Genomic DNA, 518,530 nt, shown 5'->3' with positions numbered 1-518,530 from the left:
ACATGATGGGAATGCTATATATTATAGTACTTAACATCTCTTCCCAGCTCCACGTTCAATAACATTTCACTGATAGCTTGAAATCAGACATGGTGGAATTTTTTACATCACAGAAATTAGCAAACGCTACAAATTAGACCCCACTCACAGAACAAGTTGTTAAACATTTATCAACACCTGTGTCTGTAGAAGTCACCGTGTGGGAATAGAGAATCCAGCATTGGTGGCCCAGTGCTAGATAAACTCACCAACAAAGCCAGTAGGGTGAGGGTAGGGAGCCTGTGGGTACCTCTAGGAGACAGCCAGACCCCAGAGATTCTCCATTTAACAGGGAAGGTGGGTGAAAAATATTTAATACCCTAAAAGGGAGTCAGTTCCATCTGCCACCTGCCCCCTGTGAGGTGCACTATGAAGGTTTTTGTTTGTTTGTTTGTTTTAATTTCCCCAGGTAGAGCTGGATCTCCAGTTACCAAGGGAGAAGAAGGGGCAGGAGGAACCTGAGAGGAAGCCTGCCTGGAAGAAGGGGGTGGGCCAGTCCCCAGTCCCTTGTGAATGCCTGACCTCTAGTGGTGGGAATGAGAATGCAAGCTTCTGCTTTGTAACCTTATGAGGAGGTTCTCCAATCTCTCCCTCCGCAAAGCACAGCCCTGATGCTCCCCAGCACGGGGCACAGGACAGAGGAACAATCCCTGTGGAACAAACAAATTGACCATGGACAGAAGCACCTGCTTCAAACCAAAGGGTTTCAATTACTCCCTCAGAACCTGTGCCTCTTTTGGATAGCAAGTATTTTATATCACCCCCTTACTACCATGAAACGAAAATCACACATAATTTGCCTACATACGTAATTGTAAAAATTAAATGCATACATATCCCCCCAAAAGACATCAACACAAATGTTCACAGCACCATTATTCACAACAGCAAAAAGCTGGAAACAACCCCAAAGTCCACCTACAGTAGCATGGATAAATACATTATGGTATATCCATAGAGTGGGATACTACTCAGCCACAGGAAAGAACAAACCTGCAGTTTATACAACACTGACTAATCTCACAAATATTATTTTTATTGAAAGAAACTAGACACAAAAAAAGTATACACCATATGATTCCATTTATATAAAGTTCAAAGATAGGCAAAATTAATGTATAGGGTATTAGAAGTCAATATGGTGGTTACCTTTAGGGAAAATTATGATAGGAAGGCAGGAGGATGGGACTCTCCGGATGCTGAGAATGTTCTGTTTCTTGATCTGAGTGCTGATTACACAGGTGTGTTCATTTTGCCAAAGTTCATAGAATGTATACTTATGATTGGTCAATTTTTTTTTTTTTTTTTTTTTTGGTGTGAAAAGATGAGTTTATTAAAGCATGGAGACAGGACCCATGGGCAGGAAGGGCTGCCTAGTTCACTTTTTTGAAGTATGTAGTTATTCAATAAAAAGTTTACCGAGCAAAATCAGTTAATGAATTCAGTGCATGCACCTAGAGTCTCCATGACTTTGGCAACTATAAATGCAGATGGATGTAGGTGCACAGTTTTAGAGACTCAAATACCCTGTGTAATGTATGCGCCCGCTGCGTGATTTTTCTGAAATGGTGAGCTCCTAGTAAAATGCTGAAAAATAAAACCCACTCTTTTTTGCAATTTACATGATAGTTGAATTTTTGATCATTATAAACAGGATTTTTTTTTTCCCCTGCATAGACATCCAGCGGGGCATACAAGAGTCTTGTGGAGCTTGTGGATGGTTCCCTGTCCATTGCGGATGGACTAGTAGCGTCCCCACCTCTGTCTGTGGAATGGGGATGATGGCATGCACCTTGTAAGGCTGCTGTGAAAATTCAGTGAGTTCACGTCAATAAAGTGCTTGGAACAGAGTCTGGCAAACAGTGAGCACAAAATAAGTTCTTGATACTATTTTTATCACCCTGACTGCCACCCACTGAATGCCAATGGGTCTGTCAACCATTGTAGCAACCAAAAACACCCCCACACGTGTCCAAACAACCCCAAGGGGGTGACGCTGCCCACTGTAAACCATAGTTTAAAGCCTACTGCACCGGGGCGCCTGGGTGGCTCAGTGGGTTAAGCGTCCAACTTTGGCTCAGGTCATGATCTCACGGTTCAGGAGTTTGAGCCCCACATGGGGCTGTGTGCTGACAGCTCAGAGCCTGGAGCCTGCTTTGGATTCTGTGTCTCCCCTTCTCTCTGCTGCTCCCCCACTCGCAGTCTGTACCTCTCTCTCTCTCAAAAATAAATAAAAATTTAAAAAATAAAAATAAATAAGAAACCTACTGCACCACAGCATCTAACAAGGGGCAGGGTCATTCACTCACTCACTCCTTCATTTACTCACGCCTTCACCGAGCACGTGCCGAGGACCGCTGGGTTCCAGGCTCAACCTCCAGACGCTGCCAGGCTGTGTGGGGAGACAAAGATGTCCACAAATAATGACAACACGCTGGGACAAGAGTCTACATAGCCCAGCAGCCGCAAATTGTCCACCTTTGGCCCTCGCCTTCTGCAGAGGGGTTTGGTCTGCCTTGTGGTTTGCTTTCATTTTTTTATTTAGTTGCCAGTATTTGAAGATCAGAAGATTTCACATAAAACACCCAGACTTCCCTCCCTTGAAGACCCTGGAGCTTGGGGCCACTGTCACAGATCCATCTGCTGGTAGACGCTGGGGAAAAGTTAAAAGCTTCCACAAGGGGCAGATGAGTGAGCCTTGAAGGCTCAGTGGGAGGCAGTCCAAGTGGGAAAGGGCATGGGGAGGACACAGCATGTTCAAAGGCCGGGCTCTGAAAACAGCATGTCTGAGGACGCGTCCCTAGTACACGGAGGCACACTGCAGCAGAGGGAGGCCTGGGACCATCCGGGAGCCAGGCCAGGGCTTTGAGCTTCTCAGGTCTGACACCAACCTGCCTTCTCTGCATATTGCTCGACAGAGGTACAAGTTCAACATAAAAATGAACGCCAAGGTTGAGGTGCTGTCAGACATTGTCCACAGCGTCCTTACACCTGAGCTTGCCTATTACATGCCTAGGGGGTTGGGGGACCTTGGGAGATGTGCGAGCAGTGGCGGGAACAGTGTGGTCTTTGGGGTCCCTGCAGGGCTGGCCTCACGTGGTATGACTGGAGGGCAGAGAAGGGCTTCTTCTCACTTGTCTGAAATATTCCATTCACATGGCCTAACTCAGTGCTTCTCAATGTTATGTGCACACAGATCATTAACATGGGGATCTCATTAAAATGAAGATTCTGAATTAGCTGGTCTGGGATGGAGCCTGAGAGTCTGCATTTCAAACAACCCACCAGGGATGCTGCTCTGTGAGTCCAAAATCACACTTGGAGATCCTAGTTTAGGGTTTCTCAACTGTGGCACTACTGATATTTTGGACCAGACATTTCCTTGTTGTGGGGGGAATGCCCTATACATTGCAGCATGGTGAACAGCATCCCTGACCTCTACCCACTAGATGACAATAGCAGCCCCTCATATTGACAACAAAAAATGCCTCCAGATAGTGCCACATGTCCCCTGGGGCAGTGACAAAATTGGCCTCAGTTAAGATCCACTGCTCTAGAGTCTACATGGACTCTTAAAATGTAAGAGTTTATATGTTTATGGGTTTTACCTTTAAGGCACAGAGGCAGAGCAGACAACATAATTTGGGGGGCGCAGCGCAAAGTAAAACATGCAAGCTCTTGATCAAAGAGCAGGGAAATAGTGCCCCTAAAGGTACTCTCTCTGCCCCTTCCCCACTCACATTCTCTCCCTCAAAAATAAACTTTTTTTTTTTTTTTTTTACATCTAGTTTCTCTTTCTAGGCTTGTGAATATACGCTTTGCGAATTTTGCGGTTTTCCAAACTGTAGATTCTAAACTCCTTGAAGAATCCTAACAATTCCCTGATAAGCTCTATTGCAATGCCTGTATATATGCTTTTATTTTGTAATGATTTACTGACAAAGTTCACAGCCTGGATGCCAGCAAAAACCCGAAAGTTAATGTTTGAACAAGATGCTGCAGGGAGGGACTCCAGGGATGCAAATGAGCCACCCACAAGGGGTCCCTGCCCTCCTATAGAGCCCCTCCTCTCTCCCACAGTTGCTGCTGTTGCCACTGTCACTGGCAGCAGTCTGGGCCCAGGTCTGGCCTGGCCTCCTCCGGGCCGGTGGTGCTCCAGACTGTCCCAGGAATGCGTGCGTGTGCAGACACACGAGGCCCATTGCTCCGTGTTTCGGCCGCCCGCACTTATAAAACATTTACCTATTTCAAAGATAAAATTACTAAGAATTTCAAGATCGAGACAGAAAAAAAAGCATTGTCTTTCTTAAATGTTTATTTTTGGGGTGACTGGGTGGCTCAGTAGGTTGAGCATCTGACTTCAGCTCAGGTCATGATCTTGAGTTCGTGGGTTCAAGCCCCCCCCCCCCCCCCCGGCGGACTCTGTGCTGACAGCTCGGAGCCTAGATCCTGCTTCAGGTTCTGTGTCTCCCTCTCTCTTTGCCCCTCCTCTGCTGGCACTCTGTCTTTCTCTCTCTCAAAAACAAATAAAACATTAAAAAAAAAAAAAAACGGCCAACGTTTATAAACTGTTTATTTTTGAGAAAAGAGAGAAAGCACAGGGGAGGGGCGGAGAGAGAGGGAGACGGAGGATCCAAAGCGGGCTGTCTGCTGTCAAACTCAGGAACCATGAGACCATGACCTGAGCCCAAACCAAGAGTCAGATGCTTAACCAACGGAGCCACCTGGGTGCTCCCAGAAGAAAAGCATTAAATCGAGGCAGGGTCCTTCTGCACACGGGACCTTGTTCCGCTACACAGATGACACTCCGAGGAAGCCTGCCCTGCACTGGGTAGTGACAGGCAGTGCATGAGGTGGGGCTTGGTGACAGCATTTATCATGAGAACCCGTGGGCTTCTCACAGGCAGCAGGGGGCAAGTGGAAAGGGGAGCCCGGCTAAGAGACTGAGGGCAAAGGCAGTGTGGTACTGATTTTAGAATCAACTAGGCACCACCAGAACGGCTGGCTCCGAGGGACAGGCTGCTCTGCACCGTGGAGGGGACTGGAGTGCCTGGAGAGAGCAAGCCCCCGCCCTGGGGCCGGCTGGTTCCCCCAGTTTCTTAGGGAGCGCACCTCCAACTTCAAGGCCCCCTCCTATCACTGCTGGGTGCACTTCCCCTACTTTCTCTCTTGGCTGCTCTCACACCAATTCCTTTTCCTGACCTCACTCCAACTTCTACCCTCCTCTCCGTCCTCTGCCCTGCCCCCTCCCTTAGCAAATTTGTCCGGGGGGGGCAGGCCCAGATCTTCCTCGGTGGTAAGAAACACTTCCAGTGCAAGATTAATTTCAGGGCAGCTAGAAAGACGAAACCTTCTCCCAAAGGCTGAGAACAAATGGAAAAAACATGACAAGGGGAAAACGGGCCTCAAAATGCAGATACCTTTTGAAGGCTTCGGTGAAACCCAAGCCTCCGGCCTCTCAACGGGCTTGCAAGAAATACAGCTGCAGCTTCTGAAGTAACCGCCCAAGAACAAGCCCGGGTCTTGGGCTGAGATGAGCTGTGACAACAGAGAATTCGCTCGGCCGATGGAGCATCCTGGTCCCAGACACCCATTGCCAGGGATGACCCTGGGGCTGTGGCTTCCAATAAATCACATGTGTGCACAAGGTCTCGGCAAAAGAGCACATTCACACTCACGACAACCTTGTGAGGCAGGAATCATTAGCCAGCTTTAGTGATAGGAAATAGGGACTCAGAGGTGAATAGCTCAGAGCCACCCAGCCGGTAAGCGTCAGAGCTGGGATTCAAACCCCGGTCCACTTGACTCCAAATCCAGTGTTCTTTTCTTCCACGACGTGTCTTTGCCCCAACACCCCCCTGCAGCAAATGGACACAATCAGCAAAGGGTACCTTTCACCACGTCTTTTCAAGCCTCCTGATTTGCTCCCTTCTTTGCCCTGACTCAGCTACCCGGTGCTTCATGCTGGCAGTGTGGCATTTCAGGCACAAGAACCTATCCATGAAGAGACCTGTCCTCCGGTTGGCATACCTCTCTGGTGCCTCAAATCACCAAATTCCAAAAGGGGGTAACATCAGCTCTGTCGCAGCAGCTGGACTTTGTGTGCAAAAACGTGGCTTACGGACTTAATGCCTACGTTATTTCTACCGTTTTGCAAAGCCTGACTCCTTTGCAAATTTCAGGCATTGAGTTGTTCCCATTTTTAAAACAGGGAGGTTGAGCGCAGAGCTGAGGGAGGGAGGATATCCATCGAGCACCCTGTGGGCGAGGCGTCGGGGAAGTGTTCCCGGGAACACTTGTTCTGTGCCCTTTCTTTCCGCCTGAAATGACTCACTGCGATTTCAGTCTCTGGGGCAATGAGCAGGCTCCCCAGGGACCCCTGACAGCTGACCCTCGCCCGGCCTCTCCATCAGGGCAGTGTGTACATGTCTTTGTTCGACAGCTCTGTGAGCTATCCAAATCCCAGTCCAAGCCTGCTGCCTGCCCAGCTCTCTGAATGCTGGCAAGCCACAGGCAACATCTGCTCCAGAGGCTTAATCCAGCATTTGGAAGGGCTCCCTTCCGAAATCTCTGGCCTGGCACCATGCCCAGCCCCAGTCAGCAAAGAGCTGCAGCATTTATGTGGCTTTTCCAGCAATGGCTTTGTATGGTCTAGGGAGCGGCTTTGATGTCCATGGAGTGGGGAAGGGCTGAGGGTGGAGGGAGGAGGCACAAAGCTGAGAAGACACGAAGGCCCGCACCCACTCGCTCAGGATCCAGACTTTCCACCCAGCGCGTAAAGACTCAGCACAAACCCCGAGGAGCCCACAGAGGTGGCTTACATGATTCGAATTCAACTTTGATACCAACCGTCAGGCAGAAATAGTTGTCGGTCCTCGCAGTATATTGTGGAATTTGGATTTCAGAGCAGTGTCTATGAATGTACCTTTTCATCTAGTTGCAGGGCATTTAAATATTTGGTGATCATATTCACAAAGACACTCTTTCTGTAGCACTGCTGTCTGGGTTCCCCAGCTTCTCAGATTATTCTAACGTGTTGTTCTATAATATGCCTTGGAAGAGGACAAGGCTCTTGCAACAAGTGATGACACAGAAGCTCAAAAACAATTAGTATTTTGATGGAGGTCACAGTAATTTTGCAGAGAAAAACACATAACAAATGATCTAATGAATTCCAGAACCCAACAAACAACTGAACCCAGGGCCCGAAGATCTCCATGGCCTCTCTGGCCCCTGAGCCTCTGGCCCCTGAGCTGCAGATCCTCCAGATAGCCCCTCCCCCATCCCAGCTCCCTGCCCTTTCCCAGTGGGCCCCTCTGTGGTCTTTCTAGAAGCACTGAGCATTTACTTTGTGAAACCATCCTAGGATGTCTCAAGTTTCTCTCCCCGCCCACCCCAAACACACTGCCCTCTTGCCCTGCCTCAGGCTCAGCCCTCTGACTCTAGCTCTCCTCCAGATGTCCAGTCCACCCCAGGGCCCCTCAGAGCAAGGTTCTCAGAAGCCCCCCACCCCCTCCCATCCGAACCCTAGTAGGACTGGCTGTCTCAGGACATGTTGGGTTCAGGGACAGGAGTAAGTGAAAGCCCATCACCACTAACGGATCATTTTCTACCCACCTTCCGGGAGGCCAAAGGCCTTCCTGGGCTCTTACACCCACACCCTAGAGGCCTTTTCCCTTTCTCCCTGAAACTGACATCACTGGTTGGAGAACTGCACACCATTAAATCTCCAGAATACTTCTCTCTGACGTCAGGGACTCAGGCTCTAAAGGAAGCTGAGGGGTTGCCAGCTCACTCCTTCCTGTCGTGAGTGTCCTTAACATCATCAGAACATCTCCATGAGCATCACATCTCTTTTTGTAAACTTTTATCGACTTTTACAACACTTACTGGTTTTCAGGCATTTTACCGGGGCTTTGTTTCAGTTAGTATTACCTTTTTTTTTTTTTTTTAAGTTTATGTCTTTATTTTGAGAAAGAGAGAGAGAGAGAGAGCACCCATGAGCACGAGTGGGGGAGGGGCACAGGAGAGGGAGAGAGAGAATCCCAAGCAGGCTCTGCACTGTCAGTGCTCATTCCACGAGCTGTGAGATCACGACCTGAACTGAAATCAAAAGTCGGTTGCTTACCAACTGAGCCACTCAAGTGTCCCAGTTAGTATTACCTTTAACAGAGATCTAACTAAACACACTCAATATAGCTGCTGTAGCTCCAGCCATCACATCTGCATTCCGGTAGTAAGAAGAGGAGCAGGGAGAAAAGGGGGTGCTTTCTTGGGAGCCCCACCCACACCACTTACATGTTACTGGCCACTCTGACTTGCAAGGAAGGCTGGGAAGTGGAATAGTTTAGCTGGGCATGCTTCTAATCTCAATAAAGCCACTCAGAGTTCTATATTAAGCAAGATGGTAAGAATGGATATTGGATAAGCAGTTAGTAATCTCTGTCCTTCAGCTTTCTAATACCTTATCTTTCTTGTCACTCTTGGGCTAGAGGTGTTTTGGAAGTCTGAATTCCTTGGATTTTATAAGAGTGATATGGAGCCTATTACTGCAAATTATATAACATCCCTCCTGGTGTCTGGTTACAGCACTGGGCAGCCCACACATTCACTTTTATGCGGTGAAATATTGACACAGTCACATGAAACACGATAAATAAAACTATATATGACCTCACATTAGTTCAGGTCAGATTGTGTCGCCTAACCAGTTTTTATGCCAAACTAAGGGGAGAAAAAACTCAGTTTTTAGAACTTCTGGGATTTTAGTTATGAATAAGAAATGGTAATCCTGTATCCTTATTTTATTGAGGAAGAAAGCAAGGCTCTTCTTCCTTGGAGAAGTTAAGTAACTCACTCAAGGCCATACAGCTCCTAGTGGTGGAGCTAAAACTAGAATATGGGTTTTGTTTTGTTTACTTTATTTTTTGAGAGAGACAGAGACAGAGTGTAAGCAGGGGAGGGGCAGAGAGAGAGGGAGACACAGAATCTGAAGTGGGCTCCGGGCTCTGAGCTGTCATCACGGAGCCTGACATGGGGTTCGAACCCATGAGCTGTGAGGTCATCACCTGAGCCAAAGTCAGACGCTTAACCAACTGAGCCATCCAGGTGCCCCTACTTTATTTTAGAGGGAGAGAGAGGCTCCACGCTCAGTGCAGAACCTGACGCTGGGCTCCCTCCCACAACCCTGGCATCATGACCTAGGCCGAAATCAAGAGTGGAGACTCAACCAACTGAGCCACCCAGGCGCCCTAACTCCAAAGCAAATACATGGGGAAAAGAGGCATGTGGGAACACGGCTTCCTATGCTGATGCCCAGAGCCATGTTGAGAGAACACAAGAGTGCCTGCTTCAGGGTCTGTCTCAGGGAAATTCTATTTGTTTTTAAAACAGTTTTTTTAAGTTTATTTATTTTTAGAGAGCGAGTGCAAACAGGGGAGGGACAAAGAGAAAGGGAGAGAAAGAGAATCCCAAGCAGGCCCGGAAACAGGGCTTGAACTCACGAACCTGTGAGATCATGAAATCAAGAGTTGGAGGCCCAACCGACTGAGCCACCCAGGTGCCCCGGGAAGTTCTATCTAAAACAAAGTTTTATAAATACATTTTATTTATTTAAAAAATTTTTTTTTCAACGTTTATTTATTTTGGGGACAGAGAGAGACAGAGCATGAACGGGGGAGGGGCAGAGAGAGAGGGAGACACAGAATCGGAAACAGGCTCCAGGCTCCGAGCCATCAGCCCAGAGCCTGACGCGGGGCTCGAACTCCCAGACCGCAAGATCGTGACCTGGCTAAAGTCGGACGCTTAACCGACTGCGCCACCCAGGCGCCCCTATAAATACATTTTAAATGCACTATGGATAAGCTTAACTGTAAAGAAACCATAAGTTATATTCTCCAAGCAGTCCAGATAACTAGAGTATCAGCTTCTCGGATAGTCCAAAGAGCCTACTCCTTACCATTATTTACAGAAAATGATACATCTTTATATTTTTTTAATGTTTATTTTATTTTTGACAGAGAGAGAGAGAGAGAGACAGAGCATGAGCGGGGGAGGGGCAGAGAGAGAGGGAGACACAGAATCCGAAGCAGGTTCCAGGCTCTGAGCTGTCAGCAAAGAGCCGGATGGCAGGGCTCGAACTCACAGACCTCGAGATCATGACCTGAGCCAAAGTCAGACGCTCAACCGACTGAGCCACCCAGGCGCCCCAATGCATCTTTATATTACATGCACATGGCACAAAATTCAAAATGTACCAAAGTGAGAAGTAAAATTTGTCTCCCACCCATTCTTCCCAGAGACAACTGCAGTGACTTTTTGTGTATCGTTCCAGAGCTAGCTCCTCATTTAGAAATTACCAAATGTTATCTGTGGTTGCCTCTGGAAAATAGGATTAAAAATGATTCCGGTGCGTCTGGGTGGCTCAGCCAGTTAGGCCTCCGACTCTTGATTTTAGCTCAGGTCATGATCTCACTGGTTTGTGAGTCTGAGCCCTGCGTGGGGCTCTGTGCTGACAGTGGGGAGCCTGCTTGGGGTTCTCTCTCTCCCTTTCTCTCTGCCCCTCTGCTCCACAAAAGAAAGAAAGAAAGAAAGAAAGAAAGAAAGAAAGAAAGAAAGAAAGAAAGAAAAGAGAGAGAAAGAAAGGAAGGAAAGAAGAAAGAAAGAGAGAAACAAATAGGGAAAAGCTTAAAAAAAAGCCATCTGTTTAAAAAAATAAAAGATTCCTTTCCCTTCTGTGTTATATTTGGGGGGGGGGGGTGTTGTACCAATTATTTAACACTCAGTTTCATCTTTGGTAAAATATATAATATTTTTATAGATACATAGTGTCAAGACATATATATTGGAATATAATATTGTTGTTGTAGCATGTGTAGATAATGTGCTTATGCCAAAGTCCAGCCCTGAGCAGACACCCAATCTCTTCCCCTCTGGATCATAGGTCAGGCTGAAACATAGCCGGGCCCAGGCTCTAAGCACACCAGTATGAACTGGCTGCTGACTGGATGTTTTCCCCCGGGGACCCACCCTTGTGCAATGAGGAAGTATAGGTGACATGTCAGGACAGGCAGGCCTCAAAACCTTTCCAGAGTTCTCATCCCCTCCCCCTGCTCTCTTCTTCCTTCTCCTCTAGGCAAAGGACTCCGCTTCAGGACTAGAGGCCCAGGAGGTCTCCAGGCAAATCCAGGGTCTTGATTTTGTAGCATTAAGGCAGCAAAAAACAGCGTCACTGCTCTCCTGTAATCAACAGAGACAGGACTAGCTACATAATTTGCAGGACCCGGTGCAAAATGAAAATATGGGGCCCCTTGCTTAAAAATGAAGAATTCCAAGATGAGGGACGCCTGGCTGGTTCAGTCGGTAGAGCATGCAACTCTTGATCTCAGGGTTGTAAGTTTGAGCCCCACACTGAGTGTAGAGGTTACTTAAAAATAAAATATTAAAAAAAAAAAAAAAGAATTCCAAGATGAAAGCAGAAGAGCATTAAACTAAGGGCAGGGTTCTACTGAATTCGGGGCCCTGGGAGACTGTGCAGGTCTCTGCCCATGCAGCTAGCCCTGGATAGGGGGCCAAGATATGCCCTGTCCCCACAGGAAGGCCCTCTGTGGGTCACCTCCCCCCTGCCACTTAGGTAAGGCATTCAGGGTTGCCTCCTCTCCTTACCATACCTGAGGGCACTGGCCAGAAGAATCAGGCCTTGGAAGAGACTCAGGGCTCAGATGGAGGCCGCGTCCACCTACCCAGCCAGCCAGCCACATGAGCACAGGCTTAGCCCTTCCAGCAACCTCTGGGCGGCCTCAGTGGACTCCAACTGCTGTGTGCCCAGCACCATGTATAAAGGCGTTCAAACTGAGCGTCTTTAGGTGGAGTGTGTGGGTTCTCACACAGCCACGGTCCCTCTACTCAGAATTGCCAGAACCAGCTGCACAGGATACAACTATCTGGCTGACGTCCGAGCAGTTCAAAAGCTAGGGTCTTCTATCTCATGAGTCAGCCCAGCTCATTTTCGATCAGGTCTTCTCTGAGAGGCACGGGGAGGGGATTCTTCAGCAACTAGCTGCCCTCCCCAGAGACAACCATGTTAATTAGTCTTTGAACATCTTTACAGAGATCTCATGGCTTGAGCTAATCTGGACTTTTTTTTAAGTGAGCTCTACACCCAATGTAGGACTTGAACTCAGGACCACAGGATCAAGAGTCACATGTTCTACCAACTGAGCCAGCCAGGCACCCCCATGCCAATCTGGATTTTAACCCTGGTTCCACTAATTAGCTAGGTGTTAACCAGAGCATACTTCTAAGCAATTCATTGATACGCATCAAGTAACCTTAAAATGCCTGGATTTGGGGCGCCTGGGCCTCTCAGTCCGTTAAGCGTCCGCCTCTTTTTTTTTTTTTTTTTTTACGTTTCTTTATTTTTGAGAGGCAGAGAGAGACAGAGCGTGAGTGGGGGAGGGGCAGAGAGAGAGGGAGACCCAGAAGCAGGCTCCAGGCTCTGAACGGTCAGCCCAGAGCCCAAGGCAGGGCTCAAACCCACGAACGGCGAGATCGTGACCTGAGCCGAAGTCAGACACTCAACCGACTGAGCCACCCAGGCGCCCCAAGCGTCCGCCTCTTGATTTCAGCTCAGGTCATGATCTTGTGGTTCGCGAGTTCAAGCCCTGCATCAGGCTGTCCACTGACAGCGTGGAGCCTGCTTAGGATTCTCTCTCTCCTCTCCCTGTTCTTCCCCGACTTGTGCCCTCTCTCTCTCTCAAAATAAATAAATAAACTTAAAAGAAAGTGCAAGTCAGTGCCCAGAGTATGCTCAAGTCTCCAGGTGGAGGCTCCAGGGAGAGGGTCAATGCCCTACTCCACCCTGGACCCTACTTTTATCAGAGTAACTCTGGACTACGTTAACCCTGCCAGATCACAGAAGCTGAAGCGCCCGTCAGCCAGGCTGGTACAGGCCAATCCACCATGTCCTGTGTTTAGGCAGTTGCCCTGAGCCCAAGTACAGGACATTTATCCCAATCAAGATCTTGAAAATCAGTCTAGGGGCTCAGTCGGTTGAGCTCTGACTCTTGATTTCAGCTCAGGTCAGTATCTCACGGGTTCGTGGGGGTCAAGCCCTGAGTCGGGATTCTCTCTCTCTCTCTCTCTCTCTGCCCCTCCCCCTCTCAAAATAAACAAATAAACATGTAAAAAGAAAGTCAGTCTAGAGTCACAGTTCCCTTAGAAGCCATTAAAGTCCAGTACTCTGTTTCTCAAAGGTGCCAAAGCCATTCCCCTGCCTTCCCTCAGAACATTCCCACCGCCGCTCCTTTTGACCCAGATGTCGCTTCTTCAGGGACATCTTCCCTGACCGTTCAGTCTACACGGCTCTGTTACCCCACTTTATTTCGCATGGCACTTCTGTGAAATTATCTTTTTAATTTTCCTTCCTTATTCCCATTCTCCTCACTAGGATTTACCTCCACGAGAGCAGGATTTGGTCCGCCTTACCTCAAACACTGCCTGGCACGCGGAAGGAGCTCAGGAAATTTCTACTGAATGGGTGAATGAATGAACAAATGAATGACTAGAGTCTCTCAGTACTGGAGAAGGGCTTTCGATGGCTTTCCAAGCCCGTCCCACCACACGCCAGCTGTGTGACCTTGGGCATTTTAATTCCTCTAAATCTGTTCATGTTGTCTACTGTCAACTGGCTAATCCCCACATCTTAGGGTCACCAGGAGCATTCACTAAAAAGCAAAAAGTATTGGGGCACCTGGGTGGCGCAGTCGGTTAAGCGTCCGACTTCAGCCAGGTCACGATCTCGGGGTCCGTGAGTTCGAGCCCCGCGTCAGGCTCTGGGCTGATGGCTCAGAGCCTGGAGCCTGTTTCTGATTCTGTCTCCCTCTCTCTCTGCCCCTCCCCCGTTCATGCTCTGTCTCTCTCTGTCCCAAAAATAAATAAACGTTGAAAAAAAAATTAAAAAAAAAAAAAAGCAAAAAGTATGTGGCAAAGTGAAAAGTGCCTGGCATATGAATCTTAGCAACAACTATTTGTATTGTCTTTCTGCCCAGATTAGTGTCATCTTTGATGGCATTGTCTATATCCAAGCTGTGCATAAAACCCCCAAACAGCACAGCATTTGGGACAGCATATGGCTATAGTCTGACTAGGAACAGGCTTCTCCACCCCCTCCACAGAGGGCACCGGGATCTCACCTTTGTTTGCCAGTGTTGCCCTCATCTGCCAGCTCAGTCAAGAAAAGGAAATGAAAACAGACTGGCTCCATTCTTGGCGAACTTTCATTTCCTTTTGAGGTTCACAGACTATCTGTGGGCTGACCTCACCCTGGGCTGCGTCAAGTTCACTTTCTGCCCCGGGGGCTGGGTTCTGTTGCCAGGCAACAGAACACCTGCGTGCCCTCCCAGATCCCCTGAGCTGCCCCCGGCCCTGGCTTCGAGCTGTGCCCGGTCAGGAAGCGTGGGCTCTGGATATTGCCAGTTTGCTCTGATGGGGAGAGGCTAAGGGGAGGAGTGACACAGAGAAAGAAGAAAGACCGCTCCGTGAGGCAGAAGCTTGTACTCAGGAGAGAGCCTACAGCCACTTGGATTCCCCAAAACACTGGCCAGAAAGTGCCTGAGAGTCTCAGTATTTGGAATTTGTTCTTTAAAGATAGTTCCTCTGTAAGCATCCTTGAGCAGAAGGCAAGTGCTCCTTGAAGAAAACACATTTCTCAGCTACCATCTTAGAGTGACTTCCTCGGTGAGAAGGAGACTCTAGCCCAGGAGGCTTGGGAGGGGGGCCCAGGTAGAGCTCTGGGTTGCATGTACACGCAGGGCACTGCATGAGGGGAAAGAGGACGACCCAAGGTGGGAGGAGGGAGGGGTTCTCTTCTCCCCACATGCTTGGCCTGGCTAACTCCCGTTTTTTTTAAGTTTATTTATTTATTGAGAGAGAGAGAGAGAAATAGAGAGTGAGCGAGAATGAGTGGCGGAGGGGTGGAGAGAGAGGGGGACAGAGGATCCGAAGTGAGCTCCTCTCTGACAGCAGGATGCGGGGCTCGAACTCAGAAACCTTGAGATCAAGACCTGAGCTGAAGTCCAACGCTTAACCCACTGAGCCACCCAGGCGCCCCTCCCGTTTGTTCTTAATATTTTGGCTTCACTGTCACTTCCCCAAGGGGGCCCTCCTATTCCCCAGACTAGGTTAGATCCCCTTGTCACTCCCTATCATAGCCCACACTGCTTATTCCTTGCCCTTTTTCCTTGTTGCAAGGTGCACCTGTCTCTACCTCCACCCCACCCACAGACAGCTCAGGTTCTGTGAGGGCACGGCCAAGTCCGTCTGTTCACCACAGCCCTAGCACCTAGCCCCGGGTCTGCACACAGAAGGCACTCAAGACCATGGAGCGTCTGCTGAATGAATAAAGGAGGAAGAAAAGACAAAGTCGAACGGGGAGGGTGCAGTGCAGAGACCCTGCGGCCCCTTCTCGTTTTGGCTTGGCCAGTCTGGCTTCCCTTGTCACATACAGTGGGCGTGGACACATAGGGGGCTGACATTTCACTTCCTATGCCAGGCAGGGGAAGCCGGTGTTTCCCGAAGATACATGTTGTCATTGTTCCAGCTGCATGATGAATAACAGCCATTCTCCCCCAAGGATGAAGTCATTTCCTTGGAACCAGCATAAAACCCACAGGAAAGGAAAGTAGCATTTACTGCATACCTACTATGTGCCAAGCAGGTGGGTATCTTATCTGATTCTCATAAGAGTGCGGCAAAGCAGGCATAATTCCTTCCTTCCTTCCTTCCTCCTTCCTTTTTCTTTCTTTTCTTTCTTTCTTTCTTTTTTTTTTTTTTAACAAATAATGTAACGGAGGCTCAGAAACATTAACCACTTTGTCATGTTCACAAAAAAAGACAGAGTTGAAATGTGGTCACATGTGTATGCAGCAGCCCACAGCTGCCTCTCTGCTTGCCTCAAAGACCAAAGGCAGGATGGGAAGAGACTCCCAAAAAAAGATAAAAACGGGGAACAGTGGAGTAGGGAAACAGGACCACGTGTACGTGCTTCCACTTATTCCTCAAATCTTTATTAAGTATTTATGTCAGGCACAGGGGCTGGGGACACATGCCATAAAATACAGTTCCTCTCCCCCCAGAGGCCACTGTCTAATGCACGAACCATGTAAGAAATTAAGAAATTACAGTTCGGCAAGACTGATGCTATTAGGTCACTTAATTCCATTTTGTTTAAATGTTTATTTATTTTTGAGAGAGAGAGAGAGCACGAGCAGGGGAGGGGCAGAGAGAGAGACAGAATCCGAAGCAGGTTCCAGGCTCCGAGCTGCCAGCACAGAGCCCGACAGGGGGCCAGAACCCACAAACGGTGAGACCATGACCTGAGATGAAGTCAGACGCTTAGCCGACTGAGCCACCCAGGCTCCCCTATTTTTTGGTATTTGAAGTTCTCTATAACAAAATGTCTAAAAATATGCATTGGGGCGCCATCCAAATGCAACGCTCAGGGTGTGGTAAAAGCACAACCCAGAATGGAGATCTAATCAGGGAAGGCTCCACTGAGGAGGTGACATTTGAGCCGAGTTCTGTGAGGCAAGAGGGAGTTGGTGACACAGAGTAGCATGGATCAACTACTGCAAAGAGTACATGCAGAGACACAGAAGCATCAAGCAGCAGGGCCTCCTTAGGGAATGGTGGGTACAAGTCAAGTCCAAGGCCAAAAATGAAGACGATATTGTCTTCAAGTTGCCTTGTGAAATTGTCTCTCAAGTGCACTCAGCACTTCTCTAGGTTTTAGGGATTACCTTTGGTGTTTTCAGGCCCGGTTTCTCACTTTAGAAGATTGGCGCCAGAGCCAAGAGATAAGCGGCGGCGTGGCGCCACCTGGAGGTCAAAAGGTGAAGTGAGCCTCGAGGTCCCCTCTGGAAATTTGCCTTGGGCAACACAAAACAATCCCGCCTGCTACTCAGCTCTCTCAGAGCACCAGGCAAATCCTCTGATCCCCAGAAACAAAAGGCAAAATAAGTAAAGGGCAAGGTTTCCAAATGGAGCAGAGGAACTGAAGGCCAAGTTAGAGACACATTCTACACGTGCAAGGGAAATCAACCAAAAGAAAGCTTGGATTTGCTCATTTCATCCAAACTACTACTAACTATTGATGGCCTGTTTGTTGAGGCTTACTCTGCACCAGGTACATGGGCATATTGTGCTATGTGCTGAACATATTCATCTCCTTTAAGTCTCAGCAAAAACCTTATTAAAAAAAAATTTTTTTTTACCTTTAAGTAAGCCCCGCACCCAATGTGGGGCTTGAACGAGGACATGGAGAAAAGAGAACTGTCATATGCTATTGGCAGGAATGCAAACTGGTGTGGCCACTGTGGAAAACAGCATGGAGGGTCCTCAAAATCGAACTACCCTACAATCCAATAATCGCACTACTGCGTATTTATCCAAAGAATACAAAAATACTAATTCAAAAGGATACACACGGGGTGGGGTGCCTGGGTGGCTCAGTCGGTTAAACCTCTGACAATTGGTCTCAGCTCAGATCATGATCTCATGGTTTCGGGAGCTGGAGCCTGGCATCAGACTCTGTGCTGACAGTGTGGAACCTGCTTGGTATTCTCTCTCTCCCTCTCTCTCTCTGCCCCTCCCTTGCTGGTGCTGTCTCTGTCTCTCTCAAAAATAAATAAATAAAAACTTTAAAAAATTTTTTTTCAAAAAGATACATTATCAGATGTTCAGAGCAGCATTATTTATAGTAGCCAAATTATGGAAACAGCCCAAGTGTCCAGTGACTGAAGAAGGGATAAAGATGTGGTATATACACACGATGGAATATTACTCAGCCATAAAAAAGAAGGAAATGTTGCCATTTCCAATGACTCGGATGGAGCTAGAGAGTATTATGCTAAGCGAAATAAGTCAGGCAGAGAAAGACAAATACTATATGACTGCACTCATATGTGGAATTTAAGAAACAAAACAAATGCGCAAAGGGAAAGAAAGAAAGAAAGAGGGAGGCAAACCGAGAAACAGACTCTAACTATAGAGAACTAATGGTTACCAGAGGGGAGGTGGGTGGGGGATGGGGGAAATAGGGGATGGGGATTAAAGAGTGTACTTACCATGATGATAAATAAATAAATAAATAAATAAATAAATAAATAACAGGTCTAAAGTGTAACTAACTCATCATCTTTGCCAAAATTTCTTCCTCTTACTCTATTTTCCAACTCAGCAAATGCCACAACCCTCCCCCCACATCCAGTTGTCCAAGCCAGAAACCTGAGAATTTTGAGTCACAGCTAATCGTGCAACAGTAAATATCTTTTAACATTTTTCTATTCCCTCTGTCCTCTGTCCTCACCGCGGCTGCCCTGGGTCAGGCCGTGGCAGTCTTGTGCCTGACTCAATGAACTCCCAACAGTCCTCCTTCCCAGCACTGCTGGGACTGATCTATAACCATCTCCCCTTTCCTCTTAATAATAGGGCCCCACGGGGGGCGCCTGAGGGGCGCAGTCGGTTAAGCGTCCGACTTCTGCCAGGTCACGATCTCGCGGTCCGGGAGTTCGAGCCCCGCGTCAGGCTCTGGGCTGATGGCTCAGAGCCTGGAGCCTGTTTCCGATTCTGTGTCTCCCTCTCTCTCTGCCCCTCCCCCGTTCATGCTCTGTCTCTCTCTGTCCCAAAAATAAATAAATGTTGAAAAAAAAATTTTTTTTAATAATAGGGCCCCACGAGAGTGATCTCAGGGCTTAGCAAACAATAGGCACTCGATCAAAATCTGAATGACTGCAGATAGCCAGGAACCATTATTTCCATTTTATCAGTATTATGGGCTACATTGTGTCCCCTCAAAACTCAACGTTGCTGTCCTAAACCCCCGGGTACCTCAAATGCGACTGGGGATGGGGGCCTATAAAGAGGTTAAGTGGGGTCATCCTGGTGGGCTCGTGTCCTTATAAGAAGAGATTAGGCCAAAGAAAGACGTCCCAAAGAGAGAGATGTCAGAATGAAGCAACCCTTCTCACAACTTGATCTTGCACTTCCAGACTGTGAGACAACAAATTTCCATTGTTGAAGCACCCGGTGTGTGAGATTGTTACAGCAGCCTTAGCAAACAAATACAATCCAGAAAGGAAATCAGACTCAGAGAGGTTGAAGAACTTACCTAACACTGTATGGTAATTAGTGATGCGCTAGTTAGCAATGCATTAATGACATTCTGCCTTGTGGTTACTCTTTTACGTTGTTTGCCAACTCTTGTAACTGATTGAACCCTATTATCATTGAACTTCTTGAATATTTGGGTATTGTTACTTCAACTGGCACTCAAGGGGGAGGGTCAGTCTCAACCTTCTCGGTACCCCCCAGGCTTCCTGGCCAAGCTTGGGGTGCTTTTTAACAGCAAGTTTTCATTGCTTTTGTTGTTGTTGTTCTTGTGTGATTGATGGACACATCTGGATGGGTAAAATAGAGCCTGATGGCAGATTCCTGATTCCCAAGACGAACAGGCAAACAGGGGCCACAATCTCCAGTAATGGAATATGATTCATCTCTGAATCTCCAAGTATAAACATCAGGATGACTGGTTTAAGACCTTAGGAGAGTAACGGTGCACAACATTTGAAGTTAGGACTGTCCATTACATAAAAAAGGAATTAGTAAGAGTGTGTGTGCGTGTGTGTCGCAGACAGTGGGGGAAGTGGCCTGTGGGGAACAGAAGCTGTAACTTCAGAGTAGCCACTTTCAAAATGGAAGGGCCCCGGGGCTCCTGGGCTGCTCAGTCAGTTAAGGGTCTGACTTCAGCTCAGGTCATGACCTCTAGGTTTGTGAGTTCACGCCCCGTCAAGGCTCTGTGCTGTCAGCTCAGAGCCTGGAGCCTGCTTTGGATTCTGTGTCTCCCTCTGTCTCTCTGCCCCTCCCCAACTCACGCTCTGACTCTCTCTCTCTCTCAAAAATAAATCTTAAAAAAAAAAAAAAAAGGAAGGCCCCTAAAGTGCTGATCACACAGGCGGCTTCATGCCAGAGACAGACAACCCAGTGAGAGAGGCAGAGGGGCTGGAAACAAGGCCAGCTCCTGAAGAACAGCCCGCTCTTTTGAGCAGATCCATTTTGTTCACAGACAAAACAGCCATGGGGCAGCACCTCCCTCCCCCACCTCCCCCCAGTGCATGGTCACACTCAGGAACAAGGACACTTCTCCAATGTCATGGCAGGGGAGGGCGGTGGATGGAATGAGGTGTGGCCCTTCTTAAAGTGAGAGAAAACCCCATCAGATGAACTGTAAGACTCCTAGATTCCCTTGCTGAGGCACCTCCGTGGTCTAGGGCAGGTTGGTCTCTCCTGTCCCTATGAGCATCACCTGCTTATCATACCGAACTCCCAAAGAGTCATCAAAGTGGCTTAACAGCTCAAAAATACTTTGACAAAGGCCACTTGCCTTGTATATATGGTGAGCAAAGTAACACCAATTAGACGTGTTCACTCACTCTTGTTGACCCACTCAGCAGGAGGACCTACTATGGCCCAGGCCCTAAGCAGTTGTGAGCGAAAACAGACAGGAATGTGTCCTCCTGTAGCTTTACAAGTCCCCACTGCCTACACACCAAGTTGTAACCAAGCTGGTAGTCTTTGAGTGATTCTTTTCCTACAGTTTTTTTCCTTCCTGTATTTTCTCTTTTCCTACTGTCACAAGCACATATTACTCCAACAAAATACGAAATAAACAATTTCTTCTCATTTATTTATTTTGAGAGAGAGAGAGAGAGCAAGCCAGGGAGGGGCAGAGAGAGAAAGAGAGTGGATCCCAAGCAGGCTCTGTGCTGTGGGCACAGAGCCTGAGGCAGGGCTCAAACTCATGAACTGTGAGGTTATGACTTGAACCGAAACCACAAGTTGAATGCTTAACCGACTGAGCCGCCCAAGTGCCCCTAAACATTTTATTTTTAACTAATATTACCTTTTACGTGCTAGTTTGTGTCCTGAATTTCTTCTGAAGGCCTTAGTCCCAAGAACTGGGAATGGGTTACATTTTGCACTGTGCATTACACTGATCTAGTCAGGAGGCAGAAACCACACAGTAATCTACAGAGGAAGCTCATATGGAGGCATTAAGCTATAAAACGAGAATAAATATAGACATACAGAGAACTCTCAAGGATTCTCTAAGGCTGAGGGAGAGAGTACTCAGAAGGGACAACTTGGAAGGGGACCCCCCCACACACACACACTGGGGGTTGGGATTCAGAGCTCATTGGGAAAGGTGTGATTGCAGCCCCCTGGATGTCAGAGAAGTTTGTCTGGGGCAGGGCTGCTCCACAGGCAAACAGGAAATCATCTTTAGAGTGGACTAGACTGGAGAAAGGGAGTCAGAGAACCACTATGGGGCATGCGGTTTAGCATCTGTGGTGTCTGCCTCAGGAAGGCCCAGGAAGGTGCTCACCAGACCTGGGCCGGGGCTGTGAGTCACTGACGGCTCTGGGGACACAGCTGGAGCAAAGCGTCACAGGATGTTCCCCCACACCCACACCGCTCACCAGGCAGCAGGAACAAGAAAAAGCAGAAATCACAGCACAAAGGAACCAGGAAGAGAAGCCCCTTTCTCCTGCAACGTCCCTCTGGCTCCCTCTACTGGCTAACTTTAGCATTGTGCTTACTGTCAAGTAGAAAATGCACACAGTCCACTATCCCAGAGCAGGAAGAGTGAATTTGGAGGTGCAAGTCAATAAACTGATAGCTGAGCAAAAGCTATTATCAGTCATTAGAACAGGGACTGGCAAACTTGTTCTCCGAAGAGCCCGACAGCAAACATTTTAAACTTTGTGAGTCATACATACAGTCTCTTTCAAAACTACTCAATTCTGATACTGTTGCCAAAAGGTAGTACAGACAACATGCAAACAAATAAACATAGCTGTGTTTCAATAAAACTTTATTTACAAAAACAGTCAGTGAGTAGATTTGGCCCACAGATCATAGTTTACCAACTCGTGATTTAGAGCTTTAGATGGAATAATCTCCATTCTATGAATAGGATTATATTGAGAAGAGGGAATAAACACAAGTGCACGGAGCTGAGGTAGGTGGTGAGGACTGAGAAAAATGAATTTAAATGGAGATAATAATGTCTACATTGTAGGAGGGTTTTTTGGTCCAAATTAAGTGAGTGTTATGACTGAATGGTTGTGTCTCCCCCAAATTCAAATGTTGAAATCCTAATCCCCAGTGTGATGGTGTTTGGAGATGGAGGTAACTAGGTCATGGGGTTGGAGCCCTCCTGATGGGCTTTGTGTCCTTATAAGAAAAGACAGGACAGAACTTGCTCTCTCTCTGCTCTCCGCCAGGTGAGGCTACAAGAGGCTGGCTATCTGCAAACCAGGAAGCGGGGCCCTCACCAAACACCACACCTTGATTTTGGACGTCCCAGCCTCCAGAACTGTGAGAATGTTTGTTGTTTGTGTTCATGGTAATTTGTTATAGCTCCCAGGCTGCCAGTGAGCTATTCTATTCAGGGATCTAACAAGGTACTTAGTAAATTATCATCTCTAAAGGCCTGTGCAACTCAAAATAACAGTCCATATTGTGGCTCCTCTTTTGAGGAAGCTGAGGCTCAGAGGAGCTAAGAAGCTTGCCTGAAATCATACAGCCTGGTTAGCGGGTGTTTGAACGAGTAGTCTGTATGACTCTTTAAGAGTCACCTTCCTCATCACCATGTCCACAACCTCACTCACAAGGGGCAGATGCATGTTCCCAAACTGGGCTGCTTTCTTTACTGGCTGCCATAATAAAACTGGATTTAATACCTTTGATGTTTGGCAGGCTAGGACTCCCAACCTGAAGGAAGCCAGTACTTAACCTGTTTGAAACCCAGCTCCTGAAATGTCCAAGGCACCTAAAGATGAGAGGTGAGAGATCCAGGATAATTCAGTAGTACCCCCACTGTTTGCCAAGTCACTTCTGCTCAAGTGGCTGGCTAGAGATCAGTGTCCTAATCAGGGACCCGTTTCCATGCCCTCTCCTTCCCTGACCTTTCCCGTAGGTGAATCATTCCTTAATTAAAGGTGGGACATTTGTTGGGCTTCCCGTTTAAAACTTACAGATACTACAGATGTTTCCTGATTGATTCTGACCATACCTGTAAGATGAGATTTATCCAAATGAATAGTAACTGTTTACTAGCCCAGTATAGTCCACTAGGCCACTAACTATAACTAGTCCACTCATCTGAATCCATAGATCCTTTACTTTACTTCCAGATGCATTACAAGGCATGGGATCCACTTCAGAATCAGACAGAGCCAGGTCCGAATCCCAGCCCCAACTCTTACTAGCTAATCTGATCAATTGCTCCTTTTCTCTGTTGAGAGCAATTCTCCATGGCATTTCTGCATATCTTGTACACGCTTTTATTCTGGACTATTTTCCAAGGATGTGTGTACAGCCAACATCCCTGGAAGACAGAAAGAGAAGGAGTCTCCCTCCAGGTCAGAGAGAAGACTTGATCTCGGTCCCAGATAACAAAGATATTGCCTCCCTCTGGGGCAAAGGTTGAGCAGGTCTGCTAGTCCCGCCCCTGAAAAGATGAAGAGTTACTAAATTTAGTAGGGTCATTCACCTGTGACACAAACCCATTGTATGTAAAATAGCTATCTGGGCCCATCTCCCCATGGCTCCGAGGGAGTTGGGCACAGGGAGGCAACAAAAACACGGACCTCCTGCGGTCTGCTGTGCCAGAAGTAACAAAGTCCTTTGTTTCTGACCAAGGACATGCTTGTCCAGCATCTATGAAACTGGCAGGTTAACGTGTCCGCATGTCAGTGGGATGAGGTCTCAAGCCCTTTATAGCTCCAAACACTCTCATCCAAATGTCAAAGAGTCAGTGATACTTTCTCACCTCCCCCGAACCTCTACCTCCTGCAGTTTGGCATTGACCCCCAGGATGATACTGAAGCTGTTTTTGTTGATGTCACCAAAAACCCCGTCACTGCCAATTTCAGTGGGTATTTGATGCCAGGGGGAATCCTTCTAGACCTCTGTGGCCTCGACACTAGGGTACGCCCTCCTGTAGTGCTCTGTTGTTAGCCTCACAAGACCTTGGCTTTCGTGCTAGTGCTGACTGGTCCCCTTCATGGACTCCTGTTCCTTTAGCAGCCTCATCATGCCCTGCCTGCCTCCCTTATCACTCCTCCTGCCCTTGCTGGGTGATCTCACTCCCACTGCTGGTTTTAGGAACACCGTATATGGTGATGATGTCCTAAACTCTAGCTCCAGTTGAGACGTCTGACACAACTTCCCAGCCACCTGCTGGGCAGCTCCACCTTACATGCAAGTGGTCCAAGAAGAAACTCCTCTCTCCCAGGCTCTCCTCATCACCTACTCCTCCCTCCTGACTCCGTATTCTCACAGCTACCTCCCTGCTCCAGGAAGTCATCCCTGACCCTTCACTGCTTCTCACACCCCCAGGGCCAAGCTATCTTTGAACATTCTTTGTCTATTTCAGGAATCTGTACACCCCCCAGCTCAACCAGACCTACTTGTCCTGCTGCTGTTCCCCCTCAAGTCCCAACCTTTCCTGCCTTGGGCGATGGTACAGCTAACAGGGCTTCCAGCCTCCCGTTGACCTCCCCTAAAGCCCTCACTCCATTGCTGCTAGAGTTACTTTCTGAAAATATAAATCAACCCACGTCATTTTTCTGCTTTCAATCCTTCACTTGCTCCTCATTACCATCTGACAACATCAAGATTATTAACAACATAGTTTACCACGCTCTCTAATGTTATGTCCCACACACCCAGCAAGCTCCCTCCAGGCCTCCCTTCTGCTTCCTGTGGCCAAAACCACTCCAAATGGAAAAAAGGTGGGGAGGAGGTGTCTCAAAATAACAGCTATTAAACAGCGCTAACTGGTTCTAATGTGTATTATCTGGAACCAGGAAGTCCCCCAAATTTGCATTAAACACTGGTCACACATCTTCTGCTTGCCTCGAAACAATCTGAGTGCGCTTAGTTTTTCTTAAAAAGTAACATTAATAATTTGGATTAGGAACCATATTTCTACTCAATTAGTTACTATCAAGTTTATATGTTTCTCAGGGTTCCCTTGAGAAGCAAGCCAAGCTATTCCTTCATTCTACCCAGTGAAGGTGCTTAAAGATTAGTTTCTCAGTGGATATATGCTCCAAGTAAGTGTGTGTGTATTCACCTTCATATATATATACACACATATATATGTATGTATATATACATATACATACGTATATATACATATACATATGTACATATATGTATATATGTATACGTATATACGTATATATGTATATACATATATACGTATACATATATACACACGTATACATGTATATACATATATACGTATACATACACACACATATACATATGTGTGTGTGTATGTATACGTATATATGTATATATATACATGTATATATGTGTGTGTATATGTGTGTGTATATATGTATATATATTTGCAATGATGAATATATATTTGGGATATGAATATACATTTGGGAATATATTTATTTGGGGGACTATGTATTTGGGGGAATATATATTCCCCCATATATATATATATATATGTATATGTATATACATCCATCTCTACCAAATATACATATGTATTTATATTTCATATAGAAAATATATTTCATATATTTTTACATATGTATATATTTATATTTCATATATAAAAACATTTCATATGTATATATAATTTCTCTTCCCCCTCTAAGCAAACAAACCAACATTGAATGTCCACCAGGAGGCGCTGAGGGCGTCGCCAGACCTGCGGTACCTTCCCGGTTGGAGAGGCAGCGAGGGATGCAGCAGCGATGGAACCCGGCTTCCTTTTTTAAAAGAATCAGCGTGAGGGAAGGGAGCAGCGCTGCGTTATTTTAGGGAGGCCTTGTCGCACTCCCCCTCCCGCGTGTAGGTAGCGTCTGGGATGTGTGCGGGCCCCATGGAGAGACGCTGGCGGTGGCTGCGGTGGCAGCTGGGGCTCCTACCGCGGCTGCAGCCGTTAGTAACCCGACCCCGCCGGCGCGGGGATTGAAGACGCGCAGGGGAGAGCGGCGAGCTGCGAACAAAAGCCCTCCGCGCGGGGCCGGAGCCCGGAACGTGTGGTGAGTGAACCGGCCGGGAGACCCGGGAGCAGCGGGCACTGGCGTGGCTGGGCAGGCAGAGTCCCCGGAGCCCACCTCACTGAGATACGGTAGGGGGACCCGGAGGATATCCAGGGGCAGGTGTCCGAGCCTAGACTGGGGTGGATTGGTGCCTTTAGCACATTCAGACTTGGAGGGTATCGGGTGCATTTGAAAGGACCCAGGCGCCTTCCCCATCCTCAGCAAACACCCGCGAGGGGTGGGGGTGGGGGCGGGCACAGCTCCTAGCAAGCCCTGCCCAAAAGGCAGAGCCAGGATCGAACACCCCTCCCGGGGAGGCCTTTTGTAATTGAGGCATTTCGCTTTGCCCTTCCATCAGCTCCGGACCCGGGTCTCCTTTGGCAGGGGGAAATCGTATGGTATATCTCATGTAAATTTATCATACAAATCACAGGGCTTCTGGGCCTAATCCCAAATAAACTTCTTCCCTAGGCAAATAGGGTCCTCTCAGCAATGAGCTCTGAGGATGAACAGGCCTCTTCTTTTTTTTTTTTGTTCCTGCAAAGCTGCGTCCCCGGTCCCCGCCTAAGCTACAAACAAATACACTAATCCTCCCGGGAATCCTCCACTGCCTCCCTGGCCGGCCACTGCCTGCACCGCGATCTTTTCATTTTAACTTGCAGCAGGAAGGAGATGCATCCAGCGGGCCAGATGTCCTGGGGAGCCGGGCCCCAGGACCCTGCCCTGCACACCGGGGCTGACGGAGGTTGAGGCTTTTCTCCTTGCACCAGTACCCGCCCCCTCCCACCCCCCGCCTGGGTTTTCAGGACAGCGGTATTATGATTTACGTTCCCCGGGGCCTCTGAGCCTAATCCCAAAGCGGATTAAGTTGGGAGGGGGTGTATATGAATGGGGCAGACGGAACCGCTCTCATGTATTCCTCGGTGTCCCTACCTTGTCATCCGCAGAGACTCCACAAAAGGACAGGGCTCAGCCATGGTGGACCCTGTGCCGGAAGAGGAGAAGGAGGGAGCAGAGCCTGAAGGTTCGGGAGGGGACGGCGCCGCCGCGTCCGTGCCCCCTGACGCCCAGGGCGCCCAGCAGCCCGCCGCCTCCTCGGCCTCGGCCTCGGCGGCGGCGCCCCGCAAGGCTGAAGTCCCGAGCGTAACGGAAGAAGGCGGGCGGCGGGAGCAGTCTCCACTGCTGCATCTCGACCTCTTCAACTTCGACTGTCCGGAGGCCGAGGGCAGCCGCTACGTGCTGACCAGCCCTCGCTCGCTGGAGGCCTGCGCTCGCTGCGCCGTCAAGCCAGTGGAGCTGCTGCCAAGGGCCCTGGCCGACCTGGTGCGCGAGGCCCCGGGCCGCTCCATGAGAGTGGCCACCGGCCTGTACGAGGCCTACGAAGCGGAGCGACGCGCCAAGCTGCAGCAGTGCCGGGCCGAGCGCGAGCGCATCGTGCGCGAGGAGAAACGGCGCCTCTTCACGCCACTGGGCCAGGCGGCCGCCGCCGCCTCGGGCGCCAGCGCGGGCGGCAGCAGCAGCAGCTGCAGCAGCGCCAGCCTCCCGGCCTCGCCCGCGCCGCGTGCCGCCCGCAAGGCCTCCTCCAGCCCGTCCCCTGCTCGGACGCAACCTCCGCCCGCGGGTTCGCGGGCAGGTAGGAAGAGCCACTCGCTAGACTCGCTGTCCCGCCGGCGCGAGGGCGCCCTCAGCTCCGAGTCCGGCGCGTCGTCGTCGTCCTACAGCGGGGAGAGCCTGAGGGAGCTGCGCTGGCCTCCGCGGGCCTCGGCCAGGAACAGCTGCCCAGCGGGCTCCGCGTCCTCCGCCCCCAACCCTCTGGGCCGCCCATCTGCCCTGGCCCTGGTGCCGCTCACCGGCCGCAGCTTCAGCCTGGGCGACCTGAGCCACTCGCCGCAGACGGCTCAGCACGTGGAGCGCATAGTGCGCCAAGTGCGCGCCGAGCGGGGCCTGCGGGGAGTGCCGGAGCGCGACCGCAAGATCGCGGCGCTGATGCTGGCGCGCCACCAGGAGGAGCGCCTGCTGCTGGAGCAGCGCGCCGCGGCCCACGGCCAATGGGAGCAGCAGCGCGTGCGCGCCGAACAGCGGCGGGAACGCGAGGAGCGGGAGAAGCAGCGCGCGCTGGAGCAGGGCCGCCGGGCCTGGGCGGCGCAGGTGGAGGAGCGGCGCGGCCGCCGGGGGCGCGAGGAGCTCGAGGCGGCGCGACGACGGCAGCGGCAGTGCGAGCGCAGCGAGGAGCGGCGGCGGGAGCTGGCGGAGCGCCAGGGCCTGCTGCGGCGGGAGCGGGCGGAGCGCGCGGCCCGGGAGGATAGGCTGCGCAAGCTGCAGCAGGAACAGAACCTGAAGCAGCGGGAGGAGGGCCTGCAGGAAGGGCGCGAGCGGGCCGAACAGGCCCGCCGGGAGCGCGCCCAGCGCGCGGCCCGCACCAAGCAGCGGCAGGAGGGCCAGCTGCAGCGGGAGAAGCGGGAGCTGAGCCGGGCCGAGCGGGCGCGCCACGAGGCGCTGCTGCAAGGCCGGGCCCGGCAGGAGCGCGCGGAGCGAGAGGGCCTGCGGAGCTCCCTGGAGGCCAGCTTGGGCCGCGCGCAGGAGAACTACGAGCAGCTGGTGGAGCAGCGCGCCCGCGAGCTGCGGGAGCGGGCCCGGCGGGAGGAGCTGCAGGGCCGGCGGGCTAAGGAGGCGGCCGAGCGCAAAGAGCGCGAGCACCAGGCGCACCTGGAGGCGCTGGCCCGGGCGGGAGAGCGGCGGCTGCAACACGCGGCGCAGGCAGCCGAGGAAGCGGTGCAGCAGAAGGCGCGGCGTGTGGGCCAGAGTCGGTTGGAAAAGGAGCGGGCCCAGCGCGCCAATAAGGAGAAGGTGGAGAGGGACGAAGACTGCCGCCGGCGGGAGCTACTGCAGGCCATCGGGCGCAAGCTGGAGCGCAGCGAGCAGCTGTCTCGCGAGCGGAGGAGCGCGCTGGAGAGCGCGCGCTCCACAGCCCGGGCCTCCTTCCACGTGCGGGAGAAGGTGCGCGAGGAAACCAACACGCGCTCCTTTGACCGCATGGTGCGGGAAGCCCAGCTGCACGCCAACCTGGACCGCAAATGACCGCCACCCCTGGCTGGCCAGCCTGCCACGCTCAGCCCTGGGCGGCCTCCCTTGGCCTTTATGACCAGACCGTGGAAGTCCCCCGTCGGGGCTCAGCACAGTGGCCTCGCCAGGCTTCCGATCAGAGAGGCATTGAGAGGACAGATAGGAGACCTGACAGCCCCACCGCCTTTTTAAAAACGGACTTTGTTTGGAAATGACAGAGCACAATCTTTGACCACATCCACCCTTGGTGGCTCCCGCAGCTACCCTTGCCAAGCTTCCCCATGTGTCTTTGGGATTGGAATAGAAAAAGAGTTGGGGAGAAAGAGGCTGGGTCGGGCCTGCAGGGAGGGCCCCCCTGGGAGTGACCGCCCCTTCTGCAGCAGTGAGCCCAGGCACCTGTCGCACATTGGTGTCTGAGGTGACAGCGGAGGAGGCATCCCCTTGGCTCGCCTCCATCTTTTTAAATCTGGCAAGTTGCACAAAGCGTGGAGGCCACGCAGAAAAGCACAGCTCTTCCAGCGTGTTAGGCCACACCAAGTGACCCCAAAAGCGATGGGTTCTTTGTATGCTTGACTTTTAATCTGCCAGTTGAGCAAATTCTGATCTTAGTTCTGGTAGTTTTTTGGTTGATTCCCCTTGGCTTTCTAGTTAGACAATCATCTGCAAATTTATGATTCATTTGTGTCTTCTTTTCTCTCTCTCTCTCTTCTTATTCTTCCAAGGGACACAAGAAATGTGTTGTTGGTTGGCTTGGTGACGCTGTTTTGGCTTTAGTGGAAGCCCCCAGCCCCGGGGAGATGAGTTCCCTAGGCAGCAGTGTTCCACCAAATGATGCTTTCTTGCAGGGTAGTTTCAGGGGAGGCAGCGGTCTGACGCCCACCTCCCAACGTGGATGTGAGCCCATTCCTCGAAAGACAGCAGCCATGCCTTAAGAAGCAGAGCTACCTTATGTGCCTGCCCAGGCCAATCCTGCCTCAATCTCCAGCCCTGGATGCAGCCCCGAGGGTGGGCGCAGCGAGTCTGGAGCTAGGATTTCCTCTGTGGAGGAATCCTCACAGCTGCTCAGAGGGTGATCTCCTGAGGTGGCTGGGATCCTGCCGCTTTGCTGTTGAGAGTTTGTGTTTGCTATTGTTGGTGGTATGTTTCCCCCTCGTCCTCCCCCACAGAAGAAAAAGAGAATGTCCCCCTCACCCCCCCCCTTAAGTTCCTGGTTCTCTCTCACTTGTGACTTAAAGTGTTTAATCAGTCTCTCCGTGCCTCACCTTTCCCATTGGCCAGATGGGGCCATCAGTACTCTTTTCCAGGTACCTCAAGGTCTTCCAGACCCAAAGCACCGCCTCAGTATTATTTGTTGGTCTTCTTTGTGCCTTTCTTGACCTGGAGTAGGGAGGCAGGAGGGCTGCTGTTGGCCTAGCTGGTTTCTGGGAATATGGATTCCTGGTGTTGGAGGGGTCCAGGCGCGTCAGGACAGATGATCATTTAGCTTCTGGGGGAAAATACTTGCAAGTCTAATAAATTCCCATTCAGTTGTCTTCAGGCTACTTTAACCCTTAGAGTGCTTCCTTTCCGTGAAGCCGAAATCAGCCGCCGGCCATATCTACCCATTGACTCTTGCCTTCATCACAGAAAACATTACTTTTTTCATTAAATCGGGACCAGGAAATAAAAGTTACCAAAAAACCAAAAACAAACAAAAGCAAGAAACAGGGTAGAGAATTACTATATTGGACATATTTCATGTATATTCTGCTGGGCAGAATTGTCCCTAAAATGTCTGATATTACACACACACATATACACACACTCCGTCTGTACTCCACCCCACCCCCAACTGCATGCCAGCAGATACAAAAGCATTGTGTAGAAGGGAACAGTACTTGTGTGTTACACTTCAGGTGTAACACCGGGAAGAGAGCTGTGCCAAGGTTTATTTCCGGTAGGGGTGGATTTTTCCCTCAAATTTTCTTGTCGGTAACCAGGTTATCAGTAGCTAGCTATAACAATTGGCATTGTCTGTGAGTCAGGGGCATTTAACTAAAGGGTTAACTGGATACTTACTGGTTCTTACCTTGTGGCCCCTGATTTCCTAGAGAGCCTTTGCAACCTTAATAGAAAGTTCCACCTAAAACTCCTTTCTTCTCAAGTATGTACATTCACTCGAGAAGGACACAGTCTGGTTTTGTGGATGAGACACTGAAAGGTACACAGGCGATCTTACCTTGCCCTTTGTTCAGTTTGTTTTCTGACTTACTGAGTGACTTTGGGTAGATCATCTCTCTGTGCCTTGGTTTCCCCACCTGTAGAGAGGGGGTCGTGTCTTTGGCCCTCCTCAGCACTGTGAAGATGAATCAGAGTCAAAGCGGTCTCTCAGTTCTATGACTTTAGAAGTGCAGGTGCAATTGCCATAAACAGAAAGGATCCTCTGACTGTACCATGCCCAGAGAGTACAATGTACTGTTGCGATCTGGGGCAGAAAGGAATGGTCTCAAAAGCCCCATTACAGCTAACTGGAATTTAAATAAGAACTTTAAGAAAATAAAGAGTCCTTCAAGAAAAAAAAAAAAAAAAAAAAAAGCACATTGCAGCTCATAGTGTCACATGTGATGCAAAGGCCCAGGTCTGAATGTCACCAAATTAGAGGTTTGCACTTAGAGAAAAAACACTGTGTAAAGGAGAAAAAAACCCTTTGGATTAAAAAAAAAATCCATAAAGCTAAATAAAATGAAATCAAAAACAGAAGCCAAACCTAGTAATGGTAAAGAATGGTTCTTCCAAATTTCAGACCACTCTCTGTAGAATATAGATCCATCTCTGTATTCTAGAATAAGTGGTCCTGTTGCCCTTTGAGGAGGAGTGATTTCCAGAATCCTTTGTTGGGCCCTTTATTTATATTCTTCTCTTTGAAGTGACACCAGAGAGAAGTGTCTTTTTTCCTGAAATACAGCAAGGGAAAATTGGAGGAGTGTGGGGCAGTGGGGCTGGTGGGTGAAGAAAGGCTTACTTCTCTTGATGTAAACATCCTAACAAGTGCCCGGAATTTGCCTCAGAGTGCCATGCTGGACGTTTTCCTGCCATCTGGAAGATTGCAGCCCTGAAGTGGCCTCAGACCTTCACATTTGCCCTCTCGGAGCGTCCTCCGGCTCTGAAAAGAGAGAACGTGAAGTGGAGTAAGGAGGGATGAGAAGGGTTGGAAGAAACTTTGGTTTGGTCCATTACCAAGGAAGCAAGCAAGACGAAACTGTTTTGGATGGAATCATCAGTGAAGCTAGCCCAGTGTCCTGCTCAGGCAGTGACCAATGCCTTCACACCTGGACAGGAAGATGGAAGTTTCCCTTCAGAAGCTCACAGACTGAACCTTCAAGGGAGCAGTAACCAGGATTCGCCAAAGGTGAAGAGTGTATGGAGTAGGGCTGGCATATGAGAATGCGGTTTATGTTCAGGCCACTCTATGAAGTCCACCAGTTATCGTTCCCTCTCCTTTAAAAAGTCCACTGAAACAAAGGGGTGCCTGACTTTGTATCAGTGGCTGGTGTATTGTTTACTGTCAAATCCCCTATAGCTTACGGTTTAGCACTTCACGTATAGTAAGCACATAAATACTAGATGGAGAGAGGGATAGACAGTGAGTGGGTGGATGGTAGATCAATCAACACTTCACAGTTCTAAGGAAATCTATGAAGAATAGATCGGGTGGGCAGGCCTCCATACTTTTGATGAATTTGTATCGAACATCTGCTGTGTGCCAGGCACTTCTTTTGATACTGGGAAGACAAAGTCTGGTCATTGACCTTGGGGACCATTTTTGCTTCATTGTCCTGAGCAGACATCTGTATTTACCCATTGGGCTTACCTTCCTTCCCACCCTGATATCCATCCACAGGCAGGTCTTGCCTTGAAGCACTAACTTCAAGCCTTCCAGTTTCCTAGGGAGACACCATCTGCCAACCAATCATCATTCAGTCACTGTTGTTCTCTTTCCCTTGATTAATCAGGAGCCTTGATTAATCAGGTCAAATGCATAAGGTCATGTACTTAATCAGCTTTAAATTCCAGTAAAAAGAGAGACTATACCTTCAAGGGTGTTGTTTGTAGTGATGTTAACAGAGGCAGAATAAATAATGACCGTTGAAAAAATGGTCATTATCATCAACCTAGAGAATGAGCCTCAGGCTATGCAGAGTCCCAGATGACTAAAACAGGGTACCACCTTCATCGTTCAACTGCGTGAAGACAAGAAACTCAACCTTTCAGAAGTGCTTCCAGTTTCAATGTTCCAACAAGATTTCTGATCAATACTAAATTGATGAGAAAGCTTAGTGAAGCGAATATCCTATTTCTTAAGACTTCCGGGTGATTGAGGTTCCCCACAGGTTGCTACGTGGACCTGAACGGCAGCTCCGCTCTGCACGTCCCAGGGAAACGTTTGGCAGGTGAGCATAAAGAAACCTGGCATTTCTTGACGGAACCTGGAACGCGGCTTTCAGGGACCCAGCGGATAACTCTCAGTTCTAGAAATGTTGTTGAGGTCTTATATGTGGTGCATTTGGCTTCGGGTGTCTGGTGTGGCACCTGCAGGATTACGACCCATCACGTGCTTTAATTACATGACTCTGTAGAAGAGCACCTGGCCTGCTCACCTATGTACTCTGTTCCATGGAGCTCTGGTGCTCTATGTATACGCACCTCCTCCCAGCCCCGTACATCCCTTCACATGCCCCTTCATACTGGGCCCTGGTGCTTTGGCTTCCCCTAAGTCAGGGCTGGGACAGAGGGTGGAGTGGAGTTAGCATCACATGTTAGGGTATAGAAGGGGAGGGTGGTTTCCTTTTGAGGAACAGTAGTGATCCTTGTTACTTCCTGACTCATCAAATACTGTCACGTCCCACATGAGCACAAACAATAGTGTGAAGTGATTTTTAAATTGCCTGCCATTTTGAAGTGTTCATGCCTTTCTTCCTCTCCACTAGCACAGTATTGATGGCATGTTTTTGTGTCAGACATTTGCACACTTCACAGGACTGTCAGAAAGACAGTAGGTCCATATCTGCTCCTGGGTTTGAGTGTGTGCACACACACACACACACTCCTACAGATGTGGCTACCATACCTTCAAGGCAAAGAGTTTGGAAAAGAAGCAATTATCTTGACTTTTTCCAGCTGTTACCTACTACTCCATGGGCCCCTCTTGTCATCTATAAAAGGAGGACAATAGATCCCACATGGTAGGCAGTTGTTAAATGAGTTGATGCTTGCAAAGCAGCACAGTCCCTGGGAAATAGCACTCAATTCGTGGATATTGTTATTCTGAACTTGGGAGGGTAGAGAAGGAAGGAATGAGGTAGACTGCACATCAGCCAGGTCGTTCTGGTGGACGCCAGGCTTTGATGGTAGCCCTTTGCAGTTGTCTGTATCCCTTGCTGTTCGGCAATCCCCCAAACGATCCAAAGGAAGGGGCTCTGGGATAATTGTTCCCCCGAAATGTGCTGTAGCCTGGGGTCGGGGTGGGAGGGATTACCTTGTTTACCAAACGTTTGGCAATAAAATTGACATCTGATGGTAATTCTCAAAATTTTATTTTAAGGCTTCCTAAATGATGGCTAAGATCACAGAATGTTTTAAAATGGGGGAAAAGGATGTTCCTGTCGTGGTGCCAAATTCTACAGTCGTATCTTTAGCAGAACCACATGGAAGAGGTTGTGGGAGGCACACTGGTACTGGCAGAAATTCTGGGATACGCCACTGTCTCTGCTACGGTCACATGGGAATGAGAGACAGGGTCTGGGACAAGCCCAGCCTGGGGAAGTGCTGATGGGCTCATTGTAGGAACAGATGTGGGAGCAGAAGGAAAGAGCTGGGTGCCTTAGCATTGCATCATCCTCAACAAATGATTTTTCCTAAGAAGGCCCAGAAAATGCTACCCTTCCCTGCCCCACTGGCCCTGCAGACAGCCACCTGGAGGACAGCTGCAGGACTGGGCTTGTACAAGTTGAGTCCCTGTCCTGGACGTATATCAGGGCACTGACTGAGTGGCCCTCGCTGGCTCTCACTTGTGCATTAGGAACTGGGGTGCCCTCCTGCTTTGTCACCTTTCTTCTGCCCTTGGACACCCTAGAGGGAGACCCCTGTGGGCCTTAGAGTCCTCCGGAGCCCTCAGAAAAATAGTAGAGCAGGCACAGCGTGCCTCCCAGGAACATCTGCTTGTTTGACAAGTACTTGCAGGGTGAGCAAAATGCATAGCCGACGTGAACAATTTGCAAATGCCGGGATTACAGGTCGTGATAACTAAAGCATACCGAGCATTTACACTGTGCAACTGTTTTAAGCACCTAGTCCTCACCAGGTCTCTATGAGGTAGGTACTATTATTTTCCCCATTTTACAGATGAGAAAACTGAGGTACCGAGTTTCAGTGACTTGCCCAAGGTCACACAGCTAGTATTGGGCATAATCGGACCTGGACTGAGTCTGACTTTATAGCAAATGCTCCTAACCAGTATGTTCTGTCACTTCTTGGGAATCAGTGGGAAAGATTTTTTAAAAATATTTTTATTTCATTTATTTTTTTTAATAAAGTTTATTTATTTTGAGAGAGAGAGAACCAGTGGGGGAGGGACAGAGAGATAGGGAGACAGAGGATCCAAAACAGGTTCTGTGCTGACAGCAGACAGCCCGATATGGGGCTCGAACTCACGAACCAAGAGATCATGACCTGAGCCAAAGTTGGACACTTAAACCGACTGAGCCACCCAGGTGCCCGGGAAAGATTTTTTTTTTTAATTTTTAAAATGTATTTATTTTCGCAGCACAGAGCTTGACATGGTACTCAAACTCACAAATCGTGAGATCATGACCTGAGCCAAAATCAAGAGTCGGATGCTTAACTGACTGAGCCACCCAGGTGCCCCGGAAAAGATATATTTAAAAAACTTTTTAAATGCTTATTTATTTTTGAGAGAGAGAGAGAGCATGAGCAGGGGAGGAGCAATGAGAGAGGGAGACACAGCATCTGAAACAGGTTCCAGGCTCTGAGCTGTCAGCACAGAGTCCGACGCGGGGCTTGAACTCACAAACACCTGAACTGAAATGAAGAGTCAGATGCTTAACTGAGTCACCCATATGCCCCCGGAAAAGATATTTTTTAAAGGGGACCCTCCTGGGGGAGGAGGCTGCTTGGGATTCTCTCTCTTCCTCTCTCTCTCCCTAGCCCTTCTCCCTGCCTCTCAAAAATAAAATAAATACACATTAAAAAAGACGGTGCCCTCCTGGAGCCTTCCAATGCCAGCCATTTGAATCACCACCCACTTTGCCCAGATGTAAGGGCTGCAGGGAGAAAACTCAGATGTCATCCGGACTTGGTGGGTCGTGCTGGGACTGAGGGTGAGACTGAGGCTCACTGCCTGGAGAAAAGATGAGGTTCTTATACAGATCCTAAAGCTACCACAGCTGGGTTGGTGCCTGTTCTAGAACAGAAGTTCTCCAAGGGTGGTCACAGGCCAGCAGGATCAGCATCAGCTATGCTAGGGGTGGGACCTGGCAGTCTGTGATTTAACGAGCCCTGCAGGTGATTCCAATGTGCCCCTAAGCATGAGGGCGCTGCTTGAGACCTGTGCTTTCAGGAATCACTAACCACATAAGCCTGTTTCAATTTAAATTAGTCAAATTTAAAGGAAACTAAACATTCAAGCTCTTCCGTCACACCAGCCACCTTTCAAATGTTTAGTGGCCACCCAATTGGACAGCATAGATCTAGAACATGGCCATCATCACAGAAAGTTCTATTGGGTTGTGATACTCTAGAACCTTGCTACTTCCTGTGGTCCACAGACATCAGCATTGGCATCACCTAGGAGTTGCTTAGAAATGCAGAACTCAGGCTCCATCCCAGAACTTCTGATTCAGAGTCTGCTTTTTTTGCCAGAAACCCAGGTAATTTGTGCTGCTCTTTAAAGTTAGAAAACCACTGCTCTGCAAGGCAAGCCTAAATGAAGTTCATTTTACGTGTGTGATTAACTCCCATTGGTAAATTCTCCCTACCAACTTATCTTCTTGTTTCTTGGCAACTCTTTCCTTCCTGACAAATGTGTATCATTTGGGGCTAGGCTGCCTCTTCCTAGGCCACCAGATCATATTTCAGAACTCAAAGGGAAATTAGACACCTCCCATCCCTCTCTCCATTTGAATGATATGAATAAGTGCCCTCCCCTGGCCAGACATTATCCTGGGGGTTCCCACACTCCACTCATTCTGATCTTATTGGGACGGTTGCAGGTGTCAAGGACTTGGCTTCCCAACTAACCCTAAGTATGTGGTTTTATGAAAGCAGTTGGGGGGGGGGGGGAAGCTACCCGCTAGAGCAGTTTAACAAAAATCTCTCCTTTGCTGTTTCCATCTCTGGCCTGCCAGCTGCAAGTTTTATTTTCCAGGTATTGCCTATGCTTAGAATTGCCAGTTATAACTGGCTACTCCTTCATGCATAGACAAGTGCTTGTTTTCACTATCTTGTGAAGCCAGGGGATTGAGTCAGAAAGTCTGGTGGTTCACCTGCTTCTTTGCAAAGGGGAATCCAGCAGGTTGGGCTTAACCTCGCCTGATACACCCATATCATCCGCCAGACCAGCCCTTCCTGCATCTTGAGATTCACAACAGAAGTATATTAGGAGTAAAGCAGTTTAATTATTTGGTACGGCCCCAGCCAAAAGCTCTGGCCTTAGTTTCCATAGCCTGCCTCTGTTGCCATAGGTGAGTCGAGAATTCTGTGTGGGCCCCCGTTCCCGGCAGCCACTAGAAGAAATGGAAACAAATGACAGGGAGGGAGAGAAGTGAGCTGCTTTGGGAAGAGAAAAGGCTGATTTATGAAGGATTATTAAGTAAAAGCATCGCTACGTTCAAGAAAGGAGAAAAGGCAGTGAGAGCCTAGATATAAAAGACAAGAATAAAAAGAAGGAAGCAGAGGCCAGAGAACCCTAAAATGAAGCTGTAGGCAGAACAATTCAGGCAGGATATATATCTTGTGAGTCTGGGCATGGCTAAATAAGTCAATGTTTCAGCGAAGGGAATAGAGGCCCCTCACTGGGACCATCTTAAAACAGCCGAAACGAGACCCAGGAGGAGAAAGGAGAGAGCAGGTGCTTTAGAAACTGATCGTTTACTATTGGGGTCCCGACTCAAAATGTGTTCATAGTCCACAGACGTCAGGTCTACATAGATGAGGGTAGGCAAGCTGACTCTACGGGATTTTCCACAAGTTGCCAAAACTTCTAGCAAAAAAGAATGTACAAGGAATGAAAACATTGTATAGTTTCTTCTGCCAGTGAGTACACCAGTTAACAAATCTTGGGAATCTGTTAGAAAGTACTTTTGAGATGTGTCTTCTCTGTGTGGGCACCACAACTGATCTAGTTCCTACCTCAAGTAGCAGAAGAAAAAGTATACCAAGCTCAAGAGCAAGCCTTGAAGGGAAAGTATACTTGGGAACTTTGTGCACGTCGGGTAGCAGGTACATCGTTTGGTAGGTGAAGTCTTGAGATGTACCCGAAGTGCTAGAGTTTAGAATGATTTAGAAAGTAACCGATTATATTTGTCGGGCAAGAGAAAGCTGCTACTGACTTTCCTTACTGTTCTTATTGTCTAATCCTGATGACAGGTGCCAGATTGCCCTGCAGCTTTCAGTTTGGCTGAACGATACAAAATTGTTGATAATTCAACTGTTTTTTGACCTATAAAGCCGCAAACAGCAAGGTGACTGGTGGCCTAAATGGGCTGTCCGAAGCCCCTCAGGAACTGGGCGTGGGGCGGGAGGAAGATGCCCAGATGGTTGGGGTGTCCGGGTCTCATGCAAGAATAGATGTCCCTTAAGGAGCTGTCCCAGACGGTCAAGGGCAGCCTGCTGGTGTGCACAGGCAAAGGGCACTGTGCCTGCAGGAAGCATAAATTTACATCGGCGTATCTAAATGGGAGCTCAGGTGGCCCCCCTCACCACAGACTGGGCAGCACAGGCAGTTCATTCCCTTAGAATCTGCAAAGTTTTCTGCAGAGTCGGTAGCCTTCTGTCTGATGCGCGCTCCCAGGAGTCCTGTCGAAGCAAGCTGATCAGCATGCCGCTGCCTGTCCAGAATACCAAACAGCAATGCAGGCTCCCATCCCTCCGCCACAGCCGCTATGCTGGCACGGGCTCTGCCCTCCAAGAGCCCTTTCCCTCCCTCCACCGTGGCTTTTCTACAAACCCACTTGTTTCCAGGTGGCAGAAATGCACCCCGCAATCCAACAATATGTTTCTAAAACCTTCTCCATGACAACGCAGGGCCATAAGCAGGCTGCCGGCTCAGAGTTAGCCAGAGAAGGGCCGTGGGGGGAGATCGCTGTGGGGGAGACGGCACAGAGACAGCACAGGGCAGCCGGGGATGCCCAAAGTCAGCCTGAGCAGTCTGGGGCTTAATGTCCCAAACTCTGGGAAAGGGGTCTGGGGAAGCGGTGAGCAAATGTCTCCAGATGCCTAGCAGTGATCATTCACAAACCTTGACTTTAGTCCAGGACAGCGTGGACTTCCTCTCTTCCTGTGAACAAGAGGAGAGAAATCGTGAGAATCCAGCAGAGAAGGACCTGGTTTTTTAAATGGGCTGCCACTGCTTTGTGATTGGACAAATTCTTTTGTTTTTAATATAATTTATTGTTAAATTGGTTTCCATACGACACTCAGTGCTCATCCCAACAAGTGCCCTCCTCCCTGCCTATCACCCACTTTCCTCTCTCCCCCCCCCCCCCCATCTATCCTTAGTTTGTTCTCAGTCCTCAAGAGTCTCTTATGGCTTGCCTCCCTCCCTCCCTCCTTTTTTTTTTTTTTGGACAAATTCTTCATAAATCTCCAATGTTCTCCAAATGATGTGTCTCACAGAGGTCGCCTCCCCAGCCGGCCCATTTCATCCCCATTTCCAGCTGATGGCATGGTGGCCAGAGCCTAAGGACCAGGATCTCAGCTTCCCCTCTCGAATATTTAATGACAACATTGACCTGAGGGCAGGATGCTGGGCATGGCAGGGATGATGGCTCCTTGAGGCCCAGCATCCAGAGAGCAGCTTTCTAGAAGACATCTTACTGTTGGCAGTTGGGGGGATCGGGGCATCAGGAAAAATGATAAACAAATGAGAAAGCCAAACGAGCAAGGCAGGGGTGTATCTGTGAGTTGGAACTGGGGGTGAAGACAGAAACGAAACCAGATGGCATCAGTTCTCCTTTGCAACTCTGCCCGTCAATTTTGGCCTCTCTATGGCTAAACCAGGGGCAGGACCTCCAGACCTCTTGGCAGCCTTTGGCGAGGTGCCAGGTGCTTCCCCTGCCGGTGTGTACTGTGCCCCGCCCCAGCCTCCCCCACCTGTTTAAGCAGAGCCTTTACAGTGGTGTGGAGGCTCAAAGGTTTAGCTTCAAAACACGGGGTACCAAAGGCTTCCAACTGCTACTTGAGATCAGAAGGACATACTCGTGTCAGAGGTATTGAAATCGGACCATTTGCCATCAATGAGGGCATCAGTCAAACCCAAACTCGGGGAACCCCGAGCCCTCTCTCCCCATTCTCCTGGGATTTTCAGATAGGATCAGGGCTCCCCCCCTTCTCAATTCCCCTCTACTCTTGTGAAGGCCCACCTGCTCTGCTGCTAACACCAGTTCTTGCTGCAGGGCAGGGGAGTGGACCTTTCCTTTGTGTCACTTACTCTCCACACAAAGAGGGAGTTGACAAGGGAGTGCCCAAGGCATCAGCTCTGGCTCCCGGGGAAGTTCATGGCTGCAGCTGCTCAATGTCAAAATGCATTACTTGCACCTCCTAAATTACCCTGACGAGCTAGTAACTTGCCGTGCCCAGTGAAAAGCGAAAATGCATGGCCTCTCATTTACAAATTATTAACAATTTAGGGGCGCCCGGGTGGCTCAGTCGGTTGAGTGTCAGACTTCGGTTCAGGTCATGATCTCACAGTTTGCGGGTTCAAGCCCCACGTTGGGCTCTGTGCTGACAGCTCAGAGCCTGGAGCCTGTTTCAGATTTTGTGTTTCTTCTCTCTCTGCCCCTCTCCTGCTTGTGCTCTGTCTGTCTCTCAGAAGCAAAAAGTAAACATTAAAAAAAATTAAAAATTATTAACAATTTCAAGACGGCCAAAGCAGAACATTGAGCCATACATGGGCCTTTCTAAGCTCAGGGCCCTGTGTGACCCCATGAGTTGTTCCCCCATGAAGCCAGCTCTGCTGAATTCTTATACCTTATAGAAGACGCTGTAGCCAAACACTGGGAGATAAAGTTTCTGAAGTTTTTAAAAAATTTTTATTTACTTATTTTGAGAAAGAGAAAGAGCGTGAGTGGGGGAGGGACAGAGAGAGGAAGAGAGAGAATCCCAAGCAGGCTCCGTGCTGTCAGTGCAGAGCCTGATGTGGGCTCGAACTCAAGAACCATGAGATCATGACCTGAGCCAAAATCAAGAGTCAGACACTTAACTGACTGAGCCACCCAGGTGCCTCAAAATTTCTGAAGTTTTTAACATAGAGGATGATTAGGACTTTCAGAGCTGCAAAACCAGACTTGTATTAGACGAAAGAAAGAAAGAAATTCAGACATCCTATTTTGTTGTCTTTCTTTAATTCCCATTCAGATCCTTCCCAAAACAGTAGAAGTGGGAGTGTTTTTCTAGGACCATCAGATATGGGTGATAAGACTCAGCCTGATAAGGTGATAAGACGCCTGAACACCTTTCAGTAAGGTGAACATGAACTTTGGAATGGTGACCTTACGCCAGGTACTGTGAAACCTTGAGGGTGTGCCCAGGGGATTAATGATGCCAGAGGACTCCCCTGATTGATGGCTTATTTGAAGGTGGCCTCCCCTCCCACCCACCTCACTCCAAGCTCCGCTAGGGAGGAAATGAAAGCATAGCCCCTCGAGGAGCTCAGCCCTTTATAGCCCTCCGCAAATGTGTGGGATTCTGGCTCAAACACTAGGGACAGTAAACCACTATAATCTCCTTGTCACAGTAGGGGACATGCCTGAGACAAATGTGGGGTCTGTTGCCCCACTCCGAGCTTCTCTCTTTCTTCTCAACAGTACCATTCTTACTCCTCTTTGGCTCAAGGATACATTCCTCTGCTCTGGGAAGGAAGGAAGGAAGGAAGGAAGGAAGGAAGGAAGGAAGGGGAGGGGGAGAGACATTCAGATATCCTATTTTGTCTAAATGAGACAAAAAGAGAGGGAGAAAGAAAGAAAGAAAGAAAGAAAGAAAGAGGAAGGGAGGGAGGGAGGAAGGAAGAGAGAGAGGGAAAGAGGGAGGGAAGAAGGAAGGAAGGAAGGAAGGAAGGAAGGAAGGAAGGAAGGAAGAGAGGGGGAGGGGGAGAGAGAGGGGGAAAGAAAGAGAGAGGAAGGAAGAGAGAGAGGAAGGAAGAGAGAGAGAGGAAGGGAGGGAGAGAGAGGAAGGGAGGGAGGGAGGAAGAAAGAAAGAGAGAGGGGATAGAGGGAGGGAGGGAGAGAGGAAGGAAGGAAGGAGGGAAGGAATGAAGGAAGGAAGGAAGGAAGGAAGGAAGGAAGGAAGGAAGAAAGAGAAAGGGAGGGAGGGAGGAAGGAAGAAAGAGAGAGAGAGAGATGGGTAGAGGGAGGAAGGAAGGAAGGAAGAAAAGAAAGCACTAATAAAAGCAGCAGCTTCTAAGTCCTGCCAAGGCCAATGCTCTTGGGAAGTGTCTTCAAGGAAAGGCTGGCTGGAGGCCACAACCCCAGCTTTCAGAGCAGCTGCCGGAGCCTTCGTCTGTTGGACAGTGCATGCTTCCGTCTACACAGTGACCAGAGAAATCCACCAGGGCTGCCCCGCCCCCACCAGACTTGTAAACAGACCACCATAACTGTATGGAAATTGAAAATAAATTATAAAAGAATTTGCACACTTTTCCAATTAAATTCGATGTGTAGATTTCTACAACCCCCTACCCCTTTTGCCCAGGTTTTCAAAGTAAAGGTAATCTAGGAAGGGTAACTCCTGCTATACCTCGCAGACCTACCCAAAACACCACCACATCTCATGTTTGGGTGAAGGTCACCTGACGACAGGGGCCACGGACTGGGATCTAGCACTGGGCGGCACTTTGGGAAGTACTTCTTCCTGGGGCCTGGCTTGGCTCACTGGACAAGGAAGAAAGTACTACTTGTGTTTGAAGATGGAGAGAATGGGGATTGTTCTTCAGTTTGGGTTGGGATGAAGCATGAAGACAAGCTTAAAATTCCCGTAGGTGAGAACCAGGGCAGAATGAAAGTGTATGACACCACCGTTGATCTAGTCAACATTTACCAAGCGCCTACTGTATTTTAGATCCTGCAAAAAAGGAGCAGGTAAGATTGTGCTCCCTGCTTCAAAGCGCTCCTAGGCTGGACCGGGTGGGGTGTGTGTGTTGCAGGCAAGTCAACAAGTTTTCGTAGGATTCTTGGATGTGGGCTCCAGTGAGAGCATGGGTGAAAGCTCACAGGAAGTGCTGGTCCAGGGAGAATCACAGACAGCTTCCTAGGGAAGTGACATCTAAGCCAAGGTCTTAGAGAGGAGCACAAGGCTGAGAAGAGGCTTATTTTCTTTCTCTTTATGTAATAATGCATAGGTAGCCAGGTGGTCCAGGTTGGGTAGATGGTCCCGTGGCACAGGTTTTCCAGGGCCTAGCTGCCTTCTATCTTACCTTGCCATCTTCTAGGATGTTTTCATCACTTGCATGATCAAAGTTAACTCACCAGCACTACCTCCACATCCCAGGGAATAAGAAGACACAGAAGGCTGGGAATGCAAGCTGGTGCAGCCACGCTGGAAAACAGTGTGGAGGTTCCTCAAAAAACTAAAAATAGAACTACCCGACGACCCAGCAAGTGCACTACTAGGCATTTATCCACGGGATACAGGGGTGCTGTTTCAAAGGGACACATGCACCCCCATGTTTATAGCAGCACTATCGGCAATAGCCAAAGTACAGAAAGACCCAAATGTCCATCAATGGATGACTGGATAAAGAAGATATGGTATATCTATACCATGGAGTACTACTCAGCAATCAAAAAGAATGAAACCTTGCCATCTGCAACCACGTGGATGGAACTGGAGGGGATTATGCAAGTGAAATTAGTCAGTCAGAGAAAGACAAAAATCCTACGACTTCACTCATATGAGGACTTTAAGAGACAAAACAGATGAACCTAAGGGAAGGGAAGCAAAAATAATATAAAAACAAGGAGGGGGACAAAACAGGAGACTCATAAGTATGGAGAACAAACTGAGGGTTGCTGGAGGGGTTGTGGGAGGGGGGATGGGCTAAAGGAATCTACTCCTGAAATCATTGTTGCACTATATGCTAATTAATTTGGATGTAAATTTTAAAAAATTAAAAATTTAAAAAATGAAGGTTATTCACTTCCAAATTAAAAAAAAAAAAGACACAGAAGGCAATCAAATCCCTCTCGTAGACGTTGCATACATCACTTTTGCTTCCACCTTACTAGCACCTAGCACTAGCACTTAGTCATATGACCACTCCTAACTGTAAGGGAGCCTGGAGAATATAGTCTCTAAATTGCCATCTGTCAAGCTAAAACTAAGAGGAAAAAGAAGAAAATGGACACTAGTGGATAATTAGAAGCTTCTGTCACAGCGTAGAGAGAATGGTCTATGCATATACCACAGTCAAGGGCAAGAGGCAAAAGAGGGCACAGTGGACTTGGGGAGGGATGTGCCATGCACTATAGTAAGTACCTTATCAACATTATTTCATTTAAACTTCACAGTCTTATTGAAAAGAGTGTTGCCATTTTTATTTTACAGAAGAGGAAAGCGAAGGTCGGAGTGGGTAGGGGATTTTCCTAGAGTCATGCAGCTGTAAGGGTGAAGCCAAGATATTAATCTAAGTCCACCTAGCTCCAGACCTTCTGGTTTCTCCCTGAGGCTATATTTCCTCTCTGTAAAGCTACCTAGTAGGTAGCAGAGGCTATGGAATACTCCAGGAGTCACTGGCAGAATGTTGCCAACGGTGGGGCACTGTAGGGAGTGAATGAAGACCAGGGGGCAGGGAGGGGATTGACAACAGTTGGCAGGTGAATCCAAGAAGCAACATCTGATGAACCCAACCATTTTTGAGTCTAAGGGAATCAGTGTTCAGATTCTGCTTTGAGATCAAATTATCCTGAGTAGTTGAACCCTAGAATCAAGAAGCTCAGATACGAGGATGATCTCAATCCCAACATTGGATAATAATCCACAGACATCTAGTCCAATTCCCCCAAAGCAGGATCCCTCCTACGGCATGCTTAATGGCTGTGCATCATTACCAACTCAAATATTTTGAGTTTGGTAGGGAGCTCACAACCTCCAGTCAGCGCATCTGTCAGGAAAACCTGGTGCCCTTCTGAACAGTCCAGCCAATAGAAAGATGGATTCCATACAGGTGCAGAGGTTGGGTGAGGCCCATCTAGCTGTTGGTATGTTTAATCCATCAATCCACAGAAGAACTCAGGGAGAACAGGGTTCCATCCACCCAAGGCCAAGGTTGTGTGAATTCCTACACAGAGCATTTTTGTTCACTGTCCTTTTCCTAGGGCCTCATGAGATAGAGACTGTGAACTGATGTCTGGTAGTGTTTCTAACCCCCAGGAAAGTTAGGCATGTTCATTAATCCTTTCACCCATAGCCTCACAACCTCAACCTTGAATAAAAATCACTCTGAAATTTGCAATAGATTTGGTCTATGAATAATTCAGCAAGGCTCTCAACTCGGGAAGTATTCGGTTTCTGATGCTTTTTAACCTACAGGAGACAGTAGATAGCATGCCTTGGGGAAGCATCTGCTTAAATTTGAGTGAGTAGATGGGAGGAAGGAGGGAAGGAAGGAAGGAAGGATAAAAGGAAGGTGGACAGGGAGGGAAGCAGAGGAGGGGGAAAGAAAGTTAAATATAGAACAGATTTCCTCCTTTGAGTAATCTTAGACCAAGGACTTTAGCTCATGCCAGGTATCAGGCTCTGGGGGAAAAGCTGTAGTCAGGTTGCGGGAGCTCTTGGGTGACAGGCACCCTGCCTCCCAGGGCAGCTGCAGGAGTATAATGCCTGAGTATGGAGCTTATCCATCATGGAGCGGTGACCCCAAGCAGGAACCCAGAACCAATGTGCAAAACTCCTCCTGGAATGCCCAAGGCTACAGGACCATCTCCCCTTTTGGCTTGGCATTGTCCCAAGACTAGAAGGGATGGAAGGAAAGAGATGGGGACTTGGGTCCAAAGGCTGAGCTCCAGTGCCAGTTCTACCTTTCATGGCAGCAGGACCTTGGGTGATTCACTGGTGTGTGATATGAAAGGATAATGGGATCTGGCTAGAGATCTCATATCCTCCAACCCCAAACCATCAGAAGACAGACAAAATGCAAACTATTACTGAAGTGTACCTGCTCTGGTAGACCAGGCTGCCCCGTGTAAGGGGGCCCTTAATGTAGGCTGAGGGCTCACTTAAGGAGCCGTTTTTCTTTTCTCCTAAATCCCAGAATGACTTAGCATTCCCATAGTAAAGAAAGGTGAGTTCCACAAAAAGCATGCCAAGGAAAAGTGAGCTAGAATTTCTGTCCAAGATTCATGCAAAGGAGGTTCCTTCTCCATCCTTCATGCTTACCCAAGGAGGAAAGTCTCTGGGCATGAAGAGGAGTCCAAGGAGGCACCCCTCCCTGTCATGTAGGCCTAGAGCATTACCTCCTTCCCTGGATACCCAACCAGGCCTACCATCACCCTATTCCTTAGGGAAGGGAGAGGAGAGTAGACAGGGCTAGGCAGAGTGGGGTTTCAAGTTTCTCTTGAAATCAGCATTCTCTGACCACTGTTTCTTCATCTTTAAAATGAAAATTGTAGGGTGCCTGGGTGGCTCGGTTGGTTAAGCCTCTGACTTTGGCTCAGGTCATGACCTCACGGTTGGTGAATTTGAGTCCCGCTTCGGGTGAGCCCCGCTTCTCTCTCTTTCTCTCATCCTCTCTCTCTGCCTCTCGCTCACTTGCACCCTTTCTCTCTCAAAAATAATAAATGAAATGAAATGAAATGAAATGAAATGAAATGAAATGAAATGAAATGAAAATTGTAAAGGCACCAGCCTTATTTCCTCATGGGGTGACGGGAGGGTAAGCTGAGCCAATGGAGGTAGACATCAATGGCAAGGAGTCTCATTAATAGGGGTTATCTTCGTTGAGGCAGCCAGTCTCCACTTCGGCAAGCCCTTGCTGGACTGGAGATGGACAGTGAGCCGATCCAGGGAGCAGCAGGCTCCCTGGAGGGGCACACTGTGTTTGAAATCAGTCCCTGTCCACAAGCTGCCTAAATGCCTGTTGGGAACGAAACACCCTCTTGGGACCCCTTGAGGAGCAACACTCCATGATAGACAATCTGGTACAGGTTCCGGTAGGTGGTTGCAGGGAGGTGGTTGTATGTGTGTTTCAGAAGAGTCCCACAGCATCCTCCTCCTCCTGGCCTCCTCCTCCATCTCGGGCCCGGAAACTCAAACTTGACCCCACCTGTACCTTTGCCAACCACTCCGCTGGGGCTGAAATGACCCAAAAAGCTGCGCTTTGTCTTTCTGTGGCTCTTGGCAAGAGAGGGCTCATTTATAGGCGAATATTCAAAACATTCCAGCCTCAGTGTTTTCCTTAAGAGCCTCCCGGCAGCCCGTTGCCATGACAACCGTTGCTGACCCGCCTTCAGGAAGCCAAGGGAGCCGGGAGCTGAGGAAGGATGTAGTCCTCCTGCCCCTGCTGCTCCTCGACATTGCTCACCCCATGATGCCACAGTCCTGGCAGGTAGCACTTCACACACACACACACACACACACACACACACACACACACAAGAAAAGACAAGCAGAGAGAGGACCAACATCCCAGTGGCAGGGTCTCCAGTTCTAAGCCCCGAGACCCGGTCCCTGTGGCTAATAACTCTGATTCAGAGTCTTTTCCAGCCTCACGAGAGCTGATACATTCTGTCATGGCAACAAGAAGTGTCCTGATGGGCCCTCCCTCTTTGCCGCTGAATTCTTCTCAGCTGCCTTCCGTCCTCTTTTCCAGCCCCATCTGAAGAAACGCCTTTTCCTCTCTATCTGGATCTGCAGAGCTCTAAAATGGAGAGAATGTACCTTGCTCCCAAATTCTGTTCATCTAGGAAACGTTAGAGAAGCAAGAGGAGACAGTGGGGGTTCAAGGCATACCAGGAAGTCAGGAATACCTCACAGAACTCCGACAGACATGGTTCACATGGAAGAGAGGTAGCGAGACAGAAAGGAGCCGGCCCACAAAGCTGGCCAGAGAGGGGAGACAAAGTGGGGTGCTGTCCAAACTGGGCATCTGGGCTCCTCCCGGCACTCACAGCCACCCCCGGGGCTGCTGCCAACAAAAAATGCATTCAGTTTCCCCTCAGGTGAGAGGCAGGCATGGACCTAGAGTCCCTCCCTTTCCTAAGGATTTCCCCCCAATATTAGGCCTCGGTTCCCTAGCCCTGACTTACAGGCTTTACCCTGAATACCAAATAGAACAAGCTGTGTGTGTGTGTGTGTGTATGTGTGTGTGTGCGCGCGTGTGCACGTGTGCACGTGTTTGGAAGGAGAGGGAGAGGCTTTCAAACAAGTGGCTTAGAAATGTCCCATCAGATGCAGTGAGCGTGAGCACGACCACTGTCACTCACTCAGGGAGCATTCACACAGCGCAGACCCTGTGCCCGGTTCATCAACACGATGTAGTGTTTGTACGAAGCTTTAGAGTTCACAGAGCTCTTCCTTACTTCTGCTCTCTGGATCCTCCCCACAACCTGTGAGGTCGCAAGGACAAGCATGATGGCTACGTTTACATTTGAGGCGTGTGCATTTACAACGGAGAGATCCAATGCCCAGAAATGTTAAGTAATCTGCCCAAGTCACACAGCCTGTAATTTGGTAAAACCCAAACTCCTGCACAGGACATCAACTGCCCCGTACCATTGCTCCGTTCTGTACCCTGGAGGCTGGAGCTGTGCATTCCTGGTCACTAGCATAGTCTATTGAGCCAACAAGCCCGTCCCCATCCCCCACCCCACCCCCGCCCCAGCAGGCAGAGAGGCAGAATCGGCAGTGCTGAGTGATCGGGCTTTACAGGCACTCCTGAAAAATCTCTTCTTCCCAAAAAGATCTCAAGTCGAAAGTCACGGTTTAGGATAAGCACCACAACTCCTTTAACCTTATTAGCGCCCATGGGTCACTTGGTCTACCAAACACTGATTCCCAGCGGGGCTAATATTCTGAGTCACGAAGCATCTTCCTATCGGGTGATGGGCCTGATGTTCAGGTCAGCATCCCCAGAGACATGACGGCAGGACAGGCAGGTTGGTGTTTTTGTTTTCTTTGGGGAGGCTGTGGGCTGCCCCATTTCTACAGGGTTGCTCATCGTGTATAGCAGGACTACTGGTTGCTCCTTAGTGTTCATATTCACCTCTCACCCTGGGCGCTCAGCCAGATGACATGTCCCTCCCCTGCAGGGGATGAGGCCATGTAATTGAGTTTCCACCAACTAAATGAGAACAGAGGTGCTCTGGGCTACTTCCAGGCACAATGGAAATTCGTATGGATTGCTGGAGACTGTAACCCCAGGGCAACCTTGGAAGCCTCCAGCTGGTAGCGAAAGGTGACTGTCATAGAGATCCCTGAATGACATCTAAAGGACTCTCCACAACGAAGCTGAACCACCAGGCTCTGGACTCTTATTCCCTGTCATCTCCCTGGCACAGGACAGAGCTGGGCACATAGTACATATTGTCCAATTTACGACATCATGGAGTATAAGGCATACCATTATTTTATACACCACTAAGAAATCAAAAGGGCTGCCAATCAAACGATGATGCTATGCTTTCACTCAGACTTTTTATCTTACACTTATTGAAACAGTCCTTTTAGATTGGATGAGTCATAGATTTTCATCGTAAATCACTCTTGTGCATAAAAAATGAGAAATAGCAGTGAAAAAATGGGCTGAGGTATTTCTAGAGTTTCTTCTCATTCCGAATCTGACACCTCCTCGTTGACTGAAAATCACAATGACCATCTTTTCTCACATGCTGCTATCCTCTGAGGCTTCAAGAGTCTTGATGATGCAGCATTTCTCAAAAGAATCCATAAAAGAACTAAGTGTCATGTGGACTGGGCCCTGCGGCCAGCTTTATAAATTCTGTGGATCCAGCTGTATCACAAGTGCCCCCAAACATGTCAGATTCACCACTTCCCCGACAACCATGTGACTCTTACTTACTAAAAGCACACTCTGCGGGGCGCCTGGGTGGCTCAGTGGGTTGAGCATCTGATTTCATTCAGCTCAGGTCGTGATCTCACGGTTCGTGAGTTTGAGCCCCGCATCGGGCTCTGTGCTCACTGCAGCTCAGAGCCCGGAGCCCGCTTCGGATTCTCTGTCTCCCTCTCTCTCTGCCCCTCCCAGCTCACAGTCTGTCTCTCTCTGTCTCTCAAAAATGAATAAACGCTAACAAAAAAATGTTTTTAAAAAAAAAGCATGCTCTGGGGCACCTGGGTGGCTCAGTCAGTTAAGCTGCCAAATGTTGATTTATGCTCTGGTCATGATCTCACAGTTTGTGAGATCTCTCTCTCTCTCAAAATAGATAAAATAAACATCTTTCTTTTAAAAAAGCATGCTCCATGAGTATTTTGGGATTTTTTTTTTCACCAAACTATTGGCATACAGTCTACACATTTTGATGATGGGATGTCTGATGTCTGCAAAGGCAATGACAACCTCACTGAGATTGTCTTGTGGTCAGCAGCAATCACGAGATGCTATCAATTTAAAATATATCCCAGGGCACCTGGGTGGCAAAGTCAGTTAAGTGTCTGACTTTGGCTCAGGCCATGATCTCATGGTTGGTGGGTTCGAGCCCCGTATCAGGCTCTGTGCTCACAGCTCAGAGCCTGGAGCCTGGAGTCTGTGTGTGTGTCTCTCTCTCTCTCTTTGCCCCTCCCCAGCTCACACTCTGTCTCTGTCTCTCAAAAATGAATAAACATCAAAAAAATTTAAAAAATAAAATAAAATATATCCCAATTTCAGGGGCACCTGAGTGGCTCAGTCAGTTGAGCATCTGACTCTTGATTTTGGCTCAGGTCATGATCCTGGGGTCGTGGGATCAAGCCCCACCTCAGGTTCCATGCTAAGCGTGGAGCCTGCTTAAGATTCTCTCCCTCTCTCCTTGTGTCCCCCTCCCCTACTCGTGATCTCTCTCTCTCAAATTAAAAAAAAAAAGTCTTAAATAATAATGTAACATAAGATAAATTAGAACACATAATAAGAAGTCCTGAAATAGGACAGATCTAGTATTGGTTAACTCAGTGACAACTCAGTAAGGACCAAGTCTCCCTGCTATCTTTCTAGAGGCATAGCTGCCATCATGGTCACAAATTGGCTGCCTTATTTCTCAATTTCATATCTAGACATCAAATGTCCAGTGGACAAAAAAGGATTACATCTTCTCTATGATTCTAAAGGTGGAAAAGCCTGTATCAGAAGTCCTCCAGCAAATTTCTCATCTCATCAGCCACCCTGGGTCACATGTCCACGCCTAACGCAATCCCCCACAGAGAAGTGTGATCCCCAGAATTACAGAAGGGTTTTGAGAGCATCTAATTCCACGCCTCATTGTTCAAAGCTTGCCCCTCTATTAGGATGAATCACTGTTTCTATAGCATCATCCTGGCCTCTAAAATCCCAGCCCAGGGGCTTCCCATTGGCTGCCTCTGCATCCCAGGGAGGATGCTTCTGTTCCAGAGGACACTGTACTGGGGAGCGTGGGGGAGGGCAAAGGAGAATGAAGGGCAAGAGACTGGCGGCCTAGAAGCAGTTGGAGGCGGCAAGCAAAGGCCTGGTTACTTTTCAAAGTTCTTAGGATGAGAAGCTCCAACCCTCAGGCCCTGCTATCTTTGACTAGCCAGCCCTTCAGAATGGAAAAATTCTCGGGAAACTGTCCATTACCAAGCAGCTGAGTCAATCCCTTAAGAACCTATAAAAGAAAAGGTCTGAGGGCAGACTCTGGGGTCTAGAACAGAGAGGAGCTCAATATATTTGCTGAAGAAAAGAAGGAAGAGGGGCACCTGGGTGGCTCAGTCAGTTAAACATTCGACTCTTGGTTTTGGTTCAGGTCATGATCTCATGATTCATGGGTTCAAGCCCCACATCGGGTCCTCACTGACAGTGGAGAGCCTGCTTGGGTCTCTCTCTCTCTCTCTCTCTATCTTCCCCTGCCCCGCTCACTCTCTCTCTCAAAATAAATAAATAGACTAAAAAAAAAATTTAAAAAAAAGAAGAGAGAAAGAAATGGAAGGAAGGAGGGAGGGGGAAAAGAAGGAAGAAAGAAAGAAACCCACTAAAAATAAGTTACATGTGATTATTTACATATTTACCTTTAATATTTTACATCTCCATATATGCTAGAAAGAACACTGGCCATGAACTCAAATGCCTAAACTTCCACTTAGAAGCTGTGTGACCTTGGGCAAAACTCCCTTAACCTCTGTGGGTTGCAAGGAGAGGGATGTTGTGAGGACAAAAAGGAGAAATCAGTGTGAGAGCACGTGATGTATTACAGGTTTAATAAATGACGGCTCAAGCGGAGACTTTTGTTTCCTATCTTAAAGGGGAGAACAACCAGGAGATTCATCACCAGTAATGCCCTCCCCCTTCTCAGAGAGGCTTAGCTCACTTTCCCACCAGATTTTGCAGGCCCAGCACAGAGCATGCTGCCACCTGCTGGGAAGACGGAGGAAGTGAATTCCAAAGCGTCTTTTCCTACCAGGCCATTCTGAGGAACAACCTGGAAAAAAAAAAAGGGAAGCACAGGGACTCAACCTCCCCTCAGCTGCGACTCTCTTATCCTTTACGACAGTCAGGGCCCTCATCGTTGGCCAACAGTTTCTCAGAAAAGTAAGATTTCAATCCATTTTTTTTTTCTTTTTAAAAGTGAGTGATAGGATATAATGCAGCCTTAAAAAGGAATGACATCTGATATATGTTACACTGTGAATGAATCTGGAGGACAGTTATGCTAAGTGAGATAAGATGGTCACAAAACGATAAACACTGTATGATTCCACTTTTATGAGGTATCTAAAGTAGTCAAATTCATAGAGACAGAAAATAGAATGGTGGTTGCAGGGGCTGGGGGGAGGAGGAAACAGGGAGTTGTCTAAGGCACAGAGTTTCAGCTTTGCAAGATGAAAAGTTCTGCAGATTGGTCGCACAGCTATGCGAATACACTTAACACTTATATGAACTCTACACTTAAAGATGATCAAAATGGGGGGGGGGGGCGCCTGGGTGGCTCAGTTGGTTGAGTGACCGACTCTTGATTTCAGCTCAGGTCATGATCTCCTGGTTCGTGAGTTCAAGCCCCGCATCAGGCTCCTTGCCATCAGTACAGAGCCTGCTGACAGTGCAGAGCCTGCCTGGGATTCTCTCTCTCTCCCTCTCTCTCTGCCCCTTCAGCATGCTCTCTTTCTCTGTCTCTCTCTCAAAATAAATTAACTTTTTTTTTTTAATGGTGAAAATAGTAACTTTTATGTTATGTATATTTTACCACAATGAAAACAAATAACAGTAAGTAACAGAGATAATAAGCGCACAGGTAAGTGCTTGACTTCACGCAACGGAACCACAACAAATATTTGTTGGATGAAGATGGAAAGAAGTGATGCTGACAGATGGTCTCAGACACCAGGATAAGCATGAGAATAGACATCTTTCCTTTCCCAGGGTGGCCTTCCCAGCGACTAATTAGTCACAATTGCCTTTTCTTTGGGATGATAAATTAGCTGTCTTTCCTGTTCTCATCTCAACACTAAAAGCTTCTGACAATGGCACCGCATCAAGCGCAACATGAGCCAGAACATCCTTCCTTCCTGCGAACTGTGTTTTTGTGATCAGTGCTGGTGGCGGCAGCAGCCATATTTCTGTTGATTCTGAGGCTGCAAGTTCCTAGTTCGTAGAGCTTGAGAACTGCAAGGGCTCTGAGCAGCCTCGTGAGATTTCTCTCCTACCTAATACAAATATATACACATTAAAAACGTTTTAAATAGTGACTTATTCAAAGCTACAGAGCTGAGACCTGACCTTTCACCATTGGAGACCCCTACCCCCACCCCCCGCAGCAAGCAGCCTTGGAAAGTTCCTAGAGGAAAGTTTCTCCTGTGGTCAGTGACATTCCAAGGCCCATCAGCCACAGTTCTTGCCAGGATAACAGGACAGGTTGAGTCTGTTCATAGCAGGACCCTCAGCCTAGAGGCAAGGATTAGATCCTCCTTTCGGGGAAGTAAGACAGAGCGCAGAGAATGAGCCCCCAAATGCGCTATCAGCTGGCTCTGTGTGGCTCTGCATTCTCCTGGAACCTGAGGTGGAGCCTCCTGCCTTTTAATTTTTTTTTAATGTTTATTTAACATAAAATAAGTTTTTGATGTTTATTTAACATTAAGACAGAGTGCGAGCAGGGGAGGGGCAGAGAGAGAGGGAGACCCAGAATCCAAAGCAGGCTCTGAGCTGTCAGCACAGAGCCCAACGCCCTCCTCACATATCCTGCGATCCTGACCCTAGCCGAAGTCAGATACTTAACTGATTGAGCCACCCAGGCGCCTCGAGCCTCTTCCTTTGAGCAACCTGTCTCGACTCACCTTCTCCGCCTGATCACAGAGTCTCACCCAGAAGCAAAGCCAGAACACACCCTGCTCCTTGCTCTCCAGGGGTGAGGGGAAGTAAAAGAAGTCAGTAGCTTCCCCCCCAAGAGTCAAAGCCATAAGGTTTCTGAATTTGGGGAACCCTTTGCAGCAGCCTGGGGGTCTGAGCAGTCCCATCCTGGCTCACCACAGAAGCAGAAGATCCCCCAGGGCTGCTGGCCTTTATCTGAGGGCTCCAGAGCAGCCCCCTGTGTCTGGTGGGTTTAATGACTATCTTCCAGTTAGACCAAATCTGACACAGGCTGGCTCCCTGAGACTTGAGCAAGTCAGTTCCACCATCATCATTTACTGTGTGCTCCAAATTTTACTCAGATGGTACCTGAATCACCCACAAGATGCCCAGGTCATGGTGAGGTGGGTGGAATAGGATGGGGGTGGGGTGGGGAGGAGGCAACAGTTACATCTCTCCAGAGACAAATAGAGGCAGTAGATCCTTCTCAGAAGCTGGGAGCTGGGAGCTGGGAGCTGAGAGCTGGGAGCTGGGAGCTGGGCAGTGGGTCAGGACCTGAGTATTTCACAGATCTCTTACCCCGCCCATTAACATACTGTTGGGGAACAGCATTACAACCAGGATGACCACAGAACTAGCACACAAACTGGGACATCAGGGACAACAGAAAGCGGAGTCATTAATAATTATGCTGGGAAACAATACAAACCAGGACACTCCTGGGCCTGATGACAGATCAACCATCCCCAGTGAGGAAATATACCAACTAGGAGGAGAATCTTGTCATTACCATTTCTTGCTCTCTCTTACATGATTACAAAACAAAAACATAAACCTCTCCTCTTCAGAGGAGGCATGCTGTCAATTTCCAGTGGGGATACTAATACCAGCAAGTCATAAAACTAGGTGTGCTTTGTCTCCCTGAGGTCATTCCCATCCATGTGGTCTACTCCCTTTGGTCAGTGCTCAAATCAGAACCAAATCCAGCTGATACTCCTTGTTACATGGGAACAGCCAGGACCTCGGGGTGGGAAGACAGATTTTTTCAGTTAATTATTAAGAGTCCACTTCCAGGAGGTGCAGCAGTGGGGACTATTTCCTTCTATGTAGGGGAAACGTGCTTGTTTATTAAGACTACACGCAGGGAGGGGCACCTGGGTGGCGCAGTCGGTTAAGCGTCCGACTTCAGCCAGGTCACGATCTCGCGGTCCGTGAGTTCGAGCCCTGCGTCAGGCTCTGGGCTGATGGCTCAGAGCCTGGAGCTTGTTTCCGATTCTGTGTCTCCCTCTCTCTCTGCCCCTCCCCTGTTCATGCTCTGTCTCTCTCTGTCCCAAAAATAAACAAACGTTGAAAAAAAAAAATTAAAAAAGACTACACACAGGGAATTGCACAATTCCACGTTTGGCCTGCAGGGGGCAACATCTCTCTAGCAATGACCAGACTACAAGCCCTACTGCAGGAAACACATTTAATTGGCCAAGGAATAAGTTTTATTAAAAAAAAAAAAATCAGATCAATACATTTCCAATAAGTAATTCCCACTGTGATATATTTTCATATAGAGATGTTTCTCTTTTTCTATTTACAGTGTTAGGTACAAATAAATACTTATGGACTGATCAGTTTGTTGACAATAACCCAGACTTGCCCGAGGCATGGAAAGTACAGGGTGAAATGGTAGGAAAGAAACTAGGGATTGGTAAATGTGCATGGAACAGCACTTGCCTTCCTGGTTAATAGCCTGCCTGGGAGCAAAAATGCATTTGAAAATTTCCAAAAGGTCTTTCTCCAAGAGCAAACCATTATTAAACTAATTCCTTTACAAACAAAAAATAAAATGGTAATCTGGATTTTATACATCTTCCTCATTTCAAAGTCCACCCTATATACATGTCAGATAAATGAGTTCCAAGTTTATGCAGGTTCCTACGTGTTTAAAGTTTTTTTTTTTAAACTCATCTTTTTCAGATGCATTGTTTCTAAGTGCCTCTGTCCCTGTCTCCACCCAGATTCCACAGACTGGCTGAAGCCATCACAGTCCACCCAGGACTTGAGTTGGGTCTCCCTTAGCTTCACCAGGCAGCCTTGAGCACCGAGCAGGGCACCCCGGGCCGGCCTGGGCTAGATGGCCAGTAGACACGCATGTATTTTGAGGGGGAGGCCAGCACCTCTGCTGGGGTTTGCCCTGCAGCCATCTGTGCACCGCTCCAGACTGGGCACCTCGCTCTGTTTGCCAAGCAGCAGAGAATCAATGCCTTTAATACCACCAGCATCTATGAGCACCCTGATCCCAGGCAGACCTCCTTTTCTGGAGGGACGAATGGATTTAGGCAGCTTTGGAGGATGTGGCTAGGAGGAGAAGAGCAGAGCAGACTGTGGGTGAGGGACACACCCCACAGACAACCTACAGTGTGTTTCAGCTTCACCCTAGATGACACAGGGCCAACCACTGGCTACTGGCATTATTGCAGGTCCAGGCCCCCATCTTCCAGGGTCACATTGCTTCACTGGATGAAGCCTCTGCAGGGAGAGGAGGCAGCAAGGTGGCTAAAGCGGGGGTGGCTCAGAGGGAGACACGTGTGATCCCACGGGCCAAGGGCCACCACAGCCCGAGGCAGCTGTCTTCCTACCCAACCAGGAGCGGACAATGCAGGAGCCAGAGCCACCCTGTCCCACGCCCTGAGCTTACTCCTTGTCCTCCGAGAGAGCCCTCAAAATGGCTGCTGGCTGCAAGATCCCAGCCAGGGCCCTAGGCACACACGCAGGAGGGATATGGGAGTGAGTGGGTAGCCCATCAGCCAGGGCCCAACCTCAGGAGAGGAGACACCGTGGCAAGTGTGGTATGCCACAAACCCACACGTCACTGTGTTAGGTCCCTCTCTTCCCTGCCCCACAATGTGGTAAAAGTAAGGGGCCTTGGCTGAGGGATGTCTATGGGTCTCAGAAGCAAAGAAAGGGTTAGGAACCTCAGGGGGAAGCAGGTATCAAGGTGGGGAGGGGATCCTTTATACACAAAGACAGGGAGGCAGCATCACAGGGAGTTGGAGTGGGCACAAGTGACAGCTATGGGCCCTGCCCACCCCAGTCCCCAACCAAAATGTCTCCATGTGCAGCCAGGCCAGGCCCCGCCTCGCCTCACCAGATAAGCACCAGGTGACAAGCAGGCAGCACCCAACTTGGGCCTGATTGGGCCTGATGTAAACCCAAGAGTAGGTTTCCGGGTGGGGGTGAGGGAGGTGCCATCCCTGTCCTATGAAGGTGAGGCCGGCCCCCAGGTGGGGGCGCAGAGGGGAGCAGAGAGGTGCCAGATAGAGTCCGACCTCCCCCTGCCACCTCCTCCCGCCCCTACCCACTGAGAAAAGACCTGGGAGGCAGGGGGGGAGCGCCCATCACTTTCCACCCCGGGGAACCACCGAGGGCGCTCCTGGCTGGTTTGCCATGATGTGATAGATGGATTCTCGGAAGCGCTGGTCCCGGCTGAGCCTCTTGGCCACCTCCTTTAGTTCCTCCATGTTGTTGGCATCCAGCTGGGAGGTCATGAAAGACTGGGACGGCTTCACTGGGGAGACGGTGGCCGTGAGGCTGGGCCCAGGCCCCAACCCCAGCCCGCCTCCCTCGCGCCCCAGCCCCCCGTCCGGCGGGCTGCTGCAGCCAGTTCCAGGCCGCACTGCCGGCCTCTGAGCTGGACCAGCCCTTCCCAGTGCCCACCTTCCTGCCTTGTCACCCTCGGCCTCTGACCACCCCCACCCCGGGAGGGCACGCGGACGGCCACACTCACTGTCATTCCAGGACGTGCTGGACCGGCGCCGGTGGAAGCGGCAGCTCTTGATGCGGCGAGTGGCCGCCTTGTGGATGTAGACGGAGTTCTTCATGATGACCGGCATCTTGGCCTCCAGCTCCGCGTTCCGGATGCACTCCTCGAAGAACCCTGTGAGCGCAGTCGGGCTGCGTCCTTCCCGCCCGCCGCGCGGCCCCGCCCCGACCCCGACCCCGCCCCCGTGGGAAATACGCCCACCCGGCACAGCCCCTGCCAAAGGGACGGGACCTCGAGCCACGCCCCCACCGGAGGCTACAGCCCAGAGGGAGCCGCGCCAGGGACGTGCCGGCTGCGGGGGTCTGGGCAAGTAACTCCAACCCTATCTATGGGTCACCTAATGCACACCAGACCCCGTTCCGGGCTCCCCGGGGCCTGCACTCCCGCAGGGGACGAGCCCTAGGGCTGGGGGCTGGCACCCGGGGCCGGGGCTTACTTTTCAGATGGCTCACGTCAGCCCGCATCCTCTCCTCCTTCTCCTTGTTCCGCACCTTGGAGTTAAGCCCTTGTTCCAGACTCCGCAAGGCCCCCTCTGCCTCCCGCAGACGCCTCTCCAGGTCCATGCGGACCTTCACCTCAGCCTGAGAGAGAGAAGTGGGGTCCTGGGGGGCAGCTGCCGTCTCCCTGGAAGCCTTTCCTGATCACCCCTGGCTCAAGCGGGGTTTCTGGATGAAAGTTAAGCACATCCTGCCACGTGTCTTGCGCCCTTGACCAGGTGGCCTCGACTCAGTCCCTGCACCTGGCAGGTGTGTACCAATGATGCCCCCCACCCAAGCAGCAGGATCACTGCTTCCCCAAATGGTGGCTCCATCGCCTGCCCCTGGCGGGTCAGGCTGGCAGAGATCATTCAGGTAGCTGCCCGGTAAGGGATGTGAGGGAAGGTCCACCCGCACAGGCTGCTCCCAGCAGGCCCAGGCCAACCTTGAGCTCCCGCTCTGCCTGCTGCTTCTCTGCCGTCAGCTCCTGCAGCGAGTTCTGCAGCGCCTGGGACTGGCTCGAATAGAACTCGCGCTCCTCCTCCAGGGCCCGAGAGCGCTCTTCGTTCTCCTTCATCCTGCCCCGGGCAGAAGTGGTGCTCAGTGCTCACTCGCCAAGGGGCCTTTCCAGTGGGAGGGCAGCCCCTCCTAGAGACCGGGCTGGAGAAACCCCGAGACCCAGAACTTTCTGGGGATGCGAGGGGTGGTGTGGTTAAGCGAGGAGAGCCACCTCCTGAAGACTGGAGTCTTGGGTCCAGGTCATGCTAGTTCTGTGACCTCAAGAAAGTCCTACAAATCCTCGGAGGCTCAGTTTCCTCATTTGTGCAAAGGGACTTGGAGGACCTGCCCCGCCTGCCACAAAGCATTGTTAGACCGACCTAATGTCTGTCTGTATGGTTCATACCAGTCCAAGAGACCATGATCAGGTCGGCACTAGGTAGTGAAAGTTTTCTTCCCATTTGCCTGGTGGGGAAACTGAGTCCTAGGCAAAAGGAAGTAAGTGACCTATCTGGTCAAAGCCAGCTAGAACCCAAGAGTCTGGATGTGCAGTTCAAGGGATGTTATCAAAACGGGACTCAGGGGTTAAAGGCCCCCTTACCGCTTCTCAGCCAGGAGCTTCTCCTCCAAAAGCTGCTGCATCTTTTCTTCTATCTGCCTCAGGTTGCTATGGAGACCCCCATTGGGAGGGGGCTGCTCACTCTGATTGGCCAGTGTCTGCAGCTGGTTCTCATTCTCTTCCAGCATAGCCAGGGTTTTCTTCTTCTCTATGGAGAGTTCCTGGCATGGATGGGGGGAGGGAAGAAGGGAAATAACCTAGTTTAGGTTTTCCAACATGGCTGCCCTCACCTGCCTTTCAGTTTCAGGGAGGGATGTCCTCATCACTCAATCTTCTATAAGAGACACCGTTGGGGGTTGGGGGGGGGCACCTGGGTGGCTTAGTCAGTTGAGCATCCAGCTTCAGCTCAGGTCATGATCTCGCAGTCTGTGAGTTCGAGCCCTGCGTCGGGCTCTGTGCTGACAGCTCAGAGCCTGGAGCCTGCTTTGGATTCTGTGTCTCCCTCTCTCTGCCCCTCCCCCACTCATGCTCTGTCTTTCTCTGTCTCAGAAATAAACATTAAAAAAAAAAAGAGAGAGAGAGAGACACCCGTGGAATGCAAGCAGGTGCAACAACTCTGGAAAACAGTATGGAGGGCCCTCAAAAAACTAAAAATAGAACTACCCTATGACCCAGCAATTGCACTACTAGACATTTATCCAAGGGATACAGGGGTGCTGTTTCGAAGGGACACATGCACCCCCATGTTTATAGCAGCACTATCAACAATAGCCAAAGTATGGAAAGAGCCCAAATGTCCATGGATGGATGAATGGATAAAGAAGATGTGGTATATCTATATAATGGAGTATTATCGGCAATCAAAAAGAATGAAATCTTGCCATTTGCAACTACGTGGATGGAACTGCAGGGTATTATGCTAAGTGGAATTTGTCAGAGAAAGATAAAAATCATATAACTTCACTCATATGAGGACTTTAAGAGACAAAACAGATGAACATAAGGGAAGGGAAACAAAAATAATATAAAAACAGGGAGGAGGACAACACAGAAGAGACTCATAAACATGGAGAACAAACTGAAGGTTACGGGAGGGGTTGTGGGAGGGAGGATGGGCTAAATGGGTACGGGACACTAAGGAATCTATTCCTGAAATCATTGTTACACCATATGCTCACTAATTTGGATGTAAATTTAAAAAAATAAAAAATAAAACAAGTTAAAATAAAAAAAATAAAAATAAAATATCCACCAAAAAAAAAAAGACACCCCAAATATCTTCTTCCTTCCATGGAGGTAAAAGGCCAAAACCAAGATCTCCTTCCTCACAAAGAGGCAAGGTTACTCCTCCACAGAGGGACTCAGGGAGGAGCTCAATGCAGCTTCCAGTGGAAGTGGCACCTACTAAAACCGGCGTCCAAGGGCACCATGACCTTCTGGGGTCTTTATTCCCCGAGGGCTGAGTGAGGGCATGTGTTGGGCTCATATGAAAAACGCTCAAAAGGAGCCAGCCCTAGAACAGATTTAGATGTCCTCGTCATTTATCAGGCTGGGGTCTTGCACTACCCAGAAATTCTAGAGTTGAAACTCTCCATGAGAACCATCTCTCATGATGTGAACTGAAAAGAGAAACAAATAAGGGCACCACAGACTAAGCCTCTAGTCAGTGGAGAGAGAATAGAAACCCTTGCAGCCCTCAAGGCAATTCATGAATTCAGAGTAAACACTAGCGCTGTGCCAGGCTGCCGCTAGGTGCTGGGCTGGGAGATACCTTAAGACACAGTCTAGCGAAGTTCACCGTTTAGAAGACACAACCTAGTGTCCCATAACAAGATGTGCAAAGTGCTGCCAGAGCCTGGAGCTCACAGCAAAACCTTGCCTAGAAGAGTCAGGGAAGCTTGGCTACAGTTCTGTTGGAGTTGAGTCTTACTAGGATGGATGAGTTCTCCAGGCAGAGAAGAGGTGAAAGAACATTCTGTGTAGAAGGAATAGCATGGTGGGGCGCCTGGGTGGCTCAGTCGGTTAAGTGTCCAACTTCGGCTCAGGTCATGAACTCGCGGTTTGTGGGTTCGAGCCCTGCATCAGGCTCTGTGCTGACAGCTTGGAGCCTGCTTCGGATTCTGTGTCTCCCTCTCTCTCTGCCCCTCTCCTGCTCATGCTCTGTCTCTCAAAAATAAATAAATATTTTTAAAAAATTAAAAAAAAAAGAAGGACTAGCATGGGCAAAAATGTTGAGTCTGAAAGGGGTTGGCTTCATCGGGACAGATGAGCTCAGTGGTTTGGAGTAGGGGTCAGGGTGTCTTTGTGCAAGGTGCAGAGGGGCAACTCAGGAGGAGCCAGGAAGAGGGGCTGGGACCAGTCTGTACTTTGTCCTTGACACATGCCACTGCCTCTCTCCCCCTCACAGTTGCTGTGGTATCAGAGGCAGGTGACATACAGTTAATTTCCCTTCATGCTCAATTTCACGCAGTAGCAGCTAAGTGAATGAGCCACAAGAAGGAAGAGGTGGGTGGTCCCGCCGCCCACCCTAATCAACCCTTCATGTGGTATAAAGATATAAACTCTGAAGAAGATGGATTTCCCAAGGGCACAGTCACAGCAAGGCAAACTTGAATTTGCTTCCATGGGTCCTGCTTTAGGCCTCCCGTGCTCTCTGGTCCACAGAGAAGAGACCTTTTAGATCATCACTCCATCGGCCCCGTTCCCCTTGTGGAGAACCCTCTGGGGGAAAAACAGTATCACGTGGCCCAACCAAGCAGCCTGCCTCCAGGCCCACCAGCCCACCAGTGGCCCCTCACCTCCAGCGTCTGCTGCAAGGACTCTGTAAGGTGCCTCAGCTCCTTCTTCTCTTGCTCCACACCCTTGAGGCATCTTGCAGTCAGTTCTAGCTCCCTGCAGGGACAGAAGGCTCAGAGGGGGCCTTGGAAGGCCAGCCCCTCTCTGCATGGCTGAGGCCCTTCTCTGCGGTGACAACCCCTTTGCTGCTTTCTTAACCAGCCTGGGCCACCTCAAGCCTTTACCCCTGGTTTCCCTTCCTCCTGCTTGAAATGCCTTTCCCTTTTCTCCTGCCCAATTTCCTAATCCTACCCATCCTTCAAGGCCCCGCTCAGTTGAACCCCTCTTCATGCCCACAAGGATCACATGTATACCTTAATTCCTAGGACACAGGGAGTCTGCACTGTGGTCCCTAGTACCTGACTATATATTATCGTGTGGATGTTTCCTGGGTGTTAGTCTGATTTTCCCAACAAGAGTGTAAGATCCTGCATGGTAAGATAAGGGGACTTATCCTCTATTCCAGTATCTGGCACAATTCTGGAGATAAGCAGGTGCTCGGCTATTTACTTGGTAAGATCCTCAGTATTTCTCCCTCCCCAAAGTGCTTGTCTAATTGACTTCCTTTTATAAGGCTGCTGCAAGAAAAACCTTTGTGGGCTAACACTGATTATCAGTAGTGATGAGGAGGAGGATGCCGACAACGAGGACAACCACCCGCCATCAACAGCACCCAGAGCACTGGTCTCCAAATTCCTGGATCAGCTGAATCAGAATGACCCGAAGAGCTTTTGTAAAATATAGATCTCTGGGCCCTACTTTCCAGAGATTCTAATCCTGGTGTATGATTATAATGTGCAACTGGTTTGCAAAGCATACACGGGACTAAAGATCCCGAGGGACATCGTTAGCCAGAACGTGACGGGACTGTGCAGGCGACGCTGGGGGGTCTTGGCTAACAGCACCTCCAGGCCGGCTTGTTCCCCTCTGCCTCTGGGTAAGGAAGGCTTGACAGAGGCAAGAGGGGCTTGTTGCTTGGGGGGGACGCCTGTCGGCACCTGCCGGTGCCTCACCTCCAGGTGCCTCACCTCCAGTTTGTGTGGGGTCTACAGCTCCTTCTGGGCTGCCCTGAGGCCTGGAGCACTGGGAAGATAGACCCAAACCAAGCCATCAAGTAACGAGACTCTCCTGGGCAAGACCTCTCCAGGCCCGATGGGAAATGCGGGTCCTAATGCCCTGCCCCAGGCGCACCTTCCTCCCGCCCCCACCACCTTTTGATCTGCTCCTGCTCCATTTTCAGCTCCTGTACCACCTCCTCGAACTGCTGCTTCTCGGCCTCCAGCACCTGGTTCAGGCGCTCAAGCTCCTGAAGAGAACCAGAGAGGAAGAGAAGAGTCATGGGCAGCAAAGGGCCCCTGAGGTCAGAAAGCGTCCCTCTAGTCCAGGGGCCCCTATGTGATGCGGTACAGTCTGGGCCATATGCTGGCACAGACTTGGAGTTAAGTCCTAAGGAGCCCTGGTCCCACTAGTCGACACACAGTCTCAACAAATCCCCAGTCTGCGATGGGCGTGGCCTTCTCAAACACACTGAGCATGCTCAACACCATGGCCTGTGCCTGGAGGTGATGGTAATTCTAGGTGTCTACTCTGCTGGGCAACTCCAGTCACGAACCCCCTCAGGTAGGCTGGCTGGCTCTCAAGCCCTGGAGGAAAACGTGGTGGGTGTGTATTTCCATTAAAGATTCCTATGGGGTGCCTGGGTGGCTCAGTCGGTTAAGCAAGCGTCTGACTTCGGCCCGGGTCATGATCTCACGGTCCGTGAGTTCGAGCCCCGCATCAGGCTCTGTGCTGACAGCTCGGAGCCTGGAGCCCGTTTCAGATTCTGTGTCTTCCTCTCTCTCTGACCCTCCCCCGTTCATGCTTTGTCTCTGTCTCAAAAATAAACGTTAAAAAAAAATTAAAAAACAAAAAGATCCCTAGAGTGACATCTGTCAAAGGTGGCAAAGAAAAGCCAGTCCCGACCCAAATAATCAGAAAACTTTATTCTCAAGGCTCTAGGAAGCAGCCAGCCTAGGTGCCTGCAGCTTCCCTTATACTCAGCCCTAAGGGAACAGGAGAGCCAGAAAGCCCAGGGCGGGGCCCCAGGGCCAGACTAGTCTTGTCAGGAGGGCTGGTAAGCACAGGTATGTGCTCTCCGAGGGTCCCGTTTTCCTGGGCTGCAATGGCAGCTGGGGTCGCAGGGCACCCTTCAGGCGAAGCTTAGCTGGCAGCATTTTTGTGACACCTGCTTTGCTCCTCCACATTACACACTGTGGGAGGATATTATTCCCAGCACCTCAGGTGCCAGCAGGCCCTTGCTATGCCTCCAAGAACCAGATAACGAAACTGACGCTCCTAAAAATAACATGACAAAACAATCAATTGGCTTTTCCTCTCCTTCCTCCCCATGTGGGGCCCAGGTATGTGTGATGAAATGCTTTTCCCACCTAAGTCAATAACTGCATGTGTCTGGGCAACACATATGCTGTGTGGCAGTAAGAGAACAGACATCCATGAATCAGAGCCGTCTATGGTCAAAGGGGCCTGAAAGCACTTCAGTCTTCATCAGACACTTGAATCCTGGGATCAGTTTTCCTGCCAAGAGATGGCCTGGGCTCTGCCTGAATGGCTGTCATGACGGGGAATTCACCCTCTCTTAAGACAGCCCATTTCATTCCAGAACAACCTGATCAAAACTCTTCCTTCCGGGTCCGACCTCAGATGAGCCCTCTCTGAAAGCTACAAAGACCAAAACATGGATGAAGGACCGCAGATTTTGCCGAAAGTTTTGTGGGGCTCAGATGAGAGGGCTGAATCTCATTTATGGAGCAAAACTTCCCTTCAAAACCCCTGTAGCCACCTCCGTCCTTTGCACAGACTCTCCCTTCGGCAGCTGCCTTCCTGCCTGGAACTTGCTGTCCTTGGTCACAGTGTCCCCTTAAGCTCTTCTCCTCAGCCACGAAGACTGAATACCCCTAGCCAGCAAAGTAAGAGCCAGTGAACAGCTCTTAGCAAAACAGACGACCGGCAAAGCCAAGGACACAGCCACCTTCTGGACACCCTGAGTGTCCCACCTAGGGGAGGGGTCGGCCCGTTTCATCCACCTGTTCCATCTGAGCCCAAATCTGCCTCCTTATAACTTCCGTCAGTGGGCTGACCTTCTGCCCTTGGAGCCACAGAACAAGACTGATCCTTTTTCCCTTCATGTGTTGGGGACAGTTTTCTGTCCCCAAGTCTCCTCCAAGCCAAATAATCCCTGTTCATCATGCTTCACTGCATTATTTCTAAGTTCCCAATAAAAGCAATTATGCTTTTGAAAAGAATGCAGGCTCCTCAATGATTGGGAAGACTAAATACAGTGGAGGTTCTTCCCAATTAATTTACAGGCTCATGTGATCCCAATAAAAACCCCAATGGGATTTTTAAAAAATAGTTTCATTCATTCACGCATGCCACACATAGTTATTGAGTGTTTAATAGGCACCAAGGACCTGCCAGGCTCTGCATTGAGGATGTGAGAATGAGCAAACCCAGACACGTCTCAGTTCTCATGGAGCTTACAGCTCAGTGCAAGAATCAAAAACTAATAAAATAATCACACACGAGAGTATCATTACAAACCAAGGTATGTGAAGTGCAGGATGGGAACACGGTTCTTTGTAAAGCTGTCTTGGACAAGAAGTAGGGAATGATTGGTGGTTGGGGGGGGGGGGTGGGGAGCAGATTTTTGAGCCAACATGTGAAGGTGCATAAATAGCAGGAAGAGGAAACAGCATTCCAGGAACAAGGATCAGTATGTGCAAAGGCCCTTCAGAAACCTGCAGAACCTGAAAGAACCAAGACATTCCCACACCGCTGGGCCCACAGTGAGGGTGAACAGCAGGAGGGAAGCTTGACCACACAGCGCCTTGGGCTATGCTGAGGATTTTGTGGTTTTCCTGAGTCAGAACAAACAATGAAGGTTTTGAGCAGAAAGTAGGGGAAGAAGACACAACGCAATCCGCAATCTGATTTCCATTTGAAACAATGACTCCAGCTGCAGCGAGGAGAAAAAGGATGAAAAGGGGCCAGGAGGGATACAGGGAACCCGGCGGGGGGTGGGGGGAAGCCACTGCATTAGTTCAGCAAGACCTAATAGTAGTGTGAACTTGAGCGAGGCGGTGAGATGGAGAGAAGTGGCCAGACAGCTTCTAGAGATTTGGGGGTAGCTAGCAGAACTTGGGAGTGGAGTGGGAAAGGGTGAGATGGGGAGGACAGGATGAGGCACAACTCTCAGGTTTCCAATCTGCACAAACAATGGGAGGAGGTGAATTCCCTGAGATAGGGAGCGCTAGACCATCAGCTCTGCTGGGGAAGATCATAAGTGGCCTTGGACGTGTTAAGTTGGCAGTACCTTTGAGACATTGGCTGGAGATGTGAAGCCAACGGTTGGATAGAAGGGGCTGGAGCTCAGCAGAGAGAAGGGACTGCACCTGTCAAGGGGGAGACATTTGCACGTACATAGTAAATGAAACCGGGGGTGTGGTCTAGATGGCCTCTGGATCCAATGCAGGAAGAAGAAGGGGTATGGGGGGGTACTCTCTGGGATGGGCAATACCACCTTGTAGGGTTCATGGGAGGGTAACCTGGGCTAATCCACGCAAACTGTCTGCCGCATAATAAGTGCTTAATAAACGATAGATAGTATTATAAATTGAAGCTGTGTAGTATCTATTCAAGAATAGACAGCAATTCAAAGGAATGGAAAAGAGAATCCTGAAACAGATTTGGCATATGATGATAATGACAATGATAGCACTCGCTGTGAGTTTCCTGTTCTAAGTACTTTACATGTATTAATTCATGTAATCCTTACAACACCTCTGAAAGTGGATAATATTTTTGTCCTCATTTTATAGATGAGAAAAGCAGAGGTACATAAGGGTCGAGGAACTTGCTCAAAGTTACACATGTCTTCATCCCTCTTCCCCACGCTGTAGCTAGTCGGTGATGGAGGGACTCAAACACGGGCAGTGGGGTAGAGCGAGATGGAAATGTCCACACACTGTGGCTGAGAGTGAAAACTGGTACAAAATTTCTGGAAAGAAATTTGTCAATATACATCAGGAGTCTTAAAAGTTCTTTCCCAGACTCCGTGATTTTGCCCATAGGAAGGAACCTCTCCTAAACAATTAGATAGTAGGCCACGATTCATGTGTGCAGAGGTGCTCACTGTGGCATAATTTATAATAGTGAAGACAGCCTAGGGGCGCCTGGCTGGCTCAGTCAGTAAAGTATCTGACTTCAGCTGAGGTCATGATATCACGGTTTGTGGGTTTGAGCCCCACATCGGGCTCTATGCTGACAATGCAGAGTCTGCTTGGGATTCTCTCTCTCTCCCTCTCTCTCTGTACCTCCCCACTTGTGCTTTCTCTCTCTGAAAATAAAGAAATAAACTTATACAAATAAAATAATAATAATAAGAAGAAGAAAACAGCCTAGATGTCCAAAAACAGAAGGTGAGTTAAATGAAACATCACGTAGGATGTATCAGTACGTGGTCATCAAAACTGACGTTTTCAAAGAATGTTGAATGACATGAAAAATTGCTGAAGGTACAAATGTTAATGAAGGTATAATGAAAAAGCAGGCCATAAAATGGAATATCTGCTGTGATCCTATTTTGTTTAAAATATAGGGGCACCTGGGTGGCTCAGTCGGTTAAGCGGCCGACTTCGGCTCAGGTCATGATCTTGCGGTTTGTGAGTTCAAGCCCCGCATCGGGCTCTGTGCTGACAGCTCAGAGCCTGGAGCCTGCTTCGGATTCTGTCTGTCTGTCTGTCTGTCTCTCTCCCTCTGCCCCTCCCCTGCTTGTGCTCTGTCTCTCTCTCTCAAAAATAAACACAAAAATAAAAAATATATATATAAGAATATACATAGAGAAATATATATATATATTTCTCTAAAGACTGAAGAAAAACACCAAAATGTTGGCAGCAGTTGTGTCAATTGTGGGATTAAGAATAAAGTTTGTTTTCCAGGTGTTCTGCAAAGAGCATGATTTCTACCATTAACAATAATAAAAAAGCTACACATGGATGAGGACAAAGAAAGAGAATCTTCTTTCCAGTCGCTCACTTCTTTTCTACCTTTCGATTTCCCTGTGTGACTCTTAGCTAACACTGATGTCCAGGTGGAGCCTTAGAAGACTGATGATAGCCGGACCTGAAAACCTGAAGCGGCCAGAACCTTCTGTTCCTGCGGCCAAGACGGTACGAGAGCTTGCGGCAACCTTGTCATAGGTTGAGGTCAGCCAGGACCCGCTGCAGCTAAAGGCTCTTCCACCATCTAGCGCTTGTTCTTCTGACTCCTGGGCCTGACTTAAGTTGCAGGAGTACGGGGTTGGGAAGAAGTCACTAGGAGGCAGATTCCTGCTCAATGAAAGGAAGAGTCTTCGAGCCACAGAGCAACAAGGCGAAGAATCCCGCCAGAGGTCGTGAGTTGCCCATCACAGAAGCAAGATAACATCCATCAGGGAGGTGAGCAAAGAGCCTCCCCTTGAAGTGACAGGTTCTTCCCAACACCAAGGGTCTATGTTCTGACCGGGAGCAGCCTGGGGGGCAAGATGCCTGCCTAATGGGCCCTGGGCATTTCGATTTCCTAGGTGCCTACCCACATACAAGGCTGAGCTCTCTGAGTTCAGCGAGAGAAGGAAAGGTAGTCGGGCTGCCCTCCTCCAGGGATGAGAGATGAGGTCACAAGGAGCCAGGGACACTTGAGGAAGGGCTCAAGGAAGGGCATGGCCTTCTGGCCCCGGGGCAGATGAGCCCAGGCTGGCTCACCCCGTGCTCTCTGCTCATGCCTCCAGAGTCCCAGGTCCTTCCTTCCACATGGAGGAGGTCGGGGCCGCATCACCGCACAGCGCACATCTGCATGGGCCCTGCCCGTCCACAAAGCACTCTGCTGCCTTTGATTTCATTGAGCCTCACAGCGACCCAGGAACTAGGCAGCCACAGCCATCAACTCTTATCAGAGCATCACAGATAGAGCAACTGAGGCTCAGAGAGGTTAACTTACCCAAGGCCACACAGTCAGTGATGGAGCTGAGACTCCAATATGAGTCTCCGGGGTCCAGACCCTGAGTCTTTCTTTAGGCCAGACTGCCTCTTAAAGATCAGAGAATCTTCATGTTATCACTGGGCTGTTGTACCCGAGGCCTTTCTAAGCGGCCCAACGCGCACCCAGACAACCTCTGAGCCTCGCAGTGGAGATGGGAAAGATGCAGGGGACAAGAAGACCCATCATATGGATGAGCAAGTCAGGGAAGCAGTGATTTCTGTTCCTGATCTGCAGCGTGCAGCTGACCCGGGAATACGGACCTGGGCACGGCCCTCTCCCTTTCTGCCCGCTCACAGCAGCCTTCACGGGGGATCAGCTGGGCCCAAGTAAGTCTCGCTCAGATCTTGTAGCACCAGACCAGGGAGCTCACAGCTGACAGGCCTCGCTCCTTCAATGTGCTACGGCTTTAAGTGAGGCCTGCGTGCAGTGGGTCTCCACTGGCCTCATTTCCTGGCTAAAGACCTAGATAGAGTGTCTAAATTTTCCTCCAGCTGACTGCTGCCCCAGATTTAGCCTCTCTGATGGATAAGTCTGTCTCTCTCCCTGCCGGTGGCTGTGTCTGTCACTCCATCCCACCCCCTGGCTTCCTCAATTACCTGTCTTCAGGTTGCTGACAAGCCACCAGAAGGCTCCCTTGTTAAAATGGCAGAACCGTGTGAAGAAAATGCCAAGACTCTAATGCAGGACCCAGATGAGAGCGTGGAGGCACGGACGCCCAGACGGCACGGCTGGGAGAAGGCTCAGTGCCGTCACCACGCCAAGCCTCAAATCCATGGAATCCTAACGCAAAGCCTCCATGGCTTTGGGGGTGTGTTTCTTGTTTGTTTGGGTTTGGTTTTTCCTGTTGGCGTCAAATGACGAAATGAGTCTGAAGTCCAGCTGGGAGAATACACGGGCAAGAAGATCTGGTAAAAGTCTGAAGAGGGAAAATGAGGCCGGATCGTCCTACTAGATTCAAATCAAGATGTAATGTGAAATGACAAGAATCAAAAATGTTCGCTCCGTGAATCATTCCACAAACATTTATCAAGCACTCATCCTGGGCTAGGTGCAGTCCTGGGCCCTGGGGATATTTGGGGTGCTGCAGGGACAGGATGCTTCTTGACAGTAGGGCCTGTCTCAGAGCCCAGTGAAGGGTGGTTGGGAAAGGTGGTTCACAAGAGAAAAGTCACAGAGGGAGGCACTGAGCCCAGGCAGATGGGTCCAGCCCTACGGGCACAAGAAAAAACCGACTGGGCGAAGAGAAGTGGGCTGAATCAAGCTCTCCTATGGGAAAGGCACTTTGCAGCTTCAGGCCTCAGGCAGATGACACGCAGAATGGGCCCATAATGAGTAATAACATGATTATGACGCTAACAAACACAGATACTCACTGAGCACATACTATGTGCCAAGCGCTTTATATATAACATCTCACTTAATCTTCACATCTTAATAAGACGGGTTCCATTGTCTCCACTTTTCATGTAAGAATATTGATGTTCAGGGGTGCTTGGGTGGCTCAGTCAGTTAAGCAGCCAACTCTTGGTTTTGGCTCCGGTCACGATCTCACAGTTCATGAGTTTAAGCCCTGCGTCGGGTTCTGTGCCGACAGCGTGGAGCCTGCTTGGGATTCTCTTTCTCCCTCTTTCTCTGCCCTGCCCCTGCTCTTGTTCTGTCTCTCTCAAAATAAATAAATAAATAAACTTAAAAGAAAAAGAAAGACTATTGATGTCCGGAGAGGTTAGGTAACTTGTCCAAGGTCACACAGCTAGAAGCGTTGAAGGTCAAATACAAACATAGGCGGCCTGGCTCCAAGTCTGCCGTGCTATCCCCTACCTTACTGTGCCCTTTCAGGGGTGCTGATGACACTTCAGAAACAGGCAAAGCCCAATGCTGCTCGGAGATTCCAGATGAAGTGGACTTCAGCGGCTCCCCAGTGCAGGCTGCCTCCGGCTAATGCTTGGCTTTTTTGGAACTTACGTTGTGTCATTTAAAGGAAGAAGGAACCCCTGAGTTCATCCAACCCAATCACCCTCGTGGTGCAGAAGTCCCTCTACGGAGGCCATCCCAGCCTCCTGTGAAGATCACCGGTGATCGGCAGCTCACTACCTACCGATACAGCTTATACAATTTTGGGATGGCTTTCTCGAGAACGTGGTCACCTACCCTTTTTACTTTTGTCTCTAGCGACTGGCAAGAACAAATGCTCTCTGACAAGAAGCCACAGCAAGTCCCAAGCACGGTCACCTCACGGTGCCCCTGCTCTGCCCGTCTGATTTCCTGGAGAGTTCTCTGGGTGCCTTGCTCCCCTACATGCGTCCCTAATGCCAGGAACACAAGCCAGTACACCTTGGCTGTTAAGGGGCCCCCGGAGCAGGGGCCGCGGGGGAGGGGCAGCAATTCGGAGCGGCCTCGGCCTCCGTGTGCCTACCTCTCTCTGCTCCCTCTGAAGGCAGAGCTCTTCGGTCTCCTCCATCAGTTTGTCTGCAAAGCAAGTGCGCACGCTCTCACGGAAAGCTCAGTCCGGCTCTGGCCTGGAGGGGGCCAGGGCCTTCCAGTAACCTCCTTCACTTCCAGGATCTCCCAGGGAAACAGTTTGTCATATCCAGGCCAGCCAGCGGGCAGAGCCAGCTCCTGGGGATAGAAGCTGACATGCTGGCCGCAGCCACTACCTTCCTCTCTGGTCCCCGTCCCCGCACAGGGGCGGCTTCATCTTCAGAAGCTCGGGGGGGTGTCTGCACCCCTAGAAGTGCTGTTAATTGTGCTGCTCCCCTGCACTAGTGTCTGGCAGGTGGGGGGGCGCAGGTTCTGGGGCTATAGGGGGGTTCTGAAGCAGGCAGAGGGGACCCAGCACCGAGGCCCTGGGTGTCTAAGGAGGTAGCAGGGGAGAAGATCCCAGGCAAAGGATCAAAGCCCAGTCTCACCTTCTTCTTTCCCAAACAGAGCATACTTGTCAGCCAGTCAGGGGCACAGGGTCAGGTTGAAAGTGGGCCAAGGGGGTGGAAGTTTGGGGCAAATTCAGGACCCGGGAACCAAGGGCAGGATAACATCAACTCCATTCATGGGGTCCTTACTGTGTGCCTGAAACAAATGCTTACAGGCACGTTCTCATTTCCCCTGATCCCCAGGTCCCACCTCCCAAACCCAGGGACTATTCTCATGACCCTTTTCAGGATGAGGAAATTAAGGCTTACAGAGGCTACCCTGTCTGGAGACACGCAGCTGATAGACAAGTGACAAAGCTGGCCCAGAGGTCCTCCTGCCACACTGGCCAAGAGGACACAGGTTACACCATACAAGCCTCTACCTACGGCTCCTGGTAGCCTGCTAAGCCCTGCCCCAGCTCCCCTCCTCCGTCCTCCACCGAGCCCCGGCTATAACCCCGGCCCTGAAGTGCTACCTAGGGAGCCTCAGCTTCCAGTCCATCCCTCCAGCCAACCTAAATACTCCTGCTTCTCCTTGGCCAACTGCAGCCCCTGGGCCTCCAGGCTTTTGATCATGGCTTCTCCCAGCTGGGCATTCTTCCAAGTCCTGGGGAGGGAGGGCAGATGGGACAGAGGAGAGAAGAAACACAAAATCGTTACAACAGAAGGGGAGAGGAGAGGGAGACCGTGCATAGCGTGTACTCGCCCATCCTATCTCCTCCAGAATCGCAGCCCCGTTCACTTTGGCTCCCGTGGCTCTGGCCATGCCACCAGCATCGATCAGTTACAGTCCCCGGAGGCCAGCCCAGGCTGCAAAGTGGGCCACCGAGGACTGGGCCAGCAGCTTCGGAGCAGGGAAGAGATTGCTTCCCAGACTGCTTTCTCTACCACCACAGGCCACTACCTGGCACCAGGCCTCGTATGGGGCATGCGCAGTGTTATTTGTTGAGCTAAAAGCATGATCCAGCAGGTGCTGGGACAGGGGTTCACATGTAAATGGACCGTGTTGGGCTGGAGGTTTCTATGATCTGGACTCAGATTTACAAAGCACCCGCTCCAATCTATGCTAGGATTCACTGTGGACCTGGGGAGGTGAGATGGGTGTCAGGAGGCAGCCAAACCCTCCTAGCAGTGCTGGATTTGTTCCCAAGAGTCGGAGACAAGTGGTCTACGTCTGCCACCTGTGACTCCAGACAAGCAAAGGTCACTGGGCTCCAAGCCCACCTGGCAGACCTCTCATCCTGGCCTGTTCTTTCTTGCCCACTCTAACCAACTCCCACAGCCCTGTTTCCAAGACGGCCCAGACAGTTTTCTCCCTCACCCTGCCCTTTTCTGGGGTCCTCAGTTTCCACTAGGTGATCAGGGTGGGCCCAGCCCATAACCATTCACTTCCCGGACATGCCCCCCCGCCTATGAGTACTTACACCTTCCCGGACTCCTGTAGCATCTCCAGCCACTGGGTCTGCTCAAACTCGGACTCAGCAGCCAGCAAGATGTTCCCCTGCCAAGAAGAGGAACCACGGGCGTACCTGAGAGGAGCCCACTCTTGGGATGCCAGAGGCTGCCCGCAGCCTGCTCCTCCATCTCCTCCGCTCTGCTCCTCCATCCACCGTCCCACATCTCTATGACCCTGACACCCTCCCAGGCCAGGCCACCGGAGCGGTTGCCCCCAGGGAGCCTGGAGGTTCCCAGGGAAGCCGGTCTGCCCTGCTCAGTCCAGGCTGAGAGGAGAGTTTACTCACATGGAAGTCCTGGTGGGAGATTTTCATGGCATAGGGCATGCTGGGCTCTTCCTTGGCTTCCACCAGGCAGCCTCCCAGGGGGATGACTCCCTGAGAAAGAACGAGAACAGGCAGCCCCCACCCCGCCCACATCACTTAAGGCCTCTGGGAGCCCTCAGCCAAAGCCAGGTCCTGCCAAGGGCCCCAGGCTGGGAGCCAGACCAGAACTGACTCCTAGAAGGAAGAGGAAGGACTGGGGCAGGCTCGGGGCCCAGCAAGAGTCGTAGGGGGCAGGAGTCCTGTGCCCCAAGAAGGATTCATTCTCCAGACTCTCTGCTAGACCACAGCAAGAAAAGAGACTGTCTTCCACCCTTGCAGGACACCCTCCCTCATTGTCCCCATGGGGTCCTACCCACTGTGGCCCTGGGGAGAGGCTGCCTCACCTTAGGGTGTATATTGAAGTATTTATTGGTTTCGAAGTTCTTTTTCTCGCTCTCAGAGTAGTAAAGAAGAAAGCTCTCTTTGATGATGAAAAACCTACAGTGGGTGGTGGGGAAGAAGGGGCAATAAGGAGGAAAAGGGTGAGGTGTCTTGGGACAGCAAGGCCTCAGGGGGCCCAGCACTCACGTGGAGAGCCCGTGGGCTCACCAGCTCAGGCTCAGCCTCACCAGCTCGTGTTCCACATCTACGCAGAGGCCCCTGCTGGCCAGTCACCCGCCGCCATCGGCAGCCTGACCCTCACACCGGTAGGCAGCTGGACTGGGAAGCCCAAACTGCCTCCGTCCCGCTGCACCGCCACCCTTGGCACAGGAGGGCATCTGTAGTCCTTCCCCTCCCGTACCTTCATCCCCCGAGCCATCACCTCCAGTCCCTTAGGGTCCACCCCAGGAGAAGGGGGAGAAGGGAGAGAAGAAAGCTTTCCCACCATATCTGCCCTTCGGCCTCTCTGCCCTAGGAGAACAGAGCCTAGAAGCCACCCCCACCCCCACCTCACTAAAAGATTGTGCATAATTCCAGGATGGGTCTTCTGACAAGGAATCGTGAAACTGACAATTGAACCCAATGTGCGGACCAGGCTGGCGAGGGCAGGCCTGCGGCCTCCATGTGACGCCAGCACTCCCTTTTGTCCGCGTGCTTCATGGCCTCCTTCTGGGACTCACGTCTAACTTAGGACTTCTGGGACCTGGTGCTTTCTGACTGTTGTGGAGGCGACCGCCTGATGCCAACGTGCGGAGCACTTGGACCCAGCCTAGAGGCTCTCCTAGGATCGATGATCGGAGCTGACCGGAATGAAACACCAAGTACAATTCCAGGAAAAGATCCAGCAGGGTCTCAAAACCCTGAGGCTCAGGGACAACCACGGCGACTGGCCCCTTGCTCCCAGGGCCCCGGGAACATTCCTGTTATCGTGGCAGGATCAGGGGAAGGGGTGGGCGCCAGAGCCACTCAGAAGGGCTGACAGGAGCCGGCAGGGTGACTCTCTCCCCTGCCCCGCATTCAGTAACATCGCGTCGGTAGCTTGATATCAGTCACAGTGGGAGCAGTTACACCAGGAAAATCATCAAATGATACAAACAGGGCTCCCCACCACCCCCGAGAGAGCCAGTTGTCAGCCATTTGGAGGCCCCCTCTTGTCAGGGGCCAGAAAAATTGCCGAAGGTAACAGAAAGCCAGTTTATCTGCGGAAGTCCATCAGCCCCGTGATCTTTCCTGAGGCCACAGCTGCTGGGGGAGGGTCCCCGGGACAGCTGCCACCTCACCTCCCCCAGGAAAGAGAAGCTCAGCTTTGTCCTTCGGTGCGAGCCTCAAGCCAACCCTTGTTCTTTATTTGCACCGACCCTCTCGGCCCAGCCGGATACCGGAGGGAGCTGCGGACTTCTGCTCACGCCAGCTCTTCCCCCAGGTCTCTCTGCCCCCCAGGGAGAAAGGACACATAAATACCACCCTCTGCAGAGCTGCGGGGACAGTCTGGGCCGGCCAGCACCTGACCCCTGCCCATCCTCTCAGCGTTCCCACCACTTCTGCCCTTCAGCTTCTCTGTCCCGAGCCAATACCAAACTCACCATCCCCACCTCACTACTTTTTGCATTGCAGTTGTCCCTGGAGAGCCCTCCCTGTCGCTTGTCATCTGGCTGAGCCCTTCCTTGGTGACCAGTCCAGCCTACAGTGCTGTCTGAGCTCTTCCTGAACTTGCTGACCGGTCGGTGCACTTGGCACCCAGCACCAATATACCCAGGTGTTCTTCTTGTCCTGAGGAGATGCTGGGTTCCCGGGGGACAGGGCCACGCCCCCTGTGACCCATGGGCCAAGGGAGATGCCCCCTGCCTGTTTCAAAGAACTTCACAAAGTAGTTAAGAGCATAGGCTTCGGCATCAGACAGACCTGCCATTTCTTGGCTGAGGGGCATTAGGCAGGTAAGCTCACCTCTCCGAGCCTCAGTTTATTTACCTATGGAATGGGGATGAGAACACCTATCTCGTCTGTTATTTTGAGGACGAAATGAGGTTCTGCTCATCATTCTGCCAATTCCCAGAGGGCCCAGGACAGGGCTGAGTGATGCCTTCCCATGCTCTGAATATGCATCGCCCTAGGGAAGTGTGAGACAGACCAGCACAGGGTTGCCTCCTGGGGCCCTCCTCCCCTCCTTTCAATGGCTTCTGAAATACTGTGATGGACTGAAGTGTGTTCCTTGAAACACATATGTTGAAACCCTAACCCACAATGTGACTGTATCTGGAGATGAGATCTCCAGGAGGTAATTAAGGTTAAGTGAGGCCCAAAGAGTGGGGCCATAGTGCAATAGGAGGACTGCGGCCTTGTAAGAAGAGGGGGCTTGCATTCACTCTGCCACATGCGGACGTAGGGGGAAGGCAGCCGTCTGCAAGCCAGGAAGAGAGTCCTTACCAGAATCTGACTGTGCTGGCACCTTGATCTCCAGCCTCCAGAACAGTGAGAACACACATTTCTGTAGTTTAACAGAACAGTTGAACAGTTTAAGAGACTGTTTATCCCCATCTATGGTATTTTGTTATGGGAACCCAATAAAGACAAATACCTTCTTGCCTTCCTGACGCTTCTGGAGACCCCTCCCCACTGAGGGTAAAGCATTGTGCCAGGGACTTGGTTGGGGAAGGGAAGGATGTGATCGGTAGGTGATCACATGACTCACAGGCAGGGAGAGAACAGGGGCTCTGGAGTCAAACAATCCCCATCCTTCAAGCCATGGTCTCAGGCAAGCTCCCAGTCTTGCTGAGCCTCCCTTTCAAAGCTTCTCTATAAAATAAGGAATGCATGTATATGTCTCTTGGGGGCTGAAGATTTATCACTGAGTTCCTACTCTGTAGCAGGCAATGTCCTTGGTGCTAGGGATAGAATTGTGGGCAAGAGAGACACAAATCCCTGTCCCCATAGAGCTTATACTTGAGTATGTGTAGTGGGGAAGCAGGCAGTAAATAAATAAGAGAAGAGAAGCCATTTACCAGATGCTAATAAATGCTATAGAGGAAAATAAAGCAGGGTTAAGTAAGTAATGGGGTGAGGGGTGGCGGGGTGGGGGGTAGGTTTCAGGTTTCAATATTAAACAGGGTGGTCAGGGAAAGCCTGATTAGGAAGGTGACATTTGAGGAGAAGAAAGATGTTCCAGGCAGAAGAGCCTCAGGGGCAAAGGTCCTGGGGTGGGAAGTGTGTTGGGCCCTGGAAGGAACTGAGAGGCTATGGTGTGGCTGCAGCAGGAGCCAGGCAGAAGGCGGCAGGATCAGATCACTGGGAACACCAAGGGCCCACACACCATGCATGCCAGCCCAGCCTCGTTCCAGCTGTTCTCAGCTTGGTTTGGGTGGGGGTTAGGGTCAAGCGAGAGGAGCTGGCATGAACCTGGAGGAGGAGGGTGACTCCCCGGCTGGCAGGGATGAGTATCGCCCAACAAAGGGCACATTTGGCAGGCAGCCTTCCAGGTCCCAAAGAGCCACCTTTCCTCATAAACCTGTCTCAGTGACAGCTCACTGCTCCAGCCGATGATTCTCAGCTTCCTCTCAGCAGGTGGGGGCCCAGGACCCGAGTGCCCCTGCACAGAAGGGCACCTCGTCTTCCTGTCCCTTTCGTCAAAGTCCCCTTGCTCCCAGACAATCTCATTCTGACTGCAAGCCAGAAGCCATCTCCTGTGCCCTACAAGTTGGCCGGCTGTGCAAGGGCTGCAGGTAATCCCCACTTATTCAGCTGTTCTCCTATGTTGGCTCCCCCGCTAAGTGTTCTACATGTACCGGAGTAGTTGATCTATGTAACAATCCTGGAAGGCAGGACTCTTGTTCCCATTTTACAGATGAGGAAACTGAGGTGAAGTAATGTGTACAAGGTCACCCAACTAGGGCAGAGGTGGGGCTGGGATTGGAACCCACAGACCACAGTCCCTGCTCCTATTCTGCATGTGGAGCCGCTTCCCCGTTCGTTCGTGCCGGCACCCGGGCAGCAAACCGGTGGGCCAGGGGCAGTAGGTACCACGGCGGGGCTAGCCAAGAGTCAGAGCTCTGCCACATAGCCGCTGTGTGACCGGGGCAAGTCACCTGATCGCGACGCCTCAGGTCCAGGTGTGACTGAGGATAATAATAGTAGCGATATCTCTTAGGGTTGTTGGGATCATTAAATCAGTTTGGTCTCACAAAGACTTAGAATATTGTGTGACACGTGGTAAGTATTCAATGAACATTTACTTTTATTACTGCTATTATTATTACGTTCGGTGTCTGCAGCCACCTCCCCTGGCCTCCTTTACCATTTGCCCTCACAAGGCTCCTACCGGCTGGCCTGCTCCTGTCCTGCAAGCACCGGGCACTTTCCTGCATCTGCTGCTCCCTCCTGTCTGAAGCCTTCCGTCCAGGGCCACCTTCAGTCCTGGGTGCAGCTTTGTCTCCAGCCCTAGGCCCCTCCTCGGCAGCCCCACGAGGCTGAAGTGCAGCCCAGAGAGTGTGAGCGTGGGCAGGGGTCTGCAGGGCCGGCTGCCTTCTCTCTCAGGCCCTAAAGAATAGTAGTTTCACGTCCAGCTTAAGGGACGTTTGCAAGGTGCCAAGACGCTCACTTTGCTAAGTGTTTCATTGTCATTTTTTTTTAAGTTAACTTATTTAAGAGAGAGCGTGAGTGGGGGAAAGGCAGAGAGAGAGGAGAGAGCGAGAATCCCAAGGAGGCTCCCTCCCCACCATCAGCGTGGAGCCCGAAGCGGGGCTTGAACTCGGGGACCGAACCTGAGCCGAAAGTCCAACCAACCGAGCCACCCAGGCGCTCCTGCGTTATCTTTTTAAATCTCTCACAGCCACTCTAAGAGATGGGGGTATTTGTGTTTCTGTAGCCTGAGGAAATGGAGGCACAGGGAGATTAAGCAGCTAGTAAGAGGCAGACTTGGAACTCAGTTCCGTCCACAGACGCAGCTCGTGTTCTCAACTGCGGTGCTCTGGACGCCCGGCCCTGCTCTCCACTCCATATGGCCCCTCCCGGTCACTCATCACCTGAAATTGTCAGTCCTCCTGGAGCCCTTTCCCTTGGAGAGACTGCAAGCCGCTGGTCAGCTCAGTGGGGTGAACATTCACGAATCACCTGGTAAGGCCAGGCGGGGCCCTGGGGCTGGATGACTCCCTGCCCTCGAGTTGCTTAAAGTCAAATGCAGGCGAGAGAGGATAGAAATCAATAATTAAAACGAACAGCTAATCGAGCTCCTCCTTTGTGCCAGGCACCGTTGTGTGTGTTAACTCGTTCACTCCTCGCATCAGCTAGGTGAGGTAACTGTAGCCTAGAGACGTTAAGTAATATGTGCCCCAGATCACACAGCTGGTAAGTGGGGGAGCTGGGATAATTACAAAGTACCAGGATGCACTGCACCACTGTAAAGCACCGAGTACCCTGTGACACTGTAAAGCACCAGGATCCCTGGGACACTGTAAGCACCAGAGGAAACTACAGCATTGGAAAGCACTGGAATACCCTGAGACATTGTAAAGCACCAGGATACCCTGGGACACCATAAAGCACCGGGATACACAGTGACTTGCAAGTTTGTATGGGGTACAGGAAGGGGGCAGACCAGGGAGGAATGAAATGGTTTAGGTGTCCAGCCAAGGGCATTCTCGGAGAGGAGGTGACAGCTTGAGCAGGGTTTTGAAGAATGAATAGGAGTGTGTTAGGAATCTGGGAGGAAGCCAAAGGGGGAGGGGGGCATTCCAGGCAGAAGGAACAGCATATGTAAAGAACAGTGTGTTCAAGGTTATCAAAATATGTCTGGGATTACCGGCAGATAAGTGCAAACAGGGTGGGCAGTGGTGTGGGGGGAGGGGCAGTAAGGGGACCAGAGCAGGGTGGGGCTGCTTCTTGCTGATGAGGGGAGCTGCCAGCTTAGGTGGACAGGGTGGAGACAGGTGCCACCCAACACAGACAAGGGGACCCTGGAGGGATTTCCTAAGCTTTGCCTCCACCTTTTACTCCCCTCCTCGGTGCTCTGAAAGCGACAAAGGCTCAGCCAGAGCTGGATGGTCAACACTGGCCTCGCGATCAATCCAGCTGAAAGTGACAGAACATGCCGCTTATGCCCACGGGTCCTTCCTGAGTTGGGCAGGTCCTGTTTAAGACAGAAAGGGATCTACTTTGCTGAACTTCTTCTTTGGGAATGCAGAAGCCAAGCATGGGAGTGGGGACTGGAAAGGGTCTTGGAGCACAGAGAGAAATTTGGAGTCAAGGGAAATCCTGGAGGGCTGTGGGGAGGAGGGCTTATGGGAGAGCGCAGAGGAGAGAGGACCCAGAGAAGATGTGGGAGTCTGGGTCCTACAGTGTCTAGAGACAGTGGTGAAAAATCCCATCTCCGCTGATGGCAAGATGGGGTGCCTGGAAGGCTTGAGAAGACAGGGCGCCAGCACTCAATGAGACAGCGTTCACACTTTGGTGATTTAAATGCCTCTTCCGCCTTTCTCACTGCCAAACCTTCTCTTCAGCATAGTCTACCAGACTCACAGATACCTTGTGTGAGAGGCGGGTGTGGCCATGTGGCCACGGGGTAGGGTGGGGGAGAGAGAGGGATGAGCTGAGTTCGTGCAACAAGGACTGCCTACAGTGGACGGCACATTCCTTCCATAAACAAGGAAATGAGAGTTTAGAGCCTCGTGAGGAACACAGAAGCGCGGGTGCTGGTTTGGAGTTCCTCGGGATAAAGTTAACTCACTCTCCAGATGGCAGCGAGAGTCCAGTAAACGTGAGAGCCACCCGTGGGTTACGTTTCTCAGGAAGGTGGCTATCTAGCGTGGCTGCCCCTTCTTCCCCAGATACAACCTTCCAGAAGAGGACCAGCACCCAGTCTCCCTTATCCCTCAGCCTTTCAGGCATTGAGAACGAGTGTGGGTTTGGAGCCAGGTGAATCCTGGAGCCGGGAAAGGACAGCTTATCAGAAGTCCTTTTCAGAATTGATAGAAGGATGGTAGAAATGACACAGCCCTCCCCCCCCGCCCCCCCCCCCCCCACCCCGTGTGTGTCCCTTTTTGCTCATTCCGGGTGGCCTGGTATGCTCAAGGAGTGCTCATCCTGGCCTGGGCCACTTGTGTGGCATTAGGTCTGAGGCGGTAGGACAACAGGAATCCTACCTGTGAAGGGCACGAGTGATGACAAGTTAGGGTTTATGCAGAGCATCAAGCCCAAGGGACTTTTAAAAAATGTTAGTGCAATTCTTCAGACAATACAGTAAAGACAGGGTTAATCTATAAAACTGATCTTGGGGCGCCTGGGTGGCGCAGTCGGTTAAGCGTCCGACTTCAGCCAGGTCACGATCTCGCGGTCCGGGAGTTCGAGCCCCGCGTCGGGCTCTGGGCTGATGGCTCAGAGCCTGGAGCCTGTTTCCGATTCTGTGTCTCCCTCTCTCTCTGCCCCTCCCCCGTTCATGCTCTGTCTCTCTCTGTCCCAAAAATAAATAAAAACGTTGGGAAAAAAAATTAAAAAAAAAAAAAAAAAACTGATCTTAGTGCCGAGGCACTGGGTGAAATGGGCGGAGCCTTGGAGCCCCTCCCTGTGCTCCCCACCCCCTTGTGCTAAAGTCAAGGCATCTCTAGAGTCATCCATGGAACACAGTTGAGAAACCTCAGTGTGATCCACCCCCATTTTGTAGAAGATACACTGCCGGCCACTGAGGGGAGATGCTCTCATGCCTCAGCCTGGCCCACGAAGCTGGTCACTGGCAGAGCTGGGACTGGAACTCAGAGCTCCTGCCGCCAAGCCTCGGTTTACTTTCCGGCACAGCCCCATCCGCTCTCAAAGGAAACTGCTTTGTTATTTCCAAGTTCTTTTTTTTTTTTTTTTTTTTTTTAATTTTTTTTCAACGTTTTTTATTTATTTTTGGGACAGAGAGAGACAGAGCATGAACGGGGAAGGGGCAGAGAGAGAGGGAGACACAGAATCGGAAACAGGCTCCAGGCTCCGAGCCATCAGCCCAGAGCCTGACGCGGGGCTCGAACTCACGGACCGTGAGATCGTGACCTGACTGAAGTCGGACGCTTAACCGACTGCGCCACCCAGGCGCCCCTGTTATTTCCAAGTTCTTGACATAAGCTAGCTGAAGTGTCCTGCTTGAGGTCTGACCCCTATGCAGGTGGGACTCATTTTCAAACAGAACATCAACAGCCACTAGGGACTGGTCCTGGGGTTGGGGATGGGGGACGTATGACTTGTTTGTATGAACTCGCTTAACTTTGGGAGGCTTAGTCCCAGCGAATCATTAATTCAGTGAAGCCTGAATTAATATAGTTTCACTGTACAGCTGTGAGATTGTGCCCATCTCCTTAACCTAAGGACTCAGTGGAACCTCGATGCCACCCCCTCAAAAGGGGCAAGCGTTGTGGACAGAAGGATCTGGGGAGATCCCGCAGCTGCCAGCTTGCCCCCTCCCACCATGCTGTCGCACTGGAAGAAGTGTGGAGAACACAAACTGATTATAAAAAGAGGAGTCTGCGGGCACCTTCCAGCTGTGATAAAACAAGCAGAAATGCTACAGCTGTGTTCGTGGGACACCTCCCACGGCTGTGCAGAATTCCATGTGCGCCAGAAAGCAAGAGCAAATCCCAGCGTCACTAGAGGCTGAGGCTGGTGCGTGGAGGTGACACGCAAGGCTCTTCCCCTCAGCCCTTGGGGACAGCTCGGTATTGCCACGTCACCTCTACGAAACGGTATCTCGGAACCACGGATGAAACTCCCAGATCCCAATTCCCGGTGGGAAGAAAGTCTCCCTGGATCGTTTTGGCATGATGACCACCATCTGCACAGATCTTTCTACACCCGGGCTGGTTATAACCTGAGATGTGGGAAATGTAGCACTTAGTGGACACTAAGTGAGTCTTAGCTCCCTGAGACACAGACCCACCAATGTTCCAGGAGCGTGAGCGTTTGGTCTGGTAGGACAGCGTGCACGTGAGCTGCTGCTGGGCCGGGTTCAGGGCCCGTTGGCCATCTTACATGGGGGGAAGCAGGAACAGGGAGGAGCGCAGAAGCTGCAGGAATTGGCTGGGCCTTCCTCATCAGGGTCTCTGGCCCTGGCATTTGTTCAGGGGGCACTGGGGGGAGGGACAGAGGCCAGGGAGAGATTGCACCCTGGGAAGGTTGGCCTGCCCGAGGGACCGGCCCCACTGCAAGCTGATGCTGGCTGAGGCTGAGATGCCCTCCTCACCTTTCCTCCTTGTCTCTGAGCGGCCAGGCCTCTGCATCAACCCTGCTCACAAACTAGGAAGGACAGAGTCATCAATCAATCTTACCCTCTAGACACCTCTCCCAGCTTCTTATCTTTTAACTAATGTTTTGATTCCTTTCCCCTTTTGTTCCCCACGGTGTGTTGGGGGGGGGGGACAGGGAGGGGGAAAGCTGATCCTTTAGCTCAAGGGCATCTTCCCATCCCAGGAAGGGCAAGTCTGCTCAGGCAGTAGGGTTTGGAGGCACAGGTCCCGAGATGGGCCCTGAGCCTGAGCGGAAGAGGTTTTACAGAACCCAGCTGGCCACGGCCGGTTCCATCTTGCCCATCCGTTATTTATGCGGCTTGGGAGACTTTCCAGGCCCCCTCCCCTTAGCTGCCCAGCTAGAGCATCGATCGCCCTAATGGCAAGGCTGTGCAGTGGCCGGGCTGGGCTGCCCCCTCCCCAAGCCTTCCTGTGGCCGCTAATTAGCTGAAGTCCAGAGACTCCATTTCACAAATGGGGAAGCAGGGCCCAGGGGGCCCTGCTGGAAAGCAGGAGGGGACTAAGCTTAGCATCATGCCTCCCCCACCCCAAATGACTGTTAGTTTTTTCCTGAGCCCCAGGGGAGGGGGAGCCTGTCCAGTGGCAGTTCCAGAATTCCAGAAGGGAGAAAGGTGACAGTCTCCTCAGAAGGGGGCTGGAGGACTTGACCTGAAGCTGGCTTTGCAGAGCATGTGCACTGTTCTGACTTAGACTGGATGGTTTTTGAGTGGCTTTGGGGGCTGCTGTTGGAGAGTATGGAGTGGAGGTGGGGGGCGGGGGGCTAAAACCTCCCAAGCCTCCTTTGGCTCCACTACCCTGCTTTGAGCTGGGAGCCGTTGCCCCTGACTCCTCCCAGCCCTGGAATCAACTGTGGGTACAGGGCCTAGGTCCCCACCACTGTGGGTGAGGAGGGCAAGGAGACATATCCTGGAGTTCACAGGCCCCTAGCATGTACTAGGGATGCGATCGGGTGCAATTGGCTGGCAAGAAGAATCCTGGAGGACAAGACCCAGACTCAATGTAGCCACCAGACCCAATGGAGAAGGAGCAGTGGCTGCCTGGAGGCTGGAGAGGGGAGCTTCATGCTAATGGTACTTGAATTTACAAGCAGCCTTCCCACCCCACCCACCCTACTAGACTGTGCGAGTAGAGACAAGGCTGCTCCTGGCCCTCAGGAAGTGCGTCTTAGACAGCACAGCCCTGGAAGCCCCTCATAAGATGCCCTCCGAGCTCCCCCAGGCCTCCTTTTAGGGGAGGAGACATAAGTTTAACTTGGGAGGAATGCAAGTAACCTATATCCCATTAAATCCCAGAAAGAAACCTGGCAGAACCAACAAAGGTATGTGAAACTAGCTATGGAAAACGTGGAACATCCCCCCACACACACACACCTTTCGTTCTATGTATGGTCTTGTAGAAATATTAAATTATTAATCCAAATAGAACATCAGAACCAAACACATCTCTGTGATCTGTGATCTGTAGTTCTGGAAACATCTAAGGCTCTGCTTCAGGACAGACTCGTAGTGGGATGGGAAAGAGAATCTAGACACACTCCTAGTTTCCTGGAGGGGTCATGCCTTCAGGGAGAGGCTGGATCAGGATTTGAGTTCTACAAACCATTCTAATAGCAAGTCTCAGAACTCAGATTGATTGGCTTGAGGGTGGAGACAGTCCAGAAGGTAGCCCATTGCTCCTGCAACCAGCATTGGGAGCCTCCTGCAAGTTTAGGGCTGTGAGCCATTCCCTCAGTACCTTCCTCCAATAAGGAGCCCCTTCCTCCAGTACCTTCTAGGCCCATTTATAAGTGGAAAGTGGCTACTGACTGACATCTGGTGAGTCCCCTCTGAGTTGGGGACTGGGAAGCTGGTCTGAAAGACAGGGCTGGGGCTGCTCTGACCCTCTCCACCACCCCTTCCAACAGATCAATCCCCTCCCCTCCCCCCCTCAGTCTCTGTGCCTCTCTACCCCAGCTCAGTCCCTCCTTTCAGCCCCCTGTGTCTGAAGCACTGGGCACTCTTTTTCCTGGGCCCAGATTTTTAAAAATTAGCTCAAGGGACAGTCGGAGGGGTTGCCAAAATTATGCCACCACCAGTGCGTACAGACTCTTCCTGGCCCTTCCTCTCTCCCCTGGCCTGAGCCTTTCAGCAGGGCCATAGGTGGAGCTAGCAGTGTGCACAGGTGAAGTAGGGGAGAGGGGTAGGACACAGGAACCCCACCTCTAAGCCCGATGCTAGATGCCTGGCGCGGGGGGGGGGGGGGGGGGAGGTTGTGGAGATGATGGAATTGTCAGTGGGGATCCCAAGAGGATATCTTTGGCTGGAGATAGGGCTTCTCCCTCCCCAGGAGAATCTAGCCCACCTTGACACAGATGGTCTCCTACCATGGCCATGATCTCTTCCGCCCACACCCTACGTCCCCACTGGGGCTTATATCCATTCCACGGAGAATTCCCCACCCCCCCAGGCCAGCAGGCCCACGCCAGCTCGACCAGTAACCGACAGAATGACCCCAGCCCCGACCGAGTTCAGTATCTTCCAGGGAGAGTCAGGATTGAGTGAAATAGGGCGAGGCCAAGGTCACAAAGGAAGTCAGAAGCAGGATGGTAATATAGAGGCCGGTACGGGGTCCTTAGGCCCTGGGCTCCCCTCCCCAGGCGGTCCTCACCGGGCGCGGAAGGCGCACTCACCGCCGGGACCACTTGGCCGACGGCCTCCCGAAGGGCCGCTTCCACAGCACACCGTAGAGCTGCACTTTGGTGCTGATGTCCAGCGCGTCCGAGTCAGTCTGCTCCAGAGACGGCGAGGGCGACACCGAGTTGGACTTGGACGTGAACATCCTGCCTCGGCAGGACTGCCCCGGGCCCGGCCCACCCTCTCCCCCGGGCCGGCACAGACGCTGGGGCTCCGGGCGAGGGCGGGCGCGCGGCAGAAGGCTGCGGGGAGGCGGCGTCGGCCGGTGGCTCTGGGCTCCGGGCGCCGTCGGGGCGCGTCCCGGCCGGCGGAGACGCGGAGCTGCGGGGGCCGGGACCCGCCGCCGGAAAGCGCGCGGGGTGGGGAGCGCGGCGCGGAGGGGGCGCGGGGAGCGCAGCCTGCCGCTCGGCCTCGAGATTGGGGCGGGCCCGGCGGGAACCCGGCGGGGAGGGCCGCTCAGCCTCCAGCAGGCAGCATCTCCCCCGGCTCCCCGCGACAGCCCCAATTCTGGTGGCCCCGATTGGCTGGGAGGGGCAGGTGAGCTAGCTGGAGGCCGGCCGCGAGCGCCAATCAGGGCGGGCGCCGGCTGGAGGGCCGGGCTCCGCGCGTCCGGAAGGTCCCGGCGGGTCGTTCGGCCCGGGATGCGGCCGCAGCGTTTCCCCACCCCCACCCCTCTCGCCCGGCTCTCCCCCCCACCCCCCGCCATCTCCACCCCCGTTCTCTCTGGAGTGCAGACAGGGCCTACACAGAAACTGGGAACTCGTGTGCTTTGTTATGGGCTTGGAGTCTCTCCTGGAGACACCTACTCGGTGTCTGGGTAGAGGAGAGCAAAGAGCAAGGGTTTGGTGTCAGACAAGCGGGCTCCGAATCCCAACTCAGTCCTGCGGCCCCGAGAAGCTGCGGAGAGCCTTGCTTCCCGCACCTGTAAAGCAGGGATGCCAGTGCCTCCTCGGGCAGGGCGCTGGCCAGGAAAGACTTCAGTAAGTGCCCGAAGCGCCCGCCCGGAGAGCAGGTTCCCTGCCTTCCCCGCCCCATCAGGTGGGTTCCGCTCGGCACCGCCGCCTCCGCCTTGCCGGGATCAGATTCCTTTTCCCAGAACTTGGTCGTCTGCGTCGGCATTTGGAATTCAGTGCCAGTCCCGAGCGTCAGTGCAGTTTGTGTCCGTGATTAATCTGCGCGCCGGGCGGGTGTTCCCGGGCGCGGGCGCTCCAATCACATCCGCTCCTCTCTGTCTCCGCTCTGGGCCACCGGCTCGCCTTCACGCAGAGGCAGACGGCTGCCCAGCCCCTGGGGACCGCGGGCGGAAAGGCAGCGCTCGGAAGGCGGGGGGAGTGAGTTTGCGCAGTCGGCCCACTGGACAGCCCTGCGGTCACCCTTCCCCAAGGCCGACGAGCCACCTCCGCGCCCTGGAGAAGACCACTCTCCCCCCTCAGGGGGCTCTGATTCCTCCTTTGTTAGAGAAAGAAGTCGGTTTGGAACGGAAGTTTGCGAATGGGTGGCCGCAGAGCCACGCTGGTTTATGGATATACTTTATTAATTTGTCCAAGTAAAAAATTATCTTCCGTCTTTATCTGAGGAAGTTTCCTTGTTAACTGTGTACGCAGAGTAACCAGCGCCCAAAGTAAGATGCAGAACGTTTTCCTCACTCCAGAAGTAAGTGCACCTTGCCCAGGCAACTGCCATCTCTCGCCCCCTCCCAGGCAACTACTTTCTCTTGCCAACATTTCTACACCTTAAAAAAAAAATTTTTTTTTTTTTTAAATTTTACCGCCTAAAATGCTTTTCTCCACAGACCCACTGCTCCCTATTTTCCTTTGCTCAGCTCGCTGTGCTCATTCATTACCTGCCTGGCTCCTCCCTGTAGCCATTTGACTTTGTGATCCTCAGTAGATGCTCCCCAAGGCCTTCCCAGGTCTAGCATTCCATGAGTCCACTTAAGAAGGGGCCTGGCAAAGAGCACCCACACCCTCCCCCTAATGAACTCTGGAGTTCCCAAGCCAAGGCAGCACCCCCTGGTGCTGGCTGTCGGAAGGGGCCCATCCGGATTCCCTTGGGCCCCTCATGGCTCACATGCCCCTGCAGAACATCTCAAGTCCAGCCTTAATACAGGGCTCAGGGCCTGGGTCCACCAGGTGGGGTGGGACAGGACCAGGCAGATGACGGGAGCCCGTGGAGAGTGCAGAGTGGGTATCTCGCACGCTTTGGGGCTCTTTGGGACACTTGTGCTATTGCACGAAAAATTTCTGACTTTGGGAGTCCTGCTTTTTCCCAGACGGAATCAAGAAAACTTGTGTTAGGAGCCCGTGGGGTGGAATTCATGGGTCAGGGGTACTAGGACAGGACTTCGAGAATGCAGGTGACAAGCAGGAAGAAAAAAGCTTGCGTAGGCATCGGTTTCTCGAGGGAAGGTGGTACCAAGGGCATGTGACTTTGGGGGCGAGCTGCGGCTGGGAGACTGCGTTTGCCGTGCAGCTAGCAGTATCCACACTGGCTGCAGTGGCCGTGGCGGGAAGGGGGCACACAGACAGCAGCGGCAAGGGCTCTGCGGCCCCAGCTAGCTCTCTCATCAGCGTGCTTCCTCAGCATGGTTTTGGGCGGCATTCCTGGTGGCTTTACCTCCGGACAGGCCTAGTTCTCTAGCCCTGCCAATATCCTTTTAATATATTAATTCCTTTTCTGCTTAATCAGGTCAGGACCAGCTTTGGCTGCTCATGAAGGACCAGTGATGAGCTCATGAGCCATAGGAGGGAGAAAGGCAGGGTACCTGGAATCATCCTTAAAGGAAACCCTTCCCCAGGAGAAGGGCAGCGTGAGCCCAGATGGTGTCCGGGAAAGATTTGGTGTTTTTACTGGAAGAAAGAGAGCACAAGTGTCTTCAGTGGTGAAGAGAAGGCAGTCTTTGCCCATGCCCTCTACACACAGGACACCTGAACAGACCTTAGCTAATGGTGCTTGAGGCGAGGGCTTGAACTCGTGAACCATGATATCATGACCTGAGCTGAAATTGGACGCTTAACTCACCAAGCCACCCAGGCGCCCCAACATGATTTTTATTATTATTTTTAATGTTTATTTATTTTTGAGACACACACACACACACACACACACACAGAATCCGAAGCAGGATCCAGACTGCGAGCTGTCAGCACAGAGCCTAGCTGACGCAGGGCTCGAACTCACGAACCGCGAGATCATGACCTGAGCCAAAGTCGGACACTTAAACAACTGAGCCACCCAGGTGCCCCAACATGTTTTTTTAAGGAGTACAACATGATTTAATACATGTATCATTTTGTACTCCTTAAAAAATGCTTACCATTGGCGGGGGGGGGGGTATCAGCTGTGGCTGTGAGATTATGTTCCCCATGCAGTGTTATTAACTATAGTCATTATGCTGTACGTCAGATCTCCAGAACTTACTAATTTTATAAGTTAAAGTTTGTACCATTTGACCACTACCTCCCCATTTCCCCCACCCCCAATCCCTGATAATCATCATTCTACCCTTCGGTTCTATGAATTTGACTTTTTTTTTTAAGTTTATTTATTTTGAGAGAGGGAGAGTGGGGGAGGGGCAGAGAGAGAGGGAGAATCACAAGCAGGTCCGCACTGTCAGCGTAGAGCCCGATGCAGGGCTTGAACCCACAAAACTGTGAGATCGTGACCTGAGCTGAAACCAAGAGTCAGACACCCAACTGACTGAGCCACCCTATGAATTTGACTTTTTTTTTTTTTTATTAAATTTTTTTTTTTTTCCAACGTTTATTTATTTTTGGGACAGAGCGAGACAGACCATGAACGGGGGAGGGGCAGAGAGAGAGGGAGACACAGAATTGGAAACAGGCTCCAGGCTCTGGGCCATCAGCCCAGAGCCCGACGCGGGGCTCGAACTCACGGACCGCGAGATCGTGACCTGGCTGAAGTCGGACGCTCAACCGACTGCGCCACCCAGGCGCCCCTGAATTTGACTTTTTAAGACTCTACACATAAGTGAGATGGTAGAGTATTTGTCTTCCTGTGTCTGGTTTATTTCACTTATCATAGGGTCCTCCAAGTTCACCCATGTTGTTGCAAATGGCAGGATTTCCTTCTTTTTACGGTTGAATAATATTGTGTCTACATGCACTGCATTGTCTTCATCCATTCATCCTCCTTCCACGGTCACTTGTGTTGTTTCCGTATCTTGGCTGTTGTGAATAATGCCATGTCTTCAAGATACTTATTTCCTTTGGATGTATATCCAGAAGTGCGGATTGGATTATCCTTTTTTGCTATCAAGTTTCATGTGTTCTTTGGATTTTAATCCCTCATCAGACCAACGATTTACAGATAGTCCTTTCCCATTCCACACGCTGCCTTTTCGTTTTGTTGATGGTTCGCTTGCCAGGGTTTTGGTTCGAGGTAGTCCCACGTGTTTATTTTTGCTTTCGTCGCCTTTGGTTTTGGTGTCTTTCGGTGAATCTTCATTTCGTAACGACACAGTGGTGGTTTGGTCCTCGCGAGACAATACCACTCCTGGCTTAGGTATCTTCCCTGAGGGATGATACCATATATTTTGCCCCTTAAAAATCACCAGAGGGTGTGTTTACATTGTACGTAAGCACCTCAGCTGGCACCTGGACTAACAGCCCTACCTCAGTACCGTTATGTCTACTTCAGTCCCTTGCCCATTTTCTGATCAGGTTATATTGAGTTATGTGAGTTCCTTATATATTTTGGATATTAACTTACCATATATATGGTTTGCAAACATTTTCCCCCTTTCCTTAGGTTGCCTTTTCATTTTATTTCCTTTGCTGTATGAAAGAACATACATTATCATAATGCGTTGCTTTTATCCAGAGTCTGCAGGCTCATAGGATAGTCACCATTGTTCCACGAGACAGGTGTACCCATCACACATGGCTAGCCCATGGTCAGGAAATGTGTGAATATTGACTGGGATCCAACTCTCTGATCTTACACTTCAGCCAGAGCGAGCCAGACACAGTCTTCCTTAACCCACTCTGGTCAGGAATGGGCAGGCATTCTCACATGGGAAACGGCGACAGGGGCTCCCTGGAATCACATCCTGATTGGGCCCCCAAAGCTCCCAGCAGCCCGGACAAGAGCGAATCTTCCCATGGCGCCACCCCCTCAGTTCCCAGCCCTCTTCGTCCCCGACCCCACTCTCAGGCAGGCAGGCCAGGCAGGTGCCAGGGGAAGGACCCAGGAATGTTCCTATTTTAGGTTCCCTGAGCTGCCCTGACACCGGTGTCAGCCTGATGGCTGGACCCAGCACAAGTATCCCTAAGGGGCCAAGAGGCAGAAGAGGCAGAAAGATCTGGCCTCCAGGCCAGGCCCTGCTGTAGCATCAAGTCTCTCTCATGGAATCTCTTTCCTTCCTCCAACCCTAATTCCATCCCTCGGGCTCCTGTCCTGGATTCCACAGGTTATGGCACTAATTCAGCCTAAACGACACCACCATCCCTCGGGTCATCTTGGCCTGACTCCTGTGGACCTTTGCTCCTCCTCCCGTTCTAGCGCTGTCTGCCTGCCTTGTTTGGAGTTGTCCTCTGTGTGTGTGTGTGTGTGTGTCCCTTCCGGACTGTGAGCTCCTTGAGGACAGAGTCCAGGGCAAGTAGAAGGTGCTCAACAAATGCTTACTGAACCGATTTGTCTTCCCTCCGCCCCATTCAGGTGCCATGATTTCTTGTTTGTTTGCAAACCAAATGGAGCCCCAACCCCTCAGGGCCTCAGTTTTCCCTCGTGAGAACAAAACAGAATCTGTGGTGTGGTTGACAACGTCTGAGAAAGCAATCTTTAGATGGCAGGCTTGTTGCCTGCTTTTAGTGTGAAGACGGGTTTAAATCCAGGCCCTGCCATCCGTTGTGTGAACTGAGGGCAATCACGGGGCATCTCTGGGCCTCGGTGTTCTCTCAGCCCCACTGGATGTCTGTCCCTTCATCCCAACCTGCTGTCCGGGCTCCGGCTTCTCTTCCCCCCACACTCGGCCCCGGTGCCCTCACGCCCATTCTGATATTCTGAGAAGCCACCAAATTTTCACAGCTCCTTTTCACTTGCCGTTCCCTCAGTCCAGAATGCTTTTCTTCTCCTCTTCCCCCAACTCCTGCTTTAAGATTCAGCTCAGATGACTCATCTTTAGGGATGCCGCATGAATCGTGTTCCACTTGGACTGAATTTTCTAAGGCCAGGCATGAGTCCTAGGCTCCTTTACCTGCCTGGGGCTTGGCTACCCCTCCCCCCGCCCCCAGGGGAACCCAGGAAGGGGGAGGTGGGGTACAGGGCACCACACGCATGTTTGAAGCCAGTAGGCCAAAGGTCTAAGGGGGTGGGGAGCCAAAGGAGAGTCTGTGCGGGCGCAGACCAACCGCCCTGTGTCCAGGCACCCCGCACTTGAGATGCCTGAGCTGGGAGTTTCTTACATTGACCAGATAGTTCTGTTCTCATCAGCGGTTGTTAGGCTTTGGCCCTCTCTCTGCCTAACAACTGCTCACACCCAGGGTTGCCAACGTAGAAGTGTTTCTGGGGGTGGCCCAACGGCCTTGCTGCCCTGCCAGCCTGCCAGCTGCTTCACAGCACTAACAAGTTCCCCTGGCATCCAAAGGCATCGCAAGCTGCTCAGGAACATTGAAGGTATTCAGTGCTCCCCCTCGTGGGTGCTGTGTGGATGAAAATGTATACATTAAGTTGGCTTCCAAGAGGAAGTTCATTTCATTGGGGGAGAGGGGACGTGTTCAGTCTGGCCAATAGGCCTAAGGCCATTTATTGTTAGAATCTCACACACTCTCCCAGAACGTGTGAGCAAGAGCCAGGGTGCCGGCTTTTCATCTGGAAGAGAATTAGCAGTTCATTGGGTCAGAGGCTTGGGCCCCAGCATTAGCTTCATTTTACTTGATGAAAGCCCTTGGCCAAGTGACTTAGAAACCCCTGAGGCTTCGTATATCAAAAAGGGGCCCTGCCAACTCTCAGCATGGTGCTACCCTCGGAATGTTTTCTCCGGGTCCAAGAGCTTATGTTCTTTTCTGGTTTCTCCAAATACCAAGCGAGAGAACAGAAGGAGGGTCTACTCACATGCCTGCCCCTCCTGCTCCTACCTGCCCCCTCGGGACAGGGGAACACCTGATCCACCCAGGGGCTGGAGGGCTGGAAGAGGTGGAGGGTGACGACAGAGGTTCCGTGATATGTCCCCTTGAGTCAACCGGGGAGCAGAGGGGACAGGGCTCTGGGGGAGGGAGAACCACAGGGTAGAAGGAAGACTGAGCACTCACCTGGCCCTCTGTATGTAACTGTAACTAACACAGATGTGTGGAAATGGGGGGGGGGGGTCTTTGAGCCCCAGCCAGGAAGTGGGGGAGACAAGCAGGCATGAGGGAGGAAAAGTCGCCAAGCCCCACCTTGAGGTGCCGGAGGAACCTCTGGACCACCGCGCCCGTGAACCCTCCGCCTGGTGATATGAAATCAGAAGCCAGCCGGGACTGCACCTGGGAAGGCTGGAGGGGAGGCTGCAATCACAAAGACCCCAGCCGGGCCCCGTTATCTGTGGGATTTTAAATCTGGAAGCACAGATGTCAACTAGGGGACCAACAGGTCCCGCGCATCACCTGCGGCTGCCTCCTGTTTGTCAGCCAGCGGCACCGTCTGTGAAGAGTCCACGTTCTCTGTCGTGTGCCACCAGGCCTTTGCCACGAAGGTCCTCCTGCCCCGAGAACCGTTCCCAACGCTTCACGGCTCATTCTGCTCCACCTGTGAGTTCAGCGCAGGCCTCGTCTCCCCCTGGCTCTTGTCCCAAAGCCTCGCTCTGGGTTCCTTGCCCCCCATTCTCTCAGCCTCCCAGTACCCACCTCATTCTTGGCAACCGTGTTTCCTTTTCTGAATCCCTCTCTGAATCACACGCTCTTTAAGGACCGGGAGCCATCCCTCCTCCCTTTTGAACACTCGGCCCTCATGAGGGCCCCGTCTGTAGGAAGGGTTCACTTGATGCTGCTGAATGAAGAGGTAAGGCTCAGCTTACATCCTGTTCCACCTTCTGGAGAATATAGGATCTATGCCCTCCTACACATGACAGCCCTTGAAGTCTGACGGTGGCTATCAAGTTCTGCCCCCGAGAACGTTCCAGATGAAGGCAAACATCCAGTTCCTTCGACACCTCCTCACATGCCCTGGCTTTCCATCCTGTCTCCACTGGGCTCCCTCCTCTCGTGGCTCTTGTATTTGTCAGGATCCCTCTATAAATAAGGCAGTCAGAATGGGACACACGTTGTCCCTCATGTTCTGACCCAAATTTACAAACTGGGGAAGCAATGGCTAACATCGCAACAGAAATCAGTAGCTGAGCCAGAAGTGGGATCCAGATGTTCCGGTCCCCCATCCGTCACACAGTACCTTACTAACATTAGCTGGTCGTGGATTAGGAACCCAAACCCAGTTAACTTCCCACCTGTACACTCAGCCCCATGCACTGACTCCTCACCTCTTTTGCTGACTCCCAAACCCTCACCTCGGTGTGAGCAAGGGCAGAGCTGCAAGTAAGGCCAGCAGCTGGTCCTGCCACCGATTAGGGAGACAGCTGGTGCCAGGGAAGTGGGGGGCGGGGGGACCACAGATTAGAAAGAAAGTGCCTCTTTGGCACACCGATTCATTTAACAACACGTATCTATTGAGAACCTAGCTTCCTGGAGCTTGTATTTTGGCAGGGAAGGACACAGTAAGGATATATATTATAAAGCAGATTAAAAGATGACCAGTGCTACAGGAAAGGAAATAATAGAATAGGGTAAAAAGTACTGGGACACGGTGGGCAGATTAGTTTTAAGCAGGGTGGTCACAAGAGGCCTAACTGAAGGAGGCTTTAGACCCAGACTGGAAGGACACAAGGGAGCTAGGGGAAAGGGCATTTTAGACATAGGGACTGGACACAAGGTTGCTTATTTCTGACATTATAAAAACTACACTGTAGGATGCTGCCCTAGCTTGTGAAGAACTAGAAACGAATTTACAAATTGCACTTCCATTAAAATCTCTATTTCCAGGGCCAGTTGGTCTCAGCCTCTGTATTCTCATAGAGCAGCTCTGCCCTTTGAAATGAACCCACTGCGATTGAGATCTGTTGCCTGCTTCTCTTTTCTGGGAGCAGGCAGCTACCTTCCTAAGTAATATTTACTAACAACCACGGCAAAGCAAAAATAAAAGTCAATGAATTAGTATGTCTGGGGGCACCTGGTGTATTGAGTCCTTCATCTCCCCTCCCCCTTTCCTTAAGGATATCATATAGTGGGCACATCCTTCTCTGGCCTTCAAAGATTTTCATTACCTTTTCTGATGTTCAGATGTGGGTCAAGTCTAGCCATCAAACAGAGAAGCAAACTGCCAAGAGAGGAAGTAATGAGCCACTCACATAAGGTATGCACTAATAAAAATTTAATATCATAAAACAAATCAGAAAACAGCAAAAAAAAAAAAATTTTTTTTTTAACCATTCACAATTAACGTGGAAAGAGACAAAATTATAAGGCAGCCATCCATGGAATGATTTCATGTTTACAAAGGATCCAGAAAAGGGGACATTTAAAATCACTCTTCAGGCTACTGAACCAGGGGAAATGCAGTTTTATCCCATGAGACTTCCAACTTGCTAGAAGATGCTATCAGAAAAAAGACCAAAGCCAAGTTCCTTGTGTTTAGGCTGAGCATATCTAGAGAATTCCCAATGGTTGTCTCCTTTCCTACAAGTCACAAATTTCCCTCAAGTCTCCTGAGGCGATCGATCTAGATGTCTCAGCTACAAAGGGGGCTACATCGTTGGCTTTAAGTTCATGGCATCTCCCAACAGTGCTCTCGGGATCATTCTGTTTTGACCAGAAATCTTCGACGGTTCCCCTGTAGATCACCTTGCACTGCAGTGGTTTTAGAAGAATCTGGTCATTATTCTCAATCTCCCAAGGGGCCCAGGAGCCATGTAGGCAAGAACATTCTCTGGGGGCTTGTGCTGTTGGCAGACAGCTCCCGTGTTTAGTACCTGGCTACCATGTGTCTGAGGGGCATAATATACTCCGATGTGGGGGTGTCCTCCTAGCTCTAATCCTCCAATAAGAGAAACACCAGGAAGTGACCCTTAGAAGTAGGCCGGTAAGAAACACACTTACATGGTCTCCTCTTTACAAAGAACTGACCCCTCCAAATGACCACCTCTCTCCGTTTTCTAATAATTCATTATACAGGAACACGGCTGACTCGGCTGTTTTGAATAAGGAAATAAAAAGGTAATGGGGGGAAGAGAGAACACAGAGCCTCTGCAGGTGGTACCGTTTCCAACTCGCTACACTCTGGTGCAGGAAAGCCACCAGACCTGGAACTTCACCGCTTCGGGGAAATGGGGACTGATATGCAATTCACTGGGAAACAAGTGAGGGGAATGGATCAGTAGTGTTTTTCAATTTAATTTGCCATTTAAGAGTGCATCTGGAATCTGAATAAATTGATCCCTACCAAGGAAATGGAGTCAAATTGCAATTAAGATTAGCTTTGGTTATGAGGAAGGAAGGACCATGCTTTTCATCAACTGCATCTCTCTGGTAGCCAATAATTCCATCTGTAATCATGGCAGCAGCTTAAGTATTGCCAACGTTTTCAAATGTGTGAGAGCGTTAAGGCATCTACATCCAAAGCGGGAGGCAGTTTTAAACAAGAGGAAAACAGAACTGAAATGTGCCAGTAAGCGACCACTGCTGTGGCCTTTTCTGGGACACTGCCCACCACGAGCAAGTTGTTCCCCCGGTGAAGAAGGCCTCTGCCATGCTGCTTGGTCCCCTGCTGCCTGAAGATGCATTTGAGCCCTGTAAGATTAGTATGGCTATTTCTGCATGCTGACCAGGAGACACAGGAGTAGTTCCCGAGGCAGCAGCTTTAAAATCTGGGGAGGCCCATAGCTTCTGAGAGCTGATAGGCCTTGAAAGGTTTGCTTGTTAATGTGAGGTCCAGAGGGGAAGGCAAATTTGGAAGTCTGATGGTTCGGTCCTTGCCAGAGTTCAAGGCCCCACCTACCCAGCAAGCTATTCTAGCCACACTTTTAGTGACGGCAGGGCACTGCTGCAAGAGGCTTTGGCCAGCAGAACAAATTTCTCATCATTTCTCACACAACAGTATGGCAGAGAGTGCTGCCATCCAAACCAGGCCAGACACTAAAATGTACTATTTATTTAACAAAGTAAATGTCCAGGGAGAATCAAGGCAACCATGACATCTTGAAGGACCACATGAAGCCCCAAGACTCTTCATAAGTCAGAGCTGCTATCAGGAAAAGTCACTCAGACTTTCCACGCTGTACCTTCTGCTGGTTTTAAGCGCGTATGCAATGGCTGCAGCCACTATACGAAACCGCCTCCTATTTATGCTACTTTGGTCTACAGCCAGCAGGGGGCTCTCGAGGTCTATTTCCATAGCTGCTGACCCAGTGACAAATCTAGGACGGAAATAAAGAAATTACAGGCATGCTGGCATATACGTCATATAAAACATTTTACGGACTCCTAAACCCACTGCCCTGAAGAAAACGGTCTTGGTTCCCTCTTTCTATAATGTGTTTTTGAAATGGTACAGAAAATCAAAATAAATTAATAACACAGTATTATACACTGAGTCGATAACACAAAGTTTTACAGGGACTTTGGCAAACACGGAAAAATCATCCTAGTTTGTTAAACGCTTCTACTATCTCAATTGTTTAAATTACCAGAATATTAGTGACTGCATCATCTCACGTATGAGGAAGTGACATTTTAAGGGCTTAGCAGAGTTGCATTTGACACAAAAGTGACTTCATTGAAGGGAATAAAGTAAAGAGACAATTGTCATCTTCATCATCACCGTTCAAGAAGTGGTTGTCCTGATGAGAGTTCAATTCACACAAATCCTAACGTCGCTGTCAGCAGTGAGCAGCACATTAGAGGGAGGGGGTGCTGGAGAGGAAAGTCAGGAGGAAAGCACGGAAAAGATGAAGAGACAAGAGACAAGAAACATGATTTCAATAAGCTTTAAATCAAGAGGCAAACACTTCCCACTTGTGATACATCGTGACCGTCTTCATTGCTGCAGGTGCTTATGTGACGCTGACCTAGCACTTCCCACGGGACACCGAGTATTCTGCCGGAGGGACTGCCGGTCTGCTAAGATAAATACTTAAAAAGAGAAAAAAAAAAAAGGGACAACATAGGTTTTGGTAATCTCAATTTTAAAAAGATTACTACAAAGATGTCAGTCACTATCCAAATTCACTTAAAATTAATACCCCTCAATTTCAAAAGGTACTTTGGGATCTGACTGCTCTTGAAGGAATGGCTGGGGGGAGGCCTGAACCTACCAGAACTTGGCTCCTCTGTATGAATGCACTGTAGGCAGGTATGCTGCAAAAGAGAACTTAAAAAGAAATACTAGTCACCTCCTCCGATGCTAGTCCATCTCTGTGGCTCCATTTGATGGAAGGGCGGGCCCTCTTTAAAGAGGCAGATGTGAAAGGAGGTGTTAAGTCTCTCCAGACACCCCCTGTTCAATGGACAGCTCCCGAGTAAGAAGTCAGCTTTTAATGTGTCTTGCCGTCATTTTCCTGACTCTTGCCCCAGGTAGATGACAATTCTCTTTAGCATCTAAGACAGTGGACGTTATGACCTTGATCAAGGCATGTGGCAGAGATGCTAAAGCACCAGTCTTACACGGTGAGAACCATGTTAAAAATCAATGGATAAAGTAAGCGGCGGAGCCTCTAAACTAACAAAGAGATTTAGCTTAATTACAGAACACTGTACTTTCATAATTACTATTTCATCATGAGTATGAAGTTCTCCACTTTTCCTTAAAATGAAATTCCATCTTCCCTGAGAATAGGGGTTAAGAGAAACATCAAAACTCAAAACGCCAAGGGCCCTTTAAAAAACAACACAACGGAATGTCCACATCCAGTCGCGGTGTGTCGTTTCTCATCTAAAAGCTTTCCATGACTCCAGGTTTTAATCTCACCTCCCTCCGGACTCTAGGAACACAGGTGGAGATGGGCAAGGTGAGACAAGACACTGAGGAAGTGAGCAGCTGTCACGCGCTGGCTGTTCTCGCTGGATGCTGGACAGCCACGGACTGAGGCTGGAACCTGACGTTTAATGCTGGTGTCCTACTGACAGGATGAGTGGGATGAGGCAACCCAGAACCAGGGCTGCCACCTCCAGGCGGCTGAGGCCCCTCCCGCCAGTGGGGTCGGGTTTGTGACTGTGCCCCATTCCGCCCACCTCCGGGAGGACATGTACTGTGGCAACATAAAGAAATGTCCCGGCAGAGAAAAGCATGGCCACTCCAGTGGCATTGACCTCTGAAAGGGCTTCTTTACTGCTCTGTGAATTGAGAGAAACAGAGAGAGACAGACAGAGAGAGAGAGAGAGAGAGAGAGGAGAAGGAGAAGAACAATTAAAATTCAGGGTCAGGAAGAAGTTCCAATTAAAAAACACTCAGCATTCACAACTGGTGCACTATGGGACACTGGGGACATTTTGAGATCAGAGCAATCTTGTGATTGATGAGAAGCTTCCAAATAAGGGCTTAAGACTATTGATACTGTACACAATTGCTTCTTCAAGCAAACATCAAGTCTGGATGAACAGGTCTGGCACGTATTATTCTTACAATGGAATCAACGGCATTATTAATGCAGATATTAAATTTCGTACATTCACTCATTTATTCTACTAATAGTTAACAAACATCCCCTATACACCAGGCTCCAGGCCAGCTGTTGAGATACAGTGGTAATCAACATCCAGCACCTGCCCTCAGAGGCTAGAAACATCTTATAAGCTAATCTTGACACAATTAATTTCAACTTTTTCTATTAAAAAAGTGGACCCATGGACTACAACAATTAAAAATTTAAGAAAGGAGCACGCCATAATGTAACATGTAACCCCATGCCTCCAGAATTACACCTTTCTGTCTAAAGTTCTAAAGACTTTGATCGATGATCAATGAAGTGATATACAGGGTAATACTTAAAAGGAACTATATACTGACTGAAAGAAGAAAAGGCTCTTCAAACGATCAGAGAGGGTTTTTATGACACCTCATTTGTTAGCAATCCAGATCAACAAACTTGATTAACATGAACTTAACCATGTTTTGACCACCTCGTTTCTCTTATGTTCCTTTTAATATAGTTTTGTTGGGGGGTGCCTGGGTGGCTCAGTCAGTTGAGCGTCCGGCTTTGGCTCAGGTCATGATCTTGCAGTCGGTGAGTTCGAGCCCATGTCAGGCTCTGTGCCGACAGCTCCACAGCTGCTGTGGTGCCTGCTTCGGATTCTGTGTCTCCCTCTCTGTCTGCCCCTCCCCCACTCCTGCTCTCGCTCTCTCTCTGTCAACAATAAATAAACACTAAAAAAGAATTTAATATAAGTTTTGCGGTATCAGCTATGAACTGAGTGACACTCAGAAGAATCAGTGACCTTCAGAGAGAGTATGGGAAAGCAGTTCCATGAACGAGCCCTAAGTCGGTCTGGTGCTAAGATTTTCCTCCTGTCACCTGCCAGCTGACACTGAAATACAACAGGTCAATGAGACCCGCAGCCCCAGTGGACAGAACTGGAAGACAGGGAAAGGTCCAACGTGAACAGCACGGGAAGGATATCCAGGCTCAGAACTGACAAGCGACAGACACGTTACTTCAAGTCTGACGTTATGTTCAGCGCAATGATAAAGAACTGGATATTTAGTAGGCGGTGATATGAGAATACAGACATCTCTGCTCATACCCTATTCTCCTCAAAGCTGCCATTCGCTTGTCCCTCACTCTTCACGTGCCTGCTTCAACATTAAATATGTACCGTGGCTTATTATACATCTGTCAAATAAAATTAGTGGGTCTGGTTAGTCTTAAGTTATGTTATTTGAAAGATCACGTATATGTGCAAATGTTTTCGGAATTGAAGGGGAAGACATTTTCAAATTAAATGAACAGGAAGATGTAACTTTATGAAGGGAATGCCTTGGAATGGAGATGTTTACCTTGTACTGGTTTTTACTCGTAATTTCCTTTTTCTTTATCATTTTATTTTTGAGACAGAGAGCGAGCAGGGGAGGGGCAGAGAGAGGGGGAGAGAGAGAGAATCCCAAGCAGGCTCCGCATGGTTAGCGAGGAGCCTGATCTGGGGCTTGAACTCACTAACCGTGAGATCGTGACCTGAGCCGAAGTTGGATGCTTAACCAACTGAGCCACCTAGGAGCCCCAGTTTCATTTTTAGTTTGAGAGAGTAACTTAACTGAGAAACTCAACATAAAAGACCATAGATTACGGTAGATCACAAAAAAACTGGATACATGTCTAGATAAACTAGGAACGAATAAGACGTACCTTACTTAGTCCTAAGTATGTCACCATGGCCATAACTGGTGCTGCAAGCGCAAACACCAGTAAATGTTTTCTGATTCGATTCCGTTCTAGGCCAGCGTGCATTAAGAAGGAAACCAGCCCAAAAGCAGCTGGTGCCTGGAAAAAAAAAATTAGTCTTAAATACTCTTTTTTTAAATTTTTTTTTTTTTCAACGTTTATTTATTTTTGGGACAGAGAGAGACAGAGCATGAACGGGGGAGGGGCAGAGAGAGAGGGAGACACAGAATCGGAAACAGGCTCCAGGCTCTGAGCCATCAGCCCAGAGCCTGACGCGGGGCTCGAACTCACGGACCGCGAGATCGGGACCTGGCTGAAGTCGGATGCTTAACCGACTGCGCCACCCAGGCGCCCCTTAAATACTCTTAAAGTATGGATTGCTTCTATATTATGAAGTATATGTCATTGGACTGAATTCTCACCGAAAAAAAAGAGGCATGGTACCAAGACTGAGCTCTGCCTTTTAGGAACTAATGTTCTAAGCTAAGAAAATATCCTATGCGTGTGTGTGTGTGTGTGTGTGTGTGTGTGTGTGTGTGTGGTTTAGACAGTAGGAAGAGAGAAATAGTCAAGAAAAGATTATAAAAAAACAAGAATATTTACCAACAAAAATTATTATAAAATACAGAAATCTGTAGAGAATTTAATAATTTGTGTATAGGACCATAAAAAAATCCCTTCCATCTAGTCAACTGTCTCAAACGAAGGGCAATTATGAAAATAGCTAAAAATATTTCCCCATTCCAGGAAAATGTTAATGACCAAAGAGAAATTTTAATTGTGAATATATTCCATATCAAATCTTTCACTAGGATTCCCCTTACCTTATGTAGCATTATTGCCACAAACACAATCAATTGGACGCTAGTCTGGGAAGTAGAGGCTGCCGCTCCTAAGGCAACACCGTCGGCTAAATTTGGAAAAAACGAAACATAAAACATTATAAATACAACAACAACAGCATCTATACTAGTGTCCTAGTGTTATATGAGTTTTAGAGTCAGGTAGACCTGCATTTGATTCTGGGAAGGTTCTTTAACCTTTCTCAACCTTAGTCTTCTCATCTCTAAAATGGGTTCAGTGAAGTATGTGTTCTTTGGGTTTTCATGAGGGTTAAATGAGATAACATTTGCAAGCTGCTTAGCACCTGGCCCCAAATGTTCAATGTATCAGCTGTTATTAGAAAAGTATGATGCCAGAAAGTATACAAAGTATGTAAGTATATAAAGTCTATATAAAGTATTATAAGGTATAATCCACTGATTAATCAAACTGTAATAGCAGAAATAACAACGATTATAAAGAAAGCAACTCTGCATCTTGTAGATGAAAAAGCACAACATAAGAACACTGCAACTTTACAGAGATGATTTATACGTCAAAAGTAAACACTGGCTGGCTGGCTGGCTAAAGTTTTGTCAGATAGGCATGTTCTGTTAGAAAGGTCCAAGTAATAGCATGCCACATTTCACATGCCTTTGTCCTTCCCAGAATCCCACTACTGGGACTGGTCTTTGGTGATCATTCTAAGGCATGCCCAATTAGCAATGCTGAGCCTTCTGCATTCTACGGCCCACCTCTGCCTCAACTGGCACTTTAGGTATACACTGAGCAACAGGGCTATTCAGTATAAAAGTGTCAAAACTCTTTTCCAGATGAGGTTCTAGGGCAGAGGTCAGCAAATTTTTTTCTTAAAGGGCCAACGAGGAAATATTTCAGGTTTTGCAAGCCATTTGCTCTCTTGCAGCACTCTGCCATTACTGTGCGAAGAGCCACAGGTAAGATGTAAACAAGTGGGCATGGTTGTGTTCCCAAAAAGACTATTTACAGGCGCTAAACTTTAAATTTCATGTAATTTTCAGGTGCCACAAAATATTTTCAACCATTAAACAATATAAAAACCATTCTTAGCTCGCAAAACCCTGACACTGAGTACGCCAGGGTTTATACTTGGGTTGGAGAACTTCATCACGAGACCCTCTCCCTGAAGGCCAGCCCAAGAGCTTTCATGGGGGTGGTCCCTGGGATGTAAACACTAAACTCCCCATAGTGCACCAGAAGAGAAAGGGCTCTCTTTGCAGTCCCGCCCTACCTGCAGCATGGACGACCAGACCCAGTGTGGTAGTGATTTTGGAATTGCTGGGCCTTGCTGTTTCTGGATCTGAAGTAAAAATAAGCGAGTCAGTCATTAAGCAATGTGAAACAGAAACTGTTAGAACACTGTCCTGGAGGTGGAAGAATTCTTTCAAAGCTCTTAAAGTAGATTCTGTTTTCCTCCTGACTGTCTTTCCTTACGACTGGCTTCAAACACTTAGAAGTTTCTCCTGTCCTGAAAGAAGTGGGCAGGAGGGAACCCTTCATCTGCCCCAGCCTTCCCTGAACAGGCAATACATAAGCCCCAACTGCCTCAGCTGCCTTGCACCCTTGAGCGCTCTGGCTCTCCCTGGAAAGTGCTCTGTGGTCTCTCCTCACTTCTCTCCAGACCAACTGAATTGTCACTGCCTACCTGCCCCTCTCCCCGGCCTCCTGAAACTTTGGCTTTATTCCAAGACCAAAATGTCTATCATGCTTGCCCTTCTCCTCTTAATCGCCATCATCCTAACCTAAACTTTCATCAACTTGAACCTGACTTAGCAACAGGCTCCCAGCTGGTCTCCCCTAGCTCTCCTTTCTCCCTCATCTGATTCATCTTACACACCCTTGTCGGAATGCTCATCTCTGAATCACCACCCTTCTGACATGCCAGTTAACTAGCTAAGAATCTGCTGCTTATCAAACTCAGTCCAAACTGCTCCATTCATAGGTTCTTAAGCTCTTTATCAACTGGTGTCATCTTATTTCTCACTATTCAGCCCAGTTAAACCAGCTTCTTTAACACCTTCTAACAAAACATTCTCATTCTCCCTCAAATCTCTCGTCTTTAATTCTTGGCATGTGCATAACTTCTCAGCTCCTCAGTCCAAAACATAGCCATTGTTCAAAGTCAATTCTAGGACTACTTCCCTTAAGAAAGAATTAAAGATCAATTCCAGCTCAAAAGGCTCCCCTTGCCTAGAAACCAAGAGCTCTAAGTGCACATACTACTTCAGTTTCTTCTATATCACCACCTGAGATATGTAAAACTGTTTTCACTCAGATAGGTCTGATGTCCCCAGACTGACTGTAAACTGCACAGAAGTGAATTTTCCACTTCTCTCCATTCCCTTTCCACATGTCTTACAGAATGTCGCACAGCAATGGAAACCCAATAGCTGCTTAATAAATCCTTATTAGAGAGGGGAGAAAAACATTTCTCTGTATGAATGTTACTGCTATAATAGGAAATATACCAGCAAGTCAATAATGTCCAAACAATGTAAAGTTAAAGATGAGGACATCAAAATGCCAGATGAAATGACAGATGGACATTGGTCAAATAAATTCCAAGGGATTTAATCTTCTGGGGGAACCCAGCACATAGGAAGAATGGTTTACAGTGGGAAAAAACACATACAAGTAAAGTAACATGTTATCTTTTTACTAAAAATAAAATTATCTTCTAATTAAAATACTACAAGGAAGGGAAGCTAAAGCCCCAGTTGGTCTGAGACAACAAATATTTCAGTATCGCCCCCAAATGTGAAGAATATCATATTATACTGTGTGACAAGTTTGCTTTGACTTTTCTAGTTATAAATAGCATCTTAAATAAAAATTAGAGGCTTTACAATTAAAACGCAGTTTTTATAAATCTATAGGAAAAGACTGCTTTAGCATAAATTTAATAAATGAATTTTTACTGAGATTTAACAATAGATAAAACCCTGCAGATAATTGGTAAAACCAGATTACTAGATACATGAAAGCCAGCAAAAACAGTGACTTCAAAGATAAGACAGGAAGAAGAATAAAGGAACACATGCTATTTTTAATTCTTTGTATAGTATCATAGGGCACTAGTGGGCCTTTAAGTGCATTTAAAATCGAAACTGACAAGAATCGCAAAAATGTCATCGAGGCCACTGTGGGCAACTATGTAACGTAGATAGAATCAGATCCCATCCAACCAGAGGGTGTTTCTCATTTGCTATTTGGTAAAAAAGCACACAAACAAAAGCATTTACTTCTAAATCAGCTTCCCAATACATGTAAGACCATTAAAAAAAAAAGTGCATGGAAAAATACTGAAAAGAAACAGTAAATGCAAGATTAACAAACAAAACAAAAAATAGCCTTGGACTAAAAAGGCTAAATTCAATTCTATGAATTTTGAAAAAAAACCTTTTATTTGGAAATAATTTCAAATCTTCAGAAAGTTCTGACAATGTTAAAAAAAACATTCACACACTCCTTTCTCAGAACGACCTACTGTCTAACACTTTGCCCCATTTGCTTCATTATTTGTGTTCATGTTCTTTTTCTATCCATACTACACACACACACACACACACACACACACACACACACACACACGTTTTCTGTACCATTTCAAAGTAAGTTGCATACATCATAACTCTTTATCCCTAGATATTTCAAAGTATATTTCCTTAAGAGGAAGGACATTTTCTCATATAATCACAGCACAGTTATCAACTTCAGTAAATCTAATATTGATACTTTTTTCTAATCTCTCTTGCATATTCTAATTTGTTAACTGTCCAGGAAGGTCTTTCAGAGCATTTTTCCCTCCCAGGAAGGATCCAGTCTGGGATCATATATGCACTTACTTGTTTCTCTGTAGTTCCCTTTAATCTGAACCATTTTCTCTGCCTTTGACTTTTGCGACATTGGTATCTTTGAAGAATACACGTCCCTTCCCTCAGCCTTTCTTGTTTTTTAACAGACTGATCCTTCCTTTTTGGGTTTGTCTGATGTGTCCTTAGATTATGCATTCTGAATACAGGCTGAATATGCACGCTGAACACTCTACAGATGCTTCCTCTCAGGATGTCACATCTAGACGCACAGAATGTACATCTGCTGCTTACTAGTGGAGTGAATTTTGCATTATATCCTGGACACTGTGAACGTTATCTTGTGGACACTCTGAATTCTATTATATTCCTCCAAAGAGTGTTGCTTTTGTGTTGTGCTTTAAGTAACTTGGTTTAGCTCAAACTGCAAAGTCTGTCTTCTGGGCAGCTGCTCAAATCCTGGTTTAGTTCTCTCATCTTTAGCTGAGTCTGCCCACAAAAGAATGGTTCAGGGCCTTGCCAGACTTGGGTAGAATTTATACATAAAATGTGGGGTTGTACCTTCCAGTGGCTGTAGTTACCCTGAACTCTGCCCTCTGGTTCCTTAGGCCTGAGAGACTGAGTTTTCTATCAGTTTTAGCTACCTCACTGGGCACTGACTGCTTAAAAGCAGTAAAAATAGGAACTCACCCTGTTCCACGGGTTGACTCCCCTCCAGAATTTTCCTGCTTTGGGTCACTCTCCAGTGTCTTTAGGTAGTTTTTAAAAAATACATGCCCAGAGTTTATAATTATCTGTAAGGAGGCTGGTCTGATGGGAACTTATTTGCCCACATTGAAAACAGATGCCAGTGACATTAGTTTTAATCATCTGGTCAAGGTATTATTGGATTTCTTCGTTTAGTTACTTCTTTTTCCTTTGCAACTAATAAGCAAATCAAAATTCATCTCCTAGATGCAATATTCATTGGTGATTCTGGCCTGAGCCAGTTTTTACTATGAGGATTGAAAAAATGATTTTCTAATGCCAGCACCCTTTCCACATTTACAAGTTGGCCTTTAGCAACCTACTGTAAACGAGCATCTTCCCTTCTCCTTCTCTCTCTCTCATGTGGATGTGCTCACTGATCCTCATTTTTCAATGGTTTATACTTCGTTACTATTCTTAATTATATTGGAGCTCAAATTGTCCTATATCTGGCCAGTGGGAGCCCCTTCAAGCTGGCTCTATATTCCGTGACAAATTTCCATTTTCTTCCTTCCTATTTTTTTTTTATTTTTATTCTTTTATGAGCACTAGATGTTCCAAGCTCATTTTGTACTTACCCTGCCCCTGTCCTGGAATCAGCCATTTCTCTGAAGAGCCCTGGTATGCTCATTGCTAGTGAGGTGTCTTTACTTCTAGGCCCTCTCTGCAGACAGAGCTAAGACATACATACATGTATACATAAACACACACGTATATATGTACACATATACACACATATACACATATACATTTTAGAAATCATGAGTCCAATAGCTCCAATTCCAGTCCATCCCTACAGAGGTTCTTTCTGGCCTTCCCCCATTTCAGATTTGTATGTCCCCTCTTCCACAGTGAGAACTCTGGTTCCACCAACATCAACACACTTACTCATTTGCTCAATCCTATAACACACCTAAAATAGTTTCAGAATTGTTTTCACCTATGCCATTACAAAAAGCAAAGCCTAATGAAGACTTCAGTAATTGTTTAATGCTTCTTCCCCCAACTCCATCTAAAACTAAAAATATATAGTCAAACATTACATTCATAAATCACTTAAATTCATTTTTTTTAAACCCCTTCAGTGTGATTGTTATTCATCCGAATTACAGTTCATCTGCTTCAGTTAGCTTCCCCTATCCTTGTTGATTTCATTTTATTTTTTGAATATAGGAAATATCAACATGTTTCCAAAAGTCAAAGCTAGATTAAACAGGCCTGCCCAGGGAAGTGTCATGCCCTCCTGAAACTCTGCTACCCTATCCTACCCTGCACCCACTTCTTACACGTAACTAACCGTTGTCTAACTGGTCTTGTTTTATTCCCCCTTCTTTCTTACACAAAATGTAGTATATGATGGAAACTAATTTACATTTCAGCTTTTTCCCCCCACTTAACAATATCTCCTAGAAATCTCTCCCTATCAATTCACAGAGATCTGATTCCTCACTCTCTTTCACAGTTACCTAGAACTCCATTATATGCACACATCACACTTCATTCAACCAATTTCCGTGACTGGACATTTAAGTGGTATTACAGTGGTAAATAATGTTGTACTAAATAATCTTGTGCATGTGTATTTTCATAGTGGAGCTATATTATCAGGAGCAATTCCTACAAATAGGACTTTGGGGTTGAAGGGTAAATACAAGTGCAGTTTTGTTACATATTGCCAAGCTCTCCTCTGCAGGGGCTGTACAATTTTGCATTCCCACAGCAATAGATGAGAGTGTGTTTCACCGGAGCTCTGATAACAGAGTGTATTGTCAAGCTGTTGAAGTTTTGCCTGACAGGTAAGAAATGACATCTCGGCAGAGTTTTGATTTGCATTCTTAAGTGAAATTGAACATCTTTTCATATGTTTAAGGACCATTTTAATAACTTTTTATGAACTATCTGTTCATGTCTTTTGCTTGCTTTTCCACTGATTTTTTTTGTAGGCCAAGGATTCTTAACCTGGGGCCCACATCGAAGAACACAGGTAGAATGTAGGGGATGCCTGTGACCTTAACGTGGAAAAAACCCCGCATTTTAATTTTTACTAACCTCTAACTGAAATCTATTATTTCCTTTAATTGTGAACATAGACAATATGCTACAAGATCAGCACTATTATACTCTATTGCCAATAGTAATCAGATAATTTCATATTATTTTACAGTTGTAAATATCTTCATATTCTTGCTTTCACTCATCACTATTTTAAATTTAAGGGCTTATAATGCCTCCACATTGCATGATTACAGTCTTCTTGTCTGTAGATGCTCATGTGGCAAAGCTGGGCCACTCTCCGGTAACTCTTCACCTACAGTCATTCAGGCAACTAAACAGCAAAAGCCATGGGATCTCTCACTGGGGACCAAGATATCTATGCTGCTCTCCAACAGTTCCTATCTGCAAAGTTCTCTGTCAGTGTATTTGAAAAGAGATATTTATAAATCCCTATATCACCAAACCCCAAGAGTTTGATGCAACTCTTCCAAATTTATTTTTGTCATGGATCAGAATTTTTTTTTATTTAATACAAACCATATCAAAGATGCTGACCTAGCCAAAGATGAATTCATTGATCTTAAGACAAAAAAGTTACTTGGCTGGCTTGTTGGTGGAGCATGTGATTCTTGATCTTGGGGACGTGAGTTCGAGCTCCATGCTGGGGGTAGAGTTTACTTTAAAAAATAAATTAAAAAATTATTTTAAAAATTTCTTTAAAAAGTTACTGTATCTGGAGTTAAATTTAAAGTCTTAGAGAACTGTAGTTGAGAGAAGTTTAGCTTTCTTTGGAAAGCAAGCTATGAATGTGTTTAAGTATATCTGTAAGAAAATATCTTTGTGAATCAGGGTTCTCTACACTAGTAACCATTAAAACAGAAAACCAAATCAACTGAATGTTCAACATGACACTCTGTTGCCTTGTTAAAGCCCATCTCACAACTTAGGATTTTTAGCGAGCTAAGCAACAAAAGCTGTCATGCTGATGTCCTAAAAAATAAAATTTAACTCCACCTTGCATATGATTTAAATATATTATATCTTGTTAATTAATGCATCAATAAAGAAGATACACATTACTGTATCATACATTTGTTTTTAATGTTTTAGAACTATATTTCAATATAACTGGGCTTTCTCTGCAATTCTATGCTTTATGCTTTACCCATTTAAACACATTTAAAAAGTCCACAGGCTTCAGAATGCCTAAGGGCTCCACGGCACAAAAAAAGTTAAGAATTTCTGTGCTAGACTCTCAATGAGACAGTTTTAAGATTAATAACCCACTGAGCACTCCCTTGTGCCATGTCACAACTCACTAGCTCCCCCAACTGAATAAAATGCTCACCAGAACCCAAGAAAGACAAGAGTTTTCAGCACTAAATAAGCCCATTGATACATACTGAATTATTTAATCATCTGTGACTTTCTAAACTGCAAATTTATTGCGCTGCCCATAAAGCGTTGGGGCCACTTACCATCAGTAGAATGCACATGGGAGCTGCCAATCTGGTCTACGAGCAACATGAAAACGAAGCCCAGAACGAGGGAAACGCCAATGTAGGCATGCAGCTGTGTATGGTCATGGCTGTGCTCATGTTCATGGACAACTGGTATTTCTGCTTTGTCTGATGCAATAACATTCTGTGTCTCACTCGCTTGGTGGTGCTTACCTAGAGTAGAAGGAACCATAAAGAGAAAAGGTTGTCCCCCTTGAAACATTTTCACATAGAAGCTTCCATTCCTCTGCATTTCAAGCCCTACTTACTTTACTGCAAAGACATCTACTTCCTGTATCGTAATCCAGCCAATCATAAACTCCTTTTGGCATGTAGACCTTTTAACTGCCCATTATTCTCAAAACCTAGGAAGTGGAAGCAAATCACCAAGCAAGAAAGCAGTCATATTCCCAAGTTATATCATCCTCTTTCCTGGCTGAGAAATTCCTGCCAATATCATCAGAAACTACAGTGAGTTTTACTCTGATGAAAACGGGTGAATGAAGAGCAGTAATAACGAAAATAATTTTAACCAAGTGGATCTGGTTTCACACCTAGGTTGATCTAGAAATTGCAAATGAAGAGTAAACTGAGTATAAAAATTGTGTAAGTTTTATGAAAATATATTTATAAGATATAAATATAATATTTTATAAAATATAAAATATATTCATAAAAAATATCACGAGGCAATCACTAACTAGAAACCAAAAGGGCAGAGCAGTTTACGAGGCACATCCTTCAGTCTAAATTCAGTTCTAGAAATACAACTGCTGAGATACTCCATATTACAGGAAGTGGCACTTGGACAGGTAATACTTCCTAGTTTATATTCACATATGACACTCAAAGCATAAATGCTTCAAGGCCAGAATCCTGATCTTTGCTGTGTTTCATGTTAACACATTAGACATTCTTCATTCATACTTGGATTAAGCATTTTTACCTTTGATCAAAGAAATTACTCGTTGTAATTTTTAGATCCTTGTAATATTTTAGATTCTGCTTTTTTTTTTTTTAAGTTTATCTATTTGAAAGACAGCGAGTGCGTGAGTGTGCACATGAGTGGCGGAGGGGCAGAGACACAGGGAGAGAGAGAGAATCCCAAGCAGGCTCGGCACTGTAAATGCAGAGCCTGATGTGGGGCTTGAACTCACAAACCATGAGATCATGATTTGAGTCAAAGTTGGATGCTTAACCGACTAAGCCACCCCTGTGTCCCTGCCTTAATTCTTTATTTAAAAAAAAAAATTTTTTTTTTAATGTTTTTATTTATTTTTGAGACAGAGAGAGACACAACATGAACACGGGAGGGGCAGAGAGACAGGGAGACACAGAATCTGAAGCAGGCTCCAGGCTCTGAGCTGTCAGCACAGAGCCCGACGCGGGGCTCGAACTCACAGACTGTGAGATCACGACCCGAGCTGAAGTTGGACCCCCAACCGACTGAGCCACCCATGCATATCCCTGCCTTAATTCTTTAAAAGATATTTTTGAGGGGCACAAAGCACATGCTATCTTAAGATTAAAAACAAAAACAAAACCAAAAAAACCCACCTATATATTCATCTAATTCCTGAAGGATTTTTTTTTTTTTGGTTTTCATAGCTGTTTTCTTTTTTTAACCTTTTTAAAAATGTGATAAAACATACATAATGTAAAATTTACTTACCATTTTAATCGTTTTTTAACGTTTATTTATTTTGAGAGAGCGTGAGTGTGGGGGAGGGGCAGAGAGACACAGAGGGAGAGAGAGAATCTCAAGCAGGCTCCTTGCTGTCTGCACAGAGCCCAAGGCAGGGCTCGACCCCATGAACCGTGAGATCATGACTTGAGCCAAAATCCAGGGTAGGACACTTAACCGCTTGAGCCACCCAGGAGCCCCTTAACCATTTTTAAGCCATTTGCAGCATTAAGTACATTCACACTGCTCTGCAACCATCACGATCATCTATCTCCAGAAATTTTCATCATCCCACGGTAATTTTTTAAGCTGGAGATTTTTTTCTAACACTGATTTTGTCCACTTGTTTTAAATTAAACGTCTAAATCTCTCTAAAAAAAAAAAATAAAAAAAACTCTCTAAAAAGCAACAACAACAACTTTACTGAGATATAATTTACATACAATAAGACACATGGGTTTTTGCAAGTGCAAAAACTCTAGTAACTACCACCAGGACAAGATACCAAATATTTAAAAATCCCAGGAAAGTTCTCTTATGCTACTCTGAAGTCAATATATCACTCCTGGTCCCAAGCAAGCACTGATATGCTTTTTGTCCCCAGAGGTTTTTGGTTTTTTTTTTTCCCCACTTATTCTAGGATTTCGTATAAATGCAACCATACAAGATGTACTCTTTTGGGTAAGGATTCTTTTGCTTAGCATGATGTTTTGAGATTTATCTATGCTTTGCATGTATCACATGCGATTTGTTTACCCATTTACCTACTGACGGACATTTGGGTTATTTCCAATTTTGGTCTACTATAAATGAAGCTGCTATAAGCATTCAGGTACCAGTCTTTCTGTGGATACACGTTTTCTTTTCCCTTGGGTACATACATAGGCTTGGAATTGATGGGTTGTGTGTAGGTTTAACTATGAAAAACTGTCTGTTTTCCAGTTTCCAGTGGCTGTACCATCTTCCATGCCCAACAGCAGTGTAGGAGTGTTAGGTGCTCTATGCCACTGTCAACATGCTATTGTGATGCTTTAAAACTTCAACCATTTTTACGTACATGATCATGTCATCTTCACAAAGTTTTGCTTCTTTCCAATCTTTATGCCTTTTCTTTCTTTCCCTGGCCTTACTGTGGGCTAGGATCTGGCTAGAAGCCCCAAATACGATGTTAAATAATGGCTGGGAGGACACGGCCTTGCTTTGTTCTAAACTTTAGATGTCTTAGCCGTAGGATTTTCAAATAAGCCCTTTCTCACTAAGGAAATCCTTTCCTAGTCTGCTGTGATTTTTTTTTTTCACGAAGGAGAGTTTAATTTTGACGGGGCACCTGGGTGGCTCAGTCGGTTAGGCGTCCAACTTCAGCTCAGGTCATGATCTCGCGGTCCGTGAGTTCGAGCCCCGCGTCGGGCTCTGTGCTGACCGCTCAGAGCCTGAAGCCTGTTTTGGATTCTGTGTCTCCCTCTCTCTCTGACCCTCCCCTATCCATGCTCTGTCTCAAAAATAAATAAACGTTAATTTTGTCAAAGGCTTTTCTGTACCTGTTAAGGATGATCAAATGGTTTTTCTACTTTATTTTGTTAATATAATAATTGAAACCGGTTTCTGGATATTACTCTAAACCCTACTTTGCATTCTTGGGATAAACTCCACCTGGTTAAGATGTGTTATCCTTTTTCTATATTGCTGGATTCAGTTTACTACTATTTGGTAAAAGACTATTGCGTGTACATGCATGAGGGATACATTCATGAGTGATTGTTGTCCTGTAACACCTCTGAATCACACTGGTCGTGTCATCTTCAAAAATGAGATGGAATGTTCTTCCAGGACACGGAAAAGTTCTACTTTGGCCAATACATTTCCATTTTATTGATTTAAACAAGGTCTTTGACTATCAATTGTTATTCTGATGTTAATGTTAAGTGGTATTTTTAAATGACTAAGTTGAGGTTTATGATGGTTTTTAAACTTTTAAGACCATGACCCATAGTAAAAAATAAATTTTTTTATTTAAAAAAAAATTTTTTTTTAACGTTTATTTATTTTTGAGACAGAGAGAGACACAGCATGAACGGGGGAGGGGCAGAGAGAGAGGGAGACACAGAATCCAAAGCAGGCTCCAGGCTCTGAGCCATCAGCCCAGAGCCCGACGCGGGGCTCGAATTCACGGATGTGAGATCGTGACCTGAGCCGAAGTCGGATGCTTAACTGACTGAGCCACCCAGGAGCCCCCAAAATAAATTTTATTTATATGAAAAACTAACTACAAAGTTTCACAAAACAGCGAAGCTTCAACTGGTTAACAACACACTCTTCCATTTCTTTGTCTTTCCCTCTTTCTTTGTCCCTCCACCAGGTTTTTATTTTATTTTTAAATTTATTTCTTTTGAGAGAGAGAGAATGAGCAGGGGAGGGGCAGAAAGAGATGTGGGCAGAGGATCCAAAGTGGGCTCTGTGCTGACAGCAGTGAGCCTGATGCGGGTCTCAAACTCACGAACCGAACTGTGAGATCATGACTCGAGCAGAAGTCAGATGTTTAACCCACTGAGTTACCCAGGTGCCCCCAGGCTCTTTTTAAATCCTGGTTACAAGTCCAACTCGCTGAATGTATTTGAAGACTCACTTAGTTGCTACTTTTAGTTTGAAAGCACTACTGGAGGTGGAGAGACTCAGGGGAGAAATGGATGATTTTGGAATAAGGAGCATTTTCTAGAAATCAGAAGCCTGGGCCTGCAGTGGTCAACTAAAGAGAGCTGAACGTTAAACAGGCCTAGGAGAAAAAGGTGGGCAGGCTGTGTAAGAACCACTCAGTTCCTTACACAAACAAACTTGTTAGTAGTAAGGGTTTTAAGCCAAAGAAGTGACTGAAAATTCAGAGAGGAAAAATAATTAAGTTTGAGAAGCAGTCTAAGACTCTTGAATTAGTAATGGTGGACAATTAAAATGTAGCCTCATGGTACCATGACTGTATTAAGTTTGTGAAAATCACTGAGCCATACACTGCCCATATGTGTATAACATACTTTTTTGTAAGCGATATTTCAATAAAAACGAAAAAATTCAAAATGTAGTACTCTGAGGCCAATACTGAGATGGTTGCCCTCATCATTTTTCAAGTAGGTCTTCTTTGCAAGCTGAGAAACTAGTTTTGCATGGCCTCGAGAATATGAACTAAATCATCTTAAAAAAAAAAGCTACATAACGACAATTTACAATACTATTTAGAAAGATGCTATTGGCGAGGATCTGAATGATTACACTTTCATAAGGTTCCCACTTAACACCTAACTGGGCTCTCCTCTCTGCCTCTGCCTGTACTCTGCACACATTAGTGAATCCAGGGGCTCTCCATTCTGCCTCTCTTGGATAATCCCTTGTCTTTGGAGACTCAGCTCATCATCTCCTCCTCCTTGAGATTTTATGTCCTCTTCTCTTCATTCATACATAGCACACTAGGCATCTCTCTACCACAGGTCCTACCTCACCATATCAGAATTCAGACATCAGCAAACTATAGTACAGGGCTGGTGCCTATTTTTGTAAATACAAATCGCATTGGAACATAGCCAGGCTCATCTGTTCACAGATTATCTATGGCTGTTTTCATGCTATGACACCAGGGTTAAGTAACTGCAACAGAAATCATGTGGCCCACAAAGCCTGAAATATTTATTAGTTGGCCCTTTACAGAAAAAGTAAGCTAACGCTTGCTGTCATTGATTGTTATTCATTTTCTATTGGCTGTGAATTCTTGAAGGCTGGGGCTAGATCTTAGATCTCTGAACTGCTAAAAATCAATAGAAGGCCAAAAATCTAGCAAATACTCAACAAACAAGTGAAGGCAAAAAATGGCCTTCAATTCTATATTTTTTTAATGTGGCATTTCATTTCAAAAGTTATGGCAATTAGGGGAGCCTGGGTGGCTCAGTCGGTTGAGCATCCGGCTTCAGCTCAGGTCATGATCTCACAGTTTGTGAGTTCGAGCCCCGCGTCAGAGCTCGAACACACAGCTGCGCTGTCACAGCTGTGCTCTGAGCTGTGAGCACAGAGCCGGGAGCCTGCTTCGGATTCTGTGTCTCCCTCTCGCTGACTCTCCCCCACTCATGCTCTGTCTCTCTCTGTCTCAGAAATAAACATTAAAAAAAAATTAAAAAAAAAAAACACAAAAGTTATGGCAATTAATAACTTCTTAGATAAAAAGATTGAAAAAAATTTTTTTTAAGATTTATTCATTTTTTTTTTGAGAGACAAAGAAAGAGCACAAGCAGGGGAGGGGCAGAGAGGGAAACACAGAATCCGAAGCAGGCTCCAGGCTCTGAGCTGTCAACACAGAGCCCGACCCGGGGTTCGAATTCATGGACCACAAGATCATGACCTGAGCCAAAGTCAGCCACTTAACCGACTAAACCGCCCAGGCGCTCCTAGATAAAAATATTTTTTAATGGAAATAAAATATAATCTTCTAGTCTGAAGATAATTATGCACATGTGTCTTTATAAATTCAGCTGTAATAGGTAAGAGATAAACACACTAAATTAGGTTACAGGTTATGCCAAGAGTTTGGGTATAGTCATACTATTATTTGTGAACAGTTGCATAATAATTTTTAAAGGTAATTACTTTTGGGGTGTCCATAGCCCTGAAACGTCAAGCCTAATTACAACGTTCAAAGGATAGCCAACATCATTTTATTTTATGAGGTATAACTATATCAGAATTTTAAAACTTAGAGGTGAGTATAAGACCCTTCATTATCTTATTCCAACAATGTTTTAAAAAAAATGAAATATAATTAACATACAATGTTATATTAACTTAGTGCTCACCATGGTAAGACAGTTACCATCTGTCAATGTTATTACAATATTATTGACTAAATTCCCCATGCCATACTTTTCATCCCTGTGACTTATTTTATGACTGGAAACTTGTACCTCTAAATCCCCTTTACCTATTTCACCCATCACCCCAGTCACTTTCCGGCTGGCAACTACTAGTTTGTTCTTTGCATTTAAGAGTCTGTTTGGGTTCTTTCGGGGGTTGGGCGGGGGTGGGGGCAGCACCTGGGTGGCTTAGTTGGTTGAGCATTTGACTCAGGCTCAGCTTAGGTCACGATCCCAGGGTCATGGGATTGAGTCCCACCATCAGGCTCTGTGCTGAGTGTGGAGTGTGCTTAAGATTCTCTCTCCCTCTTTCCCTCTTCTCTGCTTGCACTCTCTCTAAAAATAAAAAAGAAGTTTTTTTTTTGGTTTGTTTTTTAGATTCTACATATAAGTGAAATCATATTGTATTGTCTTTCTGTCTGATATAGTTCACTTAGTAGAATACCCTCCAGATCCATCCACATTGTTGTAAATGGCAAAAATCTTATTCTTTTGTATGGCTGAGTAATATTCCATCACACACACACACACACACACACACACACACACACACACACAATCTTCTTTATCCATTCATCTATCAATAGACACTTGGGTTGTTTCCATATCTTGGCTATTGTAAATAATGCTGCAATAACCATAAGGGTGCATGTATCTTTTTGATTTAGTTTTCTTTAGGTCAATAACCAGTAGTGGAATTACTAGATCATATAGTATTCCTATTTTTAATTTTTCAAGTAACCTCCATACTGTTTTCCACAGTGGCTGCACCAATTTACATTCCTACCAACAGTATACGAGGGCTCCTTTTTCTCCACATCCTCACCAACATTGTCTTTTGATTATCTTTTTGATTCTAGCCATTTTGACAAGTGTAAGATGCCAACAATGCTTTCTTAAAATAATTTTGGAACTTTTCTTTTGTTACTGCTTAAGAGTCAAGTTTATGAATCCTAATAAAGCTGTCTTTATAGTTATCACCTGTTTTTGATATAAAATAGTATTGAAGAAATTGATCAGCTATCTTACTGTGCAGATTGGCATTGAATACATTTTGTATTTCCCCAAACCAAAACAACTTTCAAGGAAAATCTTGCTGCCGCTGATGATACTCATCTAAACGTGCCACACACTCTGGAAGTAAATTAGAGAAAGATTTCCAACATTTTTTAAGAAATCACTTTTATAAGCACCTAATTTCATGGTTATAATTTTGAAGGGGTTAATACTTATTTTGATGTAAAAATTTAGCAAATAAGTAAAATATCAGCAACATATAGTAAATATTGCTTGAAATAAATGTGCTATTGATTGAGCTTCTCATAAAGATCTGAATGCTTATCATTCACATGGAATTTAGCTTTATATAAAAACATGAAATACTTATTGGAATATATACAATGGTAGGCATTATTGGTCTTATTTGCAAACATTAACCAAAAAACAAACATAAACCCTTTTCAAAGTGAATGCTAATCACCTTATTGGTACATACACAAATTAGCAATGGAATCCAGATACTGAATATTAATACACTCATTCTTCCTTCTACTCTGGACATGAAACTGAACCTAACAAAAACTGGGATCTCAAAATAGTTTAATTTTAACTTAATTAAAATATATTAAGTTGTATATATATGTTATTCATGAATGAGCTTTCAGTTAGTATGTCTGATTACTCAGGACACCGGCTGGTAATTGATTAGCCTGAGACTTGTTCCACATCATACTCCTTGCTGCAAAGTACGCAAACCAATGGTGTTATCCCTGCATATTGCACATCAGACACATATTTCTCACGCCACTAAGAAAGTGTTCTGAAAATCATTATGAGCTTCTTTCTCTAGATATTTATATAGGAATCTTTCCAGTAAGTTCCATTTGTATGATGTGTAGCCTGTAGCCGTTGTTTGTCACAGACATTCATTGCATTAAAGGTAACAGAATCAATTCACCCTTTAAGGAGATTCGTTGAAGCTCCTCCTTCAGATCAGTATGTACTTCTATACAAGAAACAAATTTTCAGGTAATCTGGCTTTTTTTTTTTGAAGTGATCTCCAGTTTTCATTTTGGCCTTTGTTGTTTTTAATTTCCTAACATTTACTCATGCCTTGCAATATTTATAGATCTCTATTATATAGTTTTTTATTTCTGGCAAAGACAAATAGTTATTGCACCTGATGTGTTTTCAGTAATAAGGGCAGAATAGCTTCTGCTTATTGGTGACATGTTCTGTTTCTCATGTAAAAGAGAAAACTTGATCACAATCAAATGTATAAAGCTGACGCTTTAAAGCGATGTTAGTTATGTATCTTTGGTCAAAATATTACTGTGCTTTTAAAAGGAAAAAAATCTCTTTTTGTAAGAACTCTTCAGCAGATAAACGCTGCAATGGTGATTTTAAATTCCTCGCGACGTACCTCATGTAGCACAGCATCATCATTAAGAGGGTAGGCCTAATTTTTTTCCCGTGCTGATAGTCCTCTTGCAAACATGGTGAACATTCCCAAAACACGCTGGACTTGCTGCAAGAGGTGCGGCAGGCACTAACCCCACAAAGTGACACAGTACAAGAAAGGCAAAGGTTCTCTTTATGCCCAGGGCAAGTGGCATTATGACAGGAAGCAGAGTGCCTATGGTGGGCAGACTAAGCCGATTTTCTGGAAAAAGGGTAAAAGTACAAAGAAGCTTGTGCAGAGGCTTGGATGTGTTGAGTCCAACTGCACAGATCTAAGAAAATGCGGGCTGTTAAGAGAGGCAAGCATTCCGAACTGGGAGGCGATTCAAAGAGAAAGGGCCACGCGGTCCAGTTCTAAGCTTCATATTTTGTTATATTATGAAGAGAATCAAATCATGAGGTTACATTCGCTTCATTTGGTTGCAATTAGCCTTTTAAGAGGAAAGTAAACTAGTGCCATCAGTTAAATTCTCCCTGTGGGGAAATTTATGCTAAAAAAAAAAAAAAAGTGTAGGGTTCAGAGTAAAGACTGTGTTCAAATCCTGATCCTGACACTTACTGGCTGAGTACCCTGGACAAGTCGTTCAATTCCCTTGTGGCTTAATGTCCTCGTTTGCAAAACAGTATCTGTCTCAGAGGGTTGTTGTGATAATTAGACAATATATCTGAAGAGCTTCACATAACACCTGGCATATGCTAAGTGCTCAGTAAATATCCAGGAACGTAGGTATATATCAAATGGAATTTGGGAGATTCATTTTTAAACATCTTATGTTACACAGTTGACCTGAATATTGGTCAGAAACAATAGTGAGGAATAAAACAATGTGGGGGGCAGGGAGGGAGAAAAAGTAGAGATCAGACACTTTAGCAGACAAACTAAGAAGTAGAAGAGACAGATATCAGTCCACAATCATCCATGTTTCAGAATCCTGAGGATAAAGTTTAAGAGTTTTAAAGAGACAGAACAAGAGTTAATTAAATAGAACAGATTTACCTTCCTTTTATTTAAACATAGAACAAAATGACAAAACCATAAGATGACTGTATTTCTCTAAAAAATCTGATATGTGGCATTCACTGACAAATTAGTAAAATAATCTATAGTGAGCCATTTCTGGTAACAGTTCCGATGACTATCCTAACAGTTATGAATAATGTATCAGGTTTATATTTAGGTTTTTGACCCCATAGCCTGCCTTCCTCAATGTACCAATTCTCATGTTCCAAAAAATTACGGTGGCTTCAAATCTAGCCCCACAGTAAGCAAGCACTGAAGTCCTCCTTAAACCATCTTCTTAAAACTTGTTTCTGTAGAAAGACAGTCTTCTCATATGAATGCTGATCTAATTCCAGTGATTTTAGAGCTATAATTATAGAAAAATATGTGAGAGATTCCTTTTTACATTAATTAGTATTTAATAATGCTTATTAAAGTACCCTGGCACTTGGTTAACACAGTACACTGAGCTCTGAAAAAATATCTGTTAATTATCATAATTATAAGGTCCACAGAAGAACTAAACTATAGGCTGTGGTAAACATGTACACAAACTCCTTTCTTGAAGTTGGGAGAAAAGTTGATTTGATCTACAAAAAGAAAAAGAGGAAAAGGGTGGGGGAAGAAAATGATAAAGTAGCAGAAAATAAAGCAATGTGAGCAAGCTCACCAGAGTGCAGAGAGATGTGGGAAATTTGGAGATTAAAAGTTTGAGATTAAAAGTGCAGAGAGATGTGGGAAAGTTTGGAGATTAAGCGTCTGACTTCGGCTCAGGTCATGATCTCACACTTCGTGAGTTCGAGTCCCGCATTGGGCTCTGTGCTGACACCTCGGAGCCTGGGGCCTGCTTGGGGATTCTGTGCCTCCTTCTCTCTCTGCCCCTCCCCCACTCATGCTCTGTCTCTGTCTCATAAATACACTAAAATAAAAATTTTTTAAAAATGACAGGGACTTCTGGAGCTGGCTAAGATGGAGTAAACCTATTATAGCCTCAGTTACACAATGATTACTACAAAAACGGAACAAAACACACAAAGAACAACTACCTAAGGACTAACAAATGTAAACAATAGCAAGAGGAGAGAGGGCAGCAAAAACTTCAAAAGAAACCTTGTCTTTCTGGCCAGAGGACCAGGGAAAGGGGCTGCTGAGAAGTGTTGGTACGGAGGGAAACCACCCCTCGTTTTTCTTTCCCAGCCCTACCTTGAAGGTGGTCCCAGGTGCAGAACGGCATGGCAGCAACCCAGGTAGTTACAAGCCCCAGAAAAACCACATCTTTCTGGCAGGAGTGGTCTGAAGAGCATGGGGGGGGGGAGGGGGATTTGGCTATTCTGTTCTCTCTTTTCTCCTGCCACTTTGGCCTGAAGGTGTCCCAAGTTACACAGAAGTGTGCAGTGACAGCAGAGGCAGCTAAAACTCCTAGAAAAACTCCACCTTTCTGGCCAGAGAATGAAGTAAATGGGCCCCTGGAAGCCAGGGAGTGTGAGAGGAATCCGGGAGAGGAAAGAGCTAAGAAGGGTTCCCTTCACAGTGTGTATAAAGGCACACGTCCCAGACTCACCCCTGAGCTCTGCAGGGATGGGACATACCCAAAGCAGCATTACAAAGGCTTTGAAAACTGAACTAAAATTAAAACCATCACCCAAAAAGGCACCACTGGTTTCACAGTCTGAAACCAACCAGGCTAAGTGACTGCTAAAACAAAAGAATTACATATTCTCTAGAGGATTTTGAAAGGACTCAAAGTCCCAAAATATATTATTAAAAATGTCTAGAATACAACCCAAACTTGTTTGACATACAAAGAAACAGAAAAATTTCACCAATTATGAAGGGAAAAAACAATCAACCCACCCCAAGACAACTCAGATCCTGGAATACTTAAGACTTTAAAGCAGCTATTATAACTACGCTTTCATCAGTAAAGGTAAAAAAACACTTGAAATGAATGAATGTCATTTGAAGAAATAGAAACTATAAAAAGAAACCAAGTAGAAATCTTAAAACTGACAAATATAATATTTGAAACAGTACGTTCACTGGATGGCTCAGCAGAAGAGTGGTGATCACAAAGGAAAGAATCAGTACCCTTGATTACAATGGCAGAATTCAATAGTATCAATAGAGACCACATGACTCACAAAGTCTGAAATATTTACTGTCTGACCCATTACAGAAAAAGTTTGCTGACCCCTGGTCTAAATACACCAGCTAGAAGACAGAGAAATTGTCAAATCAGATTTTAAAAAATATAATTCAACTATATGCTGTTTACAATAAATCCAATTTAAAAATAGTGAATGATATACGTTAAAAGTAAAAGGATGAAAAAAGATATACCATGTAAACACTACTCAAAAGGAACGTAGCTGGAGTGGCAGTTGATATCAACGCAGACTTGAGAACAAGAAATATTTATCAGGAATAAATAGGGACATAATAATGAAAAAAGGTCAGCTCACCAATAAGACCTAGTAATCCTAAATGTGTAGTAGGTACCTGACCAAAAAGCTTTAATATGTATAAGGCAAAACAGAAATCAACAAAATATAAAGCAGAAAAAAATGAAATCAAACATGGTTCTTTGGGGCAAAAAAATTTAATGAAGACATTAGAAAAAAAGGTTACTATGAACAACTATGAGTAATTTTTAAAAATTTTTTTAATGTTTATTTATTTTTGACAGAGAGAGAGAGAGAGAGAGACAGAGCATGAGTGGGGGAGGGGCAGAGAGAGAGGGAGACACAGAATCCAAAGCAGGCTCCAGGCTCCAAGCTGTCAGCACAGAGCCCGATGAGGGGCTCGAACCCACGGACCGCAAGATCATGACCTGAGCCGAAGTCGGACGCTCAACCGACTGAGCCACCCAGGCGCCCCTGACTAATTCTTTAACTTAGAAAAAAATGGGTAATTTGAATGGTCTTATGTCTATTAAATAAACTGAATTCATAGCTAAAAACCTTCCAAAGTAGAAAACTCTAGGCCTAGATGGTATCACTGGTAAATTCTAGCAAACATTTAAGAAAAGAAGTATTTTTTGCTTTTTTACAGACTTCCAAAATGCAGAAGAGGCAACACTTTCCAACCCTAACAGACCAGCGTTACTCTGACAACAAAACCATACAAAGACATTTTAAGAAAGAAAAACCACAGGCCAATAGTCCTCCTGAACAAAGATACAGATACCCTCAACAAGATATCAGCAGATTGAATCCAGTGATGATAATCTACTAACAATCAAGGGGGGTGGTATACACAAGTCTAGTTCAACATTTGAATATCACTGTAATTCACCACATTAAGAGACTAGATAAACACTTCCAACAAACTAGGAATAAAAGGAGAAACTTTCTTTTTTTTTTTTTTTAACATTTATTCATTTTTGAGAGACAGCACAAGTGGGAGAGGGGCAGAGAGAGAGGGAGACACAGAATCTGAAGCAGGCTCCAGGCTCTGAGCTGTTACACAGAGCCCGACATGGGGCTCGAACTCATGAACTGTGAGATCATGACCTGACCCAAAGTGGGGCGCTCAACCGAGCCACCCAGGTGCCCCAAAAGGAGAAACTTTCTTAACTTGAAAAGGAAGACTTTAAAAAAACCTATAGCTAACACTATACTTTTTTTAAAAAATTTTTTTAGTATTTTAAAATTTATTTTTGAGACAGAGAGTGACAGAGCATAAGCAGGGGAGGGGCAGAGAGAGGGGGAGGCACAGAATCTGAAGTGGGCTCCAGGATCTGAGCTGTCAGCACAGAGTCTGACGCAGGGCTCAAACTCACGGAGTGTGAGATCATGGCCTGAGCTGAAGTTGGACGCTCAACTGACTGAGCCACCCAGGCGCCCCAAGCTATCACTATACTTAATGGTGAAAGACTGAATGAGAATAAGGCAAGGCTGGCTACTTTCATTCCTAGTAAACCTCATACTAGATAGTCTAGCCAGTGCAATAAGAAAAGGAAAAAAATTTTTTAAAGACTATTGGAAAGATAAACATTAAAGTGTTTCTGGAAAGGAAAACAATAAACTGTCTCTATTCATAGACGATGCGATTGTTTAGCAAATCCCAAAGAATCTACAAAAAAATTCCTATAACAAGTTAGGTTTAGCAAATTTCTATATACTAGAATACTGGAAATCAAAATATTTTTACGGGACCATTTACAATCATACTAAAAACATGAATTACTGAGATATAAATCTAACAAAATACCTGCAGATCTGTATGCTAAAAACCACAATACTGGGGGTACCTGGCTGGCTCGTTTGTGGAGCATGCAACTCTTGATCTCAGGGCTTTGAGTTCGAGCTCCATGCTGGGTGTAGAGATTACTTAAAAAACAAACAACCCCCCCCCCAAAAAAAAAACCCCAAAACAAAAACAAAAAAACCATACAAAACAGGGGCACCTGCGTGGCTCTGTTGGCTAAGTGTCCGACTTCAGCTCGGGTCGTGATCTCAGTTCGAGCCCCGGATCGGGCTCTGTGCTGACAACCTGGAGCCTGCTTCGAGTTCTGTGTCTCCCTCTCTCTCTGAACCTCCCTCACTCACACTCTGCTTCTCTCTTTCTCTCAAAAATAAACATTAAAAAAAAAATAAAAAAAATAAAACAAAAACGGGCACCTGGGTGGCTCAGTTGGTTAAGCAGCCTACTTCAGCTCAGGTCATGATCTTGCGGTTTGGGAATATGAGCCCCGCATCAGGCTCTGTGCTGACAGCTTGGAGCCTGGAGTCTGTTTTGGATTCTGTGTCTCCCTCTCTCTCTGCCCCTACCCTGCTCACACTTTCTCTCTCTCTCTCTCTCTCTCAAAAATGAATAAAATGTTAAAAAAAAAAAAAAACAAAAACAAAAAACTGTAACACTGATGAAAGAAATCAAAGGCCTAAAAAAATATGGAGATCTATACTGTATTCATGAATTGGAAAATACAGTATTTTTAAGATGTCAATTCTCCCCAAATCAAGCTTAGATTCAACTCAATCAGAGTCTCACCATATTTTGTAGATACTGACAAGCTGATTCTAAAATTATTTAGAAAGGCAAAGGAACTAGTTTAACCAAAACAATTCTGAAAAATAAGAACAAAGTTAGAAGGACTCCACTATCTGATGTCAAGATATGCTATAAAGTTATAGTCATCAAGACAATGCTGTATTGGCAAAGGAAAGACATGTAGATCAATTGAACAGAATAGAGAGTACAAAAATAGACCAACACAAGTGCTGCAATTGATTTTTGACAAAGCTGCAAAGACAATTCAATAGAGAAGGAATAATCTTTTCAACAAATGGTGTTGGAACTACTGGACATCCATCCATATCCAAAAAAATAAACCTTCACACCATATTCAAAATTAACTCAAAATGGATCATGGATCTAAGTGTAAAACCTAAAATTATAAAACTTCTAGAAGAAAACCAAAGAGAAAATCTTTGTGAACTTGGGTTTAGCAAAGGGATTTTAGATATGACTCCAAAGCATAATTCATGAAAGAAGGAATTGATAAATTGGACTTCATCAAAATTAGAAACTACTCTGTGAATGATACTGTTAACAGAATGAAAAAATAAGCCAATGAGTAGGAGAAAATATTTGCAGATCACCTATCTGATAAAAGACTTGTATCCAGGGAATGCCTGGTAGCTAGTCAGTAGAACATGTGACTCTTTCATCTTGGGGTCGTGAGTTTGAGCCCCACATTGGGCCTAGGGCTTACTTAAAAAAGCAAAAAAACAAAAAAATAACAACTTGTGTCTAGAATATATAAAGAACTCTCAAAAATCAATAATAAGAAAATTAATTAATTAATTAGAGACAGAGACAGAGACAGAGACAGAGAGAGAGAGAGAGAGAGAGAGACAGTAGGAGCAGGTAGAGGGGCAGAGGGAAAGAGAAAAGAATCTTAAGCAGGCTCCAAGCTCAGTGCAGGGCCCAAAGCATGGCTCGATCCCATGACCCTGGGATCATGACCTGAGCCAAAATCAAGAGTCTTAGACACTCAACTGACTCAGCTACCCAGGCACCCCAGAAAACACAATTTAAAAAATAGGCAAAAATTTGAATCATAAAGAACACATAATAAAGATAAACAAGCATATGAAAAAGTGTTTAACATCATTAGCCATTGGGGCATCCAATTCACAAACTGCTAAGGGTGTGTTCAACGTCAAAGATGTCAGAAGAGAAGTTTTAAGAATTCTTCTCAGGGTAGAATTGTATGGCAAATATGAACTATGTTCAGGAAAAAAAACCCCACTAGGCTTCTTTCAACTCTCCACGTCAACAACATCTCTCAAAGAAGGCCCTCTTCTCTCTCTCTCACCCTCAAGAATATCTTCATAAAGTGCATGTACTCCTTCAGGCATGATGACCGCCAGCGCAGTTCCACAGAGAAGACCAGCACCCAGAACAGTCACCAGCTTTAGTCGCTCCTGGAAAGAAAACATAAGAAACTGTTGAAAAGAGGGGTGCCTGGGTGGCTCAGTCAGTTAAGCATCTGACTTTGGGTCAGGTCGTGATCTCGTGGCTCATGGGTTCGAGCCCCCATCGGGCTCTGTGCTGACAGCTCAGAGCCTGGAGCCTGCTTCGGATTCTGTGTCTCCCTCTCTCTCTGCTCTTCTCCCACTTACGCTCTGTCTCTCTCTGTCTCTCAAAAATTAAATCAAAAAAAAACAAAATAAAAACCCCCACTATGATTCGATTCATGGATATAGAAACCCATGATGTACTGCCATGAGGAAAAGCTGATGGCAGACAATATGCAACGATAATCTCATATTTGTAATGCAAGTATACATAAGTAAACTATAAATTAAACATTAACAAAATTTTGACTTTATACTTTATAAACATAATATGTAACATACAATTTGTGAAACGTATTCATAATTGAGCTGCAATGAACACGAAGTACGATGAAAAAAATGTGCTTAATTAATTCGGTACTAAAATGTTCTATGGATTTTCTTTCAAAACTGCTTCACTGAGATATGACTCACATACCAAAAGCTGTAGATATTTAATGTATACAACCTGATGTGTATGGAGATACGTATATACCTGTGAAACCATCATCACAATCAATGCCATAAACGATCTACAGTTTTAATCCAACCTAATCTCGATTTTTTTCTTTCCACCCAATTTTCTTTGAGAGATTGCCTCCCAACATACAAGATATATAAGATTACATTTCAAAGTGTCTTGAAGCAGTGGTGTGCCCTATATGGCTTCCTGGAGTCTTAGCAGTATGAAAAATGATTTAAAAAACTAAAAGGGGGTAGTTGTGTATGTTGTTTATGAAAATGTTTTAATAATTAGTGGTGTATCATGTACATGCTTCACTTTTCTGTTTTAGTTTCCTTTATGAGGTGAAGATAAATAACCGACTGCGTTATCTCTGTTCTCCTACTAAACCTGTGACTCTGAGGCTAGGGGGACAAACATATGTACATACAGACGTATACATACTGTGTCTGTGGGAAAATGGGTTCTTAGTTGAAAGGCTGGTTGAAGCATTAGGCTCCTTCCTTGTTTGGGAGGAAGGAAGGAATCTAGATCTCGTTGTGTCTCCAGTGAAAACGGGGAAACTACGGTTGCAATGTCAGCACCTGCTAATACCTGCTATGCAGCAAGAGAGGAAACCCCCTGCTTCCCAGCACACAGGCCAGGTGGTCCTTCCTACATTCAGGATGGCCGTTACTAGCTACTTATAGATACAGCATTCTGAATGCATCCAGTAGTAGGGGGCACTGGCTTGGGAGGCAGAAAATGGCCCCATGTCCAAACTGGCTCATAATTCAGTACCTCAGCTTTTCTTCTGTAAAGTAAGAACAGTTGTACATGTCTTATATAGGAGGTAACAGGAGAAAGTGACTGAAGCATTTTGGAAAAATGACACCAAACAACTGGTGCTACTATTTTAATATTTAATACCGAGCTATTCTAAGAGTTTTTGTCCTTTACAAGTTACTAAGCTCATCAAAGCACCGTTAATCACAGCATTCATTTGAGACAAACTGTCAGAGCACAGAGAACACAAGACAGAAAAACAGCTGTATTCTGTGTAGAAGGGGACATGGTATGTGAGTCAGTCTTCTCATTTTCTCCAACGAATTCTTAAAAGTCACCTTTGTTTTTAAAAAAAGGTTCATGAATGTAAAGTTTTACTTCTAAGGAAGGACAAAAATAATGGTAAACTGAACTGCACTGAGCAAACCATTTCATTTTAGGGACTTGCTTTCAGAACTCCACGATCAAACTAGCGAATACATTGCTTGGGGAAGAAAACTGTCCTGTCAGCATCTTGACGTTGACCATGGTAGACTCGGGGAAATGGAAATGAAAGACGCCCCTGTAGTGCAAATTAAGGGAAGATGAGAAGAAATGAAACTGATGTACTTAAAAGAAAAAGAGCTGATCGCCCTCAAGAATTACTTGGGTGGCAGCTCACATCATACATAAAAATTAATTCCTGATGGATTATACCTTAATATAAAATCTAGAACTCAAAAACTTTTAGAAGGAAGAATATCTGTGCAGTTTTGGTGCTGGCAAAATTTTCTTATCAAGGACACAAAAAAATTCCACATCAGAACTTAAGACATTTGCTGACCCACTAAGAAAATGAACAGACAAGCTATATACAGGAAGAAAATAGCTACAATACGTACACCTGTAACAGACGCTGTGGGAACACTGTCCACATCAACCTCCTTCAGGTTGGAGACACCTGTTCCCCTAGCCACGGGGAGTGTTGCAGTCTGATGAGACAGCTGAGTCCCTGTGAGGACCTGACCTTGGGTCAAAGGGTACTGACGAACCTCTCCCAGGGCAGTCCATATCCCATGACGAGTCCACTGGGTTGTATGGAGGGAGGTACAAAGCCAGGTCTCCTTGTCTCCATTCAGGAAATCTCTGAAGGGCCATCCAGCTTCAGAGCCTGCTGCAAGGTGAGCTGAGGCCTCTAATATAACCGAATAACAGTTCAACTTCTCCATCTGCTTAATTCTGCTCGTTCTTCCCCAGGTGTTATTCCCCACAGTGTCCCCCAATAAACTTCCTGTGTGCAAATCTCCTCCTCAGAGTCTGTTTTCTGGGGAACCCAACTTAAGATACTGATAAAGAACTTCCACAACTCAGTAACAGGCAAAAGCAAACAAAAAAACCCACACAACAAAAAATGGGTAAAACAGTGAACAGCCACTTCACCAAAGATATACGGATGTCCAATAAGCCCATGAAAGAGTGCTCCACATCTTTAGTCACCAGGAAAACGCAAATCTGAATTACAAGATACCTCTTTACAGCCACTAAAATTGCTCAAATTAAAGGCTGACAAACCTAAGTAATGGCAAAGACACGGAGCAACTGGAAGACTCACGCATTGCTGGTGGGTCCATAAAATGGTACAACCACTTTGGAAAACCGTTAGTCTCATATCAAGTTAAACCAACAATTTCACTTTGGGTATTTTCCAGGAGACATAACAATGTTCACAAAAAAACCTGTGCAAGAATGTTCGTAGATGCCTTCTCAATACTAGGCACAATCTGGATCAGATGTCCATCGATAAGGGAATGTATAAACTAACTGTGATATATTCATACGATGGAACTCAGTAACAAAAAGGAATAAACTACCGCTACATACAGCAACCTGAATGAATTTCAAAAACATGTCCTGATGTTTGAATGAAAGAAGTCTTACACAAGAGTTACTTACTGAGTCTATTTATATGAAATTCAAAAGCAGGCCAAACTAAGCCTTGGCAAAAGAAATCACAACAGTGGTTGCCCCTAGCAGATGGGGTTAGTGGGAAAACACAGTGGCAGGAGGGATTAACTAGAAAATGGCACCAGGTTATTTCTTTTTTAGGATGATGGAAAGGTTCTAAATCTTGACTGGAATGTTAGGTACATTTGTTTACCTTTGCCAAAATTCATCGAACTATTAAGATTGGTACCTTTTACTCTACAAAATTACAGATCTATAAAAATTACCTAGGTAGTAATTTACTCAGCCAGGATCCTTGAAAGGATTCATTTTAGAACCATTCAATTTTAACAAAGCTTCTTCATGGCAACTCTCTGAAACCAAAAGGCATTTCCAAATTTTTTTCTTTTTCTTTTTTTTAAAATTTATTTATTTTGAGACAGAGACAGCACAAGCAGGGGAGGGGCAGAGAGAGAGAGAGAGAGAGAGAGAGAGAGAGAGAGAGAGGGAGGGAGGGGGAGAGGGAGAGAATGAATCCCAAGCAGGCTTCTCACTGCCAGTGCAGAGCCAGACATGGGGCTGGGACTCACAAAACTGTGAGATCATGACCTAGGCCAAAACCAAGAGTTGGACACTCAACTGACTGAGCCACCCAGGCACCTCCCCAAAATTTTTTCTTAAACAATTCATCTGTCATTCAAACATTCCTTAAAAATCACTCATCACAATTTTATGTCAATGACTGCATGGAAAACCCAGTGGTATTCACAATTCTGGACCAATCCACAAATTTACTAGGCATTTACCAAGTGCTTTAAAATATTCTACATTGGCTCATATGAAGTACTACATTGAGACAAGTTATAAAAAGTAGGAGCAGAGGTGAGTTCTTGAGGCTCGCATACGACAAAATTAAGACGCAGGTGAAATTTAAGATAACTGAGGGATACATGCCATCCAGAAGAACTTAGATATCTATGGGCATGAAGAAAAAGACCTTCAAATCAATAAAGTAAACAAAGAATTCTCCTGAAATGTTGCCTTTTAAATTTTAACCTATTTAAAATAATCTAATGCGGGCCACCTGGGTGGCTCAGTTGGTTAAGCCTCTGACTCTTGATTTTAGCTCTGGTCATGATCTCACATTTTCATGAGTTTGAGCCCATGTCTGGCTGTTTGCTGGCAGTTCAGAGCCTGCCTAAGATTCTCTCTCTTCCCTACTCTCTCTGCCCCTCCCCAACCTGTGCTTTCTCTGTCTCTCAAAATAAACAAACTTTAAAAAAATAAAATAATCTTGGGAATGCAAGCTGGTGCAGCCATTCTGGAAAACAGTATGGAGGTTCCTCAAAAAACTAAAAATAGAACTACCCTATGACCCAGCAATTGCACTACTAGGCATTTATCCATGGGATACAGGTGTGCTGTTTCATAGGGACACATGCACCCCCATGTTTATAGCAGCACTATCAACAATGGCCAAAGTATGGAAAGAACCCAAATGTCCAATGATGGATGAATGGATAAAGAAGATGTGGTATGTACACACACACACACACACACACACACACACACACACACACACACACACACACAGTGGAGTATTACTCAGTAATCAAAAAGAATGAAACCTTGCCATTTGCAACTACGTGGATGGAACTGGAGGGTATTATGCTAAGTGAAATTTGTCAGAGAAAGATAAAAATCATATGACTTCACCCATATGAGGACTTTAAGAGACAAAACAGATGAACATAAGGGAAGGGAAACAAAAATAATATAAAAACATGGAGGGGGACAACACAGAAGAGACTCATAAATATGGAGAACAAACTGAGGGTTACTGGAGGGGTTGTGGGAGGGGGGATGAGCTAAATGGGTAAGGGGCACTAAGGAATCTACTCCTGAAAACACTGTTGCACTATATGCTAACCTTAATTTGGATGTAAATTTTAAAAAATAAAAAATAAAAGTAAAAAATAAATAAAATAATCTAACATTTTTATTCTTCTCTCCAAGGTGAAATTACCCATAATTCCATTCACTTATTTCTACGGACAATATTTCTTTTTTGTTTGTTTGTTTATTTATTTTGAGAGAGAGAAGAAATGGGAAAGGGGGGGAGGGAGGGAGGGAAAGAGAGAGAGATAGAGAATCTCAAGCAGACTCCACACTCCATGAGATCATGACCTGAGCCAATATCAAGAGTCACTTAACCAATTGAGCCATCCAGGCGCCCCTCTATGGACCATATTTCTAAATATATTGCAATAGATTTTGTAAGAATGTCCCAAAGGCCCTAGTAAGCTTGAAAACACTTGCATTTCCACGTGCAGCAAAATGTCATTACAAGAAATCATGGTAAGTCTTTAAAGCACATAGTCATGAAATTACATCTCTTTTTTAATCACTTATGAACAATTAAATGCTCTCAGCTGAAAGAATATGGAAAGGAACTTGGTCCAAATCTTTACAAAGACACAACAAAAATTGTTTATTTTTATTTTATTAATCTTTAGGTGCACACTTTAAAAAGAGGGATACTAGCTACCAAAGTTATTGACATAGAATCCAAGTTCAAGAACTCAAAGAAAATGTAAAAAATGATCCTCTCTTGATACACAGATGAAGAACCAAAGGCCAAAGGTGAGAAATAATTTGCTCAAGATCACACGGCTAGGGCTAGTTAGTGGCAGGAGCATGATTAGATTTGACAATGCACACTGTTGCCCTGTACATTCAAAGACAATATCCACCACATGGCACAACAGATACAGTCTGGGAGCGCCTGTGTGGCTCAGTCTGTTGAGCATCAGACTCTTGATTTGGGCTCAGGTCATGATCTCACGGTTCATGAGATTGAGCCCCGAGTTGAGCTCTGCGCTGACAGCACGGAGGCTCCCTGGGATTCTTTCTCTCCCTCTCTCTCTCTGCCCCTCCCATGTGTGTGCGTGTGTGTGTGCATTCTCTCTCTCCTTCAAAATAAATATGTAAAAAAAAAAACCCATACAACCCATTATCTGAAAAAGATAACATGCAATTGTACAACCTCTTTAAACAGTATGAGCCGGAAGAATCCCTCAGCAACATCAAGAGGAAAACCAAAATTATAGTTATATTTGTTCTCTATTGACAGTTTCTAAAGGTCCAGGGCAAAGTAAGAGGAGGACAACGAAGCAAGCTTTTCCTAAGGTTTTATTTCTTCAATGTAGAGGACTATTCTTTCTTCTGAGATTATGCCCTACCTACTTTTTGGTCTTAAAATGTCCTTTCTTTCAAAAAATCATCTGGTGACAATAGTTTTTGTTTTTTAGTGTCTCCACTTGGCAAAATTAAAAACAAGCAATCTTGTGTCAATCTTCCCTAAATTCAAAAGTATTACCAGCCTGGGGCTCAATTAGTTAAGTGTCCAACTCCCGATTTTGGCTCAGGTCATGATCTCACAGTTTCATGAGATCAAGCCCTGCATCAGGCTCTGTGCCAAAATGGCGGAGCCTGATTGGGATTCTCCCTTTCTCTCTTTCCCTCAAAATAAATACATAAAAACTTAAAATATATATATATTACTGGACCGTGAAACCCAAAAGCCTGGAAAACCCTGACTTGCAGTGTAAACATGAGGTCTGTATTATAATACATAAGCAAATTTAGAAACAAAGAATTTGAGAAATTGTAAGAAGAGATCAAGGTAAACATGAGTAAATCAACTAGTTTTATAGTACTTCCTTGGAGGAAAGACCAAGCAAGCTAAAATAACTGCATTATGTTTTAGTTCCTTTTGAAATTAAGTAAAGCACATTTACAAATGAAGTTAAACATCCACTGAGTACTATGTTTGTCCTTCCCCCCAAAATTGTAAGTTCTATGAGAGAAGGGATTTTTGTTTTTAATATACTGCTCGACGTTCAGCAGTTTATAGGACAGAATCTGGCATATACCAGATTCTCCCTAAATATTTATTGGAAGAATGAATTAAATGCCCGGCACCATGCAAAGCACTAGGGACTGGTACCCCCCCATGTCACTGGCTCTAATATCAACAGATACACAAATGCAGTGAAGCTTCATCAGGCCTGGGAAATAGGCCTAACATATTCCTTACAAGTGTAACCATATCAAGAATTTTCAGTGGTTAGCTGCTTTAGAATTTATGCTTCGGCTCAAAGGGTATTCAAGTACACATAATAAAGAACCATAACAGGATTCCATTAAAGCGAATGTGAGGTAATGTTGTCATTTGTCTCATTAATACAACTACCTGAAATGACTTTACTTTTTTTTCCCAAGGAGCTCAAAACCTTGTTTAGTCACCATTTCAATCTTCAACCAGGCAATACAGAGATTATTTACCCTCCATAACTTTTATGAGCTTGATAAATGTCTGCTAACCTTCTCAGGGTGACTAATACTATAGAGGTAACACTTCTGATGAAAAAAAGAACCAGTAGTCAATCACTGCTACCGGTTATAGTTTCCAGTTTTATTTTTTACTAATTTCTTAACTACCCAAACTATTTTAGATGCAATCTGATTTATTTCAAGCACTAGAGACGTGGCTCCATGTTATCTGTATAGCTGTTATTTTTTCACAGAGCTTCACAACTTAAGATTCAATCTCAAAATTGTATATATGTCAAAGTTAAAATGCCGAAAGGTTCTCTCCTTTGCCTTTGGTAAATCACTGTTAGGATGTACTTAAATGAAGAACTACAAATTCCAAGTGTGGTTCAAGATGAAAAGAGAGTGCCCAAAGTAATAATTTCTGTCAGGGAAATGACATATTTGCTCAAGAGAGGCAGGAACCATCCAATGCCATTGGCTTTATGTTATTTCATTTTACAGTTTCACAGCTGCAGCCTGACTGAGCCAAAGGACTGACCAGATGTATTAGTTAAAACAGCTTGTATTCAATGCCATTAACTATCAGTGTAAAGCTTTGAAGTCAGTTTAATTTTCTCGGCAGACACCAACATAGTTAAATGGTTTTTCTTCACTGCTCATACAAACAGTCAAATTATTTGGTTTGATGAAATATAAGCCACTAATTTAAAGCTTTTAGCATTTAAAAGTTTATTTCAATGTCCCTTGTACCATGCTCATTTTAGTACTGACAGCATCAGCTATAGTCTCCGAAAAAATTCAAGATGCGTCACTTATTATAAGACTACTCCCTTCAAAGCTCTAGGCACTGCAGCATGAAATATCCCAAGTGCAGAGTACTACTGTTCAAGCAACAAAGGCCATCTTTATATTCTTACACACAAACCTACTTCAAGGAGGGACTTCCTTTAACTTTACGATATTCACTTTAACTGCTATATTACCTGCTTTTAATTGTCAGTAACAGATGACGAAGAAAACTTAAATATGAACTTTGTCCTTCAAGTCCTTACAGCCGAGACTAGATGCCCAAAGGTTTCCTGCTTCTCAGTTGCCGCAGCATGACCCTGAGCAAGTTCAGTGTCTTCCTCTGTTAGAAGGGCACGTGGCATTGCCAGTATCACCACGTAGGTGCATGACATCAGCTCACTCAGCACAGAGGACCGTGGGCACTTATCTCCAACATCATTAGCAGCACGCATAAAGGGCTCCTAGGCCCCTCCTTCGCAAGAATAAGAACTCAAAACCCGGATACTTGGATAAAAATTCAAGCAAACGAGGCTCCAAATTTGCCATTTTCCCAGTGGCATACAGGCTTCCGCTTTCCTAATTCATTTGACATAGAGGTAAGAACAAGCAATACTTTATTAATGCCGCTTCCTCCAACCTTGGAAGACAGGACTAATTTGTTTTTCTTTTTGAGCAGGAGTCTTTTCAAACATAAAATAACTAAACATAAATGGAAATCCCATAAGACTGTTCCAGTGTGACTACAAAAACAAACACAAACCAAAACCTGTTGGGAAAGAACCTGGGAAAACATCAGAACCTGGCGATATATGTATTATTAATAGATAAGAAGTTCAGTTGACCTGAGAAAATGTAAATAAAGATACATTTTTCTCTATTAAATTAGCAAAGTTTTAAAACTTAACAATAAAAGTATTCAATGTTTGTGAGAATACAGTGTCATTTGCATGTGTTGGAAAAAAATGCATTAAAAAACCTGGTAATACAGATTGAGAACCTTAAGAACATTTATGCCCTTTGATCCTGTCATTCTACTTCTGAGGAAATAATCTGAACTATGTTCATAGCATTAGACACAAAAAGGTTTATTCAACACTATTACTATGGCAAAATTTTGAGAACAAATTAAATATATAAGAATTTCTATGCAGGGGCGCCTGGGTGGCTTAGTCGGTTAAGTGTCCAACTTCGGCTTGGCTCATGATTTCATGGTTCGTGGATTTGAGCTCCGCATCGGGCTCTGTGCTGACAGCTCAGAGCCTGAAGCCTGTTTCAGATTCTGTGTCTCCCTCTCTCTCTGCCCCTCCACCACCTGTGCTCTGTCTCTCTCTGCCTCTCAAAAATGAATAAACGTTGAAAAAAATTAAAAAAAAATTCTATGCATAAAATAACTGAACGTAAACATTAAAAAATGCCTAGAACACAATTTTAGTAATAGAGTGCTTATGTTATACTACCAGCTAAAAGAAGGGAGAATGCAAAATTATACATAAACCACATAATTAACCACGTTAAAAATGTAGACAAGTAGAAAAAAAAGAATGGAAAGAAATAAAAAATGTTACTAGTGATTCTCATTGGACAACGTGATAATAGATGATTTTATTTTCCTTTTACAGATTATCATATTTTCTAAATTTTCACAGAGAGCCTATATTATATAGCCATTCTTTTCAAGGAAAGAATTTTTGTTCATTTATTTAGAGGCTATATAAATAGCCCCTTTGAACTTTGTAAAATCAGTATGAGCTTAGTTTCCTCATCTATAAAGAGGACAAAAATTCTTCCCTTTCAAGGTTACTATTAAAATCAACACAGAACTTGGGGCGCCTGGGTGGCGCAGTCGGTTAAGCGTCGGACTTCAGCCAGGTCACGATCTCGCGGTCCGTGAGTTCGAGCCCCGCGTCAGGCTCTGGGCTGATGGCTCAGAGCCTGGAGCCTGTTTCCGATTCTGTGTCTCCCTCTCTCTCTGCCCCTCCCCCGTTCATGCTCTGTCTCTCTCTGTCCCAAAAATAAATAAACGTTGAAAAAAAAAATTAAAAAAAAAATCAACACAGAACTTAACACATAAACTTACACTGTAGCTATTATTACTATTATTGCACTGTGGTCAGATTAGAAAGCACAATGCCCTTAATGTAAACAGGGAGATGTTTTCTCCTTTATTAAATGGTTCCAAAGGACTGCACTTTGATGTTTTGTAGTTCCAAGTGTTTTCCAGTCTCCCCCTCTGGCTATTGTGTTACAATGTGTCTCCTCTCCTTGCTTCCCCCACACCTCCTAGTTTGCTACTTCTAGTTTTCCAAGAGCTTAGAAATCAGTCCAGCCCAGAAATTCTAGACTGGCAACTCACAAACATGGGCTGTTTGGCCCACACAGTGATGTAACAATATTTGATTCGGTAGCCAAAATGTAAAATTCAGAAAATTTCATGAAAAATCCTGACTTCCAGCTTCTCAAGAGGAGGAAGATTTGGTGACACCAAGGCAGAGGTCGTCAAATGGCCCAAGTTCTTCAGATGACCACAGTTTCCACTACTCCCTAATGACTTCCAGGCACTGACACTGAAGGTCAGCTACCTCACATCATGGCACTTGAACTGCCTTATCTTCCTCCAGGCCTGATTCACTGTTCAGTCTTAGTAGTTATTCGATTTTTATGACCCATTACCCAGTTGTATCAGTCAGGGTCCAATCAAGAAAGAAAAATCATAATTTGAACAGAGAAAGCTTAAAACAGGGGATGGAATAATGAGAAATGAGCTAATAAACTAGACCTCTAAAGAATGTAAGAATAGCAGATAAAAGGAGGAGTGTCTACTGTAAGACTGAGGTAAGGGTGGTCAAAGAGGTCCCATGCGGACTGAAATCCAAACCCTGCTGGAAGGGGCATGGCTGGGGCTCAGTGAAGAGAGGTTAAAGATTCTGGGACCAATTTTGGGGTGTGTGTGTGTGTGTGTGTGTGTGCGTGCGCGTGTGCGCGCGTGTGTGTGTGTGTGTGTGTGTGTTGGGGGGTGAGGGGTTCCCCACATCAAGCAATGCTGGGGCACAGCTGGGTGTCCCACAATCCAACTTAGTTCTAACATTATCTGCTGGAGACATCAGCGCCCACAGGTTAAGGATTCAGTCCTACAAGACTGCCCCTCACCTTCATGAAAGAGGACTTCAATTACCTCCATTCTAACTTTCTAACTGATCAAGTTCTTCTTTCCAGGTTATCTCTTAACTCAGACAAAAGACCCACCCTGAGGGCCAAACATCCCCTGAAGGGAACTGAAACCACCCCCTTTGAAACTACCCCCTTGAGAGCGATAAAGGGCTGCCTAGAGCCAGCAAGACCCTGTATAACTGAGCCCAAGGCAATGACTGACCTGATTATCCTGCATCTACCCATCGGGCCTTGCCCAACATTTTCCTATAGAAACCTGAAAGTATTTTTGGCCCTTTGGAGACAGTTTTGAGATGCCAGTGCACTGTCTTCCCAGCGCTGGCCTCGCTGAAATAAATTCCTTTCTTGTTTTACCACCTCTCATCTCTCTGCCTTTGGGTTTTGTCAGTGGCCAGTGGCCAAACGGGGTGCTCTTGCACCCCTGCGCCCTGGCTACATTCAGACACTGGTGCAAGTCCAGGTTTGTCAGCTGTGTCTGACTGGCTATAAACTGGAGGTCCCAATGATCCCCTCTCCTTGGATTTGGTTAACCTGAGACAGCAGCTCACAGAACTCAAAGAAACATTTTACTTACTAGATTAACCAGTTACTTGTAAAAAGACAGAACTCAGACATAGCCAGATGGAAGAGATACACAGGGCAAGGTATGGGGAAAGGGCGATGAGCTTCCATGCCCTCCGCAGGCGTAAAACTCTTCCAGCACCTCCATGTGTCAATCGACCTAGAAGCTCTCTGAACCCTGTCTTTTTGGGGTTTTATGGAGGCTTCATTACCTAGGCAAGATTGATCAAATCATTGGCCACTGGCAGTTGACCTCACCTCCAGCCCCTCTCTCTTCCCAGCTGGGAATGAAGGTTCCAACCTTCCAATCCCTCAGTTGGTTGGTTCCCCTGGCAACCAGCCTCCAACCCTACGTTAAGTATGGGCGTTCTAAAAATCATCTCATTCACAGCCAGAAGATACCTTTATGGCTCTCATCACTTGGGAAATTCCAAGGGTTTTAGGAGCTCTGTGCCAGAAACAGGAAGACCAAATATATACTGATTATAAGTCACAATATTACAGGCAGAGAAGTTTCTGTGGTGCCACACTGGTGGAACTTGCTGGAAATCTGCACTCTTGGCTGTTGGGGAAAGCTGTTTATGGGAAAGTGTCTTACTGGAGAGGCTCTCCTGCAAAACTGCCAAGGGGAAGTGCTGCCAGTGAGAACTGCTGGGTGCTGGGTGCCGGAGAAGTATGTGCTCAGTGGGAGGCTGGGGCTTGAAAACCTGCCTGCAGGAGCTGGGCCCTGGAGAAGCCTTCCAGAGGCCTGAGAAGTCAAACGTACGCGCTGCGAGGAGCCTGCGGGGGAAGGTGGGCAGCCTGGCCTATAAGAATTGTTGCCAGAATAGTTGCCTAGGAGCCTGCGGGCAAGCATGGACCAAGAAGGAAAAGCCATTCCTCTTAAATTTCTCTCCAGTATCCCCTATTGACAAAGTGCGATGTTGTGCCAGCTGGCAAAGGAAAGATATTTAAAGGGCCCAGATCCATTTCTGCAGAGTGGTCAACGGAGAGTGAATTTGGAGCTGAGAGGCAGTAAATTGATAACTGGCATACTAACCCACTAGAATTACAAAAAATGATACACAGAAGTGACAGCCAGGGACAGTCAGTCTGCCTATTTAGCTAATCAGAGACTTTTCTGATCCTTTAGACTAATGAGGTTTCCGGATGGACAATTTCTATACAACAGAGGTGCTACCAATATTCTCCTTCATCTCTATTATAATAGCCAATATTTTTTAAGTACTATGTTAAGCATGTTCTACTATAATTGCTTTACATATACTAATTCATTTAGTCCTCACAACAACCCTATGAGATAGATACTCATCTTACAAAAGAGTCATAAAATGTCCAAGTAATTTGCCCAGGCTCACAACAGCCAGCAAATGGCAGAGCCACTATCTGAATCTAGTAATTTAGCTCCAGAATCTGTACTCTTAAACATTATGCTCAACTGCTTCACCACAAAACCTATTTCATTGTTTCTTTCTTTATTTTTTTTATTTTTTTTTTTTGCTTTTAGCATCCATCTTGATTCCCCAATTTGCCTTTGTCAAATGCATGAAGAATTAATGACAGGAATATGTAAGGTGTAGAAACTAGGGTATATTTTTTGGTTACTAGAAAACTGACCCCCAGTGACATACAGGGCTTGCAACAGATACTTAGATGTAATTATCCAGTAGTTAACCCCAAGGCCTCATCACTTAAAAATCCATATAACTGGGGCAGAAGAATTTCCAGACCAACTGCTACCTAGTTCTATTTTATTTCAATAAATTAGACATTCAATATTAGTATTTGAGGCAGACTGAGACTTCCACAATTCCATCAGGTTTTAAGAAATACCTGTACTACACTTAGCATTACTACTTATTACCTGGGATTTCAAACTGAACTACAGAAGATCTTAAACCTTGTTATCATTCAACAAAGTTGCACATCTAAATTCTTCAATTACAGGAAAGGTTAAGACTATCACATACAGAGGCATTCTGAATTCATTTTAGGTCTTCTTCCCTCAAAAACAATGCGAATTCTTTTTTTTTTTTTTTTTAACGTTTATTTCTTTTTGAGACAGAGAGAGACAGAGCATGAACGGGGGAGGGGCAGAGAGAGAGGGAGACACAGAATCAGAAGCAGGATCCAGGCTCCGAGCCATCAGCCCAGAGCCTGACGCAGGGCTCGAACTCACGGACCGCGAGATCGTGACCTGAGCTGAAGTCGGACGCTTAACCGACTGAGCCACCCAGGCACCTCCGATGCGAATTCTTGAATATCACAATTTACAATTGACTTGATTACAAAGCATGAAATTAATTTTAGACAGTTCAAAATGGGAACTGCTTCAGATTCTAAGTTGGCACGTGTCAATTTAAAGGGCATTTAGGATATATTCTGCTCTTTCTTAAAGGTTTCAATGCTATTTGAAGGTGGTTTACCTCTAGTTTCAATTCTGCTACACTGACAAAGCACAAGGCAGGAGATGTACTGTGGAAGGTAGAATGTCCGTGATGTTAAAGATATTCCTAATTTGGGGAGCTAATGGAGATAAAGTCAGTGGTGTTAAGATGTTCCTAATTTGGGGAGCTAAGGTGCCAATCTAGACCCATGGTCTTTCATTCCTTCTTTACAGCGTTCATCAGAAAAGGAAATATCTAACGGTCAAGTGCTTTGGACTGGCAGTCAAACTGACTTAGTTTCAAATCCCACCTCTACCAGTGTCTACCACACTCTCCAAGCCTTGAGTATGCACATTTGTAAAGTGAAGTATACCAGTACCTATCTGTCTCCTCTTGGAGATTAAATAAGATACCATATATCGGTGCCTGGCACTTCACAGAAGGAGCTCAGTAAGCATTAACTATTATTAATATTATTAAACAGATAAGTTTCTTTTTTTTTTAATGTTTATTTATTTATTTTTTTCAATGTTTTATTCATTTTTGAGACAGAGAGAGACAGAACATGAACGGGGGAGGGGCAGAGAGAGAGGGAGACACAGAATCTGAAACAGGCTCCAGGCTCTGAGCCATCAACCCAGAGCCCGACGCAGGGCTCGAACTCACGGACCGCGAGATTGTGACCTGGCTGAAGTCGGCCGCTTAACCGACTGCGCCACCCAGGCGCCCCTAAACAGATAAGTTTCAATAGCACTTATCCACATAATATCCTAGGGAAAAGAAAGCTTTTCAGGAAAATATTGGACCAGATTTTATCTAGTTTTTATTTGATCCAAACATTTTTATCAAGCAAAGACACTTATGAAACAATAATCTTCTAAGACATAAAGTTACTGATTGTTTTCCAGGTATGGGTGGAGAGAAAGCAAAGTGTAAACTGTTTGAATTTAGAAATGAAATTCCAAACAGGCATCACATTTATTGCATTACCTGAAGAGAATAAAACGTTAATATACCAGACAATGCAAAAGCCCTTAAAAATACCACTTTGTCACATCTATTTCAAAAAGAACCAATTGTCAGAAAAGCATGCTGAACAAATTTATTCCTTAGACACAAATGTCTGTTTTGTTGGTGACTCAAAGTCCCAAGATACTTATCATGAATGAGTTATGATAATTAGACATAAAACTTTTAAACAAATGAAAAATAAAACAAAGCTTAAAATGAGAACTAATGAAGAAAAAAAAGGCAAATACTAAGAAAAATACTATAAGGCAGGCAGACTAGAGAAGACTTGGTCTCTCCAAATGGAACATTCATGGTGAATAGGAATGCCAATCCCCAAACAAGACCTTTCAGATTCCAAACAAAAATGCTGAGAAGTTTCTGTAACTGGAGAATGGGATGGAGGAATTCTATTAGGAGTCTGTTTCAAAATAAAGTCTTAAAAATTATAACTTAAGGGGCTCCTGGGTGGCTCAGTTGGTTAAGCATCCGACTCTTGGTTTCGGCTCAGGTCATGATCTCACAGTTCAGGAGTTCGAATCCTGTGCTGGGCCCTGTGCTGACAGTGTGGAGCCTGCCTGGGATTCTCTCTCTCCCTCTCTCCTTGCCCCTCCCCTCCTCTCTCTTTCTCTCTCAAAATAAATAAACTTTAGAAAAAAATTATAATTTAGAACAAAGTTCTAAAAATGAAAACCTTAAAGAAGTTTTCATAATCCGTAAGGAGTATAATCCTCAACATTTTCTAAAGTTCTTATTATGGCCTAGAATACAGCCTCGCCCTTATTTTAATTCATTACATCCTCACAACAATCCTATAAGGTCATTTCAAAGGAAAGATCTGGCTGTTAAAAGAGCTTGTTCAAAAAGCAACACTGATTTTGAACTACGCTACCTGTCCCAGACAGTTCCCGGGGCTTGAGCGCATTACCGGTCATCTTGAATCCCTTACTGAAGTGAGAGCAGCACTACTTTCATCTGCATACCTATGGGTTTATACGATTTTAACGCAGGAAGAAGATGGCATTATAACCCAAACCGGTCTGCAACAAGAGAAGTGTGAAACTGAGACAAAGCCTTCAGAACACTGTATATGATAGAAACATTACAATTATATAAGTAATTGTATGCCTCTTCAATATGATTACACTGCATTTGGGCTTGTAGTTCATATGCCTTTTTTTCCATTTCATTTTTTTAGTGTTTAATTTTTATAAATATATTGGTTTGCAATAGAATGGAAATTAAACAAGACCAAAAATTAGTCATCTACCAGACAGCTGGAGGAGCACTGCCCTAGAGCTCTGGTGCGAACAGCTTGCTCTCTGTTACCAGCTCTGTGGCAAAGAGGAGACGTGCTCAGGTAAGTAACAATCCTCAGATAACCCATCTAACATCTCACTTCGGTCTGTTCTCACTTCGGCTGTTAACTTCATTCATCAGTCAGAGCACTTGCTAAGCTGGGTTAATTCCAGCTAACGTTAAGTTGTAGGCTCTTCACCTACTTACGTAGTGTTTTCCTTTAGAGCCAAAGAAAACTGCTCGTTACCAACTGAATCTAACATCGTAAGATAGTACTAACCTAGTGGTTCCAACTCCTTTACCAGATGGGATTTCACTTGTGTAAGGCATGCTCTGGCCTTCTTTACAACTTTAGTTTTTCTCCTTCCCATATGCTGAAGAACAGAGCATCTTCAGCATCAGTTGCTCATAAGTATTTTCAAGAATCAGAGATTTTGGGGCGCCTGGCTGGCTCAGTCAGTTGAGCATCCAACTTCCGCTCAGGTCATGAGAACATGACTTGTGGGTTCGAGCCCCACATCGGGCTCTGTGCTGACAGCTCAGAGTCTGGAGCCTGCTTCAGATTCTGTGTCTCCCTCTCTCTCTGCCCCTCCCCCACTCGTGCTCTGTCTCTCTTTCTCTCTCTCAAAAATAAGTAAACATTAAAATAAAAAAAGGAATCAGAGATTTTCCTTTGCTTCATTTTAGAAATCACTTAGGCATAAAGGAAGCAAGAAAGAAGTTACAAAAGCATCAAGAAAGTTGGTCTGGGGGCAAGGAATGCCGAAGACAGTGATGAGATCACTGTCACATAAAGCCGGATGGTCAGATACAGCAGGTAGGCACCACTGCTGTAGCAATTTTCAGGTTACTTAATTTTAACTCATTTCTAAACACTAATTTTGCCACAATTAATGGGTTTTTGAACTTTTATTCCTGTCTGAGAAATTCTAAGGGGAAAATACTGTATTGAATAAAAGCAGCAGCTAGATTAAGAACATGAGTAAGAAGCGTATGTTTCCATATAGATGAAAGTGAACTGTAAAATAAATTAGACTGGTCTTTTTACTTATAATAATGCTAGTCTCTAAGAAAAGCCAGATTTCCTTAAAAAGTAAAGTTGTTCAGGGGCTCCTGGGTGGCTTAGTTTGTTAAGTGTCTGACTTGATTTTGGCTCAGGTCATGATCTCACAGTTCATGGGTTTGAGCCCCCACGTCCGACTCTGCGCTGGCATCACGGAACCAGGTTGGGATTCTCTCTCTCTCCACCTCTCTCTCTGCCCCTCCCCTGCTCATGCTGTCTGTCTCTCTCAAAATAAATAAATTAACTTAAAAAAAATTTTTAAAGGAAAGTTGTTTAGCCAGTATAGAAGCTTAGGAACTATTTGCTAAAGGTAGAAACTGCTTCCCAGCCTCCATGAATGAAGTTTAGTTTTTACACATTTATCATCTCACTAGTTTCATGATACATCAATATATAATAGTATAATCTGTCTAGAAAAAATGCTTAATTTCTAGAAGATAAAAAACATCAGTTGAATTCTAACATGTCTAAGTTATATATAATTTTCATTTTTATTCCAAGAGCTCAAAATGGACTGTGCTTGCTGTAATAATAAAAGAATATCATGAATGTGATTTATAGCATTTTAAGGCCTACAGCTGGAAAAGACCACTTGACCATCAATTCAGATAGCCATAAATGACATGTCATACTAATTATCTTTATTAATGGCTTGGTTAATTACACCACTCATGTACACATTTCCTTTCAGTGAAAAAGAAGATAGCAGATCGCATATTGCAAAAACCACTCAAGATGGTTCAAGAAGATACTGAAACTGGAAAAGTTCTCAGCACTTTATACAAATAAAGTTTCATTAATCTCTTATTTGAAGACATTATAATTTTTGATAAATGCTACCTCAGTTAAGTTTTTAAATATATACGCCAACTTAAATCTCACAAATATTAGCCCTGATAAGGCCAGTTCAATTCTAATGCAGTTAATAGAAAATATGATTCAAGGCAGAATAAAGCAAGCTTACAAAGTACTGGACAGCAGGTGGCCCAAATGAGTAAAGCAGGCTTCAGCTCTAGCCAACTACTGCCTTCAGGGAATACAGACAAAAAAAAAAAAAAAAAAAAAAAAAGCAATAACAACCTTAAATACTGTGGGTTAGGTTTGGTCTATCAGTTTGCTCTCTCACGAAGCTCTTTCAGGACTGGCGGTGAAACTGGGCCTATTTTACTGCTGAACCCCTAAATACTCATGAAATCCTGTTCCTTCCAAATGTAATGGGTTTTCTCCCCTAGATGTCTGAGCTCTGTGCATGCTGTGAACTCTTTATGAGGAACTTATCCGCACTTTTAACTGAACAATGCTTCCACCTTTCTTCCCCACTCATTAATGTTTGTGCAAATAAGGACAAATGTACAAATTAACCAAAATGTCAAAACATATTAACAAAAATTTCATTTCTAAGTAAAGATCTGAAACAACTTCAAATATGCATTCCAATGCTCTCTTTCTTTAAAAGGAAATGTGAGTTAAGAACAATCTAGTTTTCTTATCTTCATTCGTTAGCATGAATTCATTTTTGTATTAACAAAAAACTAATTCAAAAAACCAGAAAATTTTGGATTCTAATACAAAAAAATTACCTCTCCCCCCAAAAAACTATGCTTCATTTCCTCAAAAAGATAAGGTATATTGATTTCAATGCATACAGACAAATAATATTCCCCATTTATGTTCCTTGATAGCAATCTGGAAACTTGATTCCTTGGAACCTCTGGGAATCCAAAGAATGTTATGGTACCTCTTTCCAGGAAAATGTGCAGAGTCCTAAATTTTTGTATGCAATTTCACAAGGTTCAGAGTACCCCAGGATCTTCAGTGGATCCACCCACCCCAAGTTAAGGGCTCTAGTGCCTAAAATGAGGTTTGTTTCTATTATGAAATGTTATGCATCTTTTTTTTTTAATGTTTATTTTTGAGAGAGAGAGAGAGAGAGAGAGAGAGAGAGATAATGAGGAGGGGCAGAGAGGGAGACAGAATCTGAAGCAGGCTCCAGGCTCTGAGCTGTCAGCACAGAGCCCAACGCGGGGCTCCAACCCACCAACAGTGAGACGATGACCTGAGTCCAAGTCGGACGCTTAAGCGACTGAGCCACCCAGGCGCCCCGTGAAATGTTATGCATCTTTTAAAAAGATAGTCTTTCCTACGAAGATCTTTAGCTCTGAGCTTAATTGAGGAAACCGCTTCCCTTTACAACTGTCAGTACTTCCTAGCAGCCATCCTGACAACTGACAGAAAATTGAGAATTTCTTACCTCGGAGAAATTAACAGCCAAGGGCACGATTCCAGCCACGTAACATCCCACCAACATAGCCAGAGACAGCAGACTAATGGAGATGAAATCATCCATTCTGTCCTCCTTTATTTACCCACCGCCTCCAGACTACAAATTTTCAGAGGCTTCAAAGGGTGCTTAGGTTCTTAAACGCGTGTGGTGATTCCAAGACAAGTGGACTTTCCAGTTTTTTCGTCCTCCTCACCAACAGATGTGTTCACGAAACCCTTCTCTGGAACGCACCTGAAAACAGTCCCTTTTTGCTGATATTAGCACCAGAGAGAACTTTCAGAAATCTCAGGTCCCAATCCCTGTTTTCAGACGCCAGTCACTGGATTCCCTAGGGTTAACAGTTAAAGGTATGCAAAGGGCGATATCTTCAATCGTCGGAATGGTGGCACAATGGACCCACTCCCTCCACAACGTCCCAGGTGGCAGCAGGAAAAGGAGGAAAACCCAAGCAAACTTGTTCGTCCTCCCGGCTCCCCTACCTCCTTGGGGCGGTTCTCGCCAGCCTGGGACCAGCCCACCAGTCCCGGCAAACTCTCCTCCGGGTCTAGAATGGGGAAAGAGTCCTGCAGGTCTCTACCGATGGGCTTAGGGGTTCAGCAGCGAAGGTGATACAAAGCTGTCTCTGCCCTATACCCGATACTGCCCATGTTACTCCACTCCGCTGGGCCTTGACCCAGAGCCACCGATACTACAGCTGCCATGGCCGCCAAGTGGCACCTCTTCATTACATCCACTTCCGGATTGCTTCACCGCCCCCTCCTTTAGAAGAGTACTTCCGGGTTACAACCGACCTATGGCCCAGGAGGCTTATGCTACCGCCATTTTTGAATAGGGCCATTGAAAGATATCTGGAGTCGCAGTCTATATCGGTGATCACTCTAGGCGCCTGTTCAATAACAAGAGTACGGAAGACAGCGTCTTGAAAAGAAATGATTATTTTTCAAGTTCTGCAGCAATTCCCTGCGCACCCCATCGCCCTTATCCAAGATGGCTGTGACAGAGTCAGTATCCACTCTAGCTGCCGGAAATGTGTGCGCCTCTATGGCCCAAAATGCTCTTTCGCGGTGCGTTTCTGACGACTTCCGGCGGCTCCTCTCGCGGGGATTGGCTGTTGGCGGCTTTGCGGCTAAGCTCGTGTGCGGCGGCAGTGTCGGCAGCGGCTGCAGCGAGAGAGTTTGGCGCGATGGTGAGAAAGGCCCCCGCGGCTCCCCGATCCCCCGGCCTCTGGGGCGATCCCAGCCCTGTACATCTTCTCCCCGTCTCATCCAGAGCGAGCGTGCAGCTCCACGGCCCTCCTGGTCGTGGTTCGACCTTTCCCCTTCCCGCCGCGGAGAGGCAGGGCCTGGCACTAGGCCCCGGAGCCCGGGTCCGCCCTGCGTTTGCGCGCCCGCCTGTAGGCTCCGGCGAGGCGTGCGGTGCGGAGGATGCACTTTCTCCCAATTGCTGCTTGGTAGAGGCAGGCGTGGACATGCTGCTCTGTCCCACCGGACTCTCTGGCCGAGTGCAGGAACAATGGCCGAGGGATGTATGACAAACCTGTTCCCAAAGCTGACAGATGCAGCGTTCTGCACCCAGCGTGTGGGCCGGGAGGGGTCGTCTTTGCTTTGTAGTGTGCTTCTCGGCTATTTCCTTTTGTTTTTCTGTGCTCTGTCTTTAAGTACACATAGAACGTTTTTTCTCTTTTCCAAGATTCCAGATGCCCGATTTGGCGTTTCTCCCAGCCCTCAATCCTGTTCTTACTCGTAATTTACTCATAATCTCTTGACTGAAGGCTGAAAAAGATAGGCTCAGCTGGGAGTCGAATCAGGGTGGTAGTGGAGTAAGTGGGTATTTTGATTGTGTTTTATATTTTATTCCACCAAAAAGATGCTCCTAGGGATTATGAGGAATCATGGTTACTTCCACACTTCAGCTTTCGTTTTCTGATTGCTGCAGTTAATGTTAACAAGTTATGCAGCCGTTGTTAACAGCTTTTTAAGGTTGTACTTTTTTTAATTGAGATGTTTTAGTGTTTGATTCCACATAGTTTCCCAGAGAGGACTAGGAATTAGAAGACTGGGTTTCCAGTTCTTGTTTTGTCATACTAGCAATGTGACCTTAGATCTTTTACTCTTGAGTTTTCATTCTCTGCTTTTTAAGTCACTACTTGGTATTGTGTTCAAATACTTAGATTAAAATCCGAGAAAGTAACAGCAGTTAATATCAACAACCCATTCTCTGTTGGGCAAATATCAGTGATAACTCCTTATCAGTCCAAGTAGCATTAAAAATTAGAATTTGTATATGAATCAGACAATTATTGGTTCAACAATCTTAAATACTTTTGCTTTATCAAGGATACAAGTTTCAGCTTTGGATTTTTGGGTGGGTTCGTTTGGGAGGAGCATTTGAAGCTAATGAGCAAGTCGTACATAATATTTCTGTAGCAGGAGAATGATTCTTTTTTTTTAATTTTTTTTTTCAACGTTTATTTATTTTTTGGGAGAGAGAGAGACAGAGCATGAACGGGGGAGGGGCAGAGAGAGAGGGAGACACAGAATCGGAAACAGGCTCCAGGCTCTGAGCCATCAGCCCAGAGCCTGACGCGGGGCTCGAACTCACGGACCGCGAGATCGTGACCTGGCTGAAGTCGGACGCTTAACCGGCTGCGCCACCCAGGCGCCCCTGTAGCAGGAGAATGATTCTTAAGAGTTCATGTGTATGAGACTTTATTATTTTTTTTTTTTAATTTTTTTTCAACGTTTATTTATTTTTGGGACAGAGACAGAGCATGAACGGGGGAGGGGCAGAGAGAGAGGGAGACACAGAATCGGAAACAGGCTCCAGGCTCTGAGCCATCAGCCCAGAGCCTGACGCGGGGCTCGAACTCACGGACCGCGAGATCGTGACCTGGCTGAAGTCGGACGCTTAACCGACTGCGCCACCCAGGCGCCCCAGAGACTTTAAAAAAGTTAGTAAGGCCGGGGGCGCCTGGGTGACTCAGTCGGTTAAGCATCCAATTTTGGCTCAGGTCATGATCTCACAGTTCATTAGTTCGAGACCCCACATTAGGCTCTCTGCTGTCAGCATAGATTGTGTTTTGGACCCTCTGTCCCCCCTTTCTCTCTGCCCTTCCCCTGCACACATTCTCTCTTTAAAATGAATAAACATTTAAAAAGTTAATAAGGCCAGATTATTCATTAAAGTGATTCACCTGTGCTTGGTAATTAGAATAAGGATTTTATTAAGGTAATTTTGCATAACTTTTACTGATTTAGGTTTATAATCTTATTTTTCTATTGTGGGAAGTTTGAATATATATATGTATATATATTTGTTTTTATGTAATTTTGCATAACTTTTACTGATTTAGGTTTATAATCTTATTTTTCTATTGTGGGAAGTTTGAATATATATATGTATATATATTTGTTTTTATGTGCTTATATTTTGCATATATATTTATCTTTGTTTTTTAATAACACAAAAGGGCTTCAAAAATAGCTCCAGTAAAAAGAATGTGACTAAAACTGATTTGGGAAGTTTTATGATCTTGAACTGTTGACAGGAAGGCATTACCACTTAAAAATAATACCTATTTTGCCTGTTTTATTAAGAGGGGATGAGCAGGGGAGAGGGGCAGAGGGAGAGAGAGAGAATCTTAAGCAGGCCCCACGCTCAACGCAGAGCCCACAACCCTGGGATCATGACCTGAGCTAAAATCAGAGGAGTTGGACACTCAACCAACTAAGCCACTCAGGGGCCCCAAATAATACCTGTTTTGACTACAGCTTTGTAAATGTAGTTTTTTGTTCTTAGTAGTTTTTAATCCTTGTCTTTGGGTAGTAAGTATTGAAAATAGTGAGATTTGTCAGAGGTTCATTTTAAGATGTAAGAAGTAACATACTGAGTAGCCGTTTCCATATTTTTATTCTCTTAAGTAAATTAGTCATTTAATTTGCATTAGGGTAAGAACAAAATTAATGTAGTAGCCATTAGTATGGCTAATGTACCGAGCAGGTGCTACTGCAGGAATGCTAGTGTGGTTTCTATGAAATTATTTTCTTCTCAACATGTGGCCCATTGAAACTACCTTTTTTGAGTAGGTGGCTTACAAAAACTTCTATGTAACAAATAATCTAATAAACTGCTTTCTCTGGTTTATAATCCCTATTTAACAAAGGCCTTGACTGTTATGGTCATTATAGGTGAGAATTACCCTTCATTTCTTGTCACCAAGTTCTATTTTTATCTCAAATCCTTAAACTTTTCATAAGAATGAGTTCTTGATGGAGAGGGAGGATTATGAGCAATTCCTTTGCCTTTTTTTTTTTTAAGTTATTTATTTTAAGAGAGAGAACCAGCAAGGGAGGGGCAGAGAGAGAGAGGGGTACAGAGGATCCAAAGCAGGCTTTGCGCTATCAGCACAGAGCCGGATGTGGGGCTTAAACTCACGAATCGTGAGATCATGACCTGAGTTGAAGTCAGATGCATAACCGACTGAGCTACCCAGGCACCCCCCTTTGCTTTTTTTATTTTTAATGATGTTTTTCTTTTCCTTTTTTTCAAATGTTTATTTATTTATTTTGAGAGAGTTCACGTGTATGCAAGTGCAAGGGGAGGGGCAGAGAGAATCCCCAGCAGACTCTGCACTGTCAGCCCTAAGCTCCACCTGACTTGGGACTTGATCTCACCAACTGTGAGATCTTGACCTAAGCCAAAATCAGAAGTCCAGTGTTAACCGACTGAGCCACCCAGGCACCCCCCCTTTGCTGTGTATGTAGTGTTCAGAGTACTGGTTTTTGGGTTTTTGGGTTTGTTTTGTTTTCTTTTTTTGGGGGGGGGGGTTTGGGGGGTGCCTATCCGGAAACTCTAGGCCTTGTCTATTTCCGTGTTGATAGTTACAAATTATCATTTCAAAACATTTTGGGGGGGCCTGTCATAAAGGTTTTTTGTGACCCAAAAATAATAGTACAGCAGAGGAGAAGGTTGTCATAGTTTTGCCCAGGAGGAGACAGGGGGTTCCAGTACTACTGGTATTTAGTGGGAATAGGCCAGGAATGCTGCTGAACATCCTGTGGTACACAGGACTACTTCCACAAGAAGGACCCTTCCACCCCAAGTTGTAATAGCACAGAAACTGAAATAGACCCACTAACGAAAACATGTCCCCTCAGTGAGCATGCGGTGGAAGATGTTAAGTCTATTTGCTATTCTTCAGGCATATTCACATTTGTCACAGTGTGATCATCTATTTTGTGTGATCCTAGTGGTTAAAAACATAGGATTTTGAGATAGCATAGGCTTTTAAGGTGAGTCACCTACTGGGTGAATAGTTCAATGGTTTCTCTAGGGTAACGTTAACTACATATATTAATTTTGTACTACCAGTTTATCTTCTGCCTTCACGGTGGAGTCTAAGCCACGGATAAGATGTAACTCCACTGTTGTGCTGAGATTGGAAAAAGAACGTAGATCGATACAGTGCTTGCAATCACTAATAGTGTTTCACTTTTTCTCTCCTTTTATCAGCCCACATCTGATTTTTTATTAAGGAACTTAATAGGGCTAAAGATAGAAAGTGACCAGTGGAGATAGAAAACCTAAGTGGGTTTATGATCTAGTTGGGAAGAAAGATAGGAAAGAAAAAACAGTACAGGGTAGCTTATGCTGAATGCTTACAGGCCGTAAGTACAACAGGAGTTCAAGAAAGCAGCCATTAAGGACTGAGAGACTGAAGAGACCTTACAGAGAAGCCGTCCATCTTCTTTTTTTTTTTTTTTTTAATGTTTATTTCTGAGACAGAGACATAGCATGAGTGGGGGAGGGGCAGAGAGAGAGGGAGAATCAGAAGCAGGCTCCAGGCTCTGGGCTGTCAGCACAGAGCCCGACTCGGGGCTTGAAACTCACAAGCCGTGAGATCATGACCTGAGCCAAAGTCGGTCGCTCCACCGACTGAGCCACCCAGGCGCCCCAAAGCTGTCCATCTTCTGATGCTGCACTTGTATAAAGGCAGAAATGTAGGAAGAGCACCCTAATTAATAGTGGGTTTCTTTAAAACTTTTATTAATAGTGTTTTAATAACCATTTGTGTCATGACTGAGGGTTTTATATCATGCTATGAGTTTCTCAAATATGAGTTAGAAACTTAACGTTGATATCACTTTTTCCCCTGTAGTCTCACACCATTTTGCTGGTACAGCCTACCAAGAGGCCAGAAGGCAGAACTTACGCTGACTATGAATCTGTGAATGAGTGCATGGAAGGTGAGTTGAAACACTAGTCAAGAGTTCGCTTGTTTTTTCCTGACATTCACTGTAGACCGTGTCTCATTTAGGAACTGGGCTTATTTTTCCTCCACATTTCTTGAGTTACTCTTTTGAACGGGGAAGGAAGATATTAAGGACCATATTTGTTGAAAGTTGAAACACTGATTATACGTATTGTCTTTCTGCTGCAAATATTATTTTACCTTTTTTTTATCCAGCTCATCATTACAATGAATGACTTTCTGAAGCCTCCCATTTTTATGTTGATGTTCTTTGTTATGTTAGGTAAATATCTTACAGGTATTCTTTAAGTATTCTGGTTAAACTCCAGCACTATAGCGGTAAGGCAGGCTCTGGGGATGCCTTCAGAACCTATCAGTCTGCTCATTGAACAGATAAACATTAAAAGCTGTTGAGGTTTGGTTACAGTCCATCAGTGTGTTAGAAAATAAATATTATCTCAGAGAATAAAGGCAAATGGAACCAAATAAGTATAATTTATTGTGCATTTGATAAATTGGCACCACCCTGAAGGGAATAGTGAGTGTGTCTTTACTCCATAAACCGTTAGGTGAGAGCCCAGAGATCGGATCGTCACAAATTGGATTCATCCTTACATTTAATCATTACATCAAGTAAGCCAGGTGTGGACATTCCGAGCCCTTTTGCAAATTGTCCATTCTTCACTTCTTCCTGTAAAGATTTTATAGTCACTTTTTTTTGCTGCTGGGCTTGTCCCCGAATTTGTTGATTTTCCAGAGCTAACTGGATTAGACTTAAAATCTGTCCATTTAAAGCCAACAGTGGGTAGATCTGGGGGGAAAGCTACTGGTAATAATTAGAGACAGCTTCTAGATAGTTGGCACCAGGCCTTCCTGATTGCAGATTCTCTTAATTTTAAAAGAAGAGCAGGCTCTTGTTCTTCCCCCTCTTTAGGACCCTTCCTCTTCTGACCATGGTAGACTTTGTGCACGTGCTGCCTTAGCACATTATTGCTTTACCTTATATTATCATGTTTGGTTTTTGATTCTGCAGTACTCTGCCAATCTTTGCTGATTTTAGTGAAGCCTATTTTTTTAATTTAACACATTTTATTTATTTTTTTTAATTTAATTTTTTTTCAACGTTTATTTATTTTTTGGGGGACAGAGAGAGACAGAGCATGAACGGGGGAGGGGCAGAGAGAGAGGGAGACACAGAATCACAAACAGGCTCCAGGCTCTGAGCCATCAGCCCAGAGCCTGACACGGGGCTCAAACTCACGGACCGCGAGATCGTGACCTGGCTGAAGTCGGACGCTTAACCGACTGCGCCACCCAGGCGCTCCTAATTTAATTTTTTTTATGTATTTTTTAATGTTTATTTTTGAGAGAGACAGAGACAGAGTGCAAGCAGTGGAAAGGCAGAGAGAGAGGGAGACACAGAATCTGAAGCAGGCTCCAGGTTCCGAGCTGTCAGCACAGAGCCCAACACGGGGCTAGAACTCATGAACCAGAAGATTATAACCTGAGCTGAAGTCGGACACTTAACCAACTGAGCCACTCAGTCGCCCCAACACACTTTATTTTTAGGAGCACTTTAAGGTTTACAGAAAAATTCAGTGGAAAATACAGAGTTCCTATGTACTCCTATAGGAGTTCCATGTACTCCTGTGTTCCTATGTACCCCTCACCTCCACAGTTTCCCCCATTAATAACACCTTGCATTTGGAGTTGTACGTTTGGTAAGATTGGTGAACCCGTTATTGATACACTGGTACGTTATTGTTACTAACTAAAGTTGGCTATGAACTAAAGTCCATTATTAAAATTATTAACTGAAGCTTATATTAGGTTTGTTCTTGATGTCGTACAGTTCTGTGGCTTTTACTAAATGCATAGCATCATGTACCCATCGTTACAATATCATACAGAATCGTTTTCGCTTAACCCCAAAACCCCTGTGCTCCACCTGTTCATCACTCCCCACTTCACCCTTTGCACTCTGGCAGCTGTTGGTCTTCCTGCTGCATCCATAGTTTTGTCTTTTCCAGAATGTCATAGAGTGGGAATCATTACCATACGTAGCCCTTTCAGACTGGTTTGTTTCACTTAGTATGCATTTAAGGTTCTTCCATTTCTTTTTAAATTAATAGATTTAATTTTTTTTTTTAACATTTATTTATTTTTGGGACAGAGAGAGACAGAGCATGAACGGGGGAGGGGCAGAGAGAGAGGGAGACATAGAATCGGAAACAGGCTCCAGGCTCTGAGCCATCAGCCCAGAGCCCGACGCGGGGCTCGAACTCACGGACCGCGAGATCGTGACCTGGCTGAAGTCGGACGCTTAACCGACTGCGCCACCCAGGCGCCCCTAGATTTAATTTTTTAAGAGTAGTTGTAGGTTTACAGGCAAACGGACTTGAAAGTACAGGAATTCTAGCACACCCCTTCTTCCCTTACCCCCTCCTCCCTGTTTCCTCTGTTACTTACATATCCTGTATTAATGTGATACGTTTGTTAAAATTGTAGAACCAATGCTGATACATTATTATTATTGAATAAAAGCCATATTTTCCATTCGCGTTGAGTCTTTGCTTTGGATATTTTTTGGGGTTTTGGCTTACGTACAATGACATGTATCTACCATTTACTGTCCTAAAAATCTCTGGTGCTTTATCTTTTTCTCCCCCAAAACCTCTGGCAACCACTCATCTTTTTAATATCTCTGTAGTTTCACCTTTTCCAAGATGTCATCTAGTTGGAATTAAACAGTATATAGCTTTTTCAGACTGGCTCTTTCACATGTAATCTTTTTTTTTTTTTCCCAACGTTTATTTATTTTTTTGGGGGGACAGAGAGAGACAGAGCATGAACGGGGGAGGGGCAGAGAGAGAGGGAGACACAGAATCGGAAACAGGCTCCAGGCTCTGAGCCATCAGCCCAGAGCCTGATGTGGGGCTCGAACTCACGGACCGCGAGATCGTGACCTGGCTGAAGTCGGATGCTTAACCGACTGCGCCACCCAGGTGCCCCCAGACTGGCTCTTTCAAAAAACAATGTGCTTTTAAGGTTCTTCCATGTCTTTTCATGGCCTGATAGCTCATTTCTTTTTATTGCTGAATAATCCATTGTTTAGATATACCACAGTTTGGTTATCCATTTGGCTAGGGAAGGGCATCTGATTGCTTCCAGGTATTGGCAGTTATGATAAAGCTGCTGCAAACACTCGTGCAGGTTTCTGTGTGGACTCGAGTTTTCAAGCCCTTTGGGTAAACAGTGAGGAATGTGATTATTGGATCATATGGTAAGACTGTGTTTCGCTTTGTGAGAAGCTGACAAACGGTCTTCAGATGTGGCTTTACCATTTCACATTCTCACCAGCAATGAATGAGGATTCCTGTTCCACGTCCTTCACAGCATTTGGTGTTGTCAGTGTTTTGGATTTTTGTCATTCTCATAGGTATATACCGACACGTCTTGTTTTAATTTGTAGTTTTCTAATGACATGATGTTGAGTATCTTGATAATGCTTATTTGCCATTTGTATATCTTCCTTGGTAAGGTATCTGTTCAGATCTCTTGCCCACTTTTTTTTTTTTTTTTTAATTTTTTTAACGTTTATTGATTCTTGAGACAGAGAGAGACAGAGTATGAACGGGGGAGGGGCAGAGAGAGAGGGAGACACAGAATCTGAAACAGGCTACAGGCTCCGAGCTGTCGGCACAGGGCCCGACGCGGGGCTCGAACTCACAGACCGTGAGATCATGACCTGAGCGAAGTCGGACGCTTAACCGACTGAGCCACCCAGGCGCCCCCTTGCCCACATTTTAATTGAGGTGTTTGGGTGTGTTTTTTGTTTTGTTGTTGAGTTTTATTATTGATTTCTTTGCGTATTTTTTGGATGACGGTATTTTATCAGATCTGTGTTTTGCAAAGATTTTCTTCCTGTCTGTGGCTTGTCTTTTCACTTTCTTGATAGTGCCCTTTGAAGCACAAAAGATTTAAATTTTGATAAACTCTAATTTATATATGTTTTTCTTCTGTTGTTCTTGGTCTTGTCATATCTGAGAACTGATCGCTTTATTCAAAGTCATGAAGATTTGTGCCTATAATTTCTTCCAAGCGTGTTATAGTTTGGGCTCTTACATTTAGGTCTCTGGGCCATTTTGAATATTTGTATAGGGTGTGAAGTCTAAGCCCCACTTTATTCTTTTGCATGTGACTATCCAGTTGTGCTAGCACCATTTGTTGAAAAGACTATTCTTTCTTCATCAAGTTGTCTTTGTGGACCCTCTTTTCTATTCCATTGATCTGTATGCCTATACATAAGCAATACCACACTGTCTTTGTTATTATAGTTTCATAGTGAGTTTTGGAATTGGTAAATGTGAGTCTTCCAACTTTGTTATTTTTCAAGATTCTTTGGGTTATTCTGGGTCTCTTGCATTTCTGTATCAAACGTTAGGATCAGCTTGCCAATTTCTGCAACAATAGGTTGGATATTGATAGGGATTGCACTGAATTTATAGATTATTGTGGGAAGCATTACCATCTTAACGTTAAGTCTCCTGATCCATGAACACGAGATCTTCCATTTATTTAAGTCTTTACATCCAGTGACATTTTGTAGTTTTCAGTGTATGTCGTATGCTTTTTTAATTACATTTATTCCTAAGAATTTTACTTTTTGATGCTGTTTTCGTAAGTTCGTGGAGCTGTTTTCTTAATTTCATTTTCAGCTCATTTATTGTTAGGATATAGAGATACAGTTGAATTTTATATATTAATCTTCTATCCTGCAATTTTGCTGCACTCATTTATTATTAGTTCTAATGGTTTTGTGTGTGTGTGTGTGTGTGTGTGTGTGTGTGTGTGTGGTTTCCTTAGGATATTCTGTATATAAGATCATGTCATCTGTGAAGAGACACAGTTGCACTTTTTTTTTTTCCAGTCTGAGTTCCTGCTATTTCTGTTTCTTGTCAGATCACTTTGGCTAGAATCTCCAATACGATGTTGAATACAAATGACAAGAGTAGGTACTCTAGTGTTCCTAATCTGAGTGGGAAAGCATCCAGTCTTTCACCATTAAGTATGATGGTGGAAGTGGGTCAGTGCCTTTTTAAGATAAATGGTGAATTTCTTTCCCTGGTTATTTCCTTTGCACTTTCATCTTTCTGTTCAGTAACTCGTGAGTGATATTCTTTGATCACAGTGTGTGTGCCAGAACCAATCAAAAGCCCTAATTCAGATATAATTTAGCTTTTTAATAGATACCGTATATGCACTTTAAAATACATATAGAAAGGGGCGCCTGGGTGGCTCCGTTGGTTAGTGTCTGACTTCGGCTCAGGTCATGATCTCGCGGTCTGTGGGTTCGAGCCCCGCATCGGGCTCTGTGCTGACAGTTCGGAGCCTACAGCCTACTTCCGATTCTGTGTCTCCCTCTCTCTCTGTCCCTCCCTGGTCGGTCTCTCTCTCTCTCTCTCTCTCTCTCTCAAAAATGGACATTAAAAAATTTTTTTTTAATTTTTTTTTTTTTTAATGATTATTTAGTTTTGAGACAGAGAGAGACAGAGCATGAATGGGGGAGGGTCAGAGAGAGAGGGAGACACAGAACCTGAAGCAGGCTCCAGGCTCTGAGCTGTCAGCACAGAGCCCGACGCGGGGCTCGAACTCACTGACCGTGAGATTATGACCTGAGCCGAAGTCGGACACTTAACCGACTGAGCCAGCCAGGCGCCCAAGAAAAAAATTTTTTTTAAGGTGTTCTTACAATAATCTCTTCCTTGGTGCCAGTTTTGTTTTTGTTCTTGCATTGTATCAGAATTTGAAAGCAGACCCACAGTGTCATCACTTGTTTGAACTTTTCTGTGACAGGTCTTTAAAGTTCTTTTAGATCTAGTGGCTTGAAGTAATCATTTTATTGTTAAGGCATAATATACTTAACATTCTGGCAAATGTATGAAATTTAAAGAAATCCACTAGTGACAAAAATTAAAAGTGGTCAACTTACTGTCCTTTTCCCAGCCCAACTTTACAAAAATAAAATATTACGGTATTGCTATATATTTGCTACTCATACCTAAAGTTTATACAACTGTAAGATCTTGGTTTTCCTCTCTCTTAGGCGTTTGTAAAATGTATGAAGAACATCTGAAGAGGATGAATCCCAACAGCCCCTCTATCACATACGATATCAGTCAGTTGTTTGATTTTATCGATGATCTGGCAGACCTCAGCTGTCTTGTGTAAGTATCGGCCACCATATCTCTTAAGTTGTATCTTTCTGTTGTTTATCCATTTGTTTGATTTTGGTATTGGGAGCTCACTGTGTGCCTGACACTGATCTTTGCATTTTGACTACCGTGTAGTAATATTTCATCTATGTATGGCTTGTAAGTAAAGTTGGTAACATAGAGCTAATGGCACTGGAAAAGTTAATAGTTTTGCTAATTAGTGGCCATCAATATGCAGAGAGAATGCTAAAGAAGAAGTTCAAAGTCCTTCAAAGTGCTTCTTTGTTTCTTGAACCAAATAGTCTTTTTTTAGTTTGTTTGTTTGTTTGTTTTTTCCCTTAAAGTCTTTGTCCTAAAGCAGTTGGCTTTGGCTAAGATGATGCTGTTTTCATGACAAAGGAAAATGAGAGTACCTTATAATAAGATAATCTTCAGTCATCAGGTGCTTGAATATTTATTACAAGCCAGATACTGTGCTAGAAGTAAATACGCTCTTGAAAAATATATAGGTCTTATTCACAGGGACTTCCTGGGATTCCTGGATTACCACTGGGGCCAGGCCAGGACTTGCTGTCTCACCAAAGATTCCTGTGGAAAATTCGCATTTCCTTGGAACATTTGAGTTTTATTTTGCTTCCTGAAAACAGTCCAGTGATTCAGGTCTGGTCTTTAGTGAAATGTATTAATAAGAAAGTTTTATTGTAACTATTTCAATATAAAAAGCTCATATAAGAGGCCAACAGGGCTGTAGGTATTCTTCTGTGTTGGCTTGTATTATCTATAGTTAATTTGCTTATAGTAGGACATACAGGAAAAGCAACACATAATCATTTAACAAACGTTGGTTGAGTGCTGACTGTATACCGTGCTTGTTCTAGGCATTGGGAATTGAGCAGTAACTAGAGATGGAAAGGATGCCTGTGAAGCTACAGAGGAGTGAGGCGGAGAGCACAGGACATGAAATTGCAGGGGCAGGCGGGTGGTGATATCCTAGGAGCCAACTTGAAAGTATTTCATATTACTAATAGGCCAAATTTATGAGGACTGAGAATTGACCCCTGGTTCAGCAGTGGGAGTCTTTGATGACGTCCAAAGCAGTTCTGGAAGAGAGACAGGAGTGAAATCTTCACAGGTTTCAGGGAGTTGAAGGTAATGGGAAGCATAAAAGGCAGCCAACACAAATAACTTTTTTGAAGAATTTAGCTTGATAGGAAAGCAGAGAAATGGGATTATAGCTGGAAGAAGAAGTTTTTTTTTTTTTTTTAATTTTGTTTTTTTAAAGGGGGGAGAAATAATGGTAAGTTTGCAGGCTGTTGGGATGATCTAGTAGAGGGGGAGAAATTGATGGCTTTAGATAGGATATCAGACATTCCACTAAATAGAGTAGGGAGGGCAGGCAGATGTGGAAAGCTTGGGGAAATTACTATGGTTGTTTTAGTTATCTCAGGAAAACAGGAAGGAATCATTTGAAATTAAGGATGAGGGGGAAGATGTTGGAGGTTTGTGAAAAGAGGTGCAAAATAATCTAGGAGGGTGAAGGGATTAGGGCAAGTTGTGATTTCTGAGGTACCTGATAATGAATTTAAGATGGAATTATTAGTCATTATGGTGTTGGGTTTTTTCCTAGTCACTCTTAGCCTGGGTGGATTACAGGGGAGGCTCTACAGGTAGAGAATCAGCAAAGATTTTGCTCTAAGTTTAGGGTGTATGTAAGGAAGTATCATGCAAGAGACTGAATGACTGTGAAACATAAGTGGGGGTTGGGGTGGGGTGGAGACAGAGGTAGGATCTGTTATAGGTCCCAGTGGGGTCACGGAGTTGTTGAAGTTGGGGTATTGGGAAGTAGTGCAAGAATGAGATGCTTGAATTTGGGAGACTGAAGGTGCTGGAAAGCTATCTGGCCAAGGGAGGGTGGGAGATGAGCTCCGGGAAGAGAGGAGTTCAAGGAACTAAGAGACCCCGATGTTGGCAGAATCATCTACTGGATGAAATCACCAATAATGTATACATTTACTTTGTAGACTTTGAGAGCAGGGAGGTTTGTTTTTGTTCACTGCTGTAGCCCCAGTGCCTTGAACAGTATTTGGCACATAGTTGGTACTGAGTAAATATCGGTTGTACAAATGCACGTCACCCTTATAAAATGATTTGAGGTGTAGCTTTTTTAAATTATTGGTAATCTTCCCTTTTTCCCATTTACATTTACAGAGCTTCCCATTTACAGAGCTATCTTTGGAATTGATAGGATGGTCTCAATAAAAGTGAAAGAATCTAATGTGACTTCTCTCATGCTGAAGTTGTCTTACGTTTTGAGAAATCGTAAGGTTTTTATCTGATGAAAATATGGTGTTTTTAATTTTTTTTTTTTTTCAACGTTTATTTATTTTTGGGAGAGAGAGAGACAGAGCATGAACGGGGGAGGGGCAGAGAGAGAGGGAGACACAGGATCAGAAACAGGCTCCAGGCTCTGAGCCATCAGCCCTGAGCCTGACGCGGGGCTCGAACTCCCGGACCGCGAGATCGTGACCTGGCTGAAGTCGGACGCTTAACCGACTGCGCCACCCAGGCGCCCCTGAAAATATGGTGTTTTTAATACAGTTTTGTTCTAGGTGTGTTTGTTTTGGGACATTTTCACACTTGAGCTTGAACACTAGATGTTTCAGTTGGAACTTAAAGATTTTAATAGAGTTCACATGCGTGCCCTCACCTTGTTCTTCAAAATGAACTACTGATTTTATTTTAAAAATGAATAGCTGTCTTATTTTATAACAACTACTTGTTGAGACATCAGGTACCTAATGCTGATGCTTTGGGATGTGGAACACATTCTCAGCAGATGGGGAGTTACTTAAAGCCAAGGATCATGTTTTACTCCCCTCAGGAGATTATGGGTTAAGAGCTAGCTGGAGTTTTAGAACTAGACACAGCTGAGTTTGAACCCTGGCTCTGTCATTAGCTAGCCACACCCCGCCCCCCCCCCCCCCTCACCCAGGCAGATGAGCTTAATATTGCTAACCCTCAGTTTGCTTGTTTGTAAAATTTAGAGAAATCTACCCACAAGACTACTTGAGGGGATCTAATACTTGCTTAGCACGGTGGTATTGAGTATATAGCAGAAACTCCATTTTTAACTAGCTTGACCAAGTCAGGGCAGGGTTTTATTTTATGTTGCAATGAGTGGGTGAATTCTTTAAAATTAGCTAAGGGTAAAATGATATGAGCTTCAAATTCCACATGGGAGTTAAACTATACTGTTAACTTAAAGAGGTGTTATGTTGGGTTTTTTGACTGTAAACTGTAGCTATTTAGGATTCGATCTCTAATGAAACTTTTTTGGTCTCTGAAAACTTAGAAAAAAAATTTTGTTTAATGTGTATTTATTTTTGAGAGACAGAGACAGAGTGTGAGCAGGGGAGGGGCAGAGAGAGGGAGATACAGAATCTGAAGCAGGCTCCAGGCTCCAACCTGTCACCACAGAGCCCGACTTGGGCTCTCGAGCTCATGACCTGAGCCGAAGTTGCATGCTTAACAGACTGAACCACCCAGGCGCCCCTCTGAAAACTCTCAGAGTCAACTTTAGGTTTTAAAACCATTTTCCCCATATGACTTTGTTATTTGAATATTCAGGAGAAATAAGGTGTTTTTCCAAAGAGGTCACCTATTGCCATGGTGCTTCCGATGGTAGCACATCCTGCTCCTTTCCTTAATCGGGGTTGTGACTTGGGCTGTTACTCCTCAGACCAGGAATTGAGTCCATTTTTGTAAATTGTTATGAGCTTATTGCTTCTATCAAATTTACATCGCAGCGACATAGGACTTTTTCTGATTTTTCTTGTTTAAAACCATATAGGAGGAAATGAGCAATAAATAAGTTTGTGACATAATTAAACCCTGGACAAACTGACTGCATTAATAGTAAAATTTAGACCTGGAGGCTTGGTACTTCATATATTTGAAATCAGAATACAAATTTCTTCACAGTTTGGAGAGTGGTTAGGATTTTTAAAATAAGCTTTTTAAGTTTAAATAATGGCCTTCTCAATATGCAGGCTCTCCTTGTTTGCCTAAAGACAAAGGGACGTCTTTTCATCCTCAGTTGTTGGAATGAAGACGTACTACTCCTAATTAAGGAGACAACCTGGTATCAGTGAGGACGCTGGCTAATTTCACTGCTCAGACCCACAGCTTCTGTTCTTGGATAAACCTGCATTCATAGAACATAACACAGAAGATTCATCTGTACCAAGAGCTAGGGATTTTATTAATGAATTTAACAGCTAATTGTCTGATTTCAAGTGCCAGTAAACAGCTGTCAACTCACAACTTGCCATAAAAAAAGGCATTATTATTTCTTCAGTTGAAAAATGGCGTGCAAGTTGATGGATTCCTAAATGTTCACAAACCAAAGTCGTCTTGCTGGGGGAGATGGTTTAAATAAGTCCCACCTGGATATAGTTCTGAAAAATTCGATTCCTTTTTTAGTTCTTTCCCAGTGTTGATGTAAATATTGTAGTCTGTTGTACCATACCCGAATTAGACTAGATTAACCCTTATTTAATTAGGAAGCATGAATAAAGAATAATCAAAGAAAATTGTTTAATTTTTTTTGAATATTTCTCATAACAAAAGGACATTAATAAAATGAAAAATGTCCTTTTTTTTTTTAAACGTTTTATTAAGGTAGAAGGTTTATGCATTTTTAATAAACCAGATTCTGACCTTACTATCCAGGGGAAGAATATACTGGTATAAAACATTCTGACTTTGGAGTTTGTCTCTCTTGCTAAAAGTTGGAGCATAGGTTTCTAACTTAGTGTTTTCATAGTGAGGAGGACTCCTGTCCAAGAGTGTTTTAAGCTTCTACTACTTGCCCAAGTCACTTAACTAATAAGTTGCTCGTTCTTTGCTTTTTCCTTATTAAAAAAAGGAGGGGAGGTGATAGTATCTACTCACAGGGTTGTAATTAAAATTGAGTGAGTTGATTCAAATAAGTACTTAAAGTAATACCCAGCAATTGGTAACTTCTTAATCGTTATTATCACTTGTATTTGTATATAATTTTTTGCTGAGAAGTTAAAAAATGAAACTTCTGGCTCAGATAAAACAATAATTGGTAAATTAGATAGTTTGTTTTTCTAAAGTATCCCTAAGGTTTGTTTTGTTGTTGTTGTTATTGTTGGGTTTTTGTTGTTTTTTTTAGGCAAACTCCATCTTTGCCTCTCCGGAATCCCTTATAGTGTTTCTACCACGTGACGCACATGGCTTTGAAATGCTGAAGTGCTTTGTTTTTGTCCAATCTGTGGTTACTTCTTGTCTGCTTTTTTTATGCCCAGGCCTTAGTTTTTTAGCCCCAAAAATGATTGTATTGCTTACCCAGCTAGATTTCAGTGGTAGGTCACCTGGAATGTTTGTACTATTGGAGTCTTCTAAGGATACCTCTAGTGATTGTCTATTAAGCGATACCTTGGCCTCAGAAACCCTGGCATCCCACTGGAGTTTCTTCGCTAATGCCGATCCTTGCACTCCTGGCTGATAAGAAGCTCATTCACCTTCTAATAATTCTCTACCAGCCTCTAGTGTGATTTATTTTAAGAAGCAAATCCTGAAATATAGGTTAAAAGATTTTCCTCTCTTAATCCTTTACAAAGATTTTCAAAGATTTTTTTAGTTAATTGTAACGTATATAGCAAATCTCAAGTTTGTACCAGTGTTTGGTTTTTGTCTTATTTAATCACTAAAGAAACAATAAACCTTGTAACTCTATAGGAGAAAGAACACAGTTTCTGGTCATACTGTGTCAAGAAGTAGATGTGTAACACATCAAGCATTTAACTTAAGATTTCTAGACCTTGGTTTCTTTTTTCTGCTAGAAGATTGCACTAGGTGGTCTAACGTTCCTATCGCTTAAAATTCAGCATAATGTAAGGAGCTCTTTTATGTTTTCATTAAGTTCATGTATAAACATATACATGAGCTTAAACATATACATGGCACACCTGTGCCATCATTGGGCAATTATAATTTGGGGTTTTAAAAACACGACGATAAATGACCATTGTAACTTTGCTTATTACTTTTCTGTTCCTCAGTTACCGAGCTGATACCCAGACATACCAGCCATATAACAAAGACTGGATTAAAGAGAAGATCTATGTGCTCCTTCGTCGGCAGGCCCAGCAGGCCGGGAAATAGTTGAATTGGAAGCAGTAGGGGGATAGGGGTGGGCTTGGAACACAGGTGTGTACAGCGTGCTGTAGTGGAAGTTTTGTATTATAGGAACCCTGTTTCCATTTTGGTATACTCTAGCCAGGATTGAATGTATTAGATGAAATGTGAGGATCTTGTTCAATCTGAAACCCCCATTGCCCCCTTCCCCCCCCTTTTTTTTTTTACTTAAACATTTTTATGATAATTTAGATGGAAGTTGTTTGTCAGTTAATGTTGGTTCCAATCCTTCAAACTGTTCATATCTTCTTTATAACATTCACTATACTAAACCTTCTTCAGGTTGGGGTGGGGGGGGTGGTGACAGTTTAGTTAAATGTCCTACAGATAAAGTCTTAGTGAAAAATGAATAAATGTTCTTTAGCTATATTTTCCCTTTGAGTGATTGTTTTTTTGGCGGGGGCGGGGGGTGGAGGGTCTCTGAACAATTGCATTTTCTTGCAAAGCATTATCGGTCTCAAAGCCAGTAGGCTGCCACGCAGAGAATTTGAAGAAAGCTTATGTGTGTGTTGAATACATTTCACTGTGGTTTATATGAAGCTAACAAGCTTTTACCTCATTTTTCCATTCTTGTAAGTGAACCTCAATTGCAACTCCAAGGTTTGTACTTGACATTGCTGCAAACCTGATGAAAGATTTCCTGGTGACATAGCTTGTCTGAAGCAGCTGCCAGGTTAATTCCTTAGTTTTGGTCACGTACTCTCTGGGAGGATCTTGGAGAGACCTCAGTAAAGGACAAGATAATTCTGTTTTTAATGAACTATGATCACATTGTGACTCAAACGTACGCTGTTCTGTACCTCCAGTCATCAAGTCCGTGTACATTCCCCGAGTCTGCTATCTTCATACTTCACCGATAGCCAGTATCTTGACACATTCTAAGACTGGCAGTCTTTTGGGAGGCTTTGTGACTGGCCTTCCCCATGTGCCCACTCCTACTTCTACATTAGAGCCTTAAATATTTGTCTTACTTTATGCAGAACCAGATTCTGAATTAGTAGTTATATGTGCTCACTTTTTCTGTAGAATAATGATTCTATTAGTGAAGTATCATCACTGTATCAAAGGATTATTGAAATTAGGGTGCCTTACCAAGTTATGTATAGCTATGGTTAATGTTTTACTGTGAATCAGCCAGATACTAAAATGAAAATGTTCTCACTGAAAAAGGAATAGATCCAAAAGTGAGTCCAATTGTCCTATTTTTCATTTGGGCCTATCCTGCTGCTAGTATAGTTTTATTTTTGTAACAGGTGTGATCTTGGCTTCCTTTTTTGAAAAAATTCTCTAGAGCACGTTTGGGAGGAATGGGACCCCTTGCTACTCAAAGACAATACAGTTTCTGGTATTGGGCTTAAAGAGGAAAATACGACTTTCCTAAGGAATGTGGAAGACCTCCGGGTCCTAGATGTTGGATAATGAGAGCAAAGAGGAAGAGATCAGTATTTTGGATGATACTTTATAAGGCTTAAAGAAGAGTAGGACTGGAATAAATGTGGAGAAATACACATTTAACTATGTCCAGCATTACACAGAAAAGGAACAGAGGGAGACTTTCATTGTTGAGGTGAAGTCTTCGATAAAACCTTCAGCGGTTTGGCCAAGCTACAGCCACTGTTCCCCTGTTGTTCAAGGGTTGGAGTATTGATTGTGTGGCCTTTCCCCAACCACAAGTAAAACAGGTTTGATTTCTGTTCATACAGCGATCGTTTATACTGCTACCTAAAAGTGAAACCTGCACCGGACCAATTACAAAGTTCCCGATTCTCTAATCTACCTTATTTTATATAGCTGAGCATTTCTAAAGTATTTCTTGACAATGCTACTTCTCTCAGCATTCGATCTAAGAAGTTGTAGGGGTGTAAAAGGAAGATTTTAACTGTTTGACTTCACTTGTGCTTCTCTGGTTTAAAATATTTATAGCAACTCATTAAATGCCTTGGGCATTATTTGGACAAGATACATATCTTACTCCTCTTGTTTGGGGTGGGAAAATACTACCTTTGTTCAGATACATTTAGAAGAAAGGCCATTAATTTATGTGTTAGTGTAAAGCTCCTAGCAATAGCACTTAGGCATAGCATTTACGGCGGAGGAAACATTTTTACATAGATCTTATTTAATCATCATGGCAGCCCTTTGAGGTTGGGGATCATTGTTCCTCTATTAATGGTGAAAAAATAGGTTCAGATTGTTCAAATCCTTCACCCAGGTCACACAGCATAACCACAAAGATTTTGCTAGGTGTAAAAGACATGGTCTTAACCTCAGATCTTGAGGGAAGTAGGAAGCCCCCACAAAATGAATAGCTGTGAGCTAAATAATGGATCTCTGACACTTTTCAAAGGGAGCTTTTGCGATTCGAATATTTAGATTCACAAGACCTGAATAAGGTCCCATTTGTCACCAGTCGAATCAAAAGCATACAGGAGTTGCATGTCCGAGACTCTTGATTTTGGCTCAGGTCATAATCCCAGCTTTGTGGGTTCGAGCCCTGCGCCTGGCTCCACACTGAGTGTGGGGCCTGCTTAAGAATATGTCCACCATATTTTTCCTAACCCAAGGTCAAATTTGTCCATGGAGCAGAAGTTTTGCTAATTCTTTATCCATAGGTATTTAAGAAGTGTGAGATGGCACACCTAGCTGGCTTTCATGCAGAAGCTAACACTTGAGCTGGGCCTCGAGGAATGGCTGAGCTTGGAAAATAGGACAACAGGACAGAAGTGATAACAAGGTAGTAAAGCACTGTAACGTTTGAGGAACCGCAAGGAAGCCATGGCCGGGGTAGGTAAAGTGTGTATTTAGGTGAGCAGTGGTATAAAGGCCGGGAAAGCTAGTAGTGGAACCCCTTGAACATAAAGCTGCAGACTTTAACTTCGTAGGCTTTTGTGAATAATCTTTAAAGATTTTTAAGGCAAACCTGTCAAAGCTGCATTAGGAGGATTAAATCCACTGCTCTGTGTAGACTAGATTGGAGAACTGGAGACTATAATGTCCCAGAAGCCAAGTCAAGAGAATTTTTCAGTGAGACAGGTAAGATGAGGAATTATAAAAAGGCTTGGGTTTGGAATTCAGGAAATTTTTTCAGGAGTGTAACGCGAAGACAAAAACCATTTGCAGATAAAAAGTACAGGAAATGACGAAGCATAGGCAAGAAAGGCAAAGTCCACTGGAAACTTGAAAGAAGAAAGTGGTAATACGGAATGAGGAGTTGGAAGGACACATTTTTTTTTTTTTTTAAATACAGGTAATTTGTTCATGTATATAAGTAGAGGAAGGATCTAAGATTTAAAAAATTTATCATAATACATCCATAATCGTAGGTCACAAGCACAATATCAAAAGGCTAACCATGAAAATAGTGTAACATTGTATGACGATTATACTTGGAAAAAAAAAAACCAGCCAAGCTCAAGGCTACACAGAAAGGCAAGTGAGGGATGGGCCAAGAGATGAGGGGCTGAGAGACTGAAATCATGAAGACATTTGGGAGAGAAGTTACAAGAGGCTAGATGATAGTATGAGGGGAATTTCAATGATAGAAACTTGGAAGGGAATAATTTCTCGGTGATTCATTTTCCTGTCTCCTCCACTACTTAGTTCTACCTGGAAGCCTGATCTAAGAAAGATACTTGCCCTTTGAAGACAATAGTAGTAGTCCTTTCAGCTACATTTAGAGATCCCGTGTCAACTTACCTGGCACACTCTTTTTTTACAATCACATGCTTTAACTAGGTATTCGATTTGAGGCATACTGTGCAGAGCTTGGTTTAAAAGCCTCTTCTGTGCCAAGGGTAATTTTCTTTATGCTTTCCAAGAGAGTGGGGAGAAGGCTAATGAGGACTGATTAGATCACTTAACTGAGACAGGCCCTCTGTCCTTGTCAACAGATGTTTGAATTTAAAGTCTCTAGACTGGAAGAGAAATGGGATAGAGCATGATTTTTCCCTTGGAAGCCTGAGGGAGGAGGGGTTGCCATGGTAACGCTAACTCACTCACTTACTGGCGTTAGTTGTGGACTATCTACTCAGTTCCAGGACCCCCCCAGGCCTGGCCAATTACAGTGGCTCTCTAGTCTGAGAAAAAGAGTACGTTTGAGTCTTGCTCCAGGGTGAACAATTTGAAGAGCATCTAACAATGCTGGGGCCCTTCTTCCCAGTGGCCCTGGCCCTTCCAGAGACTGCTTTGTCCTTGACACTGACAGCGGGCCCAGATGTGTGTTGGAAGCATGGTTACCCACTTTCTTCCACCCACCATGCAACTCCAGGAAGGATTACCGTAATGCCCTTCCAGTTATTAAGCAAGTCCCAGTAGGAGGTTGCAGTTGTAGTGAGGGAGGGGGGTTAGCCTCATACTCCCTTCAGAGGAGTGTTAAAAAGGATTCAAAAGTACCGAAAGGCCATTTGAGTGCATGTGCTCATTCGTATGAAGTCCCGACACAGCTCTTCGGGATCTCCAAAGGTGGGAAGTCTTCATACTCCAGTGATTGGGTGGCATCTCCGAGCCAGGTGTTCTCTGCCTCTGTTCAAGTACTTGGATGGAGAAATTACACTTTCCCTTCATGCAAAAGGCTAATGGTAACTACTTGCTAGAGTATTTGAATCCCGTGTGACCTGTTACGTGAACAGTGACCATCTCTAACATATCCCAGCAATCCCTGCAACTGAACAACCTAGATACTGGGATTGTATGATTTGTATGAAGGATTCTGTGTCACCCTTTCAGTGGACCACCCAACAGTAAGTCGGTGTCGGTGCTCAACATGGAGCACGCTGTCCTGAGAGTCCATGGATAGGGAAGGATCACTCATTCCCCCCAAGGACAGCCTCCTCACCACCCCCCCCCCCCGGGCTCTGACAGCACCCCCCACCTGGCCACCTTCTGTATGGGCATCTCTCCCCACTTAGCCCAACTTCCCGCTCCATGCCACTCCCTCACGGGCCCTTCTGCTTCTCCATAAAGATGGTTTCACATGGTAAACATTTACGTGGCCATATGATAGAAACGCTACCCTAATAGCAGTTGTGCTGTTCATCGCATTTCCAGTGTTTATCTTACTCCTTAGGACAAATGTAAAGCTTTGTAACTGTTACTACAAAACCATTAAACTCCTAAGAATATTGTGCATGTATATATGTGTGTATATGTGTATATATGTGTGTGTATATGTACATATGTATACGTATATGTTACACTTTAATAAAGTTTATTGTAAAGACATATTTAATACTGTTATTAAAACAAACAACCAGAAAGACGTCTAAGAAAAGTCATGTTACCATAATCATCCCTGTACTTCTCTAGAGGCCTGGGACTCCGTGGCAGTCCAGCCCCCAGCTGATCAAAGATTCTTCCAACACCTGCTGGCTCTCTAACGGGCTGTCCTATAACACTGGGAAATATCAGAAGACCTGATAAAAATACGAGGGGTTGCTGTTTTCTTTCCCTTCTCTATTAAGCCTTTTCAAGAAATGTTTTAAAATTACTAACGTTGCAGGGCGCCTTGACTGGCTCAGTCGGTGGAGCATGGGACTCTTGATCTCGGGTCATGAGTTCGAGCCCCCGTGTTGGACGTAGAGATTACTTTAAAAAAAATAAAATCTTTACAAACAAAAAATGAAATTACTAAAGTTGCCAAGCACATCAGTGGTGATCCAAGTGTGGGCGTAACCGTGTCTCACCTTGATCCCATACCTTTTTCATTGTCTTGCATTTGACGTGTTGTTCCTGTTAGAAATCAGGGTTGAAAACGAAGGGCGTGCGGGAACCTCCCATCACCGGTGTAGATTCCATCAGCATTAAGGAATTATTATGAGGTTTTTTGGTTATCTTTTAGAGCCTGTACTGAACTATTGTCAGATAAAATGACATCGTATCTGTGATTTGTTTCAGAATAATCCAGTACGAGTAATGGAGATGAAACAAACGAGATTGGTCATACATTGATAATTGTTGAAGCTGGGTGGTGGGTATTCATCTCCTTGCTTTTTTACATGCTTGAAATTTTCCACAATGAAAAATTAAAAAAAAAAAAAAAAAAGATTGAGAGTGCAGTGACAATCCTGTCTTGACGACTGCATAGCTATGGTGTTGCAGCCAGTCTGGTCGTCTCTGGGGCTGGCGACGAGCACCTGTCCCTTGCGCCTGTACCACACTGTGCCTCGTGTTCTCTGCCCCATCCAGCCCGGAACCCTGCCTGGCTCCCACACATCATGAGCCCGGAAAAGGAAACACCACATTCTCAAGGCAGGACATATTTGGGTCACAAATGAAGCCTCGCTCTACAACCTGGCCACTCGGGCGGGAGGAAATTGCACAGAAACCGAGCTAGTGTGCTGTGTCAGGCTGGTATTCTGGGAGCCCGAGAGCAGCAGCCGATGTTTGGAGCCACTGAAGCTGCCTTTCTGACACATGCTAATGAGCTGCGTTCTGGAATGTAAACAGAGTCAGCACTTCAAACTGAATTCTGGTAGAATTTAACAGCCTTTGCTTAACCATCTTCCTAGTCTGCTTCTGACCGGACACAGTGCGCCAGTCTGAAAGGAGGCATTCCCACCTCTGACAGCTTTACAACGACAGTTTTGAAAAAGCTGCCAACTCACGCCCAGCCTCAGTGTGGGTAATTGCACTTGACACGTCGTTCCTGTTAGAGGAAAGTAAATGTGTTTTCTGAATACCCAATTTCAAGCTTCTCGGCCCCTCTCCGTAATCTTCCTCAGTCTGGTTGGGAGGTGAGCTGTCATACAGGGGGACCATGTGCTAGGAGTCAGAAGGACTCGTTAGACTGACACTTGAGAGCTGATTTTGTCCTGCTAACTTCAGTCCCTTCCTAAGTGAGGACCACCAGTCCCCGAGGAGACTGTGATCATTGCCTGTTTGCAAAATTAGGTCTTTCTCTACAGAGTAAATATGCTTCGAGTGCGGGTAATTGTATCAGTTGGTTACATGGTCAGAGCGAAGGAGGCCCACACATGAATGTCCCTCCTGTAGATGGGTTAACTTTTCTGTTCCCTAAGACCAGACACTCATCTTGAAAACACAGGCCAGTTCCAGAGGGAACTCGTCGCCCCCCCCCCTCCCCCGGGGACCCCATCCAAAACAGCCCTTCCCATCTTAAACAGGGCTGCCAAACAGCCATTGCGAGGGCAGCAATAGAGGGGGTGTGGCTTATTGGGTCATATGTCAAACTGCAGGAGAAGCCAGAACACAGATGAATCTCCGGGTCAAACAAAACCAGAAACATGGGCAGTCAGGAATGCCTACCAGTTCTGGTCTCTGTCCCCCTTTATGTGTCAGCTCCGTTTGTCCCAAAGATCAGCTTCTTCCACTTAGTGGGCAATACGGCTGTCTGCAGAGTCTTTAAGCTTCACCAGTTTAGACTCATCTCTCTGTCTCTTTTTTTTTTTTTTTTTAATTTTTTAAAGCTTATTTATTTGAGAGAGAGAAAAGGGTGAGTATAGCATACACAAGCGAAAGAAGGGCAGAGAGAGGGAAAGAGAATCCCAAGCAGGCTCCACACTGCCAACACAGAGCCCTACGTGGGGCTCGAACTTACAAACTGCGAGATCAAGCGTCAACGCCTAACTGACTGAGCCACCCACGCACCCCATAACCAGTAGTTTTTTAATGGTTATCGTGTGCCAGACCTAATGGCAAGTTCCAGGACAAAGCAGACATGTTTCTACCCAGAACCCTGACTCAGAACCAGCTTCATAGGCCTACAACCTATGCACTTAAAAGTTGTACAGGGCCCAGGGCTTTGAGGGACCCACTCTGCCATCGTCATTTTTGAAATTCTTAATAATTTATGAATTAGATGACCCATATTTTCATTTTACACTGAGCCCTGCAAATTACATAGCCAGCCCTACCCTAGCGATGACTCCAGAAAGCTCCCCAGCTCTCTCAGAGCTGAAAACAGTTCAAGGACAAGCCAGTAACCCCTGCACACCGTCAATAATTTTAACAGGATTGTCTAATATATTTAAAGAGATGTAAAGAGTAAGTGATTTACAGAGATAGTTTAAGAATATAATTCTAGGAGGGGTGCTTCGGTGCCTCAGTGGGTTAAGCATCTGACTTCGGCTCAGGTCATGATCTCAACAGCTCGTGAGTTTGAGCCCCGGGTTGGGCTCTGTGCTGATGGCTCAGAGCCTGGAGCCTGCTTCAGATTCTGTGTCTCCCTCTCTCTCTGCCCCATCCCTGCTTGTGCTCGCTCTCGCTCTCTCTCTCAAAAATAAATAAACATAAAAAAAAAAAAAAAAAGAACATGATTCTAGGAGCCAGACATCTTGTGAGTCCAGACCCTGCCATTTCCTGGCTATGGGATCTTGAGCAACTCATAACATTTCCTGACCTCGATTCCCTTGTTATAAATGGAGATGATAATAGTGACCAACCCCCAGAGTTGGCTTGAGGATTAAAATACTTAAAACCCTTAGGTCAAGTTTTGAGCATCCTGAAAGCGGGTCCAATTGCTCAACCACCTGTTCCCTTCTTCGAGCTCCCTTCCTTTGGCTCCCTCCACTCTCCCTCCACGCTCCTGGGGTGGAAGATCTGGGTCAATGTGAGTGGCTCTGAGGAGAATATTGAGGAGAAAAACCAAGGAATTATGGCCTTCAGGGAAGCAATAACATCTTACCTAAAAATTGAGCAAAGACTTTGTTGATGTTAGCAATTTGTATGCAAATAAAGACTCCTGCATCCTGAGCCAAGACCTGGCCCTGGACAAACCCTGCAAGAAGGCCACAGCTTAGTACACAGAGAAGCCTTCATCCTTTCTCTGCTGCCAGTTTAAATTTTTTTTTTTCAACATTTATTTATTTTTGGGACAGAGAGAGACAGAGCATGAACGGGGGGGGGGGGGCAGAGAGAGAGGGAGACACAGAATCGAAAACAGGCTCCAGGCTCTGAGCCATCAGCCCAGAGCCTGACGTGGGGCTCGAACTCACGGACCACCAGATCGTGACCTGGCTGAAGTCGGACGTTTAACCGACTGCGCCACCCAGGCGCCCCTCTGCTGCCAGTTTAAATTAAAACTTCAGATCATCCCAAAGCTGTAGTTGTCGCTGCCTTAGCCTTGGACACATTCATTAGTATGTAAGGCAGTTTTCTCACCAGGCAGGTGCCTCTCCCTCTGTATTTGCTGCATCATCTCTGCTGTCTCCCCTTGTTCTCACATGCATTGTTTAATCAGGCACTGATTTGGCATTAACTTGCAAATGCTGGGTCTCCTGGGCCTGATGAAAAGGAATTTTCCCTGGTCAGACCTCATCCGATTGCTTAAAAACCCAAATCAACAGCCAGGTTAGAAGAGAAAGCTGAGGGGCACCTGGGTGGTTCAGTCAGTTAAGCGCCCGACTCTTGATTTCTGCTCAGGTCGTGATCTCATGGTTTGTAGGTTCAAGCCCCGCGTGGGGTGCTGTGCTGACAGTGTGGAGCCTGCTTGGGTTTCTCTCTCCCTCTGCCTTGCTCCCCGGCTCATGTTCTCTCTCTCTCTCTCTCTCTCTCAAAATAAATAAACATAAGAAAAGAAAGCTGAGAACCCTGTGTTCCAAGACCAGACATTCTCAGAACTGAGGGAGAATAGCAGTTTTTTTGTACTCCTTTATTCCCTTGACACACATCTTTGTGTATGTGCCAGGCATTGTCCGAGGTGCTATGGACGTGTCTTTTTCTTCATGCAGTTTGCAATCTAGTGGGAGCATAGAAAAGTACAGGCAACTCCAATACAACCCTGATTCACAGTAGAAGGGGAAAGAATGGGCACTCGGGGAACCCCTAGGACTAGGGATGGAGGTGGAGAATCTCAGGGATGCTCTCGGGCATTCTTGCCCATAAATTACATCCATTCGTCCATCTCTCAGCTCCGTGCCTGCCAGTCTCCTCTGTCCACAAAGTTAATGAGCCTAACATGTATCTATCTTGAATACATGCCCCCCTTGGGAGTCCTGGGGACCCTGAGCTAGCGCTGGGGCTAAGGTTGGAGTCAAGGCCTTCCCAGGGAGACTCAGTTGCCCCACACAGAGCTTCATTCATTCATTCATTCACTCACTCATTCATTCACTCACAAACACTCTTGATCCCATTCCCTGTGTGAAGGTCTGATGGTCCGGCTGCGACAAGACAAACAGCCCCTCAAAGAGTTTGGGCCCTCCTCTGGCCAACCCCTCCACAAATGTCAGCCCGTTCAGATTTTACAGCATCCCTAAGCAGTAGGCGGTATTATCCCCGCTTTGCCAGTGAGAGGACTGAGGTTTAGAGGGGTCAAGTAACTTGCCACATGTTGCCCAGGTACTAAGAGAAACAGCCAGGCTTCAGCTCTAGGTTTGGCTCTACAGCCCGTGCTCTTTGTGCCCTGCCAGGCAGAGTGAAGCCTGGGCCGAGAAGGGGCCGCGCAACCATGCCTTCCTCTTGATAAGGAAGATAAGTATCTGATAAGTATCACTGATAAGTATCTCTGGGGACTTCTCAACAGTGTGGCTTGGGCATCGCCCCTCAGGCCTTCTGAGAGAGGCAAGGCCGCATCCTGTGTGTCCTCCACAGAGGATCCTGGCCTAGGACAGTCATCTCCTCTGCTCCCTGGGGCAGGCCCAGTGAGCCCTACTCCATATCAGGGGCGGGGTGGAGGGATGCAGATGAGAGAGGGACCCCAGACGGAGCTACGCTTCCTGCCTCAGCCTCCCTCCCGGCTCCCGTCCTGGTTTACCCCGGGAGTCTGAAGGTTTTCAAAGCCTTCTTGTAACATCAAGTCCCCTGCCGGATCTACTCCTCTTGGTTCTCAAAGGGAAAAGCAAGTGCCACCAAAAAAGTTTTCATAGGCTTTTTTCATCAGCAGGAACAAGGTGGGACCCTGGACGCCGCACCCCTTCTTTCCTAGGCAGCTTCCCACCCCCTTGGGTCCCCCTGACTGAGCTCTGATGGCTGGAGCATGTCCTTAGCATCTGGAAAATCCTCAGCCTGGGGGTCTAGTAGCTCTGGCCTGCCCCAGGGGCAGAGACACTCTCCCCGTTTCCAGGCTGCTGCACATGCTTTCCCATCTACAAGACACATTTTCTCATCTGATCTTTCCCTATGTCACTCCCATTTCTCAGAGGAGGACACTGAGGCTCAGGAAGCCTAAGTGGCTTGCCAGAGGTCACCCAGTACAGAATGGTTGGGCCAGGGCTGGAGCAAGGCTCTAACTGCAAGGCTAGAGCCCTCCTCCTCCACCCCTGCCGGCACACAGTAAACCAGCCCGCAAATAACTGGCATGGACACATTTGGTTATGATACATTTAAAATAAGCCCAGCCGTTTGATGAGCACGCAAAGACCCAGGCTTCTGGTTCACACTGAAAGTGAACCCCTGGGCTCCACAAAGCATCCTCAAATCCCCGCCGTAGGTGGACAAAGCCAGAGCGGCAGGTCTGCAGAAGATTCCACCCGAACAAGCACAAGGCGAGCTGTCGAGGAAAAATAATGCCTTTGGAAAACACTAGTCCTGGCCGGCATTCAGAGAGAAAGCAGACCACACAGCAAAGCAGCCCTCTGCCTGTAGGGCCAGATCATTCAGAGGGTCTCACCCTCCTGAGCTCCAGAGAAGACAGCTGGCACTAGGCAGAGCCATCGGCAAGTGCTTCTGTCACCGTGATGTGGACCGTCGTGTTCTCTGGTCTACTGAGTCCCGGTGCTCCCCATTTCCTGCCCCGTGGCTTGGGGCTCGTGGCCTCTCAGCCTTTTCTACATCTGTAGATGATGAGTCAACCCCAGCCACCCTTCCCTCTCAGGCTTCTATGAATCGGCTATGAAGAGATGTTGGCTGGCGGGGGACAAGGTTGGGGCCCTGGACTGAGACTGAGAGCTTTGCATGGGGCCTCAGTTTCCTTATGTGCAAGATGGGGAAAGAACAATGCAAAAGTGTTGGCGTTGGGGGCGCCTGGGTGGCTGAGACTCTTGATTTGCGCTCAGGTCACGACCTCACAGTTTGTGAGATCGAGCCCCGAGTCGGGCTCTGCGCTGACAGCACAGAGCCTGCTTGGGATTCCCTGTCTCCCTCTCTCTGCCCCTCCCCCCATGTTCTCCTTCTCTCTCTCTCAACATAAATCGACATTATTTATTTGTGGTGTTGGTAGGAGGATATGCAGTCATATGTGAAGGGCGATAAAGGGCAGTGCAGAATATGGACCCTGGTTCAAACTTCATGATTTTCTTTTCTTTAAAAAAAATTGTTTTTTAGTGTTTATTTTTGAGAGAGAGAGAGACAGACAGAGCATGAGCAGGGGAGGGGCAGAGACAGAGAGAGACAGGGAATCCCAAGTAGGCTCTGCACTCTCCGCGCAGAGCCTGACACGGGGCTCGATCTCACAAACTGTGAGGTCGTGACCCGAGCTGAAGTCGGCCACCTAACCGGCTGAGCCGCCCAGGCCCTGCAGACTTTGTGATTTTTACATCCTGGCTCTGCCCCTAATGGCTGGGTGATCTCGGGCAAGTGTGTTAACCTCTCTGGGCCCCACTTGCCTGGTTTGTAAATGGAGCGATAATGAAAACACCTACCTGACAGAGTTCCTGTGAGGATTCAAGAAGCTAAAATGCGCGAAGCTCGGTGACCGGCGACTAAGTGATAGGACTGGCTATGAATGTCATCAGTCAGATGATCCGTAGGAAGGACTTGGCCACATAACTCATGGCGAAACACAGGCCTGTCCCGCAGGCTGCGGGGTGCAGTACTGATTCCTTGATTAATGGGTCTTCTAGGCTGAGAGCGTTTCTATAACCATGTCAGCCATCTGTGGCTGGTGTTGGGGAAGAAACTCATCAATCACATAGAGCGAGGTTGGCATGCGGCATCTGGCTCAGCAGCAAACCTTGGCTCGGTCTCATACCCACCCAGCCTCTGCCCCAGAGAGACCCGTCACAGCCCAGGGCTCTGCGGGAGGCAGCCTGCCTAGCAGGGAGAGCACGGCCCGCAGCCCAAGCATCACCTCTCCGAGCCAACTGTGCCAGGCGGTGACTCATGCCCTCTGGTCAGGGGACCAGGACCCATCCCAGTCACCGAACCAGTGACTCTCAAACTTGAGCGAGCATCAGAACCCTCTGGGGGCCGGTTGCGCTCCGGGCAAGTGCGTGAGGGCAAGCGCTGAGCCCCGCCGCAGTAGGTCTGAGCGGGGCCTGAGAGTTTGCATTTCTAGTAGGTTCCCAGACGCGTCTGGTCCGTGGGACCACACAACTTACACTTCTCTGGGACGGAGTTTAAACCTCGCTATGTGTCCTTGGGCAAGTTTCTTCTCCTGACTGAGCCACCCCTATCCCCCATCCATGAAGTGGGCAAACCAGAACCTACCTCACGAGAGGTGTTGGGGAGCAATGAAAGAATGCACATTTGGCCTCTCAAGCTCAGGGTACCCGGGAAATGATCCATGTCAGCCCTCGGCATTACCCATGCATTGCTGTTGAGGGCTTAGAGACAACGAAACATAAAAATGACAATTTGAAAATACAAGTAGGAAGGGTGGAGTTGTGAAGATATTGAGCTTTTGGGGACAAGTGAGAGGAAAAATGAACAAATATGGACTGAGTGCTCTCTGTATGCAATGTCCTATTTCCTAAAAGTAGAAATGCCTTGTCACTAAACCAAAACAAGACAGAACGAAACGAAGCAAAGCAAAACAAAATAAAAAACAGCCCCGCTGGAATCTGTGAGCTCATTCATGGGGCAAGCCAGACTTTGATTCGGAGAGCCAGGCTCTGTGCTGCGGCTATGGGGAGCAGACACGGGTCCTGTTATCCAAGAGCCACAGCCCACGGCAAAGAGGGGACAAAGAAGGACTAGAGAAGACAAGTCCTTATCACAGCACATGGAGGAAGGTGGCCAGCATGGCTGGAGAGGAACATTCAAGACATTGAAGAGACAGGTTGGAAAGGTGCCCTCAGACACATCGGTAACCCAGGGACGTTTGCTCGTGGAAGCGGCATCTGTCTGGAAAAATGGGTAGCAGCGACCCATGGAGACAACAAGGTAGAGAGTGGAAGGAACAGCAAGCACAGTCAAGAGAGGGCAGAAAGAAACTTCAAGAAATGACATAGGTGAGTGTGGCTGGATCCCAGGGTGAAGGACATGGGGTGGGAGCTGAGGTTGGCCTGGTGGTCTGGTGCCTGGCAAGGGACAGCCTTGACCATTGGTGGTTTGCAGGACTCTCTGAGCCCATTGTCTGTCCTCTGGGGTAGGTGCTCAGCACATCATCGTGGGCTCGGTCATGTTCACGGTGAATACGCCGCAGGTGTGAGAGACTGCATGATCCATGAGAGGCATCCCCGAAGAGCTCAGGCTCGTCCTGAGTCTCCCCTGCATGGCCTATCCTCCCAGGGCCTCCAGTTCTCCTTCCTGCTTCAGAGGGCTGCAGACTTCAGGTGCATTTGTATCACCTAGGCCACTGGGCACACACAGAAATTCGGAGTCCGCAGGTCTGGGTCAGAGCCCGGGAAGCGACATGCTTACGAGGCACCTCGAGTGATTCCAGCAGGTGATCCGGACCAAACTTTGAGAGACACTTATTTGAAAGGCAATCTGTTGAAAGACAGGCTTGGGTTTCAGGGGGTTTGGGTGGATCAGAGATAACCTGAACCGAGGAGGAAGGAGAAAACAAGTCTTTCTGGAACACCTCCTGGTCATTTGTGTTCATTCTTGCCAGATGAGAGTCATTAAAATTTTCAGGCCATCTATTTCCCCGTCCTTTCTTCTGCCCTCACCAAATAAAGGAAAGTGAGCCCTGGAGGAATGGCCAGTAGCTTAAGAAGCAAAGGGTTTGTCTGTTGGGGTTAAACCGCTGCCATAGCTTCCTTCTAAAATCCTTCTATGATTACGGGCTGGTCTGCATCACTACGATGCTGTGCGCACTGGGGTAACAAGTCTGGGCCACTCACCACTTCCTGCCGAGCTACGAGCCGGGCTGGTGTGGCTAGGGTCTGCCAGGCTTCATCCAGCCCGTTGCCCAGCCGAGGCAGGCATGGTCCAGAGTGCAGCGGGACTCCCTGGTTCGAAGGCCACAGCAAGAGGCCCCTCCTTGCTGCTCCCATAGTTCCCTGGGGCTTTTATGATGGCCTGTGTGGCCATGTCCCCTGCTAGAATATTTCTGGGTTTTTTTATGTCTGTGTCCCCACCCCTGGTAAAGTGCCTGGCATGTAGCAGGCACCCCGAAAGGCATGCTTATTAGTAGTAGCACTCACACACGTTTACTAAGCTTTTAGAAAGATGCTTTGCACTCGTGAGGTAGATCAGTCCTCGCAAAACCCCTCCAGTGCTGTGAGTAGCCCCAACTTCCACGTGAGGAAACCGAGGCTGAGAGATGAAGTGAGGGACTCAGGACCCCATGACCAGTAAGTGGCAGAGCGGGGACAGACTGACTGACAGGGGCCTGAGGCCCCCAATCCTATTTTCTTTGTAGTATAGAGGGATCAAGTCCCACGACAGAGGGCTGTCCTCAGATGGCTTTGGAGGTTCCATCCTGCTTGGTGACCACATAGCCTGGCTGCGGGCCCAGGAGAGGGTGGCCCCGGCCTGCCACACCTGAGGTCTTTGCTAAGTGCCCACCAGTGATGACCTTTTAAGATGAGAAGCTGCCTGTGCCGCCCCCCACCTTCTGGAGGAAATGGACTCAACCACTATAGGGGACATACAGCAATACCAGGGACACTGGGGACATTGTCGGGAATGAAGTTGTGGGTATCATGACCTGTAGCTTTTCCTTTCCTGTTCCCTCGGGAGAGGATCACACCCCATTTGGTGCTGGAAGATTCTCCACAGGCGTGGGGCTGCCGGACCCCTTGGAAGACAGGTATTGCCCACGTTATTTCTCCCAACTGCAGATGGAGAGACACCTCCTGAGGGACGCAGGACAGAGCCTCTGTGAAAACTGAAGCCAAGGGGCGCCTGGGGGGCTCAGGCGGTTAAGCTTCTGACTTCAGCTCAGGTCATGATCTCACAGTTTGGGAGTTCAAGCCCCGCAGTGGACTCTGTGCTGACAGCTCAGAGCCCGGAGTCTGCTTCAGATTCTGTGTGTCCCTCTCTCTGCCCCTCCCCTGCTTGTGCTCTCTCTCTCAAAAATAAATAAACATTTAAAAAAAAGAAAGAAAAGAAAAGAAGAGAAAACTGAAGCCAAGCCACAGAGGCTCAGGGATGGAGGAACCCCTCCTTGCTGAACAAATGGGAGGCTGGCCTCACAGCCACGTCCCTCCTGCCCTCCCCACTTGTGTGCTCTTCGAGACTCTTCTGCTGGGTTCTGTAAGCTCCGTTGTTGCTAAGGGCCAACCTGAGATCTTTTGCTCACCCCTCCAAGAGCTGGCTAAAGGCTACCAGTCTTACTGTCCAGAAAAAAAAGAAAAAAAGGGTCAGAGAAACTGGGCCTCCCGAGAGGTAGGTTTGGAGGAGGGCAAGAAAGCACGACTCAGGAGAAGCAGCGCCGGAGCCCTTCGAGGCTGGGAAGGAGAACAGACGGAAGGTGGAAAGCTGGCCCAGCCTGTCCAGGAGAGAGGCCAGAGAAGGCAGTGGGCCTCTCCTCCTTGAGAGGACGGACAGGCAGACAGACTTCTGCTGTGAATTGTGCCCTGCGCCCAGTTAGCCCAAGCTGGGCTCTGCAGCCACACTCACCAGCCAGGGCTTTGCTCCGGGCCCGTCGGGCATGGCGGTCCGCAGTTCTGGGGGGCCCAGGACGAGCAGCCCCGAGGTGAAGCGGGGGTGGGAGCAGAAATGGCTGTGTGCCGGACAGGTTTAGTTGCACGCTGGCCTGCCCACCACAGTTCATCTATGCACGGAAGCGGCGTTTCTTTTTACCTGGGTAGGTTCGACTTCTGTGATCAGAAGCGGTGGGGGCTTTCTATTGTTTCCATGGAAACATTAGGCCGAGCATCTGCCATCGGATCAACAAGGCTAGGCTGATAGGGCTCTTTCTGGAATTCTTTTGCTGTGGCTACCTCGGGAGATGTCCCGCCTGCACTTTACCGCTGCCCTCTTATGTGGTAGGGGTGGGGAAGAGCAGTTCTGAGGGGCTGGGGCTATCACCCAGGGAAGGAGAGAGGGTTGGTAAAAGGCAAGAATTTGGGAAAAAAAAACCCTTGGTTTCCACTCCAAAGCCCCACATAGGGCCCCAAGGAGGGTCCACGAGGTCACAGGAACCTGGCCTCTGGTGCCAGCCTGCCCCAGAAGCAGGGCCACCTGCCGGCTCCCCTGGAGCAGCCAGTCTGTCATCCAGGACTCCTTGGGGCACCAGGGGGCACGTAGGCCGAGAAGCAAGCTGTCAGGTGCAGGAGGGGGTTAGACCCAGTGTGTTTCATCTTGGCAGAATGGACGCCTCAACTTCCCCTCCATGAGGCAGGGGAGGGCAGCTCTGGCATCAGAAAGGAAGGCACCGGTGCACGTGTACATGTGAGAAGTGGTTTTATTCCAGATGTGTGGTTCATAAAGACAAGGCCCTCGGGGACAGCTAGTGGCACATGCTTTGGTCAAGAGGAGGAAAAGCAAAACCAGAACAGGGCTGAGTCCCACAAAGGACGGCTGACAAGTGCAGCCTGACCACAGGGAAGGAACGGCTTCTCAGGGGCTTCCCTGAGCGGCAGTCCTCTTACATTCAACGAGGGAAGCCGTGCCCCCCTCCCCAAAGGTTCGCGCTGCCTGTGGGGCGGACTCGCACGACAGAGATGGGGGTGGATGAAACATAGTGGCAGAGGACGGAAGATAGTGGCCCTGGGGGCCAAGGGCCCCTTGCTGGGGCACAGAAGCACTGCTTAAGAGGGCCCGGTGAGAGCCAGGAGGTGAGAGGAAGCCACTGAGAACCCCCCACCGTGGGGCTGCTGGCCGGAGGACAGCAAGGAAGAGGACACTAGCAGTTTAGGCACACCAGGGAGGGAGAAGGGACACGGCAGCTCAGCTGGATGGTCGTGCCAATCCAGAGCAGAAGTTCAGATCCTTTGGGGATCGGGTACCTCTGTAAGAAGCTGGGGAAATCCACAGACCCTCTCCCCAGGAAAATGCATATATGCACACACATGCACTATTTGGGGGACAATTTCAGAGGATTCCTAGGCCCTCTGGAATCCATGAATTCTCTAGGGGGCCCAGGCTGATTTGCTTTGGGAGGGGGGATTCCCAGGGGTCCTTGTACCACTGGTCTTTTGCTGAAGATCACGCTGCCTGAGCCAGTGGGGTTGGGCAGGAGGAGATGGGGAATAGCAGAAGCCCTTCTGAGACTAGGCCGTGGGCCCAGTGGCTGTGAGAAGGGGGCTCTCTACACAAACAGGAGCTGCCAGCCGGCCTCCCCGCCCACTGCAGGGACTGACCCTCTCAGGCCTCCCTCTTGCAGTGGGGAGGGGCGGGGATGAGGCTTAGGCTGCACGGCTTACTCCCTAATGTCTTAGGGAATGTTTAGCTCCAGAAGGGAGGTCCTGCTCATCCCAGCCACCTCAGTGCCATGATACAGTATTTACAGAGGCAAAGGCTTTTGAGAAGGCAGGAGTCAAAAGGTCTGAATAGGGATGGGGCTGCTCAGCAGTGCGGGGCGGCCGCCTGTCCCTACAGGGTCATCACCATGGACCCAGGCAGAAGGGACAGGGCATCAGCTGGTCTTAAGGTCCAAGAAAGAGGTCTTGGCCTGGCGCACGGCCAACCAGAAGTGGGATCTGTTTAATAAACTGTGTCCCAAGGCTGCCCCTGAACAGCCCCCTGCAGCCTCTTGTGCAGAGCGTGAAGACCAGAGTGCAGGGCACGGCGCCCGGGGACTGGTACAGCATGGGAGGAAGGATGGGCTGTCGGGAGGAGAGTCACTCTTTTGGTGCTTCGCTGCTTTTCCATCCATGTCCTTCTGCAAATGACCCATCATCCTCTGCTCCAGATCCCATCCCTCCCGCACTCAACCCAGCAACTGCCTGGGACAGGCCACTGAGCTCTCCCTGCCTTCAGGCTGCCCCCTCCCTGCCCTCCCCATCCACGCCGCCCACATTCGCCTCTCACGCTGACCCCACAGGCGGGCCCTGTGACCCAGCAGGGGCCCTGCGTGGGCTTCTGTCCTTGTTCTCCCCAGCCAACAGGCGAGGGCCCCCAAAACACGGTCCGGAACCCCAGGAGGGCAAAGGGAGGGAACAGAGGGCCAGGGGGCCTGCCCAGTCTCAACCCAGCAGCAGTCCTGCATCCTGACCGTCTCCTCTTCCGGGGCGAGGCCGGGACGGCAGCCAGGGCGTCGGGGCCTGCTCCCCCGTGGCCCCCCCGGAACAAGCTTTGGAGAAACGTGTGTCGTGGCAGGGGGTGTTTGCTGATGATTCCGGCAGAAATGCGAGGAGATGGGAACGGCCTGCTTTACACTCCCCCACCCTAACCCGCTTCCAGTCCCAAAGTCTCATGCAAAAGGTACAGGAGGCCCCAGGCTACCGTCATGTGTGGGGCAACAGCTGCCACTGCTGGGCCTGGGCGTCGGCCTGGCACTTGCTGGTCACAAGCTGGGCGGGCTTGGCCTCCAGGCAGAGGCCGCTGACCGAGTGCTGGATGAAAGAGGCTTTTCTCCTCCATCTCTGGGGGGGGGGGGGGGAGGAGGATGACGAAAACACAATGATTAAAAATAGTAACAATGCTCAGAAGTCCATTTGACATGTATGTAAGTGGCCTGAATATACCTAGGACACACCCTCCTCATTTGAAGTTGACTGTCCCCTACCCAAGAGCTCCCTGACCCCGCATACCTCCTTAACCCCCTCCCTTTCTGATGCACTCTTGCCTCATTCAGCAGTCTAGATCAGAGGCCCACGGGCTGAATGAATCAAACCCAGGGATGTATTTTGTTTGGCCTGCATAGTGTTTAAGCTTTGGCTTGGTCGTCACATGAAACTCTGTGTTTCCAGCTTCCCTTTAGACGTGGGCCCAGTTTCTCATGTGGCATCAGGCGGTTGGGGCTGAGCGGCTGTCCCCTGCTGCAGCTGGGACTCTTGCTGTCCACTGACCAAGGTCCTGCCCGGTCCCTACGTTCTCCTCCAGCACAGCCTGCCCCTCCCTGTTGGCGTTTGAGTCTGTGGGGCCTGGCCTGGTGCATCTTTTGCTTCTTCAAACAAGATTTCTTCTCCCTGCGGCTCTAAGGGTCTGACCTGGCCTGTAACTGTGCGGTGGGTGACCGATACCCTTGAGTGGGAACCGGCCGCCATCTCTGCAGTGATGACTCAGTGAGCCCAGCAGGATGGTAGGAGGCCTGGGGTCCCCATCCCAGTGCCCACCCTGTGCCTCCCTTTCCCCAGGCTTCACAAAGGGGAAAAGAGGTGTTCCTGTGGAACATCTGGAGGTGCCTGGGTGGAGGATGGTGTGTCCTTTGGAACAATCGGGAGAAGGGGAGAGAGGCTGGCCCAGGCTTCAAGGGGGTAGGGAACGCTCGCCCACACATGGAGCCCCCAGGGCTCTAAAGGGTGAGGTCACACACTCAGCTGGAGTGCCAGCAGAAGGCCTGAGCCGTACCCAGCTACAGGGCCGGGTCTAGGGCTGCAGGGGCTGAGGTGGGCAGAGAAGGGAACTGACTTGGGAGGTGGACCGGGGGCGGGGTGGGGGGGGGAAGTTGCGGGCTGCAGACTCCCCTTCAGAATGTAGGCCTGTGGGGTGCCCACACGGCCCCAGCAGTGAGGGGTCCCTGGCCTGAAAGTTGGGGCAGTGGGTAGGACAAGGCCTTGGTCCCTCTGGAACTCCCAGCATCGGTTGCTTTGTACCCCTCTAGTCCCTGACCTCCTGGAAGGGGCTGGCCACACTCGCCCCTACTGGGCAAAGGATATCCTTTGGCACAGGTAGGCACCTAGCACAGTGTTTACAAAGGATGAATGTGCGCATGAAGGAATGAATCATCCCATCACTGGAGGCGGTCCCCAAAATGCAGGATTCTCACTTCTTACCCATGCTGTCATCGGGCAGTTACAGGGCCTTTCCAACTCTCTTGGCCACTCAGCCCTGGACACTCTCCCATCTCTTCAGCCTCTGTTCTTACAGGTGCCTTGCAAGGCAGGCAGGGAGGAGACAGAGGCTCGGAGAGGTGAGGGGTGGTCGGGCTGGGGTCTGCCAATGCCATCATACTGGCTCCAATATATAGGGCCTCTTAGGTACATGATGCCCAAGTGGCCTTAGAGGCCAAAAGGGGACCAAGGAGGGAGGCCTAGCTTTGAGAAGGCACCAGCAGTGGGAGACCTGCTCATCCTGTCCTCTTGGAGGAGAGGCCCCAGTGGCCCAGGCTGCTGCTGGGGGCCTGGCAAGACTTGTAGGAGCAGAGCGAATGGGGCCAAGAGAAATTCCCACAAGCCCCTGGGGCTGGGTCAGCATGGAGGGGAAAGGATGCTTCAGCTCCAGAGAAATATTCAGCCGCCCCGGGAGCTACTTCCTAGCTCGGCCTCAGCAAGGAGGAATGGGAGTGGGCTCAAAGCCTGGTCCTCAGAAAGGTCTGAGGCTCCCAGTAAAGGAGAGCCTGAGGGCCTCCCTCCCTGCAGGGCAGGGGCAGAGGGCAGGCAGCCTGAGGGGGCAGGACAAACTACATCTGCCAATCAGAAACTCCTCAGAAGTATCCCTCGGGCTCAGCAAGCAGATCTTGGCACACAATTCACACGCGTGTGCACACACACACACACGCACGCATGCACTCACATACACCCAGAGGCTGGAGGAGAGGATCTGGCTGCTTTTCCAGAATGGAATAGCAAACTGCCAGTCATCCCTAAAGAAAGAGCTGACCCAGGCAAACAAGAAAAAGGTGGGAGGAAGCCCTGCAGGCCAAGTCAGAGAGCTAGGTGCTCTCCTCGTCCCTGCACTGTGCCGCTGGCTGGCCAGGGTCAGGCACAGAGAGGGAGAGGGGAGGCGGTTGGTGGGCAGAGGAAGGGCCGGAGCAGGCCGCCATCCTTTGTGTCCCATTCCTCGGGCAGAGGGGCACCCTCCCAGCCAGGAAGGGAGCCGGCTGACTGTCACTGGCTGCTGTGTATTCTGATGAAGTGATGTCATCTCTCTGAACATCGGTTTCTTCCTCAACAGGTGGGCCTGGCCTGTCTCCCAGGATTAATGGAAACAGGGTGGGTGAGTGTTTGACAAATGGAAAAAGCAGTGCTCCTGTGAGCCTGTCATGCCTGGAAATCAGTGTATCTGGATCTCAGTTTCCCAACAGCCACAATCAAGAAATATTTATTGAAGGGCACCTGGGTGACTCAGTCGGTTGAGTGACTCTTGATTTCGGCTCAGGTCATGATCTCGCTGTCATGAGATAGAGCCCAGCATGGGGCTCCATGCCGACAGCACAGAGCCTGCTTGGGATCCTCACTCCCTCTCTCTCTGCCCCTCCCCTGCTTGCACTCTCTTTTTCTCTGAAGAAGAAGAAGAAGAAGAAGAAGAAGAAGAAGAAAGAGAAGAGAAGAAAAGAAAGGAAAAGAAAAGAAAAGAAAAGAAAAGAAAAGAAAAGAAAAGACAAGACAGGAAAGGAAGTAGTTATCGAGCATCTACTGTGTTTTGGGTTAAGACTGTGGGCTTAGGGGTCACACTGACCTGGGTTTGAATCCTGGCTCCACCCCATTCCCAGCTGTGTTTCATCTGACACATGTCCCTTAAATTCAGTGAGCCTCAGTGTAACTCACCTATAAGATGTGGATAGTACTAGGGCCCAAGTCCCTGGGCTGCATGAGGATTAGATGAGATAATCTGTAAAACTCCTAGCATGGGCTGTTGGTAAAAGCCAACACGAGTTTGACTGTGGTGCCTGTCAGGGGCTAGGGATAGTGTTGTAGGGACACAAGACAGACAGTCCCTGCCCTCATGGAGCTCACAGGCTGGCAGGATTGGCATTTAACAGACATTTACTTGAAGAAGTGTTTCCCGGTGAGTAAAACAAGAGAATTGACCTAGATATTGACTTACAGTGACTCTTACTCTGGAGGGCTTACTTGAGTCTATCTGTTTCAACCCAGGGCTCCCCTGCTAGGAGCTGCCACCCCCTTGTGTGTTCCCTGGTGGCGAAGAGGCTTACCTGCCTGCCTTCTCTTGGGTTGCACACCTGCAGAACGACCAGGGACCCCGGGGTGATGGAGGTGGAGGTGGCAGTCAGGCACTTCCCCTGCTGCTGGATGAGATGGTCACTGAACAGCCACGCCTACAAGGCAGGGACATCAAAGACCAAGTCAAAATGCTTAGTGATGGATGGATAGATGGGTAGATTGGTGATGAAACAAATATACTGTGTATTTTGGTAGAATTTTCTACAAATAATAGGAGTGCATGGTATTCACTGTATAATTCTTTCAACTTTTCTGTATGTTTAAAAAGTTTCATAATAAAGTATTAGGGGGAGCTTAGCTGGAATGGCCAGAATGGCAATCAAGGATGTACCAAGGGATGCTGGGGGGATAGGGAGAAAGACAGGACATGGGGCCAGGGCAGCTGGGGGGTTTCCATGACCTGCACTAGTCTTGACATAGGTGCACCTGCACTCGTAGGTGGCACATGCATGCACACACAGGAGTCCGGGATGCCCTGCTGCCCATCATATATGCTGGCTATGGCTGCATCCCGGGGGAGAACTGGGTGCTGCTGGGTAGCATTTCTCCCTCAGCAAGGAGAAAGCGGGTGGTTCACAGAGGGCAACTGTGCGAAGTGTAGGAAAGGGGACGGGAATGTGGCAGGAGCAGAGCCAAGGAGCCGTGTGAGGGGATAACGTGCATGGTCCCCTGTGGAGGGAGCAAGCAGAGGGAAAATGAGAAGAAGCAGAGGGAAGCCCCACACCCCACTCCTGGATGACGACCATGGCTCCTTTCCCCATCCTGGCCTGGACCTCAAGGCCCTAAGCAGCTTACCTGCGGTGCTGGGGGGTTCTTGGCGGACCCTCTGCAGATCCCCATTCCAAGCAGGAAGTTCCCGGCTGAGTCTTGGCCCTGGGATTCTAAGCAATTAACCCCCTGCTTAATGATGCCAGGGAGCACTTCCTTCACTGGGACTCTGAGAGAAAAGCGAATGGTCAGGCTTGTCCTCTGCCCCCTCCACGCTCACTCATCCTTCAACCAGAGGGCAGCACTTGGTCAGCTCCCCAGGCACCAAGGTCTGGCCTCAGTCTCACGGGAAGGGGCCCTGGGGAGCAGCCCTCGCCAGCAGGGGCAGGAGGGCAGGGGACAGGGAAAGAGCAGGGATGCCTCTGGGAAGATTGAGCCTCGCCCACTGGGTCTGAGCAGCTCTGGGAGCCCCAGGGGCCGCCCCAGAGGCCACGCCTTGGGAGGACCCTCGGGAGAGAGCTCAGATCAGAAACCCAGGGCTCCCCAGTCCAGAAAGAAGAAAGTTTGGGGAGAAGCTAGGGTCTAAATGTAGACTCAAAAGGCAATCTCAAAATGACAGGGAAGAAGTCACTTTGGAGAGGCAAATTTAACACCCACAAATATAGAAATGCATCCGATCTCACTAACGATCAAGGAAATACATATTCGAGAGTTACCAGTATTTGTTTACCATATATATGTGCATAAAATATAATGTGTGATAAATATGTATTATTGCAACATATCGATTTATATAAAACGTATTATATACCCACAATTATATCAACACCAATCAATATCAATCCCCAGTGTTGGCAATTGCTGCGGGATTGGATCTCCTCACACCCTGTGGGCGAGAGCATAAATTAGCCCAATGGTTCTGCAGGGCAATGCGGCATGATGTACCAAAAGCCTTAAAAATGTGCACACACAGATAAAGGGGGTGGAGAGGCATGAACTACCAGTTGTAAAGTAAGTCAGAGAGAAGAAAAGTACAGCGTATAGAGAATATAGTCAATAATACAATAATACTGTAATAACGTTGTATGGTGGCCGGTGTGCACACTCATGGGGAGCACAGCATAATGTACACAGAATTATCGACTCACTGTGTTGTACACCTGAAATGAATACAACATTGTATGCCACCTGTACTCCAATAATAAAAAACGCCCCCAAAATAATGTGCATACCTTTGACCTAACGATCCCAATCCTCATCCTGGGAATTTATTACACTGCCGCAATAATTACGGATGTTTGCAGAGATTAAATTTAAAAGACGTCCATCTCTGAGTGATTGCTTATACTGAAAACATAGATATCCCCCAGTAGGGACGGGCTAAATAAATTCTGATTCATCTGTAGTAATGAAAACCCGGTAGCCATTAAAAATGACTGAATGAGTATCTGATAACATGGAAAAATGTTTATAACGTACTGTTAAGTAAAACAGGCATAGTTCAAAATATTGTATTATTGAAATGTTGCTATGCCCAGGAAAATATGCTTATACACACATTATACACACACACGCACACACACACACACACACAAATGACACATCGTCTTACTCTGTGGATAATAAACCCAAGGAGACTGCTGGCCCCAGCTGATTCAGGCTTATATTCCTGGGTTCGGAATGTCATACCCTCTTGGATTGTGGCCCCAGAGGGTTAGGGGAACCAGGAGGGCTTAGAGTCTGGCCTAATCTTAACCACCTCTTGTTACTTCTGTCCGAAGAGAACCCGGGTGGGCAGCAGAGGGGGGCATCATAACACTTCTGACATTCTTTGTTGTGGACACTTGCAGGATCTCGACCAAACCAAGTCTCCCTTCCTCAGGGCTGGCCGGAAGCTCCCAGAACCCCCAACCGTGACTTACTCCCTCGGTGCGTCAGGAAGACACCTTCGCTTTCTCTCGCACGCCCCTGGCAGGAGCATCCACCTCCTCGAGGCCCCTCTTGAGAGTTTGCATAATTCTAGACCACAGGTTGAAAACCACTGGCCCCCAAGCTGAATCTGGCCCCAAACATGTTCCGTCTGAGCTGCGTAGTATGGTTGTTGTTGCTGTTAATTAGTTGGCAATATTAAAACCCTGAGGGTTACACAAAGAAATCTGAATCCAGCTTCTCCTGAGAAAATAGGAAGATCAGGCCACACTGAGCTCGCCTTCCAGAGAGGTGCTACTTCACGGTGGTAGGTAGCAGCTGCCGCATGGCAGGGGGTGGGGTTGCATCCCAGTTTGCCACAGTCCCTACAACTCCCTAGTGTCTCATTGCTGCCCACCTGATTGATTTGCATCACCCATAGAATCAGTGTAGGATTTGAACTTGCAACCCCTGCCAGGTGCAAGGGGGTTGAGATGCAAAGACCCCACTGGAGCTGTGCTAAGGAATGGGACATGTGCAGGGCGATCCGCTTTCAGAGCTGAGGTGGGCACCACCGTGCATGGCAATGGCCCCGGCACAAAGGAGGAAACCGGGGGCACGGGCAACAATCTCCAAACCCGATGCGGCTCCTGTGTGTGTGTGTGTGTGTGTGTGGTAACAGCCCTGGAGCAGCTGGGATGGCCACCTTCACCATTCAGCACCCTTCCTCGGCTCCCTGGCCGAGCCAGGCTCAGCTACGTCAGCATCCGCTTCCCTCTCTGTGGGTCTCCTCCCAGCTGGGCTGCCATTAGCCCTTAAGATGCCCTTGCAGAAATAGCAAAAGGCGTCCCTTCCTCAAGACGTTTCCCTTCCATCTGTTAGAAAACTGTCATAATATACTGGTTTTGTTGGAAGACTTTTGCCACCATCTGCCAGGAAGTGTTGTGATAAATGTACAATCTCTACTGTGTGACTGGCACCCTTGCAAACGCGGTGTGCACAGTTGTACAACTCTTCCTGACCATCCTAATGAGTCATAAATTAGCAATTGCTGAGGCCCGCTGCAGAGCTCGGATCCGAGAGGGGACAGGCAGGGCTGTGCTGGGATTACAGGCGGGCCTAGGAAAGCACAGGCCGCTGCCCTCGGCCTCCTCGGTCTCCTTGGTCTCCCCACTGACCATCTGCAAGTGTGGCCCAACCACGAGGGTCCCCTGCTTGGAGGAACATTGGTATCCCTGGGCGTACACATGGCCTTCCAAACCAACCCGAGGCGCTCCTGGCCCCTCAGCCTGAGAACCGAGGCAGGACGCGAACAGCGGACCGAGGATGAGTAACCTGGACAGGAAGGAGGCGCGCAGTTTCTATCTGACCAACGAAACTACTTTTTAAAACGTCCCCGCAGTGCCAGAACAAACAGATGACTCATGCTCCTCATTTAACAGGGCTGGTTTCAGCCTCTCTCCTGTCTTGTGATGGATCCAGCTTTCTGAGTGTTAGAAAATCCTTCTTCCTCCTGCTCCTCCGGGGATGACATGGGAGAATGTGTGTGGGGACCGGGCGTGGGGAGGAAAGGCACGTTCCGGCTCCTCCCCGATGCATCCCGTGGGCTTCCCAGCTCCTGTGCGAGGCCTAGAGCCCGTGGCTCCAGCCCAGTGTTGTCTGAACCCTGACAGGAGGTAAAGGGACAACTGTGCTTTTTCCCTCAGAAATGATACGTCTGGATGAAACTTTCCCCTTAAGAGTGGCCACTGGAAAAAGCGGTTCATTTATAATACTTTTATAAATTAATGTTCTTCCCTTCACAGCCATTGTCGGGAGAGCTGGGTTTTCTAGGCTGCTGACCCTTTGCAAGGATGCTGCTGTTGCTCAAATTGTTTTCAAATTCTTTTAAATCTGCTCCCAGAATCAGTTCATTCTTTTTTTAACATTTTTAAATGTTTATTTATTTTTGAGAGAGAGAGACAGAGTGTGAGCTGGGGGTGGGGGTGGGGGTGGTGGGCAGAGAGAGAGAGGGAGACACAGAATCTGAAGCAGGGTCCAGGCTCTGAGCTGTCAGCACAGAGCCCGACACGGGGCTCGAACTCATAAACCGCGCGATCATGACTGGAGCCAAAGTCGGACCTTAACCGACTGAGCCACCCAGGCGCCCCAGAATCAGTTCATTCTTGACACTTGATTCAGTCCTTGTCATGCTCTGTGTGGGACCCAGGATCCATTATCTGGGGTAATCGCCTTATTCACTGGACTTGGCGACACCTAATACAGCTGTTTTCCAAAAATCAAATCTGCACTCAAAGAACAACTTGCCTTTTTCAAGGACATGCAGGCTCTGAGGGGTGGAGTGCTCTGGAAAGCGAAGCAGCATCCTTGGGAGAAAGCTGGCAGTAATGGAATAACCCGTTCCCTAAGGTGACAGTTATATAGAAGGGAGAATGCTAATTTCCAAGTTATTACTATTGAGGCTTATTAACCATGCAATTTATTCAGTTAAAAATATGTATCGAGCTGAGTGTCAGTTTTGTGACAGACACTGTCCTAGGGGCTGGAGCTAAAGCAGTGAACAAGCAGATGCACACCTCTACCCTCATGGAACTTACTGTCACATGTGGGGAGGTGATGACAAAATTAACCAGCCACACAGGCGCTGGATGGTGATGAGGGTGAACTAGGCAGGGGATGCTGGGGGGAGGGGCGGTCTTCAAACAGAGACTGTTCGGGGAGGTGTCCCTCAGAAGGGGACATTGGAGTCAAGACCTGAAGGAGGTGAGGACATGAGCCATATGGATGTAGTTAAGCTGCTGAAAAGGATTTTGCAATGAGAAAAAAAGGAATCCTCACTGCCCCACCCCTGCCTTACAGCTTCACCCACAATCTGGGAGCTCAGCTCGTGCATACACACACACACACACACACACACACACACTCAGATGCCCTAGGGCTCGAGCGGGCACGCCATTTGCATTCTGCCTCGAGTCTATCAGAGCAAACATTTGCCAGTGTTTCGTCAGTCTTTATGGTTGTAGTCTTAATGGACGCATAGTATTTGTTTAGACACAGGAATTGGGACTCAGTAAACCAATCCCCTATTATTAGCTGTCTCTCGATTTTTCACAGCAGCAGAGAAGCCTACAACCGAACATCTGCTTGTCAACAGTTTTGTTTTTTTTTTTTTTTGCTTTGGTTGTTCTTATTTCCTTAGGATAAACTCCCAGAAGAGAGGGAACAGAGTCGAAGGGGATGAATCTTTATTTCTGTGGCTTTTGCTACGTAATGCAGAGTTGTTTTCCTATGGGGACAAAGCCCATCTCTGGCGCTATGACCCAGTCTGTTAAAAGTTTGGCTCCTACCACATCTCACTTTTAACTCCCAGCGGTGTCCTTCCTATTCCCCCAGAGCCTTCGTGTGAAGATACACACTGAGAGCTAGAAAGAGCCAGACTGCCCGCAATGAGGAGATCTCAGGGTGTGGGTCCCCCAAGCTAGCTGCTGGCCCCACCCAGGCTGGGTGTACCAGCTGAGGGCTACACTCACGTGAGCTCTGGGTAGACGTTATCCAGGTACCAGCGGAAGGACTTACAGTTCATCTTCTTCCTCTGCTCGATCCGTGTGGCTACACTGAAACAGTAAGAAAGGCTCAGGCTTTGGCAAGGGGGCCCAGGGAGGAAGCCCCAGGAGGCCAGCCCCCTCTGTCTGCCTACCCCCAGGCTGGGCAGGACCAGCGGCTGTCCAAGCCTACCCTCCAGCCATAAATCATTCTGCAACCTGCAAGGTCACTCCAAGTATCCTGGCGATTCCTCATTTCTTTCCTCAAATTCCCACTGACTTTGCAGGATCAGGGCAGCCCACGGAGGATCCTGCTTTACCCTGGCTTCTCACTCCTCGACACCTCAGCACTCCCTAGTCCTTTGGGTTTTTTTTTTTAAGTTTATTAATGTATTTACTTTGAGAGAGTGCATGAGCAGGGAAAGGGCAGAGAGAGAGAGAGAGAGAAGGAGAGAGAATCCCGGCTCAGAGAGAGAATCTAACAGCTCTGAGCCTGATGCAGGACTCAATCTCATGAACTGTGAGATCATGACCCAAGCCGAGATCAAGAATCAGATGCCTAAGTGACTGAGCCACCAGGTGCCCCCTCCCTAGTCCTTATTTTCACAGAGAGCAGAGCCTCAGTGAACTCCAAGCTTTCCTTTCCTGCATTCCAGTTTTAGCAGAAAGGGTCAAATAAGACATGCACGACATCTTTGGGGAATTTTGGCAAATAAGAACCCTCCGATGTGCCCATGGATCCACAGTTTGATCTCCCCAGCTTCCTCAGCTTCACTGACCAGAATGGCCACTGACAGATGACCTTCACTGCCTCTCTGAGCCTCGGTTTCTTCCCTGGTAAACTGGGGACATGACTACCTATCTCGGAAGGTTTTCAGAGAATCAAATGAATTAAGAGGGCATAAGAGCCTACCACAGGGTAGTTAGTCAGTAAACATCAGTTCGCCACTAACAGAAATAGTGACACAGCTTTTCTTTTGAAGGGCTAGGTATGCGTAAACAGAGGCAAGAAGATTCAGTGATGATTGCTAATGTTTTCAGTCTTCTGACCACAACCTTAAGTAAGAAATAAATACATCTTATACCGTGATCGAGTATTCCCATGTGCAAATACGGCTAAACACACACGCGCATATAACTGAAATAAATTTCACCGAACAATACTTAGCCTTAACTGCAATCAAGTGCTATTTTCTAGTCTGCTCTGTACTATTCTATAGTGTTCTAGGTCTTCTTTTTTTTTTAAATGACTGTCACGACCCACGAAATCGATTTTATAACCAATCTACATTTTGAAAATGCTTAACTAGACGGTAGTCACACGAGTCCAGGACAGGAAAACAGGCTAACGGCGGGGGGTGGCGGCAAAACCCCAAGTGTTTTCCGCAGACAGTCGGGCAGGGCACTAAGTACTCCCACAGATGTCCTTTTTCCTGCAGGCAGCTTGTGAACGGGCAGCTCTTCGTAAGCGAGCCCTCTCTGCTTATTTCTCCCCAAGAGGCTGCATGCTCCTCAAGAACCCAGTCCTATCTCACATTGCATATCCTACCATATCCCCCGACTCCCAAGAGCCCAGTGGGGAGGGGCTCAGTTGCCGAGGAGACAGTGAGTTCTTCCCTGGCGTCCACGGTTTGTGTTTTGCTATGGCTGTGCTAACGTGGGCGGAGGGAGGCAAACCGGGGCTGGTCGAGGGGGCCCACCTGCCAAAGGCCTTTCCGATGGCCGAGGGCCGGGCCTCATAGTAATACTGCTTGTATTCATCCATCCACACCTCTGCAGTGCGCTTGGTATTCCTAAAAGGGGAGGAAGGAGCAAAACGAAGTCACCAGGGTGGTCACAGAGTTAGGATCAAGATCAGCTCTGCGCAGCACAGGGTGTTAAGGATCTCAGGAGTGTGCGTGAAATAATACTGATGGTATAAATGACTATGGAATCTGTCAACGTCCATTAGCTCGTGTCTGTATGCTCCCTGACACTCCACTTGAGGCATCTGTTCTGCCAAAATACCTACATGGGGGCAAAAGGACATGTACCAAATATTTGTTTAGTAAGACATGGGTGACAACCTAAATGCCCACCAATAGGAGCATAATGACCCCTACTTCTCCAGGATGGAGTACGTGCCATGGAAGGATGTCTAGAATTTAGTGTGAGCAGCAGGAAAGCACATTGCAGAAAGAACACACAGCTTGACCCTATGTACGTAAAACACAAAGTTGTGGTATGTGTGCTTCCCTCCACCTAAAGTACGTGCATGAAAATGAGTCAAAGGGCCGAAATGAGAGACCAGAAATCTATACCCAGTAGCTACTTCGAGAGAGCCAAGGGGGATAGGAGTCAGACTGGGTAAAAGGGACTTTTGCTTTTTTCTCCACATGTGACGTAAAGAGTAAAAGCACATGTGTGGACAGATATGTATATATAATATCTTGCATTTTACGGGGAACACGTGTTACTTTTATCATTATAGAGACAACGCACAAAGGGGTGGGGGAGAAGCAAACCGAAATATTAAGCCATTCGGTTAGCTACACTGGGGAGCCACTGCTACAAACAAGGGAGCACGGGCCTGACAAGCCAAAAAACTGTCCTCAAAGCGGGTGCTGATGACACTCTTCCCCGCCTCCCCTTCCCCCCCCTCCAGGAGAGCGGGCAATGGCTGGTCTCTAGGACCTTGCCCACTCCCCCTCAAGACCAAGTACATCCTGGGGCTGGGGACATGTGGGCAGATGCTGACCAAGTCAGGGTCAGGACATGGCATCCATGACCAGAACTTGGGGCCCAGTGAGTAGAGGGCAGCTCCCAGGTAGGCATTGGGCCAGTTTTCCAATATACTCCCGGGCAAAGAGAGTCAAGACAAGGGAGGCCTGGCATCCACACTCGGTTTCATCCTTCCACCCTTGAAAGTACCTGAAATCCCAGAATTGGAGGGAACAGATGGGGAAACTGAGGCCCAGAGAGGTGGGGTGGCTGCCCAGAGTCGCACGAGTAACTGACTGGGCTGGGGTCTAGAAGCCAGGTGTCTTAGCTCCTAGCCTGGTGCCCTTAGCACTGTGACCTACCTGATGTAGGTGAGGGCATTGCCCTCAGGGAAGTTGTAGGGGTGCCGTTTCCTGAAGACGTGGCCCACCCGGCTGCAGGGCACGATCTCCAAGCTCCCACCGCACATCCACACCCTGAAGGAGAGCTCTGCAGGAAATGGCAGCCGTCAGGAGGGAAGAGTCCCTGGCAGGTCCCCACTGAGTGAAGGCCGGGAGGAGATAGCCTCCCTTGCCTTTGGTGTCTCTTTGAAGGCATGTGCTGGGCTCAGGGTTCCTGGGGCCATTTACATGGAGTATGCCCAACCTTGAACATGTTCCTGATCGCTCGCTCCATGCATGTACATACCCCCGCCCCCCAGCACACACACACCCCCTCTACCCACACCACACACACACACATACCCTCCATATACACCCCTTTGACCCACATTCCCCCTTCCACACACACCGCAAACACACACCCTCCACACACATCCCCTCCATACCTACCACACATACACACCCTCCCTACATGCTCCCCATACACACTGCCCGTATCTGAGCCCTAGGAGAGGAAAGGTTTTTTGTTTTGTTTTATTTTTTTGAGACAGAGAGAGAGAGAGAGAGAGAGAGAGAGACAGAATCCTAAGCAGGCTCCACATTCAGGGCGAAGCCCAACGCAGGGCTCGATTCCATGACCCCGGGATCATGACCCAAGCTGAAATCAAGAGTTGGAGGCTCAACAGACTGAGCCACCCAGGTGCCCAGGTGGGAAAGCTTTGAAGGAACACCAAGACCATGAGCAGAAGGAAAACCGAATCAAATGCAGCATCATTTCCAGCCTCTGACTACAAAGCCCCATCCAGACATTGCTAAGGAAGAATGCATTTGCTCATCAGTCAGTCCTAGACACCCATGAGGCTGGGAAACCCACCACCAATCAGGCCACGGGCCACTCTTTCTGGCCCTGGACCTCCCTCTTGGTGCAGGTGGTCTCCATGCACAGGCTACCACTGGCCCTCTTGAGACACACTTCTGTTTGATAGTGGTTGGTTCTGCAGGTGACTGTGGTCCCTCTTAGTGCTGAGAGATACAAGAAGGTGGCCATTCTGCTTCCCGGAAGGGAACAGCACAAGCTGCCTGCTCTATTCTCAAATTTTTTTTTTTTCAACATTTTTTATTTATTTTGGGACAGAGAGAGACAGAGCATGAATGGGGGAGGGGCAGAGAGAGAGGGAGACACAGAATCGGAAACAGGCTCCAGGCTCCGAGCCATCAGCCCAGAGCCTGACGCGGGGCTCGAACTCACGGACCGCGAGATCGTGACCTGGCTGAAGTCGGACGCTTAACCGACTGCACCACCCAGGCGCCCCTCAAATTTTTTTTTTTAACATTTATTTTAGTTTCAAGAGACACAGAGAGACAGAGTGTGAATGGGGGAGGGGCAGAGAGAGAGGGAGATACAGAACCGGAAGCAGGCTCTAGGCTCTGAGCTGTCAGCACAGAGCCCGACGTAGGGCTCGAGCCCACCAACAGTGAGATCATGACCTGAGCTGAAGTCGGACGCTTAACCGACTGAGCCACTGAGGCGCCCCTGTCTACTCTACTCTACACTCAACAGTCGTCACTTCTGGCAAGGACCCATCTTGGCAGCTTGCTGAACCTCACATCATCTCTTCTGATTACTCTTTCATATTAACCCTGCAGGTGGGCACCCTGTGACATTAAAACACCTCTTTCCTGTCCCAGAAAATACACAATCCTTTTTTGTTTGTTTGTTTTTAATTGAAAAAAAGGAAGACCGTTTTCTCATGAGCTCTAGCCTTGGTCCATCTCCCACTCCCCAGTTGGCCATACAGATACTGGTCCCTGGCCAGGTCTGGGGGTTCTCACCTGGCACAGATGGTCACGGCCCAAGCCCCCTTGCTGCGACTAACACCCACCTCTGGCTAGACTGTGTGCAGCAGGCAGCTTCCAGACACAGGCCAGGGGCGAGGACTGGACATGTGGCATATCCGGACCCATGCTCATGGTCGGGTAAGCTAATGGGCTTCCTAGGTAGGCCTGCAGACTGCCGGGCTTGTGTCCCTTCTCCCGGGATGAGCTTTGCAACTGGTTCAACAACTGAGATTTAGAACTAGGGGTGGACCTGGGGGACAGAGGAGTTACTTTCTAGTTCCATTTCTACCAGACTAGCTTGGTTATGCTAGTTAAGTCACTTCATCCCACCAGGCCATACTGTCCATGCTGTTATTGTCATTATCCACAAGGCGGTAACGAACAGTAAGCATCACCCATTTACTGAGCACTTGCTATGTGCCATGCTAGGTCTAATTCTCACAGCAAGCAGATGAAGCTAGTATTATTATCCCCATGGGCTTTTTGTTTGTTTTATTTTTGTAAATTTATTTATTCTTTTTAAGTAGGCTCCATACCCAACGTGGGGCTTGAACTCATGACCCTGAGATCCAGAGTCACATGCTGTACCAACTGAGCCATCCAGGCACCCCTATTCTCATGTTCCTAATCAGGACTGGGAAGCTCAAGCATCTTAACCTCTCCAAGATCACCCAAACACTCTGCTGCAGAATTACAATGTCAAGTTCACATTTTGTCCAGCAAGCTGCACTGTTTGAACCAGATTCTTTCGTTCATTCAGTGAAATGTTATCGGGAACCTGTTCATTATGTGTTGTATGCTGTTCTAGAATCCTTACACTGATGGGTAGGAGACAGGGACTCACTAAAATAAGAAAGAAAACGACAAGTAGACCAGAAAATGAATAAAATACGTAGTCTATCTGGCGGTAGTAAGTACAATGGAGACAAAGGAAGCAGGTGGGGCTGAAGAAGGGGGAGCTGTTGTGGGGCGGGGGGGGGCTACAGTTTTAATTAGACTGACTGGGAAGTTATCACTCAGAAGGGGACATTTGAGCTAAGTCCTGAAGGAGGGGAGGAAGCCAGTCGTGTGGCTTTTAGGGGACAAGCATTCCAGGCAGAGGGACCAGCAAGGGAAAAGAAGTAGAGGCTAGGGTAGGCAGCAAGTCCCAGGCGTGGCAACTTGCAGGTGGTGGCAAAGAGGCCTGGCAGGGCTAGCTGCTGGAGTGGAGTGAGGCCGGGTGAGAGAGGCAGGAGATGTCGGCAGAGCTGGTAGTGTGCTGTGGGGGAAGGACCCAAAGCACAAGGACTTTGGGTTTTGCTATCAGTGTTGAGGGAGTCCTTGCAGGGTCACGAGCAGAGGAGTAGGGGACTGGCTTGATGGGACTGTCTTTTAAAAGGATCTCTAGGGGCGCCTGGGTGGCTCATTCGGTTGGGCGACTGACTTCGGCTCAGGTCATGATCTCGCGGTCTGTGAGTTCGAGCCCCGCATGGGGCTCTGTGCTGAGAGCTCAGAGCCTGGAGCCTGTTTCAGATTCTGTGTCTCCCTCTCTCTCTGACCTTCCCCCATTCATGCTCTGTCTCTCTCTGTGTCTAAAATGAATAAACGTTAAAAAAAAAATAAAAAAAATAAAAGGATCTCTAACTGAGAATACACTGAGGGTTGATGGGGGGTGGGAGGGAGGGAGAGTGGGTGATGGGCATTGAGGAGGGCACCTGTTGGGATGAGCACTGGGTGTTGTATGGAAACCAATTTGACAATAAATTTCATATTAAAAAAAAAAATAAAAAAATAATGAAAGGCTCTCTAATGGGAATCCCAAGGTTTTCATGTTTGTCGCCTGCCCTTACGGTGGCCTCTGGGCTCTGAGTTTGGCTCTCTGAGGGGACGCGGGAATGAGTCTCAGTTTGGATATTTCCCTTCCTTCAACAAAGGAATAAAACAAAAGGCCCAAACCCACCAGCGGCAGGCCTCTCCTGGCTCAAAACTGCTCCCAACAGCTGAACATCTGAGCACCATGGCTAGCCTAGAAATTTCTTTGAATTTCTTCTAAGAAACAAAACCCTTCCCAGAAACACTCTGTGGTTCACCTTTCAAGTTCCCCAACCACTGAGCCCTTGCCTCAGGCAGAGTTTGAAGTTAGCTATTTGATCAGTCACTTGTTTCTCTGTCAATCACCAGCCTTAAAAAAAAGAAAAGAAAAAAAAGACAAAAGAAAAAGGCTCCTGGATGCAAGAGAGACCATTAGTTTCCTAGTCCTCAGAATCTTTGCAGGAAACTGGCTTTGCCAAAGCTTCCAGGAACACACAGGAGGCCACTTGAGCCAAAAACATGTGCAAAGGAGGTCAGAACGGAAGGGTCAACGCACCCTAGTTCCCAGAATTTACTCCTCTAAAGGCCTGTCTGGAAACGGTTTCCAAGAGTAAGTTACAAAGGGGAGAACATTCCACGCCTGTTTCCACTCCAGTTGGTTTTGAGTTGGGATCAGGCCTGTTGTAAGCCCCGCTGCTCATTCGTGTCCTGACCAGGGAGAGCGAAGGAAGACCCCCTCCTCACCTCTCAGAAACCCAGCATTTGCTTTGATCACACCTCACATTTAAAGGGCTCTGGTAGAGGCACTCCATACCCCCGTCAGACGTGGAGCATCCTGACTGAAATCTGGAAGACGGCGTCCACCTCAGTTTTCCCACCTGGCAAATGGGTGCAATACCACCAGCCATATTTACTTTGCAAGAAACCCGGTCAGGATGAAGAAGGAAACAGAGGGCTCTGCAAAGGACTGGGTCACCACAGGAGCAAGAACTGGAAACCTCCGAGCACTCACTCCCCATCCTTCACCCCACTCCCTGCCACGTGGGCCGCACCACCAGGCTCCCATCTTGTGGGCTGGCAGGGTCGGTCAGAGCGAGGAGAGGGGAGAGTGAGGGTGGGTGTTCATCCCCCCACACCCCCTACCTTGGTGCTGTGGGCTGGCTACAGGTGCCCCGAGACCACAGCTCCTGTCAGAGGGCACCCCCTCCCCGACTTTCAGACCTGGGATGGCTACACTTCACAGCAGCCACCAGCCCAGCCTAGTACTGTTCCTGCGGCTGTCTGTATCTTGCCTGCACTGTGTGAACTGGCTTTTTAGTAACCCCCCTTGAATTACCCATGTTGGGTGTTCCATCTGTCCTGGGCCTTTATCTAACTGAACCTCACGGGTGACCCTGGGGGTTTGCTGGGCTCCTGCCTTTCCTGCTGGAGCGAGAGGGCTCCCATGGCCCCAAAAGTAGTGATAATGGCTGCCAGCACCACGCCATATATTTTTTTAATCTTTTTTTACATTTCTTTATTTTTGAGAGAGAGACAGAGTACGAGTGGGGGAGGGGCAGAGAGAGAAGGAGACACAGAATCCGAAACAGGCTCTAGCCTCTGAGCTGTCAGCACCGAGCCCGACGCGGGGCTCGAACCCACGGACCGTGAGATCATGACCTGAGCCAAAGTCGGTCGCTCAACCGACTGAGCCACCCAGGCGCCCCCACACCAAACATTTTTAACTCATCTCTCATTTAGTATTCATACCAGCCTCTTGAGGAAAGAGACTTAGGGAGGCTTTAATTTGTCCAGGGCCAAACAGGTCACAGGTAGTAGGGCCAGTATTTGTACCCAGGCCATCTGACCCCATTACTTACATTTGACCACCAAAGTCCACTCTGCCCCCGCCCGGCTCTTCTGGAAGAGAAGCTGCCGCATGTTTAAGCTGCAGTCCAGGCTACAAGTCTGTATGTTCTTTCACACACGTCTAGCCATGCGGCCACAGTCTCCCCCTGACCACCTAAATCTCTCTGGCTGCTAGCTGTGTGGCTCTGGACAAATTACTTAACCTCTCTCTCAGTTTCTTTATCAGTAAAATGGAGATAAAATAGTACTTACCTCAGATTGTTGTGAGGTTGTGAGGATGAAACACATTAATACATGTTTAGAACAGGGCCTTGTGCATAGAAAGTGCTTGAGCGGGTTATCTATTGTTATTATTGCTATTGTTATTTTCCAACTTACCAAAATTCTCTCCCCCCCAGATGTCCATCTGGGCATCATACTTTCCCAAATGGTTAAACCAGGACTTGTCGATCACGAAGATTCCCCCAGCTATGACGGGCGTCCTAGGAGCAAGGAGAGGAGAGAGGCAATGCATGAGCTGGAGAAGCTGGGAGCCCTTCTAGATGGTTCCAGAACCCCGGGCCATTTGCCCCGCAATCACCTGCTTGCAGAGTCACAGGGGCAGGATATCTGGTCAGCTCCCTGGCCTCTGTCCTCTCTGTCCCTGGGACCCAGAACCGAGTCAGCACTTAGATCATGCACCCGCAGGAGCACCAGCAACTAAACGGCCCCCCAGCAGCCTCCCAGGCCCTCAACCCAGGGAAGGATGGGGTCTCTGCAGAGCCCAAAGCTGCACTGACCTTATGGGCTTGGTGGGGTCGGTCCTGGCAATCTTCTGCTCAAGAGGGATCTGCTCCCACTTGAAATGCAGGCTCCAGTCAAATCCTAAGGGACAGAGCAGGGTGAGGACAGAGCTCTGGGCAGAGCCCACTGGCGGTGGCTGCTCCCTCGCTCTGCCAGCCCTTGGTGTCTCCCTTGATCAGAGCCCAGCTCATAGAGGGCCTTGGGCAATTCATGCAGTGGTTCCTTCACTCAATGAGACAGGCCCCTGTCCTCATTGAGTTTGAATCTACTGGGAAAGACAGAGACTACAAAGATAAATCAATAAAAGGATAATCTGCTAGTCAAAGGGGGAAAGTGCTAAAAAGAAAAGTAAAAAAAAAAGAAAGAAAGAAAGGTATCCATGCTATTCTAGTAAGGGTAGTCAGGAAAGACTCCCTAATGAGGTCACATTTGACCTGAACGAAGGACTGATTCATGGAGAGACATCTGGGGAAAGGGAATTCTAGCTGGGGGAACAGTAAATGCAAAGGCCCTGAGGTGATTTTCCTAAAGGAGAAATGCCTGGCTCCCTTCAGATTTCCACTCAACTCCCAAGATCTAAGGAACTGCTGTATCCATTGTTTGGAACTCTGGGCCCCAAACAGGAAAACCACTCTGCCCACTAGCTCCTAGCAACAGATTGTCTAGTGCCGCCTGTCCGATAGAACTTTCTGCAATGATGGTCATGTTCTGTATCTGCACTGTTTAATATGGTAAGCAGTCGCCACACGTGGTTACCGAGCTCTGGAAATGTGGCTAGTGCAACTTAGGAAGTAAATTTGAATTTTACCTAATTTTAATTAATTTAAGTTTAGGTAGCCAAATATGGCTATTCTATTGAACAGCACCACTCTGAAGTCTAGACCAGAGCTGTCCAAAGGAAATAAGATGCAAGCCAGAAATGCAAGCCACATACGTAATTTAAATTTTTCTAGTAGCCATATTCAAAAGTAAGAACATATGAAATTGATTCGCATAATATATTTAGTGCAATATATCCAATGTTTTCATTTCAACATGTAATCAATATACAAAATCACTGAGGAGATATTAAAATAATTTTTTAATGTTTATTTATTTTTGAGCGAGAGACAGACAGAGAGACAGCAAGGAGAGGAGGGGCAGAGAAAGAGGGAGACAGAATCTGAAGCAGGCTCCAGGCTCCAAGCTGTCAGCACAGAGCCCTATGTGGGGCTCGAACCCATGAACTGCGAGATCATGACCTGGGCCGGAGTTGGATCAGTCATTTAATGGACTGAGCCACCCAGGCGCCCCGTGAGGAGATGTTTTACATTCTTTCGTACTAAGACTTTGAAACTTGGTGTGTATTTTACACTTACAGCACATCTCAATTCAGACTGGTCACATCTGAAGAGCTCAATAGCCAAATGGAGCTAATAGCTACCGTATTAGACAGCCCGTGTCCACACCACCTCCAGCTATACGTATTAGAAGTCATGCAAGGTTGAGGACTCCCCTCCCCGCCCAAGACACTGTCATAATCATGCCTTCTGCCAGGACCTGTGGCCATGGTCCCAGGGCTGGCAGCATTGGGGAAGGATGTGTCAGTGTTTGCAGGGAGAAAAAGACAAAAGACTAGCTTGGAGCTATCACTGACTGTGCCAGAGGGCTTTGTCCCCAACCTCGGGGCTCTACACTATCCCTTTCCATTTTCTGGAGGTAAGGGGGTGGAGTGAGACGCTCCTGCACACCAGGAGGAAGAGCACCAAACCCAGGGCTTTAGGTTGCCCTCACCTGCCTCTTTCAAGCCTGCGGCTCCTCCCCCCAGGGGGCCAGACCCACCTCCGCGAAGATCCGCAGATGCAGCGAGGTAGGCAAAATTGTCCAGACTGATGACATCAATGATGGGGCTCACCACGCGGGTGTGGTCCTAGGCGAGGAACGAGAGATGGCGTGAGGCCAGGGACTCCTCGAAGAAAGGCCCAGCCGCCTGCTCTTCAAGGCGTGGGGCACCCAGCCCTTCCTGCAGGACATGTCAGGTTCCTGGAAGCCTGTCCTGCAGCACCACATCCAGGCTCCCGGAAGGTCCCACCTGGGTTCCCTGGGCACAGTGCTGTCCCAGCCTCTTCTTCTCACACCAGGTTGAGCCCTGCTGGGATCTCACCTCCTCAGTGAAGCCCTGCCTGATTGCTGCAGGCTGGGGATTTCTTCCTCTGTTGAGCCGTTCTCACAATTACAGTCCAGACAATTCCTGGGGCACTGAGCCACTGACGTGGCTCTTCTGTTGCTGGTTTGAACTGTGGTTCTATTAACTGTCATCCACCTTTGTACACGTTTGCGTTGAGTCTTCCCAATCGGACCACCAGCAGCTTGAGGGCAGGGACTCCGCGGTCCTTGTGCAACCTGGGTGTCACTCTCTTATGCCACATCCACTTCAAGGAACCCTTCATCCCCCAAGACACAAATCCACCCCCATTGGTGGGTAATGTTAATTTTATCCAAGGGTAATGGTGTTGGTGGATCATGTCATATACCCTGTGCAAAACTATCAACTGCCATCAGCCTTCTCTTCTCTCTCCCTCCATGGAGGGACACAGAACAGAGCCTCTTCTCTCCACGCATTCTGCGCGGACCCTCAAAATCCTCTTGTCTGCAACTTGGAACCCAGCTCTGCCCCTCAGTTCACATCCCATCTCAGGACCACAAGAGCCTGGGAGATGGCAGAGCAGGGGAGACCACTCATGGTTTCTCACAGAGCCCTGCGGGGGCCTTGCCGTCTCCTTTTTAAAGACCTTTTTGTCCTGAGATCTAATTTCCATTTTTATAACAATTTTATTAGCCATAATTGACATGTGACAAAATTCACCATTTTAAAGTATACAGTTTGGTGGCTTATAGTATATTCACAACACTGTGCACCCACCGCCCCTATCTAATTCCAGAACATTTTCATCACCCCGACAAGAGCCCCTGTACCTGTTAGCGGTCACTTCCCAACCGCCTCTCCCCGCCCTCACAACCGCTAATCTCCTTTCTATTTCTGTGGCTTTGTTTCATTCTAGACACTTCGCATCAGTGGAATCATATAATACGTGGCCTTTTGTGACCTGCTTCCCTCACTTAGGGAAATGTTTTTATCCTTATTGTGGCATGTATCAGGACTTCATTCTTTTTTATGGCTAATATCCTATTGTATGGCTGCCTCACATTTGTTTGCCCATTCATCAGTTGGCAGACTTTGGGCTGTTTCCACAGTTTGGCTACTCTGAATAATACTGCTCTGAACACTCCTGTACAAGTTTTTGTGTGGAGTATGTTTTCATTTCTCTTGGGTATACACCCAGCAGCTGCAAGGGTCACGTGGTAACTCCACGTTTAAACTTTTGAGGAACTGCCAGACTGTTTCCCAAAGTGGCTGCACCATTCTACGTCCTCACCAGCAATGAGTGAAAAGGCTCCTACTTCTCCACATCCTCGCCAGCACTTGTTACTGTCCATCCTTTGGTTACAGCCATCCTGTACGTATCAAGTGGTATCTGACTGGGGTTTTGGCTTGCATTTCCCTCAAGTCTTAATAATGTTGAGCATCTTTTCTTTTCTTTTCTTTTTAGCATCTTTTCATGTGCTTGTTGGCCATTTGCATCTGCCTTGAAGAAATGTCCATTCAAATCTTTTGCCCATTTTTAAGTTGGGTGGTCTTTTTATGGTTGATCTGTAATCACCTCATCCTATCCTCCATTTCTCCTACCCTTGCCCTTCTAGCATAAAACTGGCATGTAGTAAGGGCCCCCTGCCCTCATCTCTCCTTGAGGACACCATCCCCCTCTCCTTCCTTCTCAGGCTTCCCAGCCTTGCCCCGAAAATACCCCCTGCCCCAGCACAGGACCCGCCTCCCCCAGGAGGAAAACAACACCATTCGGAATAGGAGCTTTATAGCTCACCCAAGCTCTCATCCAAATGAATTCTCACAACAACCTCGTGAGACAAATATTACAATTACCCCCGTTTTCAGAGGAGAAAGCTCCATAACATGGAGTCACTCTGGAGGGGGCAGACCCTTTAGGCCCCTACTCTGCCTGTCCAACTTCAAAGACTATTCACACGCCCTCATGCCAAGAACATGGTGGGCACATCCCAAGGGACAGAGATCCTGTAGGGACAGACAGACTCACCTCCTTTACCCGTTGCAGCATAGGCTGTAGCCACTCAGTATTCACTTCACAGTGGCTGTCCAGAAAGGTGAGGACAGCAGCTGTGGCCACATCTGCCCCACGGACTCGGGACCGGATCAGCCCTGCAATGGGAATGGACAGGGATTGGTAACTGGGACTGGGCCGATTTGCTTTCCCCCCATCCCTCAAAAGTCTCAGGGCTCTGCACCCTTCAGGGGTCAAAGCTTCCTCTGAGTTACTGTGATTGAGGTTTACTTTGTATTTGTTTATTTCCTTCCTCACTCTCCTTTCTCTCATCCACCTGTCAACCATCGTTATTCAAGGTCATTCTCTGAGCACCCTCGATGTCTCAGACACTGTTCCGGACTCTGGGAACACACTGATACAGTCAGTTCAGTAAAGGCCAAGTGCAATAAAGTGCGTTTGAGTATCCAAAGAAAAACCAGAAACCAAAACCCTTTCCACCCTAACCCTGGGGACCTCAGGGCAGTCCCCTTCAGTTGCACCATCATGTGTGACATGGCTAGAATCTTCTAGACTAAGGCCAGAGTTGCTGTGGCAGGCCCTTCATTCATCTTAAGCATGTTATTTAACCTCCCTGAGCCTTGGTTGTCTTATCTAGAAGTTTCAGAAAAATTGATCCCTGCCCGTCTGGAAGAGTGCTTGGTGCCTAGGAGGCCTACACATGCTAGTTTCTGCTCTGCTTCTATCCCGCCCCCGACAGTCTTGCCAATGGTTCACCAACTGTCAGAGAGTGGCCTTGCTTCTGGCAGCTCCCTGGCCAGGGCTGGGGACTGACCTGGTCAGGAGAGAAAGGGCCCGGCTGGTCCTGCCGACAGAGCAGCCACTGGTGCCCTGTGAGCTGTGAAGACGGAAGAGCCTTACTCTAAGAGCTCCGATTGGAGGGGTTTCCCTGGCCACACCTCTGCCCTGTACTCTGCCCCTGTCCATCTGATTATCCATAATATGTGCAAATATCCATCTGTCCCTTCCTTCCATCCCACAGGAAGCTAGAAAGCGCTTAATCAAAAGTTGACACCTGTGTTGGGCAAATCCCTCAGGAAACAATATATTCTTAGGCCTAAAGGTACCTACAGCCCTGTGCTTGCTAGAAGTCTCTCTCTGGCCTCTTCCACGCCAGTTAGAAGGTCTCCTTAGACTGACAGTTCTTTCTTAATCACACCTCTCACCTCTCTCTCTCTCTAACCTTTAGTGGCTCCCTCCTACCTGCCTTATCAAGTCCAAATGCCTTTCTCTGGCTTCCAAGGTCCTCTGCCATCTATCCTCACCCCACCACTTCCCCTGCTGACCAGGCCCAGATTCTCCCTGGCAGGGAGGAGGTAAGGGAGGTTAAGGGTGGGGTCCCTCCTCCAGGTTGGAATTCTGGCTCCTCTACCCATTACCCTGGGCGCATTCCTAAACCCCCTTAAGCCCCATTTTCTTATGTGCAAAACAATGGGCTGTTATGTGGAGTGAATGCGAGAACGTGAGAACGCAGGCAGGCAACGTGGTTGTCTGCTGCGGGGAGGATTCAGGAAAAGGGCTGTTAGTATCCCATGTGTACCTGTGCCAGACCAACGTCGGTGCCTGCAGTGTCCTCGAGCCCGGACTCCCCCGCCCGTTCCCGCTCCCCTGTCTCACAACGTCCTCACCCAGTCAAGGCCCACTCCCCGGTCCCTCCCCTGTCCTGCGGTCTCCATTCTACTCCCACATAATCATGGCCAGCCTGTCCCTGCGGTAGAGTCTGACTCCTTGGCCTTACAATAAGCTCTCCAAGGGCAGGGACCACATTTTATACTTCAGAAGAAGTATAAAGTGCCTCCTAGAGTGCCATGTACAATCCTGTGCTGTGGACGATGCTCCAAAACTCTTCTTGAGTGGAAATGAGGTTACATCTGCTTGATAGTGCCCTTCGATTTTCTCAAAGCATTTCCGCATGGCCTATCCCATTTAATCCTTACAGCAGCCATGCAAGGCAGAAAGGGTATCCATTTCTCAGAAGAGACAACCGAGGCAGCCAGAAGTAGAGCAACTCGCCTACAGTCATGCTGTGGCTGTGGAAAGAAGCGTCTTTCCACAGACATTTGCTCCTGGCCACCCGGAATGCGGCAGGCGCGTGCTGGCTTACCGTGACATGGCTCCAAAAGGGAGTGGGGAGGGGCGGAGGTCTAGGCCAAAACAGGTCTGCGGTGACACCTCGGGTTCAAGAACTTACCTTCCCGCCGATCGTTGCGTAGGCACTTGACCTTGGGGATCCTGGTCAGGAGCAGACAGTCTTCGGCTGAAGGTGAGGAGAAGGAAGCAAGCTCATTCAGATAGGGGCATCAGGCCCTAAGGGGTTCGGTCGCCCCTGGAACTGCCCAGAAGGTGTCCCATGGCGAGCCCAGGGAAGGGGCTGGGGCTGGGGAGGCACGCAGGAGCACGGTCATCTCTAATGGCCAAAGGATTGCCCTGTGCCCCACTCCCAGGCCAGACGGAGGAATGCCTGTACTAATGAGATTGCCCCCAGGGGGCGCCAGAGAGCACTAGTAGGTCACAAGGCCAACACCAGCATAGCCACAATGAAGGGACAATCCTCAGCATATGGCAGTTGTAATAACAAAGGATGCTATACTGGTGTTGTTTCAATTGTTAAAAAGGTCATCTCTGGGGTGTCCCATCCAAAAACACCACCACTCTGGGATGCCTGGCTGGCTCAGTTGGAAGAGCGTGGACTCTTCCTCTCGGGGTGGTGAGTTTGAGCCCCACTTTGGGTGTAGAGATGACTTAAATAAATAAGTAAATAAATAAACACAGAACAAAACAAAACACCACTCTTTCCCCTCCTTTGGCACCTGGGAGCAGAGTCAGGGAGGGCACCCAGAAAAGACTGAAGATCTGGTCGGGGGCAGAGGTCTGCCTGTGAGGTCCAGGATGACCTCTGGAGAGTTGGCCTCCACATTCTGGGGGAAGGAGGGTTTGGAGGGATGCGAAAAACAGAAAGTGGAAACTTACGATCTGAACTGAAGTCATCCACTAAAATGATCTCCTGGATCAGGCCGGCTGGAGTTCGGTTCAGGACACTAGAAGAATGGGGACAGAGGATCCCGGATTCAGGGGCCACCTTCCATTTACCTCTCTTTGCCACAGAGCTCCCCCACCACCCAGCTCAGGGGCCAGCACACTGGCCACCGGCAGCTGCTTGCAAACCTTCTGGGCCCTGAGCAGCGGCTGAGGAACAATGTGTTCTCCGGGCTTTTCCGGAGACCCGGCCGCCCCTGCACCTGCGGGGACCTGTGCCAGACAGGTGATGGTAACTGCTCCAGTGTAGACAGGACCTGTAGCTGCCCTGGCTGCTTAGGCTTAACAAGCCCTGCCCGGGGGCAATACACAGCTGGACCCCGAACTGCCTGCCTAGAAGGCTAGTGAGTCTCCTGGCCCGATGGGTTAGCAAGGGTGTTCCCAGGGAAGCCCTTTCCCGCTTTCCTTCCCACCGTCCTTCTTCCTCCACTCCCTGGTAAAAGAAACCCATGCTTCCTTAATCCCTGGAATACCACTGGGCATTCCTTTCTACATCCTGTTCTCATTAAAGAAGCGGGGTGAGTAGGAGTTGTACTGGACCACAGGACCAAGTTTAGGAAGACAGAGGAGCACCTCCCTCTGAATCATTGACAGACACCTACTGGCCTGCCACCCATCCACCTGAGGCTTCATGTCCATCCCTGCCTCTCTCGGCCCCTGACCCTAGAATGTTTGCCCTTGTCCTGGGGACCTGACATTGTGTTTGTGCATCCCGATATCAGTTGGATTTCCAGGGTCTCCCAGCCCCAGCCTCTCGGAAGGATTGGACTACCCCTCCCAGTGGCCGCGGTCTTCATGCTGCCTGGCCCAGCACCTTATCCCAGTGTGCCCCCTTGCCCCCGTGCCCCCCTGCCAAGGGCTTGGCAGCACTCCCTGAGGCCTCGGGGAGCAGCACTACTGAGATGAGGGTCCCAAGGGGTGGCTTACCTCTTCACCGTGCGCAGGAGGGTGGAGCGGGCCTCATTGTGGAAGGTGATGATGACGCTGGTGGCTGGCAGGTCGGCGGAGTAGGCCACAGAGGGGCAACTGAGAACGGAGCACAGAGGTCAGAGGGCACTGTGAGAGCCTCCTCAGGGCAGGCTTGAGGCTTCTCTCTGTCCAGCCTGCTGCCCCCTGGAATACCACTGCGGGATTGGGAAGGCCAGCCAAAACCAGGGTGTGAGCCTGCCCCTCCACGGAGTGCTCCTCCGTGCCCACGCAGCCCACCCTGGAGCCACAGGTTGGGGCACCTTCCCAGGCCCCGTCACCTTTGCCAAAGACCTAGGAGTGAAGCGTTTATGAGGGCTCTGGCTCACCATGTGCAGGCACCATTCCGGGCCCCAGCCTGAGGCCAGCAGACAGAACTCCCCGCCCAATAGAGACAGAGACATGGGGGACAGGAGGGAACAGCCTCTGTTTTGTGCCTGGCACCTGTCGCTTCTTTCTCCTGGCTCATGACATTTGTGGGATCTGGAGAGGAATCACCCCCATTCTGCCCGCATGTGACTCCCGCTACTTACTGCCCAATACCGACAGCAGGCTGGTGACACCCGGCAGGGGAGCAGCCTCCCTCCTCCCGAGCCCTGGACCACTGGAGCAAACAGAAGCCTCTGAGAAGACACCATAAGCAGCTCCTGCCACCCCACTCCCTCCCCGCACAGCTCTGGGCTCGCCTTCTCCCACATTTTTAGGCATTGGCTTCCCCCTCCTCAGGAAAAGGAATTAAAACAATTCATTCCTGCCAGGCTTCATCGCTGTTGCTACTGCGAATGCTTTTCTTCGTGTTCCTGGGGCCGGCGGGAAGGCAGTTGGTTTTCATGGCAATCTTCTTCTTTATTACAATTGCTCTCTGACTATTTCGGCAGTGACTGTTTTTTTATTCCAGCATTCATTCCACTGACAGCAGCTTATAGTCGAATTCCCAGGCCCATTTCCTGCCCTGCCGGAGCGGACTGGGTCAGGCAGGCAGGAGTTCCACCAGCCTGGGACCCCCCTGGGAGGAATCCTGTGAGGCTTTAAAATAATTCTCCTTGAGAAGCAATGCGGGGAGTAGGAGGGGTGGAGGGGTAGGGAGACTCACCCCTGCCCCCCCTGAGAAGCCAGACTTTCCAAGTGCATCCTCCCAGAGGCATGTGGATTTGGGGTTGGGGGTGGGCTTGGCCTGCTGAGCTGGGGAGTGTTGGAAGAAGTAGCCACCTCCCGGGTGCCCAGCTCAGCCCCACCCCCACCCCCCCACCCCCGCCCGCCCGGCACTGACCTCTAGGGGGCCAGGTCTCTCACTGTGAACCCTAACTATCCTGTGCCCAGGAAGCAGAGACCCTGGATAGTGATGCCCATTCTTCACCTGAAAGTGGCCAACCTCCCCATACCCCATCTGGGGGGGTGAACTTGACCCCCTCCCGACCCACCCCCTCCAACCCTCTCCACTCTGCATTTCTCTGGGATTTATAACTATGAGGATGGGGATTAATCTGGCTCCCAGGAGCCAAGAGCCTCTGAAGAGGTTTGTTCCATGCCTACGTTTTGAGTTTGGGGTTGGTGGGGTTTTCTTTGTGATGCTAGTAGGTCTGCCCTGCCTGGTCTCTCTGCTCTCCTTGAGGGAGATCGAGGCTGGGCTAGGAACTAGCCTGACGGTTTGGAGTCCAGCAGAAGCTGCAGTCTGGAGGGCCAGGAGAAGAGCGTGGCTCACCCCAGTGTGCGAAAGCCAGCACCTTGGCTGCTCCCCCTACACACGCGTGCGCTCTGCGCTCATATGCACACACACCCAATCCACCTCAGGCTTCTGGGAGGGCGGGCAGCAGCCCTGGGGCAGGAGGGGAGGCTGACCTCACCAACCCACCCCTGCCTTGGATTTGAAGAGTCTCATTTTAAAACACGCGTCATCCCAAGAGGAACTCCTCCTTTAAGTTCTTCCATGAACACCTGAGAAGGTGGGGGTTGGGGGCTTGGTGGGAGGGAGGACACAGGTGATCCAGGCTAACCCTGGGTCAGTTCAGAGATTTGGGTCTGCAGAACCTCTAGGCCTTGGGGTCTAGGTTGGCCATGGCCAGGGCTGCCAAGGAAGGTCTCCAAGTGGAGCCGTGTGGACATGGCCTCGTAGACCCCACAGTGCAGGTAGACTCTGCACCAGGACCAAGAAAGAGCTTCTGAGACCTGAGCTGGCCCCTGGACCTGGGTGGGGGTCTCCCCAAGTGGCAGGATTATTGTCCTATTTGGCAGCGTGAGTTTCTGGAGGCTGGCAGTGCTGGAATTCCAGGACAGCGAGGACAGTTTGGGCCCCGCCCCCCAACTCAACATCCATCTCACTCTGACAGGCTGCAAGCCCACTGGATTTCAGGCGCATCTCCATGACCGACAAGGAAGGTGCTAGAAGCCTGTCCCCTTCTGCACCCTTACTTCATACACCTTTTGTGCTGTGGAGCAGCCGCTTCACAAGGAAAAGCAACGTTGGTCCGCGTCATCCTCACCTACCCTCAAATCAGGACCAGCCTGGCCCTAGGTACACAGCTAGGTCCAGCCCAGCCCATGATGGTCACTCAAAACTGCAGGCCCGTGAGTGGTCAGCTCCACTAGGCCCTTGCTGACCTGTCTGCGCGGAGTACAGAGGAAGCCCCCAAACCAGCCTGGGTCGGCAAGGAGCCTTGCCCGGAGGAGAGGACACTGAGGGGTGTCGTGAAGGTGCAGGTGGTGGGGGCGGGGGTTCCGGTGGAGGAAACAGCGTGTGCATAGACAGGGAGAGGGGCAGGAGGGTATCAGACTGCAGGAGCCTTAAGTGCTAGGGGGAAAAGGAGCAGAGGCTCGGGGTCAGCAGGGGTGGCTTGCACTTCGGGCGGAGGGGCTCAGACTGTTCCCATAGGTGAGGGCAGGAAGAGGGCGCTGGAGGTGGTGACTACAATCTAGACAGGACACGTCAAGGACCTGAACCAAGGAGGGGGGCTTGATGACTTCCCCAAGGTCGGTCACTCACACCGGGTGGAATCAGAGCGAGAATCATCATGGAAGGCGTCCTTGGTCTGCTCTGGGGCCTCTCCCACCTACCATACTGACAGAACCAAGAGCAAGGCTGGGAAGCTTTTCTGGGAAATGCTTCCACTGCTGTGGAAGCCGGGGCAGCAGGGCGGGCAGAGGAGAAGGGAAGGGATGTCAATGGGGCAGTGCACAGAACTGCACTGTTTGCACAGTGTGGGCACGGTTGGTGGCACCTCTCCACCTCAGGCACCACCAGCAGGCTCGGCCACCCCCTCAGTCCTCCCTGCGGCCCCCAGGCAGGTCCCTCTCACTGGGACGCTGGACTGAGGTGCTGAAGGGCTTCCCCGGCCCCGGCTGAGTTTTCTTGGCCTTCTCAGGCCCTCAGGAGGTCAGTGAAACAGAAGAGTCAGGGAAACAACTGAGGGTGAGGGTTTGAGTGTCTCAGTAACTAGACTGGGTTTCTGAGTCTCCTGAGTGTCTGAGGGAATCTTCCACATTCCTTTTTTTTTTTTTTTTTTTTAAATGTGTATTTATTTTTGCGAGAGAGAGAGACACAGAGTGCGAGCGGGGGAGGGGGAGAGAGAGGAGACACAGAATCTGAAGCAGGCTCCAGGCTCTGAGCTGTCAGCACAGAGCCTGATGTGGGGCTTGAACTCATGAGCCATGAGATCATGACCTGAGCTGAAGTGGGGCACTTAACCGACTGAACCACCCAGGAGCCCAAAGTCTTTCTCATTTCTCAAATCCACGTGACCAAAAGGAAGCAAGCTAAGTGGTGTTGGCCCTTCCCTCCACCTTTCTTTCTCCCTTGGCACAATGGAGGCCTTACCTGTAATGGCGGGTGTCCCGGATGGGCCGGTCGGGGCTCAGTTTGTCACTCTCTAGCTGGTTGAAGGCATGCTGCCTGTAAGGGTCCTCTCCAGCCTTCAGCTGTTTGGCTGCCAGGTACGCCTTCTCATCAAAGCCTCTGGAGGGTGTTCCTGTCACCTGAGACAAAGGTCAGCATCAGAGAGGTCCCGGGCAGGAGTAAAAAGCAGCCACTGTGTGCAAAGTACTTACTACTAGGCAGGAGCTAATTGCGTTGCCTCATTTGTGCCTTATCCCAACTCTGTGAGCAGGAGATCGTTATTTCCCCCATTGTACAGATAAGGAAACTGAGGCTCAAGAAGTTAAAAAACGGTACCCTCACGTGTACAGGGAGCGTACGGGAACTCTCTGTACTTTCTGCTCAATTTTGTGTACCTACAACCACTCTAGGAAGAAAAAGAAATCTATTTTTTTTTTTTTTTCTAAACCCAAGGTCAGTGTTAGTAGGTCACAGGTTCTGGATTCAAACTGGTTGTTCTGACCCTGAAGGTCATTCTCTTGACCAGTGCTCTTTGCGGGATTTGGAGAAGGCGACTCCCAAGATGAGGGGTCCTGAGGGGACCACCAAACAAGCTGGAGGTTGTCAAGCAGCCTGCGGCCTCCTATGGATGAACTTGGGCCTGACACCGGCTCGGTATGTAGGAAGTGCCTAATCGGTGAAACGCCCAGAGCTCGGACAAGCTGCTGCACAGAGAACTACCTGTGAGGACACGCGGGCCCCTCCAGGCTCGTGCTGCTAGAAGGCAAACGCAGACAATGATGCATGTTCTCGGGGACTTGTGCGGTGCTGCTGGAGTAGCCCTGTGTCAGAGCTGCTGGCTCACAGGTGCTAAGAGCTGGGGAGTGATGGATGACAGATGCCATGGCCCAGCCTCTCTCCTCTTAGCCACACCCCACTCTGTGGTCCCAAAGTCCCCCCACGAAAGACCTGGGGGAAGGACACATCTGAGATGAATGGATAGATAGATGGATCCTGACATCTCATTATTTGAACCAAGCTGCTGGCCGGATGTTTCCCAGCGTGCTTTGAAATATCACCAACCATGAGGCATCCCAACTACAACCCTTCTGCCTGACCGGCAGCCTGGGCGGGAGCTGCGGGCCCCCAGAGGCAGCAGGAAGGTGGGTGAGGATCGCCCATACATAGACTCTCTGCATGAGGACCCCGTCACAGGTCTAGCTCTAGAGGGATGGTCCCTGGAAGGCGGCCGGACCTGGGGAAGAGGAGAACAAGGTGTTGGGTGATTCTGGAGCACATCCACAGTGGCCCGGGGCCTCTGTGTCCCCCTGGGAGCCTAGCCCCCAGCCTCACGACACAAGAGTGCAGAAGGCTCCAGGAGTATCTCCATCAAAGCTGCCTCCCTGTAGGGTTCCAGCCTCCAGCTTCATCCTGTCCTGGGAGCCAGTCCCTGAGCCCCCTAAGGGCAGAGCCAGTGAGGGAGGTTTCCTCGTGTCCACTGGGCCCAGCCCCACGCTATGCACACATGCTCAGGATGGTGACCACAGCTGCGCCACTGCGGTATTCAGAGTTGGCGCCATGCCAGGGACTGGACAGATGTGGCACAGCCCCCCTGGACTGGAAATCCATTTCAGGAAAGACGGAAGGAGGGAGGGAGAGGGCAGGGGAGACTGTTCTGACTTGAGTCTTGGATTGCTAGAAGGATGTGCAACTTCGAGAGTGAACACAAGAGGTCCTCTGGGTCCTTCCCACCTGGGAGAAGGTGGGGTGCTAACTCTGCCTCCCCCCTACCCTCCCCCCGCATCCCTCCCAGCACAGGTCAGAGAAATGGAAAGCAGCCTCCAGTTGATGGCTGAGGCAAAATAAAAGAAGTGCAGAAAGCTCCCGAAGGGAGAGGATGCCGCTTTATTATCCTGCAAGTCAACTGTGGGAAATAACCGTGTTTATTTATTTAGGACTTCTGGCCACTCTGCGGGCTCAGGAAACCTCTGAGCCCTCATCCCACACTCACCCATCGCCCAATAAACATTGATTAAGAGTGGCCCATCTACCAGGCACTGGGACACCCCTCTGCAAGTTCCAAGGCCCATCTGATCATTCATTCATTTAAGAACGCTTGAATTCACTCACTCCTTCATCCAGCCACCCATTCATTGAGCAGAGCGCCACTGAGCACTCCCATGTGCCAGAAGGAAGAGGTGCTTCCCCCATCCCCAGCCAGCTGCCTTCCTGCCTTAAAGGGCTTAGTCCCTTCAGGGCCTCAAAACTAAGCTAGACACCCTCAAAGATGTCCAGAAATGCCTGCTGCTCCCTCAGCAGATCCATAGCCTCTGCTGCTCCAACTGTCCTCCATGGTTAGACCCTTCACTTGTGAGCCACCTTGTGAAGAGGGGTGCCGTGGAAACACAGTTCCTGCTCCCTCCCAGAGGTCTTAGCTCTGCTTTCACGTTGACCCAGCATCTCTGGGGCTGGGAGCTGAAACATTAGTTGGCCCTGAGTCAGCCGAAGTGGAGGAGACACTGAGGAAGGGTAGGATGTGACCTCTGCGGGGCTTTAATTTCCTCTATCCAGCGCCTCCCTGGCCTTACCCGGCAGGCACCACCCAGAACTCTTCTACCTGGTATCTAACCCCCGTTTACATGCCCACACCCGCAGCTCATTTCCTGTGGCCCTGTTCTTTGATCTTGAGACTTGCAGACCTTTGAATGTCCCATGGGTACCTCTAACCCAACACCTCAAAACAAATTCCTCACTGATCACCAAAGCTGCTGCTTCTCCTGCGTTGCCTTTTGCAGAGGGGGGCAGGGCGAACCCCTGGTCCTCCAGGCAACACATCCAGGGGTCATCCCGGATGTGCCCCTCCCCTTGATGCTCCACAGCCTGACTGAGACCCCTGCCCTGCGCATCCACAGTGGTGTCCTATGGGCGTACCGCTAGTGCTAAATCAACAAATACTTCCTGAAAGTCTAGTACGTGCAGACACTGTGGAAGAGGCTGGGAAGATAGAAATCAACGAAAGGCAGTATGGACCCCAGAAAAGAAATCTAGGAGTCCAGATCACCCCTCCTTGCTCCCCACCCCATGCCAGACACGGCCATGGAAGATCATGAAGAGATATCCCCACCCTCAATCAGATCACGGGTAGCTGGAGCATGGGCCAAGGAACTTCATCCCATCCCAAGCCTAGCTGGAACAGTCCAGAGATGGCGCATGCATCATGGATTGGTGACCAGTGAATGCTATTCCCCTTCTCCCCTCTTCTAAAGGGGAAGTGTGTAGCTGTTCTCCTGTTTTCCCACCCACACTGCTTACTAAGCACGTTGGCGAGGGGTAAATGCATCCTTTGGCTCTAGGCTTCAGGACTATGAGGAGCTATATCTGGATCAGCCCGAGAGACCCAAGATCCTGGGCTTGGAGCCAGTTGGAGCCTCTGGATGGGAGGCGTACTGCTGCCCTTTCTGGAGGGGAAGAAGGCACTTGGAGCTCTTTGTGCAATTCCTGCATCACGTGACACTGATGTCCGTGCTTTCCTTCTCTTTCCTTTCCACTAGATGGTGAGCTCCCCGCCTTTGGGCTCCCAGAACCTGGCACGTGGTAGGTACTGAGTGGATGTCTGCTGAATAAAGGAACGAATGAATGAGCAAAGGAATGAATACCTAAATATTGTCCCTGTCTCAAGTATAATCAACAGGGGAGGAAAACACAGAGAACAAATGGGATTCCTTGACGCATCCTGTGACCTCCAGTGGCTTTCACTCTCCCCCCAGGCACAGTGGCCCAGGACGCTCCGTGAGTGGGGGCCCAGTTAACACCGGACTCGGGTTCTGCCGCTGCTGCCTCCTGGGCTCTGTTCTGGTCACACTAGCCTCATGTTCTTTGAGCCTGCTGGCACCCTTCCCCTCAGCCCTTCCATTCCTTCTGGAAGGCTCTTCCAGGTCTCTGCGTGGCTCCCTCCTTCACCCTTCTGCAGGGCTCTGCTCAAACTTTGCTTCTCCGGTGAGCCTTCCCCAACCACTACCGGTAACACTATGACCTCAGCCCCATGCTCACACCCCCTAACTTCCCTCTTTGTTCTATATTTCCTTATGGCACTTAGTGTCATCTGATGTTCTACATGTGTATTCTGTTTATTTTATCTTCTTGACGGCTTCTCCCCACGAGAATAGAAGCTTCACAAGGGCAGGGACCATCTGTTTTGTTTAGTGCTGGACCCCAAAGCCCAGAACAGTGCCTGTGTGAAGGTAGGCTTCAAGATCAATGGCTAATGAACGCATGAGCAATGAGCTGTCACGACCTCACTCGTCCCCCTTCCCCCTCCCACACACATGTACTTGGCTAACACATTACTTGGAGTTGAGATGGACCAAAGTGGGTGGCAGGGTAGTTTCTGCTTGCCTTGGGGATTTCCTTCCCACTCCTATCTCCTGGCTGAGCTGTTAATCACTGTCCTCCTGCCCCACCAACACCTCAATCTCCACCACGGGGATGGGCACAAGGCCCAGGCGAGTGCACTCCCGGACACAGGGATGGATGAAGGAATCGTCACTCGACTCAATCTGGGCCAATCAGAATCCATCCTGGAACTTTTTTTTTTAAGTCTATTTATTTATTTACAGAGAAAAAAAATGTACACACGCACACACATGCAAGTGCAGGGGAGGGGCAGAGAGAGAGAGAGAGAGAGAGAGAGAGAGAGAATCCCCAGATTCTCATCCCCAGAGAGATGCATGCAGGGCTCCATCTCACCAACCGTGAGATCGTGACCTAAGCTGAAATCAAGAGTCAGAGTCTTAACTGACTGGCCACCCAGGTGCCCCCATTCTGAGAACTTTCTGTAAGATGAGCTCTTATGGTGCCTGGGTGGGTGGTCCAGTTGATTGGGTGTCCGACTTTTGATTTTGGCTCAGGTCATGGTCTTTCATGGGATAGAGCCCCACGTTGGGCTCTGCACTGGCAGCATGGAGCCTGCTTGGGATTCTTTCTCTCCCTCTTTCTCTGCCCCTCTCTTGCTTGCACGTGTGCATGTGTGCTCTCTTTCTCTCAAATAAATAAATATTAAAATACATACATACATACATTCATACAATAGGCAGGTTTAAAACAAAAAGATGAGCTCTTTTCGTCATCACTGCTAAGCTTGGGAGGCAAAGCCTTCTTGCCTACCACATGAAGAAATTTTCTCTGGAGAAGGAAGCCAAGAAGAAACAATCAGAGCCAAGAGACAGAAAGAAAGCTCTATAGTGATGTTGTTTGGGGTTCCTGGGACTAGTCATATCTGATTCAAATTCATCTTGGGTTTGGGGGTTTTTTTTTGGTATCTGTCTATATCTGTCTATCTACCTTCCTACCTACCTACCTACCTGTCTATCTACTACCTATCTGTCCCTTTGTGTGTGTGTGTGTGTGTGTGTGCGTAAACTAGTTTGAGTTGACTGTCCTTCTCTAATAACCAAAAATCCGGAGATGTCAGTCCCTCAGTCATTTCGATGGATAGAAAACCATTCTCCAAAAGTAAGAAACAAATCAAAAACCAAAACCAAAGGGGCGCCTGGGTGGCGCAGTCGGTTAAGCGTCCGACTTCAGCCAGGTCACGATCTCGCGGTCCGTGAGTTCGAGCCCCGCGTCAGGCTCTGGGCTGATGGCTCAGAGCCTGGAGCCTGTTTGAGATTCTGTGTCTCCCTCTCTCTCTGCCCCTCCCCCGTTCATGCTCTGTCTCTCTCTGTCCCAAAAATAAATAAATGTTGAAAAAAAAATTAAAAAAAAAAACAAACCAAAACCAAAAAACGAGCCACCAATGGCAATGACACAGTTTGGTGGCAGCCATCCATTCCAAGACATCAGGCTGGTCCCTGGCATCTGGCCGAGTGACTTGAGCCCAGAGCCAGGAGGGGTAAGCTCAGCCTTCCCCAGCAGGCAGGGCTGTGGTCAGGCTTTGGGGTGGGGGTGGGGGTTCCATCTGGACAATAACTTAAGAGCCCCCTGGAGTTTCCCGGGTGAGGAAGAAGGGTTGGGAGATGGTGAGTGACAGCCTCCTGGGCCTCCCACAGCCCTCCAGCCTCCTCCAACAGCTCTTGGCTGTTTAGATGGTGGCCTCCTCCCCAGTCTGTCCTTTTGGGAAGTGCCCAACCCAGCACTTCCACGTCCAACAAGGTCAACCACATCTGAAATTGTTTAAGCTGAAATAATGAGTCTGCTCTATAAAATGGGAAGAATGATTTCTCATTTTGGAGAGTTTTATTTTCAGTCCATCACTTCAATTAAACTTTGAATCCTGCCTGACCTGCTTCAGGTTTTTTTCCAGCTAGATTTGCTTACTTCTTCTTGACTGCTAAATTTAGGAAACAAACAGCAAAGGGGAAGGTTGAAAATAAGAAAGGAAAATATTTTCCACATCATTTTTAGCAAAAAACAGTTCAACCCCAAATCCCCCAGCCTTGTAAACTTTCTTTTAAAACACACATGTACCCCTAGATTGAAGATTTGAACAACTCAAACTCCTTTTAAATAACTGCTGTCTAATTTCCTTTTACTGCCAGTAAAACAGGTACCTGCTGGGCTTGCCTTTCACTAAATTTCAGTGAAACTGCAAATAAAAAGCCTCTGGTTCTATATTATGGATGGCTCCTGACTTTTTGTCTGAGTCTGCTCTAAACCCAAAACACCTGGCGAACAAAATGTGCTCCCAACCACTCCCCACTCCCCTGGGAACAAAATCTCATCTGATGCTGTGTCCTAAGTTGAAAGACTGCCATTCATCAGGAGGGCTGGGAAACCAAGCACATGATTCACCAGCTCTGAGCGCAAGGTGTCAGGCTCCCAAATGAAAAGGCGGGTCCCACAGGGCCTCCCTCCCGGCAAGCCCAAGCCGCTGGGTTCTGGGGAAGCAGCCAACCCCTGCTTGGTCCTATCCAACCAGACAAGATGCTGGGGTGGCACAGGGCCGGGGACCTCAGCGTGGGCACAAGGAAACTCGCCTAGGGTATTCAGGGTCCCTCAGGGGCCTGCTCCAGACACGTCCCCATTTCCGTTTTCACATGACCTCGAAGACAGTTACATAAGGGTTACCAGCTTGGCCTTGGAAATCTGAGGGCTCTGGGCTAGGATGCCAGTGTTGACTGCTGTCTGGCCTTGGGAAGTCACTTCCTGAGCCTACTTCTTCACCTGGAAAATGGGGATTATTGTGAGAATTAAAGGAGATGCTGTAGATAATGTGCTTAGCACAGTCTCTGGCACATACATTGTAATTATTCATTATTATTAGCTCACCTGCCTTTTTACCAGTCGTTGTCGATCTTGGCTGCACATTAGAATCAGAAGAATCAGAAGATTTAAAAAGTCCCGATGCCCAGGCCCTACCCAAGACCAATTAAATCAGACATTCTGGAGGTGGGAGCCTGGCATCAGGAGTTCTTAAAGCTCTCCAGGTGTTCCAAGGTGCTAGCAAGGCTCAGACGCTATTTTATATCGAAGCAGGATGGAACCAGCGCTAGTCATGGGCTGGTGAAATCACAGGACGGAGGACTAGGAGGGACTTGGAGATCATCCCCCCTGACCCTCTTTCCAAGGAGCCTCGTCATGGGTCTGGGTTTTGGCCTCCGTTTGTACTGTTTCACCATCAGCAGAGCCAACTGGAACTCAGCTGGAACCTTCACTGTTACTATAGAAACCACCACCTTGAAACACTTGCCCACATGCCCTGGAGGCTCTAGTTCAATTACATGCCAAGGAGCACAGGGTAAGGGCCGCCTGGGAAGCCCACCTTGGGCTTCCACGTAGATTTCCCGTCACAACCTGACTTTTCCAAGGGCGCTGATGACCGCGCAGTTTGACGGCACCCGCGGTCTCACCAAGAAAGAAGGGGAGTGCATTCCCCAGTCTCTGTTCAGGTTCAGGGAGATTCCAAGTCCAACCAAGCTCCCTGGGTCCCCTTTCCCACACTCTGCTTGGCCCAGAGGTCATCTAGGGATGGAGGGACTCTGAGGGTGGGCAATGCTAGGGACGCGTGGTGGGATAGCTCCGTTCCCAGCTGCTTACCCGTTTACTCGGCTTGAGTAGAGCATTCCTGGGTCTGTGAAGGGTCCCAGAACCCTGCCTTACTGTCCCCAACCCCTTCCCCCCCCCAAGTCTGTTGCAGCTGCTGCAGAGTGAGGAACAATTAGGTCTCCGCTGCAGTAATGAGCTGATGCCAACAGCTCCCTGAGGGCCTACTCTGAGCTGGATGCTATACTAGGTGCTTATTTCCAGCTTCAAGTCGTCCTGCCGAGTGGGTGCTCTTCTGAACCTGATTTTACAGAAGTGGAAACCGAGGCCCAGAGAGATAAAATAACATGCCAGCGTCACACAGCTGCTGAGCGGCTGGGCTGGGACTGGAACTGAGGCTGTCTGGCTGCGGAGCCTAAGCACAAAGCTTTCTCTGTGTGTCTTCAGACTACTCCCGGGCGCAGATGTGCTTGGCGGCCCCTTCCAGTACTGAGTCCCTCAGCTCCCAAACAAGCTGGCCTCTGGTGCCCGGAACACAACCAGGCCCTGACAAGTGCAGGCTGGAGGCTGCCTCCCTGCTGGGCTCAGGGTTCAGAGCATCAGCTCATGGCTCAGATGGGGACTTGCCCAGTGCTGTCATCTGTTGGCCTGACACAGGCATGGAAACACTTCTCTGCTTTGGCTAGAAAGGACATGGAAAAAATGAAAAGCGTAAGAGTTTGTATTACTCAGACCAAAACAGCACATAACTAAATTTCCTTGGGCCAGTCCTGGCCCTCCTCGGTCTTTCCGGCCAGGCACGTCCTCAAGGCCCCAGTGAACTTCAGCAGCAGTCACAGCAAAGGGGGACAAAGCCGATTCCTGTTCAGGTTCTTGTCTGCTTGACCATACCAAGCCCCCAAACGACACAGCTCTGCGACTGAGAAAGGAAGGGAGCAGAACGAATGGCCAAGACAGGGCCACCTCAGGGCTCCCCGGGCCCCCACAAACACACTCCTGGCCAACATTCGGTGCAGATCACACAAGTGTAATGTGTCAGTGTTTGTGAGTTACCATTGCACCTCTGGTGTTTCATATTCAGAAACCATTGAACTTGAACCTGTCAGATATTAACTAGAAAAATAAAAGCAATAATGGGCCATATAATACACAGAACACATCCAGTATGACTATTTCAAGAGGGTCAACGGCCTCCTGCCTCACCCACTGAGGCTCAAAGCGAGGCCAGGTTCAAGTCCAACCCATTAGAACTCAGCAAGGCCCTGATCATGGGCCGGTGACTCAGTTTGCAACACTTTTTGGAACAAAAAACCAAATTAGAGTAGTGAACTGGCACAGTACATTATTGACACTGTAGATCAAGTTTAGAGGTACATTACCTGTGCTTCATATATACTCTAATTAATAGAACTAAATAACTAGGTTATACCCACCAATAGGAGAGAGCATTATAAAGGCAGACTTTTATTTATTTTTTTATATTTTAGTTTGTTGACCTACAGTGCATAATTGGTTTCAGAAGTAGAATTCGGTGACTCATCATTTGCACACAACAGCCAGTGCTCAGCACAGCAAGTGCCGTCTTTCATACCCATCCTCCATCTAGCCCATCCCCCACCCACCTCCCTCCATCAACCCTCGGTTTATTCTCTATCATTAAGAGTCTCTTGTGGTTTGTTTCCCTGTCTCCTCTCCACCCCCCTCTTCCTATATGTTCATCTGTTTTGTTTCTTAAATTCCACCTATGATGAAATCGTATGATATTCGTCTTTCTCTGACTGACTTATTTTGCTTAGCATAATACACTCTAGCTCCGTCCAAGTGGTTGCAAATGGCAAGATTTCATTCCTTCTGATGGCTGAGTAATATTCCATGTATTCTACATCTCCTTTACACATTCGTCAGTCAGTGAGTATTTGGGCCGTCTCCGTAGCTTGGCTATTGTTGGTAGTGCTGCTATAAACATGGGGGTGCATGCGTCCCTTCCGATCTGCATTTTTGTATCCTTTGGGTAAATACCTAATAGTGTAATTGCTGGATGGTAAGGTAGTTCTACACAAAGGCGGACTTTAAAAATCAAATTAAGCAAAAAGAAAAAGGAGGGGAAGGGGAACTGGGAAAAAAAAGCACATGTGACTTTCTTTAAGGGGCACTCCATTGCTGGGGCAAGCACATGTCTCCACAGCAGCACCGTGCCCCTAGATGGGCACCTCCCCCACAGCCCAGCATTCTACCCAGGTGCAATATACAACGTGGCCAAAAAATCTGGAAACGGGGATAATCCTAAAATTTTTTAATGGATAGAGCTCTTTTGATTAGTTCTGCTAGGATATGCTAAAGCTGCAGTGGTATTCAAGCAGAAATCAGAGACACAAATAATCTGATCATGGCTGAGATCAATAGAAATGTAGTATTATGCACCTCATTCATTGCAGTTTCGCACAGTGCACCAAACCATACGTTGTTAATGAGCAACAACACAATGACCATGTCATGCATTGTAATGTAATCTAAATAAACCACTTAGTATATATGTCCGTCCACGTTTTTCCTTGATGGCCACCCTGTGGTTAAACAGAACCCTAAAGGGAAGAATTGGCTCATTCTTGAAAAAGGCTCAGTGATACAAAGGTATAACTCCTCCCTGACTTAATCTATAAATTCAGTGAAATCCTGTGTGTTGGCAGCGAGGGGGGGGGGAGGGGGGGTGGGGAGAGGAGGATTCAACCAGAAGAATTTAAACATGAGTGATCAGGAAAAATCTGAAGAGAAGAAAAATGAAGATAGGGAAATAGACCTACCAGATATTAAGACATATGAAAGACTGCAGACTTTATATAGCAAGATACTATTGGTATAAAGCCAAACAAATCAATAAAAGAAAACAGAGAGGTTAAAAATAGAACCAAGTACATATGGAGGGCTGGCACAAGATACAGTTGCATTTCCAATGGGAGGGAGAAGGGAGAGATATGCTATTCTGTGAATGATGTTAAGAAAAGTGACCAGACGATATGGAAACAAATAACACTGAGTTCATTTCTTAAACCAAAATAAATTCTAGGCGGCTCAAAATTTAAATTTAAATCTTTTTTTTTTTAAGTTTATTTATCTATTTTGAGAGAGACAGAGACAGTGTGAGTGGGGGAGGGGCAGAGAATCCCAAGCAGGCTCTGCACTGTCAGCTCAGAGAGGGACACGGGGCTCGAAATCACAAAATGGTGAGATCACGACCTGAGGTGAAACCAAGAGTCGGACGCTTAACCAACTGACCCACCCAGGAGTCCTAAAATTTAAATTTAAAAAGGAAATTAAAAAGTATGCAGAAGGGGCGCCTGGGTGGCGCAGTCGGTTAAGCGTCCGACTTCAGCCAGGTCACGATCTCGCGGTCCGTGAGTTCGAGCCCCGCGTCAGGCTCTGGGCTGATGGCTCAGAGCCTGGAGCCTGTTTCCGATTCTGTGTCTCCCTCTCTCTCTGCCCCTCCCCCGTTCATGCTCTGTCTCTCTCTGTTCCAAAAATAAATAAACGTTGAAAAAAAAAAAATTAAAAAAAAAAAAAGTATGCAGAAGAAGTTAGTTACTTTTTGTTCCCATTGTTCTTGTTTTTTGCAATCTTGAATATAAAATCCAAATGTCACCAAAAAAGACCAAAAACTACATAAAGACTTAGGATTCTTATAAGTCTAAAAATACTCCAAAGTCAAGATACAAACATCGTGCTGGGGAAAAAATATTAGCCAAATATAGGCCAAACAAATAACTAATTCCTTCAAAATGCTGGGCGCCTGGGCGGCTCAGTTGGTTAAGTGTCCGACTCTCGATTTCGGCTCAGGTCATGATCTCACGGCTTTGTGTGTTCGAGCCCCACATCGGGCTCTGTGCTGGCAGTGCAGAGCCTGCTTGGGAGTCTCTCTCCCTCTCTAGCTGCCCTTCCCCAACTTGTGTTGTCTCTGTCTCTCTCAAATAAATAAAGTTAAAAAAAATTTTCAAAAACCCAAAATGCAAAGAGCTCTTACAAATCAAGAAGAAAGAACCAATAATTCAACAGAAACGTAGACACAAAGGATACGAACAAGTAGTTCATAGAAATGTGAAATAAAATGACCAATAAGAAATGAAAGATGTTCAGCTTCATTGATTATTAAATAAATGCAGATTAAAGTAAGATACAATTTCTTACTGATTTGGCAAATTCAAGAATAATATGTATAATGCTCAGTATTTTGAAAGTTTGAAGAAATAGGAGGTCTTACATGTCAGTAGATTATAAATTGGTGTGACCAAGACTGTTCAACAACATCATTTTAATTTTTTTTAACACTTACTTATTTTTGAGAGAGAGAAAGAGACAGAGTGTGAGAAAGGGAGGGGCATAGAGAGAGGGAGACACAGAATCCCAAGCAGGCTCCAGGCTCCAAGCTGTCAGCATAGAGCTCGACACCCGGTTGAAACCCACAAACTGTGAGGTCATGACCTGAGCTGAAGTTGGACACTTAACCGACTGAGGCACCCAGGCGCCCCACAATATCATTTTAAATACTACCTCTCAACTCAATAGAAGTTCCATTTGTTTGTTTGTTTGTTTTTTCAACGTTTATTTATTTTTGGGACAGAGAGAGACAGAGCATGAACGGGGGAGGGGCAGAGAGAGAGGGAGACACAGAATCGCAAACAGGCTCCAGGCTATGAGCCATCAACCCAGAGCCCGACGCGGGGCTCGAACTCACTGACCGCGAGATCGTGACCTGGCTGAAGTCAGACGCTTAACCGACTGCTCCACCCAGGCGCCCCCAATAGAAGTTCCATTTGTAGGTAAACATAAACCTGACTTTCCTGAGACAGTCGCAGTATATACCTGTGTTCTCAGGAGCCCCTGTGAATTAGAATTTGTCTTTGTTTAGGTAAGAGATTATATGATCCCTAAATTATAGCTTATCATACAGTAGAGTTCTAAATAAATGTTAGAAGGAATAAGTTATGTATGTCTATTATGATTCATTTCGTACAAACAGTTCATAATACATGCATATGTAAATGCACAGATATACCCGGAAAAATACACGGCAAGCCGGTGAACAGTGGTCACCTCCAGAAAGTGGCACAAGTGGGGCGCCTGGGTGGCTCAGTCGGTTAAGTGTCTGACTTCGGCTCAGGTCGTGATCTCACGGTCCGTGGGTTCGAGCCCCGTGTCAGGCTCTGTGCTGACAGCTCAGAGACTGGAGCCTGCTTCGGATTCTGTGTCTCCCTGTCTCTCTGCCCTCTCCCGCTCGTGCTCTGTCTCTGTCTCTCTCTCTCTCAAAATTAAATAAACATTAAAAAAAAAAAAGTGGCACAGGTGTAGGCTGGAAGACAGAAGAGTTTTACCTTTTCTTTTATACAAGCCTGTTTTCTTTTTTTTTTATTTCTTTTTTATTTTTAAAAAAAAATTTTTTTTTCAACGTTTTTTTATTTATTTTTGGGACAGAGAGAGACAGAGCATGAACGGGGGAGGGGCAGAGAGAGAGGGAGACACAGAATCGGAAACAGGCTCCAGGCTCCAAGCCATCAGCCCAGAGCTTGACGCGGGGCTCAAACTCACGGACCGCGAGATCGTGACCTGGCTGAAGTCGGACGCTTAACCGACTGTGCCACCCAGGCGCCCCAAGCCTGTTTTCTTTTTTATAAATAAGTATTATTTTACAATAATATTCTTTAAAAGTTTTTTTCTTTAACATTTATTTATTATTGAGAGACAGAGAGACACAGAGTGTGAGCAGGGGAGGGGTAGAGAGAGGGGAAGACACAGAATCTGAAGTAGGCTCCAGGCTCTGAGCTGTCGGCACAGGGCCCGATGCGGGGCTCGAACTCACAAACTGCGAGATCATGACCTGAGCAGAAGTCGGTCGCTTCATCAACTGAGCCACCCAGGCGCCCCAACAATAAAATTCTTTTTAAAAACATGTACCTTAATACTTTTCTATCTAAGATAAAAGAATTGAGCTAAATGATTGTCATCCTCAACATCATCATCTCCTGGATGAATCTCAGATATGAATAAATAGATGAAAAGTAAGCCCTTCCTCATCTGTAACATTTGGGGGCAGAAGTAGCAGCCAGGAACGGGTTACTCCTGATGGAGAGGAGGGGAAGAGAAGTTATGAGAAAGAAAAATAATTTTCCCTCTACCTTTCTGAGTTCTTAGCTGAGACTCCTACACTAAAAGACAGATAAAGGGTCTGGGACCCAATTCCAATATGGCAGGGTTTCCCCCACACCACTAACAAGTGATTCTCAGACACCTACTGGGTGTCTTACAGTTCAACGTAATTCTGACATTGTCTACCTGGAGAGAGGCTCAGATCCCACAGGTCAGGGGCTCAGTCCCACAGACTGTCCACCACTTCAGATGCCAGCCACAAGCCCAGGGTTGTTACTTGTGCTTCTGACAAACTGGTTAAAAACCCATGACCCCCTCCTAGGGTTCAATTAATATGCAAGAGCCACTCAGAGCTTACTCCATGATGGGGTTATTACAGAGGCTACTGAAGGATATGAATCAACAATCAGATGAAGAGATTCAGTAGGCAAAATTCAGAACAAAGGAGCTTCTGTTCTAGTGGAACTTGGGTGGCACATGAAAGCATTCTGGTTCCCCAACCGGGCAGCTCTCCAGACCCCCTCCTTTTGGCTTTTCTGGAGGCCTCATATTACATAGGTGTGATTGATTAAATCACTGGTCATTGGCAATTGATTCAAATTTCAGCCCCTTCTCCCCTCCCTGGAAATCAGGGGATGGGACTGAAAGGTCCACCCCTCTATTCACAGGTCAAACTATTCATTCCCCTGGCAACCAGCACCCCCCCCTCCCAAAGTCACCTCATTAACATAACAGAGGACACGAGACCCAATATTATAATAAAAAAAGCTCCAATTGCTCTTATCACTCAGGAAATTCCAAGGGTTTGAGGGCTATGAGCCAGGCACCATGGATTAAGACCAAAGCTGCATTTTTTATAAATAGCAACAGGTCAACAAGAGAAACACAGTTTATTAACATGCATACATGGAAGATGCCCAAGGAAAGATGAGTAACTCCCCAAGGCGCTTAGAATTCAGGATTATACACCATCTTAATAGGGAAAGGGGGTGGGGATGTGGATCTCTTAGGGAAAAGTAAAGGGCTTTTAGGAAGATGAATGGTCCCTTAGAAGAACAGATGGGAGGTATGATGGTTTGTGACAGTTTGTCTGGATGTGGTATTGACTTCTAGTCTCCTCTCCCATGGTAACAGTCCATCTTCTTTGGTTGTTGAAACTCACGGGAAGGGGATTTATGACCAGTGAGTTCCTGGAACCATTACTATACTATACGTTAACTGACTTGGATTTAAATAAAATTTAAATAAATAAATCATAAATAAGACCAACGAGTTCCTTTTTGGAGGATCTGTGTTTAGGCAGATGATGGGAGTTCAGAGAAAGCCTCTCCCTGCATTTGCTGATTTTCAAATGCCCACAGCTCAAAATAATCAATATACCAAAGTGGCATATTTTGAGGTGGCGCTTTGTGCTACCCTTCAAAGTAGAGGCGGAGGGAGCAGTATAGGGCTGCCGAGTCCTGGAGTGTGTGGGTGGGTGTTGTGGCAGGTGAATTCAACATTCAGGGAATGCTGGGAGGCCCAGCTTGATGGCTCCCGATTCTTCCCCAAAGCACAAGCCTCGCAGTTGAAAATGGGGTATGGGGGGAGGGGGAGTAAGAAGCCAAGAAGCCAAGCGCTGGTCCAGGGCCATTAACCTCACCTGTACTCTAGGCACCGACCACAGAATACTCTGAGGGGTTGGTACTCAGGTATTTCCTCTGCCACTTTATCCGCTTTTCACTTTTTTTAAAAAACGTTTTGTAAAGTGCTTTGGATGGAGTGCTTAACTTAGTAACTTGGTTGAAAGGGGCGGGCAGGCCAAGGGGAGCCGAAAAGTGCTGTCAGTCAAGTCCCTCAGGCTAGCCCACAAGCCATTCTTGAGGCCTGAGGTAACCTCTGCAAACAGCAGTTTCCAAGGCTGCAGAAAAGAGGTAATGGTGCTTCCCGCCCAGGGGTTGTGAGTGCATTTAAATAATCATGGCACCGCATCCACCGGAGGCCTTCTCTCCGTGACTGCGATTTCTTCATAAAAGGAGGGGGGTTGAAACAGGTGAGCAAAAGAGGGAGGGAAAAAAAAGAGGCAAACCAAGAAATAGACTCTTAGCTACAGAAAACGAACTGATGGTCACCAGAGGGGAGGAGTGGGTATGGGTGACATAGGTGACGGGGATGGAGGAGGGCGCTTGTTGTGATGAGCAGCGGGTGTCGTCTGGAGGTGTTGAATCGCTATGTTGTACACCTGAAACTAATATCACACTGTATGTTAGCTGGAATTTAAATAAAAACTTAAAAAGAAAAGGTTCAACGTTTTTTTTAAGAAGGAGGGGGTTTTGAGCAAAAGGCTCTCTGAGGCCCCGTCCCTCTTGAACATTAAATGACCTGTAACATCCATCCACTCACCCCATCATTCTTCCCTATGTGTCTATTGCAGATCCTGGAGCATCTCTAAAGAGCCAAGAACTTCTTTGCATGCGACCTATAGCTGTTCTCAACACACAGTAGGTGCTCAGGAGATGTCTGTCACATCAAGAAGGGGTGTACATGGTGCCCCAGAGCTGCAGGAGTGCTCAGCAGCTCTGAGTGGCACAAAAGTGTTTCCTCCTTGAGCTCTGCACAGGAGGTAAGAAGGCACAGGCTCCCCAGGATGGGGAAGCTGCGGGAAGAGGGTTAACCTGGAGCCCCACCAGTGGCTCCTGCCAAGTGCAGGAGCTAGGCAGATGGGCATGCTAGCTCTGGGGCCAGGAGGGACAGAAATGTGTGTTTTATTGCAGTTGAAGAGTCCTCTGTGGGGAATGACATTGTTGTGGGTTAATGGTAGATAGTGCTTTTCTTCTTGACTAATATCTTTGAATATTACATTAAATTGTTTTTAAGCCACCAGAATGGTTATTAAATCGGTACCCTTTTGGAAAACAGTCTGGCGGTACATTTCTAGTGCTATATCCTTTGGCGCACAGCCTTTTCTGGTTTATTCTATCCATTATCTTCCCCGAGCCATGGCAGGGTGCCAGTTGGGCCCCAAATCTCCCATATATCCAGAAGGTTTAAATTTAACCTTTGGAAAGAGGGAATAACTTGTGTAAATATGCCTTCTCATCCAGGATTCCTATTTTAATCACTTAATTAGTCATAGACAAATTTTAGGCACAAAGATGTTCACAACAGTCTTATTTATGAGAATGAAAACTAGAAACAATCTAAATGTCAGCATCAGCGAAAAGAGTAAGTAAATTATGTCCCGCCAATTGAAAAGAATATTTAGCAGCCATTTAGAATAATTGTTCGAGTCTGTGGGGAGATGAGTGTACTCTCATGCTTTATTAGAGGGAATATACACTGGTATAAATCTTCTAGGGGTAAACTTACCAGTATGTATCAAGGGGCTGGAAATGATGTATACATATGATTCAATTTTAGGAATCTGTCCTAAGGAAATTATTAAAATAGGCTCCATTTATAATAGCAAAAGATTGTGGAGGAAAAAAAAAACCACCCTAGACTTCCGGGAACAGAGAATTGGTTCGATAAGTCATGGTATAGTCCTTCCATAGAACACATTGCGATTATTTAAAAAGATGGTAGAAATGTATTTTCTCGAACCATACAAAGCTAAGTGAAAAAAAAGCAAGCTACAAATTAATATGTGCATTGTGACTCCATTTTTGTTTTTCTGGATGTTCTAATCTGTCTTGATGAATAATTATTACCTGTGAGATCAAGAAAAAATAGCGTCAACAGTCCTCGCTCTGAAAGCTCTGTAGCGGCACAGAAAAATGCTTGCATGGTAATGGGGAGGAAGGGGCAGGATATAAATCGTATACGCTGGGTGGCTGCAGCTTTGTGAAAATTATGGAGCTTGACCAGAAAGGCCTACCTAAGAATAGACCCAGTGATCTATTAGGATGGGGAGATTATGGATGATTTTTCTATCCTTTCGGTTATTACTATGTTTATGTAATTTTTATTTGTTAAGTGGAAAAAACCCTCCTTTGAGAAGTTTTCCTCTGTAGCCTCTCCCCTCCTTGGAATGGCTGTCTTTATGGAATGCAAGCCTGCTTACTAAAAATAATGCCTTAAAACAGGCCTCGTTCATTACAGCTTACTTTTACTTCTCCTGGGTCAAGTCTGTCCCGGTGACCCCTTCTCCTTTTATGGCCTGCACATCTCTACCCTATTTCTTACTGCACTTTTTAAAAAAGTTTATTTATTTTTTCTGAGAGAGAGCCTGCACGCGCGCAAGTGGGGGAGGGGCAGAGAAGAGAGAAAGGCAGAGAGAGAGGGAGAAGAGAGCATCCCAAGCAAGCTCCCCTCTGTTGACATGGAGCCCGATGTGGGGCTCAAACTTACGAACCACGAGATCACGACCTGAGCCAAAACCAAGAGCCGGATGCTTAATCGACTGAGCTACCCAGGCACCCCTACCCCATTTCTTATCAGCCCCGACTCCTGACCCCAAGCACCTAGATGCCCTTGGACTAACCAGGCCCTTCTGGCTATCCTGGACCCCAAGGATCAAACCTGCCCCCCTTGAAGCTTACTGCCTCAGGGTCTGGACAGGGCAGAACAACACCTAACACTAATCATCAATAATGGGTTGATGCATATTTAACTCCTCCAGAAACAGATGCTTGCATGCAGGGCTCTTGAGAATATATTCCTTGGTGGAAAAAAACAGGGCAAATGTGTCAAAAGCCTTTAGGGGCGCCTGGGTGGCTCAGTTGGCTGAGCATCTAACTCTTGACTTCGGCTCAAGTCATAATCCCAGGTCGTGGGATCGAGCCCAGCGTTGAGATTCTGTCTGTCTCTCTCTCTGCCCCTCTCCCCCACTTGCACTCTCTATAAAAAGATAAAAAATAAAATAAATAAAAAGCCTTTAGACTGTTTACCACTTTTGGTCTAGCAATTCTGATTCTAGGATGTTATAAAATAAGTCTATGAAGATGTGGGTACAAAGATACACTGCTCAGTAATTTTTAGGTAGCAAAACATTGGAAATGATCTAAATGTCCAACAATGAGAGCTTGGTCAGATAAACTAGGGCACATAAAGTTGCCATGTAAAATACAGGTGCGTAGTGAAATTAGAATTCCAGATAAACAATGAATAATTTGTTTAGTGTAAGTATGTCCCAAATATTACATGGGATATACTTATTGTAAAAAAGCATTCACTGTTTCTCTGATATTCAAATTGGAATATAATTACACTAAAAAGTTATTCCATGTTTAGGGGCGCTTCGTGGCTTTGTTGGTTAAGTGTCTGACTTTGGCTCAGGTCATGATCTTGTGGTTGGTGATTTCGAGCCCCACACCGGGCTCTGTGCTGAGAGCTCAGAGCCTGAAGCCTGCTTCAGAGTCTGTGTCTCCCTCTCTCTCTCTCTCTCTCTCCCTCACTTGCTCTCTGTCTCTCTCTCTCTCTCTCAAAACATAAAATAAATATTAAAATAAATTTTTAATTATTCAATGTTTATCTGCAATTCTAGTTTACCTGGATGTCTTGTATTTTTATTTGCTAAATCCAGCCATGGCCACACTGCACATACATATGATACAATACTAGGTAGCCATTAAAACTCATTTTAAAAGCAGTGGCTTTCAAATGGTTTCTTCTCTCCCTGTGTTTTAGCTAGAACTTCTCATCTTTTATTTCATATTTTGGACCTCTGCATAAGATTTGGTTTGAAAGTAAGTGTTCTATTATTAAGAGAAGTTTGAAAAACACTTTTAGAAAACTAACAACAGGTGACAGTGCTCATAAAATAAGTAGAAAGAATCATGCTAAAAATCATTGTGATTCTAAGTTTGCATACACACACACATACATGGAGAGAAAGAATGAAAGACAGATAGATAGAGAGCAGACATTCTGGAAGAATCTTAAAAAAAAAAAAAAGTGGCATTGGGATTATAAATGAATTTTAGAAGACTCCCTGAAGAGTTTTTCAGATGTTCTACGATGAATTAAATGCATTTACATTTTGAAAAAAATTTCTATTAGAAGTATCTATCTTCTCAGATAACATTAATGCTTTAAATGTCATTGAGCCTCTGTATCTGTGATTCTTAAATATGGGACTTATGAACCCTTTGGGGATGTAATGAAAGCTCTGTATCCTAGTCTCGGAAGGTATATTCACACAAAACTTTGCATACAAAGTTCCCCCTCCCATCCCTTCTTGTTAAGACCCTTCCCTCGATTTCTAGAATGCCATTCCTTTACTCTGCTTGCCTATAAAGCTACTTAACCCTGTCCTCCTGGCGGTGGTTCTTTTTGGGGAGGAGGGGAGTGGTCACACATCTGTTCTGAGACCCTGTTAAGAGCTAAGGACTCTCCTCAGAAAATAAAGCACACATAGACCCACGTGCTGCTGTGGGCAGCTTCAGACTTGCACAAACTCCCTGAGGTCCATTCTTGGACTTCAGGTTCAGAACTCCTAGTGCAATCCCAAGCCTTTGGCACTCACTGAAGGCCTGACTTGGCTAATTCCCTTTAGGGACAAACTGGTTAAATATAGATTTTTTAAAAAAAGAGACAAAGCCAGGGATCGAATCTAGCTCAGCACTCCCAGGGCAATGCCTCACAGCAAGCACTTCTAAAGCAATGGGGCAGGAGGGGGGAGGGGTGGGAGGGAGGAGGGTGGGGTGGGTGGGGAGGGGGATGGAGGGGGATGTGATGCAGAGGAAGAATTGCTGAAATGTCTCATCTCATGTGATGCAGAGAAAGGAAGCATTAGAGCTGGCGGGGTCCCGCGGACAGGGAGAAGAACTAGAAGGGATTCCAAAGTCGGTGCCTCTTACCTGTGTGATCTGGGCCTTTGGGATGGCTGAAGGGGCAGGGAGGAGGCAGCGGAGAAAGGAGTATTGTGTCGGCTCTGGGTCTGCTGCCCACTCCCTTTAGTAGCTCTCCTAAGCAGCTGCACAGTGAACCAGCCCCAATTACGCGCTCCCCCAAGAACCAAGCAGGGGCCAACGACAAGGTGGGGAGACAAGGTGGGGAGACAGCTGGGAGCCCAGGAGGACAGCCCCAAGGGGGGGGTGCCACGGGCAATCCGGATGGAGCTAGTGCCGCATTAAATGATCCCGCCCTCCTTTCTAGCAACTCTGCCTCTTGGCATCTCTTAACAACGAAAGAACAAAACTTACCTACATACCCCAGAACACTGGTCTTGGGTATTTTTGCAGCATGTCAGGCAGCACAAAGTTATCTCCGAGCCACTATTGGTGTTAAACCAAGACGCAATCACCAAACCCGATGAACATGATATGAATTTGCATCTCTTTTCCGAGGGAAAGCACAACAATATTCTGCAGAGGGGAAGTTCCAAGCTCAGGCTGAAGCTGCCTTTACCTTTTTCACTGCTCTCCTATGTGATCGAGGGATCACAAGGCCGGGAGGTGCCAACGAGAGCCCCGCCCCGTACGGTGACAGGACCATGGGCTTCCAAACACATGTAGGGCCGACACAGATGCTGTTCCCAGTGGGGATACCAGTCACCTTTGCTTTCATCTTGACAACAAAATTGGAAAGTTCCTCTGGAAGAACAAACATCTGAAGAGGGCGCACACCTCTCTCTCCCAGCTCCTCCCCCCCAAAAGAAAGCAAACAACAACAACAACAACTACGACCACAACAACAGTAGAGACTTGCCTCACCAGTTATTAAACCTAACCTAAAGCCTCTGTAATCACAACGATATGGTGCTGGCTGGAGAAAAAACAAAAAGATCAGGGGAACAGGATATAATCCAGAAATAATATATACAAGAACTCAGTATATGACAAATCGGCATTCTAATTCAGTGACGAAAAGATAGTGTGGCATAATTAGTGTTGGCATAACTGGCTAATCATATGGAAGAAAACAAAATTAGTCCCTAGTTCACAACAGACACTGAAACAAATTCCAGATGAATTTAAAATATACATGTGAAAAAAATATTGTAAGAAAATTCAGTCGAGTAACCGAACATTAAGGAAGATCCTTTTTTAAAAAAAAAAATGTTTATTTTTGAGAGACAGAGTGTGTGCATGCATGCGCTAGTGGGGGGAAAGCAGAGAAAAGGAGACAGAGGATCCAAACCGGGCTCAGGGCTGACAGCAGAGAGCCCGACATGGGGCTCAAACCCATGACCCGTGAGATCATGACCTGAGCCGAAGTCGGACGTTCAACCGACTGAGCCACCCAGGCGCTCCAAGTGTGTTTAAATTTAAAACATACAGGGCACCTGGGTGGCTCAATCAGTTGAGCGTCTGACTTCGGCTCAGGTTATGATCTCACAGTTTGTGGGTTCGAGCCCCATGTCGGGCTCCGGGCTGACAGCTCAGACCCTGGAGCCTGCTTGGGATTCTGTGTCTCCCTCTCTCTCTGCTCCTCCCCCACTTGCACTCTGTCTCTCTCTCAAAAATAAATAAATATTTTACAAATTAAAAAAAAGAAATAAAACATATAGAGCTTTGAGCAGTAATCCCAGTGTGGGAGCTTTACACAACAGAAAGAAAGCATGAGTGTATAAAGTCGTACGTATGAGTGTCTCTTCTAGCATGCGTATTATGTTGGCAACGCCTTGAAACGCCCTGAGTGTCCATTAGTGGGGGCCCATTAAACAAACTGTGGTAAGGCCATCCTCTAGAATGAGGTAGACCTAAGCACCCTGTCTTGGAGAGATGTCTCCAGTATTTTAAGGGGAAAGGGACACTGGATGGATCATTTATAAGGGTGAGAGTCCATTTTCTGTGTGTAAGGAGAGAGCCAGGGAGACAGAGCTAGCTGTGTGTGTGTGTGTGTGTGTGTGTGTGCGTTTCTGTGATCACAGGGGAAAGAAAATTGCATGGCAGGCTGTTAATGTTTAGCTCGGGTAGACGGTATTGGAGTGGGGTGGGGAGAAGGGGCAGAAGGACAGTGTTCACTTTTCCTTTAGATAGCTCTGTATTATTGCATTTGCTAAAACAGGCATGTGTAGCTTTTGTGATTTTTAAAAATCGAATCATCTTTTTTAAAGAAAGAACATGGGCTTTCCTTCTTGGTTCTGCCATTCATGAGCTGTCTGGCCTGATGTCTTCACTGTAAAATGGGGACAATGCTTGCCACGCGGCCCTTGTTCCCCTTCAGGGATCTGCCAAGCTCCAGTCCTTCCTGAGTTGTCTGGCTGGGCCAAGGCTAGGGGCACAGCCGCAGCCCTAACACTGAGCACTGCTAGCTGGCCTTCTCGGGTACTGACCACCCAATGTCCTTGGCCTCTGCCATTGGCCAGTCATTCCTTCCTTCCCCTGTCTGGGCAGGACCCCACCCCAGGGACTCCACCTTAGACCAGTGCCCCTCCTCCGCCTCCAACTCCCATCACCCATTAAGAGCCCCATCTTCAGCCCTCCTCCTGTGGGCCCCAAACTGATGCCCAGCACTTCAAAAGTCAGAGAAACCCAGGAGGTCACGTCTAAAACCAGCCTACTCTATTCTCCCTCCAGCCTCAGGGTGGATGCTGTGAAAACTCTGCAGATGCTTCAATGGCTGTCCCCCAAACCTACACTCGAAGCGTCTCCGGCACGCTTTAAACATCACCCTGGGCTCTGACTAGCAAAGGCAAGAATGGCTTTCCAGGAGACCACAGACTGTCACCCGGCCCCTGGGGAACAGCAACTCTGGAGGTGGCCCTGGCAGCCATGGCAGCAGCCAACAGCTGGGGCTCCAGCAACATCAAGGGTGAGAACGGTTTCATCCCAGTCCTGACCTCGTCAGGGTTTCCAGTTCTGGGTGTGGCTGCTTGCAGGAGTGTGTGGGTGCACTTGTGTGTGTGTGCACGGGCCCGCATGTGGGTAGTGCCGATGTGCTTACATCTGCACACGGGTACAAGCTTTTGTATGGACAGGGCCATGCTCGTGAGTATGGAGCATATATGCGTGTGTGTGACACACACACGTACACTTTACATATAAAAGTTCTTCAGAAAGGCAGAGGGGTTCATCCCCGAAGGTTAGAGATCTGCTTATTTGGTCACTGATTTTTTTTTTCTTCAAATTCCAGAACCATCTGTGCCGCGTGGCTCCCTGAGGTGCACACGCTGTATGCTGAGAGGGGGCACTAGGGGACTTGGGAAAAGAGAGGTCTGGCTCTCTGGGTCCTCATCCCTTCATCTTGTCTCTGGGGCTGCTTGAATTCTTTCACCAACAGAGAACAGCTCTGTCAGATCCTGAAACGCAGCAGCCTTGGTGTATTAGGAGCAGATAGGGACAGAATCCGAGGGGGGCCTCCCTAGCAGCACCTTCCACCACCCCCACCCCCAGCCTGACGGCCGCCAGCCCAGGGGGCTGTGAGTCATAGCACCTGGAGAAAATGCAGGAAAGGAAAGAAAGATGGAGGGGGTGTGCTCTGGGCCTAGGTGGTGGGAAAGCAGAATCTGTTCCTCTGTCCTCATTTTCAGTGCCCACATCTACCGGATAAAGGGGTCAAGGATATGAGGTAATCCATCCAGGGAAACACAAAGACATGAGGTAACCACAGTGCTTCTTCCTTTTATTCAAATATTTGGGAGATCAGACTTATTTTTTTCTTGTTTTGGTTTTTAAGTTTATTTATTTATTTTTGAGAGAGAGAGAAAGAGAGAACACAAGTGGGGAAGGGGCAGAGAGCGAGAGAGAGACACAGAATCCGAAACAGCTCCAGGCTCTGAGCTGTCAGCACAGAAGCCGACGCGGGGCTCGGACTCAAGAACCATGAGATCAGGACCTGAGCCAAAGTCAGAGGCTTAACTGACTGAGCCACCCAGGTGCACCTGGATATTACTTTTCTAATGATCAAGAAGCAGGTACAAATTTCTCATGCATCTTTGAGTGAAACAAGAGACTGCCACAGCTTTGTATGGCCTCCAGCCCTGGCCCAGACCTCGGGAGGGACACGTTTCCTCTCAGCAGGGTGAGGACAGGCCCAGGGAGCCCTGCAGTGGGCATTCCAGGGGGCCTCTGAGAGACCTGGCCCTGGAGTTTACCCAGCATGCTCTGCTGGAGCTCTATAGAGCAGCAGGAGGGTAGGGTGCTGGGAGGAAACCAGACTGAGTCGGATCCCAGCTCCTCATGGTGGGCAAGCTGGATAACTTCATCCAGCCTCCACCTCTGCACCTGCAGAATGGAGACGATGACACAACCTCCTCCTCGAGGGCTTTAGCGAGCTAATTCCTGCACAGCACTGTGTCTGGCACTCCCCAGATCCCAGCACTGTGGGCTGAAGCCTTTCCTGTAACAGCATCACAGGTCACCTGGTGCCTCTTCGTTCTTACAGGTGTTCATCCCGAGGCAAATCTCCAGCTTAGAGCCTGTTTCCTGGGATCCTAGTCTAGGTGAGATCCCTCAGGGAGCAAGTGAAGACTGAACAAACCGGAGGACCAAGCCTTAAGCTCTTGGGCCCTCCAAGGTTCAAGGGTCAGGGAAGAGGAAGCCCCAGCACAGACAAGGAGAAGGAACAGCTGGTGAGTCTGGTCTCCCTGAAGCCAAGAGTGACAGGAGACCGGAGAGTGACTCACAGTGTCAAAAGCGGCTGATAGAAAAGAAAGACGAGGACCAGGAATTAAGGATGGCATCTAGTCACTTGGAGGTCACTGGTGACCTTGACAAGAGCATTTTAGAGGAACGGTAGGGACAAAACCCTGGCTGGAGTGGCATCAAGGAGGAATGGAAGGAGAGAAGGCATGCAGCAAGCCTGGACAACTTTTGGCAGGAGTTTTGCTATTTTAACAGCAGCACAGGGCCACTGTGCCCACGCCAAAATGGGTCCCTTGGGGGGGGGGGGGACATCTGCCCTATCCACCTCATTCGCAACCTCGTGCAGACTTTTCAATGCTTTGTCCAGATTTTCCGGCTGTTCTCATCAGGAGGGCTGCTCTCATACATCATAGCTGGGAGCAGAAGTGCAAGGCCTTGGCCTTGGGTGATGTCTAGAGCTGGGTCTCGGGACACAGGATGCACCTCTGGGCTGGCACCTCCTCAGTCACAGCCCCCAGTGCCACAGAAGGCACCCAATAAAGCCTCTAGCAGATGCCCACGGGGGCCCCAAATTTGGTATATTACATCGTCTTCTGCCACAAGGACCACTTACTCACAACAGCTGTTGCCATGGCAACCAAGCAACCAGCCTGCTGTTCCGGTTAACAGCCATGGGCCTCCCGCTGGCTATTTGGCTTAGCAAACTCAGGGCAAGATACCCCCAAAGTGCTGGAGAGGGTGGAACATGGTGGGGGGATGTGGGAAGTGAGAGAGGGGAACCGGAGGGTGTTCACGAAGGGCGGAGGTCAGTGCTTTTACCATTGTCCCGTGATGCTCCACCAACAGGTTGGGGCTGGGACAGCTATAAACTGGTGCCGGAGGGGTCGCCACATCTTTTTGTGATGTAGGCCACTCTTCTAGCAACAGGTGCCCCACTCTCTCTACTCCCTTTCTGCAGCCTAAAGGAGCAGAGAGGGACAGAGAGGGTCCACACGCAGCCAGAAAATCCTGCAAATGCAGAAGGGCGCTGACCCTGAGGCAGCCCTGCCCCCAAACACAGTGGGCCTTCTGGAGGTGGTGTTGGTGGGCCCCAAGCTTGCTCTCGAGGGTCAGTAACCCCCCGGGCCCTCCTGAGAGAGCAGTGTCAAAAGCGGCTGATAGAAGAGAAAGATGAGGACCAGGAATTAAGGATGGCATCTGGTCACTTGGAGGCCTCTCTCTTCCTGAGAGAGGGGCTGGTTTCTTTGTGGTTTTTTTTTTGTTTGTTTAAAAAAAAATTTTTTTTTAATGTTTTTATTTATTTTTGAGACAGAGAGAGACAGAGCATGAGCGGGGAAGGGGCAGAGAGAGAGGGAGACACAGAATCGGAAACAGGCTCCAGGCTCTGAGCTGTCAGCCCAGAGCCCGACGCGGGGCTTGAACTCACAGACTGTGAGATCGTGACCTGAGCTGAAGTCGGATGCTTAACCAACTGAGCCACCCAGGCGCCCCGGGGCTGGTTTCTTTGAACCAGGCCTGAGTGTCTTTCATATGACGTATAGTTTAGTGGCCAGGACTTCTGAAGTCACACAGATGAGAATTCAACCCTTAGCTCCTTTCGCTTGCTACCTGTTTAACATCAGGCAGCTTACTTAACCTCTCTGAGCCTCCGTTTCTTCAGCGGTAAAATGGGGTGAGCGCAGTACCAAGGTTGCCAAATGATTTCACGGGTTGGTTGAGATCGAGCGCATAAAGTGCGCAGCACACAGCCACTGGCCCCCAGCAAGCTCACCGTGAGCGGGGCGTATTCTCACCAGTGTTGCAATTGTTATCACGACGGTAATTATGCTGATTTGCAGCCCTAGAGGTTGAGGACCAGAGTGAGAGACATAAAGGAACTGAGAAAGACAAAAGCAAACCTCGTTAGGTCCCATTTTTGTTTAAAGTTTTTAAAATGTATTTATTTCGGGGGAGAGAGCATGAGTGGGGGAGGGGCAGAGAGAGAGAGAATCCCAAGCAGGCTCCGCACCGTCAGGGCAGAGCCGTCTCGAGCCCCACACCCACAAACCGTGAGATCCTGGGTCGCTTAACCGACTGAGCCACCCAGGCTCTCCGTACCATTTTTGTTTAAAAAGAAATGTTAACAATGGATACCTTTGGGTGATGGCACTACGTTATTTTTCTTGGGGCTTTCTGGTTTTTCCAAGTTTTCTGAACTAAACAGGTGTGGCTTCTGTATTAGAAAAAACACTGTTTTAAAAGGTTAGAGATGAGCATTAAAAATGAGCTACAGACTAAACCATGGAAGGGTGTACTTTAAGCGGGTAAATTGGATGGTATGCGAATTACGTCTCCAAAGAGCTGTTCGCAAAAATGCTTTAAAAAATGACTCAAGGTGGGCAGGGAATAACCCATTCAAAGACTCTGAACATAAAAATGTATAAACTAAAGCGAAATAAGAAGAGAAAGAAAGAAAGAGGGAGAGAAAATGAGGCGAGATCTGGACTATTATGCAAAAGTTAAAAAGTCCTAACTGTTGGCGAGAAAATGGAGACTCAAGTGCTTGCACATATTGCTGGTGTGGGTGTAACTTGGTACCGTTGCCAATGAGGGCAAATCAATGAAAATTACAAATGCTATGAATGCATATGTTCTGACCCGGCAACTCCTTCTTAGGAAATTTATCTTACAGACATGCTGGTATAAGTGAGAAATGATGTAGGTACAAGTTTAAGAACCATGGCATTGGCTGTAGACGACCAGAAACAGCCCAAATGTCCAGAGTGGGTGGCAGGCTGAATAAGTTAAGGTACCTCTACACCATGGAATAACAGAAGCTCTAAAAAATAAAAAAAAAAAAAAAGGGGGCGCCTGGGTGGCGCAGTCAGTTAAGCGTCCGACTTCAGCTCAGGTCACGATCTCGCGATCCGTGAGTTCGAGCCCTGCGTCGGGCTCTGGGCTGATGGCTCAGAGCCTGGAGCCTGCTTCCGATTCTGTGTCTCCCTCTCTCTCTGACCCTCCCCCGTTCATGCTCTGTCTCTCTCTGTCTCAAAAATAAATAAACGTTAAAAAAAAATTTTAAAAAAAAGGGTAAGGAAATTATCTTCTGATATGAAAAGATTTCTAAACTATATTATTAAGTGAACAAAATCAAGGTGCAAAACAGTATAATAATATATGCCACCTTTTGTGTGAAAAGTGGGCAAAGACTATATATTCATATCTTCTTATATACGCCTTCTGGTAAAATATATGAAAATAACAGTAGTTGGAAGGCACTGAGTGAAAACTGAGCAGATGGGGGATAGAAGTTTCCAGAGTGAAACTTTTCACTGTATATCTTTTATACTCTTCAAATCTTATGAATACATTACCTATTCAAAATTAAATAAAAACTCATTTGCCTAAAGGAAGAAGTCAAAGACTGACTGAGATGATAGGGTGTCTGAGAAGGGTCTAGATGAAAGAATAATGGCGGATGTTAATGCTCCTGTTGAAGCTGGTTGATGGGTCTGTGGGCTCACTGCATGGTTGACATCTTTCACAATAAATTATTAAACTTTAAAAGGTTTTCGTAATAGTTAAAAGGTAGAATTAATCTAAATGTCCATCAGGCAGAGAACGAATAAACAAAATATGGTCTATCCATACTATGAGATACTACTCATCAATAAAAAGAAACAAACTACTAATATCAACTGCTATGTGAAAGCACCTCAAAAGCATCCTGGGAAGCGAAAGAAGCCAGACACATGACCACCTGTTGGAGGATTCCATTTATATGCAATGCCCAAATGAGGCAAACCCATAGAGACAAAGAGTAGATTAGTGGTTGCCCCAGTCTGGGGTGGGGCTGGGACTGCAAATAGGCAGGAGGGATCTTTTGGGGGATCATACAAATGTACTAAACTTGATTATAGTGATGGCTGCACAACTCTATAAATTTAGTAAAAGTCATTGAAATATACTTTAAGTGAGTCAATTTTATGGTATGCAAATTATACCTCAGTAAAGTGGGTTTGGGAATTAAAAAGAATTTTTTTTGAATATTTTATTTTTAAGCAATCTCTACATCCAACATGGGACTCAAACTCTCAACCCCAAGATCAAGAGTTGCACACTCTAGGGGCGCCTGGGTGGCTCAGTCAGTTAAGCGTCCGACTTTGGCTCAGGTCTGATCTCACCGTTCATGAGTTCAAGCCCTGCTGATAGCTCAGAGCCTGGAGCTCACTTCGGATTCTGTGTCTCCCTCTCTTTGCCCCTCCCCTACTCACAGTCTGTCTGTCTGTCTCTCTCTCAAAAATAAATAAAGCATTAAAAAACAAAAAACAGTTGCATGCTCTACTTACGGCTAACAAGGTGCCCCAGTAAAGTGTGTGTGTGTGTGTGTGTGTGTGTGTGTGTGTGTTTAAAGGAAAGGAATTGGGGCCACTAAGAGGTGGTAGTGGTTAAGTGTATGGGTCCTGGCATCAGACTCATTGGATTAAAATGTCAGCTCTCCCAGTTTAGCTAGGCGAACTACTTGCCTTCCAACATCCTCATCTGTAAAATGGTCTGCAGTAACCGAGGCTTACTAGAATGCCAGGCACTCTTCCAAGTGCTTTACATTGTTAACCCATTTAAGCCTCACAACTCTCCTGTGGTGACCATTTTACAAATGAGGAAACTGGGGGCACCTGGGTGGCTCAGTCGGTTAAGCGTCAGACTTCAGCTCATGATCTCACAGTTGGTGAGTTTGAGTCCCGCATCGGGCTCTGTGCTGACAGCTCAGAGCCTGGAGCCTGGAGCCTGTCCCTCCCTCACTCACACTCTGTCTCTATCTCGAAAGTAAATAAACGATTAAAAAAAAAAAGATTAAAAAAAAACAAACGAGGAAACTGGGCACAGAGAGGTTAAGTGACTTGCCCATGGTCACACAGGTCATATGATTAGCAAGCAGCGGGGCAGGTAGCCTGATTTTAAGGGCAAGGTGCTTAACCACGTACTGAACTCACAACACCACCACCTAACTCAGGTTAGTATGAGAACTAAATAAAAATAATTAACACAAAATGCTTGATCTAAAGTAAGTACTCAATAAATGCTGGCCAAGGAAGAAACCACTGTCTAATTGATTCAAATGGCTTGGGGTTGTCCAGTTGTATTTTGAAATGTTTATGCAGTAAACAGCCAACCCTGTTTAAGAAATAGTCTGTCTGAAAGGAAAGTGCTACACCCTACAGAGTAGCCATAAAGAAATCCTTTTTCTATCTGGTTTAAATTTTTTTTTAACGTTTATTTATTTTTGAGACAGAGAGAGACAGAGCATGAACTAGGGGAGGGGCAGAGAGAGAGGGAGACACCGAAGCAGTCTCCAGGCTCTGAGCTGTCAGCACAGAGCCCGACGCAGGGCTCGAACTCATGAACCGTGAGATCATGACCTGAGCTGAAGTCGGACGCTTAACCGACTGAGCCACCCAGGCGCCCCTTTTTTCTATCTGGTTTAGACGTTAAGGGGTGGAGACAGCAGAGAGGAGTCAGTGCAATCCCTCTTGTGTGCCTCAGTGTCTGTTTCTCTGCAAGGCAGTGGAACAGTGTGCTGGCGAGTTTAGAGCGAAGACTTTGGGGCAAGACAGAATGGGGTTTGATCCTGGCTCCTCTACTGATTAACCATCTGACCCGTGACAAGACACTTAACTTCTGTTGTCTCAGCTTTCTCATCTGTAGAACGGGTTAGGGAAAAAAAGTACCAGCTTGGGGGTTGTGAGGACTACAATACGTGTACAGGGATCAACAGAGGTTCGTAGCGTGTACTTAGTACTTAATGAATGGAGGGGATGTCTTCTAAATTTCTTGTCACCTGCAGGTACATTTCTCTTGCAGATTGTTAGGAAAGCATTGCTCTTTGTAAAGGAAGATTACCCACTTACGCCTCCCAGTGCTGGGATCCGACTCTCCACATTGGGTCAAGGCCGCCCAGTGGGCCAACCCTGTCCTCAGGCTGGAGGGGCCTAGGAACTGCAGCCGTTGTTGTCCCCAGGAGGCATCTGTCAACCTCCCCACAGGGTGCCTGCCAACCAAACAGGTGAGGGGAAGCTGGCGTCTAGACAGTAAGGACAAAGGATGAGAGGGACTGAAGTAGATCTGTGAGTTGGGAAAAAGAAGTCTTGTTATGGGTGGGATGGAGTAATTCTCCACCTCCCCAGAGAGCAGAGAGAGCGTGGCTGGGTCCAGGCGGGGGCAGGAGCCTGGGAGGGTTAGGCATAAAGGACATCTTGTGGGCCACAAGACCAGCGAAGGTGTGGAGGGGGCCCCGCCTTGGTGTCTTTAGGGGATGAATGAGGAGGAGTCAGATATGCTCCCCCGGGCTCGGGGATGGTGCTCCCACTCCCCACCCCGCATGCCTTGGCTTTCGTCTCTTCTCCCAGGAGGAGCAGGGCCCAGCACCCACAACACCATCAAGCAGCTGACCCACCTTTTCCCCTCCATCCCAGGACAGAGGTCATCTTGGGAAATACAGAGGTAACCTGGCACACAGGCTAAGAGCACTAACTTAAGAAGGAGACAACCTGGTAGGGAGTCCCAGCTCTGTCCCTGACTAGCTGTGTAGCCTTGGGCAAGTTACTTAACCGCTCGGTGCCCCGCTATCTACCGCACAGGGATGTTGGGAGAAGAAAATGACATTGTGTGTGTAAAATGCTTAGCACGGTGCTGGGCACAGATTGAATGCTCCACAAACGGCAGCTGTTATGAAGCTAGTGTGGAGGCTGAGACCAAGCCACCAACAGGTCCCCTTCCACCACCACCACCCCCCCCCCGGGGTTCCTGCCTAAAAGAGGAACCCATCGGGACACCACCCGCTCTGTGCCTAGGAGGGACATCCGAACTGAACCTTCCCTAGGTAGCAGTGCCTGTGGCGTCATGCCCACTGCCGGCCTTGGGGAACCCACTACGGTAACGACTGTGGTTCCTTATGCTTTTATGGCACCGGCCAGTTTGTAAAGTAACTTCACGTGACTGTCTCATTTGATAAGTCTTTGTGTATTATCATAATAGTGATTTTACGTATTTAAAAACGGAGAGATTCAAGAGGAGCTCCACAGCTAGTGAAGAGAGCCCAAAACCCAGAGCATCAAGCTCCTGTCCCACACCATTCTGGGCCTTCTTGGCAGAGGTCAGGGTTTGGCCCCAGCAGTCAGCAAACACAGGCCTGGCAGGCTAGGGTCAAGGTCCGGGCTTGGTATATGCCTGTGGAAAGAGCGGTCCCTTCTACTGCCCTGGCCATAAAGAACAGGACAGGTGTGGGGCGCCTGGGTGGCTCAGTCAGTTAAGCATCTGACTTCGGCTCAGGTCATGATCTCACGGTTCATGAGTTCGAGCCCCGCTTCAGGCTCTGTGCTGACAACTCAGAGCCCGGAGCCTGTTTCGGATTCTGTGTCTCCGTCTTTCTCTGCCCTTCTCCCACTCACGCTCTGTCTCTCTGTCTCTGTCTCTCTCTCAAAAATAAATAAATAAACATTAAAAAACTAAAAATAAATAAATAAAAAGAACAGGACAGGTAGATCAGGCCCTGGTCCCACCAAGCTGTATCTGTGCCAACCCAGCTGTCTGTGCGGCTGATCTACCTGGAGTCACCCGGTGTAGAAACGTGGGACAGTTAGAGTTGAGTCCCCCGCGAGTCTTTGGAGACAAACTTCAAACATTTCTATGTAAAATTAGAAATTATTAAGTATAACGAAAAACCAAAAGCCCGTCCTTCCAAAAAGAATCTCCCTTATCCCTTAACCGTAAGGGAAAGAGCATTGAAGTTGAGAATTTAAACATGAGAAGAGGGTCACCGAGCCCCAGTGGGTCTGGAAGACCTCCAACCGCCTCTCCTGCCCTGTGGGTTGTAGTCCCCACCTCCTCTGAGAATCACAGGTGGCCAGGGAGCTCCCTGTGTCCTGGGAAGGCTTTGGGAAGCCTTCCCACGTGACGCTTGCTTCCTCTGACCCCATTTAACTGTCATCAATAATGGAACTGAGATGGGGGGTTTTGGCGTTTAATTCTTTCCAGACAGGGCTGAAATAGCATTTCCATTCCCCACCCTCATTTCCAAGGGCTGGTAATTTTCTGAGACCATTACCATTTGGGCTGCTGTTTTGTTCCCACCCCAGAGGTGCAGTGCACAGGGAATTTCCCTCAGCAGGTCTGAGTGCTGGAAGGTGCTCTCAGGAATCACATTCTTGATGTGACTCTTTCAGTCACTTTCCACCATAGCATCTTGGGGTCAATGAGAACCTTACTCTTTTTGTAACCTTTTTATTCGCTTCTGTCAGTTTCAAATCATCCACAGTGAAACCAAAAGGAAAAAAGTCCACGCTCATGTTTTGTCTTAGCTCCTCTGGGGAGGCACCAAAGACAGATGACTGTGGAGTCCACCCCTGCCGAGCTGATCCCGGCACAGGCCGCCTGGGTTCCTTGCTGATGTCCTGGGACAGTTTCCTCTTCCCCCACCTTCCTGTTTGCCTGCAAGGCCATCCAAAATGTTGGTTTCCTGAGGCAAAGCGTCCTTCTCCTGGGAGGACTGGGTGCAATAAAACAGCTGCCTCCCAAGAACCTTGCAAAGATCGAGCGAGATGGGGTGGGTCAAAGCATGAACTTGAGAGCACCTGCAGCTGTGAGTTCTGACAATAAAGATGCACGTATGTGCATGCAACAATAATTAGCACTGTGGCACGTCTCTCACTTTTAAGAATGCGACATATTACATCATTGACACTGGCCAACAAAGCATATGGTCAATTGAGTTAATTCACAAAAATAGCTCAGAACAATTTCTACACTGGGCGTGGAAGACAGTCTCTGTTTGGGGAGGCCAGTATCCACTTCCCCTTTTGAAGAGGCCTCTGGTTTCCTTGTAAGGAATTGCTTCTTGTCTCTGAGCGCAACCTCACCGGGAGGGTAAATCCAAGGGTCTTTTCCCCTCCCCTCTCCAACATCACCACGGAAGCCCAAGGGGTCCTTGCAGGCTCTTTTGGAGACATCCCACTTCTTCCTGCCAAGGGGTAACCACAGGACATAAGCCCCACAACGATATAATTGTAGTGTGAGTCTTCTAGCAGGGTGAAGCCTTCAGAGGTTTTGACCACCTGCTATGGCTGGTTCCCAGCCTTCCACGTATCCTAGCAATACATCCCCCATGACTTAAGTCTGTCACGCTTACCACCAGAGACTCCAAAACGGCGCTCCCATCAAAGCAATGACTTCCACACGGGCTCAGACACTCTCAGCCTCTCCAAGGCCTCCAGCACCTCAGCATCCCTCAGAGGCCCCAAAGGAAAAGTAATTAAAGACCCCTGTCCACTGGCCAAGAAGAAAGCCCACGTCAACATCAGACCCAGCCACGAGCCTGGGTCACCCATGCATTCTTTCACTCTCTAGGTGTTGACTTTCCCAGACCCTGGGATGAGTTTTTAAGTTTCTGATGCTGTAGAGACTGACTGTCTTCCAATCCATAAGTTCTGTGTTGGTGGAAACCCACTGGAAACTTCCGGTCCCGGAGGATGTAGCCTGTGAAAGGCCTACGAATCCCATCATGTCTGGGTAACTCCTGGGGCCACACTCACTGGGCCAGGCTAGGAGTTCATTAAATGCAGAAGTAATGGAGGCAGTGCCGCTGGCCCTGCTGGGGCCTTGGGGACACTCTGGTGCCAGGGTTACTGGCAGGATGCCGCGGTCTCGAGGGCCTGACATGTTAGTGTGGGTTGGGTTTGGTAGCATCTCTGCTGAATCCGTTCACCAGCAATTGCCTCAGAGGTTTCTCTGCAGCTGGCTGTCAACCCGTTCCAACTGCCTTCTGGTTTGGCCTAATGCAGAACAACTGTCCCGTGGCTTTCTAAAGAGGCAGCCTGGTGTAGTGGGAAGAGTTTGTGGCCACAGGCTGGGAGGCCTGGATCCCAGCCCTCGTCTACCCAAACAAGCTGTGTGACTTTAAACAGGGGACCCTCTTCGTTTTCTCCCCTGTAAATCACATCACTAGGTGGCCTTCCAGGTCATTCCCTCAGATCCTCCTACTGACCCTTCTTCCAGTCCCTGCTGGAAAACAGGGTGCCAGGACTGGGGAGGGGCAGTGGCAGATACTTCGGCTAGTTTGCTTTGGACTCGCAGGGTCACTAATTCCAAGGAACATTTTGGTTTCTTAGCACCAGAGTCTTTCAGGACTCAGGAAGCTTCAGGGACAGTTCAGAGCTCCGTGTACTACGGAGGGCTTTGTCTGAGTCCTCAGAATTATTTACTCAATACCCAGGCAAGGATTAAGTGGAGACTTTTCTACTGGATTTGGGCCCTACAGTTAGGAGATTTAGGCCCTACAGTTAGGAGAGGTTAGCACCTCTCGCTCAGAGGAAGTCGCATCATTTCCAAGCTGTGGCTTCGCCTCAGACCCGAGCACAAGAGGCAGGGTGGTCCAGGAGAAAGAACTGTGGAGGCAGGAGAAGGGGGTCTGTGTTGGCTGTGCTGCGCGGCAGATTGCTGTTTGCCTTCGGGCAAGTCACTTAACCTCTCTGCATCATTTTCCTCAACAGCAAAATGAAAGAACTGAACTTGATTTTATTCATTTATTACGTATTCCCTGCAGCATTTGACATAGGAACGCAAAAAATCCAGAGTCACTGAGGGAGGGAGTGGGTAGCCCTCCCTCTCCCAGTGAGGGACCCCAGGCCACCAGAACAGCTGTTATTGTATTGAATTTCTAGCCACACCAAAAGGGAAGCACTAGGAGCTGCTTAGTCGTCACTGTTTGCTAAAAGAAAGCTTACCCATCAGTCAGCAGAGAGACGCCTCTTTCCTGCACTGAATTCTATTCACCCACACTTGCATGTAACCAGTAAACATTTACTGAGCAGCTGGGAGAGCTCACTGCGCTGGGCCTCCAAAAGTAACCAGACCGGAGGCCCTGGAGACAGGGAGGATTTTATCTCGGGGACTCTCACACAATGGAAATACGGCAATGATGTCAACAGTGATGGCACAAAAGATGCTCACCGTAAAACTGAGGGTGTGGCACAGAGCTGTAATGCCAACAGGGAGCAAGATCCCCAATCACCTCCAGGGATGTCCCTTTCCAGGGACTTGGCTTGATGTGGGCCTGGTCTGGAAAACCGGGAGTGGTGGGTGACTCACACATGTCCTAGGGACTCTCTCAATTAGCAACTCCTCTCAGCTTCTGACAGGAGTGAGGTGCTGGTTAAGTGATGCTGAGCCTTCTGTAGCAGGCCTGGGGCACAAGCGCCCTGGAGGAGGAGCAAATTGTGTTGAGATGCCAAGCAGGGCCTGGTTGCTCATGCTTCTTTCCTTTCTCTATTAAAGCTCTTACATCTGGGGCGCCTGGGTGGCTCAGTCGGTTCAGTGTCTGACTCTTGATTTCAGGACACGATCCCAGCATCCCGGGATGGAGCCAGGCTCTGCGTTGCTGAGTGTGGAGCCTGCTTAAAGATTCTCTCTTTCTCCCTCTCCCCCACTCATGCTCTCTTTCTCTCTCTCTCTCTAAAATAAATAAATAATGGGGTGCCTGTGTGACTCAGTCGGTTAAGCGTCCGACTTCAGCTCAGGTCACGATCTCACGGTCCGTGAGTTCAAGCCCCGCATCGGGCTCTGGGCTGATGGCTCAGAACCTGGAACCTGCTTCGGATTCTGTGTCTCCCTCTCTCTCTGCCCCTCCCCTGTTCATGCTCTGTCTCTCTCTGTCTCAAAAATAAATAAACGTTTAATAAATAAATAAAATAAATAAGACTCTACAGTTCATCATAAAAATTTTTAGACGTGGGGCACCTGGGTGGTTCATTCAGTTAAGCGTCCAACTCTTGACTTCATTTCAGGCCATGATCTCATGGTTCGTGAGTTCCTGCCCTGGTTCAGTGAGTTCCTACACTGTCTGTGCTGACAGCGTAGAACCTGCTTGAGATTCTCTCTCTCTCTCTCTCTCTCTCTCTCTCTGTCTCTCTCTCTCTCTCTGTCTCTCTTCCCCTTCCCTGCTCGTGCTTTCTCTCTCTCTCAAAATAAATAAACATTAAAAAAATTTTTTTAAACGTCCCGAAAAGCTGAAAAAATTGTATAGTGAACACTCACACACCCACCAACTGGTTTCCACCATCAGCATTTTGCTAGATTAGCTTCATCATATATCTGTCCTTCCATCCAGCCTTTCATCTGTCAATCAGTCCATCTTCATGGTTTGGTGAATTCAAAGGAAGCTGTACACTTCAGTATATTTCAGCCCTAAATACTTCCAGCACGCCTATCATTCGCTAGAGTTCACATTTGTGTAAGGTTGTGTGTGTGTGCGGATGTAAAATCTTAAGAATAGCTTTAAGTGAATTTTGATAAATGCATACACCTGTGTAATCCACATCTTTACCAAGAAACAGAACATCAGTATCACTCCAGAGAGTTCCTTTGTCCACCCCCTTAAAAAAATTTTTTTTTTAACATTTATTCATTTTTCGAGAGACAGAGCGTGAGTGGGGAAGGGGCAGAGAGAGAGCGAGACACAGAATCCGAAGCAGGCTCCAGGCTCTGAACTGAGAGCACAGAGCCCAACGCAGGACTCGAACTCACGAACCATGACATCATGACCTGAGCCAAAGCTGGATGCTTAACCAACTAAGCCACCCAGGCACCCCTGTCCAGCCCTTCCTAAAGGACTCTGCCTTCTCTCCACTCCATCCCCATATCCCCTACTGCCTTAATCTGTGTGTTCTGTGCCCTGTGAATCTGAGCTCTTTGATGACGCCATTTGCCCAGGGTGGGCACCTGACCCAAATGCAGTCCATCTGGGTGTTAACTAGTGACCTTTAATCTCTGTGGCCAGGTTTAGCAGGACGACCTGAGCCAATCAGAGTCTCTCTCTGGAGGTGGGAAACTGAGGCTACCTTGGCTGGGCAAAGACATGGAGCTTAAGGTAGATCTGGGGCTAGAGTCACAATGGTCATGAGCCACATGCCAGCAGAAGTACAGAGAAGGCAGGGCTAGTGAGGAACACGGGGTGTGTACCCAGGAGACACAGACCCTCTGTGTAAAGGACAACACAGTCCCTAAGGGAGGGACCGGAGGGAAGGCCTCAGTTTGCTTCAGGTCTCCAGTGTCTGAGGAAACCTGGATGGGTCTCTCTGTGCAACTACAACAGAACCTCTGAAAGAGGAATGCAAATGATGATACATTAAAATGGTTTGTTTTGAAAATGAGGGATCTTGGGGCGCCCGGGTGGCTCAGTCCGTTGAGCATGCAACTTCGGCTCAGGTCACGATCTTGTGGTTCGTGAGTTCGAGGCTCGTCTCGGGCTCTGTGCTGACAGCTCAGAGCCTAGAGCCTGCTTCAGATTCTGTGTCTCCCTCTCTCTCTGCCCCTCCCCTGCTCACACTCTGTCTCTGTCTCTCAAAAATGAATAAACGTTACAAAAATTAAAAAAAAAAAAAAGAAATGAGGGCTCTTTCTTACATGACAGCCATTCTATTTCTGTGTGGCATGGGCTGTAGGTATGACCTAAATGTCCCTAAAGATGATAACAACAATAGTAAATGACGGCAGGATAATAAGTGATAATAAAGCCAAGTCCAATAGGACAGGTTTTAATGTGTAATCCCATCTGATCGTCACATCAATCTTCTTCTTCTTTTTTTTTTTTTTTTTTGAGAGAGGGAGACAGCACAAGTGGGAGAGGGGCAGAGGGAGACAGAGAGAGAGAGAATCCCAAGCAGGCTCCCTGCCTCAGCACAGAGCCTGATGCAGGGCTCCAACTCCCGAACCACGAGATCATGACCTGAGCCAAAGTCAGATGCTTAACCGACTGAGCCATCCAGGCGCCCCTCAAAGCAGTCTTCTTCAAGGAGAGGCACTCTGCTTTCCCTGTCCCCATTTTGCAGTTGAGGAAACAGATACAGGACGGACACATAATTTGCCCAAGTTCACTGTAAGCTGTGGAAGCAGAGCTCCCCACCGCCCAGGAGCCGAGCCAGGGCTGGGCCTCCCTCGGTTATGCCCATCGTGTGTCACCGTGCCTGCCAGAACAGCACTGCCACTCCACCCCATCCCCGAGACAGCTGTGTTTATCTGTCCTTGCTGATGGTGACAGGCCCGGGGACCCCTTGACGCTGGATGGTGACAGGACAGCGACACTGCTAGCATCAAAGAGGCCACTCTGCCCCCTGTTCCCTGTGGCTGAAGAGCAGGCACCCCTTCCTGGAGGAACCACAGCAGGTGTTTGGGGTGGAAGATAAGAAAGAGGTGCGGGGTCTCCAGGGCCCCTGCCAGCTCCGAGAAGTCAGGATGATTCTAGTCCCAGGAAAAGGCCACAGAGATCGTTCGGCAGGGCAAGAGTGAGCACCCCAAGGCAGGAACCCATTTTTCCAAAGCAGGAGCGGCAACACGGCTGAGCTGAATCCTTCTTAGTATGTCCTTCTCTGGCATTTCTCCAGGCCCCTGTCACCACCTATTCCCACACCTAGAGGACAGAGGCCAGGATGTCTTGTTCACCTTTGATTCCTTGGCACCCTGCACAATTGGTGACACACAGTAGGTGCTTAATGAATATATCTTAAATGAACGAAGACATGACATGGGGAAGCCGAGAAAGCAAAGGGATAATAATAACAAAAGTAAGGTGGCATTCTAAGAGAACACTCACAGTGAGTAATCAAATTCTCATAACCACCCTGTGAGGCAGGTACTGAGGCTCAGACAGGTTAAGTAACTTGCCCAAGATCACACAGCTTGTAAGCAGTGAAGCTAGATTTGAACCCTGGCAGAGTCCGTGGTCTTAGCTCCTGTGATTCCCATCACCCTATCTTTCCTCCCCTGGAAAAGCTTCCTGGCATATTACGCCGAGTTCCTCACCTGCCTGAGGCCAAGTGTGAACCTAGCAAACACGCTGACGTCCTGGCAACCCAGACACAAGGTGCAGCCCACAAGGGCCATGTCGTGAGCAAAGAAACAGCAGCCATCCCCAAAATGGTCAGCCTCCCTCCAAGTCCGTCAACATTTGCTGCCTATCCATTAGGTGCCAGTCACAAGCACAACAAGGCAGACATGTTCTTGGCTCTCCAGGAGCCCCGGAGGAATGACATTAGTGATCCGTCATTGGTGATGTGACTACTCTGTGCCACAAGCCATGTGTATGGTAGGGCTCTTTTAATGTGGCTTTCAGGACTAGTGATGCCCACTGCACAGACGAAGACACAGAGGCTCGAGAGATCGGGTCACTTGTCCCGTGGTAACTATACATACTGACAGCCATCTAGTGTAAGGAGGTGCACCCCACATCGTCCCTCCTCTCATGGGCTGCACAGGCCAGGAGAGGAGGTGAGATGGAGAACAGCAAAGAGCAAGGTCATCTCCAGGATTGGCAACTGTGTGGAAGGCAATGACACAAGGTAAAGGGCTGGAGAGGGCTGGAGAGAGGAGCCGGCCGTGGTCAGCTTGGGAGTGGGGGGGGGGGGGGCCGGACAGAGGGACAGCCTGCGGGCCTGGGGCAGGACAGCTTGATGCGCCCATAGGAAAGACAGGAGGGCAGTGTGGCTGGGGCACAGCGAACAGAGGGAACCAAAGAGATCAGTAAAATGGGGTTCTCGAACCTGGCCCGATCGTGTGCTCCGATGCACAGCAGGCAGGGTGCAAGGGAACCTCGCAGAATTCATCTCTAGAGGACAAGGGCGGTCTGGGGTTCCAAGACCCTCTAGAGGGCATAAAACCTCACCCTGCAGCTTGAACTGTCCACACGTGAAGAAAAAACAAATCGGCTAGGGCAGATCTTTGTCAATTCTGACACCTCTCAGAGGTCCTTTGGGGCAAATCCCAACACCTAACTTATGAAAAGTTATAGTCCAAACACTTGGTCTTTGAAGTGCTCGTTGTATGCAAGCAGTCACCGGCGGGAAGTAATTTCAGAATGAATATCGTTTTTCCAATGACCATCGTAGCGGTGTGGGGTTTGGACAGGCTCAGCTCCTACCCAGGACCCCCACGCCTGGGCAGAGGACTGTATCTGGAGTGAAGGGAGACTATGTGGGTCCTCAGGCATGAAAAACACCAGGTGTCGCGAACGCCACAGGCCAGTGTCCTGGGAGAAGAGAGAGTGATGTCAGTGTTCCTAAGCAAGCCACGTCTCTGCCGGGTCCCACGAGCACGTGCGGCCCAGGGGGATGGAGGGCTGGGTTGCTGTCATGACCACACAGCCCCGTTGGCTGGCAACAAAGGAGAGGGATTTCCACCGCCAGAGCTCACAAAAGGTTGAAACACTGGGAGGGCAGACAAGCCGGGGGGCGCTGGGGTCCACTGGCTTTGGAACTGCCCCGTTTCCTCTCACACGTCTCCTCCCTCCCACTCCAGGGAGCCAAGCAGGTGCCCTCAGGGCAGCCTCAAAAACCTGACCAGGTCTGGACCTGAAACGGATTTCTGGATTTCCCTCTCCTTAGATGAGCCCAGCGCCTGCTTCTTATCCCAGCACTGTGACTGTTTGGCTGAAAACATCAATAAGTCACTCACTCTCAGAGCCTCAGTTTCTTCATCTGTCAAATGGAGATGTCAACAGTCTGTGGCTCACAGAGTTAAATCCAAGGTCTTCCAGGCCCTGTAGGCTCAATCATCACAGAGTCCCTGAGTGCTCACCGTGGAGCAGACACTGCAGAGGTCAGGTACAAATGATGACCCCGTCCCCTGGCATGCAAGGAACAGCTAAAGAAAAGCAATCTAGAGCGCAGCTGGGCTGAGACACAGCAGCAGCTGTCCCCGCACTCAGGCAGTAGGGTTGGCCTGTGGCGAACACTCCCAGATTTGTTTTTTTTTTTAATGTCTATTTTTTTTTTTAATTTGTTTTTTTTCAACGTTTATTTATTTTTGGGACAGAGAGAGACAGAGCATGAACGGGGGAGGGGCAGAGAGAGAGGGAGACACAGAATCGGAAACAGGCTCCAGGCTCTGAGCCATCAGCCCAGAGCCCGACGCGGGGCTCGAACTCACGGACCGCGAGATCGTGACCTGGCTGAAGTCGGACGCTTAACCGACTGCGCCACCCAGGCGCTCCAATGTCTATTTATTTACTTTTCATTTTTTTTATTTTTTGAGAGAGAGAGAGAGAGAGAGAGAGAGATGCACAGGGGAGGGGCAGAGGGACACGGAGAGAGAGAATCCGAAGCAGGCTCCGCACTGTCATAAGATCATGACCTGAGCGAGCTGAGATCAAGAGTTGGACGCTTAACTGATGGAGCCACCCAGGCACCCCTAACACTCCCAGTTTTTTATTTGTCATGAGCTCCCCAAGCTGGTATTTCCTCCTGAACTTGGGTGACCGAAATTGGATCTGTCTGCCCCTTTCTTTTCTTAAGAGTCATGACTGTCACTGGCAACTTTTGCAACCGATTGTTGTGAAGCTGGGGGGTGGGGTGGGGCTCCCGAAGGGCCGTACCCTCAGCTTCTACCCCAAGAGAAGGGAAGGGAAGGGTAGGGATGGTGAGGCTTCTCCCAGGACTAATGGGAGCCAGGCCATCTCGGAGAGCACGTACAGCCCAGAGATAAAGTCTTTGGCCCCTGGGATTGGCGCCTGGGTTCGAATGTGTTCTACCTCCCCTCCCCTCCCCTCCCCTCCAGCTGTGGGATGTTGGGCAAGTTACTCAACCTCCAGGAGCCTCATCCAGGCAACCAGGGTTCACTAGGGGCAGGCACTGGGCCAGGTGCCTCGGTTAAGCCTCCGACTTGGGCTCAGGTCATGACCTCACGGGTCACGGGTTCGAGCTCCATAGCGGGCTCCGTGCTGACAGCTTGGAGCCCGGAGCCTGCCTGGGATTCTGTGTCTCCCTGTCTCTCTGCCCCTCCCCCACTCACGCTCTCTCAAAAATAAGTAAATAAACATTTAAAAAAAATAAAAAATAAATTAAAAAAAATAATAAGACTAGGAAAACAGTATGGTGGTTCCTCAAAATATTAAAAATGGAATGACCCTATGGCCCAGCAATTCTACTTCAGGGAATATACCCAAAAGAATTGAAAGCAGGGTCTCAAACAGATATTTGTACACCTGTGTTCATAGCTGCATTGTTCACAATAGCTAAACGTTGGAAGCAACCCAAGCGTCCGTCCATGAATGAACTGATAAACACAATGTGGTCTAGGCATACAATGGACTATTATCTAGCCTCAAAAGGGGAGGGAATTCTGACACCTGCTACCACACGGATGAACCTTGAGGCCATCAAGCTAAGCGAAGCAAGCCAGTCACAAAAAGACAAGTGCTGTATGATCCCACTTCTGTGAGGCACCTAGAATAGATACATTCAGAGAGACAGGAAGTAGAATGGTGGGGATGAAAAAGTTCAGGAGATGGATGGTGGGGGTAAGCTGCACAACAGTGTGAGGGTTAATGCTACTTAATGACACTGTGTACCATTAAAATAGTTAATAAAGGGGTGCCTTGCTAGCTCAGTCGGTTGAGCATCCCACTCTTGATTTCGGCTCAGGTCACGATCTCAGGGTTCGTGGGATCGAGCCCCGTGTCGGGCTCTGAGTTGACAGTGCAGAGCCTGCTTGGGATTCTCTCTTTCCCTCTCTTTCTGCCCCTCCCAATGCTCGTGCACTCTCACACTCTCTCAAAATACATAAGCTTAAAAAAAAAAAAAGCATCAGTAAAAAAATAGTTAATGCGGTAAAATTCATGTTATGTATATTTTGCCATGATTAAAAATAAGACAACAAGAAGAAATCAACATTAGGCATCAACGTCACGATTGACGTTACACAGGAAGGTAGCACCCCTGGAAGTGTGAACGGACCGTCGCAGGCTGGCCTATCCTGCAGTCAGCGTGGCTTGGGAACAAGCGGACACGGGGCTCAGGGCAGGATCCCCGTGTCTCCCCCGTTGCCACCCGTTCTTGGCCCAGCAGGATCCCCAGCTGCCACCCGTCCTTGGCCCAGTCCTCCTCCCATACTAACAGAAAGACTTGGAGCTGGGCCTCCCACACTGCATCTTGGCTCAGGCCACACCTCCTGCCTGATGTCCCTTTTGCTTCCTGTGTGACCAGCATGTGCTCGTATTAACGACTTCAGGCCACATTATCATCCCTCCAGTGCACAAGGCAAAGACTTCACTGTGCCCAGGAAGGACGTGCCCTGCGACGGCACCCTCCACCTTCCCCGACGCTGGCGGGCTCCCTGACACGCCCAAGCAGCTCGAGCACAGGGACCAGGTCTTACTCACCCTGGCATCCCAGCTGTTAGCTTAGCACCTGTCACGTGCTGGGCGACAAATGTTTTCTGAGAGGAGATAAACATAATACTTATTGAGCACGCTTATTCTGGACGCCGTTCTGAGTGGTTCGCAGGCCTCACTCACCACGACAATTCCTTGAGGGAAACACTAGTGCTATCCCGGGCCAGGAGCAGGGGGAATGACTGAGGCACTCATGTTGGGTGCAAAATGCAAGGGGGCACCAAACAAACTCAGGAATCGAGACAGATTTTTTTTTTTTTAAGTAATGTCTACACCCAGTGTGGGGCGTGAACTCACAATCCCAAGATCGAGAGCTGCAGCCTGTACTGACTGAGCCAGTCAGGTGCCCCAAAATAGATATTTTAAAGACATATTCTGAAAAATCAAAGTTAATGCAAAGTATCCAGAATGAACAGAAACTAACATCTGAGATACAGACAGATCTGGCCCTGACTTACACCACTCACTCCACTCACCTCTCCCTAATCCCAGCCCTATCCGATTCTGTCGTTATTGGAATTTTTGATACTGTGTTCAACAATTCCATTGCCAGGATTTATCTAAGGAATTAATCAAGGCTATGTGTAAAGGTGCACCTACAAAGGGTTCATTGTTGTGTTGTTTATGAAAATGAAAAACTGGGGGCGCCTGGGTGGCTCAGTCGGTTGAGCGTCCGACTTCAGCTCAGGTCACGATCTCGCGGTCCGTGAGTTCGAGCCCCACGTCGGGCTCTGGGCTGATGGCTTGGAGCCTGGAGCCTGTTTCCGATTCTGTGTCTCCCTCTCTCTCTGCCCCTCCCCCGTTCATGCTGTGTCTCTCTCTGTCTCAAAAATAAATAAACGTTAAAAAAAAAAAAAGAAAAGAAAAACTGGAAAACATATTAAGTTGAACCCTATGAAACTTCCAGTAGTGACCATTTTTGACCCATAAACAACCCAATTTCATATTATCCTATGCAATCTAATCTTCAGAGTCCATGAACTGTGCTGGTATATATAATCTATGGAATATTCACCCATCGAAAATCTAGGCAGCCATTAAAAAATATTTGGAAGACGATGACATAGAAAGGTGCTCATGATACAGTGTTAAAAGAACCAGTCACAGGAGCGCCTGGGTGGCTCAGTCGGTGGAGCGTCCGACTTCAGCTCAGGTCATGCTGTCACAGCTCATGAGTTCGAGCCCCGCGTCGGGCTCTGTGCCGACAGCTCGGAGCCTGGAGCCTGCTTCGGATTCTGTGTCTCCCTCTCTCTCTCTGCCCCTAACCCACTCACATTCTGTCTCTGTCTCTCTCAAAAATAAATAAACATTAAAAAAAAAAAAAAAGAACCAGTTACAAAACAGCATAAAATGCATGATTTTATTTTCAAAAATCCACCAAAAAAGATCTGAATTGATTATTCACCAAGATGTTAATAATGGTACGATTTGGGGTGATTTTCATCTCCTTTTCAATTTCCTGTCTTTTGTATATTAACCATGTACTATGTCTAAAGGGAGAAAAAAGAATAATGAAGAAAAACCTCATACCTTTGGTCTCATACCTTTCTATCAAAAGACTTTTCCAATCCCTTCACCCCTGACAGAGGGTGAGAGACACCCATTTTACTAGTCATGTCCTTTCACAGATGGAACTTCCAGGCTCTGGCTCTCAGTCCTCCTGGCCTGGGCTCCCGGCACCTGACACTTCTTTTCCTCTGGCCCTTGCACCCTCAACACTCGGGCTTTGTTGGAGAACGTGCTGTCTCCACCACCGCCGCCTTCACTGCCAGCCCCTCCTCGGCTGATCTTCAGGTACAGAAGACACGCCTGAGCACAGAGGATTGAGAATCACTTTGCTGTCCTCCAGGCAAGTGAAAACAGCGCTGCATGGGTGACAGGCTTTCTGGGGGCCTGGGGGCGGGGGCAGGAATCTTGCCTTCAGTCTTCCACTACCCTCCTCCATCTTTTTAAAAAAAATGTTTATTGGGGCGCCTGGGTGGCTCAGTCGGTTAAGCGTCTGACTTCGGCTCAGGTCACGATCTCACGGTCCGTGAGTTCGAGCCCCGCGTCGGGCTCTGTGCTGACAGCTCAGAGCCTGGAGTCTGCTTCCGATTCTGTGTCTCCCTCTCTCTCTGACCCTCCCCGTTCATGCTCTGTCTCTCTCTGTCTCAAAAATAAATAAACATTAAAAAAAAATTAAAAAAATAAATAAATGTTTATTTATTTATTTTGAGAGAGAGAGAGAGAGAGCACGTGTGGGAGGGCTGAGCCACCCAGGCAGCCCTCGTCTCCTTCTTCATGCAGCTGAGACTCATCGACTTTGGGGGACCAGCTGTTTCTTTCCTTTCCTTTTAAAATGTTTTTAGATTCAAGGTTTGTTTGTTTTTTTTTTTTCAATTCCAAAAAGTACAAAGACTAGGAATCACCTGCCCTGCTACCAGAATTAACAACTTGTTAACATTTTGTCAGATTGGCTGCAAGCCTCTCTTTTCAAAAAACAACGGAAATAAAATGTTGCCAATAAAGTCAAACTCCCTGTTGGTCCCCTCCTCCGTCTCTCTCCAGGAACGCTCACTGCTCTAAGTGTGCTGTGTATCCTCTTTGGTCGGTTGTTACACTTTGAGATACACACGCACACATACACACGTACATCCAGGAACAATAGACACAACTATATTCTTCGAATTTGTACAACTGCATCCTACAGAATCCTCTGCAATCCCCCTCTAAATTTTTTTTTTCAACGTTTATTTATTTTTGGGACAGAGAGAGACAGAGCATGAACAGGGGAGGGGCAGAGAGAGAGGGAGACACGGAATCGGAAACAGGCTCCAGGCCCTGAGCCATCAGCCCAGAGCCCGACGTGGGGCTCGAACTCACGGACCGCGAGATCGTGACCTGGCTGAAGTCGGACGCTTAACCGACTGCGCCACCCAGGCGCCCCTGCAATCCCCCTCTAACATCATGGTTTTAAACACCATTTGTGCAGATACACATTGATCTAGTTCATTTATTTTACTACTCCCAGGTACTCCATTCCAGGTGGGTGGGCCTGATCCCTCCCCATGGAACTCTCTAGGGCTCAGGTAACACGAAGTCTTCCCTTGACCTCAGAAGTTCTGTTAATTTGGAGATCCTGAGTCAAGTGCAGAGAATCTCCCCAGCCCATACCTTTTGGTCCAGCCAACCCTCCAGACCTTGCCCCAGCTCTTTGATCTTCCCCCCAGTGCTGGCAGGTGCTGAGAGGGCCCTGCTCCTCTCCCTTGTCTGACCTGTGAATGTTTCTTGGCTTTCTCGGGTTCCCTATCCTGACTTCGAGAAATACAGGAATTAAGATCCCTCACAAAGTCTGTTTTCCCTCGTAAGCCGTCCCATCGTGAGGTGGGCGTCCCGAGAGGTTGTGCGTCTCCCCAGGCTTTGGTGCCAGGCAACCCTGGGTGAATCCTGGCTCTGTTGGCAGATAACCTGCCCTCTCTGAGTCAGGTTCCCTACCTGTAAAAGGGGGGTTGTAACACTCAGGCCACCAGCCTGCTGTGACAGATGAAGGGAAAAGTATATGAAACCCAACTGGCAGGTTTCTGGCACATGCCAGGCGGTCAAAAGTGCTTCCGCCCTTGCCGAAGCCTCCCGTTCAGAACTCCTGTCTCTTCTCAAACCAGCAGCCACAGCGGTCTCTCAAAATGTAAGTCAGACCACATCACTTCTTCGCTTGTGTGACTTCCCAGGTGAGGTCAGGAAGTCTCTGCCATATCCACCTTGGTCTCCTGGATTGCTTGCCACAGGGGGAGCCAGCCACCATACTGTGAAAACACTCAAGCAGATGTGGGGAGACCCCCATACGGAGAAGAACCAAGGCCTCCTGCCTACGGCCAGCACCAGCCGGCCAGCCACGGGAGAGAGCCACCCTCGCTCCCCTGGATGACGGTGGCTGACATCTGGTTACAACCTCACCGAGAAACCCCGAGCCAGGCCACTTCCAAATACCTGACCCACAGAAACAACGGGAGAGAACAAACGATTATTGTTGTTTTCGGCCAATAGGTTTCAGGGTGATTTGATATGCAGCATTAATTAGTAACATACAAATGAACAAATGATGAGAACTTACAGTGTCATTACTAATTCGTGTACTAACACTCGTATAGCACTTACTATGTGCAAGGCATGATTCTACACACTTGATGGGGATTCACTCATTTAACCTTCAGAGCAAGCGGCCATATGAATGGCTCCATTTTACATATGAGAAAACTGAGGCACGGCATGTTTCAATAACTTGCTAGTAAGGGGCAGAGCTGGAACATGAACGCTGACACTCTGGCTCCAGTGGCTATGCCCCTGGCCTCTCTCCAGCTGCGTCCTGAGCAAAGCCACAACCAGGAATGTGGCACCAAGAAGCAGGAAAGGTTCCAAAGTTCACAGAGCCCACTGTGAGGGGAGGGAAGATGGAGAGGAAAAGGAAAAGAGCCAACCCTCTTCTCTTCCCTCAGACCCTCCAGGTTTCTACCCTGCTCCTTGGGTTTACAGCCCTGTCTCTTTGCTGCCAGTAGACTGGTCCCAGACCAGAGCTGACCCAGCTCTACCGAGTAAGTGAAAAAGTGCCACTGAACGTTTGCACAGTGGTTTAAAGCTCTTGTCCCATCCCCTTGGTTAGGGTTCTGCTCCACCGAGATGACCAGCTTCCCCTCCGTACATCTCCTGACACAGTGCAAGCCTCCTCCCTGCTTCTTCAAAGTGGCCAACTTCTTAAAACATATCAGGTCTTGAAAGTTGGGGGGGGGGGGCGGTGTGTGGAATTCTCAAAGAAGACAACTTCATCAGGGCAGGATCACTCTATATATACCAAGCCCGTGTTCTACAGTCCCAGCCTGTGCCCTTTACAGACGTGGCTAATCGATCGCCTCTTTCCCGCTCAGTCTGCACACAGCTTGGGAATCCTTCTCACCACAGTGCTGCAGGCTGCCACTTCCACAGGTTCTGGGCTGCCAGTAGAGCTGAGACCTATTTATCATTCTGGCTCTAACAGGATAAAGACGAAACACCAAAAGCAACAGACCGGAACTAATCCCTCTACTTTCCAAGGGAGTAAAAGGCTCCCTGCATCCACGGCTCCTGCCCCTCCTACCCCTCCTACCCCAAAACCCATTTTCATCACAGCGAGAGCTTGGAAGGGATTTTGAAAAGAGAAGAGGCTGCAAGAAAACATTGACCTTGGTTTTAATGATGGTGTGAGGACAAAGGCCCACGCTGGGAGGTGTCCCGTGCCCGTAGACGATGGTGCGTTAGGAACCAACGCCTCAGCGGCAGCTGGACTGGAGAGGACTTACCCCAAAGTCAAGGTAAACTGGGAATGTAGCCATATTCTTTACTTTATATAAACCTTCTGCCTACAACCTTGTAGCCCTTTGGAGAGGGGTCATGAACACACATAAGGTCCAGCACAGCCCAAAGAAATGGAATGCAAGCCACATAAGGAATTTCCAAATTTCTAATAGCCACATTCAAAAAGTAAAAAGAAACAGGCAAAATTAATTTCAGTAATGTATTTTATTTAGCCCAATACGTCCAAGTATTACCATTTCAAAACACAGGCAATATTTTCAAATATTTGTGAGATATTTTCATTGTTTTTCTCTTGTACTAAGTCTTTGAAATGCAGTGTGCATTTTACATTTACAGCACGCTTCCATTTAGACACGAAATTTTCACCAGAAATACCTGATTTGTATTGAGACTTCATAAAGCTTACAGTTGAAAACGCAGATTCCACACACAGAGTGTTCTTTTAAACACTCCCAACAGTTTACCGAGAGTTGCAATGAGTGTCTGCTTTTAAATTTCAGTCAGTTAAATTGAAACTAAACGAAAAGCCCAGCTCCTCCTGTTGCACTGGCCACACTTCAAGCGCTCGTGGCACGTGTGGCTGGTGGCCACGTATCGGTCACCGCCCGTCTGGACCTTGCAGGGCTCTCCCTACCCGTGGGCAGGTGCCATCCTCCACCAGAGCCCCTTGATGACGCTCAGGGTACCTGTTGGCCCGGCTCTTCAGAACTGTCACCTCACAACCAGTTTCTCTCTCTGACCAGGCCCAGGCCCTTTCTGACCCTCTCTGCGTGGTTTGCCCCCCGACTTGGTCAAATCAGCCTTCAGCTTCCCCGGGCTCCGTGCTTTGCAGTTCTCGGGCCAGCCCACCCAGGTATGGTTCAGGGACCCTGCTGGACTGGAAGGGCTGAGTGGGTGATGCTTCATTCTCTGCTATGCAGACAAACCCCCCAAAAAAAACAAAAAACAAAAAAAACAAGGGTTGGCAACATTGGGGAGCACCCAGGGGCAAGACATTTTCTCTCCATGTTTTGGGAGAAGGCCCCTGCCATTTTCGTGCCCCCACAAGGTGGCACCAAGGCTATAATAACACATTACCATGGGCAGCTTCTGCTCTCTACCTGGCAAATGCCTTTTGGCTGATGCCTCCAAAAAGCCCCCCATCACCTTCCCTGATCCATGCAGTGTGTGTTCTCTGTCCCTTGATTCCCTTTCTCCCTCTCGCCTCGGGTTGGTGAACTATCTGGGGGCTGTGGCTCATTCCTATTAATTCACTCCTCCAAGGCACCCACACCACCGCAGACATCACTAACCGATCACTCGTTCTGTCTCCGGAGCCTCAGGCAGGGTTCTTCTACCTCAAGCCCTGGGATAACGCCCCCCACCTCCCCCACTCCCCTCAGCCTCTTCCAGTCCCACCCCCCAGTGAGGAATTTCACATGGTGGGGGAAAGATTTGGCTTCTAAGCCAAGAATCTGGTCACAGACTTGTGAGACGCCAGAAGCTACCCCCCCCCCCGCCCCCAAACTGACTTCATTCTTGGCAACACGGGTCCCCTCTGGCTGTGGCCTCCCGGGGCCAGACCCCCGTGAAATGAAAGGCCTTGAAATGTCAGAAGTACTCCCCAACAGTTGGTTGAAAGAAGCTAAAAGCCAGGGCTGCTGTGAGAAGATAAAGGGATGAAAATGTGAACTCTGAAAAGCAGCATCTAAAAGGGCATGACTGACAGCGGTCTGGAATTGAGCGCGTGTGACCTGAACCACAAAGAGAGAGCAGCGGCAGCTTTCCGGGGACACACGAAGCCATGTGGTCCCCGTCACCGGGGCACGGGCAAGCCAGCTGAACAGCAGTGGGCACGGTCTCAGGCAGGCCCCGGCACAGCCATCTTGCTCCTGAAGGCAGCCCCTTTCATCCACTGCCTGCCTGAAAAAAAGCTGTGCAGGGTCCTCGATCCTGCCAGGCCTCCGGTGCCCACCTCCCACCTCCGTGCCCCGGGGGGAAGGGCCTGGATGCTTCTGCCTTCGGGGCTCTGTTGTACAGAAGGGGAACCTGCCGACTGAGGGCGGAAGGGGAACCGCTTGCACAGAAGGACAAGACTTCCAAGTTCCTGCATTGCCAGAGACTTCCTTTCCAGAGTCCCAAATGCACCTGAGGAGGACGCGATGAACCGGGCAACAACAAAGGGGGACTTGATCAGGGACCACCGTATGGAGGAATTCTCCTTCCCACACAGAACTCTCTCTCTGGAGACAGAGCCCTCCCCCACTCTGCTTCCCTCCAGTATTTCAACAAGGGCCCCATTATCTTTTGTCTTTTAAATCTCTTCAGGCACCAGCACCCTCCATTCCCCCTCACATAAGACACACACACACAGACACACACACACACACAAGTACCTCACTGATCTCACATTATAAAGAAATGAAGCGTTCCAGCCGAAGAGTATCTTAGGTTTACCTCTTTAAGAATCAACACTTCCTATTACATTTGATCATATTTCTGGAAAATGTTCTGAACTGACTGACGGTCCGCTGACGTACCAAGCCCGTACACTGAATGTAATTTATCACTTCCTGATGACTCAGGGACATGTTTCTGAGCCCTCTTCACCACGGCCCACAGGCCTAACGATCTGGACTTTCACCTCGGGTCACTCTTACCGTTGCTGAGTCTGCCCCAGCCAAGCGCACCGAGCACACGCCCTGTGGACATTGTGCCCTGGGCCTTGGCTGTCTGGAACAGTCTCCCCCTAGATGCCTGTCTGGTTCACCCTTTCCATTCACACGGCAGCTCAAACGCCATTTAATCGGAGAGGCCTTTCCTGGCCCCCCTTCTCTCATCTTTCTGTCCCCTCTTGTGGCTTTATTTGATTTTCATGGGACTCGCCCCCACCTAATGCACTGTGTATTTATCTGTTTGTGGTCTGTCTCTCCCACTAGGATGCATGGTCCTCGAGAGCAGGGCTTTTAACCTGTTCTGTGATCTCCGGGGCCTGGAACAGTCCGGGCACATAGTAAGCGCTCAGGAAATAACTGTCAAGCGAAGGAACAAATGATGCCGTCAGCATTGAGGACCAGTGTGTGCTTGCTGGGGGAGGGGGTTGCTCCAATCTCCCACGCCCCTTCCTGGTTGGTCCTTTGCTGCCAACTGTCACCTCTCAGTGCAGTGGCAGGCTCCTAGCAATTCTCTCATCCTGCTGCTTCTAATCTGCTGTATTTGTAACCCAGGAAAAGCGGAAGGTTGTGGGAGCAGGCCAACCTCCCGAACTCCTTAAACTGATTTTTATCGCCAACAATGATCATTTTCAGGCTGCGGCCTCAGGGCAATTCCACGCCTATCTTCGGAGTCACGTCCAAGGGCACTTGACTATTAATTCTCTGCTCAGGGCTCTCTGTGGCTTCCTTCTGATCTTCCCAGATTGTTGAGATGTCTGAAGTCCACCCACTGGACACTCCTACATAGGTGTCTGTGAGCATCCCCAGACACGTTCACAAATACCTCAGACTTCCGATTTAGCAGAAGGAGAGCCGCGTAGCTCCGTCCGACAGTGTTTTAAGAGAAGGGGGGGGGGGAGGGGAGGGTAGGTCCGGTTTATTCCTTGTGAGAAGTTAAAGGTTTCACACTCTTTTGCACACAAGTGGTCTGGGTTTTTGCACACCTCAGCCCCCAGCCTTACTCTCCTTCATCTAAGCACCATCAGACCTTGAGCCCTGGCTTGGGGCCACCTCACTGGTACAGAAGTGGGTCAACAAAGTCAAAGATGGTTTCAGTTGGGAGGCACCTCGGAGATGCTATAGTTCAACCCTCATCCGACAGATGAGGAACTAAGGCTCGGAGAGCGGAAGTGACTCGCCCGCCCGAGAAAACACAGCCCCTCGGGGGCAGGGCTAGATGCGGGTCGCTTGGTTTTCATTCTACATCCTCTCCCCATCCCCTCACACCTTGATCCCTGGCAGCCAACATCTGTCTCCATCCTGGGCCACTCTGTCCTGCTCGGTCCTGGCCCTGCTAGGGCCCATAATGGCAAGTCTCACACTCAGCATATTAAGAGATGCCACCCACCTTTGAGCTCGGCGACCATGTTGTGCCTGATGTACCCTGAGCCACACCTCGCTTCATGGAATGGCAGGAAAGAGGCACGCGTGCCCTCGAGCTACACTTGAAGCTCTTCCTGATGGGTCCAGGAAAGTAGAAAGGCTACATCTGAGGCACTCTTGCCCTAATGTCTCCCCAAAGGTGGCCTGAGCCTTATCCTGCTTAAGAAGTATAACTGAAAAGTTTCTTCCATTTGCTCCTCTGTTTCAAAATACCCCAGCCTGCCACGCCTACGTGTTCTGATATGTTCACAGAAGTCCTCCGGGGTGGCCTCACTGTCTCCAGGCAGATACTGTTACAGGGTGTAGCTGAAATTCAGGGTGTGGGGGACACAGGCAGGCCTGGGCTTCAGGCAGGCAGGAAACCTTGGTGGGGGCCTCGTTCTGAGGAGCAGAAAAGACACTACAGAGGAGCGTTTCCAACTCCGCAGCTTTGCCTCTGACCAGCCTTGGCGCCCTCTCCCTCCCTGCTTGGCGGCTTCAAAGGAACAGGGAGGGGACAACACAGCGGCAGTTATGGGTCCTTTAGTCATCCTCCTCCTTGGCCTCCGCGTGCTCAGCCAGCCCTGCTTCCCAGGGCGCCAGGTCTCTTGTGGCGCACTAATTGGAGCCTATTTCGAACCCGGTTACGGAACTGCCTGACGTCTTAGGAGACAGGCTAGACAACAAGCCTTTTCTCACCCCCTCACAACTGCCTCGGGAAGGAAGCGCTGACCAGTTGAAGAGGGGTGTGGTCAGCCTTTGGACTATTCCAGTGATGGACGGTTCAGTGACAAAGTCTTCCTTCTTCTCTCCCCCTGCAACTTCTACCCACTGGCCCCAGTTCTATTCCTCGATACGCTTGTGTCTCGTGCCTTTTCTGTTGGCTCAACGCTAAGCACTGATGGGAGATTCAGAAGTGCGAGACATGCTTAAGATGTTTGCTTTCGTTGAGGGGTCCACAGTGATATTATTCAGCCCCTGAATACTTTTAAAAATAACTATCCTGATGGGCTCTGTTATTATAATGTTAATAGATGTTCATTATAAAAAAAATGTAGAAAAAGCCAAAAGACAGATGGGGGGATTACTCATACTCCTACTTGCCTACCGCTAACATTTTGTTCTATATGGTTTTTGCATTCTTCCCCCAACAAATATTTAAGGAGTAAACACCATGCATGGTGCTGACCTAGGTGCTCCTGGAAAGACACACCAATGGATGATGCATCAGACTTGAATCTTGCCCTAAAGATGCTTCAGGGGAAAGAAGATACAGCATGAGCCTCAGAGGCAGAAACACCTAGGGTTTGGTGTTTTTTTTTTTTTTTTTTTAGGTTTATGTTTATTTATTTATTTTTGAGAGAGCATGAGGGAGGGGCAGAGAGAGAGGGAGAGAGAGAATCCCAAGGAGGCTCCCCACTGTCAGCACAGAGCCCGATGCGGGGCTTGAACTCATGAACTGTGAGATCATGACCTGAGCCGAAATCAAGACTCAGAAGCTTAACTGAATGAGCCACACAGGCACCCCTAGAAACACCTAGGTTTTTTTTTAATTTTTACACATTTTTTATTTATTTTTGAGAGAGAGAGAGACAGCATGAGCAGGGGAGAGGCAGAGAGAGAGAGAGAGAGAGAGAGAGAGAGGAAGACACAGAATCTGAAGCAAGCTCCGGGCCCTGAAGTGTCAGTACAGGGCCCAACACAGGGCTCGAACCCACGAACCATGAGATCATGACCTGAGCCGAAGTCAGATGCTTAATTAACCAACTGAGCTGCCCAGGTGCCCCTAGAAACACCTAATTTTAAAGGCACTTCCATGGGGCGCCTGGGTGGCACAGTCGGTTGAGCGTCCGACTTCAGCCAGGTCACGATCTCACAGTCCGTGAGTTCGAGCCCCGCGTCGGGCTCTGGGTTGATGGCTCAGAGCCTGGAGCCTGTTTCCGATTCTGTGTCTCCCTCTCTCTCTGCCCCTCGCCCGTTCATGCTCTGTCTCTCTCTGTCCCAAAAATAAATAAACGTTGAAAAAAAAAATTAAAAAAAAAAAAAGGCACTTCCTAGTTGCCTGATCATCGGTAAGTAAGCCTCAGTTTACTCATATGTTAAGTGGACCTGATAACAGCACCCACTTATTAGGTTGTTGAGGGGAGTCAGAAAAGTTAAAGTTTGGGAGACATCTAACACAGTGTCGAAGGGTCCAACGAATGGAGCGTCTATAAATATCATACGGAGGTAAGGGGCATTACAGAGGCCAGTCAGGTACAGATCGAAGACCACGAGTGTCCGTTTAGAGGAGAGAGATCAAGCCCCTGGAAACTGTTTCCAGAGCTAGTCGCACACCATCTGCGAGTGTACCAAATTGTCTGATTCAGTGAATGGAACCGCTGCCCAAGTGTGATCATCATTGACATCATCTGCTCCCCGCTCCTTTCAGAAGCCCTCGGTTTCCTGTCTACTTAGCCTCCTTGTGTCTTTGCCCTCCGGTCACAGGGAAGGTTTCAGGTCTCCTCCAGAAGCCGACAGGGGATAAATCTTCAATCTTCTAACTGTAATGAACTGCTCGGATACAGGCTCACCTCTGACCCCAGGGCGGTTTCCTCCATTACTGCAAGACAGTTCCCTGGGCAATTCAGCCCCGCCTTGCCTATCAGGGCCCCTCCATGTCTACTTAAATGGCATTTCCAGACCTGAGGGCTTCGTCTGCTCACAGAGCTGATAAACCACCAGAGAAGGAAGCCAGGCCCGATGCCTGGAGCAGCCAGTGGGGGAACTACTGATACCACACAGAAACATAGGGCCCACTAGGAGAGTGAGCGGCTCCCTACTACAAATCCTGGGACCTCAAGCCTCAGGCCTCCCAGGGAGGTGACCCTTGGGCTGTCAGGCCCTTACCAGTCTTGGTGCCTCTATGCTGTCCCCAAGTCCTATGAGCAGGTCTCAACATGACCCAGGATGGGACCCCAGGGGCAGGAAACCAGGCCCTTCCAATCTGAACATTTTGGCAAAGGGAATTGTGGGTATTTGTGCGTCTCCCTCCTCAACCTCTTCCTTGTGTGTGGCACCTAGATGAATGAAATATAAAATCCTTTTCTGTGATTTAGGCAAACCGTATTCCCAAAGTTCCAAAATGTACACATTATAAATAAAATATAAACTCCTCCAGATCTGACTGAAGCCTCTGCTCTCAGGGAATGGCACCAGAACGGCCATCATATGTGTCCCCTCCCGTTAGGTAAGCAGGGATCCCTGCGAGGCCTCAGGGTTACCGCGGGACCTCCTCCGGACAGGGCCATGTCCATCCACAAGCAAGAAAGCTCACAACACGCATCAGGAAAATTCCCTTAAAGCCATTCATCTGCTTCTAGAAATGAGGCTCTCATCAGCTTATCCAAGGATCAACAAACCTTACAAATCATTTAACCCCAATTTAACATAAAATAATCAAGGTCCAGAGGTAGAAGGACTTTGTCCACGGTCATCAGCAGTATTCCAAGTGTAGGGTGAGAAACTCCAGTTTAAGAAAACTCTTGCCTAAAACTTCCAGGGTTCCAAACAGGACATGTTGCAAATGAGTACCCCTACCCTGAAAATATTCATAACGGACAGCCTTTAAAAAGTATGTCTGTAAAGTGACATTCCGTGTAACACTTTAGCATCCTACCCAGGCTTCTTGGAGAACTGGCATATGGAACACCTAGGTGCCAAGTCAATCACAACCGTTCTTCCTGACCGTGAGGTCTGAAGACTGAAGGCCAGCCGTGTCTGCTCCACCGCCTGCTTTTTAGCTGCCGCCCAATGCCAGCCTGCATCAATGCAGATTCGAGTGGATTTCCTCAAATCCACTGCCTTGCCCATAAAACACAGCATGAAGAAATCACAAACCCAGCCACATCGCAAGCAGCCACTGAGGGATGGAGTCGGTATCTCCCTATAGTTTTACACATTCCATTACCAATTTTTCACATCACAATTTGTGACACATGGGCTGACAGCAGGACAGAATATTAAAAATCAGGACCTCCTGGAGAAATCCGGGCCATACGGTTGCCATGCCGACACCCCACAATGCCAAACAGCGCCTCCAAGGTCCAGAAACAACTTGGCTGGCTTCGAATAGCCCGGGCGTTGTAAAGGCAGAACTACCCCCTGGCCCAGGCTGTTATGCAGACCCTCCCTTTCCCAGCTCTGCTCTCTGTTCCCCAGGGGAGTGATGATGACGTTTGTCTGAATTTTCTCAGCCTCTGTCGGCAGGGCTGGCCACATCATCCGCTAAGAATTTGAAAATCCACATGCAGCGTCCTGGCCCAAGTACATAGAGACATGTTTTAGAATGGCAGGAAGACCTGTGAGAGGTTCACCACAGTGTTCGGCGGCGGGGGGGGGGGGGGGGGGGGAGTAATCCTCAGCTGCACCTGCCCCTTTCAGGCTGGACATAGGGTTCATAGACGAACACGCATTCCCCCATCTCCTTAGGTATAGTCAGATGGGAGCTCGGGACAAAATATTGGCGGGGTGGGGGGGTGTGAGGCTTGGCTGCTCCCAGAGATGGGCAGAAATCCTACTTGATTTGCCTAACAAGTACTTAAATCTTGCTGTGTGCATCGATGCCGGGATGTAAGAAGCTTCCAGCATAGTCCCTGCATGATGGCATATATGACTAAGAACCCCCCTGGAGTGAAACAGCTCGGAAGGTAGGAAGAAAATGCAAGGCTGTGTCCAGGGAGGTGTGTGACTGGGGACCAAGGCCTATGAAACGGACACCCAGGGCTAAAATGTAAGAACAGAGAGGTAGCTGGCCATGCCTGTAGGTGGCCAGAGAACTGTCTGTGGCTCACTCCCGGGAAACCCCCATTCTCCCTCTCTTCTTGCACCCCTACTCCCTGGATCCCTGGGATCTACCTGATAACCCTTCACACTTGAAACTTAGCTTCCAGTTCACTGCCCTTTCCTAATCTGCAGCAAAACAAACCCCAAGAGAACAAGGAGAGGGCCAGAGGGGATATTCACCGGAGAGGGGATATTCACCGGAGCCCCCCATGACCTCCAATTTCCACCCCTCAAAACAAGTGCCATGTGCCCCCAGCAGAGCCCAGCACACCATTCCAGGGCTCTCAGTCTGAGCGGCCTTCCCGGCTGATCTCAGAAGGCAAGGAGGAGTGGGGAGAGGTCCAAGAGCAAGGTCAGGATTCTGAAGCGGAGACAAAGGTGAGAAGACCCAGCCTCAGGCTCTGCTCCAGCAGCAGTTTCTTCCCTTCGGTTCCCCCTCCTCTCCCTTCTCCCCTCCTCCTCCCCCTGCCAAGTCAGACCCTCCCCCTCCAGCTCAGACCCTCCTCCCAACACATCACCATAGCGAAGGACAGAACATCCGGCCAGCCTGCTTCTCCCCTGGTGCTCCAAGCCCACCTACCCTGAGACCAGGGCTGGCCCTCCCCGGGTGTGAGAACGGGGCAGCTTATGTGGGTCAGTGCTGTGCAAGCTCCCTGCAGGTCTGGGGCCACTACCGATTTGGTCACTTCCCACTCCAGCCTGTCAGTCTGCCCAGATCCCAACACTCTGGGGTCTTTACACTGGAGGCTTTATCCTCATCAGCCTTTCGGCCCAAACATCCTCAAGTCCTTCGGAAACAGTTCTTAGTGACAGGGACCCTCAGTCTAGAAGGGAACCCTCCACCTAATCAGACTCACCCCCAGAGAGTTCAAGCCGACAGGAATCTGGGAATTGAGGGCGGGGGCTGGAAAACCCATAAACCTCAAGGTCTCCTCAGGCAAAGCTGGGAAATATGGTTCCTTTGCAGGAGATTTTTACTTCTTCCCGGGTGGGTAACAAGACACGGCAACTGGGGCAGGATGGGAATATGAGAACACTTCCACACTAACACCCGCCTCCACCATATTCCTGGGGCTCAGCTGCCTTTGCACAAATATCCCAGATTCTAGTCCACGCAAGCCTTCGCCCTCCTGAACCTGCACCTCCCGGAGGAGTTCCACACCCCTCCCTCCCCAGGCCCAGATATTTCCCATCAGAAAGGCCACCCACCCTCAGCCCCGCACTTTGCTCTCCCTCCCCTGGCTCCTCTTCTGGCCAGGCTGCCCCAGCCCAGCCGCTCGTCCTGGGGGTCGTCCAAGTCTCTCACCCGCCACCGGCCCGGTCGGAAGAACGCGGCCCGCCGGACGGAGCCTCTCCGCGGGTCCCAGAGCCTTCCGCCTCAACAGGTGCCCCTGCCACACCGAGCTGTCACCCGGGCCCAGGCGGAGGCGGCGACAGGCACGCCCCCTGCAGGGCGGCGGGGGCTCCGCACGCCTTAGCCTAAGTCCCCCGAGCGCCTAGGGCCCCGGCAGCGCCGCGGAGGCCCCCGCCGTGCTCCGCCACCTTTGTTTCCCTGCTCGCTCTGATGTCGCGGGGCTGACCTAGAGAGAGGGACTCTCCCAGACCCAGAGCACACGCTGCCAGCAAACGCAACGTGATGGACCCTCGCGTTGGGGTGAGGGGCGCGTACAGAGACCTTTCCCGGACCCTGAGAACGCCGCGGGTGTTAGTGGGGAGTCCTCCGTGCCAAAGAAGCAAGTTTCAAGTTGATCCGTTGTTGAAAAGAGGGCGCAAAGCCCCCTGCGCCCCTAGACACCCTGCCTTACCCAGCGCCCCCACCCCACGTCCTTTGCCCCCAGGAGACTGGAGAGGGGGTGCGCACGGCCACCTACGCGCTCAGCCACACGAGGTTCCCGCTGCCGGCTCTCTGCGCGCACGGTCCAGCCGCCTTTCCGGGGCCGGCGAGGTGCGGACAGTCCCCGACCCCCGGCCCCCGGCTCCGGCGGCGCAGTGCCGAGAGAGCCACGTTCCCAGTCGCGCGCGCACACCGGGCCCACCAAACTTGCAGCACTTTCTCCCAGCCCCCACCCGCTGTCACCCTCCCTCCATCCGTGCGCCCTGGCCCCGCTGGCCCGACAGAGGTTGCCATAACAACGGGCAAGAATGCTCCAACAGATACAAAGCCGGCAGGGCGCGGCGGGCACGCCGCCCCCGGCCCCGCGCCCTCTGCAGCCGCGCGGGGCTAAGGACGCGCGCCGCGGCTCCCCGGCCGGTCGCCCGGCGCGCAGGGCGTACTCACAATGAGCGGGATGGTGCGGTCCTCGCGGAGCTGCTCTGGCCTCCCGCCGGCCCTCTGAGCGCCCCGGCCGCCGGAGGATGCTGCGTGGGCTCGGTTGTCCTGCCATAAGTAGTAGAAAGTGCCCAGGATCCAGGCTACGGTCAGGATGGCGATGGCATTGGCGCGGATCTTCCTCATGGTGGGCGGGCGGGCGCCCCGAGTGGGGGGCCCGGCCGGCTTGCTCTCGGGGCCGGGGTGAGGGCGCTCGCAGCCCCAGCTGTTTGTTTTCGCTCGCGCCTGGCTGCTCAGTCCTGCAGAGCAGAAAAGGGAGAGAGGTGGGGGGTGGGGGGTGATAGGGAGAGACAGGAGCGCGGAGCGATCCTCACGGTCCTAATGCCCTTCAGCCCCGAGCGCGCGCGTCCCCCGGGCGCCCATTCATTGGCGCGCAGAGCCCGCCCCGCGCTCCAGTCCCCGCCAGCTGCCCGGGCCGCGGCGCACGGGCAGGGGAGCGCGGCGAGTGCGAAGCGGCGCGAGAGCGAGGCCCGGCGAGCCAGACGCCTGCGGTGGAATGGCGACGGGCCAGAGACAGCCTCTGCTCCCACCGCTCAGCGCCCGAGCGCCCGGCGGCTGCCCCCGCGCGGCCCTGGTCGGTCCCGCCTACCTCCACCCACCCCCCGCCCGAGCGGCCCTGAGTCACCGGCTGGAGATGCGCGACCCCGGCCCGGGCCCGCGCCGCGAAGCTGCGGTTCTGGGCTGCGCTCCGAACTGCGCTCTGGCGCGGGGCTTAAGGTGTGTTCGGCGGGGCCTTGGGAAGGGATGGCTGGGCGGGAGGAGAGTGGAGTTTGCACGGGAATCCTCCGCAGCCTGGGATTCCGAGCCGCGCGAGGGCCGGCCCCGAGGAGGGATTGGAAGCTGGTGCGCTTGACATTCGAGGAGAGCGAAGGGGACTCGACTCTGCTTCACAGCCAGCGAAAGAGGAATGGGGGTACAACCCCTCCACATCTTCCATTGGCCTGGGGCTCCCAGCTTTCATAAGGCTTCCCTCCAGACCCTTCCCCTGTCCCCTGGGCAACCGTGAGATATCATTACCACTATTTCACCAGGAAGAAAGGAGGCCAGAGAGGCTGGAAGATTGGCCAGAGGCCACGCGACTAATTAGTCGTCAGAGCCCAGTCTAGAAGCCGTCTCTCCGTTTGCACTTTCCACGAAGTGCAAACACCGTGGTGAGACAGGACACAGACATCACTGAGATTTTACCCCAGGCCTGGAGGCATTGAGAATCCCGGGTGGAATGCTCTTGTCCAGAGCAGAAGGAAAGGTGGGCTAGGAGATCAGCACAGTGTCGGGCACAGAGCAGACTCGCAATGAATAGATGTTGCCTAAACCAAGCAGGGATCACGGAGGAAGAAATATTGTATTCCAGGGGGGGGTCTTAGAGAAGGCTTTTCATAGAAGTTGGATAAACTTTTGAATAAATTCTGAAGAGGGAGGGCAGGGGGAGGGCATGGCGAGGTATTAGATTCATGAACAGCCAGAGCAAATGTCCAGAGGATGGCAGTCCTTGATGCGTTCAAGGACAAGAGCTGCTTGGTATTGCTGGGGCCAGGATGCTGGAAAGGGCCTGGTGGGAGTCGACTTTGGGCAGGCTGGGCGCTTGAATGCCACGGTCAGAGTTAGCAGGGGGTTTAGTTCTTGCCGATGCTACTGGACACTGGCTCCCACATAGGGTCCTGACCCACTTAAGGTCCTGGCCTCTAAATGAAGCTGCCTTAGGAAAGGGGAAGTCAGATAGCTCATGCCTTCCCCCAACCACCCCCCATCAGCACCACTCATTTTCCCCTGTTTCTCCAGTGTGCGGGACTGAACCCTGCATGTAATAGATGCTTAGTGCATTTCTGTTGGAATGAAGTAAAATGAAGAAAGAAAACCCTAATTAGTTTTTTGCTGCAGAAAGATCATCGTTGCAACTGCAGTGCCCACCTCCTGACTCAGAAAACTAACCACGAGGACACATACACAAGTCCAAAAATGGCCCTACCAAGAATATGACCCTGGAAAGAGAATGTACAAAGAGAGACCCACAAAGAGTAGCAGGGAGTCTGAGGCCCAAGCCACGCAGCAGTCAGGGACAACAGGAGGTGGGTGTGAAGGGGCCACTGGCCCTGGAGCAGTGGGCCAGCCTTGCTGTCAGGTGTCTCGCCTGGGGAGTTTAATTAGGTTGTAGTAGGGGCCAGGATCCATTTCCACAGATAATGCCATAGCATTATCCACTGCCAAGCCATAGCCTGGTTTCCACGGGAGCCATGGGGTTGACCCAGTAGTCATGTCCTCTGTGGGAAGCCAAGAAAAGTTTGTTGCTTAAGGGTCAGGCCCACGGGCATCTCCAAACAACAAGAAAACATAAGGAAACTGCCCTTCTGGTGTCCCCACTTCCACACAGGCTCTCAGGTCAACCAGGTGGAAAGACTTGGGCAATGGCCCTCTGCTGCCATAGGCTGCCTCCCTCAGCCCAGCCTGGCCTGTGCATATCTAGTTGCCTTTGGTCTTGAGAAAACCAGGTGAGAGGTTGTGGGATCCAAAGACATCGCACCAACCCCTAGTGAGAAGCTCCAAACTCACGCCTAGGCCTGGGGAATGAAGCTAGAACCCAGAATCAGGCGGATGGGGTTTCTGATGGCCCTAGAAGGAGGGCTGTATGAGGAGAGGGAGGCAAGGAGGATGCAGAATTTGGCAGGATTTCTACATGTCTCACCTCTTCCTCTCCAGGGGTCAGTGGTGAGGATGCTACACCTCTGAAGCAATTGTCACTTGTAGCTCTGTCCCAAAAAGAAGGCTGTTTCCCTGCCCCCCGCCCCCGCTCCACCCACCACCAGGAAAACCCCATAGAGACATCGCCTCTCTGGGTGATGTTAGACTTCAGAGCCAGCCCTTCCTTAGATGGACATAATAAACTTCCCACGGTGGTGGGGCGGGTGGGGTGGGGGATAGGGAGGTGGGTCACGACCATGCTCATTTGGCCAACAGAAATTTGACGTAGGCAGAGGCTAAGTGATGGGCCGGAAGCCACAGCACACTGGGAAGGGCCGGGAGCTAGCACCTGCCACCTCAGCTACAGCCCGTGGTCTTTCTTCCAGATCTGGATCCTAAATAGGTGCGGGCCGAGGCTCAGCCCTCCATGAGATGGATTTCAGTGTTCAGAGATAACAGTAACCATTGTTTCCTCTCTGGTCCTAGGAATGGATTCCAACAGAACCCTAGAATCAAAGCAACACCTAAGAGACTTGGTGTTGCCCAACACGCGCTGAACTTGGAAAACAAGAGTGATAATGATAGCTGCAGTTCACTGGGTACCCACCAGGTGCCGGCCCCTCACACACGTGATCTCTGAAGCACCCACAACTCGCATGCCGGGACTTGGTGACACTCTCAATTGCCAAAGGGCCATACGGCAGGTAAGAGGTGGGGCTGGGTTTGAGTCCATTCTCCATGCTACTGCCTGGGTCCCAGTACAGGGCTTCTGAGCACACTGGGCAGTCTGTAGGGTGGTCAGAAGTTCTGTACACAGGGACCTTACTTCCCCGCTGGGGCCTCCATTTTCTCCTCCGGAAAAGGAGGCGTGCGGGGAGATGACCTCTGAGGTCCCTCTAACTGTGCCCTTTTTGGACTTGTGGTTCCTTGGACAGATTCTCCCTTGTGGCATTACTCTCCGGCATGGTCCCCGTCTCTTTGAAAGCGGGCAAAGCCAGCACTCAGGTAAGCTGGGAAAGCCGTGTGCCCCTGGCGCTCCCAGAGGCCCCAGAGAACTCTGCCTGTGTACATTTGATGTCAGGGTGGATAACAGAGGGGGGAAAGGGAGTAGAGTTCAGGTGAGAGCCTAGCTCTGGAGTCGGACAACCTGCATTCAAATGCCGGTTCTGTCACATATTAGGAGAGTGGCTTGGGCAAACTCTTACCCCAGCCCACCGCTCCCCCTCCCCCCCCCCCTTAGGCACTGCTGCTGGCTGCTGGGGCAAGGGGCTTGTGCAGGAGATTGCTCAGCAGGGCTATGAAGAAAAGACCCCAGAGAGGCCGAACAACGATGACCGTCCTGCCCCGCCAGCGCGTACGTGCCTGCCCACCCCTTCTGAGCCTGTGCTGAGCGGCCTGGAGAGGCCGAGTGCAGGGCCCCAGCTGCGTCCATTCTCGCCAGCATACCCAGTATCCTTGAGAGTCAGTGGGCTTAGAAGCCTCTTGCCCTGTCTGCAGCTGCACCGCGGACTCAGACAGTGGCCGAGGGAGACTGGTTAGACCCCCGTGTCTGCTCTAAGCAGGAAAGGAGGCAGAGACAGGGGACAGAACGTGTGTGACCACGCAACAGGCACGGTGCCGAAGCCTGATCACAGAAAACTCACAATGACCCCACGAGGAAGGCGGGACCCGCTTCGGGCCGGTGCCTTCGGAGGTCACCCAGCGATCAGTGGCACATGTGCTGCCCACTGCCAGCTGGCCACACTCAAGGCACCGCTGTACCTGAGGGAATGTTATTTCTAAGTCTCCATAAACCATCAAGGAGAGGACCCGGCTGTTTGAGAGGAACTCCATCATCATTCTCCTGTTTGGCTTTTCACTGTGTTTTCTGCCACTGGACCGTAAGCTGCATGAGGGCAGGAGTCCTCGTCCTGTTCACCATGGTCTCCCCAGCCCTTAGAACAGCGCTTGGCACGTAGCCACACATACACGCTCATTAAGTACGGGTTGATGGGAGGGAGGGACGTAATAGCTGGATGCAGCCTGCAGTTCTCTCTTGAGTCCGGCACCTGAGAGACGATGCAGGACTAGAGCCCAGAGAAAGGAAGCGACTTGGCTGGGGTCAGTGCGGGCCAGCGGAGTGAGTAACCTGGGCTGCCCAACAGGGCTTCCTCGGGAGTGCTGCCCCACCCTGCAATCATGGTGACGGAGGCCGAACGCTGCTGCGCCGGGATGGAGGGGTGAGAGGTCCTCTGTGGTTCCATCAGAAGCTGGGAGGAGTGACCCTGGTTCTGGGGGTTAACTGCAGGAACTCCGAATATTATTACTGATCATGGAATGAGCCAGCTGTTGCATTTGGGAATAATAAGATTGCAGAGGCTGAGGGCTAATTAGAAATGTGTCAGATGCTTTTTCTTAACAGCAAGGAATTTCTACAAAGGAGAGATGCATAAATAAAGCCAGTTGGTCAGCAGAATTGGTCCCTGGGGCAGAGCCCTTTCCAAGGCTTCCCTGACCTTCCCCATCTCTTATCACGTTCTCCTTCAGTCCTTCTCTCTCTGCAGGTCCTCAGAGCAGAACAGATGGCCCCAAATGCCAGGGCAGTCCTTGTCACATGCCCGTCTCTCACCCTGGAATGGGAATTCCTCTGAGCAGGGCCTGGCAGCCTTCTTTTGTGTCACCAGTTTCTAGCACAGTATTTGGGCATCATGGCAGCACTCCCTGAATATTTGTGCAGTGAGCGAAGGGGTGAATAAATACCTAGGGTGGCCGGCTGCTGCTACTCCCCCTTCTGTCGCAGGAAAATGCAACAAGCCTGCTCCACTGGTAAAGCCTGCTTACCCACTGCAGGGGGGCGCGGGGGTGTTCCCAGTCCCTTCCTTTCCTGCTTGAAGGCTCACCATGCCAGGCAATTCTACGTTCCAGGGATACAAAAATGAACAAAAGCTGATCACAGCTTCCAAGGAGCCCAGTAACTGACCATGGGGAGATACACATAGATCGTCACAAGACGATATAATGGAACTCTATAGAAGCCCAAAGGGGGTTTCTTCAAGTAAGAAGTCATCTGAGAGCTGTGTTCAAGGACAGGCAGGTAGGCAAGAGGTGGAAGAGCATTCTGGGAAGAGGAAGAGGCAAACAAAGGGCGTTAAGATGTGCAAGTGAATGGCAGCACAGGAAACGGTGAGGGGGTTGGGTGTACGGCGGGAAGGGGTGGTGATGGCAATGAGGTTAGAGGGGTAGGCGTTGACCAGTTAACAGACGTCTTCCAGGTCTTTATAGGAAATTTGAACTTACTCTGGTAAGCTGTGGGGAACCATCCAAGATTCTAAAACAGGGAGTGACATGATCAGGTATACATTTTAGTGAGGAGGCTGGAGACTAGTGGCACGGGATCACAATGATACTGCAATAGTCCAAGCAAGCAGTGCTGTGGCCTGGACTAGGGCAGAAACCCTGGAGGAGAGACTCAAAGGATTTGGAGATCAGCTAGAAGTGGGGATAGAGAAAGAAATTAAGAACAGCATGTACATTTCTAGTGTAGGAGCCAAGTGCTTTGGTGTAAGGTAACCAACCATTAACTGAAATGGGCAGTGTGGAAGGAGCAGATTTGGGAGGTATGTTCAACTGAACTTGATTTCTCTGTGGTCTGTCCAGAAAGGCAGCCGTGAATCCAGGTCTGGTGCTTAGGAAGAAGAGTGAAAGAAGCTGGTCACGTAGAGAGGAGAAAGGCAGAAACACAACTGGGGCATTGCTGGGTGGCTGCCCATGTGCCCGGCACCTAGGCATAGGAGAGGACCATGTGCGTGAGATTAGGACTTCTGGATCCCTCGGGTGAAAATGATGCCACGGAGAACTGGCAGTTTTTTCTGCTTCCGTTGGATCCCCTGTTTCAAGAGCCCAGGCCCAAGCTCTTGGGAATGCTCATTTCTTTTTCAAGAACTCCATCACCTGGTGGATATTAGGATGGACCCCTAGACTTAGGGCTGGAGCAAAATTTGGCTCAGAGATTACGCAGTAAGACCAGAGAGAATTTGAAGTGAAAAAGCCCTGCTCCTGCAGCTTCTTTAGTCTAATTGTGCCTGCTGTTGATACCTCCATTTTCCCTGGGAAACTGGGGGTGGGGGGGGAGTGGGGGGTGGAAATTAAGGGAATGTTCCTGGGATTGGTACATATTTTGAAGCTCTCAGCAAGGCTGAAAATATCCATCGATATATTTTGAAGTGTAATTTCCACTCCCTTACCAGCCAAAATAATTGAACAGGAAGAAAAAGCTGTTAATGCAGGAGGCGTGTAACATCAGATCCACATTGCCTGGAAATTTACCATTTCAAAGCAATTGAGGGTTTTTACTGCCAGTGTTTACAGTCATACATGTCCCCTCTCTCTGAAGCCATCAAAAGGCCCATCAATCTGGCTTGGACACTGGAATCGTTCACAATGTCTGGAGCGAATGTCAAAGCAGAGTGTATTTTTAAAAATTATGCTGCCCTTTTGTCAGCATATACATCTTGGGGCGTCTCTTCCTGGGAGGCGGGGTAAACAGTAGGACTGTCTGTGCTCATGGATCCAGTGGTGCCAGAGCGCCATAGTGGCATGGCCAGGCACACCTCCACACGCCCCTTGGCGTCTCTGACCTGGGGTCCGTGCACGGGCTGTCCTCTTATTCGACTCTGGGTGGGCAGGCCTCCCTCTTGCCCAACAAAAAGTGCCTGCCTCTGCCTCTGCCTCTGCCTCCAGCTCGATGACACGAGGTCCAAGGGATGCAGGTTCCTCAGTAGAGGAGCCAGGTCACGCTGCCTCTCACAGCCTCTGCCCAGCTCAGCGGGACAGACAACAGACAGTAGACTTTGCAGACTTTTGTTTTCTGTCTGCTGCCAATGCCTGTGTGTGTGTGTGTGTGTGTGTGTACACGTGCATGCACATATGCGTGCTATTTTTCAGTGTGAAATTTGACTTTGGGGTTTTCCTGGAAATGACTGATTTCTTTCCCTATATTTGTGTCCAATAGAGGAAATTTCTAAATCCGTGCCCCACCATTTGTCTTTCATTTCGGAATCCGTATCTTTCCAGAGGCCACTACCTAAAAAGTGCCATTAGCTCACTTGGTGACCCTGGAGAAGTCACTTTCTGGGCCTCTTCTCATGTTTGAAGTGAGGCTTTGGTACAAAGGGTCTTGGAAGGTCCTTTCTAGTGCTAGCATTTTAAGACTCTATTATTATTTTTTAATGTGTATGTACTTTTGAGAGAGACAGAGCATGAGTGGGGGAGGGTTAGAGAGAAAGGGAGACAGAATCTGAAGCAGGCTCCAGGCTCTGAGCGAGACCATGACCTGAGCCGATGTCAGATGCTTACCCGACTGAGCCACCCAGGCGCCCCAGTTATTTGAATATTTTAAACCATTCCAGCCCCAGCAAGAATTATTGGCCATAAACCGAGATACAATTTTCTTTATTATCGTTTAGTCCCTCCACACACATTACATACATATACATCCAGTTTCAAATGTTCCATTGGATCAAAAATCTAAAAACTACTAGATTAACAGCAGACCTAAAAAGGAGAAGTTAGAAGAATGTGCAAGAAATTGGAACATCCAGGATGCCCGAAGAGGGAACTTCAGAACAGAAGTGGGAGACTTTTCATCACACGTTCTTTTGTATCTTTTGCATTTTTTGCCACATGCATTTATTACCTCTTCAGTTTTAACATTTTTTTTTAAAGCAAGAGTCTTCCTTTCTCTTTCTTCTACCACAGGCCTCTTTGCAGCTTAGTTCCTGGGCGTAGAGGAGACCATGACGGACCGGCGTCATGCCCTGGAAGAGCCACCCCTCAGCCCAGGCCCTGCCCAACACCAAGTCCCAGCCCTCCAGCTGGGTTGGCCGACAGCCCTGCCCCCCCCGCCCCGGCTGCCCCATGCGCGTGGAAGGGTTCTGTGGGTGCGCACCACAGCTGGCTGCCCTTGCTGCCGCCACTCTGGCTGGGCTGTCGGGCTGGTATAGGGACTCTATTCAAGGGGTTCCAGTAAGGGGCTGGCTCTCATGGCTCCAGCAGCCTGATGCGCAAAGGGGCCCAAGAGTCCAGTAAACGGGGAAGTGCAAGAATCCAGCTTTAAATTCTCCAGCTCTTGCCATTCCCTTTCAAAGACAGACTGCTTTTTGTTTTGTTTTCTGCCGATATAACACGAGGGCAGGAACATGAAAGGAAAAAGAACAAAAGGACCAGAGATGCACGGGGAGAAGGGTCTTTAAGGCTCCCCTTTCTCCTGGCCCCACCCTCATGCTGCTGGCCTCTGCTTGGCAGAGCTGGCCTCTCTCACTGGTCTCGCTCCCCTGGTTTTCTCCCCTAGTGTAGCTCCTGCTCAGCTTTCCCTTGTGACATCTAGCTACCACCCGGCCTTCTTCTTCTATCTCCTGTTCTTCTCACCTTCGATGGGTGCAGGCCGTCACTCCTGTGTCCCCTACCTCTCCTCTTCTGACTTACCTATTTCACTGCCACGCTGCCCAGCAACGGCCACCATCTTTGAGGTCCACTACCCAGACTGGCGGTGTCACCTGCCCCGTAACTGGGATTGCTCAAGGTAGGCTCCTCCACCGTCCATTCAAAATCCCTGCACCCGACTTCTCTCCGGGGTCAACGAAGCCCTGCAGGCTGTCAGCCAGCAGGCCACGGGAAGGTGCAGGCAAGGGGACAATGGAGAAGCCATGGCAGAGTCAGACAAGAGCAGCAGATGGAGACGTGCACTTGACAGAGTGGACACAAGAGATGAAAAGATACAGAGTATGAAGAAAAACAGCTTCAGGGAAGGAAAAAGCAGAGAGCGAAAACCAATAAAAGTGTAATGAATACCAAAACCAGACAGGCCTGAAAAGAAACCACCAGGAGAACTGTGAGAAGAATCAGGTCAGAGAGGAGGAGCAGGAGGGCTGGGAGGGGGCAGTATGTGAGGGGCAGGAGGCAGGAGGAATGGTGCAACAGAAATCTCTCGGGAAGGCTCGTTCACCTCCCAAGCTGTTGGGCTTATTGGCTGCAGCGAGCAGAATCTATTTAAGACACAGCAGGCATTTTGCCTCGGTCTGTTTCCCTGTCCAGGAAAGGCTGGAGCCAAAGGCTCCGGGAACCATTCCGGCATTAGGACCCTGCATGACGACAGAGCTGAGACCATGAGATTCTTGCCCCCTCTGGGAATCAGCCCCCTCTCCCCTGACACAAGCTGCCAGGCCCCCTAAATGCACAGCATATTGAGCCATGTCCCAAAGGCTGCTTGTGTGCTCCGCTTCCACTGGGAAAGTCTCAATGACTTCCTTCATTCTGTCTTCAAGCTTGTCAGAAAGCAGATGCGGCTCAACTGTGACAGCTGCTCTAACGGGCTGCTCCCAGGGAGCTCCCTGACCAGTGGGAACAGTCGCAATGGGGACTGAAGAGGCCTTGGGTGATTGGATAGCAGCAAGACAAAGAAGAGAGCACCAAAGAATGTCAAAGATAAAATGGCCCCAGGGAAACCATATGGGACTTGAATTGGAAAACACCAACAGCCTCGCTCCTTTCCCTGGACTGTGTATCTTTGGGAAGCTCTAATCCGGGGAAGACCTGACTTCTCATCCACCTGCCACAGAGGAATACAAAATAAGGCTGGGAGCTAAAACTGGCTAAGGAAAGCCATCCATCCATCAAGCTTTGGTTTCTCTCCAATTGAGAGGGTTGGGAACGAGAAGTCTTCCCTCCCTGGCTCTTGCACCCGTAAATTGTGTAAAATACTGTTCCAGGCTGAATATAAGTTCTCTGCTCTGCATGACATTTATATTCTTGAAAAATTTAGTGTACAAATCAAGTCACATTTTGCCTGCCAGAGAAGCTGGCTTTTCAAAATAAATCTGAGGTCAATCCTATGTTTAAAGAGAAGAATGGCTTGTGAAGGTGAATAATTACCCCCAGTTCATGTTTGTAACCTTAGAATTGTCAGTGTCTGATTTGGGTGGCTGTGGGGTGGGGGTGACTGTCTAGAGATCCACCTATAGTCTGCTTGTAGGTTGCGATTAAACATTACTTTCAAACAAACAAAAAACACGTAGATAAACGTGTTGCAGGAGCCACTGCTAAAGAAATACAAATTTAAAAAAAATTGATTATGGAAAATCTCAAATATGTATTTTAAAAGAAGCAAGCCTAATATTAAAAAACCCAGCTCCAACAATCATTAGCTCATGGCCAATCCGGTGAGAAACTTGGACTTCTGAGCCAGATGGCAGATACAGAGAATGAACTTAACAGGACAGGACAAACAGGATTAGTCGTCCTGAAGCTGTAGGTCCAAGTTTCTGCATAAATGCCCTACATCAGAGCCTAGAGTATAAAGAGAAGGCAGAGAAACATATTCTTGGTTAACAACCAAAGAAGAGAGCTGGGACTTAAAAAATACCCCACCCCCACCCCCGCTCCAGCCTCCAGCCTCCACCCTCAGGCTGAACAGGTACAGTGGTTACCTTCACGGAGGGAAAGGATGATGGAGAGATTCCCTTTTCATTACACATTAAAAAAAAAATGTTTTTTGTACTATGTGCACATATCACCTATTTTCAAAAGTAACTTGTAAAAAACAAGTATCGTGAAGCTTTACAGTAACCACATCAAGTAGATGTGACAACAAACTGCCCAGACTCAGATGCCAAGTCTTTATCCCATTTTGACCTGGATTTGCTGTCTTATAGTAATTTGCTCAGGTAGATGAATGCACAACCTTCCAATCCCAGGCTGTACATCGTCAGAATAGATGTTCCATGTGATACAAGAAACCCCAGTCCTGAGAGCTGGAGTAACTGGACTTGGGGGAGGGGTTGGGTGGGGGTGACGGGAGTCACAGTCCGGGAGCCTCAGGGGCTGGCACCAGCGCTGAGCCCAAAGCCCTGGGTGGGACCCTGGCCCAGACTCGCACCCCATGCCCCACCTGCTCATCAGCACCCCGATCCACATGGAGGTGGGCCCCACTATGGTGGGCAATGAGCACTGTGATCCAGAGCTGATCTGGGGGCCTCAAAGAAAAGCATCTTGGGAAACAACTTTTGTGAGTACTTCATCAATGACCCTCCTCACACAGCCCTGGACAAGCTGGAATGCAAAGGCTCCCATGTGCTGAGCATGACAGAGGTGGGCCAGACACTGATGTGGTGTCTGCACACTAAGTGACTCACACTGAGGAGGAGATGGGGCTCTCCTTTTACGAGTGGTTTCCAATCCCGAGTCCCCCGTTCACTCGTTGCCTGGCTCCTCTCTTCCCAACTCATCACTTTCCTTAGCCCAGCACCACTGAGCAGTGAACGGCCTTTTCTGAAACTTGCCTCAGCCAGCGGGAGAGGGCAGGGCCCTTGCCCTGGTGCTTCCAGCTGCCCCTCCAGCTTCAGGCCTGGCCAAGGGCCCTAGAGGAGATCAGGTTCTGTGGGCAGGCTGAGGGGCCCACAAGAGCCAGGCTGTCCCTGGCCAGGAACAGGGAGTCCCCAAGCAACATGGCCCCAAGTCTGGGCAGGATGGTCCTGCTTAGCTAATTCAAGCCAGTAAAGGGCTGTGATGAGTGGTTGCTCAACAAAAGAAAAGGAGAAAGAAAGGAAGTTGGAAGGGAGGGGAAGAGAAAGAAGGGAATGGAAGGGATGGGACAGGGAGGGGAGGGAATAGAGGGGAGGCGAAGGGAAGGGAGGGGAGGGTTACATGGGTGCATACAATTTGTCATAATTCACGAGCTCTACTCCTAAGATTTGTATTTTATTGTATGTTCATCATGCTGCACTTCAATAAAGTATTATTAGCAACAACAAAACCCCGTAGCCCTTGTGAACAAATGAGTCAAAGAATCACCATTTGGGGGTTTATTGGGTTGGTGGTTCAGAGAAAACTGTTGTTTTGAGAAGACAACATGATGTAGACCTTTTGTAAAAACTCGTTCTTTGGAAACCATCACTACAGCATGTGCTTTTGGTTAAGCATTCCAGGGTTGAAACGCAACTCTATGCTAAAATGCCGAGAGGATGAGGCACAATCTTGGCCAAGGTCAAGCTCTGCTGATGGTTTGAGAGGGGGACGGCAGCCAACTGCTCTGCACTTGTATAACATTTAAAAAAGAAAAACGAACCCCAAGCCATCTCCTGCTCCTTTTCCAAGCCAACATTAGTCCTGCTCATTGTATCCAAGCACTCAGAGGAAGCTGTATGTGGCTACAGCTCAGGCCAACCGAACCCTAGGGCCAGACATACATACTTTGGTTAAAAAAAAGACTAAGAACTCTTAAATACAGAGAACAAACCGAGGGTTGCTGGAGGGGTGTTGGGTGGGGGTGGGCTGGGCAAGGGGCATTGAGGAGGGCACTTGTTGGGATGAGCACTGGGTGTTATATGTAGGTGATGAGACACTGGATTCTACTCCTGAAATCATTATTGCACTATATGCTAACTAACTTGGATGTAAATTTAAAAAATAAGTAAATAAAATATTGAAAGAAATAAAATAAAATAAAATAAAATAAAATAAAATAACATAAAATAACATAAAATAAAAGCAAACAAATGAAGCTGGCAGACTGGGACTCTAGTTGGCTCTGTGGGATATAACAAAAGATGTCAGAATTTTAGATAAAGTTAGGGCTCATCAGGGCAGAGAAATATACTTTTGCCTCCCATCTGGTTGCTTTTTCCAGAACTACAACAGCAAAATAACCCTAATTTGGTAGAAACATGGGGGTTCATGTCTATATCTGGGTGATTATTGTAAAAAGAGCAAGTCTAGCATATTTGGTCCAAATCTGTGCTACACAAAGAAAAGCCAATATATCAACACCCTCTTTGGGACTGAAACTAAGCACTAAGGATGAACTGGGAAATATATTTTCTGCCAGGTCATAGGGAACGTATATATATAGAGAGAAATGTCTTCCAGAAGCTTATTAAATATAAACTTCACATTTTGCAGATGTCTGTCTCGCTGATGGCCAGGCAGAGGTAAGAGGGACAAAGTCCAAGGCAAGTCAGGGTTATACAAGATTCAGGCCCCAGAAACTTTGCAGTCTCCCCGTGAGTTGATCATGTCTTAGGACATACAGAAGGATAACAATGTGTTAACATTTTGGATCCCTCAAATTTTCTTAGGCAGTCATGACAACATAAAAAAAGAGAGAATATTTTTAACTTATTGGTTTAATGTTTGCCTTTTAAAGTACTTAATTCTATTCAATCCTCTACAGTATAGCCTTAATTTCTTCTATCCTTAAAATGAGAAGCACTCACTCCTTTTTTCTCACTATCTTTCCATCTACGATACCTGATGAAGTTGCCTCGTTTCCATTCTGTGCTTATCTCTTATTAAACTTTACAGCACTAGCAATGCGACTGAAGATAAAGTTTCTCTTCTTTCTTTATTGTTAAATAGTGAACTAAGTAGAAATGTGAGTTCCCTAAGGCTGCACACAGCACATCTCTGGTGAGAAACGTATTTCAGCTCCAGGGGGGAGCACCAGATGGAGGAAGCGGGCTTCTCTCTAGTCAGTGAGGCCAGGAGGACACGGCGTAGCATCCTGCTTTCCTCATCCTGCCCCCCACCCCCCTTTCCACGCACTAGGGGCAAGATGAGGGTGTGCAACGAAGGAGAAGGTACACAGCTCCCAAGGGAAAGTACCACATAAGAAACGGGGGATGTGTTACAGGATGCTACAGTGAGGAGGGTCCTTACAGCACATATAATTTCAATTTCTAACTTTATTGGCAAAGAAAGGAGTCCAGAAAAGTTCAGCGATTAGTCCAAAGATATACATGGCTAATGGCCAGAACCCAACCCCAGGTCACCAGCCCACTCTTCTGATCCTGCCAACGCACGACAGAACTGAGTACAGGGAAAAGCAAAAGAGAAAGTTAAGTCCATGGGATACACCCCCGTCAACCCACTAACCAAATAAACATACTTCTTTTAAATCTGGCCATGTCTTAATCTCCCATTTCTTTTCAGCTGTTAGCTTACTAAGCTCAAATGTCTGGTTCTTATCCAGGACTTAATGGATACTCTGGTGGCCTGAATAGTCAGAATCACAACTCTGCCCCAGCATGTTGAAGCCTGAAAAGGAAGATCTTTGGGAAGCTAGAATAGAATATAACTAGCCTCTCTAACTCAGGAATATTCTGGACCACACATCATGCTTATAATAATGCTGACTTCAAACTCAGCAACTTTTGGAGCTTATGCAGGCAGAAAGGCAACAGACTACCCATTTCGCAAGAGGAAAATGGAAGAACGAGTAATGAATAAGGAAGTCAGAAGGAAGGCAAATGCTCTGAGTTCAGTCTGGAGGGTAGGAGATTAACTACTTCCATTCAGAGCAGAGAATGACCTTTTAAGTCAGCGTGCACTACATTAGAAGAGGATGCAACCCAGGATAGGTGAACTAGGTCCTCTGACATTCCCTATTCCGATGCAAAGGAAGTCAGTTCTTGACTATCCCCCAAATGATTACCCACTTGGTCCAGTAACCCACCGTATCTAGGGTCCTCCAGCAACAGTGGGCCACAGAGAGAGCCAGTTAGATGGAAATAACAGTCTAATGTGCTTCTCACCCTCCCAAATAACATCCTGGCATTAAAGCAAGGGCCTTGGTGCCTCAAGCAAAGGGGGTGACTAACACATCTCCTAGCAGGCTGGCAGGATAGGTAATTTGAACAAGTAAGCTATCCGGCTGCATATAAGCCCTGCTCCATCACCTGACGTGAAACTGCTGCAGGACTGGGGACAAGCAGAAGGTATGAGGCTCCAGCACGAGGAGACAACTTGGTGAATACATACAGTGTATCACAGAATCCCAAAGCAAAAGTATTCAGGGGACTATGCATTATGTGTATGTTATTTGGACCAAGAGTTCAATCATAACAAGGTCATTCTTACATCCTCTTTCAGCTTATTTCATCCAAGAAAGACTGATTCTCACTGTATTCCCAAAGGATTAGGTACTCTAAAAATGGCCACTACTCAACAGAAAAGACAAAAGATCAGAAAGAAGGATCCTTTTAAAATATGTAATAATCAGTAAACTAGCATACCAAGAAACTATCTTCTTTAAAAGTAAAAAGTGATACCTCTCATGAGGATGAGACATAATGAAGGAAAAAAAAAAAGAGGAAAGGATAAACGAATGAATGAAAAACTCAGAGAGGTAAAGTAAACCAAGAACTTGAATTACAGTCAGATGTTAGAGCTCCAAACGAACAGGTAGTAAAGGATGCTGAACAAAAGCTCTTTCTGCCTGCTGGGTTCCTAAGAGTCTAAAATGAGGGATTAAAACGGCTTTATTTCAACAGAACACATTTTGTCATCGGATCTCCATCCGTGATGTGGATAGAATAAGTAACTTACGGCTGCACGCTTAAAAGGCAACAAATCCCTAAGTATTGGACCTTGTTCACTTTAGGAGAGCAAATCTCTGATTGCTTGTGTTTCACACACACAAAAAAAGAACTGTAACTTTTATTTTACCTTTTTTATTTCAAAATAAATAGCGTTTCCAAAAAATATTGACTGTAAGGGCAAATGAGTCAGTAAAGGACGGGAGACCAAGGGGAAGCAGAGAAAAGACTCTGAGCCTAGAAATACAACCATCACGGCACACTCACAGAGGCCCCTGCCATGACCCTGTCCTCTCACTACTGCTCTCATGGAAGCACAGCAAGGGCCCTGGGACACGAGCTAGAGGGTCAGAGAGAAGCAGTCCCTTGATATATACTCCTCAAAGGTGGTATCGGTTGATCCTCACTCCAGCCATGTGAGAGCCCTTGCCTCCCCATCCAATTTCTAGGATTCTATCCTAAGGAAAGTATCAAAGGTATGGTCAAAGGTTTATCCAAAAGACAGCTCATCCCAGTATCTCTGCCATTAACAAAGGATCTCAAACAACCATAATTTTCAACAGTGAGGGAATGGACAACTAAAGTAAGGTAGAGCCACCAGGAATCTTTCACAGGAAATTAATTTCTTGTGATGCCATGTTAAGTGAGAGGGAAAAAAACACGATGCCAAGCTGTATATACGTATAACTCTGAATTTTGCTTTTATCGTTTGCATTTTTAACTAGTGAAAGGAAAGTCACGGACATACCAGCAAAGGTCAGCTCTATTCTAGACAGAGGGAAGATGCGTGATTTTTATTCCTTCTTTAGACTCAGCTCTAACGAACATACACTACTTTTCTATCAGCAAAAACCAGTAAATATTTGTTCTATAATATGTCTACCATAAGATATTTCATTTGAGATCACAACCATCTTAGGCAAAGTCTGCTGCAGTCCAAAGCTGACTCAGAGAACAAAGAGTCAGATCTACACTGTAACCTGTGAGAAGGAGCAGAAATCCCGTGTGCCGGGCTAGCTGCTCCCTCTAGGCTGGCTGCCCACGCAGGAAGGTCTGCTGGCAGGATCGATTCCTTCTTCCCACAGCAACCGCTGCACCTAAATGACCTCGTATGTGTTTCTTTCCTCTTGGCATGAGGATCCCAGGAAAAGAGAATGAAAGCACCCTCCTCCCTGTTTCAGAAGAAGAAGTTTTTCTGGTAAACTTATCAAAATGACCCCAAATCAGCTACCACAAATTTGGAAACCTAAGTCATCAGTTATGTTCAGGAACTATGTATAAAAGCCCTATTTCTCAAGAAGGAATATAAAACAAAATCTATGAGTGCCACCTTGTGGCAAGACTGCCTGCTCTGCTGACCACCCCTCAGTCTCTGTGGTTCTCCACCCCCTGGGACTCCCGAGCATGGGGTGCAGCCACTGCCACGCATGCCCCATAATAACCCATCATAACCGCACCGAACATCCCGTCCCCAAGGTACTGTTCATTTTCAAGGATTTCCAGTTGAGATCCCAGAAATGCCTGTCTGAGGACATGGGGAATGCAGGGGCAGAGGAGCAAAACGCAAGATGTGCTCACTCATTTGCAGACCGTTCGGGGATGGGCTGAGGCCGCACTGTATGTGGTGCGTCTGGGCACACACTGGGCACACCCTGCCCCCCCCCCCCCACGGCAGGGACCTGAAGGGCAAATATCCCCTCCCCCAAGAATAGTTACCAATTCTATAAAGCTGTGAAGAAAAAAGGTTTACATTTACCATCAGTGAGCTTTGTGCTTAGAAGAAGTTTTATTTATCAGTGTTAGAACAACCATCACCAACTCGGGCACGATTTCAAAACAGCTCCTGTTGGATTCTGGCCATAAAATTCTTTTCCAAATTTCTAAGATCTTGTAAGGTAAAAAAGTTTCCTAAAACTTTAGAAAAAATACTAATCACTACTAAAACTTTATTTCATGCTCAAAGTGGTGGCCTCACATAAAAAGATGAAACGCCACCGTTTTGAACATCTGAACGTATTAACTGAGTCCCAGGCATGAGGGGAGGTGGACAAATCCTCACAAGGCAACCTGACCAGAGGACTCCAGGAGAGAATTAAGTGCTTAAAAGAGGTCAGTGTTACAAGTCTGATGGAACACAGAACACGGAAGGGGCCTGACACTGATTCTGACAGAAGATAATCTTCCTCTCAGAAAGGGATTAAGCTAAAAACCTTGCACTTCTGGACAAGAGGACTACAACAAACAGACAACAAACAGCATGAAAGGGAAAGCTGAGCAGGTATCAAAGTTCTCTTGAGAGGTGGTTGCTTATGCTTCTCTCTGCCCCAGCCAGCTTCAAGGCCTACTTCCAGAAAAGGATTTCCTCCAGTGTTCGGGTGGAAGCATATGGCAGGAAGTCGCTGCTGTGGTCCTGGACGTGGAAACGGGAGCATTCTCAAGTATGGAAATAAACCAAAGTGACCTAGATGGGATGGATCTCAACCAGGTGAGTCGTGGGAGAGCATGAAGCCAAGGAATTTATCACGAAGATGTGCTTGAACTGGGAAAAACAAATCTGACCCTCCAACCTCTGGAAGAACGTTTTCTCCCCTCCTAAGCCGATGAGATTAAAATCCTTGACTGCCCCTGTTTCAGAAAAACCAACATACTGCACAGGGAAGAGATGTATTAAAAAACCTGAGCAACTTGACAAGTCACTTCAGGGAAGAATCCTTCATTTGCTGTCCGTACAAGGAAAGCAAAAGAAAGAAAGTAAAATAAAGGCCAAGGCCCTTTGGTCCACAAAAATAAAATAAGAGGGAGGGAAAAAGAATTCTCACCCTGCCCGACTAAAATTCAAACCCGTGAGCTCCCCTGGAAGCAACAGCCTTGCTCCACCAGAAGCATCCTGGGATCAGTGTGGGTTAGCATTCCGACTTGCGACACTAGGCTCTGACAATGAATGGCATGGGAAGAGGTGACTTTCCCACCTTGGCTCAGCTTCCCAGCTGTCCTAACCTGGGAGGAAAGCGGCTATCACGACAGCTTGATGGGAAGGTCTTCCCCATATTTCCGGAGCAGCTTCTGATGGTTATGGTCCACTGACCACTGCTGGGGCAGGTGCTTGGGCTGCATGGAGTCCAGGAAATGCTGACGCCAGCGGCTCTCCAGCTGCATGAGGGAGCGCAGCCCGCCCTGGCTGTGGCACTGCACCACCTTCAGCCCGTGAGGAATGTAGTTTTCATTGGAAATCCTGGCAAGACACAAAGTACAAGGGTCTGAGGAAAACAAGCACAGGATGGTCTCACAGACGGCTCCAAATGCTGCGGGCCAAGGGGCTTCAGCAAGGGCATGTGAGGAGGTTGCTGGACTTCTAAAGGGTTGGTTACTTTAATGTTTTTAAAAACATCTTCCCTATACCTGCCTTTTTAAAGAAGTGGTTTGGACATATTGCACACAATCCAACACAAGGTATCTGGGATACTGAGCTACATTTGTGGGGAGGCCCCTCCCTGCACGAGGCTCAGCCCCCACTACAGGGCCCTAGTGTCTGACTGACTAGTAAAGAATGTTGGTCTTTTATGGACTCCACGGTTACTCGCCTTTCTTTTAACTGATTCATTCTGGGGGCGCCTGGGTGGCTCAGTCGGTTAAGCGTCCGACTTCAGCTCAGGTCACGAACTCTTGGTCTGTGAGTTGGAGCCCCGCGTCGGGCCCTGTGCTGACAGCTCAGAGCCTGGAGCCTGCTTTACATTCTGTGTCTCCCTCTCTCTCTGCCCTTCCCCTGCTCGTGCTCTGTCTCTTTCTCTCTCTCTCTCTCAAAAAATAAACATCAAAAAAAAAAATTTTTAATTATTCATTCTGAACCATAAATCACCCCACATGTTCCAATTTTTCATAACACTGTAATACCTGAATGTAAAATGCAAGGTGGTACATTTCTCTAGTGTCTTCTTTCTCATGGAAAGAATGCCAAACCATACGGCATAGGCAATACAGTCACTGGTGTTGTGATAGCGTTCTATGGTCACAGATGGTAGCTACCCTTGTGATGAGAACAGCATAACATATAAACTTGTTGAATCACTGTCGTATACCTGAAACGAATGTGATGTTGTGTGGCCCTGTGTCAACTACACTTCAATTAAAAAAAAAAAAAGATGGAGGTGTTTGGCTGGCTGAGTGGGTGGAACATGCAGCCCTTCATCTGGGAGTTATAAGTTTGAGCCCCACGTTGGGTGTACAGATTACTTCAAAATCAAATCCTGGGGCACCTGGCTGGCTTAGTCGGTTGAGCATCCAACTTCGGCTCAGGTCATGATCTCATGGTTTGTGAGTTCGAGCCCCGCGTCAGGCTTTCTGGTTTCAGTGCAGGGCCTGATTCGGATCCTTTATCTCCCTCTCTCCGCACCTCTCCACTCACGCTCTCTCTCAAAAATAAATAAGCATGCATTCATGCATAAATAGATAAATAAACAAACAAACAAACAAACAAATAAATAAATAAAATCTTAGGGGCATCTGGGTGGCTCAGTTGGTTAAACATTTTACTCTTGATTTCGGCTCAAATCATGATCTCACAGTTTATGGGACTGAGCCCCACACCGGGTTCTGTGTGCGAATAGCATGGAGCGAGGCTGCCTGGGATTCCTTCTCCCTCTCCCTGGCTCATGCTGTTTTCTCTCTCAGAATAAATACAAATTTTAAAAAAATAAAATAAAATCTTAAAAAAAAAAAAAAGAATGCCAAACCACATCCATGAGAGACCTGTTTCAGTCCCATGAAATATTCAGTTGTGCAGCTGGTGCTGTTTAATGGGAAAATGAATCCCTGCCTCCTTCCTAAGCACGGAGGCCTTAAAAACTATTCTGTTGCCATGCGAACAGTGTGTTCACCTCCTGTGAGGAAAGGCTAATTTTCTCAAGGAAGCTGGTACCCCACGGACTCAGTTCCCCTCCACGCATCCACGCCCCACTCTCAAGACCCCCTCCCCATCCTAGCAGTGCTGGTGCACTCCGGGGGTCTCCAGACACTATTGCTTAGCTCACCAGAGTGCCACTAACTAGCCTATCTTTCTCCAAACAGCTCTTCTTCCCAGTCCCAGACATCCAAGTCCAGCATCCTTCTATCCAAGTCAGCAGATGATCTGTTAGAAAGGTCTGTGGTGAAAGGGGAAGTTTGCCTGTTTTAGCAAATACATCTGGGAACCGGTTAAAGGAACCCGTCCCCTTAATTTCTCATAGGACCCTGGCAAGTTATTTGACTTTACCTCAGGGTAGCTAACATAAAGCTTGGAAAATAACATCTACTTTACAGACTCACAAGGTAGCTATAGGAATAAAACTCAGTAATGTTTCATTAACTTTGAAAGATTTAAAAAATGCAAGATACAATGTGAGCAGTTACCAGTAAGAAATCTAAATCCTATTTCATAGGTTTGTTATAAGAACTAATTAAGGCAATTTATGGAAAGTTTATTAGCTGGATTAAATAGATTAAGATATCTAGAAATATCTGTTTGATAATTGCTGCTATATTTAAGATTTTTTGGTAACAAAACTCTATAGGCAAACAGCATCGCATTCTGTTTGGTGAACTTATCAGCTCGATTATTTCAATCCCTAGTACGACTGGAAAAGAGACAGTTGGTAAGCAAAACTACAGCAGGTGATGCAGAATTTTTTTCACCGCAGCCATGCACCCATTCATTTCTTAGGACCATAAGCTTCTCATTTGGGAACACCGAGTTAAGTCCTGTAAGTTCAACCATGTACTCGTGGGGAAGGAGGGAGCAAAGAAGGAAGGGAAAAGGAGAAAAGTAACTTAAATGGTTAGAGCCAATATTCCATTCAATGGGCCAGTACCCTGAGTCCAGGCGAGACAGCAAACATGAATCCCCTGGTCTCAGTTCCCACCGATCTGGATACGGTGAGAGACCAAAAAAACCCCACATACACCGTACTCGTGGGCAACTTCAGAGACTTGAGGATATTTTTTGAGTATGATTTTCATCTTCTGTGCTGACTTTAGGATTTACTTCTGCATAGAATCTCTAAGGCACAACTCCACCTCATTTGAACTCACCTGCTAATCATGAAAATGACTGGATATATATGACCTTAAAAGGGTTAATGACAGAAGACAAGTCTCCTAAGGAAAGGAAATTCTCAAACAGATTGTACTATCCCAGTCCAGTGGTATTTTAAGCCATTACACACGTAACGGGATGACACAGGCTATGCACGCCCCCCACCTGGCAAGCAACCTCACCGAGTGGTCAGGGTCAGTGCTCTGGGTCACTCCTCCACCCTTTGTGTACCTGGTCTCCAGGCTGGCAGCCTCTTGAAGCATCTCATCCGTGATTGTGTCTGTGTCGTAAAACTCTCTGAGGGCTCGCAGCAGCTCCTCCTTCCGACGAGCAGGCAGGCTCTCTGCGTTGAGCAGGGCCCTGGCCCCAGAACGTACCTGCCGGCGCTCAGGGTCTTCTAGCAGCCGCAGACCCTCCTCAGAGCCAATGGGGGCCTGGAACTCCCTGGCCAGCTGCTGCTTCAGGTGGTTGTCGTAGTAGTTAGAGACGGCGTGGCAGGAGGTACAGAGCAGCAGCACATCGTGGGAGTTGTGGTCTTTCATCTCAATGGGGAAGTGCTTCCGGTACTCGTGTGGAATCACGTTCTTCCTGCCAAGCCCACCCAGAAGGCAGCGCTCATTAGCAGATGACACGGAACACATGTGGAGCTAGCAGGCGGGCTACTGGAGTCTCATCTGGGCCTAAACATGACTGAGAAGCCTTGGGCACCACAATCCAACAGAGATTACATACAGGCAGTACAACCTATTCCACTCTCGGCCTGCCTACCTACCCGTGCCTTAGTTTCCTCTCTCCTAGAAGTAGGTTCATACCACCTGCCCTCAAGAGCCAGCGGAGGGCCAATGGCAGAGGGAGGCTAATAACCACCTTTGTCAAGATTGTATTCCCAGAAGGAAGAGTATCAGAGAAATGAAAAAAAAAATACTAATGGCCTTTAATATCTAGAAAATAACTCTCAAAGCATGTAGCAGGCAACCTCTACTTCTGAAATTCTGGAAGCCTGGTGACCTAAAAAAACCAATTTCCTCTATCTGAGAAATCCCTCACTCAGACTATTTCCATGGTTCATCAAGGCCCAGCAGTGTTTTCTAAGGAGAACTAAGCTCTCAGGAAAAACTCTTAAGAGCAACAATTATTTGTCTCACTTTGTAAGAAGAGAATGTAGGAAAGTGAATTATTCCACAGAAGCCAGGGAGAAAACCCAAAGTGTGCCTTCAGGTCATCCAAATACAGGCACACCTCATATCATTGTGTCCTGCAGATTTTACATTTTTTGCACATTGAAAGTTTGTGGCAACCCTGCATCAAGCAAGTCTACTGGCCCCATTTTTCCAACAGCATTTTTTCACTTCCTGTCTCTGTGTCATATTTTGGTAATTCTTGCAACATTTCGAACTGTTTCATTATTATTATATTCGTTATGCTAATCTGTGATAAGTGAGCACAGGTGTCACTACAGTAATTGTTTTGGGGACACCATGAACCATGCCCATATAAGACCGTGAAAACAATAAATAAATGTTATGTGTGTTCTGACTGCTCCACCAGCTGGCCATTGCGCTGTCTCTCTCTCTCCCTTTCCTGGGGCCTCCCTATTTCTTGGGATGCAATGATATTGATATCAGGCCAGTTAATAACCCTACAATGGCCTATTAGTGTTCAAGCGAAAGAAAGAGTTGCACGTCTCCCACTTTAAATCAAAAGCTAGAAGTGATTACACTGAGTGAGGAAGGCATGTGGAAAGCCGACACAGGCCAAAAGCTATGCCTCTGGAACCAGTTAACCGACTTGTGAATGCCTAGGAAAAGTTCTCGAAGGAAATTAAAAGTGCTGCTCCAGTGAACACATAAATGCGATGCAAATGAAACAGCCTTACTGCTGACATAGAGAGAGGTTAGTGGTCTGGACAGAAGATCAAACTAACCTCAATGTTATCTTAAGCCAAAGCCTAATCCAGAGCAAGGTCCTAATCCTCTCCAATTCTGTGAAGGCTGAGAGGTGAGGAAGCTGCAGAAGAAAAGTCTGAAGCCAGCAGAGGTCGGTTCAGGAAGTTTAAGGAAAGAAGCCATCTCCACAACATGAAAGTGCAAGGCGAGGCAGCAAGTGCATATGTAGAAGCTGCAGCAAGTTCTCCAGAAGATCCAGCTAAGATAATTCATGAAGGTGGCTCCAGTAACCAACAGATTTTCAATGTGGATGAAATAGCCTTTTATTGGAAGAAGACGCCATCCAGGGCTTTCATAGCTAGAGAGAAGTCAGCACCTGGTTACAAAGCCTCAAAAGAGGGGTGCCTGCGTGGCTCAGTCGGTCAAGCATCCAACTTCGGATCGGGTCATGATCTCACAGTTCGTGGGTTCGAGCCCCGTGTCGGGCTCTGTGCTGACAGCTAGATCAGAGCCTGGAGCCTGTATTTGGATTCTGTCTCCTTCTCTCTCTCTGTCCCTCCCGTGCTTTCTCTCTCTCTCTCAAAAATAAATAAAAAACGTTAAAAAAAATTTTTTTAAAAGCTTCAAAAGACAGGCTGACTCTCTTGTTAAGGGCTAATGCAGCTGGTGACTTTCAGTTGAAGCCAATGCTCATGGACCATTCTAAAAACCCTAGGGCCCTTCAGAATGATGCTAAATCTACTCTGCCTGTGCTCTCTAAATGGAAAAACAAAGTGTGGATGACAGCCTATCTGTTTACAACATGGTTTACTGACTATTTTAAGCCCACTGTTGAGACTACTGCTCAGAAAAAAAAATTTCCTTTCAACATTTTACTGTTCATTGACAGTATATCTGGCCACCCAAGAACTCTGATGGAGATACACAAGATTAATATTGTTTTCATGTCTGCTAGCACATCTATTCTGCAGCCCCTGGGCAAAAGAAGTCACTGCAGATGTGGTAGAAATAGCAACAGAACTAGAATCAGAAGTGGAGCCTGAAGATGGGACTGAATTGCTGTGATCTCAGGATAAAACTTTAACTGATGAGTTGCTTTTTATCGATGAGCAAGGAAAGTGGTTTCTTGAGATGGAATCTATTCCTGGTGAGGATGCTGTGAAGATTGTTGAAATGACAGCAAAGGATTTAGAATATTATGTCAACTTAGTTGATGAAACAGTGCAGGATTTGAAAGGACTGACTCCAATTTGGAAAGAAGTTCTACTGTGAGTAAAATGCTATCAAACACCATCACATGCTACAGAGAAAATGTTTGTGAAAGAAGAACCCATCAGTGCAGCAAACTTCCTTGTCATTTTATTTTAAGAAACTGTTAGGGCGCCTGGGTGGCTCAGTCAGTTAAGCAACCAACTTCAGCTCAGGTCATGATCTTGTGGTCCATGGGTTTGAGCCCGTGTCGGGCTCTTGCTAACTGCTCAGAGCCTGGAGCCTGCTTCGTATTCTGTGTCTCCCTCTCTCTCTCTGCCCCCTCCCCCCACCACTCAAGCTCCGTGTCTCTCTCTCTCTCTCTCTCTCTCTCTCTCTCTCTCTCTCTCAAAATAATAAACATTAAAAAAAATTTTAAATTTAACAAAAAAAAAGAAATTGCCACAGCCACCCTAACCTTCAGCAGCCACCACCCTGATTAGTCAGCAGCCATCAACATCGAGGCAAGACCCTCCTCCGGCAAAGAATTACAACTCACTGAGAGCTCAGAAGATGGTTAGCATTTTTTAGCAATAAAGTATTCTATGTATGTATGTATATAACCTCTGTACCCAATGTGGGGCTCAAACTCATGACTCCAAGATCAAGAGTCACATGCTCTACTTACTGAGCCAGTAAGGCACCCCAGCAATAAAGTATTTTTTAATATATTTTTTAATGTTTATTTCTTTATTTTGAGAGAGTGAGACAGAGACAGAGAGAGAAAGCATGCAAGTGGAGGAGGGACAGAGAGAGAGAGAGAGAGAGAGAGAGAGAGAGAGAGAGAGAGAGAATCCCAAGCAGGCTCCATACTGTCACTGCAGAGCCCAACTTGGGGCTCAAACTCACAAACTGTGAGATTATGGCCTGAGCTGAAATCAAGAGTCAGATACTTAACCGACTGAGCCACCCAAGTGCCTGTGAAGTATTTTTAAATTAAAATATATACACTGTTGTTTTAGACATAATGTTACTGCACTATAGTGCAGTGTAAATGTAATTTTTACATGCACTGGAAATCAAAAATTCATTTGACTCATTCACTTTAAGATTTTTAAAAAATTTTTTTAATGTTTATTTTTTTAGAGAGAGACAGAGAGACAGAGCATGAGTGGGGGAGAGGCAGAGAGAGAGGGAGACATAGAATCCGAAGCAGGCTCCAGGCTCTGAGCTGTCATGTCATCACTGAGGCTCAATGTGGGGCTCAAACTCATGGACCGCGAGATCATGACCTGAGCTAGTCAGACACTTAACTGACTGAGCCACTCAGGCACCCCTAAGATTTTATTTTAAAGTAATCTGTACACCCAGCGTGGGGCATGAGCTCACAACCCCGAGATCAAGAGTGGCATACTCCACTGACTGAGACAGCCAGGCGCTCCTGCCTCACTTTATTGTGGTGTTCGCTTTATTATGATGGTCTGGAGCCAGAGTTGCAATATATCTGAGGTATGCCTGTATTCCATGAATAGTACCAAGGTGCAGCTTGTGAGCCACTCAAGGAAGGATTATAAGAACACACAGAGAAAGGCAGCTTCAGAAGGAAATTGTCTCTGATCTTTCTATAAGCAAAAGGGAATCACTCTCTTCATGGCAAACTGTCACTGAGAAAGAGTGTTACGTTCCGGAAACCAAGAACTGGTCTCAGGATAGGTGGGGGACACTATAGCAAGGCCACACAGAGTTCAGAAGCTCTCAGGAAAACTGGGGTGACCGCCATGGACAAGTCTTTCAGCCAAAGTGGACAGATTCAACCAAGGCCCCCGAAGGTTCCATATGTGGCTACAAAGGCAAATTCCATCAGAGGCAGAGAATCTGGGTGGCCAGACCCCACACTCACCGAATGTATGAGTCCTTCTTGCCACATACTACACACAGGTTCTCTTTAACCATCAAGTAATAGTCTCCTGGAGATTCGGGTCTTCCCGCAGGTTCAAACTGTAGCTTGACCACAAAAGGCTCTTCGCTCACCAGCTCTTAAGAAAAAGAAAAAGGGTGAGTGTTTGCCTACCTCTCCCTCAGGAAGGAAGCCCCACCTGAACTGTTCTCTGCTGTATCCACCAGAGATCAGGATTATAACTGAAGACGTATAGGTCTAAGGTCATATTAGGATCAGTGACAAAGCTAGATTAACTTCTCCTTATGTTAGTTCTTCAACTGTCTAAAAATTATAAAGTGAAAGAAGGGAGACAGGAGAAAAAGACACACAAATAGATAAAAAGATAGCTCCGAACGTCCTTGAAGGAAAGGAAAAATAAAATACCCCTGGAGCACCTCTACTTTCCTACCATACAACCTTCTCTCCAGACCCAAGATGAGACCTCATGCCTTTTGCTGGAGGCTGGGCCTGAGTCTCTAAGCAGACAGCAATCACAACTGAACAGCCACGTCTCACTTGTCTCAAGTTCTTTCTGCCTTCTTCTATCCCTCCCTGCCCCGTGTCCCTCTTCCCCACTCCTGCTGGACCACACATGCACCTAAATGTAGATGAAATAGGACAGGTGAGTCTCAAACCTCCAATGCCTTTGTCCAGGTACCACTGAGCTTTCCTTCGGTCACAAGTGCAGAGGGGCTGTCCATCAGGAGCATGCAGGAAGCAGTTATCATAGAGGGGTGATTTTCTGCAGGGAAGGCAGAGATTAATCTAAGACTGAAAGCTAACCATGGGTCAAGGTATCAGTTGCCTTCCCATGCTGTCTTCTGAGTGACCCCAGCTACTCTCGATACTAGGGTCAAACATTACGTTTATGGGAAAAAACAAGTAGGGCAAAAAAATCATGTTTGTTCCTCTATCTGCGTGGGGCTAGGAACTAAAAATGAGTTCATTTAGCTAGTCTTTATATTTATGGACAGGAAGTAAGTTGGGTAGTATTTACATAGCTCTATTGCGAAAGTGAACAGGAGCAAGCACCAAGAAACTGCTCTACAGAGTAATCACTGGGTTAAACAAAGTAAATTAAAATTAAAGAATTTCAGGCCGAAGTAATGAGGGCCACAGGAGTTTATTTCTGGCTCAAACGCAATACTTGCTTCAATTTAATCATCCAGTTCCTAAAGGCACTCTGCTACAGGGACCAAGCTTCCACTCCAAAGTACTTATTAGTCATCTTTCTGCAATAGAGGCATAAGTCGTACAGAGAAACTCTCACTGGTTAGAGAATAATATTGGCTTAGAGCTGGATGCCATTCTAAATAATCAAATACCAAATGAACAGGAAATCAGATGATGCATTTCTTCTGAAATGTAGGAGGCAATTCATGTTATTCATTTTCGCAGCTATCCCGAGCAAGGAAGGAGTAATAATTATACCCTCATTTATAACTGGAGAAGTTACAAGTCTAAGGTCATATGAGGATCAGTGACAAAGCTCGGTTAAGTTCTCCCTCTTTCTGCTCCAACTGTCTAAAAATTAAAAAGCAAAAGAAGGGGGAAAGGAGGAAAATACACAAATAGATCAAAAAACAGCTCCAAATGTCCTTGAAGGAAAAGAAAAATAAAATTAACCCTTACAGCACCTCTGCTATCCTAGCATAGAACCTTGTCCCCAGACCCAAGATGAGGCATCGTGCCTTTTGCTGCAGGCTGGGCCTCTGAGTCTCAGCAGACAGGGTACAGCTCAGTTACCTGGCCGAGTAGCCCACCCCCAGGGGCTTTCTTTTGTGCTTCCTGGGGTCTCTCCCCTGGTGGTTGCCTGGCATCACTCCATCCATCTTAGACTTCTTATTTTTGGGCTTCTGCTGGGCTTCTGCTGCTTCCCCATTAACTTCTTCCCCCAATCGGCTAACTCCTTTGCTTCGGAACGGGATGTCTACCACATCCCGGCATTTCTCCAAGACTTCCCTCCAGCTCATGTGGTCATCATTCTCATCTAGAGTTGAATTCCTAGAGAAACGGTATCCAAGAAGATGGAGAAAGAGAGCCACTGAAATCTGGGCATCCCTGGCAGCATAAATTACCTGAAGAGAAAAGTCAGAGATCAGTGGAATCTGGAAGGCAAAGCAAAGAAAGCAATTTCCAACTCAATCACAAAGATGCAGATGACTTTTAGGATTCTAATTCAAGATGTACCATGTACTTCTCAACAACCTTTTATTATGAGACATTTCACACTATACAACAGTAAATCGAATAGTATAATGAATCTTCACGTTTCTTTCCTGTCTCTGTTTTTAACTAAAATAGCTAAAATAGTGCCTTACTCTAAATGCTCAATAATCCTATTCAATATATAAATTAGTGAAGTTTCTTTCTATCTGCTACCAAACCTGATGGACAGATTTTTGTCAAGTTTAGGTGAGGCCAGTTACCACAAGTTTGACAACCAGAACACGAAATTCACTTTGGAGGTGGTCATCCTCTAAAACACCTGAAAGCAAGATTCATTAAGAGGCCTGTGTGACTGTCAATCAGAAACAACCTGCCATTATTAATAAGATGTGGAAAACAAATTGGTTTCAAGCAGGGGCCTCAAATCAAAAGTCAAAAGGGCCCATTTCTGGAATTTATTTATTTAAAAATGGTAAGTCATTCTCCCAAGCCACTGGTGACAGGAAGGCTGATCATAAATAAAAGTAGTCAAATCTATAATCAATAGCTTTTCCCAACAAAGGGTGTAAAGACTTTAAAATTCCTTTAATTTACCTTTAATAACCAAGCCTGGTAAACAATACTATTAGGAAGGATTTGTTATGCTTTTAGAATAAAACAATTTGGGTAAAATTTTCCACCTAGACTCAACAATCTACACATCTATCAGCAGGATCAGCAGGCTGTTTCTCAAAGGAAAGGAGTGTGCTTCAATGTGAAGAGCTTAAAGTGCTTTTTAACACTGTTTTCAAATGATAAGAAAACCCAAGCACTTTCATCAAATGGTGTTACGACAACTGGATGGCCACATGTAAAAGAATAAAGTTGGATCCAAACAAAAATTATAAGCCTAAATGTAAGAGCTAAAAACTAAGACTTTTAGAAGAAAACATAGGGGTAAATGTTCATGACCTTGGGTTAGGCAATGATTTCTTGGCTATGACACCAGAAGTATAAGTGATAAAAGAAAAAATAGATAACTGGACCTCATCAGTATTAAAACCTTTTGTGCTTCAAACAACTCCACCAAGTAAGTGAAAAGATGACCTGAAGAACGGAGGCAAATATTTACACATTACGTCTCTAATAAGGGACTAGTCTCCAAAATATATAAAGAACTCTTAAAACTCAACAATATAAAGACAAACAACTCGATCAAAATACGAGCAAAGGATTTAAATAGATATTTCTGTAATATATATTCTACAATATATAATTTCCATAACATATTTTTATATAGCCAATAAGCACATGGAAAGATGCTCAGCCTCATTAGTCACTAGGGAAATGTAAATCAAAACCACAACGAAATACCATTTCATTCCTACTAGGATGGCTCTAACCAAAAAGATAGGCAATAACAAGCGTTGGTGAGGATGCAGAAAATGAGAACCTTCATACATTGCTAATTGGAATATAAAATGATGTAGTTACTTTGCAAAACAGTCTGGCAGTTCCTCAGTGACACATAAAGTTCATGACCCAGCAACTACACTTCTAGGTATATACCCAAGAGAAGTAAAAACATACGACATGTGTCCACACAAAATTTTATGCCCAAATATTCATAGTGGCATTTTTCATAATAGCCAAAAAATGAAAGCAATGCACCAATTGATGAATGTATAAACAAAATGTACTATATATCCATACAATATTGTTTAGAATAAAAAGAAATGAAGTACCAATAAACGTTACAATGTGAATGACCCACGACAACATGGTAAATTAAGCCAATCACAAAAGATCATGTATTATATGATTCCATTGATACGAAATGTCCAAAACAGACAAATCTATAGAGACAAGAGGTAGATCAGTGGCTGCCTAGTGCTAGGGTGGGGGTGAGCATAGGGTGGGAAGTGACTTGCTAATGGATATGGAGTTTCTCTTTGGGGTGATAAAAATGTTCTTTTTTTTTTTAAGTTTTTTTTTTAATGTTTTTTGTTTATTTGGAGAGAGAGGATGCAAGATGAGGAGGGGCAGAGCGAGTGGGAGAGAAAGAGAATCCCAAGCAGGCTCCAGGCTGTCAGCACAGAACCCGACAAGGGTCTCAATCTCACAAACTGTGAGATCATGACCTGAGCCTAAATCAAGAGACAGACGCTCAACTGGCTGAGCCACTCAGGCACCCCAAAAATCTTCTAAAATTAGATTGTGGTGATGGTTGTACCACTCTGTAAAAATACTAAAGTCCATTGATTTGTATACTTTTTTTTTAAGTCGGCTCCATGCCCAATGTGGGGCTTGAACTCACATCTCTAAGATCAAGAGTTACATGCTCTACAGACTCAGCCAGCCAGGTGCCTCATTTTGTGTACTTTAAATGGCTGAATTTTGCTGTATGTTAGTTATACCTTAAAATTGTTAAGGAAGGAAGGAAGGAAGGAAGGAAGGAAGGAAGGAAGGAAGGAACCAAGGCACAAAGAAGTGACTTACTCAGGGTCACAGAAAGTCAGAAACAGCTGCAAAAAACAAATTCAGATAGTATGACTCCCAAAACTCTCTCTCAGGAAGGATGTTAACCTTAAGGTACCAGTTGTGCTAAAGCTTTTCTATAACAACATTTTGGAAGGGTGAACAAGCAGTGACTGACTCAGCAAACAAGAGAAGGCTAAAACCTAGGCCTAAAGGAAGCCAAAAATCCAAGAATTAAGTTAATTTGAGCCACAGAACATAAGCATAAGGAATGGGAAGCACCAGGTATCTGGGAAAGCAAGGGTACAAGCAGGGGTGAGAACAACAGGATAAGGTGAAAGTCTCCAAAAAGAACACTTAGAACCAGAGGCACCGGGGTGGCTCAGTCAGTTAGGCGTCCAACTCTTGATTTCATCTCAGGTCATGATCTCACAGTTGGTGAGTTCAAGCCCTGAACTGGGCTCTGCACTGATGGCACGGAACCCACTTGGGATTCTGTCTCCCTCTCTCTCTGCCCCTCCCCTGCTTGCTCTCTATCCCTTTCTCAAAATAAACAAAAATAAACTTGAAAAAAAAAAAAAACAACCCTAGATCTTCTCCTTTACACCACAGGGCTGGCAATTACTCCTTCTCTAACCCCCCAAAGAGTAAAAGTTTAAGTCATATAATGGGCTAACTCCCAGAGGATCTGGATCCAGTAACAACAGGTCTGGTGGAGGGTGGGGGCAAAGTGTCATCTAAAAAGGGATTATGGGAAAGTTTACATAATGACTGGTAAAACTACCAGCACCTTTTCCCACTCAGCTACCAGAATATAAGCAGAGGGGCTTATACCCCTTTGGCAGAAGACTAGATGGTTCATTTCTGGAGACACTGAGTAGCCTGAGAAAAAAGAGTTCCAGTTACTGACATGTGACTATAATCGGTAGGTACTGATAATAAAGCCCACTGGCCCAAAAGCGCTGGCCATATTTGCTGTGTTCTCAATCCATTTTTTTTTTAAATTCAAATTTAAGGGGCACCTGGGTGGCTCAGTCGGTTAAGAATCTGACTTTGGCTCAGGTCATGATCTCACAGTTTGTGGGCTCAAGCACCGCATCGGGCTCTGTGCTGACAGCTTGGAGCCTGGAGCCTGCTTCAGATTCTCTGTTCCCCTCTCTCTCTGCCCCTCCACCCCACTTGTGCTCTGTTTCTCTCTCAAAAATAAATAAACATTAAAAATTTTTTAAATTAAAATTTAAATATCATTTTCTGTATTTTCTAAAATCTCATTAAGCATTATGTTCATAATTAGAACAAAAAATAAACACTGTTTAAATAAAGCATGAATAAGAAACTTTGGAAATTCTGAATTCTCACAATAAGGATCACAAATCTGGTTTCAAATTTGGTAGCAATTAACTTTTTCTCCCCAACTTTTTATTTTTAAGATTTTCAAGCTCACAGAAAAGTTAAATAATAATGCCACCTGACATTCATAATTGTCAACATTTGCTTTATCTCTTTATGATATGGACACCACACACTTTTTTTTTTCTTTTTGGCTGAACACATTGCAACATTAAGTTGCAGCTATTATAGTCCTTCATCTCTAAATACATTAGTGTGTACTTCTTAAGAACAAGAACATTCTTCTACATAATCACACTATTAGCACACCCAAGAACTTTAACAGTGGCAAAATACAATAATATACAGTTCTAACATCTCCAATTGTTCCAAAAATGTCTTTTACAGATGGTGCAAGATTCAGGATTTTTAACAGACTTGCAGAATTGTGCAACCATTCACCATAATCAACGTTGGAACACTTTCATCACCTCAAAAAGAAACCTTTGACCCACTGGCAGTCATCCTCCACTTCTCCCAGCCCTAGGCAACCTATTAATTTATTTTCTGTCTCTATAGATTTGTATATTCTGAAATATTTCACAAAAATGGAGTCATGCAAAATGTGTTTGCAATTAGCTTCTTTCAGTAGCATAATGTTTTCAAGACTCATCCCTGTCATAATATGTATCATTTTTAGTACTGAGTAATACTCCATTGTAAGGGTATGCCATATTTTATTTATGCATTCATCAGCTGATGTGCCCAATCAGCTTTTTATTTTTTTTTTATTTTTTTTTATTTTTTTTAATGAAATTTATTGACAAATTGGTTTCCATACAACACCCAGTGCTCATCCCAAAAGGTGCCCTCCTCAATACCCATCACCCACCCTCTCCTCCCTCCCACCCCCCATCAACCCTCAGTTTGTTCTCAGTTTTTAACAGTCTCTTATGCTTTGGCTCTTTCCCATTCTAACCTCTTTTTTTTTTTTCCTTCCCTCCCCCATGGGTTCCTGTTAAGTTTCTCAGGATCCACATAAGAGTGAAACCATATGGTATCTGTCTTTCTCTGTATGGCTTATTTCACTTAGCATCACACTCTCCAGTTCCATCCACGTTGCTACAAAAGGCCATATTTCATTTTTTCTCATTGCCACGTAATATTCCATTGTGTATATAAACCACAATTTCTTTATCCATTCATCAGTTGATGGACATTTAGGCTCTTTCCATAATTTGGCTATTGTTGAGAGTGCTGCTATGAACATTGGGGTACAAGTGGCCCTATGCATCAGTACTCCTGTATCCCTTGGATAAATTCCTAGCAGTGCTATTGCTGGGTCATAGGGTAGGTCTATTTTTAATTTTCTGAGGAACCTCCACACTGCTTTCCAGAGCAGCTGCACCAATTTGCATTCCCACCAACAGTGCAAGAGGGTTCCCGTTTCTCCACATCCTCTCCAGCATCTATAGTCTCCTGATTTGTTCATTTTGGCCACTCTGACTGGCGTGAGGTGATACCTGAGTGTGGTTTTGATTTGTATTTCCCTGATAAGGAGCGACGCTGAACATCTTTTCATGTGCCTGTTGGCCATCCGGATGTCTTCTTTAGAGAAGTGTCTATTCATGTTTTCTGCCCATTTCTTCACTGGGTTATTTGTTTTTCGGGTGTGGAGTTTGGTGAGCTTTTTATAGATTTTGGATACTAGCCCTTTGTCCGATATGTCATTTGCGAATATCTTTTCCCATTCCGTTGGTTGCCTTTCAGTTTTGTTGATTGTTTCCTTTGCTGTGCAGAAGCTTTTTATCTTCATAAGGTCCCAGTAATTCACTTTTGCTTTTAATTCCCTTGCCTTTGGGGATGTGTCGAGTAAGAGATTGCTACGGCTGAGGTCAGAGAGGTCTTTTCCTGCTTTCTCCTCTAAGGTTTTGATGGTTTCCTGTCTCACATTTAGGTCCTTTATCCATTTTGAGTTTATTTTTGTGAATGGTGTGAGAAAGTGGTCTAGTTTCAACCTTCTGCATGTTGCTGTCCAGTTCTCCCAGCACCATTTGTTAAAGAGGCTGTCTTTTTTCCATTGGATGTTCTTTCCTGCTTTGTCAAAGATCAGTTGGCCATACGTTTGTGGGTCTAGTTCTGGGGTTTCTATTCTATTCCATTGGTCTATGTGTCTGTTTTTGTGCCACCAATCAGCTTTTTAATGTGTCCTTAACTATGAATGGACAGCCAAGGATCTAAACATTTAAGAAAAATCTTTAATGCGAAATTCAAAGACCAAATCAAACATTTCAAATAAGAAACTCAGAGGAAAACAAAGCAATACAGGAAGCAGAAGAAAACCTTAGAAATCTTTAATACTCTAAGATAATAGAAGATATTACATCCATTAAACAAAAACAAAGTTATTTTAAAAATGAATATTCAGAGGAGACCAAGAATCTCTTGTCACTTAACATTATGATAGGAATTATTAAAAATTCAATAGAAATGTTAGAAGACAAATTTGAGGAAATTTCCTAGAAGATAAAACAAAAAATACAGATAGAAAAATCAGAGAGAAAATATTTTTCTTAGGAAGTAGGCCTATCAATTCAAGGATCCAATATCCAAATAATATGAATTCTAGAAACAGAAGGGAGGGATGTTTTCGAAGAAATATTATGAAAATAATTCCCTGGGGCTCCTGGGTGGCTCAGTCGGTTGAGGGTCCGACTTCGGCTCAGGTCACAATCTCGCGGTTTGTGAGTTCGAGCCCCGCATCAGGCTCTGTGCTGACGGCTCGGAGCCTGGAGCCTGCTTTGGATTCTGTCTCCCTCTCTCTCTGCCCCTCCCCTGCTCACGCTCTGTCTCTCTCTCTCTGTCTCTCAATAATAAATAAACGTTAAAATTAAAAAAAAAAAAAAGAAAAGAAAAGAAAAGAAAATTCCCTGAACTAAAAGACACGAACTTCCAGATTAAAAGGATCCACTGAATTCTAATGCTATAATGAGAAATAGCCCACACTAATTAGTATCATCATGAATTTTAATAACTAAGAATAAAGTAAAGATTTTCCAGAAAGAAAAACAAGTGACGTACTCAGTATCAATTCTGGAAGCTATAAGACAGGGAAGAGTACCTTCAAATTTCTGAAGGAAAATGATTTTCACCCTAAATGCTGTACTCTGCCAAACTATCAGTTAATAGAGGGACGCCAATATCTTTTCAGACACACAAGGTGTCATAAATTAACTTCCCATGCTCCCTTTCTTAAAGTACCCCAGATAAGAAAGGGAAAAGACATGGAGTTCGGAAGACAGAAGATCTACTACAGAAGAAAGCTGAAGGGAATCCCCAGGATGATGGTAAATGCAGATTCCAGGGTCAGAGCTAGGCAGCAGGGCTCCTGAAAGGAGCAGGGTGACAAAGGGCTCTAGAAGGGATGGCTCCAAGGGAAAGCGAGAGGAGTAAGTCACCTCCTGTGTCTGAACCACTGGAGAAAAGATGGATGGTTCCGTTAAAAGTCTGGGGCTGAAAGAGTTAACAGGTATATAGAAAACAAAGCAAACAGAAGTACAATTATTAGTCCTAGGAAAGCAAAAAGTTGTGTAAGGAAAAACTTAATTGCAGCTTACTATGTGGCTCAGCTATAAATAATACCAATATAAGTAGATAGGAATCTGATAAAAATGATGATTTACCTATATTGGGACGATGGAAAAGGGGCTCAGTATTTGTCTGGGGACAGAGGAAACACATGAGTACTAAATCATGTCTTCCGTAAGAAGTCAAAGACAATATAAAAATAAGAAAGAATAATATATGTATATAATTTAAAAATATAATAGTAATTACCAGAAATAAATGAAATCGGTTGCCACTGAGGGAAGGAAGACGGGGAACTACTAATTCTTATATAATAAGTCTTATAACACTTTGTTTTTCTAATTATATTTGTATTCATCATTTTAAAAATTACATTTTCTAAAAGGCCTGCCATATATAGTAAATGCTCAAAAAAATAAAACAGAATAGGCAGTCTTATTCTGCTACTTAAGTACTATTTATATACTATAGAACAGTTACCTTCAATGAGTCTATTTTAAAGTATTTCCACCCAATACTTATATTTGAAGATTACAATTTTAAAAACAACTATACGTCATAAGCAATGGCTCTTCCATTCTTCAACTACTCTGATAAGAAGTACCTGGTTGTCGGGGACCTGGGTGGCTCAGTCACTTAAGCGTCCAGCTCTTGATCTTGGCTCAGGTCATGTTCTCACCATTCATGAGATCAAGCCCCACGTCAGGCTCTGTGCTGACAGCACGGAGCCTGCTTGGGATTCTCTCTCCCTCTCTCTGTCCCTCCCCTGCTCACTCACTTGTGCTCTCTCTCTCAAAATAAATAAACTAAAAAACTTAAAACAAACAAACAAACAAACAAACAAACAAAAGAAGTACCTGGTCCTCAGTAAGATTCTCGGCATCCCAGTTGCTGCAGCGAAGCAGGAGGGACTTGTCAAGTGGAAAGTTCAAAACTGTCTCGGCAAGTGATTTCAGGCTAAGCCCATTACAGAGCAAATTGTTTCTACAAGGAAATAAGAACAGGCAAGTAAAAAAAGACATATAAATGGCCAAAAACAGATGGTAGATACTCAATCTTACTAGACATCAAACAAAATAAAAATTATATACAACTTGTTTATCATATTGCAAAGATTAAAAATAAATAAATATAACTACTATTGATGGAGTAGTCTGATCTAAAATTCATGAACTGTCCATTTTTACAATCTTTATGGAAAATGTTTAGCAATAAATAACTGTCAAAGTTTTGACCATAAAAACCCTCTGATTCCAGAATTCCAGTTCTAGGAATTTATCCTGAGAATAAATGTACATAAAATGATCTTCACTGCAGCACTATTTATAGTAGCAAATAATTGGAAAAAACCTAAATGCCCATCAACAAAAGATTAGTTAAATATCTATGGAATTAAATTCCATATAGCTATTTAAAAAAAGACTGTTGTGGGAGGCACCTGGGTGGCTCAGTCGATTAAATGTCCAACTCTTGATTTTAGCTCAGGTCATGATCTCACTGTTCAGGAGTCTGAGCCCCACATTGGGCCTGCGCTGGCACTGCAGAGCCTGCTTGGGATTCTCTCTCTCTCTGCCCCTCCCCTGCTCATTTTCTCTCTCTCAAAATAAATAGACTTAAAAAAAAAAAAAGGATGTGTATCTATTTTGATGTGAAAAGATTTCCATGACAGGGGCACCTGGGTGGCTTATTCGGTTGAGCCCTCATCAGGCTCACTGCTGTCAGCATGGAGCTTGCTTTGGATCCTCTGTTCCCTCTCTTTCTGTCTCTCCTCTGCTCATGCTCCCTCTCTCTCTCAAAAATAAATAAACTAAATCGTTAAAAAAAAAAAAACAAAAAAAAGAATGGGGCCCCTGGGTGGCTCAGGAGGTTAAGCATCCGACTTCGGCTCAGGTCATGATCTCACACATCCTGAGTTCGAGCCCCACATTGGGCTCTATGCTGACAGCTCAGAGCCTGGAGCCTACTTTGGTTTCTGTGTCTCCCTCGCTCCCTGCCCTTCCCCCAGTCATGCTCTGTCTCTCTTTCTGTCTCTCAAAAATGAATAAACATTTAAAAAAAAAGATGTCAATGACATATTAAGTAAAAAGAGACTGTGGGAGAAAATATGTTGTGGTTCATGTTAATATACATACCACATAACAGATGTGTGTGTGTGATTCTAGGTAAGAGAGAGACAGGGCACAAAGGGGTACTAGAAAGATATCAATCATATGTTAGTGATATTTTCTCTGGGTATGGGATTTATGGTGATTATATACCTTCTTTCTATTTTTCTGTATTTGAATTGGCTAGTGTTCACGTAATTACTTTTCAAAGTTGAAAAAATGATAATGCTATTTTCACTGAGCAGATGAAGGTACAAAAAAAAAACCAAATAACCTTTCAGTCCTTCAAACACTTTCTGATTAAAATAGCTGCAGGATGGTGGAAAAAATCAATTTGTTCAAGGATTGGAGATTCTAAACAAGAAATAAATGTGAAGTTAAGAACACACTGGTCTACACAAGCGGAGCTGACATCCTGGCTACCAAGTGAGAGACTAGAAGTTTTAGAGCAGCAAGCTTGGCGGTGGGGGTTCACGCTACGGTTACAGTTACGATTACGACATGCAGGACTCCCTCAGGTACTGGAGGAAATGAAATCATTATGATGATGAAGAAAAGAAAGCCTTTCCCTACAAAAACAAGCAGTAATTGACAGATTTCATTACCCTCCCCCAAAAGCAGCACTGATTAAAAAAGCAAAAACAGGTCCAGACATACCGAGGGAAAATACATAATGTCCTCATTCAATTAGTGAAAATGAAGGATTTGGGGGTGACATGAACCTCTCTTTTGTTTTACTAGAAATTATAAAAGTAATGAATACTTATTATTAAAAGTTCAGACAATAGAGAAGCCTAATGGGTGACAAGTGAAAGCCTACACCCCACACTTCCTCTCCTCAGGAATAATGGCCCTTCACAGTGTGCTGTGGCCTCTCCAGACTGTTTCTGTGCACAAATAGATAAACAGATGGTCAGGCAGAGGAGGAGATACAGTTTTTTGGTATTTGTTTTGGTTTTTGCTGTGAAACTTGCTCTATTAATGTATCAGAGACTTCCATCCACGATAATAAGTACAAATGTACTTATTTCATTCGTTTTGATAGCCGTGTAATTTTTCAAGCACGGATATTCCACAATTCTTGAGATCATTACCCTCACTGATGGACAGTACTTAATTTTTAAGCTACTTAATTCCACTTAGGTCATTAGTCTTTTTTAAATGTCCTGTTTGGAAAGGTTTCACATTTCTTGAAGATGAATTAGAAACAAGATGCTACCTTGCCAATTCAAAATTTCACTACGAAAGATTCCCAAGTCTTTACATACAGCAATTTATCTTTATAATAAATTATCTTTTGTTAACATAGAATACAAAATATAAAGAAGAGTAAGAAGAAAAGAAGACAGCATTACCAAAAAAAAAAAAAAAAATGTGCTCCTCCCAAAGTCAACTGAAAATAACAACTACTTATGGCAAACATCAGGAGCAAACTAATGGTGCAAAGTAGAATTCTTGCACTATAATGTGAAATTTCTTAAACTATGATGTCAAAAACTTTTAATTTTACTACTAACATGTTTAATAATAAAATAATAATTTTTAAATTTTAATAAAATTTCATTAAAAACTGAAAGGCCTGATAAATACTTCATTCTTACTTCCAGAGGAGTTCATGGTAATACTCAGTTTGGGCCAAGTTCGCACCTTGACGTGGCCATTCTGCGCTGAGTCAAACAGAGAATTTGGTGCCCCTCTAATTTCTAAGTTTCAGAGAGGACTGTAATCACACAGAAAAGATCTGGAAGGACAAGCCAATCGGATGATAGCACTGAAGATGGCAGCGATGACGATGGACAGTAATGGCTGAAATTTCCACAGCACTGTCTCTGTGTGAAACACTATTTCTAGATTCTTCACATAGTTTAACTCATGTAATCCTCACACCAATCCTGGGAGGAGGGAACATACGTAATCATTGCTGCAAAAGAGGGAAGTGAGGAACAGCAAGGCTCGGTAACTTGCCCGAGGCCACACAGCTGCTAAGCGGCTAGCACACAGCCCGCTCCAGGGTCAACTCTTCGCTACTAGGGGCACCTGGGTGGTTTGGTTAAGTGTCAGACTTCCACTCAAGCCATGATCTCTTGGTTCGTGGGTTTGAGATCTGAGTCGGCCTCTGCATTGTCAGCATGGAGTCTGCTTCAGATCCTGGCTCCCTCCCTCCCTCTTTCCCTCCCCCCTTCCCCTGCTTGTGCGCTCTTTCTCTCTCTCTCTCAAAAATAAACATTAAAAAAAATTTTTTAATAAAAATTTATTTTTAAAAATTTATTTAAAAAACAGCAACAACAAAAAAACCTCTTAGCTACTATACCCACCGCGTCTCACAGCAGAGAGTAACAGTGGGCACCTCTGGGGAGGCAGTGCCCAGGGAGGAAGGCCCGGTGAATGGTGGCTTTTGCTGTTACACTCCAAATACTTCTACAGATTTACAATTTTTTACAGTAAATACTTTAATGTATTTCTTGAAAAAAATCACAAGTCTTATTTACATAAGCCAAAATACTAAACTAAAATTTCATTTTACCCTGAAAAATTATGATAAAAAGAGATTTTAATCAGTCCTTCTCTTAGTTTATCAAATCCTCCAAACTTTAATGTCAGTGTCACCTGAGGCAAGGAGAGAGGCTGCTTCACTCCACATTACTGAAATGAGGACCTGTAATTATACATGAGAAGGTAATTCTGACTCCCTGAGAAAAAAGTTAGGAAAGAATTTCTGTAAGAACAGAATTCCAAGGAAAAGGGAAATCTCTCCTCCTCCCAGTAAAGGATTAGGTCTACCAAATTTTTTGGCCTAAAGCAGGGTTTGCAAACTCAAATGCTTATTAGGATGAGTTGGGGTTACAAAGGGAGAGGTGGGACTCCTGCAAATTGAACAGAACATGCGCCTCTAAAGAGGCCAACTGCTCCCCAGCAATTGTCACCATGTAGAACCATTTGACCTCCCATAGTCAAACCATCTGATTTTTCAAAAGCAGTCCAAAATACAGACTTTTACATTAAATCTTCTGGATTTACACAAAAAATCTCCAAATATATCATACGGGGAAAAAACAAAAACAAAACCTGCGGTCCTAATTTAGCTGGTGGGGCCATCAGTTTACAACCTGTAGCTTATGGTGGGCACCTCATCAATGTTTCATCTGAAAAAACCAACCGTGGATAACTGCAGTCTTCTCAGAAGTTGGAATTCTTCCTCACAAATTTACATGCATCTCGGAAGCCTCTAGGCTTCTAAAAAATGTTAGATGCTTCATTAGCGTTTTTAGTAATCTACAAATCTTGCTAAAGTATTTGCCCCGCATCTACAGGAATCGAAGCACTCATACAAACCATACCTCTGCCTCATGGCTAGGTACCGGAGGTCCAGGCACCCCTTAACAACGAGGCCATAGTCCTGCAGCAGCTTGCTGGCATCTTCTGAAGATCCTACTCCAACTTTTAAAATACTGCCATCTGCCAAAATATCCAATAATGTTTTTGGTAGTGTTTTTCCGCCACGGATCAACTTTGGCAAGCGAACTAAGACACAGAAGCCACTCGAGGAGGCCATTTGAAGGAGTGACAGGGGACTGGCTTTGCCTTCCGAATTCACCTGCAAGAGGAAAACAGGGCCACAGTTCATACCCTACCACAGCACCAAGTACAACATGAAACTGGCAAGAAAAAGTCTAAGAAGTAATTCCTTAACTTCCCAAGGGAAGTGGCTGGCCAAATTTTGGTTCAAATCGAAGGATGAGCCGATGCCAGCAAGCACAATGGACTTTGTGAAGCAGCAGCCTAAACAAAGGTTACTGAGGGCCCCAAATGTGAGCCTGAAATGTGAGCAGTCCATAAATGGTGACACAGAGGAGTGGTGGCTGAGTCACGTGCAACATACTGGGTTTTAAAAGTCTAAGTGAAAAAATCTAAGAGGTAGAGCGCCAAATGATAAACACCCTTTTCGTTACCCAGACTCTCCAACACGCATGCTAGCAACTCTATTCATTTACCTTATCGTTACTGCCTCAAGATCCAATTTTTGAAAAGAGGTAGGAAATACAGTACCAGAAGTAAGCGGTACCTGCCAATATAATAAATCCTGGTAGCCCAAGGTGCTTTCTCAGCATTTTATGATCACAAATGGTGTTCACTAAGAAAAAAAAAATGTATACTGAGCCTGAGCTAGGATCTTTATATCTTAAGAGATGGAAATAACTTTTTATATTAACTGATATAGTTTTAATCTTTTTGAGGTAACAGATAGTTACTTCAAAGCTGGAGAAAAGAGCTGACAGCTAAGAAGTCATTCCTAGAAAAATTTACATGCAAAATTCACATTAATGAAAAGTCCTCTAAAGCTATCCACTGAACCCAGGTTAAACATCCAATAAATTCCAATCCTTCTCATTTTTCGGGACAGGAAATTTAGGACCTACAGGTGAAGCAGTTTGCCTGAACGAGGAGGGATAATGACAAAGTTAGGACTAGAACCCAAATTCCCAAATCTGGAAGGGCAGTTCTCAACCAAGATTCATTTGCACCCCCCTCCCACATCTGAGGGACATCTGACGATGTCTGGAGAAATTCTGGGTTGCCACAACTTGGAGAGCTGGTGCACAAGTACCTAACAGGTAGAGGCCAGAATGCTACCAAATATCCTACAAGGTACCAGATAGCCTCTCACGGCAACCAATCATCCGCCCAAAATATTCACAGCGGGAAACGCTGCTCTGGGCAATGCAGTTCTCTCACTGCTATGTATCAGAGGGCTAGGCATTGTACCAGGTGCCACCGTGGATATGAAGTTATGTAACAGATGGAACCTACCTTAGGGATTAGAGCCTTATTAGTAGGGTACAATCCACACAAATTGCATGGTAAATACCAAAGGAGTGACTCAAAGTGTTACAAGTAATCAGAGGTAGGATATTTCAGAGTTGAGGTTACCAAAACCACAGAAAGGAAATAGTTGAGATCACAGAGCTTCTGTTAAAAACAAAATCCAGAGAGCCCTTGTCTTTGGCTTCTACTTCACTAAGTAAAATCATGGCCCAACTCACAAAATCTTAGGATCTCCTTCCTCAGGCAGTGCTTTATCAATGAGGGTTATTTCCATATCCTCAAACAAAGCATGCCAGTTTGATTTCTAAGGTGTCTATTTCTTAGGGCTTAGCCAAGGTCAAAAAAGACCCTACAAGAAAGTTGACTACTGGTTCCTGTTCTATAACAATTCATCCAGATGTGGCTTTTTATCGTGAAGAATTCCCTTCCTCCATATACCAACTCTCCAAGAAAAAGCTATACATCTCTTCTTCTAATATTTAGCACTGTTAATGTGACATAATACTCACTGCAAATTCCTAAGGCTGGATCTCTGTACATCTTTTGAGTGGTGTTCCATTGTCTAAAATACTTTAAATAAATAAATAAATAAATAAATAAGTCTTTTTAATACTGTTTTGGGATTGTGCTTAAGATCCAATGGATCACATACAGTTTTTCCACTAGGAATTCAAATGTTTATGATTCAAATAGGTACCCAATTTATGTGGAATGTGTCATTGGAAGAATAATGCTTTTAGCAGAGTCAATTTGGCTTAAAGAATAAGACATCTAATCTAGTCTTTATTTCTCATATTCCCCCCCCTTTGCTTCCTAGTATCTTTTTGCCTTGACATCACTGACTACTTATGGAAAACAATGGAATCCTTGGCTTACCAACATTATATTTAATAAAACAACAAAAAAAGACACATTTAAATTTCATTAGCATTATTTAATCCAGTGTTCTTTAGATTAGTCAACTCATAAAAATGTCTGTGACATACATAACATATATATACATATGCATTTATACATTATAAACATGTAGTACTATACTAATATGTCACAGATAATATTAAACATACACAAAAGTAAAAACTTTTAATGAATGATGCCATGAAGCATCAAAGTTTGGAAAAAATTTTTGTATGGAAACTTTTCCTGTATTCCAGTGATTCACTTAGAAAGCACTGGTTTAAAGAGTCTCTTTCCTGAGGGCCAGTGGATAATCTATTTGGGCTTCAGGATTCTTTAAAGTCCAGAGCTGTACAACTTTCTGGAAAAGCCCACAATTCTTCAAGTGACCCCATGGTGGCAGCAGAGAGTAAAGGATGATCTGAGACCATCTTCTGGGCTTGAACAGATTAATAAGCATTCTTAGTCTGTGGAGTTTATGTTTCAGTTAAATTTAGACCATGGCTTTGAGATATGAATGAGCTTATCCTGTTTAAGTGACACAATAAAGGCTTAATGAGGCTAGAAAGTAACAATAGGAGGATAAAAAAAAAAATAGGGTGGGAAGAGAATAGGAGACAAATCAGAGATGCTGAGAGAGGCCAGAGCATGTAAGTCCCTAAGTAAATGTAAGTAATTAAGATATCTCGGTTTTACTGAAAGCAATGAAATGGTTTTAACCAGAGGACTGACATGATCTGATTTTCATTTTTAAAAGTTCACTTTGGTCACCATACGGGGTGCGGGGACCGTAGATGCACAAGAGTCCAAGCTGGGAGGCAACTCAGGAGGGTAACCACAAAGGTCTACAGAAGAGACCCTTGAAGCTTAGGCTAGGGAGGAAGCAGAGGAGAGGCAGAGAAGTACATGGATGCAACATCTATTCTGGAGACAGCACTAGGAAGTATTACCAGAAAAGGGTTAATAGTAAGGAAAAGGATGTAGACCTCCAGCAGGCTTGAAGCCTGGGCCTGTAGAACAATGCTCTTTGGAAAACGACCTTCACTTCATTCAATCTTTAGTGCACCAATTATTTGCATCCATCGAGCGAGGACATCTGTAGCTAGAGACTCTAGAAAACATCAGGCAGGAGCCAGGGGCCAGAAAGATATTTAACATGTCCATCCCCACCTTCCCAAAAGAAAGGCATCTTTTGGCTTCTCAAACATGGCAGAAACCTCATTTTGTACATGTGATTTACATATAATTATACATTACCATGAATAATTCAGGGGGATCTGGAAACCCATACCTCTATCTGGTAGAATGCTATGTTATTTCCACAACCATTTCTATGAATTTCTACATATGTTACCACTGAAGAAACTCAGCATACCATAATTGCCTGTTTGTGTCTGATTTTCAATCTTACCATTTCTGTTGGTCAGCCCTTAGTGGGGAGAATGTCTCCCTGACTTTCATCTTAAAGGTAGAGAAGACTAAGGATAATACTGGTTTGGGAAGAAAACTCAAAAGTTCTGTTGGGAACATGGTAAGTTTGGGATGACTATTAGCCTTTGAAGGGAAGACGCCAAGTAGACAGGTGGACATAAAAGGCTAGAGTTCTAATTTTAAGAGTCATCAGCATGTCAATGGTATTTAAAGCTATAAGGCAGACGAGATCACTTAAGAAAAGAATGTTGATTAGAAGACATAAATTTGTGGTCCATGGACACATCTGTTGATCCCCAGACATGTTTAATATTACCATTATTTTGGTTTCCACATATTTAAAACTTGCACCAAATTTTAAAAATTAGTAAAATTCACACTATTAAAAAGTCTATTTAAAAAAATCTCTTTAGGGGCGCCTGGCTGGTTCGGTGGGTTAAGCGTCTGACTTGAGCTCAGGTCATGATCTCATGGTTCATGGGTTCAAGCCCCACATTGGGCTCTGTGCTGACAGCTCAGAGCCTGGATGGAGCCTGCTTCGGATTCTGTGTCTCCCTCTTTCTCTGCCCCTCCCCTGCTTGCACTCTCTCTCTCAAAAATAAATATACATTTGGCACAAAAACAGACACTCAGATCAATGAAACAGAATAGAGAACCCAGAAATGGACCCACAAGCATATGGCCAACTCATCTTTGACAAAGCAGGAAAGAATATCCAATGGAATAAAGACAGTCTCTTCACCAAGTGGTGCTGGGAGAACTGGACGGCAACATGCAGAAAAATGAACCTGCACCACTTTCTTACACCATACACAAAAATAAACTCAAAATGGATCAAAGACCTAAACGTAAGACAGGAAGCCATCAAAATCCTCGAGGAGAAAGCAGGCAAAAACCTCTTTGACCTCAGCCGCAGCAACTTCTTACTCAACATGTCTCTGGAGGCAAGGGAAACAAAAGCAAAAATGAACTATTGGGATCTCATCAAAATAAAAAGCTTCTGCACAGCGAGGGAAACAATCAGCAAAACTAAAAGGGAACCGATGGAATGGGAGAAGATATCTGCAAACGACATATCAGATAAAGGGGTAGTATCCAACATCTATAAAGAACTTACCAAACTCAACACCCAAAAAACAAATAATCCAGTGAAGAAATGGGCAAAAGACATGAATAGGCACTTCTCCAAAGACATCCAGATGGCCAGCCAACATATGAAAAAATGCTCAACATCACTCATCATCAGGGAACTACAAATCAAAACCACAATGAGATACCACCTCACACCTGTCAGAATGACTAACATTAACAACTCAGGCAACAACAGATGTTGGCAAGGATGCAGAGAAAGAGAATCTCTTTTGCACTGCTGGTGGGAATGCAAGCTGGTACAGCCACTCTGGAAAACAGTATGGAGGTTCCTCAAAAAATTAAAAATAGAATTACCCTACGACCCAGGAACTGCACTACTAGGTATTTATCCAAAGGATATAGGTGTGCTGTTTCGAAGGAGCGCATACACCCCCATGTTTATAGCAGCACTATCAACAATAGCCAAAGCATGGAAAGAGCCCAAATGTCCATCGATGGATGAATGGATAAAGAAGATGTGGTACATATATATAAGGGAGTATTACTCAGCAATCAAAAAGAATGAAATCTTGCCATTTGCAACTACGTGGATGAACTAGAGGGTATTATGCTAAGCAAAATTAGTCAGAGAAAGACAAATATTATATGACTTCACTCATATGAGGACTTTAAGACACAGAGCAGATGAACATAAGAGAAGGGAAGCAAAAATAATATAAAAACAGGGAGGGGGACAAAATATAAGAGACTCTTAAATACGGAGAACAGAGGTTTACTGGAGGGGTTGTGGGAGGGGGGATGCGCTAAATGGGTAAGGGGAATCAAGGAATCTACCCCTGAAATCACTGTTGCACTATATGCTAACTAACTTGGATGTAAATTTTTAAAAATAATAATAAATAAAAATAAATAAAATTTAAAAAAAAAGAAGGAAAAGAGGAAAGAATCATACTGAGAGGAGACAGAAAAGTATGAAGACACGAAAGCCAAGAAGAATGTCTTATGCAGGAACTGTGCAGGTGCTTTTGACAGCTAGAATAACACTGGATTATTAAATAAGTGTCCACTGGATTCAAAACAAGAAAGCCATCAACTTGATCAGTTTCAGTGGAGTAGTATAGTAGGAAGTCAGATTAAAGTAGTTTGAGGAATAAATGGAGCAAATTATACCCAAGCGAGTAGAAGAAAAAAAATGAGAGAAAGAGAAGAAATCAATGAAATAAAACACAAACATACAATAAAGAAGATCAACAAAGTGAGAAGTTGATTCTTTGAAAAGACTAATAAAATTGATAAACTCATAGAAGGAGAAATCAAGAAAAAAGAAAGAAGCAAAATTAATGATGTCAAGAAGGAAAAAGGAGCCAACTCTACATATCCTTCTGATTGGGGAAAAAAACCTGAAGATATTATAAACATGTTTATGCTCATAATTTTAAAATTTGAAAGAAGATTCTGATGAAAAATATAATTTATCAAAACAGACATGAATATGGGGCACATGGCTGGCTCAGTTGGAAAAGTATGCCACTCTGGATCTCAGGGTTGCGAGTTCAAGTCCCGTGTTGGATGTGGAGACTACTTACTTAATAAATAAATAAACAATTTTTTTTTTAAAAGACACGAAGAAATAGAAAATCTGAAGAGGCCCAAAACTATTAACTATCCCTAATTCAAACACTTCCCTTAAAAAAAAAAATAACTGCAGATGGCTTCACCAGTAGATCCTAATCAAATATTTAAGGAAAAAAGAATGACAATCTTTTTTTTTTTTTTTTTTTTTTGAGAGAAAGAGAGAGAGCATGCATGCAAGCAGGGGATGGGGAGAAGCAGAGAGAATTTTTATTTATTTATTTATTTATTTATTTATTTATTTAAATTTTTTTTTAATGTTTATTTATTTTTGAGACAGAGACAGACAGAGCATGAATGGGGGGAGGGTCAGAGAGAGAGGGATACACAGAATCGGAAGCAGGCTCCAGCCTCTGAGCTGTCAGCACAGAGCCCGATGCGGGGCTCGAACTCGTGAACCACGAGATCATGACCTGAGCCGAAGTCAGACGCTTAACTGACTGAGCCACTCAGGCGCCCCGCAGAGAGAATTTTTAGCAGGTTCCATGCTCATCATGGAACCCAACAAAGGGCTTGATCTCACCACTGTGAGATCACAACCTGAGCTGAAATCAAGTCAGACGCTTAACTGACTGAGCCACTCAGGTGCCCAAAAAAGAATGAAATCGTATAGAAACTCTTCCAGAGAACACAACATTAACTTGTTGTGTGAGGCCAATATAACTTTTACTCAAAATCAGACAGGGTCATTTCTAGAAAAGAAAATTATAATCCAATATCACTCTCATGAACATAGTTTTAAAAAAATCCTCTAAAATGCATTAGCAAAATGAATTCAGCAATGTATAAAAAGAATAAAGACATCAGGACCAACCTGGATTTACTCCAGAAATTAAAACACCAATGTCTTTCACCACAAAAACAGAATAAAGGAGAAAAACTACATAGTCATCTCAAGAAATACAGAAAAGTACTTGATAAAATTCAACAACTGTTCATAATGAAAAAAAAAAAAAACTCTTAACAAACCAAGAATAGAATTCAATGTATTTAATCTGGTAAAGGGATCTACAAACAAACATCGGCATTGCCGAACAAGGCACATATTGTATTCAACATGAAAATGTTGAAAGCTGTCATTTTAAAATATTTATTTATTTAGTCTTTTAATTTTTTTTTAATGTTTACTTATTTTTGAAAGAGAAAGAGCAAGCGTGGGGAACCGCCAGAGAGAGAGGGGGACAAAGGATTCGAAGCAGGTTCTGTGCAGACAACAGGGAGCCTGATGCAGGGCTCGAACTCACAAACCATGAGATCATGACCTGGGCCGAAGTCGGATGCTTAACTGACTGAGCCACCTAGGCACCTCTGAAAGCTGTCATTTTGGGATAGGGAATGAGTCAGGGATGCCTACTGTCACCACTTCTACTGGGCACTTACACTGTGATCCTAGTCAGTACAGTAAGGTAAGAAAAGAAACAAAAGGTGTAAGGACAGGAAAGAAAGAAAATGGTCACTTCTCAAATGATATAAGAGTGTACACAAAAATCCAAAAGAATCTACAAGTAATTTGAATTAATGAGTTTAGTAAGGGTCCTTAATAGGAGAGAAATATATAAAAATCAACTGCATTTCCAGATACCAGAAACACAAAAAAATTTTAAAGATTTCATTTATAACAGAATTTTTTAAATCACAGAAAACTACCAATTTTTAAGAGAAATTAGAGATCTAAATAAATATTCCTAGGTTATAAAACTCAATATTCTAAGAAGTTAATTCCCCACAGATTGATCTACTGATGCCAATACAATCTCAATCAAAATATCAAGAATTTTTTTTTTGTAGAACCTGAAAAGCAGGTTTTAAAATGTATAAGGAAATGCAAAGGACTATGATGAAGATATTTTGGAAAAAGAACAAGATAGCAAGTATCACTGTCCTAGGTATCAGGAGTCATGATAAAACAACAGTAACTAAGATAGTTTGTGATCACTGGTGCAAGAATAGGAAAACAGACTATTAGAGAGCCCATAAACAGATCTATTCATACAGATAATATGTTCTGAGGTAAAGAGACATTGCTGAGCAGTGAGGAAAGGTTTATCTTTTCAATTTATGGTACTAGGTAGGACAAGTGGATATCCATATGAGGGAAAAATAAAACTTGACCCTACCTCACAGTCCCACCCCCACACACAATGAATTTCAGGTGAATCATAAATCTAAATGTGCGAGATTAATGCCATAAAACTCCAAGAAAATAATATAGGAAATATCTTTATGCATAGGAATAGGATAAGACTTCTTAAACTGTGCCATACAGATCTTCTGATCATCAAAAGATAATATTAAAAAGAATGTAAAGGCGGGGTGCTTGGCTGGCTCGGTTGGTAGAGCATGCAACTCTTGATCATGAGGTGATGAGTTCGAGCCCCATGCTGGGTGTGGAGATTACTTAAAAATACATTCTTAAGGGGTGCCTAGGTGGCTCAGTTGGTTGAGCTCCCGGCTTCAGCTCAGGTCACGATCTCACGGTTTGTGAGTTCGAGCCCCGCAATAGGCTTCCTGCAGTCAGCGCAGAGTCCACTTCAGATCCTCTGTCCCCCTCTCTCTCTACCCCTCCCCCGCTCACACTCTCTCTCAAAAATAAAAATTAAAGGGGTGCCTGGGTGGCGCAGTCGGTTAAGCGTCCGACTTCAGCCAGGTCATGATCTCGCGGTCCGTGAGTTCGAGCCCCGCGTTGGGCTCTGGGCTGATGGCTCAGAGCCTGGAGCCTGTTTCCGATTCTGTGTCTCCCTCTCTCTCTGCCCCTCCCCCGTTCATGCTCTGTCTCTCTCTGTCCCAAAAATAAATAAACGTTGAAAAAAAAAATTAAAAAAAATAAAAATTAAAAAAAAATTTTTTTTTAAATACAATCTTAAGGGGCACCTGGGTGGCTCAGTCAGTTAAGCGGCCGACTTCGGCTCAGGTCATGATCTCACAGTCCGTGAGTTTGAGCTCCGCGTCGGGCTCTGTGCTGACAGCTCAGAGCCTGGAGCCTGTTTCAGATTCCGTGTCTCCTTCTCTCTGACCCTCCCCTGTTCATGCTCTGTCTCTCCCCGTCTCAAAAATAAATAAAATGTTTAAAAAAAAATACAATCTTAAAAAAATAATAATGTAAAGGCAATTTACAGAATGAGAGAAAACATTCGAGGTATACATTTAACTCACAAAGGATTCATACCCAGAATATAAAAAGAATTCCTATAATAGATCAGTAAGAAAAAGAAAATCAAAGAAATCAAAGAAAAAGGGGCAAGAGACTTGCCACTTAGAGATATCTAAATGATCAATAAAATGTAAAAAGATGCTCAACCAAAAAATAAAATAAATAAATTAAAACTTTATAGTACAGCAAAGGAAATTATCAACAAAACTAAACGGCAACCTACTGAATGGGAAAAGATATTTGCAAATGACATACCTGATAAAGGGTTAGATTCCAAAATATATCAAGAACTTACAAACTCAGCACCCAAAACACAAATAATCCAATTTAAAAATGGGCAGAAGATACGAATAGACATTTTTTACACATAGCCAACGGACACATGAAAAGATGATCAATGTCACTCATCATTAGGGGAATGCAAACCAAAACTACAATGAGATACCATCTCACACCCATCAGAATGCTAAAATCAACAACACAAGAGACAACAGGCACGGTGGCTTGTGGAGAAAGGGGATGTGGAGAAAGGGGAACCCTCTTGCACTGTGGATGGGAATGCAAACCAATGCAGCCACTCTGGAAAACAGTATGGAGGTCCTCAAAAAAGTTAAAAATAGAACTACCCTATAATCCAGCAACTGCAGTACCCAAAGAATACAAAAATACTAATTCAAAGGGATATATGCACCCCAATGTTTATAGCAGCATTATCTACAATAACCAAATTATGGAATCAGCCCAAGTGCCCATCAACTGATGAATGGAAAAAGGAGACGTGGGGGTGCCTGCGTGGCACAGTCAGGTAAGTCTCAGACTCTTGATTTTGGCTCAGGTCATGATCTTACAGTTCGTGGGATGGAGCCCCATGTCAGGCTCTGGGCTAACAGCCCAGAGCCTGCTTGCCATTCTCTCTCTCCCTCTCTCTCTGCTCCTCCCTGACTTGTGCATGTATGCCCTCTCTCTAAAAATAAAGAGGCATTAAAAAATGGCTTAGTAAAAAAGTAAATAATCTGACAGTCCCAAATAAATAAAAATAAAAATCTGGCAGTACCAAAAAATAAACAAAAATTAAAAATAAAAATCTAACAGTACCAACTGTTGACGAGATACAGACAAAGACAGCCTTGGTGGGAGGTTACCACTTCTGAAAACAGCCGAACAATGGCTACACTCATACAATACTGACCGGAGGGTATATTAGTTAAAACCTCCTTGGCAAACAGTTTGGTATTATCCATGTAAGTTAAATATACACACAATTCTATGATGTAGGACTCCACTCCTAGATACATATGCCCAATAATATTGTGTCCATAAATTTACTGCAACATTATTTGTAAGAGCTCCAAACCACAAACTCAAATGCCCATCAATATTAGAATGGATAAAGTGAATCATGATATATTTATACAAGGGATTACTATATGGCAAAGAGTCACAGTCACACACACCAGAGATAAATCTCACAATGTTGAGCAAAAGAAGTCAGACACAAAAGAATACATACTCTACAGTTTCACATATATTAAATTTAAAAAGCAGGCAAATCTAAATTACAGTGCTTAGGGATGCATGCATAAGTAGTAAAAGTATAAAGAAAAACAAGAACGTAAATACTATAAAATCAGGATAATGATAACTGTTGGGGGACAATGATTATAAGCGGAGCTTCTGGGGTACTAGCAATCTTCTATTTCCTGACCTAGTTTCTAGTTACACAGCTGTTCTCTTTAGATAAATCATTTAGCTATTTTCGGTTCAGGCACTTTTCTTGATGTGTTTTATTTCACAATAAAAAGGTTAAAAAAAAAAGACTTCAGGGGCAAGTAAAACAGATTAGACAAAACTAAATAAAGAAAAAGGGGACTGTAAAAGGGACCTAAAGAAACCGCGCAGAATGAATCCATAGAGACTACAATATGTTAAATATAAAAGAGATTACCAGATATGTAGGATAACATAAAAAGTTGAGAATAGAGCTGATCAAATTACAGCAAGAAAGCAGGAAGAGGAGGGAGAAGATGAGAAAGAAAAGAGAGGGTGGTGGTGGAGAGAAGAACAAACAGGGTAAAGACAATCTGCAAAGAGAATTCAAAAATTGATAAAAGAGGGGCGCCTGGGTGGCTCAGGCGGTTGAGTGTCCAACTCTCAATTTCAGAGGTGAATCTCACCGTTCGTGGGTTTGAACCTCGTGTCGGGCTACACACTGATGGCATGGAGCCTGCTTGAGATCCTCTCTCCCTCTCCTTCTGCCCCTCCCCCACTCACACACATATTCTCTTTCTCAAAAATAAATAAATAAGCTTTAATTTTTTTTTTTAACGTTTATTTATTTTTGAGACAGAGAGAAACAGAGCATGAACAGGGGAGGAGCAGAGAGAGAGGGAGACACAGAATCCGAAACAGGCTCCAGGCTCTGAGCTGTCAGCACAGAGCCCGACGTGGGGCTCAAACTCACGGACAGTGAGATCATGACCTGAGCCGAAGTCGGACACTTAACCGACCGAGCCACCCAGGCGCCCCAAATAAGCTTTAAAAAAAAGAAAGAAAATGCAATGACTTCTTTAAAAAATACTACTAATAAAATAAAAATTGATAGAAGATGTCAATCCTCATTTCTACCTATCTCTCAAAATCCCATGTTGGTAATACAGAAAGAACAGTTAGCCTCATCATACTGAATCTTCAGGACCACAAACTCAAAGTGTAGATCTTAAAAGGAGCTACAGAAAGTTAGATTACCTACAAAGAATCAACACTTAGACTGATAGTCATTTTAAACAGCAACAGAAGCTAGTAGACAATGGAATACTGTCTTGAAAATGATGATAAATTGCCATGCTAGAATTTTTTATCCAGTAAAATACCTTTCTTTCAAGCTTAAGAGCAAACTAAAGACACTTTCAAAACAAGAACAATGACTACTAGTTTAATGAGCTTTGAAGACATAAACTTCTAAGAATGACCTTAAAGAAAATGATCCTAAGGAAAAAATGAGCAAAGAAAAAGGTAAACATTTTGGTAAACCCAAACAAATACTCACTGTATTAGACAAGAACAAAAATGTCAACTATACAAGCACACAAAAGTGAATAAAAGAGAAAGGGAGGGGCACCTGAGTGGCTCAGTCGGTTAAGCATCCGACTTCGGCTCACATCATGATCTCACAGTTGGTGAGTTTGAGTCCCGCATCGGGCTCTGTGCTGATGGCTCAGGGCCTGGAGCCTGCTTCAGATTCTGCGTCTCCCTCTCTCTCTGCCCCTCCCCCATGCATGCTCTGTTTCCCTCTCTGTCAAAAATAAATAAACATTTAAAACAAAAATTTTTTTTAAAAGAGAAAGGGAAATGGAAGAATGGCGACACCAAGGAAGAATAATTTTCTTCACAAAGCTTTTCTGTGGCAGCAAATAGGGAAATGCAATCACACCTGAAGATGTGGCATCCAGCATGAATTCAATGCTTATCCAAAGCCAAAATGAAGTGGGTTTTGGGTTATTTGCCACTTTAACTTATCCACATCTCTGCTACAGTAATTAAACAGTATTAAATCAACTGCTGTTACTAACCACTCACTTCAGACTACCCTGCGGCTGCAGTTATACTTCATTTAGTTAGAAAATCAAGGCGCTTGGCAAAAGTGAATGTTCCTAATCTACTACAGCTCACTGTTTAGTGATGTTTTCTTCTATTATTGTTGGACTATTTCTAAAACGATAGAATTTCGTATACAGAATCGACCAGAAGTGTCCAATGGTGTCCTGATGACTCATGCTCACTGGCAGAAACAACTATTGTTGCTGATACGATGAAATCCCTTGAGCGGGCGTAAGGTCTTGGGTGACTACTAAACCCTTCTGGACGCTGTCAAGTGTTCTCGTTCGTGGTCATCCCTGGCATCTGGTTGACCTCTTACCAAATCTGGGACCCGATTTGGTGGCAGCTATTCTGCTTAGGGCCTCTTCTGATTACACTTCCTGGCCGTAGGCCATATTCTACATATCCAAAAGACATATATCGGATAAGACATATATCAACAAGGAATGATAACTATGATTTATTTATAGTTATGTAATATCTTCTGTTTCAAGGAGATTAAAGTTCACTCGGTGAATCAGAATGACAGAGGAACAGACGCACCCTGTGATCCTCATCACAACTATGTAACGACTCTCCCCAAAGAAGACCTATTAGAAAAACGAACCAGATGGTTAGGAAAGCCCTGGGCTCAAACGGCGATTACCTTTTTATGCCTCCCATCTCCTATCTGTAAAGTGAAGGTAACAATAGAATCTTCCCACACGGGATTTACTGTGGAAATTAAATGAGATGCTGCAAACAAACAGCAAAGTACCTGGCTGAGAGCAAACAGTATTTCAGATTTTAATGTTATCTCTTTAAATGCTACTTTGTGTAATAATTCCCATTTAAATAGACTTCCTTAACTAACTTCTCCATGGCATCCTTATGAAAATACTATTTAAAATATTAATAGTAGCTAATGTTTAATGAGTACTTACTATATGTGAAAATCATGCTGAACCCTTTATAGGGCTTATCTATTTGACTCCTTTGAAAAGCCCTGGGAGGGAGCTACCATTACAGCCCTATGACAAACAAGTTCATGAGCCTCTGAGAAGGTAAGTAGCTTGTCTGAGTTCACAGAATAAGCGGTCAAAATGGGACTCGGACAGATCTGTCTCACTCCAGAACCCATGATTTTAAGCACTCTCCTCTCCTGATGAGAGAAGCAGCTTCTCCGTCTGCTAAATTCTATTTATGAGCTAGTTGAGAACAAGCTAATTCTCCTTTAGTCTTATCCTCTACTTGACTATTCAAGGTCCCTAGTTAGAAAAGCAGAAAAGATATACATGGTTTATTTTTGCTTTTTAACTTACCCACTCACAGTCAATTCCAAGTACTGGGAGATCTTCTAACTCACTCCTAAGCAATGGCTCGATGTGGTCCCACTCTGCCTCGTGAGACACAGTCACCACCTTTGCTTCGAGAATCTTCTCCTCCCATGAGGCTCTGGGGGCACCGCAGTGCAGCTGGTCGTCTGCTGGAGGGGGCTGCTCCCTCCTGCCCGGGGCTTGCTGCTGCCTCCGCCGTTGCCAGGGGTCAAGGCTCGCTTTGCTCCTCCGGCACCGGATGCCCTTCCACAGGACAAACCCCCCCACAGCCACACCGACAAGGGTGGTCACTGTCAAAGCCGTTAAGTATTTAGACATCTTCAACTTTTTTGCGGCTTAGGAAAGCATATCAGTAATCCCACAATCTGCAAAACAAATGGCAACAATATATTTATATACAGAATTTAAACCTATATGGAAACATGTTTTCCCCTAAAAAGCGCTCCACTTATAATCCATGTGTCCACAAACTAAACAAACAAACAAAAAAAACAAAAAAGAAAGAAAAAGCTACAAATTTCCACATGGAAAAAGTGATATTTAACTTTTTCACTTTTCTACTTTCTCGGTCTTCATTCTCAGCCAAGAAAACGCCCCTGCATTCTACCAGCTGCCCAGTGCTCCCTTAATCAGGCATTAACAGGGTGTCTGAACATACATATACGTGTATGGAATTTGAAAAATTAAAATTAATTATAATCCTCCTACCCTTATGTAACCAGTTATCAGTGTGATGTTCAATTATTTCACACAATTAAATAAACAATAAGAATGGCAGATCATTTCAGTCAGGGAAACTCCACATAACAGTCTCTTCCATTTCTCCTATAGCACACGGTTTTCTCCATCTACCTTTTGTGTTCCTATTTTTGACAGAGAAATGGACATACAGCGCTGTTTCTGTACTACTTACATAACGACAGTAAATGTCTAACAATAAATGGTAGGTGGCTGTTAGCCTCAGTCACACAGGGCGATCATGAGGCAGACACCGTTCGGCACAAAGTAATTGATCCCATTTGGGAAGCAGGCCCAGTGTAGTCATGTAACGCCATTATTCAAGGGAAGTCAGGTATCTAAATTTTATGTGAAATGTCACTATTTTTAAGTGTCAGCAATAAATTCACTGTGCCAGCCAAACAAAAACACTCTGGGCTCCGTGCCACCCACCTGTGGATTCTGGCCTACAATCTGTATTGCCCAAAGACACGGTGACCTGCTAGATGCTGCCTACACTTTTCTATGGCCGAGAGTTTCCCACTGAAGGTGTACTATTTTTATCATCTTTCAAAGCTTCAGTAATAATTTTTTTAAGTTTATTTATTCGTTTTGGCAGGGGAGGAGCAGAGAGAGAGGAACAGGGAGAGAATCCCAAGCAGGTTCTGTGCTGTCAGCGCAGAACCCAACATGGGGCTCGAACACACGAACCACAAGATCATGCCAAGATCAAGAGTTGGATGCCTAACTGACTGAACCACCCAGGCACTCCAATAACAATTATTTTTTAAATAATTTAATAGTTACAACAACCCTGGGCTATAATCATGTAGGCATGGATTAACCGGGGGGGGGGGGGGGATGAAAAATGAAATCACACAATTATTACACTGCTAATGAAAACAAGAAAATAGCTGTGTTATTTTTAAAATACTTACTTTATTGCAGAAGTACTAAGTGCTAAGTACTCATGTACTTTCTCCAGTACTTTTACTGAAGGCTTAATGAGATTCAAGAATTTGCACAAATTTCTAGTTAAAATAATCTGAAAAGACGTTTAAAAAAAAAACCTCTTCCCTTTCCCACTTTAAACAATACAAAATGCTGGAGAAAACATCAAAAATATAAATGTTTAATAAAGAGTTAAACTCAAAAGAAAGGGAAATCATCAGCTGCCAGAAATGGAAACAGGGAACCCTGGAACTCCTGGGTGGGAGATATGTGGGGGTGGGGGGAGGGCACAGACCAGAACTCCTAGCAGCCTCAGTGCTGGGCTTTATTGCCAGTCCATGGCCAGAAGTCTAGGCCACAGGCCCAGGGCACAGCTGGGACCCAGGAAGTGCTGCCTTGTCCATGAACAGGAAACTGAAAGGGTTCAACTACCATGGTCCAGGCAAGCACCCGCCCAAGGCTGAGAGTATGAACAGAACTCCTCATGAGAAGGCAGATTCTCAGGCCTGCACTGTGAGGCAGTAGAGGGCCCAAATTCACATTATCCTCACAAAAGGAAACTCTAAGTTTTAAAGAAACTAGCTTTAAAGAAACTAAAACTAAGGGGCGCCTAGGTGGCTCAGTCGGTTAAGTGTCCAACTTTGGCTGAGGTCATGATCTCACGGTTCGTGAGTTCAAGCCCCATGTCAGGCTCTGTGCTGACAGCTCAGGGCCTGGAGCCTGCTTCGGATTCCGTGTCTCCCTCTCGGCCCCTCTTCCACTCGCCCCGTGTCTCTCTCTCTGTCTCTCTAAAATAAACAAACGTTAAAAAAATTGAAAACCAAAGAAACTAAAGCGAAAATGGTTAGAATTTGTGAATTCAGTTAGAATGTGTGTGTGTGTGTGTGTGTGTGTGTGTGTGTGTGTTTCTACCACCCAGGAAACATGCAGTACTTCCAACAACACCAGTCCCTAGAAGAGTACTCACAAATGAATCAAAACAAAACAAAAATTTTAAAATACCCTACAGCCAATAAAAATATTTCACGTAAGAATCAAACAAAAACATCCATATCTGAAATCTGAAAGGAACTTAAATAACACTCAGTGAAATTAAGGAAAATAAAATCTAAAACATGAACAGGAGACAACATAAAGTAGAAATTCTACATACAAAAAAATACTTGCTAAAATTGTTTAAAAGTTCAATACTCAATAGACAGGTTAAATAGTAGATCAGACAGAGAGAGTTAGTGAATTGAAGATAAATCTGAGGAACTCACCCAGAATGTAGCACAGAGAGAAAGATGTAGAAAACATAGCAGAGACATGGGGGACAGATTGAGAATCTCGACATCCATGTAATGAAGAGTTGAGATGGAGGTCATCAGATTTAGTACAGTCCTCTGAGTCCCAAGCTGGATAAATTAAATCTATCCACAGAAAGACTTGTATAAGTATGTTCATAACAGCTTCATTCATAATTGCCAAACCCTAGAAAAAGTCCAGTTGGTACACCCATACAATGGAATACTACTTGGCAATAACAAAAAGAAATGAATTACTGATAAATGCGTGAATCTCAACATTAGGCTGAGTGAAAGAAGCCAGATACAAAAGAGTTACTGTATGGTTCTATTTATACAAAGTTCCAGAACAACTAAAATTAATCTATGGTAGAAAAAGATCTGAACACTAGCTGCCTCTGGGGGGTAGGGTGAGTTACAGGGAAGAGACATTTAAGCTGAACACTGAGTATCAAAAAAAAAAAAAAAAAAAAAAAAAAAAAAAAAAGCCAGTCTAGGGAAGAGCATTTCAGGCAAGAGAGAACTTTCCAGAATTGTAATAACATTCCATGTCTTGATGGGGGCTTGGGTTACCCAGGTGTACATATTTGTCAAATTTTTTTTTCCTGTTGGCCTGCCTGATGAATAATTGTTGATTTATTCATTGTCTATCTTTCCCACCAGACTGTAAACCCCATGAAAACAGGGACCTTACCTGGCTTCTTCAATATTACATATATATGCACACCCACACCCATATATATATATATATATATATATATACTATATATTTACTATATAGTATATACTACATATTTACTATATAGTATATACTATATATTTACTATATAGTATATATATTATACTATATATAATACTACATGTATATGTATATCCAACAATTGCCACAGAGATGATAACAATAAATATTCATCGAATGAATACAACTCAATCCAGGTATTGTATTTTATGATAAATGTCTCTATTTCAATCATCATATTACAAAAATCTGTTTATTCCAGTGAAAAAAGTATTTTTCCCCTTACTGAGTGAGCCTTGGTGCCACAGAGAAGCATTATGGTTCAATACTGGGCTAGAAGTGAGAAAAATCAAATCTTGTGTTATAAGCGGAATGTTTGCGCCCCTCTAAAATCCCTATGTTGAAACTCACCCCCCCCCCCCCCCCCCCCCCCCCGTGTGGCGGTACTAGGAGATGGAGCCTCTGGAAGCTGATGAGAATGCGGTGAGGTCATGAGGCTGAAGCCACCGTGGATGGTGTTAGTACCCTATGAAAGCTTGCTTCTCTCTGATCTCTGCCAGTGTGAGAAGTGGAGAGTCTGCCTGTTGGAGGAGGGCTCTTACCAGGACTGACCAGGCCGGCACCCTGATCCTGGACTTCCAGGCTCCAGAACTGTGAGAAATAAATTTTTGTTTTTTATAATTCACCCGGTCTGTGGTATTCTAGTTTTGCAGCCCAAACAGACTAAGATACCTCTCTAAGGGCACGTTCTGGTATCCAAAGCTTTCAGTGCCTCAACATTTCCCCTGACTGAAACAATCTGCTGCTTTTATTTTTTTAAAACTGGACACAGTAATTGAACATCAAATTAATGACAGTAGTTACCGAAGGGTAGTGGGCTTATGAATAACTTTGGTTTTTCAAATTCTATGCAAGTATGTATATTTATTCATAATGAGAAAAATACTTTTTTTAATTCATGATTATCAGAGATAGGCCGTGTACATATCCCACTCAACACTTAAGACGTGATTATATTCCTGAAATAAATCACATTTTAATGAATGAAACAAATATGTTAACATATTCAGGGAGCAGCTTCAGGTAGAGGGTAAGGAGATGGGCCTTAGAGTCAAATACCTTGGGTTCAAACACAGCCCCTGCCACTTGCTAGCTATAGAACTTGGGCAATTCCCCGAACTTCTTCTCTAAGTGTCAGCTGAACTTCTCTAAGTCTCAGTTTCCTCACTGGCAAAATGGGAAAGATAGTCTCTACAACACAGGATTGGCTGGGACATTAGGGTTCAATAAATGCCAGTTCTTACTAGATACCACAGAACTCCTATTAAAGGAAATCAACGAATTACAGAGTTAAAATAGAAGGCAAATTAAGCTCTTGCACAAGTCAAGAATCCTTTCCGTGCTAGTCTTAACAGATCTTGACCTGGTCTCTACCTGAATCCTTCTAGGAACAGAGTTCAGTACCTTAGGGGGAGTTTTGTTGAAAGTCCTTGTATTTTGCAAAAGTTCCCTACTTAGAAATTGCTCTCTTTGATGTTCAGTCCAGCCTCTGCAGTGACGACAGTGTTTACTCCCTCCTCAGAGCTTGTGAAATACGTGAAGACAGCTCTTAGGACTCCCCTTAGAACATTCTTCTTAATCTAAGCAGCCTTCCAGTGACCTGGGAAGGTCATCGTTGTGGGCAGATACCTCTGAACACCTCCAAGTTTGTCAATGGATCTCTTAAAATGTGGCACCCAGGTCAGCACTCAGTACTTGAGATAGGGTCCAACTGGTGTGAATGACACTGGTACTATTACTTCCTAGGGTCTGGGCCCTATATTTTATGGATGCTGTACCAAATGATTTGTTTTTGAGTACAAGAAACCCAATGGTGGGTCACATAAAGCTTGTGGTAAATTAAAATTCACCGATACCAAAACGAGTTCCCCACTTCATATATTTATGATTTATATTTTGCACTGAAATCCAAAACTTTACATTTCTTTCAAATTTCATCTTGTTTGTTTCAGCCAAATGTCCAAATGTTTCATCCTCTGAGACCAATCTGCATCCTGATTGTGCATTCCCTCTCAACTTAAACATCATTTTGCATAGATAAGTGAATTTTTGTTTTCAAAGAAAATAACATCTCACGTGGTTTTACTCATTTTTTCCATTTTCTTTTGCATTTCACACTATCTCCGTATTTCATGACATTAAAATAAGGTGACATTAAAGTAGAAAAAGCTTTACAAAATATTACTGATTTGCTTCCATTGAGAAGGACTCCCTCAGATATGAAGTTCCCAGGCATATGGTAAGATTCCCGACTTATTCTTTGTCATGTGTGGCCCACGTAAAAGAAAGGCCTCACAGGGAAATTGGAAGGAGCAAGCAGGAGGGAACTCTTGACAACATTCAAAAAACGTATAAACCCATTTTTACACGGAGAGGTTTTGTGCAGGTTTTTTCCCGGCCAAAGGATTCGTTCAGCAAACGTGTATGTAGCACTTTCAGGAAGCCACACATTGCGCCGGACTCTAGGTAAAAAGAGTTAAAAGGCACCGTCTGCTTCCAGAAGTGCAGGATTCAGAAAAGGAGACATTCACGTGGTGAGCAAGTTGCCATGCAGTGAGAGAGCACCAACAACAGAAGCACACACAGCACGGGGATGGCCAAAAGGAAGGAGTGAGGGTATTATCAACAGAAACACTCGCTGGGAGAGAGGGCATCTGAGATTGGTGCTGGTGTTAAAAATGAGCACACGCTGCCCAGGTGCACACGCAGACAGCAGACAGGCACTCCGGGCAGGGGGCCCAGCGTGTGCGAGGACACGGAAGGCACAGAGCAGCGCAGTATAGGTGAAAAGGTTCAAGCAAATTTAACACATACTGTTAGTGTAAAATACAGAATTGTGAAGGCTCAGTACAAAAAAAGTAAAAGTATGTTATTGACATTTTCACACCGAGTTTTTACGGTGGACCTTTTTTATTTTAGTAAAATATACTTAACACAAAATTTACCATTTTAACCATTTTTGAAGTGTATGACTCAGGGGGGCATTAACTACGTTTCACAGTGTTGAGCAGCATCACTACTATTCATTTCTAGAACTTCTTCATCGTCCCAAACACAAACTCTGCACACATTAAACAACAACTTCCCATTCCATCTCTCCCACCCCTAGGAACTTCTATTATAATTTCTATTTATATGACTTCTACATTGCTTTTTCATATGTATGCTGAAATAACAGTTGGACGTACTAGGTTAAATAAAACATGTTATTAAATTAAGTTCGCTTTATTTCTTTTTACATTTTGAATGTGGCTACTAGAAAACTTATTTATGGGGCTCATATTATATTTGGGCAGTGCTGTGCCAGAGCATAATGTACATATAAGGAAACAGAGACAGAAGATGCTGGAATGAGTAGATACAGGTTGAGTCATGAGGGCCCTAAAATTACCTTACAAGATAAAAAAACCTCATGGGTAATGGAGAGCCAGTAACAGACTTATAAGGGGAGTGTCAACATCAGACTCATATTTCAAAGAACACCATGGTGGCTGTGTCGGTACTAGACCGGAAAAGAGTAAGGCAAGAGACAGGAAGACCTCTGGGAGACTCAACAGTGATCTGGGAAGGGAAGAAGATCCAAATCAGTGCAGAAGAAGGCAGAACGAAAAAGGGCCACGGTGGGGGTGGGGGGTGGCACCTGGCTGACCCAGTCACATGAAGAGCATGCGACTCTTGATCTCGGGGCCATGAGTTCAAGCCTCATACTGGAGGTAGAGCTTACATTAAAAAGAAAAACAAAAAGAAAAAGAGAAAGAAAGAAAGAAAAAAAAAGGAACCATGTATCCTAACAGAATGGCTGCATTAGTATCACCTACATAAGGAGAAAAGTCATAAATTTTACAACTTATCATTTTGAAAGTTCGATGAATATAAAATCAATAGCTTTCCAAACCCACTATAAGAATATAAAGAAAAAATTCACTCATAATAGCAACATACACTTTTTAAAAACAACACACAAAACAACCATACACACACACACACACACACACACACACACACACACCCCTAGGCATAAACTCAAAAGAAATGTGCAAGATTGATATGAAGGAAAATAGAAAACTTTACTGAAGATATAGAAGACTGGAGGAGCAGAGATATATTATAGTAGCTATCATATGCAGAGCATGTATCGTGTGCTAAGTACCACATATTATACACAATCAAGTATACATTGCTCATGTAATCCTTTCATCAACTTTCTGTAAAAAGTACTATAACTACTTTTTTTCATAAGGAGAAGATTGTTTCACAGAAATATTCAAAATAACATATAAATGCAATGCCAACCTAATTTTTAAAAACTCTTTAAAAAATGAGTTGACCACCAAGAGAATGAAAAGACAACCCTAGGATGGGAGAAAATATTTGCAAAGCATATATCTGGCAAAAGCATGTATCTCAAATATATAAAGAACTCTTACAATTCAATAATAAAAAAAGACAAATCGGTTAAAAACAGGCAAGGATCTGAACAGACATTTCTTCAAAGAAGACATACATATGGACAATAAGCACTTGAAAAGCTATTGTGGAAATACAAATCAAAACCACAATGAGAAACCACTTCACACCCACCAGAATGGCTCTAATCAAAAAGACAGATAATAAGTGCTAGCAATAATATGGAGAAATTAGAATGCTCGCACATTGCTGGTAGGAATATAAAATGGTGCAGCTGCTTTGAAAAACAGTCTGGCAGTTCCTCAAATGGTTAAACATAGGGATGCTTGGGGCACCTGGGTGGCTCAGTCAATTAAGCGTCCGACTTCAGCTCAGGTCATGATCTTACGGTTCGTGGGTTCGAGCCCCATGTCAGGCTCTGTGCTGACAGCTCAGAGCCTGGAGCCTGCTTCGGATTCTGTGTCTCCCTCTCTCTGCTCCTCCCCCACTCATGCTCTGTGTCTCTCTCTCTCTCTCTCCTTCAAAAATAAATAACAATATTAAAAAAAAAAATAGGGATGCCATATGATCCAGCAATTCCACTGCTAGGTATATACCCAAGAAGAATGAAAACATACTTAAGGGCATTATTCAAAATAGCCAAAAAGTGGAAACAGTGTATATGTCCTTCAGCTGATGTGGATAAATAAAATATACCATTTCCATAATGTTATGGGTTGAATTGTGCCCCTGAAAAAGATATGTTGACGTCCCAGGGGTACCTGTGAATGTGACTTTATTGAAAATTAGGTCTTTGCACACATAATCAAGTTAAAACGAGGTCATACTGGAGTAGTGTGGGCCTTTAATCCAATAGGACTGGTGTCCTTAAATGGAGAAGAGACACAGAAACAGGCTCCCACAGAGAGATTTAGCATGTAAAGACAGACCCTCAGGGAAGAAGACCATGTGAAGACAGAAGCAAGCCAAGGAATGCCAAGGATTGCCAGCAACTACCAGAAGCTAAGAAGAGGCAAGAAAGGATTCTCCCCCTGAGCCTCAGAGACAGAGTAGCCTTCCTTACACCTTGGTTTTGGACTTTCTAGCCTCCAGAACTGTGAGAGAATACATTTGTGTTAGTTTAAGCTACCCAGTTTGTGTTACTTTGTTACTGTAGCCCTAGGAAACAAACACACCATAGGATGGAATTCTATTCAGGGGTAAAAAAAAAAAAAAAAAAATGATGAGTACTGATACATTCCACAACATGGATGAGACTTGAAAACATTATGCTGAGTGAAAGAAGCCTGTCACAAGATACCACAAATTGTATGATTCCATTTATACAAAACATTCAGATCTATAAAGGCAGAAAGATTAGTGGTTGCCTAGGGCTCAGGTACTGGGGAATGAAATGGGGAATGACTGCTAACTGGCACAGGTTTCTTTTTGGGGTGACGAAAATGTTCCAAAATTAGATTGTGGTGATGGCTGCACAACTGTGAATACACACACAAAAAAACCCACTGAAGTATATACTTTAAACAATGAGTTATATAAATTACATCTCAATAAAGCCATTTAAAAAAAACTTGACAAGCTAATTCTAAAAGTCAGGAAAAGAAATTCTAAGATTAGCCCCACAAATGTTTTTTAAATGAGTATGTGAGCTGAAAAAGTATGTGAGTTTCAATAAAATGACAGTAATAATATAAGGGAGTATTTATCCCACTAGATATCAAAATATGTATTGAACATAGGATACTGTGGAATTGGTCCTGCAAAACAGAAAACCAGGCCACAAAGCAGAAGGGAGTCCAGAAACAGACTGTGGGTGTGAGAAAGTAGTAAATGATAAACGTGACATTTTAGATTAATGGGTCAAGGATAGATTTAATATTCAGAGTGATACTGTTGGGAAAATGATAATTATGCACTCACCATTCACACACACACACATACACACTGGATGTATGTGAGGAATTAAAGAAAAACTCAAACATACAAGAATTTATAGAAGAGAATATACTCATAAGAGGAAAACCTAGGGGCACCTGGGTGGCCTAGTCAGTTGAGCATCTGACTTCAGCTTAGGTCATGATCTCATGGTTCACGAGTTGAAGCTCCGCATTGGGTTCTGAGCTGACAGCTCAGAGCCTGGAACCTGCTTCGGATTCTGTGTCTCCCTCTCTCTCTGCCTCTCCCCCGCTTGCACTATGTCTCTCACAAAAATAAACATTAAAAAAAAAAGAGAGAGAGAAAGAGAGAGAGAAAACCCTGATGTGCCTTAGGGTAAAACAGGGCTCTTCAACCTCAATACCATTGACATTTTAGTCCAGAACAATTCTTTGTTATGGAGGGCTTTCCTGTGTATTGTAAGATGTTTAGCAGCATCTGTAGTTTCCGCTCAGTAGATGACCCCCATTAGACAACCAAAAAACGTCTCCTCACATTGCCAAATGGTACCTGGAAGGCAAAATATCTCCCACTGGAGAACCACTCAGATAGGGAATGAGAGCCACAAAATACAAAATACACATAGTGAAAGACAGATACGTTCAAATGTCTATGGTTCGACAAAGTGCCATATAGTTAAAAGGCAAGAATCAACATTAAAAAAGCACTAAGTTAGGGGCGCCTGGGTGGCGCAGTTGGTTAAGCGTCCGACTTCAGCCAGGTCACGATCTCGCGGTCTGTGAGTTCGAGCCCCGCGTCGGGCTCTGGGCTGATGGCTCAGAGCCTGGAGCCTGTTTCCGATTCTGTCTCCCTCTCTCTCTGCCCCTCCCCCATTCATGCTCTGTCTCTCTCTGTCCCAAAAATAAATAAACGTTGAAAAAAAAATTTTAAAAAAAAAGCACTAAGTTAGGAATAAATACTTAAAACAGATATAAATGACAAAAGATTGATATCCAGAATACATAAAACTCTACCATATATTAAAAAAAAAAACAATAAAAACGAGACATTTCTCAAAACAGGAAATGCAAATAGCCAACAATCATGAAGAGATTCCCAGTCTCACTGGTAACTAGGTAAGTACAAATTAAAACACCAATTAGAATCATTTTTCACCCACTAGATGGGCAAAAATGAAAAAGATTGATAGCATCACATGTTTAAAAGAGCTAGGGAAACAGCTCATTGTACACTGGTGGTGGGCAGTTTAGCCTTAGATGTCCACACCCTCCCACCCAGCAATTCAATCTGCAGGTTTGAAATGTTCACATGGGCACACAGACACATTTGGAAGGATGTTCTCTGCCTCACTGTGTCTAACTGTAAACAATCTATGGAACTTCTCATACTGTGAAATCTTAATATACCATGGAATTTACAGAGCAAGTAGAATAAGGTAGGTCTCTCTACATATGGACAAATAAAAAGTTCCAAGGCCCATTTTTACGTATAAAAAATCAAGTTGCTGAATAGGTACAATATGCTGTATTTGTAAAGTATGTCAGTAAAAATTTAACATGAAATCTTACATGCATGTAACTTATAAGGACAAATACTTGTCAATAAATGTAAAGAAAGAGAAAAACACACACACACACATCCCAAACTGGTAACAGTTCTTACTTTAGGGCTAAGAAATTAAAGAAGATGGAGATGGAAAGAAATCAAATATCCATTTTAAATTTCTTACATGATTTTTTTTTTTTAGGACGTATGCATGAACTGCAACTAAAATAAATATAAAAGAATAAATACATTTTTTAAAACTAACTGAACTTGACCAAAACCAATCATTACTTCCCCCAATAAACTGCTTGTCTCCCGCACTTCCTAATTCTGATAATTAACAAAATCTTCCCGGGAGGTTCCTTCTAACCATGTAATACAATTTTTAAAATACGGTAAAAGTAATGTAATGTTTCCAAGGCATGGGCACCTAAGAGAGTTTGCGTCCAATCAGTATATCAAAAGCTTAGAAAGGGCTGGGTTTGCTTTTCTTTTAATGAGCAAGGATCAATTGTGCACTGACCACTAGGGTTCTAGTTTTGATCCCAGGGATGCGAGAAAAGAGGTGGCTCCCAGCAAGGCCCAGAGCAGCGGGTGTGGTCTGGGAGGAAAGGGGTGGTAACAGCAGAGTCGGGGGCAGGTCCCCACGAACCTCGGGGAGAAACTGTCACTGTGGCCGCGTGGAACACGCAGCGGCGCCCAAGGAGTTGCCAGGTGCTGTGGGCGGTGCCTCCTTTTGAGCTGACTGGGTCTAGAAACCATGAAGGTTTGGTACGTGCTCCTAAAGAGAGACGAAGGGAGTTCGAGAGGGCGCGTGGGTGGCCGCGGCCTGGGACGAGAGCCCTCGTCGCACCCCTGGGTGCTGAACCGCCGCGGGGCAGGGGAGCGAGGAGGCCGCGCCGGGTAGGGGAAGAAGGAAGGGCTGGGCCAAGTCGTTTGGGGACGGCGGGGTCCGCGCAATAAGTCGCCCCCGCAGACAGTGACATCGCCGGCTCCACAACCCTTCCCTTCAATCGGCACTGGAAACCCCCTCCTTCCCTCGCAGAGGCGGGTGAAAGACCTCGTGGGTCCCTGATCCTCACTCACCTGCGACCGGGACCCAAACCGAACACCTGCGGCACCTCACGCTGAAGAGCTGGAACCCTCCACCGCCACCTGCGCGCACCCACCCGGATCCACTAGGGCCGAAGCCACTTCCGGTCCTGCGACGGGCTAGGAGGATGTAATCCCAGCCGGTGTGTACAAATGGGCGACGCCATATTGTACGGTAGCTGTTAGGGCAGCTGTGCCCGCCCCAGTTTCTCCAGTGCTGAACAAAGGATCTGTTAAAATTGGAAAGGCTTATCGTCTCTTCAGAAAAGGGTATTTGTGTTTTTGTTTCTGGGGTGGTATTTTTGTTTGTTTTGATTTGGGTTTTGAAAGGAGTGGCCTCTGGAACCCTCTCAAATGCAATATGGAACATCTAATTGTTATTACTAATTAGCTCCAGTAATGCTAGTCTACTGCTCTAATTTTCTTAACTTTTAAATGATAAAGGTAAATAAGACAGACACTTGTTTAAATAAATTCCTGAGTAGCAGTGCATTTTCTACCATTGCCATTACAGTAATTATGCCATCTTGTATAACAATAACCACAATACCTTGTGTTTATATTTAAAATCATTCATTCAACCGGTCTTTATCAGCAACTATTATATTTGAAGAAGCTAATGTGTGCTCTGTGTTGTTATTTTGTCATAGAATGTGTAACGGAAGGAGAAATGCGATGTGCATAAACAATGTAAAGTACAATAATAGATGCCATTGTTGACTGTGTACGTGCACTGTGCTAGGAACTTTGCAAATTGTTTTATGTATTTTATCTCATTTAATCCTCACAACAACCTCCTGAAACAGTACTATTATCAGTGACATTTTACATAAAATGGAGAAAGGTTAAATAAATTTCTCAAGGTAGCAGCAAGTAAGCATTGGAGCTGTGAATCAAACCTCAGTTTATCTTCTTACAAAGCATGTTGCCCTCATTCTCTAGATTATATTGCCTCATGTAAAGGAAAAGAAGTTCTAAGTTCCTTTAGGTAAGTACCCATAAGGGGGAAATTTATGGCAGATGTAGAGGATTAACTCCCTGCATTTTAATCTGCTCCATCCAGAAACATCTAAAATAACAAACAAAAAAGTTAAAAGGAAATGCAAATTAAAACCACAATGAGAGACCATACCCACCAGAAAGACTAAAATGAAAAAGACACAAAACGCCAAGGATTGACAAAGTTGTGGAGCAACCAGAGCTCTCATATGCTTCTGAGGGTAAATAAATGGGTACCATCACTTTGTTAAACTGTTTGGCAGGATCAACTAAAGCTAAATATATGCATAGCCTCTGCCCCAACAGTTTCACTCCTAGGTATAAGCCCAACAAAAATGTGTACATATGTTCACTGAACGGACATATACAAAAAAACCCATACTCATGTTGGCAACGGCCCTAAACTGGAAACTACCCAAATATCCATGCTGTTAGAAGTCAACGTAGAGTAATGACTCTGGAAGAGAGCATGAGGAGGCTCATGAAGTGCTGATAACGTTCTGTTTCTTAATCTGAGTGCTGGTTTACGTGTGTGTTCACATTACATATTTGTGGACACTTTCCTGGATGCATATACACTTCAGTAAAAAGGTTTTTTTTTTTAAAAATGAAAGTAAAGGAGTGAAAAGTTTATAAACCCAAAGAAGAAAAAGAATAGGAATGGAGAGGGGCACCTGGGTGGCTCAGTTGGTTAAGCATCCAACTTAGGCTCAGGTCATGATCTCATAGCTCGTGAGTTCGAGCCCCACATCGGGCTCTGTGCTGACAGCTCGGAGTCTGGAGCCTCCTTCAGATTCTGTGTCTCCCTCTCTCTCTGCTCCAACCCACTTGCATTCTGTCTCTGTCTCTCTCAAAAATAAATAAACATTAAAAAAACATTTAAAAATAAGAATAGGAATGGAGTTAATAGCAGACAAACAAATCTCAGTGTAATTTTATAAGACATAAATTTGATTGGAATGACAGAATATTGACATTTGAGGAATCCCATTGAGGAGGAGCAGAATACATGACACCAACATATGCCATTTTGACACGTGGATTATTTTGAACTAAAGGCAATTAAGACCCAACAGGTTTAAGGAAAAGTTTTACCTGTCTTTTAACTACATAAAGAATTTAAAATGGGGGTCTGGCTCAGAAAGAGACTTATTACCAGAGATAACTTTTAATAACTTTTAATGTACAGCAGGGCAAATATCTAATTACCAAATACCTGCTCTTCTTATTGTCCTGGGAGTTCCCTTCCTCCCATTTGAATCCCCAGGCCTATTCTATTCTATTCTATTCTATTCTATTCTATTCTATTCTATTCTATTCTATTCTATTCTATTCTATTCTATCCTATCCTATCCTATCCTATCCTATTCTATTCTTTAACTTAAGATGGCATTTAAGCCTCAATTGCCTGACTTGTCCTTGGGTCTCATTCTTATAGGACTCTCAATTTGTTTTCTTCTGTTAATCTGTCTTATGTCAATTTAATTAATAGACCAGCTAGAAGAATCTAGAAGGGTAGAGGAAACAAATTTTCCTCCCCTACACCATAATAAATTGTCTAGGTCCTACATTGAAGTTCCAACCCAACAAGCCCCATCTGTGCATAAAGGATTCCCAGTCAGCTTTTTAGTACCTCATTCTTTGTCTTAGTCTGTGTGGACTATTGTAACACAATGCCATTGACTAGGTGGCTTATAAACAATAGGAATTTAGGGGTGCCTGGGTGGCTTAGTCTGTTAAGCGTCCAACTTCAGCTCAGGTCATGATCTCACCATTCAGGAGTGTGAGCCCTGTGTCAGGTTCTGTGCTGACAGCTCAGAGCCTGAAGCCTGCTTCGGATTCTCTGTCTTCCTTTCTCTCTGCTCCTCCCCTGCTCATGCTTTGTCTCTCAAAAATAAATAAACATTGAAAAAAAAAACCATAAATTTATTTCTCATAGTTTTGGGGCAGGGAAGTCCATGATCAAGGTGCTGACAGATTTTTTTTGTCTGGTGAGTGCCTGCCACCTAGTTTATAGACTGCTGTCTTTTCATTGTGCCCTCACGTGGCCAAGAGATAAGGAGCTCTTGTGGGCCTCTTTTATAAGTCGCTAATCTCATTCATGAGGTTCCACTCTCATGACTTAATCACCTCCCAAAGTCCCCACCTCCTGATATCATTATACTGGAAGTTAGTTTTCAACATATGGATTTTGAGAAGACACAAAACATTCAGTCAATAACATCTACATAGGTAAATATATCCAAGAATCACCAGTCATTGCTGGAGTATCTCCAACACCATTAATTAACAGTTTCTAAGGAACACGTATAGAACTCTGCATCCAGCATTTTGAGAACACAAATACTTTTAAAACTTATCATGGGGCGCCTGGGTGGCGCAGTCGGTTAAGCGTCCGACTTCAGCCAGGTCACAATCTCGCGGTCCGTGAGTTCGAGCCCCGCGTCGGGCTCTGGGCTGATGGCTCGGAGCCTGGAGCATGTTTCCGATTCTGTGTCTCCCTCTCTCTCTGCCCCTCCCCCGTTCATGCTCTGTCTCTCTCTGTCCCAAAAATAAATAAAACGTTGAAAAAAAAAATTTTAAAACTTATCAGGAAGGGGATGGGCTAAATGGGTGATGCCATTAAGGAGGGCACTTGTTGGGATGAGCACTGGGTGTCGTATGTAAGTGACAAATCACTGGGTTCTACTCCTGAAACTAATAGAACATTGTTAACTAACTTGAATTTAAATAAAGTAATTAAAAAAAATAAAGGACAATGAAGCAGCAACAAAAAAAAACAAACAAAACAAAACTTACAAAGAAGACTTAAGAAAATTAACTTTTATTTAGGCCATTGAGCAATTTACTACAAATTGCATAAAATTGCTATCATACAGATCTCATTCTCTGATCTTAGTACAATTAAGCTAGAAGTCAATAACAAAATTATTTTTAAAACTCTATATATTTGAAGATTTTTAAAAATCTTAATAACTGAAAGATCAAAGAAAAAATCCCAGTGGAAATAAAGTTATAATAATAGATTTGAGAGGTAATAAAAATACTATATATGAAAATTTATAGGATGCAGGCAAATTAATAACCTTATATGCTTTTACACTCTAAAATAAGAAAAACTAAAAATTAAATATATAAGTGATCATCCTAATACAGTAGAAGAAACAAAAAACAAATCCAAAATAGTAGGAAGGAAGAAGATAAAGATCAGAGAATAAATTAATAAAATAGAAAAAGATGTGATAGATGAACAAAAGAACTAAAGTTAGATATTTGAAAAGACTAATAAAACAAGTTCCTGTGAGATTGATCTAGATAAAAGAGAAGTAGCAACAAATAAATAATGTTTATTTAAGGGGGGATATAAAATAAGCAGAGATTTAAGAAACTGCAAAATATGATGAACAACTTTATGCCAAAAAAAATGATTAGACAAGAGAATGAAAAGATAGGCCACAGATTGAGAGGATACATCTGCAAACACTTATCTAATAAAAGACTATTACCCAGAATATACAAGGAAATTTTGAAACTCAACAACGCAATTAAAAGTAACCAAAAGTGGGGCTCCTGGATGGCTCAGTTGGTTAAGTGTCCCACTTCAGCTCCCGTCATGGTCTCATAGTTTGTGAGTTTGAACCCCATATCAGGTGAGCTCGACCCCTTCAGGATTCTCTCTCTCCCTCTCTCTCTGCCCCTCACTCACCCTTGTGCTCTCTCTCTCTCTCTCAAAAATAAAAAATAAAAAAAATTAAGTGATCAAAAGATTTGAATAGACACCTCACTGAATAAGATATAGGCTATCCAAATAAGCAGATGAAAAGATGTTCAACATTATATGTTACTAGGAAATTGTAAATTAAAACAACAATTAGAGGGGTGCCTGGGTGGATCAATCAGTTGAGCGTCAGACTCATGATTTCTGCTCAGGTCATCATCCCAAGGTCATGGGATCAAGTCCCACATCAGGCTCTGTGTTGAGATTAAGATTCTCTCTCTCTCCCTCTGCCCCTCTTCCTCTCTCTCCCTCTCCCTCTGCCCCTCTTCCTCTCTGTCTCTCTCAACAACAACAATTAGATAACATCATCTCATTGAATGCCTAAATCATTTTAGAATGGCTAAAATTCAAACACTGATAACACCAAATGGTGATGAGGATATGGAGCAACAGGAACTTTCATTCATTACTGGTGGGAATGCAAAATGGTGCAGCCACTTCTAAAGATATTTTGTCAGTTTTTTACAAAGCTAAATACAGTTTTACTATATGATCCAGAAATCATGCTCCTAGGTTTTTGCTCAAATGAGTGAAAACTTAAGTCCACACAGAAACCTACACACAAATGTTTATAGCAGCTTTAGTCATAAATTGAAGGCAACCAAGACGTTCTTCGATAGGTGAATGTATAACCAAACTGTGGCACATCCATACAGTGGGATGTTATTCAGCAATAAAAAGAAATGAGCTATCAAGCCACAAAAAGACATAGAGGAATCTTAAGTGCATATTGCTAAGTGAATGAGGCCAGTCTGAGAAGGGTACATACTGTATGTTTCCAACTATATGACATTATAAAAAAGGCAAAACTGTGGCAACAGTAAAAAGATCAGTGGTTGCTAGGCGTTCCTGGGGAGGAAAGGAGGGGTGCATAGGTGGAGCACAGAGGATTTTTTAGGGCAGTGAACTAGTCTGTATGATACTGTAATGGGGGATACATGACATTATGCATGTATCAAAACCCATATAGAATTGTGCAACACAAAGGGAAAACACTAAAATAAACTATATTCTTTAGTTGGTAATAATTTATCAATATTGGTTAGTCAGTTGAAACAAATGTACCACACCAGTGCAAAATTTAATAGTAGGGGGAACTGTATGTGTATGTGTGTATTGGGGTGGGGGGAGTAGTGTATGGGAACACTCTAGTTTCTGTTCAAATTTTCTGTAAACCTAAAACTGTCCTAGAAATAAAGTCAATTCATTTTAGAATATTGTGCCATGAGCTGCTTGATTTAGAATATTGTGCCATGAGCTGCATTTCTAAAAATGCTTTATTCATTTACTCATTGATTTTGAGGACAACTTAATTCCAAACCCTGGGATGTCATAGACAGAAAATTCAAGAGGAACAATGGCAGGAAATGCCAGTGGCCTACCCAATATCTCCATTCTCCCCTCTGCCTAGTAGCAAAAGTCAGGGGGCATTTAAAAAATACATTTAAGCTTTCTGCCCGTGGACACTGCTGAGGAAGCATCATTAAAGTCTCCCCTCCCACCACTATCATGTCTTAAGTCAGAGTCTCCCAAAGAGCCTGAACAGCTACCGAAGCTTTTCATCGGAGGTTTGAGCTTTGAAAACAACCGGTTAGAGTCTGAGGAGCCATTTTGAGCAATGGGGAATGCTTACGGACTGTGTGGTTATGAGAGATCCAAACACCAAGCACTCCAGAGGTGTTTGGGTTCATCATGTATGCCACTGTGGAAGAGGTGGATGCAGCCACGAGTGCAAGGCCACACAAGGTAGATGGAAGAGTTGTGGAACCAAAGAGGGCTGTCTCCAGAGAAGATTCTCAAAGACCTGGTGCCCACTTAACTGTGAAAAAGATTTTTGTTGGTGGCATTGAAGAAGACACTGAAGAACATCATCCAAGAGGGGCGCCTGGGTGGCTCAGTTGGTTGGGCGTCCAACTGCAGCTCAGGGCATGATCTCGCAGTTTGTGAGTTCGAGCCTTGTGTCGGGCTCTGTACTCACAGCTCAGAGCCTGAAACCTGCTTCAGATTCTGTGTCTCCCTCTCTCTGTCCCTCCCCAACTCATGCCCTGTCTCTCTCTGTCTCTCAAAAATAAGTAAATGTTAAAAAAAAAAATTTAAGAACATCAAGAGATTATTTTGAACAGTATGGGAAAATTGGAGTGCCTGAAATCATGACTAACTGAGGCAGTGGCAAAAAGGGAGGTTTGCTTTTATAACACTTGATGACCATGACTCTATAGACAAGATTGTCATTCAAAAATACCATACTGTGAATGGTCACAATTGTGAAGTCAGGAGAACTCTGTCTAAGAAAGAGATGGCTAGTGCTTCATCCAGCCAAAGAGGTCAAAGTGGCTCTGGAAACTTTGGTGGTGGTCGTGGAGGTGGTTTTGGTGGGAATAACTTTGGTCATGGAGGAAGCTTCAGTGGGTGAGGTAGCTTTGGTGGCAGTCAAAGGGGTAGTGGATATGGTGGCAGTGGGGATGGCTATAACAGATCTGGTAACGATGGAAGCAACTTTGGAGGTGGTGAAAGCTATAAAGATTTTGGCAATTACAACAATGAATCTTCAAATTTTGGACCCATGAAAGGAGGAAATTTTGGAGGCAGAAGCCCTGGCCCCTATGGTGGTGGAGGCCAGTACTTTGTCAAACCATGAAACCAAGGTGGCTACAGTGGTTCCAGCAGCAGTGGTTATGGCGGTGGCAGAAGGTTTTAATTACGGCCAGGAAACAAAGCTTAGCAGGAGAGGAGAGCCAGAGAAGTGACAGGGAAGCTACAGGTTACAACAGATTTGTGAACTCAGCCAAGCACAGTGCTGGCAGGGCCTAACTGCTACAAAGAAGACATGTTTTAGACAATACTCATGTGTATGGGCAAAAAACTCAAGACTGTATTTGTGACTAATTGTATAACAGGTTATTTTAGTTTCTGTTCTATGGAAAGTGTAAAGCATTCCAACAAATGGTTTTAATGTAGATTGTTTTTTTGTGCCCATGCTATTGATTGCTAAATGTAATAGTCTGATCATGATGTTGAATAAATGTTTTTAAAAAAAATTTTTTTTAATTGCATTTAAAAATGCACTTAAATTGAATTTCCCCAAAATTTCTTTTCTGTCTTCATTGGTAATGGATATGGCCATGTGATTAAGTTCTGGCCAGTAAGGTCTAAACAAAAGTTTTTGCACTAGACTCTCAGTAGTTCTTTTTTTTTTTTTTTTTTTTTTTTAGTGTTTATTTTTGAGAGAGAGCGTGAGCAGGGTAGGTGGAGAGAAAGGGGGACAGAGGACTTGTAGCAGGCTCCCCACTGACAACCTGTGTGGTGTGGTGCTCAAACCCACGAGCCACAAGATCATGACCTGAGCTGAGATCAGACACTCAATCGACTGAGCCACCCAGGTGCCCCTAGACTTTCAGTAGTTCTTAAAAAGGGGACAGACAACTGTCACAGGCCTTTTTGTTGTTAGCCTTCCACTTATTTCTTGCTAAGACTAGGACTTGATAGCTGGGGCTCCAACAGCTCTCTGCCACCACAGTGGCACTTTGAAGATGGAAGCCAGGTGCCTAGGAGGGTGGAGTGGAGAGAGAGAAGAAACCTGGATCCTTGATGCCTTCTGTGGTTTCCATATTAACCCTGAACTACCTACCTCTAGACTTCTTTTACATTAGAAAATAAACTAATTTTTACAAAAGAAATTTTAATGTTTATTTTTTAAGAGAGAGAGAGAGAGAGAGAAAGAGAGCGTGAGTGAGGGAGGGGCAGAGAGAGAGAGGGAGACACAGAATCCGAAGCAGGCTCCAGGCTCCTAGCTGTCAGCACAGAGCCAGACACAGGGCTGGAACTCATCAACTGTGAGATCATGACCTGAGCCCAAGTCAGACATTTAACCCACTGAGCCACCCAGGTGCCCCAAAAAATAAACTAATTTTTTAAGCCACTACAGTGAAGTCTTTGTTACCAGCAATGAAACCCAATCCCTAACTGATACATGAAATGAAAGGTATTAATACTGAATGCATACCACACAAGTTGACTAAAACTGGCAGGCTCAGTCGGTAGAACATGCAGCTCTTGATTTTGGGGTTGTGAGTTTGAGCCCCACATTGGATGTAGAGATTATTTAAAAATAACATCTTAAAAACAAACAAACAAACAAACAAACAAAAACCCTGTTGAATACAGGGCCCAGCCTTGAAGATACACAATAAAGGTGAAAACAAAACATCTTTATTGGATTTGTTTAGTGTGTTGGAGATAAAGGTCAAAGCTTAGAGGAACCACTAAAGAGGCTCTTTCTGAAAATCCTATTTCCTTCCATCAAAATTCTATCTATCCTTTCTGTCCACTGATCCCTTCTATAAACTTTTGTAATATTATTAGGTACTATACAGATTATAAAAATATGTAGCTATGCACTCAAGAAGCTTACAAGCTAGTTGGAAAGACAAAAAGATGATTTGTTATCAAATGAGGAAAGGTATCCTTTTTTTGGTGGTTTAGAGATATATGGAACTTTTTTCTCTCTTCTAAAGAGCTAGACTGAAACTACTTCTTGGAAAAGAAGAAATTCATGAAGACCCTTTAAAATAAGGGTAAGACTGGGGCACCTGGTGTATCAGTCAGTTAAGCATCCAACTCTTTTTTTATTATTATTATTTTAATGCTCATTTATTTTTGAGAGAGACAGAGTGCAAGTGGGAGAGGGGCAGAGAGAGAGGGAGACACAGAATCTGAAGCAGGCTCCAGACTCTGAGCCTGTCAGCACAGAGCCCGAAGCAGGGCTCGAACTCACGAACCATGAGATCGAACCATGAGATCCTGACCTGAGCTGAAGTCAGATGCTTAACTGACTGAGCCACCAAGGCATCCCTAAGTGTCCAACTCTTGATTTTGGCTCAGGTGATGATCTCACAGTTTGTGTGATAGCACCCCAAGCTGTCACCACAGAGCCTGCTTGGGATTGTCTTCTCTCCCTCTCTCTGTCTGCACCCCTCCTTGTGCTCGGGCTCTCTCTCTCTCTCAAAATAAATAAATATATTTTTTAAATGAAATAAAATGAAATGAGGGTGAGACTCTCACTGCCATAGGACAAGTTCACCTAACAATAGGGGTTGAAAGGCTGGTGAATCAGCATTCCTTTTGTAGTGAGTGGTGCTCATGGAGGTTGAGCTGAACTGCTTCCTAGGGCAAAAGGGTGAGGAATTAGAAAATTCAGGGAGCAAACAGAGATAAAGGGAGGAGTCAGCAAGGCTCCCAGCTTCCTGGGAGAAAGAGAAAGACATCTCAGAGGAGAGACTTTGAGGGAGAAAGAAACGTTTAAAGCATTTGGGGAGTTGAGTTTAAGTTCTTTGGTGTGGGATGTGTACGCATAATGTAACCTCATCCTCTATCTCTCATAGGTAAGGCTCAGGAAAGTCAATTGTGTATCATCCTCTAATGTTTTAGTTCCAGTAGATTCTTTGGAGGACTTTGAATGGGTGTTGAATTTTGTATCCATGTTTGCAAGAAGAAAAGCAAATGTTATGTGTGGGCCTTCTGAAGCTGGAGGGTAAAAGTGGATTCCTGACATCTAAGTCAGAAACACAGACACACACACACACACACACAAACACACACACACAAAGAGAATGCCAGTTTAAGATGATGGAGTGAGCCACATGTAACTCTACTTCCTACTGAAATCTCTCTTTGAAAACAAGGGGCGCCCGGGTGGCTCAGTCGGTTAAGTGTCCAACTTCAGCTCAAGTCATGATCTCATGGTTCATGGGTTCAAGCCCCGCATCGGGCTCTGTGCTGACAGCTCAGAGCCTGGAGCCTGCTTCGGATTCTGTGTCTCCCTCTCTCTCTCTGCCCCTCCCCAGCTCGTGCTCTCTCTTTCTCTCAAAAATAAATAAATATTAAAAAATTTAAAAAAAATAAAAAAATAAGTAAAAACGGGGAAAAAACAAAACTTCAAGGTAAAAAAGATATAGAAAAAGCAGACGACCAAAATGAGAGTAAACCTAGCAGAGAGTCGGCCACCATCACTCACAATTGGCAAAGACTCAAAGGCAGGCAGACAAGTGGGAAACTTTTATAATGAAAACAGGGGCAGCTTCAGATATGGTTGGCGGCCATTGTAATGGGGAAACTGGAGATGAGCTGACTAGAAGCCAGGCTTCTTATGTGATTGGTTTGGCTTTCTCTGGTTGGTCCTGTGTTGGAAGTAGGGGCAAAATATAAAGAAGCAAACCCATCAACAAGTTCTAACCATTCTGGGCTGTTTGACTCAGAAGCTGTGGTTTGGCTTCCCAGGCTGGTGGTTGCTGTAGAACTCATGGGTCAGAGTTCTACTGTCATATGAGACCTGGCTATTTTCTGTTTGTATTGTCAGTCTCTTAGAGAACAGGAGATAAAATCACTAACATTTTGGAAGCTGGAAAGCAGACGGATAGTGGGAACTGACTTAGCAGACTCTTCTTCATCTATCAAAGGACAGGCCAAAAGCAAGCCTGGTTTGCTCTACAAAACCACCAAAAGCCTCAAGAATTGGAAGCACCAGGTACCTCAAGAAGCAGGGGTAAAGTTGGGACGAAAAGCAGAATAACTGGTTAAAAGTCTATTTCAGAAGCAGTTGGACCACCTGATTTCCTTCCTAGCTGCCAACCCTGCAGAAGGTTTAGGATTGATTCCCTGGAGACGATAAAGTAGAAGATACCTTGTCTAGTTAAGAATAAGGGTGCCATACTAGGGAACCTGGGTGGCACAGTCAGTTGAGCATCCGACTCTTTTTTTTTTTTTAATTTTTTTTTTCAACGTTTATTTATTTTTGGGACAGAGAGAGACAGAGCATGAACAGGGGAGGGGCAGAGAGAGAGGGAGACACAGAATCGGAAACAGGCTCCAGGCTCTGAGCCATCAGCCTAGAGCCTGACGTGGGGCTCGAACTCCCGGACCGCGAGATTGTGACCTGGCTGAAGTCGGATGCTTAACCGACTGTGCCACCCAGGCGCCCCGAGCATCCAACTCTTGATTTGAGCTCAGGTCATGACCTCCTGGTTCATGAGATCGAGCCCCACATCAGGCTCTGCACTGACAGTGTGGAACCTGCTTGGGATTCTCTGTCTCCCTCCCTCTCTCTCTGCCCCTACCCTGCTTGCTCTTTTCCTCAAAATAAAAAGATAAACTTAAAAAAAAATTAACAACAACAAAAAGAATGGGGTGTCATACTAAAAACATGAGGATTCAGTGAAAATTACTTACTTTCATATTTTCAAGATTCCTACCTCACTTTCCCACATCAGCAACCAACATTAGAAGCCAAGTGTATACGAAAAATTTTCAGATAATTTTGTTATGAGCATACATTAAACTTTCTTTAGTATCTTACAACAACGAAGAAGGCCAATAGTAGGATACTTCTAAATGGGCGAAAAGATTATCGGGAAATAGAAAACTGCATTGTTCTAAGCATACCTTTCCTACTTACCAGATTCTATGGGGTTTCTGCCTTCTATAGTTTTTGAGCTGTTTTACACTGCTGAAGAGATATATGTTAATTTGTAGAAAGCTGATAATAATGCAAATAATTATTGTCTTTAGATGTGCAAATAAATGCTGTTAGGTGAAGCTTCTATTGACAATCCCACTCCCCCACACCTCTTAATAAGCCAGCTTTGTGTATATTGAGAAAATGTATGTCAACGTTTTTGATAGGCTTAGAGATTTGGTTTTTGGGTTTTCCTTTGAACTGATTGTAACATCTTTTCCAGATCCTTCATTAAATAATGAGTTAAGTCAAATCTTTGACATGTATTTATTTCATATCTGCATCTGATTCATAATTTTCTTTTCTTTTCTTTTTATTTACTATTATCCTTTAAGAAGTCCAATTCAGTGGGAATGCAAACTGATGCAGCCACTCTGGAAAACCATACGGAGGTTCCTCAAAAAATTAAAAATAGAACTACCCTATGACCCAGATATTGCACTACTAGGTATTTATCCAAAGGATACAGGTATGCTGTTTTGAAGGGGCACACACCCCCCCCTCCCCCAATGTTTATAGAAATGCTATCGACAGGGGCGCCTGGGTGGCGCAGTCGGTTAAGCGTCAGACTTCAGCCAGGTCACGATCTCACGGTCTGGGAGTTCGAGCCCCGAGTCAGGCTCTGGACTGATGGCTCAGAGCCTGGAGCCTGTTTCCGATTCTGTGTCTCCCTCTCTCTCTGCCCCTCCCCCGTTCATGCTCTGTCTCTCTCTGTCCCAAAAATAAATAAACGTTGAAAAAAAAAAAAAAAAAAAAAGAAATGCTATCGACAATAGCCAAAGTATGAAAAGAGCCCAAATGTCCATTGGTGGATGAATGGATAAAGATGTGGTCTATATATACAATGGAATATTATTCGGCATTTAGAAAGAATGAAATCTTGCCATTTGCAACAACATGGATGGAACTAGAGTGTATTATGGAAGTTAGTCACAGAATGACTTCACTCATATGTGGAATTTAAGATACAAAACAGATGAACAAAAGGGAAGAAAAGCAAAAATAATATAAAAACAGGGAGGGGACAAAACATAAGAGAACAAACTGAGGGTTGCTGGAGGGTTGTGGGTGGGGGATGGGCTAAATGGGCAAGGGGCATTGAGGAGGACACTGGTTGGGATGAGCACTGGGTGTTATATGTAGGGGATGAATCACTGGATTCTACTTCTGAAATCATTATTGCACTATATGCTAACTAACTTGGATGTAAATTTAAAAAAATAATAAAAATATAAATAAATAAATAGAAAGAAAGAAAGAAAGAAAGAAAGAAAGAAAGAAAGAAAGAAAGAAAGAAAGAAAAGAAAAGAAAAGAATCCAGGTCAGGGGTGCCTGGGTAGCTCAGTCAGTTAAGCGTCCAAATTCAGCTCAGGTCATGATCGCACGGTTTGTGAATTTGAGCTCTGCTTTGGGCTCTGTACTGACAGCTCAGAGCCTGGAGCCTGTTTCAGATTCTGAGTCTCCCTCTCTCTCTGCCCCTCCCCTGCTCACACTCTGTCTCTGTCAAAAAATAAATAAACATTAAAAAAAAAAGAGAAGTCCAATTCAAAGATTTATTTTTGGTAGGGATATTTGGGAGGAAAAGAGATTGGTTAGAAAAATCATTTTAGGGATGGTTGGCTGTTTCCAGTCCATGGAGCATGCAACTCTTGATCTCTGGGTTGTGAGTTCAAGCCCCACACTGGGTGTAGAGATTACTTAAAAATAAAATCTTTCAAAAGAAAGAAAGAAAGAAAGAAAGAAAGAAAGAAAGAAAGAAAGAAAGAAAGAAAGAAAGAAAGAAAGAAAGAAAGGAAAGAATGAGGAAGAGAGAGAAAGAGAGAAGGAAGGAAAGAAAGAAAAAGAAAAAAAGAAAAAATCACTTTAGATTAGTTACAAGAAAAAAAAGAATATTTGGTGAAATTCACTACACTCTGAACTGAAAGGTGACTGGGTGCATAACTGGCTTCTTGGAAGTTTTAATCCCTTTAGTTTCATTAGGATTTTGTGTAGGCATTTTATCAGAAATTCTCATTTCTCCCTCGAAGGCAGATGTAAATTACAACATGAAAAAATACATTCTGGTTCTAGTTTGAATTTTTTTTCTTTTACACAATTATGATTTCTGAATCTCCAGTCAAAAGCTGTCTCTAAATACTTACTCCCAGTGCTACTCAAAGCAATGAAAAAGGGACCTTGCTCCAAAATGTAAATCACCATACTGTTTCCTTCACTGAAAAATTCTTCCTACAAAACTGTGCTTGCTGACATAGATACTTCACATTCTGGAACAAACTTTTATCTTATTGAGGACTGATAAAAGCCAATTGCGGAGTACCTAGCTGGCTCAGTCATAGAGCATGTGACTCTTGATCTCAGAGTCATGAGTTCCAGCTCCACATTGGGAGTAGAGTCTACTTTAAAAATAAATAAAAATGCATTTAAAAAACTCCCCAAATTGCAGAAAGTGAAATGTTTTCCAGCTTTAAAAAGGAATTAAATTATAATACGTTGTACAACAGGAGTGAACCTTGAAGGTATTTATGCTGAGTGAAATAAGCCAGACACAAAAGGACAAATAATGCATGATACCACTTACATGAGGTTGCTAGAAGAGTCAAATTCATAGAGACTAGAGTGGAATAGTGGTGACCAGGAGCTGGGGGGAGAGAGGAATGGGAAGTTACTGTTTATTGGGCACGGAGTTTCAGTTTGGGATGATGGAAAAAATCTGGAGATGGATGGTGGTAATAGTTACAAAACAATGTAAATATACTTAATGCCATGGAATTGTACATTAAAAAATGGTTAAAATGGTAAATTTTAAATTATATATGTATATGTATATATATATATATTTTTTTACCACAGTTGTAAAATGATTAAAGTGATAGATTTTAAGTTATACATACTTTACCGCAATTTTTTTTTTGTTTTCATTACAGACCAGCTAGTCCAAAGACTACACTTTGAATTGTACTATATTAGACTCCAGGCTTCTCAAACTAAATTTATCAACAGCAGATCTTTTCACATGCTGCAAACTAGCTCCTTTCTAACTCTCAACTCCACATTTATTCTACCTTTCTCCACTGTTCATTCAGTTACGAACACTAGAAATCGGTGAAATGTCCTAGACTCCTGCCTCCCCTTCATCTTTTTGTATATAATTTGAGCAATGATTGTCTAACTGTACTGGTAATAAAGAAGCTGTTCCTCAGCTTCAAGCCGTTTATGCTTAGTTTTGTGGTGCTGAGGCTGGGTCTTTGCATTTCACCCTTTTCCTTCACCAGACTGGCTCTCTGTTAGCTCCTGCCAATAGTCAATAGTGGGAGATGAGAGGCAGGAAGAAGGGAGAAGGGACTGCTGCTCCTTCCTGTTCACTTTTTGTTTCTATCCAGTCACATGCCAGCAGTAGTCCTGGACTCCTTTCCATACTCCCAGAACTAGCCTTATCACATTCCTCAGAGGGACCAGTACCAGCTAGGCAGCAACCCCCTCAGAGGTCTGAGTCACGAAGAGGCCCACCGCTGAGCTACTGAGCTACCAGTATAAGTCAGGTAGCGTGTTTTTAAGGTCTGGGTTCCAGCTCCCGAGGGCCCCTCCTTCAAGTGTTTAATCCCAACGATCCCAACCTTGACTCTTTATTTCCCCATCTACTTCTTGCAGTTACTACTTCTTAGTCCCACTTTCTTTTCAATTCTCCAATGCCTATGATATCTCCAATAACTGTTTATATGAATTTTCTTAGTTAAGGTAACTGCTGTAGTTTGTTGAACACTGACTAATACAGAAAATGGTCCCAAGAATAGTTCTAGGAGGCTGACTTTCAGCTATAGGATTTGGGGTTGATTTGTTTATATCCTTAAATTCAAATGCAATGTTGAGCAAGTTGTCAGTGGGAAATGGGATGTAGTGGCATCATAAATGATCAACTTATCACCTTTAGTCATTTGTGTTGGAGTGCCCACTAAAGCAAACGCTTTGAAGTCACGTATGACTGTTTGATGGTAATGTAGACAGTAACAACTCTATGTTGGGAGTGGCTTCATTTGCTCCCCACAAAGAACTCATATAAGAAATGGAAAAGGTCAAGTCATTAAACATTCAGTTCAAGAGACAGAGAAAGCTTCTTTGGCAGTCCTAAAGAATCGCTTATTTTTTATACTTACAAACTAATATTGCTGAAAATCAAACATAGAATTTAATTGTGCAGATTTCAGAATTACAACATAAGTTGATTTCATAGCCATGCCAGAACTCTCTAGTGAAAGATAAGGCAATGATGGGGAAGGGGATGACACTGAAACTGGAATGATGACATCTGGGTTGGTGCCCAAAGAGTAACTTTACACTGAAGAAATCTGACAAAACTACCTTAGCCACATTATCAAGGCTATAAGTCATATGTATGGACTGCCTAAAAAAACTAGGACTGCCATAACAAAATGCCATAGACTGGGTGGCTTCAAGAACAGAAATTTATTTCTCATAGTTCTAGAGGCTGAGAAATCCCAGACCAAGGTGATGGCTAATTCTGTTTCTGTTGAAAACTCTTTTCCTAGCTTGTAGATGGCCCATTTCTCACTACGTCCTCAGGTGATGGAGGGTGAGGGAGATCTCTGGTGTCTCTTGTATAAGGACACTAATCCTATTGGATCAAGGCCCCACCCTTACTACTTCATTTAATCTTAATTACAGCCTAAAGGCCCTATCTCCCAATAGGGTCAAATTGGGGCCTAGGGCTCAACATATGAATTTGTGGGGCTAAGGAAGGACACAATCCAGTCCATAGCAATATCCTTGATATAATTTGATGCAAATGGCACTCTGTGGCCTTCCTCCCAAAACACATAGCCCCAGGCTTTTTTGCTTCTGTCCCTCATCTCTCTCTCTTTTTTAAGAATCTCTACACCTAACTGTGGGTCTTGAACTCATGACCTTGAGGTCAAGAGTCAGATGTCCTACCAACTAAGCCAGCCAGGCAACCCCATTCTAATCATGAGATAAACATCAGACAAATCCCTATTGAGTGACAAAATACTTGATTAGTACTCTTCAAAACTGTCAAGGTCATCAAAGACAAGGAAAAGTCCCAGCTAAGAGGAACCTAAGGAGACATGTCAACTAAATGTAAAGTGGTATCCCTGATAAGATCCTAGAACACAAAAAGGATTATCGGGTAAAAGTTAAAGTAATCTAAATGAAGTATGGACTTTAATTAATAACAATGTAATGATATGGGTTCATTAATTATGCAAAGGTACCATACTAAGATAAGATGTTAATAATAGGGGAAGTTGGGTGAGGGATATATGGGAACTCTTTATTCTATCTTCACAAGTTTTTTTTATAAATCTAAAATATTCTAAAATAAAAAGCTTATTTAACAGGTAAAAATAAAAAAAACCAATGTAGGCACAATTATCATAAGGAGTAGCAGAAATGAAATGGTGTTCAGAAAGTTTTGATATGTAAGAATCTTTGGCAGTGGGTGATTGATCCTGGTGTCCTAAGTTAAATGGATAGCTTAATAAAATGTTATTGGAATTACCCACTTATGGTATTTCTAGTAAGACCCTGTGCTGGACGAGACATAAACTCTGGACAAAACACACCATAAAAACACCTCCCTGAAGGCACTGGAGAGTGAACAAAAGCAGGTAGATTCTGACAGGGAGTCAACACTTACAAGTAATGACATGAGGTGAATTTATAGTCTTTAACCTGACAATCCAACCAGGTAGAAAACCATCAAAGACATATAAGAACTGAACAACACGATTAACTACTTTGTCCTAATTGACATTAATAGAACTCAAAGACATATAAGAACTGAACAACACGATTAACTACTTTGTCCTAATTGACATTAATAGAACTCAATGCCCAACAACTATATTGCCTTCTTTTCAAGGGCAAATGGCATATTCACCAGGATAGACTATATGTGAAGCCAAAGAACAAGTACTGATAAATTTTTAAACATTGACAATTTAAAAGAAAGTTTCTCTGACACTGGGATTAGTTACAAATAACAAGATTCTAAGAAAACTAAAAATATTTGGAGATCAGTATACATACTTCTAAATAATCCACAAGTCAAAAAATCAAGAGAAATTAGAAGATATTTTTAGGGGCGCCTGGGTGGCTTAGTCGGTTAAGCGTCTGACTTAGACTCAGGTCATGATCTCACAGTTGGTGAGTTTGAGCCCCATGTGGGGCTCTGTGCTGACAGCTCAGAGCCTGGAGCCTGCTTCAGATTCTGTGTCTCCCTCTCTCTCTGCCCCTCCCCCATGCATATTCTGTCTCTTTCTCTCTCTCAAAAATGAATTAACATTAAAAAATTAAAAAAAATTTTTTTTAAAGATGATATTTTTAAATGAATGTTAGTGAAAACATTTTGATATTTGTGGGATACAGATAAAGCAGTGCTTCCAGGGAAATTTATAGCTTTAAATTTTTATATATTAAAAGAAGATCTAAAATCAACAATCTACATTTTCACCTTAAGGAATTAGAAAATAAGAGCAAATTAAGCCCAATGGAAAATAGAAGGAAATAATCAAGATAAAAGCAGAAATCAACAAAATAGAAAATAGACAAAAATAGCAATAAGCAATGCAAACAAAAGCTTGCTTTTTTGAATTAATAAAACCCACAAGCCTCCAGTCAGAATGATCAAGAAAAGATAAAAACTATTTGAGGAACTGAAAGTTGATTTAACATTTGAAAATCAACCAATGTAAGTTACCTGTGTCATGCCTGGTTTTCAGATACTTCTGCACCCAATAGGAGATACTGCTGTAGCATTACAACCCTCAACTGGAAAATCCTCGAAAGATAGTGGTGAAGCAAAATCCTCTCAGTGGGTAGATCTCCAAAAAATACATTTGGTTGTCCACTCTATCTGGATGGTGAACTGGCCAGAAGAACAGATATATACTGATTAATTAACTGGTAGTTGCTAATGATTTCATTGCATGCTTAGGAGACTTGGAGAGAATAGAGGCCTTTGAAGATAATTAGAAAGAAGGTGTGGGGAAGAGGTATGTGAATGGACCTTTCCAATGGGCAAGCTGTAACGATATTTGAGTTCAATAAAAATGCTCACAAAAGGTCATCTTTTGCAGGGGAGGCTCTCAATCAGACAGACAAGAGGACACATAGTATAAATGTCACTCTACCTTTTTCCAGACATAGCAGTGTTTGTTCAAGGAGCTCAAGTACAACATGGCCATGTTACAGGGATAGAGACTATGCATGGATTCAACAGCATCAGCTTCCCCTTAATAAGTCTGACCTGGCTAAGCCCCTAGGAAGCCTCACATACTTGCAATAAAGACTTAGGCTAGACCCTCAGTATGACATTCCCTGGGGCAGCAGTCAGCCAATTAGTAGCAAATTGATTACACTGGACTCCTTATATCACAGAGGTAACAGCAATCTGTCCTTACTGAAATAGATGTATATTATGGGTATGGATTGTATCTTCCCTGCTCATATGGTACTTCGGCCAGCACCACCATCATCCATGGATTTAAACAGAATGCGTATTTACTATAATGGTGTTTTATATGACATTGCTTCTAATCAGGAAACACATTTCACCAAAAAAGAAGCATGCTAATGGGCTCTTGTCTATGGAATTCATTGATCTTTCCACATACCCCATTATCCAGAAGCAGCTAGTCTGATGGAATGTCCGAACAACCTAGTGATGGCTTGGTTTCAATGCCAATGCCAGTGCGGAGAGGACATCTTGAAAGATTGGCATTATCTTCCAAAATTAACACATCCTTCAATGTATAATGCTGTCTCTTCTATAGCCAGAATGAACAGATCCACAAACCAAAGGTGGGAAAGAAGTGGCTTTTCCCATTCTTACACCTAATAATCTACTTCCAGATTTTTTACTTCCCATTTCTTCAACTTTAAGTTCTGTTGGTTTGGAAGCCTTAGTTCCAACAGGGAAATGCTTCTATCACAAACACAGTAATAGTTCTATTGAATGGGAAGTTGAGATGTCATCTAGCCATTTTGGGCTCTTCATGCCATGGGACCAACAACCAAAAATGGATTACTCACTGAGTGAGATGACTGATCCTAAATACCAAGGGGGAACTGGGTCTCTGCTACATAATAGGGACAGTTTCCCAAGAGTTTCTCTGAAATCCAGGGGATTTTCTGAGCACTTCCACATCTAATAGGAAAGACTGATGGGAAATTAAAGCAGTCAGAAAAAAGTAGGACCCTGAGAGAGATTCAGGAATGAAAGTTTGGTTCACCCCACCAGATAAAAACCCAAAGGTTCTAGTGGAGGGCAAAGGAAATAATCAATGGATAGTGGAAGACAACAGTTATAAATGTCAACTAGGACCTGTGACCACTTACATAAATGAGCACAATAACAGCAATGCCTATTTTCTTGTAACTTTTTCCTGTGTGTACATAAAAAGAATCTCTCTCCTGATTCCTCTTGTTTTATATAAGGATTGCTGGTTGCTGTTAACTTTACAATTTAGTCTTTTGGTTTAGTATATTCAGATAGGACCTTGACTGAATGTGAGTAGTACTTAACATCACTTATATATGGATACTGTTAACTATAACTGAATGGCAAGCATTCTCCTGACTCAGGACATTTGTAGATGCTATTTTCTCTTCTTTGAATGTTCTTCTCCTACATATTCATAAAGACTTCTCTTTCACCTTCTTTTAATCTTTATTCAATGTCACTTTTCCCAGATATGCTTTCTCTGACCACTCTATTTAAAACTCGAAGTATTTGGGATGCCTGAGTGGCTCAGTTAGTTCAGTGTCCAACTTCGGCTCAGGTCATGATCTCACAGTTCATGAGTTTGAGCCCCAAGTCAGGCTCTGTGGTGACACCTTGGAGCCTGGAGCTTGGAACCTGCTTCAGATTGTGTGTGTGTGTCTCTCTCTGCCATTCCCCCACTTGTGCTCTGTTTCTCTCTCTCTCTGTCTCAAAAATAAACAACAAAAGAAATTTAAACTCAAAGTACTTATCACCATCTAAAATATTATATATTTTACTTGTTTACCTCACTGACTTTCTGTTTCCCACTCCAGCTTGTTAACTGCTATATCTTTAGTGCATAGAACAGTGTAGACACTCAAGAAATATTTGTTGACTATGGAACATTGTTATGCAGTTTAAAATAGTGAAGTAGATCTATAAATACTAAATAAGCTATTATTTATAGTGTCCTTTCAGAAATAAAGGAAGAACATAAATGTGGATTTTAGCTTATTACCTAAGTTAAAAAATTTTTTTTCCATTTTTTCAGTGTTGGGAGACACTTGGACATGGTTTTCAACTTAGGGGAAAAGGCCAGTAGCATTGGAATAGATTAATACATAGGAAGAAGCGGATAATTGATGGAACAAGGTCCATGAGGAGATAACATGAGATGGTTGCAGAGCACAGTGAAAGCACTGTGCTTGGATAAGAGGAGTTTTGTGATAAGGAGCCTTAAAATTAAAGGAGTTCTCAACTGACGGCTTCCATGATCCTCATAAATGGAGGATAGAGGTCAAGGCTAAGGGCAAGGGTTTGGGGAATGTGATTAATTTGTGAGGGTTTAAGAAAGGTATTATGGTTATATTAACAAAATTATTTTATTTAATCCTCACATCAACCCCCATGAGGTATTATCTCCACTTTACAATATTATTCTATTTTATAAATGTAAAAACAGAAGGGCTGCGATTATGTATTATGCACAGGACTGCATAGCTAATGAATGATGGAGCCATTTTAGTAAACTCTAACCCAGGCTTCTCTTGACTTCAGTTTACTGCAGCCTGTCTAGGCCTCATGTTCCTCAGCAATAATGTGGAAATGGTCCCAAGCTACCCCATCCTCTAAAGTAATTGTCCCCAGAGTGGAGTAGGATGGGCACATCCAGGGTGTACATGATGGTCCATCAGAATGTTAAAAGAAAATGTTAGATTTCTATTCACATTTTAAATCTAAAAAAAAAATTTAAGAAATTCAGGTTTGCTACTATTCAATATACAGATGGACACTGGTATCCTTATTTGGTCTGGATGCCAGCTGGTTGTGAGTCATTTTGGAATCTTGAGGGAGAGATAGGAGTTCCACAGTGCAGATGGACTGATAGTGGTGCTCGCCCATCTTACATTTTTTGTGCTTATGAGATGACATCAGTGTGTTCATTTTTGTAGAAACAAGACTTAAATAGCGGAATCTTTATAATACAGTGGTCTATGATGGAATGGGGACTGATGACAAAGGTATTTGGCTTCACTCAGAGATTTGCTAGGCATTTCTGGTCAAAGTATTAAAATAGTTGTCAGAACCTATAAATACCTGACTTATCTTTCACAAAAAGAAACATTCTGGGGCGCCTGGGTAGCTCAGTTGGTTGAGCGTCCGACTCTTGATTTTGGCTCAGGTTGTGATCCCAGGGTTGTGGGACTGAGCTCCGAGTGAGTCTCTGTGCTGAGCACGGAGCCTGCTTGGGATTCCCTCTCTCCATCTGTCCCCGTCCCCTGCCCCTGCTCTCTCTCTCTCTCTAGCTGAAAAAACCAACAAACAAACAAGACATTCAAATTTTGCTGACTTTTTCAACAAGGTGGCTGTGAATAGTATGCTATTTTATAAATACAAAAAAAACCCCATGTTTTGAAACTGTTCCTTCAAGCTAAAGTCCATAGTGTAATGAATGAGAAAACAATTGCTTTTTGAAAGCTACTATAAATATTTTGAAAAGTGATATTAAGAAGCATTTTGGTGGGTTTTTTGCCAAAAAACATAGAAAAAAAATTATTATTATTTTTAAGTAAGCTCTATGCCCAACATAGGGTGTAAACTCAGGACCCCAAGATCAAGAGTCACATGTTCTATGGACTGAGCCACCCAGGTGTCTTGTTGGAAGTATGTCACTTATAAAAATGCTCATATTTGCACACATAAATCTTTGGAAATACTTTTCTACTGTGTTTAAGAATCTTCCAAATAAAATAGAGATCCAATGGATTTTAAATATATTTAGTAAAAATATAACATCTTCTGATCAATTTGCAAATGCAGCTGATTGATATCCTGGAAAATAAAAACTAATTAGCTGGACTTGAATAAAATTGAATGGGACTTAACAATTAGTTTCATGTTTCAGGTACTTGGGTGGCTCAGTTGGTTAGGTGTCTGACTCTAGGTTTTGGTTCAGGTCATGATTTCAAGGTTCGTGGGTTCCAGCCCTGCATCAGGCTCTGTGTTGACTGTGCAGAGCCTGTTTGGGATTCTCTCTCTCTCTCTGTCTCTCTCTGCCCCTCCCCTACTCACCCTCTCCGTCTCTCAAAATAAATAAACATTAAAAATGTTTTTTTACTTTCATGTTTGAGTAAATCCAGCTAAATATTTTTCCCATGTTTGAGTAAGTCCAGCTAAATATTTTTCCATTTGGATCCTTTATATCTTTGTGAGTTTCATTTCCATTAAAACCAAGTAATAGATAATAGGTACAAACTTTGAAATTATTATTATAGTATATTAAACCATCATTTCAAAAATGAATTAAAATCAAATTGAGTTTACTTTAAAAACAAGGTCGTGGAAGCAAAAAGGTAATAAACAGTTTTATATTTTAAAATATCATGTTTCTTTCATCTTCATCTTATCCTTTAATTTTTAAATTTTAAAACATTTTTATGATTTAAAAATGTCCACGACAAATTAGGGCATTATTACACACATACAATGTATTGATAATGTGGGTTCATGTTATAACATGTTGAGAGTTTGTGATAATAAAAAATTTGGAGATCATTTATTCAAGTACCAGGTTTTTCAAGCTGAGCACTACTGACAATTTGGCCTGGAAAATTCTTTTTGTGGGGACTTTCCTGTACATTGTAAGTTATTTAACAGCGTCCCTGGCTTCAACCTACTAAAAACCAAATACCAATAGTACTCCCCGCACAATCAGTTGTGACAATCTAAAACTCCCCCAAACAGTGACAAGAGTCCCCTTAGGGTAGGGTTGTCAGATTTAGCAAAACAAAACAAAACAAAACAAAAGCAAAAACCAAAACAAAAGGAGGTACTTATTTTTTTAATCCTATTATCTATTTATTGGAAATCCAAATTTAACTGGGTTCCTGTGTTTTATGCAACAACCCTAAGGGAAGAGGGCAAACCCACTCTTGCATTGGGAACCACAGGTGGAAAGTCTTATTATGTTACGTATGTTATGTCTTATTACTTACTTATGTCTTATTATGCTACTTATTATGTTACTCTACATCCTTGCCTCTTTCCCAACCTCATCCTACCTTCCAAACCCTTCCACTATGCTCTCCGGAACTCATTATCCATAACCTGCAAAAGTCCCTGTGTTGTCAAGCTTTCTCTTCCATTTATCTTTATTAAAATCCGGCTGACTCTCAGTCAGTCAGATATTCCTGTTGCCCCACCCAAATGGTGCTGTTTATAGACAGAATGTGATATAAGCAAAAACTATAACTGGTGTTTCCAATGGAAAACTATGCATTCTTCAGGTTATCTGATTCTAGCCTTGTATTGCTTAAAATTTTTAAAATATGTTTATTTATTTCTGAGAAAGAAAGAGAGAGACAACACAAATTTGGGAGGGGCAGAGAGAGAGGGAGACAACAGAATCTAAAGCAGACTCCAGGCTCTGAGCTGTCAGCATAGAGTCCAACTTGGGGGTCGACCCATGAACCTCAAGATCATGACCTGAGCTGAAGTCAGACACTTAACTGCCTGAGCAGTTAACTTAACTGCCTGAGCCATCCAGGTGCCCCTAGCTTTTTGTTGCTTTTGAGGTATTTTACAATTCTGTAAACTGTAGAGAACTAATAGTAATGCATAATAATTCTTGTCTATAGACATGAAATAAATTCTGTCCAGTGGAAATTTAGTGGACTAGCCTCCTCCAATATGGGTAGAAGTCAATTTTGCTTTCTTTTCAAGTTCACTTCAATTTTCCTGACCTATAAATGTGGATTCACCTTTGGACATCTCACTGGTTAACTTATTAATAGTGGTTAAAACCTTTAACACATTTCATTTTATATCTGTATAAGTCATGATTTTAATTTTTTTTAAGATTTCTTTTCTTTTGAGAGAGAGAGAGAGAGAGAGAGAGCACTTGAGCAGAGGAGAGGGGCAGAGGGAGAAAGAGAGAATCCCAAGAAGGCTCTATCCTCAGGGCAGAACCCAACTTGGGACTTGATCCCATGACTCTGGGTCATGACCTGAGCTGAAATCCAGAATCAGACACTCAACTGACTGAGCCACCCAGGTATCCCATGATTTTAATTTTTTTACAGTTTTTAAAAATTTTCCTTTAACAGAGGTGGGATTGTTGTTGTTTTGCTTCTTATTGCTATATTCTGGCTATTATTCTTACACTTTGCTTAAAAAGAAAAAGAACAGCCAGCTTCTCTGAGGCCCATGCCACTCACCTGCTTAATTCTTTTTCTCTTCTCCTTATCTGCTGTATTCATGTAACTCCCCCTTTAGTCAAGCAAAGACTTTGGCCAATTATTTCCCTCTACCATAAGCCCTGTCATTATCCTGGGTGACTTCAACAATCAACAAGATGATCTGTCCACTAGGGTCCTGGCCCCTCATTTCTTTGATCTCAATATCCTTTTCCTTGACTTCACAGGAGTCACCTACTCCTTCCATCACCCTTTGGACCCTGTCATCATAACTGTGTCAGTTTCAGAATCACTAATTCAAACATCTTCTTTACAATCTCTTCTCCTTCCAAATTGTCTGTTAACTACTCCTACAGCTTTTTTCAACCTCATTGGCACCTTCATTCATTGACCCTCATCAGCTTTCTTTCAATTCCTTTCTTGTTCTCCCTCCTTCACTTTTTTTTATTAAAAAAAATTTTTTAACGTGTATTTATTATTGAGAGACAGAGTGTGAACAGGGGAGGGGCAGAGAGAGAGGGAGACACAGAATCCGAAGCAGGCTCCAGGCTCTGAGCTGTCATCACAGAGCCTGACACGGGGCTTGAATTCACAAACCTCAAGATCATGACCTGAGCCGAAGTCAGATGCTTAACCGACTGAGCCACCCAGGTGACTGACTGAGCCACCCAGGTGCCCCTCCCTCCTTCACTTTTAAAGTTTATTTATTTGAGAGAGAGAGAGAGAGAGAGACAGAGAGAGAGAGAGGCCTGTGGGGGCTGGGCTGGAACCCATGAACCGTGAGATCATAACCTGAACAGAAATCAAGAGTCGGATGCTCAATTGATTGAGCCACTCAAGCACCCCTCTTATTCTCCCACCTGATCTAGGTTAGATTCCATGAACTATAATTTCACTGTTTTGTCAACCTAAACAACCCTAAACTCCATTGTTCCTCTTTTTTTTTCTTTTTTCAGTTCATCTACCCTGGAAAATCCCAAACCTAAATGAACTGTTTTCTTTACGGCCCTGGTTATGGGCAGTTTGTATACTGCTTATTGGTTCCAGAGAATGTCCAAATGAGCCCTAAACATCATTCAGGTTGGGTCATCTTGCTCTCCTGTTTTCTGTTAATTCAATCATTTCCTCTCTCATCAAACTTTGGTTCCCCCCTTCTTGCCCTATATTCTCAGTAGATGACCGTCTTCCTTGACAGAAAAAAGTAGAAACTATCACATGGGCACTCCCCATCTTCTTCCTATAATCTTATAATCCTACCTTCACCTGTACCCATCCTGTCTTCTCTCCTTCCTACATCAGTGAAGGAGCAGTCCTTCCTTCTAACTAGGGCCAAATTCTTTTACTGTGCTTTGTATCTCTTCTGCCCTGCTTCCTCAGAACTCCTCCTTGTAGACTGCACAGTCTGGTTTCATCTGTGTATCTTTTTCAATTTTTCCCTCTGAACAGGGTCCTTCACAATGTTTTTTAAACATTCTCAACCTTTTTTTTTTCCCCCATTAAAAAACAAAGGGGGCACCTGGGTGGCTCAGTTGGTTGGGCGTTGGACTTCAGCTCAGGTCATGATCTCACTGAGTCTGGGTAGAAGCCCTGCATTGAGCTCTGTGCTGACAGCTCAGAGCCTGGAGTCTGCTTCAGATTCTGTCTCTCCCTCTCTCTCTGCCTCTCCCCAACTTGCACTCTGTCTCTGTCAAAAATAAATAAACATTTAAAACAACAACGACGACGACGACAACAACAACAACAATAACAAAACCTTCCTGGATCCTAATTTCCTTTCTAGTTACTCATCTAACTGCCTCCATTTTCCTTCCTTCCACTCACTGTTCAGCCATTTGGGTCCCACATTATCATACCCCTGAAGGAGCTCTGATTGAGATCCTGGGTGTCTCACTAGTGAAGCATTGGTGTCAACAAATCCAACATTTTTCAGTCATCTTGTTGACTTTTCACCAACAATTGACACGATTGATCATTCTCTCCTTGAAATGCTGTTTTGTCCCAGGTTCCATAACAATACTTCTCCACTTTTTTTTTTTTTTTTTATACTTCTGGCTAGTATATCCTCCTTGCAAGTATATCCTCCTCTACCCAGGCATTAAACCCAAACGTCTCAATACTAAGCCTTCTCTCTTCTTCCCACTTGGTATCACTCCTGAATATTCTTGTCCATGCCTAAGACTTTACCACCACCTCACGTCAACAACTCCAGCCTTGATCGTGCGTCTGAGCTCAGGCTACTATCAATTTTTATTGGAAGTCTCAGAGGTACCTCAAATTCAATATGTATGTAACTGAACTCATGGTTTCCCCCTCAAAACTTAGCTTTTTCCAGGGGTTCTATATACCTAGGCATTTCCCTAATGTCTTGCCTCTACTCTCTCGAATCCATCACCAGATTCTTTTTATATTAAATCCGTCTACTTCTCTCCAACTCCACTTTTAGTCTTCTTGTCTAAGCTACCATATTTTCTCCCCTGTATTACTGTAAAACTTCTTAATCATCTACTTCAATCCACTCCCAATCCTTTCTTCTTACAGCAAAATAATCTTATAAAATGCACGTTTGATCATATAAGCCCCCTGTTAAAGAGCCTTCAGTGACTTTTAAAGACTGAAGTCTTTAATAGGGCCAGGTCCTTGCAGAATCTAGCAGCTATCTAACTTCACCCTCACCTGATACCATGTCCCCATCCCACCTTCAGCCACACGGGCCTTCTAGGTTTCTCCCCACACAGAGCCTTTGCATGTGCTGTAACCTATGCTTGGAGCACCTCCCTCCCCCAACCATCCACTTGGTCTCATTCACACCTACCTGTCCTTTAGATTACAGCTCTCTTTAATGTCTCTGATAGGATTCTCTTTAATGTCTCTGATAGGATTCCCTCTTTTAATCTCTCACTGCCATCATCATCATAGCTAATAGTCATGTTTAATACAAATTGGACACTGATCTAAGGGCTCTACCAATAAGAATTTATTTATCATAACAACTCCATTGAATGCACGTGGAAACTGAGGTATCACATACTTTCATGTACCACAACTGTTATTTTCCTTACATGCAAAATGGAACAATAGTACTTTCTTCCCAGGGTGGTTGAGAAAATTAAATGAGTCTATAAAAGACTCAGAACAGTGCCAGCCACATAATAAATGTCCAGTAGATGTTAGCAATTGTTATTGTTGTAATCTTACATTTACTGCCTGATTATCCGATTAGACTCTGTTTCTGTCCTGTAAGTACTTTGAACATTGGTTCTTCTTTTTTGCTATTATATCCTTTATGCCTACCCAGGGCAGTGGCACACAGTGAATGTTCAATGAACATTTCTCGAATGAATGAATAATTAATTCATGTCCAACTGCACAGGATTGTTAGAAGGCTAAAAGAAATGTGTGTTAGGTACTTTTAAAAACTACATAGGGACATAGAGATGTTAAACATTTAAAGGGTAAACTGTGATGCTAATGTAAGCATGACCAGAATCTTGGGAGGAAAAAAAAAAAAAACAAACTAATATGGGTTAGATTTATCAGAGAAGGGATTCATAGATGTATAGAATTTGGATGGATGAAGTGGACCTCAAGATATGTAAAGGATTGTCGAGAGTACGTGGAGATATATAGGGAAGTAGTTGGTATGTGATGAACAGTAACAGGAAATCTAGTTACAGATTTGGCTGAGACATATCACAGAGGGACTTCACAGGCAGATAAAGGAGTCTGGACCCGGCATGAAAGAGAAAAGGGAGAGTCTTGAGCAGGAGCATTTCAGGAAGATTCCTTCATCCAACTACTAGTGAGCCAGGAACTCTTCTTCATGCTGTAGATTCAATGGTGACCCAAACAAACTTTGGATGGTGAAGGGATTTGACCAGGTGATTTCTGAGATCCCATAAGTTTTATCATTTTGTGATTTGAATAATAATTATCTTCCAGCAAACTCATCACCAGCTCCAACTTAAATGGGATCTGTAGTTAAGAACATTAATTATGTTCATGTAGTTTATTCAGAAGGAAGGGGGAAACATTTCATAAACACACGCTGTGGTCAGTTCATTTTCCAGCAGCCTATCTTTGATTACCACTGAATCCATAAAGGCAATTTAAATTTGACTTCTGTACCAGAGAATCTCCTTTTTTCTCCTTGGGCGTACTTTACTTTGGGGAAGGGGAATTGCCCAATTTTATTTTCCAAATGGTATTTGAACACTAAAAATTCTCAGTAAACATTATAAATCCACGGGACCATCTCTGGAAAAGAAATCTTGGCTATATGACCACATACCTATTGCAATACACAATAACTATTTTTAACAGTTTCTCATACCACTCACTAGGGGCTATTCATATGGAAGCCTAAAATTAAAAATAATTAAAAATAAAAGTAAAAGCAGCTGGCTCATGATGATTTTGTCAAGGAAACTTCAAATATACAAAACCCAGATGGTTAGTGTAGAATATCACAGAAAATGTCACTGAATAATCCTGGCCATTGAGAATTTCTGCGCACTTTCACTCCATAAAGTTTATTTCAAACTAGACTTCATTCACCATGAAGAATTATGCATGGCAAACTTGAACTAAACATCTGGAAAGTAAGTTGGAATATGATTTGAAAGTTCTAATAACAAGTAATATTCTAACTTTACTGAATTCAATTACTACACAGCCTGGGAATTCATTTCAAGACTTGTGAAAAATCCCCCCTTTAAAAAAAGAATTAGAAATCAATGAACAGAAGGAAATTTGGGAAATTTGGAAATATGTGGAAAATAAACACTCTCAAATAACCAGTGTGTCATGGAAGAAATTATAAGGGAAATTAGCAAACACCTTAAGATGAATGAAAATAGACAACATACAAAAATGTACAGGATGCAGTTAAAATAGTGCTTAAAGAGAAATGAAAGAAATAGGGTTGCCTGGGTGGCTCAGTCGGTTGAGCAGCCGACTTCGGCTCAGGTCATGATCTCTGCATCAGACTCTGTGCTGACAGCTCAGAGAGCATGGAGCCTGCTTTGGATTCTGTGTCTCCCTCTCTCTCTGCCCCTCCCCTGCTTGCACCCTGTCTGTCTCTCTGTCCCTCAAAAATAAATATAAAAAAAAAAGAGAAATGAAAAGCTGTAAACATCTATATCAAAAAGAAAGATTTCAAAATGTAACAGGTTTCCAACTTAAAAAATTAGAAAAAGACTAAACCCAAAGCAAGCAGAAGGAAGTAAATTATAAAGACCACAGAAAAAATAAATGAAAAAGAGAAGAAAAACAATAAACAAAACCAAATGTTGGTTCTTTGAAAATATCAACAAAATTGACAAGTCTTTATCTAGACCAAGAAAAAAAAAAGAGATGGAAAATCCAAATTACTAGAATTAAGAATGAAAGAGCTGATATTACTACCAACAGAAAGAAAAAAATTATAAGGGAGTATTATCAAAATGCCAACAACTTGAATAACCTAGGTGAATTCCTTGAAGCAAAACTGAATCCAAAAGAAACAAAAATAAATGAAAAAGAGAAGAAAAACAATAAACAAAACCAAATGTTGGTTCTTTGAAAATATCAACAAAATTGACAAGTCTTTATCTAGACCAAGAAAAAAAAAAGAGATGGAAAATCCAAATTACTAGAATTAAGAATGAAAGAGCTGATATTACTACCAACAGAAAGAAAAAAATTATAAGGGAGTATTATCAAAATGCCAACAACTTGAATAACCTAGGTGAATTCCTTGATCCAAAACTGAATCAAAAAGAAACAGAACATCTGAATAAAACTGTAACACGTGAAGACATTAAAGCAGTAATCAAAACCTTCCCACAAAGAAAAGCCTAGGCGAGGTGATGTCCCTAGTAAATTCTACCAAAAGTTTATTTAAAAAAAAAAAAAAGCTTTATCTTCTTTTTTTTTTTTTAAAGTAAACTCTACCCCCCAACGTGGGCTTAAACTCATGACCCTGAGAGCAAGAGTCCCATGCTCTACTGACTAAGCCGGCCAGGTGCACCACTACCAAATGTTTCAAAAAGGTTCATGCTAATCCTTCACAGACTCTTCCCACAAATAGAGAATGGACTTCCTGGCTCCTTTTATGAGGCCCTGATCCCAAACCAGACAAAGATATCCTAAGAAAACCAAAGACCAGGGCCGCCTGGGTGGCTTTGTAGGTTAAGTGTCCGACTTTTGATTTTGGCTCAGGTCATGATGTCACAGTCGTGAGATCAAGCCCGTTGCTATCACTGTGGCTACTAAGGGCTCTGAGCTGGGCCTGGAGCCAGCTTAAGATTCTTTTGGGGTGCCTGGGTGGCTCAGCTGACTCCGGCTCAGGTCATGATCCCATGGCTTGTGAGTTCGAGCCCCACGTCAGGCTCTGTGCTGACAGCTCAGAGCCTGGAGCCTGCTTCAGATTCTACGTCTCTCTCTCTTTCTGCCCCTCCCCTGCTCCTGAACTCTCTCTCTCAAAAATAAATAAAAACATTAAAAACATTAAAAAAAAAAAGATTCTCTCTTTCCTACTCCCTCTGCCCTTCCCCCAGCTTGCTAGCACACACACCCTTTATCTTAAAAAAAAAAAAAATACTAGCAAGGTGAATCCAGCAATGAATATAAAGGATTAAATATGATGACCAAATAGGGAATGGAAGATTGGTTTAACAAAATCAATCAACATAATGTAGCAAAGGACAAAACCATATGATCATCTCAATGAACAAAGAAAAAGCATTTGACAAAATCTAACACCCTTTCATGATAAAAAAAATTCTACAATTTGGAATAAAAAGGAACTCCTGCAACCTGATAAGGGAATCACGTGACACCTACAGCTAACATAGTATTTGGGGGTGACTAAAAGATGAAATCTTTCACCCTAATATCAGGAGTAAGACAAGATGTCTGTTATTACTACTTCTATTCAACATTGTATAGAGGTTCTGGCCAAGTCAGTTGGGTAAGAAAAAGAAATAAAAGGCATCTGGATTTCTAGGAGTCTATAAGATGATCTTGTATATAAAAAATTTGAGAAACATACATAAAACTTTAGAGCTAATAAATTGGTTAAGCAGGTTTGAATGATACAAGGTCAATATATAAAAACCTATTGCATTTCTAACTTTTTTTTACATTTTTATTTATTTTTGAGAGAGAGAGAGAGAGAGAGAGAGAGAGGCAGCACACATGTGGGGGAGGGGCAAAGAGAGAATGAGACACAGAATCCAAAACAGGCTCTAGGCTCTGAGCTGTCAGCACAGAGCCCCACTTGGGGCTCAGGCTCACAAACCATGAGATCATGACCTGAACCGAAGTCAGACGCTTAACCGACTGAGCCACGCAGGCATCCCTTGCATTTCTGTACACTAGCAATTTGATGAAGAAAGAACAGTCTTTTTAGAAAAATGGTGGTAGGACAACTGGATGTTCGCATGCAAAAGAACAAACGTAGACCCTGACCTCACACTGTATGAACAAAAATGAACTTAAAATGGATCATAGACTTAAATGTAAGAACAAAGACTATAAAACAATATCCTCTGATTCTATATATCTTGTTGGAGGAATTTGTATTTAAATAGATTTTTTTTTCAAAATGAAAATTGACTGCTGTCTATTTGAAATGACCAATAAATAACATCCTTTAAAATTTGAAAGTCAAATTATATGTATAGTTAAGACGTTGATCTTTGTCTGAGTTAATATCTCTTATCTATGAGTAGCAGTTTATCTTACTTTAGAGTTGAAAATGTTTTTTTAAATGGTTACTTATTTAGAGAGAGCATGCATGTACATGCGTGTGAATGGCCGGGGGGGGGGGGAGGAGCTGAAGGAGAGAGAGAGAGCAAGAGAGAGTGAGAGAGAATACCAAGCAGGCTCCACTCTCAGTGCAGAGCCCGGCCCTGGGCTTGATCTCAGGAACCATGAGATCATGACCTGAGCCAAAATCAAGAGTTGGACGCTTAACCAACTGAGCCACCCTGATGCCCCTAGAATTAAAAATGTTTTAAGTGAAACATTTCTGATGATGGTAGATTCCATATGTAGCTCTTAATATGCTAAAATTTAGTAAATGTGTGAGAAGGGTCTTAGTATTTTCTTAGTTGTTTTTTTAACAATTTCTTTTTTAAATTTTTTACATAATCTCTACACCCAATGTGGGGCTTGAACTTAACCCCAAGATCAAGAGTTGTATGCTCCACTCATTGAGCCATCCAGATTACCCCTAAACAATTTCCATTGTTTGAGCATTTCCTTAGCATCTAGTCAGTTTTTAAAGATTCTTTACTCCTTCTTCAGTGATAAGCAGGACCAAACAAAATAGAAATCAAAGAACAAATGAATTTCTGGGAACTCTATGTTTGATCAATATTCAACCCATGGTGGAGCAAAGAGTAAGGGTTCCCATGTTAAGTAATTCCCATATCTAGATTTTTTCAGAATGAATTTTCAAAACAGCATTTTTCTAGAATGAAATTCAAAACAGTGTCAATACACTGGCGTTTCTGAGCCTAGGTAAGAAAAATAAGAATTTTTCACTCTTCTTCCTTTTTCTCTGTGCATTCCATGCAGTGGTTAGATTATTCAAGAGTCCAATTTCATTTGTTGTTTTTTTTTTTAATTTTTTTTCAACGTTTTTATTTATTTTTGGGACAGAGAGAGACAGAGCATGAACGGGGGAGGGGCAGAGAGAGAGGGAGACACAGAATCGGAAACAGGCTCCAGGCTCTGAGCCATCAGCCCAGAGCCTGACGCGGGGCTCGAACTCACGGACCGCGAGATCGTGACCTGGCTGAAGTCGGATGCTTAACCAACTGCGCCACCCAGGCGCCCTTCATTTGCTATTTTTGAGCTAAGTACACTGGACTTTTCACAATGAATGCCTATATCAGAAAGGCCACGCTCATATGGTCACTGAAGTTGATTAAGTGTTATATAGTTATGTACAATATTATTAGTTTGCAATAAATGACACAAGAGACTATGTTAAATTCTTAATAAAAGCAAATAGATATCGTGGGGCTTGATCTTTTGAAGCTGGGCTGTATTATAGGTAGAACCGCCAGATTTAACAAAAGATACAGGATGCTCCAATTCTATTTGAATTTCAGATAAACAATGAATAATTTAGTATAAGTGTATCCTAAAAATTGCATAGGAAAAACATATGCTAAGAAAATATTCATTGTTTATCTGAATTCATATTGAACTGGGCATCCTGCATTTTATCTGGCAACCCCAATTATGGGAAAAGAGGGAGAGAGATTTTATGCATTCTCCTTACAAAAGGCTGCCCAGACTAGCAGTAGGAAATAAACAGACTGAGTGGTCCTCCATTTCTGTCCTGGTTGGTCACTGAACAGTTAAGGAAGTTTCTAGCAAAGTCCTAGAATTGGGCTGGCTTGTGATCAGATTCTGGTCTATTTTTAGGCTGTGGTAAATGGGACAGTTATTCCAGGGATTGGGGAAAAGCAAGTCACATTTAAAGTTGTGGAGAGGAGATATATGCCTAAGAGGGGAGAGGAGAGTGTGTCATATATCGCCACAGTAAAGGCCACTTCAACCACATCATTACTGTGTCCATCTCCTCCACCCCAAGCAAATAAGGTAGGTATAAGTGATGTCTCATTAATCTGGAAAGTGCCAGATGACTCCTGCTTTTGAAACTGTGGATTGAGTATGCCAGGCAAAGGAACAGTGAGATGGGAAACTGGCCTTGAAATCATCTCCACTGCAATGAAGCATAGATATCTTAAACTCAATCCTTCCAAAACTGAAGTCATTACCTTCCCCTCCAGATTCTTCCTCACTCCCTAAGTTCATTCAAATATTCAACAAATATTCAAGCGGCCACTAAGTGCCAGCACATGCTGGCTCTGGACACACGGGTAAGCAGACAGACATGGTTCCTGCTCTCAGCTTACAGCAGAGTTGGGGATGCTCTGCTAAAATCACACAAATACATGTTTAATTACGTTATATTGCTATGAAGAAAAGATATTGGGTGCTAAAAAATCATTAATCAAGCTGGTATACATACTGTTACTGATCTTTATGGGGCTATTATAATGCATAAACACTATGAAGCACCCGGAGAACAAAACTTTTTAAAACAGAAAGCACTACACATTGTCTGTTTAGGAAAATCATATTCCATTAGAACCATGATTTCTGAAATCTGGTGAATTTCTAAGTTCAGCAACATTTGTTAAAACGTTGACCTTTAACTTACTCGCATATTTGTTATTGGTATAATTACTTATTGCAAAAAATAGAAGTAGGTGATTTTGCTTGATTGGGTGTCCTCTTCCATGTTCAGTCCACCTTTCATGGCTGCGTGCGCTCAACTGCCCATGCGCTATCTCTGATACAGAGGATGGAATTCCTGCTAAATTGGAAGGGCGAAAAGGACACCTGCCTATTTTAGTAGCTCACCATGGTTTATTTTAACGACAGGGGATAGGTTCTAGGAAAAGTACAATACACTGACAGGGGGATTTTACTGTATCTGGTAGAATTCCAAAGCACTTAACACTCAGTCTCCTCACTGGGGTCAACGCGGGGAGGGAGGCTCCCCGCCTGCTGAAGTGCAGCTACTTCTGGCCTGGAACGTAGCTGCTGGTTAACAGCTGTACAGCCTCAGAGCTCTACGCTCAAGACCTTGAAGAGGAGCTCACTGCACCCAATTAAATAACGGATGTTGCTATTTTCGAATAATGCTTCTTGCATCTTGCGAATGTACCTGGAACTCATGGACAGTACTTTGTGTCTCAGAGCTTCTCAACTCAGTTTGGGCGATTTTCGCCCCATGTATTAGGCCCCGCCCCCCTTTCCCATATACCACTCTATTATTATCTATTATTATCTACCAGACCGATAGCCTTTTTACTGAATGGCTGAGGGAAGGGAGAACTGCACTGGGGTGGAGGTGGGGGTGGGCAGTGTTAAAAATTTACTTGGTGGGGAAGGGACGGGTGCACTCACAAAACCCCCAAGCGGCCTTACCCCAAGTGTCCAGTCCTAACTCCTGGTTCCCTTCCCTTGGACAGGGTTCGGGCGGCCCCAGGATGAGACGAACCGAGGGAGGGCGACCAGAGCCTGTCCTCCACCCGTCTGCCACTCCGGGCTGCATTTTCCCCACCGGAAAAAAAGAGCGGGCAGCCGACCTCGTCCCGGAGCCGGGCCCGCCGGCGGCGAAGGAGTGCCGGCCACCGGGGGAGGAAGGCGAGCTCGCAGCCCCGCAGCCGCTCCGTTTGTTACGCGCCCTCAACTTCACAGAGTGCGGCCGCTCAGGGGGCGCAGCGCGGGGAGGAGCTGGGGCGGGAAAGCCGCGCCGCCGCCCGCGGTCTCCAGGCCAGCCGCCCGCGTTCTTCCGGCCAGCAGCCCGCGGCGGGGGAGGGGCAGCCGCCACCCGCGTTCTCCCGGCACCGGCCGCCGGCGGAAGGGCCGCGCGGCGCGGAAGCGCGGCCGCAGCTGAGGATCAGCTGCTGGAGGAGGCGGAGAAGGAGAGGGAGGAGCCTAGGGGGGGAAAGGGAGGGAGGGGACCCTCTGGAAGCCGCGAACGCCACCGAGTGTCTGCACACCTCGCTCCGTCTGCCATGGCTGGTTAAAGAACCATCCGGATCGCAGCGCGGGGGGAGGGCTGGGTGGGGGGAGAGCGGCGGCCGCGCGTGAGGCCGAGGGAGGGGCGGCGGCGCGAGCGGCGGCGGCGGCGGTTCCAGCATGAAGAGGAGAGCTGGCCTGGGGGGCAGCATGAGGTCAGTGGTGGGCTTCTTGTCCCAGCGGGGCTTGCATGGGGACCCCCTGCTCACTCAGGACTTTCAGAGGAGACGCCTGCGGGGCTGCAGAAACCTCTACAAGAAGGACCTCCTCGGCCACTTCGGCTGTGTCAATGCCATTGAATTCTCCAACAATGGAGGCCAGTGGCTGGTCTCAGGTAAATCAACCCCCTTCCCCGCCCCGCGCCTCCCGGCCCCTCTCCACCCTCCCCTTTCGCTCTCCCTCGCTACCCTCCTTCTGCCCTCCGTCCCCACCCCCTCCCTCCTCAACCCCCCTTCTGCGGTGGGAAGGTTTGGTGTCAAATTCAAACCCTTGCAGGGGGAGGGTGGGGAGGGAGAGGATGTCTTCTGTAAAAAAAGACCTAAAATGGTTGACAGGTCCTTAATTCGCTTTATCCCAAGTGTAAAGTGGTCTCTCCTGATGACTGCCCTGGAAGCGTGGGTCGGGGAGGGGGCGAGACTACCGCCTGACAAAGTTTGATGGGAAACTCTTCCTCGGTGTACTTTAAAAGGTGCGGGGGGCATTTTGGGGATTCGGAGGGGGAGGAGGCCGAGGCGCGCCGGAGGCCAGGGGGAGCTCGAGTCCCCGGCGCCGGCGTCCGGGAGAAGGGGCCTGGGGGCCAGGGGGCCGGGCGGTGACAGGGCTGGCCGCCCAGGGGTCGCGGGCCGCGACTCGGGGGCTGGCTGGGTGAGCGAGGAGAGGAGCCGGGCGGGCGGGTGGCTGTTGGCCGCCCCCTCGACGCCCAGAGGGGCCCGGCCCCATCTCCCTCCGCTGTGGTGGCCTCTTCCGCGTCGTGTTTTTCTTATGGTGTGGGCAGTGCCAAGGACTCTGGAGGCTGAGGGGCACCCGCCTGAACTTGAATGCGCAACTTGTGAGGCTGGGGGTGGTGGGTGGGCGACCCTGGGAGACTTGTTGGCTGCAGCCCCGCGCCCGCAACCCCTTTGCCCGCGGCTACCGTTGCAGGTGGTCTCCGCACCTCCTCCCTCCCGCCCAGCTGGGCTGGGCTGCCCCCGGGCTCCCCCTCCGGTGTGGGGAAAGTGGCGAAATCGAGGCCGGGGCTCCGGCCGGGCGGTGTAGGCCTCGCTCTCCGGGGCTCCTAGCGACAGGCAGCTGAATCGATAGCCTATTGCTCCCGGGGAGGCCCGGGCCGGGCGGGCCGCGGCGACAGCTGCCCCGGGGGAGGTGCGCCTGCTCCCCGCGGGGGAGTTCGCCGCCGCCGCCCTCCTCCGGGGGGTCTCGGGGCCTAGGCGGGCGAGTGGGGATGGGTCCGCTGCGGGGGGAGGGGGGGGCCTCCCCGAAAGCGGGCGAGGACGGCGGATCTGGCGTTCCGCTCGCCTTCTCCCCTACTCCGTCCCTTTTCCTGCATTGAGAGGGAGGAAGCGGGAGCCCCGCGCTGGACGTGGCGCTTCGCTTCACCCAGGCCGGTCCCCGAATGGTTTTCTAATTTACGTCAGTGGGCAGCTGGCCAGAAACTTCTGGGATCATAGCAAAGCATCCGTCGTCTTCGCGAGTAACAGTCGGAAGTGACACAGGCGTGCAGTCCAATTTAGGGGTAGCGGAGAGAAGACTCGTGTGATCATTTTCGCGATAAACCTTCTGGGGTTTCTCCAGAACTGACTTGACTTTTCCACCCCAGATCGTTTTCTCTTTGACTAGGTAGAGTTTAACCCTAGATCATCCCTTGAAGAAACCTGATACTCCACTTCAAGGCATACCCCAAACAAAAGCTTCCTTCCCCGATACTGCCAAAAATTCCAAGGGCAAAAGTGGGGAAGATCTCTAAAGAGCTCACAGGGTTGTTTTTTTTTTTTTTTTTTTTCCTCCTGTATTCGTTATATTCTAGTCCCCTTTCCAGACTGATGTTTTCCAACAGAGATGTTCCCAGACACAAGTAAACTCTCCCTCCTGGGTGAGGGAATTTTGGGGGTACTCTTTTATAGGCCCAACTAATCATGGTAATTAAGTCGTGAGTACAGTCCTACGTTGCCCAGCTTAACACTGTTAAAAAATAAGATTTATTAAGATATAATTCACATGCTATCAATTCACACATTTTAACACTTTCTTAAAAACGCTAAAATGTTGCCTCCATTCTCAAGGAGTTATCCTTGTGCAGGACCTTCCCCTGTGTCTTAAATGAACCCTATTTTCTCTAGTCTTGGCCAGTTTGTTTCCCTTATCTTAATTTTAGTATGTAGAAGAGGAGAGTCCTTCCCACAGAGCAGGCTATGGCAAACCTCCTGGTTTAAGCATTTATTTCCTTATTTTTCTAGGCCTGAGTTGCCCATCTCCATCGGTGCTTTCTGGGTTTCAGTCTTCTTTGCCCCTTACTCCTCCTCCTTCCCCTCACACTTCCTCTAGCTCAGTCCTTCCTGTTTCCTTTTTATCTACTCTTGTCCTCCTTCCTAGTCCTTGCAGCAGGCTCCCCGCTAACCACCCCCCTCCAAGTTTAGCTCAGATACACTTAGCTTTCCTTACTTATTTCCTAAACGTAGAGTTTTGGTTAAAAGCCTTTTTAGCTATTCACCTTCCATTATCAGTACAATTTATGCTAACAGAAAATTCCTCCTGTTTGCTTCAGATTAGGAAGCCCCCCTCTGGGAGTCATAAATACACCTTAACTTGTTAAAGCTAATTAAATATTGTTCTGGGAAGTCCTTCAATAATCTCCGATTTAAAACTATTTAAAGTGTCATGTTTACATTTTCTCTTATCTATCATGTCCTTCAGTGAACACCTGAGGGGAGGGGCTCTTAGTGTTTTTGAGGCTAATGCTATCTATCCCTAATGTTTCACAATAATGTGGTAGGTAGGAGGCCAGACTTTGGGATGGTAATGAGATTACCTTTATGCATTTTGTCCTTGTTCTTGTATCTTGGATTGGTTAAAGCCTTTAGAAAGTGGTGATTAAAATGATAGTGTATTCATAGTTTGTTCACTGTTTTCATTTCCTAATTGTTTGGGCAGGCTCACGTTTCTTGTAACTGACACATACTGTTGGGTAGAATTAACTTAGATCTAGGGTAAAAATATTTGTATGATTCCTATGGCCTTATAAAATGCTATTTGTTAAGGATACATTCATTGCTATTTTGTTCCTACAGCTAGCCCTTTTTCCAGGGCACAACGATGCCAGCAGATATTAAAAGTAAACCAGAGAATATCAGGAAGTAGAAAAGATGGTCTGTTGGGAAGTGTGACTGTGACAGCAACAAGTGGGAGGATGGTTTTTTGCTGTTTTAAAACATTAAAGTACTTTTCACCTAAAAAGTAGTTTTCTTTGTTGTTGATCAGAGAAAGGCGTGAACTGTGATACCATGTAAGGCAGTGTAGTATAGCATACACATTGTTGAAATCACTGCTGTGTCACTTAACGTGTGACCTAAGCCTCTCTGAGTCTGTTTCCTGGTGTATGCAGTGGGAATACCAGCATTTACCTGAAGGGCTTTTGTGAGAACTATGTTAGGTAAAGTTTAGTTGGGTGCTAAACAGAGTGCCAGGCCTCTCAGAGAAAATGTGAGTTTGTTTTCTTTCTGTTTTGGATTTAGGAACTTGTGGTATCGTTATTAGCTGACACTTGTTCTTAGACTATTGGTAATGGACATGTGTAAATGGGGCAGACAGGATAGTGTTGTGACTTTGGTATGGAATGAGAAGGCACAATGTATGTTGAAGTGCTACTTCTAAGAGATCCTACCAACATCAAGGAAGTTACACTGAAACACATATTTAGGGGGTATCCTGGGTTTACCCTTTAAGTCTTTGGTTGCATCTAATAATATTATTTTCCCTGAATTGATATTTAAGGCATTGGAACCTTTAGAACTAGCAGATTAATAGCCCATTAGTATGAAGTTTTGAGTTTCAGTGAGAGATTATGATCTCTTTCTTAACGCTTATGACTAAATACATGTAGGAAAAGCGCCTTCAGAAGCTTTTCAAATAGCATCAGCAACTGTACTGTTTTGAAGTGTTAAGTAGGAATTGTGAATGGAAAGGCATTTAATTATATTTACTTGGTCATAATATTTATAACTGAGATAACTGTTTAGTCCTATTTCATTTCACATAGGTCTCTGATTTTATTATCATAAGTTAGGTAGAGATGAATAGCATGAATTCTGGAATCAGGCTGCCTGGGGATGAATATCAATTCAACTACTTGCTAACCTTTGATAAGTCACTTAGTCTGTTTCCTCAGCTATACAGTAAGGGCAGTAATACCCCACAGGGTTGTGGTGAGGATTAAATGAAATAACACTTGTAAAGTTCTTAGCACAGAGGCCTGGCCCATGCTTTTGGTCTGGTTGCCACTGCTGCAACTCACAAAAAGCTTGAACCTCACAAAAAGCTTTTGGGAGATTGACGCTTTCAATATCGAACATTTATTGCACAAAGCACTGTACAGTGTGAAAAATTGAGAAAGATCTCAATGAGATGCAGTTAAAAATGCTATGTAAAGAAGCTTAACCCCAGTATTGTCATCAAAGCGTGTCTTTAAGCATCAAATAATAGCTGTGATAATAACCATATGCTTAATTTGAACCTATTAATTCGATCATTTCCTTATTCCCAGTCCCAGTTCCCTGTTATGCCAATTTTCTGGAATCAGTTTTTTGTAAATAAATTCATCTAAAAGCATGTTATCTACAGGTAAGGTGTTTGGCTTTAGCCAGTGGAATAAAGTCTAACTTCATTAGAACTTCTCAGGTGTTTAATTAGAATGAATTTGTTGGTCCAGTGGTTAGTTTATCAGGGGAAATATGACCAGTGATAGGCCTGAAAAAGCTTTCAGAGTACGTACACATTTTGATAAGATGAATAGGGAATCAATTCTTGGATGTTCTTCCAGGCTTTTCTGTTTACTGATAATCCATTGCTGTGAAGGAGTTATATTTTATTCTTTGGTCTATTAATTAGTTCAACAAATAGTTTTTGAGTGCATAGTTTATAACGCAGAAGCAATGAAAACAGAGATGATGAATTGGGTATAAACCATGCTCTCAAGCTTGCGTTTTAGGAACATTTGCTTATTGTTTGTAACAGTGCATGGCTCTTTTAAAAAATCTTCTCTGCTTTATGATACTTTAATTGATACTTGATTTTTCTATGGTTTATAGTACTTACTGTAGCAAATAATTCTCTTGCTTATGAGCTTTAGTGGGAAAGAGAGAAGGATCATAGAGATGGCCTTGGAGGACATTGCAATGATAAATTATAGAGATTGTGTCATAAGGATAAAGTAACATGGATATTTATAGATGCATGTTATTTTTCCCACTTGTTCTTTAGTCTGCTAATTGATATCTATCAAAGATTGGCAGATTTAGAATTATGCCCAGGTTTGTCACTTCTGCTTAAAAATAACCTATGGGGGGGGGGGAGTCACGCCTGGGTGGCTCAGTTGGTTAAGCATCCCACTTTGGCTCGGGTCATGATCTCGTGGTTTGTGAGTTCAAGCCCCGCATCAGGCTCTGTGCTGACAGCTCAGAGCCTGGAGCCTGCTTCAGATTGTGTCTCCTTCTCTCTCTGCCCCTCCCCTACTTGTGCTCTGTCTCTCTCCCTCTCTCTCAAAAATAAATAAACATTAAAAAAATAAAGTAACCTAGTGAGGTCTAACTAATGACCACCAGTCTTATGAGACATTATCACAGCAGAAAGTTGTCTTTGTCTTCTGTATTGTTTGAAGGATCATCATTAACTTGACTTATGCCGACCTGTTTTTGATGACTAAGAGTTCCTAAAAAGAGCAGTAGCCCTCAGTTATGTGTCCTGGGAACCACAAGTTATGTACTCATTCACTGATTATTGATAGCTTTCATTGTACAGTTGGAATCATTTAGATCAGGGAAACTTTATTGACCAGTAAAGCTTGAAACATGGATGGATGCTGCTTTCTGAATTACAAGTTAAAAAGTGCGTTTATCTTCTTATGCATTGAGACAGATGAAGAGCGCTTCCATTGTTAATAAACAGCACTTAATTTTAATCTTTTTTTTTCATGGTTTCTTATGGTTCTCATGCTTTTCTTACTGTTTTAGTCTGAATTTAGATACCCAGGAGTAGAATTAAAGCCTTTTAAGGTTAAAGGAACTAAAATCCTAATTCAAATGAAGATTATGTAGGTTAAGAAGGAATTGATTCTGTTTTCAATTTTTGGTACCCCACATAAGTATTGTCTCTTAGAGATAAAGAACTGAATGTTAATCTGTTAGGATTAACCCTTAGATTATTGTGAGAATGTGAAATTACATTTCTTTTTTATTGGATTTTTTCTTTAAAATTTTGATTTTAATTTATAAGGGTTAGGTTACTATTTGCCCCTGTGGGTATATAGGCTGATTTTAGGTGATCTTTGAATAAATATTTACATTTTAATGGTACATTTATTTTTATATATGGAAAAGTTAACCAGCATGTATAAAACATTTTTAACGAATTTATTGCTTAAAGTGAGGTTAAATTTTAAAAAGTCAATTTAAAGAAAAATAATGGTGAATGTGTTACATGGATATGGCAAAAATCAAAAGGTGATCAAGAGGGACTGAAGCTTGAGAAATATTGCAGTAGGTAGTCTTTTTTGTATCTTCTTTCTTCCTCATTGAATCAGAGAGAAGGAAAGATCTTCATTTTATGGAAAAGGAAGTGGGGAAGTGGAAAGAGGACTTGCCCAGAACTGCCTTGTTAGTCTTGGGCAGTCAGCATGCCAAGTAGGGCTCATTGCTCCCAGGCATGTGCTATTTCTAAGTTGCCTTTTTATATTTTTCTTTCCATTTTCTTCTTATAGGGTAGTTCACCTTTTCTGGATCTCTTCTAAAAATTGAAAACTGAAAAATTAGTAATTTCTGAGCACATGTGCAACCCTTGTTGCTCCTCTTAGGTGATAAATTTTATTTCTGTGTTTTGCTGTAAATAAAGTTAACTTGTTCCATACAGGCATCTTATGTTTATTCATTAAAAATATTTTTTTTTTTTTTTTTTTTAAATTTTTTTTTTAACGTTTATTCATTTTTGAGACAGAGAGAGACAGAGCATGAATGGGGGAGGGTCACAGAGAGAGGGAGACACAGAATCCGAAACAGGCTCCAGGCTCTGAGCTGTCAGCACAGAGCCCGATGCGGGGCTCGAACCCACGGACCGTGGGATCATGACCTGAGCCGAAGTCGGATGCTTAACCGACCGAGCCACCCAGGCGCCCCTTTTTTTTTTTTTTTTTTTTTTTTTAAATTTTATTAAAAATATTTAATGTGAACGTACTATATATGCCTCGTTAATCTTAATAACTACAGAATAATTTTTTTTTAACCTTCATTTGGCTTATAATGTGTGCCAGGCCCTCTGTTAAGCAATTTATATGTCTTATTTTAAGCCACTTGGAAAATAGCCAGTGTTACCTATAGCCTAGAAAAGACACAGGCATTTGAAGGTTTCGTATTAATCATCATAACTAAGTGTTAAAGAATCAAAAAGGGACATTGATAAATGACTGCAGAGTGTTCTGTAATGCAGAGAACAGGTAGGGCATTAGTGGAAAAATAGATACTAGAATTCATTATTTCTGGTTAAAATGAAGTGAAATAGAATTCTAAGGATGAAAAAGATTTTTATTACGTTGGCCTATTACAAGTTTTTGTTCTTTTCATCGTTAATGCTTATTAGTCACCACTGCCAACGTAAGCTTCCTAAAACTTAACCCTCATTATCCCACATCTGCTGCTGATCCCTCAAAAATCTGCAGTGCTCCCCAGTGTCCACCAAATTAAATAGGATATCTCACCTGACATTCAACTGAGACTGCTGTTCATAAAGATAAATGTTTAACAATAAGTAGCTAATTTTTGAGCATGTCATTCATTTATCAAATATTTGGGGATGTTTCGTATGTCAGGCACATTTAAAAATTTTTTTTTTTTTTTAACGTTTATTTATTTTTGGGACAGAGAGAGACAGAGCATGAACGAGGGAGGGGCAGAGAGAGAGGGAGACACAGAATCGGAAACAGGCTCCAGGCTCCGAGCCATCAGCCCAGAGCCCGACGTGGGGCTCAAACTCACAGACCGTGAGATCGTGACCTGGCTGAAGTCGGACACTTAACCGACTGCGCCACCCAGGTGCCCCTGTCAGGCACATTTATATACATGACCACATCTAATACTTAAAAGAATCTTTCCCAAGGTAGGGTTAGTGCTGTTATCCTTATTTTACATATGAAGAAACGGGCTTAGAGAAGTTAAGTAACCATGAAGGTTCCTATAGTTTGTGGTGGAGCTGGATTTCTAGCCTGAGTCTGCTGGAATGCTGGGACGTACTAACTGCCCTGAAATTTTTAGAATGTTTTGTACATTTTAAAGGGATCTGACTTCCCCAACATTTTCTTCTCTTGGTGCTATCATTCCAATACTTTGCTAACTGCTTTTTCCCCCCTTTCTGTGTAAATGAAGGGAGGGGAGTATAGCTGTGGGGATGGATCAGTGGGCTTTGAGCCAATAAGCACAGTTCTGGTCACAGCTACAGTACTCACCCCTTAAGCAGATCTCTCTTGGTGCTGGAAATCACTTCACCTGGATTTCAGTCTTGACAGTCATCTAAAATCTTCTTCCTCACATTTTGCGTGTTCTATGCTTGCTTACATAAACCATGTAACTTCACACTGGGTTAAACTCCCCTGCTTTAGTGAGGTAGAATTAGGAGTGGGTATACTCTGGTTACCAGTTTGGTTCCTCTTCTGCATAAGACCAACTAAAGGTACAGACAACATACATGTCTTTACTGAGCCTGTAATTTGAGTTTGATGTCTGCAGAAAGCATGTGGATTGGGTACATTTGCCTGATTTCAGCCAAAAGAAATAGGTGTCTCCTCACTAGGGAATAGATGAATAATGATAAAGTGCTTTTTGGAAGAAGGTTTAAACAACGTAACATGGGCTTAATTGCCCAGAGAGCACTGGTAAGTCATTTGGAAGTGCTTTTCCACAGACACGTAATATCATAAAGGGAGATATGACTCCTAGACCAGATAATAAGCCTGTTTAATCCTAAATGAACTTGAATTATAGTGTTCTTGCAAGTAAAGTTGAATCTGTCACCAGCAACTTCATTCTGCTTCTGTGAAAAAGAAGGCATTTCATTTCCAAGGTTATTCATGGGTTAGGTGAACAAGGAGGGTTAGATTCCACTTGCTTGCCACATCAGTTATCCTAAGTCAGGGATTTAGGGAAAGACTTGACAACAGCAGTTTGTCACTTTAGTTATCTGCTCTTCCCATGCCTTCGGGGTCCCATTTTCATTGCCACCTTACTCATTCATTGTACTTTGCAGTATTGATATCCAAGATTCTATCACCTACCTCTCAGGATACAGAATTGATATGCATTGGAGGTCAAGTCCATGTACTCTGAGTATTATTTTCTTATGGCCAATTTTTAAAATAAAGGTTATATTCCGGAGGACTGGGGCATGTAGGAATCAATGAGAAAGTGGCATCTGAGGAAATTGACAGGGTTGTAACAAATCCTAGTAGCAGAGATGTTGGTGGAAAGACTGATTCCCATCTTCCCTGTTGCCTCTGCTTCGTTCCTACCCCTTGATACAGTGAGAAGATTACCTTATATGGTCGATAAGGTAACTCTGTAGGTGCCCTGCCTACCTGGCTGCCTGCTGGGGTCCTTTATAACTAAGGTGACCACATATCCTGGTTTACTTGGGATCATCCCAATGTCCCCATTGTCCCAGTACAATTATGAGCCCTCCTTTCATTCCTAAAAATGTCCTAGTTTGAATAAGTTATATGGCCACCTACTCATAATCATAAATTGTTGTGTACTCAAGTAAAACCAAAGCCCTACTCTCTTAGCTTTTCCCATTTACCATTGAATGCCTCTGGTGAGAACACCTCCAAGCCTCTATTCTGTCAGGTCTTTCAGGTGCCGCTTTTAGGGTACTGGATTGAGCCTGAGAGGCAGAGTGGTTGATAGTCATTTGTCCCCTCCTTGTCTTCTTATTAGAAGTGGGTGGGGGCAAGCTAACATTAAGAACATGCTATGTCCAGAAGCTAGTAAGTTATCCCTTCCTTACTATATACCTCCTCTTAGAGTTCTTTTTCTGCTGTTCACTTGTATATTCTTCAAAGCCCCCCTTTAAAAAAGTCTTCCTATGGGTGGTTTTTTGCAGTTGATTTTGAGCAAAGGTGTTCTGAGGAATGATTCCCTGCTGAGTTGAGATTTTTTTTTTCCACTTTATCCAAAAGTGGGTGTGATACTGATATTAAACAATTAAACAGGCTTAGTTTTATGGAGTATCTGTCTAGCACCAGAATACATCTGGAGTAAAAGTTGGCCCCTCAAGTGTATAGATTGGCCCTGAGAAAAGTTTTCAGGAATTGTAGTTTCTCAGGTATATGGCCAGTTGGCTCTAGAATGTCTTTCATGTTGTGAAATGACCTCAATAGAGAAGTTTAAAAGATCTGGGTTAGAGTCCAGATTTCACCATTGTCACTGTGATCTTATGCTACTAATATATTATCTCTGTAGAATCATAGAATTTTATTGCTGGAAAAGACTAATGGTCATCTAAATGAAGCTGTTAATTTTACATATAGGGACACAGAGGAGCAAAGAGGTAAAGTGATTTGCCCAGTAGTTTACAACTAGTAAGTAGTACAGTCAGGATTAAAATCTGAATCTGGGTCTTCTGATCTGGTCTCTCAGTAGGGAAAGTCATGAGGTTCTGCATTTATGAAGGACTTTACTCAAGTAAAGTGTTAAACTCTTTAAGTGGCTTCTTCTGCCACTACATTCCATCTGCAGTTTCATTGTCCCTGAACATGGTTGGTCTGATTAAGTTGGAGTGCTCATTATTTTCAAGATGAGTCAGTAGAAATTTTCCAGGTTGGAGGCAGACTGTCACTCTGGCTGAATCTCCAGTTTTAATTTTTTTTTTAATGTTTTATTTATTTATTTTTGAGAGAATGCAAGCAGAGAAGGGGGGGGGGGTGCGGGGAACATGATCCCAAGGGGGCTCTGTGCTGACAGCCTCCAGCCCAATGCAGTGCTGAAACTCATGAACCATGATATCATGACTTGAGCCGAAGTCCAACCCTCAACCAACTGAGCCACCCAAGCGCCCCTCTCCAGTTTTAATTCTTAGCCTGCCCATACTTTCTTACTTTGGAAAGTCTATTTCCTTCCAAGAACATTACTCAGGAGGAGGAATTTTCTGCAAATTCAGGTGCCTGTCAAAATCTTGTTACACAACTTCTCTCATTCTGAATTTCCATTCAAGTCTTATATCTGAATTTCAGTTGTATCTTTTGTGTTATTTCATAAAGCAAGTACTAATTGGAGCCTCTGAGGATTGTTGTTTTTCTTTCTTTTTTTTTTAATAGGTGTCTGACCCTTGTTTGATGGTTTATTGCAGATATCACTAGCTGCCATAGATGGCTGAAGCATGTGTTTTTGCCTTAGACATACTGGCAAGAAGTAACTGAAATTTGCATATTTGGCAACCAGTTTCAAGCAGCCCTTGAGTCCCAGGGTTGATATCTGTTTATACCTGCTTGTGGGTGGGTATTGTGTGCCTTCCTAAAAGGACTAAAAAGCATTGCACCTGCATTGGTTCAACCTTTTTAGTATTGCCCAAAGAAGAGAAAAGACAGCTTTATTATGTTGATAATGTTGCTTGTGTAGGGAGTTTTGCAAAAGCCAAGCAGGCAGTGTTGTTATTTAAAAAAACTAAAAAATCATAAACTACTCAGAATAAACGAGTGTGACACCATCCGGAGAGCATATTGTCCAGGTTAGTTCTGTATGGCAGAAGTGAGATTGGACATGATCTGTGGTCTGCGAGTACTTCACAGTGCATCATACTCATTTAATAGCTTCCTTGTAAAACCTTACTGTTGTTGAGACCCAGGAATCTGTTCTTAGTGTTTTCCTAGCTATTTGAGGAGCTTTTTATTCTTTGACATTTCACTAATTCCATACTTTACTATTGAGAACTTCCTGTTGAATCATGCAAGTCAACAGAATAGGGCACTTAGAAGACAGGCTGCCCGCTTATTCACAGGTTTGTAAAATATCATATATTAATTATAGGAAATTCAGAAAATAAAGAGATACTTAAAGGAAGTATACCACCTACTGAGGATGACCATTTTTGACACATGGGACATATTTTAGCCTTTTTTTGTATGAATACATACATATTTATTTTAATTTTTTTATTTTAACGTTTTTTATTTTTGAGAGAGAGACAGAGAGCAAGCAGGGGAGGGGCAGAGAGAGAGGGAGACACAGAATCAGAAGCGGAAGCAGGCTCCAGGCTCTGAGCTGCCAGCACAGAGCCCGATGCGGGGCTTGAACTCACAGAACACGAGATCATGACCTGAGCTGAAATCGGCTACTTAACCGACTGAGCCACCCAGGCGCTCCTGCATACATACGTATTTAAAAAATAAAATTGGGGGGCGCTGGGTGGCTCAGTGGGTTAAGCGGCCGACTTCGGCTCAGGTCATGATCTCGCGGTCCGTGAATTCGAGCCCCGCGTCGGGCTCTGTGCTGACAGCTCAGAGCCTGGAGCCTGTTTCAGATTCTTTGTCTCCTCTTTCTGACTCTCCCCTGTTCATGCTCTGTCTCTCCCTGTCTCAAAAATAAATAAAACGTTAAAAAAAAATTTTTTTTTTAACAAAAAAATAAAATTGGAATTAGGTCATCTCTGTTGTTTTGTAACTTTTTTCTTAATATTAACATGTTTGTGTATGTCATTGAATATTCAAAAGCAGGGTTTTTCAATCTCAGCAGTATTGACATTTTGGGCTGGGTAATTCTTTGTGATGGGGGCTGTCCTGTGCATTGTAGCTGTTTAGCAGCATCCATAGCCTCTAGCCACTATGTGCTAGTAGCAGCTCCCCAGTTATGATGACCAAGAATTTCTCCAGGCATTGCCAAATGCCCCAGGTGGAGGATCACCCTGGTTGAGAACCACTGTCTAAATGAAAAATTCTTAGACTCTTTGATCTCAGGACCTCTTTACGTTCTTAAAAATCATTGAAGACCTCAAAGAACTTCAGTTTATGTAGGCCATGTTTACCAATTTTTATTACATTAGAATTTAAAACTGGTGAAGTTTAAAAACTCATTTCTTTGAGAATGGAAATAATAAACCTTATATTAACAATAATATTTCAATGAAAGATAATTATTTTCCAAAATAAATAGAAGAGTAGCATTATTACCTCTTTCTGACTCTTTTTTTTAAAAAATTTTTTTTTTCAATGTTTGTTTATTTTTGGGACAGAGAGAGACAGAGCATGAACGGGGGAGGGGCAGAGAGAGGGAGACACAGAGTCAGAAACAGGCTCCAGGCTCTGAGCCATCAGCCCAGAGCCTGACGCGGGGCTCGAACTCACAGACCGCAAGATCGTGACCTGGCTGAAGTCGGACGCTTAACCGACTGCGCCACCCAGGCGCCCCTCTTTCTGACTCTTAAACATGTTTCCAACTCTTTAATGTCGTAATAGACATTATGAGGGCATTCATAGTTAATCTGCTATGAAATGTTGGTTTAGCTGACATATATGAAGAAAATTCAGCCTTACACAGATATGTAATTAGAAAAGGGGAAAGTATTTTAATGCCTTATCAGATAACAATATATTCTTCTTTGAGACTGTATCAAAACTTGACAAGTGGAAGTTTTTTTTTAATGTTTATTCATTTTTGAGAGAGAGAGAGAGTGAGAGTGCATGTATGCTAGGAGAGGGGTAGGGGGAGACAGAATCCCAAGCAGGCTCTGCACTGACAGCAGAGAGCCCAACATGGGGCTCGAACTCACAAACCAGGAAATCATGACCTGAGCCGAAATTGGATACTTAACTGACTGAGCCACCCAGGTGCCCTGACAAGTGGAAGTTTCTTAAAGATTAGTTGCAGTGTAGAATCTGAAATCATGTCAGAGAGCTTTTCATAGTCTGTACATTAAAATCCATTAGTCTGTCTTTAAGGCCTTCCTGTGGCTTTTCTTGAAAAATTGGAAGATTGGGCAACCTTGAGCCTCCGTTTCTCTATGGCAGTAACTGGGTGGAGCTGAGTAGTGTCTTGTTCTTTAAAAAGGGTTGTAGGTCTCCAGTCTGCCTTTTATTCTGGCAGTTTCATTCATGTGCTTTGCTGCTTGGCCCCTCTTATATTTGAGAAGCTGAATTGTATCATGGTAAGGAGCTCCGTCTCTGGAGCCAGATTACCTGGATTCAGCTCCCAACTCCTACTCTTGATTGCTGTGTAACTTCAGGTTATGTAGCTTTTCTGCAGTGTTATCTGGATAACAAGGACAACAATACACCTACTTCATAAGATTGTTAAAAGGATTAGGAGAGCCCTACACATTGGTTTTTAACATCATGCATCAATCATTTGGGAAAATATTGGTTCACTGAGTTATGCAGATTTTCCAAATCTTGACGCATTTTATTATACATTTTAAGAAATCGTATTTGTTAATATTACCACCAACCTCATCAGAAAAGTCCTTTAAGTATTGAGAAGTAGTCAAGCTCACCGTGGTGAATACAAGTTTTTGTTTTTTAAATATGGAATGGTTCACGAATTTGCCTGTCATCCTTGCACAGGGGCCATGCTAATCTTCTCTGTATTGTTCCAGTTTTAGTGTATGTGCTGCTGAAGCGAGCACTGATTACAAGTTTTCCAAAAATCTTGTTTTCACTTGAGAGCTTGAACTTTATCATTGGCTACAAATACTGCCAGTTGTTTTCCTTGAAATGACAAACTCATCGTGTTCATTTTTGAGAAAATATGTGCCACATACCCAACTCTGAATAGCCAGAGTTTGTCAGTTGTTTCTCAAGTATATGGTGTTTAATGAAAAAAGCAGCCCATTCAGCTCACAATGCAAACTGTCACATATGTGCTTTTCCACAAAATAATCATTGTTCTTTGGAGTGGAAGTATTTTATGTGTGCTTTCCATTTCATCATACATAGTATTAAGATGTATACTCTGGTTGAAATTTGGTAACATTATTTTCACAGCTTTGGGCCACCTGGGTGGCTCAGTCGGTTAAGTGTCTGACTCTTGAGCTCGGCTCAGGTCATGATCTCACAGTTCGTGGGGTCAAGCCTCACATTAGGCTTTGCGCTGACAGTGCAGAACCTGCTTGGGATTCTGTCTCTTTCTCTCTGCTTCTCCGCCGGCTCGTGCACTGTCTCTTTCAAAATAAATAAACTTAAAAAATTATTTTCAGAGCTTTATCAAGGACATTCCTAAATGAAATTGACATTGGTCTTTTTTACTGCAAGTCTGTGGCAGTTAAGGATACACTGATGACTAGTAGTTTGCTGTACTGCCTTGATTATCACTGAGGCACCAGTAATTTTACAAAACACCATGCTTTTGCACATCACCATGAAGTACAATGTCAATACAGTGAAAAAGGCAAATAAAATTTGACTGTTATTGTGAAAATAGTTTTGACTTTGTAGACTTCCTGGAATTCATGGAACACATTCATTCTATTTTTTTGCTTTTATTGCAATTCTTGTAGTGCAACCTTTGAGATATTTTGGTTTTTTTAATTTTTTTTCTTAGAATAAAATCTTAGAAATGAGATTCTAGGTTAAAGGGTATGAACTTTTTTATACTTATAAAATACATTTAATATATATTTGCCCTCCAAGATGGTTAAACTAACTTATTCATACTTGTACCAGTTTATTATGAGACTGCATCATGGCTGTTGCTGGGCATCATTTAATTTTTGCCAATTAACTCAGTATGTGAAGAATACTATCATTTAAAAAACTTATTACTACTTCAGTTCACATATAACTGGCCTTGATTATTAGTGAGGCTGAATATTTTTATCTTAAGTTTGGGCCATTTTGTGGTCTTTCTGTAGGCTGATTACAGCGCAACTGATTAGGTTGCAACTTTCTTTGCTAATATAGTCACATTCTCCTAATACCTTTTGAGATTAATCTCTAGCTACCCTGTTTGCATTTGGGTTTGTTTCAAATCTCAGCCTCAGATTTAGTGCCCCTCTCATGGAGGCAGATAGTAAAGGTATCTGATAATTATTTTCTAAATTTCAGAAGTTTGAACCCTTTTTGACTTTTGTCATAATTTAAGGGGTATCACCTGTGCTATTACTTAACTTTTTTTTTTAGTTGACTCTTAATACTTGAAACTATATTACTATAATGTCTATCAAATCATAGGATTTATGTGCTATTTTTTCCTAGTAAACATTAATATACTTGTTAAAATCATTTTCTACTGTCTGAAGTTATTCAGTGGCCTCTGCTTGCCACACTTGAGGAAGAGCAGGAACTTTGGAATCAGACATCCTCAATTTGAATCCCACTATACCTCTAACTGGTAGTGTGTTCAGTGTTAGGTGAGTTTGCCTCTTTGTGCCTCAGTTTCTTTCCTGGCAAATTGGAGATGTTGGAGAATATGATCTCTTAGGTGTCATCCAACTCAATTCTGTGATTCTGGTGTAAAATATTTGTAGATTCCTCTCTCTGTTTCAGCTCAGGCATTAGAGGCATTGTCTAGGGATTAGTGTGCTAGTTTAGGATTTTAAAACCTTAGCTCTATTAAACTCTACTGCTGCTGGTCACTTGATTTTACAGAAACCATTTAATGGGATCCTAGCTGTCTAGTTAGGGTGTTACTGCTACTGTAATTCCTGCTCCCTGTTCAATGTGAAGTGCTTCATTCAAAGCTTCCATCATTGAGGCAAGTCAATGCCTCACTTTTCACATCTTTAAAATGGGGATAATGTTTCTGCCCTACTTACCTAATTGGAGATGTAGAAAAATGAGGTAATATGCAGATCAGTGGGCTCAGCTTTCAGGACAAGAGTACTAGGTAAGGGCAGGGTATCAGCAGGAGTTAATACCAACAGATGTTATCCCCCGCTGTGGCTACTTCTGTAGTGAAGAGCGACACTCCTTATCTCTCCATACTCACCTGCACCTGCCATTTGATTTTTTTTATCCCTGATTTTGGAAGTGCCACTGGACCCCAGTTTTGTGACCTTGGGCAAATCACCCAATCTTAACTTATCCCTGGGCTAGATGAAGCCTGCACTGAGGCCTGCGTTCAGCCTACAAAATCAGGTTGCTTGCTTTTGTTGAAAAATTGGAAGAGGAGGCAACCTTGAGCTTACTTACATTTCTGTATGGCAATAGCTGGCTGGAGCTGAGTAGTGTCTTGGTTTTTATTTTATTAAAAAAATTTTTTTAATGTTTATTTATTTTTAACAGAGAGAGACAGACAGACAGATTCAGAGACAGAGCATGAGTGGGGGAAGGGGGAGAGAGAGAGGGAGACATAGAATCTGAAGCAGGCTCCAGGCTCCGAGCTGTCAGCACAGAGCCAGACGCAGGGCTCGAACTCACAGATTGCGAGATCATGACCTGAGCCAAAGTCGGACACTCAACCAACTGAGCCACCCAGGTGCCCCGTGTCTTGTTCTTTTAAAAGGATTGTATATTCTCCAGTCTGCCCTTTATTCTGGCAGGTTTTATTCATGTGCTTTGCTGCCTGGCCCCTGTTGTATTTGAGAGGCTGAATTGTATCATGATTAGGGGCTCCGTCTCTGGAGCCAGATTACCTGGATTCAGCTCCCAGCTCCTACTTTTGATTGCTGTATATCTTCAGGTTATTTAGCTTTTCTGTAGTTTTATCTGAATAATAAGGACAACAATACCTATTTTATAGGGCTGTTAAGAGCATTAGAAGAGATACTACAAACATGTAAAACTCTTAGGGTAGTCCCTGGCCTGGAGCAAATTTAGCTGAAGTTAGCTATTGTTGGAGTTTAAGCAGTATATAATGGGCTAACATTTCTGTAGCTCATACTGTGTATCAGGCAATCATCCAAGCCTTCCACATAACTCTATCTCATTAATCCTACCATAATACTATAAAACAGGTGGAGTTATTTACTCAGTTTTGCAGACGAGAGGATACAGTTGAGAGAGGTTAAGTACCCTGCCTGGAGGCACACAGCTAGTAAGTGGTAGCAACATTGAGAGTTGAACCTAATGCACTTGTATTCTAAGGCTGTGGTCTTGAATGTTGTGCTGCCTCATGCTACATCTACCTTTAAAATAGGTCTAATTATACAAGTGGCAAGCGCGGGTAAATGGTGATTATTGCTTTTAATGTTTTTGTAAGTGATTTGAGGAGGGTATGCATATCAGTATCCCGAATTTGTATATGACATTCATATATAAATGCCCTTCAGGTAAGTGAAATACCAAACCAATAAGGCTAAACTGCAGGCAACTCTTTTTGTCTGGCTGGAGTGAGTGAGCAGAAGAGTGATAACTGACTTTCCTCAAAGTAGGTAAATATAAGCTAGTACATGAAGGAAAATAACAGACTGCTTGATGTGCTTCAAGATATTCAGTAAGGACCTGAGAGTCAACGTTAGTGTCTTATTTGAAGGTCAAAAAGGCCAGCAAACATGTCAAACCCATTAGCATAGCTCTTACTTAAAAACAAAATAAAAGAAAACAAAACAGAAAATAACAGGTGTTGGTGAGGATGTAGAAAAGTTGGAAGTCTTGCACATTGCTAGTGGGAATGTAAAATGGTACAGCCACTGTGGAAAACAGTATGGTAGCTTCTCAGAAAAGTAAACATGGAATTGACATATGATCCAGGAATTTCATTTATGGGTGTAGACCCCAAAGAATTGAAAGCAGGAAATTGAACAGATATTTGTACACTCATGTTCATAATAGCATTATTCACTAGAGCCAAAGGGTGGGAGCAAGCTATCACCCATATGTGGTGTATACATAAAATAGAACATTATTCAGCCTGAAAAAGGAAATTCTGACACATGCCACAGTATGGTGAACCTTGAAGACATTACGATGAAATAAGCCAGTCATAAACGGACAACTTTTGTATGAGTCCATTTATATGAGGTACCTAGAATAGTTGAATTCATGGAGACAGAAGTCATGTCTCTAGAGTTAGAATCGTGGTTGCCAGCAGGGAGGAGGGAGGCTGGAATGGAGAATTATTATTTAGTGGGTACGAGTTTCAGTTTGGGAAGATGAAAAAGTTCTGGAGATGGGTGGTGGTGATGGTTGCCCAATAATGTAAAAATGTGAATGTATTTAATGGCACAAAACTCTACACTTAAAAATGGCTTAAGAAAAATAAAAGCCAGCAAAATGCTAGGCACCTCTAGGCAAAAAAAATTGGAGACAAAATGGAAAATGCTTTTCTCCTGTGTAATGAATGCTGTAGGGCAGATTCACTTGAAATTCTAAGTAGAGGTCTGGCCTCTGCACTTTGGTAGGAGGGATACAACTTGGTTTTAGGCTCCAGGCCTAGCTCCTTGGATTATTAGCAAGTCATCATGTCTCTCTGATTCTCATCTGGAAAAAAGGGTTATGTAATCTTTACCTCACAAGCAAAGATGTGTGTGAATGAACGTCTATACAAATGCTAATTATTTTCAACTTTGGAAAAATAGCAAAGCAGACTTTATTTCCCACTCACTGATGTGGCTGGGCTGTGTGGCACACAGGCTCTGCCTCTGTGTCTTCACGCTGCCTCTTAAGAGCGCAGGAGAGGGATGGTCCATACAAAAAGAGGTTTGGCGTCACAAAACAGTTACATTATGCGCACTGAAAAGAAGGAGTAAATAGGCTGAAAAGAAAGCCAGGCGGAATAATTTTCCTCTAGTCCTTGCAAGTTAAAAAGAAAAGCCAAAAACAAAAACAAAAAAACAACTGCAGCAACATAAAAGGGTATTAAGTAAAATTGCTATTTCCAAGAAGTAACCTCTGTTAGCCATTTTGCATCTGTCCTTCCATGTACAAATTTGTGTATGTTTTTCTTTCATTAAAATGTATCGGGGTGCCTGGTTCAGTCAGTAGAGCATCCGACTCTTGATTTCGGGGTTGTGAGTTTGAGCCCCATGTTGGGTGTAGAGATTACTTAAAAATAAAATCTTAAAAAAAATGTATCATGCTATTCGTACCCTTATGCTACCTAGAACAAGAGTTGGAAAGATAAGAACAAATTCATGAATGATATGTGTAAGAAACTAGAACATTTTGAGGGGTATATATACCTAACATATGGCACACTGGCTAAGTGTTTTTATATGTATTTTCTCAATACACACAACAGCCCTGTGAGATAGTTGGTATTTTTTTCATTTTACAATCATAAAACTGAGGTTAGAGAAGTGGAATAACTCACTCAAGGACACATGGATGGTGTGCTCAGACACTTTTATTCCAGAGCTTGTACTTCGTGTACCCTTCTGTAGCACCACCTTTGCTGCCTATCAGAGATGAGACCCTGGATCTAATCCCATTCTGGTTGGTTTTTTAAAGAAAATAGTGTTTTGAATAGTTAATACAGTCACTAACACTTTTAAAAAATTTTTTTTCATGTTTATTTATTTTTGAGAGAGAGAGAGAGACAGAGCGTGAGTGGTGGAGGGGGCGAGACAGGGAGACACAGAATCTGAAGGACGTTCCAGGCTCTGAGCTGACAGCACAGAGTCCAACACAAGGCTCGAACCCACAAACCGTGAGATCATGACCTGGGCAGAAGCCAGATGCTTAACCAACTGAGCCGCCCAGGTGCCCCTTACACTTTTTTAATCCATGATTATTCCATGTCAGTACAGACAGAACTGCCTCATGTTTTTTGTCTTTTTTTTTTTTTTGGCATCATAATACATGGTACATACATGAACAATAAGCTGGTTTTTGCATTTTTATTGTGGTAAAATATACATAACACAAAAATTTACCATTTTAACCATTTTTTTAATTAAAAAAATTTTTTTTAACGTTTATTTATTTTTGAGACAGAGAGAGACAGAGCATGAACAGGGGAGAGGCAGAGAGAGAGGGAGACACAGAATCTGAAACAGGCTCCAGGCTCTGCACTGTCAGCACAGAGCCCGACGCGGGGCTCGAACTCACGGACTGTGAGATCATGACCTGAGCCGAAGTCCGATGCTTAACCGACTGAGCCACACAGGTGCCCCTCATTTTAACCACTTTTAACTGTAATGTACAGTTCACTTGCATACAGTACTTCACACTGTTATACAATCATCATTACTATCCATTTCCAGAACTTTTTCATTTTGCAAAATTGAAACTCTGTTCCTATTATATAACAACTCTGCATTGTCCTGCTACCCCCCACCCCAACCCCAGCCCCTGGCCCCTACCATCTACTTTATGTCACATTAAAACAATAATTTTAACCAGACTTCTATTGATGGATTTTTAAATGGTTTAGTCTCTTCCTCTTCAACAATGTGATCAGGAGTAATTGATCCTGAGTTTCAGAATGCTCTCTCAGTTCCTTCCTATGCTTGGCTGACTTTCTGAAGAAACCCAAAGCAAATTCTTTTTCCTAGTGGGCCTTAGCTTTTCTGGGCTATAAAATAAGAAGAATGTTAAATAATTACTTTTGTTACAGTATGGTGTGAGGGCTTATATAGTTTCTGCTTATAGCTCAGGATCCGTTGAGAAAGAGTGCTTTTTAAGTATAGTTTTTCTGTAACTACAAAACTGCTGCCACAATGTGATTATAGTACATTTGGGGATGAGTTAGTGAGTTTAATGCAGAATTAAATCAACCCAATAAGACCAGCATCAGAGTAGCTATGTTCTTTTGGGGTTCTCAGATGGATTGAAGCTAGGCAAGTGTCTGTGAGGAAACCAGGCCTAGAAGCCCTGTCCTCTGCTTGTCCCTTGCCTGGTACTAGTGCCAAGCAGAAAGTCCTTGCCTTCCTAAGAGGTCCCTGTGCTCCTTCCACAGAAGCCCTAGAGAGACTGGGGCCAACCTCACAGAAGCACTTGACTGCCAGGCTCACAGAGCCAGCTTAAAGGATCGAACTCTTCACTTCGATTCTTTGCAGGTCCAACAGTCTCTGTGCATGGAACCATGTAATCTCTGCTTCCTCCCCCCCCCCAATGTTTGTTTATTTTTGAGAGAGTACAAGTGGGGGAAGGGGCAGAGAGAGCGGGTAGAGGATCCAAAGCAGGCTGTGAGCCCACGTAGGGCTTAAACTCACAAACTGTGAGACTGTGACCTCAAGTCGGATGCTCAACCGACTGAGCCATCCAGGTGCCCCATCTCTGCTCTTTTGAATTGATTAGATGATTCACAGAGAGAGAACTATAGAGTTTTTTCAGGTTCTGAACTGATTTATCCTTATTTTACCAGCCATCCTTTGCTTTGTGGGGGGTGGGCAGGGGCAGAGAATTGGCCACAGCTATTGCTGTTATTCTTCCTCTACTGGCTTCAAAGCAGCCCAGCAATTTCAGGTGATGCCTCAGTTTGCACCACTGTGGTTTTTGCCAACACATGGTTGAAAAGTATTGTGTTGGCACAGAGCTCTTAATACCTTGCCTAAGGAAATATGTGTGTGCGTGTATGTGTGTGTTGGCCGGGAAGAGGTGCACCTTACATCTTCTAACACTAACCTTGAGGGCAAAGTAGAAGCAGGCCTTGCCATAGCCATAATTTCTGCCTCAGTGGTTCCAATCTCTTATGGACTTGGGCTGTCATCATCATGGCGAGTAGTAAGGACACATCGTTTTAAATGGTCCCAAGGCATTCTACAAATAACCATGCATTTTAAATTACTAAGTATTTATTTGGCAAAAGTAAACCATTCTTTAAATGTCTAGAACGAACACTAAAGATAATGCTGTTTGGATAATGGGGGATGACCCTTAGCTGAGAATGGTTATGTCTCTGAGTGCATAGATGTAGATATTATTTTCTTGTTTATTAAACTTTTTTTTTTTTAGAGCTACTCTAATTCAGGAGAGGCTGTGCTGCCTTGCATAGGTCTGAGTAAATAAATAGAAGTGCTACCAGTTTTTCCTTTGCCATGAGTATCCCAGCCCATCCTAGAGAGTTTTGTTTTCTTTTTCTATCATGAAAATTTTAAAAATCCAAAATGTTTTGGGGCACCTGGGTGGCTCAGGCAGTTAAGTGTCTGACTCTTGATTTCAGCTCAGGGCATGATCTCACGGTATGAGTTCAAGTCCCACATCAGGCTCTGCTCTGGCAGTGTGAAGCCTCCTTGGGATTCTCTTTTTCTCTGCCTTTGTACTGTGCATGCCCTCCCTCTCTCTCAAAAATAAACATTAAAACCAAAACAAAATAAAAACTTTAAAAATCCAAAATGTTTTATTTTATGGAAATGTTCAAGCATTCACAAAAGTATAGTATACCCATCCATAATAAGTACCAACATTGGGTGCCTGGGTGTCTCAGTTGGTAAGCGTCTGACTTTGGCTCAGGTCAGGATGTCCTGTTTCATGAGTTTGAGTCCCACATCAGGTGAGCTCAAGCCCCACTTCCAGTGAGCACAAGCCCTGCTTCAGGTGAGTCCCTCTTCTCTCCCTCTTTCTCTCTCTCTCTCTCTTTCTGCACCTCACTCGTGCTCTCTCTCTCTCAAAAAAAGAAAAAAGAAAAAAATTACCAACATTTTATTAATCGCCTATCCTGCGGTGCTTGGCTGGCTCGGTGAGTAGAGCATGCAACTCTTGATCTCAGGGTTGTAAGTTTGAGTCTCATGTTGGGTGTAGAGATTACTTAAAAATAAAATCTTAAAAAAAGATCACCTATCTCCCCTACTTTTTTTTCTTTTTTTAATGTTTATTTATTTTGAGAGGGAGAGAGAGAATCCCAAGCAGACTCTGTACTGTCAGTGTAGAGCCCAACCTGGGGTTTGATCCTGAACTGTGAGATCATGACCTGAGCTGCAAACTCAACCTACTGAGCCACCAGGCACTCTCCCCCACCTTTTTTCTGTAATATTTTAAAGGAAATTCCAGACATACTATTTCACCTACCTTAGTATGTATGCATCCCTAACTGATAGGCACTTTTTTGTTTTTTAACAGCACCACAGTGTCATTGTTATACTTAAATTTTTTTTTTAACATTTATTTTTGAGAGACAGACACAGCACGTGAGCAGGGGAGGGGCAGAGAGAGAAGGAGACACAGAATCTGAAGCAATCTCCAGGCTCTGAGCAAGCTGTCGGCACAGAGCCCGACTCAGGGCTCGAACCCACAAACTGTGAGATCATGACCTGAGCCAAAGTCTGATGCTCAACTGACTGAGCCACCCAGGTTCCCCGATATGCTTTAGAGATGTAACAATATTGGGGCACCTGGCTGGCTCAGCTGATAGTGTGACTCTTGATCGCAGGATTATGAGTTCAAGCCCCACGTTGGGCATGGACCCCACTTAAAATTAAAAAAGAGACGTAACAATATTTCCTTGATACCATAAAGCATAAAGAAAAGTAGAGAAATGAACAGAGTAATGTATAGAATTGTTAAATAGCTATATTGTACACCTGAAACTAATATAATACTGTATGTTAATTATACTGGAACTTAAAAGAATTTTTTAAATAGATACCAATTGGATTTGACAAAATGTTGACAATTTGTTAAATTTGCTTATAGTCTGTTTTTATTTTTTTTTTAAAGAAACAAAACTTTACAGGTACAATTGAAGTCCTCTTTAGTATATGTGTGTTTATCAACAAACTATATGGTATTATTTTGTATAGTTAAAAATATATATTTAATGTTATCTTTTACATATCCTTCTGAAACTTGCTTTATTACTTGCCATTAGGTTTTCAAGATTTATGTTGGTACACATATATCTAGTTCATTTTAACTGCTGTATGTTGTTCTGCTTGGTTTAGATTTAATTTGTATTTGTATTCCAATGGAATTTATTAGTTTATATATTGATGGATATTTGTATTATTTAGAATTTCGTTGTCTGCTATTGTAAACAGTGATGCAGTGTACATCCTTGTACATTTCCTTGTGTCACTTTGTAAGAACTTATTTAAATTATAATTTGCATTTTCCTGATTACTATAGAGGTTGAGACCCTCTGTAATATCTTTTGGCTATTTTGGTTGTCCTCTTCTGTGAGTTATCATATTTGCCTCTTTTCCTAATGGTTTTAAAAATTGATTTGTAAGAATTCTTTGTATAAGCCATTGTCCATTTTGTGTATTGCTAGAATCTTTCAATTCAGGGAGTCTTTTCCTGGTCCCTGTTTCTGGTCTCTCAGTTTACTATAGTTCGGTTGGCCTCTGTTTTTATTCCTATGCTCCCCTGTTTTATTCTAACTTGTACATTTTTCAGTTATGTTACCAAGGTAGAGAATCCCTTCAGTTGTCCATTAGGTGAACTGCTTTGTCATTTATGGTTAATTTTTTGTTCTATAAGGCAGGCAACCTAGAGTAGTGATTAAGAATGGAGGCTATAGAGTCTTAACTGCTTGCTTTTGAATCTCAGCTCAACCACTTTACTTACTGTGCGACCTTGGTAAGTTACTTAACCCTCTTGTATTTGACTTTATAATCTATAAAACCCACGAGGGCAGAGGTGTTATGATCCCAGTTTTTTTTTTTTTTTTTTTTTTTTTTTTTTTATGAAACTCAGGCTCAGGGAGATTAGATTAGAAACATGAGTAAGTAGAAGAAACATGTGGGCTTCTTTATCTTTTGAGTTTCCACTTTTGATAGAGACATGGGCACAGAGAAATATTTCTGTAACACAGGATATACAGGAGCAAGAGCTATGATAGGTCCGTGACCTGTGACTTCAGTGTTGGGAAAAAACAGTAAGAGTAGGAACTATGGAGAACTAAAGTGCCCACTGCCTGTATGAATCTATTATTAGGGTAAAAAACTCCTTTGTGTTATTATTCATTAAAACAAAACAACAAAAACCCAAACCTTTATTTTTTTTGACTTTAACTTATAAGAGATTTGAATTTTTTAAAAAGATTTTAAATCATCTCTACACCCAAAGTGGGGCTTGAATTCACAATCCTAAGATCAAGAGTCCCATGCTCCACTGACTGAGCCATCCATCCATCCTAAGATATAGAATTTAGATAACCATCCCAGGCCAGAGATTCATAGTTGAAATAGGCAAATCATAAACACAGAACACAAGGCCACACTTAACGGATCAGTTTGGTAGACAATGAAACACTTTGGAGGATGACACAGAACTTGATTTTGACCAACAATGAAAGAAAGAAGGAACTCAAGCAGCAGAGGCAACTTCTTTCTAGGGGAGGGAGAATAAATTTGACTTGGCTACTGTATCTTCTATTGATTTTTTAAATTACATTATAAAAGGAAACATGTTTCTGGCAAAAGGTCAAGTACTACAGGAAGGTGTAAAGTAAGAATTAAAATATAAGATATAAAATTTCTCGAGTCAACAAAACTAAAAGACAGTCTGTGTGGGAGAAGATATTTGCAGATGACATATTTGACAAGAGGTTAGTATCCTAAATCTATAAAGAACTTATCAACGTTTATTTATTTTTGGGACAGAGAGAGACAGAGCATGAACGGGGGAGGGGCAGAGAGAGAGGGAGACACAGAATCGGAAACACGCTCCAGGCTCCGAGCCATCAGCCCAGAGCCTGACGCGGGGCTCGAACTCCCGGACCGCGAGATCGTGACCTGGCTGAAGTCAGACGCTTAACCGACTGTGCCACCCAGGCGCCCCTATAAAGAACTTATCAAACTCAACACCCAACAACTAAATAATCCAGTTAAGAAATGGGCAGAAAACATGAACAGATATTTTTCCAAAGAAGACATCTAGATGGCTAACAGACACATGAAAAGATGCTTAACATCACTTTCATCAGGGAAATACAAATCAAAACCATGATTAGATACCACCTCACACAGGTCGGAATGGGCAAAATTAACAACACAGGAAGCAACAGGTGTTGGCGATGGTGTGGAGAAAAAGGAACTCTCATGCACTGTTGGTAGAAATGCAAACTTGTGCAGCCACTCCGGAAAACAGTATAGAAGGTCCTCAAAAAGTTAAAAATAGAACTATCCTACGTTCCAGCAAGTGCACTACTAGGTATTTACCCAAAGGATACAGAAATACTGACTGATTGACATGGTCACGTGCACCCCAATGTTTAGAGCAGAATTATCAACAATAGCCATATGATGGAAACAGCCCAAATTCATTGACTGATGAATGGATAAAGATATGTATATATTTATGTACAGTGGGATATTTACTCAGCCATCAAAAAGAATGAAATATTACATTTGCAACAAATGTATAGAGCTAGAATGTATTATGCTAAGTGAAATAAGTCAGAGAAAGACAAATGCCATATGATTTCTCTCATATGTGGAATTTAAGAAACGAAACAGATGAACATAGGGGAAGGGGGGAAAAGAGAGGGAAGAAAACTATCAGAGACTCTTAACTATAGAGAACAAACTGAGGGTTGGTTGATGGAGGGAGAAGGGTGAGGGATGGGCTAAATGGGTGATCCATATTAAGGAGTGCCCTTACTGTGATGAGCACTGAGTGTTTGTATGTAAGTGATTAATCACAAAATTCTACACTTGAAACCAATTTTACCATACATGTTAACTAAAATTTAAATAAAAAGCTTGAAATAAAAAATAAAAGGTTCCCAATAATATAAACCCAAAAGAATTAAAAACAGAGACTTGAACAGATATTTGCACATCCATGTTCTTAGCAACATTATTCACAATAGCCAACAGGTGAAAACAACCCAAATGTCCATCAGTGGATGAATGGATAAACACAATATGGTGTGTGTGTATAACAGAATAGTAGCCTTAAAAAAGAATGGAATTCTGGTACATGCTACAGTATGGATGAACTTTGAAGATATTATGCAAAGTGAGCAAGACAGACACAGAAAGACAGCTATTGTATGGTTCCACTTACATGAGTTAGCTAGAACAGTTAAATTCACAGAGGCAGAAAGTAGAATGGTAGTTACTGAGGGCGGGGAAAGTTATTGTTTATTAGGTACAGAGTTTCAGTTTGGGATGATATAAAGATTCTGGGGATGGATAGTGGTGGTGGTTGCACAACAGTGCAGATACAAAGAATGTGCAAGTATACGGTGTAAATATATAGAATTGTATACTTAACAATGGTTAGAATGGTAGATTTCATGTTTTATGTATTTTACCACAGTAAAAACGTCTCCCAACTCTAGTCTGGAGATGGTGTCCAGTATAAACAGTTTCTTTTATAGATATATAGATAGGCAAATACAAACATAGATATGCAAGTATGAGCATATTAGTTCTGCTCTTTGGGGGCACTCATTTAGGTGCTTGGAGACTCTGCAGTAAATAAATTGACAAGGATCCTGCAGTCCTGGAGTTTTTAAAATTTTTGTTTTACACAGAATGCATTTTGGTACACATACTGTTTTACACCTTATTTTCCCCCTGCACAAAGACCTTTGGACATCTTTCCAAGTTCTAGATTTACTGATTGCACGGCTGCATGGTGTGCCCTCGTATGGGTGTGCTATAATTTGTGGCTGTTGTATTGAATGGAGAAGGGGAAGAAGAGGAATAGAGATTGCTGTGGTTTGCTGCTCATGTTTGCCCCTGTTGTAACTTAATTTTTATTAGGAGACTAATATAGGCTTGTTATAAAAAGTGAGGGGGTGCCAAATAAATAAAAGTAAGAACCCTCCAGTCTGTTCTTTTTATTTTAATCCTATTTCCTGGAAATAATAACCACTGTTAACCATTGTTAACACGTAACAGTTATTTATCCTTCCAGACGTTTTTAATGCATCTGCAAAAATAAAAAATACATAGAACATAATTATTCTCTAGGAGCTGGCTCATGCAGTACAATACTGCTCATTTAATTCAGACTATTGTAAGCTATGCAAAGGAAAAGAGCTGAACCTGGGCTTCATGAGAGCTAGGCTCTGTCTAGATCCTGCTGTGACAGTCAATTCCTTAGTTATCATTTGTATGCTGTCCCATATTCAATGAAATCACATCAAGGAGAGTGCTTTGAAAACTAGTATGCTAGAACTATTACCATGGAGTTCCTTGGTTGCAAGCATTAGAAACCAGCTCACCTTCTGTTAGATAAGAAAAGGTTGCCGGGAACATTAGTAGAAGGATTTTAGGTAGCAAGCAAAAATATATTTAAACAACCGAGTCTCTGGAAAGTCAGGAATAGAGTGCCTTTGAGGGTTTCAATATCAGTGTTTATCCCTTTCCATATGTCTGTTCAAGATTTAATTCCTGGGGAAAAGTGAGTGGCTTAGAGACCATGTATCTCCCGATGGTTAAGGCGGTAGAGTCCTGGGTTTATGTGCCCCATCAGAATCTCACAGAGTCGGTGAGTTGCAGTTTTGGAAGGGATAGAGTTCAAGGCTGGCAAAACTGAGTGTCAGCCTTGAAGTGTCAGCCATTTTAACCCTAGATTCTTATTCCCCTCTCAAGGAGGAGATGACCGGCGGGTTCTGCTATGGCACATGGAACAAGCTATCCATTCGAGAGTCAAGCCCATACAGCTGAAAGGAGAGCACCATTCCAACATTTTTTGCCTGGCTTTCAACAGTGGGAACACCAAAGTATTCTCTGGAGGTGAGAAGAAGGGAGACTTCCACCCTAGGAAATTCACTGTGGCTGAGATTTTAGATGAAAGAGTCCAAAAAGTAGCCTTGTTTTTCTTCCGTTATTTCACTGAGCTATAGAAATGGTTTCCCATAGCTTGTCTTCTCTGCATTACAGCAGTTTAGACATGTATGTGAGAGTAATTCCTCCTTCCTTCCCTCCTTTCTTCTGTTCTTTTGATCCTTTACTCTCATTCTTTGTCTTTTTTGATAGAAAATTTTTTACATTGCAATGTGGCATACAGAAACATGCACACATTTAAAATAGTACTTAACCTTATTATGTGTGGTACATTCTGATTTTTTAAAAATTCTATTTCATTTTTAAAGATATTTTTTAAATGTTTATTTTGAGAGAGAGAGAGAGAGAGGATCCCAAGCAGGCTCCTCACTGTCAGCCTGGAGCCTGACACGGGGCTTGAACCCACAGCTGTGAGATCATGACCTGAACCGAAATCTAGAGCCAAAAGCTTAGCTGACTGGGCCACCCAGGCACCCCTCGTTTTTAAAGATCTTAAAGGTTGTAACTCAAATTGATGTTGTGATCCATGGGTGGCTCCTGTTTGAAAAACATTGTGTTAGGGTACAATTGGAATGGCCTGTGCTCAAGCCAGCCTCTTGGTGATGCCTTTCATCAACCACACTCCTTTCTGAGCACCGCATTTCTAACCCTGACCTCCCTTTTGCACTGCAGATTTTCGCGTGGAATATCTACCCTAAAAGCAATTTAAGTACAGCAAATCTAAAACCAAGATTATTAGTCTTCTTCTCCTGCACAAATACTTCCTCTTGTTCCCTGGATTCCCTTTCTCAGTTATTATCAGTGTTCACCTAATAATTCAAGCTATTAGGTTTAAACTTTAAGAAACTGCTTATATTGAAGCACTTTCTTAAAAGGTTTTTTTTTATAAATTTTTTTTTTCAACGTTTATTTATTTTTGGGACAGAGAGAGACAGAGCATGAACGGGGGAGGGGCAGAGAGAGAGGGAGACACAGAACCGGAAACAGGCTCCAGGCTCTGAGCCATCAGCCCAGAGCCTGACACGGGGCTCGAACTCACAGACCGCGAGATCGTGACCTGGCTGAAGTCGGACGCTCAACCGACTGCGCCACCCAGGCGCCCCTAAAAGGTTTTTTATTTTTATTTATTTGTGGGGAGGAGGGGCAGACAGAGGGGGAGAGAATTTCAAGCAGGCTCCATACTGTCAGTGCAGAGCCAGATGCAGGGTTCAAACTCACAAACCTTTGAGATTATGGCCTGAGCTGAAATCAAGAGTCAGGTACTTCACCAGCTGAGCCACCCAAGTGCCCCTGATATCAAGCACTTTTAACTTACAAAAAAATGACAGTTTCACCTGGTTCAGTCTAATAGAAATCTTGAAGTCATCCTCAAACCTTTCTTTCTTTCATTTACCTATCTTGTGACTCACCAACCAGACTTAGAAGCTTCTCATATTCATCCTTTTAGTTTCTGCTCTCTTTCCTTACCCACTACACTGGTTCAGGCCCTTATCTTTGACCCGGACTATTGCAGTGGCCTTTGTGATTTCTGCAACGTCTCTAGCCCTCCTAATTTGTCACTTATACAAGTTTTCTTTTAAAAATAAAGTTTAACCATGTGAACCTCTGACCCTACAGTGTCCACAGGATAAAGTCTAAACTTCAGTCTACCTCTCTAGCCTCACTTCCCTCCCCCGCATTATGTACTCTAGCCCACTACACCACTTGCCATCTTTGGTGCCCTTGTATTGTTTGCTCTTGCTGTTCTGTCACGGGTCATGATTAATTGTCCGGTCCCCCCAATTCCCCTGAGTCTTCCATTGGTAATAGTTTTGGGTTATTAGAGTTTCTGTTCAAATGTCTCCTTCCCTATAAAAACATTGACGTCTTCTGCCATGTATTGTCAACCTGCTCCTGAAGGAAATAATTGCTCCTTTGTCTGTGTCCCCATTGTAGAGCATATCACTACAACAAGATAACCCATTTTGTCACTGTTTGTGTAGCTGGACTGGGAGTTCCTCAAGGGTCAGGCAGAATCTGCTCTTCCTGTATCCCTATCCCCTCAGCTATTCCTATTACCTAAAAAAAGGCATTAGTATGGTTTTGATTTACTCGGTATGCACCCACAACAGAGTTTGTAGCCAGGGCTTTAAGGTGACCTGGGCCACATCTCTACCGCTACTTTTACTTTCTGTTTAAGTGCCTGTTGGCTGTGCTTTCAGCGTGGAGTGGGAATTTTTGTACTTTTGTCTTTTCATAAGGTTTTTATGTTTGGTTATATAAACTACAGGACTACACATAATTGTGAATGTAGTATTTTTAGATTCCTTGATGGAATAAAAGAAAAATGCAAGAGAAAAAAGTTGTGGATAAAAACTTTCCTATCATTTATAACCCTACAATCATCACATTTTAATGGCTATAAAAATAATAAGGATATGAATAGCAGCAAACATTTATTGGGGGCTTACTAAGTGCTCAGCCCTATTCTGAATGGTTTTACAAATCTCTTATCATTGCAGTAACCCTATGAAGTATGTACAATTATCATCCCTATCTTATAGGTAAAAACTGAGGCATAGAATATCTGTATTCTACGTCTCACGGTTGAGTGTTTTGCTTAATTAAAAAAAAAAAAACTAGATTGGATGAGTGAATTAATTTACCCATGATCATTTATTCATTTTCTTAATGGCCACAGTTTTGTTGTTGTTGTGATGGCTGTTTATATATATATATATATATATATATATATATATATATATATATATATAATAAAATATATAAAAATATTTTTTTTCAATTGAATAATTCATTTTGGAAACTCATTATGTTATACCTAGTTGCTACAAGGCTTTCAAAAATTCTTTATAAGAATATCCTAGCCATGGGGCACCTGGGTGGCTCAGTTGGTTAAGCGTCTGACTCTTGATTTTGGCTCAGGTCATGATTTCTTGGTCATGAGATTGAGCCCTGTGTCCAGCGTGGAGTCTACTTAAGATTCTCTCTCTCTCTCTCTCTCTCTCTCTCTCTCTCTCTCTCTTTCTCTCCCCCTCCCTCACACTCCCTCCCCCTCTCTCCCCCCCCACCCCTCTTGCTTGCATGCATGCTCTCTCTCTTCTCTCTCTCAAAGAAAAAAAAAGAATATCCTATCCTGAAATTAGTGTTATAAAGCTTCTTTTCGTAATTAATATTCCTGCTTTGTATTAACATTGACTTTGTTCATATGTTTTCTGAAAACTTTAAAATTTTATGTTGTAATATGGACAGGGAGCACTTTGCAGGAATTTTCAAATGTCTGCTTTTCTCCCTTACAGGAAATGATGAGCAAGTTATCCTCCATGATGTTGAAAGGTAAATAGATTGTTGGTATGTGAAGGTGACTGGCTCTGTTTCTCATATGAAGAGAGGCAAATTCTCTTTACACCAATGTTGTTTTTTGAAAAACAATTTGGATTTTAAAAAAAGAAAAGGGTTTATAAATTTGGAATGAACTTATACTTTTTAGGTGAAAATTTAAAGGGAGAGATTGGAAGAGAAGGAAACAACAACATAATAATGACTAATCTTTATGTGCTAGGTACTATTCTAGGTGCTTTGTATGTATTAATCAGTTTAACCCTCAAAATAATTTTATGAAGCAATACTATTATCGTCTCATTGCAGATGAGGAAACTGAGGTGTAGGGATGTTAGATAACATAAGGTCAGGTGGTGGTGCTAGGATCTGAACTTAGACAGCTTGGCCCCAGAGCCATGCTCATGTTTACTATACCAGACTGCCACATCAACCCTCTTCTACCCCTGCTGACATCAGACCTGGCTGCTTTAAAGTTTTCCCTTGTTTTTGGAAATCAACCACCACCTCCAAATCTGTACAGAAGCAGATGCATTCTGCAGTAAGTGAAAACACTCAGCTCATCTCTTGAGTTACCTTCAAATATGCGTATTTAGTGCAAAAAGCAAACTTACCATGAAATCTATAAAAAGTTTTTCTAATAGAACTTTTATTTAAAAAAAATTTTTTTGGTATTCATTTATTTTTGAGAGAGAGACAGAGCATGAGTGGGGGAGGGAGTCAGAGAGAGAGGGAGACACAGAATCTGAAGCAGGCTCTAGGCTCTGAGCTGTCAGCACATAGCCCGACACAGGGCTCGAACTCACGAACTGTGAGATCATGACTTGAGTTGAAGTTGGACTCTTAACCGACTGAGCCATCCAGGGGCCCCAGAAGAGTTTTTGTTTTTTACCTGAAATTCAGTACCTACTTTCTAAGGAAATACAATCTCCTTTGGGTTTCACTAGATTGACTTTCTACTGGAAATGAGAGAGAACCCTACCTGAGGAACTCTGGGGCTGGGACTCTGCACTCTGCGTGTGCATGTGTGTGCCTGTGTGCCTCTCTCTGCTCTCTGTCTCTCAGCAGTGAGACCTTGGATGTGTTTGCTCACGAAGATGCGGTATATGGCTTGTCGGTGAGCCCCGTGAATGACAACATTTTTGCCAGCTCCTCAGATGATGGCCGGGTTCTTATCTGGGACATCCGGGAGTCCCCCCATGGAGGTAGGGTCAAAGGGCTGTTGGACTGTGTTGAAGAATTTGATGTCGAGTTCATTCAGATCCAGTTGATGACCTGAGTAACCTGAGTGGGAGAGATGGGAAGGGAAAGGAAACTCTTGGGCTGGGGCATAGATGTGTGTCTCTGGAGGTCCCATCCTACCCCTTAGCAGTCAGAAGTGAGGCACCTTTCTCAGTCCTCCTTGAGCCACTTGTGAGTCTCCACAAACCCTTGGACAGTAAGCACCACAGCACCTTGATACTTAATGGCCCCAAGGGATAGAGATGCAATTCTTCATTGTAGAGAGTAGCTACCAAAGGCCAGCTCTGTGTGTGGTGCTGACATGCACAGAGTCTTGGTTATTTACAGAGAACAGGTGTGTTATATACACTTGCATCCTAATTTCAGATGTGTGTATAGAAACTGAAAGTGATGGCAAATACTCTCTGTGTAAGGGGGATTGTCCAGGTGAGCTCCTCCTCCAAATGTGCTCTTTGAGCTTCTGAAGTATAAGAATGAAGTATTGTTTTGTTGAATTTCTCCGATGTTTTTCAGGAAATGCATCATTTCCGCTCATTTCCTGAATAGAAAGTTCACTCTGTAACTCTGCCTGTCTTCAAAGACTCTTTCCTCCAACTGTACCCTCAGTGTCACCCCTGTGCCTACATTTAGTGTAGTTTTGTCAAGATCATAACCTGTGCACACAGAATTGCTTTCCTGCCTGTCTTGTCTGACAGGATCTGGATCTTTTTCTTATTCTATATTCAGAGCATTTTAACATGCTGGGCTGTGCCCCATTATTGAGATTCAGGCTATAAGAGAAGCTTGTTCTTAGGGTCAGGAAGATAAGGTAGCTCCAAGGAGCAACTGTGGCTGGGTCCCCATGTCCTAGGTAGGTGAAATTCTCCTTTCTCTGCACTGCCCGCTGGCTAAGATGACTGAGCACCCCAGTCCAGAGGCTTGTGCAGTGTCCCATGTGATATCTGACACTGCGGAGTGCGCTCTGTTGCTTCTAAACAACTTCCACAGGAATATATCCTTCTGGGTAGCAGGGCGATTCATTCCTTCCTCACCTGGAGCCAGCTAGTCTATGCAGAGGGCTGCAGGGTTTCTAAGTGAAGTTGATTAGAAGCTGGCTGGACGCAAGAGTTCAAGTATTAGGTGCTTTTTAAAAATATTACAATACTGGGAATGAAATCATAAAATTCTAGACTGAGGCTATTTTCCTCTCAATTTAGAGAGCAATTTAGAGAGAAGGGAAGACTGCTATTATGTTTCATCATCATTTTTCTCATTGTTTTGCTTTGTCTTCGTTAAATTTTTGCGTAGTTGAAAACTTTTAATTTCTAAAACTAATAAATTTGGATTAAGGTACAATAATCCTACCAGTAATTGGTTGTAAATTTTTTCAGCTCACGTGGAATTCAATTTTACTTACTGTTAAATAGCTTACCTTCCCAGTTCCTGTAACCATTTCTGTTTTGTCACAGGATCTGAAGAGGTACAGTGCTCAGTGTTTCTGAGTATTATAGCTTTAAGTTTGTTTGTATGTGCTAGAGTTGCTGTTTTCAGACTTTGCATGCAGAAAGTATGTGTTAGTCCTTGTTGGAGCCTTGTGACTAGGGGTGACTGCTGGAGTGATGGACTACTTTGGGGCTCTGGCTACTAGGACAGTTACTATAGGGTGTGATTCTCCTCAATCACATTCCTGCTTTGCCTGCCTCTGGCCCAGAGGTGCTGAATGAGCTATGGGGCTGATTGTCATTTCTCTATTCACAGAGCCCTTCTGCCTGGCAAACTATCCATCAGCCTTTCACAGTGTCATGTTTAACCCTGTGGAGCCCAGGTTATTGGCCACAGCCAATTCAAAGGAAGGAGTGGGACTCTGGGATATTCGAAAACCTCAGAGGTGAGCCCCATTTATTCATATGGTGTTAAAACTTCCCCCACCTCAGCTCTCAGGTAATGTGATCAACCAGCAAGGGTTGTGAGAACCTGTTTAGCTGTTGATCTCAATTGGACATCTCTTAACATATACTGGTGCCTGTGAAGCCAGGGGAGCCCTGTCCCAAGAGACAGGCAGTGTGAGAAATCCACACTCCTTGCTAAGGGAGTCGTAAATTGTAATTTGACTCTAGACAAGTCAATTAAAGGCAAATAGATGAACTAGTGAGAACCTCCCTTCAGTACTGCCTTATATCTTTAGGCCCAGTGTTTCCCAGATGCCTGGGAGCTCTTGTGGGGGGAGGGGGGGGACGGAGGAGATGGAGGGGAAGAATGTGTCAAACTCATGGCCGCCGAACCATGGACTCTTAATTCCAGGCTGCAGGGTTTTCCAAATGAGCTTCAGGAGAACAGTGAATCCCCCAAATTGTGTGGAAATTGTATTATGTACCCATCTAAGTGCATTTTTCTGTGACGGGAGTTTGCTTTTTTTCGGTTTCTCAACCAGACTAGTGGTTAAAACAATAAAGGTTAAGAGCTGCTGTAGTGTTAGGGACCTAATGTGTTTCCCCTTCTCTTTGCTTTATTAAAAGAGTACACTTAGGACGATCTTCAACTGATGGTACAAATCATTAATAGAAGCATTTCAGGCATCATTAAGGGAAATGTGTGGATGGGTTCAAATAGGAGGCTCTTTAATGTTCTTTAAATCCCATGGGTGAGGGACAAGCTTTTATGGCACCTATACTTAAAGCTAGCCTTGCTCCTCTGGATATTCTGCATGGAGGTAACTTCCTACTTTGTAAAGCAATATTGCAGAAGAATATCATGGAAAGTAAGAGAGGTTATGATTTATTTCATAGGCCTCAAATGAAAGGAGCAATTAAGTACAGAGGATTATCTCCCTTGGTGATTTTTAGTTCTAGCTCATTCTCTCCATGGGGCAGTCAGAGGGAGCTAGAACTATTGCAGCAGATCTATATAGCTCAGAGGGGTGCTCCTGGTGTTGAGCAGGGCTCCCTGAGTTTCCTTAGAGTAGCAGACATTTCTCCTGCCCTCTCTGGTGCATACACACCCAGCCCTTGCTTTCTCACCCTACTGAAATGCATACAGTGGCAGGACCCCTAGTGTGCCTTTGCACTGTGTGCGCTGTGTGCTCTCTGCCTGTGTTTCCCTGTGTTCAGCTGTAACAATCTCTGCTACCTAAGACTCTTTAGAATAATTGTTCTGGGGAAAAAAAGAATAATTATTCTGCCTTAACCATATTAATAAGGGGCAGAATTTGGGCTAACTACGTCAGCCTTCTCCCAGCCTACTACCCTCCATACTTACCATTGTAATGAATAGCTAGTAACTGGAATGAGGCCCTGAGCTGTTCATCCCCAGTGGAAAGCTTGAATAGTGCATGCTGTCCTGCAGTGTCTTGAAAGAAGAGGAAGGGTTAAGTGTTTTAATCCTCCTCCTGATTTTCTCCCAGCAGTTCCCTACTGTGCGTTGTAGTTGGGTTCTCTTCCCCTTTCTACTTGTCTTCTCACTAAACATGGCTTCTTTAAAAAAAAAAAAACCAAATGTCTGGGGCACCTGGGTGGCTCAGTTGGTTAAGTGACCAACTCTCGATTTTGGCTCAAGTCACGGTCTTATAGTTCATAAATTTGAGCACTGCATTGGGCTCCACACTGACAGCGCGAGCCTGTTTGGGATTCTCTCTCTCCTCCTCCCCCCACCCCCAAATAAATAAACTTTAAAATAGATAAAATCTAAGTGAAATTATTGTCTTATTTTAAAGTAACACTTATTAGATTTAAGGTTTATATCAAGAGAAGTGTAATGAAACAAAAAAAGAAAAAAAATCCTATCTCCAGATTATCTCTGTTACTTATAATTTCTACATGTTTGTACATCAGTACAGTTCTCCTTCTTGGTCTCTAGTCCTCTCCAAAGGTAACTGTAGCAGTTTCTTATATCTTTCCAGAACGTAATTTCTTTTTTAAGTGTATTTATTTAGAGAGAAAGTGAGAGTGTGTGTGCACGTGCATGCTTGAGTGGGGGAGGGGCAAAGAGAGTGAGAGAGACAATCCCAAGCAGGCTCTGAGCTGTCAGGGCAGAGCCCAATGCCGGGCTCGATCCCATGAACTGTGAGATCATGACCTGAGCCTAAACCACGAATTGGATGCTTAACCAACTGAGCCACCCAGGCACCCCTGTTTTTATATTTTTAATAAAAATTGTTACATTGTCCTGCCACCACCAAAGGCTGCACTGATTTACAAACCTACCAACTATGCATGTGACTACACATTTGTCCAGACCCTTACCAAACACTTACACTGTCTTATGAGGGGAAAGATTATCTTCTTGTTTTGATTACTTCTTTAATTATGAATTAGGTTATATGGTTTCTTGGGGAACCTGTAGTTTTCAAAGCCCATATGGGAGAAAAGTCCTCTAATAAGGCTAATTGGTGATCTTGACTGATTCCTTTCTTGGAATAAAAAGAGGAGCACAGTGGACTAGGATGTTTTTATTTGTTATTTTTCTATACTTCTAAGATTCTGTGTGGTTCTATGGGTGTGAGGTAGACAAAGGACATGAAATAATCTTGGGTTCCTGTTCTTCATCCGCTGGTGTTTTGGGATTGAATTACAGATCTTTTCTGTTTGAATTCTCTTAGTACGAATTGGTGTGGGAGAGGAAGAGAAGGGCCTTTGTCTTTTCCGTGCAGGATTAGTTATGCTGAGTTGCAATACATGATTTCTCTCCTCAACACAGCTGCCTAGAAACCCCAACCTAGATCCTGGGGCAAATCTGAATCCCCTGGGAGGACAACCCTAGAACTAAGTAGATCTATTCCAAGGGATACTTAAAGTCTACAGAGAGAGTTTAGGGAATTTGAAACTCTCAAAATTGCAGGTAAAGTTGTGTGTGCTTGTGTATCTGACTGAGCACATATGGCAATTTTTCGAGGGGTTGGAAGAGAGCTTTTACTAGGTTCTCATAGAGACATTTGACCCCCAAGAGGATAAAAGTTGCTCAGTGTTCTAACGATTCTAGATTTAGAACCTACTGTGGTTCCTTAGCATGCTTGTAAGTAATTTTCAGCCTATTAAAGCTTGGGCTTGTGAGTGAATTCTGGGCCTCCTAGAAACAAATATAATCTTCATAGCTCAATAAGGGGGCCTCACACTGAACACTTTTTTCTTCCTGGCTTAACCTATGGATTATTCTGTGCTGGAGTGGTTTCTCAGACCTACCCCAAGCCTAAGCTGTACCTCTTTACTTTAGTCTGTAGGCATGTGAGTGGGATCACATGTGTCCTGCTTCTGCCCTGAAATAAGCTGATCAAAGGGCTGTCTGGTCGAATAAAATGTTAGCTTTAGAGGGGACTTCAGTTATCATCGGATCTGACTTCTTCACATACATTGCAGCAAGGTAAGGCGAGGCAGAAGCTCTTTTGATGGTTTAGAGTGTACAATCTGAAGCCATCATACCGGTTACACATCCAGGCAGTATACCTTAGTAGCTATGTATTCTTGAAAGTTACTTCACCTCTCAGTGCCTCATAATAATAAATAATAGCTAACATTTATTAAGCATTTCTTACAAGGGATAATGACAGACATATGAATAGTTCTTTGTTTAGTCCTTATGACAGCCCTATGAGGTAGGTTCTATTCCTGTTTTAATGATAAGGAAATCAAGGCACAGAGTTGAAGTAGCCTGTGTGTGTATATTGGTGTATCATGTCCACCCCCTCCCTTTTGAAGCAAATAAGGTCCTTGTATATTCTAGTTTTCTTTCAACTATGCCCCCTTGCGATAGACCTTTGTCAGGATTCCTCTCCCGATTTTTCCAGTACAGACATGTCTAACTCTAAAGTCTGAGTCTTTTAGATGTTCTGCCTCTAAAAGTTAAATCCTTTTTCACTGTCTCCTGGCCTAGCCTCTGTCTACATGCTAGCTTTCTAAGTTTCTTGTTATTTCTAATCCTGGAGACCTGTGCACGTTATTTATTTTGCTGCAGAGCTTGTCCATAGGTCAAATGCAACCCAGAGAGATATTTTGTTTGGCCTACATCATTAACAGTGTTTGGGAAATTACACCGAAAAATCATAATTTCTAACACCTCTTGAAAAAGTCAGAAGATTTGGTATCATTGGCTCTTTATTCTCACATGGCAATAGTCGGCCAAAGCTGCAGTGAGTTCTTCAGACCTTCCAGATATGTTCCACCACTCCTATATGTCTCAATCCAGGGATGCTCCCCTCATTTACATTACTTGCCTGGACCTATAGACATGGGAGTTTGAAAGGTCTGCTTTAGGGATAATAGTGGTAATGAGTGGGCCATCCGGTAGACTGGGTGAGGGAGAAAACATCACACACACACATATACATTGCACATTAGGACCAGGCTTCATTCCTTTCATGTGGATTAGTTCTGCCGATGTCCTTTTATAGCCATCCTCTCCTTCGTCACTGCCAACATCCCAGTTATTTCTTGCTTGGACTGGTGTAGTGGCCTCTGAATAGGTTTCGGATCTGTGAGCTTCTAAATTTGAGAGAGTTCAGGAAAAGTGACGATTCCCTTCCTGTTACTCTGCTTGTTTCACCCTTTTAATTCCCTCTTTCAGCTGACTGCTCACTTACCACCTCTCTCCCTTCTCATATCTTTAATTTCTGTCACTTTCTGTCAGAAACTGTTAGTTCTGTGACAGGTAATCGTATCTTGCTTTGACAAGGATAATGAAGAGAGTGATTCTTTCCCACTCAATGATAAAACTAGGGCAAGCCAGGAATTCCTGGTAAAGACTTACCTTGTAAGATAGTGCTTTCACGTGGTGTGTAAATGACACATCTGAAAATGGGCAATGAGTGCAAATTCCTACCATCAAAAAAATTTCTCATAGGACCTCAGCTGGCTTTGGGAGCCTCTAGGTTAAATGTGTGTTTTGTGGGGCCTGTGTCAGTCCTGCTTCTGGAGAGACCAAATTAAGTGTAACTCCTTGCCCTCTGAACAAACCAGACAGTCTCTGCCACGTTGCATTTTGGGGGTTGCTTGTACTATTATGGGAAAATAGAGCTCAGGGAACAACTTCAAAGGCTGGAAAAGGCGCTCATGGTCTGCTCTTTGTTGAAACTTTAAAGAACAAGGCTATCCAGACCAGAGTGCAAGGCCATTAGGGTAGACGAAGATTTCTTAAACACGACCCAAAAAGCGCTATACATGAAAGAAAAAAAATGGATAAATTGGATTTCATTCAAATTAAAAACTTTTGTTCATCAAAGACAGTGTTAAGTGAAAAGATGAGCCAAAGACAAGCCATGATCTAGGAAAAAATTATTCATAATACATGTATTGAACAAGAATTCCTATCTAGAATATAATAGAACTAAAAATCAGTAAATAAAAGAAAACTCAGTTTTAAAATGAGCAGAAATGTTGAATAGGTGCTTCACAAAAGAAGATACCAAAAAGCCAATAAGCATTTGAAAGGTATTCAACTTCATTACTCCTGAGGGCAGTGCAAATTAAAACCACAGTAAGGTATCACTATATATCCTGAATGGTTAAAATTAAAGAGACTAATAAATAGTACCAGGTGTTGACAAGGGCATGGAGCAACTGAAACTCTCAGACATTTTAGGTGAGGGTAACTTGGTACAACCACTTGGGAAAACTCTTTGTCAGTGTCTACTAAACTAAACATGTGACTCCACGACCTAGCAACCTCACTCTTAGGTATAGCCTAAGAGAAATGAGTATGAACTTCCACCAAAGACATGTACAAGAATATTCACAGGTGCTTTATTCATAAGAGCCAAAAGCTGGAAACAACCCAAATGTCCATGGAAGAAGAATGGGTAAGGAAACTGCAGAATAGCCATGCGATAGAGTATCACACAGATATGAAAAGAGTGAATTATAGACACACATATTGACGTGGATGACTCAAACAGCCATAATATTGAATGAGAGAAGCCAGATAGATAGAAAAGAGTGTTTGGTGTTCAAGAATCAGCAGGTTATAGAAGTCAAAATAGTGGTCACTATGGGTATTATGAGGAAAGCTTCTAGGATTTTATATCTGGGAGGTAGTTTCACAGGTATATACTTTAGTAAAAAAAAATTTTTGAGCTATATAATTAGTGCTCTTTACTGTACAATTTAAAGTATGTTTAGGGGCACCTGGGTGGCTCAGTCAGTTAAGTGTCCGACTCTTGATTCGGCTCGGGTCATGATCTCGTAGTTCATGCAGAGTCCAACTGAGCCCCATGTTGGACTCTGCACTGACAGCAGCACAGAGCCTGCTGGGGATTCTCTCTCTGTCTCTCTGGCCCTCCCTCATGTGTTCGCTTGCTCTCTCTCTCAAAATAAATAAACTTTTAAAAAAAAAAGTATTTAAGGTGTTTAAAGTACATTTTGTTTTATTACTTTTCAAAATTCAGCCTTTTTCTTTTTTTAATGTTTACTCATTTGAGAGAGAGAGAGAGAGAGAGAGAGAGCGCACACCAGCAGGGGAAGGGACAGAGAGAAGGAGAGAGAGAAATAAGCAGACTCCACACCATCAATGCAGAGCCCGATGCGGGGCTCAATCTCGTGAGACACCCAGATGCCCCTAAAGTACATTTTTAAAAATCCAAGATCACTATTGTCTCCCTGTAGGTATTTGCTTTCCCTGTGATTCCAGTGGTTGTAGCAATATCACCAGATCTCAGGGAATGGCTTGAAGGGACAGAAGAGGGAGGGAGGAGAGTCAGGAGGACCTAGCAGTTTGGATTATGTAGAGAATCACCAGAGAAGAGCTAGGGATTGTTGGAGTTTAATTGTCAGAATGATTAGGTCTAATCAGGGGACATGCTTTCAGGTTAGCCACTCCTTTCTTCCCCACTCTCCCATCTTTCTGTATGTACCTATGCAATACTCAGGCAAGTGGTCCATCCACCAAGACCTACACTGAAAGCTTGTTTTCTCCCTAGAACTGATTCCTTTCTTGTTTGTTTTTTATCATTGTCACCATTACTCCCACAGTCATCCCAGCTGAAACCCCAGAGTCCCATTTTCCTCTTCTGTCTCTCTCACCCTCTGCCATAACTAGCTTTGTTCTGCATTAGTGCCTGGCCACTGTTTTCAGTTCTGAAAGCCCCAGCTCCATCTCAAGCCCATAGCACTATTTCTGGAAGGGACCAGCTGCCCTGCCTTCTTAACTTGCCTCCTGCTTCTGCCATATAGCACACATCCTTCAATATCACTCTTGCCATTCCCCTACCCAGGAGCTTTAGTGAGTTCTTGTTATCTTTGTTCATGGGCACATCCTCAGAACCTATATGTGGGATGCTCTAAGAAAATGTCTTTTGGAATGAATGTATGACCTACTTTACTGGCTAAAACAACTCCTTCAGCAAGCAATCTGCTCCTTCTCTGGTGCCAGTGTCCCTCCTCTCTCCCCCTGTACTCTCTTCCACATACAAACACAAATGGAGGAGATAGTTTTTTCTTGTTTCTTTGGATCTTTTCAACTTTTAGTACTTTTCAGGTCCACAATAAGTTAGTGCCCCTCAGGAAAAGCATCCTTGCTCCCTGTTACATACTCAAAGCTTCCTTTTACTCATTGTGTCCCCAGCACCTGGCAGAGTTTTGGCACAGACTGTGTGCTGCATGAATGAAGCTTTGTCTTCTACGGGAAGAGATCTCTTTATTCAGAGTCTCTGTAAAGTACTTACGGTTTGTGGCATGCATGTTGCTTGGCTTGGTTGCTGCTTTCGCCATCATTAGTTTTCTTTTAATATGAGTGTTTATCTCCAGCTAGACCATTACTATATTTTTTATTTCCTTCCCAGTGTCCAGGAATTGCTTCTCAACAAAAAAGAAGTGCTTATCCTGATCTGTACTATCACCTGTCATGTTTTCCTATAGATTTTCTTTTTTGAGAGAGAAAGAGAGCGAACAGGGGAGAGGGGCACAGGGAAAGAAAGAATGAATCAGTCCCAAGCAAGCTAGCTCCACACTCAGCATGGAGACTGATACGGGGCTCAATCCCAAGACTCTGGGATCATGACCTGAGCTGAAATTAAGAATTGGACATTCGGGGCGCCTGGGTGGCTCAGTTGGTTAAGCGGCCGACTTCGGCTCAGGTCATGATCTCGCAGTCCGTGAGTTCGAGCCCCGCGTTGGGCTCCGTGCTGACAGCTCAGAGCCTGGAGCCTGCTTCAGATTCTGTGTCTCCCTCTCTCTGACCCTCCCCTGTTCATGTTCTGTCTCTCCCTGTCTCAAAATAAAAAATAAACGTTAAAAAAAAAAATTAAAAAAAAAAAAAAAGAATTGGACATTCAACCAACTGAACTACCCAGGTGCCCCTCCTGTGGAGTTTTAAGGAAAGGGCCATGTTTTATTTATCTCTAGAGCCTAACACATCACTTAGAATATTGGTACCTTCAGTAAATATTGAATGAGTGCATAGTTTTATACTCATCCCCAAATAGTCTGTATTTTCAAAGCAGGGTTTTTGTAATGTTTTCTGGACCTATTAATTCCTTGAGTGTAATGGATCAAAATGTTGTCTCTAAGGAATAAACCCTTAAAGGAGGTAGTAAGGGTTCTTGCTGGGTTTTGACCATCTGTCAGAGTTATGTTGGGGAGTCAGATTCTGGTGAAGTTGCTGTCTGGTTTTTAGGCCACAAGGTGGAGCTCTAGAATCAGCTTTGTCCAATGGAAGACACCAGGCCCCTGGTATCCTAACCCAGTGGTTCTCAAACTTTAGAGGGCATTAGAATTACCAGGGGATCTTGTTGAAGTACAGCTTCCTGGAGCTCAGATCCAGAGATTGAATTGTGAGACCTGAGGCAGCACCTGTGAATCTGCCATTTTAAACAGATATCCCAGGTGATTTAGTAACTTGGTTTATCCTATAAGATGGAAGTTGTGGTTATTCAGAGGTCCACGTTAAATTTGTTTCTGTGTTCATTCTAACCCAGCGTCTTTGGGCTTTAGGCCAGAGCTTCCTCGTGTCCATACCAAGCACAAATGTGCCTTTTATAACAAGAGACTTAACTTCAGACCCAAACATCTAGGGAATACCCTTCCTTTAATATTCCTCAAGTATTGTTTATTTAGAAGGAGGTGATATTAAATCCCTAAACCAAGGGGACTTTCTTATTGTAAAATCAAATCTTGACTTTATGCTTTTTAAAAATATTTTTATGTTAAAACAATTTTAGGGGCACCTGGGTGGCTCAGTCATTTAAACATCTGACTCTTGATTTTGGCTCAGGCCTCATGATCCCATGAGGGTCTTGGGATCGAGCCCTGCATCAGGTTCTGCATTGAGCATGGAACCTGCTTGGGATTGATTCTCTCTCTCCCTTTCTCTCCCTTTGCTCTTCTCCCCCACTCACGTGTTCTCTGTCTCTGTCTCTGTCTCTCTCTCTCTCTCTCTGTCTCTCTGGCTCTCAAATAAAACACACACACACCCAAAAACAAACAAAAAAACAATTTTAGATATATATAAAAGTAGAATAGTAAAATGAATTCCAATATAACTATCACCCAGCTTCAGTATTTAATCCATGAACAATCTTTCATTTATTCCTCATCTGTGACCTCCCTTCCCAATTATTTTGAATCAGTTTCCACATAACATTATATCATTTCTCTATAAATGCTTTAATATATATCTCTGAAAGATTATTTTTCAGTTGAGGTAAAATTCACATAACATACAATTAACCATTTTAAAGTGAAAAATTCATAGCATGTAGTACACTCACAGTGTTTTACAACCACCACCTCTGTCTAGTTCCAAAATATTTCCATCATCCTAAAATAAAACTCCTACCCTTTACACAGTGACTTTCCAGGATATTTTTCTCTCGCTCCTAGCTACCATCGATCTACTTTCTGTCTCGATGGATTTACCTGTTCCAGATGTTTCATCATCATGTGACCTTTGATCTGGCTTCTTTTGCTTATCATCCTGTTTTTTGAGGTTCATCCACATTGTAGCATGTATCAGTACTTCATTCCTTTTTTTGACAGGATAATATTCTGTTGTATGGATGCGCCACGTTTTATCTGTTCACCCATTGATGTACATTTGAATTGTTTCCACTTTTTGGTATGATGAATAGTACTACTATTAACATTTATGCATAAGTAAATTTGAGTACCTGTTTTCAGTTCTTTCGCATATACACCTAGGAGTGGAATTGCTGTGTCTTAGGGTAAATCCTGTGTTAAACTTTTTGAGGAACGGCCAAAATACTTTCCATAAAAAGATAATTCTTTTTAAAAATATAACCACAATATTGTCACACCTAAATACAATAACAATAACTCCTTAATATCACTGCATGTATTTAATTAGTGTTTAAATTTCCTTAATTGTCTCATGAATGCTACAATTGTTTGTTTTTTGTTTTTTTTGAATCAGGATTAAAATAAGGTTTATACATAAAAATTAGTTAATATGGCTTCTGAGTCTCTTAATCTGTAGGTATTCCTGCCTCTCACTTTTCCCCCTTGCAATCTATTTGTTAAAGACACTGGATTATTTGTCATATGGAATTTCTCACATTTTAGATTATGCTGATTGCATTTTTATACTGTCATTTAGCATGTTCCTTCTTACCCCAGTTTTTTCTATAAATTGGTTTTAGATCTTGGGGCTTAAATGTATTCAGGGTTTTGTGGGTGGTTTTGTTTTTTGTTTCCTGGGCTTTTTTTGGGTTACAGAGATATTTCATAGATGGTGTTAGGTATGTCCATAGAAAGCTAAGAATGTCTAGTTTTGTCTCTCCCTTTGTTTTAAAATACATTGACCGACTTCTTAGTTTAGCTTTTTAAAATATAAGTAATGTGGGGCGCCTGGGTGACTCAGTCGGTTAAGCATCCAATTCTTGATTTTGGCTCAGGTCATGATCTCATGGTTGGTAAGATCAAGCCCTGTGTCAGGCTCTGTGCTGACAATGTGGAGCCTGCTTGGGGTTCTGTCTCTCTCTGTCCCTCTCTTACTTGCGCTGGCTCTCTCTCAAAATAAGTAAATACATTAAAAAAAAAAAAAAAAACACCAGTACAGCTGGTGAAGATGTGGAGAAACTGGATCACTCCTAAGTTGCTGGTGGGAATGTATAATAGTACAGCTACTCTGAAATATAGTTTTGTAGTTCCTTTATAAATTAAAAACGAACCATATGCTATGTGAAAAAGTCAGTCCCTAAGGACACATACTGCATGATTCCATGTATGTAACATACATGAACTAATATATGTGAAAAATGGAGAACAGTGTTTGCCAGGTGTTAGCAATAGGGATAGAGAGGGTGAACGTGGCTATAAACGGGTAGCAGTAAGGTGATGATGGTACACATTAAGTATCTTAATTGTGGTGGTTACACGGAGCTGTACATGTGGTACAATTGCGTAGAGCTACAAACACACACACACACACACACACACACACACAAATAAATGAGTGCCTATATAACTGACACAATCTGAATAAGCTCTGTAGATTGTACCAATGTAAATTTCCTGGTTTAGATATTATACTATAGTGAGGCAAGATGGTAACATTGGGGGAGGCTAGACAAAGGGTACAAAGGACTTTCTTGTATGTTTCTTTGCAATTTCCTCTGATTCTATAATTACTTCCAAATTAAAAGTTAAAAAATACAAATACTAGGGTGACTGAGTGGCTTAGTGGGTCAGTGTCCAGCTCTTGATTTTGGCTCACTCAGGTCATGATCTCATGGTTCGTGAATTTGAGTCCTGTGTTGGGCTCCACACTGACAGTGCAGAACCTGCTTGGGATTCTCTTGTCTCTCCCTCTTTTTCTGCCCCTCCCCCCGCTCACACACACATTCTCTCTCTCTCTCTCTCTCTCTCTCTCTCTCAAAATAAATAAACACTTTAAAAAAATATATGAATACTTGTTAATAGCATTCTCCTTTTAAACCTTTCAGTGAAGCTGAAGTCCCTTCTGACTATCTGGTCCCCTGCCCCCTCCCCTGGATAATGAGTGTTAGGAGTTTGTAGTATATGCTTTTGTCTCTATATGCATGTGTTTTTACTGCTATACAATTATTCTACAACTTGACTTTTTCACTCATCAGTATGTGTTGGGAATTTACCCATATATTAACATATCCAGATTTATCTCATTTCTTTTGCCAGTTAAGAATTTGAGTCAACTCTGTGACTCTTTCTGTTGAGTCAGCTTGGGTTTTTCTTCTAAGAAACCTTTTGTGACCACACTCATTCTTGTCTCGTCAGTGGAGGGTAGGTTCGTCCTGTGTCTCACAGCACATGTTCTCCTTTGTATAACACTATTCATGTTATAAAAGGAAACTGTTGGTTTTCTTGTCCCTCATGAGTTTTTGAGGGTCCCCCCTTTATCTTCATCTTTGAATCCATGGGCCTAGCACAATACCTAAAATAGTTAGCAGGTATTCAATAAATGTTTATTTAGTAAATGCATGCATGAAGAGATGAGTGTGATGTGAAAGGAAAGAGTGTGAAGTGAATGACTTAGATGAATCCTTCTGGCCCCGATGCTGATACTGTTCACTTTGCTGGGTAGAATAATCCATCTCTACCATGTATTCTGTGAAATCTTGGTGAGCCAAGAAGCAGAAAAAACTTCTGGCCATACATCTGCTGCTTACCTATTGTGTACTCAGAACCAAATCATCTCGCTGCTCAGGACCTTAGTTTCCTCCAGTGTGAAATGAGAATAATGTTATCCCCACTGTAAAGATTAGATGATACAGTGTGTACATAAACATTTTGTAAATTAAATGAACTAGTTGCTTTTTTAAGGGTATCTATTGTGGTATATAATTCCATCAGTGAATTCTTTGTAGCTTGAACTTTTTATTTTGTAGTAACAGGTTTGACCACTTACATTTTATCTGTTGCAAGTCACATATTTTAGATAGGGACTTCTTGGTACACTCTCAATCATTTTGGCTTTATTTATTCATGAATTTACCCACGTATAGAAGACTTTCCAAGAACAATGTTTCTCGATTCTGCATAAAATACTTTGTATTTTGAATCTGTTTTTTATTCCAGTAATATGACTTTGCCATTTATTTATGGGTGCTTTGGAAGTGGGATTGGGGGATCTGCAGAAAGAAATCAAACTGAGTGTAATTTCAGACCTAACCTGTTGACTGTGTTCAGTGCTAACCAAGATAGGCCTGTTTAGTACTTAGAAACCTATCAAAGGAAGGATATTATTTGCCCTCATTGAGAAAGATAGTAAGGGACACTGAAATTTTCAGAGGACTCTGAAAATTTTTCTTTGACTATCATTATGTGAATTTAAAGTATGATTTAATTTCAAACTTAACATCTGCACCAGAAACCTATGGGGCAGCATATTATTTGAAGTTTCCATTAAGAAGGTCTTTAAATTTACTATTCTCATACTTTTCTCAAAGCTGTCTTCTGTGGTCCCCTAGTTAAAAAGGATCTGTGTATAAGATGATATATATTTTTTTAAGTTTATTTATTTTTGAGAGAAAGAGAGAGAGTGAGCTGAAGAGGGGCAGAGACAGAGGGAGACACAGAATCCGAAACAGGCACCAAGGCTCTGAGCTGTCAGCACAGAGTCTGATGTGGGACTCAAACCCACAGACCGTGAGATCATGACCTGAGTTGAAGTCGGCCGCTTAACTGACTGAGCCACCCAGTCGCCCCGAGATGATATTTTAAAATAACATATTTTCTTCTGATTACAGAAGAAATTCATGTTCATTGTAGAAAAACTTGGAAAAATAAATTAAAGGCATAAAAAAAGAAATTACCTAAATCCTGTAGTCTAATTAATATATTAATTAATATATCTTCATACACCCATCAGTCTGAATGTTTATCACTATCTATTCGTGAACATAAATTGGATAGGGCATATATTCAAAACCTGTGGGATTCACCATTCACTTTCTAAACCCTGACGTGAATTTTCTTTCTTGAATTTGACTTCCCCAAATGTAATTATTAATTTTCCTTTTGAACTTTTATTCTGCAAATATCAGAAACTCACTGTAAAGTACAAGATATAATTAAGATACCTGCCTGCCTGCTAAACTCTTCCTTCTTATTGGCCACTTATTAGCAGGTAGATGAATTTAACTTACTTGAAAGGTGTGTGTGGTGATACCCTATGAAGAGGGGGCGACCTGGATGGTCATTGGCAAATTGTGCCGGTTCTTTGTCAAAGAGGACTTTGATTCAGATGATCTCCAAGCCTCTTGCTATTTCTCCCAATTTTATGCTGCCTCGCTGCTTGCCTCTCAGATTAGGTTTCATGTGCAGACAAATGTCAGGACACATGTGAACTTTGGTAGAGCCTGTTTTTCTTTTTAATGTTCCCAAAGACAGGGTTTTTCAAACTGCTGCTCGTGATCCATTAGATCATTCATTCAACAGCTATTTATTGAATGACTACTACGTGTTTGGCACTGTTTAAGCACTTGGGGTATGTGGGGGAAAGATATAAAAGCTAATAGTCTAATGGGAAAGGACAAATAATAAAATAAAGACATAAAATATATGGTATGTAAGATGGTGATTCATGTAGTAGAGAAACGTAAAGCAGGCAAGGGAGCCAGGGAGTATGAGGGAGCTTGCATTTTTGCACAGGGTATCAGAAAGGGCCTGATTGAGGAGGATATTTGCATAAAGAAGTAAGTGACTGAACTGAGGACGTATCTGGAGAGGAACATTGTGGGCTGCAGGATCTGCAAGTGCAAAGACCCTGAAGTAGAAGCATAGTTGACTTGTTTTAGGATCGGTAAGGAGGCATCATGTGGTTGAAGTAGAGGAAAGTAAGAAAAATGCTGGGAGGCGGAGTCAAAGATTCAGAGATGGGAAAGCAGTTGTCTAGGGCTTTATTGACATTGAAAGGAATTTAGTTTTTACTTTGTAAATGGGGAGCCACTGGAGGATCTTTAGCAAAGAAATGATGTGTTCTGATGCATGGTTCAGCATCCCTCTGGCTGTGCTATTCAGGATAAATGAAGCATGGGCCAAGAGTGGAAGCAAGGAGGTTAAGGTAGAAAGCTCTTTCAACGTTTCTGTGGGCCATGAAATCAATTTAGATAGTCATAGTATTTATTAAATAAAAAAATATAGAAATCAGAGTATTGTAGGTGGTAAGTATGGTTTAATGAATTTATGCTAAATGTGGGCGTGCTGGGATGCAGTATAAGATGTACTTTACAGGGGCACCTGGATGGCTCAGTCGGTTAAGCGTGCGACTTCGGCTCAGGTCATGGTCTCGCAGTTTGTGAGTTCCAGCCCCATGTCGGGCTCTGTGCTGACAGCTTGGAGACTGGAGCCTGCTTCAGATTCTGTGTCTCCCTCTCTCTCTGCCCCTTCCATGCTCATGCTCTGTCTCTCTCTGTCTCTCAATAATAAAGTTAAAAAAAATTTTTTTTAAATGTGCTTTACAAAGAGTTTCTATAAAAATAGTTTCAAAGCCATTATTCTAAATATTTCCTTTTTTTTTTAGGTGTTTATTTATTTTTGAGAGAGAGACAGTGTGAGCGAGGGAGGGGCAGAGAGAGAGGGAAACACAGAATCCAAAGCAGGCTCCAGGCTCTGAGCTGACAGCACAGAGCCCAATGCGGGGCTCGAACTCATGAGCTGTGAGATCATAACCTGAGCCGAAGTCAGACACTTAACCAACTGAGCCACCAAGTCGCCCCTGAGATATTTCTTTTTTTTTTTTTTTTTAAGTGTATTTATTTATCTTGAGAGAGAAAGAACGTGCGTGAGCAGGGAAGGGGCAGAGAGAAAGAAGGGGGAGAAGAGAATACCAACCAGACTCTGCACTAACAGTGCAGATGCGGGGCTCCATCTCATGAACTATGAGATCATGACCTAAGCCAAAATCAAGAATCAGACGTTTAACTGACTGAGCCACCACGTGCCCTGAGACGTATCCATTACTGCCAGCTAGAGGTGATCTTGGTTTTTGGATACATTCTCAGTGAATGGCTTCTGTAAGAAACAGACTGTCTTCCTATAGCTGTGTCTCATCAGTCAGCAGTTTGGCCTTCTACCCTTTCCTTCATATTCCTCTCTCCTCTTGTTTTCAACTGTTTGCATAGGAGTTCTTAAAAAAAGGTAACAAATTGTGATTTTTGTTTTCAGACCCTCTTCTGTTTAGGGTTTTTTCCAGACTTTGCCTCTTTGCTCTTTAACATTCCTCCAACTTTATGGCTTTGCACCCCGACAGTCAGTGGACCCACACCAGCTTCCTGTCCCGCCATCAAGCACTGCCTATTTACCTGCATATATTCCAACCCACGCCTTCAGCACTGTTACTGTTGCCATCCCAGTCACCCTCTTCCCTTGTTTTTTCTTGCCTCTTGCCAACCACTGTTCATTAAACTCTCCCTCCCCAGTTTAATATACTGTGAGGTCAGGGCTGATGCTAATGTCATGTCTGTCAGAAGCTAGGACCAAGAATTGTTTTAAGGTGAAGATTTAAATGGCTGCTTATGAAACGCCTCTGTATTTTCTGCAGCTTGGAGTGAAGGGGGATTTTGAATCAGCCAGGCCATCTGATGAACTGAGATGACTAAATGTGGAGTCCTTATCTATGGGAAATTCACAAGTGTCCAAGAACAAATCTGTTATGGTGGTGCCTCTTAGTTTATTTTGAGATCGCGTTTGGTTCTGTGTGGTTTTGGGGATCTCTGGGCCATACGCAAAAACTTAGGCTCAGGTCCCTTCAACTTTGGGTATGTCCCTGTTCTGGAAGATGATGATTGGAAACACTGCAATGCCTGCCATCCTTGTTTGCTTCATGGAGGACTGGATAGGCCATTTGATCATCTAAAGATCTCTCTCTTTTGGGGCACCTGGGTGGCTCAGTGGGTTGAGTGTCCAACTTTGGCTCAGGTCATGATCTCATGGTTCGTGAGTTCCAGTCCCTCATCAGGCTCTGTGCTGACAGTTCAGAGCCTGGAGCCTGCTTCAGATTCTGTGTCTCCCTCTCTCTCTGCCCCTCCCCAACTCACACGCGTGCGCGCTCTCTCTCTTTCTCTCTCAAAAATAAACATTAAAAAATATATTTAAAGAAAAAATCTCTCCCTCTTTTTTTGTCTTTAAAGATTTTATTTTTAAGTAATCTCTACTCCCAATGTGGGGCACGAACCCACAGTGCCAAGAGCAAGAGTCACAAGCTGTACCAACTGAGCCAGCCAGGCGCCCTTATCTAAAGATCTCTTTATCAGAAATTTATCAGGCCTTTGTGCTAACTTCACTCAAACTTAAATTTCAGGACCTTCAAAAAGAAGGAAATTTTAGCAGGTACACTGAACCTATATCTATATTTCAGGCCAGAAAGGCTTGGCAGTGAGGAAAGTGAGTTTGTTTAGTCACATATCACAGTATCTCTTTCTCATACTGGTTATCCAGCAGTTCTGGTTCCCTCTAGAGAAGTCTCAATCTTGGAACTGAGGATTATGGTAGAAAAAACAAAAAAGAAAGCCCAAGTTCTCTTCCTACTAACTCACATAAAAGATAGGTTTAAGGGATTATTAGGACCCTGAACGCACTTGAATAGGATTGGTGTGGGCTAATAGGATTGGTGACTCCCTGAACTTGTTCACTTACTACATAATTCTACTGTCCTCTGGGATTTGTCATATTCTACAGGTTGTGTTATAGCAAGTACAACATTTTCCTTATTCCTTATAGGTCATCCTGCCCTAAAGCAGAACTGGAGGGGAGGGAGAGATTTCCCCCCACCAAAGGACCTTGATTTCGCCACTCTGGTTGTCCAGTACCAGCTCTGATGTCTGTGATTTGGAATAATAGTGCATTTCATGGGTGTTAATTGAAACTTTCACTTAGAAACTCATGCCAGTTGGCTTTGGAAAATAATGTTGGTACCGTGAGATGAATTTACTTTGTTGTGGATTTATGGAAACCTAGGTTCATGAAGTCTAATCTTGGAAACTTTATCAATGCCCTGTCTTGTGTTGAACATGACACTCCTAGTCACTTTCCTTGGAAACAGCCTTAGCTTGTTTCTCTTCTATTCCAAGACCTTAGCCTTAGCCAAGTACTTTTTAAAAATGTTCTTTTTACCCTGCCAGAGCAATAAAGAAGTCCATTTCAATATTGGGGGGGGGGGGCAGGGGGCAGGGTGGGGAATCCAGGAGACCACACTAGTGAGAAATATTTTCCTGTTGTTCAAAGTTCTCTTGCTTTTTGTCCTGGATCTTTTACATGCTGACCCTTGGATTACCTCCTACCCCATTCTTGTTGTATTTTATGACAAATCCTTGGTTGAAGATAGGTTGGGAATAGATTTATTGCTTTTATTTTTCTAAATAGGGATATTATAGTTGAACTCATTTTAACTTGTTGCTAGTCCTTGCAAGATACTGCTCATCTTGGGGTGCCTGGATGGCTCAGTCGGTTAAGTGTTTGACTTTGGCTCAGGTTATGATGTCACAGTTTGTGAGTTTGAGCCCTGCAGTGGGCTCTGTGCTGACAGCTCAGAGCCTGGAGCCTGCTTCAGATTCTGTGTCTCCCTCTCTCTCTGCTCCTCTACTACTCACACTTTGTCTCCCTCTCTCTCAAAAATAAGTAAACATTAAAAAAAAAAAAAGAAGACACTGCTCATCTTGTTTGGTACGAAATGGTGGCCATTTCTCTGAGGAGTGGAGACAGTTGGCATCTCCGTTACCAAGATCAGAGTTCAGAAAGCAAGTCAAGATTGAGGCTTTCCTCCCTCAGTTCTCCAAGAGGAAATGAGAAACTTCTCCTTTGGGGAATGTATTGATGACAGGAGAAAGGCATTTTAGGCATTGTTGGTAGAGGGGAACTCAGTTTTAAAAGGAAATAGAGTCCTTTCTGCTAATAGACCAGGGGCTATAAAAAGTGCCATATTGTATGGTTCCCTTTTTGTTGAACCTCTGATAATCCACTTTCTTTCCACATTGTTTTCCCACTGACCTCACTCTCCCTTCTCTTCCTGATTCCTCTCCCCCCAAATTCCAAAATGGAGCCATGTTTCTCAAAAGGGTGGTTTTAAAGTCACACGCATCAGAATTAATTGGGGTTGTTAAATTCAGATTCCTGGGCCCACTTCCCAGATTGAATTAGAATATCTGGGGGTGGATCCTGAGAATCCACATTTTTTAAAAAGTCCCAGATGATTTCTCATGCATATTATGCTTGAAACTGTAAACTAGAGCGTCTTTGACATTATCTTTTTATCTTGACTGTGCGGGCAAACTGCTTCTAAGGTTTTTCTTCCTAATGAACTAGATCATGCATACTATTCAGGAGGAACCAGCTGTAGTACCCCTGCTGAGAAAGTATAGTGAACATAGCTCACTTTCTAGATTTCAGGTATCATTCCATCCTCTGGAAGGAATTTAATTTTATGCCCAAACATGAAGTATTCAGTTTCAGCAGCTGCTCTTTAGCACCCCCAAACACTCTAGGAGCAAGATTCCTACTTACCTGCCCTCTGTGTGAGAGATAGGAGTTCCCTGCCCAGAAGCATAGGCAGGAGAAATTAGTGACCCTCCTGAAACCCACAAACAGAACCCCTAGAGTGGCTAGATTGCACATGTAGGTCAAGGAGCTTGGGTGGGGCTGGGATGGGCCCCATGCCTGTCCTGGGCAGACTTCTGCAGGTCTGACTAGAATCGGCAGAGGAAGTTCCTGTTAACTGATGGAAAGGGCGTTTGCTTGGTGGCCCCAGCTTTCCTGTCAGGGATGCCTGAGCTGATGCAAACCCCTGCTGCTGTTGCTGGTGGGGCTGGCCAAGTTTCTTTTTGTTGAGTCTTGTTTCCACGCCCCGCTCCTCTTCAGTTCTACAGACGCTGGTTTATTTGTACACTCCATGCTGATCTTGGATTGAAAGCCTCTCATTGTTTTTGAGCTCAGTGTTTAGATAACACCACATGCCTGTGGCAGCTAGGGCACCCTGTAAAGGAAATGCCTGGACTCTAACAGCCCCGTCATTCATCCTCTATATGTGAGTGAGTGTGGCCTCTGTTTAGGACCGTTATAAGAACATTTGTCTACAGAGATTATTACTTGGGGCCCGTAGGGGTGCCAGGCTCCTCCTTGATGTTTGGAGTTCTAGGGACTGTTTCCTAAGTCTTTTCTCTCTTTTCTTTCATTCCAGTGATAAGAGGATTAAAGCCTGTTTTGCCCCAGGCCTTGTTTCTGTACCTAGAGCACGCCTCCCTCTAGTGAGAACACTGCTTTTGGGAGACATAAGACTTACTGGCCCTATTTGGTGTAGATGGTTTTTGTGATCAGGCCAGGTTGGCAGCTATCTTTGCATGTGGTTTCAGGGGCTCCTTTTCCCATGGGGTATCTCTTTTCCTGTCCCCCTAATCTTCCCCATCATTGTCATGCCAAAGAAAAAACAAAATGTGTTTTCTTCATTCAATATTAAATCTATTCTGGTAGCATATAGCTCTTCAAGTTTTCACTTGGTAAACTGACATTTTTTTTTTCCCCTAAAAATGTTTCAGATAAATCTGCCAGGCTCTAATTTAGGCCTCTTGAGGCCCTTTCCAGCTCTGTGATTCCCTAGAATTTATAAACTTTTTCCCCCTAAAACTACTAGGATTATTTTCTTTCCAGGACAACAAAGTCTGTGTGAGGCAAAACAAGTTAGTAGGTTTGATGTTACATGAATTTCTGCACCTCCCCCAATGTATATACTTAACTTCACTTTCCTACCAGTAATTCAGTACTCCAAGAATTGAACCCAAAATACAAAAGAGACGTTGGTTATGATGTGGTCAGTGAACAGTCCATCCCTTCATAATAAAATAGCCTAGCCGGTCAAGGATACTAACTACTGAAAAGATAGAAGCACACACACATATACACACCCTTTTTTATTTAGTACTGTATAATTGTTAATGTTCATGGCCATCCTAGTTCACTGTAAAATTGAAAGTATCTTCTGAATCATCAAAAGAAATTAATTGGAACCATACTGTGTGACTTTTTTTTAATGTTAGGAATATTATGAGACTACAGAATGATAGTAGGTGAACCAGAACATATTACTCTCCGTTGTGAAGCTATATAAATGTATCAAAGTAAATATACACTCGTTGGGAACTGCAATGGAAAACAAGTCATCTTGGTTTTCTAATTGTTATATTACTTACTCTGCATTTAAATTAAAATTTTTTGTTTAAGGGCAACTGGGTGGCTCAGTCGGTTGAGTGTCCGACTTGATTTTGGCTCAGGTCATGATCCCAGGGTTGTGGGATCCAGCCCAACATTGGGCTCCACCCTGAACATGGAGCCTGCTTAGGTTTCTCTCTCTCTCCCTCTGCCCACCTCCCCTGCTCATGCTTCCTCTCTGTCTCTAAAATAAAAAATAAAATAAAATAAAAAAATAAATAATTTGTTTAGGGGCACCTAGGTGGGTCAGTTGGTTAAGTGTCTGACTCTTGATTTCCACTCAGGTCGTGAACTCGCAGTTTGTGAAATCAAGCCCCGCTTCGGGCTCTGTGCTGACAGCTCGGAGCCTGGAGCCTCCTTCAGATTCTGTGTCTCCCTCTCTCTCTGCCAGTAACCCACTTGCGTTCTGTCTCTGTCTCTCTCAAAAATAAATAAACATTAAAAAAAGTTAAAAATTGGTTTAGTATTAAACAGATGAACATAAGGGAAGGGAAGCAAAAAGAACATAAAAACAGGGAGGGGGACAAAACATTAGAGACTCTTAAATATAAAGAACAAACAGAAGGTTGCTGGAGGGGTTGTAGGAGGGGGGATGGGCTAAATGGGTATGGGGCATTAAGGAATCTACTCCTGAAACTTTGTTGCATTATATGCTAACTAACTTGGATGTAAATTAAATAATAAATAAAATTTTAAAAACTTGTTTAGTATTTAGTCTCTAGTTATGCCATATAGAATATAAAAATTTTCTGTGAACAGATTAAAAATTCAAAAATAACTGTTTAACTAATAAAATGATTATTATTTATGGAAAAAATATCCAGCATAAATAGTAAAGTATCTGTTTTTCTGCTGATGTGCTCTGTATTTCTAATACAAGGATAAATATGTCCCTTAAATGTCATCCATGATTAGCCAGTTAGAGTGGACACGACTCACCTCGCAGGGACTTGGTATCATCTATCTGATTACGTAGTTAGCTCATGCAAATGAAATAACTAATCATTTTAATATGTCTATTCTCTCATGATGCTTTGTTACTTATTTCCTGTAAATTTATTGGTAATTCACCTTTTGGAGATTGAAAAGAGGAAACGACAGGTTAAATAACTTGGTTTGATGAAATCAAGGAGCCATTCTTACCCCATCATTACCTTCTAGCCCACTACATAGAAATAACCTTTCTTATACATCTGCCAAAATTCAGATGTATAAGCCTGACAGGAGATTCTGGACATATTCTGGGAAGAAGTAAATGTGGTACATTTTGCAGAGTCTTGTCCCACCTACTTCATGGCCAATCCCTATGCTTTCTGCCTTTCAGTTCTCTCCTGCGCTATGGTGGCAACCTGTCCCTCCAGAGTGCCATGAGTGTACGGTTCAACAGCAATGGGACCCAGCTCCTGGCCCTGAGGCGTCGCCTGCCCCCTGTGCTCTATGACATCCATTCCCGCCTGCCTGTGTTCCAGTTTGACAATCAGGGTTATTTCAACTCTTGCACCATGAAAAGTTGCTGCTTTGCAGGGGATCGTGACCAGGTAGGTGCCCTCTGTCTCCTGTGTCCCATGTTCGTGCTTTCTTCTCAGACTGCTTTTTCTGTTCTTGTCTTTATTTCTCTTTAGCATCATGTCAGGTAGAGACAATTGAGGCAAAACAGTGTCTGGGGACATTCTAGCACAGTAGTGAGTTTCTCCATCGGAGCTGCCGCCAGTGGGTAATATGAGGTCACACCATGAACCAAGACTGGCCACAATATAGTTCTGAGCAACCTAGCTTTGCCAGGTTTGTGAACAGATTTTAAGATTCTGAGAATGTGTCATTTCAAAAAAAAGGAGGGAGTCCATGGAAAATTAGCCAAAAAAAGAGAGACTGCCAAAAAAAGAGACTTTTTTGTGTATGTGTCAATAAAACACAATGATGAATGAAACACCCTAAGTACCATCCAAGAGACATATATCCTGAATGGCCCCTTGGGATGGCATCTTTTTCTTGGATAAGATGGGCTGAGCAGGTTTGTTTGAGAGGAAGCCAGATGCTGACTCTTTTTCTTTTTATTGCCAGCATCACAACTGGGAAGGAGAACCCAAGCTGTGTTTCCAGCCTTTTCACAGTCTCACTGGGAATTGAGACACTGATGTTGACTTAGAGCTGGCAGTCTAAAAACATGCTTGACATTCTTGCACCTGTCTGTCTTGGCCATAGAAGTTCTGAAGTGAGTGTCAGTGAGCGCACCAGTTGGACTGGTCTCAGTAATCAAGCCGAGTAAAACAAATATGGAGGCATTGGTCAAATAAACAGATAGATTTTTTTTTTCTTCTAAAACAACAGATCTTATGCTATTTCCCATCTAGATTGGAAAAATAGAGTTCTTAGTCTCTTGCTAATGCTTAGCGTTCTCTTTGGGTTCATCAACCATGTAAAATTTTGACATATACTTCTCACGTGCTGTACTCACCTCTTTAGAGTTGACATAAAAGAAACCGTTCTTGGGGAACTTGTGAATACTCTGCCTTTTTTTTTTTTTTTTGAGAGAGGGATAGGGAGTGTGGGGCACAGAGGATCCAAGGTGAACTCTGTGCTGACAGCACTGAGCCCAGTGGCAGGGCTCAAACACATGAACTGTGAGATCATGACCTGAGCCATAGTCAGACACTTAACAAATTGAGCCACTCAGGTGCCCCCGAGTACCTTGCTTTTAGAAGGCAGAAGCTAAGATTTTTCTTCCTAGGCTGAAGTTGCTACATGCTCCCCAACATCATAGCTTAAAGACTAGTATAGGTAGTAGGAGCACAATAAATGCTTGTTGAATTGAATTGAATATTAAAGAACCTGAAAGTATCTTTTAAGTTGTCTACACTAGGGATGTCCTTTTTATAAATAGGGAATATATATCTAAATTCAGAATTTATATTGAAGGCAATCTTAGGGCCTACTTAGCTGTGACACACTGGAAACCACTAGGTGTCCTCAGTTATACAAACGAATGACTTACTTTCTACATGCTATTTGTTTCTTAGGTGGGAAGAAGCAGTTTCCAGACATGATCAGACTCACAACAGAACAGATCATTGTCTGCTCTTTAGATTGGTTGATTTAGTTTCATTTAGCTGTGGAAATGACAACTAAACCCCTCCCTCTCTTTCTTCCTTCCTTTCTTCCTCCTTGCCTTTCTTCCTTGCTTTTAAGTTGATTTTCCATCTTTGTCCATCTGTTATGTGTGTGATCCTTATTTCAATGATCAATAAAAAGCAGGCACTAAATGTAATGGTTTATTATGCTTTATTACCAGAAACACAAAGGCTGAAGGAAAGGTGAAGAGGTAAAGGAGAATAGATGTTGTTTTCTTTTAGCTCCTATATTAGCAGCCAGAACCTGTCTGCGTGGAGCCCTTAAAAGACCCAGAACATAGGCCTCGAGCCAATATATAGAACACCCAGACCATGGTTTCTTGACCTCTACACTATCGACATTTTGGTTGAGTAATTCTTTGTTTTGTGGGGCTCTACTGTGCATTATAGGATACTTAGTAGCATCCCTGGTCTGTCCCCACTAGATGCCGGTAATATCTCCCCCAGCCATCCCCCAGACAACCAAAAATGTCTCCAGACGTTGCCAAATGTCCTCTGGGAAAAAAAATTGCCCCAACTGAGAACCTCTGACCTAGATTATAATTACCCATTTTGCCCAGACACACTGGGACAGGTATTACCGTAGGCAGAACCAGAGAAGGTATTTTGTGATTTTCCTGGTTATGTACATTAACAAGATGTAGTTGTTGTTTTTTTAATTTTTTATTAGATTTATTTATTTTTGAGAGACAGAGTGAGACAGAATGTGAGCATTGGAGGGGCAGAGACAGAAGGAGACACAGAATCTTAAAGCAGGCTCCAGGCTCTGAGCAGGCATTCAGTATAGAGCCTGATGCCGGGCTCGGACCCATGAACCATGAGATCATGACCTGAACCAAAGTTGGACATTTAACTGACTGAACCACCCAAGCACCCCAAAATGTAGTTGTTTTTACCTTTAAGGTTATATATAATGATAGAAACATTGAATGGCTTTGATTTTTTTCTGTTCAGATTTGACTAATTTATTATGTGTAATTTAAAAAAAATACTCATTTAAGTAATCTCTGCACCCAACGTTGGACTCAGACTCATGACCCCAAGATCAAGAGTCGCATGCTCTTGTGATTGAGCTAGCCAGGCACCCCTTATGTATGAATTTTTATCCTGTGGGGAAAAGTTTATGCGTACTGTATCCTCTCTGACAATCTAGATGCTTTTTGATTGGGATATGTGGTTTTCTGTGAAGGAGGATGTGAAGTCATTGACTCTAACTTTGGATCCATTTCAGAGGTAAAGTCTTTCAAGTCTGCTCATAGTCCCCATATAGATTATCAGAAGTATGTAACCTAGGGAATAGGAAGTATAGAGATTTATGTTAGGCTATTTTGTTCACTCTTTGGAGACAAAGAAATGAAATGTGGCTAATTCATCATTGTCTTGTCTCCAGTACACGAAAGCAGTGAGAGCACAATAAATATTTGTTGAAGCAAATCTTGAATACTTTGGTCAATGTGTGGTTTTAGCTTTTGGTGGGCCTAAGGCTTCCCTAATTGTAAAGCAGAATTGATAAGTACCATTTTTCCTGCTTAACTTCCAGGGGCTTTATGAGGATGAATTAAATAATAGATTTTCAGTGAGGCTAATCTACTAAGCTTATACTTTCTAAGTGCTACACAGGAGGCCAAACTTACGGTCTCATTGCTGGAACATGTCTCTCAGAGGTGATTTATAAGCTCTGACTTTCCACACTCAGAACTAAAGCAGCAGCTGCTACAGTTATGGTATGATCCACAGGATTGACATGTATATTCTTTGACTAGTCCAGACAGGATCTTTTTTTGCTGCTTTCAAATTCCAAAGCCTATCCTTTCCTTATATTGGTCTTTATATTTGGTCTGTTCTTGTATACTTCGAGAACGCCCACAGCTGGAAGCTCTGTGCTCTGGAACTCTTCATTTAGTCATAGACTGGGTAACCATCCCAGAGAGGAATCTGAGAATTTCCATAATAGGAATGAACACAGTCAAGAAAGTGATCTATCCATCTGAGACAGTCTTCTGGCTTTTAATTACGGTGAGATTAGTCTTTCCACACAGATACTGTGCCAAAGAGCCTGTACTTTTTTTAAGACCATCATAGGTTCACTAGGTAATTCTTTAGCCTCAAAATGAGATTAACATCTCAAGAAATTAGACTCAGGGAACAGCGTGTGAAATAGGCTGAGACTACTTTGTGTCTCCCCTATGCATGTTGCCACCATTGTAGATGAATTCTAATTACAGAGCTTTAGAGATCATTTTGTATAGACCCTCTTCTTACAGATGAGAGAACTGAGGCTCAGAGAGGTTGGGTACATAAGTCAAGACATATATATATGTGTGTAGCTGAGCCAGGACTAGAACCTAGATTTTTGAGTTCTCTTTTTAATATTTTATTTTTAATATTTTTATTATTTATTTAATATTTTAATATTTTATTTTAAAATAATCTCTAGACCCAATGTTGGGCTCGAACTCACAACTCCAAGGTCAGGAGTTACATTACAGCCCTCTTCATTATACAAAAAAGTTACAACTTGATGCCAGCAGAAGCAAGGCAAGCAGCAAAAATGAGTGAATTGGGTTAGAAGTAATCAGTAGGGGGTGGTGGCAAGTGTGGCCAACTAGAGAGCCCACCCCTTCTAAATATAAATGAATATAAATGAATCCCATCCAGGGGTGCCTGGGTGGCTCAGTCGGTTAAGCGTCCAACTTTGGCTCAGGTCATGATCTCATAGTTTGTGGGTTCGAGCCCCACATTGGGCTCTGTGCTGACAGATCAGAGCCTGGAGCCTGCTTCTGATTCTGTTTCCCTCTCTTTCTGCTCTTCCCCCACTTGTGCTCTGTTTCTCTCTCTCTCAAAAAATGAATAAATGTTAAAAAAAATTAAAAAAAAATGAATCCTATCTAAATGAAGCTTTGACTTAGCTTCCGCCTATTGTTTCCATGAGGGCCTCTGGGTTTTTTTCAAAGGAAGCCAGAAATTAAGATTTTTAATGTGAAATCTCCTGATTTTTAGATGTTGTAACAAACTGCTGCCTTATTGTATGGATAAAATAAATCTGTATACCATGCCTATTCTGCCTTAGAGCCACCAGTTTAAAACCTTTGTGCTTCAGCAGGATGTTTTTTCCCTCAAGTTTAGTTTCTTGGTCTGTCACTAATTCATAGGTGAGTGGAGGCAATTCCTTTTTGCTATCTCCTACTGAGCCCTTCCTAACTGCATACCCCCTTCCCCCTCTTTAAAATTAAAAAAAAAAAAACAAAAACCCAGGTATATATTGAGCATCTACTGTGTGCCAGATGCTGTAGTAGACACGTGACTGACTGCCCATAATAACCTCTTTGATGTTTTCATTTTAGGGCCCTACATACAATCTCTCTTCTCTACTTTTGGCCAACAATACATAGTTTATTTCTAGTATAATTTTTTAATTCAAGTTTTATGACTTCTGTCATCAGATAAGGTGACATAAGTGACATCAGATTGGCTGGGCATCAACAAAAGCAATTAGGCTGGATATGGCCTTGAACTTTTTTTTTTTTAAACCAGCCCACCTTCTAGTCTTAAGGTATAGTGAGGAATCTTGCAGTAAAACAGCACTCCTTCCTCTGGAGGCTGCCTGAACCCAAGGGCTCTCCTCCTCGCTATCACCATCATATTTGGATTTTTTTTTTTTTTTTCCTTTTCTCCCTAAAGCCTGACTGGGTGCATTCTGTCTCCCAAGCTTCACACTCCCCTCTGTATACTCAGTGAGCCAATCTCTTAACAGTGTTAAAAAAGAGGACCAATTTTCCACCTGCTAGCTCTTCTGGCACACGCTCATAAGACAGCACCAGGCTTTTGTTCCCTTTCTTTCACAATTCCTTAAATGGTTCTTGCCCTACATTGTGAAAGTCCAGCAGAGCTCAGGCTTCTGGGAAGTAAGTCTTTCAGCCTAACAGGTATATGTGGCCTGGAAATGGACAGTGTGGCAATTTATTTTTATTTATTTTTATTTTTTGAGAGAGAGAGTACAAGCGAGGGAGGGGCAGTGGGAGAGGGAAGGACAGAATCTTAAACAGGCTCCACTCAGCATACAGCCCGACATGGGGCTTGATCCCACGACCCTGGAATCATGACCTGAGCTGAAATCAAGAGTCGGACGTTCAGCGGACTGAGCCACCTAGGTGCCCCCAGGGTGGTAATTTTTTAAGTCTTCTTTTGCTTTGGTCTTATCTAATGCCTCGCCTAATAGTTCCTACCTCTTGCTGAAAATGGGAGAGGGAAGGAAAGGGAAAGTATGATAAAGTTTTCTTAAAAGGGTTGAGCTTGGATCATCTGAGCACTGGGATCACTTACACAGGTCTTTCTTTTTAAGTTGCTAGATGGCAAAGCCCCCAAAATCATGAGAATGATATCCTAACTCATCCCCTGGAGAAAAGAGCTGACTTGTGCCTTGGGAGTCCAACAAAATGGCCTTGAATGCATTGCTTGGCCTCAGACATTACATCATCACTAAACCTTTCTGTGCTGACATTATATGGGTACGGTATAGGTGTGGGAGTTCACCAGTAAGTGTGCTCCAGGCCAGTGAAGCACTCTATAGAGTTATAACTTTGCTCTTTTTATAACTCTGTGCAGCCCTGATTAAGCTTACTGGAGGCATGGCATGCCATATATTCTCCTTTATCTGAAATAAAGGCATACTCTTGGTTTCCATCCTTTGGCTTGCTTTGTGACTTGAGGCTCATATTTTCTTTTCCTTGTCTTTCTTTTATATCTTAAGTGTTTTTAGCCCTTTAGCTTCTGAAGCACTTTCATTTCATGTTGAATTCTCCCAGTGACAGGCTTCACCCCCATGAGAAGCTGAGGCCTAGAGTGTTTGAAACAGCAGATGTAATCGGTCACAGAACCAGAACTAGACTCGTTCTTTTTTTGTTCTTTTTTTTTAAGTTTATTGATTTATTTTTGAGAGAAAGAGAGCAGGGAAGGGGCAGAGAGAGAGGGAGAGAGAGAGAGAGAGAGAGAGAGAGAGAGAGAGAGAGAGAATCCCAAGCAGGCTCTGCACTGTCAGGGTGGAGCCCAATGCAAGGCTTGAACCACAAACTGTGAGATCATGACCTGAGCTGAAACGAAGTGTCAGATGCTTAACTGCCTGAGCCACTCAGGGGCCCCAGGACTAGACTGGCTCTTGCTGTGATTGCACTCTCTTCCTCGTAGACATGCAGCCCCCTGGGCTCTACAAAGCAAGTGTTGGTAGTGTCTTCCATGGGCTAATGAGAAAGTGGAATTCTTTGTATATATTATTTAGAGGACTTTATTTTATAAAAAAAGATAGCATGAAAATAACTTGTTTATTAAATCAGCCATTTATAACTCTTTTGGAATCCTAAACCTCTTTAAATATCTAAAAGCTATGAATACTTATTTCAGGAAAATGTACATATGCACATCATTTTAAATAGAAAATTAGACTTTGTGGAATTCCTGAAACCTGGAGGTTCTAAGGTGTTAGCAATCCTGGAATAAGATTTTAGCCATGGATTAGGTCATCTTTTAGTCCATTTACTGATGCAGTTTTAGAGCTTAGAAAGCTTAAAAGATTTTGGAGTACATGCAGGCCTGTTAATATGGTCTGGTTTGTAATTGTTCATCTAAGAAGGAATACTAGGTGTGCTGATTTCTTAAGAACAGTTCTTAAGTATATGGAGAACAACAGAGGGTGACTGGGAGGGTTGTGGGAGGGGGGTGGGCTAAGGGGCATTAAGGAATCTACTCCTGAAATCATTGTTGCACTGTATGCTAACTAACTTGGATGTAAATTAAAAACATAAATTAAATTTAAAAAAAAAAACAGTTCTTAAGAGATTGATGTGATCTGGTGACACAACATGACAGTTCTCCTTTATTTATTTATTTTTTTTAATGTTTATCTTTGAGAGAGAGAGGGAGTGAGCATGAGCAGGGGAGGGGCACAGAGAGGGGGAGACAGGATCCGAAGCACAGCTCTGTGCTGTGCTCAAATTCACTAACTGCGAGATCATTACCTGAGCTGACACTTAACTGATTGAGCCACCCTGGTGCCCCTAAAGAAATTCTTTAAAAATGTACTTTATTTTTTATTTTAGAGAGAGAGGGAGCACAAGAGGGGGAGGGGGGCAGAGGGAGAGAGAGAATCCCAAGCAGCCTCCACACTCAGCATGGAACCCAAAGTGGGGCTCAATCCCACAACCCTGGGATCATGACCTGAGCCAAATTCAGACACTCAACTGACTAAGCCACTTAGGTACCCCAAAGTTCTCCTTTAATGTAGTTCCTGGCTCAGAGACTGGGCTCTATTAAGAAATTCCTGGTAGGGAACAGTATAACTTTTCCTGTTCTACCTGCCCCATCCTCCTTCGAGATTTTACTTCCAGTACTTTTGCCTCTTTCTGGGGTGTCTTCAAACTTTGGACAAAAAAGTGACATTTCTTCCTCTGAATAGTTGGAGACCCTTGCTTGAATGGAATATAAATACTCATATGCAGACTGAAATGAATGATGCCATCTCTCCACTTTCCAGACCCCACAGACAAAAACTGAGGCCCACAGAGGAGAGATTAGTTGCTGAAGGCCATTGGGTTGATTGCCCAGGTTTCCAAAAGACTTTTGCCAAATAAAAATTCTAAGTAATGCAGGCTACTTTGTTACAAGCAGCTGTTGGAGATTTAGAGCATTTTTAAATTTCTTCCCTACTGATTATTTGACTATTATTGGCTGTCTTTATGGAACGTTTCTTTACTAATAGAATTTTTCCTACTTAGAACCCATAAAGGTTAGTTATTTTAATAAACCAAAGAATTCCAGGAGCCTAATGGAGCCAAAATGGCAAATGGTCCAAAGAAGCAAGAATCATGTAACTTTACACGCAAAAAATAGTGGTAATATGGGGCGCCTGGGTGGCCCAGTCGGTTAAGCATCCGATTTCTACTCAGGTCATAATCTCATGGTTTGTGGGTTCGAGCCCAAGTCAGGCTCTGTATTGACGGCTTGCAGTCAGGAGCCTGCTTCTGATTCTTTGTCTCCCTCTTTCTCTGTCCCTCCCCAGCTCACGCTCTGTTTCTCTCTCTCAAAAATAAACAAACATTAAAAGAAGTTATATTCCAATTCAACAATGAAATTTTTAAAAAATAGTGGTAATCTTACGAGTATGTCTATTTGTATTCTTTTTTCTTTTTTTTTTTTTTTATTTTTGTTTTTAATGTTTATTTATTTTTGAGAGAGATAGAGACAGAATGCAAGTGGGTTAGGGGCAGAGAGAGAGGGAGGCACAGAATCCGAAGCAGGCTCCAGGCTCTGAGCTGTCAGCACAGAGCCCAACGCAGGGCTCGAACCCACGAGCTGTGAGATCATAACCTGAGCTGAAGTTGGACGCTCAACCGACTGAGCCACCCAGGTGCCCCGATATATTTGTATTCTTTTGTGGGAGCCAATGGAATTCTATTTCTTCTACCATAAATCAGATAAACCTATGACTTTGACCATTTCCAAAGCAAAATTTCCCTGATTGCTTTTTTAAAGGGAACTTTATTTTTTTAATTTTTTAAAATGTTTTTTTATTTTTGAGAGAGTGAGAGACCGTGTGAGTGGGGGAGGGGGAGAGGGAGAGGGAGACAGGGGATCCCAAGCTGGTTCTGTGCTGAAAGCAGAGAGAGTCCCACGGGGGGGCTTGAACCCATGAGCTGTGAGATCATGACCTGAGCTGAAGTTGGATGCTTAACCACTGAGCCACCCAGGTGCCCCTCCCTGATTGCTTTGGATGACATTTGTGGCAGGTACTGAGTATAAATGATATGAGTATTATATACCAATGGCAAACCTTTTTCTGGAAATAGTCTTCTAGAGAGCACATCACAAAATTGGTCAATCGCATTTTTGTCCCTTTCTGACAAAAGGGCAGGAAGAAGTAAGAGTTTGTTTGATTTAAAGAGTAGTCTCTCCGCTGTTACTAATCTAGGCTAGAAAGCCATCTGGTTTTTTTATCCTAGTCAATACAGTTAATTAGACAGACATGCCATTTGTTGGAGTCTAATTAATCAATTACTATGGAAGGAGCCTTGGAGAACTATGTAAGTTGATCAGTACTCAATGAATAGTAATTGATCGATGTCCCCTTCTTTATCAACAGATGTTGAGGAATATCAAATGTTGTGCAAATATACAGGCACACACTTAGATATATATACACTTAGAGAGAAATTGAGCAGAAAGATTTCTTTTAGCAAAAGGCCTGTTAAGACATTTATTGGGTTATTCTTGGAGCATATCAGGTGATGGCCTATCCGTCCTGCCATCTAGAATTTCTTTTTAATGTGGATTTTGGGTGGGAAGAAGGGGGCAGTTTTTATTTATATCTATGTTTCTAAACCCAACGAGACCTTAGACTATTGACAGTAGGGAGTTATCTATGATGTGTTTAAATACAGGTGTTAGGGAGAGAAAAATAGTTGCTTTGCTTGAAGATGGCTAATAAATTTGCAGTTTTGTTTTGTTTTTTTCCAAGAAGCTTCTATTTAATAAGCAGTTTTGCTGTGGCAGGCCAAGCCAGGTTTAGATCCCTCTTTGAATCTTCGGGTTATTAAAAATTTCTTACAACTTGGGTGACTCTACAAAGGTGGTCTCTATATTTAGAGGCATGGGTTTCTCTTGGTATTGAGCTAGCAAACTGCCTTTGCAAATAGAAAAAGGTCTTTCTCAGAGCTTGTGTAACTTGAGAATACTAGGAGATGAAAGGGGCAGGAATTCCTGGAGGGGATGCTGGGCATTGCGGCAGCCTACCAGGGTAGGGTGCTGGTGAATGGCTGTTTTCTGGGTTCATAGATTGACAAGGATATGTAGGCAAATGAGACAGTGACAGAGTTCCGAATGCAGTAATCTTTTTTTCTTGTTGATGGTGGTGGCTCCTTCTTGAAATCTATTGAGAAGAACAGTTGTTGTATCCCTCTGCTTGAACAGGTTAATAGCTCCATACTGATACTGGGTTAGAGAAAATGCACTGGCCTCAGGTTAACTCTATTTAGAACTAGGCTACTTCAAGATCAGTAAACAGGCTGTCCTCTTGGACTACACAACAAATGAACAGTGAGATGGGTCAGAGTGTGGCTAACCCTTAAACTTTGTGGCCAGCTGGGAAGGATTATGGAGGATGTGGATCCGTAATTTGTGTAATTTATGCTCGTTTTTGTATTGGTATCACCCATCTTACAAATTAAAATTAAGTACTTCTCCCATTCTCTGATCCGAAGAAACCTGTGGGTCTCCCACCTCCCCCTGCCTGCCAACCCCAATCTAGAGCATTTTGGGAAATGGGGCTTTAATTGCCTAGACTATCTAAAATATTTTTTCTCCTTCTTTGAAGCCCTGCCCTATTCATCTCAGTTAGGATATAGAGCAAAAGACCCATATAAAGTGAGTTTTTAATTTGTCGTTTACCCCTCACTGTTTGGAGTAAAGTCAAAGAAAAGACCTAAGAGGAGGTAATGAATTCTTCATATTCATATCCTCCCTTGGCCACACACTTAATAGCACCTTATTTAGTTTTTGCTTTTCTAAAACTGAATAGTAATCTTTATGTTTTCTCATGGTGGTGTTTTAAATGTGAATTTTGCTTGTGAAGTCCTCCATTACAAAAGGGAATAAAAATGTTAAACGTAGGAATTTGGGCAACCATTTTTTCCCCGTGATGTTTCTTATCTATTTTATTTATTTTTTAATTTTTATTTCTTTCTTTCTTTTTTTTTTTTAAAGTTTATTTCTGACAGAGAGAGAGACAGAGCATGAATGGGGGAGGGGCAGAGAGAGAGGGAGACACAAAATTGGAAATAGGCTCCAGGCTCTGAGCTGTCGGCACAGAGCCGGACGCGGGGCTCGAACTCACAGACCGCGAGATCATGACCTGAGCTGAAGTCAGACGCTCAACCGACTGAGCCACCCAGGCGCCCCAATTTCTTTAAATGTTTATTTATTTTTGAGAGAGAAAGAGACAGAGCGTGAGCAGGGGAGGGCAGAGAGAGAGGGAGACACAGAATCTGAAGCAGGTTCCAGGCTCCAGGCTGTTAGCACAAAGCCCGACGTGGGGTCAAACTCACAAACCATGAGATCATGACCCAAGCTGAAGTCAGACGCTTAACCGACTGAGCCACCCAGGTGCCCCTATAGCTTATCTTTTTTTAAGGGGTTATGTGCTGCTGAACCTTTCTGTTATCTAGTCCAGAAGCCTTTATTGCAGGTCAGCTTCAGATTCAACACCAGAATCCCTGGGTAAGAATGGCAGATACTATTTGAAATTAGATATCAAGGTAAAAAGGAAAAGAGAGAGAGAGAGAGAAACCCGTCCCTTCAGTTTCACCACTTGAGGCGATGTTCAATTTTCTGGTTAATTCAAATAATTATTATGTTTCTACGTTTGGGTATAAATTGTAAACTTTGGGTTTTTTGGTACTGATTGGTGTTGATACTATTTGGTCTTTGCTTTCTTGCTCGTTTTTCCTTGCACCCCACAACAAATATTTAAATATTTGTGGGAGAAAGCCAATCAAGACCTATAGTGCCCATTTGTCCTCTTAAGGACTGTCTATTAACAGGGCCTTAGTTGGAGGCTCCAGTCCGACTCCAGGAGGAGGTGGGCCCTTCCAACACAGCCTTAGAAGAGGGGAACGTTTCCAACTTCCCTGATGATGTTAAACCTATCTCTGCACTCAGCCCACTTGAAATAATCTTGTATTCCTGCAAGGCTTTAAAAAAAAGAAGAAGAAGAAGAGCTCTTTTGGCTACCATATGTTTTAAATTAGTTCAGAACTCCATCCCCTCTCCTGGAGTACTCTTCTCCCGATACTCCTATAACTTGCTCTCTCACTTCCTTCAGAGCTCTGCTTAAAATGCCATGTTATCAGAGAGGCCTTCTGTGACCACTGTATATAAAACAGAAATAACAAACTCCCAGTACTCCCTCCCTATATGTCCTAACCTCCTGTTTAATCTTTCTTTTTTTTTTAATAACTTGATTTTTATTTATTAAAAAAAATTTTTTTTTAACTTTTTACTTACTTTTGAGAGACAGAGCATGAGCAGGGGAGGGGAAGAGAGAGAGGGAGACAGAATCTGAAGCAGGCTCCAGGCTCTGAGTTGTCAGCACAGAGCCCAACATGGGGCTTGAACCCACAAACTGTGAGTGACCTGAGCTGGAGTCGGTGCCACCCAGGCACCCCTAATTTTTCTTTATAACACTTACCACCATCAGATACATACATACATATGTGAATATATATATATATATATTTTTTTAAATATATTCTTATCTTTTTTTTTCCTCTACCCATTGTCCTCTCACATACATATAATTTTTTCTGTCCCCATCCAATAAAATGTAAGCTTCATGAGGGCAGGGACAGCATCTTTTTTGACCAATTCTGTATTTCTTTCCTTGGAACAGTGCCCAACACATAGTAGACATTGGGTAAATATTTGTTTAATGAATAAAGGATGAACTCATTTTTATTTCAGTCTCCCACAGTCAGCAGTATCCCAGGCAGCCAATTTTTAATGCTGGAAGGGGCCCAGCAGACAACCATGAAATGCCATAAATGAATTCCAGGGCAGTTTTGTGATTCCAGTGTGTGAACACTTAAACGGTCTGACTAGACGGCAGTGGGTCAAGACCCCCGCCTTGGAAATCATCCCAAGCCGTTCCCTTGTGATGGTTCCAAGAGGAAGAGAGGGTCAGGAGTTGCCCTTATCCCTGAGGGGAAGCCTGTACATTGTATGCATTTTCTACATATTTTAGGAGCTGTCATATTAAATCCAAGAGGCCTTAACTCTGTGGGAGTTTTCTTCCTTCTAAGGCAGTCTTCTGAGTCAGCATTCTGTCTGGGAGTCCCTTTTACCTGGTCATGACTTTCCCTGCTGAATAGCTGAACAAATAGGCAAGCACTGATCCTTCACTATGAAATAGTAAACCTCGGATAAACCCGGCCTTGTCTCACTTTTTTTTCACCTTTTCTTAATATTTGTTGCTTGTTTAGTTTGAGAAAGGTTGGGAGGGGGGGCAAGGGAGCAGGAAGTCTATAAAGTCTTATAGCCTCTTTTAAACATAGAGCATGAAATGAGATGTTGAGTAATAAATAAGTTTCATGCCATATATATATGTATGTACATGCACACACACAAATAATTAGTGGACAGTTCTTTCATGTTCTGTCTCCGCATGTGTCTTATTTTGTGTTCCAGTTTTAGGTGCACATAATTTATTTGGAAATGTAGGAAATAGTAGAGGAATGGAGAAGGAAGATAGGGAAAGGACGAGTGGTTTAGCGAGCCAGCTACAACTGTGGGCAGTTGGAGTTCGATCCTGAGGGGAGAGTGTATTGAACATATATTTCAGAGTTATTTCACCTGGGAACAAGGAAGCTGGAATATTGATACACCAACTCCCATCCGTCATTCGTTGAGTGCTGCTTCTGAGAAGTGTTCATTCACCAGAACAGCCTGCAGCCTCCTAGGCTTTGGCTTAGATAACCGGTTGGAGATCAGGTAGAGTACATGCAGCAAAAAGGCCTGAGGGATATGAGCAGGGCATCAAGGATCGAGCTATGCCATACTTCCTGTTACTGCTGAAACAGCACCCATTACTTTACCTTTGCTCCTTCCTTTCACCTTTTCACATCTTTACCCAAGGCCAGCTCAGTGCTCAAATCTATCTTGCTTTGCCTCTTGTGAATCACCAGTCGTCTTATTTCTCATAATGGCACCTAGTGATTTCTACTTCATGGAATGATAGTCATGTACCTACATGTATGTTTTCTACCTCATTTAAGCTCCTTGGGAACCCAGGTATTACCTTACATATCTTTGTAAGCCCCAGAGTATCTGGCACAGAAATGCTTCGTTAGTATGTAATCAATGAATCTTTACCTCTAACTAGTAGGTGGTTTTGCAAACAGGCTTGAGAGGAAAGCCCTTGGGCTACTGAATTCCCGCTTCCTAATTTTAACAAGGAAAATGTTATAAACTACAGGGAGTTAGTTACTGGATGAATCCTAAAGTCAGGGCAACAAGGATTCACTTTTTTCTTGTTTTAAGGAAACTTTTTAAAAGTGTATACTTTAGTAGCATTAAGTATATTCACATCATTGTGTAACCATCTCCACCATCCATTTCCAGAAGTTTTTTATCTTCCCAAACTGAAATTCCATACCCATTTAACAGCAGCTCCCCACTCCTCCTTCCCTCCAGTCCTTGGAAACTACCATTCTACTTTCTGTCTCAATGAATCCGACTACCCTGGGCACCTCATAAGTGGAATCATACAGTATTTATGTTTTTGTGATTGGCTTATTTCACTTAGCAAGTTCAAGATTCATCCATGTTACAGCACAAGTCAGAATTTCCTTCCTTTTTGAGATTGAATAATGTTCCATTGTATGTATTAACCACATTTTTTATACATTGATGGACACTTGGGTTGCTTCCACCTCTTGGCTAATGTGATAATGCTGCTGTGAACACAGGTGTACAAATATCTCTTAAAGATCCTCTTTTGAATTCTTTGGATATTTTCCCAGAAGTGGAATTGCTGGATCGTGTAGTAATTTTAATCATGCTTGAATTTTTTGAGGAACTACTTGCTGTTTTTATTTTATTTTATTTTTTTAATTTACATCCAAATTAGTTAGCATATAGTGCAACAATGATTTCAGGAGTAGATTCCCTATAATGCCCCCTACCCGTTTAGCCCATTCCCCCTCCCACAACCCCTCCAGTAACCCTCTGTTTGTTCTCCATATTTAAGAGTCTCTTATGTTTTGTCCCTTCCCTGTTTTTACATTATATTTGCTTCTCTTCCCTTACGTTCATCTGTTCTGTGTCTTAAAGTCCTCATATGAGTGAAGTCATATGATATTTGTCTTTCTCTGACTAATTTTGCTTAGCCATTTTTTTTTTATATTAGCTATCCTAATGAGTGTAAGGCAGTATCTTATTTGGTTTCAATATGCATTTTCCCTAATGATTAATGATGTTGAGTATCTTTTCATGTGTTTATTGGCCATTTGTATATGACCATTATATATTTTTTTCTTTTGGAGAAATGTCTATTCAAGTACTTTGCCCATTTTTAAAATCAAGTTGTTTTTTGATGTTGTTAAGGAAACTTTTTAATTGAAGTCTTATAAGATTAGTCTTTGAGTGTCCTTGTCTTGAGCATATTTCTGTAATGACTTGTCAAGTAACCATGAGCCAGCCGCTTAGGGACTTTTAGCTCTGATCTGATTTCTACCATTCCTTCCAGAGTAATAATAGAATCTTAGAATTAAATGAGCTTCAGAGAGTGTCTTAGTCTGTTATGGCTGCTATAAGAAAACAGCACAGACTGGGTGGCTTATAAAAGACAGGAATTTCTTTCTCACAGTTCTGGAAGCTCAAAGTCCAAGATCAGGGTTCAAGACCAGCAAGGGTTCTGGTGAAGGCCCTCTTCTGGGTTGCAGACTGTGGACTTCTCTGTGTGTCCTCACATAGTGGAAGGCAGCTTGGGACATATGTTGGGTCTCTATTAAGAGTGCTAATTCTGTTCATGAAGGGTCTACCCTCATGATCTAATCACTTCCCAAAGGCCCCACCTCCTGATACCATTACATTGGGCATTAGGATTTCAACATGTGAATTTGGTGGGGGAACACTAACATTCAGACAATAACAGAGAGCAACCAGATGAGGAAACTGGACCCATTTATTTTTCCACTGTGCCCTGGGCTACATGACCTAGCCCCTGTGGGTAGCATTTGCTTTATCTTTAAACATGCCTTTCTAGGGGTGCCTGGGTGGCGCAGTCGGTTAAGCGTCAGACTTCAGCCAGGTCATGATCTCGCAGTCCGTGAGTTCGAGCCCCGCGTCAGGCTCTGGGCTGATGGCTCAGAGCCTGGAGCCTGTTTCTGATTCTGTGTCTCCCTCTCTCTCTGCCCCTCCCCCGTTCAGGCTCTGTCTCTCTCTGTCCCAAAAAATAAATAAACGTTGAAAAAAAAAAAATTTAAACATGCCTTTCTTTGCCTCCTTTCTCATATTCCTACAAGTATTTTGAAGACTGCTGAATTGATTTTTAATTATTGTAAAGTATTTACATTAGGCATGAGGTTGTGTGTATGTTGAACTTAACAGTTTTTGGAATTGTTCACACTGTCATTTTAAGTAAGAAGTTTTCTTTAGAAAACTATAGGCCTTTCTTTTTCTGGGGAGATAAGGAGATGAGACCAAAAGACAAGAAGTAATGCTGACTTCAACTTAAAGTAATATACTTTTGTTCATCTTTGCAAGTAAATGAGCAGTCAGATTTGCTGACTTGTTCCTGTTAGGCAATGTTAGACAATGCTTTTATAAGTCCTAATTAGAATCAATCTGGTTCAGTGTCCTATCTGAGATGAAGTAATTTGGAGCTGCCACATAAAAGGGGATTGCTTATGCCCCTGGCACTAATTCATGGCTGGGTTGGCAATGGCTTCCTGTTCAAAGATGTCAGTTGACAGCAGGGAAGTTTAGGATGCTTACCATTGCAAAAAAAGATCTCTGGAAAGCTCCTAATTTTTTTTCTGCATTAAAAGGTGTTTTTTTTTTAATTCTGATAAAAATACATATAACATAGCAATCACTATGGAAATTATATGGAGGCTCTTTGAAAAATTAAAAATAGAATTACCATATGATACAGTAATTCCACTACTTAGTGTTTGCTCAAGGAAAATGAAAAGATATATGCACCCCTATGTTTATTGCAGCAATATTTACAATAGCCAAGCTATGGAAGCAACCCAAGTATACATTGATAGATAAATAGATTAAGAAAGTGTGTGTGTGTGTGTGTGTGTGTGTGTGTGTGTGTGTGTAATGGAATATTAGTCATAAAAAAGAATGAGATCTTGCCACTTGCAACAATGTGGATAGTCTTAAAGGGTATTATGTTAAGTGAAATAAGTCAGAGGCAAATACCATATGATTTCACTTATATGTATAATATAAAAACCAAAATAAAAACCAGAAACAGACCCATAAATACAGAAAACAAACTGGTGGTTTCCAGGGAGAGGCACAAACTTCCAGTTTTAAAATAAGTTAAAGGGTGCCTGGGTGGCTCAGGCATCAGGTTGGGCGTCTGACTTCAGCTCAGGTCATGATCTCGCAGTTTGTGGGTTCAAGCCCCATGTCAGGCTCTGTGCTGACAGCTTGCTCAGAGCCTGTCTGCTCCGGATTCTCTCTCCCTTTCTCTCTGTCCTTCCCCCACACACACTCTGTCTCTGTATCTCTCAAAAATAAATAAACATTAAAAAAATAATTAAAAAAAATAAGTTCAGTCATGGAGATGAAAAGTATGGCATGGGGAATATAGTCAATAATATTTTGATGGCATATGCTGACAGATGGTAACTACACTTATCATGGTGAGCATTGAGCAATGTGTAGAATTGTCAAGTCACTATGTTGTACACCTGAAACTAATATAACATTGTATGTCAACTATGCTTCATAATAAAAATTTTAAATATATATATATATACACATATACATACATACACACACATACATATGCACATAACATAAAACTTTCCATTGTAATCATTTTTAAGTGTGCAATTCTGTGGCATTAACTACATTCACATTGGTGTGTAACCATCACCACTGTCCATTTCTAGAACTTGTTCATTCCAAACTGAAACTCCATACCCGTTTAACAGTAGCTCCCCATTCCTCCCTTCCCCCCCCAATTCCTTGGCAACTACCATTCTACATTCTGTCTCTATGACTTTGACTACTCTAGGTACCTCATAAGTTGAACTATACAATATTTGTCTTTTTGTATCTGGCTTATTTCACTTAGCATAATGCCTTCAAGATTCATCCATGTTGTAGCATGTATCAGGATTTTCTTTTCAAGGCTGAATAATAGTCCATTGAATGTATATACCACATTTTATCCATCCATTCATCCACTGATGGACATTTAGATCTTTTCCACATTTTGAGTATCATAAACATTCTTCTGTGAACATTGGTGTACAGATAGCTCAAGTTCCTGCTTTCAGTTCTTTGATATATACCTAGGAGTGGAACTGCTAAGTCATATGGCAGTTCTATGATTAACTTTTTGAGGAACCTCCATATGGTGTTCCATAGTGGCTGCACCATTTATTCCCACTAGCAGTGCATAGGTTTTCAATTTCACCACATCCTTGCCCAACACTTGTTTTCTGGGGGGTTTTGGTAATAGCCATCCCAATGACTGTGAAGTGGTATCTCACTGTGGTTTTGCTTTTCATTTCCCTAATGATTAGTGATGCTGAGCATCTTTTCATGTGCTTCTTAGGCATTTATATGTTTTCTTTGAAGAAATGTCTGTTCCAGTCCTTTGCCCATTTTTGAATTAGGTTGTTTGGTTGTGGCTGAATTTTATCCAATGAGTCTTTTAATTGGCAAATACTTTTTTTTTAATCTTTATTTATCTTTGAGAAAGAGAGCTAACGAGCAGGGGAGGAACAGAGAAGGAGACACAGAATCTGAAGCAAGCTCCAGGCTCTGAGCTGTCAGCACAGCTGACCTGACGCAGGGCACGAACCTATGAACAGGAAGTTCATGACCTGAGCCAAAGTTGGATGCTTAACTGGCTGAGCCACCCAGGTGCCCCTTATTGGCAGACACTTTAAAGAGGGTATTTGTTGCATGATGCCTTATGAATATATGCCCATTTGTCTTATTTATTTTAAAAAATCTCACTTGGGCACCTGGGTGGCTCAGTCGGTTGAGCATCCAACTCTTGATCTCGGTTCAGGTCATAATCTCATGGTTTGTGATACCGAGCCCCACATTATCATGGAGCTGCTTGGGATTCTCTCTCTTCCTCTCTCTCTCTGCATCTCCCCGGCTCCTACCCTCTCTCTCTCAAAATAAATAAATAAACTTAAAAAATAAAGTAAAAAGGATCTTTGTACACATAGGTAGATAGATGTATATCAATATATAAATAATAAATATATATATTTTTTATCCCAACAGTATATCCTTTCAGGCTCTGATGACTTTAACCTGTATATGTGGAGAATTCCTGCAGATCCAGAAGCAGGTGAGTATATCCTTAGTATGAACCTACTTAGTGTTGGCTCTACTGACCTTTGGCATGCTGTACCCTGAAAGGACTGATCTGTAGCAATAGAGGATCATATTTCTCTTTTAAGAGAATAAGCTTATCAGAAAAGCAACCAAAGGAAACTAGCATAAAAATTAGAAGCCAGATTTCACTCTAACCTTCATACAGATCCTTACTGACATAGTGATGCTCAGATTTTTTTCCTCCTAAGAACTTTTCTTTAGACTTCATAGATTTCCATTATGTCCATTTTCACACCTGTAATATTTTTATCTTTTACATGCTTTTTCTTTATTTTCCATCTGCACATTCCTGTTTGTTATGTACAAAGAGTTGTTAGGGCCTCTTCCTTTCCTTTGGCCTCCCTCGTGATGTCAAATAAAGGGAAACTTTCTTTGTTGATGGATAGGCTCACTCCCTGGATTTGGCTGACCCCAGATATCAAAGAAATTAGGAAGAAATATTTCTGCATTTTCTCTAGATGTATTCTGAAAAACACCTGCAGCTTTCCATAAATTTGGATCTAGGCCATCTGTGCTTTCAAACAGCATGGATTGTTCTTCATTCTTGATAATAGTGTCCTCAGCTCAGTTGAGTCTTACACTGGTTGCTTCCTACTGGTAGGAAAATGTCTATTTTTTATTCTCAAGGACAGCTCAATATAGCCATCTGCTCCAGTGATACATGGCATCAAACTGGAAAATGGCCATTAGGAAAGTAATAGGAGACTAAGCCAAGTGTAGTACATAAAATTTGTCTAGTGCTCAGAGTTTAGGGAAGTTGTTGGCTTGCCCATTACTAAATTAACAATATTGTTACCAAATATCTGCCTTTCAAAACTTGTTGAAGCCTACTTTTTTTTTTTCAAAAAAAATTTTTTTTTTCAACGTTTATTTATTTTTGGGACAGAGAGAGACAGAGCATGAACGGGGGAGGGGCAGAGAGAGAAGGAGACACAGAATCGGAAACAGGCTCCAGGCTCTGAGCCATCAGCCCAGAGCCTGACGCGGGGCTCAAACTCACGGACCGCGAGATCGTGATCTGGCTGAAGTCGGACGCTTAACCGACTGCGCCACCCAGGTGCCCCTATTGAAGCCTACTTTTGATGTAACTATCCTGTTACTGTGGTCTGGTTACTAAACAAGTTTCAAAAGGCCTTTTTTCCCTTCTGGAATTTGGAAAGCATGAGGGAAGCAGCTTACCTGTGAAGCACGACCAGATGGGACAGCAGCAGTCTATCTGAACCAAAGCGGTATTCTAGCTCTAGAGGTAGTTCTGTAGTAGGTCTCCTACCCCCCTAATCTTCTAGATTGATTAGCTGAGAAATAATCTTTGGGCCTAATTTTATCTTTTACCTGATCTAAAAAAGCTCTTAATTATTAAGTCAATGTGACTTTTAAAATAGAAAGTGGACAACCCCCTTCCTGTGGTACTGTTCTCTGGAATCTTTTTCATGTTTGTATAAAGAGAGAACAGAGAAGATTTAGCAATGGTAGTCTAGGTTTTTTTCCTCTCCTAGCTAATTTTTGTACTGATTTAGGGTATGGGCCACAATTAGGCTGACTTTTGTTTTTTTAGAGGGAGAGAGAGAGAGAGTGTGTGAGCACACACGAGTAGGGGAGAGGCAGAAGGAGCAAGAGAGAATCCTAAGCAGGCTTTCACTTGGCGTGGAGTCTGACGTAGGGCTCAATCCCACGGTTCTGGGATCATGACTTGATCCAAAATCAAGAGTCGGACACTCAACCGACCAAGCCACCCAGGCACCCCAAGCTGACTTTTTAAGTATAGATACCTATCCAGTCTTGGAGTTGGCAGGGACCTGATAGCTGATTTAGGATTCCAATATTAAAACCAGGATATGGATACCTAGACTTTCCAAGTATTTTTATAGGCACAGCTGCTTTAAAAGAATTCAGTTCTAAATTCTCAAATTCCATGTGTATTCTTTCGTAAAATCAGTATTCCTAAGAAAGTACCCATTCTCCTTCCCCACTTCCCCCTTTCCCTTCTACTTTAGAAAACAAAACAAAACACCCAGAAAACCTTTCAGAAATTTACTCCATAAATTTCTGACCATTTGAACCCTAGAACATTGTGCATTGCTGTGAGGTATATAAACCTCCAAGTTGCAAAAATATATTAGGCTGAAATTGAGGGGGGGGTTGTAGGTAATGTGGCAATATTATTTCAAGGAGGAAAAAAGAATAATGTAAATTTTCTATTAAAAAAGGACTTATGGGACACCTGGGTGGCTCAGTCGGGTAAGCGTCCAACTTCGGCTCAGGTCATGATCTCTCATTTCGTGAATTGGAGCCCTGCATCAGGCTCTCTGCTGTCAGAGCCCACTTCGGATCATCTGTACCCCCAACCTCCCTGCCCCTCCCCTGCTCGCACATGCACGCACACTCTCTTTCTCTCTCTTAAAAATGAACAAACATTTGTTTTTAAAAAAGGATTTGTAGGACTAGATCCAGCAGAGGAAGCAGTAGGTAGCTCCTGCCGTAAAGGTGTCAGAGAGCTGCGACAACAAAGCGTGCTAGAAGAACTCAAATTCTGGAGAAGGAAGAGCCCTTCCTAGCCGAGCAGAAAGTGCTGACCTTTGTCTTTCCTAGGCGCATCTGGGCGGAGGCTGCAGATTGGGCTGCCTCAGGCAGGCTGCTGGGGGTCAGAAGAAATCAGAATTTGCAATGACCACATGGGTTGATATGACAGAGTACAATCTAGGAGTGCCTCAAACCCATGGCCATTCTTCCCCGTAGGACTTTTGCTGAGTGCTGGGGTTGTCCTGGGAGCTAGGGGGCTAGGCTGGAGAGGCAAAATTCAGTTCCCACCTTAACACAGCATTTTGGAGGCAAAAGATCCCTAGTGGGAGGGGCCTGCTCCACTGGGCATTTGCCAGATTGTGAACCTGCACAGGAAAGGAGGATAAAGAGCTAAGCTTAAAATCTCCAAAGGACAGAACATTCAGAACAGCGGACAACAGAGACTTGTCAGACTCCCCATTAAAAGCCCAGGAGGCTTACACTTGAGAATGAGGCTGGACCAGAAAGGCTGAATGAGATCGTGCAATCTTCTGGTGCTTAGGACACAGACTCCAATTAGAGGAAGGCACCTGCCACATATACCCTTCAGGTCTTGCCTTTGAGACCTCTGAAACCAGAAGTAGATTTATTTCTATTAAAGAAGCAACCAAGCCCTGACCTAGTTCCTCTTGATTAGATTGAGGATGATCAGCCCCTTACCTTATTTTCTATAGAGTGGAATGGGTATGGAGGAAATCAGCTTTAGTCTGTTAGTCTTCTTGGGCTGCTATAACAAAATCCCACAAAATGGGTGACTTTAAGAGCAGAAATGTATTTTCTCTCACAGTTCTGGAGGTTAGAAGTCCAAGGTCAAGATGCTGGCAAGTTTGATTTCTCCTGAGGCTTCTCTTCTTGGCTTGCAAATGACCACCTTCTCACTGTGTTCTCACATGGCCTTTTCTCTGTGCACACACATTACTGGTGTCCCTCCTTTTTATGAGGACACCAGTCCTATTGGAGTAGAGTCCTACCCTTATGACTCCATGTAACTTTAATGACTTCCTTAAAAGCCTTATATCCAAATACAGTCACATTGGGAATTAGGGCTTCAACATTTGTATCTGGGGGAGACATTTCAGTCCATAGCAGTCTCTATGGTTGTCTCACCCCCTCCCCCACACACACACACAGTGTCCAGCATACAGTAAAAAATTATGAGGCATAAAAATGTGGCCACTAATAAAGAGGGAAAAAATAATAGGAGCCAACCCACAAAATTATCCATATGTTGAAGCTAACAGATAAAGACCTTAAATATTATAAATGTGATAAAGAAAATAGAAGAAACATGGAGAATCTCAATGGAGAATTGGAATCTACTTAGAAAACAATTATGGAGACATTCTAAAACTGAAAACTGTATCTAAAACTAAGAATGCACTGGGTGGATTTAACCTACAGTGGACAGGCTTGTGAATAGAAGGCAGGTCAATAAAAAATATCAAAGGTCAGTGAGAACAGAGAATGGAAAGAGCAGAACAGTGTAAGAGACAAGTGGAACACAGATGATCTAGCATATATGAAATTGAAGTCCCAGAAATATAAGAGAGAAAATGAAGCAGAAACAATATATGAAGAGGTAATAGCTAAAAGAATTTCCCCAAACAAATGAAATATACTAATTCTCAGATTCAAGAAACTCAGTAATCACAAACAGGATAAATACAACACACTTAGGCACATCATAAGTCAAACTCTTGAAAACAAAAGATAATGAGAAACCAAAAGCAGCCTAAGAAAATGTACAAATCACTTACAAATGAGCAACAATAAGAGTGATGGCCAAATTATGGAAGTCATAATATAATAGAATGACATCTCTAAAGTGCTTAGAGAATTAAAATCTGCCAACCCAGAATTCTATATCCAGGGAAAATATCTACGAAAAATGTAGGTTTAATAAAGACATGTTTGCAAAGAAATTATATAATTTTAATGTAATCACTTACAGGCTTCAATGAATTAATGCATCTAAATACTGAGCATTGACAGGTGCCAACATCATAAAAAGAAAAGCAATTAGACATTGTGTGCCTCCTGATAAAAGAGTACAATACTACTAATAGGCTTGCCAAATAAAACAACTCTGAATAAAACCTCAGGATCCAGCTTTCAGTTTGCAGGAAGCACAGAGGACAGAGGAGCAAATTGTGCTATGGTGTGAGGATACCAGCCACAAAACCCAGACTGTCAGAAATGATAGGTCAAATGGCCTGTTTTCTCCAATAAATACATTCTAATGAGAAAAAGAGCGGATGGCCAGGAGGAAACCTATTGTTTAAGAAATGTAAAAGACATATTAAACAAAACAAAAACCAGGCAAAACTGAAGTTTTAGAAATGTACACTTGGATGCATAAAATTATTAACAATGCAGAGAGGTGATTAATATAGCAATCAGGATAATAGTTGATTAAGGGGGTGGGAAAGGGTTATAATTGGAATGAGGCACATGGGGCATGAAAATGGCCAGAAAATATTCCAAGTTTTGACCTGGATGTTGGTTATAAGGGTGTTCAACTTTATGAATCTCCACTTTTTGCGCTATTTTCTAGATATTTTTTTAATTCCTCAAGAAAAAAAGAAAAATTAATAAATACTTATCAATCAAAGAATAAATCACAATAGAAATACAATTTTCTCAACTAAATAAAGATGAAAACATGAGATCCCAGCATTCATCCCATGAACACTGCATGGATATTTGGCCAGATCAGTGGTCTATAAAATTTTCTGTTCACATACCCAACCCCACAATCATTTTTTCTTGAGTTATAACTTACATATATTTAAGTACACTTTTATTGAGGAATAACTTAAAACCTCTGCCAGGATATCCATCATGATAAAGTGCTTGTTCCCCCAGGGTAATGCCAGTGACTAGAAAGTTCTTCCATAAGTCTTACTCTGTTTCCCGGTAGTTTCTTGAGTGCTGGCTTAATGAGAATGGCCCTTCTTCCTCTTCATAGCTTTTTACTCATTTGAAGGTAGCACTCATGTCCTCTTCTAGATCTTCCCCAGAGATAGCACCCCCCATGTTTAGTTTAGCAGTTCTTCAAAGAGATGATGTTTGTTTTCTTTGCTATACTGATTTCTTGCCTCTGGATTTGTTCTACCTCTGTTTAAGGGTTCACTGAATAAGCTCAACAGATGAAGTCTGACCAGAGAAAATCTTGGCTCCTTGATATTTAGTGTGCTACCGGGTGTTTCAGGAAATACACTCGGGATCACTCAAGCTGTTTTTGGAGGCCCCAGAACCCGTGATCTGCTCATACTTAGAGTTGGCTAGGAACTCTGTGGTTTCCACATGGGCTGTGGTTGGCCCTGGATTCCCATCCTTTACTTGATGCTTGGGTTTCTTTGTACACAAGTGAAGAATAGGACGTTATGATTACCTTTCTTGTTGGATTCGCTAACTGGTAACGGAGGGGTTTGTTTTCTCTGTATTGCCCTTCAACATTAGTCTATCACAATAAGTCTGCCCCTTTGATCATTGTCTTGCTTTGTGTGTAAGCACCTTTGTGCATTATTTTTTGTGAACCTTGGCTCATTTAGCGAATGCAGCCTTCCTGCCACTCTTCTGACAACCCACCCACATTCTTTTGTTTTCCCTTGTTCATATATCTTTCCTTTTCCTTTCTATTCTTTTTATTCTTTCTTCATAACTTTCACTATTTTTATAAGTACTTCTTTTTATCAAAATAATACAGGTACATATTTTTAAGTCAAATAATATTACAAAACTTTTTTCTTTTTTTTTTAAACACAACAGTTCCTTTCTTTTCCGGTAACTCCTGATATCTTTGAATTTTCAATATTGGACATTCTCTATTGACTTTCTGCTCTTGAAACCAGCTACTTTCCTCGAATGGGAATCTTTGAGCTAGTGGTATTTGCTTGGTAGTTAAGCCATGATTCTAAGAGCCAAATAGGAGAATAGAGCTATGGCTCTCACAGATCTATACACAGATTTGTATTTAATCCCACCCCGAGGTCTCTGCCTGTGTGGGGAATGGGCAGTTTCCTGGCCATGTGTGCTCAGAGGAGAGCATAATGGTATAACTGCCTCTTTATACAGGCTCTCAACGCCTCCTGTTTTGAGCCCTACTCTTAAACCTGGCTTCAGGGATATTTAGAACCCCTCATTTTTATATGTAACCTCTCTATTTAAATGTTGGCAATGAATTTGTAACTTTAAAAACATTCAGCAGTGTTCCGCAAGCCAAGCATAGTATATGAGGTAGATGCAGCCTGTGGGTTCTAGCTTTGAATGCTCAGATGACAAAAAGTCTGAGGGGAAATTCCTACTTTAATCTATGGCCTCTTTGATTTAAACAAAATATGGATGAGGCCGAGCTCACTCACTCTATGCATGCCTGCCTGCCAGTTGAACAGAAGATACTAAGGCAGGCTAATATGGGGAAACTGCCTTGCTTATATGTCTTAATAAGACAAGCCATCAGCACTTAACGCATGCCTACTGTATGCTTTGCAGGGCATACCAAATGCTGAGAGAACTAGTGGAGAGCAGTCCTGAGTGTGAGCCAAAAGCAAGGGCATCCTTTTCTTCTCCACTCTCCTGTTCACAAAGACTGAATATCACTGGGGGAACTCCAGTTCCAAACTCCAAAGAGCTGAAATGTATTTATTATATAAATGGTACTGATTTAACAAATTGGCTAAGTAATCTGCTTAGGGCTTCCCAGTAGGCTGAGGAAATCATTTTGAGATGTAAGACCTAATACCCACTATAAAACTAGCTACCTGGCAAGAGTAGGCTGTTTTTTACTTGATATCAAATAACTCATTTTCACTGAGAACAAACTGAGGGTTGAGGGGGGGGGTGGGAGGGAGGGTAGGGTAGGTGATGGGCATTGAGGAGGGCACCTTTTGGGATGAGCACTGGGTATTGTATGGAAACCAATTTGACAATTTCATATTAAAAAAAATAACTCATTTTCTAGAAATCTCTCTAAAAATTAGAGGAATGAGTAGAACTGGGAATTCTGCTGTGGCAAAGAACAAGCCCATCAGAATGTTTTGCTCTTCACATAGGAAGAGCATCTTTTTTATGTGGTCATTCTGAAGCTAAAATAAACAGACCAACAGTTATGTATAGAGCCGGTGTGGTGTATTGGAAAAAGCATTAGGCTTAAAATCATACCTGGATTCAAGTCCAGTGCTGCCACTAACTGGCTGATTGAGTTACCTTACAGCAATTGTCTGAGCGTTAGTTTCTTCTGTAAAAATCCTTCTCCTCCCATGAAATGATTTAACAGTTTTGGGAGCTCTCTGAAAACTGTAAGACATTGTTACTGCTATGTATATTAAGATACTAGCTCCCTAGTAACTTAGGTATGGAAGTAATGAAGTTTGGCAACATGTGGTGGAGGTGGGTGTCTCTGGAAAATCTTCATATTACTTTCTCCTTCCCTTTCCCCTAATTCTTGCTGTAAAGATCTTTAGGGTTTTCACAGATAGAGTTGCTTCCCTTGAGATATGCCTCTATGCTAAGACCTTACTATTTATGGAAAGAAGCATAATGTAATAGAGTTGGTAGGCCTGTGTTTGAACACCTGATCCATTTGTCTTCTGGATTAGCCTTCGGAAAAATTGTTTAACCGTGCCAAACTTATTTCTTCCTCTGTAAAGGAAGAATATTAGCAATATAAACAGTACAACCATAGTAATAATATCTACCTTCTATCTAGGGATATTGTTGAACGTTATTCAATAGCTACTCTTTAATGATATTTCTCGTGAAGAAAGCTTTCTCCCTTTTAACTTTTCTCTGAGAAACTCCTTGGAATCCAAGACATTGCCTTCCTCTGGTGCCCTTGTGAATGGCCATTTGAGTTGTTCTTGCATGTTCTTGAATCAAGAGGGTTGCTCTTGATTCATCAGTAGTTAAAGAGGGGGAAAGCTCTATGACAGATTTTTCCCTGAATAGAGGGGAAAACCATGCAGTTTCACTGCCCAGTTGCTGCAGCCACCCCCACGGCCAGCAGGCCAAGGATGTAGGCTGGAAACAGCTGTACGTGCATTTTCACAGGCCCTGCATGTGTATGCGTGCTCTGTCTCTCCTCCTTTTTCTAGACATGCGTTCACTCTCAGTGGGTTAGGCCTGGGCATCTGCTTCTTCCTCCCTTGTAGCTGGAAGACAACTGTTTTAATTGGTCACGAGTAGTTGGTTGCAAACGCATGTGAAGTACAGACAATGAAAGAGGAACTAGTATAAACTGACTTTTTGCGCAGTTAAGCACTGCAGTCTGTGGGGTTCTTGGAGCTTTTCTGACAGCACTGGCTGTCCTCGTCTGGCTGTTTTTAAACTCCTAGGTGGTTAGGTGCCTCCCCACGAGGCAGCCACTGCTCTCTGTATTGTCAGGACCCTGATTGTACTTCTTATGGTTTGTTTGAAACTTAGAGACTCAGGGAGTGTTCACTCAGGCCTTTTGGAATTACTGAGGTTATTTGAACAACGCTTTTAGCTATAGCACGGAAAGAAGTAGTCCCTTGCCCCTCAGAGCAGTAACATCTTAATTCTACCAGTGGTGTCAGGAATGAAATAGATTAATTGCCTCAACAGATACTCCCCAAAATTATTATTTTGGTAATAATAGCTTTAGCTTCCCCCTCCAAGGCTTGTTCCAGAGAAGATGATGAGGGGATTTACTTCAATTTGTTCACTTCCTAAGTATCCGAACATAAGACATTATGCAAAGCACTACAGGTGATTGAAAGAATAAATACTTTCTTGGCTGCAAAGAACTTCCAGTCTGAGAAAGATGAGAAAAGGGTGTGTGTGTGAACACACTTAATTTAAAAGAGGGTTCCAGGGGCGCCTGGGTGGCGTAGTCGGTTGGACGTCCGACTTCAGCCAGGTCACGATCTCGCGGTCTGTGAGTTCGAGCCCCGCGTCGGGCTCTGGGCTGATGGCTCGGAGCCTGGAGCCTGTTTCGGATTCTGTGTCTCCCTCTCTCTCTGCCCCTCCCCCGTTCATGCTCTGTCTCTCTCTGTCCCAAAAATAGATAAACGTTGAAAAAAAAAAAAAATTTTTAAAAGAGGGTTCCAAAGCCCATAGAAAAGATCAGTAAGGGAGTCTTGAAGAGATGTGGAGGATCAGTAAAGTTTTCATGGAATTAGCATTTCAGAGGATTGTGAAGCATAAGGAGGAGTTAGCCCCTTTATTTCCCCATTCTTACTATTGTACAACTGCCGTAAAAGAAACATCCAACACCGACAAAGGGAAGATGGAGAAACACTTGATAATCCACACATTGGGTGATGGAGCCCACTAACAAAGATTAGGTCTTGTCCAGTATACTTATATTCCACAGGCACATCTTTTCATTCATTTGGCAAATGTTTATTGACAACCTACTCCACACGGGCACTGTTCTAAAGTGTTGGGATATACAGCAAAGGAACAAAAGATCCCTGCCATCATGGAGCTTATACTCTACCAAGAGAAGCAAATCATAAACAGTAGACACAGTAGGGGCACCTGGCTGGCTCAGTCGAAGGAACGTGCCACTCTTGATCTGGCGATCGTGGATAAGCCCCACACTGAGTGTAGAGATTACTTAAATAAATAAATAAACTTAAAAAAAAAACAGTAGACACAGTAAATTATGTCTAAAAAGTTAGAAGTGCTATGGAAAATAAATAGAGTGGAATAAGGAGGATAGGAAGTGGTATGGAGGGGGCAGGGAAATGTAATTTTTTTCGATGGGATGTTCAGTATAGACCTCTTTGAGGAGATCCCGTTTGAGCAAAACTTCAAAGTGGTAAGGCAGTTAGCCATGCAGAAATCTGGGGGAAGAGTATTTTAGGTAGAACTAGTGCAAAGTTCTGAAGCGAAACTGTGCCTCGTGTGTTTGAGAAACAACAAGGAAATCAATGTGTTGAAGCAGAGTGAGGGAGGGGGGAATAGTAGGGGTTGAAGTCACAGTGGTAAGTGGGGCACAGGGAGTGTCCCTATAGGCTGTTACTGTGGGTGAAACGGGGGAGCCATTAGAGAATTCTGAGCAGAGGAGTGACACAATCCAGCTTATTTTAACGGCGTCGCTCTAGCTGCTGAGTTGAGGATAGATGGTGGGAGTGGGGCTGCCAAAGATAGGAGTGAGGACTGGTAGGAGTCTCACATAACACAGATGACTGGTGATGGTGGCTCGAGCCAAGGTAATAGAGGTTACAGTCTAGCTGTGTTTTGAAGGGAAATGCATCAGGATTTCCTGATAGATTTGCCAGGGGAAGAGGGGAAGCAGGTAGCATTTGAGATGTCTCTTAAACATCCAGGTAGAGATAGATATTGAACAGTTTGGATATAGAGGTATGAAATTCTAGAGTTTGAGAGAACGTTCTGGACTAGAGATAAAAATTTGAGTTATGGTCATATGTAGGTTGTATTTAAAGCCATAAGACTGGATGAAATCACCAAACAGGTGAGCATACCTAGTCAAAAGAAGGAGAGCAAAGGCGAGCCCTAAGGCATTCAAGTGTTAAGAAGTCAGGGAGAGGATGGGGCGCCTGGGTGGCTCAGTCAGCTAAGCATCCAACTTCAGCTCAGGTCTTGATCTCATGGTTCGTGGGTTCGAGCCCTGTGCTGACAGCTCAGAGCCTGGAGCCTGCTTCAGATTCTGTGTTCCCCCGCCCCTTCCCCGCTCACGCTCTGTCTCCCTGTCTCTCTTTTTCAAAAATAAATAATAAACATTAAAAAAATAAACAGTGAAAAAAAATAAACATTAAAAAAAAAAAAAGTCAGCGAGAGAAGCCAAAAAGGAAACCAACAAGGAGTGACCAATGAAGTAGCAGGAAAACCAAGAGATGGTGATCCTAGGAAGGCAGTGAAGAAAGGAGAGGTAACTACGCTGGATCTTGCTGACAGGTCGAATACGCAGGATGAGGACTGAATGAAACCTTTGGATTCTCTGGTGACTATCACCAAGCCCAAGTCTTCTTGCTTAGGAAAGGACTAGGTAATTCCAGAGATTTGATTTCCATTATATCATTTGAATGATCACTTACCTGATTTTTCAACTTCTCTCCTCCCCCGCCCCCCCAAAATAGTACCACTCCTTTAAGTATTTGCTCATCGTCTTGCCCCATCAGTACATTCTGCAGGATTTTGTTTAATATTCCAACCTAGAGCCTACCAGATAAAGTTATCACATGAAATGCTACAAGCTTTTCATTTACTGTAATCTGTCATTTTTACCTGAATATTGAGGGGTTTTTTTTTTATACCACTCTTTTAACAGTATTCTCAGGGCACCTGTGTGGCTCAGTTGGTTGAGGGTCCCACTCTTGATTTCGGCTCAGGTCATGATCTCACAGTTTGTGAGTTCAAGCCTCACTGCCAGTGCAGAGCCTGCTTGGGATTTTTTCCCCCTCTCTTTGCCCCTCCCCACTTGTGCTGTCTCTGCCTCTCAAAATAAATAAAGACCCTAAGAAAAAACTAAAAACAAACAAAAAACCCACAATATTTTCTTGGGGAACCTGGCTGGTTCAGTCAGAAGAGCATGCAACTCTTGATCTCTGGATCATGAGTTGAAGCCCCATGATGGGTATAGAGATTCCTGAAAAAAAAAAAAATTAATTAAAACTTAAAAAAATTTTTTAAGCATTTATTTTTGAGAAGATAGAGACAGCGTGAACAGGGGAGGGGGGGAGAGACGGGGAGACACCAGATTCAAAGCAGGATCCAGGTTCTGAGCTGTCAGCACAGAGCCCCATGCAAGGTTCAAACTCACGAACCGTGAGATCATGACCTGAGCTGAAGTCAGATGCTTAACCGATTCTCTCTCTCTGCCCCTCCTCTGCCTGTGTTTTTTTGCTCTCTCTCAAAATAAATGAATAAACCTAAAAAAATTTTTTAAGCAAACAATATTCTCCACTAGTTTCAATTTAACCATTTGTTAAGTCCTTTTTTTTTAACGTTTTATTTATTTTTGAGAGACAGAGTGCAAGTGGGGGAGGGGCAGAGAAAGAGGGAAGCACAGAATCTGAAGCAGGCTCCAGGCTCTGAGCTGTCAGCACAGAGCCTGACACAGGGCTCAAACCCACGAACCGTGAGATCATGACCTGAGCTGAAGTCGGAAGCTTAACCAACTGAGCCACCCAGGAGCCCCTGTTGAGCCCTTATCTGTCCAATCCTCTTATTACTATATTGGATATGTCAGCATAAATCTTGGAAGATCAAGGATATTTACTGTGTTCATGGGGGTCAATACTCTATTGCTTGGAAATGCAAATTTATCTCCTGCCATCTTAATTTCTTATCTTCCATCAGCCCCTTACAGTCATCTGGTCTTTGTTCCTGGTTCCTCACTACCACTTTCACACTTCACCGTCCCTAATCTCAGTGTTACCCATTGTTTCTCCTTCCCATTCTCACAAAAGAGTTTGTCCTACCTATTAATTAATAGAAGGGGGAAAAAATCCAAAAACTCTGACAAGAAAATTAATACTGGTATTTTATCCAGATTGATTTGGGATTTATTTCATTACAACATACTTAAGTGTCCTGTTCTATAGCCCCAAGTGCCACTGAAGACCTCTTCCCAATGTGATTGATAAATTGCTGTTAGACTAAATCATCAAGAAATCTTGACCAGGTTGCTTTTACCTTTTGAGTTGAAAGCATAGTCATTCTTAGAGGATTTTGTTGAAACAAATAAAATTGACAAACAGAAGTAACTGAAGTTGGCAAGAAATGGGAGTGTTGTCCTGACCCTTGAAAGTCCTAAGGGGACAAATCTCTGGCTGAATGTTGTAGGAGGAGGAGCATAGGTAGGGAAGGGGGAATGAGGGCCTATATACTTAGCGCCTTGTCTTCTCTGGAGGGACGCTTGGCTTTGGCATTTTAGAAAGGTCTTTATCAGGGTTCTAAGTAAGGTATTTTCTCTGAGTCCCTTGTGCTTCTTGGAATCTTGCTAAGATAGTCAGTTACTGATACTGGAATCTTATGAGAGGCCCACTCCTTTTCTTTTCTAAACTCTTGCAGTAAAATAGGTAAAGCCTGTTTATAGCCTTCTTCACCTCCCTGGCATCCCTTCTGAACCAAAGGAAAGATGAAGATATAGCAACTTTGGCCTTGACTTAAAAAAAAAAAAACAAAAAAACAAAAAAACCTACAAAATGATGCCAACATGTTTGGTTGGGCCAGACAGAGCAGATGGCCCAGCACAATGATCGTTGGTTTGTACAGAAGTGTATAAACGAATGACAGCTCAAAAATGAGTAAGGTGGCTCTTCCCGGGTATGTGCTTTTTCATTGGTATCCATTATTAGTGATTAGGCCTTGACTCAGCTCATGGGGTGAGGTTGACCCTCACCAGTCCTATCACCACAGTCTTAGAAATGATCCTGAGGGGAGAGTGTGTAGATTATGTAGTTCTTAGAAAAAAATATTCCCTGCCTGACTCCTGCCAACTTGATCCTGCTATTGACAGGCATGGTCTGGCTAGGTAATGGAGAGGGGAGACCCCAAGTTTTTACTGATAGTAGCATCTTGACCTTAGCCATTTCAGAATGAAGAAATCTTATTTATACAAATCTCCAGGACTGATAAAAATTTATTCTCTAAAAATCATTGTATCTAACTATACACCATCAGCTATATTCAATCATTCAAACCTGGAAACCAGGAGGACTATCAAGAACCTCCCTGAAACCCATTCGTTTTTCTGATTTTGTGTACACAGCCTTGGATACCTTAAACACATGGCAGCCATAATTCTTCCTGTATTTGTTTTTACCATCAGTCTCTTGGTTCTATGGATTTCCTCTTTTTCAGATTTCCTAGGTATCAGTTTGGGTGGGAAGAAGGAGAGAAGATCTGTATTAAAATTGCTGGCATGCCTGGGTGGCTCAGTCAGTTAAGCATCTGACTCTTGGTTTCAGCTCAGGTCAGGATCTTACAGTTTTGTGAGTTTGAGCCCCCATGTCAGGAGTGTGGAGCCTGCTTGGGATTCTCTTTCTGCCTCTCTCTCTCTGCCCTTCCCCTACTTGCGATATATGTGTTTCTCTCAAAATAAATAAATAAACTTAAAAAAAAATTGCTGCCAAGAAGAGAAATCAGATGAGGTCACATAGCATGGAAGAGCAATAGAAAGTTTTCCCATGGTCTCAATTTACAGATGTGGGTACCCTTTCACTTATTCTGCAAGTCCAAAAGTTACTGTAATTGTATTCCAAATAACCTTTAACAGATTAAGATCAGTTTGGTTAATAAAATTTAGTTCTGTGGTAGTTGATTCTTTAAGACATGAGATGCTCTATCTGTCCTCCTTTGGTGGTATTTATTCTAGAGTTGCCCTCTCCTGAAACACTGTCCATTCAACAAGTGCTTACTAAGCAGGTACTTTTTGGTTCAGGCATTGCGCCCCCAGTTCTAGGTACGCAAGAGAGCCAGTTCTACTTTCGTGAACTATTCAGTGTTGGCAATGTCTTGTGGTGATACTATGGAGCTTGTACTCAGGATGCCATTGGATAGAGTCTACCCCTTCCCCTTTCTTAAGTTGATGACTTATAAAAAAAAAAACCAACCCATATGATAACTGCCAGAAAGATTTAGAAAGATTTTATGAGCTTCAGACTCCATCCCTATTCAAATCCTTTCATCTCTTAAAGGCCACTGTTACAGTGGAAAGGATATGGGGTGTTACAGCCAAACAGGCTCTGGTTCATATCCTGACTCTGCCATTTACTAGCTGTATGGTTAGGAAGAAATCACTCACATTCTCTGAGTCATTTAAATTACTTTTCTTGGAGGCAGTAGGATTAAATAAGAGATCAGTACTAGGTTTAACCCAAAGATTCTTTGCTAAGTGACTACCCCAGCACAGGTATGGGTAGAATTCAGAAGAAAACCATGAATGGGAATGCTACTTTTTGAATCAACCTTATATTAAGAAAAAAAAAAAAATCCAAGGGAAATCTTTGGGGGGTGGTAAGATCCCTATGTTGAGACGACTGGTTTAGATTCCCATGGATCTCTTGTCCTTAATTTTCTCAAGTTTATTTTTATTTTGATTAGGCTCAAGTTACCTTCCCCTCCTCCCACTCCACTCTAGGAACCCAGTACACTCAGGCTGCCTAGGGATTCCCATCATGGCAGCCTACTTTAGTGCTTAACCTTTCCTGATCTATGAAAACACATTTATTCTATGGTCTAGTCACTCTCCAAGGTTTATTAGCAAACTTGATGATGTTGGGTTGAGATATGGATAACTTTAAGTATATTATACATCCTGGATAATTCAAACATTAATAATGTCAACTATGGTGGGAAAATTAGGCAAAGGACGTTTTTGTCACTTACCAAGTAGAATAAGCACCTAGTGCTAATTAAGTGGGCACTACCAAGGAACAGATCAATGCAGTCTGAAAACTCTCACTGTCATAAAAAAGATACATATGTACATGGCAATAAAGAGGGATATCTTCCATGAGTCACAAGAGGAATTGTGTCAGGAGGCCAAAAGCAGAAGAAGACACCTTCTCCAGAACCAGATTATGTCTGGAGAAGGGATATTGTTCCTAGTCATTGTCCCTCTAGGAGACTGAGATGAGAAATGTCTGGAATGAATGTTTTTTTTTTTTTTTCAACGTTTTTTATTTATTTTTGGGACAGAGAGAGACAGAGCATGAACGGGGGAGGGGCAGAGAGAGAGAGAGGGAGACACAGAATCAGAAACAGGCTCCAGGCTCCGAGCCATCAGCCCAGAGCCTGACGCGGGGCTCGAACTCACGGACCGCGAGATCGTGACCTGGCTGAAGTCGGACGCTTAACCGACTGCGCCACCCAGGCGCCCCTGGAATGAATGTTTAAACAAGGTGGAGTTGGGAGTGGGGTGGAAGTATGTGAAGCCAAGACTGCCTACTGATTGATACTTTGTGCCCTAGTGGTGCCAAGCTCCTGGTAGGGGCTACGATGGTATTCACTGCTTAGATAAACAGACACTTATTTGTTTGTGTCTGAACGCATCACATTTTGCCAGTTGGCTGGGGACACAGGTTGGCTTATGTGTACTAAGCTGTTGATGGTTGCTCAGAAGCGACCTTGTTTAGAACATGGATGTGTATGTTGTGTGTGATGCCCTTACCAGTGAAGTTGAACCTTTGAGATTATTTCAAGTGTATAAATGATGACATCTTCATCTGTGTTATATGTTCCAGGCCTCTGGTGCTTTTCTCAGTCACTGAAGAAGAAAGCCTACAGGACGGTCCTTAAAATACAGCTTTCTATTAGTGGCCTCTTGATTTTAATCCATATGTGATGGTTTTAAGGCCCTTACTCTAATTCACATTCTTAGTACCTGGGCCCTTCCTATTATGGAAGTGGCCCACATCTCCTTTCTTTATCCCTAACTCTCCCCATTATCAGGGTAATAAAAGGATTTTTTCCATTATTTTCCCCGTGGTTTTCATATGTTTGTTTTGTTTGCTACCTTCATCATAGAAATTGAGGGCAAGTAGATGAGAGATTTTTCTGTGCATTTAAGTAATTATATGCTTCTGGTTCTGCATGTCCCTGGCTCAGCTGCCTAACTGTTCCCAAGTAGTTCAGTCTCATTTTGCTCATGACTGGCCTTTTCTAAGGTAACACTTGGGTTCTATCTTGGGGATCAAAAACTTGAGAAATGTTTTAAGTGCCTGTGGCTTCATTGACAATGGAATTGCAGGGGGTGGGCGTGGGCAATGCTTACAGGCTAAATAAAGGCTCTTGGTAAGAGCACATATGCTGAGAGAATATTTCATCTTCCCTCTTTCCATAGCAACTTTATCTGTAAGATTAAGCATTCTGCTGATGGCATAGTTAATAAAAAATCTTGGCTCCAGTTCAGAACTGTTTGTCTGCCATTACTGGAACCTCTTTACTTTGCTCCATTTCATCATTTGATTTTTGTTTCCTTCTGTCTTCCCAGGTGGCATTGGTAGGGTGGTCAACGGAGCCTTCATGGTGCTGAAAGGGCATCGGTCTATTGTTAACCAGGTCCGATTTAACCCTCACACCTACATGATCTGCTCTTCTGGCGTAGAAAAGATTATCAAGGTGAGGCATCTTTCCCTTCTAACTGTTTTAAACAAATTATTATAATTCATAATGGGAAGAAACTAGAACAATATATATAGGACCTCATATCTAAACATACTAAAGGTCTATCAAAATTCTCAATTATTTTGGGACACTTGGCTGGCTCAGTCAGTAGAGCATACACGACTTTTGATCTTGGGGTTGTGAGTTCAAGCCCCACGTTGGACACAGATTACTTTTAAAAACCTCTCGATTATTTTCACATGCTACAAAATACTGAAAAATTGATATTAAAAAGAGTGGTTTAAAACCCTCCTTTCAGGACCTCTTTTAAAAATAGTCACCAGGCTTTGAAACTAGATGCCATTTGTATGCCACTACATTGCCGATAGCTTTTGATCTGGAGTCTGATGAGTTCTGTTTTCCAAACCTCATCTGGAAGCCACCGTCCCCTCAGTTACTCGGGTGCACTTTGCATTAATTGCTATGCTAATATGGCACAGACATAACTAAGTGACTGCCAGAAGCATAGCTAAATTGTCTCAGAACATATCAAAAACCACTGCATGTGGTTGTGATTGAAGCTAAACACTTGCATTAGTTGCACATCGACTCAATGAACTGAACCCAGCCAAGGAATGTATTTGGAACCTGCAACCAAGAGACCGAGCCTGGCCTGTGTCCACAGAAGGACATCACTCACATTCCAGTAGTTAGTAACCCTTTTCCACATCAGAGAAAATGAAGGTTTGGGGCAAATGATAAATTCTTCAGGACTCATTGATAACTTGATTTTTAAGTAAGGATGGATGATAATCCCCCCAAAAGATAAAACTCCTCATATTTTATCCTAAAATGACATTGAAAACCAGTTTTCATTTTCTTCTCTTCTTTCCTCCTTCCTTCCTTTTTTCCTCCCTCCCTCCCTCTCTTTTTCCCTTTCCTTTTCTTTTTCTTTTTCTTTAACTATTCAAGTTATATCTGAGCAAGGGAAGTTGTCAGAAATGTAATGTTGGAGTATGGGTCGTATTTTTATTTATCCTTAATCTAACTTCCTTTATTTAAGTTTTGTTGGTCCTATGGATCAGGACTGACTTTCATGATTGCACATATTTTTCCACAGACCTGGATCAGGACTTCTGGATCATTTTTATGGACTTTTTCTTTTTATAGATGATGAGATTTAAATGATAAACTACCCATCTGGGGTTAATTACACAGCTGATTAGCGGTAGTTAGGATAGAGCCCTGTTTCTTGTTCTTCCCAATGTCCTGTCACACTCCCATGCTGGTGGAAGGCAGCAGGCAGCCAGAGGCCCCTGCTAGAGGTGGTCATCTTAAGAGTCCTTCACTGAGCAGTTGTGGAGTTGGCTCTGTCCCTTGAATTGCTTTCTCTTCTCCTTTGGCCGATGACTAATGGGTTGGCACAGTAGCATGTCCTCTCTCGGCCTGGTGACGTCATTCTCTTTCTCAGAGCCCAGCTTGGACATCTCCTTTAGAAGAGAGATTCCTGTTTGGCTATGTACTCTGGGATGCTTCTGTACTAAGTCTCCCCATTTATTGTTTAGTCAACTGGAGGCCTTACCCTAAAGGTCATGTTTGGAAACTAGCCAAGTTCTCAGAGGAGAAAGAGAAGAAAATGTTTTCTCTGGGAGGTTATCCAGACTTAACTATGGAACTCACTGCTTCCAGGTTCCCATGGGGTCTGAATGCTGCCCTACCAAGAGGCCTGATTAGCCATTTGAAACCTTAAGTCAACACAACTGGTGCCCTTGAACAGTTATTTGAGTCTGTTTCCTATCTGTCAAGTAAGGATGCTAACAGTGACTTGCCATCCAGGAGTGCCTTGTGAATTACCTGTGCCTGACAATTTCTGACTATTTTAATAAGTGTCACTTTCCTGCTTGCTATTTCTGAGAGGACCAATGGCCCCAAGAGCATAATGTTTTAGCCCCGTCTGAGCTCTTTTTTCTCTCCACTTCACCTTCTCCCTTGTCCTTTACTGCTGCCTTTTTAACTCAGAGTAGAATCCCTGCTGTCAGGGCCAACCTCTTCTCACCCATAACAGTTTTCTAACTCCCTGAATGTCCACACTGAGCAAATGAGGGGGTTTGTTTTGTATTTAAACACAGAGGGGCAAGATAGGACAAATGCTGACATTTTTTTCCCCTCAAAGACCAGTATTCATTTATTCAATTATGATACTTGTGACATTTATGATATACCTGTGTATGCCATTTGTGCTAGGGCCTATGGGGAACATAAAGGAAAAAAAAAGGGTAACGCAGGTCCCCCAGGAATTGATGACCCAGTAGGAGAGACAAGAAGTAAAGATAATGAAAAAATGCAATATCTACATAAGAGATATAAACAAAATGCTCTGGGGGAAAGAGAGTTTTCCCGTCTGTGGTAACCTCAGGCAGGCAATATTTGAACTAGATTTTGAGGAATAAAGACTAAAAGGAAGAAGAATAAGATACCAGGAACATTCTAAGTAGAGGGAATGGGTAGTTAATTATTTCATTGAATCAGTAAATATTTATTGATCACCTACAGTGTTCCAGGCATTATACTAAGAAATAATACTCAGAAACAGTGAAGTGTAGGACCTGTTCAGAAAATGATCATGTTTGGCCAAAATGAAGTGCACAAGAAGACAGATCTAAGATATAAGGCAGGAAGGCTAGCGAGAGATGGGCCCAGAAGGTCTTGGAAGCCAGATTAGAGAGTGTGGAGAACCCTTGAGTAGCAATTTTAGGTCTCTGTCTGTATAGATTTTCTTGGTAGATGGACAAATTTCTTTTTTTTAATTTTTTTTAATGTTTATTATTTGTTTTTGAGAGAGAGAGAGACCAAGCATGAGCAGGAGAGAGGCAAAAAGAGAGGGAGACACAGAATCCGAAGCAAGTTCCAGGCTCTGAGCTATCAGCACAGAGCCTAACATGGGGCTCGAACCAACGAACCATGAGATCCTGATCTGAGCCGAAGTCGGACGCTTAACTGACTGAGCCACCTGGGCACCCCTGACAAATTTCTTAATTTAGTACAGTATCACAAAGAGAAGAAGGCTTAGAGCTGCTACATCAAGCTTGTCATGGTCACCTATGTAGATCAGAACACTTGCTACTTAATTGCTTTCCATTTTGATGATGTTTAAATAAGAATTGAACTGCATCTTTTTCCTCAGCAGCCTTTTTTTTTTTTTAATGTTTATTTATTTTGAGGGAGAGAGAATGAGGAGGGGAAGGGCAGAGAGAGAGGGGGAGAAAGAATCCCAAGCAGGCTCCACACTGTCAGCACAGAACCTGATGTGGGGCTTGAATTCATGAACTGTGTGATCATGACCTGAGCCGAAATCAAGACTCAGATGCTTAATGGACTGAGCCACTGCAGGGCCCTACCCTCAGCAGTCTCTTGAACTAAACTTTTCACTGGGCTTGGAAAGGAACCTGCTCATCCCTCCTTTTCTCATGAACCTTGCCCCTAGAGGAGGCATATCTAGCCACATTTAACATGTTAGCAACAGGAAGTTGTGTTTTGGGGGCACCTGGGTGGCTTAGTCGGTTAAGCATCCGACCTCAGCTCAGGTCATGATCTCGTGGTCCTTGAGTTCGAGCCCCACATCGAACTCTGTGTTGACAGCTCAGAGCCTGGAGCCTGCTTCAGATTCTGTGTCTCCCTCTCTGTCTCTGCCCCTCCCCTGCTCATGCTCTGTCTCTCTCTCACTCTCAAAAATAAAGATTAAAAAAATTTTTTTAAAGGAAGTTGTGTTTTTGTTGCTTTACTTCTGAGTTGTTTCAGTGGAAAGAAATAACCACTTTCACAAATATTTGAAACTGACATTTTAAGGATGAGGACTAAGATAATAGTGACGGTCAGTCCTTCTGATGTTCAAAAGTCTCTCTGAGGATGGGTCTGAGACTTTCTAGTTAAGGTGTTCAGCTGCCAAGTGAAAGAGAAAGCACCATGTTTTGTTGTGCTGTGGTATAGGTTATGTCATTTCGTCATTTTCATTTCTACAGATGAGAAAAGAGGCTTTCGAGAGTGAAGTCATTTGCCCAGGGCTATGTGAGGCCACAGAGCTGGGGTTCCTACCCCTTCTGTCGGCCCCAGCAGCTCTGTGCTACAAGTCCCTTGAGGACTGAAAACTGGCTGTCTGGCATGATGGTTTTGTTTTGCTCTGAATCCTAGGATTGGATAAGACCCATCTAATTCACTGTTTAGATCAGGGGGTTGAGCTTTATCCAAGGTCAACCAGCTAACTAGGAATTGAGTGGGAACCCACACTCAAGTCTCCTGTCTCCTGATCCAGTGGTTTGTTCCATTACTCTAAGCTTCAGGAATGAAAGTCTACCTCAGCTTAATACATTCCAGAGCCCAAATAAAAGCTGACTTTCAGTGTTAATGATTTTCATTCCTGAAGGAAGAAATAGGAGGCTGGGTAATAGATCAGAAAGAACCTAGAAACTGGTTTGTTAGATAGTTGGACCAGCATCCCACCTTCAATATTTTGTACTTCTGTTAACAAATTCTGTGTTTCTGTGATGCACATATAGATTCATCTTTATATTAGATAACATGGTTAGTAACATTTTACCATTTTTAAACTGAGAAAGTAAGAGATCTGGCCCAGAATATAGAATGAGGCCCCAAAAAGTCCTAAGGACTTTGCCTTTGGAATCCCTCCAGTTTCCTTCCTAAGCCACCAAACTTTTCCCTTGGACATTTGTTTGCAGAGATAGTCATTCGTAGCTTGAGCCTGTTGTTGAAGGCCATATCTGAATGTTTCCCAAACTTTGGGTCTCACAAAGAATTTAAGAATCTCAGAAAAATCCTTTATTTTCTGCTACTTAACTTTTTTTTTTTTTTAAGTTTTTTTTGGGGGGTGCCTGCATGGCTCAGTCAGTTGAGCATCTGACTTCAGCTCAAGTCATGATCTCACGGTTTGTGAGTTTGACCCCCACATCAGGCTCGCTGCTGTCAGCATGGAGCCTGCTTTGCATCCTCTGTCCCCCTCTCTCTGCACCCCCCACTTGTGCTCTCTCAAAAATAAATTTTTTTTCTATATTTATTTTTGAGAGAGAGAGTGGGGGTGGTGCAGAGAGAGAGGGGGAGAGAGAATCCCAAGTAGGCTGTGCCCTGTCAGCAACAGAGCCCGATGTAGAGCTCAATCTCATGAACCATGAGATCATGACCTGAGCCGAAATCAAGAGTCAGATGCTTAACAGACTGAGCCACACATGTGCCCCTCCACTATTTTCTAACTGTATACTAGTGTTTCTTAAATGTTGGTCTCTCCTTGTTAAAAATGCAGAGCCCTGGTACCCAGTGGTGATGTAGTGAATCAGAATCTCTAAGGGTGGGACTCAGGAGTCAACACTGTTATGACTCTTCAGGTGATTCTTGTGCACTTTGGGTTGTGAGAACCACTACTTAAACCTCCCCTGGGTCACATAATGAAGATGGAGACGGGAGAACGCCTGAGGAGTTGTGGGCAGGGAACAAAGTCAAAAGAAGAATAAATCTAAAGTAAGAATTGGTGAAAAGAGCTAATTTAGGTTTTTCTAGCCCCTTTTGAACTGGGGATCCTCCAAAGAGATTCTGCCTCCCAGAAGTTACAAGTTAAGCATGGGAAGGGTTGGGCCTCAGGAAAGTGCTCATAAGGAGGTGAATTTGTCCTTGGATAGCTTTGGGGAAGCAAAGGCATTGTCTTGATCCAGGTTAGAGAATGAAGAGCCCTGTTTTCTGGGTTGGGTGCCTAAAGATAGACACCAGCCTGTCAGGCAAGAAAATCGCCTGGAATTTCATCTGAGTTGCCATGGCTACCGGCTGATGTAACTGAGCTTCTGTGAGCTGCTCCATGGACCAGTCTGGCAGTCAGGTGAAGCTAAGCATTCTCATTTGCAGTGACAGCTTAATTACCTTGAACTGGATTTTTGCATAACTTATTCCACTTGTAAAGTTGGGCCTTTGCAGTCAGGCACACCTGAGTTTGAGTCCTACCTAGCTCTGCCTAGATCCTCTGGTTGTCAGCCTGTATCTCTGGTGATAGAGTGGAGGCTGTTAAAGGGTGGGGCTCCAGTCTTGGGGTGTATGTCCTACCCATTCCTGTAGCTAACAGAAGAGTTGGGGAGCAGGCCAGCAGCAACCTGGTTAAGAGAACCCAGTTTCCCGGGTAACTGATGCCTGCATGTCCAAGAGGGAACTGCAGTGTAGGCAGTTGGCTATTCTTATCAAGCTCCACAAGCAATTCCCATTAGTTAAAAATAGAAATGTTGCAGTTGGGGAGAAGTGGAGTTATAGGCTGAAATACTAACTACCACGGAGGACTGACTGCTGGGTCTGTTTCCACTTTGAAAAAGTGGCACCTCCCTGTGCACAGCTTCAGTCTTCTGAGAGTTTTGAGCACGTTGGCCAATCTTCAAGTCTTCCCCTGCCCTTCAAGATTATGAAGGGGGTTGTTGTAATTTCCACGCTACTAACACAGGAAGCTAAAGGAGAGGGGGCGCTGTAGGGGAGATGGCGTGTCACTGTGCTGCGCCTGGAGACGGGACTTCGCTTTCCCAACACTAGGCTGATGCCGTGTCCTAAACAATGCTTTTTCCAACATCTGACTCTAGAAGCCTGGGTTTTCATGTGTGGCCCACATAATCCGGTCTGGTAAAGAATAAATTTTTAAAACTGGCTAGCAAATCCTGGCTAAATGGCAGGGGAGGGACCGGAGAAACTCTGCCTTAGTGTTCTTTATCACTACCAGCTTTAGAGTACCTCCCAATCAGGCCTCCTTGGTTTTGTTTTTGCCTTCTGTGCAGATCTGGAGCCCATACAAGCAGCCAGGATGTACAGGAGACCTAGACGGACGGATTGAGGATGATTCCCGCTGCCTCTATACCCACGAAGAATACATCAGCCTTGTGCTGAACAGCGGGAGTGGCCTGTCACACGACTATGCCAATCAGTCCGTGCAGGAAGACCCCCGGATGATGGCCTTCTTTGACTCGTTGGTGCGCCGAGAGATCGAGGGCTGGAGCTCTGACTCCGACAGCGACCTCAGTGAGAGCACTATACTCCAGCTGCACGCTGGGGTCAGCGAACGCTCAGGCTACACTGACTCAGAGTCCTCAGCCTCGCTGCCCCGTTCCCCTCCACCCACGGTGGACGAGAATGCCGACAGCGCCTTCCATCTGGGGCCCCTGCGGGTCACCACCACCAACGCGGTGGCGTCGCCTCCACCGCCGCCCACGTGCGAGGACGCAGCCTCTCGCCAACAGCGCCTGTCTGCCCTGCGGCGCTACCAGGACAAACGCCTCCTGGCTCTCTCCAACGAGTCCGACTCCGAGGAGAACGCCTGCGAGGTTGAGCTGGACACAGATCTCTTCCCCCGGCCGCGGTCTCCCAGCCCTGAAGACGAGTCCAGCAGCTCCAGCAGCTCCAGCAGCTCTGAGGACCAGGAGGAGCTGAACGAGCGCCGAACCTCCACGCGGCAGCGGAACGCCATGCGGCGCCGACAGAAGACACCCCGGGAAGAGAGGCCCACCCCTGCGACCAAGCCCGCCAACACCTACATTGGAGAAGACAACTACGATTACCCCCAGATCAAAGTGGATGACCTCTCCTCCTCCCCGACGTCCTCCCCTGAGCGGGGCACTTCCACCCTGGAGATTCAGCCGAGCCGAGCATCGCCAACCTCCGACATAGAGTCGGTTGAACGAAAAATTTATAAGGCTTACAAGTGGCTCCGCTACTCATATATCTCCTACTCAAATAACAAAGATGGAGAGAGCTCCCTGGTGGCTGGGGAGGCCGACGAAGGGAGAGCCGGAACCAGCCACAAGGATAACCCAGCCCCTTCTTCCAGTAAGGAAGCCTGTCTAAGCATGACCATAGCCCAGAGGAACCAGGACCTGCCCCCTGAAGGTCGCAGCAAGGATGCTTTTAAAGAAGGGACTTCTGCTAGAAATCCCAGCAATGGCCCAGGCCATGAGCACAGCAGCCACCCTTGGGCAGAGGCGCCAGAAGATACCTCACCGGACACTAACAATGGTAGCTCTGTAGAACATTCTTTCGAAACCAAGAAGCTCAATGGAAAGGCCCTGAGCAAGGCCCTAAGCAGCCGGGCTGAGGAGCCGCCCTCTCCTCCTGTCCCCAAGGCATCTGGCTCCACTCTCAGCAGTGGGTCTGGCAGCTGTCCCAGGACCCAGTCTGATGACAGTGAGGAGCGGAGCCCCGAAACCATCTGTGCCAACCACAACAATGGACGCTTACACCCCCGCCCCCCTCATCCCCACAACAATGGGCAGAACTTCGGGGAGCTGGAGGCAGTGGCCTGCTCTTCCCCAGGACATTCGGACACTGACCATGATAACTTGTCCCTGACAGGGACGCTCCTACACAAAGATTGTTGTGGGTCTGAAATGGCCTGTGAGACCCCCAGTGCTGGAACGAGAGAGGACCCCACTGACCCCCCAGACACAGACAGCAGTAGGGCTGTTCACGGCCACAGTGGCCTCAAAAGGCACCGAATCGAATTGGAAGATACAGATTCAGAGAATTCCTCCTCAGAGAAGAAATTAAAAACATGATAAATACAAAGGGAAAACAAAAAGCTATGAAAAGTAGCTTTACAAAGAAAATTTTTAATCCTGTTTAGTGAACGCAGAGAAAAGGAAAAAAAGTATTAAAGGCACATAAAACCAGGGCCTGAGATTTTGTGTCTGATGCTGCTCCCTTCTATTCAATAATGGGTCTGAATGTTTAGCTGGTCACTGGCTTGTGCTGTGTAAGGAGAGGTGGGGGGGAAATCCAAGTGACTCCTTTCTAGTAAGACTTGAGCATCGCGTAACCTGTGCGTTTTGTTAAAGTAAATCCTTGTTGAGACATTTGACTTGTTCTTGTGTGTGTTCACCAGCACGTGTGAGCTCATTGTCTCCGAGGCTTTTCTTTTGGTTCTCCATCGGGAAGGATCAATGGATCTGTATCTTTTGCCATCTCACCTTGTTTACATGCTGTCAGTGTTCTGGTCTTAATGGTGAGTGCCTGCTGAATCCGACTGCCCTGCCAATGAGTTGTGGATTTATGCTGAAAAAATGAGGGGGAGAATGGATACAAGCCTTCCATGCTGGAAGGAACACATGGTTCCTTTGTGACGGAAACTTTCCTTCCATGTTTTCTCTCAGTAGCACTTCTTCATTGAGCATTTAATGTGGACACACTAAAAGTGAAGTGTTTTTAATGCTAATGGGAGGTTAGCACTTGAGATCAGATTCCAGAGAACGTAGATACCTGGTCAACTTCACCCATGGCAAATTGAGCGGTGCTGGGCCACACTCTGTATGGAGGCCATGAACTAGAACTAGTTATGGGGGACTGCTTTAACCAGTTAGGTACTACTTCCTAAGAGGAGCTCTTGAGGCCAGCGGGCACTTCCTTGGCCCTCTGTGATGAAGGGAGGGGGAAAAGGCAGCTCTGAAGAGCTTGGTGCTCAGACAATTTAAGCAGATGTCATAGGTATGTTAATGAAGAAGTGTAGTGAAGAGCAGAGTGTGGTGCCATGTTCTTTTAATTCAACCCAAAATGCTTGGTCAGAATTGAAGGAAACTGGCATCTTCCCCCGGGCTTGCAACTAGCAGAGGCTGTGGTGTTCTGACTAGATCTTGCAGAGCAGTAGGCGTCTCTAAATAACCGATTCCTGTTGAGTTGGTGTGTTAGGAGGCAGAGAAGAGTCTCTGGTTTAAGGCTCCTGGCTCCTGGCAGAGACTGCATTTCACCGAGAGGGGGAAAGACCAAGAGATTTTCAGCATCACAGTGGTCCATCCTTACAGTCACTTGGTCATAGTTGCACAAAGCAGGAAGACCTAGGGATGACCAGATATCTCGTCAGCACAGATGTCATGAAAAAGCAGAATCGTGGCAAGAAATGAGGAAGAGAGGGAAAGAGGCACACTAACTTTTCTTGGGTGCAAATGTGCTAGACCACTTGGGGCGCGGCCAGCATTGGCGTAGAGAGGACCGAATGTGTGACTGATACAGAGTTCCTTTTAGCGGAGGGCCCGTCCTACTGGGACTGGGACCATGTGGAGGATGAAGACTTGGATGAATTTAGGCGCTGGGGGAAGAAAGATTATTTATAAAAGGAAGGTTGTTGATCTCAGCCAAAAGGAGATATCATCTGGCTAAGCTTTGTGAAAGGAAAGACGTGCCTGGTATGTGTGATGTGACTTGGGTATGAAAACACTGTCTTAGGAGAAGGAGATGAGGGACTATGAGTAGCAGTGGAGATGCTTACAATTTAACAACTGTAATCTCACGGGGGCGGTGGGGGGGGGAGTGGGAAAGTGATTCTGTAACTATTAGAATTACTTTGGATTTGTAATGAAAATGGTTCTATGATTTGTCTTTGACTATTCACAGATAATTGTAAATTCTGGTTTTATAAGCCCAAGTCATTTTACATTTGCTTTTCCAAAATTTATTAAATTGGAATTTTTTAATCCTTTATATACAAAAAAAAAAGATATCATCACTCAGTGTGTGTTTCTCTTCCCCTTCCTAGTCAGCCTCCCTAATCTTTTTGTTTTACCTAATCAAGTAGGTAGCCTCTTCTGATTTCTCTTAGGACAATCCACTGTTCCTAGAGGAAAAGAAGTTAAGTTCCCTTGGGAAACAGCCACTTGGTGGTTATTGTTTCCAAATGCAGAACTTGGTCTTTCATGTAAAAAGCCTTAATTTCATTTGAGTTCTCCAAAGAGAAGTCAAAGTTCATTCTGGTTCAGTTTTAGTGTTCAAGAAAGATCGTTTTTAGCAAGGATGTCTCCTATCCTTGGGAGAGACTCTTCCCAGCACCCCAGATTCCACTTGCTAGGAGATAAGCCCACAAGACACTCACTGGAACAGGCTGAGAAATGCTTATCTCCATAGCCACTCCACTCTCACTTCCAGAAATCTCCTGTCTTGTGATCGTAGGCCTGGAAACCTGGCAGGAACCACTTCCAGAATCCTTGTGAACTGAGGCCCCAACTTTGGAGGCACATTTGATCCCCAAAGTCTTTCATGATGGTATTTTTACTAGCAGGACAGACGGCACTGATTAGATTAAGAACTATTTGAAAGTGCCTCTTATGTTGTTTTTTTTTTTTTTCCTGTATCCTGTATATAAATTTTTTAAGTGGCTGGTCCAGAGAGGTAAAACCGTTTCTTTCCACTTTATTTTCTGCCTGGTTTTGTAAGTAATTCCTGTGTCTCTAGGACAGCAGTAAATGAGTAGTTGGCTTGGGGCAAAAGAAGGTTGCAACTGTGCTTGATTTACTAAGCCAGGAATCCCTTGTTTGTCAAGGTGCCTTCCTCTGCTGAAGCCTTACCTCCTCACAAGCCCCTCCTCTTGTGACTCCCAGCAACGCTAGCTCTTCTCTTGTGTATATGCAAATAAACCTATTATTCACTTCTCACGGCTTCCTCTTCTCTTCCAGGGAAGACTTGGTTGCTTAGACACCCCTGATCCTTCATTTCTTTCCTGTTTTAATTCTCGCCTAGTTGAAACTCAATTCAAAGCCACTCTGAAGACTAGAAGAAAAACTGTGGTACTCTACATGCCAATGGTCATTGCCACTTCTAGGTATGGGACAAAGGTCACATCTGGACAACAAAATGTAGGGTAGGAGGAGGTATCTACTTGGTCTCCTTTAGCAGGCTTGCGTGGACTCAGAATAGTGAGATCCTGGAATTAACCCTTTTATTGGCTGGAACGGAGGGAGTGATGCAGTGAAGTAACATTACGAACGGCCTCAAAAGAAAGTTTTTGATGTTTCCAAATAACAAGTTGCTTTTCCTGCCCTGTTTCAGGCATGCTTTGCAAGCGTTTTCCTTAAAAAAAAAAAGAAGAAGAAGAAAAGACCTTCCATATCTTGCCTGTAAAGCTGCCGCTTTTAGTTAACTGAAAAATTCTTGCCAACCAAGACTCTTGTGAGGAAGATAGACACTTCTAAAGGAAGGCCATCCACCTCTTACGACCTAAGCAAGGCAGTGGGCCAGGGTTGAAACACTAAGGTGAAGTGAGGCTCCATGAGTCCAGACTTGCCTACAGCAGCAAGATAATGGCTTTGGACAACCTGTGCAGTTCTCTCAGGTGGGATATTTCAGTCTAAGTGCTCATTTGTGCTTGAGCGCTCATACCAGAATGAAAGAACATGAATTCAGGTGGCTTGGAAGTAATTTTGAATTATTTCACATGTAACAGAAGAAAACTGTAAAAAGAAATCTGAACCATGTGCACATTAATTGCAATTCACTCAGTGCAAAGGTGGTAAGATGGCTCTCAGAACTGGAGGCTGAGAGGGACGCCTGGGTGGCTCAGTCTGTTAAGAGTCTGACTTCGGCTCAGGTCATGATGTGGCAGTTCAAGAGTTAGAGCCCCGCGTCGGGCTCTATCTTAACAGCTCAGAGCCTGGAGCCTGCTTCGGATTCTGTGTCTCCCTCTCTCTACCCCTCCCCTACTCACACTCTTTCTGTCTCTCTCAAAAATAAATAAGCATTTAAAAAAAAAAAAAAGCGGAGGCTCAGAGACAAAGATGAACTTCCCTGGGGCCAGCAATGACATGGCAAGAGACCAGCTGCAGGGTTGCTCCACTCCACCCCCTCAACGGGGTTACCTTGAGCTGTGCAGAAGGGTCCTTTGGGGCTTGTTGACAAGACAGTCCCATTGTAAGGAAATGGGATATCTAGTATTTCAAATTACTGAAGTTGGGAAACGAGCTCCTTTCTGGAACCCAAAGCCATGAGCTAATGGAATGTTCCAGTTGAAGTATAGAATGCTAGCTTCCAAGTCTCTTTCTAGCTGGTTTTGTTAGTACCCCCACCAAGGCTGGAGAAAGGCAATAAACCACCAAGATATCTGGGTGCCAACCCAGGATCCTTAGGCATGAGAGACGTTTTTGTGGTCGAGGGAAGACTACAAGGGAAGAAATGAATGCTAGGTGAGTTCAGCAGCTTTCCAGATCCACAGAACTAGCACTGAACATGTCACGGACTGGCCTCTAAAACACTTGGTTATCAAGATTCCCCAGAATCCCCAAGTAAATTGCTTCATTTCGAATGGAAGTCAAGGGGAGCCCTGCTGGCTCAGTTGGTGGAGCGTGTGACTCCATATTAGGGTCATCAGTTTGGGCCCCACATAGGGCGTAAAAGATTACTTAAAAATGTTAAAAAATAAATAAGAATATAATGGAAGTCCATAAACATGCAGGATTGGTTTGGGAGAAATTCTCTTTGCCAGAATGCATTCATTCCATGAAATAATGATCGTATAATGACCTGAACACCAACACACTTAAGCATGCCCAAACACCAGATGAGTGTGTGGCTACTGGAGATTGCATAGGTTTTTATAGGGTAACAAACATCCCCTTGACCACTTCTAGACTGGTTAGTGATGATATTTGAGGCCTACCCCCACCACCATTTCTTACTTTCTTTTCATGTCAATGTTTTCTAAATTTCTAGTCTCTCTAAGACCCTACCTTAAATTGCTAAACCTTACTTCTTTTCTTTTCCTCCTAAGAGAGACCTGTGACTCGGGTGGAAATGGCATTGAACTAGCAAAATAAGTGGATTCTATACTAGTTCTTTTTTTTTTTTTTTAACATTTATTTATTTTTGAGACAGAGAGAGACAGAGCATGAACAGGGGAGGGGCAGAGAGAGAGGGAGACACAGAATCTGAAACAGGCTCCAGGCTCTGAGCTGTCAGCACAGAGCCCGACACGGGGCTCGAACTCACGGACCGCGAGATCGTGACCTGAGCCAAAGTCGGCCGCTTAACCGACTGAGCCACCCAGGCGCCCCCTATACTAGTTCTTAAGTGGAGTAGCTGCATGAGGCTTAGGCAAGTCACGCAAACTCTTGGAAACTGAAATATAGATCCCTCTCAGCTCTAAAATTGGGTTCCTTCAATTCCATGGGCCCTCTAGATCCCGTTCTGTGGAGTTCTCCTTCCTAAAGCATCCCTATAGTGTCTACCAGAACCAATTGGTGAGCAGGATCTTTGGCAAGTGTACAACTGCTCAGAGCCTGAAGCTCCTCATCTGTAAAAGGGGAGAGAGTGGCTATTTCAGCACATTGTTAGAGGGTTAAATGAGCATAGATATAAATATAGCTAGGGGGTTCCTGGGTGGTTCAGTCGGTTAACCATCCAACTTCGGCTCAGGTCATGATCTCGCGGTTCGCAAGTTTGAGCCCCATGTTGAGCTCTGTGCTGACAGCTCAGAGCCTGGAGCCTGCTCTGGATTTTCTGTCTCCCTCTCTCTCTGCCCCTCGCCTGCTCACACTGTCTCTCTCTCTCAAAAATAAACACCAAAAAAAAAAAATACATACATATATATATATATATATATATATATATATATATATATATATGTATATAGCTTAGGACAGTGCCAGATATATACAAAGCACTAAAATGGTTGCTATCATTAACACATCCTCTTTCATTGCTTATTGTTAATAACGTGTATGCCACCTAGAAGGCTTTTTTGAATGAGGTATGCCAAGGAATATGGAAAGTAAGTTCTCCCTCAGAGAAAGAATTTACTGTTTATTAGCAAACCTTAATCTGAAGCCATAGGAAAAGAATACATTATCCCCGTTATAGTGGACCAGCCTAAAGCAGAGTCTAGGGCCTTGGACATCACCTGCAATTTAGGAAGCCAGCTATCTAAAGGCTGTGAGCTGAGAGCTTAAGAAAAAGGGCAGGCCTGGCTGGGGCCTCACATTTCCTTGCTTAGGACAGCAAGTCTGCAGGAGGCAGGGAGGGAGTGGCAGATTTCATTAAACTGTAGTCTTAGTATGGTGGTGCTGGAGATGACCCAGACCTCAGGAGCTGGGACAGCAAACTTCTCTCTGGCCTTCAGAGCTGAAATTCCCCAATCTGGCTTTAGACCAGCCCCAGAAGATCAGGAAAGTGGCAAGCCATGGAAATGCTCTGTGTTTGTGCCAAGGAAAAGTTTTGATCAGAGTTTTCCAAGCAAGATTGTTTCGTGCGTGTGTGTGTGTGTGTGTGTGTGTGTGTGTGTGTGTGTGTGTGTGTAATATTCTATAACATCTGATTCAAGAAGAAGCTAAGCCATAGCAAAACCAACAGTGGTCTGATTAGGCCAGGGGGCAAAAGGGTCAGAGTTCAGTCCCAGCCCACCCACCCCTCAGGGCAGATCTGGAATAGAGATCTAAGAGCACGTGCATGGCACTTGGAGAGGACAGGCAGAGAAACATGAGACAGGAGGGTTTTAAATTGCTGGTGGAAAGAGGCAGTGGAATTATACTTGGGGGAAAAAGCTTTTCAAATGGAACACGTTTGCCGGAAGAGAAGCCAGAGCAAGGGTTGGAGAGACTGGGAGGACATCGGAAGTGTTTGGGCCCAAATTAGCATTTTGACCTGATCCTGAAAGAGGTGGGGGGTGGTCAGCTACATCATCCGTTTCATTCCCCTCATGTTAGGGGTAAAATGGCTTGGCCTGGTCTCTGAGGCTAGTACTCTCCTCACATCTTGCTGCTCCTAATGTGGGTTTTTGTTTGGGCGGAGGAGCTCACCTTGATCTCCTCACCCTCACCCAGCGTGACTCCAGGCTCCGATTATAGTATGCAGGAGCAGCAGGGATTGCAAATGGCTGGCAAGGAGGCAGGGTGAAGAGAGAAGAGCCTTGTGCAAAGGAAAAACCAGGTCAGCCTAGCTTGGACCACACTCACCACCCAGAAAATCGACACACAGTCCCTTAGACTAACGTGACCTGTCCCTGCACTGTTCAGCAACTCTGACCCCTCCTGTATTATGAATGCCTTCCTGATGTTTCAGCCCCTGGAGATGTCAATAAATCCCTTGGAAGACTTTCAGAGACGAGCAGCAAACAGGCTGGGTGACCGGAAAAAAAGATAAAAGGGACCAGAAGGTAGCAGCTGAGGTTTGAGGTATGCAGGGACTGAAGAATGGAAGCAGACCGTTTCGAGTTGTTAGCATGCCAGGACCGAAGAGGATGGAACAAATTTTAAATGGTATCTGCCCAGCTGCAGGCCCAGGAAGACGGGTTCAAATCACTGTGTTCTTCTTAGCTGTTGGGTTCTGGTGAGATTTTTTTCCTTGAAAACAAGCTGGGAGAAGCAGCTTACAGCTCTGATCCCTTTATCTTTATTCCAGTTTTAAACTCTCCTGCCCAAAGGGAACTCCTGCATTTTGTTCCTCAAGCAGCTGCCTGGACTGGAATTTCCTGGGCAGGAGCTGTCAGGCTTGGCCTTCCTGGGGAAGGCCAGAACAGCTGCTGGAGACTCGGCCTCATCCCAAGTCTGTCCGACTGTGGGGCAAGGGGTGGCACGAGGGCAAGCGTGTCCTTCTGCTCAGGCCAGTGTCCAAATCCTGCAGCTCCCCCAGCTTGTGCTTCCGTGGGGAGACCCATGAGGATGTCCCAGGCATGGGCTCCTGTTGAATCAGGGTATTCCTTGTGAGGCCAGTTGAGTCCAGTCAGCAGCTCCATCTGACCCACTGACTTCTCTCTCCTCCCGATTTGAGGTCCAGTCAGCAACCTTCCTTCCTCCTCAGACCAGCAGGTGTGCTTGAGACGTCCCTGAGGCGTGGGGTTTGGACCCCCTGCCTGAACATCTACACTGCTTTTACCTCTTTTGGTAAAAAGCAAGTTCTTGGATTCCAGTTGGTAGAAAGGGAAGAGGAGGGTTGGCTGGGCTGATCCTGATGTTGGTGCACTGGACAACAGGGGCAAAGGGGAGCCAGGAGGAGGGACAGGAACATGAAAAGGCAGAGGACCAAGGTGAGGCCTGGGGGTCTCCTTTGGAAAGAAGTCACACTTCTGATACAGACTTGAGTGATTGGAGTAGCAGGCCTGTAAGGCCAAGCTCTGGCATCATTCAAGGTGATCAGCTTATTTGTGTACAGTGAGATCATTTAGATTTTGTTTTTAATTGAATTGAAATTGGCTCCTGTGATTGCTGATGCAGTGATAGATCAAAGACTGCCATATCAGCCTTTGGCGCCTGTGGGGCGAGGGACAAGGCCTTGGCAGTCAGGAAGGGGATCTTTGGGGCACCTGCCTGGCTCCGTCTGTAGAGAAGGCAACTCTTGATCTCGGAGTTGTGAGTTTCTTTTTTTTTTTAATTTTTTTTTTTTAACGTGTATTTATTTTTGAGACAGAGAGAGACAGAGCATGAACGGGGGAGAGTCAGAGAGAGGGAGACACAGAATCTGAAACAGGCTCCAGGCTCTGAGCTGTCAGAACAGAGCCCGACGCGGGGCTCGAACTCACGGAGCGCGAGATCATGACCTGAGCCGAAGTCGGCCACTTAACCGACTGAGCCACCCAGGCGCCCCGGAGTTGTGAGTTTCAAGCCCCACGCTGGGTGTAGAGATTACTTAAAATCTTCAAAAAAAAAAAAAAAAAAAAAGGCTGGCCAGGCCCTAGCCAGGATCACCTGACCTCACAATAGGCGATGGCCTCTTCAATTCCTGGACGGTGCTCAAGCTCCAAGGTTCCCACCTTTAAGATTTGGAATGATGGGAAGCCTCAAGATTATCTCCAGGAACCCGAGGGCAAGACTATCCCTAGGCTTCTGCAGCCTGTGACGTGCCTATCCCTGAGGGCTGCCCTTCACTGTGGTCTGCATGGCTGGCACCTCCTGGAACTGTGGGACGCACAGCCGTGTACCTGCTCAGCCATACACCACAGCCCTGCAAGCTCCATCAGGTGGAACGCCCAGTCCAGAAAGGGAGGCATTTGAGCTCCACGGCTCTCCTCCTCTATTCTCTCCCTTCCCCCATGCTGAGTATACCATGGGTTCTGTCCCCAGAGCTCTGCACGTTCCCCTACCCAGTCTTCCTTCCTTTCCTCTTTTCTGACAGGGCTGCCAGCCCCATGACCAGCCAGGCTTGGGAGCCTGCATAGTGGGCGGGGGGAAGTAGGGGATGTGGAGGGAAAACCTGAGGCCAGCGCAAATCTGTGACACCTGCCGAGCCCCACAGTCACAGGGACTTTCTTCCTCTCAGTCCCTAGTGTGACTTTAAGCCCTCAGAGTGGCTTAGCTGCCCAGTTCCCCAGGCTGCTTCTGCTGTTCAATCTACCTCTCTCAAGGGCACACTGTGGGGCCCTCTTTGAGGGGCCGTGGGGTCAGAGAGCTGGACTGAGAAACAGCTTCTGCGTCGACCCTGCTTTCTCGTGCCCAGTCCCTCCTTTGCTCTTTCCTGCCCACTTCTGGGCATTTCTCTCCAGCTGCTGCTTCCCCTCAGTTCCAGCAGAGAGGGAACTAACAAGCTTATTCCATCTGTAAACTGTCTCCTGAGCCCTGTGTCCCCTCTCCTGGTGCCAAGAAACCTCCTTCCCTAATGCTCTGAGTCAGAGCCCAGTCACCTTAGAATAGCAGAAGTAGTGAGTCAGGGAGAAATGAGGGCCCCGGGTGGGGTGGAAAGTGGGGGTCCAAACTAGCCTGGGGAAGTACAAACCAAGGCTAGAGAGACTTAGGTAAACTTTGCCTTGTGACATGGGCCAGGTCACTTAACGCTTTTGAACCTCAATTTCTTCATACACAAAGTTGAGCAGAGTCTTCCCTTGTGGTGCTATTTGTTGTGTGGGTTAGTGAAAGTACATGGAGAGCACCTCACACAACATCCAGCATGCAGGAGGCTTTGGATAAGGAAGGAGGCCTGTCCTCCTAATCATGTCTTCTTTCAGGTCCGGTGACCTGCCGACCTTTTGGCCCCGTGTCCATGATGCTGGTGTTAAACAGAATGTTCAGGAAGCAGGGAGTCCTGGTGACTTCTCCAAAGATGTCCTCTCCTCCTGTCTGTTCCCTCTCAGCATTTGTGAGACGCGACACTGGAAATGAAGCTCGGCGTCGCGAAATGCTGGGTTCTCTTTTTGTCCTAAATACTTCCAAGTAAGGCCAGCCACAGAAGCTGCTCCACAGAGGTAGAATTTGAAAACCACCAGCTGGTGAGGCAAAAGAAGTAGCAGAGTGCCAGGCCGAGGAAGCAGGAAGTGCAGCCATTGGGTCCCCTCGCAGCTCCCTGCAGGGCCCTCCCAGGGGCTCGTGGGGACTGGCCAGAGACCTTCGGTCTGTCCAGCAGGAGTATGGCCTTCACTTTCAGAAAAGCCCGTTCACAAGAAATCCAAATGTAGGAAACCAAAATGAGGACAAAGGGATTCACATTACATACAAATGGATTCTTTGCAAAAGGCTTCTGATGACGCCCTTCTGCTGTGTAGAAAGAGGCACCCTTGGGTGTAGGCGCGTAAGATAGGCTCTGAGTGAATACTTTACCCAGAAACCACTCCTCTTCAGTAGACTGTCCGTGATCTGTTCATCCCGAGCTTTGTGGGGATGGCTGATCATCCTCAAATGTACGCACTTGCCCGTGGAAGAAATTTCTCATGTTCCGCTATCCATAAGGATTTTAATCTCTCTCTCAGAAGTCACTGAAATCAGAACTAGAAATTCCCAGTGGGTCATCTGAACCCTCCCTTTCCTTGCCGTTCCTTGGCACTCCTGAGTGCTGGCCAGGGTTTCAAGAGTCAGATACCTTCCCAGTTACAAAATGAGAAAATCATCTTTATACGGTCAAAGATCTTTGTACCCCAAGAACAATGCAAAGTTTTTAGAACAGTAGGTTTCCTTCAGAATTTTAATCCATAAGGGGTAAAGAACAACCCTACTTTATGAGACCAGAATATTTAAGTGGAGTCGGTGTTAAGTTAGAAACTTAGCGAAGTATGAGACAAGAAATAAAAAGATACGAGAAATAAAATTCTATCTCTATCCTTCAGCAGGCACGGTGCATCTCAGTACTGGTGTCCTGTGGCTTTGCGAGGCTGGATGGCAAATGTATGTCTTGGTTCTTATTTCTCTGTGGGAAAAGTGGATGAAAACAATTCCGTCTCCTCCTCGTGTCCCCACTCTTGTTGCCCGCCGGCACTACTCAAAGTAAGTATGTACATATTCTGTGTCCCAACAATCCGTTCCTGGACATATATTCTAGACATTCTCACCAAGCTCCTGAAGGCGACGTGTACCAGGATGTCCATTGTGGGTTTGTGTGTGGTGCCACGGAAGTATTTGTCCCTGTGGGAAGAGGTGTGCAAAATGTAGCGGCCCGCCCCTGAGGGCCACACAGAGTTGGCAGTAATGGATCAGATGTACTACTCGTGGCAACATAGATGGATCCTCAAAACACAATGCTGAGTGAGGAAAGGAAAACAGAAGAACCATAACACTATACCATGTAGGCAAATGAGAAATGCACGCACCCAAGAGGCACCTTTATCATAAACGCATAAAACAAAAGACACATATCACATACACTGGAACTATAACCTGTGGAGGAAGGAGAATGACATGAGTGCATAAATAAACCAAGAGAAGAGAGGGCCGCACAAAAACATGTTGGTGCATGTTCATAGAAGAATTATGCACAGCCCTCAGAAAGTGGAAACAACCCAAATGTCCACCAACTGGTGAATGGACGAATAAAATGTGGTATATCTGTACAATGCAGTATTATTTGGCCATAAACAGGAATGAAGTGCTGACACAGGCTACAACCTGGATGACTTTTGAGGACCGTCATGCTAAGGGGAAGAAGCCAGTCACAAAAGACCACACATCCTGCGTATTCCATTTCTATGAGATATCAGGAATAGACAAATCTAAAGAAACAAAGTAGATAAAGGTTGCCTGGGGCCAGCGGTGATGAAAATGTTCTTTTTTTTTTTTTTAACATTTTTTAAGTTTATTTACTTATTTTGAGAGAGACAGAGCACAAGTGGGGAGGGCACAGAGAGAAGGAAAGAGAGGGAATCCCAGGCAGGCTCCGCACCATCAGCACAGAGCCCAGTGTGGGGCTGGAACTCACGAACTGTGAGATCATGACCTGAGCCAGGATCAAGAGTTGGACCCTTCACTGACTGCTCCCCACAGGGGCCCCCATAACAAAATGTTCTAAACTTAGATTGTAGTGATGGTACAACTCAGTAATATACTAAAAACCATTGTACACTTTATTTTTTTTTAATTTTTTTTTAACATTTATTTATTTTTGAGACAGAGAGAGACAGAGCATGAACGGGGGAGGGGCAGAGAGAGAGGGAGACACAGAATCGGAAGCAGGCTCCAGGCTCTGAGCCATCAGCCCAGAGCCCGACGCGGGGCTCGAACTCACGGACCGCGAGATCGTGACCTGAGCCGAAGTCAGACGCTCAACCGACTGAGCCACCCAGGCGCCCCAAAAAACCATTGTACACTTTAAATGGGTGTTTCATGGTATGTGAATTGTACCTCAATAAAGATATTTAAGAAGAGAGACAGAAGGGGGAGAGTTTGCTCACATGGTTGCCCTTGGGCTCTTCCTCTTTGTGCTTCTGGTTTCATACTGGAATTGGGTGAGGTTCACCTACCTTAACCCTGCCTATGGGCCACTGACCTCAAATGGTGTCTCTGGCCTTCCAGCTTGAAAACCCAGCACTGGCCAAGGGCTCCCTGGAACTGACTCAAAGCTGGTTCCAGGGAAGGATGGACTAGCTATACATAGACCCCTTCCTCCACTGCCTAACGTGGTTCGCAGCCAGACTGCAATGGAGGGTTTTCTCAGAATGGAAGTTGGAAGGGATGTATTCAGGACCTTATGTGTTCTGTTAACCAACCATAAGTTTATCATTAGTCAACAGTGTGACTCTAAGAAGACATGTGTTTCCTTTTTGGCTTTGCCAGCATTAGTTGTGTGACTTTATTATTTTTTTTTAAGATTTTATTTTTTTAAAGTAATCTCTACATCCAATGTGGGGCCTGAAACTACAACCCCGAGATCAAGAGTCACACGTTCCACTGACTGAACCAGTCAGGCGCCCCAGTTGTGTGACCTTAAATACTACCTCTGTAAGCCTCAGTTTCTCTCTTTGGACCACCATTTCTAGGGCAATGCCTATGACAACTCCTAAGGCTGTGATGACAAGATGTGCTGGGCTGACGTGCTTTGATAAGTCAAAGTCCACCTAGAAAATCACAACTTGCCTCACATGGGAGAGGCTAGAAGGACATGGAGAACATGAACGCGGTGCTTACCACAGGGCCACATATTTCATTTATAGATGGGGAAATTGGGGCCAAAGTTTCTATATCTAGTTTGTGGCAAACCTAAGACCAGATATCAGTGGTCTTGCCTATAGTAGGCGGCTTAAAAAATTTTATTTTGTTTTTTGTTTTAATATTTATCCATCTTTCAGAGACAGAGAAAGACAGAGCACAAATGGGGGAGGGGCAGAGAGAGAGGGAGACACAGAATCTGAAGCAGGCTCCAGGCTCTAGGCTGTCAGCACAGAGCCTGACACGGGACTCAAACCCACAAACCGTGAGATCATGACCTGAGCCAAAGTTGGACGCTTAACCAGCTGAGCCACCCAGGTGCCCCAATAGTAGGCTGCTTATGAATCAATAATGGAACAGAAGGGCTTGATGGGTAACAAACGCCCCATCACGAGGGAGATTCAAGCCAAGGCTAGATGACATTGCAGCTATAAAAGGAATTACTACACTGATCTCCAGGAGAAGACAGAGGCTTCTGTTATTGGCATTGCATGGGAACAGCATGGAGATGACACAACTAATCCCAGGACAGGATGGTGAAGACGGGGGCCCTGCAGCAGAAACAGGCTCATCCTGTCTACTTTCTTGAATTTGCAACTTCCTGAGAGAGGCTCTGCCTCTCCTCTGCTTTCCCCTCCTCCCTGCCCTATTCCCAGGCTGAAGTGGACAAGCCAGGGCTGGTAATTGTGTTAGTTCGGTTTCCTCCCTGGCCCTGCCCTCCTTATAATCTGATTTCCAAGGGACAAGGGATAGCAGGACCCAGGCTCAGGAAGAAATCCGCTCCCTTGTGTCTGTTGGGCCTGCTAATTTGATAGAACTATTTACTGAGCTTCCACAGAACCCCCCATTAGGAACAAATTTCATCTGGCTTCCATAGCCCGCTCTGGAGAGCACTCTGGGTCTCAGCTCAGAAGGAAATTCAACTTCCAATTCAATTTCTGCACAAGGAAATTAAGTCTTTATTAAAATAAGAGCAACCAGAGATTGAGCACCTACTATGAGTCAGCCACAGCACCCTGTGCTTTATATTTATATTAAACAGCTCACTAAGTGTGCTGTTCTCCCTGTGAGTTCATGTGCTCCAAGGGAGGCCCTTGGCTAATGATTCCCTTTGTCACAGGATTCACCCTCCATTTGAATGGATCTGCCCTTGGGTCTGGGGCCTTTGTCCAGCTCTTGAGTAATCCTCAGAGTAGCAGTGTTTCTAGTGCAAGATGGCTGCCCACACATGAAGCAGGCTCTAACCCAAGTCCCCTCTCCTATCCCAGGGTTCCTGGTGTTTAACAGGAACCAACAGCCCCTCAGAACACCTATTGGAGCTCACTTTACCATCCCACCCCATTGCTGTGACTAACACCGATGGCGGTGAAGCCCATTCTAAAGCTCAACCTGCCAAGCATCCTGGTGGGCGAGCACGAGCATGGAGAGAAAGACCCTGGGGCCTGGAGAGAAGCAACTTTGCAACCTATTCGCTGTGTGACCTTGGGGAAGTTATCTAAGCTCTGAGCTGGGTCTTTCTTATGTGGGAAATGGGAATAGTATAGTCTCCCATACAGGGCAGTTGTGAGAATGAAATGAAAAAAAGAATAGACCGTCTAGTCTCCAGTTTCACTGTGTGGGATGAGAGTTATGAATCACCTTCTACTCAAGTATTTTCCCAGAGCCTGAACCACCTGTGTGCCCAGGCATCTGGCCCTCCACTTTGATTTCCTCCCAGGAATACCCGGGTACTCACAGGGTTGGGGGGGGGCGGGGAAAGGGCTTGCCAGATTGCTCATAACATGGAAACTGGGGTCACCTGCTTGCTTTTTGAGGGTTTCTGTCCCCATGGAGCTCATGACACAGAAGGCAAATAAATGAATGAATATATCAAGTATCATAGTGTGAAACAAGCTCTGTTCCAGTAGACATCAGGGAGGCTCCTGGGCCCCCAGCTAGGGTGCTGGTGTCATTGGCCACCCCAGGGAAGTGACAAGTGACTTTCTATGCACCACTCTACCCAGACAGTAAGCACTCGCTCCCCCAGGCAGTAAGCCTGCTACCAGAATCAGTCTAGTGGCCAGTCTAGAGGGTACAGCTTGCATTACCCTCCACCCTAAAGAAGGCCCTTCCCTGCAGACCTGAGCTCAGCCAACAACTTGTACTGCCACCACTGTTGTGAGTGCAGATTCTAGGCAGCCTTGGGAGACACCAAGTCCCCTCTCAGAGAGCTCCATGCCTGGCTCCCTCCAGCTTGCTTCCCTGCCCTTTTCAAATCTATTCAAATGTCACCTCTCCTGGGAGGGCTTCTCTGACCACGTGATCTAAATTAGGCAGCCCCACACATGACCCCCATCCCATTTTCTTCCCCGTGCTGCCTGCCCATCTCCTGAACCAAAACTAACAAGTGACTTTAGCAAGGTCATATGATACAAAGTCAATATATGAAAAAAATTGTATTTCTATGATTCATTTTGAGTTAACTATTGCATATGGTGTGAGGTAATAGTTGAAGTTAGTTGTTTTCATATGAGTATCAAGTTGTTCAAGCACATTTGTTGAAAACATTATTGTTTCTCCATTAAATAGCCTTGGTACTTTTGTAAAAACATTGACTGATTATATATGTATTGGCCTATTTCTGAACTCTATAATAGTCCATTCATCTATATGTCCATCATTACATTAATTCCACATTGTCTTGATTATATAGCTTTCTAATAAGTCTTGAAATCAGATAATATAAGTCCTCCAAATTTGTTCTTCTTTCATAAAATTGTTTTGAATATTCTACATAGTTTCTGTTTCCACATACATTTTAGAGTCAGCTTGTCAACTTCTCCAAACAACCAAGCAAAGCCAAGTGGCATTTTTATTGGGATTCCTTTGAACAAATAGCCTACTTTTTAAAAAATATTTTATATGTTTTTTTCAATGTTTATTTATTTTTGAGGGGGTGGGGAGGAGGGCCAGAGAGAGAGAGAGAGAGAGAGAGAGAGAGAGAGAGAGAGAATTACAAGCAGGCTATGCTGTCAGTGCAGAGCCCAATGCAGGGCTCATGCCCATGAACCATGAGATCATGACCTGAGCCCAACTTGGACACTTAACCAACTGAGCCACCCAGGTGACCCCAAATAGCTTAATTTGAGGAGAATTGATATCTTTTTTTAAATTAAAAAAAATTTTTAATGTGTATTTATTTTTGAGAGAGAGAGACAGAGAATGAACGGGGGAGGGACAGAGAGGGAGACACAGAATCCGAAGCAGGCTCCAGTCTCTGGGGTGTCAGCACAGAGCCCAATGCAGGGCTCGGACCCACAAACAGTGAGATCATGACCTGAGCTGAAGTCGGATGCCCAACCAACTGAGCTACCCAGGCACCCCTTTAAAAATTTGTTTTTAATGTTTATTTATTTTTGAGAGAGAGACAGCGTGAGTAGAAGAGGGGCAGAGAAAGAGGGAGACACAGAACCCAAAGCAGGCTCCAGGCTCTGAGCTGTCAGCACAGAGCCCAACATGGGGCTCAAACTCACAAACCATGAGATCGTGACCTGAGCTGATGTCAGACACTTAAGCAACTGAGCCACACAGGCACCCCAGAGGAGAATTGATATCTTAACAATATTGAGTTTTTCAATCCATAAACATGGTGTACCTGTCCATTTAATTGTGTTTGTAAATTGTACATAGTAATATTTTATAGTTTCCTGTATAGAGTTCCTTACATATATTTTGCAAAATTATCTGAAGAACCCATTAGTTTTGTGTTGTTTTCATATTTTTATTTCTAATTATGTATTGCTAGTATATAGAAGTACAATGGATTTATATTGACTTTGTATCATGTAACCTTGCTGAACTCATTTATTAATTTTCAAAGCTTTTTGCAGGTATCTTAGGATCTCCAAAATAGGCAATCATGTCTTTGAATAAAGATCGTTTCTTTTCCAATCTTATATATATACATATTTCCAATCTGTATATTATTAAAAATTTTTTTATTGTTTTGTTTTATTTTATTTTATTGAGAGAGAGTGCAAGTGGTGGGGTGGGGGCAGAGGGAGAGGGAGAGAGAGAATTTTAAACACATTCCATGCACGGTATGGAGCCCGATGTATGACCTGAGCCAAAATCAAGAACCAGATGCTTGGGGCGCCTGGGTGACTCAGTCAGTTAGGCGTCCAACTTCGGCTCAGGTCATGATCTTGCGGTTTGTGGGTTCGAGCCCCACATCGGGCTCTGTGCTGATGGCTCTGTGCTGACAGCCTGGAGCCTGCTTCTGATTCTGTGTCTCCCTCTTTCTCTGCCCCTCCCCCACTTGTGCTCTGTCTCTATCAAAAATAAATAAACATAAAAAAAAACAATTTAAAAAAATAAAAAAATAAAAAGAATCGGATGCTTAACCCACTGAGCCACCCCAGTGCTCCTCCAATCTGTATATTTTTATTTGTTTTACTTTCCTTATTGTATTGTCTAGGACCTCCAGTATAATGTTGAAAAGAAGTGGTGAAGCAGACATTTTTGCCCTTTACCCAATTTGTGGAGAAAAGCATTCAGTCTTTCACCATTAATTACTCTGTCAGCTGAAGATTTTTTAAAGGTGTCTTTATCAAGTTAAGAAAATTCCCTTCTATTTCTTGTTTACTGAACGTCTTTTGAATTTTGTCAAATTTTTTATGACTCTAGTAAGATGATCATGTAGGTTTTTTTTTTTTTTTTAATTGTGCTGGTGTGGGGAATTACATTGATTAATTTTCTAATGGTAAACAAACCTTTTATTTCTGGGATAAACCTTACTTGGTCATGCCTCATTTCCCTTTCTATCTATTGTTAGATTTGATTCGCTAAAATTTTGTTAAGGATCTATGTTCATTAGGGATTCATTTCTTTTCTTACAATCTTCTAATCAAATCATTTGTTTGATTTGGATATCAGGGTAGTACTGACCTTTACATATGAACTGGGAAGTGTCCCTTTTTTCTTCCATTTTCTGAATGATTTTGTGTAGAATTTATCTTATTTTTTCCTTAAATGTTAGGTAGGACTTACTGAAGCCATCTGGACCTGGAGTTTTCTTTGTGGGAAGATTTTTTTTTTTTTCAATTTACTTTAAAAAAAAGTTTTAGGGGAAACTGGGTTGCTCAGTAGGCTGAGGTCATGATCTCGGCTTACTGTGGATTCAAGCCCTGTGTTGAGCTATGCGCTGGCAGCATGGAGCCTGCTTGGGATTCTTTCTCTCTCTCCCCTTTTTCTGTCCCTCCCCTGCTTGTGCTCTCTCTCTCTCTCTCAACATAAATGAATAAACATTAAAAAACAAATTTAAAAAATTCTTATATTAAGATAAATTCCATGTAACATAAAATTCACCATTTTAATCATTTTAAAGCATATAATTCAGTGGTTTTTACTGTATTCACATTGTGCAATCATCACCATTATCTAGTTCCAGAACATTTTTATTACCCTAAAAAGAAACTCCACACTTCCCAATTCCCTCTTTCCCCCATCCTCTGTTAATCACTTCTACTTTCTATTTGTATGTATTAGCCTATTCTGGATATTTTATAGAAATGAAATAATACAATACATGACCTTTTGTGTCTGGTTTCTTTCATTTAGCATAATATTTTCAAGGTTCATTCACGTGTATCATATAATAGTACTTCATTTTTATTGCTGGATAATATTCCATTGTATGTATATGCCACGTTTGTTTATCCATTCATTAGTTGATGGAAATTTGGATTACTTCTATTTTTTGGCTATTACAAATAATGCCACTATGAGCGTTCATATACAAGTTTTATATGAACATATATTTTCAGTTCTCTTAGGTATATACCTAGGAGTGGAATTGGTAATTCATATGTTTATGAACTGTTTCACTTTTTAAAAAAAATTTTTAATGTTTATTTATTTCTGAGAGATGGAGACAGAGTACAAGAGTGGGAGGGGCAGAGAGAGAGAGAGGGAGACACAGAATCGGAAGGAGGATCCAGGCTCCAAGCTGTCAGCCCAGAGTCTGATGCAGGGCTTGAACTCACAAACCACAAGATCATGACCTGAGCCGAAGTAGGACGCTTAACTGACTGAGCCACCTGGGTGTCCCTCTGTTTAACTTCTTGAGGAGCTGCCATACTCTTTTTCAAAATGGCTGCAGCATTTTACACTCCCAACAACAACGTATGAGGCTTCTGAATTCTCCACATCCTTGCCAACACTTGTTATTTTCCATTTTCTTATGATAGTCATACTAGTGCGTGTGAAGTGGTATCTCATCGTGGTTTTGAGTTGTGTTTCCTTAATGATTAATGACATTAGCCATATTTATATATGTTCTTTATTTTTTTAATTTTTAAAAAAAATGTTTATTTTGTGTGAAAGAGCGAACTCAAGCAGGGGAGGGGCAGAGAGAGAAGGAAACAGAGAATCCCAAGCAGGCCCTGTGCTGGCAGTGCAGAGCCCGATGTGGGGCTCAAACCCACAAAATGTGAGATCATGATCCTAGCCGAAACCAAGAGTCCAGTGCTTAACCGACTGAGCTACCCAGGCGCTCCAATATATATTCTTTAGAGAAATGTCTATTCAAATCCTTTTCACATTAAAAAAAAATGTGTATTTATTCTGAGAGAGAGAAAAATGTGCAAGAGCAAGGGAGGGGGAGAGAGGAAGAGAGAAAATCTCAAGCAGGCTCTGCACTGTGAATGCAGGGCCCAACACAGGGCTCAATCTCACGAACCATGAGATCATGACATGAGCCAAAATCAAGAGATGCTTAACAACTGAGCCACCCAGGTACCCCTCCTTTGCCCATTTTTAAATTGGGTTGTTTGCCTTTTTATTGTCCAATTGTGTTTCTTGTGTATTCTGGATACTAGAGCTTTATCAGATACATGACTTGGAAAGATTTTATCCCATTCTGTGGGTTGTGATTTCACTTTTTTGATAGTGTCCTTTGATGATAATAATCTAATTTAATTTTTTCCCTTTGGTTGCTTGTGCTTTTAGTATCAAAATTCAGAAACTACTACAGGATCGCCTGGGTGGCTCAGTCAGTTGGGTCAGTGTCCAACTCTTGATTTCAGTTCAGGTCATGGTTCCAGGGTTGTGGGATCAAGCCCTTAAGATTCTCTCTCTTTGGTAACCATCAGCTAAGAATCTGTTTTTTGGTTTGTCTCTTTTTTTTTTCTTTGTTTGTTTTGTTTCTTAAATTCCACATATGAGTGAAATCACATGATATTTGTCCTTCTCTGGCTGACTTATTTCGCTTAGTATTACACTGCCTAGATCCATCCACATCATTGCAAATGGCCAGATTTCATTCTTTTTTATGGCTGAGTAATAATTCCATTGTCTGTGTGTGAGTATCACATGTCACATGTTCTTTATCCATTCATCTGTCAGTGGACACTTGGGCTGCTTCCATAGTTTGGATATTGTAAATAATGCTGCTATAAACATAGGGGTGCATATATCTTTTTGAATTAGTGTTATCATATGCTTTGGGTAAGTACCCAGTAGTGGAATTACTGGATTAAATGGTAGTTCTATTTTTATTTTTTTAAGGAACTTGTATACTGTTTTCCACAGTGGCTGTACCAGTTTGCATTCTCACCAACACCACACTAAGGTTTTTTTTTCTCCACATCATCACCAACACATGTTGTTTCTTGTGGGTTTTTTTTTTTTTTTATGTTTTATTTATTTTTGAGAGAGGGGGTGGGGGAGAGAGAGAGAGAGAGAGGGCACACACGTGCGTGCGTGAGTCGGGGAGGGGCAGAGAGAAAGGGGGACAGAGGAGCTGAAGCAGGCTCTGTGCTGACTGCAGTGAGCCTGATGTGGGGCTCAGACTCACAAACATGAGATCATGACCTGAGCTGAAGTCAACTGACTGAGCCACCCAGGTGCCCCTTTTGTTTTTTATTCTAGCCATTCTGATAAGTATGAAGTGGTATTGTGATTTTGATTTACATCTCTCTGATGGTGAGTGATATTGAGCATCTTTTCATGTCTGTTGGCCATCTATATGTCTTTTTTGGAGAAATGTCTGTTCATGTCTTTTGCCCATTTTTAGACTGGATTATTTGATTTTTTTGGTGTTGAGTTGTATCAGTTCTCTATATATTTTGGATACTAACCCTTTATTGGATATGTTATTTTCAGCAAGAATATTTTAAACCACAAATTCAATTTCTTTAGTAATATTGAGCTGTTCAAATTCTCTATTGTTTCCTAAATAAGCTTTGGTATTTTGTATCTTTCAAGGAGTTTATACAATGCATCTGACTTGTCAAACCTATTGACATAAAGTTGTTTATAATAATCGCTTATTCTCTTTTTAATGTTTAGGATCTGCACTGATGTCTTTATTCTAATAGAAATAATTTGTGTCTCCTTTCTTTTTTCATGCTCAATCTAGATGTTTATGAATTTATTCATTTTTTCAAAGATTCTGGGGGTGCCTGGGTCACTCAGTTGGTTGGGCATTGGACTCTTGTTTTTGGCTCAGGTCATGATCTCAGGGTTCCTGAGTTTGAGCCCCACATCAGCCTCCACACTAACCAAGTGGAGCCTGCTTGGGATTCTCTTGCTCTCCTTCTCTCTGTGTCCCTCCTCTGCTCTTGCACATGTGAGTGCTCTCTCTCTCTTTCTCTCTCTCTCAAAATAAATAAAAAAAATAAACTTAAAACAAAACAAAACAAAACAAAAAAACATTTTTTAAAAATCCAGCGCAGAGCCTGACTCAGGGGCTCTAACTCATGAACTGTGAGATCATGACCTGAGCTGAAATCAAGAGTTGGATGCTTAACCGACTGAGCCACCCTGGTACCACTCGAAGATCCAGCTTTCAGTTTGTCCATTTTCGGATTCATTAATCTCAACCTTATTATTTTTCCTTCCTTTTACTTGGGCTAATTCAATTTGCTCTTCTTTTTCTAGCTTCTTAAGGTAACAAACTTTATTGATTTGAGACCTTTACAAAAATTTTTTAATATAAACATTTGATGCTATGAGTTTTGTGGGTTTTTAAATCTTTGTTTTCAGTTTTTTTGAAATGTAATTGACATATCCAAATCTTTTTTTTTTTTTTTTCCAAGTAAACTCTATGCCCAGTGTGGGGCTGGAACTCATGACTCTGAGATCAAGAGTCATGTGTTCTATCAACTGAGTCAGCCAGGCACCCTACTATAAGTTTTGTTTTAAGCATTTCATTAGCTATATGCCACAAATTCTGATATGTTACATTTCCACTCAGTTCACAATATTTCCTAATGTCCCTTGGATTTTTCGTGGGGTATTTTTTTTGTTTTGACTTGTGGGTTATTTAAAAGTGTTTTTAAAATTTCCAAATATTTGAAAAATTTCCCAGAAATCTTTCTCATTGGTTTTTAGTTGAAATCTCTTGTGGTCAGAGAATATATTCTGAATGACTTCAGTCACTTTACCTTTATTCAAAGGTAAAGTGCTCTATTTTGTTGACTGTTTCATGTGCACTGTAAAGGAACTTATATAATGCTGCTCTCAAGTGGAGTGTATTATAAATATCAATTAGATCAAGTTATTCTATATTCTATTTTTTTTGTTTATTCTATTACTGATAAAAATATTGAAATTTTTAACTATAATTATGGATTTTCTGATTTCTCCTTTAATTTGTTTTATCTTTTGATATGTTTTAAAGCTCTAGTTTTAGGTATATATGTTTAGGATTGTTATATCTTCTTGATGAACTGATACTTCATCATTTTGAAATGTCCTGCTTTATCCCTGGTAATGTTATTCTAAAGTCTACTTAGTCTGATATTAAAATAATTGCTTCAGGGTGCCTGGCTGGCTCAGTCAGTCAGCGACTCTTGATCTTGAAGGTTCATGAGTTCAAGCCCCATGCTGGGCATAGAGCTTACTTTTTTAAAAATGCTGCAGTATTCATTCTTTTTGAAGTCTTACTTTAATTTAATGCTTTGTTGAGGTATAATTGACATATAGTAAATTGCAAATATTTAGAATATGCAATTCGGTTATAAGTTTTGACATATGTTTATACCCATAAAACCATCTTCATAATCCAGCTGTATTTTGATTGGTGTTTGCAAGGTATGTCTTTTCCCACTTTTCACTTTTTCTTAAAATTTTCTTTTAATGTTTATTTATTTTTGAGAGAGAGAGACAGAGCACAAGCAGGGAAGGGCTGAAAGGGAGGGAGACACAGAATCTGAAGCAGACTCCAGGCTCTGAGCTGTCAGCACAGAGCTCAACACGGGGCTTGAACCCATGAACCATGAGATCATGACCTGAGCAAAGTTGGATGCTTAACTGACTGAGCCTCTCAAGTGTCCCCACTTTTTCATTTTTAATGTATGTATATCTTTATCTTTAAAGTAGATTTGTAGGGGTGCCTGGCTGGTTTAGCATCCAACTCTTGATCTTAGGGTTATATGTTCAAGCCCCACATTGGGTATAGAGATTACTAAAAAAAAAATAAGCTTAAAAAAAATAAAGTTGAGGGCTACTGGGGTGGCTCAGTTGGTTAAGTGTCCATCTCTTGGTTTTAGCTCAGGTCATCTTGTGGTTTGTAAGTTCAAGCTTCATGTTAGGCTCTGCACTAGTGGTGTGGAGCCTGCTTGGGATTCTGTCTCCCTTTCTCTCTCTCTCTCTCTGCCTTTCCCCTGTTCTCTCTCTCTCTCTCTCTCTAAAAATAAATAAACTAAAAATATAAAAATAAAAATAATAAAGTTGATTTCTTCCTCTTTTTCAGTAAAATGATAATCTCTGCATTTTAAGTGGAATATTTAGACTACTTACACTTTTTTTTTTTTTTAATTTTTTTTTTTTTTAACGTTTATTTATTTTTGAGACAGAGAGAGACAGAGCATGAACGGGGGAGGGCCAGAGAGAGAGAGGGAGACACAGAATCGGAAGCAGGCTCCAGGCTCTGAGCCATCAGCCCAGAGCCCGACGCGGGGCTCGAACTCACGGACTGAGAGATCGTGACCTGAGCTGAAGTCGGATGCTTAACCGACTGAGCCACCCAGGCGCCCCTTAGACTACTTACACTTAATGTAAATATCAATATGTTTAGGGTTAAGTGTACTATCTTATTACATGTTTTCTACTTTTCCTTTCTCTTTTTTTTTCTTTTAAAGATTTTATTTTTATGTAATCTCTACACTGAATATGGGGCTCAAACTTACACTCTAAGATCAAGAGTTACATGCTCTACTGACTGAACCAGTCAGGCACCCTTGTTTTCTACCTTGTTTTGTTCATTTTCCTGCTTTATTTCTGACTGAATATTATTATTATTCAATACTATCTCCTCTATTGCCTCATTAGCTATATGTTTTTGCTTCATTTTGGGAGTCCCCACAGCTCTTAGCTTATCCATATGGTAGAAGTACCAAAAAAATTCAATAAGTTGAATTACAGTTTATAAGCGAATCTTTGCCAAGGTGTCGATGACTGAAGATAGGTTGATGATGAGCTATCCAGGTGACATCTAGTTACATCTTCCTGAAGGAATCAGTAGGGAAAAGTTTCGGATCCGACAAACCAAGTTCTTTGGGAATATTCAGCAAGTACATAGCCACTTAACCATGGGTTATGAGAGGTGACAGGATCTCCCTCTCCTGGTTGTTGTGAACAGTAAATGAGATGATTCGTTAATTTAACATACATTATTGAGCACACATTATATAGCAGTCACTGTTTTAGATAATTAAGGTACATCAAAGACGAGAACAGATAAAAAGCTCCATTTTCATAGATCTTATGTGATAGTAAAGAAAGACTTAGAATGAATACACAACAGAAGTCAAATATATGGTATGTTTCATGATTCTCTGTGCTTCATTAAGAAAATAAAGCAAGTAAAGAGATTTAGAATGTTGGGAGTTTCAATTTTCAAACAGGGTAGTTCTAGAAAGCCTCACTGAAAAGATGATGCTTTAGTAAAGATTAAGGAGATGAGAGAGTGAGTCACACAGATCTCTAAGAGGTGTCCAGCCAGAGGGACCAGCAAGTGTAAAGACCCTGAGGCAGGAGTATGGCCAGTGTTCAAAGAGTAAGGAGGCCCATGTGGCTGTTGTTGAGTGTTGGAGGGGTGGTAGGAGATGAAGTCAGAGGAGTCAAACTAATTGTTCGGGGTCCTACAGGCTATAAGAAGGGTTTTGGCCTTTGCTCTGAGTGAGATGGAACCACTAGAGCATTTTGTGCAAAGGGATGACATGATCTGGCTGACATTTTAGCAACATCCCCTGTGTGTGCTGCTGCATGGAGAATGAACGAAGGGGCAAGGCCTGTAATAGGAAGACCAGCTGGGAGCCTGTGGCAATAATCCCAGCCAGAGAAGCATATCAAGTGTGAGAGCCAAGTGAATGACCCAGCAGGTGCCTAATGCAGGAACTCAGTCAGGACTGGGGTAGTTTCCAGGAGCAGAAACCCATTCACTCTGTCACAAGTTAAAATAGTAGGGTCCGGCGGCGGTGGGGGGGGGGGGGGGTCTGGCTGGCTCAGTTGATGCAGCATACAGCTCTTGATCTTGGGGTTGTGAGTTTAGGCCCCACGCTGGGTGTAGACATTACTTAAGCAAATAAATCTTAAAAAAAAAAATGTCAGGTCCAGAGGGTGGTTAATTTAAGGACAGAAGGGAATCTGGATTCAGAGACCAGCTAGTCAGTTGGTGAACCACACCCTCGCCATAGACCTAAGTGGTCAGTTGTCTCTCACCCTCTCTTTCTGTGAGCTGGCTTTCTTTGTTTGGTCAGGACTGGGCTGAAGAGGAGCTGTCCTTTCCTGCTGTTCAAGGATGGTGTCCCCTCCCCTTTTAACTGGCCTGACTTCCCATCATTGATTAGACAACAGAAGCTCCTGACAGGCCCGAGTCTCAGCCTCTGACAAAGCCCTCTAACCAATGCTAGTATTAATAATAATTAAAATGTTTTCCATTTATGTCTGTGTTTCATAGTTTTTTGATCTGGAAAAATAGCATATTCCAGGAGGGCAGAAAGCATTATGGTCAAGATGTGGTTCTGGAACCCAACATTTGGAGCTGGAATCCTGGTTCTACCACTTATTAACCCTGTAACCTTGGAAAAAATATTTGACCTAATTTAGAAAAGCCAATTCATGTGTTTGCCATGCACAGTATAAAACTGAAAAGGCACAAAAGGATATACATTAAAAATAATTTTCCTCCCACCCCCGCGCCCCCTGTCTCATAAGTCACCACCAGTCTCCACGCTGGAGTTTACGAACCACAATGATCGATTTCTTACTTAAACTTTTGAAGCCTCCATTTCCTCTTCTGTAAAATGGGAACAGTGACACTGGCCCAGTTTCCCCCCACCCCCAAAAGCTTTTATAGAGATCAGATGAAATAATACGTGCAGAAGTGCTTCATCAGGAAGCTGCAGAGACTATACAAATGACTCTTGTCTCAGACTGGCTGGAACATGTCACACCTTTACAGAGCCAGAGTCCATCAGGTTGTCCTCATTGACCCCAAGTCTGGGTTTTGTTGAGATGAAGCAAACTGATTCATGGAGTCTCTCATAGTTTTTGAATTGTCAAAATCCCATTTGTCTTTCAAATAGGTGTCACCTGTTCTGAGTGGCTTTCCCTGGTTCCTTGTGTGGACCCCTCACCCCAATTCAGATGTGCTTGTTGGCTCTTTGGGCCCAAGAATCTCCCTCCAGATCTTTCTCTGCTGTGAGAGCCTTTCCCTTTTTTTGCTGACATATCACGAAGCCTCCCTCTGTGGTGGGTGAGCAAAGCTTAAATTCTGGTGTTACTTTCCATGAGCTGTGTGTCCTCTAAACCTCAGTTCCCTTATCTGTATTTTGGTTAATAACTAACTCTAAGGCAGCAGTTAGACGTCTTGGTCTCAGGGCCCACAAAGAACTTTTATTTATTCAGGTTATAGCTGAGTGTTTATTTATCTGAAACTGTACTATATTATTTATAGCTACACACACACACACACACACACACACACATATATATATATACCATATTACAATTAAAACTGAGAAGTTAAAACATATTTATTAATTCCTTTAAAAATAACAATAGCCAACCTATTGCATGTTAATATGCTTATTTTTAATTTTAAAAGTTCTGTATACTTTCCAAAACAAAAACATTTATGAGAAGAATAATATTCTTTTACATTTTTGCAAATCTTTCTAATAGAAGATAGCTAGATTCTCATTATTTATTCTATATTCAATCTGCTGAGATATGTACTTTTGGTTGAAGTATATAAAGACAATCCAACCTCATGCAAATAAGCAGTTGGAAAAGGCAGGAGTATTTTAGTGGCCTTTTTAAGTTATTGTGGATATTCTTCTATGACATTATACCAGAAATCAGTAAGCAAGAATTTCTTAACATCAACTGCAATGTGAAACCTGAAACTATTCAAAAATCTTTTCATATTCTGTCATATTGAAATCCATGGGTCTACCTTGTACTTTAAGTGGAACATTTACCCATGCATGATTTTGTAACTTTGTGCATTAGTCATTTAGAAAGTATAGTTTTATTGAATATGCAAATCTCCTAAAAGTTGACACATTTGTTATCAATACACAAAAAATCGCTTGGCTAGTATCACCACCAATTTCATCAGAGAAGTCTTTAAGCATCAGGAAGCTGTCAAGTTCACAGTGGCAGATACAAGTTTTCCAAAATTCTTTCATACTGTTGTTTTCTTTGAAGTGGCAGGCTCATTTTGTTTATTTTTGAGAAAATGTCTGCCAAATATCCAAACATGA

At 45.0% G+C, this 518,530-nt stretch overlaps 7 protein-coding genes, 1 long non-coding RNA gene, 1 other non-coding gene and 3 pseudogenes across 13 annotated transcripts; 7 read left to right on the top strand and 5 right to left on the bottom strand.

Moving 5' to 3' along the window:
- Positions 1–25,841: 25,841 nt before the first annotated feature.
- CCDC177 (coiled-coil domain containing 177) lies at positions 25,842–34,794 on the top strand. Its single transcript, XM_043556445.1, has 2 exons — positions 25,842–26,171; positions 27,119–34,794. Exon 2 carries the CDS (start codon positions 27,147–27,149, stop codon positions 29,247–29,249), a length of 2,103 nt encoding a protein of 700 aa, XP_043412380.1. The 5' UTR covers positions 25,842–26,171; positions 27,119–27,146; the 3' UTR covers positions 29,250–34,794.
- A 21,673-nt stretch (positions 34,795–56,467) lies between these two features.
- Positions 56,468–87,735, bottom strand: PLEKHD1 (pleckstrin homology and coiled-coil domain containing D1). Its single transcript, XM_043556444.1, has 13 exons — positions 87,237–87,735; positions 75,269–75,362; positions 74,847–74,936; positions 74,529–74,605; positions 73,620–73,711; positions 72,612–72,664; positions 64,333–64,427; positions 63,085–63,178; positions 60,329–60,507; positions 59,675–59,807; positions 59,190–59,334; positions 58,718–58,867; positions 56,468–58,498 (listed from the first exon to the last, which is right to left on the bottom strand). Exons 1-13 carry the CDS (start codon positions 87,383–87,385, stop codon positions 58,329–58,331), a joined length of 1,521 nt encoding a protein of 506 aa, XP_043412379.1. The 5' UTR covers positions 87,386–87,735; the 3' UTR covers positions 56,468–58,328.
- An 8,908-nt stretch (positions 87,736–96,643) lies between these two features.
- Positions 96,644–149,122, bottom strand: SLC39A9 (solute carrier family 39 member 9). 2 transcript variants are annotated; one of them, XR_006293421.1, is made up of 8 exons: positions 148,178–149,122; positions 127,922–128,030; positions 111,552–111,746; positions 104,751–104,819; positions 103,483–103,568; positions 102,623–102,757; positions 99,677–100,616; positions 96,644–99,416 (listed from the first exon to the last, which is right to left on the bottom strand). XR_006293421.1 is itself a non-coding variant. In XM_043556442.1 (7 exons), the coding sequence occupies exons 1-7, from the start codon at positions 148,271–148,273 to the stop codon at positions 100,386–100,388; spliced, it is 921 nt and encodes a 306-aa protein (XP_043412377.1). In that variant the 5' UTR covers positions 148,274–149,122; the 3' UTR covers positions 96,644–100,385. The 2 variants fall into 2 exon arrangements, 1 of the variants encoding a protein (XP_043412377.1); XM_043556442.1 differs by having other exon boundaries at positions 96,644–100,616.
- LOC122469253 lies at positions 120,635–120,957 on the top strand (annotated as a pseudogene).
- Positions 149,123–149,246: 124 nt separating the features above from the next.
- Positions 149,247–167,269, top strand: ERH (ERH mRNA splicing and mitosis factor). The gene is made up of 4 exons (XM_043556443.1): positions 149,247–149,396; positions 154,368–154,455; positions 160,567–160,687; positions 166,765–167,269. The coding sequence occupies exons 1-4, from the start codon at positions 149,262–149,264 to the stop codon at positions 166,865–166,867; spliced, it is 447 nt and encodes a 148-aa protein (XP_043412378.1). The 5' UTR covers positions 149,247–149,261; the 3' UTR covers positions 166,868–167,269.
- Positions 167,270–184,292: 17,023 nt separating this feature from the next.
- On the bottom strand, positions 184,293–279,407 carry GALNT16 (polypeptide N-acetylgalactosaminyltransferase 16). The gene is made up of 15 exons (XM_043554376.1): positions 278,639–279,407; positions 217,403–217,560; positions 213,553–213,651; positions 212,560–212,627; positions 211,781–211,846; positions 209,566–209,687; positions 207,236–207,323; positions 205,411–205,495; positions 205,010–205,113; positions 199,136–199,262; positions 197,774–197,866; positions 196,062–196,145; positions 190,711–190,852; positions 189,888–190,010; positions 184,293–186,432 (listed from the first exon to the last, which is right to left on the bottom strand). The coding sequence occupies exons 1-15, from the start codon at positions 278,813–278,815 to the stop codon at positions 186,295–186,297; spliced, it is 1,674 nt and encodes a 557-aa protein (XP_043410311.1). The 5' UTR covers positions 278,816–279,407; the 3' UTR covers positions 184,293–186,294.
- Positions 279,408–280,130: 723 nt separating this feature from the next.
- LOC122467784 lies at positions 280,131–290,979 on the top strand (annotated as a pseudogene).
- Positions 290,980–296,478: 5,499 nt separating this feature from the next.
- Positions 296,479–348,226, bottom strand: EXD2 (exonuclease 3'-5' domain containing 2). 2 transcript variants are annotated; one of them, XM_043554375.1, is made up of 10 exons: positions 348,067–348,226; positions 338,310–338,459; positions 335,365–335,744; positions 320,778–321,034; positions 316,192–316,318; positions 307,538–307,869; positions 306,427–306,533; positions 305,753–305,888; positions 301,010–301,366; positions 296,479–297,943 (listed from the first exon to the last, which is right to left on the bottom strand). In XM_043554375.1, exons 3-10 carry the CDS (start codon positions 335,695–335,697, stop codon positions 297,727–297,729), a joined length of 1,866 nt encoding a protein of 621 aa, XP_043410310.1. In that variant the 5' UTR covers positions 335,698–335,744; positions 338,310–338,459; positions 348,067–348,226; the 3' UTR covers positions 296,479–297,726. The 2 variants fall into 2 exon arrangements, with proteins under 2 accessions (XP_043410310.1, XP_043410309.1); XM_043554374.1 differs by lacking the exon at positions 338,310–338,459.
- Positions 347,459–348,692, top strand: LOC122467785. Its single transcript, XR_006293061.1, has 2 exons — positions 347,459–347,751; positions 348,026–348,692. It is a non-coding gene; the product is annotated as an uncharacterized LOC122467785 (long non-coding RNA).
- A 5,849-nt stretch (positions 348,693–354,541) lies between these two features.
- LOC122468110 lies at positions 354,542–355,705 on the top strand (annotated as a pseudogene).
- Positions 355,706–385,327: 29,622 nt separating this feature from the next.
- DCAF5 (DDB1 and CUL4 associated factor 5) lies at positions 385,328–493,103 on the top strand. 3 transcript variants are annotated; one of them, XM_043554371.1, is made up of 9 exons: positions 385,328–385,719; positions 414,927–415,070; positions 418,418–418,454; positions 419,523–419,662; positions 421,437–421,566; positions 444,114–444,327; positions 463,951–464,017; positions 481,553–481,680; positions 488,475–493,103. In XM_043554371.1, exons 1-9 carry the CDS (start codon positions 385,506–385,508, stop codon positions 490,242–490,244), a joined length of 2,844 nt encoding a protein of 947 aa, XP_043410306.1. In that variant the 5' UTR covers positions 385,328–385,505; the 3' UTR covers positions 490,245–493,103. The 3 variants fall into 3 exon arrangements, with proteins under 3 accessions (XP_043410306.1, XP_043410307.1, XP_043410308.1); XM_043554372.1 differs by having other exon boundaries at positions 385,355–385,719; positions 419,526–419,662; XM_043554373.1 differs by having other exon boundaries at positions 385,451–385,540.
- On the bottom strand, positions 400,138–400,244 carry LOC122469680. Its single transcript, XR_006293575.1, has one exon. It is a non-coding gene; the product is annotated as a U6 spliceosomal RNA (small nuclear RNA).
- Positions 493,104–518,530: the final 25,427 nt, after the last annotated feature.

Source organism: Prionailurus bengalensis, chromosome B3, assembly GCF_016509475.1.
Source record: "Prionailurus bengalensis isolate Pbe53 chromosome B3, Fcat_Pben_1.1_paternal_pri, whole genome shotgun sequence".
NCBI lineage: Eukaryota > Metazoa > Chordata > Mammalia > Carnivora > Felidae > Prionailurus > Prionailurus bengalensis.
This window is presented reverse-complemented; position numbering and strand designations above follow the sequence as displayed.

What these genes read in the sequence shown, in the direction of transcription:
- CCDC177 (XM_043556445.1), top strand. Translation starts at nt 27,147, where the DNA reads ATGGTGGACCCTGTGCCGGAAGAGGAGAAGGAGGGAGCAGAGCCTGAA.
- PLEKHD1 (XM_043556444.1), bottom strand. Translation starts at nt 87,385, where the DNA reads ATGTTCACGTCCAAGTCCAACTCGGTGTCGCCCTCGCCGTCTCTGGAG. An exon ending in ACTTCAATATACACCCTAAG is followed by an intron (nt 74,937 to 75,268) that starts GTGAGGCAGCCT and finishes GTTCTTTCTCAG; the next exon opens with GGAGTCATCCCCCTGGGAGG. An exon ending in TGACGTGAGCCATCTGAAAA is followed by an intron (nt 58,868 to 59,189) that starts GTAAGCCCCGGC and finishes CTGCGCTCACAG; the next exon opens with GGTTCTTCGAGGAGTGCATC.
- SLC39A9 (XM_043556442.1), bottom strand. Translation starts at nt 148,273, where the DNA reads ATGGATGATTTCATCTCCATTAGTCTGCTGTCTCTGGCTATGTTGGTG. An exon ending in TGGCTGTTAATTTCTCCGAG is followed by an intron (nt 128,031 to 148,177) that starts GTAAGAAATTCT and finishes TTTTCTTTCCAG; the next exon opens with GAGCGACTAAAGCTGGTGAC. An exon ending in TGGCAATAATGCTACATAAG is followed by an intron (nt 102,758 to 103,482) that starts GTAAGGGGAATC and finishes TTTTTTTTCCAG; the next exon opens with GCACCAGCTGCTTTTGGGCT.
- ERH (XM_043556443.1), top strand. Translation starts at nt 149,262, where the DNA reads ATGCTCTTTCGCGGTGCGTTTCTGACGACTTCCGGCGGCTCCTCTCGC. An exon ending in CGAGAGAGTTTGGCGCGATG is followed by an intron (nt 149,397 to 154,367) that starts GTGAGAAAGGCC and finishes TTTCCCCTGTAG; the next exon opens with TCTCACACCATTTTGCTGGT. An exon ending in TGTGAATGAGTGCATGGAAG is followed by an intron (nt 154,456 to 160,566) that starts GTGAGTTGAAAC and finishes CCTCTCTCTTAG; the next exon opens with GCGTTTGTAAAATGTATGAA.
- GALNT16 (XM_043554376.1), bottom strand. Translation starts at nt 278,815, where the DNA reads ATGAGGAAGATCCGCGCCAATGCCATCGCCATCCTGACCGTAGCCTGG. An exon ending in GGATGACTTCAGTTCAGATC is followed by an intron (nt 211,847 to 212,559) that starts GTAAGTTTCCAC and finishes CCTCACCTTCAG; the next exon opens with CCGAAGACTGTCTGCTCCTG. An exon ending in ACCCAAGAGAAGGCAGGCAG is followed by an intron (nt 186,433 to 189,887) that starts GTAAGCCTCTTC and finishes CCCCCCCCCCAG; the next exon opens with AGATGGAGGAGAAAAGCCTC.
- EXD2 (XM_043554375.1), bottom strand. Translation starts at nt 335,697, where the DNA reads ATGTCTAAATACTTAACGGCTTTGACAGTGACCACCCTTGTCGGTGTG. An exon ending in TTGGAATTGACTGTGAGTGG is followed by an intron (nt 321,035 to 335,364) that starts GTAAGTTAAAAA and finishes TTCCTCTTGCAG; the next exon opens with GTGAATTCGGAAGGCAAAGC. An exon ending in CCTGGACAAAGGCATTGGAG is followed by an intron (nt 305,889 to 306,426) that starts GTTTGAGACTCA and finishes CTTTTTCTTAAG; the next exon opens with AGCTGGTGAGCGAAGAGCCT.
- DCAF5 (XM_043554371.1), top strand. Translation starts at nt 385,506, where the DNA reads ATGAAGAGGAGAGCTGGCCTGGGGGGCAGCATGAGGTCAGTGGTGGGC. An exon ending in ATCCTCCATGATGTTGAAAG is followed by an intron (nt 418,455 to 419,522) that starts GTAAATAGATTG and finishes TCTGTCTCTCAG; the next exon opens with CAGTGAGACCTTGGATGTGT. An exon ending in GATATTCGAAAACCTCAGAG is followed by an intron (nt 421,567 to 444,113) that starts GTGAGCCCCATT and finishes TCTGCCTTTCAG; the next exon opens with TTCTCTCCTGCGCTATGGTG.